Raw genomic sequence first — 522,285 nt, 5'->3', positions numbered from 1 at the left:
CTTTGTGATAGTTTAGAAGGAATATAAGGTTAGAACTAAGAGTGATGATCATCTTGGAGAGAAACTTTGGTGCCTCTAATCAGATCATCAACGAACAAGTGAGCAAGCATTTATGCCAGTTGAGTGGGGCATATTGTATTTTTGGGGTTTCCCTAAATATAAGTGAGGTTGGGTTCACTTTTTAGATAAAACTGTGCTTTTTCTTGAACATGAATAACTTCAAATAAGAATATTTTGTGGAAAGGTTATGATTTAAAAGTTAACTAGATTTCTGGGGTTCCAGTGGAAAAAATAGGAGGAAATTAAAAAATGTCCAAATTTCTTCTTTGTTGTTCATTTGTTTGCTTTGGGGAAAATTGATAACTTACATTATAATCCCCAACCTGATTTATCTACTATGAAAATTTTAAAATTATTCCTGAGATATTTAAAAAGACCCACATAGCTATAATAAGTCTTTCAGTGAAACAAACATTTATTTATGCCTAGAGGTTTTTTTTCTCTGTATCTTACCAAAATATGCTTTTCTTAGGTAATACTAATTTGTTCTTGAAGACTACCTACTCGTCTCCCAATAATCTTTTATAGTTTTAAAATTTCTAGCAGTTGAGTGAATTTTATTTTTATTATGATTTTGTTTTGTCTTTTGATTGAACAAGTGAGAACCTGACAGTCATGTAGTTGATTGCTTATTTTTTTCTAACCTCTCGGCTCCAAAGGAATCCTAAATTATTAGTTGTTAGCTAAGCTTTGTATGCTAATATGTTCAGGTTTATAGTTTATGTATGAGTGTACATATTATATAAATAGAGATGTATATATAAATATTATGTTCAGTCTGGAGTCTGGCACAACTCCATTATGTGGATTAGAGAGTAAAATATTATGAATGATAAAGTACTAAATGAAACATAATATTTATTTATGAAAGCATATAGATTGTTAAGTCTCTGGTAAAGTGCTCTGAGCATGATGTATGAGGAGACCAGCCTTCCACCTGGAAGCACTGCTCAAAAGTCACTTGTGACCATTCTTTTTATTCCCCGAAAGAAAGCTTCTTAGAAAACATGCTGGGATTTTGTTTACAGGGAATTTTTTGGACACATTTCAATTAGTGTGTAGTCAAGTATAGCAAGTACTTAATTAATGGCCGAATTCCATGCTTCTAGGGTCTTGCATTTTCATTAGGAGTTTCATGAGGGGCGTGTCCTGGCTCCTTGGAAGGCAATGCGAGGAGAGTCTTCCACACTTGAACATGTTCAGTCCTTTTGTCTCCTCAGGGAACTGTCCCATAACAGTGGAAATGAAAGGAGTAGCATTAAAAGTGATTTAATTTAGCAGTTATTCCTCTCACTAAACAAAACAAACAAAACAATGCCATGTTTGCGGGAGAAAAGTTGGCAATATGTAGGGGTTTTGTTGTCTGTCTGTTTCAAAAGAAGACTCATTTATGTTCTTTGCGGGAACCAGTGCCTTACGAATTTGTATATACTGTAATTATTCAGGACTAGGGAACAAACAATTGTATTGTATTTGTTACGAATTGTATATGGCTTTGTTTTAACATTCCCTTAAATAAAATGGTTTCATTCTCCCCTTAGAGAAAACATGACTGTTATCTTGTAGTTGTGCCTTTTCTTGTCTTTGAAAATATCACATTGTAATAGGAGGGAAGCAAGGAAGAAGGCAGATGCAGACAGGTGTGAACATTTTGTGGAAGGAGAACAAGAGAAATGGCTTGATGGCTTCCATTTTCTCTGTAATTAGGAAACAGTCATCTGCTGAGAACAAGAGGAAAGTCAGGGCAATCAGTGGTTTGAAAAAAAATTGAAGAAGGTTTAAAATTGCACTGTGGAGAATGACAGCTTCCCCGAGAAACAGCCAGCTAGTAATAGGCAAGGTGAAGGTCCAGTGGAGGTAGGTCATGCTGTGTGACACCATAACCCAGACCCCATCTCTGGGCTGCCAGCTAGTCTGTATGTGAATGCAAGCTAAGTCATTCTCCCAACTGTGTGACACTAGTCATGTTCTGAACTCCTCAAAAAGACTCACCTTCTTCCCCTTGAAGGTGAGAATAATATTAATAGCTTCCATGTGGAGTTGTTCTGAAGATGAAATAATCCTTGTACCAAACATGGGTAAGCACTCAATTATCACTGATTCATAGTGCCCCTTTTCTATGTGGCTTGTGATTTTATTTTCTATCAGCAACCCAAAATATAGGCACAGAGACTGCAATGATTGGCTTAATTTAGCACTGGTGTTTTTCAGTCATGGGCAGCAGTACATCATGAAAAATAAGAATTATTATCATTAGAGAGGGCTATCTACGGTGGACCGCAGAAGGCAGGATTTAGAGAGGAGGCTGCTAATAGACTGGAAGGAACTAGTCATAGGAGGGCTCCCTGGTGGAGTTGGAGCTGTAGTAGTGGTTTCTGAAATAGCTGCTGTGGTCAGAATCAAGATTTCAGAGGGGGAACAGCAAGAGGAAGGAGAGTGCAACAGAGGACGCAGCCTCAGGAGTGGGTGGGATTTAGTTAGTGGACAGGATTGTTGGCAATGAAAAAGGGACCCCAAGACCGGGCTTTTAAATTTGTTCTCTCTGTGGATTTTGAGCTCCGCTGGTGACAGTCTTTAGAGGAGCATTATGAGGCAGAATTGTCCAAAGGATACGAAAAAAGGGTGGGTAGTTTGTGAGGGGCAGAGGCTGAAGGTGGGGTGGTAGGGCCCAGTGGCCTGAAATGCGTGGAGTAGTTTTGTGCAAGGGTAATGATCCAGAAGAAGCAGGATGGTATGAGAAGGGCCCTGCGCTCCTTGTGCTGTAAGGCTCTTGGAATGTGTGAGAAGGAAGCTCTTGCTAGTGGCTCAGAAACTTTTCCAGGGGAGGAGAATCCTCCGCCAAAGGGCAGGGAATATATCAGGGCTAGTTTTTCAAAGGTTTTGAACCTTGGAGAGCAGGGTGGGAAGTTCAATTTTGAGGGGATCCATCAGAAATGGGATCAGGAGAGGGGAAGCACAGAATTGTTTGGGGTGGAGAGTGCATAGACCATAATTAGGGACTGAAAGTTTGCATGGGGCTGTCCATGTTGGCGGCTTCATTCATGCAGACTGAATGCAACCCTCGGTTGGGGTTCAGACTGACCTGGCTCAGATCCCATCATGTTCACTTTCTCAGTCCTGCGAAAGTATACAAACTTCGCACTCCCAACTGTAAAATGGGATAAAAATCCCTACCTCCAACTCGCAGGACCCTTATGAGGAACAAATGAGATGATAAGTGAAGTATGTGACAGCCCCATGCCAGGCGCTTAGTAGGGTGTTCATAAATGCTGCCTGACATTAGTTAGACCTCATATAAAGCTGGCAGCATTTGAAACACTGATTTCCACTGGAACACCCTCCTGCCCTTTCTGCTCCCCACTTCTTCATGCTGATGCTCAGCAGCCATGCTTCTTGAGAGGCACAGGCAGACAGTAAATCCCAGCCAAGGAAAACAGGTTCTTCTCTTGGTGTTGTGTCACTTCAGTGGTAGGCGTGGGAAAATACAGAAAATACAGGTAGCAGCAAAATACAGATGCCCCCACTCTCAGGAGAACAGAGATTGTTACTAAGTGATTCCTAACCACATTTGGATACTAATCCAGCTGTCCTGTCTCTGGGCCTGAGCAAAGTTCTTTGTCCAGCACCCATAGGCAGGCATAGAGGGATGGGTGCGGCGAGTGGTCAGTTCTCAGAACTCTCCAGTGACCTCAACTTGGAGACAGTCTGGATTAGGGGCCCCTGACTTGACCTTGAAAGCCTTTGCATGCTCTCTTAGGAGCAGTCGCTTTCTCCGCAGGAATCCCAGCTGCTGAGGCTACAGAGGAGGGTTCAAATATGGGCTGAGACAGTGCTATCAAGTGTTTCCTTTGTCCAGTTTTTGTTTGCTTTTTAATCGAATTTTTTAATTCTTCTAGCCACAGGCCTCCCATTGATTCTACCCAGATTCCAGTTTGCATAGTTTCATTATTTTCTTGGCCCCGAACATACATGTGAGTTTGTTCTTGATTTAGTATTGAATCCACACTGTCACTGTCCTGCGGCCCATGGGTGAGTTACTCAGCACTGCTGCAGTTGCTCACACTGCTAACCAGGCTGAGGACCCTTCTTGAAGCAGCTGTCTCAGGGAGCAAAGGATGACCGTTGCTCCCACTCCCCAGTTTCATAGCTGCTTTCCACCTCTCACCTGGAGCCTTCTACTTGCTCCCCTTAAGGGAACAACTAGGAGATCGGTTTGCATTTGAACACCTTTGCTGGTATTTTGCTAGAGCTCTAAGCCTTGTCCTGGGGCTCCTGTTAACCTTTCATTTCCTGTTAGTGTAGTTGTTTATAAACTTCATTTATAATCAGATCTCTGAGGGTAGGACCCGACACTATTGACAAGTTCTCCACGAAAATTTGGACACAGATGGTCTAAGACACTGGTTCTCATTCTTAACTGCTCACTAGCATCACCTGGGAATTTTTCTAACTCACTGCTCAGGCTGCGCCAGAGCAACTAAACCAGACTCTCTCCAGGTGAGTTTTTAAGTCTCGGGTGATGCCAGTGTACAGCAATGTTGAAGAAGCATTGTCTTAGAATTTTATCCTGTCACTGAGGGAGGTTGTGACTACCATTCATGCAGGATCCAGAGGTCTTTGGTCTTACTGAAGAAACCCATGATGTGAAGGAGTACTTGGTCATGAAGAAACCAGGGAGGCAGGCACTCTGTTGCTTATAAATATAATTTATTACCTGTTTAAAAATTCTTTCTTACATTTTGTACATGTTGGCTGATGGAATAAATGCAGGCAATTTACAAACCAAGGGGGCTGCAGGAAAAGTCAGGAGAGGCAGTAAGGGAGAGGAAAGGGGCACACCCAGAGCTGGTGTCCCTCACCTCTGCCACACAGCAGGGTGACGGATGGAGTGCCCATGGAGCTCTCCTCCACCACCAGGGAATTTTTTAGAAAAGGAATTGCATAGAAGATACAGCAAGGGGGAACTTCACAACAACAAAAGAGATGTTCCATATCTGAGAAGCCAAGGTTGTGTTGTTTTGCTTAAAAAAGAAAAATGACAAAGCACAAAAACCTCAATCTGACATTTCTGCAGTTGAACTGTTCCAAAGAAGACAACAGGAGGACGAGCCAGCCGCTCCAACCCAGAGCGCTGCCAGTTGTTCTCTGACAAACCCTGATTGTCATCTTTAGAAAGAGCAAAGAGGAAGTCACCATGCTACAGCTCAACATTCAACACAGACGACACTGTGACATCCAACACACACACAGTGATGATATTCCCTGCATCTGGGCTCAATGCCTTCTGTCTGGGCGAGGCTTCACTGCCAACAGCAGGTCTAGGTAAGACTGAAGGAAAGAAGGCAAGTCACCTGTTGAACTTGTCCTGATTCTTGCTCTTTTTCTTTTGCAAGGCCTGGAGGACTATACATCTGAGGTCACACCCCTACACTTACAGGTGTCATTAAGGACTTTAGGAATACAAAAGGGCAAAGGCATTTCCCACTGGCTGTAGATTTTTTTATGCTACTTTAAAGCGGGTTTGTTTTAATATCTAGAACATGCTTGAAACGTGATTTTTTGATGTTGCCTTACCATAGTGCTGAGGATCCAAGGTCAAGAGCTGATCAACCGATACGGTGCAGATCAGTAAAAGCTGCACACGGTTCAGATTCCAAAATGCAGAACAGGGAGTGCTCCACCCTTGACAGTGGCATCTGGCTCCACAGCAGGCCTGACAGTGCCTCCTCCAGGAGGCCTCAAGGATGACACAGGATTTGGGCTGATTTGTAAAGGACCTTGAAGTGTTATGACCTGCACTTAATCTTGCTGAAGCACAAATCTGAAGTGGCATTATAAAATGCTGTTGTGTGGTAACAAAATGGCTGTTGGGCAGCTGATTTTATCTCAAGGCAGCTTCTTGTTTTCTACTCAAGTAGTGGGCCATGGCTGCCATGATGTTCTACCGCAATTTCCAGTTTAGATGTCTGAGGATCTCTGGGAAGATCCGTTGAGTATGCCAGCATCTGAGTATACAGAAGACTGGGGAACAGCCTCTTAGAATTGCTTGGTTTTCTGTGCTCATACATTTATGGAGCCCTGTGGGTTTGTTCTGGTAATGCCTCCCCAACCACACTAAAACAGGCCCGAGGCATACAATACACTTAGTTGAATGAATCCATTTATGTTCCACCACAGATCAATACAGGCAGTGAGTGGCCAAGCCCACTGGAAAACCTAGGAGCCATGAACTCTTCTGACAACAGTAGGATTTCTGAAAACATGAGCAGCCACATGGCCAATAAGATGAAAGAACCAGGAAGGAAGTTCATTGTTAGACCTAGTCTGTAGAGAAAAATCCACCCATGACATACAAGAGTATCTCCCCACTTTTCAAAAATAGGTTTTCAGGCCAGAATTCTGGAGACGATTATGACTTCATTTGGCTTACTTATCCTATATGGACACAAGCTTAAATTAACATTGGTTACAATATACTTATTTCCCATATTCCTTATTTCATTAAAAAAATCTTTAGGGATGCAAAGGAAGTCTTTCAAAGTGATCATTAAAGCCAGAGATTATACAAATAGATCTCTTAGGGTAGAGAAACAGTATTTCATTGCACAGAGGAAAAGTTGCAAGGATTTCAGTCAACATCAGCTCAGTACATTTAAAAAATATAAAAATAATACAAAAACAAAGTATAATAGTTGGTCCTATGAGGCACTCGAAAGGTTAAAAAAATTATTAGCTTGAGATAATAATAAAAATATTCCTTATTGGATCTATAAAATCTAATGGTCATTGGCCACGGTCATTTTACAAATAATTGGTTTTGAGCAATGGCATTCTGATTTACAAAGGCTTCTCTGTTCTCAAAGAAGATGGCTGGAGCCTCATGTCACTTCAGTTGTTTCTGTGACACTCCCTTCATTCACTGGCCTTGAACTTGCACTGAGGTCTCCATGTGAAACTGATGCCCTTGTCCAGAACAACTGCTCAAGAAAAGCTGAAACTCACATTCAGCTCGAAGACTGAGACTCAACAAGTAAAACTTTCCACCTTTATTACCCACACTTGCAGGTTCTTACACAGGTTTATGTTTGGCCCTGGGGCCAGGCCTTACCGAAGCAAAGGCCTGTGGATTCTGGCGAGATGCGAGCACTTCACCAGCTCCCCTCTTGCAGTGTGGGTTACAGAGTATGAATGACCCAAGAGCACAGCTCCTGTGTCCCCAACAGAGACACATGGGAAGAAACCTAGGGCAAGAGCCTTGTTTGCTCTTCTCCAGAATAAGTGAAAAGTCTGGAGTCTACCCTCTGAATGATGGTTTATAAAGATACCTTACTTTTAGGAAAATGCCCTTAGAGACCCATTACTGCTTGCCTGGTTTCTGGAGTGTCCCCATGACTTTTCCCTAAAGAATGGCTCTGTTCTTTCATGGTCAAATATGAAAATGGATAATGATGGTGCATTTTCGTGTTGGACACTTCACCCACAGTGCCCTGCCCTCCAAGAGCTTGGACCTCTCATGTGAGGAGGGGTTCCCGTGTCACAGGGGAGCGTCCACTTTGGAAGATGTCTGTAAAGGGCTGTAGCTGTGTGTTCTTTGGTGTCACACATACTCGCATCACCGTCTGCCCAGTTATCAATTCTGAATCCAACTTTATTCCTTCCAGACCACTTTAAGGAAATCTGAACTAGGGTAGTGAGAAGAAAACGAAAACAGGATGAAACCTCTGCCATTAGATTCCCAAATTCAGATGAAAAACTTCTTGATCAACAGTCACAATTTCTCTTCCTTTAGACATAGTGTTCTCATTTGCATATATAAGACATTTCTTTCTAAGCAGATACTCTTACATTTTCAAAGATAAATATTAGGAAAGGAGATTTAAAATATACAAAGCCCAAATGAAAACCATAAATGTTAAAAATGACAACTTCCAAAGACTTTTATACAGATTTTATGTATTTCTGTTACAAGAAATCAACTTAAGATATGTTGTGTGTGAATGACTTGATGATGTACTAGACTCAGAATGACATGTAATTTTGAGAAGGGTGATTTAAGTGAAACTGTGAGAATAAGAAAATTACACAATTTGAAGTGATAATTTCCCCACATCTATTTGTTGTAAAGTTCCTGTTGAGTTCTACAGGTACTCATCCCCTTGGTCAAACTTGTGTTTTATTAGATTCAGGGCAGATTGCATCACACACCACTAGATGGCACCATGCACAAATGATAGTTCCCCTCCTCCATACAAATGAAGGAAGCCGGCCTTCCTCATGCTGTGTGTAAGCAGGACATGGCACATTGGATGGCTGATGAAGTAGCTCCCTATGAAATGAACTGTTATGTTCAGATCTTCTAAGTTAGAAAGCAATCGAACAGCTATTACTTTACTCCAAAAGAGAAGGAGAGCAGAATTCTTAGTGAAAATTGACATGGTGTGTTGTATGGAAGGAAGTTGTTTTTCCTCTGATAGGAAACTTGAGCTCTGTGATAAATGAGTTACTCCTGTAACTCACCAGGAGTCAATCATTCTTCCTTCTTCTAGTGGTGGGAGGTTGGACCAAAAAACAAGCCTCTGAAGTGAACCCCCAGGGCCCTCAATGGCTTTAATAATACCATTCCTGCTTGCTTAGTGTTTGTTGGTGATTTTTTTAATCAAAACTTTTAGCAAAAGTTTTGGAATTGATTTCATTTGATTAATTACATATTTGCTCCCCTCTACTTTTTATGAGGCACAAAAGTTCCTTTGAGTATCCAGTTCAGATTTCTTGATTCCTATAGATGATTCTGCAACACCAGTACTAAAAAACAATCGATGAGTTTATTTTAAGATGCAGCTATGGACAATGACTCCTCCTGTTTTAAAAAATATCTAAAGTTTTTAATTTAGTAAAATCTCATTGGTATAGACATTATCCACCGAATCTGTGTATTAGTGAAATCTCCTTTTTCATGTTCAATGGAACAAATATTTTTATATATGGAAATGCGAATGTACAGGTTTTGCCAGAGAGAGATTATAGAATATGTATCTAAAACAGAAGATAAATAAATAGCATAAAAGAGGCTCCATAACAAGGTACAAACTGTTCCTCAATGATGGGGTTGGAGAAGTCTGAGAATATCAAGAAATAACCAAAATGGGAGAAGAAATACATGTGGAAAGATGGGATAAAATGTATAAAATGATTTCTAATTCAAATCCAGCCAGTGTCCTGGACACCTCCAGCCTCAAGGTAAACCACAATCATGTTTAGAAGGTTCTTATTTAAGTACACTCAGTGGGTTTGGCTTCTGGCTGTTGACTCTGTTCCCCACCAGCTGAATGAATTGATTCTCTGTGTTAAATAAAAAGCTCGTGATGGTCCCAAGGAAACTTCCTTATTGACACAAAGTAGTTCGTTGACTAACATTTTATGGGGGGGGGGGCGGGGGGAAAGGCTAATTAAATAGCCTTTGTAAATGTTGCTGAATATCATTAAAGCAAATATCGAGAGGGAATAAAACACATCAAGCTCCTACTACAAGATGAATCTGTAGGAATGATTTGCTCTTAAGAGAACAAGACAATAATAAAGCAGAATTTACCACTAGTCAGAAAGGCAAGAAACCTGGGGGGTTCCATGAGAAGACAAGAAAGTGATACTACAGGGATGTCGTCTCTCAGCGAGCAGGAAACAGCATAATGCAACGATAAAAAACAGGACTTTAAAGCTGAACCAATACATTGCAGGTTAGAATAATTCTCTGCCATGTCAAAATTATTTGAAAGGCATGATGTAGCCCAGGGAAAAGGCTAGCTGACTAAATGATCCCAGTCAGAGTCCATTGTCATCTTTAGACGGATGAATGAGACTGGAGGCAGAACAATGGAAGTCCAGCATTGTAGAATCTTGAGATGATCTAATCCCACCCCTTATGTTACAGGTAAGGAAAGTGAAGTCCAATGAGTTTTAATGTCTTCCCCAAGGCCGTACAGCTAAACAGAACTGGTTTCCTGATTTCCAGTTCAGAAGCTGTTTCCCCAACCACACTGCCCCTAAGGTAGACAGAGTGCTCAGAGTGCTAGGGGGCCAGTCAGTGTGGTGCTACACAACCACACTACTAAGTGAAATTCAGGGGGAACACTTCTCACAATAAGACACCAAGGAGAAAGACCCTGTCTGAGCAAGCCGAAAGAACTGATTGATAAGTCAGTGAGCGTTGACTACCTTTCCAGGGTAGGATGGTGAAGGTGGTCAAAGGTCAAGGAAGCAATGCCTGTTGGACTAAACTGGTCACCACACCCACCTCTTATGTGAGGAAGTGAGGCAGGTCTAGTCAATACCAAATACTAACAGTACTACTAACAAAACAGAAGTTAAAAGAAAACTTTTACTAAAATACTTGTAGATACTCATCAATAATAATGTTACCTTTTTTTAAAAAAAATCTCTAAATTTCATATTACAAACATGCGGAGAAGAAATATTTTGAGTGTTTGAACATGAATCACTATCTTCCCCGCAGTGCTACAGCTTTACTCCTAAAGGGCACCAGGAAGGCACCCCCAAGGCATAAGGAATCTTAGTCATTTCTCCTTTACCTTTAGATTCTCCCCTTCCCTGATACAAACAGTAACACTGGTTCTACAAGTTCTAGAAACAGAACACTGATTGGGAGGATTATCCGAGACACTGGATGTACGAGATTTGTAGCAAAAATCTGACTTCTTTGTAAATTACTAATCTGAAATAGACACAACAAACCGTCCACAGCTTCAACTTCAAATGATCTGAACAAAAATAGAATGTGCCATGGACAGTGTCTGCATCCCTGTCCAATTTGATGTAAACAACATTTGTAGAAATTGGATTTGTTAAGAAAGTTTATCCATATATCTGGATAGCAATAAAAAGCGTTTCCTAGGAAACTGTAAGATCCTGTACCATACAGCATACAGCCCAACTAAGAGGAAAGTTAGATTGATTTCTAAATTCAAGGTACAAATTTACACAATTTTTCTTAACTCCTGTGATACTGTCCAAGTAAAGTGGGCATGTACATTGGTAGTTGTATCTGTTCTCCTTCTCTCTCCTGCTGCCATCTTGCCTATGAAGCTCATTGGTCTAGTTTGGATTTCCTCCTCAGCTGTGTTATCCCTGGACGGCCACAGACTCCCTGTGCATTTTCTTCCTTCATTTTCATTTCCAGTGTGGTCAATACTGCCCTTCTGCTGCTAAAGACACTACTGTTTCATGTCTTCCCATTTCTTCCAAAACAGCTGCCAGCGTGCTCAGGTTTCCATCTGGGAAGTTCTGTGCCTCCCAGAGATCCAGGATTACACCAGTGGGGCTTGATTTGGTGGCAAAGTAATTCAAGTACCTGTAATTGGGAATGGGAAAATGTGCTGAAAGGCAAGATTTATAGATCTATTTTCCCTTCTGTTTTCACAGGGCTAAACTTTTCTGTCTCTCCATCTGTCTTGAAGTATCTCGGTCCCACTGCGGTTTCCAGTGAGCCATCCTAAATGACTAGCCCATACTTAATTAGATCAGCCCCAAACAGGAGACATGATGTTTAACTTTGTTAACCTCAACTCTGAGTAAGATAATTTAAGAGACAAAATGTCTAGGGGTCAGATCCTAAACAGGAAATCAAGAGACTTATGTTTTCTTTCCAGCCCAGGATCTTTGACAGGTCATGCCACATCCTTTGCCTGGTGCTGATGGCAACATTCTACAAAGAGGAGGCTCCCGGGGTCTCTTTATAACTTAATATCAGTACTATGTTAGCATGTTAATTATTCACCAAGCATTAGGTCCTGCTCCACTGGAGACGAGGAACAATAATTTAGTGAATGAATATAATATTTAGGAGCATTTAGCTCATCAACTTGGCAAAGTAGGTCACAAAACTTGATGCTTACAAATGTCAAACAAACCAAGCATATCTTTTTGAATTCTGTTTGTAAGTCGGTGCTGCAAGATGTAAAGAAGAAGTTTAATACAGGTTTGTAGAATGAAAATGTAAATTGATGTATAGATGGGGGGAGAAAATTAATGCTGCCCTATGTCTAACAGTCATCAGTCCCTGGAGACCTGTGTCTAACAGAAAGAAACTGGTCTTGGAGCCTGGCCACACCCACCTGTCCAGATTTAGCTTATGGGCCAGCATCCTCCAGTCATGGCCCCTTGTCTGTGGGGCATCCAGGCTGCTGCAGAGCTTCTGTCGGATGGGGAGAGGGATGCTGAAAGCACTCGGTCCTGTGACAGTGGTGATGGTGCTGGCAGGATCCAGCAAGGGCAGATCTATGCCCGTAGGTTCCTGTAGGAACAGCACAGCATTATTTTTGGACAAAAGCCATCACTATTGAACTCACCAGCATAATGCTTTTGTTTGAGTGATAAGAAGAGAATGGGTATTGTCATTCTCCTCAGTAAGAATGACTACTTGTAGGCCTGAAAGTTGGGCCTCACTCTAGGTAACTTGACCCAGAGGTGGACAGAAGTACATTTTGAGCTAGTTTTCATAGCCTGCAGTCTAGATCTATGGTAAGAATTGGGTAGATGGAAAGCTCTGGCGTGATTCAATCATGATTTTTCTTGGGATTCTCTAAGAGGAGAGAAGAGAGGGAATATCAGTACTGCTAAAGGTTGAGACTTCAAGAAGGGAAAATGCTCAAAAGGGAAGTTCTTTGAGAATGAGCATATCTGAGCTTAGAAAGCTTCTGAAAACAGCTGACCCTGCAGGGAACGCCTTAGACGAGTGCCCTAGTTAACCCTCCCTCTAACCCTGCAGAAGGTACCTTGCTTCTTTCTTCTTTTGCTGGGTGAAATGGAACAAGTCTAAATGATACCAAATTAAGACAAACTTTTTTTTTATAGAAAATGATTAACACAATATATTGCCTTAGGGCAAAATGCTAATGGCATCCTCCAATTGCTGAACATCCTTAAAAAAATAAAATCTAATTTTAGCAGAGAAAACTATAAATTGGCTCTTAAAATAGTTTCAGTTCATAAAATAGCACAAATGCAAAAATCTGAATTTCATCTGCAAGTGAAACTCTAATCATTTTCTGATCACTTCTGTTGGTTGGAAAAGCAAAAACAAATGTTGACTGGGAACTATTAAAGCAATAAAATAAAACCTATGTTAAATGTCATCTCTCTCTGTCTCTGTCTCTGTCTCTCTCTCTCTCTCTCTCTATCTCTCTCTTTTGAAGGCAGCTTACTTTTTGGTATGCATGATTAGTTCCTGAAGGATAAACCAACCACGTAGAGTTTTCAACCATCATGAAGTTTCTTATGTCCTGCAGAGTGCTCAGTCATCTTGCCAAAGTTTCCCAGAGCCCCCAAGCCTGCTCTACACTGCTTCAGTGGTCTCTACAGATGTGCGAATGCTGGCACTGTTGCAGGTCGGCGGGGTCTCAGCTGTCTTTGTCCCAGTGTGACTGGCAGTGAGTTCTGTATTCTGGGATCTGACTTCTAGTCAGATTGGCTGCTGACTTCTAGTCTTGTGAATTCCCACCACACAAGGACCATCCAGGAACTTGGAGGGCATTGTTGGAGCAAAAGTAATTTAAAAAAAATTTTTTGCCATAATGTGCACAGTGGTGTTGGCTGCAATCACAGTGTTTGGCCTCAAAATCCAAAGCTTGGCAAACAGATTCCCTTGGCTCCTTTGTGTTAGCTCCAGCACATACCAGGATTTACAAGACTGTGGTCTGAAAACACAGAAGCATCCAATGGGAGTTGGAGTCCCTGAATGAATATCACAACCTGCTTCTCTTCTCCCCTCAGGCACAGAGCTTTTTCCAAAGAACAGGAGGAGAGAGAGCGTTCCTGACCTCTAGGGTATAGAGTTGAAAGAAAGGGAACTAGAAGAGTGATCCCAGTATGCATGGATTTGTTTGTGATGGCTGAACTCATGTCCCAGGGCTTATATTGAACATAGAAGGATGTATGGATGGATGGATTGGGAGTGGAAACAAAGAGAAATCCCATGCTATTCCTACGATATTGTGCTATCACCTGCATAGAGTCCTGCTTCCTTCTTTTCTGGACAATAACAACAGGGCCTAAAGGGAAATCTACCATACTCGCTAATACACCACCACCTGATTGTCCCCTGGGTGGCAGTAGAGATTAGACTGCAAAGAGAGGAGTCAGATTTTTGAAGCTCTGGCTTGTGTCCCTAGAGAGTCTCCTTATTACTGTCAGACACAGAAACTTCCTACTGTTTACTATGAGCCATCATGCACATCTGCCTTCAGTGCCCCATTGACAGGCACCACTATTTCTCTCTCTTTTCTCTTCTTCTCTCATTAAGAAGTGTTAAATACTCCTCCTTCTGCATACATTCCAACTCTTACAATTTTTTATTAGTAAATATTAATTGCACATATTAACAGGGTTCAGTGTGATCTTTCTATACATGAACATGAGAGGTCTTCCCATCTTCTAGTATCTTCTTTAATTTCCTTCTTTAATGTTTCATCATTTCCACCTGGTTAGGTTTATTCCTGGGCATTTTATTTTGAGGTCTTTGTGAACAGGATTGTTTTCCTGATGTCTTTTCCAGTGAGTTCATTATTGGTGTGTAGAAAAGTCACTGGATTTTGTATGTTGATTTTGTATCATACTACTTTGCTAAATTATCAGTTCTAAGAGTTGTGTGGTAGAGTCCTTAGAGCCTTCTAAGTTTCGATTCATATCATCTGCAAATAGGGATAATTGACTTCTTCCTTTTCTATGTATATCACTTCTATTTCTTTTTCTTGTCAATTGCTCTGGTTAACATTTGTAGTACTACATTGAATAAAAGTGATGAAAGTGGACACCCTTGTCTCCTTCCTGATTTTAGAGAAAACACTTTCAGTGTTTTCCCATTTAGTGTGATGTTGGTTATAGGATTGTCATGTATAACTTTTATCATGTTGAGGTACAGTCTTCAATATCTAGTTACTTAAGAAATTTATCACAAAGGGATACTGAATTTTATAAAAGGCTCTTCTTACCTCTATTGAGATGATCTTGTGATTTTTGTTTTTGATTCTATTTATGTGCTGTTTCACATGTATGATTTTTTTTTTTTTGTAGGTTGACCCAGTCTTGCATACATAGAATGAAACCAACTTGATTGTGGTGTATGATATTTTTAATGTGTCATCAAATTTGATTTGCAAGTGTTTTATTGAAGAGTTTTGCATCTTTGTTCATCAAGGATATTGGTCTGAACTTTCTTTGTGTTGTTATTGTTGTGTCCTTATTAGGTTTTTGTGACCAAGTAATACTGGCTTCATAGAATAAGTTTGAAAAAGTTATATCCCTTTCTATTTTATAGAATAGTTTGAGGAACATTGGTGTTGGTTCTTCTTTAAGAGTCTCGTAAAAGTCAGCAGTGAACCTGTCCAATCCTGGACTTTGCTTTTTTACAAAACTCTTTATTAAATGATTTAATCTCATTACTTATTATTGACCTGTTTAGGTTTTAATATTCCCTTGATTTGATTTTGGTAGGTTACATGTGTCTAGAAATTTGTTCATATTTTCCAAATTTTCCATTTTGTTGGAATGTAATCTTTCAAAAGAGTCTCTCATGATCATCTGGATTTCAGTGATAGCTGTTGTAATATTCCCTTTTTGTTTCAAATTTTATTTATTTGGATATTCTTTCTTTCTTTTCATTAGTTTGGCTAAGGATTTGTCAGTCTTAACTTTTCAAAGAGCGAAATCTTTGTTTCATTGATTTTTTTTTTTTTTTTGTAGAGCTCTTTTAGTCTCTATTTCATTCAGTTCAGCTCTGATCTTTATTTTTCTTTCCTCTATTGATTTTGGTTGCTTTGTTCTTGTTTTCTTAGGACATTGAGATAAATCATTATGTTATCTGAGGTCTGTCTTTTTATAATGTAAATACTTATATCTATAAACTTCCCTCTTAGTACTATTCTCAATGTACCCCACATATTCTGATATGTTTTGTTTCCATTTCATTCTTCTAGGAATTTAAAAATTCTCCTCCTGATTTCTTCAATGACCTGTTGGTTCAAAAGTGTATTGAATGTTTTCCATGCATTTGTGTAGTTTCTCTTGCTATTGATGTCTAGTTCAATTCCATTACAGTCTGATGAAGTGCAAGAAATTACTTCGATGTTCATGAGTTGAGATTTGTTTTTATGGCCTAAAATGTGGTATATTTGGAAAAAGTTCCATGAGCTGATGAAAAGAATGTATATTCTATAAATACTGGATAGAATATTATGTAGATGTCTATTAAGTCTACTAAAATCTGTAATATAATTAAACTTTGTGTTTCTCTGCTGTTTTGGGGTTGCTCTGTACTTTTATGTCCAATTGTGTTTGCAACATTTGGGTCATACATACTATATCTTCTTGATGAAGTGTTCCCTTTTTCAGTATGCACAGATCTTCTTTGTCTCCTTTGACTACCTTCAGATTGAAGTCTATTTTGTGCGATATGAGTGTAGCTAACCCTGCTTGCTTTCAGATTCCATTTGCTTGAAACATAGTTTTCTATCCTTTCACTTTTAGTCCATTTATGTCTTTGTCAGTGAGATGAGTTTCTTGCAGGTAATAGATTGTGGGTCTTGATTTTGAATCCAATCAGTCAGACTGTATCTTTCAATTGGAAAAATGAAACCATCTATATGTATTAGTTATTTTCTTGTTTTTCTTCTGGTTGTTTAGAATAATCTATATTCATGTCTTTCTCCTTTATACATCTTAATGGTTGGTAGTTTGTGGAATTAATAATGTTTGATTTGTTCCTAATTATCATTTGTTAATTACTCTTCTAGTGATATTTATTCTTTCCCATACTCTACTCCTGTGATTGTGTTCATCTTGCTTTCTCTTCTTAAGAATCTCTGTAAGGCTTGTTTAGTTGTCATGAGTTCCTTCAGTTTATGCTTATCTTGGAAGGCCTTTATTTATTCTTAGAATATGAAGGATAATGTAGTTTGGCAGTTTGTTTCTTTCAGGACTTGAAATTTATCATTCCATGCCTTCCTGATATTTAGAGTTTCTCCTAAGAAGTCTTATGGTGTTCTTATGGGTTGAGTTTATAAGTGACTTTTTCACTTCCTCTCTTACAGATTCAGTATCCTTTCTTTGTTCTGTACTTTTGGTAGTTTAGCTGTATTATGACATGAAGAGTTCTTTTCTGATTGTGTTGGGATTCTAATGTATCCTATACCTTGATGTCCATATCATTCCCCAGATGTGATGATTTTTCTGCTATTATTTCACCAAATAGGTTTTCTATGCCTTTAGCCTACATCTCTCTCTTTGTCTACACCTATGATTTGCAGGGTTTGTCTTATAATCATGTCCCATAAGTACTGTGTGTTTGTTTATTTTTATATTTTTCTTCATTACCATTTGAATGTGACAATATGTCAACTTTATCTTCAAACTTGGATATTCTTTCTTAAAGCTTGAGCTACTCACGATAAGGGATAAGGCTTTCAACATAATTTTGTATTTGACTTTTCTAAGATTTGTTTGGTCTCTTTTCAGAATCCATATTTCTTTTTGAGCTTTTCATTTCTAAGATTTGTTTGGTCTCTTTTCAGAGTCCATATTTCTTTTTTGGATGTGGGTACCAGGGATTGAACTCAGAGGCAATCCCCAAAATAAAATATTTTGTATTTTATTTAGAGACAGGGTCTCAATGAGTTGCTTAGCACCTTGCTTTTGCTGAGGCTGGATTTGAACTCAAAATCCTCCTGCCTCAACCTCCCGAGCCACTAGGATTACAGGTGTACCACCACACCTGGCTAGAATCCATATTTCTTTATGAAATTGTTCTTTCATATCCTGCATTCTCTTCCTTAATTTTTTGAGCTCTTTATTCTTAGCCCCCTTGAATTCACTGATCATTTTTATGTCAGACTTTTTAATTACTTGGTATTTCATTCACCTCAATATCTTGAAAATATGGAATGCTTCATGAATAATGTGGTGTCATAACTACACAGAGGCCATGCCAATCTTCTCTGTATTGTTCCAGTTTAGTATATATGTTACCAAAGAAAGAATCAGTTTTTCTGTTTTAATTAAGATTTCTTTGACTATTTGGGGGTCTTTGTGTTTCCATATGAATTTTAAGATATTCTTCCAAGTTCTGTGAAGAAGGTAATTGGTATTTCGAAGAGGATTGCATTGAATTGGTAGATCACTTTGGGTGCTATAGGATGTGTTTTGGAAGGGTGCCTTCCTGTTAATTATGTGGAATGATTTGAGAAGAAATGGCATTAGTCCTTCCTTAGAAGTTTAGTCCCAATTCTTTGTTAAGCCATGAGAGATATTTGCATGACCTGTCTCATTGGCTCTTATTAGACCTCAGAGTTTCCACGTGCATGCAAGGTGAAGAGCCTAGGTTCAACACAGAGTAAGAGCTTTCACAATTTCACAGTCTTTCACAATCTTTTCAGGTTGCCTCATCCTTGTTGTGACTTAACATGACTCATACTCTCCTCGGACTGGACCACTCACTCTTCCTAGCACCCATTTCTGTGGGTGCCCTCTGACAGTTCTGCCCTTTTACTTCTCTCTGGCACACACCTCAAGGCATGGTTCAAAAGGCATCCTCCTCTTTGGAGGCTTCCTAGAGCCCTTTCACAGCTCTTCTTCATTCCTCCCATTTTGCCCTGTGCATTTTGGTTGAACTTATGTGTGACTTCTTTGATTTCTCAAATTTTGTGGAGGTGAAAGTATTTTTGTCATCCTTAGGACCCCTTTGATACCTAGCACTGTTGTCCTGAACATGGAAACTACTCAATATTTGTTGAAATGAGAGAAAATATTTTTTCCTCTATAGGACATAGAATTTCACTCATGGAGTAGTGTGTTAAACTTTCTTCCAAATAAATGTGACTAGTGGGTTGATTCTTTTCATTTTTAGATCCTGAAGTTAAAGGCCAGTTAAAAATATGCCTGATCTCAGGAAAGTCTGCTTAAATATTCATGTTGCCCCCCTTTTTTTAGTGAGTAAAAATCTATCACCATTTATGTGGGTGTTAACGTCCTGAGCTCGCTAATCCTGCTACTCTGCCTATTTCTTTCTGTGTAGACAAACAAGCTCTATAGGGCATAATTTCTTATCTCTCTTACCAGATGGCTGACAATAGCCTTGGAGATTAAAAAAAAAATATGTACATTTACATTCAAATTTCATCCAGCAATTTCCTTTACTGTTAGTTTTTCCTTTACTTCCAGGTAAAAGTAGAGATCACTCTCACAGAATGCTTATTACAATAATTGTTTATGTATTGGTACCATCTGTCTTTGATGTTATGATTCTCTTAAACATATGATTTTCCAACATTAACCAAACAGCTGCTGTGGGTGATGGTACATATTTCAGGGCCCCACACATTCCAAGCATATGCTGTACCACTGAACTCCATCCCCAGCCAGACTTTGAATTCCTAGACCCAGGTGACCCTCCTGCTTCAACCTCCTAGGTAGTTAGGACTGTAGTTGCGTGCAGTATGCCTGGCTTCTCTTTCTTAAATAACTTAGAAAAACTAAATTTTCCTGATTTTGAGGAGGTTATAGAAAAGAGATTTAAATAGAATGGCTGTGGCAGAGCAATATTACATTGAACATTTTTAATATTCTTGAATATATGAAAGTGCTCTGGATCAGCTATTCATAAAGGTTGTAAGATCTAACAAATTTATCTGGAAAGCTGTTATTAGATGATTAACATCTCAAAATGATACCTTTTCCATGGTCCAGAGCCATGAGCTAAGTAACCTTGAGATAAACAAACTTGGAAACATATGCCATCTTCTTTTCTCTGAGAGCTAATTTGCATTTGCTTATGTTTACTTTGTACTATGTAGAAACTGGGTCTCATAGAAAAGGGAATCTGAAGCTAAAGTGATGAAGGAGTCCACAGATTTGGGTGGCAGAATTTACCCTGAGAACCCAGTCCCCTAACAACAGTAAGGATGGTGAACATACCTTAAACATGGGCCCTGGGTCAACTTTTGTCCACAGCATTTATTAACACCCACTCACCTAATTTTCACAACACGCCCAACATATATTACTATACCCATTTAAGCATTAGGAAACTGAGGCCAGAAGTGGTAATGCCCATATTCCTATAAAGCTGGTCCACCTGGGAATTCACTACAATGGGTCTTTGTCTATAGCTAAAACTGAGTAAAGGCCCAGAAAAAAAAAAAATAAAGAAACTGTTAAGTTTCTTTCTTCTGTATACCATTTATTGCCTTGATGGTGTTCTGGCTATTATTCATCACACATCTGTCCTAAAATTAAAAAAAACAATTATGACCATTTACATTTTGACATTCATTCATGCCAAATCTTTCAGACTTCCAGACATTTTCATTCTTAACTTCATCTCTATATAATTAGAGTCAGGAATCTCGTACAGGAACCAGAAATGTTCATGCCGGTATGTCACCCACAGGCTGGTAGCTGTAGTGTGCAACAGGTCATTCACCGCCAGTGAGGCTGGGGGCTGGGGGGCTGGGCAACATATTCCTGACAAGTCAACTCATCTTGGAAGACAGGACATTGGAATTGGAACCCCAGTCCACCTGCTACCTTGCCCCGTTACCTTAATGCAATTGGAGCCTTTTCTCTATTTGTTTATGGTTTGTCAGTCACACTGGACCCCTTCTCACAGTTTTTTGATGAGGACCCCTGGTTCTGGACTCCGCAGAGTCCATTGTTCAGCAGCATGGGGGCCTCAGGCTCCAACCTCAGTACCAGATCTCACACCCCGCCTCTGTATGTCCTAACCAGCATTCAAATGCTAACCAATGGTGGAACTCGGTGACCCAGAAGTAAAGTCAGCAGAGTGCCTCTTAATCCCAAAGTCATCTCCACTCTGGTCCCTTCTTTCCTCCTCAGTTACATGTGCTTGTCCGTCTCACATGGGTAAATGCCTCAGACCAGACTGCAGGGCTGGCCTCTGAGCTAACTGACACCAACTTTTTGGTTGCAAAAGAAATAATCTTTCCTCTATGTTGGCACAAGAAAGAAAGTCCTTAATTGTGATCACACTATGCAAAACTGTCCTTTCTCTGAGAGGAGATGGCGGCCCTAGCAGGGGAGAGTGCTGAGCCAGCTCTCTTTCATTTGTGGCTGCATCTGATCCACCTTTTCAGCCCACAGCAAACGTTCATGCTGAACAGAAGCAAGCATCAAAGGACCAGGACCTCCTCGCCCCCCTCCAAAATTCCTCAGTCTTTGTTGTCACTGGAGCTGGGTGGTTATTGAAACTTTGCAGACCTGCTGGGCCTGGAAAGTGAAAACACCCTCTGGAGCCAGCAGGGGTGGTGCAGTGTGCCTGGGAGATAGGGTTGTGCATCCAAAGGCTCAGTCGGTTGCCATGGCACCCTGACACCGAGATCATTCCTTATGAATGTCACTGGGGTCTGTGACTAAGTTGTTTATGAGTCAAAAGTCTTATAGAACTACAGGAGGAAATGATGACCACACCGGGGCGGGCTGGCTGTGGGAAAGAAGGATGGAGTGTGCGGGAGCCCCACGTGCTCCCCCGCCTCTGGTTTGCTAAGGAAGATGGTCTTTAAATAGGACCTGTGGAGCAAGGCGAGCTGAACAGGCTGACATTTCATTCGTCACTATGCATGAGACAGTGAGAGAGAAGTAGTATTTTAAATCACATACTGGCCTGCTGAAGATTTGAAATACAACAGTCCCGTGCTTTGTGGCTCAGCGAGCAGCATGGACTCATCTCTGAGAGGCCCCTGAGAGGCTGCCTCCTGACCGCTTCCCTTATTCTTTTTCCTTTGTTCCTCCAGCATGAAGGGTTACCAGTTTTCAAACTATCGCCTTTGGATCCAAGGGAACAGATAAGGTCACGGGCACCTCCTCTTTCCTTACAGAGAAGTTTTAAATAGCAGTGATCATTGTTATAGCTATAATATGGTTGTATAAAGATGCCCAACTGAAGTGTGTGAAAATCAGAGCAAAGAAAGGCAAAAGTGATGGCCACGGGGGGAGATATGTAGATGGGACTCCTATTTCTGAAACATTCTCCTCCCCTGGGGAAAAGGACATCTCTTTTGATACTTGGAGAATGAGGTTATGAGAGATTTCTCTTTATGACTTTAGGAAACAAGGAAAAAATGGGAGCGAGAGGCCCACTCTCTTCCTTCCACTTAATGGGACATAAAAGCAAAGGTGTGGTGTTTGGTGGGGAGTGGTCCCTGAAAAAGAGGCAGAAAGGGAGGAGGGACAGATGGAGGACACGGGACACTTGAGGAAGAGTTACATGTGCACACTCCTTGCACTTGAAATTCAGATCTGATTTTAAAAGTTAGAACAAGATTCTTAAATCATGTCACAAGAATAGGACTTATTTTTGAAAAAGAATTCCCTGTTATATCCTTTTTATGGATCTAGCTCCCCACATGCATTGAAAATGTTATCTTTTCAACAAGTAGAAAGCTTCTGAGGACTACAAAAGGGAAGGATCACCGCTCCCGGGCAGGCTGTGGAAAGGTGGATGGAGTGTGTTGGGCCGCTCCCCATCCCTGTCCCCTGGTGTGCTGAGGAAGACTGTCTTCAAACAGGACACAGGGAGCAAGGCCAGCTGGACAGGCCGACACTGAGACACATTTCTGCCCACCCCACCCCACGGGTCCTTTTCTCCCCCAATTATGAATTCGACAGGAGCTTCTTACCTCTGATACCGTGCAGTTTAGCTGGAAGATCTGCCCTTCTCCTTCCACCTGTCGTACACAGAGTTTGCAGACCAGCTCCACCGTGTTCAGGCTAAATCTTTCCAGAGTGAAGGTGCAGTGGAGGTTTCTTTGAGACCCACTCCAGATATGGTAAAAAGGAATTTCCTAAAGGATAGGAAAGTGTTAACCACAGATGAGGAACTAGAGTACCTATCAGACACTCTGCAGGCAGGTGCTCTTCTTAGTATTACACAGAGACCCTCACTTAATCCTTGTAATAGCCCTATCTGTGGCTACATCCTGTCCCCCTTTCACATGAAGAAAACCGAGGCCCAGAGAGGTCAAATAACTCACTCATGGTCACACAGAGAGTAAGTGGTAGAGTTGAGATTTGAACTCAGGGATTCAGCCTTCAGAATTCACATACCTAACTAGTCTGCCACAAGTCCTCTCATTTACAAAAATATAAAGCCATTGTAAATGATATTTTTTAACTTTAAAACATTCCCAAAATAAAACCTACACACACCATCATGTTCATTAAAAGGAATCCCTGCCGTGACATTCTGGAGAAATGCAAAGACAGCCCAAAGGAGAACGTGCTGACTCTGTTCTCTTTCATGCCTCTGTCCTCCCTCTGCACAGGACAGGGGGAAGCCAAACTCCCTACAGTTCAAAACTGTAGACTTATTTAACTGTCCCAAAAAAGTAGCTGGCCTAAAAAGCACCAAATGTCTAACAAGTATTAATTTTCAAAAAGTTAGAGTGCCCTAAAGAACCCATCTTAGAATCTGTTTCAACAAAGTAAGAATGATACATTAAAAACTGGAGAACATGGTGGTTAAGGGAAGAGGCTCTGGTGCCAAATCCAGTGTGATTGACAACATCCTGCCCCTTGTCTACTGATAATTTGGGGCCATTACTTAACCTTTGCATGCCCCAGTTTCCTCATCTGTAAAAGAGTGGGCCGTGTAATACTTAAGTTAGAACCTGTTGGGTTCACTGAAATAAACCAAGTGCATAAGAGAGTGTTTGCAGAATGGTAAGCATTTAGACAGCATTAGTTTTAAGATCATATTTATTAAAATAGTTTATTACTTTCAATTATGATTATACAAGGGAAATTGTTTAGGAAAGGGAAGAATTGTGGAACTTTGAGAAAGAAGAAAGAGAGCAAAAGAAGAGATGTTATGGAAAATCAAATCCTTATCTAACAGGGCTGAGCAATGGCAAGGGTGCAGTCTGCAACCCTCACTCCAAGTTCCCAATCGTTAACAAAGGAGTAGATTTTGCTTCTCTTAAACTATGTGTAAGTACTTGACATACAAGAGTAAGAATGGAGATCAAAAGGACACTTCAGTCCTTCTAGTTATGTTCATTGACTTATTTTGAGAAACTAGCTAGCAGATCAGCAGCAATGCTGGGTTTGGTTGGATTTGCAATGTGTACAGATGTGGATTCGCAGCTTTTCTGACTGCATCTACATCCCATGGGCAGAGTTGAGGTCCTGTGGTCCATCAGGACATCCAGTACTCAGAGAGCACAGCCTGACTGACAGAGAAGGAGGTGAGACCCCAGAGTCCTGCCATTTTCCACAGGTACTGCCTTTATGTCTGTGATTTAATAAAATTCAGACTGAGTATTACTTCACAGAGCCTTTTCAATTCCCAAATTGGGTTTCCTTTGAAATTTTCAATGGTAAGGATACTGTCCTAGCAAGGCTGAGGACAAACTTGTGTCTCAGGGGGTACAATGTCCTATTTTCCTATGAGGGCATTTGAAGCCGTTTCGAGTAAATTAATTCACTATGAAAATTAATTGAAATAAAATCAGAGCTCTCTTATTTATTAAAAATATAACAAAGTAATACAATATAAGGATAATTTTTAGAAAGCAGTCCTTCAAATATGCTATATCAGGTATTCGATGATAAATCTTGAATGAGTCCAACTCTTGATGAATCAAGGACTAAAATAAAAGTATTTTCAAGAAGGGGATTGGTTATGTTCTTTCTTGGAGCTGTCTCCAAACCTTAGTACAGCATGGTGTACTTACCTGATATTTAGCCAGTATTGCTCTTCCAGAGGGAATGGGCAACGTCATGAATGGACAGGCGCAAATTATGGGTGCTGCCTTTAAAATGAAGGGCCTTAGGTTCCTCCAGGAGCTGTCCTCCCATCTGTCTCTCAAGTTGTAAAACTTCCTACAAATGACATTCCCAAAAGAAGTCACATTATTGAATTGTCTGACTTTCATCAGCCCTCTTATCAAAAGTGTGTGTTTCTTCTCGGTGCCTCCTGAGCAGCATCCCTGGTTTAAGCAACACCATGAGCAGCTACTTGTGCAGCTGAAACCCTCACATAGACCTCCCTGCCATTTTGTATGGCACTGGGTCCTACAGACAAGCTGTCTCTGCAATTTATGTCACACTGCTGGGAAACAAATGAAGTTCAGTCTGTCCTTAACAACCAGCAAGTGGATTATTTAACTAAATAAATAAAAGGAAAAATACGTAGAAAATATAGATAAGTAGATCCAAGAAGTATATTTTCAAATAACTTTTAGGGAAATGGGAAAATAGTTAAGAGAAAAATCCATATATTGGATTGATAAAATCAATGAGCCAAAAAAAATTTGGAACGTGTTTTACACATTTAGTTTGATCCCTTCTTTTCTTTATTGATGCATATTAATTACACAGAATAGTAGTTTCATTGTGGTGTAGCCATATATGCACAGGACAGTTTGATCAACTTCACTCCCTGGTACCTCCTCTTATACTCCCCTCCCTTCTACCCCCACCCTCCCATCTACCTTCTACTTTGACATCTTTTTCTTCCTTCATTTTTCTTTATGTACAGAAATCAAAACATTTTGCTTAAAATGATTCACTGCATAATTACCAATTATCAAAAGTAAATAGAATATATTTATTTTATGTTCTATTTGGGGAAATTTTTGATACAAATTAGCGAGGTTTTAAAATAACTAAACCATTACTCAGACTAAAGTTTATAAAGAACAACTCATTTCTTAAGAATTGTGCTGATGAAAAAATTTGCTCCATAGTTTACTTTATGGTATAAAGATATAAAAGGAAGACAAATTCTATATATACTTCCATTTCTCAAGCTTGTTAATGGAAGTTAATGAAGCATTTCCAACTACAGCTGCAATTATCCACACAGCACCATGCCATAAGTTATCCTGAACAAAACATCCAGGTTCTCTCTTCCTGACCAAACCATCCCCCTGGACTTTACTGCTCTTATATCTTAAAAGTTTTAGTGACAAAAAAATGAATAATTTGAGTCCTTCTCTTAAAAAATTCAGGATCAAGGAAAATAATGGATTTTATGAAAAATTGAAATATGATTTTTTTCAATGATATTTTAATAAAAAAAGAGTTCAAGCACACATGTGTTCACTGAGAATACCACCTGCATGTACTGGAACCTATCAGGGTACCAAGTATATCAGATGGGTGACAGTAGAAGTTCCAGTAAGGGAACCAGACTATGATAGCAGAAGCACATGTGCTTTGCATTTGCTGAATAAATGGTAACCCACACACTGGACCAGTGAGTGCAGCACTTACCAACATGAGATGCAAACAGCTCATTCAAGCAGCTGCTTTGTGATGTAACCCTCCATAATCTTGGGAGCAGGTCGATATTCTGCACATGCAAGCTGCTGAGGGTCCTATGGAGTACGGAACGCTAGAGTAGTGTGGAATGGGGTCTCCGAAAGGGAGTCCTCTAATTAGTGTTCAACAGAAGCGATGAGGCAACAGCACCCTCATGTTGAGATGTGCATAGTCCAGCTGCCTGACAGTATTGACCTGCTCTTTACTGTGGCCGGTGATAAGATGAGTAGCTATTACTTGTGACAGGAGACTGAGCAGTCAGCCGGCCACCCCGACACGTATGTTGTGTCATTGTGCCCTGACTCTTCTGCGTCTGCACTGGCAAGCCTCAAGGGTCCCCAGTGGGCCACACAGATCCACCCAGCTCAGAGTCACACATGACCAACCAGAATGCCCTTCACGACACTGCACACCCCATTCCTTGACAAGAATCTGGCTATGTGGAAATGGAGAAGAAGAAGAAGAAAAGTGAGAGTTAATTGCAGTTTTCTGCTTCAGCAGGAAGGCATAATGAGCTTATGTTGATCATGTTTGGTGTCTAGTTAGCATAATAGAGAAAGCTGATGTTCCCAGTGAACCTGGCACCTGACAAATTCTAAAGCTAAAGATGTTTGTTTATAAGCCATTAGAAGAAAGAAACATAATTAGAAATCTTTGAGATTACAGTCATGCCAATCAATCAGTTCTAGCTTCTTTCCAGTATGCCCTAATTACCTCATCAAGACGTCTAAAGAGCAATCGATAGTAATTATCTGATTACTATAGATCTTCATTACATCCAAATTATCTCCCTGGGATGTCTAAAAGAAGATGCATTGTATTCTGGGAGGTAATTGTACCCAACAATGTATAATCCACACCCTATCCCTATAATCAAATAGACTGCCAAAGGATATTAGAGAATTATCGGTTTTCTTGTAAGGGAGGACCACTGAAGAAAAACCCTTAACTGCCTATTGGCCATGACCTTGAAGTCAAGCAATCTAATACCACCACATTTTGAGTGCAAAGTATGAGTTGAAGTCAGCTAAGAATAAGGCGCCTTCCCTTTCTTCAGCCATAACTCAGAAGTCATGGTAAAAGTTTCTTTCTAGTGAGGAGACTCTAGTCTGGCTTGGAGAGCCCTTTTTGGAGAAAAGAACTAAATAAAGTGACAAAGAATCAAATTTAGTGACAGTGGAGTCAGAGAACACGCTCTTCATATTCCTAAGCTCGCTCTCTCCCTCAATCAGGAGGGACATAAAGCTACTGCACAGAGCTGGGAAGAGCCTAACTTTTCTCTTTCCTTCATTTGGACATGAACTCTGGTGACAGAAAACTGCCTATCTGGATGCATCTATACTAAGAGCAGAAGTCTCTAAACATATTTGCTTGCATACCTCTATCAGTCATAAAATTGAGTGTGCATTTTGTAATTTTCTTTAAAAAATAGACCTATATTAGTTCATCAGTTCATCAGTATGTTACAGTATAATATACAGAGTTAAAACTATGAGCTAAATAAATAACAGAAGTACTAATATTGCTCTTTTTTGCTCCACTAGTTCATGGGCTAGAGTTTGTGAATTGCATTCTGGAACTGTCCTCTCACTTGTACCTTGGGAGAAAATCAGCCCAGGAGTAAATAATTCAGTAAACAGAATCTTTACCAAACTTAAATTTAACACATTTTCCTGAAAAGTAGTAACAGTTATCATTATATTCAGAATGCTCAACTTGAAGAAAACATCAAATACAGTAGAAGAACCAAAGCATTAAAGATATTTAAAGATAAATTAAAGATACCTCAATCAATAAATAAAACTCCTTGGAAACTAAACTGAAACCACACATGAGTAAAAGATGACTTATCACATACAGCAATCCCATGCATGAGTTTTGTTAGAGGATAGAAGCCAGCCACATGGCAGGCTAAGCAGGCTTTGGTTCCATATTGCTACAGTGTTAAGCATAAAAATTTCAGATATGCTATAACAGTTCCACTTAAAAACCACTGTAACTTGTACTTCAAAAAAACCCTGATTTTCTGATTCTTTCTGCATGAAATCACCTTGGCTAATACATATGAGATACAGATACGCAAGAGGACATAAAGTAACAAACACAAAATCAATAAACTGAGGCTTTACAGTTAAATGTTTTCCTCTCTTTTATCTTCCTGGGAATATTATTTAACATCAATGAGAGGTGCAAGGCCTAGTAGGAGCCATGTTGGGCTCTGGAGCATTCAGGCAAGGGGGTTTCAGTCTAGCTTCCAACTGCTCCTGGTCCACGGGGGGCTGACATGTGAGCATGGCACTATACGCACTGTCATGGGCTCAGCTCTAAAGCAGCTCCTAGACAGACTGATTCTGGGTCACGAAGGCTAGGCTCTTCTCCATACCTTAAAAGAGAACAAAGCCAAATATTTAAGGTCAAAAGATTTAGGAAGACATAAGAAAAATATCGTGACCTTGGAAAGAAATGCCATCTAGGTTCTGCTCTTAGAAAATAAATATCACCTTCCTCTATAGAAGTTGTCCTCTCACTTGGTAGCATCCCCCACCCCAGCTGCTCATTCAGACTCTGGGCAATCCACTGGTGCTCTGCCGAGCGTGCTGCGCTATGTGAGAAGGGGGTCCTTGCATGCTTCTGTCTCTGCCCCTCTTACTTTACCTTGAAAAGACACTCACAGAGTCAGTTATCCATAGAGGAGCCTCTAGCCCACCCTCTATGGCAACATGCATATCTACACATGGAAACCCCAATGGGAGTGTCACCAGGACTCTGGTGTCCCTGGGGAACCAAGCAATTCTGCGGGATGGGCCTTATCCCAGTGTAGTGGCTGCCTCCAGCACAAGCCTGAGCAAGGGCTGAATAGATTCCAGAAGCTGCGAGGGATTGCTCCAAAGGGGGCAACAGGGGATTCCACAGCAGAAACAAGCAGCTTGCACAATAACCAATTAAACCAAGACATTATCCATGCCAAGCCATTAGCCTGGGCCACTTAAGAGCCCTAATAAATCCAAGCTCTTTTAAAGGCCTGTGCACGTAAAAGGGAGTAGTTCTGGCCAGGGCCCAAAATACTCCCAGGCTCCTAGAGGATAGGATGTGTTGCATTGGACCTGACAAAGAGACAAGAAGGGGATAGTCCTGGAAGCCCTACGACCCCTATTCCCCATTTTTCTAATCCCATAACGTGTCACTTCATGACTGTTAGGGTGAAATTGCATCTGTATCCTCTGCTTCTCTTGTCCTTCTTATTCTTCTTCGTTTTTCCAAGCATGGTCAAATTCCCTTCAGTGACAGTCTCACAGGTATTGCTTACTGGAATTCCCCCTTAGCCTTCTGGGGCCACAGAGTGGCATCCTCATAGATGCTGGAGGATCATCTTTAAGAATGTAAGTTTCTGAGACTGGTGCAGTGATGCATACCTATAATCCCAGTGACTCAGGAGGCTGAGGTCGGAGGATCCCAAGTTTGAGGACAGCCTCAGCAACTTAGCAAGACCCTGTCTCAAAAAATAAAAAGTCTGGGGATGTACCTCATTATAGAGTGCCTCTGGGTTCAACCCCCAGAACCAGAACCAAAAAACAAACAAAACCAAAAAACCACAAGCGTCACAGGGTCCAGGTTGAAGCTGGTTTTGGGAAAGGGAATATTGGTGACTTTGGCCAAGAATTTTGAGGGGCAGGGGCTCCTGAGCAGTTCTGGCAGCCCAGTGCTACTGGTGAGGGCCTTTCTCCTCAGGCCCTCTCCTTGCCCTCCTCCTCCCAGTCCTCTGCTCACCACTGCCCTGCACAAGAACTTGCTCCCTCTGTGCTTCACTGCTCCAAACTCATCACGTTCATCCTTGGAGGCATCTCTTTTAGCTTCCAGGTTCTAAAGGGCTGTTTGTTCTTTTGGCAGATTATACAGCCTTTAGTGTGTATTTATCTCCCTATCTTCTTCTCTCAATTTCTCCCCAATTACTTTCCTATCATTCTTTTCCTTTTCTTAATAGAAACCTCATCCATCAGAGAAAGAGTGAAACAGATGATAATTTAAGTCTCATATAACCCTCTGAAGAAAGGTTGGAAGGAGGTTAAATGATGGTTTTACTTTGTCTTGCTTTGTTCTTGGTACCATTTCTGGATGTTATTTTCCCAGCACCCTTTATTCTCAAAAGAAACAGAACCATGGATTGGCTGTGCCTCTTGTTGCAAAGAAGCTGGGGAATGGCACCAGGACCAAGAGCAGTAGAGGGACCCTGTGGGGAAGACTCAGGTCCTACACAGAGACTACAATGTAGCAGCATCCAGTCTTACGCTGGAAACTTCTGGTTGTGTTCCATGGAACCCCTCCCCACCATGCTCTGTCCATGGTGCTGGCCAAGCCCTGGGGGACCAGTAGTGCCGCTCTCGGCAAGCCTCACTTTCACCCAGTTTCTGCAACAGGGAAAACACCGGGAACAGCTCAGCATGTCGCATGCGTTAAACCTCAAAAGACCAACCTTCAATGATTGTGCTGACTGGTGTTGAAAAGAATCACATCTGCCATTAGATTTAGTGGACCTGCTTCTATTGCTTCTATTCATTCTTTAATCCTGTGTTGAAACCTGCCCTGGTCATTGAAGATGAGAAATTTCTCTCTTTGCTACTGTGGCTGTCGCCACTGTCTCTGTCACAGCTGTGTGCCTGCACTCCACCAAAGCAGAGGCCAAAAAGAGTGACCATCCTTCTCTCCTGTTCCCTGCCAGTTTTTCAGCAAGACTGCTCTCTGCCCTGCATGTGCTGTCTCCTCCTCTGGCCTTCGGGCCTCAGGCTGCTGAGCCAGGCAGTGGGAAACATCTGACTGTCAGCTCGGCCTCTTCCACCTGTTCAGGTCATCCTCACTGGCCCCCCGGCCTCGAGTTGCTACTTTCCCTTCCTGTGTTCACGCTGGGATGCTTGCTCCCCCCCTAGCGTTTGTCTGCTTGCTTCATCCCTAATAATAACAAGGCTGGACTCCAGTGACCATGTGCAAACATTTCCACATCAAGTCACTTCATTTCCAGGGCTCTGCCTGCTGTTCCCACAGCTGTTGCTGCCATGGATGCTTGGTCTGAGATGCCACTTCCAGCCTGCCAAGTCAGGGAAGTTTGTGACACTTTTAAAGCAAAGTGCCAAGGGGTAACATTCAGGGAAGTGGCCATGCCACTTGTCTCCCCCAGGGAATACTCCTATGATGATTTTTCACATCTGTGTATTGGGACTAGGTTGTTTAAGGACTTTTGGACTAACATTGCATTTCTTTTGCCCTTTATCATGTTATTTTTGAACTTCTGTATTACTTTCCTATTCTTGAAATGAGAAATACTTACAAACATATGACTTAAAATAACACAAACTTACTTACAGTCTGTAACAATCTTATAGTTGTAGAGGTCAGCAGTCCAGCATACACTTGTCTGTCTAAAGTCAAGGTCTAACTGTCTTCCTTTCTTGAGCTTATGGTAAGAATTTGATTTTTTTTTCTCCTTTTTTTTTTTTTTGTCTTTTCCACTTTCTGGAGGTTTCTCACATCCCTTGGCTCATGGTTTCCTTCCTTCATCTTCAAGCCCAGCAATAGCACATATTTTTACTACTCCTTCGTGATCATGCCTCTCTCTAACTACAGCTGGGAACAGGACTCTACTTTGAAGAAAGCACATATTTAGATTAGACCCACTCAGACCATTCAGGTTAGGGCAAAGCAGATCTCAGATAGTCCATGATAGTGAAATCAAATTTTTGCTGTGTAATACATGTTCACATATTCTGAATACAAATGTGTAGGTATCTTGGGGGACATTATCAATCTACCACAACTTCAGTTCTCCCTCTGTCTCTCAAGTAAATTCAACATGGCAGGTCATTTCCAAGCTATAGCATTGGCCAGGGCCAAGGCGAAGTTTTCTGAGAAGATGATAAAGAAGGGATAATTTTAAGGTACCAAAAAAGATCCTTGTGACTATATAGCTGAATGATCAGACTGCCATCAACCTGAAACTCATCCCCCAATTACATCACAATTAAATGTAACATTTTCATTGAGTCATTATCTTTAAAATGTCGTAATAGTCAAAATCCCTCTGTGGGATGATTAAGAGATCCTGTCTAGGTCTTACTTTATTCCAGGAGATTTAATAACCTTGATCTCCTTGAATCTTCAAGGGATCCCTGAGGCAGACAAAATCATTAGGAAGCTTTAACACATTTTCTTCTTGTTATGTAACACATGTGTCATATGTATGAATTTATTAATTTAATTCCCCAAAGCAAGATCTTGAAAGTATAAAACACAGGTTAGGCTAGTTTTAAGGTCTATGTGAGAGCATGGAAAGGAAAGCTCTGGCTAATGGGACCCGTTCCATTGAAGGCAGCCTTCGAAGGCCTATATGAAACAGACTGGGGAACTCTGGGTTCAGTAAGACCGCAGGTGGGCATGGAAGAAGCAGCAGAAAGACACCAGAGGAGGAGGTGACAGGTGGCAGGATGAAAATAAAACCACCTCCCTACTTAACCAGCTGCCTGTGACTATCTCCAACAGGGCCAAAGAAGGTAGCAAACAATTCTCAACTAGGCTTCATCCAGTGGATTTTTTTTCCTCCACTTTTAAGTGTTTCTATTTTTTTTTTTTAACATATTATCTTACACAGAGTTATTCTACTATTTTAGAGCCTAGCTTAGGGTTTGTGAAAATTGAATTAATCCAACAAAGACTCTTTAACATTCCAGATGATTCCATAAAGTCATATTATGTTAATACACATTATTTGGTTCATATCATAAATATATTTGTCAGAAATTCAACAAAAATCTCATACTATCCACACTTTATGCAAATAACTCCTGTTTTATGTTCTGAATCTCTGGATTTATATAAGCCCCTTTATTATGAAAGGAGTCTCAGATATTTTACCCTTCATTTAGTGGGGCAGAAATTACTGATTTTTATGTAGATGTACATTTCTCCTTGGGTGTTTTTAAACTTATTCCAAATATAACCTTGTTCTCTGTTAATTTCTGGCCTATTTATACTAGGATTTAAGTCTTTACAAATAATGAAAGGAAACATCATTTTTATTACTTTAATCACCTGACAGGGAAGGAAAAAGAAAAGCTCTGATACACCAAACACCATCTTTTCAATAAACTTGACCTCTTTATTTGAGTTGACTCCAAACTATTCTCAAAATTCTTAGCATCTTTATCTCCTTATGAAAACTTAACCTGATCATTGCTCCCATTGGTCCTTCAAACACATGCATAAGAAAAAGCCCTCCTGAAAGGTGTATCAAAGAATTCCACTGTCTCCCTCAAGCCTTGACTTCTACCCTGTCAGTCACTGCTGGCATTCTGATTCTATACCAATGCTTCAAAATGCTAAGTGTGGCTTTTAAGTTTCAGGTGACCATTTTGCCCCAAGGCTTAAACAGAATACAGGAAAATTTGTTACAAGAGCTGCCAAATTCAAAGAAGTGTATGTGAGATGGAAAAATGTACCAGGGTTGCTTGAGAATGACTGATATGGAAACTTTCTTTTTTTCCCCATCCATAAATATGATAATATAACCAGAGATGATAAAAAGTGATAATATTCTTGACACACTCAGCTCTAGACAGTGGGCCACCATCTTTTTCTAATAACTGTCAACGACTGTGCAGTTATGTCCCCTGAGAGTGACTGCTCCATGGGGGCTCCATATGTATCCTATTATGATGTTTCTGTGAGTTTTTCTATAATTCATAAGAATCCCCAGCATACAACCGTAACTTCAAGAAATTATCAAGTCCTGGGAGGACCTTTGGGTATCACTTGCTATGCCAAAGGAGTTGGGTTAACACACAAACAAGGAAGTAGAGCTTTTTTTCATCAGAGTCCAGATAATACAGGAAGAGGTTGAAGTTAAGGATTTGGAGGTAGAAAGGATGCATCCACTGGGAGGTAAGGCCATTCCTGTATATGGAAGGACTTGCAGGACAACAGAAGATTTTAGGGGAGTGGAAGATACTTGGAAGAAATGCTGTGTGAAAGAATCCAAGAATCCAGAAGAGAGAAATAAAAATATGTGGAGGAGCAGGTGAGGCATTGCTTAAACCCAATCAGAAATGTATGATTTTTTTTTTTTTTTTTATCATAGCAGCACAGCAGACTAGAACTGAAAGTTCTAGTGGAGCACATGTCCATTTGAGGTCATCATTGCTATGGCAATTAGTAAAGCCTGCTGCAGTTCAAAATGACAGGTGATTTTAGGAGGGAAGTGAGTTACCTGTAGATATGGGTAAGAACAGAGGAATTTTTATAGTCATTTTATAGACCAGGAGACCAGGCAATATTAAGGGAGTTTCTCCTTAATAACCAGAGGCAGCTTCTTGTGCACCATCAGTGACAGCAAGGGAAGGTCAGATGGTTGTGGTCATTAATTAAGGCAGTCATCATTGGAGGTCTTGGCAATGGAGCAGTTGCTACTGAGAATGGAAGCTATAAAACATTTATACTGGTAGGTACATAATGTGGGATGATCGAATGGTGGAATAGAATACCTCTGGGCCAATGGGTTGTGATTTAAGTGTAACACTGAATTTTGGAGAATTGTTGGAATAAAATGGGTAGAAAAAATGATGAAGGTAGATCTTGCTAGGATAGAGATGTGGTCTGTGCTAAGGGAATTGAGACAGGTAATGACCAATAAAGAAAGATCCAGCCTGTGAATTGGAGAGATGCCAGAGAAGCAATCATGAAGTATAAGAATGATTAGAATTTTCATCCTAGCTGGGTGTCCACCTGTAATCCCAACAACTTGAAAGGTCAAGGCAAGAGCATTGCAAGTTCAAGCAACTCAGTGAGACCCTGTCTAAAAATTAAAAAATAAAATAAAAAGGACTGAGGAATGTAGCTCAGTGGTAAAGTGCCCCTGGGTTCAATCTCCAGTATCACACCCACCCTCCAAAAAAGAATTTTTCTTTTGTCCTTGCAGTGAGCTCAAGGGTGTAGACTTTACTGCAGGTATTGTTGACCTGGAATATCTAGTGGCAGTTAATGTGGCCAGGTAAAGAAATGGGGGAAAGAACGGTTTGAGGGTACAGGAAATCTGTCCTTAATAGAATCAAAGTTCCAAAAAGAGAAAAAAAATATTTAGGATGACTGCACAAGAGAATAGCACAGGCAGCATTAAGAAAAGCCTTCACTACCCAGGCCAGTTAGATCAGAGCCTTTGGGGGGAACCCTGGAGTGAATCTTTCAAAAGCTCCCTCACTGATTCCTGTATGTGCTGAGAAAAAGACTAGTAGTTTAGGAAGAACATGAAACAGGAGTGGGATAGACCTGAAGGAGGAAGGTCTTGGGAGGGGTGATGTACTATGGGTTAGAGCCATGAGAGAGGCAGGGACATGAGAGAGACTAGTAGGGGACATTCGTAAAAAGGGTGCCAAAAAGGCAAAGTTTAAGCATTGAAGGGCCTTTTCCCGCTAATCCACCCTTAGATTCCAATTCAACTATAGGACTAAACTATGTCCTTGTATGTTGGACAGACCCTTTACCTATAACTAGAATTTTGATATTTTTGCACCATTAAAGTCGATGAGGTATAAGATACCTCATCCATTATTCATGTGTGTTTCAGGCTAAGAGCTGGATCCCCAGATGCTGAGAATTTAGAAATGTCTATTTGGAAAGCATTGACCACAATACAAACTACTCTTGGGTTGTTTCATTGAAAATAGCTGTTGATTGGTCTGTCTCAGTGTTGACCATTTGCATGGATTTCTAATCAACATAATCAAATGTGTTTTATATAATATTACATTTTTTAATAGATCTGTGTGTATCTGTTGGGGAGACAGGTCAGGAGTTTCTGAGTGAATATAACTATGTGTACCAAACACTTCAGATAAGATATAGGTCTTCTATGGTATACTTTTTGCAATGATTTTCCTGGAATTCTTCAAAAAGATTTGTCTTAATCAGATCCCAGGATCCCTGTACAAATATAACTTTCCCTAAGAATTTAAGGCTTGCATGATTTCTATCCTGACAGCATCTTGGAAGTATTGCATTTGCAAGGGGTCTAAAAGAAATAACCTGAAGCTTTACACTAGAGCTGTGTTTTCACATAATTTTTTCCACATCATAAAATCCTGCAGAGCTGATCATCAAAAATACATCCAGCAACTGACCAGGTCTCATCCCCTCCCCTGGGGACCAGACTGGTCAGATCCACAATGGGGACAGATGATTGTAATTGGCTCCTTACTTGTCTCTCTGCCTCCATTTGTGTCCCTCACATTCTATTTTCAGTGTTCATAACCCCAGAACTACTCTCTAGATGGAAACTCCATGAGGAAAAAGTTCTTCCCTTGGCTTCCTTGACTTGATTTTCCCCTTCTCTTCCTCCTCTGGGTGCTCATCTTTCTTTAACTTTCTCCTCCTTAATCCCTGTCATCCAGGGTATGACTCTTCAAGCAGTTCCACTTGACACAAAGATGCAACCACAAAGCGTGCTTTCTCCACTTCATAGCTGTGTGATCTAAAGCAACTGTGGATAGCACCTCAGTCAAGTGGAGGTAACGATATGATACAGAGTTGCTGTAGGGATTAAATGAATTAATACAAAATATTTAGAATTTTGCCTGGCACGTAAGGAAGCTCTCAGTAATATATTACTATCATTGTTGTTATTATTATTATTCTTTCCCTCTATTCTCTTTTGATATTTTCCGTGGTCACCTTGGATGACAAACATCAATATGGCTGGTTCCTGAATCTCTATCTCAGACCATCTCTCTGTCCAGAAATCCACACCCATATTCCTTTAAAAAAAATACATATGTATGACTTTTTAAACATTGCCTTAATTGACACATAATAATTATACAAATTTATGGGGTACAGTGTGATGTAAGGCACAGAAAGTCAAACACTGCATAAGTTCACTCATATGTGGAAGCTAAAGAGTTGATGTTATAGGAGTAGAGAGTGGGCAAGTAACTACCAGAGAGGAGCAGGGTGGAGGTTGTAAGAGATTGGTCAATAGGTACAAGGCCACACCTGTATTTCTAATTGTGCTTTGGGTACCTCTGTCTGATGCCCAATTTATACTTCTAACTCAGTATTATAAAAGAATAAACACTGTTAGACTGAATGTTTGTGTCCTCTAAAATTCCTATTTTGTGATCCTAACTCCTTATGTGATGGTATTAAGAGGTAGGGCCTTTGAGGTAGTGGGGTGATTAGTGTGGAGCTCTTATGAATGGGATAAGTGTCCTTATAAAAGACCCTAGAGAAAACTCTAATTATCTCTCTATCATGTGAGAACACAGTGAGAAGCCAGAAGTCTGCAACCAGGAAGAGGCTCTTACCAAGCCCAGCCATGTTGGCACCCTGATGTCAGATCTCCAGCCTCCACAGCCTCCAGAACTGTGAGAAAGGCTGTTGTGTAAGCCCCCCAGTCCTGGGTACTGTGTTAGCAGCCTGAACTAAGGCCATAACCTCAAAGCTACCTGTTCCCAGATTTTGCTACCATTTTCTTAGAGATACAAATTTGATATTCTAACCTACTCGCTGAGGTTAGTGACCAGGCCCTATAAAGACTACTTCAGGGAACTTTTCCCCTGTTCTCTTTATCTCACTCCTCTGTTATCACCCCAGCTCCATCCTGTTCTTCTTATCAACTTGACTCTCTCTTCCCACTGAAGTCAACTAATATTTCTAATGTGTATTTCTGATCATGTCTTTCTTCTTTTTAAAACTTTCTATCTTCATGAACTCAATAGATTGAACCTCAGCTCCTCTCACTGACAGTCAAGGTCCATCTTAATGGTAGGAACCTGTTACTCTAGACTTCCTGGAATAATATGACTGCATAGAGACGTCATTACTCTATTTCTCCATGCTGTTTTCTCCACCTAGAAATCTTAAATTTTTAGTTAAAACCCTACCTTCCACTTTGGTCAATTTCCAATGTTAGCTTCTTTCCATCCTTCCTCAAAATAACATGACGCCTCTGTCTCTTGAATTTGTGTGAACTTTGCATCTTGGCTGGGGCATTCATCACATTCTGACTTATCTCCTTGCCATTCTTCTTTTATTCCTCCTTCTAGATCATAACTTTTTCAAAAGCACTTATTATATCCCTTAAAGCTTCAAATGGGATAAAATGAATGGCAATAATCACACCAGGAATTAAGCTCATTTATTCTGCAAAGCAGCAGCCTGTTGTCAAATGCTAACCCTCTCCCTCACAGCCCTCGTAAAAAGAATGGGAAAGCATATAAATGAAGTAGCACACAAGAGGAACACAGTGTGAGCAATTATGCCAATTTCTTTTATAGGAAGAACACAGCTGAGATAAACATGGAAGCAGATTATTTACCATCCACGGGTATCCTTGCCAAACTCTTCTACATTTTTCATTAAAAGAAATCAAGGAAGGTAAACAAAAGTAGCCCTTGGGAGGAATCAGCATCAAGGAAACAGCTCATACATCAGCATGGCCTCAGAGTTTTGTCTGTTTCTTTAACTGCACCCTTTGGGGCCAAATGCACGTGTTCACACACCTGGGTGCATGTGCACATACACATCTCCAGGTGTGCGAGGCCATGCCAAACCTTGGCTTACAAGTGGAGTGCAGTGAAGAAGAAGGTCAGGCAGGAGCTACTTACCTTCAGGGCATCTTGGGTGTCATCCAAACAGTAGACACGGATGCTGTACTCCAGGGAGGAACAGCAGAGGGGCCCAAAGATCGCTAACTTCAGGCGCTTTGCTGCAGCTTTGGTGGTGGATTGCCCGACCAGGGCGTAGGTACTGAGGTTCTCTGTGAGGATGTGGCAGGCCTCTGCGTCCAGCTGAATGTAGCAGGGGGTGGTAAAGTTTTCCTCTCCAACCACCACTACATCCTGGGGGAGACAAGGGACACGGTAGTGTCTAAGCCACTGAGGATGTTATGTTGGTTGCTATGGGTGGTGGTGCATAGAGTACAGTCTTCTCCTGAGTGCTCATTATTCTTTATCCTGCCCTATTCCTTTCTCAGGTCTTTTGATCCCTCTGCTTTTATTCTTTTTTAAAAAAAACAAACAAACACTTTTTTAGTTGTAGACGGACACAATACCTTTATTTTATTTATTTATTTTTACATAGTGCTGAGGATCAAACCCAGTGCCTTACATGTACTAGGCAAGTGCTTTACCCCTGAGCTACAGCCCAGCCCTCTACTTCCAATCTCAATAGTTATCTCCCCTCCTGCCTTTTCCTATGCTTCCTATATACTGATAATGTTTTTTATGTAGAAGTCTTTGACACGATTTTTTTGTTTTTGTTTTGGTATGGGAGATTGAATCCAGAGGAGCTGAACCACTGAGCCATATCCCTAGCCCTTTTTATATTTTAGTTAAGAGACAGGTTCTCACTGAGTCGCTTAGGGTCTTGCTAAGTTGCTGAGGGTGGCTTTGAACTTACAATCCTCCATCCCTCAGCCTCCTGAGTTCTGTGATTAGAGGTGTGTGCCACCATGCCTAGCTGACATAGTATTTTTTTATTTTCTTAGAATCTGTATTACTGGAATCTGTATGAAAATCCAGAAGACATTCATAAGTTACCCTTTTGATTTCAGTATAACTTAGTTTATATATGTTTCTAAGAACTGATTTAATATGATTTCTTATTTAATCTAAAAGTAAAACTTTTTGCAATGTCATTATAGCATAGAAGTTTTCCCTAAAATCCACACACTTGCAAAAAATTAGAAAAACTAAGGAATTATGCAACACCATTCAACTGTATTCTTTCAAAATTCACCTGCCAACTTTACTTCCCAAAGCAGTACACTCCTTTTCTTAAATAAACTTGCTTGCCACATTGTATTGGAGGCAAGATTTGGCAGGCTTCATGTCTTTAATATATACTTTTCTCTGCTGAGTGCAGTGGTGCACAGGGCAGTAATCTCAGCAACTTGGGAAGCTGAGGCAGGAGGATCTCCAAGTTCAAGGCCAGTCTTAGAAACTTAGCAAGACCTGGTCTCAATAAACAAACAAACCAGACTGGGAATTGGTATGTAGATCACTAGATCACCAGTATCCTTCTCTCTCTTTCTTTCTCTCTCTCAAACACACACACACACACACACACACACACACACACCACACACACACAAATAGCATGATCTCCTCTTGTGGCTGAGAGTAGCAGATATCCATGGAAAGAAAAATCTGGTTAATCCCAGGATACCTCACTACTCTGCTAATTCTGTTTTCCTAAAATGCTAGGAGTTTAAAATTCATATCTTTAAAAATTTCTTTCCTAAATGAAAAATCATATTTAATCACAAAATATAAAATACATACTTTGCATATTATACACGTATATTACTTATATATGTGTTTAGTATAACATACTTTGTATATTACAACTTCATATTTCTAATTTTATAAAATTCATATTATAGTTTCTATAATTGGCATTATTTGATAAGTGCATTCATTAGACACAGGTGTTAAGTGACAGTAGGTTTTGATGTAAGGAGTGGGGCCCACTGAAGGCCCTGGAGGTCCTGAAGTTATGATGGCAATGGCCATAGAGGGACAAGGTGGCCCAGATTCTCTTTGTTCAAGTAGAGCTTTGGAGACATACCCTTTTTGTTTTCCCAGGTTAAGTCCACAAGACTGTATCTTAAATACTTGTCTGCAATTAAGTACCCAACATGTTCTGACCAAGGTGCAATGGTACAATGACTCTCCACCTCCAAATTTAAATAAATTTAAAAAACGTGTGTGTACGTATGTGTGCATGTGTATGCATATGTGCATATACTATATGTATATATATCAATATATACTATCTATATTCCAAAATGGATTTGTCTAAGTTTTGAGTATTCTTCCTCTAGAGTTAGCTAATACTTTACCATACTTTTCTTTTACCTATCAATCAGAAGATAAACTACTCAAGAACGCTCTCCTTTTCAGTATAATCTAAATTTCTCCCCCATACTTTGCTTTAGAAATGAAGACCACCCATAATTACTCCTACTGATGTGCATGGACCCCATCTTTATTCTGAAAGAAGTCCCCTCACCTCCCACTGTCCCTGTGCTGTCTGGTTTTTGAGCTGGATCTTCCAGTCCTCCGTATTGGGATCTGCACAGTGATGCAGAGTCAAGATGACAGGGCGGGTCCAGGGCTCCTGGGGGCCCACAGCTCACCACAGGGGTCAAGAGCGTCTGAGAGTCTTCCATGGGTGGCCTGGTAGGAGAGCAGAGAACTGTGTCAGTGACGTTTCATAGTAATTATGTACTGTGTACTTCTTGAGATCTGAGATGTAAAGGTGTACAAACAGTTCAAATAGTTTTCTCTTGGAGTTTTTTTGGTGGGTAGGGGGTGAGGCAGAAATAAATATGAAGACATATTCTTTATACCAAGGCTTTCAAGTTCCAAGACTGAAGGTCTCTATGAAAACAGGGAATTTGCCATCATCTCTTTGATCCCCTCCCTCAGACACTGGTTGCCTTTGGTAGCTTCCTCTGAATTCATGTCCTGATACTTTTCAGGATGGAATGAGAAAGAACAGAGTCCTTATGAAGTTATATAACCAGTTTTTCTGATAATACTTGCCATTGGTCTCACAGGGTTTTAAATACTTTTGTGTTTTTAGGACCTAACTTGAAAAATACTTCAAAAAAAAAAAAAATCACTTCAGAATGAGGACACCCTGGCTAAACTTAGTCCAAATGACTTTCAGGAATAATTCAGGCTAGTATGGCACATTCATTCTTTCAAATATGACCAGAGAGACTATAGTGCTGTATTTCTATAGAAATTAAAATAAGATTTCTTTATTTATATATTTTATACTCAGATCTGGGCAGAAAGAACCTCAAAGATCTAAATTCTTTATTTTCTTATTTTTTTAAACTGACTTATATCCTTTCCTCAACAAGATTTTAACCAATAATCAAATCGATAAGTTAACCTACCTATCAAGTCGTAGGTGAGAAGCCATACCAAAGATGTTGAGTGGATTGTACTGTCTCGCAGCTCATAAGTACTGGTTAGTGCTGGGACTAAAACTCATGCCTTCCTAACAACAATGCCCAAGCCACCGTCGCAGTAGCCTGGCTTTAGAAAATGTGGACCTGCAGAATTTCACAATCCCTCAGGAAGTCACTGAGCACCCACCTTCTGTGCAAAGCAAGAATCTCTGACAACATGGCTGATGTGTGGCTAATGCTTTAGACACATCCACAATGACAGTCCACTGCTACCAAATGGTCACCTTGTTTATTATACACTCAAATTTTAAAAAATTCTTAGCTGGGATAAACACAATCTGGTTTCCTAAAGTGTCTCTACACGTATCTTTGACCTGTTTTCTAGCCCACTTTGTTTCACATATTTGGAGATTGTTATATCTCCCCAAATCTTCTTTGTTTCAGACCAAACATCCTCATTTTTTTCAATATCACTTGGAAAACCATGGTCTCCAAATTTCTTCCTTTTGACATGGAATTTTTTCAGTGTTTCAGGGTCCACATTAGTTGAGGCATCTTGAAGTGAACTCAATATTCCAATACTATGGGGTACTACATCTTTGATTTGGAATGTATAATTACATTCATTTATCATAAATTGTTGCCTTAGATTATTGGTAAGCAAGTAATTACTTATAAATATTATTGAGCAGGCTCCAGTTAGAGAGGAAGATGCAGATAGCATGGCTAAATATCCCCTTTATAAAATGAGGTAATAAAGGCCCAAGGAGGTTAAGTAATTTGTTAAATCTAACCACTCTAAGTATTCCTAATATGAAAGATGCTTAGGCTTCGTTTATATTGTTATGTGTTGGTAGTAATGGCTTTTGAATCTAGGTACAGCCATTTATATGAAGCTTTTTGATTTTACCTTAATAGTCTCACAGTAATTTCTTAATGTTATGTCCTTCTTCCAAATATTGGTTTTATCTGCCAGTCTTTCATCCTTCATAAATCTCATATACCTTCCAATTGTGCTTTCATCACAATCACTGATAACATTGTAACACAAGAATAAGGCAAGGACAGGAATCTTTTCAAGGACACCACTTGAAAACTCTCTCCCATATAACATCAATACCTTTGAGTTATTGAGTTCAACCAAATATAAACCCATTAAAATGTACATTGTCCTGTTGACATCCCCTTCATCTTATTCACATAGAAATTAAAAAGGGCATATCAAGTTCCTTATAATTGCAATGGCCACTTGAAATTGATTTTTCTCTATTCTTTATCTATACTTTATATATTATTTATTACAGCAACTAAAAGTTAGTTTATCTGGCTTACCCTCATTTAACACTCAATGAATGATAGTAGCTATTATTTATTTTTTAATATTGTTGGAAAACAATTCTCCATGGATTTCTCATGTTACTGTGCATTCTTAAATGTCTTTTCAAGGATGCTTGTGGCCTTGGAATATAAAGGTAGTGTTTGCTTTGGAGCAAATGACAGGCAGGTTTCCTTCTCATAACAGCCTCAGGTACCTTAAGCTCAGAGGTTCTTTACTGGAATACAACTCTTAAGTGTGTAGATGTCATCTGATGCTCTTTGTATCACCCTTTGAGAATTTGGGCTCAGGAAACTAGCACATAAAGATAATATTCTGGATAACATGATTGCTGTGACTAATAAAGCTCTCCTTTGTCTCTGACCCAAGAGTCTTGTATCTTTTATCAGTAGCCACAAAACCAAAGTAGCTGACCTCATAACTCCCAAACAATGTCAAATCTTGGAGTGATCACAGTTGACAATTATTATTGGTTCCAAAAAATGAACTAAAATTTGGCATTTATTATTCTTTTGGTTATCACTGCTTCCTCTCTAACTCTAAAATTGCACTAGGATCCACCAAGCTATGTCTTTTCTCTCTTCCTATTTAGAAACCCCAAACAAGCTTTACCTACTTTTATTCTTTTAATATCATCTCCATTCTGTGAATAACAACAAAGTTTCTCTATTCAATCTAAAGTTTTCTAGGTACTAGGAAATGTACTCATATTTCAAATCATAAGGTTATCAGCAGCAGCTTGAGACCTCATTACTATCCCTTTTCCCACTTTGATTTTCATTTCTCTTAACCCAGTTTGTCCTCTGTCTTTCCAGTCTGAAATTCATTCTCTTACATGACTGAAGTTTTGCTTTCATTTTGTCATAGTTAATATTACACTATCTGCCTTAGGCAGTGACTTTATTATTGCTTAATTCTATTTTCCTTCCAAGGAGAAAAAAAATCTTCAATGATTGCATTTTCCTGAGCACTACTCTTACCTTTTAGTTACAAGTGTACCTAGAGAAATGAGTATTAAACTTTTGAGGAAGGAGCCTAAAGTGGAATCCATTTCAAGTGGCCCTTGCAATATAGCTGGAGATTGGAAACATCTGTCTCTCAGTCTGGTGTCAGCAGCCAGTGCTTGAAGGCAGAAAGGATAGGAGGCAGGGGTTCTTCTTGTCATTGAGTTGGAACAGAAGGGAGCAGAAGATTCCCTGCTGGGTTGGGGAATCTGTCAGACTGGTATTCTCAAGCACACCACTGGCATGCAATATTGATGGGCACTGCTCTTGCAGGAGGGATAGCAAGGGAAGGGGGAGGAAGGAGGGACAATGGGTGTCAAAAGAATTTATTAACCCAGTGAGGTGGGAGAATGTAATGAATAGGGAAGTGGTGAAGTGGAATTCATAACGGGATGAAAAACAAAGATGAAATAATAAGACACTCAAATGCTTTCAAGATGAAAGAAATCAGTTTGAAATTGGAACCATTTCTGAGCATATCTAGGAAGACTGACTAAAATAAGGCTTAACTTTGTGAAACTAAAGGTCACAGTATCTATATTCACTTTTCCTTTATTTATATAAAGGTAGGATATTAAGCATACATAAAACAATAGAAATTAAATATAACTCTCATTCATGTTTTGTAGAGAAGGGCCTCACTCCATCAAGTCTCATGTGTTATCTAAGCTATTTAAGCAAACAATCTGTAATATTAATTGCAGATGATATGGAGATGAACACAGAGAAAAAATTAGCTGCAGAAATAGCAATTAAGTAGAAATTCAGCAATGAACAATGATTAAAATTTTAGAGGTCTTTCAAAGACTAACAAGGACAATATCATGGTAAATGCTGACTGTGTCCTGAGACCTCTATGACAAAGTCCACAAAGAGTTTGTTTCTTCTAAGAAAGATTTTTCAGTTTTTGCTCGCTATTATCAGTGAGGAAACTTCAACACAGAAGTGATAATTTACAAAACTTCCATGTGAGCAATTGCATTTGTTGCTCATAGCTCACCTGTAAGGTAAAGTATTTATTTATTATTATTATTATTATTATTATTTTCCAGTAGAGGAAACTGAAATCCAGTGCTGTTAACATGCTTGCCTAAGGACACAGAGCTAAGCATCAAAAAAGCCAGATTTCAAATACAAGTCATTTTGTTTCTTTCACACAGTGGTGTATTTTGGGTTGTTTACAATGGGTGTAGGACTTTATTGTCGGTTTTGTTAGAGCAAAACTCCTTGGAAAATCAGCCTCCATCGACCTCTGTGTAGACATGAGATGCCTTCTGTGAATGCACATCTTTGTTAGGTCTCTTGGGATGACACTCCCACCCTAGGCTCAGCTGCCTTTTCAAGCACACGCCTTCCCACATAACTGGCAACTTGAAATATTTGCACTCTAGGTACCTGACAGGCAATATCTAACTCACTTGCTATCAGAAACTCAATTGAGCAAAAAAATATTTATGGAAGTCACTATGAAGGGCATGCCACCATTTCCCCAGACAAGCAGAATCTATCCCTGGATGAAGCCAGAACAACCGATCACTGTGCTCTGGATGGAATGGCTGGGTTTTGTGGGATTCTTTTACTGAATGTGTGCTTGGACCTTAGACAATCCATTTCCATTGAGGGACACTAATAGAAGCAACCTTGAAACTCATTGCTATTTTTATTTTCAGAATGCTATTGGTTGTCAAAATGTCTTGTTTTTGAAGAAACAGAAATGATAATTGAGCTTCTGGGTATATTTCACATTTCCCTTTTGAAAGCTTGGAAACAGTCAATTCACAATCTATTACCAGGGAATGTGCAGGGAATTACATCAAATCTATTATATTCCTGCTCACCTGACTTTATCTTATCTTTAACTTTATTTTCCCCATTTTCTTCTTTTTTTTCCATTTACTTCTTTAAGTTCTTCCCTTCCATTGAGACCAATAGGAAAGAATGTGTTTTTATAAACCACCTTGCAGCATTTCTTTGTAAGTGGATTTCAATACATAAACACTATTCAAAATCAGGAGAGAATGACATTTACATATACCTGGCCTCCACTGCCTCTACCCTTTAGTCTTTTTATAGTTATTCCTTCAAATGCAGGAACTTGGGACTCATGAATGAGAAAGGATTCTCTTTATCAAAAAGGAGAAATGATTCTGAGTGTCACTGAGAAATGTTAACTACTATTTTACAAAATTCCAAACTGTGACATGTTCAAAAAAACAAAAGGATCTTCTGCATGATTACTTACCTAAGAGAATTTTGGCCTTCTACTTTATCCTAACACACACTTTACTATTTATATTTGTAGATATATATGATAGGTTTGGTGGCCTTCCCTAATTCACCTTAACCATTCTGAAGTGATTTCTACAGAAATGTTGCAAAAAAAAAAAAAAAAAAAAAAAAAAAAAAAAAAATCTAATGGTTACCAATGTCACTTGTACAGGTGACTGACAAACTATATTTATCTACCTAACCACACGCGCACACACACACACACACACACACACACACACACAAATACATATATAAAATGTGTAATTTTCATTGTTCTTCCTCTTAACATTTTGTTTTAGCGTCTCCACCTCCTCCATTTTGAAGCTCTTTCTCTTTGTTTTTTTGAGACCCCCTTATACTGTAGTTAATTTACATATACCTTATACAAATATTCATTCTTTCATTCAGAAATATTCACTGAGGAGCCCCTTAATGTTACATGCAGTGCTATATGCAAACTCCTTATCTAGTTTCTTATCCTTACAAGTTCAATTTACTTTCTCTCTTCACACCCAAACCTAAATGGGAACATTTCCCAAAGTTCTTTTCCCAGTTCTCTTCTCTCCATCCCTACATTTTCTCTGTCACAGACTCATCCACTGCCACGACTTCCCATGTGTGTCTCTAGTGGATTCCTCGTCCCCACTTACATCCTGAACACCTCTTGCTTGTAGGCCATGCTTGCTGCTTCTGACCACTTTCTTCTGTTGCTCTCCACATTGTCACAGTGCCCAGGACTTGCATCCTCAATGAATTTTGTGCACTAATTCTCAACACTGCTGGTCAGTGGCGAAATTCCTTCCCTTCTGCAACACATTTCAGTTTCTATCCTCTCAGACTTAGGCTGCCTCACTCTCTCCTCTCTCCTCACACCTAGATTGATGCCACAGCAGAACCCAGCACCCAGTCTTCAGGAAGTATCTTTCTGTTTCCTCTATCAATTTGATCACACTGTCTGCAGATCAATCTTTAAAAAGCACCGCTATTCCTGTGTCACTTGGCTGCCCAGAAGCCTTCTGTGGTTCCCTACAGTTTACAAAAAAGAGTTCTGTTTTTCTTACTTTTATATTTGGAAATTCTAAATTGATTTTCTTTTCTTTTTGCTTGCCTTTTGATAAAACCACTGGGAGAATACAAAGGAAAGGGGAAATTAACTTTTATATATTTTTTTGCAGTGCTGGGGATTGAACCCAGGGCCTCAGGTATGCTAAGCAAGCACTCTACCCTCAAATTGTTTTGCCATAAGGGCTGACAAAGGACAAAGTTTCAATCTTAGACTAATTTTTAAAATTGTTACTAGAAACAAGGCAAAAAGGGCCACATGTGTACATTAGTAATGGAAATTGTATCCACAGGGGAAAGAGGCTGTGTAGCCTCTCCAGATCTGTAAAGCAGGAGAGGAAAAATCTCTGTGCAGCCTTGGGACTCTGCACCCTCCTTGGTCAGAGATGGCATGTCCCATCTCTGTCTCTTTCAGTCTATTCATGCACCAGCCTGCGCTGTCTCTTAGAGATATTCAGTAATGATAAGACCCCTCTTGTCACATTCACTATGCCACATGCAATTAAGTTCATGCCTCTGTCAGACAATTCACATCAGCAGATGACCAGCTGGATACCATCCAGCTGGAAACACACCCATTTTTGGATGCAATAAAAAGAAACACACCCATATTTGGATGCAGAAAGAGGGAGAATGGAGGCAAATGTTCAGAATTTTCCTATACATCTTAGAAATGACACCCATGTCTCCTGATCCTCACCATATCTTCCTCCAGAGAAGTTCCATCTCATATCATGTGAGAATGGAAAGGGTCTTTGGTGAGCAACAGTCAGCATGTCCATAATGCAGGATCATAAGAAAGCAGAGGCTTGCTTAGTGCCGGTGCTATACAGGAGGTCAGAAGATCCTGGGTTTGAATTCTCTAACCTCAGTTACTAACTGGAAAATCTTGACTACATGACTTAATTTCCCTGAGCCATGGTTTCTTTATGTTTAAAGTGAAGCTCTTCATCACCTGCAGAGCTGCACTGAGGAATAAATGCAGAGTAAGCTGAAGAAATGGCAGCAATGCTTTGCATTTTTACTATATTCTAAAGCATGTTCTTGCCATTGTGTTTTTTTTTTTTTTTTTTTTTCAAGAAAAATGCATCTATTTCACAATGGAACATTAGTGGAAAGAGGACTTCTTATTTATCTGAGACGGTCATCTTCTCGTGTTTGTTCCTTGTTTCGTGGTCTCTGGTGCACATTTTCTTTTGAGATCTTGAGCTTTGTCAGCATCATCTTTATTAACAGGACTTCTTTGATGCACACCAAATTCAGTGGAGTAAATCCCTATGCATCTAACTTTAGGTGTTAGGCAGAGCAAGGAGTGATTTATTATTTTCTTTTCTTTATAGTTAAAGACAATGGAACCTAAAAGCAATCATTATCAATTTTCTGCTTTCACTTTCCTTCATTTAAATGCAAAACTATCCTGGTTAGAATGCCAACTAAACTTTGGAAAGGAAAACCAGAGGAGTTACACATCGTTCAGCTTCAGCCTGCACCTGCAATAGCCCCTTAAGGTCTGCTCTTCAGCTGAAGATAATGGTAATCAGATGACTGTAGGAGGCCATCCACCTCATGGTTTCTCCGAAAGCACAGGTCAATATTCACTTCTACTTAAACAATTGTCCATGTTGGCAAAGGCATTAATGAATGGACATATTTCATGCTAACTTTAACTCTGCACAGAGGAAAAAAAATGAGTAAAATAAAGATCTTGGAGTTTGCTAATTTTCTTTCTTCTGCTGCAAAAGAAGGGGTTCTGAGGGCCTGTGAATGTTGCTTTGCACTGGGAATGAAAAAATTGAATATTTGATGTAGGTAAATACAAGCATTTAAGTGACCTTCTGTTGCTCAAATTTAAGGCATGAATAATGCTCAAGGAATTTTATTATTCTTTTACTCTGGTTATTGTTTGTGTAGGTGAAAGTACACCACCTGAGGAAAAAAATGTTCTGGGTCATACCGATTATAAATACCTATCTCTCCACCTGAGTGCATAATAAAGGAGCTTTTCAGCTACTGAAGAACAAGACTAAAAATGGATGTTTTTCTGAGGATGAGAGCGGGTTAGAGAAAAGGCTTAATGCGTGATAATGATAACCTACTTCTACATTTGTCACTCACTCTTTGTACTCTGAGCTCAGGGTTGGGGAGCCCACGCCTTTCCCCTTATGATGAACAATGGTCATTACATGATGAGGGTCTTCATTTTAACAGCATCTTTTATTTGAAGATGTCTGTGTTTCTCAGAAGCATCAGTCAGGCTTCCAAAGGACTATTCAACACACACTTTATGTGGGAACAGATTGAGAAAGACCATCTATGATTTGTTAGACACCAAGCTGAAAACTCAATTTAGAACTTTTAAGCACCTTGTATTAGTTTTACTCAAAATAATTTTATCTTAGTGATTATGACCCTTATTCTAAATGCAACGTTTTGACTCCATCTAGTTTTAACCAACCCTTGACCCACTTAGGAAGACCTGGGTTTGGAATTTATAAGTGTTAAACATAAGAAAGGAGTTGATAACCCATTGGAAGAGAGTCACAAACGCTCTGGGTAAAAGTCTGTGCTGGACTGAGTTAGGAGGGGCGGGTCAGGGGTTATGGGTGTCTAATCCTTTGCAAACTTTAACCCTGTATGGGAACAGACTAGATTCCTGAATAGGGCCACATGAAGTCAATGTTTCTGTGTCAACTCACACATGTCTCTGGACAATCCAGGGATCATATTTTGGCCACTTTTTTCCTGTTAATATGGCCACATGTCCACTTAGAAAAAAAGATCTTTGGCATTCCACCTGTCTTCAAAATCTGCAAAAGTGTCAGAAGCTTCAAGGATAAAAAGAAGTATAACTTGACCTTTTGCAGGTCTAGAGAAAAGTGTATGTCACTTAAGACAAAAATATGTTGTGTTTATCCTTTCTTTTGTACAATTCTCCTCCAAGTTAGACTGGTAAAGTCAAGTGCATCAGAGAAAAAAAGCATATTTACCTCATATTTTCTTTCCTGTGTACAGTCACATACATTTCATAGACTCTTCCTTGGGGAATGGCCCCAGCAGGAATCAGCAAGCTTACTCCTGAGTAGCAAAAGAAAAAAGTTGTATAAGACCTGTGAATCAAAAGGAAACTTCTAGAAAGAAATGCCTTTGCAGCAAGCAAAAGGTAATGAGGAAATTCTGTGATCATGCAGCCCTAAGACTGCTTCTTTTCTCCAAAGACATGTGAAGTACTCATAGCTGCCCGGCTTTCCTTCCTTATTGGCCCCAGTTGTTACCACAGTGCCCTCAGAACTGTTATTGAATTACTTAGAGAAATGATGCAATTTTTTTTAAACTCTGGTTTTATTTAAGGAAGACACAGATGGTTCCACTGTTGTTTTCCTTGTAAAACAAGAGGAAAACCAAAAACTGCTATAACTTTTTCAAATAGCAGTAATGATGCATTGTTTCTAATTAAAAAAAAAATTCCCACAAGATTCAAAGTCAGGTAAATGACAACCTTAGCCATATCAAAAAAGATTTATTTCTGAAATATCTGGTGAGCATCAATGTATTCTATAATGGAATAAAAATTGTTGAGGTACTTTTGTTATACATAACTCTAGAAAGTGAACTGTGAGCTTAGTCACAGCCAGTGAAAACATTTCTACTTAGCTGCTAATTGGCGTCCTGTAGGAGGGCTACAGGACTGAACTGTGCTCTAAGCTAATGTGCACGCAGCAATCGTTTGCAATTTGAGTTTGCATCAGGATCACCTGGAGGGTTGTTAGACCACAGATTAGGGGACCTTACTACAGAGTTTCTTGACTGAAAATGTTGGGGTGGGGTGGGAGATTCTAATGAGTTGTCAGGTCTTGCCCATGATGGTGGTCTGGGGTCCAGCCTGTAAGAACTGCTGAACAGCACTACTGACCATCATCATGGAGTGACTCAGGGCGTCAGCATTGTGAGGGTGTTTGGCTCCATCATTTCATTCCCATGAAATGCACTTCAATTCAGCTCAGTGATGATTTATAGAGTATCCTTGTGAGAAAAGTGTTCGGCACCATTGTGAATGCCAAGAAGGAAAAGGTAGTGTTCTTGTTCTGGAGTAACATATAGTGATGTCTGAGGATCTCTGGGAAGATCCGTTGAGTATGCCAGCATCTGAGTATACAGAAGACTGGGGAACAGCCTCTTAGAATTGCTTGGTTTTCTGTGCTCATACATTTATGGAGCCCTGTGGGTTTGTTCTGGTAATGCCTCCCCAACCACACTAAAACAGGCCCGAGGCATACAATACACTTAGTTGAATGAATCCATTTATGTTCCACCACAGATCAATACAGGCAGTGAGTGGCCAAGCCCACTGGAAAACCTAGGAGCCATGAACTCTTCTGACAACAGTAGGATTTCTGAAAACATGAGCAGCCACATGGCCAATAAGATGAAAGAACCAGGAAGGAAGTTCATTGTTAGACCTAGTCTGTAGAGAAAATCCACCCATGACATACAAGAGTATCTCCCCACTTTTCAAAAATAGGTTTTCAGGCCAGAATTCTGGAGACGATTATGACTTCATTTGGCTTACTTATCCTATATGGACACAAGCTTAAATTAACATTGGTTACAATATACTTATTTCCCATATTCCTTATTTCATTAAAAAAATCTTTAGGGATGCAAAGGAAGTCTTTCAAAGTGATCATTAAAGCCAGAGATTATACAAATAGATCTCTTAGGGTAGAGAAACAGTATTTCATTGCACAGAGGAAAAGTTGCAAGGATTTCAGTCAACATCAGCTCAGTACATTTAAAAAATATAAAAATAATACAAAAACAAAGTATAATAGTTGGTCCTATGAGGCACTCGAAAGGTTAAAAAATTATTAGCTTGAGATAATAATAAAAATATTCCTTATTGGATCTATAAAATCTAATGGTCATTGGCCACGGTCATTTTACAAATAATTGGTTTTGAGCAATGGCATTCTGATTTACAAAGGCTTCTCTGTTCTCAAAGAAGATGGCTGGAGCCTCATGTCACTTCAGTTGTTTCTGTGACACTCCCTTCATTCACTGGCCTTGAACTTGCACTGAGGTCTCCATGTGAAACTGATGCCCTTGTCCAGAACAACTGCTCAAGAAAAGCTGAAACTCACATTCAGCTCGAAGACTGAGACTCAACAAGTAAAACTTTCCACCTTTATTACCCACACTTGCAGGTTCTTACACAGGTTTATGTTTGGCCCTGGGGCCAGGCCTTACCGAAGCAAAGGCCTGTGGATTCTGGCGAGATGCGAGCACTTCACCAGCTCCCCTCTTGCAGTGTGGGTTACAGAGTATGAATGACCCAAGAGCACAGCTCCTGTGTCCCCAACAGAGACACATGGGAAGAAACCTAGGGCAAGAGCCTTGTTTGCTCTTCTCCAGAATAAGTGAAAAGTCTGGAGTCTACCCTCTGAATGATGGTTTATAAAGATACCTTACTTTTAGGAAAATGCCCTTAGAGACCCATTACTGCTTGCCTGGTTTCTGGAGTGTCCCCATGACTTTTCCCTAAAGAATGGCTCTGTTCTTTCATGGTCAAATATGAAAATGGATAATGATGGTGCATTTTCGTGTTGGACACTTCACCCACAGTGCCCTGCCCTCCAAGAGCTTGGACCTCTCATGTGAGGAGGGGTTCCCGTGTCACAGGGGAGCGTCCACTTTGGAAGATGTCTGTAAAGGGCTGTAGGTGTGTTCTTTGGTGTCACACATACTCGCATCACCGTCTGCCCAGTTATCAATTCTGAATCCAACTTTATTCCTTCCAGACCACTTTAAGGAAATCTGAACTAGGGTAGTGAGAAGAAAACGAAAACAGGATGAAACCTCTGCCATTAGATTCCCAAATTCAGATGAAAAACTTCTTGATCAACAGTCACAATTTCTCTTCCTTTAGACATAGTGTTCTCATTTGCATATATAAGACATTTCTTTCTAAGCAGATACTCTTACATTTTCAAAGATAAATATTAGGAAAGGAGATTTAAAATATACAAAGCCCAAATGAAAACCATAAATGTTAAAAATGACAACTTCCAAAGACTTTTATACAGATTTTATGTATTTCTGTTACAAGAAATCAACTTAAGATATGTTGTGTGTGAATGACTTGATGATGTACTAGACTCAGAATGACATGTAATTTTGAGAAGGGTGATTTAAGTGAAACTGTGAGAATAAGAAAATTACACAATTTGAAGTGATAATTTCCCCACATCTATTTGTTGTAAAGTTCCTGTTGAGTTCTACAGGTACTCATCCCCTTGGTCAAACTTGTGTTTTATTAGATTCAGGGCAGATTGCATCACACACCACTAGATGGCACCATGCACAAATGATAGTTCCCCTCCTCCATACAAATGAAGGAAGCCGGCCTTCCTCATGCTGTGTGTAAGCAGGACATGGCACATTGGATGGCTGATGAAGTAGCTCCCTATGAAATGAACTGTTATGTTCAGATCTTCTAAGTTAGAAAGCAATCGAACAGCTATTACTTTACTCCAAAGAGAAGGAGAGCAGAATTCTTAGTGAAAATTGACATGGTGTGTTGTATGGAAGGAAGTTGTTTTTCCTCTGATAGGAAACTTGAGCTCTGTGATAAATGAGTTACTCCTGTAACTCACCAGGAGTCAATCATTCTTCCTTCTTCTAGTGGTGGGAGGTTGGACCAAAAAACAAGCCTCTGAAGTGAACCCCCAGGGCCCTCAATGGCTTTAATAATACCATTCCTGCTTGCTTAGTGTTTGTTGGTGATTTTTTTAATCAAAACTTTTAGCAAAAGTTTTGGAATTGATTTCATTTGATTAATTACATATTTGCTCCCCTCTACTTTTTATGAGGCACAAAAGTTCCTTTGAGTATCCAGTTCAGATTTCTTGATTCCTATAGATGATTCTGCAACACCAGTACTAAAAACAATCGATGAGTTTATTTTAAGATGCAGCTATGGACAATGACTCCTCCTGTTTTAAAAAATATCTAAAGTTTTTAATTTAGTAAAATCTCATTGGTATAGACATTATCCACCGAATCTGTGTATTAGTGAAATCTCCTTTTTCATGTTCAATGGAACAAATATTTTATATATGGAAATGCGAATGTACAGGTTTTGCCAGAGAGAGATTATAGAATATGTATCTAAAACAGAAGATAAATAAATAGCATAAAAGAGGCTCCATAACAAGGTACAAACTGTTCCTCAATGATGGGGTTGGAGAAGTCTGAGAATATCAAGAAATAACCAAAATGGGAGAAGAAATACATGTGGAAAGATGGGATAAAATGTAAAAATGATTTCTAATTCAAATCCAGCCAGTGTCCTGGACACCTCCAGCCTCAAGGTAAACCACAATCATGTTTAGAAGGTTCTTATTTAAGTACACTCAGTGGGTTTGGCTTCTGGCTGTTGACTCTGTTCCCCACCAGCTGAATGAATTGATTCTCTGTGTTAAATAAAAAGCTCGTGATGGTCCCAAGGAAACTTCCTTATTGACACAAAGTAGTTCGTTGACTAACATTTTATGGGGGGGGGGGCGGGGGGAAAGGCTAATTAAATAGCCTTTGTAAATGTTGCTGAATATCATTAAAGCAAATATCGAGAGGGAATAAAAACATCAAGCTCCTACTACAAGATGAATCTGTAGGAATGATTTGCTCTTAAGAGAACAAGACAATAATAAAGCAGAATTTACCACTAGTCAGAAAGGCAAGAAACCTGGGGGGTTCCATGAGAAGACAAGAAAGTGATACTACAGGGATGTCGTCTCTCAGCGAGCAGGAAACAGCATAATGCAACGATAAAAAACAGGACTTTAAAGCTGAACCAATACATTGCAGGTTAGAATAATTCTCTGCCATGTCAAAATTATTTGAAAGGCATGATGTAGCCCAGGGAAAAGGCTAGCTGACTAAATGATCCCAGTCAGAGTCCATTGTCATCTTTAGACGGATGAATGAGACTGGAGGCAGAACAATGGAAGTCCAGCATTGTAGAATCTTGAGATGATCTAATCCCACCCCTTATGTTACAGGTAAGGAAAGTGAAGTCCAATGAGTTTTAATGTCTTCCCCAAGGCCGTACAGCTAAACAGAACTGGTTTCCTGATTTCCAGTTCAGAAGCTGTTTCCCCAACCACACTGCCCCTAAGGTAGACAGAGTGCTCAGAGTGCTAGGGGGCCAGTCAGTGTGGTGCTACACAACCACACTACTAAGTGAAATTCAGGGGGAACACTTCTCACAATAAGACACCAAGGAGAAAGACCCTGTCTGAGCAAGCCGAAAGAACTGATTGATAAGTCAGTGAGCGTTGACTACCTTTCCAGGGTAGGATGGTGAAGGTGGTCAAAGGTCAAGGAAGCAATGCCTGTTGGACTAAACTGGTCACCACACCCACCTCTTATGTGAGGAAGTGAGGCAGGTCTAGTCAATACCAAATACTAACAGTACTACTAACAAAAACAGAAGTTAAAAGAAAACTTTTACTAAAATACTTGTAGATACTCATCAATAATAATGTTACCTTTTTTTAAAAAAAATCTCTAAATTTCATATTACAAACATGCGGAGAAGAAATATTTTGAGTGTTTGAACATGAATCACTATCTTCCCCGCAGTGCTACAGCTTTACTCCTAAAGGGCACCAGGAAGGCACCCCCAAGGCATAAGGAATCTTAGTCATTTCTCCTTTACCTTTAGATTCTCCCCTTCCCTGATACAAACAGTAACACTGGACAAGTTCTAGAAACAGAACACTGATTGGGAGGATTATCCGAGACACTGGATGTACGAGATTTGTAGCAAAAATCTGACTTCTTTGTAAATTACTAATCTGAAATAGACACAACAAACCGTCCACAGCTTCAACTTCAAATGATCTGAACAAAAATAGAATGTGCCATGGACAGTGTCTGCATCCCTGTCCAATTTGATGTAAACAACATTTGTAGAAATTGGATTTGTTAAGAAAGTTTATCCATATATCTGGATAGCAATAAAAAGCGTTTCCTAGGAAACTGTAAGATCCTGTACCATACAGCATACAGCCCAACTAAGAGGAAAGTTAGATTGATTTCTAAATTCAAGGTACAAATTTACACAATTTTTCTTAACTCCTGTGATACTGTCCAAGTAAAGTGGGCATGTACATTGGTAGTTGTATCTGTTCTCCTTCTCTCTCCTGCTGCCATCTTGCCTATGAAGCTCATTGGTCTAGTTTGGATTTCCTCCTCAGCTGTGTTATCCCTGGACGGCCACAGACTCCCTGTGCATTTTCTTCCTTCATTTTCATTTCCAGTGTGGTCAATACTGCCCTTCTGCTGCTAAAGACACTACTGTTTCATGTCTTCCCATTTCTTCCAAAACAGCTGCCAGCGTGCTCAGGTTTCCATCTGGGAAGTTCTGTGCCTCCCAGAGATCCAGGATTACACCAGTGGGGCTTGATTTGGTGGCAAAGTAATTCAAGTACCTGTAATTGGGAATGGGAAAATGTGCTGAAAGGCAAGATTTATAGATCTATTTTCCCTTCTGTTTTCACAGGGCTAAACTTTTCTGTCTCTCCATCTGTCTTGAAGTATCTCGGTCCCACTGCGGTTTCCAGTGAGCCATCCTAAATGACTAGCCCATACTTAATTAGATCAGCCCCAAACAGGAGACATGATGTTTAACTTTGTTAACTCAACTCTGAGTAAGATAATTTAAGAGACAAAATGTCTAGGGGGTCAGATCCTAAACAGGAAATCAAGAGACTTATGTTTTCTTTCCAGCCCAGGATCTTTGACAGGTCATGCCACATCCTTTGCCTGGTGCTGATGGCAACATTCTACAAAGAGGGAGGCTCCCGGGGTCTCTTATAACTTAATATCAGTACTATGTTAGCATGTTAATTATTCACCCAAGCATTAGGTCCTGCTCCACTGGAGACGAGGAACAATAATTTATGTGAATGAATATAATATTTAGGAGCATTTAGCTCATCAACTTGGCAAAGTAGGTCACAAAACTTGATGCTTACCAAATGTCAAACAAACCAAGCATATCTTTTTGAATTCTGTTTGTAAAGTCGGTGCTGCAAGATGTAAAGAAGAAGTTTAATACAGGTTTGTAGAATGAAAATGTAAATTGATGTATAGATGGGGGGGAGGAAATTAATGCTGCCCTATGTCTAACAGTCATCAGTCCTGGAGACCTGTGGTCTAACAGAAAGAAACTGGTCTTGGAGCCTGGCCACACCCCACCTGTCCAGATTTAGCTTATGGGCCAGCATCCTCCAGTCATGGCCCCTTGTCTGTGGGGCATCCAGGCTGCTGCAGAGCTTCTGTCGGATGGGGAGAGGGATGCTGAAAGCACTCGGTCCTGTGACAGTGGTGATGGTGCTGGCAGGATCCAGCAAGGGCAGATCTATGCCCGTAGGTTCCTGTAGGGAACAGCACAGCATTATTTTTGGACAAAAGCCATCACTATTGAACTCACCAGCATATGCTTTTGTTTGAGTGATAAGAAGAGAATGGGTATTGTCATTCTCCTCAGTAAGAATGACTACTTGTAGGCCTGAAAGTTGGGCTCACTCTAGGTAACTTGACCCAGAGGTGGACAGAAGTACATTTTGAGCTAGTTTTCATAGCCTGCAGTCTAGATCTATGGTAAGAATTGGGTAGATGGAAAGCTCTGGCGTGATTCAATCATGATTTTTCTTGGGATTCTCTAAGAGGAGAGAAGAGAGGGAATATCAGTACTGCTAAAGGTTGAGACTTCAAGAAGGGAAAATGCTCAAAAGGGAAGTTCTTTTGAGAATGAGCATATCTGAGCTTAGAAAGCTTCTGAAAACAGCTGACCCTGCAGGGAACGCCTTAGACGAGTGCCCTAGTTAACCCTCCCTCTAACCCGCAGAAGGTACCTTGCTTCTTTCTTCTTTTGCTGGGTGAAATGGAACAAGTCTAAATGATACCAAATTAAGACAAACTTTTTTTTTATAGGAAAATGATTAACACAATATATTGCCTTAGGGCAAAATGCTAATGGCATCCTCCAATTGCTGAACATCCTTAAAAAAATAAAATCTAATTTTAGCAGAGAAAACTATAAATTGGCTCTTAAAATAGTTTCAGTTCATAAAATAGCACAAATGCAAAAATCTGAATTTCATCTGCAAGTGAAACTCTAATCATTTTCTGATCACTTCTGTTGGTTGGAAAAGCAAAAACAAATGTTGACTGGGAACTATTAAAGCAATAAAATAAAACCTATGTTAAATGTCATCTCTCTCTGTCTCTGTCTCTGTCTCTCTCTCTCTCTCTCTCTATCTCTCTCCTTTTGAAGGCAGCTTACTTTTTGGTATGCATGATTAGTTCCTGAAGGATAAACCAACCACGTAGAGTTTCAACCATCATGAAGTTTCTTATGTCCTGCAGAGTGCTCAGTCATCTTGCCAAAGTTTCCCAGAGCCCCCAAGCCTGCTCTACACTGCTTCAGTGGTCTCTACAGATGTGCGAATGCTGGCACTGTTGCAGGTCGGCGGGGTCTCAGCTGTCTTTGTCCCAGTGTGACTGGCAGTGAGTTCTGTATTCTGGGATCTGACTTCTAGTCAGATTGGCTGCTGACTTCTAGTCTTGTGAATTCCCACCACACAAGGACCATCCAGGAACTTGGAGGGCATTGTTGGAGCAAAAGTAATTTAAAAAAATTTTTTGCCATAATGTGCACAGTGGTGTTGGCTGCAATCACAGTGTTTGGCCTCAAAATCCAAAGCTTGGCAAACAGATTCCCTTGGCTCCTTTGTGTTAGCTCCAGCACATACCAGGATTTACAAGACTGTGGTCTGAAACACAGAAGCATCCAATGGGAGTTGGAGTCCCTGAATGAATATCACAACCTGCTTCTCTTCTCCCCTCAGGCACAGAGCTTTTTCCAAAGAACAGGAGGAGAGAGAGCGTTCCTGACCTCTAGGGTATAGAGTTGAAAGAAAGGGAACTAGAAGAGTGATCCCAGTATGCATGGATTTGTTTGTGATGGCTGAACTCATGTCCCAGGGCTTATATTGAACATAGAAGGATGTATGGATGGATGGATTGGGGAGTGGAAACAAAGAGAAATCCCATGCTATTCCTACGATATTGTGCTATCACCTGCATAGAGTCCTGCTTCCTTCTTTTCTGGACAATAACAACAGGGCCTAAAGGGAAATCTACCATACTCGCTAATACACCACCACCTGATTGTCCCTGGGTGGCAGTAGAGATTAGACTGCAAAGAGAGGAGTCAGATTTTTGAAGCTCTGGCTTGTGTCCCTAGAGAGTCTCCTTATTACTGTCAGACACAGAAACTTCCTACTGTTTACTATGAGCCATCATGCACATCTGCCTTCAGTGCCCCATTGACAGGCACCACTATTTCTCTCTCTTTTCTCTTCTTCTCTCATTAAGAAGTGTTAAATACTCCTCCTTCTGCATACATTCCAACTCTTACAATTTTTTATTAGTAAATATTAATTGCACATATTAACAGGGTTCAGTGTGATCTTTCTATACATGAACATGAGAGGTCTTCCCATCTTCTAGTATCTTCTTTAATTTCCTTCTTTAATGTTTCATCATTTCCACCTGGTTAGGTTTATTCCTGGGCATTTTATTTTGAGGTCTTTGTGAACAGGATTGTTTTCCTGATGTCTTTTCCAGTGAGTTCATTATTGGTGTGTAGAAAAGTCACTGGATTTTGTATGTTGATTTTGTATCATACTACTTTGCTAAATTATCAGTTCTAAGAGTTGTGTGGTAGAGTCCTTAGAGCCTTCTAAGTTTCGATTCATATCATCTGCAAATAGGGATAATTTGACTTCTTCCTTTTCTATGTATATCACTTCTATTTCTTTTTCTTGGTCAATTGCTCTGGTTAACATTTGTAGTACTACATTGAATAAAAGTGATGAAAGTGGACACCCTTGTCTCCTTCCTGATTTTAGAGAAAACACTTTCAGTGTTTTCCCATTTAGTGTGATGTTGGTTATAGGATTGTCATGTATAACTTTTATCATGTTGAGGTACAGTCTTTCAATATCTAGTTACTTAAGAAATTTTATCACAAAGGGATACTGAATTTTATAAAAGGCTCTTCTTACCTCTATTGAGATGATCTTGTGATTTTTGTTTTTGATTCTATTTATGTGCTGTTTCACATGTATGATTTTTTTTTTTTTGTAGGTTGACCCAGTCTTGCATACATAGAATGAAACCAACTTGATTGTGGTGTATGATATTTTTAATGTGTCATCAAATTTGATTTGCAAGTGTTTTATTGAAGAGTTTTGCAATCTTTGTTCATCAAGGATATTGGTCTGAACTTTCTTTGTGTTGTTATTGTTGTGTCCTTATTAGGTTTTGTGGACCAAGTAATACTGGCTTCATAGAATAAGTTTGAAAAAGTATATCCCTTTCTATTTTATAGAATAGTTTGAGGAACATTGGTGTTGGTTCTTCTTTAAGAGTCTCGTAAAAGTCAGCAGTGAACCTGTCCAATCCTGGACTTTGCTTTTTTACAAAACTCTTTATTAAATGATTTAATCTCATTACTTATTATTGACCTGTTTAGGTTTTAATATTCCCTTGATTTGATTTTGGTAGGTTACATGTGTCTAGAAATTTGTTCATATTTTCCAAATTTTCCATTTTGTTGGAATGTAATCTTTCAAAAGAGTCTCTCATGATCATCTGGATTTCAGTGATAGCTGTTGTAATATTCCCTTTTTGTTTCAAATTTTATTTATTTGGATATTCTTTCTTTCTTTTCATTAGTTTGGCTAAGGATTTGTCAGTCTTAACTTTTCAAAGAGCGAAATCTTTGTTTCATTGATTTTTTTTTTTTTTTTTGTAGAGCTCTTTTAGTCTCTATTTCATTCAGTTCAGCTCTGATCTTTATTTTTCTTTCCTCTATTGATTTTGGTTGCTTTGTTCTTGTTTTCTTAGGACATTGAGATAAATCATTATGTTATCTGAGGTCTGTCTTTTTATAATGTAAATACTTATATCTATAAACTTCCCTCTTAGTACTATTCTCAATGTACCCCACATATTCTGATATGTTTTGTTTCCATTTTCATTTCTTCTAGGAATTTAAAAATTCTCCTCCTGATTTCTTCAATGACCTGTTGGTTCAAAAGTGTATTGAATGTTTTCCATGCATTTGTGTAGTTTCTCTTGCTATTGATGTCTAGTTCAATTCCATTACAGTCTGATGAAGTGCAAGAAATTACTTCGATGTTCATGAGTTGAGATTTGTTTTATGGCCTAAAATGTGGTATATTTGGAAAAAGTTCCATGAGCTGATGAAAAGAATGTATATTCTATAAATACTGGATAGAATATTATGTAGATGTCTATTAAGTCTACTAAATCTGTAATATAATTAAACTTTGTGTTTCTCTGCTGTTTTGGGGTTGCTCTGTACTTTTATGTCCAATTGTGTTTGCAACATTTGGGTCATACATACTATATCTTCTTGATGAAGTGTTCCCTTTTTCAGTATGCACAGATCTTCTTTGTCTCCTTTGACTACCTTCAGATTGAAGTCTATTTTGTGCGATATGAGTGTAGCTAACCCTGCTTGCTTTCAGATTCCATTTGCTTGAAACATAGTTTTCTATCCTTTCACTTTTAGTCCATTTATGTCTTTGTCAGTGAGATGAGTTTCTTGCAGGTAATAGATTGTGGGTCTTGATTTTGAATCCAATCAGTCAGACTGTATCTTTCAATTGGAAAAATGAAACCATCTATATGTATTAGTTATTTTCTTGTTTTTCTTCTGGTTGTTTAGAATAATCTATATTCATGTCTTTCTCCTTTATACATCTTAATGGTTTGGTAGTTTGTGGAATTAATAATGTTTGATTTGTTCCTAATTATCATTTGTTTAATTACTCTTCTAGTGATATTTATTCTTTCCCATACTCTACTCCTGTGATTGTGTTCATCTTGCTTTCTCTTCTTAAGAATCTCTGTAAGGCTTGTTTAGTTGTCATGAGTTCCTTCAGTTTATGCTTATCTTGGAAGGCCTTTATTTATTCTTAGAATATGAAGGATAATGTAGTTTGGCAGTTTGTTTCTTTCAGGACTTGAAATTTATCATTCCATGCCTTCCTGATATTTAGAGTTTCTCCTAAGAAGTCTTATGGTGTTCTTATGGGTTGAGTTTATAAGTGACTTTTCACTTCTCTCTTACAGATTTCAGTATCCTTTCTTTGTTCTGTACTTTTGGTAGTTTAGCTGTATTATGACATGAAGAGTTCTTTTCTGATTGTGTTGGGATTCTAAATGTATCCTATACCTTGATGTCCATATCATTCCCCAGATGTGATGATTTTTCTGCTATTATTTCACCAAATAGGTTTTCTATGCCTTTAGCCTACATCTCTCTCTTTTGTCTACACCTATGATTTGCAGGGTTTGTCTTATAATCATGTCCCATAAGTACTGTGTGTTTTGTTTATTTTTATATTTTTCTTCATTACCATTTGAATGTGACAATATGTCAACTTTATCTTCAAACTTGGATATTCTTTCTTAAAGCTTGAGCTACTCACGATAAGGGATAAGGCTTTCAACATAATTTTGTATTTGACTTTTCTAAGATTTGTTTGGTCTCTTTCAGAATCCATATTTCTTTTTTGAGCTTTTCATTTCTAAGATTTGTTTGGTCTCTTTTCAGAGTCCATATTTCTTTTTTGGATGTGGGTACCAGGGATTGAACTCAGAGGCAATCCCCAAAATAAAATATTTTGTATTTTATTAGAGACAGGGTCTCAATGAGTTGCTTAGCACCTTGCTTTTGCTGAGGCTGGATTTGAACTCAAAATCCTCCTGCCTCAACCTCCCGAGCCACTAGGATTACAGGTGTACCACCACACCTGGCTAGAATCCATATTTCTTTATGAAATTGTTCTTTCATATCCTGCATTCTCTTCCTTAATTTTTTGAGCTCTTTATTCTTAGCCCCCTTGAATTCACTGATCATTTTTATGTCAGACTTTTTAATTACTTGGTATTTCATTCACCTCAATATCTTTGAAAATATGGAATGCTTCATGAATAATGTGTGTCATAACTACACAGAGGCCATGCCAATCTTCTCTGTATTGTTCCAGTTTTAGTATATATGTTACCAAAGAAAGAATCAGTTTTTCTGTTTTTAATTAAGATTTCTTTGACTATTTGGGGGTCTTTGTGTTTCCATATGAATTTTAAGATATTCTTCCAAGTTCTGTGAAGAAGGTAATTGGTATTTCGAAGAGGATTGCATTGAATTGGTAGATCACTTTGGGTGCTATAGGATGTGTTTGGAAGGGTGCCTTCCTGTTAATTATGTGGAATGATTTGAGAAGAAATGGCATTAGTCCTTCCTTAGAAGTTTAGTCCCAATTCTTTGTTAAGCCATGAGAGATATTTGCATGACCTGTCTCATTGGCTCTTATTAGACCTCAGAGTTTCCACGTGCATGCAAGGTGAAGAGCCTAGGTTCAACACAGAGTAAGAGCTTTCACAATTTCACAGTCTTTCACAATCTTTTTCAGGTTGCCTCATCCTTGTTGTGACTTAACATGACTCATACTCTCCTCGGACTGGACCACTCACTCTTCCTAGCACCATTTCTGTGGGTGCCCTCTGACAGTTCTGCCCTTTTACTTCTCTCTGGCACACACCTCAAGGCATGGTTCAAAAGGCATCCTCCTCTTTGGAGGCTTCCTAGAGCCCTTTCACAGCTCTTCTTCATTCCTCCCATTTTGCCCTGTGCATTTTGGTTGAACTTATGTGTGACTTCTTTGATTTCTCAAATTTTGTGGAGGTGAAAGTATTTTTGTCATCCTTAGGACCCCTTTGATACCTAGCACTGTTGTCCTGAACATGGAAACTACTCAATATTTGTTGAAATGAGAGAAAATATTTTTTCCTCTATAGGACATAGAATTTCACTCATGGAGTAGTGTGTTAAACTTTCTTCCAAATAAATGTGACTAGTGGGTTGATTCTTTTTTCATTTTTAGATCCTGAAGTTAAAGGCCAGTTAAAAATAGGCCTGGATCTCAGGAAAGTCTGCTTAAATATTCATGTTGCCCCCCTTTTTTTAGTGAGTAAAAATCTATCACCATTTATGTGGGTGTTAACGTCCTGAGCTCGCTAATCCTGGCTACTCTGCCTATTTCTTTCTGTGTAGACAAAACAAGCTCTATAGGGCATAATTTCTTATCTCTCTTACCAGATGGCTGACAATAGCCTTGGAGATTAAAAAAAAAAATATGTACATTTACATTCAAATTTCATCCAGCAATTTCCTTTACTGTTAGTTTTTCCTTTACTTCCAGGTAAAAGTAGAGATCACTCTCACAGAATGCTTATTACAATAATTGTTTATGGTATTGGTACCATCTGTCTTTGATGTTATGATTCTCTTAAACATATGATTTTCCAACATTAACCAAACAGCTGCTGTGGGTGATGGTACATATTTCAGGGCCCCACACATTCCAAGCATATGCTGTACCACTGAACTCCATCCCCAGCCAGACTTTGAATTTCCTAGACCCAGGTGACCCCTCCTGCTTCAACCTCCTAGGTAGTTAGGACTGTAGTTGCGTGCAGTATGCCTGGCTTCTCTTTCTTAAATAACTTAGAAAAACTAAATTTTCCTGATTTTGAGGAGGTTATAGAAAAGAGATTTAAATAGAATGGCTGTGGCAGAGCAATATTACATTGAACATTTTTTAATATTCTTGAATATATGAAAGTGCTCTGGATCAGCTATTCATAAAGGTTGTAAGATCTAACAAATTTATCTGGAAAGCTGTTATTAGATGATTAACATCTCAAAATGATACCTTTTCCATGGTCCAGAGCCATGAGCTAAGTAACCTTGAGATAAACAAACTTGGAAACATATGCCATCTTCTTTTCTCTGAGAGCTAATTTGCATTTGCTTATGTTTACTTTGTACTATGTAGAAACTGGGTCTCATAGAAAGGGAATCTGAAGCTAAAGTTGATGAAGGAGTCCACAGATTTGGGTGGCAGAATTTACCTGAGAACCCAGTTCCCCTAACAACAGTAAGGATGGTGAACATACCTTAAACATGGGCCCTGGGTCAACTTTTGTCCACAGCATTTATTAACACCCACTCACCTAATTTTCACAACACGCCCAACATATATTACTATACCCATTTAAGCATTAGGAAACTGAGGCCAGAAGTGGTAAATGCCCATATTCCTATAAAGCTGGTCCACCTGGGAATTCACTACAATGGGTCTTTGTCTATAGCTAAAACTGAGTAAAGGCCCAGAAAAAAAAAAAATAAAAGAAACTGTTAAGTTTCTTTCTTCTGTATACCATTTATTGCCTTGATGGTGTTCTGGCTATTATTCATCACACATCTGTCTAAAATTAAAAACACAATTATGACCATTTACATTTTGACATTCATTCATGCCAAATCTTTCAGACTTCCAGACATTTTCATTCTTAAACTTCATCTCTATATAATTAGAGTCAGGAATCTCGTACAGGAACCAGAAATGTTCATGCCGTATGTCACCCACAGGCTGGTAGCTGTAGTGTGCAACAGGTCATTCACCCGCCAGTGAGGCTGGGGGCTGGGGGGCTGGGCAACATATTCCTGACAAGTCAACTCATTCTTGGAAGACAGGACATTGGAATTGGAACCCCAGTCCACCTGCTACCTTGCCCCGTTACCTTAATGCAATTGGAGCCTTTTCTCTATTTGTTTATGGTTTGTCAGTCACACTGGACCCCTTCTCACAGTTTTTGATGAGGACCCCTGGTTCTGGACTCCGCAGAGTCCATTGTTCAGCAGCATGGGGGCCTCAGGCTCCAACCTCAGTACCAGATCTCACACCCTCCTCTGTATGTCCTAACCAGCATTCAAATGCTAACCACATGGTGGAACTCGGTGACCCAGAAGTAAAGTCAGCAGAGTGCCTCTTAATCCCCAAAGTCATCTCCACTCTGGTCCCTTCTTTCCTCCTCAGTTACATGTGCTTGTCCGTCTCACATGGGTAAATGCCTCAGACCAGACTGCAGGGCTGGCCTCTGAGCTAACTGACACCAACTTTTTGGTTGCAAAAGAAATAATCTTTCCTCTATGTTGGCACAAGAAAGAAAGTCCTTAAATTGTGATCACACTATGCAAAACTGTCCTTTCTCTGAGAGGAGATGGCGGCCCTAGCAGGGGAGAGTGCTGAGCAGCTCTCTTTCATTTGTGGCTGCATCTGATCCACCTTTTCAGCCCACAGCAAACGTTCATGCTGAACAGAAAGCAAGCATCAAAGGACCAGACCTCCTCGCCCCCCTCCAAAATTCCTCAGTCTTTGTTGTCACTGGAGCTGGGTGGTTATTGAACTTTGCAGACCTGCTGGGCCTGGAAAGTGAAAACACCCTCTGGAGCCAGCAGGGGTGGTGCAGTGTGCCTGGGAGATAGGGTTGTGCATCCAAAGGCTCAGTCGGTTGCCATGGCACCCTGACACCGAGATCATTCCTTATGAATGTCACTGGGGTCTGTGACTAAAGTTGTTTATGAGTCAAAAGTCTTATAGAACTACAGGAGGAAATGATGACCACACCGGGGCGGGCTGGCTGTGGGAAAGAAGGATGGAGTGTGCGGGAGCCCACGTGCTCCCCCGCCTCTGGTTTGCTAAGGAAGATGGTCTTTAAATAGGACCTGTGGAGCAAGGCGAGCTGAACAGGCTGACATTTCATTCGTCACTATGCATGAGACAGTGAGAGAGAAGTAGTATTTTAAATCACATACTGGCCTGCTGAAGATTTGAAATACAACAGTCCCGTGCTTTGTGGCTCAGCGAGCAGCATGGACTCATCTCTGAGAGGCCCCTGAGAGGCTGCCTCCTGACCGCTTCCCTTATTCTTTTTCCTTTGTTCCTCCAGCATGAAGGGTTACCAGTTTTCAAACTATCGCCTTTGGATCCAAGGGAACAGATAAGGTCACGGGCACCTCCTCTTTCCTTACAGAGAAGTTTTAAATAGCAGTGATCATTGTTATAGCTATAATATGGTTGTATAAAGATGCCCAACTGAAGTGTGTGAAAATCAGAGCAAAGAAAGGCAAAAGTGATGGCCACGGGGGGAGATATGTAGATGGGACTCCTATTTTCTGAAACCTCTCCTCCCCTGGGGAAAAGGACATCTCTTTTGATCTTGGAGAATGAGGATGAGAGATTTCTCTTTATGACTTTAGGAAACAAGGAAAAAATGGGAGCGAGAGGCCCACTCTCTTCCTTCCACTTAATGGGACATAAAAGCAAAGGTTGTGTGTGTTTGGTGGGGAGTGGTCCCTGAAACAAGAGGCAGAAAGGGAGGAGGGACAGATGGAGGACACGGGACACTTGAGGAAGAGTTACATGTGCACACTCCTTGCACTTGAAATTCAGATCTGATTTTAAAAGTTAGAACAAGATTCTTAATTCATGTCACAAGAAATAGGACTTATTTTTGAAAAAGAATTCCCTGTATATCCTTTTATGGATCTAGCTCCCCACATGCATTGAAAATGTTATCTTTTTCAACAAGTAGAAAGCTTTGAGGACTACAAAAGGGAAGGATCACCGCTCCCGGGCAGGCTGTGGAAAGGTGGATGGAGTGTGTTGGGCCGCTCCCCATCCCTGTCCCCTGGTGTGCTGAGGAAGACTGTCTTCAAACAGGACACAGGGAGCAAGGCCAGCTGGACAGGCCGACACTGAGACACATTTCTGCCCACCCCACCCCACGGGTCCTTTTCTCCCCCAATTTATGAATTCGACAGGAGCTTCTTACCTCTGATACCGTGCAGTTTAGCTGGAAGATCTGCCCTTCTCCTTCCACCTGTCGTACACAGAGTTTGCAGACCAGCTCCACCGTGTTCAGGCTAAATCTTTCCAGAGTGAAGGTGCAGTGGAGGTTTCTTTGAGACCCACTCCAGATATGGTAAAAAGGAATTTCCTAAAGGATAGGAAAGTGTTAACCACAGATGAGGAACTAAGAGTACCTATCAGACACTCTGCAGGCAGGTGCTCTTCTTAGTATTACACAGAGACCCTCACTTAATCCTTGTAATAGCCCTATCTGTGGCTACATCCTGTCCCCCTTTCACATGAAGAAACGAGGCCCAGAGAGGTCAAATAACTCACTCATGGTCACACAGAGAGTAAGTGGTAGAGTTGAGATTTGAACTCAGGGAGTCAGCCTTCAGAATTCACATACCTAACTAGTCTGCCACAAGTCTCTCATTTACAAAAATATAAAGCCATTGTAAATGATATTTTTTAACTTTAAACATTCCCAAAATAAAACCTACACACACCATCAATGTTCATTAAAAGGAATCCCTGCCGTGACATTCTGGAGAAATGCAAAGACAGCCCAAAGGAGAACGTGCTGACTCTGTTCTCTTTCATGCCTCTGTCCTCCCTCTGCACAGGACAGGGGGAAGCCAAAACTCCCTACAGTTCAAAACTGTAGACTTATTAACTGTCCCAAAAAAGTAGCTGGCCTAAAAGCACCAAATGTCAACAAGTATTAATTTTCAAAAAGTTAGAGTGCCCCTAAAGAACCCATCTTAGAATCTTGTTTCAACAAAGTAAAGAATGATACATTAAAAACTGGAGAACATGGTGGTTAAGGGAAGAGGCTCTGGTGCCAAATCCAGTGTGATTGACAACATCCTGCCCTTGTCTACTTGATAATTTGGGGCCATTACTTAACCTTTGCATGCCCCAGTTTCCTCATCTGTAAAAGAGTGGGCCGTTGTAATACTTAAGTTAGAACCTGTTGGGTTCACTGAAATAAACCAAGTGCATAAGAGAGTGTTTGCAGAATGGTAAGCATTTAGACAGCATTAGTTTAAGATCATATTTATTAAAATAGTTTATTACTTTCAATTATGATTATACAAGGGAAATTGTTTAGGAAAGGGAAGAATTGTGGAACTTTGAGAAAGAAGAAAGAGAGCAAAAGAAGAGATGTATGGAAAATCAAATCCTTATCTAACAGGGCTGAGCAATGGCAAGGGTGCAGTCTGCAACCCTCACCCAAGTTCCCAATCGTTAACAAAGGAGTAGATTTGCTTCTCTTAAACTATGTGTAAGTACTGACATACAAGAGTAAGAATGGAGATCAAAAGGACACTTCAGTCCTTCTAGTTATGTTCATTGACTTATTTTGAGAACTAGCTAGCAGATCAGCAGCAATGCTGGGGTTGGTTGGATTTGCATGTGTACAGATGTGGATTCGCAGCTTTTCTGACTGCATCTACATCACATGGGCAGAGTTGAGGTCTGTGGTCCATCAGGACATCCAGTCTCAGAGAGCACAGCCTGACTGACAGAGAAGGAGGTGAGACCCCCAGAGTCCTGCCATTTTCCACAGGTAATGCCTTTATGTCTGTGATTTAATAAAATTCAGACTGAGTATTACTTCACATGCCTTTTCAATTCCCAAATTGGGTTTCCTTTGAAATTTTCAATGTAAGGATACTGTCCTAGCAAGGCTGAGGACAAACTTGTGTCTCAGGGGGTACAATGTCCTATTTTTCCTATGAGGGCATTTGAAGCCGTTTCGATTAAATTAATTCACTATGAAAATTAATTGAAATAAAATCAGAGCTCTCTTATTTATTAAAAATATAACAAAAGTAATACAATTATAAGGATAATTTTTAGAAAGCAGTCCTTCAAATATGCTTATCAGGTATTCTATGAAAATCTTGAATGAGTCCAAACTCTTGATGAATCAAGGACTAACATAAAAGTATTTTCAAGAAAGGGGATTGGTTATGTTCTTTCTTGGAGCTGTCTCCAAACCTTTAGTACAGCATGGTGTACTTACCTGATATTTAGCCAGTAATTTGCTCTTCCAGAGGGAATGGGCAACGTCATGAATGGACAGGCGCAAATTATGGGTGCTGCCTTTAAAATGAAGGGCCTTAGGTTCCTCCAGGAGCTGTCCTCCCATCTGTCTCTCAAGTTGTAAAACTTCCTACAATGACATTCCCAAAAGAAGTCACATTATTGAATTGTCTGACTTTCATCAGCCCTCTTATCAAAAGTGTGTGTTTCTTCTCGGTGCCTCCTGAGCAGCATCCCTGGTTTAAGCAACACCATGAGCAGCTACTTGTGCAGCTGAAACCCTCACATAGACCTCCCTGCCATTTTGTATGGCACTGGGTCCTACAGACAAGCTGTCTCTGCAATTTATGTCACACTGCTGGGAAACAAATGAAGTTCAGTCTGTCCTTAACAACCAGCAAGTGGATTATTAACTAAATAAATAAAGGAAAAATACGTAGAAAATATAGATAAGTAGATCCAAGAAGTATATTTTCAAATAACTTTTAGGGAAATGGGAAAATAGTTAAGAGAAAAATCCATATATGGATTGATAAAATCAATGAGCCAAAAAAAATTTGGAACGTGTTTACACATTTAGTTTGATCCCTTCTTTTCTTTATTGATGCATATTAATTACACAGAATAGTAGTTTCATTGTGGTGTAGCCATATATGCACAGGACAGTTTGATCAACTTCACTCCCTGGTACCTCCTCTTATACTCCCCTCCCTTCTACCCCCACCCTCCCATCTACCTTCTACTTTCATGACATCTTTTTCTTCCTTCATTTTTCTTTATGTACAGAAATCAAAACATTTTTGCTTAAAATGATTCACTGCATAATTACCAATTATCAAAAGTAAATAGAATATATTTATTTTATGTTCTATTTGGGGAAATTTTTGATACAAATTAGCGAGGTTTTAAAATAACTAAACCATTACTCAGACTAAAGTTTATAAAGAACAACTCATTTCTTAAGAATTGTGCTGATGAAAAAATTTGCTCCATAGTTTACTTTATGGTATAAAGATATAAAAGGAAGACAAATTCTATATATACTTCCATTTCTCAAGCTTGTTAATGGAAGTTAATGAAGCATTTCCAACTACAGCTGCAATTATCCACACAGCACCATGCCATAAGTTATCCTGAACAAAACATCCAGGTTCTCTCTTCCTGACCAAACCATCCCCCTGGACTTTACTGCTCTTATATCTTAAAAGTTTTAGTGACAAAAAAAATGAATAATTTGAGTCCTTCTCTTAAAAATTCAGGATCAAGGAAAATAATGGATTTTATGAAAAATTGAAATATGATTTTTTTCAATGATATTTTAATAAAAAAAGAGTTCAAGCACACATGTGTTCACTGAGAATACCACCTGCATGTACTGGAACCTATCAGGGTACCAAGTATATCAGATGGGTGACAGTAGAAGTTCCAGTAAGGGAACCAGACTATGATAGCAAGAAGCACATGTGCTTTGCATTTGCTGAATAAATGGTAACCCACACACTGGACCAGTGAGTGCAGCACTTACCAACATGAGATGCAAACAGCTCATTCAAGCAGCTGCTTTGTGATGTAACCCTCCATAATCTTGGGAGCAGGTCGATATTCTGCACAATGCAAGCTGCTGAGGGTCCTATGGAGTACGGAACGCTAGAGTAGTGTGGAATGGGGTCTCCGAAAGGGAGTCCTCTAATTAGTGTTCAACAGAAGCGATGAGGCAACAGCACCCTCATGTTGAGATGTGCATAGTCCAGCTGCCTGACAGTATTGACCTGCTCTTTACTGTGGCCGGTGATAAGATGAGTAGCTATTACTTGTGACAGGAGACTGAGCAGTCAGCCGGCCACCCCGACACGTATGTTGTGTCATTGTGCCCTGACTCTTCTGCGTCTGCACTGGCAAGCCTCAAGGGTCCCCAGTGGGCCACACAGATCCACCCAGCTCAGAGTCACACATGACCAACCAGAATGCCCTTCACGACACTGCACACCCCATTCCTTGACAAGAATCTGGCTATGTGGAAATGGAGAAGAAGAAGAAGAAAAGTGAGAGTTAATTGCAGTTTCTTCTGCTTCAGCAGGAAGGCATAATGAGCTTATGTTGATCATGTTTGGTGTCTAGTTAGCATAATAGAGAAAGCTGATGTTCCCAGTGAACCTGGCACCTGACAAATTCTAAAGCTAAAATGATGTTTGTTTATAAGCCATTAGAAGAAAAGAAACATAATTAGAAATCTTTGAGATTACAGTCATGCCAATCAATCAGTTCTAGCTTCTTTCCAGTATGCCCTAATTACCTCATCAAGACGTCTAAAGAGCAATCGATAGTAATTATCTGATTACTATAGATCTTCATTACATCCAAATTATCTCCCTGGGATGTCTAAAAGAAGATGCATTGTATTCTGGGAGGTAATTGTACCCAACAATGTATAATCCACACCCTATCCCTATAATCAACATAGACTGCCAAAGGATATTAGAGAATTATCGGTTTTCTTGTAAGGGAGGACCACTGAAGAAAACCCTTAACTGCCTATTGGCCATGACCTTGAAGTCAAGCAATCTAATACCACCACATTTTGAGTGCAAAGTATGAGTTGAAGTCAGCTAAGAATAAGGCGCCTTCCCTTTCTTCAGCCATAACTCAGAAGTCATGGTAAAAGTTTCTTTCTAGTGAGGAGACTCTAGTCTGGCTTGGAGAGCCCTTTTTGGAGAAAAGAACTAAATAAAGTGACAAGAATCAAATTTAGTGACAGTGGAGTCAGAGAACACGCTCTTCATATTCCTAAGCTCGCTCTCTCCCTCAATCAGGAGGGACATAAAGCTACTGCACAGAGCTGGGAAGAGCCTAACTTTTCTCTTTCCTTCATTTGGACATGAACTCTGGTGACAGAAAACTGCCTATCTGGATGCATCTATACTAAGAGCAGAAGTCTCTAAACATATTTGCTTGCATACCTCTATCAGTCATAAAATTGAGTGTGCATTTTGTAATTTTCTTTAAAAATTATAGACCTATATTAGTTCATCAGTTCATCAGTATGTTACAGTATAAAATATACAGAGTTAAAACTATGAGCTAAGATAAATAAACACAGAAGTACTAATATTGCTCTTTTTTGCTCCACTAGTTCATGGGCTAGAGTTTGTGAATTGCATTCTGGAACTGTCCTCTCACTTGTACCTTGGGAGAAAATCAGCCCAGGAGTAAATAATTCAGTAAACAGAATCTTTACCAAACTTAAATTTAACACATTTTCCTGAAAAGTAGTAACAGTTATCATTATATTCAGAATGCTCAACTTGAAGAAAACATCAAATACAGTAGAAGAACCAAAGCATTAAAGATATTTAAAGATAAATTAAAGATACCTCAATCAATAAATAAAACTCCTTGGAAACTAAACTGAAACCACACATGAGTAAAAGATGACTTATCACATACAGCAAATCCCATGCATGAGTTTTGTTAGAGGATAGAAGCCAGCCACATGGCAGGCTAAGCAGGCTTTGGTTCCATATTGCTACAGTGTTAAGCATAAAAATTTCAGATATGCTATAACAGTTCCACTTAAAAACACACTGTAACTTGTACTTCAAAAAAACCCTGATTTTCTGGATTCTTTCTGCATGAAATCACCTTGGCTAATACATATGAGATACAGATACGCAAGAGGACATAAAAGTAACAAACACAAAAATCAATAAACTGAGGCTTTACAGTTAAATGTTTTCCTCTCTTTTATCTTCCTGGGAATATTTATTTAACATCAATGAGAGGTGCAAGGCCTAGTAGGAGCCATGTTGGGCTCTGGAGCATTCAGGCAAGGGGGTTTCAGTCTAGCTTCCAACTGCTCCTGGTCCACGGGGGGGAGGCTGACATGTGAGCATGGCACTATACGCACTGTCATGGGCTCAGCTCTAAAGCAGCTCCTAGACAGACTGATTCTGGGTCACGAAGGCTAGGCTCTTCTCCATACCTTAAAAGAGAACAAATGCCAAATATATTTAAGGTCAAAAGATTTAGGAAGACATAAGAAAAATATCGTGACCTTGGAAAGAAATGCCATCTAGGTTCTGCTCTTAGAAATATAAATATCACCTTCCTCTATAGAAGTTGTCCTCTCACTTGGTAGCATCCCCCACCCCAGCTGCTCATTCAGACTCTGGGCAATCCACTGGTGCTCTGCCGAGCGTGCTGCGCTATGTGAGAAGGGGGTCCTTGCATGCTTCTGTCTCTGCCCCTCTTACTTTACCTTGAAAAGACACTCACAGAGTCAGTTATCCATAGAGGAGCCTCTAGCCCACCCTCTATGGCAACATGCATATCTACACATGGAAACCCCAATGGGAGTGTCACCAGGACTCTGGTGTCCCTGGGGAACCAAGCAATTCTGCGGGATGGGCCTTATCCCAGTGTAGTGGCTGCCTCCAGCACAAGCCTGAGCAAGGGCTGAATAGATTCCAGAAGCTGCGAGGGATTGCTCCAAAGGGGGCAACAGGGGATTCCACAGCAGAAACAAGCAGCTTGCACAATAACCAATTAAACCAAGACATTATCCATGCCAAGCCATTAGCCTGGGCCACTTAAGAGCCCTAATAAATCCAAGCTCTTTTAAAGGCCTGTGCACGTAAAAGGGAGTAGTTCTGGCCAGGGCCCAAAATACTCCCAGGCTCCTAGAGGATAGGATGTGTTGCATTGGACCTGACAAAGAGACAAGAAGGGGATAGTCCTGGAAGCCCTACGACCCCTATTCCCCATTTTTCTAATCCCATAACGTGTCACTTCATGACTGTTAGGGTGAAATTGCATCTGTATCCTCTGCTTCTCTTGTCCTTCTTATTCTTCTTCGTTTTTCCAAGCATGGTCAAATTCCCTTCAGTGACAGTCTCACAGGTATTGCTTACTGGAATTCCCCCTTAGCCTTCTGGGGCCACAGAGTGGCATCCTCATAGATGCTGGAGGATCATCTTTAAGAATGTAAGTTTCTGAGACTGGTGCAGTGATGCATACCTATAATCCCAGTGACTCAGGAGGCTGAGGTCGGAGGATCCCAAGTTTGAGGACAGCCTCAGCAACTTAGCAAGACCCTGTCTCAAAAAATAAAAAGTCTGGGGATGTACCTCATTATAGAGTGCCTCTGGGTTCAACCCCCAGAAACCAGAACCAAAAAACAAACAAAACCAAAAAAACCACAAGCGTCACAGGGTCCAGGTTGAAGCTGGTTTTGGGAAAGGGAATATTGGTGACTTTGGCCAAGAATTTTGAGGGGCAGGGGCTCCTGAGCAGTTCTGGCAGCCCAGTGCTACTGGTGAGGGCCTTTCTCCTCAGGCCCTCTCCTTGCCCTCCTCCTCCCAGTCCTCTGCTCACCACTGCCCTGCACAAGAACTTGCTCCCTCTGTGCTTCACTGCTCCAAACTCATCACGTTCATCCTTGGAGGCATCTCTTTTAGCTTCCAGGTTCTAAAGGGCTGTTTGTTCTTTTGGCAGATTATACAGCCTTTAGTGTGTATTTATCTCCCTATCTTCTTCTCTCAATTTCTCCCCAATTACTTTCCTATCATTCTTTCCTTTTCTTAATAGAAACCTCATCCATCAGAGAAAGAGTGAAACAGATGATAATTTAAGTCTCATATAACCCTCTGAAGAGAAGGTTGGAAGGAGGTTAAATGATGGTTTTACTTTGTCTTGCTTTGTTCTTGGTACCATTTCTGGATGTTATTTTCCCAGCACCCTTTATTCTCAAAAGAAACAGAACCATGGATTGGCTGTGCCTCTTGTTGCAAAGAAGCTGGGGAATGGCACCAGGACCAAGAGCAGTAGAGGGACCCTGTGGGGAAGACTCAGGTCCTACACAGAGACTACAATGTAGCAGCATCCAGTCTTACGCTGGAAACTTCTGGTTGTGTTCCATGGAACCCCTCCCCACCATGCTCTGTCCATGGTGCTGGCCAAGCCCTGGGGGACCAGTAGTGCCGCTCTCGGCAAGCCTCACTTTCACCCAGTTTCTGCAACAGGGAAAACACCGGGAACAGCTCAGCATGTCGCATGCGTTAAACCTCAAAAGACCAACCTTCAATGATTGTGCTGACTGGTGTTGAAAAGAATCACATCTGCCATTAGATTTAGTGGAACCTGCTTCTATTGCTTCTATTCATTCTTTAATCCTGTGTTGAAACCTGCCCTGGTCATTGAAGATGAGAAATTTCTCTCTTTGCTACTGTGGCTGTCGCCACTGTCTCTGTCACAGCTGTGTGCCTGCACTCCACCAAAGCAGAGGCCAAAAGAGTGACCATCCTTCTCTCCTGTTCCCTGCCAGTTTTTCAGCAAGACTGCTCTCTGCCCTGCATGTGCTGTCTCCTCCTCTGGCCTTCGGGCCTCAGGCTGCTGAGCCAGGCAGTGGGAAACATCTGACTGTCAGCTCGGCCTCTTCCACCTGTTCAGGTCATCCTCACTGGCCCCCCGGCCTCGAGTTGCTACTTTCCCTTCCTGTGTTCACGCTGGGATGCTTGCTCCCCCCCTAGCGTTTGTCTGCTTGCTTCATCCCTAATAATAACAAGGCTGGACTCCAGTGACCATGTGCAAACATTTCCACATCAAGTCACTTCATTTCCAGGGCTCTGCCTGCTGTTCCCACAGCTGTTGCTGCCATGGATGCTTGGTCTGAGATGCCACTTCCAGCCTGCCAAGTCAGGGAAGTTTGTGACACTTTTAAAGCAAAGTGCCAAGGGGTAACATTCAGGGAAGTGGCCATGCCACTTGTCTCCCCCAGGGAATACTCCTATGATGATTTTTCACATCTGTGTATTGGGACTAGGTTGTTTAAGGACTTTTGGACTAACATTGCATTTCTTTTGCCCTTTATCATGTTATTTTTGAACTTCTGTATTACTTTCCTATTCTTGAAATGAGAAATACTTACAAACATATGACTTAAAATAACACAAACTTACTTACAGTCTGTAACAATCTTATAGTTGTAGAGGTCAGCAGTCCAGCATACACTTGTCTGTCTAAAGTCAAGGTCTAACTGTCTTCCTTTCTTGAGCTTATGGTAAGAATTTGATTTTTTTTTCTCCTTTTTTTTTTTTTTTGTCTTTTCCACTTTCTGGAGGTTTCTCACATCCCTTGGCTCATGGTTTCCTTCCTTCATCTTCAAGCCCAGCAATAGCACATATTTTTACTACTCCTTCGTGATCATGCCTCTCTCTAACTACAGCTGGGAACAGGACTCTACTTGAAGAAAGCACATATTTAGATTAGACCCACTCAGACCATTCAGGTTAGGGCAAAGCAGATCTCAGATAGTCCATGATAGTGAAATCAAATTTTTGCTGTGTAATACATGTTCACATATTCTGAATACAAATGTGTAGGTATCTTGGGGGACATTATTCAATCTACCACAACTTCAGTTCTCCCTCTGTCTCTCAAGTAAATTCAACATGGCAGGTCATTTCCAAGCTATAGCATTGGCCAGGGCCAAGGCGAAGTTTTCTGAGAAGATGATAAAGAAGGGATAATTTTAAGGTACCAAAAAAGATCCTTGTGACTATATAGCTGAATGATCAGACTGCCATCAAACCTGAAACTCATCCCCCAATTACATCACAATTAAATGTAACATTTTCATTGAGTCATTATCTTTAAAATGTCGTAATAGTCAAAATCCCTCTGTGGGATGATTAAGAGATCCTGTCTAGGTCTTACTTTATTCCAGGAGATTTAATAACCTTGATCTCCTTGAATCTTCAAGGGATCCCTGAGGCAGACAAAATCATTAGGAAGCTTTAACACATTTTTCTTCTTGTTATGTAACACATGTGTCATATGTATGAATTTATTAATTTAATTCCCCAAAGCAAGATCTTGAAAGTATAAAACACAGGTTAGGCTAGTTTTAAGGTCTATGTGAGAGCATGGAAAGGAAAGCTCTGGCTAATGGGACCCGTTCCATTGAAGGCAGCCTTCGAAGGCCTATATGAAACAGACTGGGGAACTCTGGGTTCAGTAAGACCGCAGGTGGGCATGGAAGAAGCAGCAGAAAGACACCAGAGGAGGAGGTGACAGGTGGCAGGATGAAAATAAAACCACCTCCCTACTTAACCAGCTGCCTGTGACTATCTCCAACAGGGCCAAAGAAGGTAGCAAACAATTCTCAACTAGGCTTCATCCAGTGGATTTTTTTTCCTCCACTTTTAAGTGTTTCTATTTTTTTTTTTTTAACATATTATCTTACACAGAGTTATTCTACTATTTTAGAGCCTAGCTTAGGGTTTGTGAAAATTGAATTAATCCAACAAAGACTCTTTAACATTCCAGATGATTCCATAAAGTCATATTATGTTAATACACATTATTTGGTTCATATCATAAATATATTTGTCAGAAATTCAACAAAAATCTCATACTATCCACACTTTATGCAAATAACTCCTGTTTTATGTTCTGAATCTCTGGATTTATATAAGCCCCTTTATTATGAAAGGAGTCTCAGATATTTTACCCTTCATTTAGTGGGGCAGAAATTACTGATTTTTATGTAGATGTACATTTCTCCTTGGGTGTTTTTAAACTTATTCCAAATATAACCTTGTTCTCTGTTAATTTCTGGCCTATTTATACTAGGATTTAAGTCTTTACAAATAATGAAAGGAAAACATCATTTTTATTACTTTAATCACCTGACAGGGAAGGAAAAAGAAAAGCTCTGATACACCAAACACCATCTTTTCAATAAACTTGACCTCTTTATTTGAGTTGACTCCAAACTATTCTCAAAATTCTTAGCATCTTTATCTCCTTATGAAAACTTAACCTGATCATTGCTCCCATTGGTCCTTCAAACACATGCATAAGAAAAAGCCCTCCTGAAAGGTGTATCAAAGAATTCCACTGTCTCCCTCAAGCCTTGACTTCTACCCTGTCAGTCACTGCTGGCATTCTGATTCTATACCAATGCTTCAAAATGCTAAGTGTGGCTTTTAAGTTTCAGGTGACCATTTTGCCCCAAGGCTTAAACAGAATACAGGAAAATTTGTTACAAGAGCTGCCAAATTCAAAGAAGTGTATGTGAGATGGAAAAATGTACCAGGGTTGCTTGAGAATGACTGATATGGAAACTTTCTTTTTTTTCCCCATCCATAAATATGATAATATAACCAGAGATGATAAAAAGTGATAATATTCTTGACACACTCAGCTCTAGACAGTGGGCCACCATCTTTTTCTAATAACTGTCAACGACTGTGCAGTTATGTCCCCTGAGAGTGACTGCTCCATGGGGGCTCCATATGTATCCTATTATGATGTTTCTGTGAGTTTTTTCTATAATTCATAAGAATCCCCAGCATACAACCGTAACTTCAAGAAATTATCAAGTCCTGGGAGGACCTTTGGGTATCACTTGCTATGCCAAAGGAGTTGGGTTAACACACAAACAAGGAAGTAGAGCTTTTTTTCATCAGAGTCCAGATAATACAGGAAGAGGTTGAAGTTAAGGATTTGGAGGTAGAAAGGATGCATCCACTGGGAGGTAAGGCCATTCCTGTATATGGAAGGACTTGCAGGACAACAGAAGATTTTAGGGGAGTGGAAGATACTTGGAAGAAATGCTGTGTGAAAGAATCCAAGAATCCAGAAGAGAGAAATAAAAATATGTGGAGGAGCAGGTGAGGCATTGCTTAAACCCAATCAGAAATGTATGATTTTTTTTTTTTTTTTATCATAGCAGCACAGCAGACTAGAACTGAAAGTTCTAGTGGAGCACATGTCCATTTGAGGTCATCATTGCTATGGCAATTAGTAAAGCCTGCTGCAGTTCAAAATGACAGGTGATTTTAGGAGGGAAGTGAGTTACCTGTAGATATGGGTAAGAACAGAGGAATTTTTATAGTCATTTTATAGACCAGGAGACCAGGCAATATTAAGGGAGTTTCTCCTTAATAACCAGAGGCAGCTTCTGTGTGCACCATCAGTGACAGCAAGGGAAGGTCAGATGGTTGTGGTCATTAATTAAGGCAGTCATCATTGGAGGTCTTGGCAATGGAGCAGTTGCTACTGAGAATGGAAGCTATAAAACATTTATACTGGTAGGTACATAATGTGGGATGATCGAATGGTGGAATAGAATACCTCTGGGCCAATGGGTTGTGATTTAAGTGTAACACTGAATTTTGGAGAATTGTTGGAATAAAATGGGTAGAAAAAATGATGAAGGTAGATCTTGCTAGGATAGAGATGTGGTCTGTGCTAAGGGAATTGAGACAGGTAATGACCAATAAAGAAAGATCCAGCCTGTGAATTGGAGAGATGCCAGAGAAGCAATCATGAAGTATAAGAATGATTAGAATTTTCATCCTAGCTGGGTGTCCACCTGTAATCCCAACAACTTGAAAGGTCAAGGCAAGAGCATTGCAAGTTCAAGCAACTCAGTGAGACCCTGTCTAAAATTAAAAATAAATAAAAAGGACTGAGGAATGTAGCTCAGTGGTAAAGTGCCCCTGGGTTCAATCTCCAGTATCACACCCACCCTCCAAAAAAGAATTTTTCTTTTGTCCTTGCAGTGAGCTCAAGGGTGTAGACTTTACTGCAGGTATTGTTGACCTGGAATATCTAGTGGCAGTTAATGTGGCCAGGTAAAGAAATGGGGGAAAGAACGGTTTGAGGGTACAGGAAATCTGTCCTTAATAGAATCAAAGTTCCAAAAAGAGAAAAAAAAATATTTAGGATGACTGCACAAGAGAATAGCACAGGCAGCATTAAGAAAAGCCTTCACTACCCAGGCCAGTTAGATCAGAGCCTTTGGGGTGGAACCCTGGAGTGAATCTTTCAAAAGCTCCCTCACTGATTCCTGTATGTGCTGAGAAAAAGAACTAGTAGTTTAGGAAGAACATGAAACAGGAGTGGGATAGACCTGAAGGAGGAGGAAGGTCTTGGGAGGGGTGATGTACTATGGGTTAGAGCCATGAGAGAGGCAGGGACATGAGAGAGACTAGTAGGGGACATTCGTAAAAAGGGTGCCAAAAAGGCAAAGTTTAAGCATTGAAGGGCCTTTTCCCGCTAATCCACCCTTAGATTCCAATTCAACTATAGGACTAAACTATGTCCTTGGTATGTTGGACAGACCCTTTACCTATAACTAGAATTTTGATATTTTTGCACCATTAAAAGTCGATGAGGTATAAGAATACCTCATCCATTATTCATGTGTGTTTCAGGCTAAGAGCTGGATCCCCAGATGCTGAGAATTTAGAAATGTCTATTTGGAAAGCATTGACCACAATACAAACTACTCTTGGGTTGTTTCATTGAAAATAGCTGTTGATTGGTCTGTCTCAGTGTTGACCATTTGCATGGATTTCTAATCAACATAATCAAATGTGTTTTATATAATATTACATTTTTTAATAGATCTGTGTGTATCTGTTGGGGAGACAGGTCAGGAGTTTCTGAGTGAATATAAACTATGTGTACCAAACACTTCAGATAAGATATAGGTCTTCTATGGTATACTTTTTGCAATGATTTTCCTGGAATTCTTCAAAAAGATTTGTCTTAATCAGATCCCAGGATCCCTGTACAAATATAACTTTCCCTAAGAATTTAAGGCTTGCATGATTTCTATCCTGACAGCATCTTGGAAGTATTGCATTTGCAAGGGGTCTAAAAGAAATAACCTGAAGCTTTACACTAGAGCTGTGTTTTCACATAATTTTTTTCCACATCATAAAATCCTGCAGAGCTGATCATCAAAAATACATCCAGCAACTGACCAGGTCTCATCCCCTCCCCTGGGGACCAGACTGGTCAGATCCACAATGGGGACAGATGATTGTAATTGGCTCCTTACTTGTCTCTCTGCCTCCATTTGTGTCCCTCACATTCTATTTTCAGTGTTCATAACCCCAGAACTACTCTCTAGATGGAAACTCCATGAGGAAAAAGTTCTTCCCTTGGCTTCCTTGACTTGATTTTCCCCTTCTCTTCCTCCTCTGGGTGCTCATCTTTCTTTAACTTTCTCCTCCTTAATCCCTGTCATCCAGGGTATGACTCTTCAAGCAGTTCCACTTGACACAAAGATGCAACCACAAAGCGTGCTTTCTCCACTTCATAGCTGTGTGATCTAAAGCAACTGTGGATAGCACCTCAGTCAAGTGGAGGTAACGATATGATACAGAGTTGCTGTAGGGATTAAATGAATTAATACAAAATATTTAGAATTTTGCCTGGCACGTAAGGAAGCTCTCAGTAATATATTACTATCATTGTTGTTATTATTATTATTCTTTCCCTCTATTCTCTTTTGATATTTTCCGTGGTCACCTTGGATGACAAACATCAATATGGCTGGTTCCTGAATCTCTATCTCAGACCATCTCTCTGTCCAGAAATCCACACCCATATTCCTTTAAAAAAAATACATATGTATGACTTTTTAAACATTGCCTTAATTGACACATAATAATTATACAAATTTATGGGGTACAGTGTGATGTAAGGCACAGAAAGTCAAACACTGCATAAGTTCACTCATATGTGGAAGCTAAAGAAGTTGATGTTATAGGAGTAGAGAGTGGGCAAGTAACTACCAGAGAGGAGCAGGGTGGAGGTTGTAAGAGATTGGTCAATAGGTACAAGGCCACACCTGTATTTCTAATTGTGCTTTGGGTACCTCTGTCTGATGCCCAATTTATACTTCTAACTCAGTATTATAAAAGAATAAACACTGTTATAGACTGAATGTTTGTGTCCTCTAAAATTCCTATTTTGTGATCCTAACTCCTTATGTGATGGTATTAAGAGGTAGGGCCTTTGAGGTAGTGGGGTGATTAGTGTGGAGCTCTTATGAATGGGATAAGTGTCCTTATAAAAGAGACCCTAGAGAAAACTCTAATTATCTCTCTATCATGTGAGAACACAGTGAGAAGCCAGAAGTCTGCAACCAGGAAGAGGCTCTTACCAAGCCCAGCCATGTTGGCACCCTGATGTCAGATCTCCAGCCTCCACAGCCTCCAGAACTGTGAGAAAGGCTGTTGTGTAAGCCCCCCAGTCCTGGGTACTGTGTTATAGCAGCCTGAACTAAGGCCATAACCTCAAAGCTACCTGTTCCCAGATTTTGCTACCATTTTCTTAGAGATACAAATTTGATATTCTAACCTACTCGCTGAGGTTAGTGACCAGGCCCTATAAAGACTACTTCAGGGAACTTTTCCCCTGTTCTCTTTATCTCACTCCTCTGTTATCACCCCAGCTCCATCCTGTTCTTCTTATCAACTTGACTCTCTCTTCCCACTGAAGTCAACTAATATTTCTAATGTGTATTTCTGATCATGTCTTTCTTCTTTTTAAAACTTTCTATCTTCATGAACTCAATAGATTGAACCTCAGCTCCTCTCACTGACAGTCAAGGTCCATCTTAATGGTAGGAACCTGTTACTCTAGACTTCCTGGAATAATATGACTGCATAGAGACGTCATTACTCTATTTCTCCATGCTGTTTTCTCCACCTAGAAATCTTAAATTTTTAGTTAAAACCCTACCTTCCACTTTGGTCAATTTCCAATGTTAGCTTCTTTCCATCCTTCCTCAAAATAACATGACGCCTCTGTCTCTTGAATTTGTGTGAACTTTGCATCTTGGCTGGGGCATTCATCACATTCTGACTTATCTCCTTGCCATTCTTCTTTTATTCCTCCTTCTAGATCATAACTTTTTCAAAAGCACTTATTATATCCCTTAAAGCTTCAAATGGGATAAAATGAATGGCAATAATCACACCAGGAATTAAGCTCATTTATTCTGCAAAGCAGCAGCCTGTTGTCAAATGCTAACCCTCTCCCTCACAGCCCTCGTAAAAAGAATGGGAAAGCATATAAATGAAGTAGCACACAAGAGGAACATACAGTGTGAGCAATTATGCCAATTTCTTTTATAGGAAGAACACAGCTGAGATAAACATGGAAGCAGATTATTTACCATCCACGGGTATCCTTGCCAAACTCTTCTACATTTTTCATTAAAAGAAATCAAGGAAGGTAAACAAAAGTAGCCCTTGGGAGGAATCAGCATCAAGGAAACAGCTCATACATCAGCATGGCCTCAGAGTTTTGTCTGTTTCTTTAACTGCACCCTTTGGGGCCAAATGCACGTGTTCACACACCTGGGTGCATGTGCACATACACATCTCCAGGTGTGCGAGGCCATGCCAAACCTTGGCTTACAAGTGGAGTGCAGTGAAGAAGAAGGTCAGGCAGGAGCTACTTACCTTCAGGGCATCTTGGGTGTCATCCAAACAGTAGACACGGATGCTGTACTCCAGGGAGGAACAGCAGAGGGGCCCAAGATCGCTAACTTCAGGCGCTTTGCTGCAGCTTTGGTGGTGGATTGCCCGACCAGGGCGTAGGTACTGAGGTTCTCTGTGAGGATGTGGCAGGCCTCTGCGTCCAGCTGAATGTAGCAGGGGGTGGTAAAGTTTTCCTCTCCAACCACCACTACATCCTGGGGGAGACAAGGGACACGGTAGTGTCTAAGCCACTGAGGATGTTATGTTGGTTGCTATGGGTGGTGGTGCATAGAGTACAGTCTTCTCCTGAGTGCTCATTATTCTTTATCCTGCCCTATTCCTTTCTCAGGTCTTTTGATCCCTCTGCTTTTATTCTTTTTTAAAAAAAGAACAAACAAACACTTTTTTTAGTTGTAGACGGACACAATACCTTTATTTTATTTATTTATTTTTACATAGTGCTGAGGATCAAACCCAGTGCCTTACATGTACTAGGCAAGTGCTTTACCCCTGAGCTACAGCCCAGCCCTCTACTTCCAATCTCAATAGTTATCTCCCCTCCTGCCTTTTCCTATGCTTCCTATATACTGATAATGTTTTTTATGTAGAAGTCTTTGACACGATTTTTTTTGTTTTTGTTTTGGTATGGGAGATTGAATCCAGAGGAGCTGAACCACTGAGCCATATCCCTAGCCCTTTTTATATTTTAGTTAAGAGACAGGTTCTCACTGAGTCGCTTAGGGTCTTGCTAAGTTGCTGAGGGTGGCTTTGAACTTACAATCCTCCATCCCTCAGCCTCCTGAGTTCTGTGATTAGAGGTGTGTGCCACCATGCCTAGCTGACATAGTATTTTTTTATTTTCTTAGAATCTGTATTACTGGAATCTGTATGAAAATCCAGAAGACATTCATAAGTTACCCTTTTGATTTCAGTATAACTTAGTTTATTATATGTTTCTAAGAACTGATTTAATATGATTTCTTATTTAATCTAAAAGTAAAACTTTTTGCAATGTCATTATAGCATAGAAGTTTTCCCCTAAAATCCACACACTTGCAAAAAATTAGAAAAACTAAGGAATTATGCAACACCATTCAACTGTATTCTTTCAAAATTCACCTGCCAACTTTACTTCCCAAAGCAGTACACTCCTTTTCTTAAATAAACTTGCTTGCCACATTGTATTGGAGGCAAGATTTGGCAGGCTTCATGTCTTTAATATATACTTTTCTCTGCTGAGTGCAGTGGTGCACAGGGCAGTAATCTCAGCAACTTGGGAAGCTGAGGCAGGAGGATCTCCAAGTTCAAGGCCAGTCTTAGAAACTTAGCAAGACCTGGTCTCAATAAACAAACAAACCAGACTGGGAATTGGTATGTAGATCACTAGATCACCAGTATCCTTCTCTCTCTTTCTTTCTCTCTCTCTCAAACACACACACACACACACACACACACACACACACACACACACACACACAAATAGCATGATCTCCTCTTGTGGCTGAGAGTAGCAGATATCCATGGAAAGAAAAATCTGGTTAATCCCAGGATACCTCACTACTCTGCTAATTCTGTTTTCCTAAAATGCTAGGAGTTTAAAATTCATATCTTTAAAAATTTCTTTCCTAAATGAAAAATATCATATTTAATCACAAAATATAAAATACATACTTTGCATATTATACACGTATATTACTTATGTATACATGTGTTTAGTATAACATACTTTGTATATTACAACTTCATATTTTCTAATTTTATAAAATTCATATTATAGTTTCTATAATTGGCATTATTTGATAAGTGCATTCATTAGACACAGGTGTTAAGTGACAGTAGGTTTTGATGTAAGGAGTGGGGCCCACTGAAGGCCCTGGAGGTCCTGAAGTTATGATGGCAATGGCCATAGAGGGACAAGGTGGCCCAGATTCTCTTTGTTCAAGTAGAGCTTTGGAGACATACCCTTTTTGTTTTCCCAGGTTAAGTCCACAAGACTGTATCTTAAATACTTGTCTGCAATTAAGTACCCAACATGTTCTGACCAAGGTGCAATGGTACAATGACTCTCCACCTCCAAATTTAAATAAATTTAAAAAATACGTGTGTGTACGTATGTGTGCATGTGTATGCATATGTGCATATACATATATGTATATATATATCAATATATACTATCTATATTCCAAAATGGATTTGTCTAAGTTTTGAGTATTCTTCCTCTATGAGTTAGCTAATACTTTACCATACTTTTCTTTATACCTATCAATCAGAAGATAAACTACTCAAGAACGCTCTCCTTTTCAGTATAATCTAAATTTCTCCCCCATACTTTGCTTTAGAAATGAAGACCACCCATAATTACTCCTACTGATGTGCATGGACCCCATCTTTATTCTGAAAGAAGTCCCCTCACCTCCCACTGTCCCTGTGCTGTCTGGTTTTTGAGCTGGATCTTCCAGTCCTCCGTATTGGGATCTGCACAGTGATGCAGAGTCAAGATGACAGGGCGGGTCAGCAGGGCTCCTGGGGGCCCACAGCTCACCACAGGGGTCAAGAGCGTCTGAGAGTCTTCCATGGGTGGCCTGGTAGGAGAGCAGAGAACTGTGTCAGTGACGTTTCATAGTAATTATGTACTGTGTACTTCTTGAGATCTGAGATGTAAAGTTGTACAAACAGTTCAAATAGTTTTCTCTTGGAGTTTTTTTGGTGGGTAGGGGGTGAGGCAGAAATAAATATGAAGACATATTCTTTATACCAAGGCTTTCAAGTTCCAAGACTGAAGGTCTCTATGAAAACAGGGAATTTGCCATCATCTCTTTGATCCCCTCCCTCAGACACTGGTTGCCTTTGGTAGCTTCCTCTGAATTCATGTACTGATACTTTTCAGGATGGAATGAGAAAGAACAGAGTCCTTATGAAGTTATATAACCAGTTTTTCTGATAATACTTGCCATTGGTCTCACAGGGTTTTAAATACTTTTGTGTTTTTAGGACCTAACTTGAAAAATACTTCAAAAAAAAAAAAATCACTTCAGAATGAGGACACCCTGGAGCTAAACTTAGTCCAAATGACTTTCAGGAATAATTCAGGCTAGTATGGCACATTCATTCTTTCAAATATGACCAGAGAGACTATAGCGCTGTATTTCTATAGAAATTAAAATAAGATTTCTTTATTTATATATTTTATACTCAGATCTGGGCAGAAAGAACCTCAAAGATCTAAATTCTTTATTTTCTTATTTTTTTAAACTGACTTATATCCTTTCCTCAACAAGATTTTAACCAATAATCAAATCGATAAGTTAACCTACCTATCAAGTCGTAGGTGAGAAGCCATACCAAAGATGTTGAGTGGATTGTACTGTCTCGCAGCTCATAAGTACTGGTTAGTGCTGGGACTAAAACTCATGCCTTCCTAACAACAATGCCCAAGCCACCGTCGCAGTAGCCTGGCTTTAGAAAATGTGGACCTGCAGAATTTCACAATCCCTCAGGAAGTCACTGAGCACCCACCTTCTGTGCAAAGCAAGAATCTCTGACAACATGGCTGATGTGTGGCTAATGCTTTAGACACATCCACAATGACAGTCCACTGCTACCAAATGGTCACCTTGTTTATTATACACTCAAATTTTAAAAAAGATTCTTAGCTGGGATAAACACAATCTGGTTTCCTAAAGTGTCTCTACACGTATCTTTGACCTGTTTTCTAGCCCACTTTGTTTCACATATTTGGAGATTGTTATATCTCCCCAAATCTTCTTTGTTTCAGACCAAACATCCTCATTTTTTTCAATATCACTTGGAAAACCATGGTCTCCAAATTTCTTCCTTTTGACATGGAATTTTTTCAGTGTTTCAGGGTCCACATTAGTTGAGGCATCTTGAAGTGAACTCAATATTCCAATACTATGGGGTACTACATCTTTGATTTGGAATGTATAATTACATTCATTTATCATAAATTGTTGCCTTAGATTATTGGTAAGCAAGTAATTACTTATAAATATTATTGAGCAGGCTCCAGTTAGAGAGGAAGATGCAGATAGCATGGCTAAATATCCCCTTTATAAAATGAGGTAATAAAGGCCCAAGGAGGTTAAGTAATTTGTTAAATCTAACCACTCTAAGTATTCCTAATATGAAAGATGCTTAGGCTTCGTTTATATTGTTATGTGTTGGTAGTAATGGCTTTTTGAATCTAGGTACAGCCATTTATATGAAGCTTTTGATTTTACCTTAATAGTCTCACAGTAATTTCTTAATGTTATGTCCTTCTTCCAAATATTGGTTTTATCTGCCAGTCTTTCATCCTTCATAAATCTCATATACCTTCCAATTGTGCTTTCATCACAATCACTGATAACATTGTAACACAAGAATAAGGCAAGGACAGGAATCTTTTCAAGGACACCACTTGAAAACTCTCTCCCATATAACATCAATACCTTTGAGTTATTGAGTTCAACCAAATATAAACCCATTAAAATGTACATTGTCCTGTTGACATCCCCTTCATCTTATTCACATAGAAATTAAAAAGGGCATATCAAGTTCCTTATAATTGCAATGGCCACTTGAAATTGATTTTTCTCTATTCTTTATCTATACTTTATATATTATTTATTACAGCAACTAAAAGTTAGTTTATCTGGCTTACCCTCATTTAACACTCAATGAATGATAGTAGCTATTATTTATTTTTTTAATATTGTTGGAAAACAATTCTCCATGGATTTCTCATGTTACTGTGCATTCTTAAATGTCTTTTCAAGGATGCTTGTGGCCTTGGAATATAAAGGTAGTGTTTGCTTTGGAGCAAATGACAGGCAGGTTTCCTTCTCATAACAGCCTCAGGTACCTTAAGCTCAGAGGTTCTTTACTGGAATACAACTCTTAAGTGTGTAGATGTCATCTGATGCTCTTTGTATCACCCTTTGAGAATTTGGGCTCAGGAAACTAGCACATAAAGATAATATTCTGGATAACATGATTGCTGTGACTAATAAAGCTCTCCTTTGTCTCTGACCCAAGAGTCTTGTATCTTTTATCAGTAGCCACAAAACCAAAGTAGCTGACCTCATAACTCCCAAACAATGTCAAATCTTGGAGTGATCACAGTTGACAATTATTATCGGTTCCAAAAAATGAACTAAAATTTGGCATTTATTATTCTTTTGGTTATCACTGCTTCCTCTCTAACTCTAAAATTGCACTAGGATCCACCAAGCTATGTCTTTTCTCTCTTCCTATTTAGAAACCCCAAACAAGCTTTACCTACTTTTATTCTTTTAATATCATCTCCATTTTCTGTGAATAACAACAAAGTTTTCTCTATTCAATCTAAAGTTTTCTAGGTACTAGGAAATGTACTCATATTTCAAATCATAAGGTTATCAGCAGCAGCTTGAGACCTCATTACTATCCCTTTTCCCACTTTGATTTTCATTTTCTCTTAACCCAGTTTGTCCTCTGTCTTTCCAGTCTGAAATTCATTCTCTTACATGACTGAAGTTTTGCTTTCATTTTGTCATAGTTAATATTACACTATCTGCCTTAGGCAGTGACTTTATTATTGCTTAATTCTATTTTTCCTTCCAAGGAGAAAAAAAATCTTCAATGATTGCATTTTCCTGAGCACTACTCTTACCTTTTAGTTACAAGTGTACCTAGAGAAATGAGTATTAAACTTTTGAGGAAGGAGCCTAAAGTGGAATCCATTTCAAGTGGCCCTTGCAATATAGCTGGAGATTGGAAACATCTGTCTCTCAGTCTGGTGTCAGCAGCCAGTGCTTGAAGGCAGAAAGGATAGGAGGCAGGGGTTCTTCTTGTCATTGAGTTGGAACAGAAGGGAGCAGAAGATTCCCTGCTGGGTTGGGGAATCTGTCAGACTGGTATTCTCCAAGCACACCACTGGCATGCAATATTGATGGGCACTGCTCTTGCAGGAGGGATAGCAAGGGAAGGGGGAGGAAGGAGGGACAATGGGTGTCAAAAGAATTTATTAACCCAGTGAGGTGGGAGAATGTAATGAATAGGGAAGTGGTGAAGTGGAATTCATAACGGGATGAAAAACAAAGATGAAATAATAAGACACTCAAATGCTTTCAAGATGAAAGAAATCAGTTTGAAATTGGAACCATTTCTGAGCATATATAGGAAGACTGACTAAAATAAGGCTTAACTTTGTGAAACTAAAGGTCACAGTATCTATATTCACTTTTCCTTTATTTATATAAAGGTAGGATATTAAGCATACATAAAACAATAGAAATTAAATATAACTCTCATTCATGTTTTGTAGAGAAGGGCCTCACTCCATCAAGTCTCATGTGTTATCTAAGCTATTTAAGCAAACAATCTGTAATATTAATTGCAGATGATATGGAGATGAACACAGAGAAAAAATTAGCTGCAGAAATAGCAATTAAGTAGAAATTCAGCAATGAACAATGATTAAAATTTTAGAGGTCTTTCAAAGACTAACAAGGACAATATCATGGTAAATGCTGACTGTGTCCTGAGACCTCTATGACAAAGTCCACAAAGAGTTTGTTTCTTCTAAGAAAGATTTTTCAGTTTTTGCTCGCTATTATCAGTGAGGAAACTTCAACACAGAAGTGATAATTTACAAAACTTCCATGTGAGCAATTGCATTTGTTGCTCATAGCTCACCTGTAAGGTAAAGTATTTATATTATTATTATTATTATTTTCCAGTAGAGGAAACTGAAATCCAGTGCTGTTAACATGCTTGCCTAAGGACACAGAGCTAAGCATCAAAAAAGCCAGATTTCAAATACAAGTCATTTTGTTTCTTTCACACAGTGGTGTATTTTGGGTTGTTTACAATGGGTGTAGGACTTTATTGTCGGTTTTGTTAGAGCAAAACTCCTTGGAAAGAATCAGTCTCCATCGACCTCTGTGTAGACATGAGATGCCTTCTGTGAATGCACATCTTTGTTAGGTCTCTTGGGATGACACTCCCACCCTAGGCTCAGCTGCCTTTTCAAGCACACGCCTTCCCACATAACTGGCAACTTGAAATATTTGCACTCTAGGTACCTGACAGGCAATATCTAACTCACTTGCTATCAGAAACTCAATTGAGCAAAAAAAATATTTATGGAAGTCACTATGAAGGGCATGCCACCATTTCCCCAGACAAGCAGAATCTATCCCTGGATGAAGCCAGAACAACCGATCACTGTGCTCTGGATGGAATGGCTGGGTTTTGTGGGATTCTTTTACTGAATGTGTGCTTGGACCTTAGACAATCCATTTCCATTGAGGGACACTAATAGAAGCAGACCTTGAAACTCATTGCTATTTTTATTTTCAGAATGCTATTGGTTGTCAAAATGTCTTGTTTTTGAAGAAACAGAGAATGATAATTGAGCTTCTGGGTATATTTCACATTTCCCTTTTGAAAGCTTGGAAACAGTCAATTCACAATCTATTACCAGGGAATGTGCAGGGAATTACATCAAATCTATTATATTCCAGCTGCTCACCTGACTTTATCTTATCTTTAATAACTTTATTTTCCCCATTTTCTTATCTTTTTTTTCCATTTACTTCTTTAAGTTCTTCCCTTCCATTGAGACCAATAGGAAAGAATGTGTTTTTATAAACCACCTTGCAGCATTTCTTTGTAAGTGGATTTCAATACATAAACACTATTCAAAATCAGGAGAGAATGACATTTACATATACCTGGCCTCCACTGCCTCTACCCTTTAGTCTTTTTATAGTTATTCCTTCAAATGCAGGAACTTGGGACTCATGAATGAGAAAGGATTCTCTTTATCAAAAAGGAGAAATGATTCTGAGTGTCACTGAGAAATGTTAACTACTATTTTACAAAATTCCAAACTGTAACATGTTCAAAAAAACAAAAGGATCTTCTGCATGATTACTTACCTAAGAGAATTTTGGCCTTCTACTTTATCCTAACACACACTTTACTATTTATATTTTGTAGATATATATGATAGGTTTGGTGGCCTTCCCTAATTCACCTTAACCCATTCTGAAGTGATTTCTACAGAAATGTTGCAAAAAAAAAAAAAAAAAAAAAATCTAATGGTTACCAATGTCACTTGTACAGGTGACTGACAAACTATATTTATCTACCTAACCACACGCGCACACACACACACACACACACACACACACACAAATACATATATAAAATGTGTAATTTTCATTGTTCTTCCTCTTAACATTTTGTTTTAGCGTCTCCACCTCCTCCATTTTGAAGCTCTTTCTCTTTGTTTTTTTGAGACCCCCTTATACTGTAGTTAATTTACATATACCTTATACAAATATTCATTCTTTCATTCAGAAATATTCACTGAGGAGCCCCTTAATGTTACATGCAGTGCTATATGCAAACTCCTTATCTAGTTTCTTATCCTTACAAGTTCAATTTACTTTCTCTCTTCACACCCAAACCTGAATGGGAACATTTCCCAAAGTTCTTTTCCCAGTTCTCTTCTCTCCATCCCTACATTTTCTCTGTCACAGACTCATCCACTGCCACGACTTCCCATGTGTGTCTCTAGTGGATTCCTCGTCCCCACTTACATCCTGAACACCTCTTGCTTGTAGGCCATGCTTGCTGCTTCTGACCACTTTCTTCTGTTGCTCTCCACATTGTCACAGTGCCCAGGACTTGCATCCTCAATGAATTTTGTGCACTAATTCTCAACACTGCTGGTCAGTGGCGAAATTCCTTCCCTTCTGCAACACATTTCAGTTTCTATCCTCTCAGACTTAGGCTGCCTCACTCTCTCCTCTCTCCTCACACCTAGATTGATGCCACAGCAGAACCCAGCACCCAGTCTTCAGGAAGTATCTTTCTGTTTCCTCTATCAATTTGATCACACTGTCTGCAGATCAATCTTTAAAAAGCACCGCTATTCCTGTGTCACTTGGCTGCCCAGAAGCCTTCTGTGGTTCCCTACAGTTTACAAAAAAGAGTTCTGTTTTTCTATTTACTTTTATATTTGGAAATTCTAAATTGATTTTCTTTTCTTTTTGCTTGCCTTTTGATAAAACCACTGGGAGAATACAAAGGAAAGGGGAAATTAACTTTTATATATTTTTTTGCAGTGCTGGGGATTGAACCCAGGGCCTCAGGTATGCTAAGCAAGCACTCTACCCTCAAATTGTTTTGCCATAAGGGCTGACAAAGGACAAAGTTTCAATCTTAGACTAATTTTTAAAATTGTTACTAGAAACAAGGCAAAAAGGGCCACATGTGTACATTAGTAATGGAAATTGTATCCACAGGGGAAAGAGGCTGTGTAGCCTCTCCAGATCTGTAAAGCAGGAGAGGAAGAAATCTCTGTGCAGCCTTGGGACTCTGCACCCTCCTTGGTCAGAGATGGCATGTCCCATCTCTGTCTCTTTCAGTCTATTCATGCACCAGCCTGCGCTGTCTCTTAGAGAATATTCAGTAATGATAAGACCCCTCTTGTCACATTCACTATGCCACATGCAATTAAGTTCATGCCTCTTGTCAGACAATTCACATCAGCAGATGACCAGCTGGATACCATCCAGCTGGAAACACACCCATTTTTGGATGCAATAAAAAGAAACACACCCATATTTGGATGCAGAAAGAGGGAGAATGGAGGCAAATGTTCAGAATTTTCCTATACATCTTAGAAATGACACCCATGTCTCCTGATCCTCACCATATCTTCCTCCAGAGAAGTTCCATCTCATATCATGTGAGAATGGAAAGGGTCTTTGGTGAGCAACAGTCAGCATGTCCATAATGCAGGATCATAAGAAAGCAGAGGCTTGCTTAGTGCCGGTGCTATACAGGAGGTCAGAAGATCCTGGGTTTGAATTCTCTAACCTCAGTTACTAACTGGAAAATCTTGACTACATGACTTAATTTCCCTGAGCCATGGTTTCTTTATGTTTAAAGTGAAGCTCTTCATCACCTGCAGAGCTGCACTGAGGAATAAATGCAGAGTATGCTGAAGAAATGGCAGCAATGCTTTGCATTTTTACTATATTCTAAAGCATGTTCTTGCCATTGTGTTTTTTTTTTTTTTTTTTTTTTTTCAAGAAAAATGCATCTATTTCACAATGGAACATTAGTGGAAAGAGGACTTCTTATTTATCTGAGACGGTCATCTTCTCGTGTTTGTTCCTTGTTTCGTGGTCTCTGGTGCACATTTTCTTTTGAGATCTTGAGCTTTGTCAGCATCATCTTTATTAACAGGACTTCTTTGATGCACACCAAATTCAGTGGAGTAAATCCCTATGCATCTAACTTTAGGTGTTAGGCAGAGCAAGGAGTGATTTATTATTTTCTTTTCTTTATAGTTAAAGACAATGGAACCTAAAAGCAATCATTATCAATTTTCTGCTTTCACTTTCCTTCATTTAAATGCAAAACTATCCTGGTTAGAATGCCAACTAAACTTTGGAAAGGAAAACCAGAGGAGTTACACATCGTTCAGCTTCAGCCTGCACCTGCAATAGCCCCTTAAGGTCTGCTCTTCAGCTGAAGATAATGGTAATCAGATGACTGTAGGAGGCCATCAGCACCTCATGGTTTCTCCGAAAGCACAGGTCAATATTCATTTCTACTTAAACAATTGTCCATGTTGGCAAAGGCATTAATGAATGGACATATTTCATGCTAACTTTAACTCTGCACAGAGGAAAAAAAATGAGTAAAATAAAGAGATCTTGGAATTTGCTAATTTTCTTTCTTCTGCTGCAAAAGAAGGGGTTCTGAGGGCCTGTGAATGTTGCTTTGCACTGGGAATGAAAAAATTGAATATTTGATGTAGGTAAATACAAGCATTAAGTGACCTTCTGTTGCTCAAATTTAAGGCATGAATAATGCTCAAGGAATTTTATTATTCTTTTACTCTGGTTATTGTTTGTGTAGGTGAAAGTACACCACCTGAGGAAAAAAATGTTCTGGGTCATACCGATTATAAATACCTATCTCTCCACCTGAGTGCATAATAAAGGAGCTTTTCAGCTACTGAAGAACAAGACTAAAAATGGATGTTTTTCTGAGGATGAGAGCGGGTTAGAGAAAAGGCTTAATGCGTGATAATGATAACCTACTTCTACATTTGTCACTCACTCTTTGTACTCTGAGCTCAGGGTTGGGGAGCCCACGCCTTTCCCCTTATGATGAACAATGGTCATTACATGATAAGGGTCTTCATTTTAACAGCATCTTTTATTTGAAGATGTCTGTGTTTCTCAGAAGCATCAGTCAGGCTTCCAAAGGACTATTCAACACACACTTTATGTGGGAACAGATTGAGAAAGACCATCTATGATTTGTTAGACACCAAGCTGAAAACTCAATTTAGAACTTTTAAGCACCTTGTATTAGTTTTACTCAAAATAATTTTATCTTAGTGATTATGACCCATTCTAAATGCAACGTTTTGACTCCATCTAGTTTTAACCAACCCTTGACCCACTTAGGAAGACCTGGGTTTGGAATTTATAAGTGTTAAACATAAGAAAGGAGTTGATAACCCATTGGAAGAGAGTCACAAACGCTCTGGGTAAAAGTCTGTGCTGGACTGAGTTAGGAGGGGCGGGTCAGGGGTTATGGGTGTCTAATCCTTTGCAAACTTTAACCCTGTATTGGGAACAGACTAGATTCCTGAATAGGGCCACATGAAGTCAATGTTTCTGTGTCAACTCACACATGTCTCTGGACAATCCAGGGATCATATTTTGGCCACTTTTTTCCTGTTAATATGGCCACATGTCCACTTAGAAAAAAAGATCTTTGGCATTCCACCTGTCTTCAAAATCTGCAAAAGTGTCAGAAGCTTCAAGGATAAAAAGAAGTATAACTTGACCTTTTGCAGGTCTAGAGAAAAGTGTATGTCACTTAAGACAAAAATATGTTGTGTTTATCCTTTCTTTTGTACAATTCTCCTCCAAGTTAGACTGGTAAAGTCAAGTGCATCAGAGAAAAAAAGCATATTTACCTCATATTTTCTTTCCTGTGTACAGTCACATACATTTCATAGACTCTTCCTTGGGGAATGGCCCCAGCAGGAATCAGCAAGCTTACTCCTGAGTAGCAAAAGAAAAAAGAAGTTGTATAAGACCTGTGAATCAAAAGGAAACTTCTAGAAAGAAATGCCTTTGCAGCAAGCAAAAGGTAATGAGGAAATTCTGTGATCATGCAGCCCTAAGACTGCTTCTTCTTCTCCAAAGACATGTGAAGTACTCATAGCTGCCCGGCTTTCCTTCCTTATTGGCCCCAGTTGTTACCACAGTGCCCTCAGAACTGTTATTGAATTACTTAGAGAAATGATGCAATTTTTTTTAAACTCTGGTTTTATTTAAGGAAGACACAGATGGTTCCACTGTTGTTTTCCTTGTAAAACAAGAGGAAAACCAAAAACTGCTATAAACTTTTTCAAATAGCAGTAATGATGCATTGTTTCTAATTAAAAAAAAAAATTCCCACAAGATTCAAAGTCAGGTAAATGACAACCTTAGCCATATCAAAAAAGATTTATTTCTGAAATATCTGGTGAGCATCAATGTATTCTATAATGGAATAAAAATTGTTGAGGTACTTTTGTTATACATAACTCTAGAAAGTGAACTGTGAGCTTAGTCACAGCCAGTGAAAACATTTCTACTTAGCTGCTAATTGGCGTCCTGTAGGAGGGCTACAGGACTGAACTGTGCTCTAAGCTAATTGTGCACGCAGCAATCGTTTGCAATTTGAGTTTGCATCAGGATCACCTGGAGGGTTGTTAGACCACAGATTAGGGGACCTTACTACAGAGTTTCTTGACTGAAAATGTTGGGGTGGGGTGGGAGATTCTAATGAGTTGTCAGGTCTTGCCCATGATGGTGGTCTGGGGTCCAGCCTGTAAGAACTGCTGAACAGCACTACTGACCATCATCATGGAGTGACTCAGGGCGGTCAGCATTGTGAGGGTGTTTGGCTCCATCATTTCATTCCCATGAAATGCACTTCAATTCAGCTCAGTGATGATTTATAGAGTATCCTTGTGAGAAAAGTGTTCGGCACCATTGTGAATGCCAAGAAGGAAAAGGTAGTGTTCTTGTTCTGGAGTAACATATAGTTAACAAGGAAATGGCATATGTCAAATGAGCCTGATGCAACAAGAAAACTTGCCTGATTGTGTTGGAACAGCTCAAGACTAAAGAATAGAGAGTCAAAGGGGAATAGGGATAAAAAGGCCTTTGCATACTGGTTGAAGATGCTGAGTCAGGGCCTTCTTGTAATGGGGAGTAATGTGGGAGCTCTGGTAGGGCAGGAAGGTCAATGTCAGGCTGATAGAATGGTTGTGGAGGGCACAGAGAGGGAGCAGGAAGAACACATTAAGCCATGAGGACTCAGCATTCTTTTCCCAATGAAAATCATAAAATGTACCTTTGTCTTTGTTATGGGGATGAAAAAAATTATACATGTAAGTTAAAAACAATAAGGCCCGACACACATGTGACTGTTACTCTATTAAACGAAATAATATGTTTTTGATCCTTGCTTCATACATATTAAGTATTTAAAACATACTGGTTCCCTCCCTTCTACTTAAGAAGCCTTTATATAATTCATATATTAATAAGTGGCAGTTTTAGCAATGGGAAGGAAAAGCAGAATCCAATAATTACCATGGGGAAAATAATAGTCTTAGAAATAATAATATTAAAACAATGAGAGAACAATAGAAGATGTTTTCTTGGAGTTACCTGATAGACTAACATAAATATACTTAAATATCATGATTTTAAAGAGCACATACAAATAGCATGAAATTGAGAAAAAGGCAAAAAAAGCACTTTAAATAAAACCTCTCTGCTATGTAAAATGTATAAAGGCAAAATGATATCCTATTAACTATTTCAATTATATTAAAACATTCCTTTAAAGGTATGGGGTGAAAAGTTACCAAGGCACTGAAATGGGGGAATAAGAACCAAAGACAATTTCGTATGCAGGTCTAGAGATCTACAGGTATGAGTATTAATTCCATTTTTCATGTGACATTAATGCATTAGGTCAATGAAGTTGCTTTTTATTACTATATTTAAAAATATTCACAACTTTTTTCCAAAGGTGGATTCAAAGAGGAAGTCACTAGCCCTTCTCTGATGTATGGTTCCAAACCCATTACTACTACTGACTAATGAACACCAATTTCTAATCCAACACTGTTGGTCACTAACTCAACGTGATCATGGAAGTCCTTCTGAGGCTTTTTCTCTAGGTTGAGATTATAGATAGATATATCAGAGGTCAGTCTTAGCACCTTATAAATACTTTATGGTTGAAGACTATGGATTGAAGAGTTCAGTTAATAAAGGAGGAATTTGATGTCTATTATGATGTCTCTCATCATCCAGAAATTAGTGTTCTGAATCATCTCTTTCTTTAGTAAGTTGGCACTGAATCAACTGACATGTTTTCTAATTAATTTGTCTTTTTATAATACAGTGGCAAGTGTGAGTGGCTTCTGGCTTACTGCTGCTTACTGTCAATGCCAGTTCTAAATTTTATCTCAGCAGAAAGTTGGGAGTCAAATATTTCTAGAGGAAGTTTTTTCAGATTTGTTTGAGTGAAGATAAATTGTCTTGCTGATTTGGTCTGAGGTAATATTTGATTTATGCTAAAAGTAGATTTTTGTTACATTGGCAGTTAACTTCAAGTTAATAAGAAAACAGAGATTTGGGGACAAAAATGTTTGCAATCTAAACCTTTAGGAATTACCTGAATTGGGGACAATCAGGTGACCCCCAAGGGAGTTGAAGGTGCCAAACGCTGTACAAGATGGATCAGTCTGCCTGGCGAGACTCTGATTCTTCAGGTTGAGGGCCTCATTCTCCAGTAAGGACTGGGTCATCTGGGGGGACAGCTTGGATGTAAACTCAGAGAGGTCATCTTGGGGAGTGACAGCACCTGAAGTGTTGTACACTTTGATTTTCAGGTTGGGCAGTGGATCCAGAATTGGAGAATTGGTCATTGGGATTTTGTCTGAGACATCATGCAGGGCGTAGACTGGTCCCCTGTACATGGCTGCAGCTGAAGTGAGGTCTGGGGGCACCGCCAGAAGATCTGAGTCAGAGAAAAGAGATTTCCATTGGCATTCTCCATTCAGGCCAGCCTACATTAGTTAGACTCCCCCTAACACTTTCTGAGCCAAAAGCAAAGCAACTCAGCTAATATTAGAGATGGACAGACTCTCAGGCTCTGCTGAAAGCAGGGCAAGCGGATAACTAGCATCCATCTTGTTACTGGCTCATTCTATATTTTACTTTGAGGTTTACTCATTATACCCAAAGAACCTGGCAGTTGCAACAGACTGGGTTGAACAGTATGCCCCATGAGGTTCCCGTGAGGTAACAGTTTCTCTTTTCTCTATTGGATTTATTTGGGTTCATCTGTAAACCACTGTATTCATAGTAATACAAGATATCTTGTCAAAAAAGGAAAAGAAAGAGCCTAGAAAGTCCACAAATCAGTGTACTTTTTTTTTTCAAACAGAAGTTAAAAGTATGACAGCAGTGTGTCAGGAAAAAAAAAAAAAAAGACTCGTGAACCTTGTCAACTCTTAATTTGTATTGTGGAATGACATCAATCCAGCAATAAATGAAACTGATAAAGTCACTGTCCTCATGGAGCTTACATTCCAGCTGAACTAAAAGACCAAAATGTCACTGATCTTGAAACGCCCTCAGAAAACTGTACATGCATGAGGAACAGGGCATGAGGTGTGACATCCACCGACCTTGTCTGGCTGCCTTGATGTTCACGGGCTGAAAGCCCCCATTGAGTGCTGAAGAGTCAATGATATCAGACTCAAAGTCACGATGGTTCTTCCGATACACGAACAGGGCGACCACAACAGAGATGGCCAGGCAAACAATCACTGCGATCACAATCCCAACATAGAGAGCGACATCATCCGAATCAGGAGCAGCTAGAGGGAAAGATGCAATGCTAGACCAACTGCTTAGACAAATTTCTCACAGCACACATATGTATTGCTATAACTTTTTCAGACATTTATTGCCTTTTTTATAGGTTAATTTCAAAAGCTATATAAAGTGACTGGCCTTTCAGTGGGAAATTATCTCTGATTTCTTTTTCTTTTTCTCTCTGCATCAATCCACCCACTAATCTATCTTATAATTGGGCAGGATAACAGACCATTTATTAGTAGGTATATAAAGAAACTGGAGCTATAACCATTCTAATCCTTGGGGGGGGGTGTTATTATTCTCAGGTGAAAAAGTTTGGAAGTTTTTTTTTTTTTTAAATTCACTAATAATTCTCTAAAAAACACTGTTAGAAATACCTGGTGTGTTTTGAATCTGTATATTTATTGAACCAGAATATTTTTCTAAGAATCATCCCAAGTCATAAAATTACTTTCCATAGCATTCTTCTTACTTTTTCCTAAATCAATGGAGCAGTGGCTAACAAAGAAAAGCAAATATTAGGAAAAAACATATTGAATTAGAAAGATGTGTTTTTAGAAGGCCCAGACTTGGGAACCAGAGGTTAATGCTGGTGACCTTCTCAAAGTCCAGGTTTTTGATACAGATACAGTATTATTTCTGAGAACCCTGATCTTCTCATGGGGCTCTGTCAGAGATTTACGTTTGAGTTTGACATTACAGGAATAAAATATAGCTCTACAGTGCACTAAGTTAGATAAAGCCTGGCTCAGTGATCAGAAAGGCCAGAGTACCTCAGTAGGCAAGTAAGCATCTGAGCAACACAAGGTACAGTCCCTGGGGGCCTATATTTGAGAGAAGCAAGAACAGGACTCCTATAAATTTTGCATGTTCCTTGGTGACATGGGACGTGTTTGATCCAACTGGAAAAGATGATAAAAACTGATAATTAAAACAAAGTTAAATCTTTGTTGAACTACTTTGACATTGTTAAGTCTCTGGTTTTAGTTTTCGTGACTCACAAGAAATGCTCAGCAAAGCTAACTAAAGCTGCTGCTCTGCTCATTACAAAAGGGGTGGTTCAATTGATACTTCAGGTGGACAAAACCCAGCTCAAATTTTATGGTCAGTTTTACATACATGTATTTTTGGGGAGAGAGAATTTTCCAATTTGTAGGTCCTGTGGTCTCCTAAAATTTGAGGAGACACTACTCTTTCCTAAGACTCACAGCCACATGGTTTATATGGAGGACATAACTCATCCTTTCATTGGCCAGTGGCTCATGCAATAACTCACACTCTCCTGTCATGATATTTTTCATATGTTGGAAGTACAAATGAATTTGCTGTTGGAAATTGCTTCATCACTTTTAGCATTTCATATGTAAACGTACTGTGGAAGATTATGCTTTCTTCTAAAAAATATTGTTCATTCTAAAGTTTGCAGAATACTCACTGTCCTGTCAATCAATCAGCATTGACATTTTTTTTTTTTTCCGGAAAACCAGTGACATCCTAAATACTCCTGACTGTGTGAACACTGCTCTCCAAAGTGCTGACACCTCTTTGCTGCTGGGTTTTATCTGAAGCTTTGCAGGAGGATTCTGAACTCCAGTCAGAATATTATGTAGAAATCTTTAATGTTTTATTTTACCAGGCCATAATTACTTACTCAACATTCATGATTTCTAGCACAATAGTTCTGCATTTTCTCAACCTTTTCCCTTTTAGTATTTGAACCCTGCCCTTTATTTATATCAGCATGGTACATGATATGTTTTCTCAGTTACCAGACTCAAGCTTGGATGGTAGACTGACAGATTTTTAAATCAGGCAGAGACTTGAAATGACCCTTTCTTCTCTTCTGCATCAAAAATCTAATTTGTTTTTCATGTTAGAATATATTAGGCTCCTATTTCCTGTGTGCACATCTGTGATCCAAAGAAAGGCAAATTTGAACTGGGGGCAATAATGTTAAATGATTATTCAGCAACATAAAATCCAAACATCAAACTTACAAGAAAATCCATATTCATTCTGGGTTCTCTGTTCAGTTGAAATAGGATAAATGAAACCTTGAAAAGAAAAAAAAAATGAAACAGAAAAATGGGAACAAAATCAAATTAATGAAGGAAACAAAATGGGAAGCATGAAAAATGGTTTAATTAAAAGAAAAGGAAAAGAAACCTGTGGTCCTTTAAAATTCTGGTTCAGTACAGAATTATGATTTTGCATCCCCTGTCTGCTCTGGAGCCTCACTAAGAATTAATAAGTAGGCAGATTGAATTTCAGAGCAAAAACTGGTCTCGAGTCACTAACTTTGGAGTGCTTAAAATCTTTCTTTTATTGAGCATAAACTCTAATGGATCTAATTTATTTCAGACATCAAGGGTCATTAGCATAAGGAAAATCTTTTTTCCTTATCCCTGCCATATGTTTTAATTCCCAGGACATAGTCAGTAAGGCTCAAACAGTTTTTTTTTTCTTCTGTTTTATTTAATCATAACAGCTCACTGTTGGTCTAATAGAACTCAAGGAGACCTGTCGTCATTGGTCAAAGGTTAAGTACCCATTTACTGAGCTGAGCTATGACCACCTCTCCCCACCACCTCAAATTCAATTTCTGGATTTTCCATTGTTTCCTGTCCCTTTCATTTACTAGGAATCCATTAGGGATTGAGCAGTTTGTCAGTACAATGGAAACTGGATGTTTTTTATTTGAAATCATTTGAAAATCGATAGGGCCTAAAGGTTATAAGGTTATTTATTTTAGGGTTTCAAAATAATATTGTAAATTGGGGAAAATAACCTTATATCAATTGAAAATGCAGAAATAGTACTGTAAGGTTTTCTTCGTAATGTATTATAAAGTAGGAAACCAATAATTCTAATAACATAATACTTAAAATAATAATGGGAAGTGGTGGAAAACAGGGAGAAAACAGGAAAAAAAAAAGCACAACACAAAGTTTCTGAAATGAAAACTGTGGAAAACTTTTAAGTATAATTTACAACTGGTACCCACAGTTCTCCAAGATTCAATGTTCTGCAGCACATGAATTAATCAAATAACATAGCACCATTTGGATTAATCAAATGAAGATGAACAGGAAGCATGCAAATTAAATATTCCTAGTAATACTCAAGGGCAAAAAATATAGGAAAACTTCAAGAATCACAATTAATTGGTTCAAAATGAAAGGTCTGTAAAGCTTTAATACTAAAAGCAAGTCTAAATCATGCCTCAGGTAGCCCCTCTACAGTTTGCAGAGCACTCTGTTCCTGCGAGCTATTTACCTATTTGGGAACTAATTCTGGAGAAACATGCAGCGCTACTTTAATGAAAGGAAGGCTTGCTGTAGCACAGATAGGTTTGCTATGAATTAATTTTTAATGCTTTATTTTAGAGCAATGATTGCAACCTCCTACTCAGTTTTATAAATATTATATTCCTTATTCTAGTTGTCTGAGTCCATGTATTAGGTTTGATTTTCATTTTTAAACATCTTTGCCTGGTAATAACCTTTTTCCATTTGTATTCTATGAACTCAATAAAAGGACATCTGGGATAGATAGAGGCTTTATTTTAGAAACCCAAAGACTTATGCCAAAACAAGTTCACTGCAAGAGGGGGAGACCAGATAACCATGCCATAGTCTTGGAAATGATGCTGCTAAACAGAAGGAAATCAAAAGACTTGCTTTTTACAGGTGAGAGGGCAAAGTCATGAGCATGAAATAGGACATTTAAAAATGTTCTAATGCTCACCTGGAGAATTTTGATAAGGACCCATGGGGACATACCTGAGAAAGCAGAAGAGTGACTCTTATAAGAGGAGAAGTCTATGTCCAGAGATAAATCATATGGCCTGAAACTTCTGCCCCCATCAAGCAGTTCTGTGTTTTCCCTGCTTATATTGTTTTTATTCCCCCAACAGAATTACTGTTATTAACAGGCAGATCAAAGAATAATATAAAAAATTTTATAATTTTGATTTTAACTTCCACTTTCTCATATTTATTTAGGTTTGGATCACTGTTTGTGCCTTATGGTATTTTTATGAGACATATTTAATGCCAGGCACAGAAGACTTAGAATTAACTCATTCATTCATTCATTCAACAAATGCTCTTAAACCCTATTATATTCTGGGTTCTATTCTAGGTACCAGAGATACTTTTCTCGCATTCATGGAACTTATGTTCTAGTTTGATAGGAAATACACAAGGAAAATAATGGATATGATCATTTTGCATATTGAAAAAGTCCCTTTAAAAATAAAGTGCAAGATTGTAATTTAATTAGAAATAAAGGGATGGCCAACTTGGAGGACAGGAAAACAAAATTTTCTTATTCAGATGAAATTTGAACTGCAGCTTAAGTGAGGATGAGGAATCAGCCAGGTAAAGATCTGGAGGCAATAAGCTTCCAGGAGAGTGAGGGTCAGTGCAAACGTCCTCACAGAGAAAGAAAGTGGTTAGAGGGTAGGGAGCAAGGTGGGAAAGGGAGGAATATGGTTTAAGATCATGTAGGCCTGGTGGCTTATGAGGAAGTTTCAATTTTATTCCAATGAAATGCAAATCCTGTGATTGAATCTAATTTTGAAAATTATCACTTTGGTGTCTATACAGAAAACAAATTGCAAAAGGAGTAAAGTGACATAATTTTATGAATAATTTCTGTCATGTGTGGCTTGGGAGATGTACATCAATAGGCGTATCAATATATTTGATGAAGTATTTACATTTCAGGTTGTTCTAAAATAAAAATACATTAAAAAAAATCTCACCCACAACTAGTTATTTCTCATAACCAGTTAGGATCAATCTAGCCAAACTGCTCTTTTCCAACATGAGAAAATTAAAAACAGACCAGTATTAAGTGTGCTCACCAACAGCTCAACACCCCAATTTACTCTGTTATGGAAACACTGATAAAGGGTTTGGAAGGCAACCCTATAAAACTTTTTCCATTCCTTTCAAAACATTTCTGCAACTAGAGAAGTAAAACATCACTTAGGAGACAAGAAATCAGAGAAGAAAGGGATTACTGTTCCATCTCCTAAACCAGGGGAACACAGAATCACTTTCCAGAGTTTGTTTTTATGCTTGTCCATCTGATCCGCATGTCTCAGAACAACAGGGAACATTTTCTTCAACTAATGAAGTGAACCTGTTGAGAGTAGTCCTAGCGATAATGAAAAATAACATCTCTGGGAGAAAACAGTGCAAAATAATTGTTAGCGTCTCTCTGACAGGCAGATTCCTAAGTTAGGAATTTCAGTTAACTTTCCCACTACTTGAAAGTAAGGCAGACTGAAAAAGCACTAGTGCCATAGGCCAAGGTAGTGGAACACTCGTGAACTTGAGTTTGTTAGTCTTGTGAACTTCAGTTTGAATCCTAGCCCTGCCAGTTCTTTAGCTGTGAGCACTTAAACTAATTCCCTTCTCTGAGCATCAGTTTTCTGATCCGTGTAAGGGGCTATGAATACTTGCTTCCATTGCTGTGGAATGGATAAATGAGATTTGTAAGGTGTTGGTACATTGCAGGCAATCGACAAATGCCAACCAGTTATATCTATATCATTATGATACACACTACTAAGCTACACCAAGAAGAAGGATTCTTAAGAGATTTTATTTGTAGAGTTAAGGTAGACTATTATTTAATGAGTAACCTTAGGAAGTTTTTGAATTTTAGTTTCCCTAGTTATTACAGAGAAAAGGAGCAATATAATCTCTTAAGTCCTGTGTACTCTTATACCCTTTCTGTTGGAGGAGGTTTGTACCTGGCCTTTGTCACTTCTGGGAAAGGTATAGTGATATGGTTCAAGAGCAAATTTCCAGAGTCAGAGTAAAAATTGATTCTAACAAGGTATCTCAACCAGGAGATACCACTTTTCCAAGAGGTGTTTGAGAAGGGGCAGAGACCCTGTTATTTGGATTGTAATAAAGTCTAGGGGTATTTAGTGAGGAGGGCCAAAGATATGTCCTCCCAGAGATATGGGAGTATTGCCATGGAAAAACTTCTGGGGACAGAATGCACCTCCATGGATGAGAACGTTTGGTCAGCTGTCTTGGACTGATAGGAGAAACACAGGCCCATGGCTAGGGAAAGGGTACTTCGGCCCCATCAGGTGGGAGAAGAGGGAGCCAACCCAGAGCTGTGCTCTACTGGAAAATTTGTTTTTTAAAGAGGAGATTTTCCTTACCTGGAGGCCTAGGGGCTGTAAGTTTGATCGTGGAGAGAAACGTGACGTAAGCGAAGACACAAACAATTGGAAAATAAAAGTGGTCATCTACAACAGTTAGTGTAGCAATCCTTTTGCTTTAAAGCGAGCTTAAAATTGCTCAAAACTTCATTTCAAGAGATGATCTTGTTTCGATCTTTTTCAGATAAGGAGACTGAATCCCAAAGGTGAGAAGTGGTATTTTCAAAGTTGCACAAAGTTAAAATTCAACCAACTCAAATCGGTTTCAATCATCTCATCGGTAGTACTGACCACCTGCAAGTTTTGCAGGGCCCCATACTGGGATGGTGCCCTTCATCCACACATGGTCATTTTCTGGCTGATGGTGTTAAGGTGACTTGAGGAAGGACTTTTTCTAATTTGTACTAGGACATCCATCTATGAGACTAGGGGCAGCACTGCCTATATTTTTCAGCTAGTGTCTAACTATTTTAAAAGATCAAAGCTCATGTCCAATTATGTTTAAAAGGAAAGAAAACTTGCCCTGGTTTTATATCACAGAAAGTAACAATATGCTTCCTTTATGTATGCTAATAGCTAGTAACTGTTAGTAATATGCTTGGAGTAGCCTGTTTAGTGGGTTTATATTTGGGAATAATCAGAAAGAATACCAGAAACTAAGTGTAAATCTTTATTTTTCCATTAAACAGCAAGTACTTTTATTTTTCTAGTCTTTAAAAAGTTTTTTTTTTTTTTAAAAACATGGCATATATAGTAGTTGATAACCAAAAATAATCATGGTTTTATGATTAAAGTTTGAAAAAAGATAATACAAACTTTTTAAGCCATGAGTGATATGTTTGTAGAAAAAGATTATCAAGCAAATATGCCAATGTGAGAAATGTTATAACTTCTAGGCATCACCAGCCAGGCTTAAATCTGAGGTCAAATCTAGGTCTCTATGATCTTGGAGTTATCACAGATCATTGACTAGAACTTCCTGTTTTAACCCTTTTAAACAAAGAGTGGTAAAGGGACTTGTCTAACATCACAAAGCTGGTGAAGCAGCAGAGCAAGGGTCAGATCTCAGCCTTTGGGCTCTAGCCCTGGACTATGTGAGTACTGGATTATGTAAGCATTCATTAGTAGATTTAATCAGGAGAGGTAAGGAAATTATACAAAAGGTTTGACATGTTCCTGCCTTCATTTGGAATTCAGTGTTTAAATGAGGTAATGTTAATGATTTAGAAAAATACCTCTCCAGTTGAAATATTGTCATTGATATTCTTGAAATTTAGGAAGGTAAAACAGAGATTTTCGTCCTCAAATGACACAACATCCTAATAGTATCTTTTGTCTCAAGTGTGGGACAAGCAAACAGGTGCAGCAAACCTTGGCCCAGGATAATTGGGGAAACTTGCTGGAACTATGTCACTGTAGATGCATGATAATCATGTTGTATTTGTCAGAAAACCCTATGGTAAGGAAAAATTTAAAGGAAAAACATCATTTCCAGTAAGGAAATATTTAAAGGAGAATCATTTCTTTCAAGAACGATACAATCGGGAAAAAGGAATAAATATCAATAACTAGAAAGACTACACATCAGAGGAAATCTCATTTTAAAGCAATACAATCTGGCAACCACTTGCGTCTGGCATCCCAAAGCCTGCATGAGAACAGGTTAAACATGATACAGATTTAGGGTCACATGTCGACTGTGGCACCTTCTTGTGGGCGCTGGGTAGGTTGTTTCAGTTCTGTGCCTCAGTTTCTTCCTTAGCAGAATGATTATTAGGGGTTTATCAAAAACTTTGTAAAGTTATTTTTTTTCTTTCTTCTGGATGTTAATTAAATTTAACTCAAAGTCGATTTTGTCTCAGTGGCCATGACCAACAGAAGACTAGGAAAGCCACTTGGCAAAGCCTGACACCAGTGCATTAAGGTACACAGTGAATAGGATTAAAGTTGAATCTGAAATTCCTTTAACTACAAAATGTAAGATACAGTAATTTTCTATGCTATCCAAAATTTGAGAACCACTGACCTAGACTTATGGAATACCTAAAAGGAAAGTTTACACAAAGATGTCTGGGAATTAAAACTTCCTGTTGTTATATATATAGGTATCAAATCCCCAGTCAAAGTGGAGAGAGGTGAAGTTTTATAAGGTGTTCCATCTTGCCTTCAAAGTTTACTTGTTATATTTCAATATAAAGCTGCTTCTATGACCTTAATACATATAATTTTAAGATGCAGTAAGGATTAAAAAATTTTTAAATATGCTCTAATTCATATTGTATACAGGGATGAATATTCAGGTTATGATATAACTCTAGTTTATACATACATTAACTGTTTTCTATAAAAATTCATGTTTTAAAATCACCAAATATTGAGTTAGTTGTAGCCCTATTTAAATACTTCACTAGACAACCTCATAAGACTTTACCTTGCTTTATGAACCTATCATTAGAAAGCTTTTCATTCCCAATGGATTCCACCCTCTCCTTGACCTGTTGGCTTTGTCTTTCGTTTTACTGGTGATTTTACACTAAGCTACAATGTGGTATTTTTCTCACCCCAATTACAATTTCTTCTGATGCAAATGTTCTTACTAAAACCTCAAGGGCCATTCAAAATAAACATGTCCAGGTTCTCTTTTTTCCTTTCAGGTCAGTTCTTATCTTGCAGACCCAACAGGGCTGCACTAATGATGTCAAAGGTCAAGTCTATCAAAGACATCCAGGGTCGTTTATTATAATTTACCACTCTTCTGGGGGCTTAGTATTGATGGGGCTTAAGGAATTCCAAATAAATGAATACATAAATTCTAGGACATTATAGTGCACACTGAAAAGAACATTTGCTTATCACTGTTGTCAGTAGTCTAAGTTTACCGCGGTTAATCTGCTGCCCTGGCCTTTGGAGGAGAGTTGGCTATGCCGTACTAAGAGGCTTCACAGTCCTATTCCTGATAGTAACCAGTCACACTCTTATGAAAATGAATAATATATAATTAACATCCCAGGATGTAAAAGCCTTATCTCATGACTCATAGTATGTACAGCATAAATGTCTGAAACCCATGAGTTCAGAAAAATCACACTCATACATCAGCTCTTCAAGTGTTTTCATGTAGTAGACTCCATCCCCATCAATGCTCTTAAAAAAAGGACAATACATTATTAAATCTGAAAGTGATGATATTCATATCCCTCCATGGCAGGGAAACTATCTGATAGAAAAAGTAAAATAATGGAGAAGCCTAAAGTAAGGTGGATGAATCCCAGAATACATCATCTATCTGTTGGACTTGTAGGCAAAAAGGAAATTGCAGCTCACACCCTTGTCCTGCCCACACGTGCTACCGAAGACACTCCTGCTTTGCTCTGTTGTTTTCATGGTGACCTTTCTTGGTCCCCTCAGAACTCTGAAGACCTTGCTTTTGTCTTCTCACACTGACCTCTCTGGGGTTCCACAGGCGTTCATCAGGTTCCTGTGGGCTAAAGTTTCTAACCACATCCCTGCTTTCAAAAGCAGGAAAATGTTTTAGCAGAAAGGAAAAAAGCAAACCACACTGATTATACCGGAGACTGTCAAGCACTGTGTGGGGCAGGCAGTCCATGTACAGAATATTTATTTGCCAGCTGGGACACTATGTGTATCAAGAACTACACAAACACTGCGATGACATCAGCTTCTTCCAAACTACAGATAAAAGCACTCACTGTCTAACACTCACAATTATGCTTTCCTATCAAACTGCTGTGCTGACAAGAATTTCACTGGAAACTGACTAGCACCTTCTCAAATGCTTACCATGGGCAGTTATAAACACATCATTCTGAAGTTGGGACATGACGGTTTGTAAGGTTAATTATTTCCCCACAGTAAATGCACCTGAGATTCTGGGGGCCCTAGTATGCAGCGTGAAATACACATTAGTAGTTCTGCTACTTCCTTTGGTGAGAATTAATGGAAGATCTGTGTGACATGTAAATGTTTTAATGAGTAGAAAGTGCTAAATTTGCAGAATGCATAACATTTTAATTTCCCAAAGTCAGGGAGTTCACTGATGCAGACACAATTCTAGGCAGTTCTTGTTTGTAAATTGCAATTTTTAATTTGTCTTCTGTGGCATAAGCCCTTTTCAGCAAGAAGGGAGTAATTCTAAATTCAGATTTGAACGCTTACATATGCCTATGCGAATCTTCAAACCTAATATGGGATTAAAAGCTAAATTCCTTATGAATAGTTGTAGGAATGTAATAATCTAATCTAGAACATTCATAAATATAGATAAATCCCTATTTCTGAACCAACCCACATACATGGTCTTTGGGTTGCTATTTTCAAAAGGAAAAGGTAAGCATGGGTTAAACTATTACATCCAACCATGACAAAGTAGGTCTTACAACAAATTCATTATAAAGATTATCAAAGTTAAAAGTTATCAGATCTTCGTAATACAATTTTATGTTATTTGAACATAAACCCTAAATGTATTTGTTGGCTTAGCATTTTTGAAGGTTTCTTAAGGGTTGTCTTATTCTCCTGTATCCCTTTCTATGTCCTATTCATTCATTCATTCATGCATTCCCTCCCTAACCCTCTCTCTCTCTCTCTCTCTCTCTTTCTCACACTCTCTCTCATTAGAACTATTTCATGTAATCCTATTTAAAAAAAAAAAAACTGCAAAATTTTGGGGGGTTATTTCATATCATTTTAGGGATAATAATAAAGAAATCCAAATATTTTAATGGACAGACAGTCCAGTGACTTTCTAATACTGCCTCTGAATGAGATACACTATTCTGTAGTACTATTAAATAAAAACATTGAAATTTGCTGTTAATATTTTCTTTCTCATACCAGAGAGATCAGACATGTTTTTATTATTTTCAATAATATCAAACACTCCAGTCATTGCTCTTTCTTGTTCAATGCAATCCTTGCCATTTGATGTTCCAAAAGACTTTGGTTTTAAAAAAATATTTACTTTCTTTTAAAAATTAACAATGTGCCCGTAAACCAAAAATGCCCAACTTCTTTCTGGAGCATTAATGACTGAAGGTTTCTAATTACCTTTTAATAATATCCTTTAATTAAATACTACCAATTTTTGGAAGTTCATAATTTAAAGGCACTAATATGGAAACTACTCTTTTAGGCCAAAAAGACTATATCCAGTGTGTGTGTGTGTGTGCGTGTGTGTGTGTGTGTGTGTGTGTGTGTGTGTGTGTGTATAAAAACTATACAAAATACAAAGTGATGTGTGTATGAATGAATGGTCAAAAAATTTAGTGGAAACTTCTGAAATTGCTTAAAGATTGTGATCTTGTTTCATAAGTGAAATTACACAGCATCATGCAATGAATCTGATTTATCCAACAGTCTGAAAGTAAGAGGGTTGCAAGGACATAGTGATATGCATATGACAGGCAATAGGGAAATAATGTGAAACTATAATTCAATTCCAAATCCCCATGTCTTTAAAATACTTATTTACTGGCTATAAGTAGCTCTGGCCACCTAGGGTTTTATACAACAAGGGTTTTCTGCAAGTATTTTATGAAATACTGTTCTTGGTAATCTAATTTAAACCATTGTGACCAAATTCTCAGAATAAGTCAGTGATATTGCTCTGCATCAAATTCAGAGACCCCTGCTTCTAAGAGCATACTGTTGCTCTAGCCTATTGTCCACATGTCTTTTTAAAAATATTATTTATAATTGTAAACATAATGGAATACTGAATATAAAGAATGTATAGAATATGAATTTTTATATAGAAAACATTAATTGTACTCTGATAATCCCAGAGATGCATAAATTTCATGGATCTTTTTCCTAAGTTTCCTTCTATGCAGTTATGACAAAAATATTATATACATCCATATTCTGCTTTTCTATGTGAAATACAAACATTTTAGTGGCAATATAATGTGTTATTTTATGGGATTATCATGTATTACTTAACTATTACCTTAATATTGAACTTTGGGTTTAAATTTTTATAGGAATAGGAAACAAATACTATAGAAATATTTGGAATGTATATTTTTAGGTATTCATATTAATTTCTTAAAATGGTCATTCAAGTAGGATTACTGGGTCAAAGGGTACCTACCATTTACCAATTTTAAAACTCTTGATTTACATTGTCAAATTGCCTCCCCAAATAATTATAGAAAGTTATATTAGTGAAGTACAAGAGTTTCCATCTAACTACACATCAACATTTTCCATTATTATGTATTTAAAATGTTAAATAATACTACAAGTGATTTTCAAGAATGTTGATGAAAATTTTCAATTATTTTATTTGAGGAAATGCATGGATTTCAAGATATCTTACGTGAACATCAATAGGCTGGCAAATAATTCTGAAAATTTTTATTCAGTTGAAAATTAAACATTCTAAAAACGATTATTATTCTTAGCATCTAAGAAAAATAATTCTGTGAATTAGAACTATGAGCAAAAACAATATATAATATATGTTACTTAGTGACAATGAGAAAGAGAAATAAAGAATGGTCCAATTAGATAGTTAAGGCCATTAATAAAAATTTAAAGATAAATATTATTAAGTTCTATTTTCTAACTTTTAACCTTTCTTTGTACTTATGATTTAAGTACACTACATATACTTAGTATAAAATTGGATTTTTCTCTATAACTTTTGATTTCCTGTACAGGTGAGTTTAACTCATCTATACTGTGGTCCCAAATATATGTAGATTTATTTTTAGCATCTTATTTACTGTTCTCCTCCTCTTTCTCCTCCTCCTTTTTTTCTCCTTAAAATTTTTATTTTGAACTTATACATTCAACTTTTACATTTGTCTTAACATTTTAACTGAAACACTTGAATCATTAAAATTTAGTGCAAATAACAATACTATTCTTTTCCTGAATAGTATGTGAAAACTGGAAAATTCTTAATTGAGACCTTCCCATGTGTGTGTGTGCACAGTTACATGTACTTTGAAAAGCCAGTTCTTATTTTTATATTTTTGGCAGTTTATTCAATGAGAGTTTATGAGTGGTGAATACTCTCTATACAATTGTCTGAAAATCTTTTAAATTTTGCTCTCTCATATAATAAATCTTCAACTTTTTTATTCTGTCATTCATGTGTCTTAACATTTCTTTTACATAATCGTTCTTTTCATCTTTCTTCCCTGTATTATAGGAAATTTCATGAGGTCTATATTCCAGTTCACTAATTTTCTCTTCAACTATTTCTATAGCTATGCCTGATTTCCAATCTGCCATTACATTTTATATTTGTCATGGACATTTCATTTGATGTCTTAAATGTCTGGACATTTCATTTGATTTTCCTCCAAATACATCTGTTCTTTTAACAATATTCTCTTCTATGACTGTATTTATGTTCCCTTTCAACATGTAGTCTTTCTTTTCATTTTTACTTTGTATATGGTCTTGATCAGATTGCTGGATGAGTATGTCATTAAAATGCCAACTTTATGTTTCAGATTCTGCCTTACAGTGGACTGTTTCCTTGGATGATTTGAAACTTAGTATTGTAAGTTTATTTTCTGGGGTGAGCTATTTTTGTCACAGACCAATGTACTTAGTTTGCGCTAGGGATCCAGATGAGTGGCTTGCTGTGTTCTGCTAGTGCCCCAGAAGTTTTAGTCAATATGTTAATTACACATCTTTTGTTTTTGCTGCCTGCATTATATCCATACCAGAGCATGCCAGAGTTGGGTGTACCACTGTGGTTTTACTATAGGTTTTATTTAAGGGAAGACTTTGTTTTCCTCTTTCCTACCATGAATTTTCCTGTGGCTTTCTTGGGCTGGTTGGTGAAAATATCCTAGTCATTTATGAGTTCAGTTTTATTCGAACTTCTTGTTTTCAAGTCTCAGGACTTTGCTTTCACAAGGCCATGGCTTCTGCTTCTCTGCCTAAACTAAACCCCTAACTCCTGACCCATGAGACACTTCCATGTTCACTGCCTCTGTTGGCTATCCTGCTGGCCCACACTCACCTCTCCCTTTGAGTTGCAATTGCATTTCTGGAACTTGCAGATTTCCCTTTCTCCCTTTATGTACTGTGTGTACATAGAAATCTAATATTTCCACTATTTTGAACCAAAGTTATTTAGATTAAGGTAGGTGGTTAAGGAAGAAATGTGTCTGAATTTTGTTGTTTTGAACAAAATAATAGACAATAACATTTTCTATATATTTCACATTGCAATGTTTTCCAGTCCAATTTAGCTTGTTAAAAAAATACTACACTACCATCCATATCTAGGTAACTTAGTCCTACTCACATCCACTATGAACTCTGAATTTCTTGTATCCAACAGTATATCTACATTTGTTAGAATTATTTCTATATATATTTGAATAGATTCAGACGTTATATTTTATATCTGATTCAATGGCAAGTAAGCTAACTTTATTTTGAGATTTACTGTAGTATCAGAGGAACTATTTGTTAATACATTTAAGACACTAATTCTCCAAAAGTAAAATATTAAATGATAATTGCTAATTTGTAATTGCAATTTTCTGCCTGTCTTTTCTACTTTTGTTCTTTTTCCTATTGTAAACCTTATCCCTCTTGCAAACCATGTAGTTTCATTGTTAAGAAAACCTTTTGTTTTCCAAAGTAAGGGCCAAAGTAACATTATTTCTTTGCAAGACTTTGGCAGCAATACTCTGCCAGAAACACCAAGCTTATTGGTAAACAGAAACTATAGCTTTCACTGTAAAATACTGTAATTACACAGCGCAGCAATATCTCTGTGGTTTTTATCACTGAGGAAATCAATAGTAGAACAGACTACAATTCTCTGTTGGACAACAGTAGATATAAGAGGGTAGATGAAAGGGTTTATTGACTTAGTAGGGAGTGCTACGATAGCAAATCAGAGCTGCCCAAGGAAATAGCTTTTTAACTGAATGATTTTAATCCAAACATCAAAATGTTTCAGTCTAACAAAAGATTTGATAAAAAGTAAGCAAAACAAATGAACAAAACCCAAACCCCTCTGTAGTCTCTTGGCTTTTCCTTATTTATACACAAAGTCCAAGCCATCATTATTGGCACATATCCAGCCACAAGGAAAAAATTCTGTGAGTGTAATCTGGAATGATCTAGACGTTAAGGAGTTCTAGGTCATGAAAGTCTTAGTTTGATTATTTCATCTTTGGGTTTGATTAATGTCATAATTTAGAAAGCATCATTTTGTATAACCAAGAAAAGATTCAATGTTCCAACTTATGGCATGGTACTCCTTATTAAATAGGTTGCTGTGAGGATTTTTAAATATGCATAGAGGAAGCAGTAAATATTAAATTATTCAAGGTTGAAATATTATATTGAGAGAGGGAGAAATGCATAAGAAGAATACAGAAAAACTCTAAATATTGCTATTGCAGTTTGTTCTATAGTAAAGGAAGAATCCCATAGAATAAAAGTGTTAAACAAAATAACTTGTGCATATTATGTTGTTATTTTATTTCTCAGTTTAAATGCCAGCCTAGGGGAGGAAACCTTGTATCTCTGTATAAATGGTTGGTAAAAGCTGTTTTGTTCTCATTCTTGCATTTCTGATACAAACTTAGTGAGAACCACGGAAGCAGGTCCCAATCATAATCAGAGGCTGTACGCTGCGCTCAGCAGCCTGTTCTCAAAGAATGCAATGTGTGGGGAACATAAAAATAGAGGCCAATTGGATTTTTACTGTGTGAGCAACATAATTATTTATTTGCATTTTAAGTGAGAATTCTTTTTAAAGTTCCTTGGGTGTATAGATTCTGAAAGGTAAACAGAATTTCATATGTGTGGTGAAAACAAAATACTTTTTCCTAAATAATAAATACAAATTGCTCTACACAAATATATTTGATTGCTTGAATTCTGCAAGCAATTTGTAATGCATTATGAGAAATGTCAACATTTGCCCACCATTAGTTCAGACCCAAATGCAACACTTTGATCCAATCATCTGAACAGGTGCAATTTCAGTACAATTCTTAGCACCTTCATTCATGATCACAAAAAGAGATGGTAAACTGTGAACATCTAAGAGTTCTCAGTAAAGGGGTAAGAGTTTATAAGTATGGAAATCAAGCTACCATGTCATTAAGAAAATCTTAAGAAAACAAAAATAATCTAAGAAACAAAGATATAAAAACGGAGACTATTTAGTTCATTACATTACCCATTACACAGTTATGCCAATCTTTTTTATGGAGTTGGGTACTGGGGATTGAACTCAGAGGCACTTGACCACTGAGCTACACCCCCAGTCTTATTTTGTATTTTATTTAGAGACAGGGTCTCACTGAGTTGCTTAGCACCTTGCTTTTGCTGAGGCTGGCTTTGAACTCGTGATCCTCCTGCCTCAGCCTCCCAAGCTGCTGAGAGTACAGGTGTGTGCCACTGCACCCAGCTGCAGCTATACCAATCTTATGCATTCATTTTAAAAATTTGTTTTATTAACACTATGTCCTTTAAATATATTAAATCATACCCACATTATAATTTTTTACATAACCTTGGCCCTTTCAAGGGGTTGTGAAGATATTCTTTCTAAATGGGTTATCATGAATTGGTAAATCTACCTGCAGAAATGTTCACCATCCTTATATATTTTATACTTCATAGACATTGATTTGGTGCTAGGCATGAGTTATGAATAAATTGCTCACTTTTTTGAAGTCATGTCTTGATTCTATGAGGAGCGAGTTTAGGGTGCCCTTTTGTGCATGCTAATAAAACTGAGTAACGGTTCCTTGGTGTGCAAGGATGACAGGCCCTCCACAGAAATGACTCACTCACTCCTTGCTCATGGGAAAGCAATGCTGCATGTCATTTGTTCATTAGACACAGTTATTATTCATTCTGGTTCCTGGGAGATTAGCATTTTCCAATTTTAAGAGAGAACTAGAATATTGCTCCATTATTGCATTTTTTTATTGTTGTTCAAAGAGTTCTTAATTTCTAATATTTCCTTTAAAGACATCTAAATGGTTTAATCCTAGGTCCCTTAGCATCTGTACTTTGCTCAAATCCACTTACTCTGCATGCAAAGCCCATCCGTGCAGTTCTTGGATTGCAAGACCAGGCCATCGCAGTCCTTGCCCCCATTCTTGGGGGCTGGTGCTGTGCACTCCCTCCTGCGCCAGTGGGTGCATTCAGTCCCACAAGTAGACCACTTGCTCCATGAGGTCCACCTGCCATCCACTGCCATGAGAAAACCAGTATCAGGTCAATGGGAGAAGCAGTGAGTCCAAGCGCTGAGGGAGCAGATCTCAAGTATAATGTATCAAAACACAAAATGGAGGAAAATGCCCCACCAAGAAGTTTTCACATTAATTTCAAGCACTAGAAAGTGGGTCATACTGTACACAGTCTGAGTTCTGTGAACACTTTTGAAGGCATTTGACTGTTTTCTCAAGGACAAGCCAAGGGACGCTCACTGGAAAACAGAAACCAAAGTTGTCACCAGGAGCTACCTAAATGCATTTTATGGTGCCACCCTTTTTTCTATTAGGGGGAAGTTTCTGGATTTTGTTCTGAGATTAGGAATCTCTTTGGGGATCCAAGTTTCATAGACATAGTATCATGTGGACAGTGAAAGTAAACTTATAAGTGAGTTAAGAGAAAAGGTTGGTACAATGGGGAAGAAATCCATCCATCCATTTATCCATCTCTCATGCTTGCTCTGTCAGTCTGTCGGTCCATCTATCCATCCATCCATCCATCCATCCATCCATCCATCCATCCATCCAGTGGATCAGCTTCCCTCCATCCATATCTTACATACTTTTTAAATTTTCCTTTCTTCATTCAGGCTGCTTGATTCAACTGAAATCTTCTGCTATGCCTTTTTGAAAAGGCTGTTATTTGATGATTCTGTTATTTGATGATGTATCCATTTCTATTTATTTTTAAAATGATATTTAAGCAAGTTCCTAATTTTTGCTGTGATTTCATCATTTAGAATTGGCCCACTTTCTTCCTAATTTTGGTGGCTGACTTGTGAACGATTTCAATGATAATGAACTGAGGTGTCTTTTTTAAAAACACTCTACTTTAGTCCCAATTTGAAAAAAAAAATACATAATAAATTTAACTGGCATATTTTAAAATGAATCCTTTAGTTTCTTCACAGAAGTAGGTTAAAAATACTGAACTATGAGTTTTAAAATGTTTGATTTCTATGAAACATGATTAATTATGATTAGCTAGGTTTTCATGTCAAACATTATTTATTGAACATCTAAACCTCTAAAATCTGCATACTGATAAAGAATTATATAAATGTTAATAGTCTACATAGTTTGGGAAATACATATGATTCCATGGTCTAATTGCGATGTATATATACATACTGTGCATGAAGATATAAACACACTTGCAGGAAAGAAATGAGTATAGCATTAATATTTCCACCACATGGAGTTGGCTACAAAAGCAACTCCCAACTTCTGGAGCAAAGACATTTGCTTTGACCTACAGCATCCTGATCCTGATATACTGAAACACTGACACACATGTGTGCGCGTGTGTACACATGTGTCCCCCCAACGCTTCTATTTTAACTCAAATTGATCTGTGCATTTTTAATTGGGAGAGTCAGCACCTAGATAAAATATAGGAGGGTGCAAGATAAAATCTGAACTACTAAGCCAAGTGTCAAAATTTGTTCCATAAATAAAAGCTCTAAAAAGTTTCAGTGTGGAAAACTATTTTGATACTTGGAAATCAATGCATGGGAATGTAATGTGTGGATTTTTTCACTCCTATTTATTTCTCTATCCAGTTTTTGACAGAGTCTATTAGAGGATGGACAGAACAAAATTAGGGAAAGTAAACAGAAGTAAGGAGGTTATGTATCTAAATAATAAAATTGTCAACAAACTAACTACCCTAATGAGCATACTAAACTTATGGATTATTTCAAAATAATTTTAGCTTAACTTTGGGTTACATTGTATAAAGAGGCACTTTAATATATTTTGGTTTTGGCAAACACTAACTTCAATTTAACTATGGGTAATAGCTGATAGCAATATGAAATAGTATTAAAAGATGCTAAGAGGCAGAGGTCTTCCTACAGTCTTGCTACAGGTATCACTGAAAATAACTCCCAAAATAAATGACCAATATGTACAGATAATAAAGAGATGACTGCATGCATTTTCAAACTCCATCATCTCATATGTCACAAAGCTTTGACTTCCTTTTTTAATTTATTCCAAATATTTTATTTGCCTTCACCCAGAAACTGACACCTTGCACAGACAAAAAATATTTCAATATAAAATATTTTCTCAATTGCAATTTCAACTCATTTTCATGGTTTTCTGAAGATCAAGTGTTGTTATTCTTGTGGTTTTTCAATGTTGTTTAAATTCCTTGAATTTCAGAGCCTACCAGCAGTTTCATTGATATAAAGAGATTATGTTTACATGTTTCATCTCCTGTTTTATACTATTTTGTATGTGAGATAACAAAGTTATTCTTTTTGAGGAAGATACTTGAGTTCTCTGCAATATTAGACAATGAATATAGAATAAATTCAAACAATGTTTATCACACATTTAGTTCAAGAATAAGGTCTTTGTATCCATTCCTAAAACATATTTCTAGAATGGTGGAGACACTTGGAATGAGAGGACTCATTTGCTTACCTGGGCACAATGTAGTACAGGCTATTTTCTGCACACTCTGCCCCTCACAGAAGGCGCCGCCATTGAGCGGTGCTGGGTTGGTGCAGGTTCTTGTACGTTTCTGATACCCTCGTCCACAGCGGCTATTACACACAGACCACTCTGTCCAGGTAGACCAGCCACCATTAACTGAAAGGAGGCAACAATAAAAAATGGATTAAACATGTTATGTACACACAGACTCACAAACCACACACAACACACAAACAGAAAAGTCATCTCCCAAGTGGCCATTGAAAACAATCTAAAATTTCAAAGGTAGATGAGATCCTAGGCATCACTTCAAAGCTTTATCACATAACTGAAGAATCTAAACACATCTAAAATATGAAATTATTTACTTTGATTTCCTCACACAGAAAACTAAATTGTAATGTGCTCTCTTTTCCTTGGTTAATATTCTCTAAAAAATCAAATATATCCCCTTACATAGTCAAGCTCCAAAAAATGACTTTTGACTGCTTTCTCAAATAATAAATGTTTATATCTTTATACAATGCCACAAGCAGATCTATAGCATGGGAACTGAAAAAAAAAAAAAATCACTCAGCCTTTTGAAAACAACAAACATGATGATTGGTTAATTTTCTTTAGCATTTGCAAATTTTATAACCTTTTAAAAAATCTAAGTTTCACAAACTAAAAAGTAAAACCTAGTTAAAAAATAAAATCTTATAGCATTGAAGTTTTAAATTGGCAATTTGATTGAATTGGTAATTAGTTGACGTAATTGAAACAGACACTTATTTTGTGTAGAAAACCCACTTATGGTGTTTGATGGAGCTGTCAGTACATGTGTGATTACAAAACCTATACCCTAACACTCTGTACTCTATTCACCTCCAGAGATCTCCTCCTAGAAAATACTGATAGTTTAAAAGTATTTTGATTATGTGAGTCCATATTTTACCAGAAAAATAATTTTTACAGAAAACTTACTTGCTGGTAGATCAAACATGATGCAACCAGCATATATATTTGTCTTCTAATAGTAAAGAAAGGTGTTAGTCATCAAAGTAACACAAATAGTACATGTGTATCATTTGTTCAACTTCTTATTTGCTGGAAACCTATTCAATGGGGAATAAGCATGAGTATATTGTATTTACAAACAAAGGTATTTTTCATAGTAGAGTTTTGTTTTAATATACAAAGATAAAAATTAGAAACATTTATAATATTCAAAAACAGGAAAGTGATAACATAACTATACTATGCTTATGTGACAAGACTCCTAAGTAGCTATTAAAAATGATGCTGAAGAAGGCTATTCATATATTAAGATATGTGAATATTAGAATGTTATGTTTTAAGCAAAGATAATATATAAATATCCCTTAAGTTAAAATATAATCTATGCATAGAAAATATTTGTGGTTAAAATTACATATTTTTTAACAAAAGATTTTCTTAGGATGATAGAATGACAGGATTATAAACATTTTCCTCTTTGACCTTTTGTTTTTTGAATTTCTTCTACTAGATATATATTTGTCATCTAAAAATAATACTAATAAAAAGTATATATAAAACAGACTCAAAATAAGAAATACTGGTTAGATGTATATTTTTCTATGCACTTCTGGTGATTCCAACCTCTGAGCCTTGGACTACTTATTTTATGAAGCCATGAAAAGGATGTGTTATAAAGAGCAACTACGGAATTGTCTGTATAAATTGCTTACTAGCCTACTGGCAAGCTAATGTTTGGAGCTATAGGATACACGTACTACTCTGCTCAAATCTTAATGAGAAATAAATAATCTGAAACTTTAGAGACAGAAACATCTTCGCAAATCCTAGGCTCAACCCTTCATTTTACAGAAAAGGAGACAAGGGCTCAGAGAATTCTGATTTAAAAAAGGACAGTTAATAGAGCATCTAGTCCTAGAATACATGATTTCTGACCTTAGTCCTGACCTTATCTCAAAATGCTTAAGTTACTAGTGTTTGTTCCTTCCTAAGACAATGTATTCATTGCATTTATGGGTATTGAAAGGATGTGTGCATAGGAAGAGATTTGCATGTGTATTCAATATCTATATAATATGTCTATATATAGTCTGTCTTCATTAGTTATTTATGATTGGTACATGCAGTGATTGGACCCCACTTCTACTTTGCATTTCAAATGCTGTTAATCAAGTCTTTCAGGCAGCTTAGACAAAGATAAAAACTAGGAAACATTTTATTGTGATTTAAGAAACACAACTGCTTATGATTCAACATAGTCATTATCTGGACTAGGAAATTAAACCTCAGAGTAATCAGAGGATTAAAAAAATTGTATGCATCTGTCCTGTAATTAAAGTGACAGTTTTAAAGCATCATTACATTCAGACTTTGGAATATCATAATGTTTCTGTTCTCATAACTCCTTACATCATAACCACATATCCACTAGGATGGCAGGAGAGACAAAATTCTAATCTTTATATTTGTAGGTTTGTTTTTTCATCTGGATCTGATAAGTAAAAAAACATAAGAGGTAAAACAGGAGAAAAGCATACAAATTTACTTAATACAATACACAGGAACCTTATAAAGAAATGGATACCATAAGATGGAAATAGAATTAAACACTTGTATGCTGGATTGGACAAAGAGTGGTAAATTTTGAAAATGTAACTAAATTAATGTGGTGAGGTTAAAAGATTTAGTGTTATTTTAATAAGATCAGTATAGAATTATCTCAGTCTCCAATTCCTATCTTTAATAGTAAGAATGTTATTTTCCTTGTAGGATATGGAAGACTCCTTTTACATGAGAAATTAATTTCCTGATTTTAAGAAAAAGAAGGAAGATTAGAGTGATCTTCCTGTACCTACTATTTTTCAAGTAACTTTAATTTAAAAAAGGTTTTAATAATCCAGAATGGCATAGTTTGGGGTACTATATTCTTAACTACTTGAGCACTATGCAATAAGTACCATGAGCCATATACTTGCCAGAGTCTGTTCCTCCTTCAGTCCCTCGGACACAGGTCCCTGAATGTCATTTATTATGGAGGCAGGGATGCAACTTTGTTATGTTATGCTCTTAGTGGGGTTAGATTTGGACATGTCATGCAAGAGGAAGCAAATCCTCAAAATATTTCCCAGGAATGTTCAGTTCTTTCTGCGAAAATAAAACCTCAATGCTATGAGGACTCACTGTAAGTCTAACATGGTGAGAAGTGTGTAAATATACAGCCCAGTCTTGAAAGAGCTAAAAGCTTAGCCAGGGAGCTTAAACCACTTGAGAAATGACTAGAAGACAATTGAGAACTAAAATGCACAGGGAGATAAAAGCAGATATGCCACATTAAAATGTACTGTGAAATTGGTTGGAGGAGAAATGATAGGTTTAAAGATGAGATGGATTAGACTGGGGAGAAGTTTCCTGAAAATGTCCTCATGTGAGACTTCACCAAGTCATGAGGATGTCATTTAATCTGCCTTTATCTTTGCTCTCTGTGTCTTCGATGGAGGGAGCAAAGCAAGTTCTGTGTAGGTCAAGTTGTTTTGTGTGTTTGGGCAACAGGTCAGCTCCAGCTTTCTTGAGTTTTCTTGAGGGACTGAGCCTAGGACCACAGAAGTACCAGTGGGCTGCTTAAGCATCTCCGCCTCTAGACTCAATCTAGACCTTGGTGGTGCAGGTCATGGAGAGATGAGGGCTTAGGGAAGCAGTATGCACTCATAGATATCCTTTACCTGTCTATGCACTCCCTGATAAAGGACTAGCAATGGCCAAACCCAGTTTTTCTTAAGAGGATCAGGGAAGCAGATTTGGGAGATGGGACTGAGCAACAAAAGGGACTGAGAAGTGGCCTGTAACTCCAGACTCTAAAACAACAATGAGAAACTATGGTTTAGCATGAGCTGGGTTGAGTCCCCCAAAATACGACACTCACCATAGACTATGACAGTGGCGGTTGTGCTTTTCCTCTTGGCAACAATGTTTTTGGCGACACAGGTATAATTTGCAGTATCTGAGAGACGGGCCTGCTTTATGATGAGGTTGTGATCGATAGTAATATAAAAATTCCGATCTTCAATGGGATCAATTATGTCTTCATTTTTCAACCATTCCACCTAAAGATGCAAAAAACAAAAAACCAAAAAAAACAACAACAACAACAACAACAACAAAAAAAAAACACAAAAAACAAAACCAGATAAATCCCCAGTGTGGATCCCTTGATGGCTGCCTATCTTAATCTGTGTTTATAATATGTACAACATTGTTCCATGCTATGAACTTCTGCAAACCAGGGGAAAGTAACTTTCTGAGGTCATGTTAAGTATCACTCACCTGCCAAACATGCTGATTCTGTCTGTACTACATTATTCTCAAATGTCAATGAACCAATTGGGAAATACAGTGTTCAAATTGTTTTCACTTTGCCCTGCAGGCAGGAACCTGGAATGTGCACTGCCAAGTTCAGAACCCAATCAAAAATAATAGGCTAAACATTTCCAACTGAACTCAAACCTTTTGCTATTTGATTTGTTTACTCTTGGCAAACTTACCTGCTGCTTTTCAGAAAAGAATATAAGGACTATAAAAAAGGCATTTTAGACATCATGTAGCTCTAACAAAATAACATTTGGATGATTTACGTGTAGCCTCACAGCAACATATGGATTAAATTTCCCTGAAAATGCTCAGACTTTAAAATGGAGCAAAACACATATTTGGAGATGCATCTAAGCCAAAATATTTGGGAAAAAAAGTTTTTCTACCAACCCTCAATATAATCAAAATGGCTCATAAGTCATACTCAGATTTCTCTTTTTCTCTCTGTAGTATTCAAATCTTTCACTCATGGTTTGCTTTTGGGGAAACTGATCTAAGACATGACTGTACTTCTGTACTATTGAACTATGGTTTTTTTATGCAAATGATATCAATTTAGCAACAGTGATGTTATCCTTGCTGAATAAAAGGAGGGAAATAAACATGTACAGGCTGTCTTTCCTGAGGGTAAGCTATTTCTTATTCTGGCTTTTAAAACAATGTGCAGGTTTTTCCATAAAGCAAAAACAACATTGATATTTACCACACTTAAAGTTTCCTTTAGCATTAGAGTAGATATGGATACAAGTAACCTTTAGTGGTAGGGAGTCAATATTGTTGCCATTTTCAAAATCTTAAAGAGCTTCTCTGGCACTGCAAGAGGTCTAGAAATTAATCTCTAAATCTGTCAGTGGGCTTGACACAGCACAGTTCTAAGTTACATCTAATGCAGGGAGTCTCAAATAATGCTCCTCTAATCCTTACAAGAGGAGCCAACATTTTGAAGGGGAAAACAAAAGCCAACCACAATCCTGAAATATAGAGACGGATGGGGATGTAGATTATAGCAACTATTTGTAATAATGTAAATTTTGGAATAGTTAAACATTCTTGACATTTGCTCTAATGGTAGTGAGAAAAAGAATGGAATCCATCTAAACCAGTATTTTTAAAGTGAGCATTTTGTTTTCAAATACAGAATACACTCAGCCAGGGGCATGCTTGGACATATCTGATATATATATATACTCATACTCCCTGGACCTGGGTGGATTTTCTCAAAGTTTGGCCCTGAGTGTAGCTGAGTATCTTGCTGTAAATACACAGGAGAGATCAGCAAAATGTATCCAGCATGAAATCTACTTGAGGATAGTTGAAAGTAAACATTCATGTTTTGGGAATCTAGCCTTTAACTGGGTTATCTGTGCTACTATCCTAAAGAAAGCTTTCTACTCATAGAAGGCCCTACTGGACCCTACTTCCATTGTTCTTGGATCCCTACTTTTTGTATTCAGCTTGCTTATTTCTCAAGGGTCCACACCTCCTGTTCTTCCAGAGACATCTCTCAGACTCGTGAATTCTCCTTGCCTAGAAGTGCCTGAGGTTCACAAGCATTTCCCCACAGGTTACCTGCTAGCCATTGACCAATGGGTGCAGAAATATGCCTACTGTCCAACTGGGTCAGTACTGAGTCTAAGCTCTCCAGAGTTCCCACAGTTAGAAGGCAGTATCCTTGAGATCTTGGCTAAATTTATCCTATGACTTATCTTCGCCTCTTATCTCCTACTCGCTCTGGCCCATTTCATAAGCTCTACTGGGAGTACTTCCTTAAAAATCTACTTGCAGTTAAATGATTGGCTCTTGGTTTCATTTTAGAGAGTTCAGCTAAGTCACGGTTGTCCAAAACTCTGGTTTCTTTATGTAAATTGAGATCAGTTTAACAATAGTTAAGTTATCCTAATCACAACTGACACACAGAAATCTCAAGGGATATTACAAACTACGTGTTTATTTGAAGAGTTTATTACATGGAAGAAAGAGTTCAGTTTGTTCGGTTGACAAAAGACTTAAAGAAACACACGTACTTGCATATGATCTTTATGCTTTCATACCTAATGCCATATTTTACTTGGTTGTCTCTCACTATGTTGGATTAGTGATTATGTCCTTAGCCTCTGGGACCTCTGAAAAATCCCCCATACCCTGCAATGCTATACCCAGGGTCCCGTACATGGCACTGCCCTCCTCTGTAATGACCACTATAATTCAGAAGCTCTGCTTTTATCTTTTCCACATTTGGTTGGCTTACACAACTTTGTTGGAAGAAACAGGATTCTAAGGCTAGGAAATGGCTGTAAGAACAAAGAGGAGAGACAAGGGCTACCCCAGCTTCTGGCAAGTTCCCCCAGACCCCCACAATCCTGTACAACAACTGTGCCATGGCTCTCTGCTTTGAGACCATCACCTCCAGGGGAGGCTCAGCTCAGGGCTGCAGGTCATCCCTCATCTCCTGCACCATAATCCCTCGTTGTACTACACATCTCCATTGCCCAAAGTCCTTCCACGCTGGCTTGAAATCCATCCCCAAAACCCTCCCGAGTTTCAACCTCATTTTAGATGGTTTACTTCATCTTTTTCCGACCTAAGCCCAGCTCTTTTTTGATGTTTCTTCTGGAGTCCTCTCAATGGTAGATGTTTGATTTCCAAAATCCAACTAACCCTGGGCTGGTAATCAGGTAGGTGTCCTTGTTCCACACTGTCTATTTCAGACCATTCTCTCTGTTTTGCTCTGAGATGAAAAGCAGAACCTTTTAGGATTAAGGGATTAAAATCTCTCAGGGCAGGATGGGACAGGCAAGCTAGCTCTCAGTCTTAAGTTATGAATAGCCATCTAGGAAAATTAGGAGTTAAAAAGTGAGCTTGTCTTCAGGGCTATGAACAAGCCAGGAGACAGGAGGCTGAGAAGTCAGCTTAGCCCTCTGAGATTATGTAGTCAGCAAAAATGCCAAGAAGCTGGAGCCAGACAAAGCAAAATCACTATGTCAAGGCCACTGAGACAGAACAACAATCTGCCTGGTTCTGAAAATAATGTTAGGAACTTTCTCAGATGATAAGGAGCAGCTCCAGGTGGTGAGAGACAAACTCATGTGATGAATAGTTACTAAAGTAACCCAAGGTCACCTTTACCTTATTAGCATAGTAAAATGTACAGCTCTAGGTGGAGACTTAAGATGGTAATGAGATGTGGGGCATATGAATTTTAGCATGATGCAGAAGAGTACATGCACAACCACAATCCCACCTCTACATGTGACAACATCAAGAGACTGGGTTCTTGCCTGTCCCATAGATGCCATAAAAGCCTTTGCTTGAGCCTGCCTGAAACGGGGTCAGTGCCCTCTTCCTTCTTGCTCATGAAGAACCCCTCCCCCAACAGAGCCTTGTTCCTGTTACACTGTGCCTCTGCCTTATTCTTCCAGGAGGGAGCACAGAACCCATGAGCCAGTGACAGTGCCAAAAGATATCACCTAATTTCTACATTTTTTTCCTATAGTCATCTACAGACTTCTGGGCTTATAGTCACTCTATTCAGCAAAATTTCTGATTATTTTAACAGCTTCAAAGATGACACTCTTAATGTCTTGACCCTTGGTTCCATGACCCTCCCTCCCAGAACAATCTTGTTATGAAGATCATATGTTCTAGGCCAAAGGTTTTCAACCCTGGTTTTATGACAGAATGACTTAGAGAGCATTTGTACAGTGTAAGTTCTAAACTCAATCCAGAGAAACTGCCGACTTGCAGAAATTCTGATTCTTTGTTCTGAAGAGGTCTAGAATCAGTATATTTTAATCTCCCCAAGGGGCTGTAATTTACTGCTAGATTGTTGCCTTTCAAAATGAGACCCCTAGACCAACAGTACTGGCATTACCCTGGGAGCTTGACAGAAATGCAGAACTCAGACGCTGCTCTCCTGGACTTATTGATACAAAATGTACCTCCTAACACATACCATTTTACATACCCATTAAAGTTTGAGATGTATTGGTTTGGCTCTTATCCTTACCATTAATTATGACCTCTCTGTAAACTCAATTTCAAACATGCATTTTACCATTTTCTGTCTTTCCTGCTCACTTTCCTTAGGATCCTTATCTCAACAACCTTTCACCAAAACTTAAAAGCTACTTACTTACCAATTTCATTTCTTACTCTTCCCTCTTCCCTAAGCATAATTTGATGTCTAATTTTGTAAATAATCCTTGCATTGTACCCTTAACTCCCTCATCCTTCTCTCACTTCCAGGAACTCACTGGCCACTGTTCCCTTCCATCACCTCTGAATCCTTAAAGGGGAACATGGCTGGAAACAGCCATATTGGATGCGCTCATCCTAAATTCATGAAAACAGAACACAAATGGGCTTTTGATTCTGCCAAAAAGTCATACTGCATTTTCATCATCTGCTCACTCTCCCATTCTCCTAGACAAATGTTTCACACTTTGTCCTCTCTCTTTAAACACTACCTCCCCCTCTCTCCTCACTTTCAGATGATGACCAACAGGAATACGTAACTGAGAAAACTGACGATCAGGCGAGACCTTCCAAAGCCCCCACTGCCTGCCTACCCGCCCCTGTTATACACCCTCTCTCTCGGCCCTGGGGGAGCTCCCTGGGCTCCCGTATGTCACCTCTGTCTTTCATTCTCATGCTGTTATTCATGGACAAGTCCCAGCAATTCCCTTTCTCCTAAATCATTCAATTTTGACTCCATTCGGAATAATTTTCATAAGCATCCAGACATGCTTTTCCCCATGACTTAAAACAAAATCCTCCCTGCCCATTTCTGCTCCTATTTACCTGCACATTTCTGTGCTTGCTTTACTTATAAGACTCTTTAGAAGAGCTGTTTTCACTCACTCTCCTCAAGTCCCATCCTCTTCATCACTCACCGATTCAGATCTGCTTTTCCTCCCAATTGCCTCCATGCCTGCCCTCTCCAGAACTCAGTTACTTTGTTAAATGCCCTGCTGAGAACTTAGTGCTCATGGCACTTGACTCAGTAGCAGCACTTGGCCTGATTCCTCCCTCCCTCCTCCTCACTTGCCTTCTCACTTTCCTGGCTCCTGTCCTACCTCACTTTACCTCCAAACCCAGCTCACCTGGGCTAGTGTGTGTGCCCCTGTTATTTGGTCCTTGGATTTCTTCTATTTCCTCTTTTTTCTCCATATTCATTTTCTTGGTGAGCTCATTCAGTCTCATGAACATGACTTCTAAATTTATCTCTAGTGCAGCTTCCACCCCTGAACTCTAGACTCATATATCCGACAGCCTTCTTGTGACTCGACTTGGTTGTCTAATAGTGACCTTCCAAGCAGACTTTCCAAACCTGCTCCTCCCCTCCCCTTAGCCCGCTTAGTTGAGGCCACCTCCAGTTTCCAGTGACTCAGACAAAAACCTCATATTTAGGGTTCCCTCCTTTCTTCTGCTCTCTTTGCCCATTCAAGAGTCTGACTACTTCTTATACCCTCACTGCGGTCTCCTTCCGAGTTCAAGTCACAACCATTATTCTACTGTACTGCTGCAAGAACTTTCTGCCTTCTCCTCAACACTCTATTCTTAACACACAGTTAGGCTAACCCATAATCCCCAAGTCACAGCATGCTACACCACATCTCAAACCCTCCAACAACTCCTTAGTGTCAAAGCCAAAGTCATTATAACTCCTGACCCCAAAACTGCACCACTCGGACCCCCGACCTCCCTGAGTCCACCTTCTCACTCTCCACTTCTTTATCTTGTGGTGTGCTGGCCCCTTGGCTCATCCTTATCAACATCAGGCGTGGTATCCTGCCTTGAGGATTTGGAATCTGCTGGTGTACCTGCTGGAAACAATCCTTCCCTGGACACCTGTTTGCTCCTTCACTTTCTTCAGATCTTTGTTCAAGTATCACATTCTGTCATTTCCTGGTCCTCCTTTAAAACTGCAACTTATCCCTCTGCCTACATCCCAACATGCTACCTTCCTTTCTTTCATTTTCTCCATGGAGTTTTTTACTATCTCATTTACTCTATACTTTCTTTTGTGAGTTCTGGGGATTGAAACCAGGGCCTCATTGATGCTGTATCACTGAATTATCTCCCACTCCTTTTTAATTTTATTTTGAGTCAGGTCAGGCTGGCCTTCAACTTGCTATCCTCCTGCCTCAGCCTCCTGAGTAGTTGGGATTACAGGTGTGTGCCATTGTCCCAGGCATTAATTACATTAGTTATTAATTTTCTCCAGAATGTAAGCTCTATGACTGTTTGGTCTTTCTCTTTCTTTTACTCATTTTTATATTCTCAGGACTTAGAACTGATCTTTAGTAGATGCTTAGTTAGTATTTGCTCATATGTTTGAGACACGTAGTGGAGTCAAATTCATTGTTTACACAGTTAGGCCTCTATAAGGTTCATGCTTTGTCTGTTAAGAATAACATTCAAAGTATTTAGTGAAGGCCATTTTGAATGTCTCATGTGATTAATTTTATTTATCTATAACTGTTGTTCTGTTGAGGATTAAGAATAGAAATTCCCTTGCCTTTGAGGATAAGATGTTTTGGTGAAATCATGAGACAGAAGAGGCCTTCAGAATTTTGCTGGTAGACTCCCAGTGTTTCACTGCTATTTAAGTATGAGTCTATAGCATCCTGTGGTCCGTATGTCCAGCTGCTCATGTTATTCCTAGATAACTGCTGGAGAATTTAAAAAAAATGTGTTTGGATAATTATCATAAACTTTCATCTAGGAAACAGAGAAGCTAGATGATCATAGTAGACCTCCTCAAGTACAGTTTAAGAATTTTAATTTTTAATATGCAAGGAGGTAGACATCCTGTGATTTCTGTTCAATTCTACAAACCCTGAATACCTACCATGTGCCAGGCACTGGGGGCAGGGCCGTAGGCAAGTCAGTGTGTGCTTGTAGAACTCTATGGATAGGAAGGCAAACCTGTAACCACATAATTGCAGTACAGATCTGTGCTAAGAAGGGGTAAACTGAGGCTGGATTATGTCAGGGATGACATGTGAGAAGGAAATATCTGAATTCCCTTCTGAGGATGGAGTTCAACTTATTAGGAAGACAAAGGAAGGACATGGGGGTGAGGAGGACACTTCAGAAAGAGGACAGCAGGTGCCTGGGTTTCTGCTGCTAAGCCACTTGAGTCTGAGCACTAGACAGCTAAGTATTAAGTGAACAGTCAGGTGGGGTGCAGGAAGGATGGAGAAGCTGGCTTTCGGGAAATCACACAAGGACTCTGATGCAGTGCTCACATGTTTGGCCCCTACCCGTAGTTCCTGCAATCCGGGAAGGGTTAAGAGGCAAAGGGGCATAATGACATTTTGATTTAAGAAAGGTGTTTTAGGGTGAATTAGAAGGGGGCAATTTGGAAGCAGGAGAGCACTTAATAGACACTATAGTCCAGACAAAAGACCATGAAGAGTGAATTGAGACAGTGGGAAAGGAGAATCAATGGCTTCAGAAAATAATTTGAAGGAACAAAGGACAGGGCTTATGAGTTGATTGTATGTGGAAAGGGGTTATAAAAGGGAATTTCCTGAACTTTCTGGCTCAGGACGGTGTGGAGCAGGGATAGAGGAGGCAGAGGGCTGATTTCAAGTTCAGACTGGCCTGATCTTACAAGGAATCCAGGTAACACAGCACGATTTTGGCAATGGCTAAGTTGCTCAAAATTCCCATTATTTCTATTAAGAGAGTGGTGCTTTTCTCTTTAAGTTCTGAAAACAAACCAACCCCAAAGATTTTTTGCTTCTCTAGAGTCAGCTTTGTCTTAGCATTAAGAACTTAAATTGGGTATTGATAAAAAAGGTAGTTGCAGGCAAAAGTGGGTTGAAATGATATTTAATTACTATTTTGGCCCAGACAAAAATAATGAAGCACACTAATGAACATTTAGAAATGTATGGAAAAGAAAGATGTGTGAGAATAATTCTGTTTACCATGTTAAGGACTGAATCATCAGGAGAAATCAGTATGAAAGAGCCATAGCATATAATTAAAAAAAAATCATTTGTCATGCAATATTTCCAGAGCCAACACAACCAAAAAATGTGACACTCTTTCGTCCGAAGTAATTCCACAGTGAGTCTCCTTGCATACTCTGTAGTAAGTAGTTCAATGGTTGCAGCCATTTATTTAGAATTCAGTCTTGTTTAGTCAGGAGTACTCGTTCCGACCTCTAAACTATTCATATTTTGGTCATTTCCACACTTCCCTTTGGTTTCACCTTCAAATCTCCCTATCTCTCCCACATAGCAAACTGATTTATATGAGAGAAAAGCCTTTGTGAGTTAGAAGTTATTTTTAGCTCTGTATAAAACATTCAAGAAAAAAGAAAACTAGGTTGAAGTTCAGAAAACAATAAAAGACTTCAACTATAAAACATGAGTGGTCGCCACGGCTGCAACCAGCGATGCAAGCTGGTGTTCAGCGTCTGTCCTTGTGGCTCAGTAACCGCAGCCTCTTCAGCAATTTGGAGTGTATTTGAAGTAATTTTCTCAAGTGTTTCAAAAGCTATGTGATTTTATTAAGAGGTAATAAAAATAGTTATAAGGCAATATCAGGATGACCTACTTCGTATTCTGTTGTTTTGTTTGATATTGATCAGTCCCATTGTGTCACTGAGTGTCTTATTTCAAGAAGCCTTTCTTCAAAGTCTCAACTAAGAAGGCTGCTCTTGACTGCAGGTGTGCAAAAGTTGAACTGTCATTTTGGGGTTACTTGAGCCTCTCTTGGGTAGGTTTCTTATCTTCTATATGCTTCAGAATTCCTATTTATAAAATGAGAATGACTAGAGTTTATTTCATAAGGTTTGTAGGGACCAAACAAGTTAAATACCTAACAGAGTCTGGTGTGCAATAAATATTCTAGACTTATTAACATTTAATGAAAGATATATTAAAAGAGGTGGAAAAAGCCACACAACTCTAAAGAACAAGAAGAAATAGTGATAATCTAAAACTAAAAAGATTTTAACAATTTTAGCCTTCATTGACACATATCAAAGTCCACACCATTCACCATTATATTATAACTCAAAGACTGTACTAGAAATGGGCAGTATTCAATTGACTAATCTAGTTTGAATGCTAACCTGCATATGTATTTCTCCTTATACTCTGTGAATTTAAATTCTGCAGATAAAATTAGCATTCATTTGTTAAGTAGATATTAAACCATACAATTTAATGAATCTGAATAAATATTATTTTCTAATTCCACTATAAGAAATCATTCCTACATCAATGTTTTAAAAGTCCAAGTAGAATAAATTTTTAATCAAAGATATTTTATATTCCTGTAAAATTTGTGAGTTTTTCAGGTTTTTTTTTCCTGGTACTTTAATCCTTGTCACCCCTTCTTTTAATGGCAAGTGTCTCTACCCCACCTCACACTCATCCCATGGCACACATCTCATTAGCTTTAACACTTTATCCAGATATCAGGAGATGGAAATTTCCTTCTAGTCACCTCTGCTCTCCCCAAAGCTCCTAAATTCTGGTGTGATTGTTCCCAGTTCTCTCCTTTGCTTTTTTCTCCTGGTAACAAGGATTCTAGGGGCAGTTGGGCTGATCTAATGGGAAAGAAGAGGTAGGATTTCTGGGACACACCCTGTGGTTATTGAATAATTATCCCTACAGAGTGGGAGAAAATCTTTTCCACATGCACTTCAGATAGAGCACTAATCTCCAAAATTTGTAAAGAATTTACAAAACTTTATATCAAAAATACAAAGAACCCAATCAATAAATGGGCCAAGGAACTGGATGGACACTTTACAGAAGAAAATATACAGGTGATTAAAACATACATGAAAAAGTGTTCAACATCTCTAGTAATTAGAGAAATGCAAACTAAAACAACTCTAAGATTTCATCTTACTCCAATTAGAATGGCTATTATCAAGAACACAAGCAATAATAGATGTTGGCATGGATGTAGGGAAAAAGGCACATTTTTACATTGCTGGTGGAGTTGCAAATTGGTGTAGCCACACTGGAAAGCAGTGTGGAGAATCCTCAGAAAACTTGGAATGGACCCACCTTTTGACCCAGTTATCTCACTCCTTGGTTTATACCCAAAGGACTTAAAATTAGCATACTACAGTAACACAGCCGCATCAATGTTTATAGCAACTCAATTCACAACGGCTAGATTGTGGAACCAACCTAGATGCCCTTCAACAAATGAATGGATAAAGAAACTATTACACAATGGAATATTATTCAGCCATAAATAAGAATAATACTATGGCATTTGCAGATAAGTGAATGGAGTCGGAGAATATCATGCTAAGTGAAAAAGCCAAGCCCAAAAAACCAAAGGCCAAATGTTTTCCCTGGTAAGTGGATGATGATACATAATGGGGGCGGGGGTTGGAGGTGAGAGAAGAATGGAGGAACTTTGTATTACGTTTAGGGAAATGAGAGGGAAGAGCGGGTGGGGGTATGAAAGATGGTGGAATGAGACAGACATCATTACCCTATGTACGTGTATGATTTCTAAATGGTATGAATCTACATCATGCACAACCATAGAAACAAAATGTTGTATCCCATTTGTGAATCATGAATCAAAATGCAGTCTGTAAAAATAAAAAGTATATAAATAAAAAAAGAAAAAAATAATTATCATTTTGGGGGTAGGGGAAGCAGGGAGTGTGACCTAGAGGAGAAAAGGGATTCTGTATTCCCTAGTGTGAATCATGAGAATAGTGACTTGGATTAAGGGAGAAAGAGTGTTAAAAAGCAGAACATTTTCTCTATGCTGAAATTGAGAGGGCAGAGAGGGAGGTGAGAGGAATGAAGAGTTTGGCCAAAGTGTGAGGAAGAGGAAAGCAGGATATCATCTTGGCAGTTGCAGGCACCCAGTGAGGTCCTTTGTGTACTTAATCTCTAGTCTTCAACACAGCACTCTGAAGAAGGTATCTCTGCACCCATCCTGTTCTCATGAAAAGATGAGGTTCAGAGAGAACTTGTTCAGGTTTATGAAGTCTGTACAGGAGCACAGACTTGAATTCAGGATGCCAGACCTCCAGGTTCTTCTCTGTCTTCTAAGCACAGAACTCAGAGGGGGTGACTGTAGTGATCTGGGCTGGAGCTTTGGCTGAGTGAACTCCAGGTAGTGGCTGAAGAAGCAGGACACTAAGACACATTGTACCTATCCAGGACTTGAGCGGTCCTCTGGCTGGTGCCCCCAGGAAAGCAGGGAGGTCTTGAGGAGAGGTACTGGATGTGCCTTCTGTTACCACCATGACCCTGACCACTCACAAGACCAGTGTCATGTGACAGGCATCAGGACTGGGTGTGCTTTTATTTGAAGGCTGTCAGAAAAGCCTCCTCACTCTCCAAAATTATCTCCCAAATTTTTGGCAGTGACTTGAAATGTCTTTAAGAGAGACAAGCCCAAGTTTTTAATTCCATCATTTCTCTTCACGTGCAAATGACCCGAAGAAATAACATCAACTAAGCCATACAAAATTCTATAAACATGGAATATAAATGCTAATGGAACTCCTGTGATTTAGATTAAGAGGAGTTTGAAGGTAGTAGGATTTCAGAACAGATTCAAGTGAGATTTCAAAGGAGGATTTCAAAACTAGAATTCAAGCACATTCAACATTGTGCAAAAATTCTAAGGAATACACAGACAAAAACATTTTGAAGGGAATCAGTGTATCTTTAACTTCTACATGTAGTCCTTCAAAACTAATCTCTAAGAACTTGCTTCTATTTTTCAAAAGAATGGCATCTCTTACATCGAAATTGTCCCATAATACACTGCCTGACAGGACAGAAACTTCCAGCATGCCAGACAGGAGAAATTGGGAATATGAGTGTGGGTACTTGAGAGCACAATGGGGCTATAATAACAGGGTAACCAATCCTTCTAACGTCAGGTGTTTTTATAATCCTTAACTTTCATCAAACTTGGAAGAGGTACTAGGATGCCAGCTGGTGGAATGCTGGACATAAATTTTGATGAGTTTTGTGATTTATGGCATGTAAGTTAGAAGTTGTACAAAGAATTGAGGGACATGTTAACAATATAATGATGTATTCTCGCTTATATATGAGAAGATTCTTAGAATTTGAATCTATTATAAATGACAGAAAGAAATAAAAATGATTTTATCCTGTCTCATTTTAGTCCTACTAACATAAAAATATGACGGAATAAGCTAACTGGGGGAAGAGGATAACCCCATTTCTCCCATTAAGTGTATTTTCTACAATAACATTTCAGAGCTTATTATAAATAATTATTTACTGAAATCTGTAGTAAATTGGGGTTCTTCAGATAAATCATGTACTAATTATAATGAATATACTCACAATCTAGGAGAAATGTTAACACTTGAATTTTTATGGTCATAGAAAATAAAATTTAAGTGCACATTGTTATTATAGAGGAGTATGGTATGGTGATCAATGATAAAATTTTATACCTAAAATGTTTTCTATTAGGGTAAAAATCTATGGAAGAAGTTGTTTGAGATACAAGTTAAAATAGAAAAGGGAACATGATTAATCTCCCTATTATTCAAGAACAGTTTATTCTTAAATTTTATTAATTGATGATATTGGGCAAGAAGTCATTATGATGTTGGCATTTCATTGAATAAATTTAAATCATCTAACAGTCTTTAAAAAGATATAAAATATTTATAGTACATGTAGACCTAACATCTTTTCCCCGTATTTGATTTTGTGATTAAAATTTTTAGATACCTACTTTAAAATGTGTAAGGGGATATATACTTTCTTTGTTTGTTTGATACTGGGGATTGAACCCCACTGAGCCGCATCCCAAGCCCTTTTTATTTTTATTTTTAAATTTTGAGACAGGGTCTCACTAAGTTGCTTACGGTCTTGCTAAACTGCTGATGCTGGCTTTGAACTTGTGATTCTCCTTCCTTAACCTCCCCAGCTGCTAAGATTACAGATGTGGAAGGTTATATAATTTTTAAGTCTTTGAGGGAGAGTCAAGAAAAAAGTTTGAGACAAATGTTCAAGAGAGGATAGTGACTTTGATACCAAAAAGGGAATTTTACCAGGGGAGAATGAGGAAGGCTAAGAACCAAGAAGACCAAAGAAGAGCTTGGTAAAAGTGGGAATTGGTGACTAGTGAATAGAACCCCCTATGTATGTCTCCTGGATCTTTCTGCAGTTCTTTAAGTCACTTTACTTTTATGGAAGGCCAATGAGATCTTGTCAAAATCTAAGACGCAACTGTTCCATTCCCTGATTCAATGCTCTAAAGCAAGTCAAACACTACCATTAAACTTTATTTGAATATCTCTAAAACAAGCATAGCCTACCTTCCTCATAGAGTTCTCATGAGGTGTAAAAACTATAATACATATGAAAGCACTTTTGATGACTACTATGCAGTTTTAAGCTGAAGTGTTATTATGAATATTTCTCCACAGAGTAAATAACCCATTCTAGGGTCTTAAGCCAGTATCTTTAGTTCTTTAAATGACTTTCATAAATTAAGACTTAAGTTTAATTAATAGGGAAGAGTGATATAGATATCTAGCACAAAGTGAAAGATCTTTAAAATATTTTTGGTGTGTGTATATTTTATCCAAAGACATCTCATTAAAATCTGTTTTAAATATATTAGCTTTTTTTTTTTTTTTTTTTTTTTAATTCTTTTTGGTACTGTTGTTATTGTTTGTTTTTGGTACCAGGGATTAAACCCAGAGGTGTTTCTTCACTGATCCACATCCCCAGCACTTTTGAAATTTTTTAAATTTAGAGATAGGGTCTCACTTAGTTGATTAGGGCCTCACTAAGTTGCTGAGGCTGGCTTTGAACTTGTGGTCCTCCTTCCTCTGCTTCCTGAGCCTCTGGGATTATAGGCAAGTGCCACTGTGTCCAGCTGACATTAACTATTTATATGTATCCAGATGCTATAAATGACCATTTTAATCTAACTGGCCATTCTGTGGTTTGCTATTTTTTAGGTGACATGCTCTATGGCAAGGATGCTGCATAACAAGATATAGTTCTATAAGGAGCAGTCTTCACATTGGGGGTCCTTGTTCAACATTCAGTCAAGGAAAATCAAACAAAAATGAAGTCATGCTATTCTAGCTGAAAGTGTCAGCAGGTTAAAAAGAGTTAATCTAGAAGACAAAAAACTGAAGGTTTACAAACTTCTTCTCTCAACATTCACAACTGCCTTGCTGAATCTTGCTTTCCGAAATGTCACTTGTTACTGACTTCTTATTCTTCCACTTCTTGGACATTGTAAGACCTCCAACAACTTAAGTTTTGTTAATCCAAGCAGATGAAGTATGCCCCTCTTTTTTTCAACAGATCAAATAAGTCAAAAGATAGAAAACTCCTCCCAAAGTTCTTACTTTCTTTTGCATCTCAGAAAACTGCCACACATACGTGTCTCCTCCATCTCAACAGCAAGTCCACAATGAAGTTATCATCTCTCCAGTTAGGCTTCAGTCTTCTCTTTCCCTTAGCAGAATATTTTCCACCTCTATCTGTTCACCTGTATACTCAGCCTTCAACTGACCACTGTCTGAATTCATGGTCATCACTTTACTCAAGCTTCACTTTCAAGGGGGACCAGTGGCCTCCTAATTGCCAAGCCCAAAGCCATCTCTTCTTCACTGACCTCCCTACAAATGTCTCTCTGAAAACCTTCCCTCTGCTTCTCTCTCTCTTTTTTTTTTTTTTTTTCCACCATATTATCTGTGCTTTTGCGAAGTTTTCATTGGTCCCTTTCTTTCATCCACCATTTTCTTATGGTCCTTCTTGAAGATCTTTCACTATTTCTCTTTTGCATTTTATGCCAGTTTTTCTTAACTTTTTACATCAGAATCTTCAGGGAGCTTTCACAACCTTCTTCTGTCCAGCCCCTACCTGTAGAGGTTTTGACTTAATTGGTCTGATCAAAGGCCCAGGCAGCAGGATTTTTAAAACCTCCCTAGACGATGTTCACATGCAACCAGGTTTGAGAATAAGAGTCTTATGAGCATCGCCTGGGTGATCTTGTTCATTCTCATGGCCGATAACTCAAAAATCATTAACTTCATTTCCAATTTTTGTTAAGCTCCATCCATATTTCCAATTACTTTCTAGATAATTTCATCTAGATGCTCAACAAATATGAAAAGCATAACAAGTGCTGAATCGATCTCAATGTATCTTCACATTGATTTCTCCATAAACTTGGCTCTCCTAGTCTTCTTCTTAATGGAGTCAGGAATAAACCCTGAAGTTGAGTTTAATTTCTCTTTTATGTTCTAAAATTCTAAACTCTTCATTATTTCATGAAGTATGTGCCTATGATAACAACACACAACACAAAATCATATGCTTATTCTACTTTCAAAAAATTGATGAGATGATGTATCACTTTTTAAATAAATTAAATGACTTTTCCCAAAAGATACTTTTGTCTGGATATCATCTGATTAGCTTATAAAATCAATCAAATATATCCCCCCAATCTGGGTCATTTTAATGGAACAAAGTTCAAAGATGTATAGTTGATAAAACTCTTTTTGGTTACAAAGGAAAAAATGGCTTTGGAGCCAGGCCTGCTTGGCTCTGTATTCAGCCTGATCCCTAATTGAGTTCACAGCCTAAGTAGACTGCAATCTCCCAGAATCATAATCTTTACCTGTATGATGGGAAAGATCAGACCTCCAGGGGCTGTAGGAAGTTTTAATGAGATATGGAAGGGAGAGAACATGGAATTAGGAGATAGTCAGTAAATTTAATTGCCTCTTCCCTAGTACTTAACCATAACTCAGAGTTTTATCAACATAAATGTGTCTTAAACACATTCATTACCCCTCGGTGTCTCCATTAAGAAGTACATTATCTTTAAATTCATAATACCAATTAGGAAAAAAACAAAGAACAAACACCTGGGAAAAATCTGACTTTCAATTTACTGCTGCAAGGACTATAGGTGGTGGTTTAGAAATCCTCATTCAGACAACTCATGGTGACAAAAGTTTCCCATGGTTACAGTGACCATTCCTTCCGGGGTAGGCACAGGAGGAGAGGGCACATTTCTAGTCTCCCTGTGTGAGCACTGGTTTCCAGCCCTGGCAGTTGGAGGATAAGATGTTTAGAAATCCCTCCAACGGTGAGGTCACCCAGTTCTATCCAGGCCTTCGGTCTGGCACAGTGTTCTCGAAACACTAACATGATTTTATTAATGAAGATCATGGATTCCCAATTCGATTACGAGTTTCAGAATTGAAGTATATTGAACCCATATTGTGTGTTTCCAGAAAAGGTGTGTAAAACTGCCATCTCTACTTGTGTGTGGTGTGATTTAAGGAACAACTTTTTTATGGCACCGAGATGCATGGTTTTATAGTTTTGCTGTTATGGCATTTTATAAAAGTCAGAACTATTGGCTGTGTAAGTTCTGTCAGGGAAAGAGAAGTTTTGTAGCAAAGCATGGGGATCATTTTTCAATGATTCAAGCTTCCATAACTTCTTTTGAGTGGCTACTCCAGCATTCAACAACCTTTATATTTCAAAAAAATCTCTATTTCTCTTCCCTAAATGCTTTTCCTTCAGTTTAAATTCCCTTTTTGATTTATACTATCAGCAAAGAGAAAAATGTATTAACATCCCCAATGGGTTGTTCATTTATAGCTCATAATTAAATATGAGATAAATTATAATTCTCAATTTAATCTTGATTTTCCATAGTCATTCTCTCACCTTCATTCACTCCCCTCCATCTTTCTAATTAAACATCATAAAAGCTAGGCTACCTAAGACAGAGTCTCAAATTTCCAATTGTGTTCTCATATTTAAGAGTTTATAAAGTGGGGGTCCATTTAGATAGTTAGCTTTTTCATTGTCATTTATTTCCAGTCTTTTTTTTTTTTTTTACAATTCACTATTAAAAATTTGACATATAACTATGTTCATGCTTTACTACTAAAAACTGAAAGACAAATATTTAGGACAGAGTGATAAAGTTTTTAAAAAGTCAATAACCAAGGCCTCCTTGATTCTTCATCCTTCCCAATTCTCTAGGCAAAAGGAATATATTCCAGGGTTCATATATCAGGGCCTTCCTAGGAAAAGAGGCACCAGGATTAGCAACCATAACTATGTTTAAATACATCAAATGTATTCTCTGAGTTACTTTAAAAGAAAAGCAAATTAGTGTCATAGTAAGAGCTGGAGAATATTATCATGCTAAGTGAGATAAACCAATCCCCTGAAATCAAAAGCCAAATGTTTTCTCTGATATGTGGATGCTAATTCATAATGAGGGGTGGACTAGGGAGGAACAGAATTAGTTTAGATTAGGTAGAGGTGAGTGAAGTGAGGGGAGGGGTTATGGAGGTAGGAAGGATAGTAGAATGAGTCAGACATTATTACCCTAGATACACATAAAACTATAAAATGGGTGGAATTCTACTTCGTGTAGAACCAGAAGAATGAGAAATTATACTACATTATATAAAAGATGTATCAAAGTGCATTCTATTGTCATGTATAACTAATTAAAACAAATAAAATCAGGGCATGGTGGCACACACCTGTGATCCCAGTGGCTCTGGAGGCTGAGGTAGGAGGATCACGAGTTCAAAACCAGCCTCAGAAAAAGTGAAGTGCTAACAACTCAGTGAGACCCTGTCTCTAAATACAATACAAAATATAACTGGGGATGTGGCTCAGTGATTAAGTACCCTTGAGTTTAATCCCTGGTACCAACAAAACAAAACAAAAAACAATTTACAAAAATTAAAAGAATTTCTATTCTGACATTCTGTCTTAAGTTCTGAACAATAGTTCCTAACAAAACAAAAAGGATGCTATATTTGAAACAATAATAATGATATTATGGCTTCAAATAATTATGGAGATATGAAAATAACAAATGATGATGTAGAAACTTTAGATGATAAAGTATACATTGAATAGCAAATGTTCTAAATGGGAGCCACATTTGGTAACAAGTACATCCTTTAAATTCCAAACAAAACAAAAAGCTTTTTCTGATGACATACTTTGATAACCTAGAGAAGACTCTCAGATTGATTTCATGAGTCTTTCCACTATTCGAATCAACACAGGGAGGAGGCACTACTTGTATCATGAAATAATCTGGCTACAACTCCACCTCTAACACCCTGCCAAATATGTACTGCAAATGCCAATAAAATAACAATAGAAATAAAATCAATTTTTTATTAATCAGAAGACTCTAAAGTTCAGATACATAGAAACAGCAACAGAAACCATAACAAAGTGATTCATATGTGTATAATGTTCACTGTGATCCTACAGGCTGGATTTTGTGATTTCTTTCATTGTAATCTTTTATATCCATAAAGCTGAGTTCTTTTTGAGAGATTTAAATATTTCTACATGAGAATTTGTTTATTTCTGAAGTGCAAAGTAAATACTATACCTGCTTTTTACCAGTAGGGCCATGTCATTTTTTTGTCGTTAACAAAGAAGAAAAGATCACTTAGATTCTTAGCAGAGCTACTTCTGCACTAGTTTGTTTTTGGTCAGGATCACACTGACAATGAGAGGTACACAGCCCCCAAGTAGCTATTGGCACTCCTTGCCCTTTTGATACATGAACTTGTTAACCCTGGGATTGGTTAAGGAATTGTCTAATCATACATGTCAATAATAAAGAGCAAAGCACCTTGCAGTTTTCTTTCCTATTCTACTCCCCTGTGAAAGACAGATGTGTTGTGTCTAATTATTCACTGATTGGTATCGGGAGAAACATTAACATAATTGGCACATTTGTCCTAATTAACCAAGGAAAACTGCCACATGCCACCCAAGATGAAGAGTGAGCCCTGCAATGGTCCGCTAGAAAAATCCACATCTATCAGAAAGGTTACTTTGTTAATCTTAAACTGGGACCCATCAAGTCAGACGCTGGGATGAAAATGACACACAGACTTGAAGTGTGTGCACACCTGTGAGAATGGAGATTCAGCCTGGAATCATTGTATACAGGTACATTAATCAAACAAATGGGAAAAGCAATTATGGGGCAATTATCAGAAGCACACTCAGCCAAGCTAAGCTTCTCCAAGGAGCATTAGCTATACTCTGGGAGTCTGCCAAGTTTACCAACTGGTTTAGAAATGACAAGTTTGAAGTTTTTGTATATTTGTTAGTCATAATCTTGCCTTTTAGACCAGTACTTCTGAACACTTGCTGCATTTTAGAATCATCTGGGCAGCTTTTAAAAAGCTCAGTAATCAGGTTGCACTGCATACCAACCAAATCAGTATCTCTAGGGTGGAACAAAAGGGGCAGTATTTTTTAACCAATCCCAGGGGATTTCAGTAAACCTTCAAATGTAAGAACCAGTACTGCAGGCTGGTTCTGATGATCTTGCTAAAATGTAGATTCTGATTAAGTGGTTGATGGTGATGCCTGAGATTCTGCCTAAGAAGCTTCCAGATCATGGAAATGTGGATAATCTATGTGACACAGCCTGAATAGGAAGGGCTTGAAAATTCTAAAATTATCTATAGCTAATACATCTTCTTTATACTTTCATAGATAGGGTTTGGCTCCAGCTGCTCCTGAAGTTGAAATACCAGTATATTTTTTGCTTCTCATATTGACAACAAGTGCCTCAATGTCCCTTGTTGGGGCTTTAAATCACCAAAAAAAGTATTCTGCTGTGGGGAACTGTGCTAGATGCTCTCTCTTGCCAAGAATGGAAGGCCCTTTGGCTATGCAGCTACTTGCTTCTCAGATTTGGAATAAAATAAATATCCATTCCCTTCTGTGTTGACCTTTATACAATATACTTTGCAACTTTCAGAAGGTTTGTGAAAGTATGCATATTTTTATGCTTTGAAGTAATGTTGGTCTTCGAGCAAGTTGAAATTATGTATTTAGACAATTGTTAAAAATAGAGAAAGGAATGAAAAAAACAAATGGAAGCTGTCGTGACATTTTGCTCAGTTTTAACTTCTGCAAAAAGGAATTTGCAAGAAGGGGAATGTGTTTTCCTGCTGTGGAAATACTCCTTAATTGCACATATGCCTGGCTCATTGCTTTTGAGAGTTCAACATACATAGACTATATCATGGAGAAAAACTTTCTTGAAATCTGAAAACTTCTAAAACCTAAGTTAAAACATGAAGATATAAAAGCATGCAGGCAAATGAACTAATAGCAACAAAATACGATACATAAACCACTAACTAACCCAAACTTAAAACCCTTAAAACCACAGAAGAATGACTATATATAAGAGCATCTTCCAAGGGAACAAGACAGCATTGACATGTCTTTAAAAGGCTAAATTTTTCAGGGTATAATAAATAAAAATTAGCAAGTCCATGGCTAGTTCTTAAGCAACTTTAACTATTTACTTGCTTTTCAGGATAAGCATCTCCCTGACTTTCTTCTTATTTATCCGTGAAACCTGGTTTGGACTACAGCTAAATCTTTAGAAAAACCCAGGTTATGCTCTCCATGACTGCCATTTCCCATCCACAATGAACTTATGATAAATGATGTTTGTAAGTACTTAGAGAACTGTTAAAAGAAATTCCAAAGTAAGAGAACTCATCAAAAAACAAGATAAACTTTTCTGAACAAACAAGGACCTCAAAATAAAAGACCCTCCTGCTCTATGATTATGGGCATTGGCCAGGTCTTTGCCTGCTGTTGAAGTACCATTATAATAGAGACTGTATTTGAAATAGCTTAGGTTTACTGGCCACTGATTTTAGGTCATTTTAGATTTTAGAAAAGATCAGGCTATGGATCTGCTGAACTTTAGCATGGAAGATCTCACTTTCTTCTGAAAGAACAAGTATCTCTATAGTTAGTACGATCAAATTTAAATGCCACATTTAGGGTCTTTAATTTCTATGGAAATTAAAATATGTTCCGTATTTCTCCACTTTTCTCTCTCTTCTATTTTCACTCAAGGACAAGCAACCATCTTCTTTTCCCTGGGTGGTGGCAAGATTCCCTAAATGGTGTCCCTGCTTCTGTTCTTGATTTTCTAAAACCTATTTTCCATGCAGTAGCCAGAATGATCTTTTAAAGACATATATCAGGTCCTGACAATTCCATACTTAAAATCTCCAGTGGCTTTTCATACATTTAGAAATGATTCCAAACCATTTTCCATATCTGTAAATCACCGCCCTTCACCTTCCTCCTCCACTGCCCTGCTCTTTATTGCTCACTGGGTCTCAGACAAGGGACCTCCATTGTGCTCCTACAGCCATGTCAGCTCCTACTGAGGATATTCTTTCTCCTGCTCCCAGTCTTGGGAGTTTTCTGACCCAGATCTTTTCAAGACTGGCTTCTTCCTGTCATTCAGATCTTATCTGAACATTTACCTCTTTGGATAGATGTTCCTTCAACTCTAAAGGACTCCCACCTGAACAACCACCCCTCCTTCTCACATGACCATGTCTTCCATCCTTTAACTTATAGTCATCAGGAAAAAAAAAAAAATATATATATATATATATACATATATACATATATATGTATATATATATTGACCATTCTTGCTTGTTGTTTTTCTCTTCTTGGAACTTTGACTTGTATTTGCAGTAACCACAAAAATATGTGGCACAGAGTCATTCTACTACATAGTTCTTAAATAAATTGATGATAAAAAAATAAAATCCAAATTTTGTACTATAGACTTGAAGCAACCACTATGTATATGTAGAAAACAAGTTCTAAATCTATAATAAGTCAGAAAGGATTTATTGTTTTATCTTTTTTTTATAAATTGATGTTTATGTTGTTAATTTTATTATATATATAATTTTTTGGTTCCAGAAATTGAACCCAGGGGCGTTTAAGTTCTGAGGCCCAGTCCCGGTCCTTTTTTAAAAATATTTTATTTAGAGGCAGGATCTTACTAAGTTGCTGAGACTTTTTGAACTCTCGATTTTCCTGTATCAGCCTCCCCAGCCACTGGGATCACAGATGTCTGCCACTGTACTCAGCTTTCTTACTATAACTTTTAATTCACATGATTATATGGGCTTGGGTGAGCTCTGTATGTATTAGAGGTAGTTCAGAAGAAAAATGTGTGGGAATGATCACACAAAAGAGGTGATGGTAGATGTTGATTAGACTACTGCAAAGCTTAAAAACTACTAGTCAAGAAAACATACTTGTGAAAACCTGTTTTCAAGGCTGATAATCATCTCATAATCCAAACCCCTTCTTGTTCTACACACATGCTAGGAGAAAATTCCAGCTGATATTACTGGGCACTGAAAGCAATGTCTCCCTTCAAATTAGTATTCAAACTCTTCTTTTCTCTCAGAACTTCTTTTGCCTGCAAAGAATATAAAGCACAGCTTGGTAGACAATGCACCTGCATGGAAATTCACTGACATGAAGTTCCAATAATGAGGAAATGACAGTGAAACAGAAACCACTCTCATGAAACACTGTGTTACGTGGCCATATTAATAATCAATTAGATGGAGAGCCACCTGATGCTGCACATGTGGTAGCACCTCCAGCTGCCCGTGGCTTTATGCCTTGACAGCATCAGCTTAAAAAAAAAAGTCTGTTCCCTATTTATCATGACTAAACTCAGCAAAATAATCTATTCTTCTGCACTTCACTCCATATTTTCCCACTTGCTAATTAGAGATGCAAATGTTGATAAATAAGATGACTGTTTTTAAGTACAACTGGGTCAATAAGTTGAACATTGTGCCCTGTTCCTCCAATTACACTCCTATGAGAAACAGCTCAATTATAATTAGGGAAGCAATTATCCCCTTGTTAAAGGTGAAACAAATCACAAGTTTTAGTGAAAAATTCAGTTTTGCTCCTTTTTCCATGCCAACTAATCTTGTATCCATTGATGTTTTGATCCCAGTGGTCTCCAAAAGGGATAATCTGATGAAATAAAGCATCTCTGAGTGTATTTCTGACTCACAATGTGATAGTTACATTTTCTAGGCATAAACTAAAATGAGCAAAAAGGGATTAATTTCATAGAGTGCTGCTATTATGCCACGGGAGCAACCCAGCACCTATCCATGGGCGTATTAATTTTCTTGTTTCTTCAGGGAGATGGGAAGGAGGTTTGTCTGCTGAAATGGAGACAAATGCAGTATTTGAAATGGAAGGAAGGAATTTTATTTTCGGCTCGATCCTAGCCAAAAGTGTTGTAAAAATACTGAGCAATATGCTTTGACAGTATGTCTACAATGGGTTTTTCTTTATTTTACCCAGTCTACCTTGAAATTTGAATATGATTATTAGTAACCTCCCCTATAATCCTTGAACTTAAGTATGTCTCAGTGGCCTTTTATTCCTGGTCCTAGTGAATTGGAACCTTGCTCTCAGGTTCAGGTTGATGGATTCTCCCTCCTCCCCTGTACTGAGTTCTCTCAAAAGGGTTGTGTCTTCAGAGTGAAAAATATCCTTTTCTCTCATTTGGTCAACTATGAGAACCTACTTATAGACCCATAATCTGTTGGTGTTAGAGATAAAACATGAACAAAAGAATCTTTTGCTCCTTATTTGTCATGATCTAGTCAGACAGGCAGAAGAGGAATCAGGTAACATTTCAGTACAAGTGGTGACAGTATAAAACTGTGACTATCGAGGCTGCCAGTTGGTCAGTCACACCGATTCATCTATACCAGGTGTTAAATACTTAAATAGTTCTGAATGTGTTGCTAAATAACAGAGTACCCCATACCCCATACCCTTTCTGGCTCCCTGAGATTCCTGGACTCCCCTATGGTTCAGATGCTGAAGGGATTATATCAGATAAAACACAAAGTTATCAGAACTCCATTCCTATGCTAAGGACACTGTGCAGTTATTAAATATTTTTCATAATATCCCTAAATAAAAAGGAAGGATGTAGGGAGACTAGAGAAGAAAGTAGCCATGTCTAGACCTCTGAAACACTTATTCTCTATCCCTATGGTCCCCATGACTTAGTTTTTCTTAACCAATAAGTTTTGGGAGGAGTTCTGAGTCAAAACTGTCACCACATGGAGAGATGGTGTATAAGGAATCCTGGGTTGACCTCTTCTTCCGGTGAGACTTTCTTTGTTATTTTCTTTCCTTGGGCTCTGAACAGGAGATCCACCAACAGTAATCTCTGCCAAATTTACCCTTTGGGAGAAATCATGAGGGCTGGTCCAATATCTTGGGACCAGGAGAACCAAATGAATGAAAGTAACTTTAATGATAAAAGTAGAGAAGCACTTCATGACTTCTTGTAGCTATTAAGAGGGACAAGTCATTTGATGGCATTGTTGAAAGGGCATTTCTTTGTTTTAAAACTCACAATGTTATCTTCTTCATAGCACTTGTGAACTCCAAACCAAAGCACATGGCTAAAAGTGTACATGATAGCATCCTGATGCTTCATAGAATAGAAGTTTTTCCTCCTCATACACAAGGTGCTGAGCAGGGGCAATGTGCTCAACAGCTATTTTGAATTCAAGAGCCAACTTCAGTTTTCTGTGGTAATATCATCATAGTGCTAATAATGTGTCATATTTCTTGATTACTTTAGATATTTTCTAAGTGATAGTCATATATCATCTCATTTAAATCTCACTACCTAGGGGTGCCTTATTATGTACCTTTTATAATGGAGGAAACTTAGATGCAAAGAATTTAAGTATCTTGTCCTAAGTCAAAGAGCTAGAAATGATAATGCTTGGGTTTAAACCATGAGTTCTATGAGGAAATCAGGGTCAACATTCTACAGAGTAGACTAAAGAAGGTCAAAGTACAGAAATTAAATGTTACCTCAGTAGTGCCTTTGCCATTATTTGCATCAAATGCAGTGCTATCATAATTAAGATTAGAGTTCTTGAAAAACTAATTTGGATAGGAAAAGAAAAAAATACTGCATCCTGATATTTTGCAAAGAAAGCTTCTGACTACTCCCTCAATGAAGCTAGACATATGCTGATAAAACAAGAATCATTTGAATTGATCAGCCACATGTTCTTTGAATATTTAATATCTGACTCTCTTTCAGAATCATTTTGCCTTGAATAACAAAGCTGTACATATCCAGCCAGATCTGATCTTCTAGGAATTGATCTAATTATTGTAAAACCTATGAGTTTTACCTGCTGGTTCCCTTTTAAAATCAAGATTTCCTTTTATACTATTTTTATGCTTTAAATCTCCTTAAACAAACAAATGAAAATTTAAAAATCAATGCACTTATATTTAAACTAAAATGATTGTATAATCCCTTAACTCCCTAAGTTACTTTTCATTCCTTCTTTTTTTTATTTATCTGTCCCTCATGAGCAAATATGGCAGTTGTAAGGTGTCATGTTAAGGTGTTCATTAGCTTTCTGATCTTGGTGATTTTAATAGTGCTGAAAAGAATCTACACTGGAGTTTATTAACCTGCTCTTGAGCGTGTGTGTTTGATCTTTCTTCAGACTTCAAAAAAAAAATGAAAAAGTAATATGCGTTAAATATAGTTCTTTGAATGTCAAATGGGTATATGATTTTTGAGCTTGCCAAGTGTTAATTGGTCTCTTCCCCAGTGATGATACAAATAAAATTCACAGCCAATTAGTTTGCAGTCATGAATCTTTACTCCTTGACAAAGTGAACTACTTTGTTGAGGAGACTGAAAAAAATGAAGAACACCAGAATTTCCTCACTGAAAGTCTTTGCAGGAATCAGCTACCTTTAAGAAATTTTGAGTGCAAATGAGGCTAGGAGAGCCATGTTACTCATGATATGTTTTGGTCTTTAAGGGGGTTTGATGAAAGAAATTTGCATTAGAATTTAAGAACTATAATTAAGCAGACACATACACTACTGTAATCACTGAAATGATATTTCATAGAGAAGAGTTTTCTTCTTTTTGGTCAAAGTAAATCATACTGTGTCTTGGTGCTGGAAGATAAGGATATGATTTTGAATGAAATAGCTACAATCAAGCAGTCTCTAATTCAGTGCTAGAAAATGCCATGGATGTCAACTATAAGGCAAAAAATTGCTCTCTTCTGTCAAAGTGAAAAAGGAAATTTTGTTAAAATTTCCTGTGAGATATTTACATTGCCTCTTAGACATATGAATGACTATAACAGAAAAATGGAGTCATTTAGGCCCTAACTAAATTTTTAATTGATTTATTACTATTAGTTTGAAAAAAGGAATCAGGTTTGATTTTGTTGTCATGGGACCAGCTAACTAAGCAGATTCCCACCTTGGCTGAAATCTCTAAAAGATTGAAAAAATGTGAGAGATCAAATTATTAATCAAATAATTATGAATCATTTACTAATTATTAAACACTTTTTGAACATTGTTTTAAATTTCATTGATAGCAAAAATTTCAAGTTTTCATATTATGAAACATCCACTAAATCTTATACATCGAATGACAATAGGTAATTGCAACACCTGACATCAACCTTTTAACACATCTAAAACTTCTGAATGACTCAAATGTAGCATGGAGGCCAATAAGAACCACAAATAAGCACCTATGTCACTTGTCAAATTAAAATGTGCCTGGGTCTATAGGACTGGGCCACTAAAATAATCATGTTGGATGCATATCAGGATGTCTCCTAATGATCCTGTAAAAGGTATACATTTTTAGAATTTGGGATTACCTGTTAATGAACGAAAGTCACAGTATTAGAATTCCTCAACAGGATGCCCTAAGATGGTGATCATTGTCCTCAGGAGAGCATGCAATCTCCTGAGTCATGCAGGCCTATTCCCTCGAGACAGGCATTTCCAAAGGGCATTGTATAGTTTGGTGCTGATGAAAAGTCATGATATAAATCTGAATCATAATACCTTATTAACAATCAATAGGCTTTCTTTTAGCCGACACAAAAATGAAGAGTTTAATGGAAAGCTTATAGAATGTAACTAATTGACACAATATCACTGAAACATGTTCAAGGCATGTGGATATGGCTTTTAGGGATGTCCATGATTATATCATAGAATAGGAAATGCACATGTAGAGTGTACAGACTCACAGATACAGATTCACACATATCCTTCTCACACAAACATTTTTTGCATATTATCAAGTGTCACATTAAGTCATATCATCTCCCTCTATAAGTGCCAGATAAAACAGTATTTCTGATTCCTTGAAAGAGAATGACAAAATTAAACCAAGCTGCCTGTGGCTTTGTCCAGTGGGGCATTCTAATTGACTCCCAAGTCATTAATCAGTTCCCAATCAATCTATTTTGCCAGCAGCAGGCAGTTAGGACTCCATTACCAGCCATTCATCATGCCATGCCCTAATTCACCGCACCATTAGCTATGGATTAGGCCTCTGATAGAATAACTAAGTGCCAATCGCTAAATGCTAAGAATTTTTGTTACCTCAGCCACTGGGATCCCCTCAGGTGGTCGACACTGGAGTAAGACTTCCTGTTCCAGGGACACTTCCTTTCCCAGGGGTTCCTGCTCAAATGTCTTCCGCAGATCTAGAAGGTACAAGCGATAAAATACATGTCAAAACTAAATTACATATCCACCTTTACAGAAAGTACAAAAAAGTTTTAGCATTTTATATCTTTGTAATTTTTCAGTCACATGTCAATACTGTGCCATAATCTTGGTGCTTATATTCTCTATGGTGGAAATTATGAAATTCAAAGGCTATGAATTATCTCTACTTTAAATTTCAACAGAACCTCTGGGGATCCTCATTTTAACCCTTAGTAAAATTCATTAATTGCACTTCTTTAGTACTTCTTGATACTCAACTATGGTGATCACATTTTTAATCAAAAGAACCCCATTCTCATGGTTCTTATTCATATAAAGTCCCTTGTGTACAGAAATATTTTCCTCTTTTCTCACAATAGGTACTATTAAAGTTGTAGTAACTCTGGAATCTTTTGATCAATAAATCAAAAACAAGCTTCTGTGCAGGATGGAAACTAGAATGCTGGAGTCTTCAAAGAAAGAATACAACTTCTTGAAATGTCTCAAATATGAGGCAGGGGAGAGAGCAAATATTAAGAAGAATCCAGAAATAACTCCATATCTAATCATGAGGCCATTCTTCAATTAGAAGATGAAATAGTCTTTTCTGCTTAAACATACCAAGTACCTAATTATGTGCTTATATAGTTATAGTTACAGCAATTTTCAGCAGAGTTTTAGAAAGTGTTATTATAAGATACAAAAATATTAGAAACCAGCTTATTATTGAAGCATATCAGAGGTACATACTTCAGGCGACAGGTTTAACTAGCCATTACTGAATGTCATATGATTATTTTATTTTAATGCATTGGCTTATGCTCTAAATAAGTTTTATCTAATTTCTAAAGTTAAGAATGTAGTCAGTCAGAAAGTTTTAAAAGCAGCTTTAAAAAAAAAAAAAGCTCACAAATTTTTATTTTATTTTATTTTGGTACCATGGATTGAACCCAGAGTGCTTAACCACTGAGCAACATCCTCAACCCTTTTTTAATTTTTTTTTTTTTTTTTTTTTTTTTTTTGAGACAGGTTCTCTAAGTTCCTCAGGGCCTCACTAAGTTGCTGAGACTGGCTTTGAACTTGTGATCCTCCTGTCTCAGCCTCCCAAATCGTTGGGGTTACAGGCATACACCACCATGCATAGCACAAATTTTTATTTTGTACACCTACACTTCATTTCTTTGCAATAAAGTTACTGGAATTTTATCCAATGGATTTCAATAAAAATTATGCCTCTGTCCTTCCATCCCATGCCCCTGTAAAGATAGAAGAGTCAGAAGCACCATTACATCCTATTGAATTAATAGGTGGAAACTGTAGGCACCATACCTGCTATTATTCTCCCTCCCCCACACCATTTTACAACCCAGATTGTCAGTCTGTGAACATCCCAGCCAGCTATTGGTCTGCTTATCAGCCTGTGAACATCCTAGCCAGTCATTGGTCCACTCATCAGCCTGTGAACATTCTCATCAGTATTGGTCTGTTATTAGCCTGCAAACTACTTAAGAATGGCTCCTCCACCATTTTCTCTCTCTCTCCTTGCTTTCATGCTCTCTCCTCCTGGCTTTCACTCTCTGTCTTGCATGAGGGCTCTCTCTCTCTTTCTTTTTTTCCTCTTATTTTCTCTCTCTCATCCTGCAGGGAGACACTGCCTGTTTGCTTAATAAAATCTTTCGTGTGAGTTCCTGTGTCCGAAGTGGTTGCTGGGTGCTTTCAGAAACCCCAAAACTCTAGAGACATGCCTCTAGAGTCCCTAATGTCCCTTCCAGAAAACACCACTTAGAAAAATGCATTGAAGAAAAATATCCATTGTTACATATTTACCCCTTTCTTGAATTTCTTGGCAGAAGAAAATCTCCAATATTATAGTGGTTCTAAAAATTTCTACCAGCAGGGAACTTCTAATTTAGTTATCAAGAAATTTTAGTTATCAATTATAAGATGGAAATGAATATTTAGAATCCACAGTTACCATAACTTGGATGGTATCTAAACTATGTCCTTGTTTTGCATATGAAGAAAATCTTTACCAAAATGCCCAAAATATCACTGCAAAATACCTGATGCTGTATTTGAACCTGTTGACCTCTGAGTTTACACAAGTTGCCATCCCATGCATCCCTCTAACATCCCTTTGGTTAATCTACACCCTCCCGGCAGAAACATTAAAAATGTTCTCTTCTAATATAGTAGTTTCTGTTTGTTTTTGATCCGCATTGAGATAAAACTTCTGCCAAACACCAGATAATAATAAAAAGACTAGCAATGAATAACTTCTATGGGATAATTGTTATATATATATAAGGTATATCTTGTTGGCAGAAAATGACACCAAAGAGCTCCCATCCTGTGTGAAGTAGAGTGAAAACATAATGACTGGAATTAGTTCTCAAAATAAATAGCATACTGACTCACTCTCAAATTAATCAGGAGCCCACAAAATGAGGTGAAGAACAAGAAAAAGTGAGGCATGTATGTATCTAAAGAGTCATCAATATTTATTTTCTTCTTATGGTAGACATTTTATTAGGTATGTAGGATGAAGCTGTGTAAGATGCAGAATTAAGACTAGAGAGGTAAGCTGAGGTCTGTTTATAAAAGTCCTTCCTGCCATGGTAAGGAATGCCAAGCCCTCAAAGACTACTAAACAAAGGAGGGAGATCAGATGTCACATTGCCCCTAGAGTGACAGATGGATTGAGGTGACAGTGAGGAGACAGAGGTCATTAGGGGCCCATTTGGATGGACCAGGAAGGATGATGGGGTCCTGACCTCAGCTAGTGATGGTGGACAGGAAGAAGAGAAAGCAAATTTTAAAAGTAAGTAGATGAGACTTTCAGGAAGACCTAGGTATTTGGAGAGTGCCAGGAGGCAAGAATATTGCTATACTTTAAGCTATGTGTTAAGTTGGTACTAATGCTAAATAAAATGGCACCCAACTGGGCAGAGAAGTGGGGAGAAAGATAACTTTATGTTGATATGTGTTCAGTTTAGTATATCTGTAGGATAATCAAATGGAAAACCCCAGTAGGTCCAGTTCATGGATTCTGAACCTCCACACTATTAGTTTTGTGAATTAGAGAAGTTTACTTGTTGTGAGGTTGTCCTTTCCACTGTAGGATGCTTAGTAACATCTCTGGTTTCTATTCACCTAGATGTCAGAAGAAGAACCCCTTGTATCCTTGACAAAATTATTGCCATCTGACAACAAATGTCCCCTAAGAGAAAAAACCTCTCCCTCTCTTCCCTGAGAAACAACAGCCTAGAGTTTGAAAAAGGAGTCCTGGTAGGACTTCTTGGGCTTCCTTGTCTAGGCAATGACTGAAGCCACTAGAGATAGATGACATCACCAGGGGAGAGAATGAAGCAAAAGGACAAGTGGGTTCCAACATTTAAGAAGAAAGATTGCCAGCAAAACTGACAGAGTGAACCAACAGGTTGGAGAAAACCCAAAGAGTTGTGTCAGAGGAACCAGGAAGAAAAAACAATGAAGAAATATGAAGATTGACATGACAAATTCAGCATAAACAAAGGGGAGAAGTTATTGGTTTGGGAATTTAGGAGTGAGGGGCAGTGGAAGCCAAGCTGTGTTGAGGAAGGAGTGCATGGGAATTGGGGGAATGACTGCTAGGTGCACCTACTACCCTTTTCCAAAATTTTATGGTGACAGAAGTCAGCGACACCACTAAAGGGCAATGGATTTGAGTGTAGCATGCTATCATGGTTGTTAGGATGTGGTGTAGTTTTTGGCCCCCTTTTCAAATTTCTGCACCATGAAGGTACATCTTAGGTAGTCCTCACTTCCCAATTGAGAATGGTGACAGCCAGAGGCACCTACTTAAAGAGCAGGTTTAGCTCAATCATCATTGCATGCCACATCGTTGTTTTGTTTTAATGGTTTGGTTTTCAACTCTATATAAATTTTATCTAATTTCTAAAATGATCTCACATTTAACCCCACACAAGGCAATACTTCTTCCTGAGAAACGCTTTTAATTCCTGCCATAAAACCTCTCCTCCAGCTTTCGGGATGTGTAATGAGTGCAGAATATATTGTGGCTGAGCAGCGCAGCAGCTGCTCACTGCAGCCTCCACATTACTCTGCAGGGGGAGGGTGGGAACATTTTCAGCATATCCTTTATCATTTGTAGAGATGTGATAGAAGGCAGGCCGGATGCCTCGCAGGCAGAGGGAACGCAAGGGTGACGAATGAATAAGCATGAAAAACGGACACTTGTCAGCTAGGAATTAGATGTAAAACAGAATGGTTCAGAATAATGTGGGCCTTCCTGTCAGAAAAAGAGAGATGAATTTTTGCCCTTGGAAGACCTTTAGGATTCTAGGTTTCTGTTTTCTTTCCATTAATTCTAAGGTTGCCTAAAATATGTAGCATTATAACTTAGATTACTTTTGCAAAGTCAACTTGGCCTGACTCTGATTTTAGCTATTGATTCTACCAATTAAAAGAAAAATCAGCTCTGTCATGTGCATGCATTCAGAGATGTTTACTCAAGAACATGAATATTGGCTTACTAAATCCATACACTGAAATCCAATTAACGGATGTCAAATCAGACTTGAAATGATATGAATTTCTATTGACCATATATATACATAATCATAGAATGCCTTTTGAACATATACTTGTGTGCACATGGTCTCATATTTCATTGTAGAGTCATGAGGCTTTTAATTATTATTTTGCATGATTATAATACTGTGGTTGAAAATTACCCATAATGTAGAATACTTTAATTGATGGCATTCTGCAAGCATTAGCTCTGCTTTTTGACAATGTTGTTAACAGAAAAGAAGGTTAACTGGGGTATGGAAGACTTTCTGATCTTTCGTTTTCTTCATTTTTAAAATGAAAATAAAGAACAGTTGAAGGACATTTTTGCGATAAGGGCCTATGACTGAATATTTTAAATATTCATTTTAGGAAAAATATCCTATCCTTTGTGAGATAATATAGTTCTTGGTTGATTAGCAGTGTTCAAGAGAAATAATACAAAAAATTGTTTTGCAAAGTGTCAGAGTCGCTACATCTTAGAAGAGAACACCCTATAATATTCCCCTTGGGACAACTTTCATGAACCTTTTCAATACTTCAGTGTACAGTTATGGGTAAGAATTAGAAACTGGGGAGAAGGTTGATTTCCAGAAGATCCAGTGTTAGAAATATTAGCAAATTCTGTACAAATTTTAGAGTCATGTAATATACTCTACAAAGTCAACTGAAAATTAAAGCTCTCTTTGTTGTAAATGCACTGAAAATTTCTTTGACAAGACTAATTTTTCAGTCTTCATCAGATAGAGAGGAGAGAAAAAGAAAATACTTACTCAAATAACATGCAAGAAAACCCCTCATGCCCATATGCATATTCACAAAAGAGGCAGAACATGGTGCCTCTTCCCCAGTGATAACCTTGAACAGCTTTGCCTAATAATCTAGAAAGGGTGAATGTGGTCACTTATAGGAAAATTGAGGCAGAACAGGTCACAACTTTGAGAAAAACTGGGCACACCACCATCCATGCATCTGTGAGTCTTGCTGATTTGGGAAGGAGACAAGAAGAAAATATTGGCAAAAATATCCCCCACCTGATATTTAAACAGGCATGTTGCTAATACTATCATTTTTGCAAAAGATAAACATGTTCTTGCTCCAAGATAAAAAAAATGATTTACATTCATTAAAAATGTTCATTCCCTCAGTGATGCTACATCATTATGCAGAAAGATTTACTATAATAAAATGTTTTAGAGAACAAAATCTTGGCAATGTAACAGACTGATACTACAAAAGTCAAAAATTCTCCAATAGTTTATTCTTCAATAGACTATTCTAGTAGAAATGAAAATATTTAAATTCTACAAAATGATAAAGTGTAAATGAAATATTACATTATTAACATTGGTTTTGCTTTTAGATATCTAAGGATATTATGCATATTAAGATACATATCGAATTCAAAAAGCGTGCAGAAGATTGTAAAGCACAAAGCATAAGTAATATAAACTATTGCAACTACATTTATTATTACTCAAACAGTTTTGAAATGAAGGACATGTATACTCCTGTGCAAATTTTCAACATGTCCCTCTCATACAGATTTTGACCATATGATCTATGAACTATAGTATTTAATATTCCTTATTGCTTTTATGGAATTTCAGGTTTATTGCTGTTTTTCAAACTGTCATGACCCTTTAGAGGGCTATTAAATTTAGTGAATTAAAAGCTGGTATTAAAAAACCTGAAACTGAATAAACAGAAATTATTAAGATATACCATACATATTATGTACATGTATAAGTGTGTGCATGTGTATTCACATGCATTTGTGTGTGAGGAGATGGGTATCTTGTCCGATTGATCATTATATAAACAAATTTTGTTTTTGTTCTAAGTCTCTGTAGGAAAAGACCCTGGGAAGAAGGATAACATTGTGGCTAAGAGCAGGGTTTAGTGCAGACAAACCTGGGTTCAGTTTTTGACTCTACCACTTAACATTTGTGTGTCCTTGGGCACATTACTTAACCTCTCCTTGCTTTAGTTTCTTCAGCTAAAAAAATGTGTTTAGTAATAAGTATCTATTCCACAGGGCCACAAAGGAAGGAGCACCTATAAAATTCTTGGCATGGTTGGCACAATGAGCACACAATGATATTAATTCCCACCTCATATTTTCCCATAATACTAGTGAATTTCACTATGGCATACAAACATTTAGCCTTATCTTTACTATTTGTTGGTCAAACACAACTGAGTGAGACAGAGCAACTACAGTATGGGAAGACTGATGATTGAGGGTGAGGTTTTACAAAGAGAAATTCAGGGAAAACATGCTGTGCTGGATAGTAATGCAAACTTCATACTCAGGGTGGGCCCTGAGAATCTGTAGTTTTAACAAGCCCCACAGGTTTCATGCACAGCACTAAAATCTGAGAACCACTGATGGATGGATCGATTACTTGATTGATTGTGGACCACCATGATGTGCAAGGCACTGCTGAACACTGCAGGAAGCACAGGAAGCTGTGGGGAACCAACAAGACCTGCTCACACTGTGGCTCTAACCACTTGGTTTATCCTCAGTCCCTGTATTAATTACACAGCTTTGGCAGAGCTCACTTTCCTACTGATGGAGAGTTGACTTTGTCTAGCACAGGACTTGAACTTCACATGTAGCTTCACATGAAGGTAACATAAATGGTACAAAGCTAGGCATAAGAATTTTTTTTTTCTAGAATGCTCACCTGAGTTGTCTATTGGTTTCTAAATTTACATAGGATGTGGGTAAAAAAAAAATCCAATCCATTTCCACTTTACTCTTTCTACTCACATCTGGTTGCATGCTGCCCAGAAGAATGCAGTCTCTGTGACCACGGACACACTATTTAATAGTTAACAGAAGTTGGTGATGTGAATTTTTATGTAACTTTTCTAACCATATATGTTACCAACTACTCAAGAATTTATCAAAATCTTTGGGCAATATTTTGAGAGCTAAACCAAAATTTGTGGACCATATTGGGCCTGTGGACAGCTATTTTGAGACTGTTGGTCTAGCAAGTTCAATGCTCAAAGTAATGAAGTTTAATATTTCTTATGGCCTTTCTTTCCTCTGAAAAATTCCCCAAGACTTCTCCCCATGACTTCCCTGGTTTTAAATTTTAGACACACACCACAAAAAGATGGCCAAGAGATTTTGGTGGGCAAGGTTGGTCGTTAATAGGATTGTGTACATAATATTTTCTTAATTAGTATTTTATAATTATTAATTTATATTCACTTACTAGCTTTCAGAAAGAATGTCAGGCAATCCAAGTATGAACTTCAGAAGATTAGTGACATTTTAAATAAACATAGGAAAACAAAAAGTTATTTGATGGCTAAAAAGACAAGTCATTATTTCTCTAATTCTTGAAGAATATATAGGATAAAAGGACCCCTACATTCTTTTTTGAACCAACATGATTTCCTTGGTTGCTATGTACAAAAACCTAAAGCTCTTGCAGGTATAGCAGGAAATTGCCAAAAGTGATTTTGATCTGTGCTTAACTCTTGCTCTTCAGAGTAGAAATAGCAAATATGTGACTCCGCTGCATTCACTTCCAACTCACATGTCCATAATTAATCAGTCACACACTCTTTATGGCACAGACTGACCCTAGCCTCAGAATCCTCCTCAACACTGGATTCCAGGAGGCCAAAACTAAACAGGAGTTTGCAGTTAACATGTGATGCTTTTGTATCCCCAACCTATAGTCCACTGCACAAAACTTCTTGGTATGGAGCGTGTGGGCACATTACTGCCATCTTTTTATCAGATATATCACCAACTAATTGAATGCCAAATTTTGTTTTGTTTTCTTTTGTTTTTGTACTGGGGATTGAAACCAGAGGTGCTTTCCCACTGAGCTACATCTCCAGCCCTTTTTTATTTTGAGGCATAGTCCTGCTAAGTTGCAGAAGCTGGTCTCGAACTTACGATCCTCCTGTCCCAAGTCACTGGGATTATAGGTGTGTGCTGCTGTGCCTGGCTTGAATGCTAAATTCTTAAATTTGAGAACAAATTGAAAATATGATAAATTTGAGGACAAATATGTCTTCATGCATTGTTCATATTGAATTCTCTTTTCAAAATAATCTGACACTCTTCTTTAATGAAGTTCTGGGAACAAATTCTCTTATGAAGTAGAACTATAAGAAATCTTCCAACTTGGATAGTCCAGTCCCCTCACTTTACAGATTATACAAGCAGGCCTCAGAGAAGTTAATTCACTTGTTCAAGCTCCCCACCCATTTACAACAGGTGACTCCTTGATGTGGATTGGTTGGGGAATGAGTGTTGCTTTGTGGTTGTATTCATGTCCTGTGGAAATGACCACAAATTTCCTGGCTTAAAACAACAGAAGTATATTCTCTCACTGTTCTAGAGGCAATAACTTTGAAATGTTTCACTGGGTCATAATGAGCAGTGCAGTGCCTGCTCTGAAGATTTTCAGAGAGATACCATTTGTTAGCTACAGACTCTTGGTGGCTGCCTCCCTCCCATCTCGCCTCCATGGTTATATTTCCTTCACTTCTGTGTCAAATTCCCCTCTGCCTTTCTCTTGTAAAACACTCTTGGTGGCATTTAGAGCCCCTCTGGATAATTCAGGATAATCTCTTTATCTTAATCACATCTGCAAACATCCTTTTTCCATACAAGGTAACATTTACTATTCCAGAGGTCAGGGCCCTCCCTGTACACTGTGGCCACAATTCAGCATATTACAGTGAGTACAAGCATGGAGTTTGGGTCCATCCTGCCTTGGGTTTAGTCTGATTCAGTGCTTAGTGAGGTTTCTGGGCTTTCACCTCTGGGTACACAAAATGGTAATGGTAACACTTATCACAGAATGTTATTGTGAAGACTAAATAACAAACTTAAAACACTTAAGAAAGTGCAGTTACATTAAAAAAATCCTCTCTAACTACCCACTCTGTCCTGTCACCAAATTCAGTATAGTTGTCAAGTACTCCCTGAGTTCATGTTGAACTGACATTTATTTATTTATTTATTAAATTTTGACTTAAGAGGGCAAACTCAAGTATCAGAATTAGGTTTCTTGCCTCCAAAATTTGAGCTTGTCTTTTAAAATGGTGCTAGATTTAGGGGAATTGTGTGCTCAGAGGAGATCTATGTTATAGCTATCTGCTGCTGGCCATCTTACCTACTTTCTGACATAGGCCTGACCTTGCGTTAAGCAAATACAGTTGCTTTACTATGATTCACAGTTTCATACTTTGAAATTACTTTTCAATTAAATTTTTACATGTTAAATAAACAGAGGTACAGAGTACTTTTTTAATTTTTAAAAAGTTCTAATGAATTTTGAAAGTGTTCCTCTAGTGAATAAAATAATTCCATGGTCAGATAAAACATGAGTACCTATGTTCTTAAAGTGAAAAAAAAAGTACCTTTTCTCCAATAATGATGGAAAGGACTAATTATGTTGTCATAGTAGAGTAGAATTTATGCTTAAATAACCCAATTTAGCTGTTAATGGGAAAAAACTGCTGTGAACCAACCCGGACTGCACATTTTGAGAGAACTAGATTAGTCTTCAGAGCTTTGGGTACTTATTAAAAGTGAAAAATACCTGGCTTAATGCCATAGAACCTTAAAAAGTTTGTCATGGTTTTCTTTTCCAGGAATAGTATATCTGACTTTTTCTGAAATTTTTTTTAAATCACAAAATATTATGATATTAAGCAATTTTTATTGTATTCTTAAATGCAAGAGATACAATGTCATAAAAATTAGATGGATTTTCTCTTTTTTTTTGTCTTTTACTCTCAAATATTATGAGTAATAAAATAAAAACTAACCAAAAAAACAAAATGAATTACATGCAATTTTTCTGGTTAGATAGAAAAGTTAGGAGTTGTGGAAAATTGAGTAGTTTCTGCCATTCCATACAATGAACTAGACTGCAGAGAGAAAAATTTGCTTAACATTCAGAATTATCACTTCTCAGTGATGACTTAGGCAAGTTACCTAATATTTTCATGATTCTGCTTTGTTATTTAACCAATAAGGGTAATAACAGTGGCCACCTCACAGGACTATTAGGAGAATCACAACAGCTAATGTACAACAGGATCACCAGTCAGGCATGCAGTGAGCAAGCCAAAATGCTGGCTACCAGGACCCAGAGCTTTTTAAGAAGAAAGGAAGAAGATGATAGATTTTTGTTTAACCTATTACTTCATGACCTCATTTCTCTTCTGTAATAGCTGAAGTTTTTGTCCACTCTTAGAAATGTACCACAAAACCTTTCATAATGTCATAAGTTACATCCAGGAACAGAGGCCAGCATGTTGGCAGGAGGATCATGTTGGCAACATCCTCAGCTGAGCCCAGGTCCATCCATCCCTCACTGCACTGAGATCATTTAAACTCAAAAATCTCAAGTGAACACAGTCCCTGCAAGAGGGGAGGACAGTTTCAGCCATTCTTCTTTATCTCTTGACTTTGGGGCATTTACAGGACAAATGCATTTGTATTCAGATAGTCTTGCTAAAGGGTTTCTTAAAAAATAAATATTTTAGAGCTAGAACTCTAAATGACATCCATTACAGAGAAAAGGGAGAAAGAAAAACCCCATATAAGTCACTCTTTTATATTCACCCTGCATCCTTATTTTCAGAAAAAAATGATTATGTGTCATCACAATATTTTTAAGGTATGTCTTAGGGATAAATAATAAGAAACATGCCAACTTTATGGATGAGGAACCTGACATACCAAAAAGTTAAGGCTCTTTTTGCTGAGTACAAAAAAAGAATGAAATGACTGCAGACAAGATTTTTGCAAATAAGCATTTTAGCCATAAACTTCCCTTTTCATATGGCATAAAACATACTTTATGCCACATTTTAGTTCAGTGGGTTATCAGCCCTGCCTATAACATATTGATAGATGATTTCCTCCAAAATATAACTTTATGAGACAGGGTTCTATCAGATGGTCCCCTGCATCCAAAAATAAATATGGGTTATAAATACCCATGGATCTTTGGGCCGTTCATGGAACTCAGGAGCTTTACTCAATATATAAAAGCAAATAAGTTTGGAAAAATATGGACTGACACAATCAGGTTTTTTTTTTTTTTTTGCAGTGCTCGGGATTGAACCCAGGGCCTTGTGCTTGCAAGGCAAGCACTCTACCAACTGAGCTATTTCCCCAGCCCTACAATCAGGTATTTACTACAGTTTTTAATCTTGAAATAGAAATATCATTACAAATTTATTAATATTATACTACTATTGAGATCTATGCAAAACAAGCAGAAACTTATTGTTAAAATTTTCTCCCTTACCTAAAAATATCAATTGTTAATTAATTTCATCTGATTCCAAAATTTGGCCTCTATACCTTATAATGAAATTACTGGGGACTTAATGGTTGCATAAGGGATTAGACTCAACTCAGAAATCACCTTAGTAAACAGGTGACTAATTCTGGTGTCAAGAAATCTGCTGAGTTATAATAAGACACTACATATTCCCAGCAACTAGACACTGTTCATGGCATGAACTTTATCATAAAGAAATAGATTATTTGGCTAAATTGTATAATTAATTTTGTTTTATACCAAGTATTTTAGACAGGCATGAAATGGAAAACTAACATAAGGGTCATGACTATGACTTCTGTATATATAAATTGCAATAATTCACCATACACACTCACACACACACACACTCACACACACACACACGCACACACACTTAATGGCGATATCTGAATATAGAAGTGCTAATTCACCTATTCCTTTGAGATGTGTATTGAGCACCTACACTGTGCCAAGCATCATTCTAAAATTTTTTAATTCATCATGAACAAATCAGACATCTTTGTCCACATGGAACTTAGTGTCTAAGGGGGTGAGGAGAGAGAGAATAGAAACCATGAACATGATAAATATGTAAATGGATAGTAGCTTAGACATTGATAAAGGCCATGGTGTGTATGGATATGTAGAAGAGGGGAAGGGGGCTTGAGGAGGGGAGCACAGAGGCAATTTCGTGAGCTGATGTTCTCGAATTCCTTGGAAAAACCACCATTTTTACCAAACAAATGATTGTGATTGTATAGTATCATTCCTTCGCCCCATCATTTGCTTTCAGTTTTCTTTATTCACTGTCTTTATTAATTTAGCACCAGTCACTTGCAAGGCATTATTTTTAGTCGATGGGGATATAATGATGAAGAAAATAACAGGCCTTGTCCTTGGGAGGCTTGTATTCTAGTAAGGCAGATGGTCAATGAGAAACTAAACAAATAATGTCAAGAAAAGTAAAGCAGTTTGGGGATTAGGGCAGTGACGGGTGGAGGGTCAATCCCTCTGAAGATGTGATAACTCAGCTGATATCTGAATGAAAGGAGGAAGAGAACCCCAGGTGTGGTGTTGGAGAAGAATGCTCCAGATAAGAGAATGGCTCTTACAAATCCCCTATATCTGAAAAGAGTTCATTGCTTTCTGGAACCAAGGACATGGTGTGTTTAGGGCAGATCAAGCAAAAGGAGAGAAGCAGGAAGCCAATACCCCCTTGTCCTTCTATATTGTAAATAGCAGTACTTCATGTTACTTCATGAACTCATTTTCCTTCTTATCCACTCTTAGAAATGTATTATGAATTCTTTTATAATGTCATAAGTCACATCCAGAGACCTAGGCCAATATTCTTGTCACCTCCTCCTGTCTTTGCCCTCCTGTCTTTGGTTAAAAGCATGGACCTGGCTCCTGGACTGGCTCACTTCTCTGTATTCCAGTCCTGTAACCTCAAGCAGGTATTTTCATCTCCACTTGTTTCAACGTCCTCATCTACAGAATGGAATAATGAAAGCATCCATCACACAGCGTTCTTGCAAGCACTGGATGAGCTCACACTTAAGAAGCGACTGGAACAGGACTTCTATTGTCATTCTTATATTCTAGAGCCCTTCTGTTCAACACGAGCCATATGCAAGCACCCAACCTGAGAATCACCTGCATTGAGAAGTCCTGTAAGTGTACACATACCAGATCTCAAAGACTGGTATGAAAAAAACAATGTCAGCTATTTCATTAATGCTTATTTATATTGGTTGGTTATAATGCTAGTTTAGATATTAGACTAAATGAAGTACATTATTAAAATTCATTTCACTTGTTTTCTTTTACTTTTTGAAGCGTGGCTATTACAAGATTTTAGGCTACATGTGGCTGGCATCTTATTTCTACTAGACACTGTTATTGTGAACAGTGTGCTAAACACTATGGATTCACAAATATAATGAAGGCTGATCCCAACCCAGGTGGCACACAAGGTGGTTCTGATCACAGAGAAAAGGCAGCATGAGCTGTGAGAGGAGGGCAGAAAGGGCCACCTCACCACCCTTAATTCTTTCCAGGAGCTTTCTGACTGCCCTCTGTAGTCAGTGGCCTTTGTGATGCTGGCTATGATTTATTGGTTTGCACACATGATAAATAGGAATCCCGAGGACCTCTCCCACCGTTCCCAGGAAGATGGATTCTCAGTGCACATAAATCCAACTTTTACTCATGAATTGTTAGAAGGGTGACCATAGGACCTGTTCTTCCATCCTCAGGCATGGGGAAAAATTATATCCTAATATTGTATGAATCAGAAGAGAATTTTCACCTCTAGGATTGACAGCACAGGTCCAGGACATGAAGGGGTAGAGGAAGAAAAGAGTTTTAGTTTTTCAAGCTTGTTTAGCATAAAAAAGTTTCAAAATATAAGGTCATTTAAATTGTTATGTCTGTTGTCATGAACACCTGTTATCATTCACTGAGCGCTTGCTTTTGTGTCCTGGCACTGCGCCATATGCTATATAAGTTTATCTCATTAAATCTTAAAATAGCCTTATCATTTTCATTTCATGGTTGATGAAACTAAGGCTCAGAGAGGTTAAGTAACTTGATCGCCATCTCACCAGTTAGTGATGGAAGTAGGATCTGAACATAAGTCAACCCAGCCTGAGGCTAATGTGCTTAACTGATTCTACTTAACTGCTTTTATCACTTCCCCTCTCCCTCCCCAGACCACCACCACTGCTTCTTCAGCACCAGTGGCATCCACAGCAGCAGCAATATTGAAACCACAACCTTTCTTAAAGTGTTTGCTCACATGTTGCCTATTCCATTCTCCTGCCTCACACCTTGAGATCCTCTCATTGGCCCTTAGCAAGAAACACTTGAAGAAACAGACCCTCCACACTCACAGCAGTGTTGCCAGAAGAGCTCTACTCAGTGACTGGAGCATCCACTTGAGCTTTCTCAGCAGAAACCTCTCTCTGCCAGGGAAGCCAGAGCAGCCTCCTGGGAAATCTAGGAGAGCGTGTACAGCAAGCAGTCCCACTATATTCTCGGCTGACATCCGGCTGAATTCCAATGTTCAAATTTTCATAATTTTCCACTGTCCTGATTGTCCCATAAACTTATTTTTTGTTCTTATATAGTTTGATGGTATGGAATATTCTTGGCAAACAAGTACTATGAGTCAACATTCATTTCTGCTCAATCAACTTCTGACAATAGAACTTTTTCATGAAAGAACAATGGACCCATTATGGTATACCTCATGAGCATAAATCTAATTAGGTGAGAAGTCATTGTACTTATTTAACCTTAGCATTGTGGCTATCTTCACCTGTGAATTAAATTTAAACTTTAATTGCAGTTTATGTGATGGCCATCTGTCAAGTGTTACTAGGCAAAGCACATGGCTCATTTGAGGCAATGAAGACTAGAAAATTGACATGCATGGATTAGTGAGGCCTGCTTGGTAGGGAGCAGCCTTAACATAGAGAATCTGCAACTTCACTTGTTTTGTTTTTCACATGATGTTGTATCTATATGAACAAATCATTACATCTTGGATGGTGTTCCCTGGCCACACACAGGAGGTCAGTTAATTATGAATTTATAGGTAAACCGCTATTAAGTATTATTACAGGAGGGAAAAAGTGCTGTAAATCAATTAATCTCTTCCTAGAGTTTGGTTTCTTATAACTGGAAAATGTCAGATAACAATTAAAAACCATGAACTAAGTAACCAAGTTTACAGAATATGTTGTAAAGAAAGATTGGGGGGAGGGTTGTAGTTATATATCTAATTTTTATATGGAAAAATAAGGAAATGTATACATATAATATTTACATATATATGTAAAATGGGCACCACAATCTTCTCTAAAAATCAAATAAAATTGAAAGCTATTAAATAGAAATCCATCATTTGGAATTATGCATCCCTCAAATTTCAGCTTTAGGCAAGTCAATAATTTAGTATAGAGAATAGAGTCCAGTTTTGAATATTTATTGTGCTTGATATACATAGAAATGAAAGATAAAGGTAAACTTCTTTTTATCATTGTGCCTCTTTTGATTATAATTCAAAGCTGATTTTGAATGCATTTAAATCTTTACCCAAAACAATGAGTTTTTTGTTTCTTTTTAAAAATGATTAAAGGCATATTTCTTTCTGATAATAATAACACTGATTCTTCAGGGATTTGTGGCAAAAGATTATAGGGGATGTGGTGATATGCCCCCTAGATTCCCTTTCAGGCCTTTCCCCTCCCTGTTGGCAATGGTGGTGTGGCCAGCCCTCTGCCTCTCTCTGGAAAGAAGGCTGCTTGGTCCCATGTCATGCTCGCTGGTGGGGCAGAGAGTACAGGAGGAGCCCATATCCACTGACTAGTGTATCTGAGGCCTGCTCATCCCCTTTGCCTCCAGGTGGGCCAAATCCACGTGGCTATTGGTGCTCCACATCTCCCTATAGGTTAGCCATTGTTGGATTTGCACTGAAGCTCAATTTCTCCTTCTGCCCAATCCTATTGCCTTCATCCCTCCACTTAACATCCTGATATCCTTAGGCTATTGTTCCTAAGAGTGCTCTTCAATATATTTTCGGCAAATGTCTCCACCTCACAGTCTATTTCATGGAGAATCCACTTGAGATAAAGAGTAAATCTCTTTAGACATATTCAAAGAGGGAAGATTAATGTACAGCATTTTAATAAACTTCCTAGGGAATTCCTTATGGTTTATAGTGGTTTTATTTCAAAAATATTTGTTAGGCATCTAGGGCTTTTAAGGCATTGTTCTAAGCCTTGAAGACATAAAGTTAAGTAAAATAGAAGACTTGATCTCAAGGAATTCATTGGAATGAAACACAAATATTACAACAAATGAATATAATTCAAATGTGGAAAGCTCTATATTAAAAGTATGATAAACTGCTCGGAAAATACATGGAGAGGGATGTCTGTCTTCCATGCATGGTAAGGTATGGTTTCACAGGAACATGTGCTAGAAATCCTTCAGAAGGCTCAGGCCTCTTGAACCATCCTTTCCTCTCTTCTCACAACCCATTTCTCCACTCTCAACCAAAACTCTTCCCTCTACATGAAATGTATCTAGAATCTTGTTCCCAGCACCCTGTCCCTGCAGCCCTCTTCCTGCTTCTATCCTTGCCCCTCCAGGTCTCTTCCCATCAGTCCTCAGGTGCAGTTCCTCTGCAGAATATACTCTAAACATCTTATACTAAAAATCAGATGTCACCATACCTACCGAGTCCCACATCTCCTCACACCCCTTTCTGTCCTTATCCTCAGGTTTTACTTCTCTCAGGCCCTCAGGACTCTTTCCTCATGCACTCTGTTCTGGCTTCTCTGGCCTCACCCACTGCCAGAACTCTGAGCATGCGCTTGCCTCAGGGGTTTGTAGTGGCATCCCTTGCTTATCCTCTGGCCCACTCCTTCTGGCAGATTGACTCAGCCATCAACTTCTTCAGGAAACTTTCCCTGACCACCTCTGCCCCCACTACAGTTTTCCTTTCCTACTTTATTTTCCTTTACAGCACATACTGTCTGCTCCATAACTGATTATTATTTATTTTCTCCTCAGTTTACCTTTTCTCACGAACACATACCATGAGGCAACCATGATTATGTTTTGATTCCTCCACCATCCCTCATACCTACAATTGTCCATGAATCCTCCCTGAATGTTTGTCAAATACATTAATTTAAAAGTTTGTAAAGGGAACTAAGACAAGGGTGAAACTTTTAGGCATGAGCAACAATCGAAAGGCACGGAGATCAAACTATTTCTAATCTGGTGTGACTGAAGTTTAGAAATCCTCAGTTGTCACAACTTGAAAGGTAGTATGGAGATGGAAATCATGAAATGTGGTGATTATAAGATGAACTGTGCCCCTACTTCCAATTCTTATGTTGAATCCCTTATCCTCAATATTTCAGAATCTCAGACCAAATTTGGAAATAAGGCCTTTAAAGAGGTGAACTATTTAAAAGGAGATAGTTACACTGGACCTGAATCTAATCTGATTATTATGCTTATTAGAAAAAAGAAATTTGGACACTCAGACACAAGGGATGTGTACACACACATGAGAGAGAGAGAGAGGGAGAGGGAGAGAGAGAGAGAGAGAGAGAGAGAGAGAGAGAGAGAGAGAGAGAGAGAGAGAGGGGCCAGCCTCAGGAGAAAGCAAACCTGCCGACACGTTGATCTCCAGAATTGTGAGTAAGTCAATTTCGGTTTTTAAGACACTAGTCTCTGATATTTTGATAAGAAATTTTGACTTTAAATGCCCCTGAAACATTTGAAGCAAGGGTAGAAGTGAGATGAGGCCTGAGTTCAAGGAAGACTGCGTTGTGGTAACATGGAAGAAGGACTAGAACAGAGAAAAGATTTAGCGCGGAAGCTAAGGAAGAAGTGTTTGCAATGGTCCAGATCCAGATCAAGTTGAAGGGAAGCAAGAGATGAGCATACGCCTGGGAGCATATCTGAGTCAGTACAGATGTGACTTAGTGACACATCAGAGGTATTACTGACATCTGCCACAAAAGAGAATTCAGTCAACTGCAGACATTTAAAAAGGTTCAGAAAATAAAACATGAATTTCAGTGGAGTTTCCCATATATGGAACCTTAAGACAGGATCTAGCCGCGCTCCTGCTGCTCCAGAAGTAGGTACTCAGTGAGAGAGGCTTCAGGGGCTTGGTCTCTATGGGTGATAATATGCATGTTAGCATATCAAAGAATCGGAGAAATTTTACAACGAAGAAACCACTTTAACTTTGTCAAAGAATTTATCTCTTACTTTTATTTGATTATGGAACTCTTTTTTTCTGAGGCACTCTTCCTGACGTGAATATTCTAGAACTTAACACAATTTGGAAAACAATACTGTGTTCCAAGCTCTAGAACAGTTCCTAGATAAACAGAGAAGCTTGATCTGGGTAACTTCTATTTAGTTCCATATTATCTTTAATGGGCAAAATCAATTCATAAAAGGAATGTACTTGGTTTTCCCATAACCTAATTATTCCCAGATTTAAAAAAAAAAAAAAATAAGGATCTTTTGAAAGTAGCAAGAATTCTTTCACATCTCTAAAGGAAAACTACCCAGTCCCCTGAAAGAAAAAAATAAAATAAAATCCAAGGACTTAAGAAGGATGGTAGTTCAAATGAAGAAATCTGGAGCAATTTTTCACCAGGGATTTTGATCAGGGATTTTCAGATCAGTCACAGTCTAAACCATCTGATATATCCAAAGATTTCTGAAACCAAGGTGTGGGTGTGTAGTCACTCACATGCGATGCGCACATAAGCCTTCCGACTCTTCGTGGTGCCCGCTGAGCTCCAGGCCACACACTGGCACCAGTAGTCTTCAGGCCCAAAGAGTTCTTCCACTTGCTGTCGTGAAATCTCAATGCTCACTTCCCGGACGATGAGACCTGAGAAGAGAAAGGGAGGTTCAAGTCAAGAGAAGACCTGTACCAATGAAATAGGAAACACATACATCCCCTGCTTGATCCTTCTTGATGCCATAGGTCAACAGCCAGATATTGTCTCTCATCTCTGATTTTCAGCTGACTCCTGTTGCTTTACTTAACCATTTTTTCATTCTCTTAATTGCTATTTCAAATCTTCTGGATTCATCTGAAGATGAAAGTGGAGTGGATCCTTCACTCCACAAAATAATGGATTTCCCTATATAGCTTGCTAAAATTCATCTCCCACCAAGTTATAGCCATCTGTATACTCAGTAGTGAACTCACATTTCACATCTAAGGACTTTACCTGAATTACAATGGTTGCGGTTAGGACACCCAGGTGCTGTAAACAGCTTTCCAACTCCTCACAAGAAATGAGAGAACAATCTAAATTTATAATCATTGTAATGATAATTTAACAATTCAATTTCTTTAATAGTTGTCTTTCAGTTATAATGGCACATTATTTTGTGAAAGAAATGTTTCAGTTAACATACCTCTGGTATCCTATTCAAAGAACATATGACTTTAAGGTTTTCACGCACAATATTTTGAAAGTCCAACTGATGCACTGTAATTTAAATGTAACCAAAATCCTGTCAAAGGCCCTTCAGCCAAAATACTGAAATAACTGCATTTTATTTCTCACACTTATATAATCCTGAAGAACAAAAATTGAACTAAGAATCTGGGATTATCATTCGAGGGATATTTATCTTGAGGTATCAAGGTTGTTACAGAAAATCATTCTGCAATGCTCCTCTTTTGCAGTGAGTAAAAGGGATTATCTGAACAATGTATGTTGGGGACTGTCAGTTCCCCTGGAGATGGAATACACACATTTTCAGAGTGGAGTGTCCATTGAGATAACTAGCAGAGCACCCAGGGAGTAAGAGAATTTGCTATGAGCCAAGTAAGGGAACAGTAAGAATGAGTAAATGAATTGCTTTGCACTATTTACTTTACATTCATTCATTCATTGACTATATATTTTCAGTTATGTAAAGATACTGTACTAAGCACTTATGAGATTCTAATTACTAAGATAGTCATCCCCCTCAATGAACTTATTGTGAAGAGGGCTCATATTAACAATGGGATCTACTATTAATTATTTAAGAATAATTGTGTTTAAATGTGATAGATTCAAACTAAAAAACTTCTTCTCAGCAAAAGAAACAATCAATAATGTGAAGAAAGAGCCTATAGAATGGGAGAAAATATTTACCACATGCAACGGAACATTAATCTCCAGGGCATATAAAGAACTCAAAAAACTCAGCACAAAAACCTGAATAACCCATGAATAAATGGACTAAGGAACTGAAAAGACACTTCACAGAAGAAGAAATACAATCCATTAACAAATACAGGAAAAAAATATTCAATATCTCTAGCAATTATAGAAATGCAAATCAAAACTACATTAAAATTTCATCTCACTCTAGTCAGAATGGCAATTATCAAGGATACAAGCAACATTTCTCTAATTACTAGAGATGTTGAACACTTTTTCATATATTTATTAATTGCCTATGTGTCTTCTTCTGTAAAGTGTCTGTCCAGTTCCTTGGCTCATTTATTGATTGGGTTCTTACTCCAATTAGAATGGCTATTATCAAGAACACAAACAATAATAGATATTGGCATGGATATGGGGAAAAGGCACACTTTTACATTGCTGGTAGAGTTGCAAATTGGTGCAGCCACTCTGGAAAGCAGTGTGGAGAATCCGCAGAAAACTTGGAATGGACCCACCTTTTGACCCAGTTATCCCACTCCTTGGCCTATACCCAAAGGACTTAAAGTCAGCAAACTACAGTAACATAGCCATATCAATGTTTATAGCACCTCAGTTCACAGTAGATAGATTGTGGAACCAACCTAGATGCCCTTCAATAGATGAATGGATAAAGAAACTCTGGTATATATACACAATGGAATACTATTCAGCCATAAAGAATAATAATATTATGGCATTTGCAAATAAATGGATGGAATTGGAGAATATCATGCTAAGTGAACTAAGCCAAGCCCAAAAAACCAAAGGTCAAATGTTTTCCCTGATAAGTGGAGGATGATATCTAATGGGGGTGGGGGGGTGGGGAGAGAGAGAAGAATGGGGGAACTTTAGATTATATATAAGGAAATGAGAGGGAGGCAAGTAAGAAAAATGGTGGAATGAGACAGACATTGTTACCCTATGTACATGTATGATTACATGAATGCTATGAATCTACATCGTGTACAACCATAGAAATGAAATGATGTACCCCATTTGTGTACAATGAATCAAAATGCAGTCTGTAAAAAATTAAAAGATAAATAAAAGAATACAAGCAACAATAATGTTGGCAAGGATGTGGGGGAAAAGGTATACTCATACATAGTTGGTGTGATTGAAAATTGGTGCAACCATTTTATAAAGCAGTATGGAGATTCCTCAGAAAGCTTAGAATGGAGCCACCATTTGACCCAGCTACCGCACTCCTTGGTTTATACACAAAGGGCTTAAAATCAGCATACTATAGTGACACAGTCACATCGATGTTTATAGAAGCTCAATTCACAATAGTCAAACTATGAAACTAACATAGATGCCCTTCAACAGATAAATGGATAAACACACACACACACACACACACACACACACACACACACACACTGGAATATTACTCAGCCTTAAAGAAGAATGAAATTGTGGCAACTATAGGTAAATGAATGGAGCTGGAGAATATCATGTTAAGAGAAATAAGATAATCCCCCCAAAACCAAAGGCCAAATGTTTTCTCTAATATGTGGATGCTAATTCTCAATAAGGGGTGGGGGCTAGGGAAAAATAGAGGTACTTTGGATTAGGCAGAAGGGAGTGAAAGAAGGGGAGGGGGTATAGCAGTAGGAAGGAGGGTAGAATGGATCAGACATTATTGCCTATGTACATATATGACTACACTACTGGTGTGATCCTATATCATTTATACCCAGAAGAATGAGAAGTTATACTTCATTTATGTATGATGTGTCAAAATGCATTCTGCTGTCATGTATAACTAATTATAACAAATGAAAAACAATTGTTTAATGTTGCAAAGAAGATCGATAGGGATGAGAGGAAGTAAGAAATAATTCAATCTAGCATGAAAGATTGAACCAATATGGTTCTATCTTGGTTTTATTATATGGTGAGAGTCCAGGGTGGAAGCACACACCTGTAATCCCAGAAACTCAGGGGGTAGAGGGAGGAGGATCATAAGTTTGAGGCCAGAGTTAGCAACTTAATCAGACCCTATCTCAATAAATATATAAACAAACAAACAAACAAACAAACAAACAAACAGGGCTGGGGATGTAGTCAGGGGTTAAAGCACCCCTGGGTTCAATTCCCAGGACCAAAATAAAAAAATAAAATAAAATTACATAGTGAGAGAGACAGAACATAAATGACTGAATTTGGAGACTGAGAACCCAATAGGCCTCTGAGCACTGTAAGCACTGCATGTGGAGAATAATAGGTCATGAAACTAGAGAAAAGAAAGGTTCTAGTTCAGATAGTCTTGTGGTCTGATGGTTTTCAAAAAGTGGCTCCTGTGACAGTTTCATCAGCATCACCTGGGGTCCTGTTAGAAATGCAAATTTTCAAGCCTTACTCCAGACTCAATGAATAGGAAACTTTGGGAGTGAGGCCCAGCAATCAGTGAACTTTTATTAGCTTACCAAGTAATTCTGATGCATGCAGTGTTTGGGAATCGTTCTGTGTGTACACAGTGCTTAAAATTTTGGATTTCTTTCTAAGAACCATGGAAATCATTGATGTAGATGTCATGATCAGAGAGGATTATAGATCATATATATGTATGTATATGATGCATATAGGATATAAATATGTGTCTGTATATATGCATGTGTATATGTGCATATGTGTATATGTAGGTAAGTGTATATTTATTTATTCAATTCCTTGGAGTTTAACAAGTTCCAAAATGTTATAATTTTTTGAAATGTTTGATCATAGGTGACAGGAGAGAGTATGCCTTCTGAAACACCCCTAAAAAGGTATTCCAGAAGGTTCCCTGTAACACCTAAGAAATATTCAGTGGGTGAGAGCACTCAGGAAATTAACAACCACCCAATGAAAGCAGGTACTGCCCCCCAGAAGAGTGAATAATATTTTGTATTAAGAGCTGATAGGGCTTGAATCATAGAAACTAGTAAATCCTTACATCCACCAAATATCCTCTCAATTGAATAGAAGCCCAGGAAAGTGGGTTTTATAATGATAAGGAAGGACAAGATCTTGAAGGGTCAACTCCGTTGTCAAAAGTTTACTAAGTATACTTAAAATTATTTTAAAGTTTTTAAAATTAGTAATCTTTTCATGTTTATATGATGACCAATTTAAAAAGAATATTCAAGTAACTGCTGTAATGCAACCCTTTGGCCTATATGGAAAGGAAATTAGTATATTATCCTAGCCAATGTCCAACTGATAGAACACTCTTCACAGCAAAATCCCAAAATATCAGTGAATAGCATTACTTTCCTCCCTCTGTCCTGGTTCTGCCTAGGTTTACTACTTTTCTGACCTTACTGTAATTTTTCTCATTATTCTAATATCTAGAAATCTGTGTCTTTGGAAAGATGGAATGCAGCCTCTCTTCCAATCCCATCTCCTCATTTTCTTCTTCTTCACTCAGCTTTTTAATGCTTTTGCCTGTTTTACTTGTTTATACATTCCCTCCTCCTGCAGAAATTCAGTTACTGGAAACACAACTCTTCCTTTAAGGTTGTTGCAGGAAATTTACAGTTACCAAAGGGCTGATAAACCTGCAGTGTGCATTTCCTTCAAACTATAATGGCTCTTTCTAAAATTCAGAGCCCCAACAAATGGGCTCAGGATATTAAAACCACATACAAATATTTTGTGTCCCAAGACGATACCTCAGGTTTCATTCCCCACTGTTACTTAAAGCATTACAGGAAACATAATTAAATGCTAGTGGAACTTCACTAGGTCCACTGTATCCTTTAGCCCAAATAGGCTCATGGATGTTTCTACTGACCACAAATCTGAAGCCTTTTAAGAAGCCACAGACCGACCCTCCTGCTACAGAAGCTATTCATAGTATGAATGTTCTGAATTGTGTGGCCTGGGCTTCCTGTGGGCACTGGAGTCAAGCACACACCAATTTTTGTCTTCAGCTCCACAGACACCCCATTCAGGAGGAGGTAGACTAATTACAGTTGTGTACAGTTATTCTGTCACATGTTCCAAAGTTTACATTCCAACTTTTGGTCAACAACACGAGAACAAGAAAGAACTGCACCATGAAGTATCTAAACACAGTTCAGAATTCCCTAGAATCAGTTGCATTATTCAGACTCTGAGCTATAAGGTTATATACCATAGTTTCATTATCATAGATAAGTTCATTACCTATGAGATTTTGCTCATCAAACCAGAGCTAGTGGTTTGGGTAAAAGCAGGTAATATCTTTTCTCTTTGAAAGTAAAATTTCAAATCTGCTTGAAGTCCTGAGATGGAAAAAGCTAGCTTCCTTGAAATACGAAATGCCATCAGCATTACTTCCAAGGCAGGCTGCTTTGAAGAGCATTTGGGAACTTGAAATTGGTTTCAGGTTATTTAAGGGTAGGGGAAATGCTTCACTCTACAGGATTTACACAAATACAAATGTGTAGTTTCCATCACATTTGATAACATCAAAGATTCCCCATCATTATGCTTCCTTTAATAGTGGCATCTCAAAGATGCATGCTGTTTGAAGTTTGCAGTGATTTGCTTTCATAATACGATTCATTGTGGTTTGGGAGCTAGAGTGCAGGAAAGTAATTAGCATGTTATAGCAACAAGTCTTATAATGAGTCTGAGCATGCACTTGTTAACAGGGAGTTTCAAATGAATGTAGAAATCCAGATGTAAACGCAACCTTCTGATTGGATCTTGTGAATGAATATGGCAATAAACCTGCTAACTGACATTGATTACGTATCTTTAGTATACTTTAATTTCATAATAGTGATCAGGCACCCACAAATAGCATTTTCCTAGCACACTACTTTAAACTAATCACCAATACATGATGAATTCCCTTGAATAATTATTTAAGACAATATTTGTATTCCCATAGAAATCGAATTTGTAGTGCTCTCAAATAAGTACTTATTAAAAATCATTAATGTCAGATACTATATTAAGTGCAGAAATATAAAAATGGATCCAATGTTATTCAGCCTTCAGCTATTTATTTACTGAATAGAAGTATCTTATTTATTAGGTGATACTTAAAAATTATGTACCATCCTAATACTTCTTTAAAAATGTGGTTGACAATTTGCACCTTCTGATAATCCGTGAGTGTTTAACTAACCCCCACCGTAAGCCAGCATTAGACTCGGGTGTAATGTGTGTATTCCTCATGCCTCCCAACCACTTCATCTTCCCTATGGCAAAGGGAACTTCTGAGACATCACATTGCACAGGCCCAGCAATTTGCCTCCCCGCCAGTCATCTCTGTAATGGAGAAGAGCTGCAGAGCTCTGACAAATCTCATTATAGGACATTCACAGTTAGGACAGGAGTTAGTGAGAAATGCACAAAGTTGCAGGTAGGGATGTTCTGGAATATATTACAACATTTTATTTAATTTGCGTGGTCTCTTTCTTAAGCTTTCATTTGGAGCCTAATCCTTTTAGTCTTCATTTATATGATCTAAAATATGAAACACATCAGTTCTAGATGTCTTAATCTAAATTAAATCACAAAATACCCTGCCATCATTTAAAAGGATGTCATACCATAAAAACTGATAATTATTTTAGCAACCTATAACTCTGACTATAATAATCAAAATATGATAACTCAAAAGGCAGAAGCCTATAATCAGGATGCTAGGTTATGTTATACAAGGTCATTTGACAATCTTTCTAGCAGGAAAGAAAGATACTGTAAACACATAATTTACCAATTCTGCTCTGCAATGTTTTTTCTTGAATTTTTAATGTAATTTTTAATATATGAATAGGCTACCAAAACTAAAATTACACTGTGCAATTTGAAATTGAGACTTAGTGGTGTATTAGCTTTATTGTTAATATAATTTTGTTAAAGTTACATGACTATATTTGTAATCAAGATGAATTTAAGAAACAGTGCCTACAAAGACTGAATCATAAAGAAATAGAAAATCTGTACAAATGATAGGATAAACAAATTTAATCAGTAATAAAAAGTTTTTTATAAAAGAAAGCCCAGGACTTGATGCTTTCACTATTAAATTCTACCAAACACTTAAGTAAGAACCAAGAACAATCCTTCTCAAATTCTTCCAAAAAAATCAAACTAGCATTATCCTCACATTAAAACCATACAAAGACATTATACAAAAAAATAGAGGCCAATAATCCTGATGAATACAGATGAAAAAATTCTCAACAAAATACAAGCAAACTGAATTTGACAGCATATTAAAGTACCACCAGGGTCAAGTGGGACGTAGCCCTGAGATGAAAGGGTAGTTCAGTATATGGAACAACATGATTCATCACATTAACAGAATAAAAGACACAAAACATATGATCATCTCAGTAGATACAGAAGAGGCATTTGATACTATTCAACATCCCTTCATGATAAATACTCTCAAGTTAGGTGTAGAATGACTGTATCTCAATATAATAGAGGATATTTATGAGAAGTCCACAGCTAACCTAATAAAAGTGAAAAGTTCAAAGCTTTTCCTGTAAGGTTTGGAACAAGACAGGATGTCCACTTTCACAACAGAATGGGGGAAAACACTTGCAAAATACACCTAATAAGGATCTCAAGCAATTCAATAGCAAGAAAACAACCTGATTAAAAAATGAGCAAAGGACCTGAATAGACATTTCTAAAGAAAAAAACGAAAGACATACAAATAGCCAAGTATATTTAAAAGTGCTCTACATCACTAATTATGTTAAATGATACACATATTAAAATCGCAAAGAAATATCACCTCATACCTGTTAGAAGGACCAGTATCAAAAAGAAAAAGGATATTTATACATATATGACAACTCATATGACTACTCGACTGGTGTGTTCCTATATCATGTACAACCAGAAGAAAGAAAAGTTAAACTCCATTATGTATGATGTATCAGAATGCATTCTATGGTCATGTACAACTAATGAGAACACATTTTAAGGCCAGGGGCTGGGAATATGGTTCAGTGGTAAAGCATCTCCGAACTTAATCCCCAGTACCAAAAATAAATAATCAAACAAGTAAAAAAAATCCCAAAAGGTAAAGGATTAAAAGTGTTGGCAAGGGTATGCACTCTATTGGTGGAAATGTAAATCATCACAAACATTATGGGAAACAGTGTGGAGGCTCCTCCAAATTAAAAAAAAATAGATCTACCATATGTTCTAGCAATCCCACTAGTAGGTATATCCAAAGGAAATAAAATTAATATGTCAAAGAGACACCTGCATCCCATATTTGTTGCAGCACTATTCTTAACAGCCAAAATATGGAATCAACCTAAGTGACCATCAATGGATGAATGATAAAGAAAATGTCACACACACACACACACACACACACACACACACACACCATGGGATATTATTTATTCATAGAAAGACAAATACCACATGTTCTTTCTTATATGTAGATGGTGAAAAGCTGATGTTAAAGAACTAGAGTAGAATAGTGGTTACCAGACCCTGAAGAGTGTCTGGGAGAGGGAAGGATGGAAAGAGGACAGTTAATAGATGTAGGGGTGCAACCGGATAGGGGAAAGAACTTCTAATGTTCTATAGAACAGCAGAATAATTATAGTTGATAACCATTTATTGACTATTTCAAAATAGCTAGCAGAGAAGATTTTGAGTGTTATGAACACAAAGAAATAGTGTATGCCTGAGATAGTCAATATGCTAATTACCTGTACGCATCAAATACATGTATTGAAATGTCACACTGTACCTCATATCTAAGTTCAACTACTATGTATTAATTAGAAATAAAAATGAATGTTTTTTTAAAAAAAGAATTTTTTTTTTTTTATTTGTGACAACATGGGTTAACCTGAAGGATAGTAATGAAGTGAAATGAGCCAGGCACAGAAACACAAATACTGTACCATCTCACTTACATGTGGAATGGAACTCATAGAAGCAGATAGTAGAGTGGTGGCTACCAAGCACTGAGCTAAGGGCTGACTGGGGAATTACAGGGCAGAGGATAGAAATTTTTAGGAAGACAGAAAGAATAACTGCAAGATAACTGTTGTACAAAGTGGTGACTATAGTTTAATTACAATGTATTATATTCTTGAAAATAGCTAAGAGAAAAGAATTTGAGTGTTGTTGCCACACACATAGAAAAACCTGAGAGGTAATGCATATGCTAATTAGCTTGGTTTTACCACCCTATGACAGGCATATTCGAAAATATCATGTTGCATATCATAAACTTGCCCAATTTTTATTTGACAATTAAGAATTTTAAAGGGATGAATTTACTCAAAGGTTTAACAATAAATATGACTGGGACTGAAAGGTGCAAGCAATTTGCTCAGAAGCATTTAATACCTGTTATTGACTTGATTTCTTTTTTGGTTATAGTTTATAGTTTTATAGTCATTTCTTTCTGTCAAGTTGTACCAAATGTGTCGAACAAAGACCTGTGTTTTGTTATTTTTGTTTTGTCTAAAATTCAAAAGAATATTCATTGGGTTGTGATTCTGGTTTGAAGGATTTCTAGTGCCTCTGGAAAGCTCCATGCCAAGTATGGCCCAACGCACTATTTCCCCTCTTGAAACTTAACATTTTAGTTACAATAGTAAATAGAGTGACAAATGATTCTTGTTCCAGCAATAAAAACACTGTTTCTCCTTTTTTTTTTTTTTTTTTTTTTGTGGGTGCATTAGGCTTTGGATTTCACAGGAGAACCAGTCCTCTTGGTTTGTATTTGAATTTTCAATTACTTCGCACCTTGAGGGGTAGGTCTGAAGGATAATGGGAGTGATGGGTCTGAAAATATTTCTGTCTTGCATTCAGGATTGTCAGGAGTCAATAGAAATCAATACTACCAGCATTGACCATCATTTAATTCTTATTTTTAACTTTGGTGACAAAAAACAATCTATTGAATCTGTGCCAAGAAACTTTTCTGAGCCCAAACTGGAAACTAAAATGCTTTCTCTAACCTCAGTTTTGTGGGTCAATATTCTTTGGAATTCAAAGAAGCAATTTTATAAAAACATGATGGCAATTTCTTTACTTTATAAGGGTACAAGACTTGTTCTCCTGAGTTAGCAAATAGGATATCCTTCTATATATCTTTCCTAAAACATCAAACCTATCACTGTATTTGAATATATACTCCACCACTTCTCTTTGACAGTTTTCTTATTATGACCTAAATCTGACTACATGTATTTCTTGGCTTCCTTGTTTTATGCATTTCATTAATTTTAATAAAATAAAATTAATAGAGTAGGTAATGAGTTCCTGAAAATCTAGTTAACACTACTGGTATGAATTATAGGTCTTCTACTTCTTCTTGCTTCATCTTCAGTAGGCATTTATTGAGACTCTACTATGTGCCAAGGACTCTTCTATGTGCTCAGGACACATTGATGAAGATTGCAGAAAGTCTGGTCCTGTGCATTATTTTCCATCATAGAGATAATTCTTGAGCATGTGTTTTGTGCATGGTGGTTGTGTCCTAGAAAGCCATGAAGATGAATCACTTATGGATACTTCAGTCAAAAGACTAGAGATGAAAATAGGTGTGCATTGAGCATAGGAACTCAGTTATAAGCATTTGGTTTTAATCTGTAGAGTAGTTTGCAAAAATATTTGTCCAGTTAATGTATGTTAAAGGAATGGTTTGTATATAGACAGCTATAATACAAAGGAAAATGTTTAATCCCAGTTATTAATTTAATTGCAGCTCAGAAGAGTAAAGATAATTAGAATCCTGGGGAATAAAAACATAGCAAATTATTCTATATTCATGTATGATACCACTATGAATGCTGCTTTTATATATGATTATAACACACTAATTAAAATATTGATACTAACAATAGAAGGGAGATCAGTAGAGTAAAGCAAGCAGATCAGGGAGAGGGAGGAGAGGAGGGAAAAGCAATGTACCAGGGAATGTGATTGGTCAGTTTAGGTTATGCACATGTACAACTATGGCACAATGAATCCCACTGCTATGAATAATTATCATGTACCGATAAAAAATTTTAAAAGATAACTGATATCTACCATGTGTCTCAGTTAATCTGCATATCAATGATTATGGATTAGTATTATTATACTTGTCATACAGTGAAGGAGCAGAAGTGAGAATTTAAACAATGGTCATGCAGCCAATGTGTACCGAATAAGGAATCAAATAAACATTTATCTGAATTCGATATTCTTATTCTTTCCGCTACTTCAATATTTGTCAAACTGTTCCTCAAAAAAAGGATTCCATTAGTTAAACATCTTCAAGATTTCTATATAATACACCTTTCTTTAAGAAACTCAGAATGCCCATCAGTAAATAGTAGACATTGGTCTGAAGTTCTGTCATCAAAGTCTGTGTAATGTGAATTAGCACCATTTCCCCCAAATTTATTAAACCACAGAACTTCAGACAACACAGACACAGTCCCCCCTTCTCCCCATGACTTTTGATGTAGTTTTGGTTGGCATTCTTTATGATGGTCTGTTCAATCAAAATAATTCAGTTTGGAAAATCCTGGAAACTAACTGAAAGCTATAGTGACACAGTTTAAGACAGAGAGATCAGGGTAAACTTGGGCAAATAGAGTATTTGAGATTGACACAGATCCATAGTTTGGGTTTAAAGAGTGATAGGGGAATCAAAGACACTTCATGAAGAAAGAATAGCATGAAGTCAAAGAGCAGAGATTAAACAACCACCATGTAATACTGCAAGGATCTTTACATAAATCAAATAAAGAAAGAAAACTGTTGAATGTGAAGAGGGATTCATGGAGAACCTGGAATGGCAACTACTAACATTTGTTCCATGGAGCAGGAAGACTATGAAAATTGTAAGTTGGTGAAATGACATTTTTAAAAAAAATGATGCATACAATAGGAAGATTAATCTGTCTCTACTAGTAATCAAGGCTAATTTGACTTAGAATTCTAATAATTTTAATTTTAATTGTTATTACAAAATTATTTCAGAGCTATGTTCTTTTTATCAAGTCATTAATCACAAGTGTTAAGAACAATATTTTTGGTGATCTGAAAACACTGTCTGACAATGGCAGCAAGGTATATGTATTCAGAGTAATAATTACTTACATAGTTTGTCCTCTTTCTGAACTTACTCCAAATAATTTGAAAACAAGCATTAACAGAATCACTTCTGAATGAAGTCCACTTAAATAATTCACACACAGTGTTGTCTATTGGGAACAGCTATTTGTTTCTCTTAAAAATAGTAAGTGCCAAATTCTTAGTGAGATTTTTCAAATCAACATACAAAGGTTTATATTTTAACAAGTTGAACTCATCCAGGAAAGTTATAATTACAACTAGTGGATGGGAAAAGTATTCATCTAACATAGAACAACCTAGTGATTTATTCAGATAGGAAAAAAAATTCCTGCTCTGTATTTTTATTTGACTTTTGGCAAGTCTTAAATTCATCAAACTTTCATTTCCCAACTTTAAAATGAAGTGGTTTTTTTGTTTGTTTGTTATTTTGTTGTTGTTGTTGTTGTTTTGATGGTGGTGGGGCACTTTGCTGTTTGTGAGAAAAGAAATGGAGGAACAGTTATAAAGGTACTTTAAATCTGTAAAATTCCCTTTATGTGTACTGTTACTATTTGAGAGTAAAGTATATATCATTTGAGGAACTGAACAGATTTAGGAGGTGAGAGGAGTCCCATGGGTTAGAAATTATCTTAGGTATATGCTACAATGAGAAAGATGTGAGGGTTGATTTTGGAAATTTTCAGTGGAGTTAGGTGAGCTGGGTCAGGTGGGGACTTCCATTGTTCAGGATCATGCTGATGAAGCGAGGATAGTTAGAAATGGCGTTTGAACACCAGAATGAGTTCGAGAGATTTGCTTTTAGTTTTTGGCCTGTTAGCCAAATCATCTGGGATTTTACTAATTCCCCAGATCTCTACAACATGTTGCAGTGTAACCAGATTGGAGCTACCCTAACATGGTGGATGACAGTGGGTAAATCTAATTATACTAGCAACAGAATCCTTCTGTAGCTCCTTTATTTAGCATTCCTGATGCCCCTATTCAATGGTAACAGGTAAGACTGGGACATTCAGCAACTGGATGGAAATCACCAAGTAGGCTAATTTTGAACATGATAAGCAGATGTCAATACTTAAGTGAAGGTATAACATGGATGTGTATGATCATGCCCTCTTGGGTCTTTTCACTTTCTAACTAGAATATGAACTACGTCAGGATGAAGATGGTTGACTGTGATGTGTTCTTGCCAAGGCCTAGAATCATGCCCACCACATATTTCAGGCATACAACAAATGTTTGTGGAATGAATCAAAGAATATTTTCCTAGAACACTATTATACACTTATTTAAAAGATATGTGATTATGTGTACTCATAATATAGAGGAAAGGAACTTCAGTCATGAGAGCAATTTTATCTTCTACTGTAGTCAGAAAGACATCATAAAAACATCTTTGACTAGAATTTGAGCATGTTGGGCATTCACACTGAAAATAGGGGAAAAATTGAAGTTTCCATGCTTTTTAGATCTTCCAAAATTATCTATAATAGCCGAGTAAATATAGATCACGTACCAATGAAAAGATTTCTTTTTATTTTCCTTTCTTAAAAGCATTATAATATACAAAAATGACTCACTAATGTACAACAAGAAGGAAAATTTTAACTTGTGAAATTCCAAGTGAGATGAAAATGTTACCATTTCATGTTTTCATAACAGGAGCCTGTATTTTGAACTTCTGTTGAAACACCAATTTTCAAATTTAGTTTTGTATAAGTACTGATAAATAACTATGTATTTTCATATTTCCAAAATATTTCTATATATTCCTGAAATTCTTACATCAAATCATTCTTTTATCACTCTAGGAGAAATGATTTAATAAAAACAATATGACCAGGTATAATGCATTTTCTAAATTTTTATTACCTTTTTAATAAAGAAAATCTCTGTTATTCTTCTGATTCTGTTACATATACTTACTTTTTTCCCTATGTACTTAGTTTTTGATAAGCATAAGGTTTTATGCAGAATTCCAGACTGCTACATTTATGCCTGTAAAACCTTATTTTAAATTACTCCTTGGTAGTTGATTTAATTAAGAATATGATCTTTGGAAAAGGATCTGGTTGAAATTCTGGTTCTTCCTTTAACTAAATATATGATCTTGGAAAAACTTCTTTACTTCATTTATTTTGACATTCTTCAACAGAACAAAGGAATTAAGGTTCCTAACTCAAAGGGTTGTTGTAAGGATTCATGTAATGCATGTAAAATTCTTAGCAGGATAAGCCCGTCATATGAATTAGCTAATATGATTTTAGAAGCTGGAGTAGTTTATTCTATCCTGTGTCCTAATTTTTATTCTCTGTCCTCCCCTAATATTTCAACATCACAAAAAGTCTTCCAAAACCAGTCATGTCTTTTTCATCAGGGTATATGCCTAATACATCATATGCCTGTTCATGTCTCCAGGCGAAGTTTCGTTCTACTTCCTTTTTTAAAAGAAACATATTCCCTTCAAAGGATACATAATTCCCCTAAATTTTCAGCATCACAAAAAGTCTCCAGGGAAGCTGGCCTACATGAGATTTCTGGGTGATCTGCCCTCCCACGGATGGTTTTGGAGTCTTCAAGAGAGAATAGAGAAATCACACTTGCTCTTAAGTGTCTTAGCTGGGAAGTAGCAGCATAACTGTTAATTGCAGTCATTGGCAACAAATGATCGCTCCACCTAGGTGAACTTCAGGGAGGGGAGGCTGGAACTTAGAGTATTCCTATGTGCCCAGGCAGCAGAGGTCTTATCACAATGTAATAGGAAAAAAAGCTACTTAGGAAAAAGAAGGAATATAATTTCTAAGAAATCACAATGACATTGAAATACTGATAGTCATAAAATCAAAATGAAATTTGGATTATGGTTTTCTGTGGAATGAAATCTGTAATGACAGAGAAAACTAAATACGGAAAAAATAGGACATTAGAATAAAAGGAAGAAAACCTGATTTTTGATCCTGGGTTGGCTAAGACATAAGTAAATTTGGGCAGGGCACTAAAGCTTTCAGTTCCTTAAACTTTAAATTGATAAAAATAGATGATTTTTTTCTTCAGTGCACTTCACAGTTCTGCAACGAGATCACAAGAAATCTTGAAAAGGGACTACTTTTATAGACAGATCGTGTGGCAAAGACTGCCAACTCCTTACATCTTTCCATGGACACAACTTGACCATATTTTCTAGCTTGCTTAGTTTCAGATGTGGCCACAAAGCAATGCTGGTCAATAGAATGTGAGCAGAAGTCATGTGTACCTTTTATAGGTGAGGCTTTTGAGAAGCTGCTGGGTCTTACTGTATTTCCCATGCTGCTGCCAGCTGGATGCAAAACAAAATAAGACCTCAGAGGATGGTAGAGAGATAGTTGGGAGGAGTCTAAGTCCATGCCAGAATAAGGGAGATAGTGCTGCACCAAACAAGTTCACCTCCCTAGGACTCTTATATAAACAGGTATATCATTGCATCATGCTTGAGCCATTCTGTCTTGGGCAGGAGGGTCTAAAGGTTACTACAGCTTCATACAATACTGACTAAAATGATACAAATAATATGAAAGGCATATAGTAGTTTTCAATTTGTGCCTATTGGATAAATGGATGAAGAGAATACTTATAAATCCCATAATACTCTTGTGGTATTTCTTGACCATGATGCACTGCTGAGCTCCAAATTAATATTTGTTTAAAATTGACACCATCTTGTTTAATACATAGACAAAAAATTGTATTAAATCTAAGTGTTTTCAAATATCTAAATGTTTGATTTTAATATTATGCCTAAGATGTTCTAAAATTTAGAGGAATTTATTTTTCATGTAAAATTACTTTCTAAATGTTATGTGTGCAATACTTTCAAAATATCATTTCCAACATAAATGTTGAACAAATTAATGTGAAATACTAGGTCATAGGTCATAGTGTTTAATTACTATTATCACTTTTTTGCAGCCAAATAAATTTTGATGTTTTTACAAGAGATAAATAAGCTTAAAATTAAAATGATAGAAGAATGATACCTGATGCTGAATATTGTTTGTAACTGGTAATGTCTTCATGTTCATTCTTCTCTAGCATCACAAAGAAAAATGATTGTTTCTCACCATGACTCCAATTCCCCAAGATATTTATGTACCTGTATAATATTGCTAACTGAACAAACAGCTTCCTTCATATGTCTGTTCATATCTCCAGGCAAAGTTTTGTCATTCTTCCTTTTTATATGAAATGTATTCCCTTCCAAAGATAACATATGTTAGTGGATAAACAACTTTCATGGGGAGAGCATGAAAGTCAACTATTTAACATGTGGAGTTGGAATCATGAGGTGTGGAATCATAGTAAACAATATTTTGCAATGATACTAACACTATTAAAGATTGTGACATTTTCATGATTAGCTACGTTTTTAGTAAAGGGAAATTAATGGATAGGACTATTCAGTCTAAATGATACATACAATATGCCGACAGACAAAATTGGGTATCTGCCTAACGTGGATATATTACATAGTATACTCATGCCCCTACCATCTCTGTGTACATTTTTATCATGTTATTCATCTAGTATTTTCCTTGTACCTACAAGTTGGAATGCACTCCACTTCATATCCTATTATAACCCTTTTTAGTTGCATTTCTGTCAGATTCCACTTACGCACTGTTGAATAAATCAGTGGTTAATAAATGTTCTTGGAAATGTGTCTTGAGATAAATAATGAACAGCTATATCTAACCATAAATGTACATCAAATACACATTTTTACTCTCAGAATCCTAAGGAGAAAGACAGTCTCACCTATTATGTACATACATGGAAAAAATAAAGAGAAGTAATTACAGAGCAATCATGTAAAAGGAGACTGGTCTTTACTTTTGAATGGACAGAGTGAACCTGTCCATAATAAGTGCCTTTTATCACAACTCAAGGGCTGTAAAACTGCAGGACTCAGGACTCCAGCCCTTCACTTCCAGGAAGTGCTGGAGCTGACCATGGGCACATTTGTAATTTGCAGACCGTGAATATGGTAGAGGGGAAAATGCAGATCAAATGCTGACAAAAATATATTCACCTTGAAAAATACAAACAAGACTTTTAGGTAACAATGTATATATAGGGATTTATTGAAAGATGAGGGAATATTGAAAGATGAGAAGCATATTATTGCTTCTTTCTTGGTAATTTTCACATTCCCTTTATATTCTATTTCAAATTTTTCCATAATCCAGTATTTGTACAAATTCTACATCTAAAATACTTTATCTTAAATAATGTGATTTATATACCTTGCATATATCTTACAAATGTTAGTACATCACCTCTCAAAACTTCTTGCCATGCTGTAGGTTTTCAAGTTTATTTTAAAAATCTACCATGCAGGTGATCCTTTAGCAATACTTTAAAGTATCATCTATTATAAGTGAAGAGGGACCTGGGGTCTTGAGAAATAATGAGAAAGAATGGCTATTATTTCATAGGTTTCTGATAGAAAGCTTACTGTTTTAAAAATAAATATTAGAACACATGTGCTGAAGTAAAAATGAAAAAAAAAAGCACAAATAAAATTTAAGAGGTAAAAGGGGCCACATAAAGTCTTGCCAAAAGTCCGTGTTTTACATAAAGCTGCAGTTGGGACTTCACAAAGGAAATCTCTGCACTTCTTATTTCTGGTTCAGAGGATTTACATGCTCTTTCTAATGATCTGGGCCTTCAGTACTGGGTAATGTCTCCCAGTCCCCAGCTTAGCACTCATGCAAAATTGAAGCACTTTGGAGGCAGTTTAGTAGCTGCAGATGAATCTCAATGTGCAGGAAAAGGCATAATGGCTGTTTAGCACTTGCTAGGAGAAGCTGAGGAAATCAGGGGGAAAAATCTATTGAACTTAGGCCATCTGGGAAGCCAACTGAGAGCGACTGCATTAACAACGTGTTTACATTCCCATTGTGTTGCTAGGCCAAGCAAAAATAAGTGTGTGTGAGTGTGTGTGTGTGTGTGTGTGTGTACGCTCGCAGAGAAAATCATCATGAAGTGCAGCCCTTTGATTGTGTCAGCTCTTCTGCTTTGACTCTGGCAACTACATGGGGAAAGAATTTGTATGAGAAACATGGCCCTGAGAGTTTTCAGGTCTCCACGAGACAGGATGACGGTTACAGTGCAGGGGTTGGCAAGGACACTGTGGGCATGAGGAAAATGAGCTATACACAGAACCTGGCTGAGCAGTTCTTTTCCTGTCTCTGGCTCAGAGTGTAACACAGCAGATTGGGGGAAGCTTCAGAAAGCTGGTAAAGAACACCAGGGAATGCTTTCATTGCCTGCTACATTTATACTTTAGCTTAGAAATACTGAACAAATGAGGAAAAGCAGCCAGGTAAACGATTTTAATTTTAACCCTCACCACTCCTACTGTCTTTGCCATCTAGTCCCTTTTACCCTGTCACATTAAGGAATCTCTTTTTCTTTTCTCTTCTCTCCTTTTCTTTTCTCTCCTCTCCTCTCCTCTCTTTTCTTTTCCTTTTTGGTACTGGGGATTGAACCCAGGAGTGCTTTACCACTGAGCCGAGTGCCCAGCCCCTTTTAATATTTTATTTTGAGATGAGGTCATGCTAAATTGTTGAGGGCCTTGCTAGGTTGCTGAGGTCAGCCTTGAACATGTGATCCACCTGCCTTAGACTCCCAAGTCACAGGAATTACAGATGGGTGCCACCACCACCATACTTGGCTAAGTAACCTTTTCTTGATAGGTGCTTAGTGACAGAAGTGAGCCAAATGGTGTCCCCTAAAAGATACTTCCACATTTGAATCCTTCGGATCTGCCAATATTACCTTGTTTGGTAAAAAGGTCTTTGCAGTAGTCATCAATTTAAGGATTATAACTTGGGATATGGAGACTATCCTGTAAGATCCAGGTGAGCCCTAAGCCTAACAGTAAATGTTCTTGTAAAAGACCCACAAAGAAGACAAACATGGAGTATGGGATGATGTGAAGATGGAGTCAGAGAGATGGGCAGCCATCAGAATCAGAAAAAGACAAGGAATGGGTTTTTCTCTGAAGTCACTGAACTTTAGACTTCTGGTCCTCAGAACTGTGAGAAAATATATTTCCATTGTTTTAAGCCACTGTGTCTGTGCTAATTTATTGTGGCAGGCCTAGGAACAAATACAGGGACTAAGGGCATTTACTGTCTGTCTCCACATTCAAAGAGCAGCTTCAAGAATCCGACAGAGCAAAAAGGTGAGGAAAAGCTGTCTGCCATGCAGTGTTTTTCTGGTTTCATGAATGCCCCTAGAATGGGTGTGGAGACTAACATCACTTCATACAGAGGGCTTCATTGTCCAGGATCATCCGGGCTGGAGCTATAAAAAGAGGCTTGCCATTCAATCCTTGCCATCCCTGGACTTGCCTTGTACAGAACATTCCCTGGGTTTTTCCAGCTTTATTTTAACTCACTGAAGCCCCAAAGGTACCCCCACTTCCCTCAGAAGGCTGTGATCCCTCAGTCTGAGCAGTTTAATAGGCAGAGTCAAGGGAAAGCATGAGCTCCATACCATATAACTCCACACCACAGAACTTCCAGGGGGGCTCATGAACTTGTTTATTCTCAGAATAAGAGGAAAGTCAAGCAAATGGTAAAGCATGCCTTTCCCCTCTAATTCTCCTTGGCTTCTTTCGCTCCCTCTAGATGGCGATCTCCTGTAGTGCAGTCCTCAGATCTTGGTGATGTCTCTACTCAAAAACGCCAAGCCTCGTGTCAGGGTCATGTTTTTTAAACACAACGTCTACATCCTCTCTGTACCCTGCTTTTACAACACAGCGTCTCTCTCGTGCCCTGTTTGTCAAGCCTGGTTTTACCTTAGCATTAGTAGAGAACTTAAAACAAACAAACAAATCGACAAAGGAAAAGCTATGCTCTGTTCCCAATTAAATCATTACTTTTAGGGTTGGAGCCAGGGCATAGGTGTTTGCAAACCTCTCCCCTGGTGATTGTCAAGTGCAGCCAGGGTTGACAGTTCCTGCCCTAATAGTTTCTTGCTCTTGCCTTCATGTGCTGGGAAATTTCTTCCAGAACAGAATTTTATAATCAGGTTAAACCTCAACAAAATTAGGAACGAGTCCAAAACTTCTCTACTCTGAACTGTTTTTCATTGCTAGGTGTTATACTTCCTATGTGCTGTGCTTATATTTTTTTGCCAAATACCCTGATATTTGGCAAATTGCAGTGCTCACGTAATACATGTTAGTTTTGAGTCTCCAAATGTGCTTCTCAGAGAGTCTGGCAAGAGTGAATATTTCAACAGGCATCCCCAGAGGGCTCTGAGAATCACTGGCTAAGGGATGACTCAGGATTGATGGTATGTTGAAAAGAAGATGAAAGAATACGGACTAGTCAAGTTCTCTCCCCTCAAGTTTTAACATTATATAATTCATGGATTGTAGGGTTTTAAAACTCAAACAATACTTTATTGTGTCTTTAAAGATGTGAAAATATCTTGCAGTGAGGAGAGAGAAAATAGTATCAGGATTTTGAGCAAATTATTGATAGAAAAATGGGTATTAGGATTTAGTGATACAGAAAATTGAACTGAATAGATAAGAATTTGTGTCATCACAGAATAAAAAGAACAACAGTCTATGTTGCGCTTTGGATATGAGGTGTTACCCAAAGCCTCCTGTTAATGCAGGAATATTCAGAGGAAAATGATTATGAGAGCTATAACCTAATCAGTCCATCCTTGTTTGAATGGACTAACTGAGTGGTAACTGTAGGCAGGTGTGACATGACACGGGAGGTGAATTTCTCAGAATGTGCCTGAATAGGTTGTTATTCCTGCATCCCCTTCTCCTCTTTCTCTGTTTCTGACCCCACCATGAGCTGAGCATCTTCGTTCCTCAGGGATCTTCCACTACGATGTGCTGCCTCATCTTGGACCCAGAGCAACGAAGTCCACCATCTATGGACTGAGACCTCTGAAATCATGAACCCTAAATAAATTTTGTTGTTCTTTTTAGGTATTTTGTTCAGAGCCAGAAAACAGTCATTATCTCATCATTATCTACCAAGTTTGTTTATGCATAACACAATAGTTTCAGACACCTAAAAAGAATAAGTTGAGGACAAAAACTATGCTCTTTAGGAAGCTGACCTGCCATTTAAGTGGAAGCTGTTTCACAAAACAACTTCTTTAGACATGACACTCAATCTATTTCACATATAATTCAAAACTCTGTTAAATGTTTTCTTTCCCCTATGAAAATAAAGTAAAACATATCCTTCTTAAATCCTTCTCATATTTTTCCAAAGGTTAGATTTAAAAAATACACCATGGCTTTTAACAATTGTGCTATTCTCACTTTGAAGTGGGCACTTTAAAACTCTAAGCCACAGCATATGCACGGTTGCTGGGCACACAACATAATTGCCATAGCAACACAATCACTAGTGTTGCTCTGAAATGCCCTGTTTGGGCAGCAAGTAATCTAGATGAAGAATGTCCTTGGACACCTGCTTCTTATTGTAGTCTCTGTATTGGCCTGAGGTGGTAGGGCTTGATTTTCTCTTTTTCTGAATTTGGGGACACACACACACACACACACACACACACACACACACTCTTACATATTTACTCATATGCATATTCTTGACTAAATTGTATTAATCAATGCTTTCATCTTAGTTGTGGCAAAAGGAGAAGTAATACATTACAAATAACCTTTCCCTAAGTGTTAATTGAAAGGGGAGTGTTCTTTTGTGTACATTATGCTAAAACTCTAGCTATATGTAATTTTAGACAATTTCTATTGCCCCAAATAAAACATGGTTGCTAAAATAGCACTGAACAGTGTAATATTTTCTTGTCTTTACTTTGCATTCATGTTCTAGGCCATATCTGTTCAATAAGTACATGCTATTAAAATTTTCTATACCACATGCAATTTAAACATAAAAAATATTCCTCATGAAGCTGGCTATGGTGGTTCCTACCTAAAATCCCAGTGGCTCAGGAGGCTGAGGCAGGAGGATCACAAGTTCAAAGCCAGCCTCAGCAACTTAGCAAGGCCCTAAGAGACTTAGATCCTGTCTTAAAATGAAAAGGGGTTGGGGATGTGACTCAGTAGTTAAGCACTCCTGAATTCAATCCCTGGTAACAATAATAACAACAACAAAATTCCCAGGAGATATAATTAAATTAAAATTACAGTGTTCTGCAAATACAATGTAATTTGGTTATTTAGACATACATGCTAGGACTATAATATTGATATTTACAAATATTGGGAATACCAAAAATGACCTTATGGCAAAAACAAATATTCACAACATAGTAGATTGGAAACCAAAGAAACTCAAGTGTGTAGCCTAAAACAGTTCAAGAACTCACTTCTGTTTGTAAGTTAGGAGATAAATGGAAATTTTAAAAATCAGGTTTGTACACAATAAATGAACCCAAATCCTCAACTAGCAGAGACCCATCTTCCTGTTAGGACAGAGGTAAAAGCACTGTAAGTTCAAGTTCTAGAACTCTGCCCCCACTGTGATTCCTAATTGCAGCTGAGGTCATGGCAGCCATGTCAGCCCATGGGTTTCAAGATAGCATCACTGTGAAATGAGGATGAGTCCACTGTGAACACTATGCAATGAAGAATAAGAGTGTGTGGTTCAGGATAACTGACGCTCTGTTGTGATGACCTATCTGGCAGCTGCTCTCTTGTGAAGTTATCAGATTGACTCAGTGGAAAAGCCTTTGTGTACTGCATGGATCCTTACCAATTTTCTATTTTTATTTACTCAGCCCTGAGACCAACCTTATATCGAAGAGAAAAATTGTTAGTTTCTGGTATTGAAATGAGTACCTCTGAGAAGGAAATCAAATAAATAATTGATTTATATTCCAGAACCATTTATCTTCATTGGCAGACAACTATATTACAGATATAAACCTCCATTTTTACAAAGTCGATACGCCTACTGACTTAAATAAAAAAATATGGAATGAAGTTCAAACACAGTTCCTACATTTTATGCATCATTTACTCAAATTTAAACAAAACCCACGTAACTTCCTTTGGAACATGTTCACTCTGCTAAAGAGAGCTGAGTTTAAGATGATTATATTACATGGAGAAAAATGAATGGTATGATATGTATACTGAATGTGGAAAATAACTCTTCTTACAGAAGATTAAGCTATCTTTATGTATTTCTCAAATTACCTATTCATGAAATATTCCAAATAAACACATCATTGGTACATCTCACTAAATTTCAGTTACTCAAATTTAGTAGGATGAGTAGCTGTAATCTCACAAAACAAACGTTCATTGATCATTCCCTGTGCTTAGTGCCTTGTGTTATAAATTTCAAATAAGACAATGCTTTACACAGTATGAGCCATACCATGTCATTTTAATCTTGCTGAAGATACAGAGATTATATATAATGTGTGGAGTATGTACATTTTTATGAATAGATTTGTGTATAGATGGCTGTAACTTTCATAAATGACATGACAAATATAAATTTAGAATAAATTATGGTTGCGCACCTAGAATTATTGAATGTTGAGACTTTCAGATGAATAACATAAAATATACATATGATTAAATATATTTGAATGTAATGAAAATGGGAGTTCAAGTAAGAGAAATAATAATAATTTATAGAAAGATTCCTCTATGACATTGCATTTAAGATACTTCTTTACGAATGAGTAGGGGGGGTTTCAAGATGGCGGCCTAGAGGGTGGCTGCATTTCATGTTGCTCCAGGACTCAGGATTCAAAAGAGGAGATATTGAGACACTTGGGACCAACTCAAAGCAGCCGGGTGACTCTCACCCATTGGGAAGGCGTCCCAGATGGGACGGTGGTCCTGGAACGCAGGGAACTTGTGAAGTAGAGCTGCCGGCGAGATGCCCCTCCCCCAGCTGGAGCAGTGAACTCGGACAACTGGGAGCGCAGTAAAGGAGGCCGCTAGGCACAGCGCTGGGACTCGGAGCCACCACTGGGGCTACGGCGGCTGCCCAGGGGAAGAGTGGCGAGGAGAGCTGTGTGGACTCAGGACACCGGGGCCTGCCCTGAGGAGGAGGAGGAGGAACGTGGCCACTTGGATTTGGAGTGACTGCACCAGAGCTGCAGGTGGTTGCCAGAGGAGAAGCCGTGCGGCGAGCTGTTTGGACTCAGAACGACGCTTCTGAACCCCGGGGCCTGCCCTGAGGACGAGGAGGAGGAAGAGGAGCGCGGCCGCTTGGATTCGGGTGACTACACCAGAGCTGCAGGCGGTTGCCAGAGGAGGGGCTGCGTGGCGAGCTGTTTGGACTCAGACCACTTCTGAACCCCGGGGCCTGCCCACAGGAGTAGGAGGAGGAGGAGGAGAAGGAGCGCGGTGGGTCCTTTGGACTTGCAGTGACTGCATTAGCGCTCCAGGCGGCTGCTCAGAGGAGAAGGCGAGTGGTGAGTTGTTTGGACTTAAAGTGACAGCTCCTGAACACAGGGGGGCTGCCTGGAAGAGAAGCGTGGTGGGTCGCTTGGTCTTGAGTGGCCGCACCAGAGCTCCGGGCGGTTGCCCAGAGGACCCATGCAGCGGGTCACGTGGATTCAGAGCCACTCAGAGCGACAGCTCCTGAACACCCGGGGGGTTATCTGGAGAAGGAGGAGGAACGGGGAGGGTCACTTCCACTCGGAGTGATTGATAGCCCAGGGCTACGGGTGGTTGGTGGGAGGAGGAGGCACGAAGTGAGTTTCTTGGACTCCTAGTGACCGCACCGGAATACTGGGCGGCTGTTTGGAGGAAGAGGCCTGTGGCGGGTCTCTGGGACTCAGAGCGATTGTTCGGGGCCCCAGGTGGCTGCTCAGAGGAGGGGCCGCCCAGCCAGGCGATTAGGTGCAGAGCAGGGTCCCAGGATCTAGGAGGCTTCTGGGTGGAAGAGCCGCACAGAGACAGGCTTAGGGCGGAGCGAAGGTTCCAGGTCTATGGGCAGATTCTCTGAGGAGGGACAGCCTAAGGAGATTCATCTGCGAAGGGTGAGGCTCCCAGGCCCAGGAGGTACGGCCGGGCCCCTGGGAACTTTGCAGAGGAAGGCAGCCCAGCCCAGGCGGTAGCTGTAAATTGAGGGGAACCTCTAGGAGGGAACTGACCAGCGAGACCTCCCCACCGGGTGAGTCTTCCCTGCTGGGTGAGGTTTCCCCACAAGGACGGTAAAACCAGAGACTCAGGCCCAAACAGGCCTTGCCTCAACCCGCAGCCTAGGTCCCCTTTGGATGACCATTGGTTAACAAGTGGAGGCACCTCTGCCCACTAGCAGGGATTATACCCCACCTGAAGGCCACCACTCCTAGAGAGGCAGCTTCCTTGTGGAGCACTGCATTATCAACTTCCTCCAAGACTTCAGGCTACTGAAAGCTAAGGGGGGATATATATAGAAATCTTCAGGGACATCGTAAGTCAATAGAGGAAATCTGCAATATCTCAGCGGTCCACTGATACCTGAACAATATGAGAAAACAAGGAAAGAAAATGCTGCAAACAAATCTAGATGTTACATCAATAAAACCCAATGACAGCATGGCAGAAGAAATGACAGAAAAGGAGTTCAGAATGTACATAATTAAAATGATCAGAGAAGCAAAGATGAGATGAAAGAGCAAATGCAAGCATTGAATGATCGCACCAATCGACAGTTAAAAGAGCAAATACAGGAAGCAAAAGAGCATTTCAATAAAGAGTTAGAGATATTGAAAAAAAACAAACAGAAATCCTTGACATGAAGGAAACAATAAACCAAATTAAGAACTCCATAGAAAGCATATCCAATAGGATAGAACACCTGGAAGACAGAACCTCAGATATTGAAGACAAAATATTTAACCTTGAAAACAAAGTTGAACAAACAGAGAAGATGGTAAGAAATCATGAACAGAATCTACAAGAACTATGGGATATCATGAAAAGGCCAAATTTAAGAATTATTGGGATTGAGGAAGGCCTAGAGAAAGAAGCCAAAGGAATGAACAATTTATTCAATGAAATAATATCAGAAAATTTCCCAAATCTGAAGAATGAAATGGAAAACCAAGTTCAAGAGGCTTATAGGACTCCAAATACACAAAATTACAACAGACCCACACCAAGGCACATTATAATGAAAATACCTAACATACAAAATAAAGACAGAATTTTAAAGGCTGTGAGAGAAAAGAACCAAATTACATTCAGGGGGAAACCAATACGCATATCAGCAGATTTTTTAATCCAGACCCTAAAAGCTAGAAGGGCCTGGAACAACATTTTTCAAGCCCTGAAAGAAAATGGATGCCAACCAAGAATCTTATACCCAGCAAAACTTACCTTCAAATTTGACGATGAAATAAAATCCTTCCATGATAAACAAAAGCTAAAAGAATTTACAAAAAGAAAGCCAGCATTACAGAACATTCTCAACAAAATATTCCATGAGGAAGAGATGAAAAACAAAGAAGCAAATCAGCAAAGGGAGGAATTATCCTAAAGGAATTGTCAAATAAAGGAGGAAACAAGTTGTGTCAAACAAATAAATAAACAAAATTTTAAAAATGAACCAAATGACCGGGAAACCAAATCATTTCTCTATAATAACCCTGAATGTTAATGGCCTGAATTCATCAATCAAAAGACATAGACTGGCAGACTGGATTAAAAAGAAAGATCCAACAATATGTTGCGTGCAAGAGACTCACCTCATAGAAAAAGATACCCATAGACTAAAGGCGAAAGGATGGGGAAAAACATACCATGCACATGGACTCAGCAAAAAAGCTGGAGTATCCATCCTCATTTCCGATAATGTGGACTTCAAGCCAAAGTTAGTCAGAAGGGATAAAGAAGGTCATTTCATACTGCTTAAGGGAAGCATAAATCAGCAAGATATCACAATCATAAACATCTATGCCCCAAACAGTGGCTCATCTATGTATGTCAAACAAATCCTTCTCAATTTCAGAAACCAAATAGACCACAACACAATAATACTAGGTGATTTTAACACGCCTCTCTCACCACTGGACAGATCTTCCAGACAAAAATTGAACAAAGAAACCATAGATCTCAATAACACAATCAATAATTTAGACTTAACGGACATTTATAGAATATACCATCCAACCAAGAGCGAATACACTTTCTTCTCAGCAGCACATGGATCCTTCTCTAAAATAGACCATCTATTACGCCACAAAGCTAATGTTAGCAAATACAAGAAGATAGAGACACTACCATGTATTCTATCAGATCATAATGGATTGAAGTTAGAAATAAATGAAAGAGTAAAACACAGAAACTATTCCAACATCTGGAGATTAAACAATATGCTATTATATGATGAATGGATAACAGAAGATATTAGGAAGGAAATTAAAATATCTTAGAGGTAAATGAGAACAAAGAAACATCATATCAAAATCTCTGGGACACTATGAAAGCAGTACTTAGAGGGAAATTTATTTCATGGAGCGCATTTAATAAAAGAAGTAAAACTCAACAAATAAACAACCTAACACTACAGCTCAAAGCCCTAGAAAAAGAAGAACAGACCAGCACCAAAAGTAGTAGAAGACAGAAAATAGTTATACTCAGAGCTGAAATCAATGAAATTGAAACAAAAGAAACAATACAAAAAATTGACAAAATAAATAGTTGGTTCTTTGAAAAAATAAACAAAATTGATAAACCTTTAGCCACACTAACAAAGAGAAGACGAGAGAAAACCCAAATCACTAAAATTCGGAATGAACAAGGAAATATCACAACAGACAGGATTGAAATACAAAACATAATTAGAAGCTATTTTGAAAATCTATACTCCAACAAAATAGAAAATTTCGAAGACATCAGCAGGTTTCTAGAGACATATGAATTGCCTAAACTGAATGAGGAGGACATAAACAATTTAAATAGACCAATTTCAAGTACTGAAATAGAAGAAGTCATCAAAAGCCTACCAACAAAGAAAAGTCCGGGACCAGATGGGTTCTCAGCCGAGTTCTACAAAACCTTTAAAGAAGAGCTCATTCCAATACTTCTCAAAGTATTCCATAAAATAGAAGAGGAGGGAACCCTCCCAAACTCATTCTATGAAGCCAATATCACACTGATACCTAAACCAGACAGAGACTCATCAAGGAAAGAAAATTTCAGACCAATATCATTAATGAACATCGACGCAAAAATTCTCAACAAAATTTTAGCAGATCGCATACAAAAACATATTAAAAAGATAGTGCACCATGATCAAGTGGGTTTCATCCCAGGGATGCAAGGTTGGTTCAACATCAGGAAATCAATAAACGTAATTCACCATATTAATAGACTTAAAGTCAAGAATCACATGATTATTTCAATAGATGCAGAAAAACCATTTGATAAAATACAGCACCCCTTCATGCTCAAAACACTAGAAAAATAGGGATAGTGGGAACATGCCTTAACATTGTAAAGGCCATTTATGCTAAGCCCATGGCTAATATCATTCTAAATGGTGAAAAACTGAAAGCATTCCCCCTAAAAACTGGAACAAGGCAGGGATGCCCTCTTTCACCACTTCTATTCAACATCGTTCATGAGACTCTGGCCAGAGCAATTAGACAAACCAAAGAAATTAAAGGGATACGAATTGGAAAAGAAGAACTCAAACTATCCCTGTTCGCTGATGACATGATTATATATTTAGAGGAACCTGGAAATTCCACCAGAAAACTCTTAGAACTCATAAGTGAATTCAGTAAAGTAGCAGGTTACAAGATCAATGCCCATAAATCCAACGCATTTTTATACATAAGTGATGAATCTTCAGAAAGAGAAATTAGGAAAACTACCCCATTCACAATAGCATCAAAAAAAAAATAAAATACTTGGGAATCAATCTCACAAAAGAGGTGAAAGACCTCTACAATGAGAACTATACAACACTAAAGAAAGAAATTAAAGAACACCTTAGAAGATGGAAAGATCTTCCATGTTCTTGGATAGGAAGAATTAATATTGTCAAAATGGCCATACTACCTAAAGTGCTATACAAATTCAATGCAATTCCAATTAAAATCCTAATGATGTACCTTACAGAAATAGAGCAAGCAATTATGAAATTCATCTGGAAGAATAAGAAACCCAGAATAGCTAAAGCAATCCTTAGCAGGAAGAGTGAAACAGGGGGTATTGCAATACCAGATCTTCAACTCTACTACAAAGCAATAGTAACAAAAACGGCATGGTATTGGTACCAAAATAGAAAGGTAGATCAATGGTACAGAATAGAGGACACGGACACAAACCCAAATAAATACAATTTTCTCATACTAGACAAAGGTGCCAAAAATATGCAATGGAGAAAAGATAGCCTCTTCAACAAATGGTGCTGGGAGAATTGGAAATCCATATGCAACAGAATGAAACTAAACCCATATCTCTCACCATGCACGAAACTAAACTCAAAATGGATTAAGGACCTCGGAATCAGACCAGAGACCCTGGAGATTATAGAAGAAAAAGTAGGTCCAAATCTTCACCTTGTTGGTCTAGGATCAGACTTCCTTAACAGGACTCCCATAGCACAAGAAATAAAAGCTAGAATCAACCACTGGGACAGATTCAAACTAAAAAGCTTTCTCTCAGCAAAGGAAAGTATCAGCAATGCGAAGAAAGAGCCTACAGAGTGGGAGAATATCTTTGCCAATCATACTTCAGATAGAGCACTAATCTCCAGAATCTATAAAGAACTCAAAAAACTCTACTCCAAGAATTCAAATAATCCAGTCAACAAATGGGCTAAGGAAATGAACAGACACTTCACAGAAGAAGATCTACAAGCAATCAACAAACATATGGAAAAATGCTCAACATCTCTAGTAATAAGAGAAATGCAAATCAAAACCACCCTAAGATTCCATCTCACCCCAATTAGAATGGCGATTATCAAGAATACGAGCAACAACAGGTGTTGGCGAGGATGTGGGGAGAAAGGTACACTCATACATTGCTGGTGGGGCTGCAAATTAGTGCAGCCACTCTGGAAAGCAGTGTGGAGATTCCTTAGAAAACTTGGAATGGATCCTCCATTTGACCCAGCTATCCCACTCCTTGGCCTATACCCAAAGGACTTAAAACCAGCATACTACAGAGATACAGCCACATCAATGTTCATAGCTGCTCAATTCACAATAGCCAGACTGTGGAACCAACCTAGATGCCCTTCAATTGATGAGTGGATAAAGAAACTGTGGTATATATATACAATGGAATATTACTCAGCCATAAAGAATGATAAAATTATGGCATTTGCAGGCAAATGGATGAAATTGGAGAATATCATGCTAAGTGAGAGAAGCCAATCTCAAAAAGCCAAAGGACGAATGATATCACTAATAAGTGGAGGATGACACATAATGGGGAGGAGGGAAGGGTTAGTGTTAGGGTTAGAGTTAGGGTTAGGGAGGAGGGCAAGTATGGAGGAAGGAAGTACTGTATAGAGGGTAAAGAGGGGTGGGAGGGGTGGGGGGAAGGGAAAAAATAACAGAATGAATCCAACAACATTACTGTATGTAAATTTATGATTACACAAATGGTATGCCTTTACGCCATGTACAAACAGAGAAACAACATGTATCCCATTTGTTTACTATAAAAAAAAATGAGTAGGACTTTAACAGAGGCAGGATGGAGGAAAGTATGGCATGAAGAATAATTTATTCAATATGTCTTTATTGAACACCTACTGCATGCAACACCAAGTTAAGCATGGAACTGGAATGGGAAAAAGAGACAGACATTACTGCTGATCTTCTGGTTCTTACTTTTCAATTTACAGTGTTTAAACTGAAGAGGAGAGATAAATTTGGAAAGGAGATATGATAATTGTCTCTTTTAAGTATTAAAGATTAATAAGATGATAGCATGTGACCAGACTTTTTTTGTAAACAACTTTATGACATAATTAGGTTCATAAAGTCAAGATAATGAAAACGTGGTTACACTCAATTTACTGAAAAGCATGCCAGCAATTCATTTAGTTTAACTGAAATGATTGTCATAATTCTCATAAGTTAAAATTTCTATGCTTCTTAGACACAAAAGTGTAAAGATAAGAGTATATGCATTGATTAATAAAACATACAAATCCTCCCGTATTTCCCTTGAAAATGTATGAACATCATTTCTAAATCATCTCCTGGTGTGACAGTGTCATATTTTAGTGGAGGTTCTGTGAAAAAGAGTTCAGTTACTTAATAGTAAAATGACTGTTCTATAGCAGAACTTTCCTAAGACTTCCGCATGCTAGTACACATGTGCTATGGCCTGTATATCTATGACCCCTCAAATTGACATGTTGAAATCCTTACTTTCTAAATTGGAGTGACTGAAATTTAGTGAGAAGTACCAAAGATGTGTTCATTTGGAGTATTTCATGAATAGTTTAATCTTCTATAGGAAGAATTGTTTTCCACATTCAGGATATGTATGATACCAATCCTTACTCTTCTTGTAATATAATCATTGTAAACCCAGTTAAAGCTCTTACTGTCTAGGTGAGGGTATTAGGAGATGGGGCCTTTAAGTAATTAGGTTGTGGCGGTGGCCCTCATGAACGGTATTAGTTCCTTTATAAATGAGGCAAGAGACAACCTCTTTCCCTTTCTATTCTACAAGGACACAGTGAGAAGGCCACTGCCAGAGGAGCAGGCCCTCACCAGACACCTAATGTTGTGGCACCTTGATCTATGAGAAATAGATTTCTGCTGTTATAAGCTATGCAGTCTAATATATTTTGCTAAAGCCAGTCTAAATGGACTAAGTCATCTTCATACTTTACTCCAAAAGGGAAATATAATTATTGGAGTGTTTTATAAATTATTTGACCAGAAAGTTTTTGTTTGCTTGTTTTCCAAAGTAACATCTAATAAGAACTTAAAAGAAATCAATAATTCATTGAACACAGATAAGAGGAAAAATCCATTTGATCTATTATATATAGCACATGGTAGAGAAACTATGAGAACAATCTAGAAAGTTTGATGAGGAACTAATTATACTGAAGACTTTAAAGTCTTGTAGAAAGAAGGTTCTTTATTCCAGGGACAAGGGGTGATCATCTTAGAATTTTAAGAAGTAGAATGACAACCACTTGGACCTGTGCTTAAGGACTATAAATACCCAGAGAATGGAAAACCGAGAGAAAGGCCAAGACCAACAATGCATATGGGGCTCCTTAGTCTAGTAAAGACCTAAACTGAGGGAATAGATGTAAGAATAAAAAACAAAGGGTTGAGAAGGTATTGGCAGCATATGATAATCACTGGTTGGCTGAGTGAAGGATTAAGGTGAAGTGTCTACTTTTTGGTATTGGAATGGAAAGACGAGGTAGGAATACAGAATGAGAATGAATTTAATTGTTCCACACCTGCAAAAATTGAGGATTTGAGGGACAATGTATCTGCGAAGGCTCCAGGGTGAGGTTTTGAGTAGAAGTCATTCACTTAAATTTATGCCCAATTAGTTTCTCTTCATCATCAACTTTTTTTTTTTTTTTTTCCTGCTAAGGCCCATCTTTTGCTAAAAGGGAAAATATTAAAGACTTTCAAGAAGAAAAGGAATCAAATTTTAGGCACTGGTTATATTCAGGAATCAAAAAGGCCTACGTGTAGAAAACTAACACAAGGCAAAGTAGGGATATAAAAGCAGTAAAGATCCAGTTAGCTGGCATTTTGAACCAGACTTTCTATTCCTGAGAAAAAGATGATTATCTTTTTTTAGATTAACTGTTCTGCGTTTAGTAATTGTGGCAGAATTTAGGGAGACACTAGATACAAGGTCAACAGCAAAGGCTTTGGAAAACAGGGAACCTTGGGTTCCTATCCTGGTACTGTCACCTCCTTTGTATGTGATTTGGAGAAAGTTAGTTTCTTTATCCTGTTGAGCCTCAGTTTTTCAATTTTTAATGAGAATCCCAAAAATCATCTCATAAGATTTTTGTGATGCCTAAAGGACATCATACATGTAGGGCGTTCTGTGTATCTCTCGGAACTCTTTTCATCGTTGTTGTGTTGGTCTTACTGACATTTTCTGCTAATTTGAGAATAATTAAAGATGAAAGGAGAAACTCTCAGGGATTATTAAAATTTCAAAACAACTGTGGCTTTCCAAACTCCCTTGCTTCTTCACAGAGGAAAAAAATATTTGCTTTTAGATGGGGGATCTTAGGTGCCATGGAAACAAGAGTTGAAAAGACTTCAAGTAAATAGAAAGCAAGCTGCTGAGCCTGAGTTTTTCTTAAAAATATAACCATAAAATTTTGAGCAGATCAAGATTGGTATGGAATTTTGAAGGCCACAGAGGTATGTATTACTCTATTACAAAATCAAGAGCTTCTGCCTATTGAACATTTCTATACCACCTAATAAATGCTGCTTTCCCCTTACTATTTCTTATATTATGCATATGCAAGAAATGCAAGTGCAGTTTAAATGATGGAAAGGCAAACAGTAACCATAATGAATGCTCTTTAATCAGTGCATTTCGTTATGATCAATGGTAGAACTTTGTTTAGTACAAATAACTATTTGTTTCATACTTCAGAGTCAGAGAGCCTATTTAATGGCTTCAGGATTTGAAAGGAAGAATTTTTTAAAGAAGACATTTTTGGTTTTGCTTTTTCAGTTTTGTGATTTTTTTCAGTGTAAAGGTATGTTTGATAGATATTTTAGTGAATGTAAGTGATTTTTCTTCATCACATGACAATGTCCCTCATTGACACTAAATATGCTTTCAAGTGGTATTCTAAGGGCAGAGGTATCCATAAAAATGAACTTGTATCTTCCATCTGTCCTATCATCTGAGAACATCTTGATTTTTAAATACCAAGAAAAATTTCTCTGTTTTACAATATATTTCAAGACTAAATGTATTCTAATATTTCTTACTATTAAAACCCCCAAGGTCCCAATAATACTACAGACTGTGCTAAGTGGAGAGCTGAGAATCAAAGTTGTGGGTGAATTTGGTTTTATACAAAAACAAAAACAAATGATTCTATTTAGATTCTATTCACAATGTTTCTGATTTCACAGGAAAGCAAAGAACTTTCATACTGGAGACCTACAAATTTCCCTACAATATTTGTCCACATTTGAGATTGATGAGAGCAGGCAAAGAGATGCAATAATATGGTGTGGGCTCTTTTTTTCAGGTTTCATTATTTATTCTGAAAATAATACATTCTCAGGATTGAAAAACAAAATCAAACAATAAGTCTCTCTTTATCACCAAGATTCTAAGCTGTCAACTATTTGCACATTTCTCTAGAAAATTTCAATGCATATATAAATACATGTGCATCTTCTTTCTTTACACAATGGGAGCATGTCACATACAATGCTTCTGTGCTTTGCTTTTCCTGCAAAATTTTATCCGAGAATTTTTCCACAGCTTCACATGTGGGGCAAATTTCAGTGTTTCAACAAGCCTCACAGCATTCCATCCTAGGGAAAAATAGTACCTCATATGCTACTACAACCTGTACAGTGGACAACTTGCAAGGACAAGTCTTTGTACAAATTGAAATTTTATTTTTAGATGGTTCCTAGACTGGAAATTACTCAGTGAAATGGTATCTATGTATTTCAATATTAGAGGTATCTTTAAATTGGCTTTTGAAACGATTTTATCAATTTACTCCCCCATCAACAAAGTATGCCTTTAATCAACTCTGTATGCTAACAAATGTTTTGATCTTGATAGCATCTCTTTATATGCTTAGTTGCATTGGTGTTTCTGTTACCGTATCTTGGTGTTCAAGTTCTGCTGAATCTTCCCTTGGGTTTCTGGTGTTTTTCTTATAGTTTAAAAAATAGTTATATGTTAATTAAATTAGCCCTTTGACTAATATACATCCTCAGACATTAATAACAGTGTTTTCTAAACCTGAACCTTGGTTTTGCTTACAGTATTCTTGCTTTAGATATTCAAGTTAAGTAATGCTTTCCTTAAAGACTTCTAGATTTTGTGTCTCAGTGAAAAAGATTTGGACTCCCACTGTTATGATTTAGATATGAGGTATCATCCAAAAACTCATGTGTGAAATAATGCAAGAATTCCCAGAGGTGAAATGATTAGATTATGAGAGGGGTGATCTAATCAGTGGATTAATCCACCGATATGAGTTAACTGGGTGGTAACTGTAGTCAGGTAGGAAGTGGTCAATGGAGGAGGTGGTCATTGCAGGTGCGTTTGGAGTTTATATTTTGTCTTTGGTAAGTGGAAAAAAATCTCTCTTTTTACTTCCTGGCTCTCATGTGCTGAGCTGTCTTCCTCTGCCTTGCTCTTCTGCTACAATGTTCTTTCTGCCTCACCTTGGGCCCAGAACTATGGATTTGGTCAACCATGGACTGAATCCCTGAAACCATGAACCAAAATAAACTTTTCCACCTTTAAGTTGTTCTTGTCAGATATTTTGGTCACAGTGATGAAAAATTGATTAAAACAATCACTGAAACCAACTGACCAATCAATAAATAGCCAAAATTTCTCCTAGTTATGACAGTGATGGTGATGATGCTGATGCTGATGATGGCAATGATGACTTTAAGTCCTAACATTGAGAATTTATTGTAAAGAATAAGATAGAATGCAAGCTTGCTTGCTTGCTTGATTTATTTATTTATTTTTCTGCTTTGTGACTTCCTACGTTGTCTCACCTAAGCATTGAATAAACTCTTTTGCTGGGTGGTTGCAAACGTATCCTTGTCACATTCTGAAAGGTCTAAGGCATTTGAGAATTTTATATAATTGAGTTTAAGCAATTAATATATGTGTTTTGTCTTTTGCTAAGATCAAACTCATTTAACCTCTTCATATTTATATTTATAAAGAGCTGGGGTACACTGATTACTATTTCAGAATTCTCCAAGCTATTTTTGTAAATTATCTTTCATACAGTGTTGGTGACCTTATAGATTATAAATAGAAGATATTTTTAAAACATTCATGTGTTCTACTCAAGTACAATGCATGTGTACTTATCAGAGTCATGAATTAAAAATTTTTTTTTTTTTGCTTTTTGGTCTTTGAGAAGAAAGTTTACTTTTTAGGCCCAGGGATGTAGATCTGTATTAGAATACTTGCTTAGCTTGTGTGAGTTCCTAGGTTTGGTACCAAACTTTTTCCTTTCCAAAATTCAGCAAATTTCTTACATTTATACCTACATATTTTGTGTTACAGTGATATTCCAAGGGATATTTTTTATTACATTTTAATTTGAATTGGCTTTCTGTATGTAGAAAAATGAATGGTTATGCACATTTTCTATCAGCTGCTTTTCTGTATTCTTGATGTTTTCCCTTGAAACTGGACAACTTTTCTAGATATAGGATCATACCACTTGTCACACAAGATAATTTCCCACTTTTAAAATAATTTTTAGACTCCTTAATTACTCGTGTTGTCTAATAACTGGTTAGTAAGTTAGAAAAATACCAAATAACATAGACATCTGCAGACATCTTTGTCTTTTCCTTAATTTTAGATCTAGGACGTGTCAAGCATATAAACTTTAGGATGGATGCTGACTTTCTTAGAGCATTTCAAATGAAAATGAAACCCAACAGAAAACGATGTTGTATTTGACTTCACCCTTGCCATCTTCAGAAAACTGTGCAAGTATCAAAGCTCCCAAATCTTCCCTTCTCATCTATCCACCCTGAATTTGAATAAAAACATGTCAGTTATTTTATAGTAACTTTAAAAGGTAGTTTCAATCATTGATGTGTGTAGTACCAACTACTTTAGTGTAGAAACATAGGAAACAAAGGTTTTATAGAAAGAAATCCTTTGTATGTTTGTGTGTGTGTGTCCTACAGAGCACAAAGTTGGCAGAAGTGCTGAATATCAGAGTTTTATTTTACTTTTAATCTTCTTATATGGGCATTTTCATTAATTTGGCAAAGACAAGCCTATAAAGTATGTTGTGAGCCTCATTTTAGTTTTTGTGATATCTTATCTTTCTCCTGTCATTAAAAGCTTATGTATCCAAAATCTTTACAAATAAATGAGCTGAAACAAATAAAACTCAATCCACTTGAGAATTTGAAGACATCTGGTGGAGTTATTTTCTGAGTAATTAGACCAAGAGGTGGGACAATTCCCTGAAGTAAGCTACCCTACAATTGGATACTATTGTAGGCTATTCCTGCAGGCAGCAGCTTACATACAGTGAACATATTGATTCACAAAGAGACAAGCAATTATGGAGAGTTGCCACCTGACTTCCTAAGACCACTTATGTTATATGAGTATATGTTCCATATAAGTTGCCTTTTCTTAATTCTCTTATGGTAATTTTTTCTTTATGTCCCATTGCATCAATGTATTATATCAATACACTACTTATGTTGTTAGTGATATTGAATGTAGATCCCCTTCATGCACTGATCAGTATTTGCTTTGGTTACTCCAACTTTCAGGCACAAGATTTTGAAAACATGAATCCATTTTGGTGTAGAGATGCCTATGAAGGATAAGATGATATTTAAATGCTTCCATTTTTTATCATAAAGGTAACTATTTAGCTTAGAAATGTTGGTGAATGAAGTCTTAATACTTGAAGTGTATGTCTTAGTACCACACAATCCTAGAAATCGAAGGGATCTGAAATTCAAAGTTATATTATCCCTGGAGAGCAAAAACACTCTAGACCACAGAGGAAAGATACATATCTTTTCAATTTAAGAATTCTAGGAGATTCTAAAACTATCCTAAGTTACCCGTGGTGGAGTAAAAAAGTCTCCTATTAAGAAAGTTTCCTTTATAGCCAGTGTAAACCCCACAAGTTATTAAAATCAACTTTTTCCTTTCTATACTTTTAATATTTTATCCTTATGGGTAATATCGAAACAGAAAACTCAGAAGTTTTAATCATGCCAGGATCCAGGTTCCTCTGATCAAGACCCACCCAGAAAGTGGCTCCTGCTCTGGGATCTCTCATTGTCCTGTTCTGTCACCCCCAATCAACTTCAGGTAAGAGTTAGGGTGTCAGGATACATTCATGTAAGTTATGGATACAAGATATTTTGATTTTACAACATTTACAGATTCCTTTAAAAATATAAGGGGACATTGCATATGGATTAACACTTTCAATGATAACAGTAACTACAATTTATTCTTAAACACCATCCTAGAACTCAGGCCCTTTAGATTTGACTACCACACAAGTGGAATTGAAAGACATCCTTTACTAGGGCATCCACATTAATTGAGTCTATTTATTCACATTACTTATCTCCTCAAGTGTGACTCATGCTGTAATTTCATGTAGTCCAACAGGATACAAGTCAAGATGTATTTGTCACATTTTACTTTGTAATACTTGGAATAAGATCACCAAATCTTAACCAAAATGACTCAAAACCTCTTCCAAAGAATAATAACTTTTTTTTTTGTTTGTTTCACTAACTGAAATAATGGTATGACAACAGGCCAACGTGGGATCTTGAACTGCTGTCCAAATGCCAGTGAACACTCACCAGAGGTTTCGTCCACTCTCTCATCTACTATGTGATCCTTCTGGTGAACCCACTCACTATTGCACTTGAAGTAGATCTGGGTGGCAGGGCTGGCCTTGCAATACAGGTTCACAGGCTTATTCTTCACAATATAAGCTTCTTCTGGCTCAATGAGGAAATGTGGCAGAGGCTCAGGTGGATCAGATGGAAACGTTTCTGGGAGTTCATGAAAAAAGTCGTCGTCTGATAGAAAGAAAGTGGAAAATAGTCAAAACATTTAGATAACCTGTCTTTTACTTGCTATTCATTTTTAAATAGTGACTTATAAATAATTACATGATTTGATTGTCTACTAAGTGCCAAGCAGTATGTTAGGTCTATTGACTAGATGCTCAATTAAGGAGCTGGATTATTATTCTCATGGCAAAACACAACATCAGTGAGAATAAACATGTTTCCCCACAGACACAGACAGTAACTAGCAGACAGTAACAAGCAGAACTGGAATTGGGATTCAGGGCTGTCTTACACAAACACTATGATCTTCCCAATATATTACTGCACTTTCCAGTACACAGTATTACTCTCAATGAGAACTGAAAAAAGCTAAAGCAACTTCATTAGAAAAATTTGTTTGCAAAGCATAAGGCTCAGATATAAACCTTAAACCCTTTGCAAGGAGCTGAGTAGACATACTAGAAACATGAATTAAGGATCTTAAATTCAGACTTAAGTTTATCACTGTTTTCAAAAAATTCCATAGTGTGAAACTTTATTCAGTCAAAATAGATTTATTTAAGTTAGAACTATGCAAAGCATTAGAAATATCAATGATAACATCACATCAGTAACAGTAGAGCCAAACAGTAACAGCCTAGAGTCTAGAAATGCTTTTTGGTCTTATTTTTAAATTGTACTTCAGAACTTATATGGTGTTATGTAACTGGGAAAATCTAGTCTCATTGGATTACTGAGCATTTTTATGAAGAACAACACTCATTTTTATAGCATTGAAAATTATCAAACAGATTGCTCCTGCCCTGATGTTCCAACAACTTGAATAAACACAACTTAAAAACCACTTGAGATTTATTCACTTTGAGGTTTTTTATTTTAACTTGGATTCTGCATGATTCTAAATAAAAAAATCATGAGACTTTTTATAAAATCTATCACATTTCACTAAAGTCAAGGTAAAAGGAATCTTTTCAATACACTATAATTAATAAAGCTTGATAATTGTTTTTTTTAAAGAAAATAAAAAATTTTATTTTATTTTTAAAAAAATTATTTTATTTTAATTTTATTTTAAGAAATAGAGAAGAATGTGAAACTATTTTTAGTTTCCTAAACATGCTAATCTATAGAGAGACAAAACTCTCAGATCAAAATTTTAAAGTTTACAAGTTCCTTAACACTGCATATATTCAGTAGCAAAGACAGAATATACTTATAGTACTTAAAGACTGGTTGCTTAGATATTACCTTGAGACTCTTTTATTTTTTTTCTCCCCTTTCAGTTGTTGCCCCATTTTGGGATATGGCCATTGGTGAAGTGGACATCTGTCTACTAAGAAACCTGCCTGGGGACATTTTTCATCTAGATCATGGGATGGCTGTCAAAGAGTAATGACATCCATGTCTACCAATCTGTTTCGTAGTAAAAATTGACTTCACTTGCATCATGGGCAAAACTAGTTTTCCAAGCAGCTATATAATTGTTAGTTCCTGATTCTGGCATGTAAATGATGTTTCCTGTAGCGCACTTTCTTTCTTACTTTACCTCCTTAATTGTCTTTCTTCTGGTAGGGCATCATTTCCTGTTTTTCCATTGTTGAACAACAAGGACCCAAACTGTCAGCTTACTAAAGAATAACCTTGTTTCTATCTATTCAAGCTCCTTTAGTCAATATGCAGGAACACTCAAGACTGCTTAAATAAACACAGCTCAGAAAGGCAAAGGGATGAGGTACTGAGTTATTGACGATTCCATCACCACAAACCGTTGTCCTGAAGGCCCTATCCAGGCTTCCAGCCCTATCAGCTAAAGCACTTACTGTTGTGCATGATGACTGACAGGGCTGATAATCAATAAAGTTCCGCAAAATATAAGACTCAAATTCTGCAGGTTGACTATTGTTTTTAATTATTATTCATGAAGGAAAATGGCAAACTAGATTTTATCCATTTTTTTTACTGTTAATATATATTTGTATATACAAAACATGTGAAAGCATTTAAGCATTATATCTTCATGTAAGTATGCAAACTATAAAAAGACTTTCGACCATGGTTTTAAATGAGACTTATTCCTTTAAAAGGAATTATAAGATACAAGATGATCATACATTACATTACTTTATTCAATAATATAGCAAAGTATTTAAATGTTCACATTCTATAGACTTTATAAAGACACTAAAAATTAATAACCCTCCCCTGTTAAAACTTGTATCTTTTTATTTTACTTGAAATTACTGAGAAGATTAATGAAGATAAAAAGTCACACATATATTTTCAAGTAAAAAGAGGCTCTGTTAAAGGTGATGGGAAAAAATAAAGATTCAATAATATCATTATAAAAATACAATCAACTAACTTTGCATTTTCTTAATTTTAGTTTTAAGATAAGATGATTGTAACAAAGAAAAATAAATCCATGACTTGGTTTGAGGCTTCACACAGTACTGATTTTCCAAAACACTTTTTAACACTTAAAAGTTATTAAAAATGATTTTTTTTATCATTAGAAATGATTTGTCTTCAGGAGACAAATCAAATTTTTTATATATATCATTCAAGTTTCGGCAGAACCCATCTCTTAATGTTGCTGTAGAGAGCTGCTTTAGCCAGTAATAGCATGATAGTTTATTAATATTTCCTATAAAATTTATACAATAAACTTCAGCCTTGGATTAAGTCACATTAGGCAATATGGCATGTCACTTGTAGTACTCAATTTCAGTTATAGGAATAACATTAGTAAAGAATATTCAAGACAGTGAGTTAGTAGATATGGATAGTGGGATAAATAGACAAAATACAAATGGACTCACAGGCTATCGTTTTGGAACTTATTTTGTGTTTCCAAGCTTTTTTTTATGGTAATTAGTTATTTTGTAGAAGACATGGTTTTACAGATGGAGAAGCTCAAGCTCCAATCAGTTCTCTGAGCAAGTGTTATTTGCAACAGGCTATACATGAAGGTGTGTGATTTGATCCACTCCTGGCCTTCTCCTGTGGATGTACTCCAGTGCTTAACCATGGTCATGATCCAAACAAGTAATCCCTGCCATGCTGAGGCTGATTCTTCCAGGGCCACTAGAGGACTATTAAATACATGGCACTCAGAACATTTGAGATTCTACCTAGAGCTGATAGACTATTTACTGAGATCAGTTCCTAGCAATTCATTTTACTATACAAGCAAACCAGCTTTCTGAGACTATTAAGGTCATGCTGCAAAATTTGAAGCTATAAAAGAACAATTTTGATTTTCTCCACAGGGAGATCAGTGAGTGAATCTTCTTACCACTTTATTTCTTAATATAAATATCTGAAGAAGGGATATCAGCGTGACAATAGGAACTCAATTTGCAAACAGCAACTTCAGACTGTGAACTTATTTCTAGTGACATCTTACAGTTACCCTAAATTATTTTATTTTATAAAAATGTGTATCTCTGCTGCTGATATTGATTGCATTGCTCTATTTGGGCAAAATGATTTCAATAATAAAATTGCTTAAAAAGTCTTCTACATGTAGTTCATTCAAGCTAACAAAGGAAAATCTCCAAAGTTGCTTTGGTTCTTTCTGTACATTGAATTCAGTATCAACTCAATGCTATAATTTACTTTGATGGAGATGTCACATTATTATGCAGTTTGATATCCTCTACCATTTGACTTATTTTTTCACTTTCCACTATTACTTAATAATGACAGTGCAACAGTAGTGCCATTCTTATCTTGATATCAGTAAATCCCAGTATTTCCTTTTCTGTTATCTCATACGGGCATTTGATTTTTCATTTATATACAAGAAGAGAAAGCTTTGCTCCATGTATTATTTTTATAGACTTTCATTCCACCTAATTCTTGACAGGAAAATATTATGCTACGAACATCAATCTAGGAAGCTTTAGGTTGCTGGTTTTATTGCTATATATCAAGCTTTAATTTTCATCAACTTAATACATAAGTTTCTATATTTCTGAATCATAAGACTTAAACTATTATTGCTTATATCATAAAATATAGGACCATTATCTCTTTGTCTGAGACTTGAAGCGTATTCTTCTGAAATGGAATTTACTTCCAAATGATTCAAGAGCAATTTAAAATGAATGACTGCAAAGCTAATTTTATCTGCATTTGGCTACCCATTCATCAGAGAGATAATTCATGATATATTACCACAAAAGGCAGCTGGAATTAACTATTTGAATGAGACTCAGCTTATTTTTAATATTTTGATTAAAATATCCTTTGGAAGACAAAGACTATGGTCTATATTTCAAGAAACATATTACTAAATTCATCATTTAAAATCAAGTAGTTGAATATATAATGCCTCCTTAAATGTATTGCAAAATTTTGAAGTACTGAATGATTTCTAGCTTCAAAGGAAAAATCTTTATTTTTTGCTTTTAAAGGAATATTTGCCACATCATGCCTGTATATTATCCATTACCACCATCTATAACCTAGTGATATAAAGTTAACATGTTGCTCTGGAATAGACATCTTTTTTTTTTTTTTTTTATTTTCCTGTACTGGGGATGGAACCCAGGGCTTCATGTGTGCTCCGCAGACACTCTACCACTGAACTATATATCCCTAGGCCCCCATGACCTCTGACTTTTACTAATATAGAATCCTCCAGTTCTCCTGACTACCATCTTTACTTCTGCCACATAGTAGTACTGTGTTCTTAGAGAGAAAATTTTCAAAAACACTTCAGTTTTTTTTTTCAAATAAATTAGTAAATGTAACGTAAAACAAGATGATAAGTTTCTTTTCCATAACAGATTAACTTAAAATATTGGATGATAAGAAAATGTGCTTTTGCATATGCTGGCTAGAATATAAATGGGTATACTAGTAGAGAGAAACTGACAATTTAAGTAATAATTAAATCTCTGCATTTTTCCCAACTGGCTGTCTTACTTCTTAGAATCCACATTATAGACAAAATGACATTACATCAAATGTATAGGTACAAAGATGTTCACTACAACTTTACTTATTGAAAAACACATGATACATTACAACAAAAGGCAGGAGAAATTATTTGAATGAGACAGAGGCAATTGATCTTCAACAAGGAATGGTTAAATAATTTTTTTCTTTTGGTACCAGGGATTGAACCCAGGGGCACTTAAACACTGAGCCACATTCCCCACCCTTTTTTTATATTTTATTTAGAGACAGAGTCTTTCTGAGTTGCTCAGGGACTCACTAAGTTGCTAAGGTTGGTTTTGAACTCAGGATCCTCCTGCCTCAGCCTCCTGAGTTGCTGGGATTACAGGTGTACATCACCTAAGGATGCTTAAATAATCTGAAGGAGGCAGATTTGTATGTCTTGATCTCAAAGAACCTCCATTATTTACTAAGTAAATAAAGCAGATTTGGGGCCACTTTTGATATAATTATGTCTTTTTTATTAAGAAAGAATGACACACACAGAGAATGTGTGTGTGCGTAGGTGACTACCAACAAATCACAGGATATGGAGGGTGAGGTGCTGAAGGTGATACATACAAATATTAGTTGTTATCCCTTCTGGGGAGAAGAAGTAGGGGTTATTTTTTTACCTTTTATTTGAAGATTTTTTTTTAAATCCTACATTGTTGATGATTTATGCTTTTAAATGTATTTTTGAGATTTTATTCAAATTAAGAGAGAAATAAAATGATTCCCATGTGCAACCAATGTTTCAGCCTACAACAACCACTATAGGTTTCTTCACTAAATTCAGTCTTCCAAAATCAATAATCCTGACTGCATTAAACATTATTCAATGTCTCCATGTCTCTATGAAAGCTGTGTTTAACAGCCCAAGTTACTTGTAAATATATAGCTTTTATTTAATACTGCCTGGATTTATCTCTTCTTTCTTTCATTTCCCATTGTCCTAATTTCCTCATTTCTGAGACCTCTGACCTTGAGCTAACATAGTTTACTCTCCACACTTTGTTCAAACATCAATATTTGTTGATCACCCTCTGTATGCTAGGACTGTCTCAGCTGCTGTGGCTGAAGTTATACTTTATCTTTTAATGAAATAAGTCTTTTACTTACAAAAAGAAATCATGCAACAGAAGATAATAAATTAATGAAAATCTGAATTTATAATATAAATTTGTGTGTTATATAAATATCAAGCTTATAATTAATTTATAATCCATTAGTACTTGACTTTCATTTTTAAGCACTTAATTTTAAGAAATCAGAAAGGTTTGCTAATACGTTTAAAGACTTACATAGTGAATTATGGAAAAGTTCTGCCATTTTATTATTCCTTATTAATGGCTACAGTTACAAATCCTGTACTATTATTATGAACCTCAGAAAGTAAAAGAATAAATAAAAAGCACAAGGAATAATATTATGAAAATTAAATAATTATTGCAGATAAATAAGACAATATCAACTTATTGATGGCCCTTTCTATTTAGTAAGAATGACAGATAGAAGAGTCTAATAAAATTTTTAACATTCAATATTATAATATATTCACATGATAGGCAATATTATGTGTCAACCTGGCCAGGCTACAGTTCCCAGGTATTCAATAAAACATTAATCCAGGTAGTGCTCTGAAGGGTATTTGTGAATGTGCTTAAATCCATAATTAGTGACCTTAAGTAAGGGAGATTACCCTAGACAACATGTGTGTTCTTCCTTCAATCAGTTGAAAACCCTCAAAATAAGAAATGAAGCTTCCCTGAGAAATTATAACCTGGATTACGATTTGAATGAGCTACTGGAAACTGTAGCCTGACCAGCTGACATCATCAGCCTCTCCCCCACGTTCACCCTGCTCCTCCTTAGTAACTGACGTATTCTTCAGATAAGGTTTTAAACAGCCATCCTGTGAAGACCGTCCTGGACCTAAGCTTCGCTCTCTTTTCCCACTGCTTGCTGCTCTTTCCTTGTTCACATTTATTCTCTATTAGATAGCAAGTTCAAGGGTGAAGGGTAATGCTTAACTTATTCAGTTGAGCACAACCATTATCTAGTCCACTCTCTGGCATTGACTTCAAAGTATTTAATTTTCCTCCTAATTTGTACTGTTTCTAAAGTCGTTTCATAGAATGAAATAGAAGTGCACAGGAATTAATTAAGTGATCTTTCTACAAAATAGAACAGGAATATGTATATTCTGTTGTATATCTTTAGTGCTTCTAAGTATGGATCCAGTTCTAATGTTAAAAAAATTATACCTACTTTCTATGCAAGTTTTAACGCCACCTATCATGAGATGTGCACAGTCTCAGGCTAAATGTATTCCCTCGCTAAATAATCAAAGTTGAATCTAAAGTTAACTGAGTAGCAAATAATACAATACCCATCCATGATTATAGTGTTTCTTCAACCTTTTGGCTTCATCTGACACCTGACTTCATTGCACCACTCTCTTCTTTTGGAAACTTCCTCCTCTCTTGGGGACTATGATTAGCTCTATATTGCTTCCTATCCTACCTCTTCGACCTTTCTCTTTCTTCTTTGCTGCCTGAATACAGTTTGCTATGTTCCAAGGTTTGTCCTTCAGTCTCTCCCTTGGGCATCTCATCACAACGGTGGCTTCAATTATCAGATCATGTCACACACATGGTCTTCCACTCCATTCCCCTGCTTCTGAAAACTCTTGGATGCCTTTGCATTGACTGAGAGTGAAATCAGACCTTTTTCCAAAGCCAATAAGGACTGCCTGATTTGATATTTCTGCCAGCCCCTAGGTCTCTTTTCTGATCCTCCTGTCCTTGTATCATTTTGCTGGAGACAGCCAGCCTGTTATTTGCATCTTTTAACTCAGTCTCAGCCTGGGGGCATTTGCACTTGCCCTTCATTCTCTAGGAAAGTTATTCCTTTTCCTTCTTGCCATCTGGGTTTCAATTCAAGGTGTCTCCTGGAAAAAAGAGATCGTTCACCCTCCAATCTTAGGTCGATACCTCCGTCCAAGAACTCATCACCCTTTTTGATTTCTTCTTATCTTTCATCATCAGCTCAAGTGAGTTTCTTACTAGTTAGTTGTGTATTTTCTTTCAAGTATGATGGTATCCGTCTGTCCATTTTGTTCAGCGCTGTAACCTCAGCCTCAATCAGACACTCATCCTCCTTCTAAAATTCAAGTTTTAACTGGCTCCCCATTCTGACTATAAGATGGTTCTTACAGTCTAAATGAGGTCCTTATCATTTTTATTTCAATTAGAAGTCTTGAGAGTGATTTGAGTTGCCCTAGACTTCCTTCTCTCAATTCCACCTGTACCACATCACTAGTATCAGCATTCCCGAATATACCTGAAAATACAATAATCTATAAGTACAGATTAAAGTTTATGAACACAGGAAAGTTCAAAATTGCAAAATCCTGGACTCTCATAGGATTGTCCCAAACTAAAAATCTAAGAATTATCTCTGGTTCTTTCCTCTCTCTCACTTTCAACATTTAAAAAAAAAAAAAAAAAAAAACCCAGCAAGTACTTTTCATTAAAGAATAGGCATAGCCTTTAGATTTCTCTTTTGCTGTTTCTTTTTCTATTGCCACCAACTTTTTTTTTTTTTTTGCTTGTTTTTGGTTTTTTTTTTTTTTTTTTTTTGTTGTTGTTTTTGTTTTTTCTGCCAGAACATCTTTAAAGTGTTATAACTGGTGTTCTTTGCCTCCAGTCTAAAGGCAAGATCTTAGATTACGCTGTTTAAATTCCTATAGCTCCACCTTCCTAGAAGACAAATCAAGCTTGTCAGCATTATCATGTCAGCATTACAACTCATCTCTAATTGGAAACTTGCATATCATTGTACCCCCAATCCCTGCTTCCAATCTACCTGATAGTTTATTTGCTGCCTTCCTTAATTTTGAACTAACCTATGAACTATTGCTTTCTTTAATACTATTACTTTTTCTTTGTTTAAAATTGTAACACTAAGATATTTCAGTAGCTAAATATCTACAATAAGAAGTTCATTTCCCTCTCCCGGGAGGGGGCAGGGGTATGAAAGATGGTGGAATGAGACAGACATCATTACCCGATGTACGCGTATGATTATATGAATAATATGAATCTATATTGTGTACAACTATAGAAACAAAAAGCTGTACCCCATTTGTGTACAATGACTCAAAATGCAGTCTGTGAAAATAAAAATAAATTTAAAAATCGAGTTCAAGCATGTGTATAAATGTGTATGAATACACACATAGCATTACCAATATATGAGGGATCATACTGAGCATGTTACTTATACTTTGGCTACTGCTTTTATGGCACATTCTCTGCCTTCCTGGAATCATCACCTAATAAGCAAGTTGCTGCTCTCATCAATCTGATAGATACTAAGCACTGTCCTACAAAGTTTGGTATACATTTACATCATCTAATATTTAAAAGAAAGCAACAGTACACATTCATGGTTTTGGTAATTGTTACATGACAGAAATTTCCTCAGATGTTTTATAATAAAATTAAACAGCATTGCAACCTTTATTAATGTCATTGTTTTCTTTACCTCTAATAGTTGAATTGTGGATCTATGTGTGTTTCCTTTTTTAAAATCATGGTTTCCATGTTTCATGTGATATAAATTCATATTTCATGTCTCTGTGAGGAGGATTAATTCTGGGGATTGAGCGAGGATGTCGAGATGAACCAATACCTTCACATCTTATCCTTCTCCATGGAACAAATGACATTTTCCCAAAATGTATTGTTGTGAAGGTTAGCTTACCCAATATACTGAGGAGGATGTTAAGGGTATGGATCCCCTCCAGCAAAGGGCAGGGCTAGTTAATGTTTCACATTTTCGCCTCCCCTGCCACTGGAAATCAGGACGCTTGACACTAGGTCACAAAATTATTAAAGCTTCAAGCAGCAACACTTCCTTCTCCACGTGAGGCCTCACTTCTCCTTGACACTTTATTCCTGAAACCCCTTCAGGCTTCTGGCCTTTTCTCCTTCCCTTTAACCCCCATAACTAATTAAATCTGGACAAGTCTTTGGTGAAAATAGTTTCCTTCAAAGTTATTCATTCAAAGTTCCCCTCCAGGCATTCTTTGTCACTTCAGCCTAGCCTGCCATCTTTACATGAAGTTGAAAGAGGTGAGCTATTTTTATAAGATAAAAAAATCCTTCGAGACTTAAATCTACCTTTGATGCTTCAGATAAGTAATAGGATTTTGATATATAACAAATGCTTTGGCACCCATGAAATTGTTATTTCTAGACGTTTGCAGGTAAACAAAAAGTTCTAAGGACTCTGGTTTTACTTAAAGGCAGTTAAACCTTTAAGATTTAATATTTAAAGATAGTTTTATTTGGGTTCTAATTAAATTCTACATCAAAAAATGAAAAAAGAACTAACTGGTACAGTTAAATTGTTCCCCAGTAACTGTGTTTGAGAAATCTTACTGGACCTCAAAATTAAGCAACATTTTTAACGTTGTTATCTATTTATGAAAAGACAGAAATGTAGATCGAAGGAAATAAGGAATTAATTCTGAGAAGATGGTACTGATGAAGTATATGTCAGTTGAGATAAAATGAAAACTTGCTAAGTTGTCAATTGCTTTATATATACTTCCACATTTTACAAATAAAAGGAAAATAGTGTTTTTATTTGTTTAAAAGTGTAAAGGTATAAAATTTCTTTTGTTGGTCTAGGATCTTCAGCTCTGAGATAAAACATGGAATAAGATTTAGTGATAGTCTCCTGCATGCCTTGCTAAAGCCAGAAATATGCTTGCTCAGTTTAGTCAGTGCTACATACACTGTTTAAATGTGAGAGTAGTTTTCTTTTCTTTTCTTTTTCTTTTCATCTTTCATTTTCTTTCTTTCTTTCTTTTTTTTTTTGGTACCAGGAATTGAACCCAGGGGCGCTTAACCACTGAGCCACATCCCCAGAGTTTTTCTGTATTTTATTTAGAGACAGGGTCTCACTGAGTTGCTTAGGATCTTGCTAAGTTACTGAGGCTGGCTTTGAACTCGTGACCCTTCTGCTTCAGGCTCCCAAGCTGCTGGGATTATAGGTGTGTGCCTCCGCACCTGGCAGTAGTTTTCTTTATGGAGAATTTTTTTCTGTTTATTTAATAATCCCATCTCTTCATTTTTCAGCTACTGTAGGATGTGACTTTCTAAAGTTATTTGTTTTTCATAGATGAAAACTCAGGTTTTGAAAGTGTGCGTGTTTCCCAAGATTATCCATGTGTTTAATCAAAGAGGTAGAAAAAGAATCTATAGCCTCTTGGCTTTGTGAGCATGACTTCTTTAGATATAACAGGGCATTGTCTCCTACAGTCTTAACTTTTATTTAAGAAGCCAATTCTCTTATAGTGCTATGTTTAGCAGCAATATCAAAACAAAAAGAATAACACAAATTGCCAGGTACCCCCCTAAGGACTTCAGACATATTCCTTCATTTAATTCTCATAACAGCACCATAGGTAATATCATTACCTCTATTCTAAAGATGAAAAAAACTGGCACAGAAAAGTCAATTAACTTGCTGAAGTTTACAGAGCTAATAAAACAGAAAATTCCTTTGACTATTGTTCAAAACATAGTCTTGGAGAAACGTGGAGATTCTCACGGAAATATTAACATCTATTTGCTATCTAGGTCAAAATGAGATATACACAAATGCTAGTTTTTCAATATATAAGTTTATTCATAGTATTTTCTTAATTATTTATTTTTTGTTGAGGAAATTGCACGCAGGGCCTTCTGCAGATTAAGCATGCACTTGACCACTGAGTCATACCCTGAGCCTCTACATATTATATTTATTGGTCTCTTCAGAGAGCTCTACGATATGTTCTTATTTCTTGTTTGTTTGCATTATTTTCTGATTCAACCAACATATTTATAAAAATTGCTTTCGATTGCTTATTAAAGCAATTTTGTTAGTTAAAAGCAAAAGACTTAGCGAATCATTGTCTAACTAAAGAGAGGAACAATGAAACAAATAGCACAGAAAAACCAATCTGAAAATTGTTTACTACTCCACAGAGTAGGGTATGAGCATTGTTAAAATTATTGTCAAATAAACAATAGCACACAGAGACAGTTTGCAAAAACGTAGAAGGAAAAAAATTTAAATTAAGCAGGGCAATTCATCTGTAATATTTAATCTTCTTTCACTGTCACTCATAGGCTAGAAGTTTTTACTTGCATTTTTTTTCACCTATAATGTACTTTTTCGAAAGAGCTTTAATATAAAGCAATGGTTCTAAACTAATGTGAACTGAGGCAGAGGCGGGTGATTTGTGCGGCAAGATGGGGCCACTGAGGTTCAACTGTGGTTTCTTGTGTTAGAGGAGGTAGATTTCTTGGAATGCCATCTATTGTCCTTTACCTGTTTTATTCAACCACCAAGAAAGAAATAGGAGTTGGCCATCTTCGCAAATACAAAGAAGCAAATGATTTGTGAAAAAGAAGAGTAACACAACTTCCTCATGTTAAGGAGGCCTTCTATCAGAAATGCGCTTGTGTCTAGATAATACAGGTCTTTGAGCATATGTGGTTATTTTCTGGGAGGCTTATCCTTTCTGTCTTCCACTTCAGTGAACTCAAGGAGTGAAAACACATTCTGTGAGTGCAGCTAGTTCATTGACATTAGCAGCATATCATTTTCCCAAAGTTTGAGAGCAATGGATTGATTTCAAGGTTCACGGTGGGGCAGGATGAGACAGCATGGCTCACATGTCTTTCGGAAACAATATAAATTCATAGAGCTATTTCAAGGTTTCATGAAGATGTGATAAACTACTGGATTTGGTTACATGTTTCCTCCTGCAGGGACTATTTTATCCATTCCTCTTAGATAAGTCAGGCTGATTTGTTGTTTTCATGCTCTGTTTTCCTTCAAATCTACTTCAATAAACAGGTTGATTCCAGGGCAGGTCCCCTAACTCCCTCTTCCTCTGCTTGGGTTCAACTCAAGTTCTCATGAAATCATTATCCTTTCAAACCTTCAGGATGGACTGCCACAAAAAATGAATTACAGAGTAAACAAAACTAAGTAAAACATGGTCATTAAGGCCATGGTGCTCTGTACAGATGTGGATGCAGAATCAGGCAGCATTTATCAAAATGTCTCCTGTGCAGCGTGGGCTGCTGGCAGATTGAATGCTGTGACTCTCTAAAACACACCCAGTCCATCAAGCCGAAGTGCCACTTCACTCTCACCAAAACCAGAACCACAAAGCAAAGAAAATCCTTTCAATAGTTAGGAGAGCAGAGAAACAAAGCAGTTATTGGAATTCGGTTGTTTCTGTTAAAATCACTGCCAAACCTTCCGGAAGACCTACCTGTAAGAACTGTCAAGAAAAATCAGTTCCCATTTTTCATAAATTGAAAATCACGCTGAATCCTACTAAACTAAAGACTCAAAAAAATCTCATGCTTCTCATTTCAATTTTTCTGTGTGCTGCTCTGGTCCTTCAGTGTGCTCAGAGGACTATGTTATTTGGCCTAAAACAAACCAACCAACAAAACTTTATATTGCTAATTACCTACAAACTGATATCACCCAGGAATGAATGAGAGGGAACAGAAAGAAACTCACACTGGATTCAGTGTCAGAGACCCACGTCATCATGACACACATCTTCTCTGAGAAGTCTATCAGGTTTAACACTAGTTAAATGGAGCATAATGGAATAGACAGGGATCGTTTTATTCTTCCCATCATCTATTTCTTGTTTTGCAACAGAAACATCTCCCAGAATCTCAGGCCAAGAGGTTCAGGTCCCCACTCACTTCCCCTCCACACATGGTAGCATTCCCAGTCTATGACCACAATTACTGGTTCAGGATGAGCACATGGTAGTGTAATTAAAATGAACTCTGGCATGTTATTGTCATGGAAAGAAGATGACCACTGGAAGGACTCCTGCTAGTGGGTGTGCCAGGGGCCATCTTGACATGGAATGGAATGAGCAGTTGCAGGAAGCAATGCAAGGAGGCTGTACAGAGCTCTGTGTTGTTGAGGTCATCATTCAGGGCAATGGATCTGACTGTGACTGAAGCCAAATGGGTCTAACACTAAAATTTTCCATTATCTGAACCAATAAATGCATTCTTTTCTTTTGACTTAAATCTATTTGATTTCCGCTTCTTGTATCCAGAAGATTTCTAACTATTACAATACAAAGACTAAGCTGACCTACTGATATGAATAATTTTGGAAGGTTTTTCCTTCTTTAAACATAAAACCTAAAATCTTTGACTTTGAAAATACATTTGCATTTTTATTTAAGTCAATGAGGAAATTTAAAAAATATTCTTCCTATGCCATAGCCCCTTCCAGATCTTGAGAACATCAAAATCAAGAAAATAAATCAAGTGATGACAGAGGTTAATGGCAAGTAGGGTCACGAACATGTATTAAATAGTGATAGGATATGCTGCAAAGAGTAAAAAGTGTGGACTATACAAAATGTGGAGATATCAGCTACCACAACTCTAGGGGGCATCATTCATACTGTAGCTTATGTAAATGTCACATAGGAAAACTTTAGTCCCGCTACAACTCTGCCAGCTGGTAGGAGAGGCAGTGAAACACTTGCCCTAGTAAGTGTTTTCAATCACCATAATGGTTCTTGGCTGTTTTATTTTTTAATGAACTGATTATTGCCTGTTGTATTTGAGTTTTCAGGGGGAGTTTCTGGCAGACAGCTGGCACCACGGGTTTACCATGACACAAAACCGACTCAAATCACACTGGTCTTGCTTGGTTATAGTATCATTTGTTAGTGATCAATGGGTAAAGACACCATTAAATCAAGTATCTGCAAGCACAAAAGGCTGCATCTGAGGATTACAGATATATTTTGGCAGTAGGATATTCACTGAAAATCAGATTAATGATTTGGCAAAACAAGTAGAGTCTTTACAACTCAAAGGTCATTTATAACAACATACTTTGACATTGTTGCCTCAGTGACAATACTTCATTTTAAGTGGCAAACTCAAACTATAAATAAATTAATGTCCAAATTAAGCCAGCATCTGTGTGTTTTGATTGTGATTAATATGTACTATATAAAAGAAGATTTGCTTCTCTTTTGTTCCATCACAAAACAGAGGAAAAAAAAATTTCTTGGACATAATGCCCCTTCTGAAACAGTGCCAAGGTATCTTTAGTTACAAAAAAGTACTAGACTACAGCTCTTCTCTGATGGAGTAAAAGCCACAGCTCCCTGTGATGTGTGAAGGATACTCACCTCTGGCTTCCCTTGAGGAGGCAAATTCAGAACAGGTCACCTGTCTCCTTCAAAAGAAAAGCAGCTTCAGCCCTGGGCTTGGGCCGATTGGCTTAATATACTTCCGTGTGGAATCGCACTTTTTTGGGGAAGCAATTGTAATATATAGTATTTGGACCACTTTGGGCAAGTTCTTTAATGCAGTGCTTTGATGGCAACCTGACACACCTTCACATTCATATTTACCAAATAGTAAAACTTGCCACTTGACTACATGTTCAAGATCACCCATCTCACTAATTCCTAGACCCACTGGCATGGAGCACATTGTGAATATACCAGTCATGATATCATTCATTAATTCTCTTCAGTGCCTTGGTCAGTATCCTGTCCTGCCAGATTCCTCAATGATTTTTCTTATTCAGTGTATGTATATATGTGTGCGTGTTTAATTTTCTAAGCATTCTCAAATTCTTTATCAAACACACTATGGCATAGACAAAACATAAGTGAAACAAAACATTCTAAGTAATACATTATTCTAAATTTTCTAAACAATGATAGTAATCCCCTTTGCTCTGATAAACACATCTTCATTAAAGATTGTATTTCATAATGCTATTTCTATTGGATTATCCCTTTTCAAAAGTGTTGTTTTCAACACTCAAATGTGTGCTAAGATGTCAATTGATTATTATTTCTCTCTTCTAAACCAGATCAATTCTAATATACATAGAGTTAAAACTGGACATGCCCTGTATACCAATACATTTGAAAAATTATTGAGCATAAACAACATAAAAGATAAGTATGTCACAATACCTGCACTATCTGAAAGACTGATCATTTTCAGAGATCTGAGCACAAGTGTTTATCTATGAGGCAGTATTTTGCTTATTATCTATGGGTTAGCTGCCCTGTACCAAGAAACTTGTACCCAAAGATTTTTCTGCTCTAAAGAATTTCCTGAGAAGCAAGTTTTTTTGTTCTTGTTTTGTTTTTGTTTTGTTTTGTTTCACCATTCTAAATGGTGAAAAACTGAAAGCATTCCCCCTAAAAACTGGAACAAGGCAGGAATGCCCTCTTTCACCACTTCTATTCAACATCGTCCTTGAAACTCTAGCCAGAGCAATTAGACAAACCAAAGAAATTAAAGGGATACGAATAGGAAAAGAAGAACTCAAACTATCCCTGTTCGCTGATGACATGATTATATATTTAGAGGAACATGGAAATTCCACCAGGAAACTTTAAGAACTCATAAGTGAATTCAGTAAAGTAGCAGGGTACAAGATCAATGCTCATAAATCCAATGCATTTTTATACATAAGTGATGAACCCTTAGAAAGAGAAGTTAGGAAAACTACCCCATTCACAATAGCCTCGAAAAAAATAAAATACTTGGGAATCAATCTCACAAAAGAGGTGAAAGACCTCTACAATGAGAACTACAGAACACTAATGAAAGAAATTAAAGAAAACCTTAGAAGATGGAAAGATCTCCCATGTTCTCGGATAGGCAGAATTAATATTGTCAAAATGGCCATACTACCAAAAGTGCTATACAGATTCAATGCAATTCCAAATAAAATCCCAATGATGTACCTTACAGAAATAGAGCAAGCAATTATGAAATTCATCTGGAAGAATAAGAAACCCAGAATAGCTAAAGCAATCCTCAGTAGAAAGAGCGAAGCAGGGGGTATCGCAATACCAGATCTTCAACTCTATTACAAAGCAATAGTAACAAAAACGGCATGGTATTGGTACCAAAATGGACAGGTAGATCAATGGTATAGAATAGAGGACATGGACACAAACCCAAATAAATACCATTTTCTCATACTAGACAAAGGGGCCAAAAATATGCAATGGAGAAAAGATAGCCTCTTCAACAAATGATGCTGGGAAAACTGGAAAACCACATGCAACAGAATGAAATTAACGCCTATCTCTCACCCTCACAAAACTCAACTCAAAATGGATCAAGGACCTCGGAATCAGACCAGAGACCCTTCATCTTATAGAAGAAAAAGTAGGTCCAAATCTTCAACATGTTGGCTTAGGATCAGACTTCCTTAACAGGACTCCCATAGCACAAGAAATAAAAGCAAGAATCAACAACTGGGATAGATTCAAACTAAAAAGCTTTCTCTCAGCAAAGGAACTATCAGTAATGTGAAGAGAGAGCCTAAAGAGTGGGAGAAAATCTTTGCCACTCATACTGCAGATAGAGCACTAATTTCCAGAATCTATAAAGAACTCAAAAAACTCTACACCAAGAATACAAACAACCCAATCAACAAGTGGGCTAAGGAAATGAACAGACACTTCACAGAAGAAGATGTACAAGCAATCAACAGATATATGAAAAAATGTTCAGCATTTCTAGTAATAAGAGAAATGCAAATCAAAACTACCCTAAGATTCCATCTCACCCCAATTAGAATGGCAATTATCAAGAACACAAGCAACAATAGGTATTGGCGAGGATGTGGGGAAAAAGCTACACTAATACATTGCTGGTGAGGTTGCAAATTAGTGCAACCACTCTGGAAAGCAGTATGGAGATTCCTCAGAAAGCTTGGAATGGAACCACCATTTGACCCAGCTATCCCACTCCTTGGCCTATACCCAAAGGACTTAAAATCAGCATACTACAGAGATACAGCCACATCAATGTTCATAGCTGCTCAATCCACCATAGCCAGATTGTGGAACCAAACTACATGACCTTCAATTGATGAATGGATAAAGAAACTGTGTCATATATATAAAATGGAATATTACTCCTCCATGACGAATGATAAAATTATGGCATTCACAGGCAAATGGATGAAATTGGAGAATATTATGCTAAGTGAGATAAGCCAATCTCAAAAAACCAAAGGATGAATGATCTCGATGATAAGCAGATGATGACATATAATGCGGGGTGGGAGGGGTTAGCGTTAGGGTTAGGGTTAGGTTTAGGGTTAGGGTTAGGGAGGGGGGGCAAGAATGGAGGAAGGAAGGACTGTATAGAGGGAAAAGAGGGGGGTGGGTGGGGTGGGGGGAAAGGGGGAAAAATGGCAGAATAATCAAACAACATTGCCTTGTGTAAATTTATGATTACACAAATGGTATGCCTTTACTCCATGTACAGAGAATCAAAATGTATCCCATTTGTTTACAATAAAAAAAAGAAAAATATCAAAATTATAAGATCAAATGCATTTTTTCCCATTTAAAGTGAAAATTAAATTTGGTTTGTGGAATATCCGGGAGTGAAGGTACTACCAATTCACTATCGGGATATGTCACAAAGTCCTGGAATTACTTCTCAAGGGAGAAAGGTACAAGTATAGAACATTTTAGGAAATAAAGTCAGGGTAAGCATTATTTTCTATTAATAAAATATCTCTTATTTTGAAACCACTAACTCACAAATTATGTCTTATCCAAAATTTATTCTGAGATGAGTCACTATAACCTTTAGCCTAAACTTCTTTACGAACTCTACCTCGTATATCCAACAATAACAAAGACAACAAAATTAAAGTCCCCATTGCTTTCTTGAACTCTTCTTAAGACTTGAGAAATTGTTTCATATGCCAAAATCTCTTACTAGAATAAAAAATCAAATCTAGTCAAAAAGTTCATGATGTAACAAGATGTTGCCCAGTGTTAGAGTTGGTGCTTAGCATGTGCATACACATCTAGCCCTTAATCCTCTTGCTATAATCCATCTGCTGGCATTTACCAACAGAGAGATTTACAATTGCAAATACATATTTTTTGCGGCTCAGAAGCATCTCTCCAGACACAAGAGCCATCAAAAGAAGAAGACCTTAAGTGTCCAAGACCTGCCTACAACTGATGCCTACATTACTTTTCAGAGACTTCAAGACTGTGTTTTTTAAATTAATTTTTTTTTTTTTTTAAGTTTTGTGGTACTAGGGATTGAACCCAGGGGTGCCATATCACTGGGTTACATTCCCAACCCCTTTTATTTTTTGTTTGGAGAGAAGGTATTGTTAAGTTGCTTAGGGCCTTGCCAAGTTGCTGCACCTGACTTCAGAGTTTTGATCCTCCTGCCTCAGCCTCTGGAGCTGCGGGGATTACAGGGATGTGCCACTGTGCCTAGTTCAAGGCTGTTTTTGATGAGACCATCACTCTAGATTTGGGCCTGTTCAGGCATCCTATAGATAACCTTTGGATATCAGGAGGTTGAGAACTCTACCCTCAGACCACACTATTATCTCCGCATGTCCCATGAACTGCCATGAGGTTCCCTGATGCCTGAAGGGACCACCGGTACTGCAGTTCCAATTATCTTTCCCCACACCTTAGTTACCCTGCTTCTCCTTAAATACCTCCAAACCCCTGTCCACAGGGAGGCAGTCTTGAGACTTGGGACACCTCCCTGTATCCTTTGCTGCCTTGCAAATAAACTCTTTTGCAAAACTTGTTTCAGTGATTGGCATACTGTGGGGCAAGGCAAAACAAGCCTGGTTGGATAATATGCAAGAGACCCTGGGTTGGATCCCCAGCACCAATAAAATTAAATTTTAATAAGCTCACTGATAGAAACTTTAACTTAAAATGTAAGTAGGAAACCTAAGTGCAAAATAACTTTCAAAGGCAGTATTTCAAGGTTACAGCCATTAGAGTTCTTCTGATTAAGTCAAATCAAACCTAACTTTGTATTTTATCTCTTTTTAAATTGTTAATATGCTTTTTGTCCCATTTAAACAAAAAACACAGAGCTAAATATCGGGGCTGTTATTTTAATATAACATCGCTCTCTTCTTTGTGGAGGGAGTTTATATCACAAAAATCTTTCTATTTGTGCCCAAATGTAATTTGCAATATGAAGTCTAGAAGCAGCTAATGAAAGCAGAGGGACATTATAAGCCTTAAAAGGAATTAGAGAGTTAGATTTATAATAACTGAAGTTGACTAGTCATTTGAAGTTCAGAAAAACCCTCACAGCCCTATCTCATTTCATCTTCACTCATAGATCAGGCAGAGCAGGATTGATTAATCCCCAGTTTATGTATAATGAGATCAAGACCCAGAAGACTTAATAACATATCTCCAAATCCTACCACTGTCAATGATGGGTCCAGATCTAGAATCTCAGTCTTACTTTCTTCTCCAGTCCTTTTTTATACTAGGGTTTGTTGCCACTTTTTGTGGATATTCTAAATATTCTGCTTATTAAATATTCTGTACTTAGCCTCCAAAGTGTGATCATTTCTTCTCTCAAACATTATTGGTCTCCCAGAAAACAGGAATGCACTAAGAATAGTGGATCCGGACTTAGGGATATTATTATTTATCATTTTTACATAGATTAATTTGCATGATTCCTGTAAATTTTCATTGTTTCAAGGATGTGGATAACATTGTGTACCCCTTAGCCCATAGTAGGTGCTTAGAAATCTCTTTGTGAATTGATCAGCTTCTAAGGAGTTTATAGATTGTTAGCAATGGAATAATAATAGTATCTTTGGGAAATTATTTTACATTATCTCTTCTAGCAATGGCTGACAAATTCCTTCTGATGAAAGACAGATAAGGTGCAGTGAATAGATGCTTTCACAGAGGCATTTCAGGCTGTGAGCATAACCCAGACAGTCTAAATTAGCCTCTGGTGTGCTGACAGCCTGTTAGCATAGCATATGAATACCCCTTTCAGGATTTAAAAACATTTGGACGTCTAAAATAACATTAAGTCTAGTTATCTGTGATGTATGAAATTATAATATATCATGAATGAGCAGTTCAATTGAACACTGAGGTACTTAGAAGAGCAAATTCAATAAGCTAATATGTCTAAGTTGTTTCCCTCTACCCATAGAATTTAAGTGAAATACCTGATGTTTTAAAAATAACTTTTTAAAACTATTAATTTCAAAATGCTACCAATTATAGGATTACTGCTATGTTTCGGGTCCCCTTGTGGTATTGGGAAAAATGATGAATTCACTTTTAAATGTAAATAAAACAAAAGCCAGAAACAAACAAACAAACAAACAAACAAACAAACAAAAAAGCCTAGCTCTGAGGACTCTTATATATTTATGATGTCCTTCATTAAACTCTTACTATCAAGAGACCTCCTGTAAACTAGTTATAGTTTACAGATTTTAGGAATGTGTTCTACTCTCTGCCATTACTCTCTAAACTGAGTTTGAAACATTCCCAAAACCCAGGTGACAGTAAGAACCTAAGCCAGAACTATATAACATAAATGCAATGCAAACAACATACATGTTTTAAAATTTTCCTTTTTTTTATTTTATTTTATTGTAAACAAATGGGATACATGTTGCTTCTCTGTTTGTACATGGCGCAAAGGCATACCATTTGTGTAATCATAAATCCACATACAGTAATGTTGTTTGATTCATTCTGTTATTTTTTCCCTTCCTCCCACCCCTCCCACCCCTCTTTACCCTCTATACAGTACTTTCTTCCTCCATACTTGCCCCCCTCCCTAACCCTAACTCTAACCCTAACATTAACCCTTCCCTCCCCCCCTTTATGTGTCATGCTCCACTTATTAGCGATATCATTCGTCCCTTGGCTTTTTGAGATTGGCTTATCTCACTTAGCATGATATTCTCCAATTTCATCCATTTGCCTGCAAATGCCATAATTTTGTCATTCTTTATGGCTGAGTAATATTCCATTGTGTATATATACCACAGTTTCTTTATCCACTCATCAATTGAAGGGCATCTAGGTTGGTTCCATAGTCTGGCTATTGTGAATTGAGCAGCTGTGAACATTGATGTGGCTGTATCTCTGTAGTATGTTGATTTTAGATCCTTTGGGTATAGGCCAAGGAGTGGGATAGCTGGGTCAAATGGAGGGTCCATTCCAAGTTTTCTAAGGAATCTCCACACTGCTTTCCAGAGTGGCTGCACTAATTTGCAGCCCCACCAGCAATGTATGAGTGTACCTTTCTCCCCACATCCTCGCCAACACCTGTTGCTTGTATTTTTGATAATCGCCATTCTAATTGGGGTGAGATGGAATCTTAGGGTGGTTTTGATTTGTATTTCTCTTATTACTAGAGATGTTGAACATTTTTTCATATGTTTATTGATTGCTTGTACATCTTCTTCTGTGAAGTGTCCAATCACCACATTAAAAAGAAGAAACACATGAAATTATTTTAATGACATTTTAACTAAATAATCTAAAATTTGTTATCACAACATGCATTCAGCATAAATATTTATGAGATATTTTACATTATTCTTCTTGCATTAAGTGTGCAAAATCCAGTATACAGTATGAAATCACTATATATATGTATGTATACACACACACACATACACACACACACACACACACATACACATGCACACATTTATTTAGCAATCTGAATTCGGGTGCTATAAATGTTTGCTGGAAGGGCCTAATTTGAAATTGGTTTTCAAAAATTTTGTAATTTGAAAAGTAGATCCTCCTATCTTAATGTTCCAAATGTATTTAGAAACATATCAATAATTGAATTCAGTATCAGGTTTAAATTTAATAAAAATTAAATAAAAGTAACAAGTCCTCAGTCATCCTTGCTGTGTTTGAACTCCTCAATGATCCAGTGTGGGTAGCCAGCGAGGTCTACCAAATTAGAGGACACAGATCTAAACAAAATTAAATGACACAAAAAGTTTCAACTATAACATCAGGTGAAATATCAGGAAATGAAAAGAAAGACATTCCACAGGAAGACAAGTAGTTGAAATCATAAGTGTGGAGAAGGCCACTTTTGATAAATATGATTATATTAAAAAATTCCAAGATTATTCTTTCATTTTGTGAGCTTTAGAATAACTTTGCCACCTATTAATTCACCATCTACAAGAGAACACAGGACACAGCTTTAGGACTAGAAAGGAACTTCTCAACAAGAAGTTTGCTCTAGAGCTGGGACTTCAGTACATTAACAACTGGCCACATGTGCCTAATGAGCAAGGGAAAAATGGCTAGTCCAAATTCAGAAGTGTTGTAAATACAAAATATATATGAAATTTCAAAGATTTAGCACACAGTTAATAATATTGTTATTAACAATAATTAATATTTTAATATTGAATGCATGTTTAAATGATAATATTTTCAAAGATTTAGCACACAGTAATATTATTATTAGTAATAATAATATTTTAATACTAGGTGTATATTAAAGTGATAATATTTTTAATATGTTGGATACTACAGTTATATAACTGAAATTAATTCCACTCTTTTTTTTTAATTGCAGCTACAAGAAAACTTAAAATTTCCCACGTGGTTATTTTATATTTCTGTCAGCACTGGAGAGGAAGCTTGCATGTGCTTCTGTCACAGAGTTGATACCTGAGGCTGCACTGCCCTTATGTATGGATTTATTTATTTAGTATTTTTGGGGGGGTACCAAGGATTGACCCAGGGGTGCTTAACCACTGAGCCACATGTTCAGGCCCCTTTATTTATTTATTATTTTTATTTTGAGGTAGGGTCTCCGTAAGTTGCGTAGGACCTTGCTAAATTGCTGAGCCTGGCTTTGAATTTTCCACCCTCCTGCCTTAGCTTCCTGAGTGGCTGGGATTACACATGTGTGCCACCACACCTGGCTGGACTTGTGATTTTTGATATTCACAGGACTCTTCTTCACCAATGTGCTACCAAACAAAGGTTGCACGTTCCTGGCTACAGTGGGGACTTATGACCTGGTTTCCCATTGCTGGCTTTCGCAAGCCAAGTTAGGGTATACTCCAGGGCCTCCAAGGAAAGGAAGGTTTATTTGTACTCATTTTCAGCTAATTGCTGTTTTGTTCTGTTAACCTTCTCTTGCTCACTTATATTTGGCAGCTTGATTTGTTCTTTTCATTCTTCAGGAGTTGCCAAAGTAGCAAACTGCAACCACCCATTGTGGGTGACTCCAGGCAATTATGGCATGCAGTTTTACATTTTATCACAGTAAGACAAAGGCACAGAAAAAAAAAAAAAAAAAAAAAAAAAAAAAAACCAACAAAACACTACATGAATGATCGTAAGAATAAAATAATCACTGGGTTATACAAAAGAGTATGTAATTCAAAAGAATATGCAGGTCTAAGTGGTCATTCATTTTCTTAATAGGCAAGCAGTCTGTCGAAGGAAAGCTATGGTTTTATTTAAGCCTCTGTCTTTACACTGTCTGTCTGGTTATCATAGACATAGTGTGGTCCTGAGGTGGTAGACAAGCTGAAAGGATGTTGAATTACTCATGCTTCCGGCTCTGCTACACCCTTGTTGGGCAGGGAGAAAGGAAAATAATAGCATTCACAGTGATGTACCAACAAATGCTAGATGATTATGAAACTGAATTGCATATATTGTCAGTGCATATATTGATGGGGCATCTAGAAACTTCAGTGTGGAGAACTTACCAAGTGGTATTATTGCATCAGGTCTTTTGGGACCTTCTCTGTAAAAGTGAGTCAATTGTATTTGGTCTCAGCACTCAGTCTTAGTGCACAATGCTGTCACCAATCCCTCAAAATGACACAGAGGGTATATGGTTCATTCTGCTGAGGTGCCAACAACTGTTGAAGGCTAATGGACCTTCCTAAAGTTTCCCAGCACTATCAGGGACACAACAAGTTTGCTTCTGTACTGCAAACTCTGTGTTGGGCTCTTGAAGGAATTTTGCCTATACTTCTGGGACTCTAATGTGACACACTCTTGCATGGCCCAGATAACAAGGAGCAGATTTCTATTCTGCTTTGTAACACTGTGGTAATGTGCCTCTAAGGATCCCACGAAGGCAGCCCTTAGAATATGAAATAGTCAAACCTCATTAAAAATACACCATTTAATAACACCATTTACAAGCACTGCCTTTCAACAGGAAACATAAAAGGACAAAGCTATACAGAATGATTGCTTGCTGGAGGTCCATCAACTCCAATACTTTCTTTGAAAGGGTTGATAAGGTTGCCTGAATGTCTGAAACAGAAAACAGCTGCTATAACTCACCTTTTCAAAGGTTAAACTTGCTGAAGACAAGATGTTGATGGGCAGTTTATGTAAACTCTGACTTTAGCACCCCATGTGGGTATCTCTGTGTGTTTCAAATGCCTATAATAATATATTCTCCAGTTTTAAAAAATAGTTGTTTTAATCAATAGTTGTTTTTATAATTACTAATTTATTTATTCAGGTAAATTTCTGAAAAGAGTCAAGCTGGGATATTAATTGCAGAAGATCTGCCTTTTTCTCTCAGAATTGTTTACCTGAAATATCAATTATAAAGAGAAGAGGCATATCCTTGGGAACAGACTGTTCAAAGGCAATGGGGTTTTGATATAATTTTTTAATCAAAATTTAACAAGTTTCAGTAGAGATTGACAGGAAAAGAAATGGAGTTATCCCTAACATTCTGATGATAGACAAAAGTACCTTTGTCTTAATCATCCTTTCCAGCATCTACAAGATGAAGAATCACAAACATGATTCCAAGACTAATTTAAGTTTTTACTGACCTTACTTCTATATTTAAGTTTAACTACCAGTTTTTTTTTCTTTCTTTTATCTATCTGTCTATCTATCTGTCTATCTATCTATCTATCTATCTATCTATCTATCTATCTATCTATCTATCTATCTTACCTGTTGTTGTCTAGAATGGAAAACCACAATCTATGTCTTTGTTTTTCTAAAATGCAATCTAATTACATTATCATCTTTCTCCAAAATTCTTTAAGGTTTCCCAGTTGTCTCTGGTTTTAAAGTCACTCAACTTTTATTTGTATTCAAAATCCTTTTTATAATATGGCCCAGGTGCACTTTTTGAGCTGACGAACCCACTCTGATCATATAGAACTTCGATTTGGGGCCTTAACCTAATTGTTGACCTTCATTGTTAATTCTTGGCTTTTTATTCTCATCTTTAATCTTCATCCAACTTAAGAAAATTGCAACTCTCTCTCCCTGACCTACCACTCCCATTTCATCTTACTCTGTCTACATTCCCCCCCCAGCATCTGTAAGCTTCTAACCTATTGACAATTCACTTATTTCTCTATTATTCATTGTCAGTTCTAACTTACTAGAATTCAGTCTCTGCCAGAACAGAACTTCAGTCTGTTTTCCTCCTCAAAGGGATTATTATGACAAATGACTTTCTAAAACATAGTATCTGTTCAATAAATATCTGTTGAGGGAACGAGAAAGACCCTTGAGTGATGTCATTCCCTATATCTTGTTTCCAAAGCACCCTCATCTTTTGCCTGCTCCCCATTTTCTAAGTGGAAAGAAATATCACCTATCCTTAAACTCTTACATATAAAATTGCTTCTTTCTGAGGGTTTGCTTCATTTCTTAGGTGACATTGATCAATTCTCATTCCATGCTTCCACACACTTAAACCAGTCTCAGAATATGGTTTGCAGACTTCATTATCAATCTGAGATCAATATGTCCAGCCTTGCACATAGTAGGACGTTAGAGACATGTTCAGTAAACAGATTGCCTAAACAGAGCTTCAAGATGGGAGAGAAATTGAGGGAGATAGGAAGTGAATTTATTAAATGGAATCATAAGGCTACTATTATAGATAAAAACAAGCACAATGAGAGACAATGTATAATTTCTTAAATGTGTATAAACTCTTCATGCAAAAAGGAGTAGGAAAGAGTGAACTGGCTCTGTTAAGTCAATAATAGGAACTTTGGACACTCATTTATTATCATTTGGCTGACACTATTACTTTTGTAGATTCATAAATGGACAAATACAATCTATGAAAATAAAAATGTGAGAACGTTACAATAGTCCTTGATGTTTTTGCAGCTCACTTTGTCTAACACAGCTTAGTTTAAAAGATCTAAGAAAAATCTCAGCAGTGGAATTGCTTCAGGCCACTGGTGAATTGTGTGTGCTCGGAGACACTACACAGTATGTCAAATGTTAATTAGACAATGAAATAAACCAGAGTTGGCATTAGAAAATAGGCAAGCATTGATTTTCTTTTCACTTTTTATTTATTAAAATGCTATAGAGGAAACAGATAAACTTTCTTGGCTCAATATTTATGACCAATTTCCTTCTTTTAAATGGGAAGTGCCCTTAAACATGGATCGAAAGCCTGTCTGTTTTCAGTAACGCTTCAGTTGGGCAGCTTTTCTCTAGCTAAAATAGGCTCCTCACCATAATGCTATTTAGTAACAATTTCCCATAAGTTAAATTTTGACAGAAACAGTGTCATCAAATAACAAAGAAATGTAAAAGTTGAGGGAAGTCCATACTGCTTTTAAAAATATCATGAAACTATTTTGCAGAAAGCTAGACCTGTCATTGCACTTAAGCATCTGTGGAACCTATGATTATAATAAGGAAGAAATTAAAACACTTGATGTTTTTTGTCTTTTGGTGAAATCAAATGGGATTGTGATTAGAATTGGAAAAGACCAAGGCCTTTGGTTACTCTAAACATGAGGAAGATGCAACATCATGTTTTCAGAGCCAAGACTCAACATCTCCAAACATCACATAAATTCGCCATTGAGTAGTTGTGTGAGTTGGTTCTAACTTCTCTGTGTCTCCTTTATTCGTTTAAGAAATAGTGTTGATTGATTATGTACTTCAAAGTATTGTTATGTAGATGACATAGTGGTGTAAAGCACTAGGAATCCAAGAGATAGAAGTGTTTGTTCAATGAATAGCCTTTCCCAAAAGGAAATGGGCTCAAAACCTCACAGCATATAGCATAGAGAACACTTGAGAAGCCATAAATCAGACAAGTATTTAATTCAAATTTTCACCCAGTAAAACATCTGTTCTCTCCCAAATCATAACATTAAAATGTAATAATCCTTACTAGCTTTTGGCAGTTTATTTATAAAGACCATATTCTGCATTTTAGTAAAGGTTTTCAAGTCATGCATCTTTCTGGTTTTCTATATTATAATTGCAACTAGCACAAGAGCCAGGACAATTACACTGTTTTTTATCAATTACCTCTTCAATGCAATGCCTCCTGAAACCATTTGCTAAAACATGTAACAATCCTATCACATAATTGTGTAAAACCCAAGACACCCATGTCTGTTGTTTAATGCTAATTTCTTTGAGTTTCCTAAGAGGAATTGCTATTGACTACTTTCATTAGGAAACTATTGACCCTTCTCCAGTGGAGCATCCTGAGAAGAAATTCTCTAAATATCCCCATATTTCATCTTTTGAATATCAAGGTGCAATAGGCATGCTGAAGGATATGGCTTATTTAATCCAAAATTAAAATTTTATAGGCTACATTACCTAAAGTAAATTGCTTAATACATTTAGAAGAACAGCTGCTTTCTAAGTGTTTGGCATCTATGTATTCGAGACCTAAATTAGGTGAACCCACTGGCACCAGTGCAGACATAATGGTTTCCATGATAATGCAGCTGCTGTTTCTAGTATCTACCCCTTCACCCTGCATACAGGAAAGCAATTTTCAAACAGGAAAGAGTTGCTTTACTGGATATTACTGATTCCAAAGAGATTTCTTAATTTTTCCTCTTGCTTTTTTATCCTACAAAATTAAGAAAGTAAAAAATATTTTATAAGAATTAACATCTTGATTTTTAGTTTCTTTAGCCCGGTTTGGCTAATATCACATTTTTATTAGAAATCTGTATTCCACATTCAAATTAGATCAAAAGCATCTTACAATAGAAATGGATATAAAATATAGTACATAAAATAAAGCCCCAGTTAACATGTGCTTGGTAGTTTGTGAATACAGGAGAGATTTTCTAGCTCTGCTTCTGAACAAAGTATATAGAAGTCTTAAGTGGATGATGATACATAATGTGGGTGGGGGTGAGAGAAGAATGGAGGAACTTTAGATTATGTAGAAGGAAATGAGAGGGAGGGGTATGAAAAATGATGGAATGAGACAAACATCATTACCCTATGTACACGTATGATTACACGAATGGTGTGAATCTACATCCTGCACAACCACAGAATCAAAAAGTTGTACCCCATTTTTGAACAATGAATCAAAAAAAGAAAAGAAAGAAAGAAAAGAAATCATCCTTGAGTGCTTAGTGGATGCAAATATAACAAAAGAACATAATCTAAATTTCTAAAAAGTTGTGTGTAAGAAATGGAATCAGACTCCTGACTTTGATCAAAAAGAATTCCCCAGCAGCTACTCTGTCACATGAGAGGAGACTGAGGAGCAGATTCGACCAGCGCTCCTTGCAGTTAAATTTAGGAATTGACCAGTTCTGCAGGACCAAATTTACCCCCAAATCAATCATATCCTATGGAGTCCTCTGCAACCAACAGAGTCAAACCCACAGTGAGCTTTTGTCTTGGATTATTGTAATAGCCTCCTCCCACGCCTTCCTGCTCAGACATAAAACCCCTACACATGACTATCCCTTAACAACCAAAACCGGGTTTTATTTTATTTTTTTAAAGTATCCATTTGCATTTAGTAATTTTTGAAGAAAATTTTTAGTAGTTCATGAACCTTTGTTTTATTTATTTATATGGGATGCTGAGAATTGAACCCAGTGCCTCACACATGCTAGGCAAGTGCCCTACCACTGAGCCACAACCCCAGCCCCCAGAGCCATGTTTTATATACACATAAATAAGCATTTGCCAAGCTCTCTCTCTCTCTCTCTCTCTCTCTCTCTCTCTCTCTCTCTTTCTCTCTCTCTCTCTCTCTCTCTTTCTCTCTCTCGGCTTCATTTTGCCATGGTCCAGACTGCCTAGATCTACATGAACTGCTGCTACCTTCAAATCCCATCTCCTACCATTCTCTTTCTGGACTACTCTGTTCAGGCCATTTGCATGTTCTTGGTATTCTTATACCTGCCAAATGACCTCCTTGTGAATTGCAACACCCTTCTTCTGGCTATTTGCTGTCTCCACTCATCCAGGAACCCTCCTTACCTTCACTTGTCCAAAGACTGCTCCCTGACCATCCCCTTCCTCCTTTCTTAATGCTTTATGCTTCTTTGTGGACTTTACCTTTGCCTGAAATCATGACACATATTGATTTGTTAATATGATTTTTTCTTTTTTTTTTTTTTTTCTGCGGTGCTGGAGATTGAACCCAGGGCCTTGTGCTTGCAAGGCAAGCACTCTACCAAATGGGGGAACTTTAGAATATGCAGAAGGAAATGAGAGGGAGGGGGGTATGAAAAATGGTGGAATGAGACAGACATTATTACCCTATGTACATGTATGATTACACGAATGGTATGAATCTACATTGTGCACAACCATAGAAATGAAATTATGTACCCCATTTGTGTACAATGAATCAAAATGCAGTCTGTTAAAAATTAAAAGCTAAATTTAAAAAATATGATTTTTTCTGATTCCTCTCAAATGCTCTAAAAGTTTGTTTTGCTGTTATACCTCAGCACTAGCACAATGCCTGGCATAAAGTAGGCACTCATAAATAGTCACTGAATAAGTGAAATAACCTCTAGTTTATGGGATTTGACTAGTTGGCTGTTTGAATATGGGATAGAGAATGAAACACATGGATTCTTTTTATGAATGTGGAAAGGGGTGGCATGCTTACTTGAACATCTCTTCTATTAAATTTTTTGGCTTCAAGATAAGAAGGTAAGAGTAAACATGTTGCTTCACCTTAATTGTTAAGCAATTTTAAATATAAAGCAGTGTTTTGATGACAACCTCTAACTGAATCACTAGACATGAGACCTGATTTCCAGTTGGTTTCCAAATGGCACTCTTACTTTGAATTTGAAGAATGGATCTGAAAGGGCCCTTCAAGTATTTTATAAGCAGGTCTATAACCCAACACCAAACTCAAAATTGTGCATTCTGACATTAAGAAAACAGGAAGGGTATGTCAAAGCTGTATCCCTCAAGGACCACTTCCAAATGTATTAGGAAAATAATTCAAGAAAGCAAAGGAAATTAATATTTCAACCCAGACATCTCCCCAGTAATTTTCAGGGTTCAGAACAAGACTGTATATAGAAGCCTGTAAACTATTCCTAATTGTATCAATGACATAAATCAAGCTAACAAACTACTAAGTAAAATACTTGTTATCCTCCAATTTTGACAAATATACAAGGAGTTTTCTTGGTTACTCCTCAGACCTAGGGATTTATTTACATGCTGCACAGCAAGATTTATCTTTGGGAGGACAGACATAAGGAAATGGCTCATGGAGGACTTGAAAGCAAGTTAGAACCAATTGAGCAGAGAATTCTAGGTTACTCACAGCATAATTAAAAACAGGAAGCAGGTGAGGAGGGGTATGTGGGGTCAGTTTAGGGTAGGAGGCCCAGGACAGCAGGTCCTTCATCCCTTGACTGATGGCAGTTAGTCTCCGTCACAAGAGGAGACAAAGGAAGCAGAAAAATATTGGAAATTTCATATAGTACATATGTAAGTAAATATAGAACTTAGAAAAAACCTTATTATTAATTTTCCATAAGTTTAAAATATCATAGTTGCTCAATGAGTATAATAGAATAGGTTGAATTGAATATTTAAGTAAGCATGTTAAGCATTCAATAGTTGAATTGATGTAGAAAACAACAGGGTAGCACATGCTGAGCATGGGAAGTGGGTGTTTTGTTACATTCATCTTTTCTTCATCCCCCATGCCCAGTGGCTTGTCATGTACCACATGCTCAATAAATAGTTGAGGAAGAGGAACAGATAAAAAACTAAATTAAGATGTGATTAAAGAAAAAGAATAAGTAATAATTTTGAGCCACCATAAAAATGCAGTAAATTGCTTAGGAAGGGCATAATTGAAGAAAGTATTTTAAGACCCAGGTAAAATGAACAAGGAAGAATATCAAAGTACAGTCTCTAAAGATTCTTTAATTTCATAGGAAAATATACTTCCCATACTTTCAAACAAGGTGAAAATACAACAATGGATCATTTTAAAAGAAATCATTTTCAAGAAATATGCCAACATTCCTTCTACACCAAAGAAGAAACAAAAGTAGGAATTGCAAAGATGATTGTGATAAAGAAAATGTTAATAAAAATGTTCATCTGAAAAACCAAACAGCATATAATTAAAGGCAAAAAGGTATTTGATAACATTGAACACTCCTGCTTAATAAAACCACTGACTACAAGATTAGAAGAATTTTCTAAGAGCAAAGTACCTATTGTAAAATGAAAAACAATATTAAAGATTCATGAAAGTCTCTTTAAATGCAGGAATAAAATAAGCATGCTCACTATTTAATATTTTTGTGGAAATTATTTCTCATTTTTTTTCTCAAATTTCTCAAATTATTTCTCAATTTTTTTTTTTTTTTTTTTTTTTTTTTGAGGCTGGGAATCAAACTCTGGTCCTTGTGCATACTACTGAGTCTATCTCCAAGTTCCCCCAAATGTTTTTACTATCATTATTATTTTTTGGCAGTGTGGAATCAAACCCAGGGCTTCATGTGTGGTAGGCAAGCACTCTACCACTGAGCTATATCCTTACTGTCCCCAGAGTATTTTTAAAAGAGGAAATAAACTGTAGGTGAACATCTATACAACAGATGTTTGAATCATTAATACATTTTTAAATTTCATTGTTGAGATTCTATAACTATAGAGAGACATATACATATATCTATATGCTTGTATATAAATGAATGTATATATACATATGTGTATGTATGCATAAATACAAATATCTATTTTTAGTGAAATACATTTATTCTACATTCTATACTTCTCCATTATAAGGTGATCTATAGTTTCTACTCTGAAAAACAAGTCATGTAATATTAGAAATTAAAAGAAAATAGAATCCTTTTAAATATTAAAATTGCTTTCATATTCTATGTGAAGTAGTAGAAATATAAGTGCTGTGCTGGTATATCAATATTTATGTTGGTTCATAACAGGATAAGCTTGAGAACCAGTAATCAACTTAGCTCTTAAGGAGTTTCTTTTCTTTTCTATGAAGTAGGGTTTAAATTGTTTTCTTCTAGTTTATAAGGGAACTTTCTGAAATGTTCAAGTGCTTCTGCAAAATATTTTGTTGTAAGAAGTGATTTATGAGTATATCATTTTGAATAAAAATATAGTCTTTTACATGAGGTTGAACTTACCTTGAAGGATAGACTATATTACAGAGCTCTTTCTTGATTAAATATTTTCAAATTATTTTTTAAATAAAACACCAATATTATTTGTAGTGCAGTCTACATCCATCCTGTACTTTGTCCCTAAAAGTTCAAATATGACCATTTAAAATATAAGCAATTTTCTTCTTATAAATTCTTATAAATTACATGAAGATAGCACATTCCATGAGTTTTTTCCCATGTCCCTTAACAACTGTTCTTGGTCTGCCTCTTCTGTTTTGTTTTTTTTAGACCAATGAAATGCTAATAATCTCTACCTATAGGCCTCAATTCTGCAGAATTACTGAACATTTAACACAACTGGCATAAACAAATCACTATTCAATAATACAAAATGTAATCGGTGGTTTGATTATGTTTTGGGATATAATAGCACTGAAGGAAAAGAAATTCAAATAATGACGAAAAGAGCAGGTAAGCTGTCTTATTTGGTAGCGGAAGCTGTATTTAATATTATTTTAAATTCATACTTTTCAATTTTCCATTTTATAATGAACTACAGCCAATTACTTCCATTCAACACTGATAAAAAGAGCTGTCCAACTGTTCAACATTTGCTTTAGTAATTGAATGATCAATTATTCAAATAAATGATTCTCCCTATCAAGCTTCAGGAAAACCTAGGTGGTTTTTCCAGTCCCAGCTCTAACACAGCATAGAACAACAAACACACCAAATCCAGATAGAATTCTGAAATGTTAACAGAAATCCCTCTAATTGGGTGAAGATTTATGGCAACTGAAACGGCTTTGGCATCTCCATGCATTCTGATCTTTTTCTAAGACTGCTAATCTCACCTTCTCATAGTCTTATTTTACTGATTAATTCATTGGCGAGTATCACTGTGTTCCTTAAGAACATGCACTTTGTTAGGTAATGGGTTTTAATGATTAGTCTAAATGCACTTGCTCCTTGCTAGCAAAGAAAGACCTCTCCCTAAGTTATCTTAGCCCCAAGAGGACTTTGTGGGGAGTGGGGTCGGGTGGTGGCAGGGGAATTCTCAGCTGACAGATGGCAGATGTGTTCTGTATTCACGCCCTACATTTAGATGGATTAATAGTAGCTGAAGGTCATTCCGTGGATTTGTTCTTTAAAGACAAAATAACTTTGAAAAGACTCAGACTGCATGTATAAGCAGATACAATCCATAGTGCTCATATTATTCCTTGCTCTGAATGGATTCACAGGCCTCTGAGCAAGAGGAGCTCCCACCAATAGGAACAGGTTCCCTCCCTGCCTCTCCTTCCAGTGATTATTTTCACACCCAGAATCTGGATAGAAATGCTTTGAAAGACTTCCTTTCATGCCTTACCTTAGAAGCCTGTATTTTTTTTTTTTCTCACTACTTTCTCAAATAACTAAAAGCCCCCTGATTAATAGAAACCCAGGGTTCAGCAGTTTATGTAGAGATTGGTCCAACTTTCAGTGGTAGCTCATGCTCTTTCCCCCAAAGTAGGTTGATGGAATGGGAATTATAGTTTTAACAAACCAGCTGAGTTTGCACTTGAAATCGCCTATCTCAAAAGTATACAGTAAATGTACAAGGCAACCGATGTTCAAAATAAGGACTAAAAATCAGATTCTCAAATAAGTATTAATCTGTTAATGGGAAGTAAATTTACTAAACTGGACAGAATATTATCTCAAATCAGGCTAGATTAAAGTACTTTTGAAAGCCTGTGTAATTGTAGCTATTTTTATGATATACTAAGGCTATTACGACTGAGGGATTTTCAGAAGCAAAAATAAATAAATAAAGCCAAACTTTGGGAATTTGCAAACAAGCATGGCTTATGGAAATTCTAATTAAGACCTTTCCATAAAGCTTATGATGTGCCACACTAGAATAGAAGTATTGTAAGAATTGAGTACTCTCTCCCAGTTCCTGACACATCTTAAGTCCCTAATTGATATTTATTTAATGAATGAATGAAAAACTCTGGGTAGTTATAACTATTTCAAACTTCATTTAAGTGTTCTTTCCTTGTAAATATGAGAACAGAGCAAGCATGTGATTTTCAAATCTTGATAAAATTAGATTAAAACTTAAAAATTAAAAAAATTTACACTAGTTGCTTCCTGATGATACTAAATACAATGATTTAGGGTTATTTTAAGGTTGCTTAGAAGTAGTTGGCTTACTGATTCTGTGTTATGTGACTGGAGAAATCACTAAGTTTTCTTCATAAAGCTTAGAAACTTCAGCTAATATGTTACTAGTATTTTGTTTCAGGACCTCATGGGATTGGCCACATGGTTATTTTTGCTTTGAGAATGATGTAATTATTACTTGTTTTGAAAGTAGGAACTAAATGCCCAAATGGAGACAGTTTATTAGTTCTGATACATATAATTTAAAGACTATTGGTGCAGGAGAGGAAGGATAACTGGGGCAAGTACAGAAACAATAAAGAAAAAGTCTGATCAATAATAAATAGGATACTAAGAAACACCCCAGAGACGCCATGCCTCCAAGTTCACTTAAGTCTTAACGTACTTTACATTTCAAATCATATCTCACAAAACAAGTGATAGGATTACACTGCTAAATCTATAAGCATTGATTTTTGTCTCAGTCACAGATGCATGTTGTGCACTATTGGAAAATTTGCTAAAGTAGGTTTAAACCATACCATACAGCGACTACCGTGCAGCAAACACTATTTCTATAAACTTGCTGAAGTCTTTAACAAGCAATTATCTGAGCTTTAGAAAACAGAAACAACATTAAATTATGCAAAAACCTCTCTGAACACGCTCATGAATCTTTTCCACTTCTACCATTCTTCATTGCTGCAGAGCTTGTCCTATTCCCCAAGCGGAGTATCCTGCTCTCTAAAAATCACAGCACACATGTGTGAGCTTTCAGAGTGTTTTTAGGAAATATCCCCAGGGGACTCTGGAGAGCTTGCCTTCCGGTCAGAGAAAGAAGAAGCGCTCAAATGGGCTATTATTTTCACTGATAGGTTGACCCCATTCCTTGTGGAATTTTGGGTTTAGTTTCACATGATTTGGTTTCACAGGGTGTGACTGGTGCTTGGCAGCCATCAGAGTAACAAGGCCTTGGCACTTCTGAGGCACCCTGAGGAATCTCAGAGAGCACTGGCCCCGGGGTACGGCGTGGCAGTGGCAAGATGGCAGGGCCACGTGTCTCTTGGTTCTGTGACTCCTAGGAATGGATTGTGAGATTTGGCTTGTGGATGGGATAAAAACCATGAAAGGTCACTGAAAGACAAGTGACTGGAGGACCTAAAATGACACTACTATAGCTGTTTCATTTATCACTTTGCTCCCTCTCCACTAGAAGCTTTCTGAAGCATCTTCTTTAAAGTTTCTGCTTTGAAAATTCCCTTTATGCTTCCTTTATTTTCATGTCCTCTATGTTGACTTGACTTCTTTGCTTACTTTGATGGAAATCAATCATATTTTGTCCCATTTTCTCATGCTCTAATTTTTGTTTTAGCTAGGTTCTCATCATGTACTTCAAATGCATTTAAATTTTTTCCAGTTTACTGCTTACAATAATATAGAAAATTTAAATGTACTTAAAAAATGGAGGTTGTCAGTTGATATCTTACCCCGCCCCAAAATTCCTACAAACTCAATCTTGAGTTTTCTGTAACGCTATTTTCTCACCTTTCTGTGTGACAGCTGCATTTTGTGACCATTCTAGAGTAAAATCACACTGTTTATTCAGAATTCATTAAATAATCTCTAATTTCTATGATTTAGCTTCAGATTTTACATGTAGAAAGTAACGGTGAACCTCCTTAAATTAACTCCATTAAAGAAAGCCTCTCTTTTAAGAACCACAGGACAAGTGCAAAAAGGAAAGTTTGTATTTTGTTGGATTTTATCACTCCAACTTAAAAATTCAATTATGATGAATGTTTGTTAAGTATATAATTTAAAGAATTTTACTCAGCATCCAGGAAAAGGAAACAGCAGAGATAGGAATTAAATATTTTAAATTCAAATACCTAATTTCAATATTATTTATAAATATATTCTTAATGAGTTTTGATATTGGAATCATGTGTAAAAATATTTTACTACACTATCATCAAACATTAAGAAACAACTTGAATTTCTTAGGGTGCTGAATGAGCTGTATGCTTTGCTGCTAAGTGTGAACACCCATCATTACTGAACATCCATAGTGCATCTAAGAGAGCCACTTTGAAGAACTACTTCATGGAGCTGGATGTGTTGATTGTAGATTTCTGTGAAATTATTCATGAAGGTGCTAAATGGCTTGAATTTCATGGCAGATCTGCTGTGAAAGGAAAATGTGTATATGTGTTCGTGAGGGTGGGTGTCATGCTGCTAGGGAAAAAAAAACGGAAGTGGGAGGAGCAACTATTACTATTCTTATGTCTTATTTTATTTTTTTCAAATAAACATGACATTTCTAGCTTTTCCTCAAAGAAAACACACCTGATCATCACCTCCACCAATACCACTCCCCATGTACTTCAGCCTATGTGATAGTAATCTTGAGTAGTATTAACTTTAACAACAAATTAAATTTTGAAGACTACATCTAGGCTCAGATGCTAGAATAACCACATTAAATTATACAGCTTAGTTATGTGATAGATTTACTTCTATAGTTGAGTGTTTCACTGCCAGTAATAGATCTGGAAATACAGCAGAAAGAATTTCATATCCATTCACCAACTAACCAAATGGCAACATAAGTGTATGCGTGTACATCCCAAAACAAAAAAAAAGCAGACCTGCTAAAACATTAAATCAGAACCACAGATCCTCCTGGCTAATGAACTATTAAGATAATGGGACTCATGTTGGTATCGTATCTGTTTAAGAGTGACTGACTGTTGACAGTGACCCTGGAATGTGGGCAAAGTGTGTGTGGGGTGGCGGCAGCTGGTTGGTTATAGATCTTAGTAGAAGAAAAGAGGAAACCCCCAAATCTAGGGTTACTAAAGCATCTACCTTCAATCTCAAGAGCCCTAGACAAAGCTGAGTGTGCATCTGCTCTCCCAGCTTCCCAGCCAGACTGCAACTGGTGCTGCTGAGTGTGTTCACATCAAGTGTGGCCTGTTTCCAGTCCAGTACTAACACTTGCAAACATAAAATCCTTTATACCAGGATCATTATCTCTGACTCTGAGAACATATCCAAGTTTTGTGGGATCTGAAGCTCAACACATTTGAGAATCTTCATTGAGAATAATTCAAAATCATGTTTATAAGCAGATCTATATATTTAGATACCTTGAATGCTTTATTTAGAATGAAAAAAGAATAAATTAAAAAAGTGACAAATACCACAAAATTCAGAAAAATAACAATTTTTCCTTAACTGCTTGGCATAGTCCTATAGTGTTTTTTCTTCTTGCATTTGTTTTGTGTCCACTGTGACAACGATTTCAAGTTCAGTAAATCTTAATCTGACTGCTCTCACTTTCTTGATAATAACTCTAATAATAGCTCTAATATCTTGATAATAACTCTTGATAATAGCTCTAATTTCAAGCTTGCAATCCATTGTCATGTTGGTCTTTGAAACATTTTTCAGTGCTGTTTCCTACTGGCTTTTACTCTTAAGCACAGACATTTGTTCCACTTTTGATGGCATGCCAACACTGGTCTGGCTGGTACACTTATTACAGCAAATTTGTTTTCTCTATCATACTGACTAGCAGACATGACAATGCTTTTGGTTTCATGGTGTCACTGGGTTCTCCCTGTTACAGCTGTGCTATGTCTCCTGACTCCACCACCACAGCTTCTCTGGCCTTTCCTCACAGAAAGTTGGAGAGCAGAATGGAGTGGGGTTCTTGAACCTGAAATCTATTTTTTTTTTTTTTTTTGGTATAAAATAGCAGGTAAAGAACCACCAGTGTGGCTACTCGTCTAGGATTAGAAATCTTTTCTTAATGGTCCTTCCATATTGTCCATTGGCATAGCTGTGGGGCAAGTGAAATAACTCTGTGTATTTTGGTTAATGTGAAAAGAACTCTAAAAACTCATATTCAAAGAATTGCTCTTCTAGTTAGAGAGCTGGAAATGTCTTCATTGCCTTTCAATTTTTAAAATACTTTCTAGCCATTCATATGAGTTTTCTATATGGAAACATCTGTACATATTCTCTAAAGTTCTAGTTTTCTTTGATGTCTTGAATGTCATCTTGCATATTTTTATTACCTCTAGTGCCCTGCACAAGAGACAAGTAGAACTATCTTCTGTCACTTTGCATAAATCAATCTGTTGGGACCAGATTACAGCTTAGCTTTTAATCATGATTATTAATAGATGAGCAAACCGGTGCTCAAGAGGAACCAGAAGTTATAAGTGACCTATTCCCTCCTTTGGGTAAATTCATAACGTCCTCAGGTAGAGTAAGCTACAATTTTCCTGTGTCTTCTTTTGGCAGTGGGATAAATAACCTGGCCATTTTTTGATTCTAAATTGATTTCCTATTTAGCCATTGCTTTATCAATGCTTGGCTGAATATAAAGCCAGAAGTGAGAAACTTCCTCAGGGTGTGCTGCTTTTGATGGGTTAGCTGTCAAATGCTCCATTGTCCAAATTACACTGCTACTGTAGATTTCCTGCTAAGAAACAATTTACAGCAGTATTGGGCTATCAGTCTTGTGGGCCGTGTTAGTTTTGGGGTATCTGAATCTGATTAACTTACTGCAGATACACAGCAGTTTCTACTGTTGCTTTTGCCAAATTTCCATTTATGACATTGTTAGCAAGATATGATAACAGAGGTTCTGTACAGGAAGCACCCCTGGAATAAACAGTATTCAGTGAAACCAAAGCCTAATGCAATATCAACGCCAAGGATAAGCATGGACAGAATGAACGAAAAGAGAGGGAAAAGAAACTGAATTGTCGACACTTTTTCTCTTGTTTCTTCTTCTGACAAAGGACATGTAAACATACCACACACATGCACACACAAATACATATATGTTTATATAGGAATATGTTTCATGTGTGTATATACATATATGTAATATACACATATACACAAAGGCACACAATAACACACACACATTTTATTTTTAGTCAGTTATTTTTTTCTAAACTGATGTGAACAGTTAGTTGTAAAGGAATAAACATTCCAAACAATATGAGTGTGTGGGTTTTGTTTATTATTGTTGTTAAATGCATAGAAATGAAAGTTAAAAAACATCTCTTCTATTGATTGAATGTTTTCTTCTTTTTCCAAACTCTTCCCATAATAGCCATTCTTAAGATATCTGTTTTGGTATGTTAAGACTCAATTATATACGATTCAGAATAACAACTTAATGATGAATCTGTTTACCTTATTCTACCTGGTTATTGATATAAATACTCTACAGCAGCATTCCAAGGAGCTTTCCATGATAAGGAAAATAGCAGGCTGTTCACTCTTCATTCAGTATGAGGGAGTAGAATACTAGACTTAATTGAATCATTACACTGAAGATAGGACCAAACATTAGTTCTAATACTGCATTAATAATACTACTGATGCCATGTTTGCTAACTTAATTGAAATTGAAGCATGACAACCTGTTTTAACATAAACTTCCCTATTTCTAACATGTGGAGACAGGGCCTTCCTCACTACACTACATTGAACCTGTTAGAGTAAATATACATGTGACCTCTCTACCTTCATTCCCAATAAGACATGCTGGTTTCTGCTTCACATCAGGTTGCTCAAGACCAGGTTCTCTGGAAATTGTACTTGACTGCAGTATACTAACCACTTGCAAACAGAATTACCTAATGTATTTCATAAAGAGCCTTGCATTAAATTCACAGAAGTTTTCAAAACTGATTTACTCTTAAAAATAATAACTAGAACAATATGTTCCAAATTCACATATTTTTACATTATTTATTTTTATTTATTTCTATTTTGGGGTGCTGGGGATTGAATTTAGGGGTGTTCTTCCATTGAGGTGTATCTTCAGGACTTTTTATTTTGAGGCAGTGTCCCTAAGTTGCCCAAGTTGACCTAAATCTTGCAATCTTCCTCTCTGTCTTCCAAGTAGCTGGGATTCCAGGTGTGTACCATGGTGACTTGCTCCCACATATTTTATTATATATAAACATATATATGTAGATGTATATACATCTCCCATATATATACATAATGTATATTTCAACAGGATATATATAAAAGCTTGCCAGTGGGCATCATAAAGGTGAGAACCAAACATTATATCAGCATTAAGCCCATCTCTCCCTACTTTCTTAACTGAACTTCATGCGAGAAATATTTCATTTTTGGGGGGTGGGGTAAACTGGGATTGAACTAAGGGACACTTGGCCACTGAGCCACATCCTGAGCCCAATTCTGTATTTTATTTAGAGACAAAGTCTCACTGAGTTGCTTAGTACCTCTCTTTTGCTGAGGCTGGCTTTGAACTTGAAATCTCCCTGTCTCAGTCCTCTGAGCCACTGGTATTACAGGTGTGTGTCACCGCACAGGGCAGAAATATTTCTTGAATAACTATTATGTGCTAGGTTCTGTGTTTGGTCTTGCAAATACAAGTGCTTATGAATAGTCTCTTTCCTTAGCACATTAAGTCCCAAGTTTGCAATTCTGTGAATATTTCAACAAAACCGACCTAGGTGCATTAAAATGGGTTGAAAGTCATAATCTAGTGATTATGTGTCCTTTATATAAATCTAAAAATTTTCATATGTGTATGAAAGTATATGTAGTTTTAAAATGTTCTAATCATTCACCTATTACTTTTCTTTCAAGACTAGAACTCTAAAATGATACTCATTGTGACCAGAGTAGTTTATTTGTTGCTCCATTCAAGTTTTTTATAGATGGTCCACATCTGGAATGATGGGACAAAATGGGTTAAAGAGCTCATAATGGAGAGAGAAGAGTGAGAGGTTGAAAAATGATTACAAATTCAGGAATAGGAGACATAAGTATAAAGCAAAGGGAATAGATTGGGCCTGCAGGGGATGAGATTGGAGAAGATAATGTTTTAGCAGAATCTTGAAAGATGACCCAGTTACTTGGGTCTCCATGTAACAGGGTGGGGCCAAGCAGAGCAGGAGTGAAGAAACACAGGGAGTTTGGTGGAGCTAGAATGTGGGCTGTATCTGCATGTATGTGGATAAAGACTGGAGAACAGGCATAAGGGCCTGGTAAGGTGAACTGGGAAATCTAAATGGCATCCTGGAAAGAGGCCATTAAGGAGTTTTTCAAGGGAGAGGGACACATCCAGAGTTCCATTTTAAAATGATGACCCTGGTGGCTATGTGGAAGAGAAATTTGAGGCATTGGGAATGAGTAGGCAGAAGGACATTTCATAGCCAGTGAGGGACTCTGGAGGCCTCTACCAACACAGTAGTTCTAGGGAATGTGATTCAGTGGTAGAGCACTTGCCTTGTATATGGTCCCTGGGTTTGATCTCCAACCCTGCAAAAAGGAAATAATATATAAAATAGTAACTCTGGAGAAAATGGAGAAGAAAATTAAAAAGATACATAAAAGTGGAATTTAAAAGGTCAGATCTTTGTTGGTTATAGTCACTGAAGGGAAAAGACAAGAATGAAGTGTACTATAGTGACATAGCTGCATCAATGTTTATAGAAGCTCCATTCACAATAGTCAAACTATGGAATCAACATAGATTCTCATCAACAGATGAGTGAATAAAGAAATGTGGTATATAGATGTGATGGAATATTACTCAGCCCTAAAGAAGAATGAACTGATGGCATTTGCCAGTAAATGAATGGAGCTGGAGAATATGCTGCTAAGCAAAATAAGCCAATCCCAAAAAACCAAAGGCTGATATGTGATATGTGGATGCTAATTCACAATAAGGGGGTGGGGCTAGGGAAGAATAAATTTACTTGAAGTTAGAGGGGAGTGAAGGGAGGGGAGGGGGTATAAGGGTAGGAAGGATAGTAAAATGATTCAAATGTTATTACCCCTGTGTGCATATATGATTACACAACTGGTGTGATTCTACATCATGTACAACCAGAAGAGTGAGATGCTGTACTCCATTTATGTATGATGTGTCAAAGTGCATTCTACTGTCATGTAGAACAACAACAATGAAAAAGAATGAAACAGCCAGCTTGGCAATCTTGTAATACCAATAAATTAGATGGAGAATGTTAAGAATAGACTTTGAAAGGGTGAGAGGGACCTGAGTTGGGTCACCTTGCATTTGTGCCCAGAGGGAAGCTAATATGGAAGTGGAAGTGGGAAATCTTCCAGAGTTAGACGAGGTGTTCTCAATCACTGGAGCAATTATGGGCTCCTTGTTCATATTAGTCATCCCCAGTGCTTTACAGACTTGGAATTAAAGAGGGAAAAATTCAAACTATTTTTGTTCATAAACTTCCTTTAATTTCAAACATGCTCAGAGAACACAGCTGCTTTATGTATGATTTTCTCCTATTGTATAGATGTATTGGATAGATCATTACCTATAAAAAATGTCAGATTAGTATTTGCAGAAAGATGGAAGAATGTAAAATGTTATACTGTTCAATTACATGTGGTTCTTAAAAAAATTTATGGTTTCATTCAACCTTTTTTTTTTTTTTTGGTATTGGGGATTGAACTCAGGGGCACTTGACCACTGAGCCATATCCCCAGCCCTATTTTGTGTTTTATTTAGAGACAGGGTCTCACTGAATTGCTTAGTGCCTCAGTTTTGCTAAGGCTAGCTTTGAACTTGCAATCCTCCTGCCTTAGCCTCCTGAGCCCCTGGGATTATAGGGTGTGCCATAGCATCTGGCCTGAATTCACTGTTTTCATCACTCAACAAGGAAGAACTAAAGTCAGATGGTTTTCAGTGATGCTTCCTAAAACTATAGAATGTAGAAAGAGGAATTTAGTAACATGGTGTAATATTCTAAGGATCTACAGTTTAAAATGTCAGAAGTCTCCATTGCTATCAAGTAGATGATATTTACCTTAGAAAGAAAAAACAAAAAAATGCTTATAAACTATTATGAGAGGACGCTTAAATTTATAAAGATTTAAGAATCTAAATTCTTAAATAAAAATTATTGTTTTTGCTGATGGTTATCCTCTAATACTTGCCACGGCTGAAGCTCCAGTCCCACGGAGAGGCCTCTAGTCAACAGTCTACCCAGCTATCCTCCTGGAACCTCAAATTACACGAGTAAGAATACACCTCCCCAGCCTTGTTTTTTACTGAATATCCTTTTAGTTCTAATAATTCCAGAATTCTTCTCTTTGGTCATATTTTAGTAATGACCTAAGAAAAACGAGGCTCTGGTTTAGCATGACAATCGTTGCATAAGTCATAAAATAAAAATTACTCAGGAGTTGAATCAGGTTTATCCAAGTTGAAGCATCAGAATTCTCTGTCCTTCCAAACCACTTTCTCCTAATGTTCTCTGTACCCGGTGTCTGTTAAGGCACTGCAATTCCTACGGGTACCCTGACACTTGTGTTGACCCATTTCTGATTAGCCATCATCACCTACAGTGTCTCTCCCTGTAATTTTTTTTAATGTTTTTCCCATCTCCTTCTCCAGTCTCTCCAACTCACCTTTGTATTACTGCCACCAATTCCTAACATCCTTCTGACACTACTTTTATGCCCAGATACACTTTCTGCATTTGCTTTTGGCTCCACATTTTTTCCTATCTTATCTCTCTCTCTCTTTTTTTTTTTTTTTTTTATCCCCGGTAGCACTCATCTTTTGATCCATACAGATGTTTCTTCCTTCTGAGCACTCTTAGCCTAGTTGCAAAGTTTGGACAGGAGTGGTTTTGATCACACTGCTGTCTCTATCAGAAGCTCTCTGTTCTTATCTGTCTAATGCCAGCGTACTCCTTTGAGATGCAGATGGTCTCTCACGCTCTGTGATGTTCTCCCTAGCCAGCATGGACAAACTTGTGAAGGGGCAATGACTTGCTAACTCTCTCTGAGGCAAGAAGGTTGACAGCAGGAGACAATGTGGCCATGTTCGGAAGGGAGGATGCAGAAGCTGTTCTCACATCTCACCCAAGAGGCCCTAGTCTTATGCTTCTCTCATGCTTAATTTAATGTGGCAAAGTTTTTTTTTTTTTAAATCCCTGAGGATCTTCTTGTGGATCTTAATGGATGTTCATATGAGTTACGAGATTGGAAACATATATAAGATATCAACAAAACACAGGGTATATGTAAAGACTTAGATATTTATCGCAGTGTTTAAACTAATGTAGAGGTTGGCCTTGAAGAGACACTTCCCTTTCACTCTTCATATAAATAAAAACTGAGATTGAAATAATAGTGATTTAAATTCTACTCACGAGGAAATAATATTATAAAAACACATTCATGTTTCAAAGGCTCGTACCCTATTCATTTGAATTCAATATATTTTAGAATAAACAGCCATACCTCAAAAAATCCCAACATTTCTAATTTTGTGCCACTTTCTGCCCTAGTTCCACTTTTAAAATATAAAAACAAGTGCTCAGAAACTCCACCCGCGTGCAAAGCTAACTGTTTGATATTAAAGGATTTAAAAATATTGCCCAATACTCTAAACCCTGTGTTTCTGCCATTGCTTCTCGTCTATGAACTGTTGTAGCTAACCCTGTCAAAGAAGAAAGCATTTTTATTTATTTTTGCCTGTGATAATGCATCTGAAGCATCAGTTCAATGTAGTTTTTCATGTTAGCTGGCAGAGATCCCCTTCCTAAAATATTTTTACTTGTAATAACTTGATTATTTCAAGGAGTTTGCTGTTCAGCGGAAACTGCCTAAATGATTGACTGCTCCCCAAAAGCAAGAGGATGATTTCCAAGCTATGTTTTCAAGGCAGTTAGGCAGATAAGTAAAACCCATAAGAATTCAGTTCAAGAGATGGATAGTTCTACATTTGTTCCAGAGGGATATTTTTCATATTCAATGAGTAAGCACATTTGCTTTAACACTGAAAACTACCTACCAGAAATGATCTATTTTTATGCAAACACTATAAACATTAAACATGGCACATTAATAAAAATAATACAGAAAAGGGTCCTGAGAAATAGGAGTCCAAGAACAGGAAGGATGATGTAAATTAAAAAAACAACCAACAACAACAATAATAGGACAGCTGAAAAGTACAGTAATTTACCAATCTGGCACTAAATAAAATGGCAAATGTGTACTACATGATGTTTATCTTTGCTATAATTTTCAGAACATAAAACTGTACCTTGATTAAAAGTCTGATCTATTATTCATAGACTGATTTTAGAGAATTTGTTCATAAATTCTTGTTTTAAAACAGATGCAAACTGGCCGTCTTGGAACAGACAGGAAAAGTAAGTCTCAGTGTGAAACGGCTGATCAATTCCTCTTGGGGGTTCTTGACAAAAAGACCTTGCACACTAATTAAAAACAACAAATATCAAAGAAATTGGAGATGAAGTGTGTTTAACACTTCCTTTCCAGGGTTTATGCACTTTGAATTTACTTTACCATTTTATGGACAACAATTGACTCATCCTGTTTGGAGACGGGTTCAAAGTGTGACCATAATGGCAGCTTTAGCAATCTGTAGAGTAATAATTCATATTCTGAGTACTTATTCTGTGCCAGATATACGAAAAAGGACTTATTCTCAATTAATTCTCTAAAAACCCTATTAAGTAGATCCTAGTTCTATGTGTCATTCTAGAATGAGGGACTGAAACTTGGAAAGGGGAACAAATTCATGACACTTACAAATGGTGGCATTGTGATAAAAACACAGCCCCTCAATTCCAGAGCCAAGCTTTCAATTTCTATACTGTCTTTTTCCATAGCCCCAGAAGACTAATTTTTAAAAAAGTAATCGTTATAGTTTCGATCTGGAATGTTCCCCCAAGGTTCATGTCTTGAAGACTCGGTCTCCAATGCAGCAATGTTCAGAGGTGGGACTTTGGGAAGTGATCGGATCATGAGGGTTTTGACCTTATTGATGAATTAATAATTTGATGGTAGTGTGGGGAGGTGATGGAAACTGTGGGAGTGGGACCTAGATGAAGGAGTTAGTCCTTGTGGGCGCACCCTTGTGGACTAGATCTCTTTCCTAGCACTGACTGCCCCTCCCTTCCTGGCCGACAAAAGCTGAGCAGCTTTCCTCTGCCCAATCCTTCTTACATGATATTCTGTCTCTTCTTAGGCCCAAAGCAATGGAGCCAGCTGACCATGGACTAACACCTTGGACACTGTAAATCAAAAAAAATCTTTCCTCCTTTAAGTCGTTTTTCTCAGGGAATTGTTATAGTAACACAAAACTGACTAACGGTAATGGCAATTATAAGCCCATATATTCTAGATTGAAATGTTTCTTGGAGTCTGCCAGTAAAGAATCCATGATGCTATTGAACTTTTTTTTTTTCCCAAAAATTCTTTGCCAGATACAAGTATTGCAAAAAGCTGCTCTACACATATTTCCTGTAACTCTCCATGGCAATTGGACAGGCCTGTTATTATTTAAAAAGCACTTGTCCTTACCATACTAGAGCAATCAAGTGAAACAAAGCAGGTTACCCTGAAAGCATTTAGAAAGCAGGCACATGGTTATACAAACCCACAAGCCTTTGTTAAGGAAATCTGATTGATTCCAGTACTACCCACCGCAGTTAAGACCACTTCCCAACTTCAGCTTCCCATCAGGACTTAGACTACTTAGTATAAAAAGAAAAAAAAAAATCAAAGTGCTACAGAAAGTATGTGGGAGATATTTACATTATGAAAGAAAGCATTAGTAAATGAAATAAGATAGAATATATGGAAAGATGGATTTTTGACCCTTTTTCTTCTCACATATGTAGGAATATGCTAAAATGGGAACACTGCATTGCATATCTTCTAGAACTGTTTTATTTTTTATGATGGCCAATGGCTACATGCAGCTATTGAGTAAATGAAATGTGGCTAAATGTAACTGGTGAGCTAAAGTTTTAACTTTACATTAATTAAATTTTAAATTAATGACTGATAATTCAATTATGGGAATAATTTTAAGTATGTTCAGAACAACTTGGCTATGCAAATTTACTTTTTCAAATGCAAATTTTACAAAATCAAATACAGATCATGTATTTCTAATGGAAATTTGGCATCTGAATTGGTGAGAATAAAAACACACTTGATTTCAAAGATGTTAGTGTTAAAGGAAATATAAAATATTTTATTAATTGTTTTAAAATATTGATTACACATTAAAATATTTTAGATATGTTGATTTGAAACAATGTTATTGAGATTAATTTTGACTTCTTCTTTTGACTTTTTAGTGTAACTACTTGAAAATTGAAAATTACATACGTAGTGCCTATTAAGGGGACAACACAGATCTAGAAAGTAAGACTGTAAATTCATTACTTGTCTTGAAAATTATTTACTAGTGGGCCCCCAAACTTGCTGAAATGACATTACTTCTCAATCATAGTCTCATTCTAGTCGTTATAGTGAAAAAGCCTGCTTCTGATTCATTATTATGGAGACTCAGAAAGAAATAACTCCAATTTATTTAGGGAAGCTGCAAGGATCCATGTAATATCTAACTTATTCCTTACTGCTGATACCACTGATGTTAAATCCAGGTACTGGTAAAATACTTGCTTAGCTTGAAAGGAGACAGAGGACCTACACAAGCTACATTTCCATCATGTTCAAAATCAAGCACACTCCCCAGCACTTCTAAATCGGGAAGAAATTTCTATAGCATTCTCATTCTTGACTTCCACATTTTTCAAAGGGATTACACATTACTATTTTATGATTCTTAAATATCCCAACCATGCTCTAACTTTTAGGCTATATTCAAAAGTTAAGAATAAATAAATAAATAAATAAATAAATAAAATAAAAATAAAACAAGCTCAGAAATGATAAACAGGTGAACAAAGGACAAGGCTCAGTGTGCTAAGAGGTCTGATCTGAGTTTCAAGTCCTGCAATTGTTATGGTCTTTCTGGGCCTTTTCCCTTATTTTCAAAATGGAATCAGGGCGGCTCTCTACCTCTAAAGGCATATTCTGCTGCATTGGTGCCTCTCAGTGAATTCTAAGTTCATTCTAAAATATCACTTTAAATTATCCATTGCACTTTTACAATCCTAATTCCTAATGACAGGCTTCTTAACCCTCTCTGTCCAGAAGAGAAATCTGAGGCTCCAAGAGCTAAATGTCCTCCCATTGACATATTTTTAGAACCTGAGGAGCCTGGGATTGCAGTGAATCTAAATCATTTTCTAGTATATTATATTGATTGTCATTTTCTGACAATCACAAAAATTATGCTGGGCAATTTTCACATACTAAATCATTGACGGGAGATGGGCTAGACAATCAGTTACCAGTAATTTCTTTCTAATATATCTTGTACTCTTTCCATTTTCTTCCACTGTCAGTTGCACTTGTTTTTACACATAAACTCTTAGAACTCAGTGTTTATTTTTTTATCTATTAAATTTAGATATAAGCAATTTGGCAGATAGTATCTTATCCCTTTTAATGTTGATAAATTCTTAACTTGTTTCAACTATCATGTTATACAAACTATGAAGCAAGTCATGTTCTTTTTCATGGAAAAGAAAGTACCTCTAAAAAGTTACTCATGGTGCATGCCTATAATCCCAGTGGCTGAGGAGTCTAAGGCAGAAAAATTGCAAGTTCAAAGCCAGCCTCAGCAACTTAACCAGGTCCCAAGCAATTTGGTGAGACCCTGTCTCTAAATAAAATACAAAAAAGTGCTGGGGATGTTGGTCAGTGGTTAAGTGCCCCTGGGTTTGATGCCCAGTACCGGAAAAAAAAAAACAAAAAACAAAAAACAAAAAACAAAAAAAAAACAGAAACCAAAAAACAAACTCACGATAGTTTGAAAAATAAATGAAATCTCTTTACAGACATGTATCTTTGAGCACTAAAAAATTACCAAATTTTCAACCAAATATGATACTCTTTTCCTGATCCTGGTTCATTATTTTCTAATTATATAGTTACTTCTAAGATATTCTGTGAGTCAATAGAAAATACTTATGTAACGAGACCATTTTTAGGCTAAGAGAAAACATTAGAGTTAAAACCATTAGTCATTAATTAGTTTAGAAATGGCACACATTTTTGCTATAAACACTTGGCAGAACAATTTTTCAGAGACTGAATTATCTAAACACTTTTGCAATAGTCTATTCTAATATAGAAATATTATCACTACATGGTGCTTAAAAACATCTCAAGAAAAAAAAGAGAATTTTAATTTATCATATATTTTATAAGCTAATTCAGTAAACTAAACATACATTATTAGTTTGGAAGGACTGAGATTGTATTGATTTAACTGTGAGTATCTGAAAGTAAAAATCTCCCATGAGGCTATAAATAAGATATATACATCTCACATTCCCCCAGGGAAATTCCTTCAGATCAGCATGCACAGTATTGGATGTCCACAAATGCACCCTTTAACCTGGAAACAAAAGAGAAAAGATACAGAAGGGATTTCTACCCTGGGGAAAGCAGAGTAAGTCAGTGGCCTAGATTTATTAGAATGCTCTTCTATTATGTGTCACTTCATGATAAAATGCAAGGTGGGAGTTAGGACAGATGGAAGAGTTAGGTGGCTCAGAAAGAGTCTAAATGTCATGCCTGTTGGTTGCAATTTTACCCCCCTCTCCAATAAATTAGAAATTATTGTTTTACAGACATCAAATAATGAAATATAAAATGTTGAGTGAATATAAATAATTTGAATTTTCTAAGAGGGAAGTTCCAGGACACAATCATTCTAGTTGACAGTAAGGCACTATCAGAGAATAGAAGGGAATGTCAAGGAAGGGAGACAGAACTTTTCCTTTAAGATGTTTAAAACACGCATGGTATGTGAGATGGAGTGATAATTCCATGGGACACTTGCTATATTTTAAGGTTCTTCTGGAGTATTTTTTAAGCTACGGTAATTCCAATTAGCACTCTGGACTTGATTAGGAAGTTCCACTGAGAACCATTAACATTTCCAAATACTTAATTTTTGTGGCTTCTAAATATTGAATGAGGATATTATTTCTGAAGGCTAATTATCCACCCCATCCCTGAATTATGGACATGAGTGTAATTTTACTAGCTCTATGTGGAGAATATTTTTAGCATGCTGATATTTTCTTCCTGTGAGCATTTATTCATTTGAAATTAAAAATCTAAATTGATAATTTTTTAGATGTTTTCTTGTAGCCAACTGTTCCAAAAATTAGGGTTGGTTTTTTTTTTTTTTTACAAAAAGAAGAGAATTCAAATATTAATGTCTATACAATCTACTTTTTAAAAATAGATAACTGTAAGTCTCATCTTGAGGCACCAACCCCAGATAACAATTTTGAATTTAAGCAAGACGAAAGTTATGGTACTGACACTTAGTTGGGGAAAAACTACTAATAGTTTCATTAAGATATAGAAAAATAAAAGAAGATGTGTTGCTGGGTGGCTAAGGACTCTAATGTGTCAACCTACACTCTAAATTGTAATGCACTGCTGTTAGAAGTTCTTTAAAAGCTCACATTGATTCTGTGAAATCTTCTCTTTTCTGTGGTATTGCTGCTCCATTCTCCATTAAAGTTAGCTGTTTGAATTCCATAAACAGCTATTTTCTAAACATTTGTTCACTCTAAAACTTTATGAGTAACTTGCAAAAACATGAATCCCACTAAAGTCATTTTTTGAAAGGAGGAGACAGAATCTCATAGACTAGGGCAGCTCCTCATGTAGTTAGACCTTTTCACAATATGAAAAATGTTTTAATTGGAAAACTCATCTCGGGAGAACAAGGATGGATTTCTCTCTATCCTTACTAACAAAGGAAGAAAACTGGAAGAAATAAACAACATTCACTTTAACAGCAACATTATAAACATTTTCACAGTGATTTCTAGGTATAGGGTAGATGTTGGGCTACAAAATTTAATGTTGGGACAAATACCTCCTAACCTCAATTACTGTATAAATCTGAATGATAAAAAATGTAATCACTATTCTGGCATCTGCTTTGAAGGCATTTGCTATATGTATTTTTTTCTCATTTGTGATTATCTGGGATTATTTTTATCCTTTGTCAGTGTTATCCTGCTGTTTGCCAGAAAGTACGCTCTACCGCAAGACGCTGGTTAAAAGCAATTCAGCAGCACAAGCTGTGCTAGAAGGATTGATGAAAAAGAAATCAGAATAAGAACCAAGAAATATAACCTCACTCTCCTCTGCTCCTGACACTGAAAACAACAGACTGCGAAAATGGTTTCATTAAAAAATAACAAGCCCCTGCTCACCAGGGGATAGATTGGGGCAAACTGAATCAAAAATTCTTCAATCATTGCTCAAATAGGTCAACTAGAATTAATTCAAAGGGCAAAGATGCAGAGTGAGCTCCCCATTCTCACCAGTCTGCTTCACAGCCCCCCACTTTGTCCAGGAGGTCTATGTTGGAGGTACCCTCACTAGTGGGTAGATCACTTGACCATGCCTCTCTTTACATCAGTAAAAATGTGGGCCTGTGTCCTGTGTAGTATGAGTTTAACTCTGCCTACTTGTATAGGTCGAAGTGCTAGAACTGCTAATTGAATCCAAAGTTGTCTAGTAATGTACTTCTGTCACTTTAAGTTGCCATCTTGCTTTTCCAACAGAGCCATTAGCTAACTGTATGATCAAGATGCTGCTCATCATTACATTGGAGCTATTTTTCTTTTGTACATGGTCTAACAAAGCTTGATTAACTTTACTCCTTATTTAAAAAAAAAAAAAAAAAAAATTAGGACAAAGTCCCTTCAAGCTGCTTGAGAGGCTTTAGTCCAGAATAAACCTACAGAATTCCCAATCTTAGTGTCCTCCTCTAAGAGCTCAGGGTAAAGCTGTCTCATGTCAGGTCTTTTTCCTTTTACTGTCATATCACGGTTAACAAGCCCCCTTCTTAGATAAAATGCATCATGCTTCTCTAATGAAAATATTGCTTTTATTTATACTATTAATTGGGGCTTTACAGTCCTAAGCTTTGCTATTAAAAGCATAGTAGTTTCTACCATACAAAATCAGATCTGAAGTTCCCTGAGTATCCAGGGATTTATCACAAAGATCCAACACTTCTATGCAGAACTGGTCAAATAATTTGCAGGATCCAAAGAAAAATGATAATGTGAGAATCCTTGTTCAAAATTGTTTAGAATTTTAAATCAGAGTGGCAGGGTACTGAACCATGCATGGGGCCTTTGTGAATTCTAGGACCCTTCAGGTCCCAAGCCATACGCCCCACCTGTCTTCATCATAAAGCAACTTCTGTATTTCGCTGACTCAGCTTTTGTGTTAAGAGTCCACTGAAAGAACTTGCAGGCTATTATAAACAGATAACTGATGATTAGAGACAAGTTTCAGCTTAGGACAAACCCACAGCATACTACATGGGGGACTTGTTGTCTAATAATTTGGGTAGCTACAGGGGAAGGGAAAGATTCTGCTATGTAAAAACCATGCACTAACCCCGTAGGTATCAGAAAAATTAGATTCAGGATCTGTTACTCTTTAACCAGCTGTGAACTGAGGTAAGATATCCCAACCCCCCAGACCTCCTTTTTCTCACTTATAAAGAAAAGATGTTGGATATATGATTCAAGGTCTGTGGAATCTTGATTAAGGGTCATGAGATTGGAAGAAAAAGAAATGACTGCATTTTCTTTTCTCAAAGAGGGAAACATCTTTATGTTTAATAGACATTTAATTTTGTAAAAGAATAATAATAATGAAAATGAAGATGATGCTATGTGCCAAGATTGCTTAAATGCTTTACATTATAACTGAACTAATTTAGTTCACATTTAGCTCATTTAATATTTCATAAATACTTAAAGAGGTAGGTATTATCCTTATACCTACTTTACATGTAAGGGAATCAAGCCTAAAAAGCTTAGGGATACTGACATTTTTTAAGGCAATAGAACATTCTCAGGTCTATGGCAGAGTCTCTATGTTCAGTGCATTCAAGGTCCCACAAACCAGGAGGTCAGTAACAGAGACTAGGCTGGAGGAGGAAGGTTGCATATTCCTGAGCTGATTATCTGGTTTCCTGAAGATCATAAAATAGTCTCAACTCATGGTTTTGAGAAATACAGTACTACAGTTTATACAAAGCAAGAAAATCTAACAAATTCCAAGGTTAATAAATTGATACATCTGTACTAATCTGTTATGTTTTCAAATAAACTATGGATAAGAGAACTCACATTTAATACTCAGCTGATATCATTCTACCCATGAATTTTAAAAACTAACGTTAGAGAAAAGTTAGAAAATTTGTGTCACCAAAAGGATTTATTTAGGTAAATAAACATTTCTTTATATTATAACTTCCTAATTTCCCATTAGATATTACACTAAACATTTTCAAAAATATACTGATCATATTTTTCCAAAATAGAAAAAGTATATGGAACAGAATAAATTGCAATTTACATAACTTGTCTCATGGATTTTATATATTTGTGTCACGTGGGGCCTAGGACAATAATGTACATGATGTAGGCAGTAGCATCCTTAAAGTTCTGTCCTTTGGACAAATGTCCATATACTCAAAAAATAATGTCTTGAGTTTTAGTGCTGTTCAAATGTTTGACACCCATTTCCTGGAATAAAGCACATCTAAATTAACTGCAAAACAGTATAGATCATGTTAGTGTACAATATTGAGACAACTATCAAAAACATTTCTTTAAGACTCTCATCTATATTTTAGATCAGTAGCATTATTAATCATCTGCATTCTGTTCCATCTTCATAATTCAATGTGTCCAGTTATACATCTGTTCCATAAAACTGGCATGTTTATTGTACCCTTGGGATGCAATTTCCCAAGAACCAGCTAAATGCAGTTTTTTCTTGTGTGTGCTACCTATGTAAATGCTACATTCAATAGTATGCATCCTTGCTCCTGAAAGAGAAGGGAGAAAATTATATCACTAACCATAAGCAAATTAAAACAAAGTATCCTAAGCTTAAAATCAAAACCATTTACTGAGTCCTCAAAGCTACTTTGGTCATCAAATAAAACTATCTCTCCAGAATGTTATGGAAGAGTATTCTCTACTGTTTATTAATTGAATATCTTTTTTTCACTTTACCAAAGGTACGACCAAGAAATCATTAACCCTGATTGTGACCTAGTCCTGCCTAATAATTTAGGTGGTGGGATTCTGCAAACTCTCTACCAAACTAGTGAGACACAGCTATAATTCACCAGTCTTACCTCATCTAATAACATGTTATTCATTCATTCAACAACTGAGAATCTACTAAGCACAAACAGTAACCAAAGTTCTACCCATAGAAGACAATTCTACATGTTTTCTAAATTTTTATTTCTTCTTTTTAGTTACACATGACAGTAGAGTTTATTTTGACATATTTATACAAACATGGAGTATATTGTATTCTAATTAGGACCCCCAGTCTTGGGGATGTATGCATCACGTTGAGATTCACTATGGTGCATTCATATATGTACATGGAAAGTTAGTCAGATTCATTCCACTATCTTTCCTATTCCTATTTCCCCTCCCTTCCCTTTATTCCCCTTTGTCTAATTCAGTGCATAATAAGTATTTGAATCATTCTAAACCATTGTGACTTGTTAATACTAACCATTTGAAAATAAAAACCTGCATTTTAATTACTTGCTTTTACAAAGTGATGAAGATACACCTCCTGTTTCTTGTTTTGGTTGCAAATTATATATTTCTAGAAGACAACAGGGCACTGATTTTCAACCACAAGTAAACAAGGCATCTGGACTTTGTCTTAATGAGAAAAAGTTTAGTCTGTGCTTTCTCAGTGGGATGGTTTTTACTATTTAATTGGTAGCAAAAAACTTCAGCGGCGTGTCCTTTTTCTGCCAACAGTGAATTCTATGTGGGAACAAAGTTCCTGCAGAGGACCTTCAGATAGAAATGCTGTCTTAGAACTAATTAGATAAAAATCATAGGAAAAAAATATTGTTTATTACTTGAGAGGCAACTTGGAAACATTATTTTGCTCCATGAATTCCTTGAACAACAGAGGAAATAAGCAGAATTTAGATTCCAGTTTTCTCAACTGAAATCTTTCAGAATAAGGTCAATTTACTTTAAGCATGCTATTTATATCACTGAGGTCTTTGTAAGATCTTGGACAAAATTGGGATAACAAATATGAACAGAACTATGTTGCCTGCGATGTCTGTGTCCCTAAAATAAAAATGCGATCACAATAAAATAAGAAAGAAAGAAAAAAGAGACACAGGAATTATCATGCCAAAAGCAGCTTTCCAAAAAATGTTAACTCAGACATGATTAAGTACCAATTACTTTAATTTAAGCAGGGCCTTCCCTGGAGACTACCTAGGAAATCTTATCAACAATGCCACAAAAACCATCGTGTTACACACAACAGGCAGGAATCCTTTCAAGTTAATGAGGATTTTTAAAAATGCAAAGTATTTTTCTCCTTTAGTATTTTTCAAACTGGGTCATGTCCCTTCCATGCTGAAACGCCTTCAATAGATTCCCTCTGGCTTAAGATCAATGTAAAATCCTCATCATGGTCTGTAGCCCCTTCCTACTTCCTCACCTTTATCTCTCCACAATGTATCTCTTCCAGTGACCTTCGTCTTCTTCCAGTCTCTCAGACAGTTGCATCTCTGGGTCTTTGTGTTCTTGCTACCTAAAGTTCCTTCCTGTTGAATAACTTTGAGCATTCTTTAGGTAGTCAGAAACTTCTTTAGGGAAACATGCCCTGATTGCTAAACTCAAAATATTTTTTCTTATTCATTCTCTCTCACAGCACCCAAGTTAATCTTTTTGTTAGAACCCTGTTCTTTTCCTTCTCAGCACTTATTATGAACTGATTATACATGGGAGTAGGATTTTTGTTTGTTTATGTGAGTCTTGCCCATTAGATTATGCAATCCACAGCTATAAGGACAGTGTCTCCTTTGTTTACCCCTAAATGAGCACAATGTTTGAGTATGTTTACAAATGCATTTCTTAAAATACAGGTCAACTTCACATTCATGGACTTGGTTCTTACCATTTCTGTAGACCATACCAGACAAAACTGTTGTGGTGGACATGTATTGAGTTGATCCCAATGTGTTATATGATCCCCTCTGAGCACAAGATGAACCATGACTTGCCTCTAACAGAAGATGGCAAACATGATGGAGTATCTTTCCCATGATTGGGTTCCATTATATTTGACTCTGTTTTTGCAGACAGGCTTCTCTTATTGGCTTTGAACAAGTAAGCTGCCGTGTTCTGAGAAGGGGCAACAGCAAGGAACTATGGGCAGCCTGTGGAGTTGAGAACAGACCTTCCAATTGCTAGCGAGAAAACATGGCCCCGGTCCAACAGCCACAAGGAGATGGAGTCTGCCAACACATGAGGTGGCCTAGAAGTAGAATGATGTCTCTCCTCCCAGGTCAAGGTTCCAGTGAGAATGAGGCCCTGGCTGACACCTGCATTGCAGCTTGGTGAGACCCTTAGCAGAGAACCCTTGTAAGCCCTGCCTGGACTCCTACCCCATGGGGACTATGAGATAATAAATGAGTGCTGTTTTAAGCTGCTAGTTTTGTGGTAATTGTTAATGAAGCAGTAGGAAACGAGTTCAACTGCCAAACTGAATCACATCCAAAGTGAAATTGCCACTAAATGCCTTCTTTCTTATTTCATATTCTAACTTTATTTTCTGTTATTTTAACAACTGAGTTTTTGGATGATAGGGTGTTTTACTTTCCTTCTTTTTTAGATGATTTTCTCACTAAAAAAATATTTTCTTCTTTGAGATATAATATTAGATGCATTTTTCTTTTCAATACATTTTCCAATTTGAGGGCTTTAAATTGTTCGGAATGGAGTACCTACCAGAATGCAAAAGTTGGGTGCACTTTTAGGGGTTATTGGAGCTGTTGAGCAAAACATGTAGTCCAATGACTCAACACAGATATTCAGCTCCTCTTCATGACACTTTGATTCTAGCCTTCATTGCAGGGAGGTTGAGGTAAAGCCCCTGTTGGGCTTGGGAACAGAACAAGTGGCAGAGGGTCTGAAGGAGTGAGTCTAGGTGGATCCACACACAGAGTTGTCTGACATTCTCCCCTCTCATAGGAGGCCAGGAGCAATATTTCACTCCCCTGTGTATTCCAGAGTTGCACAGTTGATATTAAAAACATTGATTTTTTTTTTAATTGAAAGCTCAAGAGACATCAGAGAGAAATGGTTTGTGTCAAGGGTACCTTCTTGAAAGTGGTGTCTTACCTGAAGAAGTGGACATGGTCATTGGTGGAGAGACTGGAGAATTGTTGTTTCTCCTATCTTCATGCAATTTCACATACAATTTATCTAGCTTTTTCTCTGAAACCTATTTCTAAAGAGCCATCATCTGTAGTTTCATTCATTTTGTGAAATGTAATGCTCCTCAGATATTATCTTCATTTAATTCTACTTCTAACTTCTTGAAGTTTTAAGAATATTACCATCTAATCAACGCTATTTCACAACTTAAATATATCACCTATGTTCCACTCTGCTGACTCGAATCTTTAAATGGCACTGCCAGTGTGTAGCATCCATCAGAGGAGAATTTCCAGGTTTCTCTCTTTGGCCTGGGCCCATGTTCCTGGCATGCTGGAAGCTTTAATGTGGAAAAATGAGCTCTGGATCTAGACAAAAGAAGCCCTCTGTGTAAGTCTGAGCTCTGTGATCAAGCATACTTCTCTCAGGGACTTAGTTTGTATAATAGGTATAATCATTCTCCCATTTGCTTATTTTTTAAGAAAATGTTTGGTGTTGAGAGGAATTAAAGCATAATAATGGTTCCCCCTATTTCTGATCACACAAATAGTGAAGAATAAACAGATAATCCCAGAAGCCTTGCATGATTATAATATCCAAGTGATACAGGGTGGTGTTTGAGGACAAACATAGTGCATTCAAAAATAATTTGCAAGTTATACAAACCCTCTAGGAATACATAAATATTCCATGACAAATATTTGCCATTTCTCCCTTGACTGTACCCTATACTTTCAGGGTGGTTCATGTAACTTCTTAAATTATGTTCACTTAACTAAATCTTTTTAAAACCTTGAAATCCTGGTTCCTTGGAAGCAATGTCTTTAGATTCTCTTTGTCAAAAGAGATTTTTCTTTTTTTCTAAGTTGAGAAACTAAAGTAACATCTCTTTGAAATATTTTTCCTGTGGTCCTAAGGGCAATTTGAAGTTTTGGTGATTTGCTTTTTCATATATTAGATACCAATTCTTAAAAAAAAACATTGTAAGTTATTTAAATTATCTTTAAAATTTGATAAGTGTAAATTACTTGTATATTTCAGAAGGTGTCGAGAACATCATAGTCCTGAAGGGAAAAAAGAGAGAATAAGGTGTGTACCAATAATTACTAAATAGAACACAGGAGTAAGTACAGTAGGCACTGAAAGTTTTAAAAAGGAGCAAGGCTCAATGGTGCATGCCTGGCTCCTTTTTAAAATTTCCAGAGCCTACTGTGAGGTTGACACAGGAGGACTGCTAGTTTGAGGCTAGCCTCAGCAACTTAGTAAGCCCCTGTCTCAAAATAAAAAAAAATAAAAATAAAAAGTTCTGGGGATATAGCTCAGTGGTAAATTGCCCCTAGTACCAAAAAAAAAAAAAAAAAAAAAAAAAAAGAAAGAAAAGAAAAGAAAACTATTTTAAAGAGCAGTTATGGTTGTGTGAATCAGGTAGGGTTTCTCCAAGTAAGGACTTAAAGTAAGATTGTTAGTATTAATGACATTTGAAAAATCAGAGGCTGGAGGAATCTGAAGGAAGAATATTTGAGGAAACAGCTTGAGAAAGCATTTTGGAAGAACAGCATTGAACATGGTCTTGTAGAAGTCAGATTAGCTGGAACCCAGATGTGGTTCAGGGCTAGGATTCACACAAGGGAATCAGCTAAGAGTGGAGGTGAACAGAAGGTACTTAATTTGACAGACAGCAGGAAGCCATGGAAAGTTTCTGGGCAAGGAAGTCAATAGTATTCAATAAATATTTGGTGATATTTTAATTTTATTTCTACTATCAAAAAAAAAAAAAAAAACCCTTGTTTCCTTTTGGGAGCCAATGAAAAAACATTTTAAACATAATGTCTTTATTATGGAAATAAAATAGATACTTTTCATATTCTGTTAGTTGCAGACTGATCAGGATTTCATGAGTACACCTGTTCTGGTCTAAGCTGCCTCTCCTCCCAGTTTACCTCATCCCTATACCACCCATCCGGCTATTCTGATGTGCTCTGTGAATCTTTTTCAAATCCCTGTTTCAAGGACTTGCCTTAGGTCATAATGAAAGAAGAAACACTGGTATGTTATGTTTCTTGAATCATCTTTTAAAGTTCTTCCTAGTAATCAATAGGAAGATATTTCCAAAGAGGCCAGCGTGGCTCACAGATGGATTGCTCGCCAGCAATAGAAAACTACCTTGGGGGAAGGAAACTACTTAGCCTCCTGTGTGGCAAGTACATTAGACATCTATAACACAATAATTAAATTGATGAAAAGTCGATGGACTCTAAAGGACTAGAAGGAAAAAAGCAAAAAGTGCATAAACAATTTCCTCCTTCATTTTTATTTAAGAATTACTTTATTTCACCAAGAGGAAAAATAGAAATTAATAATGCAACTATGTCCAGTTCTGAAGTAATTTACAATGTTTGCAAATCTTCATAATGTTTTCTGGGAGGGGGTTTGGTTATACTCTACATTTTGGTTAGCTCTAATCACCAAATGGAAATAGAAAATGTTTGGACAAAACTATTCAAAGTCTGCACACAAAAAGTAGTAGTCTCAGGTTATTTCTGTTAGCTCTGGTATTGATGAAAGTAGCTATGTGATTATTTAACTGCCCACATGACTGAGCCTTAGTTCATTTCTGAATGTGTTGGATGCAAGACATTTCTGCATCCAGTTGTGACCCTCACTACTTCTTAAAAGCATAGTAAAGTCAGATCTTTATTATGATAGAATTTTCTATCATAAGACCATAATGATATAATATGAAGAGGACCAAAGTGGATTCAGGGATCTAGGCCAAAGACCCAGGCTCTAAGTAATTCTTTGTCTCAATTTGATTGTATGATAATGAGACATATAAGATTTCTGGGACACTTTCATTTTCTCATTTATTAAATGAGTGTTGGCAGGGAGAGTTAGTCTTCATGAACTGTAGGGTTGGTGTCAACTCTAAAACTCCATGAAACAGTGAGTCTATTCTTCCATCACCCCCTGTCCCTCAGTAGGATGTTATGGATGGTCCCCATCAGCCACTCTAATCACCTCTGCAACATCCCCAATTATATCAAATAAAAAAAAAAAAAAAACAAAAAAACAAAAAAATATATCCCTATATATCAAGTGCATGTGTCTATTAAAGATCCTGAAATCACAAATTTTTAGAAATAAAAACAGATCATTGGGGGATTTGGTCCAACTCTATATTAGGTAAGGAGGTAGAGCAAAGAAAAGTCAAATGACAGGTCCATGTCATACATTTGCCACAGAAAGAACCAAAGTCCAGGCCTCTTATTTTCTTGCCTCAAGCCTGAGTTTCTCAAAAGCTGTGTGTGAACCATCTTTATATTTTGATATGTTTGCTTACCACCTTACTACCACTTATGAATATTTTAATTTGTGATTTTACTGAAATATATTTATTATAGGGCAAATATCACAGTAAATGGAAATGAGTATCAACTCCCATCAATAGGTTATCAAAATAAATAAAATGAACATAAAACAATGCTTCATCATTTACTTAGATTCTTTTAATCTTGGGAGGGAGGCCTGAGGACTAAGGCTGACTCTCTTTAAAAATGAAGGTTAGAAAATGTTGGGAAATGTCAATTATGCTAGCAAAAAAAGTGGAAGCCATTGCCTCCTTTGTTTGAAAAACAAAGAAACTCTACTTTCATGCTACATCAAGTTGTGATTCCAATATATTTTGACTTAATATCTTCACCTTTAACTCTACCTTTGCATGGAAAAATAGTTTAATAGTTTCATTTCCCCCTCCCCTGCCTTCCCTGCTTTGCTTCTGGTCTGTGGGAACTTCATCTGTACTAGTGTTAAGATGAGTGAGAAGCTTCCCCTGCCTCAAGTTCACATGCTGTATTATATAACATGGACTACTTGGAGACAGTGCATGATCCACAGATACTGCAGTACGATTTTCAAAGACCTTGAGATTATCAGAAAAGTTATTGTTTGATTCCATTAGGGCCAGCCCTGAACTCATTTCTCCAAAATGAAACCTGACAACTCTAGTTTAGGCATGGCTTATATGTGATGCAACTAGGGCAGACTTGATTCATAGTCCAAATTTATCAGAACGTGGCAAAAAATAGGTTATGTAACAAAAATAGGTCATAACCCCTGATTTTTTTTTACTGTCAGTTTCTTAAAGCCACTCCAGTTCATTAACAACTGCTATTCATTCCCTGTTTCTATGCTTAAATTTCTGAATATAATTTATATGGCAACTGAGAAATAAAGTGCATTATGTGTTTTGGGAGAAATGAAGAAAAATTAAAATCTTAAGGATTTTATAAGTAAATGCAATTTATATTTTCCCCAAAGCTGGTTTGCTTCAAACAATATTTTCAACAATTTCATTATTTAAAAATATACCCATTTAAAAATGCAAACATTGTCTTTTAAATCAGTTCAATGGTTATAGATGGTAAGTTTAACAGACATAATATATTTTAAAGGTTTTATGAAGGAGGTATAACTTACCAACTATACACAAATGACAGTACCTTGTTTCTGAAATCCTTAATTCCAGCCAAGAAATAGAAAACAAAACAAAACATAACCACACTAGAACAAAGAGAATGGGAGAGTAGACAATAGCAGATAAAAGTTGTCAAAAAACTAAATATGCAAAAAAGACAATGAATAATTAAAAGCTAAGGTTTAGATAATAAAGTTCATTCTAGGTTTTATATGAAAGCACAGTATCAGTTGACTATATGAAGAGACTAAAGGTATTTTCTGATAAACAAGGACACTAAAATTTTACCTTCCACAATAATGCATTCTGTGGAAGATATTAGAATGTTCTACCAACACTGGGAGGTAAAACATCCAATGGTATGTAGGTATTTCAAGAGGCAGGGTCTAGCAAAAGTGAAGGGCAACAGATATTTATTTGCAGAAAAGTGGGCAGAAAATGCTTAGGGAGACACCTCGCTGTGCAGGAAACCTGGAGGGGAACCAGTAAAGCTGGAGGGGAATGAAAAGCACAAAGTTCCAAAGAGATTGGACCCAAAGAATAAGAGATAGATTACATGACGTGTTTGGCTTTTTGGGGAGTAGTTTGAGAATCTGTGGAAGCATTTGGAAAGGGTGAGGGAAACAGAGTTGCAGAGAGGCAAATTATGAGCTTAAAACAAAGAGTTGTACACAAAAGTAAATTCATGTGACGATTCACCTTTGAATAATATTTACAGAATCACAAGGCTGTAAACACTAAATACTAATTGACTCAAAATGTGTTATATTACTGTATTGAGGGAATGGGAAGGGAACATGTGGAGTGGAAATGGAAATAATAACAGAGCTAAATTGCAATTTGCAATAGTTAAAAGTCAATCATGGATGACTAAAAATGTTAAGAATAACAGGAAAAAGCAGCTCAATTAGAAGTTAATAGGTAAAAACTAGAAGAAATAATTAGAATCGAAAGTGGTTGACTCAGGGGTTAGAGAGCAGTGAGTAAGGAATTATTTGACTTTTAAACATGTCATGTTTTACTGTTATGGTAAAAATGTATTACACATTTAATTAATCTGTGAATTAAAATAAACGCTTCTACATTGGTGACGTATTGTTAAATACATTTACTTTTAAAATAAATTGTTAAACATTTTCCATAAATACCTCAAAGCAGATTTTTATAACTTGAATACAAAATGTAGCAAGAATATTTCATTGCCATGGAATATGCATATTCTTTTAATCTGTTACGTGTTTTAAATGTTCAAACTATTTTGGAGGCTTCCATAGAATGAAAATACTTCTGGTTGGTTAGATGAAATTCTAAAATCTATCTTGTAAGCACCAAGGATTTCCACTTGCAACCTTTCTTTTCTGTCCTTTATCACATAAATGCCTTCAACCAGTTTTAAATTAGTGCTTTTGCCTTTGGAATGACTCACTCTCAACTAAAAATATTAAAAGATACGATGAACTATAGAATCTGTTCTGAATTGCTGATCTTCTGTAAGTTAGATTTCTAAATGGAAATCTTGCCTCTCAATAGCAAAGCATTTGTTAGCAAATATAAAAAGCTGCAGAGATAATATTATTTGAAATATACTAACTGAACACCAGACTGCTTAACAAGAAGGGGAATCAGATTTGGCTATTTAACACAGTAAAATATTAATGCTTAGGGCACTGAGATATTTCTAATACCAAAAATTGTGCACAGATGTCTGAGATTACATTACACACAAGGGAGCAGAGAATATATACGAGGAGATAAAAAAAAAGATATTTCCAATTCTTCAAATATGAAGATTTCAGAAGTCTTCATAGGGTAACCTCCTTGAAGATTAGAGAGCTGAGGATAAGTGCCCCTTTTTACGGTACAGCCTAAGAGCGGCTCATACTCACATCATTTAGACAATGGAAAAGGCTTAGGTAGCTGATGTCTGTAGATTCTCATGATCCTAATCTAGGAAGAGGCAGGTGAAGTAAACAGCATGACAAATTAGATTTTTTAAACATCTGAATTGTATTCTATATTACTGGGATTCTTTATTTAGAGCCACTGTTAACACTTTCTGTAGTTCTAAATGCTTTGCAAAAACTTTCCTTCTGCCAGATTAGTTCAACCTCAGATAGTCATTAGGAGTCTAACTAAATAACAGACATTACTATCTTCATTCCAATAATGAGAAAACAGACTCATAAAAGTTAAGTGCCATCTTCGTTTTCTGTTTAGTTTTTGAAAAAGAAGAAAATAGGGCTCAGAGCTCCTTTTTACCTTGTCTAATCTTCTTTCCACTCTATCAGTGATTCCCATCCTGTTGGAAGCAAACAGTTATTCTCTATCCCAGGCCCCTTTTCTGTTCATAGCACTTCCCATATGCCCAAGCGTTCTATTTAATTTTTTTACTTCTTTGGGGTCTGCTTTGCCCCATCCCTCAACTGCCACTAGAGGGCAGTGTCTTGTCCACTGTTTGCACCAAAGAATGGCTTGGTAAAAAGTCAGCTAGGCTGACTTAATAGTGAACACATTTCCATACCCAATCTCCTAGCTGGTTCATGTCTCTGCCCTCTCAGGGCAGATGATCACCATGTAATCAGAAAAACAACTACGTCAAAGCTGACAATGGTGCCTCTAATGGTTTAAGGTGCTTAGCTTGAACCACCTATGCATCTCTTATATGTACTGTATTTGCACACTGGCCTGTAAGGTGAGAATGGCAGATGGAAAAACAGATTTTCAAAGAACTGAACCTGAGCTGGTGTACCTCTGAACTACATCTGAATGCTCTTAAACACTGTCTTAATCCACTGAGACATATTGTCCCTGTAACATTCCAAATGCATGATACCTCCTATTAGGTCACGTATTGTTAAGAAAAAAGAGAAGACCAACAGGTACTATCCAACATGCTACTTGTCTTCTCTCACTTCTGTGCATTCGTTAGTCTCTAGTCCTTCTTTAGCATTCAACAGATGTTTCAACATTAACCAACCCCCACCCCATTATTTTTCAACTCCAGGAGGAGGGGAAAGAAGGGAGAAGTAGCAAGATGTTCACAAAGGGAAGTCTGTGATGCTGAATCAGCCTCAGAGCTGAAGCACAGGCTGAACGATGCTGCTGCCACCCAGAGCAGAATGAAAGAGCCACTTTGTTAGTAATGGGAGAGGGTGTTAGGGGATGCAAGGTTTAGCTAGAAGAAAGTCAAGCCTCAGGCAGAAATCAGGGCAATTATTGAACGGATCTGGGGGCATCACATTTACTCCAAACACTAGAGATGATGGCCTTCTGCTCAGAAGCAAATGACAGCATTCAAATATGTGTCCCACCCGAGTCCAGCCCCCACCCCTTCAGCCAGTGCACAGAATCAAAGGGTGTTCTAAGCTCAGCCTGGCTCTGCCTCAGGGTTGACAAATGTGAGATCAGCCCCTCCTCATCACCACCTGGCTCCCTTTGGACCTTCTAATGGTTCAGAGGGCAGAGGAATAATGCAATTTGTCAGGAAAGGGACAAATGCTGCAATAACAATGTCCACCTAAACTGAGCAAATGCTTGGTTTAATTGTCTCTACCAGTCAACCTAGCAGGAGTTCAGTGGGGAAAGCTGATGATCCAAAAGAAATTATTTTCTTATCTTTTATTGAAAATTTCAAGGAAAACACATGCCACAGCCCCAAGGGACAAACCAGAGAATCACTGGGACAGGGAAGATGGATGTCTTCCAATGTCTTGGCACATCTAACTTTAAGATATTGAGTATACTATCATAACTTTCTGCCTTAAATGACTTTATTAGAGAAATAAGATTTATGTTTTTGGTCTAGGGGGCAAAAGACACTTGGACGTCCATAAAGGGTTCCCTGGCAGTCACTCAGTCTGACTGATTAGGGGCACATGTGGTGGAATTTTAAAGAGAAAGTTATCTTCTTTGGGGTGGCCGAGGTTTCCCTTCCTTGCAATTTACTTTTATTCATTCCCTTGTGCTTTCTGGCACATGATATTACTTTTCGGTTTCTGTTAGAAGTTCCTGCAGGAAATAGTAACTCTCTAGTTTCCTGATTTTCAAGAATGAATGTGCACATATGTTTAGCATCAGGCTCTCTTGTATCCAACCATAAATCTGTACACTACAGGAAAAGTGCATATATTTTAAATAATTCACATATTGCAGTATGAACTCATGTTGCACTGGAGGAAATTAGGTACACTAAAAATTCACAATTAAATTGGATTTCAGTCTCTTCTATGTATTTGTAAGCTTCAGATCCTCACAGTTGGCTAGGCAATGTCTGGGAGAATTCAGCTGGTTAGCTGGTTATTAACTTGGAGCTTCTGATGGTTTTCAGCAGGGCAATTAGAGACTAGTCATTACTTTCCCTCCAATTGGTCCCTCCTGCCTGCATCCACTACTGCTACCTTCATTAAGGTCCTTGCCATTTCTTGCCTAACAACTCCAAGAGTTTCCTAACTTGCTTCCCCTGTTCTCTTCACTCCCTCCCAACAGTTCTCCAAAATGATGTGGAGTTTTTGGTTTTCTAAGTACCATTATTATCATGCTATTGCCTCACTTTATTTATTTATTTATTGGTACTGGGGATTGAACTCAGGAGCACTTAATCACTAAACCACATCCCCAGTTCTTTTTTTTTTCTATTTTTTTTTTTGTACTTTATTTAGAGACAGGGTCTCACTGAGTTGCTTAGGGCCTCGCTAAGTTGCTGAGGCTAGCTTTGATCTCTCTATCCTCCTGCTTCAGCCTCCTGCGCTGCTGGGATTATGGGCGAGCACCACGGGACCCAGCTAGAACCTTCATTATGTTCATATATACTTCTCTCTCACAACTGCTCTCCTCAATCCTCTTGGCCACATTATGTTTTCCATCCAGGCTTCCCTGAACACAGTCTGTCATAGTTGTTCCATCATGGGTTCACACTGGACTTGCTTTTCTTCTCTAGCACTTCGCTGTAATCTGATGTGAACTCCTCCTTTCCCTTTTCTAGACTGGAAGCTCCTTGAAGGAATGGACATTTGCCCTGTATTGAGAGTCATGCCAGGCACAAATTAGGGGCCCCTTGAGCAATGTTTTATGGGATGAATGAATAGATGCATTGATTTACAAGTCACCCTATTTGGTATCTGATGAGAAACAGTAAAAAGTTAAATGTCTCCCTGCCCCCCAGATATGCTGATGTCTCAAAATCTGCCATTCATGATTTATTCCATAAATGATTTAATTGCCTTTGTCCTGGGAGACTGTTAAAATATAAATACTCTTTTGAGAATTAGCAAAATGAGTCATCACCACCTGATTTCACTGTCACTGGAGAGAACAGAACACACAGGACTATAAGACAGAGGAGGTAAAAGAAAGTACAGGTAGCAAGAGGGTGGGAGTGAAGTGCACAGGCAAAAGAGGAGAATAAAAGTGTTTATCAGCTTCTGAATTGTTCCTAGCACCAGCTCTTGCTCTCCTTCTACATACACAGGATCTCTCCAATTTCTTTCACTTATGGGAATTGAATGAAGGTTAACAGGGCAGTTTTTTTTTTTTTTTTTTTGTTTGTTTGTTTTTTTTTTAACAGATGCAACCAATCTTAGTCAACAAAGAATGAAGGAATGCCATGTGACTCTGATAAGACCACCTTCCCTATTTCCTACACTCAATTCTCCAAACCCGATTCCAATGCCCTTGCCATATTCTTGGTCTTACAGTTTCCTTGCTTTCTAGAGTTCTTACTTGCTTTAATAATCCTGCTTAATTTTTTTGCAGTGGTGTCTTCTCCTCTGCTTCCAATATCTCTCATAACATCACTATTGCAACCCCAGCAGGCTTTTTTGCTCTCTGGAGAGACTTGCAAAAATGTTCACTGGTATTGGCCTGCTGCCTGCTCAGCCCTGCCTCTCAAGGCCCACCCAGGTGGGGCCTGGCTTTCCACATTTTCCCACAGAAGGCCCCTTTCCAAAATTGTCATTCATCAACCTCATCATTCAGATCTGACCTAACATCTAATTATTCTGATTACACCACATTTATGTGGAGGGTCTTATTACCTTTGCACTTCATTGAAGATAAAACAATTCAGAACAATCAACTGAATCCATTCTCGCAATGGTGGGAATGAAGGTTGAAAAGCCACATAGATTGGGGAAATTGTTTTCCAGCACTGTTACACACCTCATTTTTGTTCCTTTTATAACAATAATAATACTATTCATTAAAAACAGGTTTTTCCCAAAAAGTTGAGAACTTTTCCACATAGCCTATTTATGAGCCCATGCAACAGCCAAAGAAGCTGAAGATCATAAATTTCCTGTAATAGCTACCTGAGTCATCAGGCTACACAGCTCCCCACTGCAAACCCTGCAAATGTACAGGTGTTAAATTAGCTGCAGAATGGCTCCCTGGATGTCCTTTTAAAACAAGAGACACAGTCTGCAAATGGGAAGAATGAGCCCTCATCTGCAAAGAAAAGCTGTTTCCTAATTTGCACTCAGACCCAAAGGCCAGCTCCAAATTTTCCATGCCTTTTTAAATAGTGGAGGCACATCAGACCAATACCAATTTCTTTTATGTATCATCTGAAATCGTACACCAAGTGCATTCACTGAACAACTCAAATGGTTGGTAAAAAGTTCTAGAATTAAAGATTCTTTAATCGGTTCTTCAGAATCTCCTCAAATTCCCTATGCTTCACTTTCCATCCTCTTTCTTCCCTCCAGAATATGGGTCTCATAGAAAAAGCTACCAAGAAAGGGTCAGATAAGCTAAAAGAAGATGGAGACAAAGAAATTATGCAAGTGTGCAAAAGTCCACCCTACCTACAAAGATTGCCCTGGTCTTCTTCCCTGGTTTCTGAAGAGTTCCCTGAGACACAGCTGAGCATGGAACTCAATTGGCTTCACAATGAAGATTGTCAGTGCAGATTTGCATTCTGTTAGGCAATAAGAGGTCTTACCTGAAGCTATTGGCAGATGATAGCTGATACAGAACTTAAAGAAAACACCTAGCAACTAAGGTACCTCATGTTAAATAAAAAAGCATTTGGGGAGAGTTTATCACTGTGTGACCACATGCTTATGAACATTTTTGTGATTTCACTTTCTCTATGCATTACATTCTCTTCTAATAAAATATACATGTACATGCAAAAGACAAAGTAAATTCCCCTTCTCAATGAGGATATTAATGCACATGACTTTATCCACATAATGTAAATGGGCAGGCAGAACCCCATAACCTAGTATTTTGAGGTAATTTATTCAGGTTCAATAAACTGCCTTTGAACTTAAACACAATTTCTTCAAGTACGTTATACAGTGCTGTGAAGGAAAAAAATTGATCTGAATAATTATGCTGAAAAGATATAGAAAAGAATTTTGGAGATTATTGTGACCTTTCTTTTACAAGTGGGAAATAAGATAAAGTCCAAATCTTCAGTACAATAATATTTACTCACCATATTAAATTCATATAACCTTAAGCCTCTCCCTTGATTATAAATCTGTCTGAGGCCAGGCCATCATAGTCAAGAATTTCTTTCTTTTCTTATCTTGTTGATACTTTAGCTAGCCTGAGTTGTCACAACCTTTTAACTCTTAAAGGAAGTGCCAGAGTCATTAATGTAAAAGAACCAAGTAAATTATTTTACAATGTACTAGGCATCCAAAATTTCATTAACCATTAATTTTTGTCCCAACCTAGACTACATTTGATGTTACACTACTTTCTTCTGTTGACAAAAATCCTTTGCTTTTTCAAACTTTAGTTGTGCTCCTGGATTTTCTGCTAGACCCTTCTGTGTACTTCTTCGTAAAATCCAATTTTAGCAGAGGATCCTGCTAACTCATTTCAGCTAGAATATCTGGCCCTCAATATCTGATCACCCTTATCCTCTACCATCCCCAGGGGATAACTGATCACCCTGGCCTGTCTTTAGTGAAAATTGTGCTAGGTTGGTTTGACCAGCATCCTCTTTACCCCTGAGGTTTCCTCTTAGTAATTTTCAATCCATCTACTCCCACCTGCTCCTTGGTTATAAATTCCCACTTGCCCGTCCTGTATTGAAAGTTAAGCCCAATCCCTATTGCAGTGGTCCCTAAACCCATCTCAAAGAAATGAACAAAATCTTCTATCCAGTGCTTTAACACATGTCATTGAACACTTTTCTCTTTAACAGTAGTCACATTTTTTACTTCAAAGTTTCCAAATACATTAGGACAATGATCCTCAAATTACTAGGTGAAAGAAACCATCAACATGTACAGCTTCCTGGCCCTAACTTGACTTTGTGAAACCAGATCTCAGAGGAGGGGCCTGGGAAAACAGATGCTTCATAGCAAACACTCTGAGCTTTTCCCCCAAAACACAAATTTCTTAAAAAACCAACAAAACCAACAAAAGAATCAAGTAGATGAAAAATAGAATTCCTATACTCAAGTAATCATTTGTTGTTTGAGTTGGTGTTTATTGAGTGTTTTTTATGCTCTGGTCACTTTTCTAGACCCTGAGCATGATGGACACAATGTTTGTGAGGTGAATTGTCTGGTTTAATAAGTTTGATGCCTCATTTTCATTAAGGCAACTTTAAAATAAAGTTTATTATATGTATCAGAACTCATTTTCCAAGCAATTCTAATAGGAGTCTATGATGAGGAATTATAAAGTGGGGAATAAATAAATGGGCAGGAAGCACGGGTGTTAAAAAGCAACTCCAAGAGTAAACCAGTCATTTTGAAAATTTGACTTTCTTTACTCCAGCACTGAGAGATAATAGTTTCTGTTTCCTCATCCCCCACTTCAAACCAAATCAGATTACATACAAATACATATGGAAATGAACATGTTAAGAATAAAATCAGAGAAAATAAGCGAGGAAAAGGGATGTTGAGAACAAATGTATTTTTCCATAGGCAGACATAAAGCTAATAAATGGAAGATAGGTTTAGGTAAATAAAAGAAACTTCAGGCACTTATTTCATGGGACAGACTGACTTGTCAACAGAGTGAAGGGATTTAGAAAGATTACTGGCTGAATATTAATTCTTATAATGAGAAAGTCTGAAATGGTGATATACACTGCACCTTCCCCAAAGAACTACAAAGTTCAGTTTAAGGAAGGTTCATTGCTCAGTTCACCTGTGAGCAGCTGTTTGCCTCTAAGAATCGAGTGGAAAACCAGTGATTAGAGTATATCTTGGAGACAGTGATCATCATGATTAAGTTCCCTTCCTCCCACCCTCACCAAAAAAAAAAAAAAAAAAAAAAAAAAAAAAAAAGAAAAGAAGAAGGGACAAGGGTATGGGTATGATAACAATTCTATGACATCACACGTAAGTCCCACTCAAATTCTCTGACTAGGGCATAGAAAGAATATGAATGCTTGAAAGTTAAAAATAGGTATAATTTGATTCAACCTAAATTGACATTTTCTGGCAGTTAAGACAGTCAAGTCCAGTTCACTTAAGTATGCCTTTATCAGTGTTATAAAAATGTTCATTCACTTTCAAAACGTCTGGGTGTCAATAAGAAAATGTTCATCTGCCATATTCAAATCACAAGGCAACAGAATAAACTATCTAACATAATTAACTTATGCTTCTTGGAAATATAAGCATTTAATAATGTGAACAATGTAAAGCTATCTGAGAGGACCCATCAGCTAGCAGGATGTCCATCCTGCTACAGAGGAAAAACTCAATAAAAATGTTTGGAATGCAGAGATTAGAACTAGATGAACACTTTTGATAGCTCATACTTCTGTTCCAGGAACTTTAAGAACATTGTCTATTGTCTCATTTATTCCTTAGAATAGCCTTATGCAGTAGATTCTATGACAATACTCTTACTGATATGAAACAGGGGACAGAACTTGCCCAAGGGAAGTGCCAGAAACAAGATTTAGACAAGTGTTCTGCTTTAATATCAAAAACCATGCACTTCCCCACTATCCCACCTGGACCAAGTGACCTCCATACACTTCTTTTCTGACATGTTTTTCTTCATACATTTCAGAAAGAGCACCATTAGGACCAGTGCAGGAGAAAGAACCTATGGCACACAGAAAAATGAATTGCAGATGGAGATGATTTTGCCTGGTGGAGACTTCATAAATCTTTTTACATAAATTAGCACCGCAAGTCCTGAATGTGCATTAAGTTTAATCATTTGTTTTAAATGTGTCTCCCCACGCGCGAAGCTCTTTGACCTCTGTTCTGTTATTTTCATTATTAATAAACTTCCAGTGTTTGACATCATGCACTTGTTGCATAGTGATTTTCACATTTGGTGAGCAGGAAAAATCATCCTCTTGATGACCATTTTGTAATTCTCCCTCAAAATGTTTCCTTGGGATGTTGTTCAGATTGATTAAAACTAATTAAGAGTAAAAAAGGAGGCAAGTATCTTCAGTTCCTAAGCTAATTAGCCTCATATAAAGTCTCTGTAATTGACATAACATTTCGTAGTTGCATTTCATCATTCGTATGATGATTATTCATGAAGTGCAGCCAAAGCAGGAAGGAAATGTGGGCAAGCACAAAGGGAATGAGTAGGTGAATGTGCACACACAGGACTGAGTGTACGCTTCTGGCCGCAAGCCAAGTCCAAATGAAAATGTGGTCGCTATTTGATGTTTTGTCATAATCACACTGATTCTTTCCTCCCTCCTGATTTGTATTCTAACACGATCTAAACAACTATATATGAACACAGGAAATGCAAAGCAAATGAGAAAGAAGGAGAGAGAAAGAAATTTTGTATGTATACGATTGGCACTTTGAGAAAAGCAGTACTTTTCTTTCTCTCCTAATACCAACTGCAAAAGATTACAGATATGCATCTAAATATTCTTCAAATAAATAATGATGGTTTTCATGGATTTAGCTGAACACTTTATGGGTCTGTTTACATTTTAAACTTTGTCTCAAGACAGTCATAATCTTTTGTTGAATCTAGTATTTCATGTTATTTGACCAAAGAGCATTTCCTCCCTACTCCCCAAAATATTTCCAAATTTTGAGGCCTGGCAAAATGGATTTATTTGCTTGCTCTGGGGTCAGTTCTTGTAGAAGGTTTAGGCAACTGGAATTTGTCTTTTTGCATTTTTTTTTTTTTTTGTATCTTAATTCTTATCCCTATGAGCAGCAGGTAATCTCTTGTTGCTTTTTCTCTCAAAGAAAATGACTTGCTGATAAATTGTTGGCCTTGTAAAGGGATTAGAAACTTCATGATTACTCCTTTTTTAGCAGGAAGTAGAGGTAGCCTAGGGGGGTCTAGAATGGATTACATCTTCAAGGGCTCCTCTTCCACCTCAGTGAGGAGCCAGTGAGGACCCAGCCTGCTGCCCCATGTTTGTAGATGGTGATAGTTGTATAGCTTTATTCATTGTACTGAATAATTTTGCAAAAACAATTGCATCCTCCTTTGAAATATCAGTCTGCAGTTACTGTTCTATTTTCAATATTCAATTCTAAAACTATTCAAGTCTGATTTAAAATACCATGACAAGGGATTTTCACTCAGATTGATGATAGTTTTGGGAACCCAATGAGAGTTTCATGTTACCTTTTAGGCAAATTTTGAGTAAACATGGTTAGGAATTTTAAGAAACAAAACTAAGGAAGAAATGATGAAGGAAAAATGTGTTATCGGCAATCATGCTGCGATCCAAAATACACATTTAAATAGGGGTACCTTGCTGGTGGATGGGAAGTATTCATAGTAACACGAGACCTGTCTTTTACTATAAAAACATGAATATCATTTACTGAACAAGCACCAGCTGCCATGGCTCTCTGACTCCTGACCATTTATAAAAAGGAAAGGTATTTTCAAATACTTCTAGCCATTAGGAGAAAAGCAAAGCTTTCAGAGGCAACAAAGAGAAAATAGAATCTTCTTTAGAAGGATAAAAAGAAACAGTTACAGAACAGATCCCATTCTTCATCATGATCAGAGGCCAACAAGAATTTCTCATAGCACATGTACAGAGGAATTTGTGAAACCAACTCTGTTCCGCCACATCTGCCACCTCCTCCTCATCCCCTGTCTCCCCCTCGCTCTCCCCTGGCCCATGGGCCTGCTCCTGCCCCCCATGGCTTCAGAATGACGTTTTGCTGCTCACTTTCTATATCACTGCCTTTAGTTTGTTTCTGGAAGATCAATCTCATTAAGTGAGACACAATAATCTTAATATTTTGTACATCTCTTGTTTTCCCTGTGGACAGATATTTGAAATTGAGACAATAAAAACAAAAATACAGACTTCCTTGTATTCACTAAAGTCAATATTCCAACAGCTGGAACATTATGATATCAAATTTGTGAAAATGATTGATGGAGATGGAGAAAGATTATATCCAAAGTGGTTCTTTGGTTGATTTCTAAATATACCCTCAGGCTCACTCAGTTTTATATCAGGAAAATTAAGATGCCTAGGTAATTCCTCCATTACATATACATAGAGAAAGTAATTATTAATTTCTTTAAGAAGATGAGAACCATTGAGAACTCCGTAACAGTTGTTAGAAAACAGAGTATTTTACTCCATTTGCTTTTTTGTTCATAGGTTCTTTATGATATAAAATTTGTTTTCTGTTACACCATTTTGCAAGAGATAAGAGATTATAATTGATCTTATAGCTTGACTCTCTTCTTTGAACGAAAGTGGATACTGAAAAGAAGCTGCCTTCTTTCCAGCTCCAGGGAGAATATGCTATGGTTCTCAGCAACCTAATGCAACCGGCTGCCAGCAAAGGATTTCTGGTAAATGCTATTTATGCCCACTCAATTAAAGTAAATGAATATTTATTGAGCGCCACCATACATAGGACAGAAGCATAGCAGTAATGCAGTCACTGCCTCACTAACCTACAGACCCTCAAACTTCTTCAGAGTTCTGCATCAGGGGATTCATTCCCAGAGTGCTTTTCTGGTTCATTTTGAACATTTATAAAATACCAATTAATCTTGATGCTATGTTGATAAACCAAATACTATAAAATACCCCAAAACAAAGCTTGCCTTCTACAGCTTAACTCCTACAATACAAGTTCAAGATAGCTCAAATGATCTTATAGAAACAGGTAACATGGATCTTGCTTATATGAGCTAATATATAAAGAAGACTTGGTTGCAATAATATATCCATTCTTTTGATGGTCTGCCTTTTTATGTAGAGATGATGTTTTCCATATTTCCCTTTAAGAGAAGTCCTAAGTAAAAATGTCAGTAATCACATGAGAGGACCTAAGTATAAATATCAATAATCAGATGCGAAAACAAAGTATTAGTAAGCATTCATTGTTTGGGTTAATTTATTCTGCATTTACTGTGTGTCTAAAAATAAAAACATTAGGTTAAATAATGAATCTTATTAAAAGATATTATGAACTTGCACCCTCCAAAATATGCTGAAAACTCATTTAAAAAGTACCAAGATGGAATCTTTAGGTTCCAGTTTTTGCTGTTCTTCATTGTTATATTCACTGCGATGTCTGATAAATAATCCAGGGAGGTTTAGTCTACTTTGTAAGCAGTTTCATTGAGAATGTCAGATATATTTGTGTCAATGGGGACATATAACAAAAAAAATCAATATTTTCATAAGTCTAAAGATTCAACAAATCTAATTTGTTCTGCCTATTAGCACTTGCACTTTTTTATTTTTTAAAAGGGGATTGATAAATATATTCTGATAAAACTGTATATGACTCTGTTTTATTAATGTGTATGCTAAAATACATAAAACACTTTTAAATTTTTTTATTTATTCTAATTAGTGGTACATGACAGTTGAATGTATTTATACATGTTGATAAATCATACATAAATGGAGTATAGTTTCTTATTTTTCTGATCGTATATATTGTAGGATTACATTGGTCATGCAGTCATTCACTTGCTCATCTTGTCCTTTCTTTACAATGGGATTCCCTTTTAGATTTTACTACAATGAGCTGTAATCATCTAAAATTTCAACAGAACATTGGCTTCAAAACAAGGTAAAAAGCATTCTCTTATCTTTACAAGAGGCATCTGTAGCTGAATACACTGTCACTGTGGGTGACATGGAAAAGATACAAGAGACTCAAAGAGGACCAGAAAAGGGAAATGTAAATAATCCAAGTTACACTTTAAAAAAAGAGCTTCATTTAAGGAAGAAAATTCTCCAGTGAAGAAGACAAAAACTACTTTGATCAAATTCTAAAAAAATCATGTGATTAGCATTTGAGATTAGGAAATCTAACACCAAGACCATACTGGAGTTTAATTCCAGATCTGCCACCTATTATTATATGTTAAGATTTGGGGCCAGTTCTCTGAGAGATCTGTCTTCCATCCCTATAATAGTCCAGCTTAGCCTTTCATTCCATCTGTGCAAAAAATGAGCAACACTTTTATTTATCAGACATATGTCTTCCACCTAAAACCTCTCTCCACTCATTTATATCCAAACAGATTACTTTTCATCCTCAGAACTTTATATCAAAATCACCTGCATGAGATCTTTTCCAAACAGACTTTCCCGACTCCTCTAACCCTAAAAATCTCTTTACTCTTGAGTAGCATTTTATAACTGTAGTTTATTCCTTATAAAGGTCAAGAAAGACCTGCTAAATAATATAGTATATTATCAGAAACAATGGCCATGTGGACAGATAGCATGAGAGAGAATTAGTGGGGGTCCCCATGATCCCACCTTTCCTTGCCCCTTATCTCTGCCCCACCCCCATTTCTGAAATTCATGTGTCTTAACAAGATTAGAAAAGTAAAAATAAATTTGACATTTTATTGCACATCTCTTTGAATGCTTTGTGCTATTTCAAGTGCTGTGGAGATTTTAAAACAAAATGATTTCTTGGTGTTTCTGTTCTGTTCTATTGTTTGATATTTGATCCAAAACAAGAGTCAGATTTAAAACCAAAATTTCTTCACGCTCACTTTCCTTACACACTCTTCTCTATACACATGCACACCCACACATATAATGTGTTAATTGTTAACACAATAGTTTTTATCAGACTATGAAATACAATCATGTTTGGCAAACAAATGTTTATGAATAATTTAATGGAACTATTTCAGGTCCCCAAAGTAACACTCTTTGTACTGTGTTTTCCAAAGCTCTCAGTCCGCTAATTGTGCTGCATGGCAGAGTCCCCATCACATCTTCTATTATGGATTTTATGGTTCATTTTGCTGAAATACTTTGTCTCCTTCTTTATTATATAAGACTTGGCTGCTTTTTTTTCCTCAAGTACTTTACTACTAAGACAGGAAATCAAGTTGATAATGTCCTATGGATCATAACAAGTTCATCTATTTGCACCAGTGAAAGATCTGTGGCAATAGCAAGGGCCAACTGAGCACAACATGTCAGATGTGCTGACTGGTCCCAAGACAGCAGGCAACATGAAACAAAAAAGCCAAGTTCAAGACCTCTCTGACGACAACAAGCTGCAGCAACAGCTTCCCAGCTGAGTGACACCAAGCCCATAATGGAAACATTACTCGTTTAGGTAGGCACACATGAAATATTAATTTCCTGGATTGTCTGCATTTGCATAGTAATAATAAGTTCATCTTCTTGGCTTGTTCTGGCCTCAATTAGCAATTCTATTGTCATACCTGAGATTTGGGAAAGGAAGGAAAAGAGGAGGCTGTAGAAAATTTCCCTCTGGAAACAGCAACACTAATGGAGCTTATCACTACCATCATTAATTTAATCAAAAACCTGGAGGCAGAGGGCTAGAGCAATCTGTTAAGAAAACATTTTCTAAAATGAGAATGCTTCCCATTTCAATTAGGGTCTTGCTCTTTTTTTCTTGTAGAGACATTTTATTCCTCTCTGTCCTCTCCCCCACCTTCCCTGACACACCACTGATTGCATCTGCATCTGGGGGCTGTATTTTTACTAAAGAAAGTCTTCTTGCAAATTGACAATTTTGCAACAACATCCTTGTCCCCTAACCTTCTTAACCGACTTCTTTTTTATGACATCTCAATTAGTTCAGACCCACTGTGCCAAAGATAAAGTCCTTGTATTTCAATGAGAGAATACTCTAGAGGGAATGGAGTTTGCTTTACAGTGTGTGTGTTAATACGCTCTTCTCTTTAATTAGTTTTCCAGATATGGCTGCCAGTGGATAATGCTGCTGTATTTGTATGTGTGTGTGTGTACACATGTGTGGCTATGTGTCTTTCCTCTCTCAGATACAGAAAAAAAAGGAAGGATATTGAGAGTAACATTCTTTTTTTTTGTTTGTTTGTTTTTTTGGTGGTTCTGAGGATTGAACGCAGGGCCTCGTGTTTGCAAGGCAAGCACTCTGCCAACTGAGCTAAATCCCCAGCCCGAGAGTAACATTCTTAAAAATGGAATACCAAAGAGAATGATAAGCGTAATACATAAACATAAGTACCAATCACAATTTCAGAATTTTAAATGTGTTGATTTTTGAAAGCTCTGGAATGACATCATTATTAAATATACATAAAGTGGTGGGGGCTTCTGTTCAACAATGACACTTTTCCTTATCACCACAGGGAGTACTTTTATTAATGCAAACAAATCCCTCGACAAGCCCCAAAGATGACACTTCGTATTTGAAAGAATCATAACTTCTCCAGAGAGAATTTCCTAAGCCAAAAATCATGTGTAGCTTAAAAGGAAATTCTTTCTGAGAGATGGAGGAAACAAAACTGCACTGTGGACCTCTTTGAATTTAAGGACGACAGTGGTCTAGCAACGCTACCTGAAATACATAGGTCCTTCTCCACCTGTGCTCCCTGGCAGCTTTTCCCATTGGGCCCTGTTGTCTGGCAGCAGAGAGCAAGTTGCCTGCTCCACACTCACCTTTCCCCGTGCAGCTATATTGTAGAGATTTAAATAACTGTAACTAACATGGTGGAATTATGAGACCATGAAATTGCATGTAAGGGGTTCTTTGCACAGACCACTAAAAGATGTCAAAAAGTTGTCATAATAAACTATATCCACAGGTCAGAAGTTCTTGCACCTGTAAGCATTTGTATCAATGTGACTAAGAGCCAGACCCCAGTAACATTAAAGTGACTTTCTTTAATACCTCAGTGATCTTGTAAAGTCAAGGATACAAACAACAGTGAATCAAGCATTTTAGTACAGTTATTAGTTCTAGAATTAATATAAATATGCTTAGAATCTGAACTAGAAGGTCTTAACATGGATAACTATATAACTATTTGTCCACAAATGTGAAATACTAAATAAAAAGGCTAATATTAACTCACAAATAAAAGGTGGCATCTTTTAAATGATGGAAAAACTGTGAAGGGCTGTATATTTTTTCTTTCTCTAATGAAATTTTTAGTAAATCATATTGAAAGATGAGAAAATGGGTGAGTGACTTCTGCAGGTGTAAAGGTATCACTAAAAGCAGAGTCACTCTTGGGGCTGGGGTTGTGGCTCAGTGGTAGAGTGCTTGCCTAGCATGTGTGAGGCACTGGGTTCAATACTCAGCATCACATAAATAAATGAATAAACACAAAGGCCTAGCAACATCTAAAAATATATTTTTGAAAAAAAGGAAGAGAAGTCACTCTTGACATTCCCCTCCCTATATGCACCCCTATCTATAGAAGAGTAGGCAGTACTGATGCCACAAATGTGCTAATTGCTGAGAATGCTTTAAAGTGCTCAGTGCTCTCAGCAAACTCCAAGTGAGACAATCCTTTTACTAATGAAATTTTTCTACATAATAGGCCTTCAGATATTTTCTTTTATAGATGAAGAAACTGAGGCACACAGATGTTCAGAAAGGATAAATAACTAGAGTCCAAACTTAGGCATTTTTAAGTGCGGAATTATTCTTTCTCTACAGGAGGGGAGAGAACTGGCCTCATTCAGGAATTGTGAGTCAGCAGCATTCTTGCCTACTATTATGACTCTAGAACTCCATTTTTTCATTTCAAAAATGCCTAACCGGAGCTTGTGGAACTCCATATCTCTTTCAGCTCCAATCTCCATCATGATTCCTGTTGTAAATTGCTTTCTTTTCTTTCCCTGCTGGCATTCAGTGTTGAAAGAGATTTGAGATTCCCAGTTCCAGGCTCCCTCTCTTTAGTAAGGAATCTAATCTATAATAAATCTGCTTTACAGTGATTTTTCTGCCTTAATTCTTCCAGTAAAGGAAATAGCTCAAAGGTTAGAAGACATTGCTAAAAATAAAACTACTAGAAATAATTTTTGTTAACTTTATCTAGCCATACATTCTCAATAATTTATTCACTTTATCCTTTATTTATATAAATTTCTACGAAGAAAGTAAGATTAATTTGTAAAGTTTTGAAAAATATAGAAATGCCAAAAAATTTTAAAAAATCATTAATTCAATCCTCAAAGAGATTAATTAAAAGTGATTTCTTAATATTTATTACATATATTTAACTTTCAAGGTTAAACAGTGGAGCTGAGGTGTAGCTCAGGTGTGGTGGGTGCACTGCCTCTGTTTTCTTTTGTAATTTTTACGATTTCCTCATATTTTTACATATGTATCTCTTCAATCCATCTGCAATTTGTTCTGACATGTGGTTGGAGGAAGTATAACTTGCCTGAAATTTCACAAAGGTTATTCTTCTTTATAATTGTCCTTCAGATATCTGACATGTCATGTCTTTCATTTATCTTCTATTCAAATCACCAGTCTTATCTTCTCTATGTTCAACATGACTAATTCCTTTAAAGTTTTTTTTTCCCCCTTGAGGGGCTTAAAAAGTAGTTTGCTTCATATGTTCTCAAATTTGCCAGTTTCATCCAGAGGTGTGATATTCACAACTGGATACAATTTTTAAAAAGTATAATTGGCATCCATGCATCCTAGGGCAGAAAATCATAATTCTATAAATGCAACTAAGATTAAATTGGGTTGTTGACCACCACATCATAACCTTGGCACATATTCAACTTGTACTTAACTAAAATCTCCCAGATCTTTTTCACATGGACCATTGCTGTCAAGCTCTATTTTCTGAAAATGCTGGCAATTAATCTGCAAGCCTTTCATCTACATAGCAGCATATATGCTTTTGATGCGCATTTTGCCTTCGAATGGTGATTGTGTTTCTTATTTAAATAAGATTATGCAATTACCCAGAAACATAGAAGGGGGCTCAATGAATGCCTTTGATAGGAGTGATAATGTGGAGTGTACAGATGCTAGAGGCCCTGTTCAGTAATCCTTTCTCATAAACACTTAGTTTCACTGCTGCCCAGGACACATGATGGCCATAGAGCGAGCAACACCTTCCTTTAAAACATGTACCTACGGAATGATAATAGATATTTCACCAGGATCCCCTGAAGAATACCAAGAAACAAACATAGAACTCCCCAGAATAAAAAAGGAGTTTCAGGCACCAAAAGAACTGAGCAGACCACTTTTTTTTTTGCAAAGCCCTTTGTGATCTTCTTAAGCCCATCTATTCAGAGTAAAGGTCAAGTGGGCAAACCCAGCAATTCTGTTTTCCCACAAAGCTGCTACAGTTTTCAGTCTCCTGACAGCCATCACTAGGAGTCTATTATCTACCATTCTGTCTCCAGCACCACCCAGATCCTTAACTGGAAACCCACTAAACAGCTCCTTTCTTTCATGGGCTGACTTTCAGCTTCTTGTAATGGCTTCATGTTATACATCTAAAAGCTTTCTCCCCTTGCTCTGTTTGTTTAAGGAGGGCAATTTGAGAAAGCAGAACCCACCCTAAACAAGCTTTGCACTACTCAGGAGACCAAATGCAAGCAAATTTGCTAATCAAGACCTCTTCTAGTTCATTAGGTAGCACTTTAAAAGTAGCTTTCAGTTGTCATACCTAAAACTGTTTTTAAAGACTATCTTCAGGATTTGATTCCAACTTGCTGGAGCATTTTACATCTTCCCTTTAAATAACAGTTAGCGATTCTTTAGGAAAACAACTCAGGGTTTATGAACTAATGTTCCAGACCACAGATTGTGTCTGTGCTACCAAGCCCTCCTGGAGTCAAAGGTTTTTCTTACCCCAATTCCTGTTTAGAGTGGTTTCCACTTTCTTGTTCAGGCCTTAATCCAGATCAAGAAATCAAATGCAAGGAAATAAAATCTAGTTGTTCTAAGTTGACAGCTACTTGGCAGGTCAAAAAATCAAATCCTCCCACTTTCAAAGTTAAATGAAGAAAAAGAAGAGGATAAAAGAAATCTCCTCCTAGCAGGCTGTAAGCTTTCCTCTTAAAGGTGTTTGTACACCCCTGTGAGTCAGAGTAGGCCAAAGAACGGAGCCGGCAGCAGTGCAGTCAACACATCAAAGTTAAACTCAAGTTAACTGCTTTTTGCATTTCTCACATTTCAGCATACATTTTCTTGCCATTTCTTAACTTGCATTTTTTTTTTTTTTTTTTTTTTTCACTGGGATTTGAACCCAAGGTGCTTTGCCACTAAGCTATATCCCCAGTCCTTTGCTATTTTTTATTTTCAAATCGGGTCTTGCTAAATTGCACAAGTTGATCTCAAACTTGTTAATTTCCTGCCTCAGCCTCCTGAGTCACTAGGAGTACAGCCGAGTGCCACTGCCACCCAGCTTAACTTGCAATTCTTGACACTTAACACATTTGAACATACACATATTCTTAACCAGGAAAAGAAAACTAGTAAAGGGAACTTACTGAAAAATTAGTGGCAAATGAACTATCAGACTTTGAAAAGATGTGGAAGAAACTTAGATGTATATTACTAAGTGAAAGAAGCTAATGGGAAAAGGCTACTACCACATGATACTGTGGAAAAGGCCACACCATGAGTGCAATTTAAGGTTCAATGGTTGTCAGGGTTTGGAGGGAGGGGTGAAGCAGAACACAGAGGAATTTGAGGGTAGTGACAATACTCTGTATGATATTATAATAATGCTTATACGTCATTGTACATTTTTGAAAACCCATAGAACATACAATACCAAGAGTGGACACTTTCGATTTTAGGTGACAAATGTACCCTTTCGATGTGGGATGATGATATTGGGGGAGACTCTGCATCTGTGGGGACAGGGGCATATGGGAAGTCTTGGCCTTCCTCTAAATTTTGGTGTGAAACAAAAACTGCTCCACAAGAAATAAAGCCCTTGAAAAATTTTTAATTTCATTTCTTAATATTAGGATAAGCTTTAATGTATATCCTAATATTAATTTGTGGGATGGAGTAGGGATATTTACTTACTTGAATTTTAAATAAAAAGTCTTAAAAATAAATGATTAAAAATGACTGGTGTACCTTCTGCTACCTAGAAGAAAGACACTTAAAAATACAGGCCTTATGACCTACATGGTAGAATGCTAGTCCAGTTGTCCCCTTTTATCTTCACATTGTTTCACCCTGGTGCCATTGTTCTCTTCCCAATGTTTAGACTCAATGAAGAGAGCAGTTTGAGTAGTTAGGTTGCAGTTATCTTCAAATAAAATATTTTTCCCTCACTTGTCTCTCTTCATCTAGACACATCTATTTGTGGACTTTTACTATCTTGTCAGTTTAGGTTTCCATATTATGTAGATTCACAGCACCCTGTACTTGCCCCTATAAAACACTATAGTAATAGTATAAGAAGTGGAGTGTTCAAAATGTCCCCAAGGACCATTCATTGAAATCACCTCAAAGGCTTGTGAAAACAGATTTTTGGGTCCCACGATGGTCTTAATTGAATCTAAATATCCAGGGACAAAGCATCCCATGTAATATGTGTGTTTCATAGCTTCAGAACCATGAGAGATGAAAATTTATTCTTTGGAGGGGTAGAAATACAGATTACATCTACTTTTGTTTCCCTTAAATACCAAGAGAAGTTGGGCACATTGGTGCACACCTGTAATCTAGCTATTTGGGAGGCTGAGGCAGGAGGATTGTAAGTTAGGGGCTAGCTTCAGCAACTAAGAATCTATCTCAAAAAAAAAAAAAAAAAAAAAAATAGAAAAGGCTGAGGATAGGTCCAGTAACAAGGCACATCTATGTTTAATCCCCAGTACCAAAGAAACAAACAAAAAAACCCAAAAATAAACAACAACAAAAAAATCCACTAACTCAAGAGAATAAGGGGTAAAGACCCCAAAATATGAGGGTTTTGACAAGGGAGTAGAACCATGTTTATCAGAAAGCCCCAATTCTCTAGAATTCCTTTTCCAGCCTAAAAAAATGAAAGCATACCATACACATATTCATTTCATTCCTCCCTGCAAGAAAAAGAACGATTCCTCTAAAAAAGATAAAAGGAAAATGTGTGTGTGTGTGTGCACGCACGCGTGCATGCATGCACAAGAGAAGTACTTTTAAAGGAGACATTTTAATTAACCCCAATTTAGTAGACAATGCTGAAACACAGGGGACTTAAGACATTCCTGACCTATAGCTTTTTAGTGATAATGATGATGATAAATGAGGCTACATTCTCCAGTCTAGCAATACTTGCCACAGGCAGGATTTCTGAACAACTTGCTTCCTTCATTTCTCAATGCCCCATATCAAGTAATAATGATGTCAAACACAAGAACAGAAACCAGGGGAACCAAATGAAAGAGATGTAAAAGGAAATGAATATAACTGAGGGTGATACAGCTCTGAAGACATTAAAAAAATAAAATTCCAAATAAGATAGTCAAAATAACCCTCCAGGTTGGTTCAGCAATCAGCAGTCATGTTTCCTGAACAATTCTGGTCTTGATTCTCAGGTTTTAATTAGCAATGATGCCACCCTAACTGGATTCCCAGCAATTTCTCATAGACTCCGGGCCATTCGCTCTCATTATGAAAGTCTGCTTTCATCGTTCCTGTAGTATCATTGATCTTAGCACAGTTGCTAATGCCAACAATCATCTAATTATTTTCTGTGTAACCTGGAGAATAAAAATAAATTCCTCTGTAAAAACCTAAGACATATTTTATTTCTAAAATATCTGATGCCTTTTCAGAAAAAGTGGGAGAGTCATATAGTTTTATAAATGCTGAACTATTTCTCTATGTGAGTCAAAAACATTGATTTTGGCATTTTGCCTACACCAAGAAAATCAGGGCTTTGAAGGCAATAAGGGACTGTCTCCTTACACACAGCCTGTTATAATCTCTCACCCCCTACCTTCTTAGAAAAGCAGAATTCACAGTGGTTGGTCAGAACCCTGTTTGGGGCTGGAATAGGCTAAGACCACTGAGAAGTTTCTAGAGCCAATTAAATATCCCTGATTTACAGATTTAATAAAGAAACCCTGTCTTCTGACCTCAGAGGGTCAACAAGAACAAACATCAATAAAAGGGAAATGTTTTCACTGAAAACATGGGGAGATCAAGCATGAGGTTTCTGACGTGGTGATTCTGTGATGCTCTCATTTATCGGTGAAATGCTCAGGGTGGGTAACAGCTCATCAAGGGAAAGCACGGTCTGTTCTGCAGGCTTCACACGAGGATGCTTACATTTTTACAGAGACAGGTTAGAAGCTAAACTACTGAGTACATGTAGGCTCTTGGGTATATGTAGCTAACTTTCAAAGAAACAATGGTTCTCTCTTTTATGTCATAAAAATCTACCACAAACCTGAAAAAAAAATTTAAAGTAGAATCTTCTGATTCACACTAGATTTCAGGGTGTTCCTGTCTCTTCCTTTCTACTACTCTGACAGGCATTGGGTGGACAGTGCAGGATTGATGAGATCTAGCCTAACAGATTTATCTTTATACTTACTCCAAGAAATAGCTCACCAAAAGATTTGATAGTTTAAATGATGTGAAATGATCCAAATAGTTTGACATAATTTTTGAAGTTATAGGATATCCTTGTAAATACAGGTATCCATGCCATAAGAATAAAAAATCACAGAAAGACAATCTAATGGTATGCTAGAATAATTTTTCTTTTGGTTGTGGTATTTTCTCATGATTATCATATCTTTTCTGATTTTCATTTCCAAGCATTTCTTTTTTCCCAATATTTTGTTATGCATGTCTTCAAACATACAACAAATTCAAAGGAATTTTACTGTGAACATCTGTGAATTCTATTCTGTCTAAATATTACATTAAAAAACGAAATCTAATGCTCAGATTTTTTTTGGTAACTGTACTATATTTGTTTTATCACACTTTTATACATTTGATCCATTATTCTATCAATCTTATTTTTTGATACAATTTGAAGCTAAATACCTACCCCAGGACCTTTTCCCCCTAAATATCTAAACTTGTATAACATTAACCCATTATGTCCTACCCTCCCATTTATGGAACGCTCGAAAAATGTAATTCAAGCAATAAATATACCACTTAGGTTAATCCTAAAATACATTTATTTTTAGAGTTCTATCAAGAAAAATAATGTGAATGATTAGTGATAATATTCATATTAGTAATGATAATAAATTATATAATAAGATCTATGATCTTCAACCTATTTTATTGTACCTGTGTCAGTTTCATTGAAAAATTCACAGAATTGAAAACTTAGAACTGATGGGATTAACCAGAGTTAAATATTTGGTTAGTTTTTTAATGTAATATTTAGACAGAATAGAATTCACAAATGTTAAATTTAAACTCACTAGGTTTTGACGATGACAGTCTTGATTAAGATCCATCCCTTCTATGAAGCTTGATCAGGCTCCAGTTGTTTCTCTACTCACAACTCTAGTCCCTCAAGCCTGGCTGGCTCACCTCCAGTTCTACCAGTTTCGTTCCTTTTCTCCCACAGTCTGAGCTCCTGATCTCTTCATAGCCTGTGCATGGGTCATTTCTGATTTCTGCCCCTCCTCATTTTCAATCATCCACTTTTAAGCATCATCTCCCTAAAAATATCTTCATTGTCTGCCCATGTGGATCATAACTACTCAGTTATGCCCTGTAATTGTTCTTATCAAAACTTGAGTTATACATTGGTTTATGTTTTCTTTACTCAATGTCTGGATACTTGGCTAGACTAGAAGTTCCATGATTGTAGGGACTATATATTTTCTAATTTGCTAGTTCATCTAATAGTGCAACACAGAGGCAGATTGCAGAAGACCATCCATGGAATACAATATGGTCCTCTTGAGTTCTTCTTCCCTGAACTTTACTTGTTCATTCTGCAGTATTTCATTGTATTATTTCTTAACCAATTTGGATATTTTATCCCTTTCTGTGGATGGTAAGTTTTTGAGTTTCAAATCTTATTTACTCTTTCACGCATCTTTTTAAATAAAGTACTCTGCACCAGACAGTTAACTCAACACAGGGGATTTAAGATGGAAACGTTTCTGTCCTCAATACCCCACAGACAGATAAATATGAGACAGCCTGAAAATGCTTTGGAAATGCAAAAAGGGTACCTAGTTGTGATCAGAGGCATAGGACAGACTTGCCATTGAAAGTGGTCTCCAAACTGAGGCTTGGAGTAGATCTTAGCCTTACTCTACTTCCTTTACACACTAATTCAGACCACCTTCCCTCTCATGTGTGAACTCCCTTCCACTTTTATCAGTATGGACTGTGGAGCACTTTTCCCTACATGGAGAAAGAAGCGGTAATAATAAGGTGTCAGAATGACTCTCGCTTGGTTTCTAGCAAGTAAAATCCACAGAAAGTTCAAAGCTATGACTATATTATCTTTCTCCCCATTGGTCTCCTTCTTGAATACCCCACAGTGACTATGAAGTTTCGGCTCAAAGAACTTATTATTTTTCTACTCTGTGCAGTGGAGACTTGCTTCAGAATATGAAAGTATAACAGAGCAAGGACCACAGAAGCACTGAGGCCTGTCAAAGTCCGTTTCCTACCAATATTTGTTAACTTCTCTCAGAGTACAGAAACACATCACAGGAGATTTTTGGTCTTGCAGAAAAAAAAAGTACAAAGAGAAATAGGATAAGATGAATAAATTCTGCATGTCCCACCCTTCACCTTCTCTTTTAAATCCATTCATTCTTGGAAGGTGCAGAGAGTCCCATTGTCACTTATACTTGCTGCATGGTAAGTACATGTTCCAGAGATAGAATACAAGAAAGCAGACAAATGAGTGATTTTTAAATGTTACAGGATTACTCATTTCACATTCTCACATCCCTTGTTATTTCTCACGGCATAACCAAGTCTGAATGAGTGAATCAAGTTGGACAGGGAGATAGAAGTTAGATTTACATAACAGAAGATGGAAAAATCAAAATGTGGCCATTAAAGGGTACTGATGTTGGTGGCAATAGTCATCTTTTTTGATCAGGTGACACTCGTCATCATCAGAAAGTTAGAGTGCCCATCTTTCAAACTTACAATCAATTTGCTATAATTCTTGTTTTGAAAATGCAAATTGCCAATAGGGAATGATTTGAACATGACACAAATTTTTCATTTAATTATGTGTTACCTTTCTTGCGATAAACAATAAATGACCTCAGAAACTACACCCACAGAACCGAACTATGTAGGTGCTCACACACCCTTAAACTTGTATCCACGATCTTTTGCCACATGGGTTAGGAAACACAATCATCTGGCATTACAATTTACTGTCAGGTTTCCAATAATCTTCCTTCCACATCTTCACAATTATTCTGGAACTACAGCTCTTTTGATATCTTCTTCCATAAGCAAATATAAGGTCTCTTTCAACGTAAGTCCATGTTAACTGCAGTATTTCTCTTTTCATAAACTGTTTTGTGGTGCTCACAAAACCTCACTCACACTATGCAAGCATTCTACCTCTAAGCTATATCTCCAGCCTCCAGTATTTATTTCTTAATCATTTACATGTGTAAAACTAGTTTACTGTTCTTATAAAGTTTCTGTGTGTGTCTAATTCAAATTATTTTTTGTTATGCTACAGTTTCATTTTCTCCATAAGCTCTTGCAATTTTTGTTTCATGATTTGCACAGTGAGATGGATTTTTAAAACATATGTGTCATGTTATAGCAGAACTTAGTGTACAATTTTCCTTTTCTATTTACATGATTTTTATTAAATTCTTCTCTACAATTTATAAGTGTCCTATACTGTTGATGCAAAAATGTAAGACAAATTTTATTCCAAAAATTTCTTAAGATTATCCATCTGCAGTGTTATTAATAACTGGGAGATAAAAATTATACATTTTTCTGATGAAAGAAGAAATCAAAAAGGAATATTTATAGGAGCAACAATTAACAGGTAGACTAAAAACAATAATTCACAATTGATAGTCTGTAGCCTCCCCTATTCCTGGGGAAGGAAATGCCCATCAAGTTACAATGACAGTATCTTCTATGACTTATTTTCTTGAAAGTGGATTCTCCATCTTGTTTGGGGCTAGAAAAGACTCCTTGGTGTGAGAAAGAATGAAAGAAACTACAATTATTAAATTAAAGACAAATTGTTACCATGGTGATTGTCCAACTATTACATTGTGAATAGTTCAAAGATATACTGTACAATTAATTACAGAAAAGATCTATGGATGAATAGTCTAATTCTTGCTTTATCATTTTTTGAGGCAGTTGTCTTGCTAAAAATGTGAAGCCTAGTCACTCATGACAAAGGACCCAAGGTTGTTTCCATTAATTAACTCTAGGAATAATTCGAAGTTAAATTAATACTATTAAGCCTCTATTAGCACTGAGCTACTAGCCTAGTGTTATATTAGCTTCTACTGGCCAGTAATAATTGACCAATAGTTAATAGAAATACAGAATAAGTTGACGAAAGGTGTGGGGGAGGTGTTCCCATGACATTGTTTTATTTTTCTAGAACATTGGCAGTGTTATTATTTTAGAAATAATCTTTAACCAAATTTTATGGTTTACACATTTACTTGTGTCTATTTTCTATGACAAATGTATCATGAGATTTCCATAATGCTTTAATGAAGGCAAGAAACATTTTTTGAAGTACTCTTAAACTCTGAATAAACTGCTTTTTGCTGGACTTAGATTTTTGCTTGCCTTTTTCTTTCTTGTAAAAGAAAAGAGAGAACTAATATAAAACAGCAGGTCTGCAACTTTCTCACTAAGGAAATAAAGGGGAAAAAAAAACCCTGACAGAGCAAATCCAAACCAATTAGGCAGAACAGAAACCATTTTAAAGTGAATAAAAGCATAGCTGAACATCAAATATAGGTCTAATATTGATGTGAATAAATTATGCAGCTCTAATTGTGAGATTTACATAAGTGTATCATGTCAATTCTAATATATTCATTATATTTTATTAAAAATATTATTAAAAATTCATATTTAGACAGCCCTGCATACTTGAATTAATGTTGTTATACTACCATAGTTCTTTTTGCATATAATACCTAAAATTTCAAGGATTAAAAAAATGCATATGATTTTAAATTGAGATCAACATTTTCATTGATTGAAGATTCATAAATCATAGTATCATTTGAATAAGAAAATAAAAGCCATTCTTTATTTTTGTGGCATATTGTATAAGAAACTGAGGCCCAGGAAAAACATATAGAATTATATAATATATGGTCAAAAATCTTCAGTAAAAAAAGGAAATAGCCTTTAAGCTACCAAAAACTTTTGGTTATCATAGTTCTCCCATATTTTGCATTAGGTAGAGTAGATACTAAGGTAAGTGCTAGGCAGAACTATAATTTTCCTTCAGCTCTACAATTGTGCAAGGAATTTGAATAAGCCAGAGCTGAGCATGGTGGTGCACACCTGTAAACCCAGCAGCTCAGGAGACTGAGGCAGAAGGACTGCAAGTTCAAGCCTAGCCTCAACCACTTAGTGAGGCCCTAAGAAACTTAGCAAGATCTGTCTCAAACTAAAAAATATAATGGGCTGGGGATGTGGTTCAGTACCTTTGGATTTAATACCTGATACCAATAAAACAAAAACAAAAAAGAAGTTGAGTAAACTGGAACTTATCACTGGAATAAAGTTTCATTGTAATGATAAGGTACTGACCTTATGATTCTGTAATAAGAGCAAGCCCAACTAAGAATACTTTATATTTATGTGGCATCAAGAGAAATAAAATATCGTAGGGGATGCTTATCAGAGCACTGAACTTCAGAATGATGAATTCTACATTAGCTGTTGGTAGAGATAATGGCAGGGCCCCAGAAAAACCTTTTCACATTCATACTTCAAAATTCATTAGTGATCTGTATGGATTTTCTTTTCCATCACTGTAACAAAACCAATAGTAAAAGAAACTGTGCTTCACAGAAACTCCATCTACATATATTGGTAAAACACTACTAGATCAGTGTTTTAGAGAGTTGATGGACATAACTAAGAAATGATTTCTTTCTTCTGCCAGGAATCAGTCTAGCTTTATTTTATTTGAATTTCTTTGCAGTGCTGGAGATTGAAGCAAGAGCCTGTGTATAGTAGGCAAGTGCTCTACCACAGAGCTACATTCCCAGGTCTCACTCTAGTTGGACAAGACATTTCTCAAAAAGACAGTGAGGGTCCTGGACCTGAATCTGCACGTTTCATAAGCACATTAAAGCAGAAGTGAAATAATACCAGAGAAAATTAAACACCTGAAAAAAAAATGAAAAAAAAATTTCTTCTATTCCATTAAAACAAAGCTCTCAAATAACCATATATGAATATTTAGAAGTACAGATTAGAAGAATGAATTCTGGTGCCTTGGGACCCAAAATGAATGCCTGGGAATGGGTACTTTCTTACTTGATAATTTAACCATGTGACAATGTCCTTTTGAAAATATTCTATAAATGAAATAATCCCAAAACACATTAAGAAATACAGCATGAGGCAAACACATATTACTAAAAAAAAAAAAAAGGAATATAATTTGTGAAGATGATTTTAACTTTTCACTGATAAATAATAACCAGAATATAGTTATCACTTAACCATCCTTAAGAGATATGGTATATTCTTTTTATCCACATTCTATTGTGAAGAATCTAAGTACATATTATCTGAAAAGTACTGAAATATAAAATGCTTACCATATGTGTAGTTTTCTACATAGCTGCTTTTATTGATTAATGTATTTGTGAAATTTGTGAGAAGCACTGATCTCTGAAGATATTTAGTTTTCCAGAAATGAGTCATGAGATACTTCTTTTCTTCCTGTTGTTCATAACCAGTGAGGAAACTCAGCAATAAACTGAGATCCACTAGATGATACCAGACCATTCCTAAAGGTTAAGCATCTTTCCTTCCCTCCAAGTGAAGATACACAAGGTCACTTTGTTTTTAATCCCTAAATCTCTAAAAACTCTTATCAGGGATATTCAGTCTCTGTCTGTTCTATCATGTAACAAGAATATTTACACCCCTGGTGCCTATCCAAGTTCATAGGCCAAGTTCAACTGATTTTTCTTTGATAGGCCCTTGCAATAAGCAGTTCATTATAAACAGTCCTCTTCAGCACATTCAACAAATACAGATAAATAATAAAACACTGCAATCTTCTAAAATGTAAAAGATTTATAAACAGGGCTGGCATGAACCAGATGAAGAAGGGTTCAGAAGCCATTTGAGCATACTCTCAGGAGTAAAAATTGGAATCATTTAGCAAAAAAAAGAGTATTATCTGAGTTTTTTTTTTTTTTTTTTTGCCTCTTGTTTTTGTGTTTAAAAACAGTTTATTTAACACAACACGTTAAGTATTCCCTTATTTATAGGATATGGTTAGGCCCATAGATATGCTTCTGATCGATGAAAGAGAAATGCTCCCAGAAACAAAGCAATTTTTAATTGAACTGTTTTTTGAAAGGAACCCAAAACATATCACAGACCTCCTTGTTAATGTGATGTGTTGAATTTGTAATTGAAACTTTTTTGATTATTTAAAACATCATTCCTGAAAGTGCATTCTATGGAACACTAGTTTTAGAAGCAAGATGTTAATGGTGTTTTGGGGAAAAAAAACATTCTGAGGTCAAATGAATTTAGGAGATATTTATGTCAACTTGATTTTGTTTATAACAATGAACACTCCCATTTAGGCTGGCTAATTGGATGGGAAACATAAACCCACAAGTAAGGGGGTGTTGTGACCCCACAAACACTAAGAAATGGAATGTCAAAGCAAAGGAAATAATCAAGAGTATAAAGAGGGAGCCTACAGAATGGGAAAAAATCTTCGCCAACTACACCTCCAATAGAGAATTAATAGAATATACAAAAAGGTCAAAAAACACCAAAAAACCCAAATAACCCAACTAACAAATGGGTGAAAGACCTAAGAGAAACTTCTCAAAAGAAGAGACATAAAGGCCAATGAATGTAGGAAAAAATATTCAACATCTCTAGCAGTCAAAATGCAAATTGAAATTACACTAAGAATTCATCTCACTTTAGTCAGAATGGTAATGAAGAATACAAACAATAGCGAGGAGCAATGGTGCATGCCTGTAATCCCAGCAGTTTGGGAGGCTGAGGCTCCCAAATGGAATATTAATATTTCTCATGAGTTCAAAGCCAGCCTCCAGAAAAGTGAGGTGCTAAGCTAATGAGACCTTGTGTCTAAATACAATAAAAATAAAGGCCTGGGATGTGGCTCAGTGGTGGAATGGCTCTGAGTTCAATTCCCAGTATTTCCCCAAAATACACATATATACAGAAACGATAAATGCTGGTGAGAAAAGAATATGTGTACATTGTTGGTGGGACTGCAGACTAGTACAACCATTCTGGAAAGCAGTGTGGAGATTCCTCAAAACTCTGTATGGAAGCACCATAATGACCCAGCTATCCCACTCCTTGGTATTTGCCTAAAAGATCCAAAATCAGAATACTGAAGTGTTATAGCCAACTCAATGTTCATAGCAGCATAATTCACAATAACTAAACTATGAAACCAATTCTGATGCCAGTCAATAGATTAATGGATTAAGAAATTTGATACACACACACACAATGGAGTTCTACTCAATGAAATGAATGAAATTATGACATATGCCAGTAAATGGATGGAAATGGAGAATATCATGCTAAGTGAAATAAATCAACCTCAGAGGTTGGATGTTTTCTCTCATATGTGGAAGCTAGAGTAAAATAAAGGAAAGGGGAAGGAGAGGATGGAATTACATAAAGATAAAGGAAACATCAGTAGTGTAGGAAAAGGAGATTAAGAGGTAGAGTGGAGGGATGGGTAAGAGGAGGCAATGCAGAACAAATTCTTTAAAGGTCATATTGTGTGTGTGTCTATACAAGGCAGGGAACTTCACCTTTATGCATTGACAGTAAGAACCAATCAAATATAAATTAATCTTCCTCTAATAGAGTAGAGGAAGGACAATGGGAGAGGGGAGGACAGGAGGGAAAAGTGGGAGGGAAACTGAGTTCTATCCATGTGTGAGTTTGTCAGGATGTACCCAACTACTATGTATAACTGTAATGCTCTAGTAAAAAAAAAAAGAAAGAAAGAAAGAAAGAAAAGAAATGGAATATTAATATTTCTCTTGTAATTTTATGGTACTACTCCTTTACCGACTCCCTACCAGGTTGAAATGTTAGAAAGAGACAGAAGTGGGAGAAGGGGCTGGAAGAGAGAAAAGATAAGGCCTTATGCACCTGATAATGCTATTGGGTCCTTTCCCTTTATTTACTAGGAAACATTTCTCTCCTATCTTTTACGTAGACTCAGCCAACTGTTGCTATTTCTGCTTTCCGCCAGCAGTGCTGCCATTTCTGTCTCCTGTCTGACAATGCAGCTATCCTGGCAACCTTCATTGCTGTTCTTCCATGGCGATGGTAATATCATAGGTAGACTCACTGTTGTTCTACATGGATGGAGATGCCAGAAGTATATATAATGGATAAAGGGAGACACCAGGTTATTTTCAGTGTGAAGTGACTTGTGTTTGCTGGCTGTTTTGTTTCTTTCCCCATAAACTAAGGTTAAAGAGGGAGTGAAATAAAAAAAGAGGCAGCCTAGATGAGTTTGGCCACATCTTAAAAAACATTTTGCTCTCTAAATATGAGAAATTCAACTAAAATTGACCATTTTTTCATAACCTTCATTAATAGTAATTTAGTAGTAATAATTCATATAATTTACCATTAAGAGGATGTTAGCTTCTCTCCAATTCAATACGCTCATAATTATTTCAAATTTTGGAATGACTTTTAATTAATAAAGTATGAGGAGAAGACTGCTGATTTCTTTATGGTTAAAGAAAATCCCAATACTGCATACATAACTAATCTTACTTGCATACAATTTTAAGGAGTTATAGGTTTTTAGATGACAATAATGGTGATGATTAAGAGGGGAAAAAATAGAATTCCTAAGATCTGTCACAAGGAAAACAAAACCTCCCCAAAGAAGAGAAGATTCCAGTAGTGCTTGAATAACATTTGGCTATGCCCCAGTGAACTTCTGGAAGGAGCTCAGTGAAATGAAATTTAAGAAGCATTCATCAGCAAATGTGCTCCAACATGATTTTTGTCAATAAATAAAACTTAACACTTAGTGCTTACATCATATTGTTCATCTTCAAGGTACTTTCTAAATGTTAAGTAATTTTTATAATTTATAGTTGCTCATGTGAAGAATCCAGCAGGACTTCACAAATATTAAATTTAAGGCATACTCAATTGATTTTCAAAAGGAAAAGGGAAACGAAATCCCATCAGGCAATGGAAAACAGATTTGATATACCATTAGAACTGAGAATTTCTGATTTCTAGATTTGATTCTATTTGAAAGTGTTCCTACATGGAGGTTACTTAAATTCAAAACTGTTTAAGAAACTGATTTAAAAATTTAATGTAAGGACTAATTTCAGTTTAGAGTCACCAGACTCCCACTTCGCATCTTGGTTTGATTCACTTCCTGATTAGTCAAGCATGGCCATCTCCTCAGGGTCCTGCTTAATGAAAAGGAGCGCTGGCGCTGCTAATGCAAGATGCGGTACAAACATCACCCAGAATGGACTTCAGATGAATTTGTTACTCTCTCTGTGGTAAATTAAAATGTCAAAATTGTATGTTTCTGAAGATAATATTGACCTTACTTTCCAAATAATTAAGAGTGAAGGAGTACACAATGATTAGTGATGAAAAATCTGCCTAGAGTATTTAAATCAAAATTTGATTAAAAAAGAAATTGGTAAATTAATTTGACCAGGTGTATTTGTTTAATATAGATCAGTTCTCAATTTCTGTTCATCCTGAGTAACTCTATGAATCAGTGTTTTAGATTTATTGTTTTAAAATAGGTATAGTTAATCAGTTCTTTGTATTTATGTACAACATACATATATATGGTGATGTATATATGTACATATTTAGTTACATGTAATATAGCTAAGTACATAAATTTCTTAAGCCTCATAGCAAAAGATGGGTATTGCTGTCACTGTTTTACAGATGAATTAGGGGAGGTCTAGTGATATAACTTACATAACCAAGGTGATATAGCTAGTGAATGGTGTAGTCAGGAGAGTCTTTCAAGAGTCTGGGGTCTTAAGTGCTCTTCAGAATAAGTTGTTTACATGAAAATAAACAGCAGAGTGAAACTACCAAGACTAACATAAAGGAAGCATGGTTTCCATTCAGGAGCCTAATTAATTTCTTATTCTACTAGTAGACCTGAATAGTCTGTCTATTCAACACATGACCCTGTGTACTATGACAAATTTTGGGAATCTCTTCTACTTTAACAGTATAACAGGGGTGGAGAGAGTTGAATATCAAAATTTTTAGGGCACTTACTGTTTTAACTAAAACTATTCTCTTCTGTTTCTATAATTCACAGCTGGAATAATTTGCAGAGGTAGAATAATAGTTGTCTTACATAGAATCAATTTAGTCATGTATGTTATTGTAACCATTAGTATGCTAAATAATTAGTAGTGGGCAGATGTTTCATTTTTTCTTAGAAGTTTCAATTTTTCTTAGAAGTTTCATGTGTGCACAAACATATGTACACACACATGCATAAATGCCTACAAATATGTACAAATCATACACTATGATTCTTCCTGTATCACTTATCATGCTAATAACTCAAGCAGGTGTTCTTAAGTTTGGAGGCATCCTCAGGAATCTGTCTTTGCCCTTAAAGAATTTGCATTTCAGTTGAGGGAACATGAAAGTAAAGAGTTTGTAGAAAGCTAGGGATATTTTAGTCCGCTTGACTGGGAAAGGACTAGATAATAGGTGATTTGGTTGGCTTTTCTCAGTCCTGCAGCTAAAGGACCCAACCAGAACAACTGTAGAGGAGGAAAATTTTATTTAAGGGCTCACAGTTTCAGAGGCCTGAATCCATAGACAGCAGACTCCATTCCTCTGGGATCCAGGTGAGGTGGGACATCAAGGTGGAAAAGTGTGGCAGAGGGTAGCAGCTTATATGGTGATCAGAAAGCAGAAAGAGAGAAAAACTCCACTTACCAGTTACAAATATATACCCCATAGCCATGCCCCTAATGAACCACTTCCTACAGCCACACCCCAACTGCCTCCAATCACCACTCAGTTAATCCCATCAGGGATTAGTCAACTGATTAGGTTAAGGCTATAATGCAATCATTTCTCCTCCTAACCTGCTTTCATTGACTCATGTGTGAGCTTTTGGGAGACACCACACATCCAAACCATAACAATAGGAATACAGATGTGATACACAATCTGCTAGGAGAACATCTTAAGGAGAGGGAACTGCTATTGCACAAGGCTTGAACTGGCAAGTTGCTTGAACAGACTAGGAAAGGTGCCTAGGAGATTGATGTGACATAGAGAAGAGAATGTGATCAGATGTATAGGACCAGATCAGAGGGGACATGGCCAGGCAGAGGCTACCTGGAAAGATCAGGGAGGATCTTGAGATCTTTGTTTTTGTTGTTAGTTTTCCAGCAAATTGGAAGTCACTGTAACACAACAAGCTACTTATTTTTACTACTCACAGTATGCATTAGTATTTTAAATACTATTTCTTTAATACTTTAGAATTTTTAAAAGGTTCCTTTGGATGACCTAATGGTATCTGTTACCCTAAACATACTTTGGTTTATATGAACAATTAAAGTAATTTGCCAGTCATCTGTGCCTCCATTAGTAACTCAGAGGAATCTAGAGATAAAAATTCCTCCATTTGGAACTCACCAATGATTTTAAATAATACTTCCCTTTTATTATTTTATCATCTTATTTTTAGTTTGTACTTTTTTAGAGATACCACATGAAAATTGATGTTTCTAGATTAAAATTTTACCCATAGTAACGGGTATAAGCAAAGTTTATTTGACCTACATAATTGTTGTCTCTTTTAATTTTTGTTCTTTATTAAGTTTCTGTGAGGTTACTAAATTTTATGTCTAAGTACTGGTAAGATTTGTCTCTTCCCGTATGATGCAAACTTTGCTCACTAAATATAAAAATCAAGCTAAGTTTACAAAAATTTTAAACTGGATGATGAATATTTTATTTTATATACATAATCACATATTAATACAGGAAGACTCTCTTGCCCTTTTTTAACACCGATAGAATGAATTCCTTAGTCTTCTATCACACAGATAGTTATTAAAATAACCTATTTCCATATGTACTGATAGATGACTGTATATCCTTTGAGAGCATAAAACTTTCTCCATACTGGAAGTGGACAGATAGAGAAGAGGATCATGGTTCCCCTGTTAACATAGGATTCTGAAATAAGAACAACAGTGTAGATGGAAACCTGCTTCTCATTAGCCTTCTCTTCTTTTATGCACTTCTTTTGGAAGTTCACCATGGGCCTCAGTAATCCCACTGATCAAATGGGGATACTGGTCAAACAAATAGACAACAGAACACACTGCCTTTTGAAGTGTTTAGGAACCTGTATGATTAGCCAGGGGTCATTAAATGTACCCTAGCTATAAGGAGAATAATCCTCAAAGCTGGAGCTGTGGATCAATAATTTTTCCCTCCACTGACTGTTGGCATCAAAGTCCCTAGTATGGCTGACATTCATGTGTGAGGGGGGATCCCTACCACTATGCACATCCAAGACTTTGCTTCCATTAAAAAATTAACTGGAATATTATATTGAAATTGTTTTTCAATTATATTTAGAAATGTACAGAGAAGCATATAAATAGCCATTCCTGGTAGATTTGTTCTACTGGTGCCTTTATTGCAGGGTTTAATAATGTTGGAGTTGACTAAATTGACAGCTGTGGAGGCTCAGCCTGAGTGCGTCATTCGGGAAGGGAAGGAGAGGGTGAATCCAATTAAAAAAATGACAAAGCTGTCACCTCACTCATTTTCATTATTAGTTGCATTTTGCTCTTCTATTTTTTGCAAAGGAGAGAGTGTAGAGACAATTCACATATCAAATATGCTTGGTAAATTAAAACACCATGGTTTACTTTCTTCCCTCTTGCAATTGTATTTCATTTTCATTCTTAGTTTTTTCTCCTCAATCTCATCTTTCCTCTTTCTTTCTTAGATACATTAATTCGAGGAATACACTATTTTTTTTCTTTCAGGTGAAGAACTGAAAAAAAAATGAGGCAGGTGAAGCAGAATGCAATTAGGTCTCTGTCCCACTAAAGCTGGATTTCATTGGCATTTTTCTCTATTGCCCTGTGATAGCAACAGCCAAAACATAGGGGGCAGTCTGTCTGCCTCCCTCTTTCTCCCTCTTTCTCCCTTGCTTCCTCCCTCCCTCCTTCCCTCTCTTTCTCTCTCTTTCCTTTCTTTCTCTTCCTTCCTTCCTTCCTTCCTTCCTTCCTTCCTTCCTTCCTTCCTTCCTTCCTTCCTTCCTTCCTTCCTTCCTTCCTTCCTTCCTTCCTTTCTCTCTCTCTCTCTCTCTCTCTTTCTTTCTTTCACCTTGTGATATAATCAGCAACTTGAAGTACACTAAATTTGTAAGATACTGCTGCTGATAGTAATGTTGCTTTGTGCCATCTAATCAAGCAATCAATTCATAAATATTTATCTCTAATATAGTACGAAAGGAAGCAGTTTGGGGAAGGAGGAGTAAATTCTTCACTATTTTGTTGCCAAGGTAAGCCTAACATTACTATAAAATGGCGAGTATGTAATAAAGCAATGAACGAGTTTTCTGAGCAATGTGAGTCCCAGAAATCTTGGTCAACTGAAGTTGTTGAGAAGCAAGTCTTGAGCTAAACAAGGAAGGACAGGTGTTCACTTCTGGAGTGGAGGAGAAGAGAAGCCTGGAATGTTGCTCCTTGTTATTATCAAGATAGTAACCAGAAGTCACTTATCAAGTAACTTCTTGAAGTTACTTATCAAGATTCTGGAAGATAACAAGAACCTGCAAAGTGACAAGAAATCCTTTTGGAATGCAAAGTTCTGAATTGTTTTATCTCCAGAACTTCCTCAAGCTGAAAATGGAAACTAAAAACTACCCTCCATAAGGGGACTGCATCAAGCTGAATTGTGACATGTTCTCTATCTAGTATGGCCTAGCTAAATCTACATATGTACATCTTCCAGCTTTTGTTTCTATGAATTGCAATCTCTTCTGTAGGGCTGATGGAGAAACATATGATTCAATCCACCTGCTTCTCCCCATTTTGATCAAACAGTATTAAATTCATTTTTTCTTTATGCTTTGTTTGCTGATTTCTTATGTGGATGGGCAGCTAAATCTGATCAAAGGGAATCTAGGTAGTGTCCCTAGATGAACTGCCCAATAACAAAAGGAAGCGTTTTTTCCTAAAAGTAGATTTTATAAAATGCCTAGAGTGAAAGAAGGACATTTCTTTTTAAGAGAGTGTCTAAAAGAGACAAGCTGTCATTCAGAACCTTGCTGTTCTTAAGTAAACAACACATCTGCAAGTTATTTAATCTGCTAGCAATAAAGAATAAGGAAAGCATAGCAAGTGACCAGAGGACAAACTGAAAGCAAGTTGGAAAGACAGAAGGAAAAAATGATTCAATAAAACAGAAGAATTCAAAAGCAGTTGTGTGAATCCATTTAGGAAAAATTAGTACTCTGTAGGATAATACCTTCTGAAGTGCCACTCAGTATAATAATACAGATTCTTGCAGTAATTACTCAATTTTCAATAAGCTGTGCTTATAATGATGACTATTTAGGAAAATCTTACATGATACTTAATATATTAAGTCAGGGTAAATCTAGAACTATTCAATTAAAAAATCAGTGTGAGAAAACTTGTTTCTTTTAAATAACATCCCTCCAAGAAATAGTACAAAGCACTTATCATGTTACCCAAAATTCCATTCCCGTTTACCCCAAAGAAATGAGAACTTATGTTCACACACAAGCCTGTGCACACATGCTTATTTTGGATCTATTCACATCACTGAAAACTATAATCAACTCAAATGTCCTTCAACTTGTGGATAGATAAACAAAGCATAGTACAACCATGCAAAGGAATGAAAAGTAATTATCTATGGATACATGCAAAACATGGTTGAATCTCAGTAGCTGTAAATGAAAAGATACCAGAGAAAAAGGATCCATGCTATGTGATTACAGTTATATTACATTCTGAAAAGAGAATCTATAGGAAAAGGAAAGAGAAAATGGGAGCAAGGGTAGAGACTGACAGTGGACATGGAAACATTCCAGGAGTGAAACCAATGGCATGTAGTTACTGAAAGTGGCAGATTGGTGGCACATGGCAGTGCCTACCTGTAATCCCAGTGGCTAGAGAAGCTGAGGTAGGAGGAGTGCTAGTTCAAAGTGCAATTTCAGCAACTTAACAAGGCCCTAAGTGAGTTAGCAAAACACTATTCCAAAATTTTAAATAAAAAATGGGCTGGGGATGTGTCTTACTGACTAAGCACCCCTTGGTTTAATCTTTTGTACCTAAACAAAAACAAAAACAAAAAGGGCCTGATTTTGTTGGTTATACAATTGTGATGGTCATACAACTGAATGTGTTTCAGTACTCAGAACTGTACACTAAAATGGTGAATTTTACTCTACCTAAATTATAACTCCATTTAAAAGACCAGCTCATTTTCTGTGATCATCTGGTGGTAGAGCATGAAATATGTTTCTTGACTGAGAATGCCTAGTATCTGCAATATCTTGGCTATCTATGGATGGTCTCACTGCATTTCTCTACTATTCCCTCTTCACAGCCTAGTATCTTGGCAGGGTTACCATTATGTGTGCTTACATTCTTTCTCTATTTGTCCTAAATAAGATTGACTCTATATAAAAATTATTTCTTATACTTTCATAACATCTTAGATCATGCAATCAAGATAGAGTTCCTTTGTAACATATGAATAATGTTGTATTTTACCTAGATACATTTGCTTAGATCTGAATTTTGTGAAATCATTGTTGAATACTTGGAGATTAGATATAGATTTAGATATGACTACAAAATAAAATTCAATATCCAATTACTATACTAGATTCATAGGAAAGTGAATATTTGGATTAAACTAGTGAGATCCATTAAACCAAAAAAGTAATAACTTCAATTTTTTGAGCACTGAGTCTGTACTATAAATATATGTTTTAGATTTCTAAACCTTACCATTAGGAAGTAAGGTTCTTATTTACAGACAAGAAAAGTTACACTAGAAAAGTTTAACAACTTGCCCAATGATACACATAGCTAATTAAAGTGGCAGTTTGGGAATTAAAATTCAAGCCTGTCTAATTCTAGATTTATTGAGATACAATGAGAGAAACATTGTATTAAGTTAACCACAAGCAGACTGTGAAGGATATAATAGAGGTAAAGGGATCTGTTAAGAAAAGAGATTTTCTTCCAGGAATATGGGGCTGGGGCTGGCATCGTAGAATGGAGAAAACTTTCACAGAATAAGGTGAGAAGGGCTTTGCTTGTGGAGGAAGCAACCATTTCCCTGCCAATATTTTTTTAGTTAATGTCCAGTTGAGAGTATGATTTCTGCTACCTTCTGTTCACTCATAAGAGAGAGAGAGAGAGAGAGAGAGAGAGAGAGAGCGAGAGAGAGAGAGCGAGACCTAAACCCGACTGTAAAAACTGGGTTACAACTTATGTGGGTAGAACAAAGGATGGTCTCTCCCCATATGAACACTTGAACATGAACATCTTACCATGGGGGAGGTAGGGGGGCAAAGTCATACATCCTAGCTGGGCCTCAGGTTCCTCATCTGAGAAAGTTCAATAACAACGTGATCCACCCTGTCTACCCCTTAGAATTATTGCAAGGATCAAATTAAATTATATGATACACATTTCAAATTCCAGTGATAGTACATAATGGAACAATTTAAAGAAAGACAAACAGCAAAGCAAAACAAAACAAAAACCCAAAAAACCAAAAACCAACCAACCAACCAACAAAAATCCAAGAACTCCATATCTGCTTTCTTGACCTGGATTTTCCCTGACATACAGTACGCAGAGCTGCTCTAACTCAGGATGGGGCTGAAAGAAAATGGTGGCAATGAATGAAGACAAGTTACAAGTTCTCATAATGTTCAGTTCTGTGAGAACATATGAAGTGATGACATTTTCTACATTTTCTGACATTTTTCCTTTGATAAATTAAATGATAACTATCAATAATGCCTGCAGATTTTTAACATGAAAGTATGTGCTAATGTTATGGCACCTGGGAAATATATTTTTGTACAGAAAGGAAGCCAGTAACAGATATACTATCTTTTGAGATGCACATTAATATCATTTTATGATTCATTGTATTTGGATACTAAAATGTTTTCATGTGATAGTTGATGAACCTAGCTAGAATCCTACTGTTCTAGATAACCTTTTGGAGGGGTCCTCTATTTACGTTATGGGGACATTTGATTCATGGACAGGCCAGATCAGGCCCGATATCCATTGTTCCCTTTCCCCCTATCCACCTCCCAGTTCTCACTGCTATTTGTGCAATCTTACTCCTACTAAACAAAATCAAATTACATAAAAAAATACACATTAAATATTTACATTATGTTCAAGACTGGCAAGACTCAGAGGGCCCATGGATATCTGGAAACAACAGGAAGATTCACAAGTGGTAAATTAAGCACTCAACTCAATACAGTGTTTCCTCTCTCAAATTCTACTTATTTATGTTTTAGATGCCCAAAAGCAAAGAGAGGACCATCACCTTGTTATCAAGGGCAGACTGCCAGGTCTTTCAGGAAACCAGACCATATAAAAATAATTACTGACACTTGGATTAAACACTTCATTTTTAATTATATGATATTCATAAGTGAGAAAATTTCTACATTTGTCACCATGAATACTTACATTTGTACATGGTATATGGTGGTATGTATCATCCACATCTCAACCCAGTTGATTTCCTCCTGCTCATGAAATAATAGAAATTGTTTTCTTTTCTCATTTAAAACTGTTTCCCAGAAGAATGCCAACTCCTTGGGCCAGCAATAGAAATATGGAAAATGTGAAGACATCTAAGGAAGGGGTTCTTGTTCTTAGAAAGAAGTGTATATGAAGAATTAAATGCAATATTCTGCAATGCTTCAAGTCTGTAACTGAACAGATCCACTCATGAATCCTGTACAGAAACTGTTTTAGTAAAAGTGTGAACTAAAATGTATACTGAGGCCTTTATTAATAATTTTAAGCTGATGTTTATGGAAACAGTAAGTCATTGAAATTTTAGTTATATTTTTCATTCTGGTGAAAATTCTAGGTTCTAGTGGTGTTTAAAGTCACAAGGGTTTGTCAAACTCTGGAGACGTGCCTTTCATTGTATCAAGGCCTTCAGATTGCAATGAAGAATTCGGCCTATACCCAAGTCTCTTGCTTTCATCTGACACAAACAACCCTTAACTATTCACATTTTATTTTTTATATTTGATTTTTTTCCAGAAGCAGGGAGATTTTGATTTTATAAGAATCTGTTTCAATCTATTCATTTAAATTGGACGAAATAGATAATATATCTGCTCTTTTTGCTTTGTGAGCATTGCCCAGATCATTGTGGTTGATTTGGCATTATTTAAGCTGGAAGGTGGCACTCTTCAAATCAATGATCTGATGTTGTTAAATCCCACTGTGAAAAACTATTTGGTGATATCATTCCTTCAGGTTCCTTTCTCAATCTTTGTTTCCCTCAGTTAGAGAAATGTATTTTTTAACTACCTATTTTCTACAGTGCTACTTAAATAACCATGAGTTTATATTGTCATGTGCTTCCATACACTATAGTGCATGCCTTACAGTAATCTAAAAAAGTCAACTACTCAACTATACAGTATATATTTTATTTTCTAAGATGCTTATTTGAAAGAGATAAATTAAAATGTGTACATGGCTATTCTAGTTATCATGTCTTTATTTAAAATAATGCCTCAAATATTTACCAAGTTACTATCAATTTCCAGGAACTGGGTAAGGCCTGGGGCTAACAATGACCAAGATAATTATCTTTTTCATCATAAACTTCGAAGCCCTAAAAGACTAATTAAGTACAGAGAATATATGTAAAAGTGCCTAAAATTTTGCTTGACACATGAGTCAATAAATGTCTGTGATGAAAACTAATGATATTAATGTTGATTCCATACAATATAAGGATGATATTTGTGTCATAAAAATGTGAGAAATATATAATTTAGGGAGCAATTAGTTGATCATCACTGGCAGGGTGTTCGTTGTATTTAGAATTCTCTTGAAGTCTCAGCCTGGAAGTCTTGTTACTCCGACCTTGTCAGTGGCAGCTGAATCAAATGACACATCTAAATAAACTGATCTACAGAGACTTTATTCCAAATGGCAGGCATTGCTGATTTAAATGAGGTTTGAAGTCCACCATAGCAACTGGAAACTTTTCCTACTCACAGCTTAGCAAAATGGTGTTCATTTCCAGAAACGAAACACTGACAGAAACATATAAGAGAAAGGAGACTGTCGTTCCTGAGAAAAACACCACATGGTTTATTCCTTCATCTCCAAATGCCTCCAAATGTAACATGTAGACATGTTAATCATCAGACTACAGTGATATAGTAATGTCACTACAGTTTACTCTTTGGTAAAGTAGATAAATTAGAAATTCCTGTCATAAATATACATTATGGAAATGCAGACAGACCTTAACATTTGCTACACTTCAAATCATATTTAGTCTTGTATTACTAAGAAAGAATATTACCTTACTATTTTGTCTGAGATAAGATTGATGAAAAGTAATAAAATACTTAGGAAAAGGGCACTGTATTATTTCACATCTTAGTCAAACCAGAAAGCAACTATATTTTTCAAGAGAGAATTCTTTTGACAAGGATCTCTTTAGTTCAATTATAGCCATTACAATATATTGAGATAAAAGCTAAATTATTAATATAACTATTTAAGAAGCTGTATTTGTTTTCTCTCTTACCCTATATATTTTAAAAACTTAAAAACCCCAAGAGTGAATTTTTGTTTTCAAAATCATTGTGGCAATTATAGCTCTGGAAACATCATTATAAGTTGTAAGCCAGAAAAAAAATATGATGGTGGTAAAATTAAAACACACACACACACATAACCAAAAAAAAAAAAAAAGGAAGATAATCTTTTTAAAGCAAATATGTGTGATTCCATAGACATAGCACATCAATTAAAAGAAAGTGATAAGACATATGGTACATTATTTTTAAACTGTCTGTTCTAAAACTTTGCTTCAGTGCTGGATTTACCTTGTTTTCACATATCAATTTTTCACGCAGGAGTGTTTTTTTTTTTTTTTTTCCTTTAAACCTCTAGTGAGAAGTATTGGTTAACACAAAATGAATATGCTATAATACTTTCTCTGAAGCCCTGCAGTCAACCCTTTGCATATAACTTTCCAATAGAAAAAAAAATCCCACATACTTCATTTTTCCCTAAAGAGCAGCATGAGATTTCCAATTCTTTGCTCGAACACATAAAATATTAAGAGCCAATTTTCAGCTGCACCTCTGTCACTTCCATTATCATTCTACACGTCCAGAGGTGATAATGGACTCTGTAAATTGCAGTCTTTCTCCATTCCAGACCACTGAGGCTTTCACCGGGGGACAGTTCCACACAAAGGGTGGCCCAGATGTATGTTAATGGCACTGAGCAGCAAGCAGCAGACACTACCACACAGGATAATGTGATGTGTTACCCAGAGGAAAAACAAAATGAGCAGAAAACAATTTTCCTAGAAATTCAGTAAAAACAAAGACCTGTTCATCCCTACAAATCCAATATGTAGCACCATCTTTATAGATACTTGAAAAAGCTTAAAACACACTCCTAATGCCCCACCTGAGATAGAATTGTCTCTCTAAGCTAACACGGAATGAGGCTTCATGGACACTGAAGTTTAAAAAATTATAGATAAGGCTGTTATTTCCCACTTTTTTTTCAGACATATTGCACAGATCTGCCAGCATTAGTAGAAAGATCTTCCAACACCAAGTAAAAAAGAAAAGAAGAGAGAGAGAGAGAGGTGGGGGAAAAGGTAAAGAACAATGTTTTTCTTATTTATTGCTGAAGTGAATGCTCACCACTCTTTGTGGTAGGTACTTTGTGTGTACCAGAAGCAAGGTCTTTTGTAGGATATTGGATAGAGTTGACACTGGGTTTCCATATGATCTTTCCCAATATTCTGTATAAAATAATCAGGCATTAGGGAAATATATAGGAAGGAGGAAGAGATTTAAAACTAGATTGACTTTTCTATAGGCACTCATGGTAGTTGTCCACTATAACACTGGCTGAGTGTTCACTGATCAAAACACCAGAATGAGTACTAATCTCTGGGGTGAGGCTGAGAGTGGGTCAGAAGACAAGGCTGTATATGAGCAAGGAATACCTAGGAAAGGAAGAGAGGCAGAATAAAATCAGATTGTGTTGCCCAAGTAATTAAATGTAGTTCTTTTACATGTTAGATAATAATACTAATAATATGTCATCGTTGCTTAATATGCTAATAAAGTTAAATAAGACAAAAGATCAATTTTAACTCCATAAATATACCTTGGGAACAATTTTGTATTTTTCAAGGTAATTTTAGGAAAGTTAGAAAGGAAAAAAAATGAAGAAAGAAGTAAAGTCATTTCTCTATTAATTTAGGATCAAATATTATCAATGAGTTCTTCTCTCCCATTTCCAATTCCTTCCGCAAACAAAAAGCACCCAAGCTGTGATAAGTAAGCACAAGGGTGAAAGGGGAAATATGTCCACCGGTGATGAGGGTCCTAAAGGAAGGACAAGGAAACACATAATTGTAATACAGCATGATCTTTGCTCTGGGAGCTAACAGAAGGCTGCTTTCCATAACACTTCACCATCTTGTCAGAGTTTCCAGAACTTAGGGTTTTACATCCTTATTCTCCACTTCTATTAACCAACAAAAATGGGGAATTAAATCAATGCATACACAGAATTTGTACTTTATACATATGTTTTCAATGACAACATTTGAAATCCAGAAAAAGGCAAATCCACAGAGATACTCAAGGAAAAAAAGGAGGCAGAAATGGGGCGAGATTATTTAAAGGTTGGGGATGTTTTTCTGGGTGATTATAAAAGTTTGAAAGCAGACAGAGATGGTAGTTGCACAACACTGTCAATATACTGAATAGCCCTGAACCTCACACTTTAAAATTGCTGTTTATGTATTATTTGAAGCTTGACTGAAAATATAATTGAAACAGTTTTGATATTTTGTGGCCATTTGAACTATTAATTCTGAAAAATCACAGAAATTAGGAGAATGAATCAGTCTCTTCTGTTTCTCTTTTTCTTACTCTACATGCAGAAAATTGTGATGCTATTTAAAAAAAAATCAGAAATGTTTGATATAATTGGATAACCAGAGCAAGGTTAATGCCTTTGAGAGAATCTTTAAAGTTCACAAGATTGTACAGTAGCATAATAGGAGGTGCTATATGACAGAATATGCCAGGATTTTCTAAAACTTTATTTTCTATGAATTTTTAATGATGCAAGTAATTTTTCAAGGTCATCGAGCAAGCAATCAGTTATTCAGACATTAAATTTGTTCACAGTTTCTTGGCAGCTTTGCAAGAAAACAAGCAAGTGGGAATTGTGGAGGAGGGGAAATGATACACTGAAGAAGAGGTGAATTAGAAGTACTGTATAATTAGCTGCAGGTAGAGTTGATTCACTCTTCAAGCTGGCAAGTTGAAGAGTGTTCTTCACTAGGTGTTCTGAAGGGTAGAAGGAGGCATTAGAAGTAGTCATTTTCTGGCTGCAAGTCTGGTTAATAGCATACATATGCATATATTTTTAAAATGTCTGTGTCTATAAAACTCATTTTCTAGTGATTGAGTTATATCAGTATCTAACCACCTGAACATTTCTAATTATACAATTAAGTATATGGGAAGAACATTAAGAAATATACACTTACAGCATCTGTGTATTTTTTTTTTTTAACTTGTGGATGAAGACTTAGAGAAAGGTGCAAAAACTAAATCCTCTTTCACATCCCACATCCCATTATTTAGAATGAGTTTTGATTCATATAAAAAGGAATATTGTGGGACAGGGATGTAGCTCAGTTGTGGAGTGCTTGCCTAAAACATATGAGGCCCTAGTTTCAATACCCAGTACCACACCAACAAAACAAAACAAAACAAAACAAAGAAGAATTATTATGATGCAAAGACAGTGTAAAGTGATGCGGTACTGATAATCACAACCTAGGCTGGTTCTAGGATAGAAGATTTGACAATTAAAAAGCAGAGGATATGATGGAGATCTTAGCCATACTGATTTAGTACTACAATTTTCATGTTGACATGACACATCCAACATGGCCTTGTTTTCTTTAAAAGATTTATCTTGGCAACATGACATCTAGAGTTGATGGTATTGGCATAATCCACACATCTCTATATATTTTTGAATGTGATATATTAGGAACAAATATGATCTGAACTCTATGATTAGAGAGAGCATCAGCAATTGAGAGCCTAGCAGATCCATATACTCTACAACTAACCCTAAAGTAAACTTATTGAAGACATGAGATTTCAAATATCCTAGATGGAAAATCTTGAATTGTCATCAGAATGTCCCTAATTTAAATAGAAATAAAAGAAGCTCAAAGAAAAAAATGCAACAAAGCTCTCCTGAGGATACATCATTACTCAAACTTTAGAGGAACAAAAGTAACCTTGATTGCAGTGGAAGGAATCACATGTGGAATTCCTTAAATAAAAATGTATTGACTTTAAATAAATAAAAATATACAATTATTAATACTTGCAGCCCAGAATGAGAGATCCTTTAGAAACTTGAAAATATCAAGAAATTATATTGTTCTTAAGTGTTAAATTGTAGGAAACGCAATGCAGCAAGAGAGGAGTATAAAGATGTAGACATATATTAAAATAGTGTCCTAATCCCAGAAGACTATGGATCATGTGAAATCATATTAAAAAGGGAATCACAGAAATCAACATTGAAAGTACATTTTAAGTATTTCTCAGGAGAGTGTGAACTTTGGGCAGTAAACATCAATAATTCTTTCCCTTGGCAAAGTCATGTTTAAGCCAGAAATAAGTGCAAGGGATTGTATTATTCCCTTCCTGTTAACAAAAACCTTCTGTTCTGCCTTTGGTATCTATCTGAAATGGCCCAAAGTCACTAACCATGATTTATCTGAATCTTAGTGAGCTACATTTATTACCTATGTGTCCAAGTGCATCCACCCACCAAGAGAAAATATTTTGTTCACACAGACCTTAATATTCTTGTCATAGAGCTGCTAGATCTTACTGTAAGTGAATAACTTGACATTTTATATGATTTTACTTTTAGATTTTAGATTATGTCCACCATGTTCACTAGGGTATTACATTTCATATAACAACTATGTTTTTTTTAAATTTTAAATTAGAATTTTGTTTTGATATATCAGTTACCCATGAAGTAGGATTGCATCCACCAGTGACTGAAACTACAAGTCTGAGAACCATCTAGGTGGGACCTAATTTTCTAAGGCAATGACTGCTACCCAGTGAGGTGTATGGGTAAGAGCTGGGGCTTGGCTTGGGTGAGAAACACACAACACTCCATATTGCTGAGTGGCTGCACGTAGTACTCTATTTCCTTAATTTTAACTGCTGTGTATGCAATGGCAATGAGCATAATAAGGCAATGAATACCTATCATAAAGAAACAGACCACTAAATATCTAAAAAAAGATTAAAATTTTAAAAACTGAGAAAACATATTAGTAAAATCAAGCAAAAGAGTAAGTTAATTTCATGTGTAAATCCTCCAAATGTGAGGAGGATATACAAGTTGCAGGACATGGGGTTGTGGATGGAGAGCTCATGGAATGAAGGAATTTAGCCATACTAGGAATAGAAATGGAGTAATATTGTAGTAAATTCAATTGTCGGAATTGTGTACATTTTAATGATTGTGTCATTTGAATTTTCTTCATGTTTGGATGCAAGAGAATAATTTGCTTCCAGTATTCATAAATCCTAAAAAAGAAGAAAATAACCATCTTTAGATTTGACTTTTAGGTACAGATATTTCCTGGTTTTACAAAAGAAAATATCTGGAACCAGACAGATTAAGCAAATTAAAAATATTTAAGGATGCATCTAAACTGTAGATATTTTAAATGTCTTGTAAGTTGAAACCATAAATCTGTGAGCAAATATAAAATTTTAAAAATATATAATTAAATATTATGTCACATGAAATGTTTAGAATAAATTCATGGGACTTAAATACCACTCAAAGATTGTTTCCTATGCAAATACAAGTAGAGATTTGTTAAGAAAATTAAAAGCAAATGGGAGTACTTTCGAAGACTACAACTTCTTCAAGTCAAAGAAATGATTGACTTTTAATATCATGAATAACATGAACAACAAATATTTTGTTCATCTCTATCTTCAGTGTTCCCAGAAAATTCTATGCATTTTCAGTTCTTTAATAGCTATTCTTAAATTAATTATAAATCAATTGACATGATTTTAAATGACCAAATTAAAAGCTAATTAGAAATTTTTCCACCAATGCCTTTATCTAATACTTATACACATATTTAAGAAATATTTCGTATCACACTTTTCAATATTGCTTTTTATAGTTCATTTTAATTTGAATGGAGAAGCATCAGGAATACATCTATTATTCTTCCCCTCTTTGAGACTTTTTATGTATACTGATTGCAAAGAAATGTTCTTTAGAAAGTGGAAAAGGGAATCATTTTTCATATAGAATAGGGATTTGTCTGGAGTTTTAATAAAAAATGTTTCTTGAAGAACAAATATGAACAAGAACACTTTCCCTGTCTTCTCTATCCATCTGCCAAATTTCACTGTCAAAGCATTGTGGTGACAGATTCAAATACTCTTGTCATCCTTGTCACTTTTCATTTGTCTGAGAAAGGCACAAGAAACTCTTCTCCAAGGAACCAAAACAAGAGAGCACAGCTGAGAGTCTTCTGGTCTACCCCCACATTACCTATTTGCCTTCGTTTAATGCTGTTAATATTTTAGCAGGTGTAGGGTCCAACTGAAGTTTTTAACTATTTAATTATAAAACCTCAGTCATAGACTGGAGAAAAAGAGTTACAACTAGAACCAGAGATAATAGAGGTATATGTAAAGGAACAGATTGATTTCACTTTTTAAGAACAGACAAACAACAAGACAGCAAGGAAACAGGGACCTCAATCTTGCAAACAAAATGGACTGAATTCTGTCAGTGACAGAGGACTTGGAGGAGGATCTGCACTCAGATGAAATGGTAGCCCCTGCCCACACCTTGATTTCAGACAGAGGAGACTCAGCAGAGAGCCCAGTTAATCTATGCCTTGGTTCTTCTCCTATGGAACTCTGTAGAATGTGAACAGTTGACTAGGAGACTCAATTGAGTCATTGACTGGGCGAATCAATCTATTCTTAAAAGCAAGTTCAAAGTTTCCAACCTAAGTTAGGTTTGGTTACTTCATAAGGAATGGGAGTAAAAAGCTAAAGAGCATATAATATTTGATGTAGCACCTGATACATGTTACAGAAGTAGCTGTGTTTTTTTATCAACATTTACTTTGTTTCCATTTCTGTTTGGACATATATGGTTTTGTGTGTGTTTATGTGTGTATGTACATCCCGCCTTTCACATTTTGCTTTAATGCAGCTTTAAAGGAAATGAGCTTCTGAGGGACCCACTAATAACCAAGGGCCAGAATTTTCATAGGAGTTCAGAAGTTTCTAGTGAACCAGAGTGGTACCTCCTGTTGGAAAGAGTAGAACTGTACCTTCTAGTATTACATTTGTACTCATGTTTTGACTGGAAAATAGGGGTTATTGAGATAAAAATGTGGTTCAGAGATGTCTACATCACATCTTTCTACAACAGGATTTTGTGCTGAATAAAATTTTTTCATCATGTAAAAATGATTGAAAAATGAAACAATTTTCTATTCTCCCCTATAGATGTTTCTCTTTTCTTAGAAGTCGACAAATTTGTAGTTTCTTCCTTTTGCTTTCTGAAACTACAAATTATTTTTCTTACTTCTTTTCTTTGAACCACAAAATTTGTAGACCCTTACTAGAGCTAACTGAAGAAAGGAAGAACTTCAGTGAGATCTCTTCTAAGGTCTTTCAAGATTAAAATTCATTTTTCCAGGGTGGCTTGATTATTAAAATATATCTCTGTCAGATAATAGGTATTAATGAAAATCAGGTTTAAAGGAATAAATGAACAATAATGATTAAATTATACCAAGTATATTCTGTAGTTTTATATGCTAACTCCTTTAATCCCCATAATAATCCAATGCATGGCTAATATTATTACCAACATTTAATGAAATAAAGAAGTCCTCAATGATCCCCAAATTCAGATGTTATGGCAGGAATTTATATCCATCAGTTTAACTTTTATCACAATATTTTATCCATTAATATATAAATGATAAATGGATTCTGAAATTATAACTTCCTTTGACTGCTTCAAAAAGATTTCTGGTTTCTCTCACAATTTCAGACAGGATTACAACAGGATTTTGTGCTGAATAAAATTTTATTAGGTAGATATTGCTACCACCTTTTCATTTACATCTAGGCACTCCTATGAATTTTCTGGGTTATTTGCTCACTAAAAGTATTTTAAGAAAGAACAAAATTTGAAACAACTTGAGTACTATTTTAAATTTTATTTAATTAGTGGCAAAAGTATAACAATGGTTGAAAGTTGAACCAACTCTTACATTTTTCTTCAGATCCCTATTCCTTTCCTACATTGGCCATAGTAAAATAAACCTGGAATTCAAGTCCCTTTACATTGCATTGTTTCTTTAAGCTCAAAAATCTGACTTTGGTTTGTACGTAGAGAGTAAACTATAAATAAAAATATGTAGATATTATAAAAGATATATATAAAAATATATATTGGGCTGGGGATTTGGCTCAGTGATAGAGAGCTTTTCTAGCATGTGTGAGGCACTGGGTTCAATTCTCAGCATTGCATATAAATAAATAAAGAAAATAAAGGTCCATCAACAACCAAAAATATATATGTATATTTAAAAATATATTTATAATATACAGAAATATATTTAAATATAACATATATGTATATATTCATATTTAATACATATAATTAAATATGTATATACATATCTATACATAAATAAATAAGCTGAGCATGGTGGTGCATAAATAATCCCAGCTACTTGGGAGGTTGGGGTAGGAGGATCATCAAGTTTGAGATCAGCCTGGAAAATGTAGTGAGACCCTATCTCAAAATAAAAAATAAAAAGTTCTGGGAATGTAGTTCAATGATACAGTGTCCCTGGATTCAATTCCCACTACCAGAATATAAGAATTTAAGAAAAAAATATATATAATTTTACAAAATCCTTCAGAATATTGATGTTGTATTGTTCCAGTAATCAGTGTATTAAAAGTCTCCAAATGCCCATTAAGGCATCAGACTATACAGGCTCCAGACCTGACATTGTCTATTTTGGTTCAATAATGATTGTGCACATGTAATTGAGAATGTATCAGACCCATAAGTCACATTTTAAATGGAAAAAATGCAATAAATGTATAGAAATACATTATAATTATAAGTCAGCTCAATAAAACAGATTTGATAAACTTCCTTATAAGTTATAAATATTCTAACAACCTTGTGAATGATTCTGCCCACAGTTTTATCAAGGGAAATATAGTTAGAACCAGAGCAGTTAGTGTGTGTTCTGACTTCTTCAGAAGTGAGACTTGAATGTGGCTGTAACTCCTTCCACGTTGAAACAGTGATTGAACATGTGATTCCAGAAGGACCTAAAAAATTTCTCTAAAGGACCCTAATTTTCAAATAGCAGTCTTTGGGTTGCCATCATTACAGTGTTTGAAACAAGTATCTTTTTTATAATTTTCCAATTATGCAACATATTTATTACCTATTCATGTTTTAGGAATTGCATGAATTGTAATTCTTATAATATTAAACACATTACCCATTATCTTAAATGGTAACCAAGGTTGTTCATATGAATCAATAAATCAAATAATCCTTAGACAGAACCTTAATTCAGATTCCATTTATTTCTTCCAAAAAATTAATTTTTCTTTGGCGCAACCATAAGAAAAGTACATTTTTTAAAAAATGAGTAAGACTAAGAAGTTTTCAGAGGGTTTCCATTAAAACCATCTCTGGGTAGTTTTGCTTTACAAGCCTGTCCATAAATGAACTGCCCACATGGATGGATCAAAATTCAAAATTTATTTTTTTAGTATTTTACATATTTCTGCATAACTTACTTTTTCAAGAGGTCCATCCATTTTTACTCACAGATCTGTGAATATTAAATCTAATAAATCATTATAAGAACTTTTTCCTGTGGAATAATTTAAACAGTTAGTGAAGTGCTTATCTCCCTTTTGTTTAGCACAGTGTCAACTGTTTAGGGACCTCAATTACATCTACCAAGTCTCCTTTGCCAAACAATATAACATATACTCGGGAGAGATGTGCCATCACGTTTGTGGGTCCACCACTTCATGGGAGAGATTTCCTCAGGTGTGTCCATCAGGGAGAAGTAGTCATTGAGTTACTTACCAAACATGTAGACAAGAAGATTATTATTTGCAAAATTATAAATAGCATAGTATTTTCTACATAGGCACAGTGGATGGCTTAAGATATACCAGATATTTTCTGATATTTTGGTGTGTTACATATTCTACAAATCCACCTTTTATTGTTATAGAAAATATTCATAAATCCTAATTTTAAGTTACAGCATTCACAATAACAATTCTGTTAGCTCAGTACTGTGATAAACAGAGCTTCTGTTTATTCTTTCAGAAAGACTGCAAGTTGAAGACTTTTTAATGTGAGATATCTTTTTCCTTCAAGGGATTTATAATTCAATTAATGATAGATTGATTCTTTCCATAAGACCAAGATGTGATGCAGCCTTTTCCAGAATGAAGCAGAAAGCAGAAATGAATTGAATAGATTTCAGAAAAGAGAAACTAGAGAAAGAAGTTGTCACTCTCTATAAATAAAATACTGTATTATGAACACATTCTAATCAAATATAAGTAGACAAATACTGCCCTGGGTAAAACTATAAATTAGTGTTGACCCATTCAAAATATTCATAATCTAAATAAGAGAAGCACTTGGGTTAATCTAAGTACCATTTTAATTTTACTTTGAAAACATTATATCGAGCTGATAAATAGTATTAACTAGAGTGGTTAGAAACTATACATTTTCTCTGTTTTCTGGCTGGTTAAATTGTTTTCTGTCATACATTACCCTCAGTCTTTTTCTATGAAACAACACCAAGGATAACAATCTTAGTCTTTAATTTGGCAAGTCCACTGTCAGCATGTTGGCACACAGCTCAATTCCTGTGCTTTCCAATTCCTTGCCTAACCCTGTACCTGTCATGAGGGAGGGTGTCAATCAGAACTGACACCTGGCAATGATTTTTCAGATCCTTGCAATGCTCTCTGTTGGTAAAGTCAGATTGCTTTCCCAACTAACCCAAGATATCCTTTTAAATGTGGAAGTTGTGCCAAATAAGAGGAAACATGTTTGCTTCTTTTGAATTTCTTATTTTTATCTTGTGGTTGTGTGATGGGGCATTGAAACTATTTATTGACCTTTTATTTGTTTACTGATTCCCACAGTCCTTTCCTCAATCAACTTGATAGAGCCTTGGGGTTTTTAGGTGAGTGAGTAGAAAGAAAATTATATGCTGAAATACCATAAAAATAACCACATTTGGAAGTTAGCAACTGTTGCCTTTTAACTGTTATTGCATGGGCAAAATATTTCCTCAATACTCACTTTCTCTCCCTAGCTCCATATAACCTTCTGTTTGACATATGCAGATCATACTTAAGTGGATGCATAGCAAATACATTGTTGTAAATGTATGGTGACAAAAACTGGAACATTCAAGCCAGTAACAGGGTAATGGCTCAGTGTACAATATGGTTTTATTTATAAATTCAAAAAATATTTATTGAGTGATAAACATGTTCCAAGTGCCATATTAGGCTTTAGGGATAAAATCATAAACAAGACCCATTCCATGCCCATAAAGGCTCTTATCAGCCTAAAAGCATTCTAGTACAGAATATAGTCAAGTTAACCCTACTATAAAAATGAAATCCTCAGGAGTAATTCCTAGTTCAAGGGTAAGTTCTTGTAATAAGGCAACACACAGGAGGTAATTCAGTCTAAGAGTCAGAGAAAGCGTTCTGTGTGGAATAAGTGAGAGTTAACCCCTGTAATGTCTTAGACCTTTCCTAAAAAAATTTAAAAAATAACCACAACCATCATTAGCATGTACCTTGAGTTTATGTGGCAAAATTTAAAACAATTGATGCAGAGGAATTTCTCCTAAGATATTCAAATAATTAACGAATGCCCCTATTCTTGTTGATATTCAAGAAGGCATCTTGAAGTGCTATTTGATTTTCCAGATTCTTTGATTAACGCAGACAGTCAAATCACATAGTGCAAAGTCACCACAAACACCCTGAGCAGTTAGGGGTCACGAAGGGGTGATGGCCTTGTGGCTGCTCTGCTAGTCTTCAAATCTTTGAGGGTGACAGTGTCTTTGATCTGTGTGCCTTTTAAACAAGGAAACCTGGAAATATCTCAGATGATCATTTGATCTGTTTCTGGTGGGGAAGGTGGTCCTCCAGCTGCCACCAGCAAACATGCTGTGCTCTCCCCCACTGGCTAAACCCCAGGCTTTTATGTTGGAGAAAAACCAGGCTTCCAGCCACATAGAGAGCTAAAGAAAGGGCTGATGAATAAGGCCAGTGATTGGAGTGGCAGGCAGGCTGCAGTACCCGGCCGCAACACACACATGGAGACAAGTGGCCCCAGGACCTGCAGAGCAGAGAAATGTGTGGAAGCATTCATAACAAGGGAGAACAAGGCGGCTTCTGCCATGGGAGGAAGGGTGCTCAGGAAGAAGTCTGGCCAGGAAAGGTCTCAGTTTAGAAAAACACCAGGCTCTCTAATTTAAAGAGCAAGAAGCCTAGTCATGCCACAGTGTTGAATGTAGAATGAGGCACAAACAGAGGACTAGGGGACAAACCTTGAGGCAGACGGATTTACAAACCCATTGAAAATAGGAAGTGAAGCCTGGAGCAGAGGCCAGAGCTGGGAGAAATGGAAAAGTCTTCCTGGTAAAATGGAGCGGTAACCTCAGTTATGGCTTGTGACACAACAGGGAGGGAGAGAGGAACATGGAGTCTGAAGACAGTGGGATAGCAGGATTCACAGATTACCATAGATCACAAGACCTTGCAAATCTCAGTATGTGCCTTATGGGAACATTTACATTTATTTAACCATTTACTTAACAGATCCACAGTCAACTTCTTAATTACAAACCATCCTAGTGGGTCCTTCATCTACAAAGGTGAATAAGAAGCAGATCCTGCCATGGGGATGGTCTGGAGAGGACAAGAGATACGTTAACACAACACATTATTAAACTCCATTATAAATTATTAGTATTTAGCTGAAACAAAGCATTGTCATAAAGTGATTGCTAATCCTTACTGTAAACCAGCTTTCTCAGGAAATGCAAGATGAAGTTCAACAGCATAAATGCTTTTCTATAAGCCGAAAGTGTGTGCTTATGTTGAGAACTGCACACTTTATTATTCACAAGGTACCAAGATCATCACATCTCAGAACAATCTTAGACATGTGGATAGAGGGAAACATCTCATTTTATTGATCTAATAAAAATCTATTTGGAAACTATTGATACTGAGACATATCATAAGGTTTATCTAAAAAGCTCTGCGTTGGTTTACTTTTAAAGGAAAAATATTTGGAGAAGACTGAGTTGGCTTGCAGGGAGGAGTCAGAACAACGGGCATCATTGGCAGACTGCATAATAATGAATCGGTTCCTGCAGAAATAAAATTGTTACTGTTCGTTTTTGTCATTTACCATTGATTCATGTGCTGCATCTGGCATTTTAATCTTAGCATTTGAGAGCTATTCCATCTTTCTTTAAGACATGAGAATTAGTCAAAGACAGTTAAAGAGGACAAGTATCGAACACAGCATCATTAAGAAGAATCTGATTAGAGAAGTTTGAAAGCCTTAGGAATTGTTATTTGACAGCATCCTTGTGTGTTATATGAAAGGCTTTCTGAAGCCAGAAAATTAAGAGAATCTAAAACAGTGCTGCTTTAAATTCTTTAACTTATGAACATAATCACATATGCTTATGCATTATGGACAAGAATGTATAATTTGAGGGTTACATTTTACTAATGATATTTCCAAATGTCATGAATGCATTTCTTAATTACAAGTAAACTCATATCATTTTGTAATTGCAATGATTTATGAGAATCATTTGTATGAATTTATTTTACAAATCACTGTCTTTCTTACATGAACATTAAAAAAAAAAAAAATCCTAATAGGCTATTGTTTCAACCCAAGTCTTTTGAGGGTGTCTTGCCAGTTGTCCCTCATGCAAGTTCTGAAAATGGGAAAAAAAATTAAATTGTTTTTCATATTCAAAATTTAGAACATGTACTAATTTTCAGAATGGGGTTAAGTGCTGTGTTTCAATTTTGGACCAAATAGTAACCTGAAGAGCTCAAATACAAAAACAAAAAACAAACAAAAAAAAATCCCCCCAAAATCCCAAAAAACAAAAAACCACAATTGGGTATTAAATAATGAAAAAAGAAATTCTTTTGGAGCTTTACAAAGAGAGATGATCTGGGCTGAATGTTGGTCCCCAGAGATGGTGAAAACTGTGTGATTGCTGCCTGACATCTTCAGGGTGTCATAAAAACCTTACTAAGGCACATAGTTCCAAATGAAAATTGTACGGGTCACTTGCAGGCTATGTTAAGTAAACAATAAAAAATTTAAAACAAGCAGCCCAAAAGACTTAGGAACACTCAGGAAGGGAAGTAGATGAGTTATTTTGAAGACACTCTTTACATTTTCCATCCTTGTCGGGGGATAGACTGTCAAGCCATATTGCAACCAGTAACTTGCATCTTTAAAGTAGGAACAAAGAGATTCAATTGTGAAAACTGTTATATTAACACACTGAGGTGGGAAATTATCTAAATTTTCTAATGTTATAAAAGGAGATTAAAATACATAGTCTCAAAGTCTTACTTCAAATTCTGCAATTATTTGAATCATTGTGTTACACTATACGCTATTGCATGGGATTCCCAAAAAAGTTCTAGCTCCTCCATCTCTATTTTCTTTTCTCCCTTGTAGGAAGAAAGCCAAATAATCTTTCTCTCAAAGCCTTCCTTTCTGAACAGACTTGGTGGTTCTTTAAGGTGGATCTGTACCATCATTTTGGGTAACATGTGGGATGAATAAAGAATATTCAGTGGTTTATTTTAGGATCTATAGCAATATACATTCTAGAAATTAGAAAACGTAATGGTGGCAAAAACATATATAAGTGGATATGAAGTATCCAGGTTTTCAAAAAAGAATTTAGATTTGCACATGTTATTTCATTTCTAATTTCAGAACCAAAATTACAAATAAGCAATTTCCCCCATGATCTTCCTCATTTCTATACCCTAGATCAGGTCCTGGGACATGCTTTCTAGCTTCAGTATTCAGGGCTTTTCTTTGCTATACTTTGACTATGTAACTTCACTGCCCCATTTCTCACCCTACACATTCCAAGGTGCAAACAGACTAAACACTGTTGGTCATTCTGGTGGGGTTGTTTTTTGGCAATATCAGAAAGTATATGCTTCAATAGTGGGTTTTTAAAAATTAAGCTTTTTGTTTTTGTATAGGGTATTGAATCCCAGGCACTTAACCACTGAATTACATCCCCAGCCCTTTTTTATATTTTATTTAGAGATAGGGTCTTGCTGAATTTTTTAGGTCCTCACTAAGTTGCTAGGCTGGCTTTGAACTCATAATCCTCCTGCCTCAGCCTCCTGAGCCACTGGTATTACAGGCATGTGCCACCATGCCAAGTCAAATAAACCCTTTAATAATGATATCTTAGGCTGGGATATAGCTCAGTTGAGTGTTTGCCTCACAAACACAAGGCCCTGGGTTAAATCCCCATCAACGCTAAATAAATAAATAAATAAATAAATACTGAAAACTTGAGCCCAGAAAGATTAGGTATTTTGATGATCACTTAATAGATTAACTATACATAACTGATTAAGTGAAATTCCTGTAGATGACAATTTAAGGTTCTGATTTGTTTAGCTTAGTGAAAAATTAATTCTATTTTTTAAAATACTTTAGAACATTTATTTTTCAAGAAGCAACAAAGAAACCAAAAAGGTATAAAAATCAGCTCACTTAAGAACAATGTTTTATGTACAAAGAAAAAGTGGGAAACACATATGAGGATTCCTGCTCCAGAGATGAGTCTACCCCTGACCTAATTCCCTACAAAGAACACCCTACCTGAGCCTGAGTCAGTCCCTGGGCACCACTTGCCCCTTTCTGTCCTGCATATTCTTTTAATAAACATCTACAGAATGCCTATGCTATGTGAGACAATGTCCTAATCCAGGATGCTACTTTGCACAAGATAGACAAAATGAATGGCCTTATGGAGCCTAAAAATCTAGTGATAACATTAACAGACAATAAACAAGATGTATAGTAGCAGATAATTAGCATATAATAAACTACATATATATGTTGGACAGTAATGAGGTAAATTGGGATTCTTACAACTTTTAAAACTAATCTTTAAAATTCAAAGGAATAAATATGCTTAATTTCATTTCCTCCCATTTCCTAATTACTGGAAGCAGAGCAAGAGAAAAAAAAAAATGGTGGCAATAAAACTTTAACTGGGGTGGGAGGAGGGAAGGGAAAAGAGAGGTACTGGAGACTGAATTAGAATAATATACATTCCATGCTTTTATAATTTTGTCCAAATGGAGTCTACTGTCATGTATAACTAAAAAGAACCAGCAAAAATTTTTTTCAAATGTTTAGAGAACACATCCCAGCATTTGGAGACACTAATTAATTAATTTTATAATTACTCTGTACCAGCTACTTTCTTCCAAGATTCTATCCTTGAGTTGAGCTATGGATACAAGCATGCATAAGAAAAAACAAATAGCTAAGAAAAATAAATACCCCTCAAAACAAACTCATACTGTTATATTTTTAGAGTTATTCATAAATCTCATTATAGTGGTACTATATGGACTGGATATTTTCTTTCTTAGTAAGGATAACATTTTAAAAATAGTCCCACAAATTCTTTGATATTGTTTACTTCAAGAGATGGAGCCACAGTCTATTCCCACTGTGCGTGGTCTCGTTCAATGACTCACTTCAAATGAACAGAATAAAGAGGAAGGGTTGGTGTGCAAGTTTAGGGAGTCGGTCATAAAAGGTACTGTGGTTCCCTACTTATCCCCTTGTTCTCCATTAGATCGTATGCTCTGTTGAAGTCAGCTGTGATTTAGGGAATACTCAGACCTCCTGAGAACTGAGGCTTCCTGCCAGCAGTCATATGAGTGAGCAAAGTTGGCAGTGAGTGCAGTTCTACTCAAGGTTGCAGATGACTCTGGTCACTGATGATAGCTTGACTGCTACCTCAGAAGAATGCAACTCCCAGATTCCTGACCCTCAGGTTTTAATTTGCTATATTTGGGGGTAATTAACATTATGCAGCAATAGGTAATGAATGCAATTTTTGGGGGGCGGGGGTAGATAAGTAACAAGATAACAGGCAATGCAATCACTGTGTGTGTAGATGAAGAGGAAGAAATATGTAAAGATGAACCAATAGCTGTAAACAGAGGTGGAGAAGGGTGGTGGTAGGAGGGGGACAAGAACCCTTGCAGTACTCACATACTTTTTTATTATAGATTGTCTCTAGAATTTAGAATCCTCATTCTGGAACAACATTTCCCATAGTTAAACAAAATTGCTACACGGATTTTAAAGATTAATTTTGAAGAGCCATGAAATTATGTGAAAGTGCTATGAGTCCCTTGGGTTGGTATATTCACTGCATGAAAGTACTGTTTCAAGGTGGGCTTCTTAGGAAGGGTCAATATTTTAAAGAGTATAAATAAGCAAAGCAACATGGATCCATACATCAGTTTAACTTGGATTGCCTAGTCAAGAGGACAGACCCCACCATGAGTATTCTACAGCATCTGGGAAGAATTGAGTGGTATGTTTTTGAATGAGATGCCATGTTGGAAGGGGAAGGCCACCATGGTGGCTCTAGTGTAGGAGGTGAGGGGCAGGTGGTGGATAACATAGGGCAGAGAAGGGTCAGGAAAAAAAAAAGTCCCTGCAATACATCATGTCAATAAATTACAAGACTAAACAAAATGAGTATCCAAAGTAAGGTCATTTCATGATAGGTTTTGAGATGGGTCAGATATTTATCAAATTTTATGCTTAACAAACATAACTAGAGCAGGAAAATAAGCAACATTCTGGTTTGATAAATATTTTAGGAAGGTGATAAAGAACACCCATTTCTGGCAAATCCAAATTACCCTTATAGTCTGTTTGCTTAGCTAAGCAGAAACTGCTAATTATTCTTTGTAAATTGCAATGGCCTGCCTTGTTTAAAAGAAACATATGAAATATTTGATCTTTCAACAAGACAGATTAATGGTGCTGATAAAGTTCTAGGTATGGTGAATGTCAGGAAATACTTTTTTAACCTTTTTTATCCTTATCAAAGAAAAGATCCAATAATGGAGACCATTGGATATACAAGAAAAATGTATCTAAATTAGGAAATTTGGAAATATCCTTTATGCAACTTTTTATATAGGAAGATTGGCTGTAACTTAAAATTTCTATGCCGGAGGGGAGAGGGTGGTAAGCCGGTAGTGAGGAGGCTGGAATTAAAAGTAGAGAAAAGGATTTTCATTGGGAATGTTGGTTTTACTTTAAAATTGAATGAATAAAAATAATATGAGTAAATTACATTATAAATATAATGATATATGTGGATAAGATTTCATGGGCGATGTACCTCTATAACACCTTGCAATCTACAAGGCATGGAAAGATGAAGCACTCAAAAATATTAAAAATTATGAAGTGTTTTAATGAAGAAATTACCTTGATAGGAAAGTAGTGTCACAGCAGAGGAAATTAGCCACTGAACATGGTATTTTAGAGGCAAGAAATTATTCCTGGTAGCTTGCGGCGTATTGACAGGCAGACCCTCACCCAAGATACACTGCCTATAAATATGACCCTCAGATTGGTTACTACCATGCACCTTATTGGAAGAGATGTTTTCCCTCTAATACCATTTTATTTTCTAGATTATGTAAAATCTCCTTTCATGCACAAGTATTTTTGCATGCTTCATCTTAATGCCTATTGTGGGGAAAGTCCTTGTTAATTTTCTTTATAGATCCTAGGAGCACTCTATGTGAAAATGAATACCATGAACTACTAAAAAGTTTTACCTTGTGTGGAGTTTAGTTAAAAACCGAGAAGCAAAAAGTCTAGTTGGATGTGGTGGCACATGCCTGGAATCCCAGGGACTTTCGGGACTGAGACAGGAGGATTACAAGTTCAAGGCCAGCCTCAGCAATTTAGCAGGACACTCAGCAACTCTGTGAGACCCTGTCTCAAGATAAAAATTAATAGGTTGGCAATATGGCTCAGGGGTAAAGTGCTCCTGGGTTCAATCACTAGTACCGAAATAAAAAGAAAAAAGTCTGATTTTTTTTTCCTTTTAAATTGCAAATAGCCTTAAAAACCAGACTAAAATCAGGTAGGTTAAAGATATTTAAGGCCTCAAGTGTCTCTGTTAAGTCTGAAAATAGATCTAGCTCTGCAGAAAGTAGGAATTGCATTCAGAGCACATTTTCTCTTCCTTTGACTAGTATACAACGATTTATTTACAAAATTTTTCAAAATTTCCAAAGTCCTTGATCTTTGAAAGCATAAATATGCATTAAAATTGACCAGATTATGTTATGTGCATTACTAATATGTAATAGTAAATCCCACTATTATTTATAATTATGATGTACCAACAAAAAAATCTGATGAAGGAATAGCAAACACATTTTATGAAAAAGACCAAAATGGAAAATATTTCATAACTTCCACTTGATGGCTTTCCTATAAGAATCTATGTTAAATGTATTATTAAAGAAAAAAGGTAAACTTTCCATTTTAAAGTATTTTAATTAATCTGCACAAGTATAAATTAAATTCTTCTCATGAAATATTGAGAAGCCTTCCATTTCACATTTCCATCATGAGTTCTACATTTCTAATTAAAGTTTCCAAAATATTCTTATATGAAATAGGTTTCAAAGTATTTAATTTATCTTATCTGCTTTTTTCTTTGGTCAAGATTCCCTAGGTATGGATATCAGGAGGGGTAGACGATGGCTCATTTTTTAACTCTCTAACTTTTAAGCCATTAATGAGATGCAGAGTTGTGTTTTTTGGGGTAGTAGTGATGCCTCATTATTTTCCATATATTTAAATACCATACATCTTTAAAGTGAGCACATAAAGACCAAAGTATGGAAATCCAAAATGAATGGTTCATTTTATCCTTTGCAGCATCATTTCACTGCAGCCTGTTCCCTGTGCTAAGCCCCATGGTACAAATATAAATTCACCTTTCAATCATTTGTGTGGGTTAATGACACTGAGTAATAGCACATTAGCAAAGTGCCATTCCAGTCACCAGCCAGGCATGCCAAACAGATAATCTGACAATCGTTTCAGATTCATTTTCCACGAACAGAAACACTGTTCAGGCTTATTAACTAGCAAATCTGCATAAGGCCTAACGTAGAGCACAGAGCCTCCATTAAAAGTAGCAATCTATCTCATTAATGTAATTTACAAGGATATTTGGCCCATTCTATTGTTGTAAAAATTCTAAAAAAAAAAAAAAAGTTCCTGTTCAACAAAGCTGTTGTTTATTTGTAGCAATTTTTTATCATGTCTTTTACACTCCTTTGAAATGAAAGGATCATAAGTTGGTTAATAATGAAACTGTTACTCAAATATCTTGCTGCCAACAGTACAGAACATTTAGAATTTAACTCCTTCATGTGTTCCTCAAAATTTAATCTGATGATAGACTCACCCAATGGTCATTCATGCCAATTGCTCTTCTTTTATGTTTTGATTTTCTACTCACAAATTGTGTCAAAACTTCCTGTTGAAACATGTGATCAGGGATGGCTGTACTGAATACTTGCAATCTGATTTTAATAAAGATACACTGCCTTACCATTTCAATTCATGGTAACATGGAGCCTAGTCTTATTTTTATATCTACAATTGGTAAGCTGAAGCTCTTATTCTATGGTTTGACAATATATTTCAATCCTGTATTTTGAAAGCTTGTTGTTTATTTGTGTTCTAACTCCCTTCAGATTTTGTGATAGGAGCAAATTGCATTTAGAATTCGTTTTTCACAATGGTTTAATATTCCTTCACATTCTCCTGATACTGGTATAACTCATGAAAAATTAAGGTGACCTGTTCCTGAGTGCTCATTTTTCAAGAAATCTAACAAATGATAAAGTCTTATTAGATAGAAATGGTCACATACAGGCAGATTGTCAAAGACAGTGACCTATGCTGAATTACTCAAGAAACATTAAAAATCTCCACTCCTGAGTGCCATTCTCCAAGTTTAACGTCACTCGCAAGTGAAAGCTTCTACATGAGGGAAAACAGTAGCTGTCAATGACTTAATTAGAGCATGAGGTCACCAAAAATCTCAGAATGACAGAATTTTGGAAGCCCAGTGTTTGTTAGGATAATAGTTCCCACCTGACAATTTTTTTTTTTTTTTAATTTCTTCAAGGTCCCACTTCCTGAAATAGAGCACAGGGTTTTTCAACTCTGGTAGTCTGCAATCACAAAATGCATCTTTCTTCACCCTTCAATTTTCCCTGCATTGAAGACAGTGATATTTCATATAGTCAAATTCCTTGCTCATGTCACCTCAACTTTCACTGATAAAGTCTTCCTTCAATGTTCTGTACTTGATATTTTTCTTTCATCCAGAAATCATTAGTGCTGTCATTTATCCCCAATTTCCTATATTGTAAAAAAAAATTGATTTCATTTCTCAGACTGGATTTGCCTTCCATGTTTGTCCACTGCCACGGAGTTGAGGGAGAGTCAAACTGGGCTGGATATTCACAATTGGCCCTCCATACTGAGGATTCTGTTTTTATGGACTCAGCCAATTGTTAATTAAAAATGTTTGAAAAAATATTCTCATCTGTACTAAACAGGTACAGACTTTTTCTTGTCATTACTCCCTATATATTATATAACAACTATTTATATAACTTCTATATTGAATTAGATATTAAGAGCAATTTAGTGGTTAAAGTATATGAGAGGATGCAAGGATGTGAAGTGCAAACATTAGGCTACTTTTTAAAAGAAACTAAGGTGTCTGTAGATTTTGGAATCCTTGAAGGGTTTTGGAGTTAATCCCCCACAGACCCTGAAGGATGACTAATAGCATGAGTGTTTATGTTTTTATACATTGTCATATATGTAGTTAAAAAGATACTGAACAAGAGAGAAACCAATATCTTAAGGACCAGACAATATAGAAACAAAAATATAATTTAAGCAAAAACAAAAGTGTAAGATAAACATTGTATGATTTAGATGTTAGGTGTCCCCCAAAACCTCATGTGTGAGACAATGCAAGGTTCAGAGGTGAAATGATTGGGTTATGAGCGCCTTAACCTAATCGTCCCTGGTAGGGATGAACTGGGTGGTAACCGCAGGCAGGTGAGGTGTGGCTGGAGGAGGTGGGTCTTTAGGGGCGTGCCTTTGGGGTTTGTATTTTGTTCCTGGTGAGTGAAGCTGTTCGGGATTGTCATGTCCTGAGCTGCTTTGCTCCAGCATGCCCTTCTGTCTAGATGTTCTGCCTCATCTCAGGCACAGAGCAATAGAGTCAGCTGTCTATGGATTGAGATCTCTGAAACTGTGAGTGGCAAATAAACTTTTCCTTCTCTAAAATTGTTCTTGTTGCGTCTTTGAGTCTCAGCAGAGAAAAAGTTGACTGAAACATAATGGAGGATAAAAGAAAAATCTGAGATACCAGGGTTGTAATGTGGAGCCCAGTACATTTCACAAATGGCACATACTTATCCATCCCCAACCCTCCTCGTGCTCTCTTGCAGGCACCATTCACCACCCCAGACAAAACCACTCCTCTAACTTCTACCACCATGGTTTACTTGTTCCAGGTTTTTAACATTTTATGTTTGCTCCATAGTGCCTTGGTGTTAAATATCATCAGGCACATTTATGTTAGTCTCCCCTTGCCATGCTCCAGAAAAGAGCCCACTGATGAGGGTCTTTCCAGCTTCTTGTCTTCACCAGAGCTTGCTATCCACTCTGACAATAGCTCCACCTATGGTTCTATGGATCCTAGGGTTCTTTCTCTGCTCTACTCATGTTCGGTTTAGGTCAAATGTCCCACTTTTCCTATGATGAAGGTATAATCTAGTCTTAAATTGAGACATGTCTTTATGTCCTCTCTTAAGGATGACATGAAGTTCCAGGACCCCATGAAGGATCCATGTGACAGAACTTAAGACATGAGAACGTGAAATCTGAATCTAATACCCATTGTGAGCAGGGTGCAGTGGTGTATGCCTGGAATCCCAGCTGCTCGGGAGGCTGAGGTAGGAGGATTTCAAATTTACAAGTTTGAGGTCAGCCTGGGCAACTTAGTGAGACCCTGTCTCAATATAAGAGGATGGGGTAGAGTGTTGGCCCAACATGAATGAAGCCCAAGGTTCTATCCCCAATGTTATACACATGCAAAGAAATCTTGATTAAACCTTTCCCTGCCTCACTTATGCTTCAATCTCCCAATTTATAAAGAGGAGGTAATAGTAATAACTTACCTGAAGTGTTGCTGAGTGAACTAAATGATGGCATATACTAAAAACAACTGGTACTAATGAATATTTAGTTGATAGGTTCTCTGTTATGGGATATTCAGAATATGATATATTAATATGAGAAGAGAACCTGAATAAAATATATTTTGCATGATTGGGGCAATTAAATTTACTACCCCTTTAAACTCACAAAAGGAATTTAAAAGTTCTTCCATACTAAAACAAACAGCTACCCACCTTGGGAGACCATAGCACTGAACTATTAGCTGTCTTACATCTGCTTTCTTATCTTTGCATCATTAATTTTTCTTGCTTTATCCTGAATCAAAACCATTACCAACTCATCATTGCCTAAGATCTTTAGGATAACCAGAATATACTATAAAGTACTGGCCCACATTCCTATTCAAGTAAGTAAATACTCCTGAATGCAGAAAACATAATGCATTATAATAAATTATCAAGGCAACCTATTTTATTCTTTTTTATTGCTATGCAATCACATGTCAATTTATCCAACACTGATCTAAGTTCATTTCTTGGCCCTTCCTTTGAAACCAGTCCTTTCTGAAAAGCAATAAGGCTATAGTTTGGATATGAGGTGTCCCCCCCAAAGCTTCTTTGTTAATGCAGTAATGTTCATAGATGAAATGATTGGATTGTGAGAGCCATAACCTAATCAGTTCATCCTTGTTTGAATGGAATAACTGGAGGGGTGTGGCTGGAGGAGGTAGGTCAATAGGGGCATGCCCTGGAAGGGTGCATCTTCCCTGTGACTTCTTCCCCTTTCTCTCTCTGCTTCCTGGCTGCTGTGAAAGGAACAGCACTCCTCTACCATGTCCTTGTATCATGATGTTCTGTCTTATCTCGAGCCCAGAGCAATGGAGCCAGCCCACCATAGATTAAGCCTCTGAAACCATGAGCCAAAATAAACTTCTCTTACTCTAAGTAGATCTTGTTAGGTATTTCCATCACAGTAACAAAAAGCTAACTAACACAGGGACCTTCCCTCTGGCTCACTGCAGATTGCCCCAGCAATGAGCCCCAGTTTCAGTTGTTGGTCATACTCTCTTCCATCTCTGACCAATGGATTGTCTTTTTAGTAAACATTTCTGTCTTGAAGAAGTTCTGTAAATACTAAAAAGCTTGGTATCACAAGATACTTTGTAGTCCTAAAAGGAACATCACAGTTTGGGGACAACAATGAACTACTTTCTGTTCCCCAGAAGGTGATGGTAGATTGCAGGGGGAAAATTACATAAATTACATAAAATTTCACATAATAAATAAAATATATTTTAGAACAGGGATATCCCTTAGTTTTTCTAGAGACTATTTCTTTTATCTCTTTACCATTCCTAAATTCAAAAACTCAAATTTACATTTGGCTATGTTTTCAAAATATAATAATTTCTTCATATTATACATCTCACACTGACCATTAATCCCCCCCTCCAAATCCTATATAAAGTGAAAATTGCTCAGGCTGAATACTGTGTGGATTAGGACTTCAAGGCTGGGCCAGAGTTGCAAGTCCACAGAATTTGCTGGCTTTGGGCACTTGGGAAAGCTTCTCATGTTCTCAGAGATGGTTTCCCCATTCACAGAACAAAAACAGTAGGAACTGAATTATAATTTGTTATTAAGATTTAGTGATAGTTTAACTAACTGTGCATTACATGTATTAACTTGTGTAACACGACATAGATTAAACGTATAATGAAAGTAAACTATCATTTGTTACCAAATCAGGACCTTACAACTCTCAGAACTCTGTCTATGGAAACAAACTCTGTGTACATAATGGTGTGAGATGACATCTTGTTTAGATCACATCAGAGCCCAGACGATAGTGTGCTTTGTTAGAATTATCCTGATATAGGGCCCAAATCATCTTTGGGGAAAAAAAATGTTGTTTTGAAGGAAGGTGCAAACTAAATCATGGTTGCAGTAAGACTCTTTCTATATTTTCTCATTGAATTATAACCCTCTGGGGTATATACTATTCTTATTCCTAGCTGACACATAAGAAAGCAGAGGCTAGTAGAGAATAAAAACTCTTTGGGATCACCTATGACTTTCAGCCCCATCTGATTGCCTCTTTCCTCTTATACAGGGAAAAGCAATCTCATTCTCAATTCATTTATTTGGATGTATCTGTAGTATGAATTATGACAGTTTGTGACCCATGAACATACAACAGGCATATATGTGAGTGGACAACAAGAGAAATAGAATGCCAATTTAACTTGAATAAAAGTATCTAAAGTCAACTTTTAGAATAAGTAAGACTGATCATGTATTTTGGGAAGGAGCAGATATATGTAGGGACGTGTAAGCATATACGTGTAAGGATGCATGGAACTGAATTCTAAGACGCTGGAGAGCAATTTTGTCTACAAACTGTGACATATATTAGGTTCCTTCTTGCTTCCCTTTAATTAAGTGATTTTCTTGTTCTTTTTGTGTCATATACATAGACCACAAATTTGGAAATAAGCTTGCATTAATGAGAGGTAAACTGAAATCACTACCACTTTCTGCAAAATCACTTAATAACCTTTCCTCTTTTAATATTTATGCTACCTGACATCTGCTTTCCTTAATCTGCTAATGAAATCCTAGATACTGTCATACCTCTTTAAATGGTTTAGGATTGCTTCCAATTCACTATATATCCCTCCTGTTAGCTTTTGGGACAATAGTCCTAGTACTGATGATCCTTCTTATATCTGAGTGGTCATTTTTATATATTAAAGGAAAGACAAATCATGACATTAGCATAAAAATATTCCTGATTCTCAGGTCAAAGACCTAAGTCTTTGATATTGATGATATTAACATATCAAAGAAAAAAAATAAAAGGGAAAGTTCTGAGACAGTGAAGTTGGTGGAATGATTGTAAGCACTGCTCATGGTAATGCTCAAACAGCTTTATTCCCACATGAGACAGAAAAGGCAGGCTGCCAGAGCTGGATACCTCCAAAACCCATATTCCCTAGAAGGCTCTTTCCCTGGGGGTCACTTGGGAGACAATATGCAAGTCATTTTGTCACCAAATACCTGATAGCTTTTTTAACTTTCCTAAATCTAGAATAACACTATCCTTGTAAAAAGAATGATTTTCATCAATACCCATTTAGACACAGATGCCTTTAGTTGACATATTTAGGAGCCCAAACTTGTGCATAAGAGCTTTGGAGCTGGAATGACCTGGGTTGGAATTACAATTTTAGTGTTTAATAGTCATGGGGCTCTGACCATGTTATGTAGTCTCCCTGAGGGACCAATAATAATCCCTACTTTATAGGTAGATATGGAAATTAAATAGGTTCATTGTTTCCTACTACCACTTTCTGCAAGATCACTCAACAACCTTTCCTCTTCTGATATTTTCACTACCTAACATCTGCTTTCCTTAATCAGCTAATGAGATTCTACACACTCACACCTATTTCAATGGTTCAGGATTGCTTCAATTCCACCATATATCCCTCCTGTCAGCTTTAAGAACAATAGTATTGATACTCAAGATTCTTCTAATTTTTATTTTTATTTTTATTTTATTTTTTTCATTTTTATTCTATGCCCTTGTTGCAAATTACACTGATGTATATGTTCCTCCAAAAGCAGTTTAGTTAGCCTAAATTTGTAATCATGGCTCTTTTTCCAATGTGTGTTTCATCATTTATTATCTAATTCTGTCAATCAATAGTAAACACATGGACTCTTATGGCCAAAATCCAAGGAAATATAAAGTTGCTTTGAACTTCTACCTTTAGGAATTGTGGTATCAGTCTTGCTCTTTTAGGGTGATTTATATGCAAACCTATAAGAAATTTTACTTTTCAGGTAATTCTTGATTTTTGATAGTCTCTTCCATTATTACCTTTATATGTACATTTCCTTGTCATGTGTCCATTTTTAACTTAAAAAGAACAAAACTTTAATCACTGCTCCCATGTGGGCTTAGATGATGTCTAATTTAGACAACTGGATAGATCCCTAGATGCAAGATCGAAGATTGTGCCAGAAGCAAGAAATGTGCTTCCCTGGATGATGCTAACATACAGTCATAACTGAGATCTTATAGAATAAATTGCATTGGAGGATAGAAGCTGGATGTTCTCATGTGAGTGGACAATATTTCCACTTGGCTACCTAAATAACATTTGTAACAAGAGGGAGGTTCTGAACCTAATCAATGCCCAATGGAAGACCCAAAATGGCAAGTGAACTGTCTTTAGCAGAGACAAAAGTTCTCAAAGAATAGCTTATCTTCATAAGACACTTGTAAAAGTTACTGTATTTTGCACCCAGAAAACCATCTTCTTCCTAAAAATGTAATTAAGTTTTTATGGGTATGATGGTTAATCTTATGTATCAACAGGGTCACAACAGGAAGGGAGTGGATCTTTCAAACCAGTATGAGAGATACTGTGAGTCCTCAGCAACATTCAGTCCACTTATTCTGAATCATTATGATCATGTGAGCCAATTCCTTATAATAAATCTCTTTAAAATATGCACACATGCCTGCAAATATAAATATGCATGTGTGTGTGCATGTGTGCATGTGTGTGTGTGTCCTATTATCTTTCTTGGGAGATATGAGACTGATACAATAGGATTGTAGTTTATTACTTCTGAAATACTTATTACTTTAGGAATCAGTTGCCTAAAACACTAGTTGCTATGTTCTTAGAAATGAGTAGTAAACGCTATCATTTGCATGTATATATGATGGAAACTGGTTGAGAATTTTCCCAAAGACCACCAACTGTCATTTTTCTGCCATTGTACACAGCCTACTTGTTATGCTTGGGATGGGAAAAGAAGGGGGGGCATGTTAAAATGACAACAATGGAATTCACAGGAACAGCAGCAGGGGTTCTAGCAGTTCCCACAAGCCAGGCTTTTATAAGCACCAGCCCATCACTACCTTGTTTTCAAGACCTCCTGCTAATAGTAAATGCCTGGGTTTTGGTTCTGGTATATTAGACTGTCCACTGGCCAGGAACTCAAGTTCCATTCGGGCATAATAAATCATCAGTCTCACACTAGCAAATAACTCACTCAGACTCCCTTCTGTCTTCCCTTTGACAGTTCATCTCCTGTCAAGTGAACTAAAAAGGATATTAATGTTCTTTATTTTGCAACTGTTACAGTCAAGTCAGCACTTTTCACATTATCTTTAACTTTCTATTTTATAAATATGTACTCTTTAACTCTACCAATACACATGTATATATGTATATGAATATATATGTGAGTTTTTCTCTACTTGTCATACTAAGACAACTGCCCACCAGAAATCATACATGCATTATAATTTTAAGTTGGTAGACTATGACTTGAGTCCCTAAAATGGTAGCTTGGTAAGTTTTACTCATTTCAGATATCAAACACAAATAATTAAACTAAGAAACAGACCCATTTATGATTCTGTTTTCATGAATTTAATTTACAGGAGCCATCCTAAATAATCCCCTCAATCAGGCCTCTGCTGACTTTCAGGGTTCCCACTCCTAGATATAATTTCTCAGTAGACTAGCTATGTCCCAAATTGAGCTGTGATCTCTCATTTTTTTGGTTTTCAATACAGAGCCCATTAAGCATGCAATAAGTCCTTGCTTGACTCATTTTAGAGTACCCTCAAGAAAGGGGTTAAAAAGACACAGTTCTTGCAAAATAGAATATGACAAACAAGCTAACTATATAGAAAAAAAGAGATTTCAACACAGTTCTTAGAGCATTGTAATCATTCATTCATCCACTTTCTAATACGTCAGGCACCATGCTAGGCACTGGGGTTAGAGGGTGGACTAAATGGTGTCCTTGCTCTGTTGTGGCTTACATTCTAGCAAGAAGAGACAGTCAATAAACAGACAAAACCAAAAATATGTGCTCGAGTATTAAGTGCTAAGGAGAAAAACAAAACAGGGTAATGAAGAAGGGCCCCATCTACTGAGACCAAAGGAAGCCAGGAAATAAGCCACATGGGCAGGTATACATTTGCCTTTGTGCTTCATAGTAATACCATTGGTTTTTCCTCAAAATGAAATATGAAGTCATTCAATGATTTCAAACATGGGAGTGATAGAATCTGATACACTGAAATGATTTTTTTTGGCTGCTCTTGTAGCAAGGAATGGAGTGGATCTTGCAAACCAGTATGCAGGACACAGTCCTCAGCAACATTAAGTCCCCTTTGTCCTGGACAAGAGGGTGCATTTCCCAGCACCTTTTCAGTTAGGTGGGAGTCACTGGACTGGTGTTGGGCAATGAAATATGGGCAATAGTAGCATGTGTCACTTTTATGTGGATGATTCAGGATTCCCTAGTCTCTTCCTTCCCCTACTGCTTCAATTGTTAATTTTGTGAACCATGTAGCTTCTGTTAGCCTGGATCCCTGAGATGACCATAAGAAGCCCCTCACCCTTTGCAAGTTAATGCAGATATTCATTAACATTATATATATATGAGATCTCAACACAAATCTTAGAACATTCTATTCATTCATTCCTTCACATTCTAATATAGCAGGCACCATTCTAGGCCCTGGGGTTTAAATGTTGAACTAAACTGTCATTTTATATATAAAAACATATATAAAATGTAGATACTTATACATATATTTACACATATATACATATATATATATATATATATATATATATATATATATATATCGGGGTTTTTTTTGGTGGTAAGTCACTGAGGTTTAGAGGGTTCATAGTTATTGTTGCTGAATTCTAGTCTGTTGACAAAATCATCCAGTCATGAGGCAATTACAGTAGCTCAATTCAGAGATGACAGTCGTTCAGACCAAGGTTAAAGCAACAGAGGTAAGATTCTGTATAAATTTTGAAGGTAAATTCAAACCATTTAACCAATTCCTATTGTTTTAAAAATAAGTTATTTTTAAACATGAAAACACCTTCTAAAGTTTTTTCCTTGGTTAAAAAATATTCAACAATTAAGAATATAATCCATTCAAGTTTCTACAATGTCATGGGGCTGATTTAACATAATTACTATAAGGGGTCTCAGAAACAAATACAATGGTGAATAGCTGACATTTATATTTTGCCTTTCTTTAGTGTGGTAATTCATTTGAAAAACGTAAATTTCCATTTAGTGGAAATTCATATCACATTAATTACATGTTCTGACAATGATTTCCAACAATAAGACTTATAATTTTTAAAAACTCATTGCACTAAACTGCCCTGGAAATTACTGGATATCTTTTTAAAAAATATTTTTTAGTTTTCAATGGATTTTTATTTTATTTATTTATTTGTATGTGGTGCTGAGAATCCAACCCAGCTCTTCACACTTATGAGGCAAGTGCTTCACCACTGAGCCACAACTCCAGCCCTGGGTATCTTATACTAAGGCAGAATGTGACAACCTCCAGTGTTTTAGTTATACTAAATGAATTGAAGTTATGCCTAAGGTTAAATATCGTAAGCTATATTTATTTAGCAAACATGTAGGAAGGAAAAAATATATATGTGAGAACCCATGGTAAGCCCTTGAGACATGATCACACAAAGAAATAATTGATCTTCTAGGGTCAATGCCCTAAGTGAAGCACTTCATAGTGTTTTTAAGAACAAGGTATATAAAGACATTCTGGTGGAACCAAAGGGATTTACCAGTTATAATAGATAAGATACCCCCCTCCTCCCAAATTTGTGGAATACTTCATTTTTGTTTCATCTATCTTACAACATAAGCAATTGAAAATTGAATAATTATTATATTGATGAGATAATGTTACCCTAAATGAATGCAGGACAGATGTGTGATATATTTTGATACTCAGTTGTCATTTTTAAAGGGGAAAGGAAATGAAATATCATTTTGAACAAGACTTGTCATTTTTTCCTATAATTTCCTTTGCCATTAAACCCTGGCTCTGATTTTAAAAGGGTCAAGACTGACAGGTAGGGTTCTGTAAACTACATTTATGCTGTACCAGATGGTCACTTTATTAGTATTACTAGTAACATACCATCTACAGGTCTAACCGTGCATTTAATTATACAACCTTCATCTTTCCATTAAGAATTGAGAAAATTGTGAAATGCAAGAAAATGTTACATAGTATACAGTAACTTTGGAAATTCACATTGGGAAAGAATTATAAAAACTATTTTTTAAAAAAATATTGGATTATCTAAGGGGCAACCTTTTGCTGAAATACTTTTATCTGATTCAATCAGCTTTGATTTTTTTAAAAAAATATTAGCAGGCTTATCTTTTTAGTTTCTGATTTGTTCAAGTTCGAAATGTCAAATATACATACCATAAAATGTATATTTTCAGAATTTATAACCATTACAGAAGTTTTTATTATATTGACCTTAAAGTATAAAATGTTTCTGAAATAACTCTGGACTCACCACTGACAATATGAAAGTCTTTGTAGTCCCTTTGTCTAAATTTTAGATAGTATGTAAGCATCATTGTCTGGGTTTTTGTTTCTCAACCTATAAAACCGGCATTCACTATCAACACTCCTTTCTCTCTCAAATATTCTTTGACTCCAAACTCTTGCTATATTAATACTCTGTTATCCCTCCTTGACATTCTTCCTATCACTGCCTTAATTCAGGCTCTATCTCATACTTGGAGGCACAGTGGTCTTCCAAGTATATGGTGTTTTCATTTCCAGTCTGGATTCATTCCCACCAGCCTCCAAACTGCTACCAGAATTATCATTTCCAAATGCAAATCCAATCACTTGAGTTACCCCTCAGCTTAAAACATCTTTAATGTATTTCTTCATCCAGAAATACATCCTGGATCCATCATCTGATTTAGATGTCCCTCCAAGTCCCTGGCATCCAGAACATTTCTCTTTTATAGAACTGATGGCAATGTACTGTGATGATCTATATATTGCCATCTTTCCCTTTAGGCTCCTTGAGAGTAAGCAAAAACATTTGAGTTGGGATCCTTGTTATTTCACACATTGCTTTGTACCTAGTAGTGAAAAGTACATGCTCATGAATAAGCTGAGGACTGATGAATAGCTCTCTCTCATATCTGAATGCAAGGTTTTATTAAATGACTGACAGCACATTCTCTACAACCCTATAAATATTTATTCCCACTTGAATATATGCCAATAAATCTCTAACATATATTTTTCCACAAAATATATAAAAAGACATTGCTATATAAACACTAAACTCTACATTATACTTTTTAATATTCATACATAAAATTGTCACTCAAGGTAAAACATTGTTTTTTGCCTAATTTATTTAGACAAAGAAACCAGTCTCATTAGATTTATGAGCTGGTTAGAGGTGCCATGTATTGACTTACACTACTATAAATACTTACATGCCACCAAAAAGTTTTTTGTTTCAAGTAAGAAACTACAAATGTTATTAGAGAATTCCCTCCTACCCCATCCTCCTTATTGTAAGTGGAATCTAAATTTGGTTCTAACTAAAGAGAATATATGTACGTTTCACACAGCATAATTTAGAACAGGAAGTTACCCTGGTAACCATATATAAGTTGGCAAGCAGTAAGAGAAACCATAGCCTTAGGTTCTCATAAAGAAACAGGAAGTATATTTTATGACCTTGAATTTGTTATTGGTTAACTCCCTTTTTCTTGGGCTATGTGATTATAATTTTAGGTTTGTCTTTTTCATTTAAATTAACGTTTACATGTAGGTTGAATAGAATGTTAGTAAATCCCATCCCATTTTCTTCAAAATTTTGTTGATATTAGGACTAATAGTGATAACATTTCTGCTTTCCTTTGTTAATAGCTGGTCTAATCAATAAAGGAATCCAGCCTCCTTCAAACTACAGTAAGCTGAAATGACCTTTTAAATCTCTCTTATCTTGGAAATGTTCTGGAAATAACCATTAAGTCAATAGCAGGAATTTTGATGTTAAAATTATTTATTTAAATTTGTGATCATAAATAACTTTGAAAAATAAAGTGCTATTTAGGAAATATATTACCACTTCTTCCTCATAACAATTACACAGAAATACAATGCTTAAAAGAGATTTTTACATTAATTTACTTGATATAAATGCAAGAAAAGAAAAAGACAAATGAGTCACACATTTATATACTCCCTGGCAACAATAATTCAATTCTCCCTAGTTTTGCTTTAGCAGATTAAAAAAAAAAAATTCCTGAAGATCAAACAGAACAATTCTTTACAGCTTCTGAAAATTAGTTCTTTGTTAAGAGGCACACCTAACAAGTTTCATGTCAGTTCTTTTGTATCTGTGATTTTTAGAAACCAGTACTCTAATTATTGTATATGATTTAAGAAGAAAAAGCACACTCAGGCAAATTCTACCATTAACAACAGGAACTCATAACACAAATTAATGGTAGCACATGCCCCTTAGTGGTTAATATAACATTTACAAAAGCTTTTTTGTTAACTGTAGCAATATGCTGAAACTTCAGGGCCATCTGGAAATAATTCTATTCACAGTCTCAGGAGCAGGCAAAGTTGTTAGTACAGAATATTTCAAATATTTAGATAACTTTAGATAAAGATAATGTCAGATAAAGCAGCAGCTCACTCTCACACGGCCGCGCATGCTCCCCAGGTTTGAAGGTATCCCCAGAAAACACCAGTTCAAAAAATTATAATGTAACTAAGCCATGCAATTTGGCAGATATTTTTTCTTTGCTATGTTAAATTGTATTAAACACCATGGGGTGAAGTTATAATGATGTAATAAAATGAAAAAATTTAGAAAAGTAAAAAGAAGCAAAGAAAGGAGGGAAGGAAGGAAAAATAAGAAATGCACGTCTCAAGATGGAAAAGGTTATGGCGGGGTGATACAATGCAAATGTTTGTAAGAAAGCATAAGTTGTTCACCTTCTGAGATGCAGCACTTTGAGCAGAGGAACCAAAGACCAGTGGAAAGGACACTGGTATATTAAGAGATAGCACAAAGGGCAGTGGAACCCGGATGAGTGTGTCAGAAGATGTGACCTGAGTGGTACAGAGAAGCCAGATGTCAAGGGCCTGTGGGCCACAATAAGTGATGATTATTCTATTCTGTGTGTAGGGAGGAAGCATTGGAAAATCGCATGAAAGGAAGTCACTGACTTGGTATGGATTTTAAGAGTCCATCTGGAATCTTTGTGCAGAATGCTTTCTGGAGGGACAAAAGTTGAAGCAGGAGTAAAATACTACCTCCTTTAGGTTAGCGTTTTACACAGGAAGGGAGCAGAGAAGACATGGAGAGGTATGTGTGGTAGACTGCAAGTCGCCAGATTCAAAATACATTAAGGAATCAGTCTCAGGCCGTGCTGATGACTGAAGTACACAGTGAGAAAATGGGGAATGGGGATGGGAAGTGAAAGAGGGGTTTGGGGATGAGGGAACTAAGGGAATAAATCAAGAATTCTTTTAGGAAAAAATTGCATGTAAGAAGCTTATTCCAGGTAAGAGATTGAATATACATTTAATTTGATGAGCCAGGATTTCAGTAGGTAAGTCAAGGCTGGCATTGTGAATTTAGGAGTCAACAGAATACAGATAAAATTTCAATCCATGAAACTAAATGAGATTACCTACAAAGATAATCAGAGCCATGGAACACAGCTGAAACACATGTTTACATGCACAGAGAAGAAAAGGGGACCCAGAACAGAGTTCTAAGACTCTGGCACTTAAAAGTTGTGGAGAAGATAAAATGCCAGAAATGGAAACTGAGAAAGATAGACTGAAAAGCAAAAGGAAACCAGAATGGGCTATCATGGCACTCATGATGGAAGGGATGCGTTGGTCAAATTCCAATTGGGCAAGTTATCACAAGTCCTTAAAGAAATAACTAAAAAGAAAATAGGCATTAAAGCATAACCTCTCTAAAGTGTTTGAATTTTTCAAAATATTTTCACAGATAAAACTAAAGTTCATTGCTATATGAAATAAAAAAATACCACTGTGAACTTTTAATTAATGTACAAAAGAGTTCCCTTATTAATTTATTCTCATTGTTATAAAATAATTAACATCTTGGTTATGACTCAGATTCTACATGCCTATATATCTATGAAATAAATATAGATTCATCTTTGCTTTAATGAATGACTTTATTGCTTCAACAAAACCTTATTGGAACATCAACATAACCACAAATATAAATGCAAAAGAAAAATACCATTGAGTAGTTATCACACCATAGCAAAGGGGAAAATTTTGTTTCTCACTACATTTAGTCATTTAGTCATATTGACTCAGAGAACCTCTCAGTCTGTTAAGTCTCTGAAGTTTTTGATTGGTGCAAAAGGATTTATAGCAAGATGCTTTACACTGGAAAATATGCTGCAAATATAATGCTTTAAATTGAACTACTCTTGAATTGTATATCCAAGCATATTTCATTTCACTGTACTAGATTAAGTATAGAATGTAACTTATTTATTTGATTTTTATATAGTACCTCTTTTTCTGTTAGATGAAAGAATCCATATGGCAGGGTCTAAGTTTACCTAATTACTTAATGCCACATGGAATAGACTAGAAACATAATACAAATTCGCTGAATGAACAAATGAATTGGAAAGATGGTGGTACAAAAAGATAGAGGAAATACACACAATTGCCCCTTTCCAAAATTCAAATTAATTCACTTAAAATATTTTTCAATGACTGGTCATAAAAGCAGATGCATGTTAATAATTTACATGAAATTAGGAAGCAAATTAGCAGTGAATTATTTAACTGGTGAGTGGCAAAAAGAATCATAAGCACAAATGGAAAATCTCTCCAGTCTAGTACTGTATTGCTATTTTAAAGATGAAAAAGGTACAGTACTTTACCATGGTTATTATATTCATACACTTTTGGCAAAAGCAAAAAATTGCAGAATTTAGGATAAGAAACACTTGGTGTTAGGCAAAGAGGCAAAATACATTATTTTAATGAACATTTTAAAGATGTCTATATGGAAAAAAAACAACAACTTCCTATCTGTAAACAGACAAGTCAACAAAACAGTCATTGCATTTTCTGGAATACTTCATTCAGTTTACTGTACAGAGATTATATCAAGAAGAGACCACTGGGCAGTAATCCTACCTACTCAGGAGGCTAAGGCAGGAGGGATAGCAAGTTTGAGTCCAACCTGGGAACCTTAGTGAGACTGTCTCAATATGATATACAAAAGGGGCTGAAGGTGTAGCTTAGAGGTAGTGTTTGACTATAAAGTGCAAGGCCCTGGGTTGGATCCCCAGTGCTGAAAAACAAACAAACAAACAAACCAAGTGAACCAAAATTCTGATTCATTCACTCATGAGCAAACCTGTTTAGGCTTAGATATAATAATTACCATATAAGATCCACAGATCAAATGAGATAATTCAAAATTACTATAAAAATTTTAAATCAATATTGAAATGTGTTCTGTTCCAAATAATGATTTTATTTTTATATTTTGTTTATTATTATTATTATTATTATTTTAACTAAGGCATTACCAAGACATTTGCTGGTCTGTTCTATTCTCAAAGACAAATTGCCATTTGAATACCTAAATGTGTGCAAACACTGTAAGGTCATTGCAACTGACATTGTTTGGCTAACATCAAGGTTAGCCAGAAAATTCTGGTTTATGTCAAAAAGTATGTGAAAAATAAAGGAAATAATCTGAAGGTCTTGAGATGTATATTAGTTATATATGCATTTGTAATACATATTAAATATGTAGTATACAATGTGGTATATTAGTTATAGATATCCATATGTCTATTATTAAATTTTAAAAATTGTCTAATATTATTTCATTACTATCGGTGGTGTAGAAGTTTATAAGAAAGTTTGCTTGTGTCCGTGTATGAGGGAAAGCATGTAGTCATGAGAGAAAAATGAAAGGTGGGTGATAGAAAGAAATTTCTATTGTACAATGGGATATATTTCTTATGTTATTTAAATAGGAATGTAGTTTGGTGGAGGGATTGTACTTTTATACTACCTTTATAGTTTCTTTGTACTATCTGAGTAGCCAAGATTATGATGGCTCATGACTCTGTATTTTTGTGTCTATCATGTTTCTTCTATCATGTAATTGTAATTTAAAAATTGGAATAACCATTTTGCAATACTTTGTTGTGTAATTTTCAAAAATGTTTCTGCTTTCTGTTAAAATTAATATGGAATCGACTTAACAAAAACCATTCTGACTTAGTAGACTGTTCTCTTTCATCATTAGAAACTTAAATTATTATTGGTCCTTTGTTTTTATGATAACCACTTTTAAAATATACACCCAAAAGCTTAAAGGTTTTGTCTTTGTTACCTTATGCATGAACATGAACTTTTTCACTCAAGGCAAAAAATAGTAAAATTTAATTGTTAATCCATGTAATTTCAAAAAAAGAGTCTCAACTTCACCTTTAATGGAGATTAAGTTATTAGTGGAGACTCTTGTTCTGAAGTTACTATTACTCTAAGACAAATTTATTACCTAATGAGTTCATCTGAGTAAATTCTTACAAATGCAGTGTTTAACTCAATAGAACAAACTTTTCAGCTAATTTAGATTTGATTTTTAGGTTTATTTTACCTCAAACTCATCTATGTATTAATTATGGCAGTTGTTCAAGGACTCCTGATTGTTACTATTTGACAGCTAGACATATTTATTAGAAAATAGCCACTCTTGTCAGGTTAAAATATATAATTCTAATTTTGGCTTATTCAGACTACTCTCTTCAATTATAGAATAGCTCAAACTATTAATTAAACAGCCATTGTATGATGGGACACCTGGTGTAGAAAACTTAAAGAACATAAGATGAATTTAAGACAGATAATCAACATTATTAGAAGGTAAAGTAGGTTTTATCCCAAATTAGAATAAAGCTAATAAATAAAATAACAAGTTCAGGACTGAGGGTATTAGGAATGAAATGTTCCAGGAACTGGAATCTGAAACCATATTGGAATGGACATAAGGTATAAGGAATTCCATGCAAAGAGAAGAATATAGTTTTGAAGCAGGAATTAAAAGACGTCTTTGGAAAACTAGGGACACATTAATCTATTTATAAGGCAGAATTCATGGTTGGAAAGACAGTAGAAAGTATAGATTTGGAACAGACTATTAAACACTGAATTTCAAAAACTAAAATAAGGTTTTATTGTGTGCATTCTGTTTTTAAAGAGAGTTTTCTAATATCTTCATCTAACAATTCACTTTTTAGTCAGTGGATAAGAACAATAGATGGTGAGTTTCATTAAACATGGACAATTTTTTTTAACCTGGAAGAAAAAAATCAATAGTACTTCAAAAGGTGAAAAATAAGCACACTATATGTTTCTCAATAAATCATCCTTTTTAATTTTCAAATTGTGCCTAAGTATTCAGTTCCAACTATATACTATGGGGCAAAAGTGGTCTAGGTTTTTAAGGCACCCAATAACCAGGTCAGGAACTTAAAAACTCCTGCCAAAAGTTTGCTGCACACTCCTACTTGTTTCACAAAGCTTTGCAGACAATCATTAATTTGCTAACTCAAAGTTATAGATACTTTGTTGCTCAACAATATTCTGACCTAACAGCCAAGCCTGTTATTAATAAACAATCTGAAGGCAAATGATAGATAGGAAATCTCTACTACTATTTCCAGCTAATATTCTATTTCAATTATAATGCCATCTTTTTAGTTTTAAAAAATTGAATCTGCCAAAGATGCCAAATATATGGTACATGTCATGATTAAATAAAAACTATGATATCAAAATTCAATAAAGAAATATTAAAACTGCAGCAGTCAGTTATCTTAACTCCTGCTAAGGTTCTTAAAAAATGTTCCCCAGATTGAGAAGGGCAAAAAGAAAAATCACTCACACGATCAGTAAGTAAAAAGAAAATATGACTAGCTGAATATAACTTAATCTACAACAGTCTTAAGGACAGTTTTGAGGAGAGCTGCTATTTGGTAGATGAAAGGTGTGAATCAAACGCAATTTAAATCTATTTATATTTGAGAGAAGAACAAGCCTTTTATAATTTAGAAACAGTGTCCAGGTGGGTTAGTTATGTTCTGTCATTCAGCTGGCATGATAATAATAACAACTCATGATTCAAAGATGTCAGAACCTTTTTAAAAAATACTACTGATAAAATCTGCAAAGCTTTTTGCTGTAAGAAAATTAAACCAAGGAGTTCCCAGAACTTGTTTAGGGCACTAGAGATCTTTCTTTAGATTTTGTTGTCCTCCCCACCCACTTAGCAGAGCTAACAGAATTCAAGGCTGTTATTGAAAGAAGGTGCATGGAATGCATCTCAAGGTCATGTCTGTTTAGCAGGCCTTCCCACATTAAACAGAGTTCCAAAATTGGAGAAGTGAAATTGAGGTGAGAAAAAGCAAACTTAATGGAGAAAGGAGAGATGTCTTCTGTTTCTAAGAGGCAATGCTAAAATTAAACTAATTTTTAAAATAAGATTTAAAATGAAGATGTTCACATAATGTATTTGTATGCTTTCAAAGTTAAGAATTGATGCAAAATTCCAAAAGTCAATATTTATTGTGAAAGTCTTCATTAATCTTACTATCCAGAAGTAACCTTATTACTGCCTTTCTTTAAATTTGACTGAAAAAATTAACTGGAGAAAAACTGATGTCATATTTCATGTTAATATTTATGGCCACCATATATAGAGAATATTTGGAAATGAGATATATGTGATGTTTCTGCAAATGTAGCCAAAGCAATGGGCAGTTGTTAATGCTAATCATACAAGCATGTCTAATTATTTTTCTGAACGTCAACTAGTCATTAAGTTGGGAAGAGTCTATCTATTTTCCTCCAGTGTCATTTTCATTTCTCTTATTTCAAAGGGGAAATTATTGTTCTCTATTTTTTCTTTTCTTTTCTTTTTTTTTCATTGCTTGTCATTGAACCCGGGGCCTAGGACACACTAGGCAAACAATCTACCATTAAGCTGCATCCCCAGGCCCTCTTTACCCTCTCTGTTTTTCTTTTCTTACATAATCTTTTTTTTTTTTTTTTTTTTTTTTTTAATTTAAGTCAAAAGGAGACTACACCTTCCCCTCTCATTTCTCTTGGGAAAGTTCTTAGTAATAGGATACTCCTGTCATTATCTGTTGTCAGACAGTTATACCCAGTCCTGAGGTCAGGTTCTGTTGGTCTATAATGGCTGCCCTGAAATTGACAAAACCAGTACCTCCAAAGCCAGAGGGGAAGAATGTATGAATTAAAAGACCAGATTAAGCACTTATCCCTTTTCTGCAGTCATGAAACTCCTGAAGAAAATAGTGACATTTGGAATTGGGAAGCATATATCTTAATAAAAAGATAATAATTGATGTGTACTTAATTAACATCATAGAGATCACATTAGCTCACATAGGCTAGCTCTCTGGACCTTCACAACAATCTCTAAGTAAATTAGGACATGTGTTGAAATCCATATTTTATGGACAGAGAGTTAAGGCTCTGGCAAGTTAAATGGTTACCCAAATTTGATGAGCAGCTATTTGAAGGCAGATCTAGAGTTTAAAATCATTTTTCTGCTTCTGGAGCTCATGTTCTTTTAGGGGTCAACTCAGACAATCTAATTTTTAATTTATGAATTTATGGAAATCTCCATTTCAACCAGAGAGCAACAACAATATAAAGGATGAAAAAGGATAGGTAACTTCAAAGATTTACTAAATTTTAATGAATGACAAAGGATCCAGACTTTAAGTAACATTATTTTCATATGGAGAAATTAGAAATTATTCAGGAACATAAATTGATATTAATAGCAACACTTCATTTATACACAACTTTTCAATATTCAAGGCATTTTACATGCATTATCCCATTTACATTGCACATAGGAGCAATTAAATAAATGCTAGTTAAATTATTTTTAACAGCAGAACTACTACAATTGGAAAACTGAGCATCTAAGGACTGGAGGATTATTTTATTCTGAAGAAAAACAGTATTAGCCTTTCTATATATAAATTTGCATATACTCTTATTCACTAATTTAGCTAGTGGGAAGGGTATCCTCTGCTGACAGTGTATATGCTATTTACTTAAGTTCTCTACAGATTTTCAAAACAGACTTTTTCTCAGCCTCAAAAATTAGGATTTAACCAAAAGTGTCACATAAGTATTTTTCATTTTTAAACTACTGAATGACTCAGATTGGTAAAAAAGAGGTATATTAATATCTGATTCATAAAACCTATGTATTTAAAACTACAACCATACCTAAATCTGTGGTGTTATTTATCTCAAGAATACAGAAAGGGACATAACTGTAGGTTGTTAATCTTTTAATTAAGAAATTGTGAACTGACCATCCTTAATCATTGATAAACTTTAATCTTAAAGTATTTTAAAGTATGCTATTAGCTGGGTATGGTGGCATATGCCATAATCCCAACAGCTCAGGAAGCTGAGGCAGGAGGTCAAAAGTTCAAAACCAACCTTAGCAATTTGGTGAGGCCTTAAGGAAGGTAGTGAGCCCCTGTCTCAAAGTAAAAATTTAAAAAATTAAAAATGGGTTGGGGATGTGACACAGTGGTTAAGCACCCCTGGGTTCAATCCCTGATACCAAGAAAAAAGAAAAAAAGAGAAGGTAAGCTACTAACAAAAGAATCACTCGAATCACCTTAGGGCTGGGGAGTATAACTCAGTGAGACTGAGCAACTCAGTGGGACTATGCATGCTTAGAATGCTTGAGGCCCTGTGTTCAGTCCCTAGCACCCAAAGAAATAAAGAAAGAAAGAATCCTTTTAGTTCATCTTAGGTTCAAAACAATACATTATTTGTATTGAAGAGACCTAAGTTGACCAAATGACATAAATACTGGACACTAAATGACAACAGCAATAAAGACAAGTATAACAAAAAATTGATATGTATATTTATTTTTAAAATACAGATTCTTATTGGTAAATGTAATATAAGCCATTCAAGAGGAATTAATTTATTCTCTGCTTACTTGGTAAATTATTTATTATTAATAAGCTATGGAAGGACCCTTGTTCATTCAACAATTCTTCACCTGGGGTTTACTCAGTGAGAAGATGGGTCAATCACTGTGCTGTACGGAGGTCTACAGATAAAGAGGACATGGGCCACACTCATGTGGAGCTCAGTAGTGGTTTCCTGGGAGTATACAGAAATGATAAGACAATGTCATAAGCAGAATACTCATGATTGAAAGGCACACAGGTCAAACAAATAATTGATATTTTCCACCTATGCATTTACTACTCAATCACTTGATTCATTTGTTATTTAAAAATAGGTATTTATAAGCAATATAATCATATTATTAAAGAAAGTTCAAATGCAGCCAAGAGAACAAAGCAATACTAAAAGCATTTTCATCTTTCCTGTTTTATACAGTCTTTTAATGTATACATTTTATTGTGACTTCAGTTTGCATTTACTTCCAATTCTATAGAATTCTTTGATAAGCTACAAACATCCCATATAGTGAGCAGATATAATGGCATAATGAAAAGGTCACAAGGTTCTAAATCTGAGACCTGCGTTTAGATTTAGACAATTATTTTACTCTTTCATGGCTCTATTTTCTCATCTGCAAACTGGGGATAATAATAATAAATACTTTCAGGATGTTCAAGCATCAGATTATTGATTTATGAAGTACCTATCTATCACAGACTCTGAAACTTAGAATTAAGAATCAACAGCTGTTGGTTATAATTCCCAGAATGTTCTGGAATTCAATTACAATACTTGAAATAGTTATTTATTTGGATTATTTCATTCAACTTCACCCACAACTTTGCCTACAATTCATAATGATCCTTTATTTTACAACTTAAATCAGAAATATATTGTATTGATTATGTTGGCAAAAAGAAAAGGTAAGCCACAGGCAAATGATAGCAAGATAATGTACTTAAAAACATTTCCCCTGACTAGTTGACAATGAAACATAAGACAAAACATCCCTTTTCTCATAAAACATCAGGTACTACTTGTCAAAGTATTTAAAAATTTAAAAGTGAATACAAGTATTAGCTGATGCTAACACATAACTGTGGGATTCTTTCTTTCACTTATTGTGTCCTAAACTTTGAGCCAATCTTTACATATTTGTGAATTTAACAAAGTGAACCCCTTTCCGTTATAACATATTATTTCTTTGAAACTATTTTCAGAATGGAAAGGGTCCTGTGACATTATAACTGAATTCAGATTTTTCCCTTAAACATTTTATTTGGAGATGACTTATATCAATTGACATGTCAAACTCCATGAGGACTGTAAGGTTGGGCATGCCACACAGAATCACCACAACTGCTGACTCTTGGCTCTCTTTTGCTGAAGAAAATCTGTTTACTTAGTCAAATAAAAATGTACCACTTAGAGAGCAACAAGAGAAAACAAGGCATTAATATTCCCTATTGCTAGAGTCGTTTTATAACTAAAACTCTTTGTACATGTGGAAACGGAGGAAATTTTTTCAAGAACCTGGAAAATGCAGACTCAAAGAAATATTTTAAGGCATGGTTTAAAATATACTTCTTATTCCAAGACAGATCTCATTGATTATGTTATTTCCAATTTGAAAGAAAAAAAAAAAAAAAAAAAAAAAACAAATCCTTGGGATTCTCAGAGTCTAAGGCAGGAGAGATAATGGAAGGTAGAGGGTAAAAACTTGGCTTAATACCTTTAGACAATAAGGACCTGGTCACTGCCCCTTTCAGAAATGTTTTGAAGGGCAATAGACTAGTTAACTGCTGTCTTGTCCTTATAAATAATTCTCACAGGCTACAGAGGAGGCCTCCATATGACTTTCTGCCTTATGATGATTATTTGAGTGTGTTCTCAGGTCCTGCTCTGGTATAAGTAACCTCTACCTCTGTGGGAAACTCCAGTGACCAACAGGGAGCAGAGGCCAGGACAGGTGGCAGAACTATTCTTTTCTCTGGAAACCTCATTCTTGTGTACTTTTCATGCAATCAATCATGAAGAAAAAGTCAATGCACAGCTTCAAATAACTGATTCACTAACTACCGATATTGATCTGGCCAGAGAAGTGATGTTGTGGGGAGATGAAGGGAGGAGGAGAAAAGTCAGTCAGGAAACCTAAACCCTATTACCTCTTCTAAGGAAACTAAACAACACCATAATAAGCTTCCTCACCTCAGTCACAGACATCAACCAAAGCTATTAAGGTAAGTGTATGGTGATGTCCAATTAGAAGTGGGTGGGATGTGTGTGCACAAAGGAAGGTGAGGGCATTGGGGAATTCACAACAGGAGTAAATGGACAGTTTTTGCTGAGGAGATTAACATGAAGGAAACGGGGGGGGGTATGAAAAATGGTGGAATGATACGGACATCATTACCCTATGTACATGTATGATTACATGAATGATATGAATCTACATCATGCACAACCACAGAAACAAAATGATGTACCCATTTGTGTACAATGAATCAAAATGCAGTCTATAAAAAATTTAAAAATAAATAATTAGAGAGAGAGAGAGAGAGAGAGAGAGAGAGAGAGAGAGAGAGAGAGAGAGAGAGAGCCCTGTTTCAGAAAGGTTAACTGGCTATGTCCTAGATCATTAAGTGCAGTTCTGAATTTCCGAAAACAGAAGGCATATGAGGATGAATCTCTCCATCCCTTAAACACTTAACATGCCTTTAGTGTCTGGCATAATAGTACATGAATTAAAGGTAGTCTCTAACCTAGTTAACATGAAAACTAAATAGAAATGACATAAACTCAGTTTGGTTTGTTTTGAGAGCACCCAGTCCTTTCACACCTAGTTCACAGAAGTACTGTAGGATTGACTATTTAATAAAAAATTAATTTTCATCTTGGTTTCATTCTTGGCACCTTGTCATGCTAAAAAGAATATTAGTGAGAAGTCCTCCAGTTTCTAAGGAGTTGGGTCCTACAAGACTAACTCTAATCAATCAGTGTTCTCCAGACAACGCACTCCCTGAAAACAAGGACCAGTGTTCTACTCACCAGGATGGACCTCCTGCTTACAGCACAATGACTAAACCAAATTTAGCCCCCAATAAAAGGCTGGTTAATGAATGAATGGGCTCCCAAGCAACTCTGCCTAACAGAGCTACACTAACGAGGTGTTTTCCTAAACTTTCTATGGGTATTTCATTGGTCATTTTTTCCCCCTTGATTTGGCATAGAAATAATAAAATGAGAACCCTTGATCCAAAGTTTCTCAGCTGGATAAACAACAACTTGCTCTTATTTTGATTAAGCAGAGCCATTATATGTTCTTCCTAAAGCTATTAGTCTGCTAGGAACATGCCGTAATTTATAAGCCCTATCAAAACTTTCCCTATAATGAAGTGAATAGGAAATTAATGCAGTCAGGCAGAAAGCTCTTTTAGCTAATAGTTTTTAGTATGTTCTTTTTTGAAATACTAGAGAGCAATTTTCATTTACTGGTTACATAAGGATGAAAAATTCAGTCTTACGATATCACCTTGATTGGGTTTATGTACAATTATGGTATATTCTTTCCCTTGGGTAAAGCATATGCTATAACATGGAAAAAATAAATGTTTCAGTTCCTAACTTCAATAGTTACTTTAAATAGTACTATATAACCATTAGTGGAAAAATTCTGCAAATAAAACTATTTCCTATGTGTTAATAAGTATTTGTAGAATTTAGGTATTTAGGGAGTTCCGATATCATACTCATGAGCACTAGTAAAGTTGCAGTTCTAATTTGCATTGAAACAGAGGTATAACTTAATGTCCTTAGTTTAGTTTTTGGAAGGTGTTTTATGGTTATAATATTGAAACAGATGGTAGAGCAAATCGGATTTTACTTTTTAGCCATATCTATGCAGCTACTCCTCTGGTCTGTGCAGGCTTGTGCTTTAAAAGAAAGACAAGCTGGCTCAGAATTCTGAAAATCAGACTATAATTACGTTGTTTTTTGTACAATGAAACTATTTACTTTTCTTGTTAATAATGATAAAATGGTAACCAACATAGACTGAGTGCTTTTTAGGTGTGGGGTCAATGGCTCAGAACGCTGAAAAACAGACCATGATTTAGGGCTTTTATTGTCAGCAAAAAGGATCATTTTATAAACACTAAATTGACATATAATTTTACTATTTAATTAAGAAAGTTAAAAGGAGTCTGTGTTCTAAGAACACTAACCATTCCTATTTGCAATGTATCTTTTGTAACTAATTAGTTTAAGAAACCCTTTCTAACATTTGGTGCTAGACAGAACAAAGGTCATTTTCCATCTAACAAATATTAGTATTATCACATGCTAATGAGTCCAGAAATTTCAATCACTGTTGTTAAATTAATGAGTTATTTCACTCTTGTTAATACATATGTATGAATCAGATGCCAAAGTATATTAATTTTGAAGTAAAGTAGCTTTAAAAATAACAAACTATAGCTTGTACGAATGTTATAAAGGCAAATCATAGACTCCTAGGTACAAGAATAGGACCAAGGATTGTTTATTAAAGTTCCTTTTTTAGGATTTGGCTTCAAGGCAATTTTGAATTACATATCTGATACCACCTTTGAAAATATTCTCACATTCATGAATGACCTCTTCCACGTGAAACTGTGTATGTGTGTAAATATGTACATTTATAAATTTAGAAATAAACATATTTACAAATATATATATATGTGGAGTGTGTGTGTGTGCGTGCGTGTGTGTGTGTGTGTGTGTGTGTATTTATTAAAGCTTCTTCTTCCTTTTCTGTTTGGTTAGAAATATTTACTTTTGACTGGAAGGTTGTTGTGATGCAGTAACAGTAAAAAAAATATTTTCCTTTAATATTATGTTGACAAATCAGAACACTTAGAAATGGCCACTGTTTGATTTCTTCAAGGTATATGGGTCATTAGTTGAGGAATATTTGTTTTCACTTTCTTGTCATGATAGTGTGTTTATACCTCTTTCTTTCTAGTTTTGACAGAAGCAGCAATGAGCATTTATACTTGATCTTTTAATGAAGGATGTTATTTCTCCTGGTTTGACTGGTTGTTTCACTAAAATTGCTTGGACTCAGCACTGATCACCTTGTTAGTACTGGATTACAGACTTTTATTAGAAGTGTAAAAATAATAATTTTTCATATAAACATCTTTAGACATGCATAATTACTAACATATGGTGCTAGACTTGTGTTCAATCAGAACACTTAAGTGGCAATGTGTGATACTTAACACAGGACTGACACTGTACCTAAAAAGTGTTCCATATATGTTGGCTACCATGTTTATCTTTATTAACAATGAGAATGGACATTTCCATTGTATGGAAAACTTTATAAAATCATCCTCCAAAACTGCCTCTTAGGAAAAAGCATAGATTTTATTTCAGGTTATTCTGAACATTTTAATGACAATAATTATAATAAAAATCTTCAAAATTTCTGTCCTGCAAAGACACCCACACATATCAGAATTTTTGAAAGATGTTATTCTGGATTCTGACAAGCCTTACATTCATTCTTTCATTAAAACCATTGCTACTTTGATTTTATTTATATTCAGTAAGTGTATTCCATATCTTCCTATTCAGCAAAAATGTTTGGCTCATATTTTTCCCATTTTCTTCGAATTTGGGATTATTAGACAATATAGCTAATTCTTTTCCTCTTGTAACATTAATAGGTTGACCCTCATTTTATTTTATTGTAATTTATTGTCCATTAGTCATTTGACATATTTATTCCAATGCAACAAATTCAGTTTCATTCCTCTAAATGAAATTTTTAAATCGAACAACTTTTTAAAGAGGTGCCTAAACAAAGTAACCACAGGATTTATGTCCTTTTTCTTGAAGAATACTCTTTAGAAGAGCATCAAATGGCATGACCTCTTTCCATTCCACCAAATTCTTTATTGTTGTCACTTATTTTTTAACATTGTTTCCACCCTGTACCACCCCATTTAGCTTAGACTCTGGACAGTTTTCACTAGTGTCCTTAATGCAACAAAGCAAATTTATGTCATTAAAAATATGTCATTTTCCCGAAACCTATGTCATTTTCTTCTCTTTCATCAGAGTCCCTAATTATCACTTCACATCAACCTAAGAGGATCTTCAAATTTATGTCATTAATCAATCACCACTATCTAATATCACTAACAATCCTGAAAACCTATTTCCTACAGTTATCTTTACATTATACACTAAAACATGACTTCTGTTCTGGAAGCCTCACTGATGTTTTCTGGGGAAAAAAATGAACATTCAAAGACAGTAATATAAGATGGCACTATCTGGTCCTCTGGTCCTTGGGAAAGGCTTCACATTTCTCTCTTCCTTTGAACACACTGGCCTTCTCCTCTTCTTTACTGCAACTAGCACTCCCCTTTGGACAAGTTTACCTACCACTAGTTCTAACAGCTAGAAAATATTCTGGACACTAAGCATTTCTTTAACTTTCAGTCTTCAAATTCCTAGTTGTCCACTTGGGGCATCTCTCATTTCCTGTTAACCCACGTCTGTGGCAAACATATGAGAACCTATACACTTGTCAAATGAATCATATCTTTGTAAAGCACTCTTAATAGCACTCTATGAAAAAACAACTCTAGTTTGAGTTAGAATCATGATCATACTATTAAATAACTTTGGGAATATTTCACTGCTGATTTTGTCCAGTTTTAAAGACAAATAGAAAATTTTTAAAAATTCGAGAAAAAGCACGTATCACTTCAATTCTATAATATAACAACAAAATTAAACTGTGGTTTCAAAAAAATTTTGCCACATTAGAAGGGGTGGTAAAAAATTACCCCTTAAGCCCAAATCATATTGAGTGCTTTTAGAAAGGGTTTTTTAAAAAAAGATTACATGTGCATGTATATGTATATATCTTCACTAATATGAATGATTGATTAATGTCTTTTCCTTATGATGTCACATAGTTCAGTTTAAATTTATGGGTGGTCAGTTTCATAATTTTTATGATATTTTCTTATGATATTACCTAATTTTCATATTTCATGCAAATACTTTAATAAAGGATTTCTATATATTTTTTAATTTTTCAAATTCAACCAATGTAAATGTCAGAGGCTTAGCTTATTTGTCCAAATATTCCTCTCAAAAATGAAAATGACAATGTTAGATATGACTGAGAATCAGAGAAAAATCAACAGGCATTCACTTCTTAACTTCAGAATTTTGTTTCCTACTTTAACTGGTTTATTGTCAGAATTTGATCTTAATTATTCATTAATGGAGCACAATGTCTTGATTAAAAACAGTAGCAAATGAGCAACTTACGGACCCCAACGTGTAACCACCCTGGTACAGGTCAATACAACTAGGCGAACAAGAGGCCAATTCAAAAGTTCCTGCCCAATTTCCTTCCACAGCCAGGTCTTTATGAGCAAGCAGTCATGGAAAAGATCCTAGAAAAATAAACTGTGGAAACATTTCAGCAACTTAATTGAGATTTTGCAAGGCTCTCAAAGCCTGCATTGTTGTATCCCACTCTCATCAAAGACCACGATTCAGCTGTAGGAATGGTGCTATTCAAACCCATTAACCATATATCTTAGGAATTTACTTCCTAATTATGCAGTATGGCTTATAAACACACTTTTTTTGTTCTGTCACTGGGTGACATAATATTTTAAGCAAGTAAAGCAAATTGGCCTGATCATTATTTTGAAAATTTCTTCCTCAACACTTGTCAGATTTAGATTTGGGGAACACATTGCATTTTTGTTCTAGAAACTAATGATCTCCTAATGAATTTATCACTTGCTACAGACTGAGAAAAAAAAAATGGGTATATTTATAGCCTTATATCTAATAGTGACAGTACTAATCCTCCATTTTAAAAACAGGAGGTGCTGAAATGGCAAATACTATAGTATTGGCCAGAAGTGAGCAACTCTGTATTCTGGAAAGAATACCAATAAGGATACAATTTTGATTTTGTTATTTCTGAAAAAGTCCAAGAACAGATCCAAAGAACACAAGACTGAAATCATTTCAAAAGTGAAGAAAAACTCTAAAGCACAATTTTCTGGGGTGTTAACAAAGTAGACAAGATTCTATGCTATATGACAATGATAGAAAGTAACTTGGAAGTAAAATCACTAGGTAGTTGCAATATATTCAACTCTCCCATAGTAGGTTTAGAACAACAGTGCCATGACAACATTTTTATTTTGGATGTTGTTTTTATTTGGCTCAGGTGAATAGTTATCATAAATTACCACATTTGACTGATGCCCAATAGTCACATTCCAGTCAAAATATGTCACCAAACACCGACTTGCATGATGGTTTTTGGCCCTAGGTGATAATGATGTCAAGCATAATACTCTGTAGTAATTTACCCTGACACTCATACATTTTAAACTTGCTGTTTTGAATAGTATTAACTGTAATAATATATTACATGTCACTTTACATTTTAAGAAATTCAAATATATTAAGTAAGACTAATTACTACAGAGGGAAAAAAGACCTAGCAAAATGATTATATAGTTGGCCAGGAAAGATGGTGTATCTGGAAAAAAATCAATCAGTAACTTCCTCAGCAAACTAGAATTGTAAGTATATAGCTACATTATATTAAGAAAGATAAAATGCTTTTTCAGGTATAAGGCAATAATAATGTCCAGGATATATCTGGATTTTCTTCCACAGTTACTGTGTTCTAAATACCTTCACAATTTGATTTTGAAGGTAAATATATTAATAAATACAATACAAGCAAGGTATGAGTGATAGGAAATAAATAATGTGACTGTGTATATGTATACACAAAAACACACATATATTACATGATTAGAAATTGTCCTTCAAGTCATCTGAAAATTATTGCTATTTTATTTTTGAGGCAGAATAGGAACTCAATAAAAACTTGGAGAAAATAAACGTGGTGCATTTTTTAGTTTTCAAAGTTTTTACTCTCATGAATTTGAGACTATTAGACATACTTCTTTATAAGATTAGAGAATAATCATTTTCATTTCTTCTCTAATATAATATCATGCTGAGTAAAGTAATTGACAGATACAAAAGAAAGTGATTATCTGTTTAAACTTACCAGAAAAAATGAGCTCATGATGCACTATTAGATAACTGAGATAGATAAATGACAGCGAGTATCTCTGGAATGATTTACCCAGTTCTTTCTAACGATGTCTGAGCAGTCCCAAGTCCCATGAAATAGCAGAACTACCACATCCTCTCCCTGGTGTTCTTTACTTTTGTCCTCTTTACCAGTGTTGGGTGTCACCACTTTAAATACGTTTCTCTATATAGGCTTGGCAACATTGCAATTTCTTTTTTCTAAAGCCTCTTAGTTCACGTCTCTGATTTTCCTTCCTTCACCTACCTATTATAACACTGAGTACATCTTACAACCAGTTCTCTAGACTCCGTTTTTCCTATGTCATTGTCAGCCTTAAAAAATCATATTCTCTCCTGATGATGACACTAACTTGGTCAACCACCATTCCTTCCTCCCAATACACAGTCACTTAATTCTAAAATGCTGACATCATTTCCAAATGGCAGTCTTTAAAATTCAGACTCATCATCTTGTTCTGTGACTGAATCTTCTATATGAGTTCCTCAACTTTGTCAATAATATCATAATTTCTCCATCATCTTGTTCAAAATGCCCACCATCAGCTATAACTGACACAGGGCACTCCACCTCCCTGGATCAATGTGGAGTCATCGGTTAAGTCAAAGGTTAGCCATAATGTTTCCTTCTTAGAATCTCTAAGCTTCACCCTTTCCTTCCCATTCCTCTGCCATCACATGATCTAGTTTAGGATCTCAAAGTTGGTTTATTGCAAGAGCCTTCTCACCAACCAATTTTTCGTCCAGTCTATTTCCTCTTGGATTCATTTTTCACATGGTTCCAGATTAATATCCTTATCCAAATTTTTCTTTATAACATAGTAAGGGTTTCAGGGCAAAGATTCTGGAATCGCACCGCTTGCGAATACATGTATGCCAACTCCAACATTCACTGGTCTTAGAAAAGTTATTTCTCACTTTGTTGCCTTAATCCCTGCTTACAACACAGGGTTGTTTAGAAAAATAGATGTGTTGATACATGTAAAAACACTCAGAAAAGATTCTCAGGCAAGTACTCAATAAATGATGGTCATTGTTGTGATCATTATCTTCTTCTTCATTAAACACTTCTAACAGCTTTCTGTACACTATAGGATGAAGCTCAATCCCTTAACCTGGCAATTAGGCTCAATACAGTCTGGTTCCATGTAAATGACCCAGATTCAATGAATGGTATTTGCTAATATATGAGTTCTATGCTCCAGGCAGAGAGAACTAAAACAAATACACTTTGAAATGATGTTTTCATTCTTGCTGTGACTCATCATGTTCCTCTCTTCCTCTATGTGTTTTCTTTTCTCTCTAAATTTATCATACTACTTATTTTTGACTTATTTTAATGAGTTACTCAAGTCTTGTTTGTTCCTGAAGAGGAAATACCAGATCAACATTTCATGTGGTTCAAAGTTTTTAGAAAAAGTGTTCCTCAAACTTGTAAAGAGCTGCCTATTATAACCAATCTTGGAGATTAGTGTTGCACATTAATATTTAATGAACTTCGAAATATCCTACAGTAAAGAATTTAACCTTGTGTTCCAAATTTCCTTGAAGATAAAACACTTTATTTTCCTTTAGAAACTACTAGAAATCTGGGCACAAATATTCCAGAGGTGAGAGTCCAACTGAAAATGTTTCAATTTTGAAACCATGCTATAGTCACAACTTCCTACTGTAATTTGAAATTTTGAAAGTGAGTTCAATATTGGAGAAATGTGTGAAAAAGCGAGATTTCTATCGAGTAATAAGTTCAACATATGATAAAAGTAGAATAACAAAAATATAATCGTTTACTCTTGATTAATGTCACTGTAGACACTAAAAACTCTGAAAGACCATAGAAAGACTTTGTAATAGTTTTTATTTTATTAACTATAAAACTTTTGCAGTTATTCCCCATATTTTTCAATGTACTTATTGATGTTGTATCTAATGGCAATAAGTCAAAGAAGTATAACCCAATGCTGATTAAAGCTTTATTTTAAATTTCCTTGCCTGTGGATTGATTTTTTTTTTACTGACTCAGTCTAATTCTGTGCTTCCCCGCATCATATTTCAGCCTTCCACTCCTAATATATAGGCCTTGACTTACAGCTAGAAAAATTCCATCTTCAGTTCTATAAACTGAAACAAAGAAAGAAGATGACATGCTGAAATATTAGAACAAATAAGAGGAAGAAATTTAATTAAAAATCTGAAGATTGACATGGAGTCTTTTAAATAACTGTACCACTGCTGTTTAAAATAGCATGTAAAATGTCTGCACCACTATTATTTCAATTAAAAAATAATTGCAACTGTGCAGACTGAAGACAATTACATAATTAGTGAGTTGTGGCTCTCCACAACTCCACAAAACATACTCCTTGAAGTATAAGTTTTATGTAAGTTCATTTAAATTTATTCTTAAGTATAACAATCTATATTATACGAGATGATAAAGTTGCAGGTCATTTTAATCCAAATAATTGTTTGCATAATAACCAAACATGAACAAAAGGAACAATATAAAAGAAAACCTAATATTAATCAACCATACTGTTAAAATTGTCAGTAGTTCTCTAAGTAGTTATAATTGGAATAGTCCAGCAGTAGAGTATGCTTTTCTTTGATGTCTACAATCACAATGCTGTTAGACAGATTTTATTTTTTATCTGTGAAACACTTGATGTTTAGAAGACAGGAAAAACAGTTTAAACTTCTTTGTTTTATTCAAAGCACAAAAAATGGAAATATAACTAAAATATAATACTATCAGATTTACAATGGCACACAAAATAGTTTCATTTGGTTGAAGGGAAAAGTCTTTTAAGTTTTTATTTTCCCTAGTTCTCCTTGATATCTTTCACTACAAAAGTTTTAACATGGGCAAAAGAAAACTTTATTAGACACATATTTGTTAAAAATGAAAATTCCTTTATTATCTGTTTGTAAATATTTTACTGTAAATACTATTATCAAGTAAGTACTCATCTTTCAAAAGCCAGGATTAAAGTTCATTAAAACAGACCACTAGAGGGCAAGCGACACTGAGCTCAGTTATAAATAAGTGAATGGATATAGCTCCTTAAATCAGTAGTTCTATTTAATACTCATTCTTTCCTTCCTTCCTTTCTTTATTGCTTCACTCAAAACTATTTTTTCAGTGCCCAGTGTGTGCCAGTCATGGGAATACAGAATTAGAGTCAGTCTTTAGCCTTGGATCTCTCTACATATACACATGCATATATATTAGAAAAATAGTTTTAACACGTTCCTTCAATGGTTTTTAATCTTTCAAAGTTCATCTTTAAAATTTCATTATAAGTAGAGTGTGCTGCAGTAAAATTAGGCACCTAGAATTAACCAGACAAGTTGTAGTTGAATAACGTGTACATCTCTAACACTGAAAATCAAGGCATAAAATATATTAATAAATAAAATCCTATAGAATGGGACTTTAATAAAAGCCTGTGGAATGTTCTACGACATTGTCCCAAGTTTTCCTCAGCGTTTTCCTTATTTGGTTTGTCCTATTTGTTTTACTAGGCAAACAAGCACTGACATACAAAGATAAAAGTGGTTGAGTTGTTGTCAGAGACAATCAAAGTCTTCTTCAGGTCCCCATTAGCCAGTGCCCCAGAAAGGGGTGGAATGATTTCATAATTTCTGTTGAATAGAAAAGGACACTGATACCCTGGGGATATTGATTCGAAAAGACAGAAAGAATGGCTAGGCAGCTCTTTCAGTGATGGAGAAGATAATGATTTTGTGATTCATCCAAGAGAAACGCCCTACAACCTTTGATAATTGCAAGGCAGATAGTGTGGCTGCTGACCTTGTCAAATTAGCAGGAGCTAATAACACCACGGTTGAAGTCAAACCCAAACACCAGGAAGGACAGTTTAGCAACACCCACATATATATATATTTTTTATGGACTCAATAATGGTCACTTTTAATATTGTTATCCTAATGGAATTTGTGAATGTTATTTTTCAAGTATTTTACCTTGGCACATACAACTTTAACATTATCTAGGTTATTTCAAGCCATATTTGTATGTGTGTGCATAGTGGGGCAGTGGGGGTGCATTTCTCTAAAAAAGAGATTGCTTTAAATCCTTGTTAATCTCACACTCAAAGCATTTTCTAACTTCAATACTTTAAGGCATATTAGATACACTGGAACTGCTCAGCCAAATGATTAAGGAATACAGAAGCCGACTCTCCTCCATGTGTCCAAAATAAGACACACAGCCCTAGTGCTGTGTTAAATGTTCCAAATAATTAAATTACATAGAACAAAAAAAGTCTACCAAGATATAGGAACTGATACAGGCAATGACCTAGTCTTTTTAGTCAATGGCTTCTTCCCTTAGTTAAACTGATATATTCACTCAGAAGATGTTTGCAGAGTTCCCATTTGAACTCCATGGACGCAGCAGAACCAGATCTGCACTCTTGTAACTTCCTTCCCAGTGACGGTTCCCTGCTAGATGCATGAAGAGCTGATCAACAGTCCCTTCTTGGAGGGTTTCCCCTTAAATGTGGGGAAAAGACATAGGAATTCAGAACCATGCAATAGGAAAGTCAATAAAAATAGAAATGTACCAATGAGAAGTTGAGAGAAGGGGGTACATGCTGAGCATTATTTGAAAGAATATGCAAGAGAAGAAAGTCGCTGTGTCAATATCATCTTGTTTTGAAAGATAGTTGAAGGAATAGTGAAGAATACTTGTTAGAGGAGGAGGAAATAGCATGTCGAGCACATGGCACCAAGTGGTCTGTAAAGCAGAATATGCAAATAAACATGGGGCTGGAGAAGAAGGCAGAAAAAAATGAAAAAGGATTTTGCATCTGACACACATGTACACACATACATCGACACTGACGAAGGCATGAAAAATGGATTGAAGTTAAGCAAGTATTCTTACACTTACAGATCAGGATATTGACAGAGAAACGGGATGAACTATTTTTGACCAAACAATAGGGAAAGTTTCTCATGTATGACTAACAATTACTTAATCCTCTTCTCCCAGAACAATGTACTATCGGAAACTGGGCGTGGTTCTGAAAAGAGTGTTGCTGTATAAATAAAGCAACGAGAGGACTTCACTTTTCACTCCTGTAATCCTAGGGCATTCAAGTCATCTGAGGGAGAAAAGTTCCATATAAATAACTAAACGATTTAAGTATAAATTGCTCTCTCTATGTAGAATCAAATCTCTTAAAAATGACCATTGTTCACCTTTCAATAGGGCTCAAAGATTCTATGAAATTATGTATTTTGTTAATTACTCTGATAAATTAAATTTTCAAGTATTCTTGCCAGGTTCATGGAAGTTAGCTTACATATTTGCTGCCACTCATTAAAAGTAAATATTTTGTTTAATGTGAGATTAATGGGTAAAATGTTAAAACAAGTCCATTTTCAAGTACAAAAAATAATTTCTCATAAGTGTTGACTCAGTAATATAGTTGACATTTTTAAGGAAATAAAAATCCCTTACGAATTAATACATTTGTCCTACACACACTGTGTTTTTTATGTGTTTTTCCGCTTGGCAAAGATATCTCTCTGAGGGTAAAAAAAAAAAAAAAAAAAAAAAGGAAAGGAAAGGAAAAACACAACAATTACTATTTTTGACAGAGGTTAGCATGGCAACCTCCACAAGTGGTTTGACAAACCTAGTTCTTGTCATGGTGCTAAATATGTAAATTACACTGAATGACCGAGGCTAAAAGCAAAGTGACAGTTGACTGTGACTGCCATTAACCGTGGATCACATCCCGGCATGTAATGCAATTATATGGCAGGAAACAACTAATGTGGGCTGCTCTGGTAGGAGAGGGGAGAAAATATTGAATTTTTCTTTGTAATCTATTTACATCTTGCAATGGGGGCATTAGCTAGATTAAGGTTCAGCTTGCCAGGCACCCTCCCGCCCAGTGTGCTAAGTGGTGCCTCCATTCATAACGTGATAAGAAGGTAATGGTTAGAGAAACAAATACATTAAAATCCCGCTGAGTTGGGAGCAATTTTCTCTCATAAACTTCCCTTTCTCTTACTCTGTCTCATAATATAGACTAAAATCTTTCCGAAATTTTTAAAGATCTGCCAGTATTAGTAGTCTAGACGTGACTTTTCCTTTACCCTCATAGACAAAGCCTGTTGAAATTTGAATTTCCTTATAAAGACCAAGTTTAATAGATACTATGAAGACACAGTACCAGAGCATATTAAAAGGTACATCTCAATTATTTTATTCCTATCATTGAATACAGGTAGATAGATAGATACACAAAATTTGAGAGAGAAACAATTCAACGGGGTAGGCATTTAGGGCAAATGCCTTTTGAATATTCTGGAAGTTTGAAAATTTGAACTTAAGTATATTTTTCTCAAATGTCTGTATAGTGCCAGTCATCATGACAAGTATCTTCAGTGTGTGCCTAACTTCTTTGGACAGTTCATTTGTTTTGCAAATACATGGATTTTGATTTTAGAACTCAAAATTCTTTATCTGAGCTTTGAACTTTAAAACATGTAACTTGAATAATTTGGGGTTATATAAAACATATGTTCTAGGCAGGTGGTATACTTCAGAATATCAAATTTGCTAATGTAGCTACAAATAAACCCGTTTCTCAAAGCAACTTTCTGAGAATATAAGTTTTCCTAGTAATACTTTTATCATTTTCCAAGATGTTTTCCAAATGTGTTTGTTACCAGATAAGAATTTGAAAATTATCAATTGAATATAATAACCCAGGACTAAATCTGTTCTAGAAAAACTTGACTAAAGAATAACTCAGCAGCAAAATTTTTATTTAATCTAAATACTACAGTCAATTTGTGTAAACTAAATTAAGGGAGGGCCAGAAAAACTTCCTGCTCCTTATTAAGTACAAACATGAAATAAACTCAGATATTTTAAAAATATGTGTGATCTTAGCATCTAACAAAAGTTTAGGGTCCTATTAGCTCTCAGCAGTGGATCGGAATTATCTTTATGCTGGGTTAATTCTTACAAATATTCTAGAGGTCAAATCATCTCCTCTGAGAAGCCTTCCTTGGCAATATCTACAAGTTATAATATACTTCTAAAATTTACTGTTCCTTTCCTTGAAGGCACTTATCATAATTTTAACTAAGTAGTTCTTTATATCACTTTTCACTGTTTCTTTCTTAAACTACCCTGCTGTGTGTTCCATGTGGACAGAAACCACACATTTGATTTATTTACACTGAATTTTTTGATACAAGAAAGGTGCCTGGCAAACACCAATAAATATATGAATGATATTTATTCTTTGATATTTCTCCATTTCTGTAACTGTGGGCTAATATGCCTAATCTGCATAGTAACACTAGAAGTTATTTATAATACATAATAAGAGAGAAGACAATTGCTTGTAACATAGAAAACAATGATACAGAAATTGCATCAAGAATATCTTACTTCTTAAACAATTCATGCTTATACTACTATATGTAATTGATTTATGTATTGTAATCCAATTCCTAATTCTAGGGTATTAATAGAACATATTACTTGCGCATATGTCCTCTCAAGAAATTTTCATGAGAGTCTCTGGGAGAGGTGCTGCTGTCTCAATTCTACAGATGGACAAACTGAGGCTCAAAGTATTAAGGGTTCTGCCTAAATTTGGACACCCAGTAGGTACTACTGACAGAATTGAATCTGTAAAGTTATACAGTCTGAATAAAATCATAACAACAGAATTCTTAAAGAATATCCAATAGCTTTCCCTCTAAAATAAGGTATTTGTGCCTAACATATTGGGTTTTCCTCAGTGAGTTGAAGTTTCTGCTGAGTAAAATGGATAATTGAAAGCATTTAAAATTTTCCTTTATGGTAGAGAAAGAAGTAAATGTTAAGCATGAATAATGCAATTAAATAGCTGCAATCATCTACGATGCATAGCCAATAGTCAACAGATGTTCAACACAAATCTAAGGGAACAAACACCTAACACTTCTAACAGATTTTATTTGAAATAATGCATCTTAAAACAAAGATCAACTTTGACACACACACACACACACACACACACACACACACACACACAAATCTTTTTCAGCATTTCTTACTTATAGCGATCACATTTTCCTATTCTAGAGTAATATAGTAGCTTCAGCCAAAGTGAAATACGGCAATCTTTAAGAGTAGATATACATATTGTAAAATTTTTGTAAACATTAGCCAAAACAATCACTAAGTGATATGGTATTGTGTATGTATACATCTATTAATTCTATATGTTTATATATGTAAACACATATTAAATTTCACATTTAAACTTATAAATTGTGCCTACATAGTTTGAGTCAAGTGAAGTTAATTAACTATATGTTTTTGGACAAGATCACACATGCAGGAAAACCTTCAATTTTTCCCCCCTCAATACTATGGTAGCAGCAATATTTACTTATATTTTCAAAGTGAATCCTTAAATTTTAATTCCATTATAACCAATTATCTTATTTGAATAAAAATAATATGCTATTTAGCACATATTTGATATATGAATAAAATATAATATCTTGAAATGACCCAATATATGGATCCTTGCTGAAAATTCTCGAATACGGAGTTAAATGAAATGTTTAACTCTAAATGTTAAACAAATGAAAATAGTATTCACTGTGATGGAATATTCTGTGGTATGGAATATCATTCCTTCACTGAACCAAAACATATAAGCACTGGGTATCAGATGAAAAGTAAACATACACATGACCCTCACAGCAAAACTACTGGAAGCTAGACTGAATTTTTAGATTATGAAAACCAAATGCCTTGTTCTCCCAGACATTTGGCTGGCACATGGTGAAAGCGTGGGGATGAGTATATGTGTGTGTGAATACCCAGTGGTGGTCAGCTGCCCTCTTAGGAGTGGGCACACTAGCCTTTGGAGGGGAGGGAGTAAAATGGATTTGCAAATCTCCCGCTGCTCCCAAAGCTTTCCCAAGCACTGCCCCTAAGTCCACTGCTCTTCTAATCAAAGTAACATGCTCATCAGTCTGGATAATCATTGTCACATCAATGTCTGCATCTGGTGTTTATCATCTTGAAGAGCCAAGCAACAGAAGGCTCCATTTCAACCACGCATTTTAAAATCTCTTCTTGGAATGGCACTTCCTGTGTGCCCTAAAGGACCTATTGTGAGTGCCAAGTGACTGTTTCCTGCAGCACACACACAGGAGAACACTACATAAAGAGAACCGAAGTCCCCAGGATAGAGCTTATGGGCAGCAGCACGTCATAAAAGAGCTCAGGAGCGGAAGGATGTGTTCATGGCTCAGCCACTCACAGATCTGTTTACTCCGCTAGCAACTGGAGGATAATTTCAGTATCTACTTCTTCTTCAAAGACTAATTGCAAGGACTAATGTCATAACATATGCACCTTGCTTTATAAACCTTAAAACTAGATGCAAACAGCCATTACTAATGATGATAATGATAAAACATTAATGTTAAACAAATTCAAGATATTGTTATCTCATTCCTTAAATACAATTCAGAAAACTCATGCTTTCTGCAAATATGGTTCTTACGTCTTTAAAACTTACATCTTCTTCATCTTGTTGTTCTTTTCTGTTTTAACTTATGAATTAGAGAATTTCCAAGTTCTAGTGACTTTATGTTGGAATTACGCTTACTATGCATAAATATCTCACACCCAGAGGCAGGGTGCCTAACTCACAATCAAAAGGAAAAAGAGTATTACAGCTATCTCATAAACATATATACACAAACTAAAATTGAAAAAAAAAAAAGGTGCAGAAACTTGAAAGAAAAAAAGAAAACAAAAAAAAGAATAATCAGATAATCAGATTGAAGCACTCCTAAAAATATCATGATAAAGTAATGATTCTGAGGATTAAACTAGTAAACCCAAACCTACAAAGATAAACCCTTAACAGGTCAAGATTATGCTATTTTCAACCCTTCACTGGAAAAGGAAAACATTTTGTGGTCACGAAAAGTTGGAACTGAGGCACCAAATTAAAAAAAAAAAAAAAAAAAAAAGCATACCATTAAAAAGAGACATCTGGTCATTTTGGCATGATCACATTTCTGTTATGGAGCACAAATACATACTTTATGAGACTGTGCCATTGATTACATACTCTGCATTTTAGCACTGTTTCTAAACATACTGTAAATTATGTTAAGTAACTCATTGAGTCTCTGATTTAGTTTTTTTTTCCCTCAAGCAGAAAGATAATGTTTGCTCCACAAAAGAATAAACCAGTAGACAAATCACATTTGTAAACTCTGCAAGTGACGTGAGTGACGTTAAAACATCTGGGAGATGTTAAGAGACTGCATTAACTCTAATGGTGGATCACATTATGGCAGAACTTTTTTCCTTAATGAGGAGGAGAGACTAAGATAGTGAATGTGTTACTCAACATAACCCTGCAGTTCTTGTCCAAGAACTGATAAAGCACCAGAAAGAAGGCCTTGCCCTGCCAGATTTCCAGAACTAGAGCTACACAATCTCCTTTATGTTTGACCAATGTGTCACTGGTGACAGTGCCTGAGAAAACAAGGCCCACTTTCTCACTCCAAATAAATCACAGGCTACCCAGCACACAATATTTACATTTAACAAGGAACCTGTCCTTGTTCCCTTTCTTCTGGCAACACTCCATTCATCTGTGAATTTAGAAATCTAAACAGGTCTTTAAAGACAAGACTCCAAATACAATGATAAGATTCAAACTCTGTAAAACTATAACATATTTGGTAAAACCTCTTTTGGCAATTATGCTCTAAAATTGAGTCAAAATATTTTAATATTTGATTTTATGTATGCATATCTTTAAGAAAACTATATGATAACCTAATATAAGGCATACAAATATGTAGGGCCCAGGAAATCAACCGTAACTGCAGTAGCTCAACTTGGAAAGATTTATATATCATTATATGCAAGAGAAGTGTTTTCCAGAAATTCAATATTAGTCATTGTATTTTTATTTCATTTATAGAAAAGTCATCAAACAAGCAATCAAACTTTGGAGTTTGAGTTCAAAATATAATTAAATAAAATATTAACAGTCCTTTGATTAAGAGGTTGCTTTCCTAAAATTTAAGTCTTAAATAAGCTTGCACAATATTTTCTTTTGAAAAAGGAGGTTCTAGTTAAAAATCCATCAAATTGGGTGTGTTGGTATAAGAGAATTGGAGGGATTGGTTTCAAGTAATATTTCCAAAAGTGCCCATTTTTCTGAAACTGAGTAAAAGAGAGGCAGAGAAATTTATATTGATAATTTTGTAATATCTTTTGGGACTAAACTTGTGAAACTTCTCTTCAAGATTAAATCACCATTTGAGAAATGCTGCTTCAGGACACAGAGAAAAAGGAGTTAAGAGAATTTATGATGATTCTTGGGTAGGCTACTAAACTTCAAGCAGCTGGTTAAGAAATAACACATTCTATAAGAGTAATTGACACTGAAGCCCTTCAGCTGTGGGCCTGGGTGCCTGTTGGTTAGACAAGGCCAGCATGGGTTGAACCTCCCAGAAGAGAAGGCAACCATTGGAGGAAGAAACCAGAGATCTCTCTTTAGGCTAGCACACCTTGACATTTCCAGTGTGATTAAATGATTTTCTTCCTTTATAGACCATAGATTATTTCATCATCACTATCATCACCATTATTCAAGCTCAATGGTCCAAATATTGATTCACTTACAAACTCAAAAAAATACAACAGAAAAGCAAACATTCTCAGATCTACTTTTTTCTTAAAAAAAAAAAAAAAAAGAATTCTTCAAATACTGATTGGGGAAACATTTTGACTAGAACTCCTGGCACTAAACTAAAATCAACCCCTTGTCTAACTGCTTCCCAGCAAACACTTTTCTATGTCAATAGAAGTGATAGAATGAATTGGAGGAATATTTATTAACTGTTTTAATTGTCCAGAGTACATAAGGGAACAGAGAAAGGAAACTTTTTATGGATTTCCCATTTCTTCCACTGTCTGCCCTACTTACCTTCAAACCTAAATTGCAAACATAGCTGAAGGTATTTTTGTCTTGCATAACTGCAAATGCCTGCATCTTTAACAGAGATGATTTACAAAGAGGTTTTGGAACATGCTGACTTCATAATGAAGAAGCTCTTCTCCCAGAAGAGTCATTAACCCAGACATCACCAGTGCCTGAACCACTGGAAATTACACAGAATCAGTCTATGTAAGATGGATTCTTATTTTTTCAGAGAGATTGTCATACACAGGAATGTCTATCAACCCTCCGAAATCTTTGAGACGAATAAAGAAATTGGGGACTTAAAGAAATAAAATAACTTCAAGTCTCTTGATACCCAACCTTGTCAGAGATTTCTACATTTTTCACAGATCACACTAACCCCACATGCAGAAATACATCTATAGGTGTATGGGTGTTTTTCCAAGAAAATTCAATCAATTTTAAAAGATGAGCATTGTCTCAAGAAAGATTTAAACATTAAGTCAAGAGTAAAATTCAAGACTTACTATTTTATTTTTTTGATTTAATCATTGTGTGTTCAGGTTATTTTATTTACTGAACAAGTTCCAAAATGCATAGTGGTACTAATATGATAAAAGTTTACATCTGAACTCTGATATAAATAACATCATATAAAGAGATACTCATTATTACTTTGAATGAACGACCAAAAATAGAACATTATACCAAGATTCTGTGGGCCACCAGGAAGCTACATTTATAATTTCTCCAGAAAAAAATCTCAAGTATGTGATCTTTATTTATAATCTGGGTATCTCCTATTCCTATGTAGTCTTGCAAAGGGATGTTTCCCCTCCCCTCTCTGTCTTAGCACCCCTCATAGAAACTGTTTCATCAGTTTGGGCTGCTATAACAAATTATTCCACACAAGGTGGCTTAAGTGACAACTACTTCTTTCTCCAGGAGGTTAAATTTATGATCAGGAGGATAGCATGACTGGACCCTTGGTGAAGGCCCTCTGCCTGGTTATGTCCTCAAATGAGCTTTACTTGGTGTTCTCTTCCTTTTCCTCTCTCTATAAGGGTATTCATCTCATCATGAGGATGCCATGATTTGATCCGATCCCAGCTACCTCTCCTACAACCTGCCCGCACATGCCATCACATTGAATATTAGAATTTCAGCATATGAATTTGGGGGAGGGGTACATTCAGCCCATGATGAATATCACAGGAAAACTGTGGGAAAGGTACATAAATCTTTATCAACTTCCCAAACTACTTGCTAAAGAATGTGGACTCCAGAAAGAAATAATCATATATTTTTAAAAGTTTATACCCATTTTTACATATCAAAAAATGCAGGGGAAAATAAAATGGGTAAAACTGAAAAATAAACATAATTTTCTATTTAATTTTGTCATTCGATTTGGTCTTGGCTTGGTGAATGAGAAAACTGGCAGTTACAAATCTTGTAATTCAACTTAATGAATATCAAACTGAAAATAAATGTCAGAAATGTACAGTTTCTTCCTGAGGGGGAAAAAATGACCAAATTTCCTTCAGTAATTTATTTCTATATTAATTTAATTATATATACTATATCATATTCAATTTTCTAAGATCCTCTACAAATTAGTCTCTGATGGAATAGCTGCATGTGAAAAAAGGACATTATTTAAACATTGTATATAGTTTATATATTTGATTTTCAATATAATTAAAACAATGTTTTGAATTAATAAGTATATGTAAAAGGATGTTTTGAAAATACCCTTTCTTTAAGAGAATAAAGAATAAAAAACTCTCAATAGGTCATGTATGAATACCTTAAAAATGGCCAGGAGCTATAATCATTTTAAAGTGTAATGTTAATGTATCTTTCAAAAACAGACTAAATCACCAAAGATGTGATTTAAATTCTAGAAATTATTATAGTCTGTGCCTAAAATAATTATTAGTTTATATGCCTGACTTGTTCACCAAGCCAAATATGACTTATAAATGTCACTCTTCATCTTCACAGTACAAAAGCCATTCTGAAGAATGTATGAGAGAAAAGGTATCTCATGTGAGAGAGATCAGAGGGAGGGAGAGAGGAAGAGAGAGAGGGGAGACAGAATGAGAGGCTTTGTTAAAATTCTAATAATTAAATCTTTATGAAGAAGTTAACTTGAAAAACAATCCGCCAAAACCTATTGTGATTTGTTTTTAATCTTTAGAGAAAAGAAAGTGTTCTGCATTTTCAATTAGTCTTTAAAGGTTCAGAGTTGAAAGTTAAACTCCAAAATCACAGCATATTCTGCTATCACCATTAACCTTCAACACAAAGGGCTATTGTAATCCCCAGCAGAATTAGTGAAATCATTATAGTATTTCAATCTCAACCTCTTTCTTTTTCTCCTGTTAGAGAATTTTTATCTATATTAGCAACAGGGGGCAGGGGAGAATAGCCTGTATTCCAGAGCATATGTTCTTGTAATTGTTCTATTCAAAGACCCCATAGTCTTTCATGGTTTTTGGTTTTACACAATACCAGAGAACAGAGTGAAGAACAGGAAATGAAAGGGCTCCTCACATGTAGGCACATTCTCCAACAAATGACCGTGTGTTTCAGCAACACCAGTGGATAACCTATGTCTATCATTGCCTGAGTTCCCTAAAAGAAGAGTTCAAGAGAGGGATTCTGTGCAGGGGACTCGCTGAGGCACAGCCTCCAGGAAAAGGGAGTGAGGGTTTCAGGGTAGGGTAGAGGAATAGCCAAATATAAAGATGGTGGCAGCCAGAGTTAAGTGGTGACCTCATTAATAGGGAGCTCTGAAACATGAATTGCCCCATAGAATTGTTCTCACCTTGAGGAAACCAATCAGCATGGCTGCTCCAGGTTCAGCCAAAGGCAATTCTTTGGAGAAAGGAGAAGTGGGCAGCTGTGAGTCTTTAGTCCGCCAACATCACAGCAGCTGGGGGATGCGTGCATTGGGCCAGCAAAGGAGATCAAGACAGGGAAGCAACAGTTTCCACTGTGGTATCCATTCCTTAGAGATTTCCCATCACCTTTCTTTTGACGAAACTGATCATCTCCGCATGTAGCAGAAACAGACGTTAGGACAGATGAAACATCATGAAAGCAGATGGAATCAAGCGTGGCTGTGTGTTTAGGGGTATAGTTTATGAAAGAATGCATGTCTGCTCTGTAGAACCAAAGAGACAAAATTAATAAAGTATTAGAAGTTAATTTTCAAAAATTATTCGACTGGTCTCTCTAAACCAACAATAATGTTATATTCAAAATTGTAAATTAAAAGAACAAGATAACAAAATTTTTGTAATTACAGTTAAAACAACATACTATTTAATAACATGTAAACTTAAAGTCATTAGAGTTCCAATTTCTAAGTACATAATAAATCAAATTGAACCAATGTTACCCTTAAGAATAAACGACAGAAGTATCAGTCCCCTAATAAGGTTTTTAAAAGCTTTAATTTCATCTCTATTAAAGGTGTACAAATAATTTATTGATTCTTTTTCCAGAAGAAACATAAGAGGAAATATGTCAGGCCAACGAGAAGCCAACTAAATAAGCAATTAGAATTTTATTACACCAGAGATGTGATTTAAATTCTTGAAAGTATTACAGTCCATGCTTAAAATAATTATTAGTTTATATGCCTGGCTTGTTCACCAAGTCAAATATCATGCTTTATACAATGTCACCCTTTATCTTCAGAGTATAACAATACTTTTACATGGTGGCGATTCAATTTGTTTGAAAACACTTGAAAGGTGAACTGAAATGGACTTTGGAAAGACTCTAGGTTCCCCAGTAGCTCTAATTCAACCAGTGATGACTGAACCATCATAGAAGCTAAAAGGTGTTAGAGTAAGATTAAAAGCTGTGGGTTAGGACAAGATCCTTCAATCCTAGACCTGTGTTTGGTTGTTGGACTTTGGCAAATTACTTCAAACTGCACAGCACTAGTTTCCTCATCTTTAACACTTCCTGGGTTGTAAGGATAAATAGAGATGATGCATAAGTTTTGCTTTGCATGTTTTAATCAACGGGGGCTATTATTATTGCTACTGTTAGAGAGAGGAGACACATGCAGTTAAGTAGCAGTGCTGGCAAATGTCCACCTGTATGCATGTGTTTTTGGCCTACTCTGCGCAAGAAATTTCAAACAAAAACTGAGATCTGGCTTTTCCTAAAAAACTAGATGCTGCCACCATATTGTGTCTATATTCCTGTAAGGAGGGCCTGAAGCATCTGTGTTAAACAGGATGTATGGTCTTCGGTTTACCATGGTTCCCAGCAGCATCTGTCATCCTACACTTGGCCCACTTACTCATGGACCCCAGTGGACACTGGAGCTTGTGACCACAGGATTTGCCAACGAAGAAAAAGGCTTTAAGGCATGGGATATAAGTCTGCATGGGAACAGTTGAGGATGCAGTACAGCACAATGGAAATCAGCTGGAAGCAGGAGCCATAGGACATGAGTTGTTGTCCTAGGTCTATATTAGCACCTGTGTGAACTCTGAGCACTATGGGGGTCTGTTTCCTCAACTGTAAAATATATATTCTGGATAGGTCAAGTTTCTGAACACAAGACAAGTCTGTTCCCCATCTGGGTTTCAGTTTCTCACATGTTCTTTTTAAAAAATGATGCCAAATTAGAGGGTCACTAAAGCCTGGCTGAATTAGAGAACGCTCTCCCTCCACAGGCCCCTGTCAAAAAAAGACACATTGCACACAAAGTTGATGGAATACATTTGGAAGCTTAAATGCCAGAAAGAGGTTTAACATGCACTTGAGTAGTAATTTTGAGGATGCCCTTTCCTGAGTTCCTGGCCTTATGCATTAGTTCTAACTGAGTAAAGAGAACTAATTGTTCCCCCCAGTTTATTCTTTCCAAAATACATGTGAAGTCTCAAATACTAACATAAATTAGATCTGCTTTATAATTCTTGAGCAAAATTCCAATCATCTTATAATTTTGCATAACTACTTTTTGTAACTTACAAGTGTTTAATCATTATTCTTTTCATTCAAGCATTATTTTTTCTTGTGGGTTCCCTTACAGAAAGTTTTAATCAAATGACTTTTGTAAATTCCACAAGATAAAAGGATATGAAGCATGTATAACTCAAAATGCATCACCAAACTTTTCAAAAAGATTATAAAAAAATCACCCATGAAATTCTCATATCCACATGATAAAGCTGTTTCTGAAAACAAAGGCATATACACTCATATGCTTTCGACAAAGGGATGAGTATTCAAAAGTGAGTCATTAGGCTATTTTGTCAATATGCAGAGTGTATCTGATGAATTAAGACTTCTGAAGTCACTAGACAATACAGTCTTGTTGGGACTATCACTATATATGCAGTCTGTCATTGACTCAAATGTCATTATGCAATGCATGATTGCATAGGTAATATATTGCCTATGTCCATGATACCTGTTTGAAAGCATTACTTCTCTTGGTCCAAAAATCCATTTTGGCTCCTTCAGTTGAATTTCAATATATTCTGAAGTAGAAATCAACTAAGACAAGTAAATCAATTTACAGAAGGTTACTGTCAAGATTAGTGTAGATACTTACAGGTAAAGGTCATTTGATAATTCCCAGGTTATGGAATGACAAGATGAGAGAAAAGGGGACAAAATATACCCAAGTTGATTGTGTGTGTGTGTGTGTTGAATGTGTTGCTAAAAAAATCTTGATTTCATAATAAAGAGATTCTTAATTCTTATGTGATTAAACTATTTTTTTTTTTTTTTTTTTAAGAGTGGAGTAGCTCTCAGCCTCTATATCTTTCTTCATGGACTTCAAGTTGGTATCCTATAGAGATGCCAATGAATTTTTTTGTATATATGTGTTTAACATAGAATCTCAGAATTACTTTCAAATGCTATTTCAATTGCTATTTTCATATATTTTAGGAAAAATGAATTGCTTATTTTTAGAATTATAGTGTTCCAAATAAGAATAGAATTTAAGAATTATGCAAGCTTTATTTGAGAGACTGCAGGGTGATTTTGTTTTTAACCTAAATACGAAGCTCTTTTATAGGCATTTTTAATCCAATGAATTGGAAAGCTTTTATTTGAGCCTACCACATGCATAGCTGTGTCACTATACTGCAAAATCACTTTACACTCTTCTCCCACATTCTTCCCACATTTTTATTTTTAACTTCACTTTTCTAAAACTGGAAAATAGCAGCTCTAGAAAAATACCAGTCTTAGAAATATTCATTGGCATTGTATATTGTTTACTCTAGCAATACTAAAAAAAATGAAAGTTAAAAAGCCTTTAATAAAGGAATGACTACAGAGTAAGGAAATTATAACTCTAAAAAATTATTAATTATTACATGATCAAATTTAAAATTAGTATCTATTAATTGTATTTTGAAACTGTTAGGCAAAAATAGTCTTATGTTTTGAATTTAAAACCTAAATTTCAGTCATTCATATATCCCTCTGGCCCTTTCAATTTAAAGTTCCCTGAAGAATTTTACTAATTATAAAAGTGTCTACAACTGACTTTGAAGTAGTTCTACAGGTGGCTTATGCCTAATTCTATCAATTTTCTCACCCTTGGAGATTCATGAGCTAGGTCCCCTCCCTTTAATGAGAAGGAGAAATATCTAAAAAGTCATCCTCTACCTTCAAGCTCTGACATCATTTTATAAATATCAGAGCACCAAGGAGACCATTACTCAAAATCCAAACAAGTATTAAAAGATATAAACTGTATTTAAAAGGAGATGACAAACCTGTACAACTTGACAAACTCAAACTCTGTTGCTGAGAGATGTGGTCATGTCTGGCCTAAGTGACTTAGCTACAACGTGTGTAATAAAACAGCTAAATTTGGATTGGAGACTCATTTTACTCTGCAGAAATGGAATGCAACCCCGGGAGAGTAAAGGCAGAGAGCAGCTCTAGAAATTAGAGACCAGGCCTCTGTGTGACTCCTCTGTTCAACAAAAAGACAAGAGCTATTAATAGAAGCCTGAAGGAAGAATTGCTCTCAAAATTGGAAGGGGAAGAAAATGGAAAGAGGTCAAGAGAGGATATAGTCCTTCACAGTTGTACAAAACATTTCCACTAGCCTCTCTACGGTATGGTAAGTGAGAGGTTACTCATTATTAAAGGCAATGAACAGTTTTGCTTCAATCCTTTCTCAAAATCAGCTGTTTATTCCAGCAGAAAGTTTAGCACCAAACCACATTTATCTGTCTTTTCATCTCCTCTAAAATATTTTGATTATTTTGTCATGCTAATCCACTATCTTGTGGTTTTATAAATTTTACCTGTAATATTTTATCTTTCTAATAAGTTTCTTAAAAGATATGTTTTATTATTCTATCTCATTTATATCTATAGGATATAGTAATTAATACTTCCTGAGTTAAATTAATCTCAGCTATACTGAATTTTTTCCTCCATAAGCAAAATGTTTAATTGCACCATGGACTAAGAATATATAACATATTAAAATACAAGGATATAGTCTAACATCCACATCTTTAGTTCTAGTCATGTCTTTATCCTTGTGTAAATTTAAAATGCAGCTATTAGGAATTAAGGCAATTACTTGGCTGTGTCTTTACACCTATATAAACTATGGTTCTACTGTCTGGCTTAGTTTAATTACTTGACAATCTGAAGAAAAAGAATCCCAAATAAGTATGCGGATAAATTACAAATAATAAAAATATTTCCTTCTGGTTTTTCTCCATCTGTTTTTATAGGTGATTCTTGAATCTTCCTTATTTGGTATTCACTTTGAACAAGACTAAGACCCTCTGAAACTTATATATTTTTAGATGGTGTTATCTTAAGAATAATGCATCAAGTGTGACTTAAGTTTATTTTAATTTAGCTGCAAAGATCTTTTCTTTCACATTTTTGAGGGCTGGTCCATTCTGGTAAATTTCCAGAATAAATTTTATGTCTTCCTTTTAAGTAGGGCTAGATTTTGACATACAACTACTGTGGGAGCTGAAGGCATTTCTGGCAAGTACAGTGAATGATTGACTTCTCCACTGTTTTCATAGTGATAAATACACAGTTAGCATTAGGCAGGAAAACAAATATTCCCCAAAATATGTGCTAAACACATTTGAGAATGAATGGGGTCATACAGACTTGTCATCACTCCTTTCTCTTTTAGAAGGTGTTCAGTTCCATGAGCTTCCTTTACCCCCACAATGTAAAAACAACCACAGTTTATCCTTACTTGGAGAATGGGAGAGAAAGGAAGGAAGGAAGGAAGGAAGGAAGGAAGGAAGGAAGGAAGGAAGGAAGGAAGGAAGGAAGGAAGGAAGGGAGGGAGGGAGGGAGGGAGGGAGGGAGGGAGGGAGGGAGGGAGGAGAAAGAAAGAAAGAGAGAGAGAAGAAGAGAGAGAGAAAGAAAAGAAAGTTCTCCATGTAAAAATGCAGAAAACTACCAAGGCAATTAAGTTTTGTTGGTTTCTTATTTATATATGCCTCATGTAATAGGATTTCCTGTAATATAAACCATAGTAGTATATAGTTTAAGAAAAAATGAAATATTGGAATATATTGCATAAAACAAAATAACTGGCCTAAGTACATTTCTAAAAGTAGTGCTGGTATCATCAACTGATACTGAATATTTCTTTTACACTTAGACTGCAAGTTTTATCAAATAATACCTTATTATATGACTCATTATTCTTCAGGACCTTTTAGAAAGGTTAATTTTATTTTTTTTTGTAGAAAACAAGATGAAATAAAAAATGATACCACTGAAAAGTGTAATTTTGTGCAGCAATTGACAAAAAATTTTGGTTATTTGGGATGAAATTAAGATTTGGTGTCCTTTGAAGCCATGAAAAGTCGGTTAAAAAAATTAATGCTATTTGTCCAATTTATTTATAGGGTACTTATTAAAATAAACAGCAATGCTTTTGTTTACATCATAAGTAATCTTTTAATAACCAAAAAAATGTCAAATGATACATCGTCCCTTTTCTGAATGTGGCATCAGTTTTGTTTTATACTTCATATCTTGATCATTTGTCAGTGTGTAGATGAAGAGATTAATTTACATTAAAGAAATTTATTACATTTTCTTTTGTTTCCAAAGAAGTATTCTTCTAATACAGCTCTCAAGCCAGTTTTTACTTTAAATGCCTTTTGGTCTAAATTGACAGTGTTGAAGTCTTTTCTAAAGTAATATTTGCCTCTTTTAAAGGTCTCTCTGGCATTCCATTATGGGCACCTGCTGCTGATAATTACAGGTCTGTCTCCTAACCACTTCCTCTGCTTTATGTCAAGGCAAGATTCAGGCTGCTTGATTACAAACAACTCCCAGTTAAAGACCACTGCATAGCTCTCTGTGGTAATTATTCAGGGCGAGTTAGGGCTGTGTTTACTGAAGTCTTAAGAAAAAAGAGCAGTTACTTGTTATAATTTCCTCTTTGCTAGCAGTGTAGCATAATCTATAACATATTTTGGTCACCTTAAAAGTGTTTATGAGAATATTTGATTTAATAAAGCTTTATAATGATACATTTCACTATACTATTTCCTAGTCTAAAAATCAAAATATCCTGCCCAAAGATAATAGGCTGTGGTCCTATAAAGATAACAAAAATGAAAACAAAATAACCCTTTCAGACAATAGTCAATTACAGGGAAACAACTGGGTGTAATACCTAGTCCAAAACAGTTTTATTGTTCATGACCTTGGGCCATTCTGCCTCCATCCCTACAGCTACATTTCTACAACCACCTCATACCATACTATCATAACCTGTAAAAGACTTATTTAATTTATTGTGGAAATAAGAAGAAATAGTCTATAGTATTTGGGACAGCGATAATCCCAATATAAAAGAAAATTTCATCATCCATTTGGAAGGTCAATTTATATTATTAATATTCCATATGATAGAATTCTATAACTGAATAACTGGAAAACTTTTGTGGGAATACTGGGTATTCCTTGACTTGAACACCTCCAAAACTCCTAATTCTGTGTTTAGGCAAAATGACCAAATTAGTTAGAGCCCAATTGTGCTCACATTGCTTAACCATCCAATATTTAGGGTTTCTTCATTACTTAATAGCCCCAAATTACAGTACAGAAAATCAGAAGTTAGGAGTGAATTTCTGAATCTAAGGAGATTGCCCTTTTAGTTAGTGTTTGAGCTTTCTACCACTGTGATAAAATACTGGAGCTAATCAAGTCAAAAGAAGGAAAAAATTCATTGTTGCTTATAGTTTCAGAAGTTTCAGTCCATGGTCAACTTGATCATGTTGCTTTTGGGCCTACAGTGAGAGGAGGACACCATGGTGGAGGGTGCCATATTGGAGCAACACTGCTCATCACATGGTGGCCAGGAAGTTAAAGAGAGAGAGGAAGGAGCCAGGGTTCCTATACCCTTCAAAGATACGCCCCCAATGATATAATTTCCTTCTATTCAGTCCCATCTCCTAAAGGTTCCAACACCTCCTGATAGCACATGGGCTGGACACGAAGCTATGATCTTTTGAGGGACATTTCAAATTTAGACTATAGCACATAGTAGAAAAACAGATTGTAAAAAGTCACTCCTGATACAGTCTTGATTTTAACCTACAACTTCACATTCACCACCCTACATCCAGGAGCCCTCAAATCAGGTGATGAGGAGAACCTGGAAGGTTTCTACTAACTCTACCACCATGGGTCATCACAAAAAGCCCCTGTAAGATGTGTCATTTATATATGAACAAAATTTGCACTCATCCAACACCATTCGAAGGATGTCTATTAGATGCCGACTGTGTGCCGACTGTGTACATGCTGGAGACAACAAGTGACAGGGTTCCTGTATTCATCATGTTGACATGTGGGATGGGGACACATAAAGAAGAGTGATTCAGTTAATGAGAAAGGTAACTTTATGAAGGAATGCACACCTAAACTGGTGTAAAGATGCTAGGATTCAGCCAGGAGGAAGGCGTGGAACAGGAGAACATATACATTTTCCTGGAAAGGAAGAAGCACAAGTGAAATCTGGTGATGAATGAGCCTGGTGGCTTACTAGAAAACCCTGAAGTATTTCACCTATTAGAGCTGCTGGAACAATCTGAGCCAGAACTGGGGAGGTGCAAAGTCTTAGAAGACTACAACTAGAGAGGAGTATCCAGGAATGAAGTTATAGGGATAAACACAAATAGCCTTGTTGGTCACGTTAAGAATTTTAGATCTTGTATTAAGGGCATAGCTTTAGAAAAAGAGCTCTACTGATGGACTTTGTTAGATTTTCCTGACTTTAGTGTGGAGGAAGAAGGTGGGGAAGGCAGCAGAAAGAAATTCTTCCATGTATCAATTCAGAGAAATTGACATATTTGTGAAACATGTATATAACATATATCATCTTTTCTAATATAACATCATGAAAGGCTTGAATATCTTTTACTTTTTCCAAATATAGAAATATATAGGAACACAGGAAATATTTTTTTTTTTCAATTTCTTTGTTTGAACAACTGGACTTTTTGAATTGCTCTCCTATCCCCTCATATAATACCAAATAATCATGTATTCTAGAAAAACTAGATATTGTCCAATCCATTTAAACAAAGGCCAGGCTCAGTGGCACGTGTCTATAATCATGGTGACTTAGGAGATTGATGTAGGAGCATCACCAAGTTCAGGGGCAACCTCAGCAACTTAGCAAGGCCCTGTGTCAAAAAAACAAAACAAAAACAAAAAAACAAAGGGTAAGCTGGGCCTGAGAATCAATGGCAGAGTGCCCCAGAATTCAGTCCTTATCCTAGATGCTGCAACAAAACAAAACAAAACATAAAAACAAACCAAAATAAATTCTCCAAAGTCCACACAGTATTTCTTAAGACAGTTTAATTTTTAGAACATCAATATTTTGAGAAGTTTGAGTGTATGTTAGAAACAAAACAAAACAAAACAAAACAAAACAAAACAGATATATCCTGGAAGTGATCAAAACCACCTACCATCTCATCTTCTTAGTCATTGTAGGGATTTTTTGACCTTGGAAATTATCCCAAAACACCCTACTACGAACTAAATGCTATGAGAAGCATAAACCCCAATTAAGCAGTTTACTCAATCATTAAAAGCATTCTAGGTTGTTTTTGTTGGCTCTGTGAAAGGAGTAAGATCCTATAAAGATAAGATTTTTATAATTATGTAGGTAGTAAACTACACGGTTGATTACTTAGTTCCTACTAATTTTCCCTTTAAAAGGTGGAATGTACCTTATAGCACAGCATTTGGAGAATTGGGGGAGGAGGATGTTAGAATTTAAGAAATAAAAGAGTACTGAACTTTGACTTTTGGACAAAGAAAATTACAAATGAATCAGTGTTTCATGAAGCTATTTAAAGCGATTCCTAAATTGGTATTATTTTGATGTGGTAAATGAACTGTCTTTTTTCATTTTGTTAGTTAATGCATCTATTGTTATTGCCTTAAGATCCATATTGCATTAATATGGGTTATAAATATTTTGGGTTAGATATGTTCTTCCCATAAAATTGATGTATTTTGAAAAAAATAATTTGTATGTTTTATCTTATTTAAATTTTATAATGACTCATCTTGAAGAACATAAAACAATAGAAAAAAGGAATATATTAATGTCAGTGAAACAAATATCAAATATATATGTATATATAATATATATGCACATAAACATACACATACATATATATGTATATACATGCATACATATTTAACTCTGAATAGTCTTTGTAGCTAAGGGATTTTTCTTTGTTCAGGTTTTAAAAGATAAAGTTGTTACTTATCTCCCATATTCCTTCTGCTTATCTGTATACATCATAAACTTTTTTTTCCAAACACAATGATGTCTTTGGAAAGTCTTTCCACTCTTGTACATCACAAATATAATACAAATATGCCTATAAAAAACTACAGATTTCAGCAAATCTGTGCATTAAATAATCCCATCCAAAAATATATTTTATTAAGTGAACTAGTTATACTGGGTGTCTAATTAATATCTCCTTTGCTTTTATTATAATATGCCCCCTTGACACATGTAGAACTTTGGCCTTGCTTAGAAATTTTAGTTTAATTAATTTTTGCTTTTATCATATTATTAAATGCTCTGTTGTGTTAAAATTTCTGACATGAGTGAAGAAGGTTAATTGTTTTGATTTCTCTAGAAGTTTAACTACTAGTAAAAAAGTAAAGAATTTGATAATTTTTTTCTTAATCTTTAAATTATATTTTACAAATACAGCAAACGTATAGTGGAAACTGTATAAACTAGATTTCGTGCTGAAGTTTATCAGGTACTGGTTTTACTGTACTGCATTCTAGATTCAGAACCTAGTATGGGGGGGAAAAAACACGTTTTCTTGCCCCTAAAACTGAAGCAACATGTAATTTTCCAAACAATTTTAATGTAAAATTAAAAATCTCATGACTTAAGTGAGTATAGTAAGAGTAACTTTTTCTTTTAAAAATTTGACCTCTGACAATATGTCTTTGCTGGTCCAACTGACATTCTTCCACCTGATAAACCCAAATGAATGTAATTCTCCCATTCTTTTGATACATCTAATTATTTTTATAATAATGCCAAATGAAAATAAAAATTACCATACAGTATAGAATTCTATAACAAGAATAAAATAGTAAGAGGAGCAACAAATTCTAATATGCATTCAGTGCTTATCTGGTGCCAGGAACTGCTCCAGGTCTTCTCTTTTGGTCACCCTATTAATCCTCACAGTTCTATGGCATAAATACTGTGATTACTCTGGTCTTCTACTCTCCAGTGTGAAATGAAACAAAGAGATTTTTAACTTGTATGAAATTAGCAAGCAAAGAGTTAGCAGTCTGTTCACCTTTACCAAGGAACTTACTGACAGGCTGGCATTATCATTTGCCCATGACTAGTTGTCACAGGATTACTCCTGGTCGTACACATTGATATTTTTTCAATGAATTTCAATAAATTTCCTGTAATAGGAAATTATCAGATCCAAATACACACGCGCGCGCACACACACACACACACACACACACACACACACATATATTCAATACATTTTTATTTCCCTAGTAGTCAAAGAATAGACAGGGGGAGGGAAGAAAGAAAATTAAAAAGAAAGAAGACTGATCTAAAACACTTAGTTCATTTGAATAGTTGATACACTATTAAAAAAATGAAACATTACTAAAGAGTAGACATTCTTAAAGACTATTTTAAGAAAAAATTTCCAAGTAGAAATGAACAAATTCAAGTGACCAAAAAAAAAAAAAAAAAAAAAAAATCTGTTGTATTTACTTGAATTTTTTAAAAAGGTAATTCATACAAAAAAGGACACATGGTTAAAGCTATTTAAAAAGTAACAGTATATTAACACTACCAAGTAGTTTTTCTAAAACTATTTTAAAACTCTAATGTAATAATTGTCCTATTTAAATTAATCTTGCATCATCCTGTTATTTTCAACATAATTCAATATCATAATACTAGTTCATAGATGTGTACAAATTCATTATGTGACCAAACACAAGGGCATTCTTTTTTCATATTGTGATAGAATTAATGTTCATGCAACACAAAAGGAAAAACATATGGAAAATAGTCATTTTTAAAAGAAGCTTTGGTCTGAAAAAATGAAGTAGGTTTAGAATTAAAAATCAAAGCTCAATGGTTGAACTGAGACATATTTCCATCTGTTATTAATGTTTGAGTTACATACTAAAGACGAGATTGTTCATCAAGTCCCTCATGTAATATGTTAGTAAATGGGATTTTGGTTAGTAATTTAATTGCAAAAACCCTATCCATGTAAGCTCCCAATTCATTTAAAATGAGCATTTACAGTGGTCTGAGATGAATTAAAACAGTTAACATCACCAAGGAGTATTTCTTTATTTTATTAGGAAGTGCTTGTATGAAAATTTATTAACATAAAATGGAAATCTCTGCTACCCCATAGTGGGTGAAAGGTAAGTTTTTCCCCCACTCCTTTCTCTCTTCCTTTATTTTTTTAAAATATCCTTTTCAAAAAATGCAGGGTTATATGATTATTTTTATTGTGCTAAGAAATCATTTTAAATTATATTTAAATATATAAATAAAAAATGTAATGTCTGTAGTTTGAGAATTGAATAAATTATTCTGAGTGTTATAAAGTGTGATGAAAATTCAAGTGATCATTGTGAAAATATTCACAAAGCTTATGCAGAAGCTACTGGGGTCATATGCTCACGCAGGGCTCCACTGTGGTGGTTACTTGTACTGGGTTTCACTAATGGCCTGATAATAGGGGAGGGGGAGGTGGGCCTGGAGGTTCTCCTAATGCTTCATAGTTGTGAGTGTGAGACAGCCACTGATTAATTATTGCCCTGTTCTCAACTCACACATTAGACTACTGAGCAGCCCCGTTCATCTCTACAATTGTTTTATAGTCATAGAATACTGACTTAGGGAATACTTTAAAGATGTTCTAAAAGATTCTTAGATTCTAATATAATTCTCAGTAACACTTGTCTTTTAGATGATTGAAATGTTGATTGTAAAATTTACAAAGATGGAAAATACAAATTTAGGAAACTCTTCGGGGGGATAATAGGGACATTTCAACCTTCAATTTCATTTGGGACAGCACCAATACATCATATTGCTTTCAAAAATATTATCACAATAATCACCTTAAAATATTAGTACATATTAAGTTATACCTACATTTTAATTTGCTCCTTTTTCTATCTCCTCACCCTGTCTTCCATTTATACACATAATAGTGTCTAAGGAGGAGGCCTCCTGCAGTTTCACAATACATGGGAAAACTACTGCAGCTATTAGCAAAAAAAAAAAAAAAAAAAAAAAAAAAAAAAAACACTTAACTTTATATGAATATCTCAAAGTACCTTATGTGCTTCTATGGAAACAACTCTTTCTGAATGTCAGTTTAAGCTTCTCCAGATGATTTTTCTCAAAGGCTCCCTTTTAAAATCATCATGCCATTTATTATCTTCTTGTTATATAGACTGTTACTTTTGTTTCATCACAAACCTCTGCCTGTTTATTAGCAGCTCTGCTACTACTATCAGATGACATTTGTTTTACTTAATGTACATAGTTTTAGAAAAAAAAATTGCAGAACTGCTATTACTGCATTATATGAAAAAATTCCAATGTACATTTAGCTGACACTGCATCAGCTGCTATTTAAACTGGGCTTAGCTAATGGACTTTTAATGTCAGTGGGGTTATGTGCAGTTACTGGCTATTAGCAGAAATGGCTCCTTTCTATAAAAATCACTTTTCCTCAAGTGTGTTGTTTGAACATTCCTTTCCCTAATTTAGTGACTGTCACTGAATGCAAAACAAACTCAAATACTCTGGAGTCCACTGTTATCTTTAAGACCCTCTTTTTAACCTTGCAATTCAGCATTAAACAGGCAACTTCCCTCAATAACATTTAGACTTGCAATCACAAAACTTTGAGAGGAATTATTATTTACTTTGCTGTTCTTAACTATAGACTATATATTTTGCTATGAAATCCCTATGTTACATGAGTATGATAAGGAATATCTAAAATATATTCTAAATCTGAGGATTTATGTGTATGCTTTAAAACTCCTAATTCAAAAATGCCAAGTGATGTGAAAACATGACAATAGAAACTATGTATCTATAGAAATTGATATATCATGTAAATATTTGTATATTAATATTATAATATTGAATATAAGCAAGGAAGCATATCATCACCATATCCTGAAAGAAATTCTGCATATTCTTTCATTAGTAACAACCTTTCCTCCTCCCTTTTCAATTAACTTTCTTCATCCATTTAAATAGGGCTTTTAAATGTACATAATGGATAATCCTGGAAATAAAACCACCAATACAGCAACTGAGGGAGCTCCCAAAAAATCAAACATAACTCCATTTGATTAAGAGGTTAAAACCAACCATCACTGGATTCTGGTTGGGGAAGAATAACACAGCTGACCTCTCCTTCGATCAGCCCACACAGAAGGTCATTTCACATAGGGTGCTTACCAGGAGAATGCTGTCCCTCCTAGAGAGCATCCAGAAAGGGAAAGAGAGAGAGTCATGAAGTGAAAAAAGGATTTTACTCGCTGCATGCATGAAAGTGGACATTTTCCTTTGGTCAATGAGTTATATAGTCCACCATAGGACTAGCATAAAACAACAGAATTTCTTCACATGTTTGAAACAAGACAGTCGAAGTGAAGATCACTTGGATGACAGGAGAAAACTTGTTTCTGTCATATAAGACACTTCACTTATGAGGCAGAGGCATCCCTATTGTACATCAGAAAAATGACTTAGCAATTTGCCAAGAATTAGGTGAGTTTTTGCAGAAACATAAGATATAATTTTTCATTTGGAAATCAGTTCTTAATTCTGGTTTCCTATTCATAAATTTGTTTTATAAGTTTAAAAATATTTTTTTCATCTGTTTGATAGGTTCATTTTGTATTTTGAGGATATTGCCAAATCTGTTTGAAAATGGACTCTCCTAAAACAAAACAAAACACACACACACACACACACACACACACACACACACAAATTGGCACAATCATATCTGCTCATAGGGAATTACTTTTGAAATTCTATGCTTCACTAAGACATGGCTTAAAAATACCAACCTAGAGCAAAATTTCTACTTATTTAATTCATTTCAAAATGAAATGTAAGTCATATTTAGTAAATCCAGCAAAATGACCCCTTCTTTCCACTGGGAAAACATACACATTGTTAAAACTTTTCCCAATAATCCCTATACTCTTTTTCATATAAGCAAACTATAAAACATTTCACTGTGGTCCTTTTAAATCTATGTAGCTATATCTGCATGTTAAATTATAAGCAAAAATAATTAAATATATATTTTAATTAATACATAAGGATAGACAGTAATACCGTTAAAAAATGTATTGTAATTCTATTAAAGATAAACACTACTTAAGCAAATTCTTTTTGGGGGATGAATGCCCCTAAGAACTTCCATGTAATTTTAAGAAAATGTTATTTAATTTCTTATGAACAGGTGAGATTTAAGAAATAACATTAGCATTGTTATTAAGACAATGTTTGAGAGTAGCTCAGCAAGCAGCAATACACTTTATAAAGACCACTGAAGTATATCAGTATACCATGAATTTCATTCTAGATGTTTCAAACAAGTATGTCCTGTCAAATTGATTCCAAACATAACTTTTTACACATAGATGCCATTTAAAATGCTTTCCAAGTTATTTTGCTATGTTAATTGAAAAAAATGCAAATCAAGACTTTATTTAGAAAAGTCAGAGGGCATGTCAAATAATATTATGATGAAGAACTGATCTTAGATCTTTGTCCTGGAGAACACAAATAATGAATCATTTGAACATGCCTGTTTTTCCTCACATTCTGAGCTGTTTTCCACCACTCTGCATGCTCTGTGGGTGATGTCTGTGAGAGGCTGGGAGAGAAGTCTTAGCTTTCTTCAATTCTTAAATTTGATCCCTAACACATTTTTAAGTTTATTATAGTCTCATCATTTCATGGAGATCCAGAGTGAAAAAGGAAAGTTGCTAAAGAAAATGACAGACAACATAATTACTGTTTTATTTAGAATGATTTCAAGATTGCTGCTTGCTAAACTTAAATACTTCCACTGGGTGGCTACAATGTGTATATTTGGGGAAGCTTTTTATTCAATGAAGATACAATATATCATTTTCATTTTACCCAAAGCTAAATCTCAATGTTAACATATATTACACAAAAGTGAAATTGCCTTCATTTACTTTGTCTTTCCAATCATAAAGTTTTTGTTGTGATAGAGGTAGTAATTTTTTATTTGTTTGGTTTTAATTAGAGATAACAGGTTTCTGGAAATCATGTATAATAAAACAACAATGCTGTTGTCACTGACTATCATTTTTAGTATCTGTAACATTAGAGAATACCATCTGTTAAGGAGTATTTTTTCATCTTGTACTTAAAAGAACTTTTTAGACTCTTAAAATTCCAAAAAGAATTTAAATACAAGTATCAAATTTACATATAAGTAAAAAATAAAAATTCATGTGGAATAGAATGGTCCAAAATTGCTCCCTTTAAATTTAATCCCATATGTGAATTTTCTTTGCTATAATTATAAGTGGATATTATTACACCATACACCCTACTATAGTGCAGTAAACTTATCTAAGAGAATGTTTATTATAATTAATTTAAAAGAATTAGTTTTCTATGCAATTATAGAAGTATAGCAGTTAGTTTGATATACTTCTATGATGAACTTTTATGTCATTACATATTACATATACTAATTTTCTTGAGTTTTTTTGGGGAAAACTACATTTTTATTCATGGACATATTTGACCTTATAATTGGACTGCAGATACATTTTAATAAGTAAGCACTAATCTGTTTTTATTGGAAAGGAATGTTTCTATATAAGGTTTTTCTTCTAAATAGTGAAAAAAGACAATAAATTATACTTGAGTTGAGGTAGTTCACAATTAAATAATCAATTAAGATATTGACTAAAAATGAGCAATGTTAGCATTCATCAATAAACTCGTTAAGCTGTTGCAGAGCTTCTGTTGTTTAACATCCTTAGTTAGAACAGATCATAATATGTGTTCATTTACATGAGGCATTTTATAGCTCTCATAATTGCTGAGAAATGAAACTGGCCACAGAATTCACATGACAAAATGATTAATGAAGGTAAATCCTCCTAATCCACACAACGTTTTTAAATAAATAGGATTGGTAACTCTGGAGTTAAATTTGATTTATCAATATCATCTGTTAACATGATTATTTTGAGCAATGATATTTAAAATGAGAACTCTAACAGGCTTGTCAATATAATGCAGTTTCATTGGGTTCTCCTCACTCTCCCATCTCTCTGCCATGGTGGTAATGGGATGCAGTTGGTTATTTAATTTAAAGAGGGCACTCCCCACACATAGGAGATTTCAGATGTTATGCTTCACTTTTGCAACATAACGCACTTTTGAGTCACTGCTCACTGCTAATAAAAGGCGCACTGATGTAAGCACAAGTAGCTGCATATTTGGCACTTCTTAAGCTTTAGCTCACCTTCTAAATTACGACTTCAGTTTAAGTAATGTCACAGTAACTTTAGTACTATGGACTCTGTGCAGAAGGCTAGATGTCTTTTAAGTACCTATAAAATCTGTTACATTTTTCTGTGTATTTGAAAATGTCATTACATAGTCCTAAAGGAGAAAGTTTATGAGAGATGGCAATGTTCAAAATGAGAATCAATATTACAACTTTGGTCCAAAACTTTTTTCTTTAATTCTCAAATTGTACCTCAATATTTTGTGATATTTTGTTTATAAGTGTCCAAAAACTTGCAGCACAATATATTTTAGATTTTTGGGAAAGGGCAAAACTTATTCTGGTAGCTCCAAAAAGGTAAAGAAGATTTTTTAAAAGTTTATGATTCCTGAACTTATTATAAAAGTATTACTATAAAATGTTATTAATTAAAATCTATAAATTTTGACGTGAATATCTACAACAGTAAAAACAATAAATTACCCAGTTACTGGATTTCTTTTTAAGAAGTGGAAAAAAGTATTTTGATATTGCTCAAGGCAAATTTACTCTACTTCAAAGAAGTACCATAAAAAAATAGCACTGAGTTTCTGTGAATATTTTCTTGAATTTAGTAATACTGGAATAATATTCAAAGTCTTAGATTCATGTAACCCTCCAACACAAATACATAAGCGATAACAAATACAAATAAGTAATGAAATCAAAGAGTCCATACATAGATTTAAGAAGTAAGAGGGAGCGAGAAAGAGAAAGGGAGAGGAAGAGGAAGAGGGAGAGAAAGAGAAAGGGGAGGAGAGTGGAGCAGAGAAGAGAAATGAGGAGAGAAGATTTAGGGCTAAGTGCAGAACCAGCCTACCAATAATTTAAAGCAGAATGATAATTTTGCATAAGAAAAATCTGCCTTAATAATCCTAAGTAACATTGAAAGTGTGCAAATCTCTAGTTTTACTTTAAAAATTTGCCAGAGAAATAGCAATGGCTATTCATTATTTATATTTAATACAATTATGAGTAATTAAATGCAAATTCCAAAATATATGTTGCATATATTAGATGTTATCTCTGCTGTCATAAATTCTACCAAATTTTCTATTGCAAATAGAGTTTGAATAAATGAAAGTTCAGGTGAATTTTCCTTGCTTTCATGTCAATCTATTTTCATGTGTTTATTTGTATCATTTCAACCTGTAGTTGACTATGTTCTCAGACTGTATACTTATATCCATTTTCTTTGAAAGAAAAACTGTTGACATTTGCTTAAAGGTCTCATTTTCTAGGAACCCTTCTCAGAAAGCCTGTGACATTTTTTTTGTTTGCTTGTTTTGTTTTCTGTAGCAGTCTTTCTAAAGATTTTTGAAGACTCATCTTAAATATTTCTTGTAAAGATATAAAGTCAAGGGTAGAGGCTGTTGCCAGGACTTAACTGGCAGTGACTTGACATGTGCTTGTTCAGAACTACTAGTAGATTCATTTTCCCAGAGACAACAGAAAGGAAGAAAAAAAATCTAAGAAATGAAGTGAGACTCCCATAGGTTGTCCAAAGAATTTGATCCTGTCCAGGAGTCTACAGTGATCTATTTGGCATGTCTCCTCAACCAGCCATTTCTTACTTTTGGAAAAGCAGCTCCTACAGCTATTCTCATTCTGAGTTTCAAATTTTTGGTCCTTAGTTCCTTTAACATATTGGGCTTTGCTGGTGTTTTAGAGAATTGGAAGCCAATGAATCACATTTACTTTCTGTGTACTAAACACTGTTTTAGCTGCTTTATATGTATTAATTCATTAAATCCTAGTATGACTTATAGGATACATCATTCTCATTCTACAAGTAAGGAAACTGAAGCACAGAGAAGCTAAATATCTGATCTATAGTCACACAGCTAGGAAGCGATGGAAGCAGGATTATAAGGCATTGGTAACCACAGCGCTGATAAAATGAGTATATACTACATATAACCTTAGCTTGTGCCTCCCTGAAGCAGGACAATATACTGCAACATACTGCTAAGATTCAAACTTAACTTTAAGGAAATTCTACTTCCAACTAAATCACCCTCCTTAAGTTTCTCGGAGTAGAAACTTTGGAATCTCTACCACTACTCAAATCAGAATCCTGGTTGACCTATGTTTACTATCTCAGATGTCTGAATCCAGTGACCACTGTTATATTTCAGAAACTGAATTATTCTTGCAACTGAATTGTACTATATATTTGTAAGCCCGTCTTCTTGAGGTCTCATTCAATTCTACGTCCCTAGGGAATAGCACACTGGGAGAAAACCGTTTGTTATGAGATGTACCTCCAATATTATACTCTAGTCAAATAAGCTAATAAGGTTTTCATTTGTGGGTACATGTGAACGGGTTTGTTTTTAACTCCTACATATACAAAAGTCAAACTAAAAAAAGATGTAGGCCCAAACTGCAAGGCAGGAGGAGCACTGGCTCAGTCTCCACCCCCACCCTTTCCACTCTCCTCCGGAAGTGGTTGCAGTAATGTTAATGCTTCTTCTGAGAGTGACTCCCTCTGCTGCTCCAGCAAAGCCATGACCTGAATCAGAAAAGTGCTAAATGCAGTTAAGGCCTAATAGAGCACACATACTCTTGCTGTTTGCACTAATTGGAGATCTAGCATACATTAGAGAACAGTTATATTTAAGTCTCAACAATAATTCTAAATAAGCTAACAGAGTTTGCTTAGTAGAGCTGATGCCTTCTCCCTATCATTAAGGGTTTGCCAAAATAGATCAGTATGAATTCTGATTATAACCAGTTCCCAAAGTACAGTGGTAGATATACCAAAGAATCTGTCTTGCTTAGCTCGAACCCTCAATATCCCAGAAAACTGCAAATCAGTAATGTCTATTATGATCTAGTTATTCCTCATTTATTGCAAATGCTTTAAAACTGTGTTCCCTGAAGCTTTGTAAGCATTTTCTAGATATAATACACAAATTAATTTTTCTAAACAAAGATAAACTAATATAATTTCTCTCATTGCAAATTTCCAAAGTGAATTCATGAATCTGCCCCTAGAATGGAAAAATACATGGTAGAATTGGAATGAAATTCAGTTGTTTTCAATACCAGTTGTCAATTTGTTCCACACCAATATGCATAAAACATGAAAGTACTCTTTCATTGGAAGAAGTGTGTTATTTGTGGATTTTTAAAAACACCATAAATTAACTTAAGATAATAGAGAATTATTCCAATTTGGTCAGAGTCTTTAGTAATTCAGTTTGGAGATGTTAACACTCAGAACACTAGTTGGTGCTAGATAAACAGCACATCAATACTGTGTAGTCTAGATAAAATGCATTTATCCAACAGGAGAGCACTAATTCAGAATTATAGGGATTAAGCGTGCACACACACACTCATACCCATACTCTCACTCACTGGGCTGCCTTTACTAGTAAAATGTTTCATTCTTGGAAGTCAGAAGCACCACAAATTCCCTGGAGCTAGGAGTTCCCAGCAATCCTGAATGAAACAATTAGAGCATAGCAGGAAAGAAGAAAGTTGTTGCCTAAAGCATAGAGAATTTCCCAAGGACCTGTTTAAAATGACTGCTGTCTGTCTATAAACCACAGTTACAAAACTCAGTACACTCACAAATAATATCCATTCTGTTTGCTCTTATAGATCTGTTTTTTACTTGGCTATCTCCAAAGAGATATGTTTTCCAAAAGCTTCTAATTTCTCTGGCACTTTTCCAATAATAGACCGAAAATTTCATATTGTAAAGTGCTTAAATGAACTTTTCTATTTTAACTGTACGTTTGTGAAAATAGTCCACTCTGGTCTTTAACTCATAAGAACAAGGAAATCACCTTGAGAGTATGGGTTAGTGTTCTAGTGCAAAATGAGTAGACCGGAGAAATATTGAAGGAAATGGATGTCTGACCGCTAGCCCATTGTAAAATATGTGATTCTGAGATGAAAGTGTTAATAGTGGTTCAACAGTAAATTGGTTAGGGGGTAACAGATAGCAGTGATGGTGACAGTAGCTGATGGTAGAGTTTGGTGCTTTCTACTTCCTTTGATACCTAACAGAGCACAGGCAGAGCTGGTGTCCTGGAACATGGAGAATAACAATCATAAAAGTGGTGGTGGAAGCATTTTGCAGACCACATGATTTAAGGAAAAAAACATCACCAGAAACTGAAAGAACTAAGTGGAGTACATGGAGAAGAACTGTGCACCGAAATAGATACACCCAACAGAATACACTTTTTTTCCAGTTAAGATCAGAATCACTCCTGAATTGCCTGGTCTATAAGAAGAAAAGTGCAAGAGGAAAACACTCAAGTCTATCTTGACTGTGTTTTAATCTCTTCTCCCTTCTTCTTTTAATATCAATCCATTTACTATGTCCTGTTTCATTATGTTTATTGATCCCTTTTCTTCCCAGTCTTTTTAATTGGACTGTTGTAAGCTCTCAGCAGGCATCCTATCTCCTTTTGGCATCTTTGGAGACTTTAACTTGTCCTTTTCCCAAAGAGTTCTCTCACCATGTCCAGTTCCCGGCCACCCCCATGGCTCAGTCTTTTGTATGCCCAATAACAGCAGGCGAATTCCACAGGGAGTCACGCGGTTGATTCCACGTCTATTCATCAGGTTGCTCACTTAAGCTTTCAAATACCTTCCTCTAAGTATCCTGGGCTACCGCCCTGCGAACTTCTTACCAATTTCAAGAAATCTATAACAAGAATCATATGAGTCCCAATGGAGATTCCTTTGTAAAATAGATAGATGAGCTCTGGAGGTATGCATAAGAAAACCAGAGCAGAACCTCGGGGATGGGAGGCATCTGGCGAGAAAAGGAAGGAAGGATTTATGAGCGTGGCCACTTAGCAGGGCAGAAGGAAAATTTACACCCGAAGTAGCTATCGCTAATTCACAAAGCCTTGCTAATCACTTACCTCCCCACCCGGACCACACTCGCCTTGCCTCTGCACTCCGCTCCCCCACTGCCTTCCCCCTCCCTTGCTCCCAGAGTCTCTTGCTTCTCGCAGATCAGAGGGAATGCAGTCGGGGAAAGCCAGTGTCTGAGCATCACTCGGGGAGTTGGGGCTACTTCCTTGCCTCCCCAGCGCTCCAAATTTGGAAAGAAGTGTAACCAAGATTTTGTGTGTGTGTGTGTGTGTGTGTGTGTGTGTGTGTGTAGGGGAGATCCCTGAATTGCCTCTGAATGCTGCATAGGCTTCCTTCCACACCACCAACACCCGCTTTCAGAAAACGCTGCTCTGCTTCTCCAAAGCCAATTATCACCACCCAACCGGTCGAAAAGATCTAGGTGGACTAGGTTGGAGAGAAGGTTAGGGGTCCAGATGACCTGAGAGACTTTGGAGAAGGCAACTTGGGCTCTTTCTTTCCCTCCTCTTCTAGTCATCTTCCTTGGGCCCAGAGGGCACCACTCCAAACTCCAGGAACAAGAAGGGAGCAGGTCCCCGGGGTCTCCACTCCACCCTTATCCACCGCCAACTCCCAAACGCTGTCCTTCCAGCCTGGCTTTACCCAAGGCTCCGGACACTTATTTTAAATCTCACACGCGTTAAATTAAAATGTCAGAGTTATGATCTGGGTGGCTACCCCGAGGAGTTGCAGATTTGGATTGAACAACCAACCTATTCCCCCAGAGCTCAGGGGTTTTAAGTTTCTCCGCCGCTTGGTGGGAAGGAGATACGAAAGGCTAAGAGTGCAGAGGCATGCACACTAGTGGCCTGCCTCCGACTGGGAGCACCAAGTCCGGTGGGGCTGTGTTTCTCCACAGCGCCCCAAGCAGCAGCCGAGGGGCACCAGCGCTTTTGGGTCCTCAGCGGTAGTGGACACATTTCCTTAACTGAGAAGCAGTGAAGACTGTGCAACCCCAGTCACCGCACAGCGCGGGGAGCTTCTGCCCACCATTCGCATCGGGGTGCATCTGTGGTATACCACACGGCCACCTGCACCGAGAGTCTCTTCAAACCTCTGTGTGTACACTATGCAACAACGTGCGCGTGCGGAGCTTAAAGTGCAAGACACCCTTGGCTCTCACATGCACAGAGACGGATGCGTTGTCCACACCCCGTGCGTCCCTGGTCCATCCTTGCCCGTTTCGGAAGACAGATTAAAAATCGTAATAATCAAAGCTTCTTGACTAGTTGGGAAAGTGGAATTTAACGTGGTCTCCTCTTAACGAGGTAGACTGAGGAAGCCAGAACTAGGGAGGAGGAGTGGAAGAAGGAGGGAAGGAAGAAGCGAAGGGAGGTGGCTGCGTAGCCTGGCGGACCCCCTTACCTTGAGCGGCGGAGCCGGTGCCGCTGGCGCTGAGCAGGGCCAGGGCAGGTAGCACCAGCATTTGCAGCACGTATCCTAGTCCCAGTCCGCAGCGGGCCGCTGTCGCCCGCAGACCTTTCCTCATCGTCGATAGAGGTGTGCCGGAGGGAACAACACCGAGACGCGCAAACAGCAGAGAGCCCCACTGGGCAGCCGCTGAATCCGTGCACCGCGAAGCAGTCCAAAGAAATAACGACAACCAAACGCCACACTCCACTTTCTCCAAGGGCAGGGGCCAAAAGGGGGTGGAGAGGAGACGCCGAGGAGGAGTTTGAAGGTTTCTCTTCCCTGTGCCTTTCCAACTGACGTCTCCCGCGAGCGACAGCTCTGCCCCCACTTGGGAAGTCCAGGGAGGCGCAAGACCGCCACCTTCGCGGCTCCCCTCGGCAGCAGAAGCAGCCGCAGCTCCGCCGTGCGCCGAGTGTGGACTGCTCTCCCAGTCCCCTAGCCTGTGAGGAACACACACAGGCACCAGAGGGTGGGGGGAGGTGGGGAAAGTGGGAGGAGAAGGGAGCGGACGGAAGAAGCTTGGGCACGGTGAGGCGCTCCCGTCTCCAATCTCAGTGGTCTCCTGCAGGAGACGAGACGACCCGATTGTCGGTGATGGGTGGCCAAGGAGTCACCTCCTAGATTGGGGCGCACGGGTACTCGGAGGCGCTTGCCGAGCCGAGGAGGCGTGGAGGGCACAGCCCAACTCTGCTGGGGGTGAGCGGCGGCGGGAGCGCGCCCGCCCGCCTTATGTAAGCAAGGATGGAAGGAGAGATGCACGCTTAGTTGGAAAGGCGGAGACCGCTGTTGGTTTACTCGGTGGAGCCGGGGCAAGAGACACCTGGGGGCAGAAGCGGCCGCGGCTAGAGGGAGCGCGCCTGCCTCCCGCGGTGCGCCAGACTAGACTCAGAGCGCAGCAGCGCGCCTCGGGTCACTTGGCTGTGTCCAGTGGAGCTCAGTCTGCCGCCTGCCAGCTTCTCCGCCAGGCCGGTAAAGCCTGAGCCAGACTTCCCGGGACTGGACTCGCCCTAGCACTTCGGGTCTTACGGTTGATTAGGCCAGCTGCCGGCTCGAACTTGTCCTTCGCGATGGGGAAGAAGGCAAGAAGCTTTTGCAGTGTCCTAGCCCACCTTTTGGGTTGTCAGCGCCACTCAGACTGTTTTATGCTCTGAAAGCTTACGACCTTTTTACAGTGGAACAGAAACTAAAAGCGCAACAAAAACTCCTTCAATAATGCTTTCTTTACGTGCATCTTGGTGGCTGGCAAGGTGGAGTTTGTAAAAGGTGGTGAAGCAACGTCGGGAGGAACTCTTCCAGAAAAAAAAAATGCAGTACCAAATTTGTGGATACTCACTTAAAGCGATGTTGGAACCTATGACATATTTTCCAAATTCCTAACAGCATGTGTAAGGACTAAAACTGCTATGATTCAGAAAGAATTGAGTAGTTAGGTTGTGAATTCCTGTTTTAAGGGTGAAGGAGGAATGAAAGAATAAGTGGGTAAAATAAGGAAAGGTTGGACAAAAGCAAAGTGAATGGTTTAAAAAATCCATTACATTGGTGTAGGCAATATTCTGGGAAGAAGAAAATGTCTTCCCAAAATTAGTTCATTTTTAAGTTAATAAATACTATACAAGGAAATGTTAAGTTCTGGATGCCAATAGGGACCATGTGTTTACACATGCACACACAGGAAACTTGAGTTCTAATTTTCACTGTGGTCCTAACTGTTATCCTGGGCAGGTCAGGTAATCTTTGCATGCCTTGGTTTCTTCACCCCTGTAATATGTCAGCTCTTTTCAGTTCTAACGCTCTGTGATTCTGCATGCCCAACTCCATCTAAATCTCTAGTCCCTAAGACCTATTTTGGATAAATCTGATAGACATGAAAAGCTCATACTTGCCAAAGCCGTTGACAAAAATATCCACTTCGTATTTCTATAGAGGTTCTGCCTGTCACAGTAAAATCTCTTCTTCATTCTCTGTAGTGTCCCACACCAAGACTGCTAGGAGGGTAGGCTCTGCTGCCAGACTGTGTGTTGGATTCTTAGTGTTTTGCTGCCTGAATGATATTGGGCGATAAGATAAGGTGTCTCTTTTTCCTAATCTGTAAAATGGGTCTGATAGCAGTATTTGTAGAGTTTTGTGGGGATTTAATGAGTCAAACATATGTAAAATGTCTCACACATAAAATTATTTTTAACTACTATTTCATGGATGGAAGAATCCCATCAACCGCATGCTACCTAGACCAATACTGTTCAAGAGAACTTTCTGGAAGAAGGATCATGTGCATATCTATGTTCTCAAAGTAATAGCCATGAAACATATATGGTTATTGAGCCCTTATAATGTGACTAGTGTGGATGGGAATTTTAACTTTTATCCAATTAATTCATTTAAATTTAAACAGCCACATGTAGCTGGAGTTGTAGCTAGTGGTAGAGCATTTGCCTAGCTCTGGCAAATGGATTCTATCCTCAGCGCCACATAAAAAATAAATAGCCACATGTAGACTGTGCCTACCATGTTGGATGGCACAGCTAGGCCATTAATAACCTGTCAATTGTTTTGAAAATTACATTAAGAAAATGTAGTACAATTATATTTCCTTTATTCCTTTACCAATTTTTTTCCAAGAAGGTTAATATTTTAAATAGTATGGAATAAATTCTTATGCATACTTACTACCATATTAACAACATCCAAAAGATTTTAAATTATTCATTTTTATTTACAACTTTCATGTAAAAGAGTTAACCCTTTTAAAGCAGGCACTTCATCTTGTTCATAATTTTATCTCCAGCTCCTAATGCAGAATCTGATGTATAATTGTTATTCAGTGGATAGTTGTTAATTGGTTGTCAAAAAGACTCAATGGGAAAGAATCCTCAAAGTCTAGTTTAAAAAGGTTGAATTATCACATACTCTGGTTTGGGATATTACAGGGATCAATGGCAAATGCTGCATGAAGTTAATTCCTTGAAAGAATGAGTAAGAGAAAAGAAAGGAAAACAGTTCTGAAATTCAGCCTAAAGAGGGCAGGAGAATGGCTTGAGAGATGATATGTTGAGAAGAGGTAGAAAAGCCAGGGCAGACGGAAGCACAAGAATAAGGAGAGGGGAGTCACCAGGCAACAGAGCAAATTCACAAGCAGGCAAGTTTCCTGCTTTTGGTGGTTACAGATGGGACTTGTCTGAGTATCAACAATCTGCCTAGTTTTTGTTGTCTGTCACATTTTTTTTTTTCATGAAAGAGATAAAATACTATTTTATAGGTTCCTGAGCATAGACTTGTTAAAATCACTCAGATCTAGAGTCAGATATCACTGCCTAGGGAGGCCTTCTCTGACCCATTTACCTAAAATAGAAACAACACATCTTCTCAATTGCATTCACCTGCTTTGATTTTCCATATAGCATTTTTATCTCTACATATGTATGTGCCTTTATACATGCATGTGAACTTACAGGTATATGTATGAATATTCTCCAGTAGACTACATGCTTCTTAAGGGTAGGGATTTTTTTTCTAGTATGTTCAGCACTCTGTACCCAGAAATCTAGAACATAGCCTAGCACATAATAGATGGTCAATAAACATTTATTGAATATTGAATACATGAGTAAGAGTCAGTGGATTTTAAAATTGAGCTAAGTCCTTGACTACTACCAACCTCCAATATGTTTTCAAATTATGAGTAGACTCTGTTTTTTTTTTTTTTTTGACTGTTGAATAAAATAAAGTTTGGATAAATTTCCACTAAAATTTTATCTGAATATGAATTTTTAGGGTTGGGATACTGCAGATGTTTAAGGAACTGACATGAAATTCATCTCATTTTGAAAACTAAAAAGCTTTATTTAAATCCATACAAGGGCTTCCTTTTTCTTGGCTGCAGTGAGTGGAGAATTAACTCTGGGATAATAAATCCCAGTGACAGGTGCTAATGGGAATTAAGCATGCAAATCCCCTGCATATCCCTCCAGAAATCTACACCAAGAAAAGTATGCTATTTAGCATGTGGGCTACTTAGTAATAATAGTATTTACTCTAAACTGGTATGGAAAAAGTTTCCAGTTTAAGGCTTAAATAAAAAGGAACTGAACGTTTATTTTAATTACAGAAATATTTTCCTTCGTTTTTATCTCTGTCCTTATGTTTGACTCCTTCCTTACATTTTATATTTTTAAAAAATAATTATTTATAGCAGTGATATTATTAACAGGCACCATAGAATAAGGAGGATTTTAGTAAATAAATAGGCATGGTAGTGAGGGAAACTCTTTTCCTAACTAGGAATTGGGGGGCCAGAGACCTCAAATAACATTGCTGATAGACATCAACTAAGGAGAGCCAGATGGTCCAGATTCAACTGATTCAATCCTTCTTCTCTGCCTCAGCCCAGAGAGAGACTTGATCTGTCATAAACCTATATACACTGGAGCATTATGTTTTCTATTAATTGTATTAAACAAGACTCATTTGGTTGAAAGTGAAAGAAACACAACTCAAATGAATTTGAGCAAAAAGAGACTTTAGTACTGTATAAAAAGTCAAAAGGCATGGATAAACATTGTCTGCATTAATTATGACTAGCATTTATTGATCAGTCACTATGTGAAAGGTACTGTTCTAAGCTCTTTTATATGGCTGTCTCATTTGGTCTTCACATTAAGGATCAAATTAAAGTACCATTATTGCCTTAGTCCATTCATACTGTTATACTAGAATACCAGAGAATGAGTAATTTATGAAAAGAAGAAATTATTTTCTCACAGTTCAAGAGACTAGAAAGTTTAAGATTGAGGGGCTGGCAACTTGTGAATACCTTCTTACTTTGTCTTCCATTGGTGAAAGAGAAGGTGAGAGAAAGCAAGAGACACTGACCTCTTGACCCTTTAATAAGAACCCACTTCTGCAATAATGAATCCACTCCTATGATAATGGTATTAATCCACTTACAAGAGCAGTGCCCCAAGGACCTACACACCTCCCATTGGGCTCCCATTCCCCGATACTACAGCATTAGAAACCAAATTTCCAAACCATGAACTTTGGTGGACACATTCAAACCCAATGATTATTATCCCCTCTCTACATGAGGCAGCCAAGTAGTTAAGTAACTTTGCCAAAGTTCACACCCAGCATTTATTAGTGCCAGTCTAATTTCAGGTATCATGTTCTAGACCCAGGAACTTAAATGCAACTTACAGGACTTGGTCCCTGTCACCCCCATCCTGATTATGCTTTCTTCTGTTGGGACTTCATCCACAGACTAGTGATCTCAATGCTGGAATTTCTAGAGGCTTTGGGTTTACATTGTCTTTACCATTAAGGCTGTCAGCACAAATAGCACTTCTGTTCTCAAATGGTCAATGAAATCCCAGAAGTTCATTCCTGGCACATCATGGGTCACATACCCACAACTGAGGCCATCACCAGATGGTTGGAATATACTGAATGGCATGTGCTAATTTTGGCAACTGAAAACTTGGATTGAGAGTGGGGAGAAGGGGTTCCCTCCAAAGAAAATCAGCATACCGAGAAGGAAGAATAACTGCCAAGAGAATGGAGATAAGGCCAACAAAACAACAGATCCCTATTCTGTGATGTGTGGGGCAAAGTTCTCTAAGGTTTAGCACTGTACATAGCATATCACTGTAGCAAATCAAGAGTACTACTTAAAAAGGGTTGATGAACAGCCAGCCCCTTATATATTGCATTTTCCATTAATTGACTGGCAGAATAGAGTCCAATTCAATTCAATTTAGAACTTTCACTTTCTCCTTACTACAGTGAGGCTTGGTTCTAAGATGCCTGAAAAAGAATACTCATGAGTAATGGTCCTTGTGTACCAAGGGATTAAAATCTAACAGGTAATATAGCAGAATAAACAAAAGGATTCTAAATAAAGACAAAAATGCTGTGAAAATATAAGAATATGAGAAAATTTCCACTAAAGAAGTATGGGAAGAAAAATATCTAAACGTAAGACTTAAACAAATATATTGGTAATGCTATGCTCTGACAATGAGAGCATTTATCTCTAACAGTAAGAAATCTGAGAGTAGGCAGTCCAAGGCCACTGTGAGAATTCAGTTGTGCTTTTTTAATGGCTTGGCTCAGTGTTCCATCCACAATGTGTGACTTTTGTTCTTGCAGTTGTTAATGGCTTTTCCACCTCTAGGCAAAAAGTCTACTTTCTGTGCAGGAAGAAGGAGCAGGTCTATGGGGATGCAGCCAGCTTAGGCACCTTCCAAACTGCTTTTCTGGAAGCATGCAGCTAAAGCGGTTCCCATTTTCCTGATGCTCTTTCAAAGCACCACCTCTGACCAGTCACAAGTGGTAAATAATGAAGAATACTGTGAATGCTGGCTGGATAATCTATGTTGGACACAACTGCAGTGGAAAGGAGGAACAAAGGGAAGGCGCAGAGAGATATCAAAGTCATTATTGTGTATTTAGATGGGAAATCATTCTATAATTGGTTGAGCAAAAAGGATGGGTGTGTTTTCATATGGAATCTAGAAATAAAAAGATGGAAAGGATGCCATTATTATGTCCACTAGAATGTAGTTATTTGAACTTTGGGGAAGTGTATAGCATTGAGGTAGGGCTTCAGGGAGTTTAGAATTGCATCATAGAGATAATATTTATATGAAAGACACAAGGGAAAAAAATAGGAAAGATGACAGGCAAGCATGGGGAGGGAGAAAGGAAAGAAAGAGAGAAGAAGTAAGGATACAAATAAGGAAGGAAGACAAAAGGAAAAGAAGAAAGAATAAAGCCAGGTATGGTGGCTCATGCTTATAGTCCCAGCTGCTTGAGAGGCTAAGGCAGGAGGATTGCAAGTTCAAAGATAGCCTCAGCAACTTAGTGAGGCCCCAAGTAACTTAGTGAGACCTTTTCTCAAAATAAAATATTAAAAGGACTGGATATGGGCTCAGAGGATAAGCAACCCTGGGTTCAATCCCTGGTATCAAAAAAAAAAAAAAAAAAAAAAAAAGAAAAGAAAAGAAAAAAAAGGAAAAAAAGGGGGAAAGGAAAAAGAAAGAATGAATAAAAATAAATGAAGAGATAAGTAAAAGCCAGCGTGATTTTCTGCATTTGTGTAACATTCTTTAATTGGTATAAGAAGGATAAAACAGTAAAAATCTCAACAAAAATAAAAAGAACCATAGAACATAGTTTATCAGAAAATTTCTGGGGATAGATCATTGCCTACTACAGTTTTTCAAATGCTTCTTTTACTTTAAATTTATCTGGCAAATTGGACCATGGTTGCTTTTCTTGTTTTATCGATTGAAGAAATAAGATACTTAATGGAATGGTGGGAAGACCCTGGATCAGGAAACATGGATATAGGATATAGGTTTCCATTTATCTAACTTATTTGCTCAGAAATTCCTCTAACTTCTTTGCACTTTAATATCTTTATTATAAGAAACAGTAACAGTATGAAATATAAAATTGCTATGAAGGTGAAATGTGTGTGAAAGTGCTTTGTGATGTGTCCATACTTAAGAAATTATTGTAGGATGTTCTATGTTGCCTACTGTATTTAATTTACATAATTATCTGAAGAACAGTATTATTGACTTGAATTTTTATACGTGAACGAGACCACACTAGTGTAAACTTTGGAACTATTCTCGGTAGCTCTCTCTCTACTTTGTATCGCTTGATTGATTACTGAATCCATCCAATTTTATTACTTAGCAAGGGCTGTAGAGCCTCTCTCATCATCTCCAGTCCCACAGCCACAATGTATTTGCATGTTCCTGTGGTCTTGTCATTGCTTCCTCAGTACCTGGTCTGCCTTCATGTTTTAATTCATCTATACACAATTTCCAGAATGATCTTCTGAAATACAAAATGTGTCATTTTACAGTCCTCAAATCCTATTCACTGATTCCTCATTGTTACAGACCTTTTTTCTCAAAGTTCATTACAGGGACGTCCTATCCTTACAAAAGGGGTCTAACGTGAACTAATGTGGCAAATAGCACCATTTCTGCTTCTTTACTCCTTCCTTATTAATAGAATTACCCAGCCACACCCTTTACCTTTTGCTTCTGCAATCTCTTCCACTGCACTCTAGGGGGGATGAACTTCCCTGCTTCATGTACGGTGCCTTAGCCAGAAGACATGCTTTCTGTCAAGTTGCTCCCATTGAAAACCTCTGCTGATTTTCACATGCTCCTGCCATTAGTTGTGAGACTTTAACATTTACTTTGGGTAGCCACCAATTCAAGAGTCACATGAAAAGACATGAGACCTGGAACCTGGTACCTGTTATCTGGAGCCCAGAGCCTGAGACTGGGCCAGCTTAATCCAATTGCCTCAGACCCAATGACACACAAACAACAGAAAAACAAATTCTCATGTTCAGCTACTGAATTCTGAGGTGATTTTTTAAGCAGCATTGTTATAGCAAGTTTCTAATATGTTTAGTGTGAGAAACCATGTCCTCAGATTAAGTTCAAGGAAAATCAGATAATAATCTTTCTGGCAATGCTAATAAGCTAGTAGAAAATAAGACTACAGAACTAACTAGCCTGACTCTGAGAAGCCCAGTGAGAGAGGGATGGATACACATTCAGGAAGGTGAGAGGAAAGTGCACATGCTTCAAATTAAGGATCAATAGAGTTTTAAATGAGAGCACGTTGTGTCTGGGCCTTGAAGAACAAATAGAACTTGTATCTGCTGAGTTGGAGAAGAAAGTATTCCAGCCTGAAGAAACAATGGCAGAGAAGGTGGGAAAGAAAAGGAAGACATGCATGGAAATTACTGACTGCATTTGGAACCCAGAAAGCATTACACTTAATACTATAAGAACATTAATATTAATCTTAATATTTTAATATTATAATTTTAAGAATTGTTAAGAGTTAAGATTTTTGAACATTCAAACACCTGTTAAATGTATGTGTATATTCTTTCTCTATGTATATACATGTTCATTTAATACACACAATAATACTACATAAGAGGTGGATTCATTATCATCCTCATTTTAAGCATGAGGAAATTGAGGCAGAGAGGAGTTAAGTAAATTGCCTACATTAAGTTAGTATTGGATTGGGATCTGAACTTGAATGCACCTGGATGTAAGCATGTACAATGAGACATTTCGTGATGCTTCCAGGCTTGCTCTGCAGTTGGTCTTGCATGATGCATACATTGGAAAGTCACCAAAGATATATGGAAGAGGAAGTGGTGCATAACCATGTTGTAGCACATTGAAGGATGGATTAAAGTGGGAAGAAAAATCACATAGTTTGCATTTAGAAGTATATGCTAATAATCCAAATGAGAAGCAGTGAGAATCTGAAGGTGTATATGTAATAGTAAGCAGAAAATGAATAAAGGGAAGGCTGGGGGTGTAGCTGGGTGATAGAGCACTTGCTCAGCATGCTGAAGGGCCTGGGTTCAGTTCCCAGCACAGGATATATGCAAGATATCCAACAGGGATGGACAGAACTCAGGATGAAAATTTTTTATTATTAAATATCCATGATATAATTAAAAATAAGCTAGGTAACACTGAGAAGCTACTTGCAACAGTAAAGTACCCTCATCTTAATTAAAGGCATTAAAGAATTAAAAATAAGAGTCAAAGGGTAAAGAGGAACACAACATTTTCTTAAGACTACTTGTGTTCATTGAGACTTGAAATAGTTTATTCACACAATGCTGTAATGATTCACCAACACATATTACCTATACTATTTGGTTTTTATAGTCCTTAACACTGCCTGGTACAGAAAAATAATATATATTTGAAAAATAAACAAGCATTTAATTTTTGAGAAATTTCTAAAATATATAGGCTAAATCAGCTATATGTGTTAGAAATCTTTTACTTTCAAATTTTCCCCTAAGTTTATTTATGAGTTCACTGTTAGAAATGTGTTCTGTTTTATCTTACAGAAACATGCCATAAATTATGGTCTGGAATTCATCCCACACAATCCTGCTAATCATGTGTCATTATATGGAAAACAATGCTATTACAGTGCATATAATCCAATCAAAACACAACTTATAATTAAATGAAATAAAAGGCACATGTGATTCCTGTGTTTATGGTATAAATAAAGAAAAATGAGGAAGAAAATATAAGATTTTATGGAGATTTTCAAGTTCACTTTATGATATTTCCAACAGCTCTCAACAATGAAACAATTCTTTGATTTTTTAATCCAATCTCAACTGGAAATAGATTTTATTATCTGTAACATAAGTACAGTACTAGTGCTAAGTAGCCTTATGTTGATCTTAGTTGTGTTTTTGTTTGTAGGAGGTAAAAAAATTGCATCAAGAGGAAAGAAGAAAGTTAAAAAAAAAGGAAATAAAATTTTCTTGTAAGATTGAACAAATGAAAATATAAGGAAAGAAAGAAAAAATAAAGCAATTCAAGTGAAAACTTTCTAAAGCTGTTTTAAACTGAATCATGTGACACAACAGACAAAAAGAAAGAGATGAAGTTAAATATTGAGGAAACTGTTGTCCAGATAACCACCCACCTTGTCCACCAGATGGCCCCACTGGCCAAGAACAGCCTGGTGAGCACGATTCAGTGTGCAACCAAACATCAGTGAGAATCTTACAAATATCCATTTTAACGGTGAAGTCAAACCAAACCGTTATTTGGTTGCTCAGAGAATTTTGCTACACTCACTAAATTTGACTCATCATCATTGTCTACACCAGTGACTAACAGAAAATCCTAAGAGTGGTTGCATAATAAATAAATGAGTAAATTTTATAATCAAATTATGTGCATTTTAATTTAATCAATGCTACTTTTTATTGTTCTTTGCAATTTTATTTGTTAGGACCAGGAAAACCTTTTGATCATTATTATTCTCAGAGGTAAATTTTGCCTTGCTCTTCTATTACTGGTGAGGTCAGAGAACTTCAACATTTATTACTTTTCTTTGCTGATGTGCCACTTTGAAAAGTCCAAGGGGACCATTTAAGGTAGCAGTTTACCCTTCACCTAGCTGACTGTTCATTCAATCTATAGGTTACTCTGGTTATAGATTAGAGGAGATCTGTTGAGTGCATTTATGATTATAGGAGTCAAGGTCAAATGATGTGAAGAAAACCTGTTCGAATAACTGAGGAAGCTAAATCTTCCCAAGAATAAATAAAATGAGTTATTTTAGGAGTACGGAGACACATTGAACTGACCTCTGCCTTCAGGTTCTCATCATAGCCAACTAACTTTCATTCTCCTAGGACTCAAATTTTAGTTGGTTGCTTGGGACATTGAAAACTTCAAGTATCTTTGCCTCTGCTCTTGATTCCTACTTTACCAGAAATTTCTTTTCTCATAAGTAGTCCAGCCATTCTTCAAAATCCAGTTTCCAATGCTAGTCCATGTATAAGATTTCCTTGAGTCCCCCAGCTTCTGGTGCTCTGGTCTCCTTTGAGGTTCTCATGCTTTTATAGCACCTTCTATTTATATCTCTTCAAATTCAATAATTTCCTTCTGTTCCTTTATATGGCATGTATGATTTGAGTCTGGGTCTCAGATACCTTGGACTCTTTCTTCAACAATAACTAACACATGTATCTACACATAGTAAATGGATAAAAATGTGCTAATAAGTTCTTTTGCCTTTGCCTGAACAGATCAGTCCTCCCATTCATCTGCCTGGGGAAGAGGGAAAGGCCCAGGAAATGGGGCATATCTTTGATTAGAAGAGAAATGTATAATGGAAATACTTCACGTTTACTTTCTGAATTCCAGGATAGAATTTTTATGCACTCTAACAATGGGTTTACATATTAGTTTCCAGAGTATAGAGAAGATGCTTCTTACATTTAAGACTCAGGCCATTAAACTTGCTGATTTAAAGAATGTAATATGGAAAAGTGAAAACCCTCTATATCCAAATCTCACTCTGACTCCAGCTAGTGGGTTGAAAAGCACTTAAGAAAGCAAGAGTGAACAAGCAGTTTGTAGTGCACTTAAGTGAGAGAAGAGTATGAAAACTTCCAGCCAAGTTAAGGGAAATTTTATAGGTTAAGAAGAGGAGATAGCAAGATTACATGATGATGGACCTCCATAGGAAAAAAAAAAATTAGAAAGAGGGGCTATTCAGCATTCTGAATCTTTGATGGAAACTTTGCATCAGAGAGATACACACAATGTGGTTAATGCAAAAAGAGCAAGGGGTAGCACTGATTTGGACATCACAGTAACTTCCATACCACTGGGCAGAAGTCAAGTGTTTGTGGTGAGAATCGTGTTCTTTTGAGCACACAGGACTCCACATGAGAATGGACCATAGAACACCAATGCACCTGACTCTCACCAAGTGTTTCTGAACTTGGATTCTGAAACAAAAGTGCCTGGGTTCTAATTCCTGCTCTGTCTAGAAACTTTCACAAGCTGTTCATACACTTTTCCTGTATGTAAATTGGAATGGTAATGTTTTTATATGAGGCAAACAAATTCATTTATACAATGTATGGATAATCATGCTTGGGATAAAGTGAACATTAAGAAATATTAACTACTTAAAATGTTAATATTATTAGAGTTCAGAAGTATCTATAAAAACTGTTCAGAAATCTCTTACAGATGTAAATGCTTGTTATACCAAATATTAGTATCATTTTCATATTTTAATCCCACCAATTTAATGTGTCATATCCACTCATACAAATATTTTTATTTTCCAAAAATGAGAGTGATTTATGAAAATTTAATTTAAAAATACTCAATGTATTCAATATTCCAAATAAATTGGCAAAGGCATGCTAGAATAAAATGATACAATTATGTGATTATAACATAAAATGTGAGCAGCATGTGTATTTATGTTTATACCTTATGTTCCCAAATTCAAGATAACACTTATAGTAAAGGAAGCCTAGGAGGTCAGTTCTGTGAAAAATAGAACAATAATTTTGAAAGGGGAAAACTCTAAAGGCAGTGTGACATGGTGGTCCTAGGATCATAAGTGCGGACTCTCAGTGTTCCTTATGATGCTCCCCCCATGCTTTTCTAATAGCAGTATTTGGTTGGAGCTAAGTCTCTTTTGCTTAATTCTACAAAAGCTTCTATTTATGAAAATCTCCCAGAATGAAGTGTGAATATGCAGAAAACCCCCAGAATGAAGCTTTCTGACCTATATGAGTATTTAAAGTAGCAATTTGTACCTCGTTAGTACCAGGGGCTAACCAACTGAATATATCACTCAGAAAATATTATAGACATATCCATTTTTTAACATGTCAGCATTCAGTTGAAAGATGATGTCACTGATGTGTGTTTCAGGGTTTCCCCTCCCCCCACCATACATGTGAGAGGCTCATGTGCAGAAACCTGCCCTTTTGGAGATAAAAATGCCTATTTGTAAGTGAACAGATGGTGTTCCTCAAGTTCAGAGACACATCTTAGGCAGGATCTCAGGGGGAGGAGGGACCACGGGTAGAGGAGGGCTGGTGTAGTTTGAAAAGGCTTCCTGGGTGATTCTGATATCCTCTCGCTTCGCCCCCACTGTGCAGCACTGATTTAGAGCTTAAAGATATATAAATGTCATGTAGACGCTGATTCGAGCTGCAGAGTAAAAAAATGAGCTCTTTGCCTGGTAGAAACTTGTCTGATTACATTTCTTTGCATTTTATAGCATAATTTTCAAAGCCTGAACATCCCAACAATATCTTAAAGTTGACTCATTTAAAAACTTTTGATTAGTTCAAATACTATATTATTTTCATTTGTTGTAGTGGCACTGACTTACAGGTCCCACGTGGTCATTCAAAGATAATTTTTATTTCCATATATATGTACACACACACACACATATATACTACACATATTACATGTGAATGTGGTCGCTAAAATTATAATGCTATGTGAATGTGTGTCAGAACAATTAAAATAATTACAACTGAAATTACCTTTGAAAATCCTTTAAATTAACCATGAAGAACACTCTGTGTTTTGTGCATATAAACTTGTCCAGTGATTCTTATGCATGATAAAATTTAAGATCCTCTTGTTAACCTAAAGAAAGAGAGGAAAAAATTTATTTGCAGATATCTGAACATTCAATCCAGTATGAATTTCAGGTAATATTTAATTCCAAGAAGTGAGGAATTCCAGGCAGAAGTGCCAGGAAGTTACCTTGGTTTCCCTTGGGCAGTAAATAAACTTAACCACGCTAAAATGAAGTTAGTTGTGTTTTCCTGAAAGCACTCAAGATTTCCAGCCTTGGGAGGGTGGGCAAACAATTCTATTTCCTTTATTTAAATAGTGCTAAAATCAGATGGATTTGGGATCTCTAAAAAGAGGAAGTTGTCAGAATTAAATACATTTTCTGTACACAAAAAGATTGTGTTTTATGTTCTGCTTTGATATGATAGTGGATGTCAGAGTCCTTCCAGCCCAATTCTGAACTCAAGCGTCTCCTAGAGTCCTAGAGGGAAATGTGAAGAGAGAAAAGCAGTAAGCAAGTGAGAATCCTGCTGGAATTCAATGACAATCCTGGGGATGGTAAAACCTACTTTATTGCCACAGGTGCACCAAATCACCAGACCAAATGTCACTTAGCTAACAATAGTGTCTGCATTTTGTGTTCTCCTTATAAGACAACCTGCTCTGATTTCTAAGATTAATACGTGTGTGTGGTAGAATATAGGGTGTGTGTTTGTTTAGGGAGAGGGAGGAGGAGGAGAGAGAGTAAGAGAGAGTAAGAGAGAGAGAGTGCCTTGAGAGAGAGAGGGAGGGAGAGAGAATGAGAATAAGAGTTGCTAACAAGCTCCTTTGGAATTCAAACCAATACTTCTCTGTGACTAGTTTTCTAGTATTTTTCAGGCAATTCTGGAGTAGATGGCACATGCATACATGCATGCACACACATTCACACACACACACACACAAAGTTTGTACATAACACACAGTCAGCCCCCTCTGATTCTTCATCCATGAATTCAACTAGCCACAGATAGAAAATATTTGAATGAAAGAAGCATCTGTATTAAAGTCATGTGAAGATATTCTTTCACTATTCTCTAAATAATAAGAGTCTAACAGCCATTTCTGTAGCATTTACATTGTATCAGGTATTATAAGTAATCTAGAGATGTACATAGGCTCCATGTGAGTACTAAGCAGTTTGAGAGAAATGCCTTGAGCATTAGTGGATTTTAGTATTCATGGCGGCTCCTGGAACCAATACCTCACATCATTTACTTACCTTTAGGAAGAGAATAATAAATGTGAATAAATAGAGTTGTTACAAAGCATCACTGTTGATGGACATAAAATGACCTAACAGGGTGCATGGAATATAGTTAAGTGTAAATTAAATGGGATCTTCCTACTAATAGTTCTTTTATGTTGTCAATCACCTTGCAATCTCCCTTTTAGTTTACTCTTTTCTCTTGTGCCAAGTTTTAACTTTAAGTGTCTACACTCAGACTTCAGTGGTTGAAGAAGTGTTTTCAAAATCTGTTAACAGCATCTTGAGTGATAGAGCATTTCCTGTCCACCCTACTTTGTCTGAAGTTTTCCTATTGAAGGGTTCTCTGCTGGGAGGCCTCACATCTGCATGCTAAAGTAGCCCAGAACTGCAGAGGCTCCCCTTCCTGCAAGAAGTAGGAGTGGAACTCCTCACAGGACTTGACCTTTGCCTATACCATCATCACAGCAAACTCAGTGGTCTCTGGCCATTGCCATGTAGCACCAGCTTAGAAGGTGGCCCATGAATATAAAATGAATAAAAAATTAATGATTGGGTAAATATGTAAATCCTTGCTTTCCTGACTGAAGAGGGCCAAGAGCCAGAGCCTCTGGGCTGGAAACAGTGTGTGCACCTGGTCACACACTTGCTGGCCTGCTGTGTAGGATCTTGAAACAGTAGGCTCTTTTTGTGCCATCTTAAATCCAGTTCTCTCTTGATTCTGTTTACCTCATAGAAGAAGGGTCAAGATACCAAGGTTTAATTATTTTCCATAATGATGCTCTCACTAATGAGCAGAGGGCAGGGTGACAATTTGGGACCACTTCTTAATACCTAGTCCTGAACTTTCCACTCTTTACTCCCTTCCCCCACATATAGCCAATCTACTTCCTTTCCAGGTCTTTCCTCATTTTGCTGTCCATACTGTCTCCCAGGTTTAATATACTCATCTAGGTGTGGACCCCAGCCAGTTTTTCTCGAAGCTGCTGAGACAACATGACATTTTCAAAAGTAGCTTTGTAACATCATAAGGAAGTACAAAATATAATATAAACAGCAGCTAAATAGTTATGCTTTGAAGTTACAAGAGTCTACTTCTTCTGAATGGTGCTGCTTTGACTTTGAAGACAACTCACTTGACTGCATGCCCTTCTGGGTCTCGGATGGTTTCATTTGATGTCATCTTTGCTCCTGACACACATAGGAACACCTGGGGCATTTCCTTTACTTGAAGTTTAGGTGCAAAGGACTTTATGCCAAATTTGTATCTTCTTTACAAATCTCCAGTTGCAAAACTGTGTCTTCCACAATCAATGATCCTACTGTGAGGACTGAAGGTAGTTGACCCCATTCTCTCTTCTTTAGGTTATCTGTTCCTCTCAGTCCTAGACAGTTTACTGATTTACTACTTAAGACAGCTTTGTATCTCACATGAACTTCAGAAAATTTGTTAATGTCCACTTGTTAAACATCCTCCTTTTACAAAATCCTGCCAAATTGGCTTAGTTGTTGTCTATGAAGTAATCACTGAGACCTCCAAGAGGGAAAGAGGCTCGCCCCCTGGCCTGTGCATGTGACTGCCTGCATGCACCCACATCTTTAGCATAAAGACTTGGAGAATAGTTTCCATGGCTTTTGAATTTTGTATTCTCAGGTGCTAGGCACAGTTTCAGAGTAGAGTCCTTCCACAAAAGCAACAGCACTTGTTTTGAGTGATAACTTGGAAATACAGGCACTCCTAGACTTATGATAGTGTTATGAACCAAGAAATCCATTGTAAGTTGAAATTGTTTTAAGTAAAAAATGCACTGAATTCACTTAATCTACTGAGCAAGTAGATTAATTCACTCACATTGGCCAAAATCATCTACTGTAAAGACTATTTTATAATAAAGCACTGAATGTCTCATGTAATTTAATAACAACTGCACTGAAAGTGAAAAATAGAATGGCTGTATGGGTATTCTATAGCTTATATTGAATATGTATTGCTTTTATATCATCATAAAGTAAAAATAAATTAGTCAAACCAGGAAGCCATCTGTATATGAATTCTGACATCCATCAAATTGAGACTCACACATAGGAAGAGAAGGTTTATATCCCCCAACTCACCCTATTTGTATAGATCTGCTTTTCAGATCACTTGGACCTAGTGTTAATTTTGGCCCTTTTTATTTCATGCATCTTTATTGTGAAAGGGACAATTCTTTTTTAGGACCTTTCTTTTACTAGGGAGCATTTCCATATCCAGCGACTAGGTAGGCAATGTTAGCTTAATTATTGATACTGACTTTTGTCATTTTTTGTCATATTTATAATCTCCCAAGATAAATATTAATATATAAAGCTACAATTGTGCATATAGAATGCACAATTCTAGGATAAAAGTGAAGATCTGGTTGAAGAAAGGGGGTAGATAAGAAAAAAATGGAGAAGAAGTGGTTTGTATCCTCCTCAAGAAGTGCCAGGGCAGGACAATTTGTAAAAATTAAACTAAGCTATTTGAAAGGATGGAGTTCTGTAGATCAAAGATGTTTCAACTTGACAGTACTTTCTATTTCTTTTTTGGGGTGAGTACTGGGGATTGAACTCAGGGGCACTTGACCAGTGAGTCATATTCCTAGTCTATTTCATATTTTATTTAGAGTCTGGGTCTCACTGAATTGCTTAGCACCTCGCTTTTTACTGAGGCTGACTTTGAACTTGCAATCCTCCGGCCTCAGCCTCCCAGGCCACTGGGATTACAGGTGTGCACCCATCACGCCCAGCTTGGCAGTGCTTTCATTCACCATGACTCCTTGGTCCCAGCGTTCTGAAGAGGTCTTCCATGATCATCTCCCTACAGGAGCTCCCACCCTCGTCTCTACTCTTCACCATATTTTCCTGCTTTTTTTTTTTTTTTTTTTTCCTTTTATGATTCTAGTACTAGAATTCTCTGTCTTCTCACTAAATAAGTAAGTTCCATGAAGGCAGGGGTCTTCCTTATTCTCCACTGATTCCCCAGTGCTTTTTATTGTGCCTACTAACTACTTGAATGACTAAATGAAAATGAAATCATTTAAAAAATATCAGAGTAAATTCTTAATTCATTATTAGGTAGTTTTTCGTGAATTATTAAATATTTGGAATTGTTAAATAGAATGTTGGAAATAATTTGATATTTCTATATAATGGAAATTATTGGAGTGAAATATTCACTTTGTGAGTGCTACTATAAAAAAACTCATTCAGAAAAGAACATTTTAGGATGTTGTTTGAATCTTAACAATACATATAAATATTGAGACTAAGAAAAAAATTCTAATATCGTTATGATAAAGACCATATTAGAGGGTAAAGCCTACCCTAAGGGAAATTACATACTCAGACAATAGCAACCTCAGTGGAATACCTTGAGGAGAACAGACACTAGTGATTTAAATGCTCATATGAATGGAGTGTTGTAGGCCACACATTAATCATCCATGCTTGAGAGTCTGCTTAAGTGGATGATGTTCAATATTTAAAATGCCATATTCATATATAAATATATTTGAAAACAAAAAGTTCTAATATTGTAATTAGTATAGAAATGCAACACATATTGATTAATTTAAGAAAATGAATGTTTTGCTTACTCATTTTTATGTCAAAAATGTTTTTAAAATGCAGACGGTAGAACAGTTACTTATTTTAAAATATTAAAAACAAGTCAGATGATAAGAACATCTTGATGTCTTACATTAGCAATGTCTATGCAAAGACAAATTAAACCCCAAGAAAGAAGAATATATTTATACCCATAAAATATATGAAGTATTTTAATACCTGGTGGATAAAAATATAAATACTAGGTAGAGATGATATAAGACGGGAAAAATGATGATATTTTCCAGAAAGAAAAATGGGTAAATCCTATACATTTCATTTTGCTTACACCAATCTATGGAAAAATTCTAGGTAAGAGGATTTGTGAGATTTAATATAAGTTATAATTCACTAGGAAACAAGCATGAATCTTTAAGAAAACTTTTATCAAAGTAACACCAATTTTTTTTTGGACAATTGTTATGTAGATTATGTCAAGGGAATGTCATAGATATAGGGTCAGTTTTTCCCTAGGTAAGTGAAGACAAAATGTTAAAAAGTGACCCATATAAATAAATAATCACAACTATTATCAATGTTTCAAGTAAAACAAAATAAATCCAACCAATGAATTTAAATCTCCAGTGACTGCAGAAATAGATACTCCTGACATTGAATAATAATAAAGATTTGTGTTTGGGGAGAGTGGTGGGGAAGAGGTGGGTGGAATCCTTACATTCTGCCTTAGAAGTATAGACTACTTCTCTAGAATGAAGGTCTGGCTAAATCATTTGAGGCAGAAAGTATTCGAGACGGTGCCACATATATTCATATTATGTTCAGTATTACACTTTCTAGAACAATGAAAAGTTGGAAATTCAGAATAGCTCTGTGGAAGGTCTGGGTCTTAAGGAGTGATAAAAGAATCTGTTTCTCCACACCTTGCCTCTTCTTCAAGTTGAGAGAATCTCAGATAACAATGAAACTTGGCTTTGACTAATGTGGACATGGAAGACTAGCAATTGCTCTCAGTATCTTTCAAGGTTGTTTTAGAAATGGACTATTTTGCTAATGGAACACTGGACTACATCAGAGGTCTTCTAATTTCCCTAAGTAGTAAAAAACAGTGCCCATAAGCCTGAGGAAGCATACCTGAAAAATTAAGCTTGGTTTCCTTTCCCACTTACCTTTTATAATTGTCCTTCTCTTACTTCACTGAAGAAAGACACACTTTCCTTCTACTGTGATGCAGCCATTGTTGAATTGTCTTGGAGTAGAAGTGCTATTTTCAGCACACACAAAAAAATGACAACTCCAAATGTAAGGGCCTGTTGTGAGGAAGTAAATGAATCTAATAACAATACCAAATCCATTTGCAAGTCAGATGGTTTCTAATTCTTTGCTTTCAACAAAATTGAAGGAGTATCTAATTGATTTACTATTTGATGATAGATCAAATGGAATAAAATTGATGGTGAACCCTATCTTATTCTGGCAATAAATAATATTCATCCCTGGATACACAAACTAATTGGGGGAATAAGACTGCGTCTATCTCATTAAGAGATGCATTTCTAATAAAAATTTGTTCTTTACAGTAATTATTACAAAACATGTAATATATTCCTGTTGTTTTACTCAAGTTTTTACACCTAATCATTGTAATTATATCTCAGTTGAGAGAAATTTTTAGCACTTAAGAGCCTTGTAATCAGAGGAACATTTTTTTTAAAGTTAAATTTCAATCTACTTGCATATTATATTGCAGAAAATATGATGGGGGATCACTAAAAGATGAAGACCTAATAATTTATTATATCTGAATAAAACTGTCTACATGAGTGAAATGGATGTGTAAATTTGAGAAGAAAAGTCATAATGTTAAGTTTCTAACTGTTGAAGAGATTTTCCTGCATGTTTTTACATGGATAAAGACAAGTATAAAATTGCTATTATTCATCCATAAATTCCACTGACTACATTTTTAAGTGATGTAAGCCTTTTATTTTAAAACATCAATAATTATAAGATATTAAAAATTACATAATTTGCAATACAGATTTATGAAAAATTAGATGCCAACTAAAAATTCTGTGAAGGGTTTACAGCCTTCAAAATTTGTTTGAGGGTATCAAAGCACAACTTTGAAGAGCATTGAACTAGTTCTGGTATAGTCATAGAATGCCTCTTATCCACATTAGAAGGAAATTTATTCAACTAATAAAAATTAGAACAGAAATGAATTTTAATGTAAATATAGGAATCTCACGTGACCTTCTGGTCCCATTTTTAGGTGGCTGTCCGGATGACATTTTTTTCTAGAATTTTAGCTGAGACTTATTTACTATATAAACTAATAATTGTTGTTTCAACACATGGAATTGTTATGGGGCAAAAAAGTCTGCAGTGAATAGGAATCTGAATTTAATTACATTGAATGTTTATCTATTGAAAAGTTAATAACTGCTCAGCCTATAGAAAACTGAAAATATAGTTATCTAAATGTGTTCCAGTTCAAAAAGTACTTACACACATGAACAGATATATAGAGTATACATATATTTATATACTATTTTAAATAGTATATGTTGGTTATTAAAAGTTATTATTAACATACATTATATACTATTTTAAAATAAGTGTATATATAATTAAAAATTGTTATTATAAAGATTATATTACAAACAATTTGTTTCCAACTTAAATTCCTTTGTAGGATAATGTATTACTTACCTATATTAGGTACTCAATAAAAATGTTGATTATAAAATAAATGTTAGTTTTATGATATATTATGGCATGTATTTTTCTCATACAAATTCATTTTTCTGTATTTATCCATATCAGTTCTCTTTAATAACTCATGTAAGCAATATTTTATCTATTATTAGAAGATCCAACAACATGGAATGTAAAGTCACACATATCAAAATTTGAGATTTTTAAACATTTTCTCAAATTATTTTATTATGCCGATATAATGTCTATAGCAGTAATTATCATTTAATAATACATCTTATAGCTTATAATGGAGTTGGATTCATTTAGGTTCCACAATTAACAACCTACTCAATTATCCTATAGTAATTAGACTTCAGTACATCAGATATAATAGCTAAAACAAATTGTTTATATCTGGGTTGAAAATTGTAAGCAGATGAAAATAGCAGCTGCCCTTAATAATTGGACATGATTTTGTTTTATGTGTTTTAAATACATTTTTAGATCTTTACTGAAGAGTTTATTAGATAAGAGAAAATAACCATACCAGTGTGGTTTGTGTTATTATCCTAATTAAAATTGACAAGGTTCTTAATTTGAAATTGTTTTTCAGAAAACAGATGTGCATTTCCTGGATGAGTCATATTTTATAAAGAGAACTTGAGTTGCAATGGCAACATTATCTGTGTTTCTCTGTGGAAACCAGACTCATTTGAAAAATAAGTTGTTTGCACTTAAATGCTTCACAATCTTATCTAGAAATTAGGCATATATGGACCCATAATTGATTTTTAGCAATGGAAATATATTATGGCAAGGATCATTTATTTTTCTGATCATCATGTTTTTACTGTGAAAATATTGCATTTCACATAATCGTGCAAGTAGAAAGCATGGATGTGAATCAGGAGGTCCCCAACTTAAGTTTGTGACTTACCCTGGGTCAGTTTCAGATTTATTCTGTTTAAAACTGATACTCAGATCTTGGGAAGCAATATACTCATTGCACACAAAACAGATCAAATCACAATTGTAGCAAGAAAGAACCTTTGTCTCCTAAATTTAATGTATGTATCCTTCACACACACACACACACACACACACACACACACACACACACAAAGTGTGGCATTGTGTAGTGCTTCCCAAATACAGGTACACATTTTGGGAACATTTGAAAACTAGAAAGCAGCTAGAGGAAGGCATACTAGGGAAAAAGTGTCACATAGAAGAACCGAAATAATTTAGCCTCGAAAGAGCAGATCTAGGAGAACCATCTTTAAATATTCAAACAGCTTTAAAATAATAAAGGCATTATATTTCTTCTATATTTTTCCAGAATTTAAATGAATAGTGGAAGTGAAAATAACACAGATTTTGTCTTATTGTCAGAATTGCTTTTAAACCCAGTTTTTTGGCAATGGGATAAATTACATTATAAGATAGTGGACTACTTATAGTAGGGCTACTTAAATCAAGTATCTTTTAGGAATACTGTAAAACTTATTAAACTCTAAGTTTCCTGTAATTTTACTTTATTGCTTTTTATAGAACTTCTGAATTTCTTTTAAAATTCAATATTTGGACATAGATTATTTAGCAAATCCCTCTTTTATTTATAATGACAAGACAGCTAATTTTGAAGGCACTTGCAGTCAAGAGCTTTTGAAGTGTTTAGTATGTCTCAGGTGCAGTATTAAACCCTGATGTAGAATGGGCAGCCAAGTTACCCAAGGTGTCAGTTTCATGGTGCTCATAGATTAGTAGGGACAGACATCATTCAATAGTCATTTAAACAAATGAGCAATTGCAAACTTAAAAATTGACATGGAGAAGGTACAGTACACTTTGTGACTATATATCAAAGTTATAAACTTTGTTAGTTTTATAGTAAACATCATTACTACTTTGTCCAGCCCACACAATCTCTCACCTGGAGAACCACAGAGCCTGTGAACTGGGCTTTTTGTATCCACTAATGCTGTACTTCAAAACTTTCTCAGCTGAACAAGTATAATTTTCCCCAAATCAGATTATTCTTGCATCCTGCATAAAATTCTTCTCATTCTTTTAAGGATAAAGACCACATTCTTAAAGTGGCCTGGAAAAATTTTTTATAATATGTCCATTTATATCTCCAAAGCTATCTCTTTCACCCATTTTCTGTATTTAGCCAGTCAGGATTTTCAGGATCGAGACAACACTCATCTTCTGCAATAGGGCTGTGCACATCCTGTTCTCTCTTCCTGCTATACTCCTTATTCCTTCTCCCTTCACCTAGATTATTCCATCAAACATGAAATATACATTGCCTTTTTTAACATGATTGTAAGTTATTCACTCATTTACTTGACAAATATTTATTGAGGTGTTATTAATATCAAGCATTATTCCAGGTGTTTGGATTACATAGCAAACAAAACAGAAAGACTTGTTTTCCCCTTCCTAAGTGAAAATAAAGACTCCTGCTAGTTTATATTTTACATGGAGAGTTATGCCATTATCTCTAAGGATTAGATTAAATAGTCAATTTCATTGCGTTTTAGTCAGCTTTTTCATTTCTCTGACCAAAAGACATGACAAGAACAATTAGAGGAGGAAATGTTTATCTGGGGACTCGCAGTTTCAGAGGTCTCAATCTTTCCATTTCTTGGAGTCTGCCGTGAGGCAGAATATCATGGTGGAAGTGTGACAGAGGAAAGCAACTGGGAGCATGGCACCAGGAAGGAGAGAGAGAGAGAGAGAGAGAGAGAGAGAGAGAGAGAGAGAGAGAGAGAGAGAGAGAGAGAGAGAGAGAGCTCTGCTCCACAAAGACAAAACATATACCCTCAAAACACAACCCCCAGGGACTCACCTCTTCCAGTCACACCCTACCTGCCTACAGTTACCACATAAACCCTACCAAAGGATTATTTCACTGATTTAGGTTAAGGCTCTCATAATCCAATCATTTCACATCTAAACTTTCTTGCATTGTGTCATAAGCTTTTGAAGGACACTTCACACACATCTGAACCATAACACATTGGATATATAACTATATTCTTAGAGACTTTAATGCTAAGTTTTTAAATACTGCTTAGGAATGTAAGATTAGATAGAAGACTATGTAAAAATGTTCTTTTTATAAAAAACACTGCTTGTGTTAGTCAGCTTTTCATCCATGTAACCAAACTACCTTACAGAAATAAATTGAAGGAGGAAGGCTTCCTTTTGGCTCACAGTTTCAGAGGTGTCAGTCCAGGGTCAGTCAGTGCCATTGCTTTGGTCCTGTGGTGAAGCAGAACATCATGGCAGAAGGGTGTGGAGGAAAGCTGCTCGGCTCATGGCATCCAGGAAGCAGAGAGAGTGAGTGAGGAAGGGACCGAGGACAAGATACAGTCACCAAAGCCATGTACCTGGTGACTTATTTTCTTCAACCATGCTTTACCTGCCTACAGTTTCTACCGTCTCCCAGTAATCCATTCAACTACCCTGATTAATCAACTGATGGGGTCAGAGTCCTCATGATCCAGTCACTTCCCCAAGTCCCCTCCTCTGAATATTTCTGCACTGGGGACCAGAACTTTAACAGAGGAGACTTTGAGGGATATTCTAGTTCTAAGTTATAACACTTTATTGACAATTTACAGAGGATTGAGCTCATTTTAAGCCGCATGATTTCATAACTTGGTTGATAGCATTCCAGTGTAATTGCATATGTGTATTTGATGTATGTTATATACATGTAGTATATGCTTATGCATGATACTATAAATGTAGTATATGTTTTTCTATTGCAGAATAATTCAAACTACTATTTTATATTGAAAAACAGTGTATTTATTTAAAATTTGTCTTGATAGTTTGGAAGTAAATTTATGAATTTATAGGATAGAATTTGTATCTTTCCAAGAGAGTGATCATTAATTAATTAATAAGTTACTTATTTCAGGAAGACTTTGTCACATTCTATTCAGTGTTTGGCATGAGGGAGGCTTTTGTAAATTAGGAAATATCTTCTCTGGTCTAAGGAATTATAATGCACCTAGAGAGACAACATAAAAGAAACAATACGAGGCTGTATATCTACAAAGTATAGCAAAGTATAGTAAAAAGCGAACATAAAAGAAGAAAACAAGAAAACTTTTCCTCATCCCAATTATTTTCAATATAGTTCCTTATTCAGCAAGATATAAACAGCATAGCCATGAATTTATGTTACATCAGATAAAATTCACTAGCTAGACTATGATTTCTAGTATAAAGCAACTGCTAGCTAGTGTTTTGTACTCCTCTGAAAAACAGAAGAGCAGCAACACGGAAGCTCCAGGAAACTTCTGTGGGCCCTAGATTGTGATTGAGCTCTCTTATGATCAGGACACCTAGGTTTGAAGGCTTCACAAGTTATGGATCTTAGGAGAAAAAGAGCAGTTTAGGGAAAATTTCTTCTTTGCTCTCTGCAGCTCCCAGAGATGAGGAAGAGGTCAATGCCAGTGTGAGCCATGATGGCAGCTTGGAAAGTGGCTGTGACAGAAAGGATCACAGGTGATAATTGTAGCTCTGCTTTTCTCCCTCAGCTTGCTTGTGCTGAGCCAAGAATTTAGAGCAATGGATTGAGAAAATACCATGAAATAAAAGGACCATTGTTCTGTGTAAAACTATGGTCAGTAAAAATGGAAAATAAACTTCCATGTGTTTGGTCTTTAACAGCCTCAGAGACTTCAATAACATTTTACTAAATTGCTTTTGAGTCCCTCATAGGTGTAATGCTTTTTCTTTGGGTCACTTGATACTTTAAAATCTGTTAGCAGTTGCAAAGTGGTGTGAAAGGGATATAGAATATATTTTCCTTCTAAAATGCCACTTGATCCAATAAAATTTAGGCCAAGGGCAAATATGAATTTTAAAAGTTATATTGATTTCCATTGCTGATCATATGGATAAAGTTTGTGCTCTTAAAAGTTCTTTATTTGGTTCAGGATTGTCCAAAACAAACTCATTTTGGTTGGCCAACAGATTGTTTTCACAGAGTTCAATCCTATTAGTTGAAGAATTTAATATTACTCCAGGTTTCAGATATTATTTATGCTAGATGGTTTTGTATGTAGGGCACATAGTTTAAAAGGGTGCACTCTGTATTATTAAATGATATGAAAAATGAATGTTGAGAACCAAATTTAAATTTGAAAAAATGAAATGCTGACAATTGACAAATAACCCAATTAACATTACAGATCTTTCACCAAGCTGTAAAATTAGAAGCAAACAAACGAAAGTGTATTTGTATTAGAAACAAAGTTTAGAAGTTTATAAAAATAATTTCCTTTATTTCAGGAAAATGAACCAGGATTATTTTTCTCCATTGCTTATTTATGGTGTTTTTTTTTTTTTTTTAAAGCAGAAATATGTAATTAAATGCTTCTTGATTTAGGTGTTTTATTGAGAAGGCTTTCTATGAAGTGGATATTTATATTTTGGATCACTCTGTGTCACTGAATGATCTCTTAAGTACCCAAGAACAGGGTTTCCTGGCTCATTACTGTGGTTTCTAGGACCTGGACAAGTGGGGACACACCAGAGACCTGGAGACACTCAAGGAGTTCTCAATGAGTATTTGGATGAAGCTCTTTAATAAGAAAATGAAGGTAAAACAATAAGATATGACTCACAATGTGGAAGCATTCTGAATGGAATGTCAGTGAAATCCAATTCAGGATGATGAAACTAGAGTTTTGCCAAACTGACATGAATACATTTGCAGTGTATGTAAATGAAAAATGTTCTACTTCTTCCCAATGATTTTCTACCATTATCTCTATAAGGCAAAAAAGTAGTGGAAAAATGAAAACATGCTCTAACGAGGAATTTAAAATCACCTATGTATCCTAAATCAAAGGAATAAAGAGAAATAAAAAGGCCCTCACCACAGATGTTTGTTAATTTTTATTTGAGAGAATTGCTCCTTGATAGAAAAGTGATCCAGAGATGACAGAAATAAAAAGAGGGTGAATTCAGAGCAAAACTCCGTCATAATAGATTTGGTCTTAGTTCTGTCACCAGAATTACTCATTGAAGACTCCTTTGTTTGTTCATTCACTCATTCTTTTTTTTCCTTCCTTCCTTTCTCTCCTTACCCACTCTTCTTTATATTCTTTCTGTTTATCCATAGGTACCTGGAAGCTATCCAAAAAGATTCAAGAATCTCATTTGAGATGGACAGATCTGAGGGATCTTGAAGGAGCTTCTCCTTTAACCGATATTAAGGTGGGCAAGGAAAGTAGAGGAATTTGGAAATGAAAGTGATCCTGAAAGATACCACTCCCTTATCTCCTGTCAGCTGGCATGCTCTTTACAGCCCATTTGTGCTATCATCATGTTTTTATACTAATCCTGCAGCATCTCCTGGGCACAATAAATACATCCTTGGCTCTTCACATTTTCTTGGTCCTGCAGTATCTTCATTGAACAGAGAATCCCTTCATTGTTTTATTAGATTGTCCAACTCTCTAAGGAATATCATAGCAACATCATATTAATAAATCTAATGAGAAGGCGTGAAATCTGCTTGCTGTTTATCATGTTTTGGAGTTACATGGCCCAGCCATTTTCTAATTCTTGAGGAGTACTTCCAAGTGCTTTTCTGAAAGTATTACCAGACATTTTAGAACTGTCTCCACTTTTTTGCATTGCCTGGCTATTCAGGAAGTGCAGCCCTTAAGAGTTTGATACCTTAAAATGATCTTACAGCATGAGAGGATAAGGATCAATTCTCCTCAGCCACTACAGGTCTACTGGGGATTGCACCTGATTGGGAAAGTGCCACACTCTCCTAAAAACCTCAGAGGTTACCATAGTTAAATGATATTGGGCTGCTGGGTGCCAGAAGTTTCAAAGCAGATTCATCTAAAAAATCAATATGGACACAAGACATTTATTGCATTATTCCATTATACATCCATACCTCAAACATTTAACATGTTGTCAAGAACAATAGTTTGAGCTCTTAAACCTTAACCAAATGTAAATGCAGGGATCCACAGAAAATTAAATCTCCAGTGAACCAATATATCAAATTTATGATTTTTGTTCCTAGTTATTTCAATGACTCTATGAAAAGAAAAAGAGCCCATTCAAATACATGCCCAATAATAGAACCATTTTTAGAAGTCACTCACAATATATCAATTAAATGAAGTATCCTGGTTGATTTAATAACAACAACCAAGGTAATAAAGGAATTATAGAAAGTAACTTTGGGGAATATATTGATTTGAAGTAGTTCATTCTGCTTTTTGTAACAAGTTTGCAAGACAATGGTATGGCTTAGAATATGGCAATGAAGTAGCAGCACTGACAGAGGTTTGGTGGATAAAGGGTAGTGTGAGATTGTGAAATCTGACTACTAATAATGTCCTAGAAGGTATGAAAGTAGATAAGTGTCTAAGAGCATTAATCTGTGAGAAGAAACCTTATCCTAAATAAATGCACATTTTATTTTCATTAACCATTAAATTATGTTTAAATAACACCAAAATGTCTAAGTAAAAAACAAAAAATTCTTACATGTAAATGTTAGGCTTTTAAAAATCATGCTACTCACAACAGACCATTTCCTGGATTATTAATATTTTTCCACATAGGAATTGGCTAGGTTAGAACAATTTAAAAGAAGCAATAATATTAAGATAAAAAAGCATGCATTGTACATTACATAAAATATTCACCAGGTTATGTTTAGTTATTTAGGCTTCACTCTATGGGTTTGTCTGAATATTTGAATTGCATATTTTCCACTTAAAATAATTCTAAAAAATATTTGTGTTCACTAAGGTAGAATTTTTAGGACATTTGTAAAGACCCAATTTATCTTTATAATTAAATGTTTTTATTTAATAAAAGCATTGCTGTTAGCATGTGGATTTTCCCACATTCTAATGATCTAATTTTAATTACTTCAATTATTTAATATTATTGAAACTCTCCTATATGTCAGGTAGTGTATTAGAAGTAAATATATGATGCTTGTCAAATACATACATATATACCTATGTGCATATCTACACATTCATTGACAAATATACTCAGTGGATCTGATCTGATTTTTTATCAGTATTACAATTTTAAAAAGAAAATCACAGGAAAACAAGTAGTTATTAAAAATTGTACATGATGTAGATTCACACCATTTGTGAAATCATACATGTACATGGGGTAATGATGTCTGTCTCATTCCACCATGAATCTACATCGTGTACAACCATAGAAACGAAAAGTTGTACCCCACGAATCAAAATGCAGTCTGTAAAAATTTTTTTAAAAAGTACAGAAAAATTGTTTTCAGGACTTTGTCTTAAGTTGAAGACAACACTTTTTTTATTAGAGCATTGGAGTTTACATAGTAGTTGGGTTCATTTTGACAAAAATCATACATGTGAGGAATCTGATTTACTCCATTTTGTCCCGGTTCTACTCTTTCCCTTTGCTTTTCTTTCCCCCTATTGTCCTTCCTCTACTCTATTGATCTTCCTTTCACATTTTAATTGGCTTAAAAGAAATTTTTTTTAGTTGTATATGGACACGATAGCTTTATTTACTTATTTATTTTATGTGGTGCTGAGGATTGAACCCAGTGCCTCACCTGTGCTAGGTAAGCGCTCTACCACTGAGCCACAACTCCAGCCCCTGTTTATAAATTTTTTTTAAAAATATATTTTTAGTTGTCAATGAACTTTTATTTTATTTATTTATATGCCATGCTGAGAATTGAACCCATGCTAGACAAGTGCTCTACCACTGAGCCACAACTCCAGCCCCTGTTTATTCATTTTTGATTGATACTTTCTACATACACAAAAATACAGAAAGCCTCACAAATTTGCAAGTCATGCCTGTGCAGGGGTCATGTTAATCTTCTTTGTATCATTCCAATTTTAGTATATGTGCTTCAGAAGCAAGCACTGAAGATAACATTTCTAATATAAGATCTGAGCTCAATATATTTTCAGCTTGATTTTCTACAACTTTTACTTGTGCATACTTACTTTAATTAAATTTGACACTTGCATTAAACTTTTAGAATAGAGAAAGCTATCCAAATACCTTTTTCTAAATATTACAACAAAGAGAGAGACTTTATGTTCCTATAAGTCTTAGCCACATGAAAAGATACATTGCAGTACGATGAAAGTAGATAAGAATATTATATTATAAGTTTGAGCTCAGTCCTCAGAATAGCAGGGTTGCTATAGTGCATTGGAAAAAAAAAAAGAAATTTCCCTTTTTGGGTAGTAAGTCCATGTTTGTTCGGTGAAGCAGTATTAACATTCAGATAAGAGCAAGATTTAATATGAAATTTTAGATGACCAACAACTTGTATCAAATATTATGCCTTTTTGAGTGGCATATTGCTCTTGTAGAAGGTAATTTCTTTTCCAATTTAGAGATGTTTTAGGACACTTGCAAAAGTGAAGATGCATAGAACTGTTCACCCAAGTGTGTGAGGCCCAAGCTCTACATAGTGAAAGATATCTAAGTAATAACATTTCTAGCAATTGAAATAAAACATGTTAAAAGTTATCTATACCTGTCAGTTCACTGTGATGGTTGCTCAGATATGAAGTCCTTTTCATGGTATGCATGCAAAAGTCCACTTGCCTCATTGCATAGGAAGCCAGAGAAGACACCAGAGCATTCATTCTTCTGATTATCTAGTCCTGCCATCCTTTCTCCAGTGTATATTGTACAGAGAAATAATTAAGAAATAAAATGTGAGTCTGGCAGGGAAAGATTATGAGATTATGTGACTTTGAAATTTGTTTTCTAGTATTTTACCAAGTTAGTGACTCATAATGTTAGAATGAATTCAGTACAAAAAAATGTCATTAGAGGCTACACAGAAGTAAGTTTATATTTGCTTAGGAGCTTAGAATTTGTTTTCCTGTGACTTTTAATTTGTTGTTTTGGTTTCCTTTCTTCAGAATAACTAGTCATACTGAAACCAAATCTCCATATTCTGTACTTTCAGGAAGTGAGATGAGACCTGTTAGTCTGAACTGTGATATGAAACTGGTTGCCTTTTGGAGACAAGCTGTCTGAGGATACTGAGAGGAGGAATATAAAAAATAAATAAGATAAACAAAATAGTATTTTGCTATGACAACTCCACAGAACCAAAAATGTATAATGAATCATTAGGTTTTGCTAAACTTTATATGCTTAAAAATATTGAAATAAATGCTAAATTTTGTTAAAAAATTTTTAATACAAAAGCAAAACTGGGATTTGATTATGTCAGATTCTCCCACACTCCCTGCCCTCCACACTGTCCCATTCCTGTCCCTTTAGGACTTCTTATTTTTGTTTTATTATTCATCTCAAACAGAAGTCCACCTGTCAATCTCCCATGAATTCTTTTTCATATATTCCTTGAGTTCCTTTAGAGAGTTGAGCACCAGTTTGTATGCTTTATATATGTTCATTCGATTAATCCCTAAAAATTATTCTGAGATTGATAGAATCCTTTTTTATAACGGAGGAAACTGAGCTTTAAACAGATTAGATTACTTGCCCAAGCTCATGCATCAGTAATTGTTGGAGCCACGAACCGACCTCAAGTCAGTTAGAGTTTAAAACTTATACTCTTACAAGCACAAAAACTTTTAAAATTTAATTCTCCGGACTTGTCCAAGAGAAAATCATGTTACTGTATGACAGCATTCAGATTAATCACTCCTTTACTCTAGAAAGTGCTTCCTAAGTACTGTGGTAAATTCTCTGCAGGAGAGGAAATAAGTGAGGGCCTAGAAATCTCAGATTTAAGTCCTGTTTGTGTGAATTATTTGAAGTTTCAGTGTTTCTGTTTGCTCATCAGTACAAAGGTAATGATATTCACCTCATGTGTCATTGTGGAGATTTGTAGGTAGTAAGAAAGGGTGTTTAAAATGGATTATTAGTGTTAGAAATAGAACCCTGCACTAGCTAGTAAAGATGAGTGAATAGAGAGTTTGAAATCTAATTGAGTAGATAAATGATCAGTGTAAGGGCAATTTTAGGACTATTATAATATGTTAGAGGGATTTTATATATATGTACATATTATGTATATTTACATTTATATTTACATATATGTGTAATACATACATATATATATTTTGGAATATGTATTCCTAAATGAGGACTAAGTATTAAGAGAGAGAGATTGGGAATATACAGAGGATTTCTGAGAGCAGGAACATTGCAATATGCTGAAGTGATGGATAATATTTGAGTTTAGGGGTGTTCCATAGAAGCTGGAAGCTAAACAATGTCTCACTGCATTAAAGAGGGACTGAAGGATTGGACTGAAATAAAACCTTGAGGGGTTTCTAATTCATTTCTCTTTCAAATAAATAATAACTAATGTTTGTTTAGTGTATTCTAGATGATAGGCAAAGTTAGCTCAGTTATGTTAGCTGAGTGCTCACCATTATATTTGGAAGGTTCTCTTCTTTTTCCTTTTTAAATATAAGGAAACTGAGGTAGAGAGATGCAGATAATCTTGCCTAGGGTCTCCTATCTAGGGAGCAGCCAATCCACGAATCAAAATCCACGATTTAAATCCCAGACAGTCTGGTTCCAGAACATAAGGAGCCTCCAGAGAGGCACTTAGCTCATGTCAGGATGGGGGTGACATGACTTAGCTCATTGGGAGGGCGGACTGGATTATGACAATATTTTGTTAGTCATATTTTTATTGCTGTGACAAAATACTGAAGGAAAACGAGTTAAAGGAGGAAAAATTTATTTTGGCACATGGTTTCAGAGGTTTTAGTCCTAAGTTGCTTGGCCCCATTTCTTGCAGTGCAGTAAAGCCTTATAGTGGGAAGCTTGTGGTGGAACAGAGTTACTTACCTCAGAGCAGCCATGGAACAAAGAAAAAGGGGAAATGACCAGGGACAAGATATAGTTCCAAGGGCAAGTCCCGAGAGACCCATTCCCTTCAATAGGTACCACCTCTCACAGTTTCCATCACTTCCCAATAGTTCATTCAGTTATAAATCCATACATGGATTAATCTATTGATGAGGTCAAAGCTCTCATTATCCAATCTTCTTCAGAGCCCGACCTCTGAACTTTGTTGCACTGGGGACCAAGCCACCAGCACATTAACCTGTGAGGAAATTCTGCATCCAAACTACAACACATTAAGAAGCAGACACTGGTGCCACTTGTCATGTCAGTTGAAGGTGAAGCCCCAAGGCTTCCCATTTAACTCCTGAGTCAGAGGACCCGAAACCTATCTTCGAGATAAAAAATGTAGAGGAATTAACCAGGAATTTTGCTGCTAAAAAAGGATAAGCTGTTTGGATTAAAGGACTAAGTTCTCCCTCAGTAACAAGCAGGGGGAATAGCGCAGAGACAAGAGGATGAGAGACGATTGTAAATCACTCTGTAGAATTCCACAGAGCTGGGGGCAGGATGAAGTCTGGGAAGGAATGCAGAGTGGAGGCAGGAGATTTTACATACTATTCATTAATAATAGGATACAAATGGAAGTTTGGGGAAAATGGAAAGAAGAGAGGAGAAAGAAGCTAGACCCCACCCTGAAATCCCTGAAGTCTCAGTCTGAGAGACAGGTAGAAGAGGAGTGCTATCATATTATGCAGAATTAACAAGGAGTAAAAATTAAGGTAAAATGGAGGGTATTCAGTTTTTATAACATTTGAGCTAACAGCAGATTCTAACTCATCTATGAAATATATTTCTCCATAAACAATTTCTACTGTCAGAGTATTTCCAAATAGAAATTTTAAAGAGTCACTTGTTGAAAATATTTGAGTAATAAAAATAGTTGAAAGAGTTTGAGAAAAAGATATTGGGTCTATTTGATTTAGGGGAAAAATGACTCAGCAGTGACATTATTTTCATTTTGTAAGTTTTCTGTATGTGTGTGTATGTGAATGTGTAGTGATCAATTTCATCTTTTCTAAAGAAAGTGAAACAAAAAAATTGAAGGTAAGACTAATATTAAATATTAAATCAGGATATTCTGAAAAATACCCTCTCTGTATGTGTATCACTGAAAATAGAATTTGTGGCTGACTGGGATATTTAAATAAAATTCAGTCAGTGTGACCTGTCATATTACTTTGTGGCTCTAATTTCACTAACTTTGCTGTTGTTACCAGCTCATACCCACAGCATAAAACATCTGTCCCACAAAGCTTGACTTTGGAAAGCCTGAGGGCTTCCTAAATTCATGAAAGTGTGTTATTGAAGGCTTTGACCTTTGCAAATTCCTGGATTTCTTGTCTTCACTCCACCTTGGGGTGTCCTTTCACTGCAGGAGCCAAAGAGTGGTAACAAAACTCCAAAGCTCACAGAGTCAATGGTGAAAGTCACTTGAAATGGCATCTACAGATTCACCTGTGGTGAGTACCTAATCCCTACTTGAAATCAAGGGGTTATCATAAAGTCTATGTTTCATTGCCTCCTTTTTTTTAAAAAAATGAGGAAACTCCCAAATGATTATCATGAAGTCCCACTTCTGCTCCCAGTGGTAACCAAGTCAAGGAGGTGGAGAGCTACAGGGTTGACATATATAGATTTAGTGGCAAATGAGAACCTTAGTTCCCCTGTCTATGGCCAACACCCAGAATTGATTTTAGTGGAATTTTGTTTAGTTCTCTAAAGTGAGATCTAGCTTGTATCTTGGTTAAAAAATTGAATTTCCTCCTTTGGTGGTTGTCTTTTCATATACATAAAATTGAGGCCTGATTATAAAGAGTGACAGCTGCCGTGAGGTTAGTAGAAAGCTGCTTGAGAGCATTAGAGGTGAACTTGTACACTGAGTCAAAATCAACTCTGAAAGCACTCTACTTTCTGAAGAGCCTTGCTAGGGGTTATTGTCCCCAAAACTTTAAACTTAAGAGACTTGGGTATTGACAATGATCTGCAGCTGATTAGTGCTCTGAACCAGGCTGAGTTGAGTGCCTTCAATGAGATGATTCTCATATGTCCTGATATTTGTGCATTTGTACTCCCCAATTTAAAATGAAGAGATGATACCACAAAAGTTTTAAACACGCTCTTAATTGTTTTCTCTTCTACTTCTGTTTACCATTCATAATTTAGAGGATAAACATTGATTGAAATTACAGACTAAAACCTACAATAGAATGCTACTTTGATAGGGACAGGGATTTTATGTCTTCCTGTACACTGCTATATTGCCAATAGAACAGTGCCTTGCATTTGGCAGGAAAAAAATAACATTTATTGAACAGTTATATTTTATTCTAACATAAACTTTTGAATAAAAACATTAGAAATTATTTATACATATTACATAAATATCATGTGTATAATATATATGTTCCAGAAAATACATACACACATGCAAGCATATATATCATGTGCACACGCACACGCGCGCACACACACACACACACACACACACACACACACACACAGCTTTGGATAAACTCAATATATTCCAAATAACTACCATAATGATCATATAACAATTTCTGCATGTTATAGAATTAACATTACTGTGCTTTTATTTTCTAATGTTCAATATATCGCTGCTTTGCTAGAAGAGTTACTCTAAAACCTGGATTCTTAGTTTTATATATGTTTTAGTCAGTTTTTTCATTGCTGCAACTGAAAAACCCAACCAGAACAACTGTACAGGAGGAAAGGTTATTTAGGGGCTCACAGTTTCAGAGGTCTCAATTCATAAACAGTAGGCTCCATTCCTCAGGGATCCAGGGGGTAGGGGAGGAGAGGGGGAGGAGGAGGGAGAAGGAGTGGGACTCCATGCTTCAGATACAAAATATATACCCCATAGACACGCCCCAATGAACCACTTCCTCCAGCCTCACCCAGCCTACCTGTTACCACCCAGTTAATCCCATCAGGGATTAATTCACTGATTAGGTTAAAGCTATAACCCAATCTTTTCTCCTCCAAACTTTCTTGCATTTGGGGAGCACCTCACATCCATATCATAACAATATAGTCTCATTTTTCCTATTTCTGTCTGAGATAGGAAAAATGTTCTACCCGTTTCTTGCTCTTTTATGATACTGCAAATCTGGTTTCAAAAGCTCACATAGAAAAAGTGGTATAATTTAAGGGAGGATAGTGCAGGACTGTAAAGTCAAGGTGTAGGTGAAACAAAACCTGGACATGGCTGGTCTCTTCAGATGTGAATTTTGCTGGTGATTGGGTGAGGCCACAGAGACCTGCTGCTCTTAGGCTGTGTTGTCAGACAGTTTAAAAAAAAAAAAAAAAAAAAAAAAAAAAGGAAATTCTGTAAGTGATGAACTTGAACTTGTTTTGATATTTACAAATCATCTGGAGAAAACTCTTTTTAAAAATTATTGCTTCAGTATGGTTGGTCAATTAAGGCATCACACTCATATAAGTTATCCTGCTAAAGCTAACATTTTAGTGCTGGAAGAGGATCCACAGTGTGTGTGTGTGTGTGTGTGTGTGTGTGTGTGTGTGTTTAAATTACGGTGCTGCCCAGAGTTTGAGGCATCCTTTACTTATGCCACAAAGGACCATTTCTTGTGTATTATTCAACCTTTTATTGGCTTTGTGAGGATTAATGTGATTTAGAAATAAAATAGATGAGTAGAACCTTCATGGGAATAGTGTGGTGAAAGTGCTTTTTCCCTTTTTCTTGTTCCTTTTCCCTTCTTCTTGACCTTGGGTTATGAATCTGGAAAGTGGCCCAGAATAGTGCAGGTCCTCATGGTCTTCCCTGTCAGCCCCACTGAAGTCAAGTTCCAGATATATGAAAAGAAAAGGAAGTTCCTAACCTTGTTCCCAACCATAAGGTCACACAGCTCAGATGGCCAATTGAACCAGACTCTTTCCTTGTGAGCTATTCTGTGCATGGCAATAGTTGTCCTTATCTAGAGATGCTTATTTTCCATCTTGAAAACCTGAATATTTTAGCATCACCATGACACTATTCCTTTCCCCTGGTGACATCCTTATGATATTTCTTTTGGTTGTTCCTGTCTTTTTTCCTTAAATAGTGAAAAGGTCTGTAGTTTGGCTATTGAAACACAAGAACAAGAGGTTACCTACTCATGTCTAAGCATCAAATATTACTAGTCAAAGCAGGTCTTAAGAAAACTCTGTTTTATACAAAATTAAGATAATTTTGCCCAGTGAATGTCAGGTCTCTAAGCTATTAAAGTCTTTCCAATTAAACCTGGACCTAACCTCAGTTTCTTAGAGGTACTTAGAGAATAAAACTGAAGTCATACTAAGAATATCTGGGGAAAAAAATGTGTCCAGTGTTACAACATTAAAATTCTTATCCAGAAAATGTTCATGAAACAATTTCCATATAAGCCTTTAAATGTCACCCAGTTCTACAAAAATCAAATTGCCAAAGTCTTAATTACACTGTACATTTGCATTACAAAATTATAATCCTATTAAAAAGGGCTTTGAATAAAGGTTCTTGCATATAAATTTTTCCTTCTTTATCTGGTAGATGTTCAGAGTGAATTGCTTGAGGACAAACATCAATAGTACAAATAAACAACTTTTTCTTTTTCTTGAAGTATAAAAGCCACATTACTTATCTCAAATTCAATGTTCAGTATTGGTTACATGTTACCTTAGAGCTGATTCACATCTTCACCTCAGAAAACCTTACCTGAGGTAAAAAAAAACCTCTGGACTAGGGACTGGTAGTTCTTTATGCCACATATTTTTGCAACCTTTAATAATACAATCCTTTTCAAAACCAACTTTATACTTTGCATTCTCTACAAAAAGGAAAATTGGGGTATCATTTTTCTTTTCTTTTAGAGTAACAAACAATGTCCTCAGGAGAAAAAAAAAAAACAAGATCTCAAATCCTTCACCAATAACTCATTGAGGTGGGCATATAGCCTTTTAAATATATTTGCCTTTTCATCTGTGGTTGACATCCTACCTCACTGGGTCACTACTGTCTGCATTTTATGCTAACTTTCTTCCACAAAATTGAAAAGGAAATAACATCTAAAAAGCAAAAGGAAAAGAAAAAAAACACACAATCCAAATAATGCTGGTTATATTTTTTACTTATAAGTTGAAAGAAATACCTTCTCTCACTCTTCACAAAAGGGAACAAAGGCCTAAATATAAAAAAACAAAAAACAAAAAACAAAACAAACAAACAAACAAAAAAACAAAAAAAAACTTCTCCCAGATAGGAGGAATTGTCCCTAAAATGCAAAAATGAAAACAACTAACAATGAATAACTCTGGTTTATTATTCAAAGATCAGGTATTTTTACAGCAAATGTAAATACCAAGAATCCTTGAGTTGGGGGATTTTTAACTAGCAGATATAATATTTAATTGTTGAAGGCATGTCCTCCGCCCAAGGGAAAGGAGAAAATGGAGGATGCAGTCCACGTGGGTGAGCACTCCTAGGCCTGCCAGACCACATACTGCTCACAACTGCAGGCTCTTAGGAGAGGGGCTTTCATAATTTGAACAAGAGAAGTCCCTGTTTCCAAATGAAAACGACTTTTTATTTTTTTCACTCAAGTTTCTGAATATTGAATGTTCTCCTTAATGCCTTTTAAAGTAAGCTGTGGAGACTACATATGAATGAATTTTGTCCTGATGAAACAGCTTTTACAAGAGATTAAATACACGTAGTTTTCAAAATAAGATTTGGATATAAAATCTTAATTTGGCACTGACGTAAGTACCCAGATACAGCAATGAAACCTGGAAACTGGTAACTGTTTATTCCTCAGTGAATTCTTGTTTCATAAGATACATGTTGTATATTGGTATTTACTAGGGGGTATTAAATAATATTGATGTCTTATTTTTTTTTTCCTTTTAAAAAATTTGTTCTGTATTGTTATACAGGACAGTAGAATGTGTTTTAACATATTATACATGCATGGAGTATAACTTTCTATTCTTGTGTTTGTACATGATGTGGAGTTACATTGGTAGTGTATTCACAAATGAACATTGGAAAGTTATGTCCAATTCATTCTATTGTCTTTCCTATTCCCATTCTCCCTCTCTTCCCTTAATTCCCTTTGTCTAATCCGAAGTACTACCTCCCCTGCCTTTTTGTGATGTCTTGTTCTTTATTTGCTCTCTCCTGCCTGATTCTAGTTAGAGTGTGTGTGTGTATATGTGTGTTTGGTGCAAGTGATATTTCCTGTTTTATATTTTTATTTGCAAATTTATATATTTCTAAACATAATGTCTAAAATTGACTGAAGGTTGGTTGTGAAAAGTGCAATTGTAGAAACAGAATACTTTGCTCTTGAATTTGGAGTATAAAAGCTGATTTCTTCATGTGAAGGGGAGAAAGGCAGTTATTACTTAATGACTACAGAGTTTCAGTTTGGGATGGTAAAAAAGTTCTAAAACTAGATAGATACTTGTGGTGGTTGTATTTACTTAATGCCACTGAGCTATACACTTAAAAGTTGATAAAATGGTAAATTTTAGTTTATGTGTATTTGCCACATTTTTAAAAAGTCCCTTTTGATAATTTAGTGTCTGAAAGAATTTTGGCATAAAATATAAATGATATAAATATAAATATTCTGCCAGGAAAGTATAAAGGAAAATTATAATAATAAATTTGAAACATCAAATTCAAATTATGTTTTTTAGAAATATTCTCTGTTCTCAAAATGATGATTACCATTTTCCAGAATTATCATCCAATAAATATAGCCAATGATCTTTGTTTTCTTCGGTATTTCACTAACTTTATGAGCAAAATTTTCTTCACATTGTAATAGGCAATTCAGACTTGCTTGTGTTGGTCCTGAATTCTGGATTTGATATGTGAAATCTCTCTTTTTTTTAATGCTTTCATCAGTAATTATATCATTCATTTCAACTTTTTCATATGAGAATTAGATGATAATCATATAATGTTTATGTGTATTGTTTTAATTACTAACTAAAGCATCATTAAATATTTATATCTCATTTGTGGATTTTATATATTATCTTTGTCAGAAATCTATTTAATTTTATTTATTGTTGGCATTTTCACAATCAAGAGAACAACTCTGGGAAGATTTTCTTTTTTTTTTCCTTTTCAACATCAATCTTTTTCAAGCTCCATATTTGTGTTTTCTTTTTCTATCATGATCAGGACTTGCAATCAATCATAATGATATAAAGGCTTTAAGAATCAGGTATAATTACATTGAAAGAGTACTAATTAAATACATTTTTCACCAAAAATGAATACTCAAGTAAACATAAAATGTCAAAAAGTATCAGTTGTATAAGATGTTTCCTCAATAATACTTGATTACACCAAATGGGAGACAGTGTTCTGAAACAACACAGTTAAATTCTGTAGAGTACATACAGTTTATACTTAAATCAGTGACCAATCCATTCTGTTCCTTAAGGGATAAGTGTCTTGGGGAATAGGAGTACATAGGAGAACAGTTCTCATTATTATACCTCATAATCTGAGCATGGAAGTTTTTCATTCCTAGTCTCTGCAAGTTTTGTTGGTTAAGAGCTCTTAAATTCCAAAGGAAGGATGCATGATTCTATGGGTCACATTAATGCAATGAGGTACTTCAGTGTTTAGCAGATTTAATTTTAAGATCCTATAATCTTTTAAAAATCTTTTCCCTGGCTTTGATTTGACTTCTTTCTTTTCTTTCACAACCGTCATCTCTCCACCAAACTCTTACCATTTTTGAGTTTTATATCTCTCTCAGAGGGTTAAATTTCTTCACACTTCCATGATGTAACCAAAGGTAGATGTCTTTCGAGATGTCCTTCATTTTGATCTTCCAGCTGCCTTTCATTGATTCCTTTTCCAAAGCAACATATGACACATTTGAGGTTTTCACAGTTCTAAAGTTTACCTTGCAATCCACTCAGTACATATGAACCCAAATTTATATCTTCCTCAAGAAACTCCATTGCAATTGATCAGTTTGTTTCAGGAGTCAAAACCTGTGAAAACCTACTGCAGAGTTATATTCCCTCCAGCACTGGCCTTTGGTAGAACTGAAAAATTTAAGGATTCACTAGGAACTCCAAGTTCCTTCTCACTTTGCAAAAGAGTGAAAAGTCTACTCCTAGATTTACAAAAACTTGAGATCACATTTGCATATCTTCAGGGCCAATGATCTTCTCTGCTTTAGCTTGTACATCATGCAGCCTTTCAGGTCAAATCAAATCAATAAACTCTTCTGTTCTTTTTACTACACATCATGGGGGTAATGGAAGCAAATAGGATTCTCTGGTACTCAAGTATCCAATTCAAGAAAATGTGTGAAAAAAATCTTTTAGTTTTTCTGTACAAATGAGTCTTTTCTCCAGGCCTCTGTCAATAAGTCCTGGCAGGGAGTACGGTCAAATGACAAAAGCTTGTCACGTGATGGTGTCCTTTCTTTCTGTCTCAGACAATCCTACAGGTTTATCCTTAAGTCTTGCCTCATGTCAGCAGCCTAGTCCTTTTCTCTTCTAGTCCAACAATTAGTTTTCATAAAGGTATTTATTTTCTACAAATATAAATGAATGTATTTGAAAGGACAATATAATTTGTTTTCAAATTTGTACATTTTATCTTTCCTAATATAATGAACTCTAAGATTAATACCTATTCATTATTAATCCTTTAATATGTCTACATTTCATATTCTAAGCTACTCAAATATAACTAAAATATATTTAATTATAAAAAGATTAAATATATTTGGAAAAAACAATATGAAACTGAGGATATACACTTTATAATAGCTCAAATACACATAAATGCTTTCTGGGCATTTTACCAAAGTAGTTATTTTTTTGTATAAGATAGATATTAATGGAATAAAATCCCCCCCCCCAAAAAAAAATTTAACATCTTTGTGAATATAATAGACCAGAATATACCAAAATTCCATTTGGATTTTTTTTTGTTTAATTTCTGAAAAAAGTATTTGAATTTTCATATAGTCATATGTTTTCTTTACCATTTGATTATATCAGAATGATTAAATAAGCTCAATGATTCTGAAATCAGCATAAAATCTCAGGATAATTGCAAAATCTGAGACTCAAAGTTTTGTTGAATACAAACCATACATGTAATAGACCATAATACATCACTTTGTTCTCAAGATGGAAAGGAACAGCCAAGTTCCTCGTTGGGGCACAAGGGAACTTAAGAAGGTGGGAGAATGTGTTCTTTGAAAACAATCCACCCACTCTCTATTCATCCATACCTCCACATATTTTTGAAAAGCACAGATATTTTACCTCACCAATTTGAAAAGAACAATTTAGCAAAAAGCTATTGAAATCTTAAACATTCAAATTTGATTTGTCCAGGCTTGAACTTTATATTCAGCAATGTGATAAATATTAATAGTTCTTAGAAAGGTTAGGTAACAAATTCTCTCATTATAGTAGTAAATGCTAGGAAGCAGCCAAATATCAAAAAGTATACCTTTGTGGCTCAAAATAAAACATATTTTTAAAAAGTTGATTTCTAAATTCTGTGACTTAAGTCGAGCCTTGGTTCACTTTGGTGACCTGGACCAAATAGTTCTATCTTATTGTGGAAGTCTATCACCTGTTCCTTTTCTAGCCCCCACATCTCATATTCTAATTAGTGACATTTCTTTGAGGACAGTAATTTGTCCACAACTTAAAATGAATTAATTTAATCCCAAGTGGAGACACATTTGTTCTAGGAATTGGAGATTAAAAGTGAAATTTAGGGGGCTGGGGATATAGCTCAGTTGGTAGACTGTTTGCCTCACATGTATAAGGCCCTGGGTTCAATCCCAGCACTGCCAAAAAAAAAAAAAAAAAAAAAAAAAAAAAACCTATAAAATTAAAAATTTAGAAACTATATTCTTCCCTATCAGGAAATATTGGATATGGGCAGTGTTCTCTTTAGTGCCTAATTTATATTTGCTTGAAGGCAGGAAATAGGAGACAGAATTCTAAAGAAACAGTATTTGGAAAGTTATGTTCAGTTAATTCTACTGTCTTTCCTATACTCATCCTCCTCTCAACCCCTTTGTCTAATCCACTTATCTTCTATTCTCATCCCCCTCCCACATTGTGTGTTAGCATCCACATATCAGACAGAATATTTGGTCTTTGGTTTTTGAGATTGGCTTATTTCACTTGGCATGATAGTCTCCAGTTCCATCCATTTACTAGCAGATGCCATAACTTTCCTATGTTTGTGTATGAATACATGACCAGTGAAACTCCACATCGTGTACAACCACAGAATGGGATCCTAATTAGAATAAGTTATAATCTATGTATATATAATATGTCAAAATACACTCTACTGTCATGTATATCTAAAAAGAACAAATTAAAAAAAAAGACTATTATTGTTAGGTATGGTTGATTACATGCATATAATGTAGTTGTGGAAATTATGTAACTTCTTATATCATCCTAATTGCATTATTTTTGTATATTATTATATCAACGGAAAATATTGATCTTGATGCCATAAAAACCCTGTGTTTTAGAATAAACTCTCCATTAGTTAGTAGGCTTATGACTTCAAATAGGTAAACATTTCCTTTTTAAATCCATTTCCTCACCTGTAAAATCAGGGTATCAGTACTTATGTTACAGAGTTATTTAAGGATTGAATGAGATAATACGAGTAGATATCTTGGTTCCAAGCATGGTTCAGTTAGTGGTTGTTTTTGTTAATTATTTTTAGTATCGCCACAGAGTTTTACTAGAAGGGAAAATTAAAGAAACAAACAAGACAAAGCATGAGTTGTTGGTTGTATTGAAAAATGCACTTGAATGGGTATTAGTTCTGCCTGCAACAGAAATGTATAGGTTCATTCAATGACTGTACAAATAAATATACATTTCTTTTGTTTTACTTCCTCATTTGTAAAAAGAGATAGTATTTGAACCACAACACAGCTGTGAGGATAAAGTGAAATAACATGTGAAGTTGTGTTGAGAAATATTAACATTAACTATATTTAGACTAAAGTTCAATAGGCAAATGATTAGAATTGACCTGAAACCAGTTTATGTTTCCAGTGTTTTAAAATTATGAAATAGGCTATACACATGGGAGAAATGTAACAAATACAAAGTTTTAAAGTATAATAAAAAAGTTATGGAAGAACCCAATCAGAAAAATAGAGCACTACTGTGACATCTTCCATGTGCCCTGTTTTCACAAAACTCTCTTGGTTTATACCCAGGGATGATGGCAGTATGAGTTGGACCTTGCTTTTATTATTATATTGTGCATGTTTTTATTGTCATCAACAGTACATTTTTAAATGTATAGAAATGATATCACAATCTGCACAGTCATGGTAACATTTTTTTCAAAAATGCTTTATTGAGATATAATTCACATATAAAACTCACCCATTCAAAGTCTGCAATTCTGTGGTTTTTCGGGTTATTCACAAATTATGCAATCATCAACAAATCTAATTTTAAAATGTTTTAACTGCCAGGACCCCAACCCCATCTCATTAGCATTCATCCCCTTCCTCTTCAGTGCTATTAATCAGGAGTCTACATTCTGTGTAATGTGCTTTTTACTTCTCATTATGCATCTAAAATTCATTCAAGTTGATGCAAATGACTTTAATTTCATCGTATTTTGTTGTTGGTGTTTGCTTAATCTATCAGTCACTGGGAGAAATGTCCTAAAATCTTCACTTTTAATAGTTAAATTTTTAATTTTGAAGCTGCTACTAAGGATATGCATCTAGAATGGCTTGATTCCTAGTAATGTGAAACTATTATTTTTATGTAGTGATCAATATTTCTTGAAGTTCTTTTTGCCTTAAAGCCTCTTTTATTTGATATCATCTTTATCCTAATACTTGCTGCTAGATCTTTTTCTGTACCTTCACTTATGATTTAGTTGTGTCTCTTGTAACAAAACATATTGGCTAGTATTTATTAGATTTTGAAGAACATATCATTCTTAGAGAATTTAAAAATAGTAACTTAATTTATATAGGTGGATACATATGGATGCGTGGATTTACATACATTCATCTTCAGTATTTGTGATGGTTAATCTTCGTTGTCAACTTGACTGGATTTAGAGAAGTCTAGAAAATTGGTAAAGCACACTTCTAGGTGTGTCTGTGAGGGTGTTTGCAGAGATGATTGGCATGTGAGACAAGGAACTGAGGTGTGATGACCTGTCCTGAATGTGGGCAGCACTGTCCAGTAGGGTGAGGGTCTGGATTGAAGAAAAAGAGGAAGAAGGTCAAAGTTGTACTGAAAGGAAGCTCTATTCTTCAGGAGCTGGTGTGTTTTTGTGGCTGCCATTGTCTACAGATATCAGATTTCAAGTTTTCGGTTACTGAATGTGGCCTCACACTAGTGACTCCCTGAAGCTTCCAGTCCTTCAGTCTCAGGCTGGGGTTGCATCATTGGTCCCTCTGTCCTGAGCTGTCCAGCTTCTTGGAATGAGCAGCTACTGATTTCCCCAGCTCTTCTGCCTATAGATGGCTATTGTGAGACTATTCAACCTCTGATCATGTAAGCTGACCTAATAAATCCCCTCATATAGGTACAGTCTATTGGTTCTGTTTCTCTAGGGAACCCTGACTAATATAGTATTCTTTTTCTCTATTTGACTTTTGGGGGTAATACTCAACATAATAAAAAAGGTTTATTCTTTTGGGTAGTTGATGTTCTTGCTTTGTTGAGAATATTTTTACATCTCAGCAAAGTAGATGTCTAATCAAGAGAGAGAGTCAATGGAATTAGGTTAATTCATTTCCCAATGTAATCTCATAATGGAAGTCCTGAATATAAATGTTTCCCAAACTGAAAACAACACAATTTTTTCCACTTTTATGTGAACCCTGGAACATATCATGAAACAAGTTTAAATGCAAAATGTGTGAGTATAGACAACATTTTAGACACTAAGTGTGTGATAATATTAATAATTCATTAATAATATGAACTTATATTTGATAGATGGTATTTTAAGGTACAATTTCCAGGTTTTTGAGCAAAAGCCACTTTGAGTAAGCAAACAAAAATTTCCTAAAGCAAGTTGGAATATACACTCTTGAATAGATCTTAAATAAGAATCATTTCTAAGGAATTTGAGTTCAAATTGCTTTACTAAAGACCAGTAATTACCAGGTAGTAAGCAATCTACAGTTAGACAGAGCCTGGAGCCATCTTTTTTGACTCTTTGAGTAAGGTGTTTAACATTCCTGGATTTTTCAGGTCTGTGAAATGGGGAGTATAATAACAACATCACTTTCACTTTTTTTTTTTTTTTTTTTTTGGAAAAAAAACCCTTATTCATTTATGCTTATTTTATTACTAAATTTATTGAACAGTAACTTTTTCCAAAGCATATTATTTATCATTATTGGATTTAATCTCACACAAATTTATGGGATATGTACCAATATTATTCCCTTTATTTAGATGAGGAAGCAGAGACAGGATCAGAAGCTGAGTCTATTTGATTTCTTTAATGCTGTGCAATACTTTCTCACAGTCCTGATATCCTTTCTCTTCTTGTGAGCTTTTTAGTTATCTTTTCAAATAGCTTTACCTCTACCCACTAAATATAGGTGTTTCTTAAAGTCCATGCCATCAGACATCTTTCTCATTAACTTATGATCTCATCTAATGTCATATCTTCACCTTTCTTCATTCTTTGTATTTTTCAATTTCAGGGATCTCCTGTATTTCAGATTCATTTTTTAAATTCTACCTACTATATTTGACCACTATGATATTGTCACACTTTGAACTCTGTGAGAACCGAAACTCAGCATCTTTTCTCAAAAGTATTCCTTTCTTTTGTGACAATATTGGTATTCTCCTAGTTACTTCAGTGTGAGATCTAAGAAAAATCTTTTACTGGTTCTTTTTTGAGATTACCATTCAGCCAGTTGTGAGCTTTCCTTTATACCACTGATGTGTTTCTCCCATTTCATCTCCATTTTCTAGTTCTTCGGTAATCATTCTGGCTCATGTCTCACCTGTATAGACCTCAGCACTCCTCTGATCGCCTTTCCATAGCTGCCCTTCTCCTAATCCAACCTGTACACAATCTCCAGAGGAAGCTTTCCACAAACCCATCTCTAATCTTTCAGATGAAAGAAAACGAACAAATGAACAAACAAACAAAGCAACCCTTAGTAATAATTGTGCCTTAGTTAATCCTCATTGGCTTTAGTATTGCCATTGAGCAAAGCTGGTTCAGTATTTTTCAGGCTCTTAAAACTGTAAGACTGTTTGTAACTTATTACAAACCAATGTCCAGACTTTTGTCTTACAATCTCTTAAAGTAGTCTACTCTGCTGGAAAAACACTATTTTCATTTCTTAAATGTATCTTGCTCTCTTTCAAATATGTGACATAATTGTCTAATTCTGCTTTCCTACCTTTTATTCCCATTACCTAGCACTACCCAAACATGGCGTTTGACATAATTACCTCATTTTCCATAGGAATTTATCAACCTTTTATCTAATTTGGTAGAGTCCACCTAATTTGCTCTGTGTATAGGTCTCATCTCTTTTATTAAGTTGTGGTGGAGAAGAGAATCAACACTTAATGAGTTATCCTTTGGAGAAGGCAGAGTATCTTTTCAGGAGCTGTATTGGATAACATTATCTTCATTTCACAGATAAGGAGACCCAGAAAATTCTTATAATCCTTCATGTTTTGAATTGTACTTTCTTTGTTTTGAGACAGTCTCAATGTTGCCTAGGCTGATCTCAAGTGATTCTCTCAGCTCATGCTCCAGAGTAACTGGGATTACACCTTTTTTTTGAAATGCACTGTCACAAAATTCTGATAAACTTTGGTCTGAAGGCCAAGTGTTCATGTAGTAAAGGAAGAAAAATTACTTAGTTCTTGCCATGGCACCCCTGTTTCTTATTTGACTTTTCATAGCAGAGATACCTGCAGTGGTGACGATGAACTGTGACTGAAAATTTACCCATCTGACTTTGTTCTAACTTTCTTTAGTACTTCCACAGAGTGACTTCTTGCCCTTACATATGATAGTTCTAAATTCAATGAGGAAGATATTTACAGTTCTGTAAATATCACTTTGGCATTTTACATTTTGTAGGAAAAAGCTTTTACATTGCAGTTCGTAGCATAGTTTGAGGTTCTTAAATGCCAACTAGAGATGTAGAAAAGAGACCTTTCTGAAAAAAAGACCAACTTTCAAATTTGACATTGAGAAATGTGCAGAAGTTTTAGAAGTTGCTGTGAAGAATGAAGATTTTATTTGATGGAGAACATAGAGTTCTGGCTCCTGTGTTAATAGACTCACAGGAGAAAGCATGGGGTAGTATAAGAAGAGAGAAGGGGTGGATCTGTACTCCTTTTATGCTCTATTTCCATGACCACCTGGAACATCAGGCAATGGGCAGGAATCAAACAGATACACTAGAAAATAGCAATGTTTGTATTATCTTGGTAAATTGTGAACAATGGAGTTATTCTGCTGCAGATGCAAATATTTTAAATGTAGATTGCATATCAATTGACAGATAAAATTAGGATGTTGCCTTTCTAGAGTACATTTTTGGGGGGAGAAAGAGAATGTGATTTTGTCTCATGCTGCTACTACAATGGATTGGTAACTGGCAATAAGTTCTGGAAGATAAGTTTGAGTTCCCTGAGCAGGAAGACCTTTTCTTCCTCCTAATTTTTTATTTCTTGAACTTATAGAGCAAGAAAGAAAGTACGGGAGAAAAAAAATCAATATTTCTACTTATATATTCACATTAAATATGAATATAGTAAATATATTTATTCATTTAATTAAAGGATGTGATTGGCTCTTTTGGTGATTTTATATAAATATGTAATGTCTCTAAAAACAGCACACTCAGAAATAATAAGAATTTAATGAAATGACTTTATAAAAATTGTGGGTACATAGCACCACCATCCAGGGCTGGAAAAGGGAAGACCAGAAATAGGAAGGAGACATCTGAAGAAAGTTGAGGCTCTAGAAAAGGTGCCTTTGATAGAGGAAACCTGTCCGTAACAACCTGTATGCTGATGAGGAAGTAGCTAGAGGAATAGACACCTTGACCTCTGTCTGTTCTAGTTCTCCAGTCTCCTGCCTGTGGTTGGCCAGACCAAAAAACAAGCTGGAAGAAAAGGCAATGTCATTTAAGCAGCACTTGAATCTTGTCCTCCTTGTGCACAGAGCAGAACAGAGTGGCAGAGAGTTGACATGAGGAGGTAAATGGAGGGAAGCAGCACACCCATGTGCATGTTGATTAGGAAGCAAAGGAGGAGCCATTGGAAATTGTGGAAATTATAGGATGTTTGTCTGGGATGATTTGAATCTGACTGTAATTTTGTGCATTGTCTCTCATTTTCACTTCCTGGTGACCCAAGAACATCCCTAAAATCAGAGAGCAAAAGGAGTAGTAATAACATCTTAGCTTTAATAGTTTAAACTTATCAACAAACTCTAGGTTTTATAAGATTATAACATATAATTTATATCTCTATTTCATTCATAGGAATATTATACCCTATTTTTGACCCTATGGGTCATTGCTTTTAAACTTATTGCTTGCTATTTATGACTATCCAATCTAGCTGTCTTTGTAATTCCAATTATTTATCAATTTTCCCAAAATAAAGTCTCTTTTCTAATCTGAAAAAAAAAATAGTCCAGGAAATTTAAAAGTTGCCAAAAACATTTAGACAATCAGCATTACCTAAGATTTTTCTCAAATTATTGTTACAATGTAGTCAGTCATATTGACATAATAATGTAAACAAATTATATGAATAGCATTTATCTTTCCATAGAGGTAGTTCCTATGATATTTTTGGAATTTAAAAGTCAAGAGGTATAGGCAGACATAGGCTGCTGGTGCCAGTGTGGAAATGATGGCAATGTTGATCTCTAAAATCCTATCATAGTGTGAGGTTTACTGTTCCTACATGACTTAAGAAAAAAATCAAATGATTTAATTTTAGCTTCAATTTGTTTCTCCAATTATTCTTTATTGTTTTCCAAAAACAGCATGATACATGATCTGAAAACACAAAATGAAACAAAACAAGCAAAACTCTTTGTTTAACTGTCTGTTGCTGACATTTGGTCTTTTTTCAGAAAGCAGCCTCAGTTACAAACAACTCAGAGGCTTTTGGGGAACACTGTGACCTTGAATAAAGCTGTCTCAATAAGTTAGCAATTTTCCATTTTAGAGTTGGTCTGCAAAGCAACAGCTAGTATATTGTGTTCATTATGCGCATATGAATAAGTACATTTTCAACCCAAGAGAGTCCCTAATTATGTGGAGTTGACATGGCTTTAAAAGATTATCACTGTGTATTCATATAAGGGGCAAATTGATTTCAAAACAAGAGCATCTTAGAAAGATAAGGGTTTTTTGGGTTTTTTTGAAAGCTGTTAGCAGGTAAGTTGATATACTTAACACAAGAGTTCTCTTGTTTGGTCCTTTTCTAATTCTTTGCTTTTTCCTGAGTTATCTTTCTTAACCATGACTTTAACTATCACTTACTCATTGATATGCTTAAAATTCCAAATAAGGTTCCAAACAGGGCTCTATATTAAACTCCAAACTACAGATCCAATTACTTTATTACATTACTAATCTATTGCTGTGTAACAAATTACCCCCAAACTTAATGACTTAAAACAATAAATAAGGCTGTGGTACACACCTGTAATCCCCAGCTATTTTGGAGACCAAGACTGGAGGATGGCAAATTCAAGACCAGCCAGGACAACCTAGTGAGACCTTGTTTCAAAATAAAAAATAAAAAAGGAAATGTAGTTTAGAGGTAAAGCATACTTGGTACTTCTAAATAAATATTCCCAGTACTGCTAAATAAATATACCAAAATCCCCCAAACATGTATTATCTTATAGTTTCTTTAGGCTAGGAATAAGGTCTTGTGGCCCAGGGTCTCTCACAAGGTGGCAATCCAAGTGAAGTTCTTGACCGCAGTCTGTTTAAGGCTCAACTGTTGGAGGACTTGCTTCTGAGAGTGTTTCCATGACTGTTCTTAGGGATCTGCAACTTGCCAGGCATGGACTTAGTTTCTTGCCCCATAGGCCTCTCTGCTGGGGAGCTCACAATAAAGCTGCTGGCTTCTATCTGAGAGGATAAGAAAAGAGCAAATGAAAAGACAGTCATAGTCTTGCTATAACCTAATCTTAGCGGTGTCCAGCCATTGCTTTGACTGTATCCTATTCATTAGAAGTGAGTCATGGATTCTGTGCCCCCCAGATGAGGTGATTATACAGGCATGAACCAGGAGGGGTAACACAAGGGACATCACAGAGGCAGCCCACCACATGCACACTTCCTTCCAGTGTGTCATAGGCACTTGAAACTCCACATGCCCCAAGTCAGTTCTGTGGATGTTATTCCTAGACCTGCTTTTCCATCTAGGTCACTCTTGAATATGAGTCACCGATTGTCACCTGTACCTTTTATGCTTTATTTGTGCTTTATTTTTGGCATGTATGCTTATTAAATTTACTTTTTTTATTTGTTTCCTTAAGTTTTAAAATTCTGGACTGGGGAGAGTCTGGGGAGTTGATTGATGTAAGCTTGTGTTACTAGTTGAGATCTTGGAGTCAGACCACAGTGGGAAGAGAGCACAGTCTGCATGTGTCATTTCAGGAGACTTCGTGTTGAGTGAATTTTTGCTGAAAGATCAAAGACCTCTACTCTTCTTCTTTGCCTGGCCTGGTCTCCCCGCTCCCCTTTCTTTTCTCTTTTACAAATGTGTGGCATGATGGTATCTGGCATCCTTACTGATGTTGGCTTCACTCATAATGTCATGTGGAAGTACTGCTTGCTCTGGACTTAATGGCCTTCCCTTGCTGAGACGGTGTATGCCTTGCCTGTACAGCACACCGCTGCAGAATGTCAATGGGAACTGTGAATGGAGAGGGGTGGATCCAAATTGCACTATGCCCTTCTCTCAATGCAGCTCTTATGTTTTCCAGCCAGAGGGCTCAGGATCTCCATTATTGGCTTCCTTGCATTCCCAAGCAAAGGAATCACAAGATGGTTTAGATCTAATTGCGTTACATATGTTGGTTCTTTCTCTTTAATATTTTTGGATGTAAGTAGTACCTAATAATATTTTCATGTGAGCCTTCCTGTTTTTAAAATGTATTGATAAATTTTTCTGGGATCTGGATGAGTTGGAGGTAGGATGAAACAAATTAGAATCTGGATTCAACTGCCTACTTTATACAGAATTTTTTTTTTTTTTTAAATGCACTTCATTGCTTGCTTTGCTAACAAAATTTGATCCTATTATAGGGACTTAATAACATCTTGAAAATTTCTCCTGTCAAAAATAATTAGCCACTAGTTCTTCCTTGTCTAACCATTTATTTGTCCTTCCCAAAGAACTCTAGTAGATTAGTGAGAGCTAATGTTGTCTTGATCTCAATAGACCGCATTTCTGAAAATAGCATTATGCCTATAACTTCCCTGCCATGGAAGTAAGGCTAATTTAATTGCATGTGCTCTATTGCTTTTTCTGGAAAATTTCTGAGGGTCAGGGCACTTCATGGCAAACCCTCTCTGGTTTTCTGAAAGTAGTTGTTTGTATGAGCATGGACATGTACATTACTTATGGTTTATACAATTTATACTTATGGTTTTCTCAAAAGTTTGGCTGGAAATTCAGTTTTTATGCTTTACTTACATCTAGTTTATCAAATAAAGTAAAACAACCAGTTTCTATTGTCTTTTACTTTTTACTCATCTACTAGGATAACTTGGAATTGGCATCCTCTATAAAATTTTGTAAATAAGCTCCAAAATAAAGTGTACATAGGTTTTGCTATTTTCTCGTCATTCTTGAGCATGAATATACTATTGAAAAGTGGCTCCAGTGATTCCAGGTTTAAGTTTATTTAAAGAAACCTTTTATCACAAACTGTATCCACAAGGCCAGTAGTCTCTGGAAGTGCCCAAATGTTTACTCTTATCTTATGTGCTTTATTTTTCTAAAATTTTCTCTACATGGTTAGAGCCATACTTTTCATTTCCGCCCAACAAACGCTTAACTGTTTTGGTATTCTCTGTTCTGAAACTGAGTAAACATCTCGTGGATATCAATTACATCAGGACCTTCACTTGCTGCCAACCATTTCAAACATCAATTTTCTTCTTATGCCTTGTGTATGTCTAGAGGCATTTGTCTATATTTCCTGGCTTAGCTTTTCTGCCACTTCCTATACTGTCAGTTGTCTGAGCATTTAGTGGATTACTTTACTGTTCCCCACTTCCTCAAGTACATCATCAACTTGCAACAGAGAATCTTTGTAAGACTGTGTCCATTTGGGTGTTTTTGCTGTTCTATACCCATCCTTTATTTCAATATTATTTTAAACTATCACATTTGCAAACATTTTACATTTCAATGCTGACAGCCTGGTTGCATTTTTATTCATATACTTTTTCTTTTCCATTAGTAAGTCCTTCTACCTATTATGGAAATATTTTTGTGAATATGGTCAAACTTTGTTCTCTATTTTCCAGTCAATTCATTCTCACAGTATCAAAGTGGAATAGGCTAATGGCATTGCTTTTTATTTCACTGAAAATAGTCAAGCAATGAGAGGAAAACTTGTTTACTTTTCTGTCACCAGATTTTCCAAATCCACATATATGTATCAAAATACTTTATCTTCCCTCCTGTTACCAGGCACCTAATATTCCTAAACAAGGCATCATATTATGCACTTAGTCTCACTCATTTTCCTCTATTCAAGAACTTTTGCTCCTGAAAATGAATCATCTCTTTTCTGTTTCATCAAATTTTCCCTATTAAGGAATAATTCCATTAGCATGCAAACATAATATAATATTTTCCATTTGATACAAAGTATACACAATGAATGAAGGAGATGATTGTTATAATTTTTCAGTCATTCAAATTTTACTTCTGACAGGCATATTAAAATTAAATACATAATCAAAATAGATGCATTAACAATGTCAGTGTGGTTTCTTGGCATCAACCTTTTCCTATGAATTACATATAAAAATTCTTTTAAAAATTCTTTTTATTTGTTCTAATTAGTTATACATGACAGTAAAATGCATTTATGCATTTTGATAAGCCATACATAAATGGAGTATAATTTCTCATTTTTTCTGATTGTACATATTATAGGATCATATTGGTCATGCAGTCATATATGTACATGAGGTAATAGTATATATTTCACTCAATTATCCTTCCTACCCCCATACCCCTTCCCCTTTCTTCACTCCCCTCTATCTAATATAAAGTAACCATATTCTTCCCTAGTGCCACTTCTCCATTGTGAGTTAGCATCGGCATATCAGAGAGAACATTTAGCCTTTGGTTTTTTTGGGTTTGGCTTATTTTGCTTAGCATGATATTTTCCAACTCCATTTACCAGCAAATTGCGTAATTTCATTCTTCTTTAAAGCAGAGTAATATTCCATCATATCTATATACCACATTTACTTTATCCATTCATCTGTTGAAGGACAGCTAGGTTGGTTCTATAGTTTAGCTATTGTGAGTTGAGGTGTTTAAACATTGATATGGCTGCATCACTGTAGTAAGCTGATTTTAAATCCTTTGAATATAAACCGAGGAGTGGGATAACTGGGTCAAATGGTAGTTCCATTCCAAGTTTTCTGAGGAATCTCCATACTGCTTTCCACATGGTTGCACCAATTTGCATTTCCATAAGAAATGTATACCTTTCCCCCCACATTCTCACCAACATTTATTGTTGCTTGTATTCTTGATAATTGCCATTCTGATTGGAGTGAGATGAAATCTTAGAGTAGTTTTGATTTGCATTTCTCTAATTGCTAAAGATGTTGAACACTTTTTCATATATTTGTTGATCAATTATATTTCTTCTGTTAAATGTCTATTCAGTTTCTTAGCTCATTTACTGATTGGGTTTTTTTTTTTTTTTTGTGTGTGTGTGTGTGTGTGTGTGTGTTAACTTTTTGAGTTCCTTATATATCCTGGAAATTAATGCTTTAGCTAATGTGCATGTGGTAAGGATTTTCTCTCAATCCGTAGGTTCTCTCTTCACATTATTGATTGTTTCTTTTGCTGAGAAGAAGTTTTTTAGTTTGAATCCATCCCATTTATTGATTCTTGATTTAACTTCTTGTGCTTCAGGGGTCTTGTTAAGGAAGTCAGATCTTAGGCTGACATGGTGATGATTTGGGCCTACTTTTTCTTCTAGTAGTCTCAGGGTCTCTATCCTAGTGCCTAAGTCTTCGATCCACTTTGAGTTTTGTGCAGGGTGAGAGGTAAAGGTTTAATTTCATTTTGTTACATTTGTCTTTCCATTTTTCCTTGCACCATTTCTTTTCTCCAGTGAGTGTTTTTGGTGCCTTTGTCTAGAATAAGACAACTGTATTGATGTGGGTTTGACTCTGTGTCTTCTATTCTGTACTGTTGGTCTATGTGTCTGTTTGGGTACCAATACCATGCTATTTTTATTACTATAGCTCTGTAGTATAATTTGAGTTCTGGTAATGTGATGCCTCTTGCTTCACTTTTCTTGATAAGGTTTGCTTTGGCTATTCTGGGTCTCTCATTTTTCCAAATGAATTTCATGATTGCTTTTTCTAGTTCTATGAAGGATGTCATTGGGATTTTAATAGAAATCGCATTAAATTTGTATAACACTTTTGGTAGTATGACCATTTTGACTATGTTAATTCTGCCTATCCAGGAGCTCAGGAGACAACCCAAATTACTAAAATACATGATGAAAAGGAAATATCACAGTGGACACAACTGAAATACAGGAGATAATTAGAAACTATTTTGAAAATTTATGCTCTAATAAAATAGAAAATATTGAAGACATCAACAAATTTCTAGAGACATATGACCTACCTAAACTGAGTCAGGAGGTAATACATGATTTAAGCAGAATAATTTCAAGTAATGAAATAGAAAATTTCATCAAAAGCCTACCAGTTAAGAAAAGCCCAGAACCAGATGGATTCTCAGCCAAGTTCTACAAGACCTTCAAAGAAGAATTAACACAAATTATTCCATGAAACATAAAAGGAGGGAACCTGTCCAAAATCATTCTATGAGGTTAATATCATCCTGATACCAAAACCATACAAAGACACATCAAGGAAAGAAAACTGCAGACCAATATCCCTTATGAATATTGACACAAAAATTCTCAATAATTCTTGCAATTTGCATACAAAAACATATTAAAAAGTTAGTTCACCATGATCTAGTGGGGTTCATCCCAGGGATGCAGAGTTGGTTTAACATATGGAAATACATCATATCAAATGTAATTCATCATATCAATAGACTTAAAACAAGACTCATATGATCATCTCAATAGATGCAGAAAAAGCATTTGACAAAATATGGTACCCCTTCATATTCAAAACACTAGAAAATCTAGAGATAGTAGGAACATATCTCAACATCATAAAAGCCATATATTCTAAACCTAAAGCCTACATAATTCTAAATAGAGAATAACTGAGAGCATTTTCTCTAAAAGCTGGAACAAGACAAGGATGCTCTTTCACCACTTTTATTCAACATACTCCTTGAAACTCTAGCTAGAGCAATTAGAAGAAAGAAGTTAAAAGTATACCAATAGATAAGGAAGAACTCAAACTATCACTATTTGCTAATGACATGATTCTATATTTAGAAGATCCAAAAAAATTTCCCCCCCCAAATTTTAGAACTAGTGATTGAATTCAGCAAGTAGAAGTATATAAAATCAATACCCATCAATCAAATGTGTTCTTATATATCAGTAATGAATCTACTGAAAGACAAATTAAGAAAACTACCCCATTCACAGTAGCCTCAAAAAAAAAAAAAAAAAAAAAAAAAAAACAAAAAAAAACTTGGAAATCAATCTAACAAGAGGTGAAAGACCTCTACCATAAAAACTACAGCACACTAAAGAAAGAAACTGAAGAAGACCTTAGAAGATGGAAAGACCTCCCATGCTCTTGGATAAGCAGAATTTAAAATTCTTTTTTTTAACTCTATTGTATTCTTTATTTTAAAGTATAATGATTAACACATATGATTTGTTTAAATTGATGAGATTCACTGTGATAAATCTATACATGCATACATAGTGCATTTATTGTGTTACCAACCTTTCTTCTACATTTGACCTCCCCCAAAATCTTTCAACTACCTAAAAGTTTCTTTTAATCTCTTTCTGAACTCCTTCCCTCTTGCCATTTCCCATATCTAGTGTCCACTATTCTGTTCGTACTTCTACAAGATTGACTTATTTGACTCCTAAAATGAGTGAAAAACGTGTGGTATTTGTCTTTCAACATCTGACTTGTTTCATTGAACATAATGTTCTTCACTTGCATCCATATTACTGCAAATGACAGGATTTCATTCTTTTTATGGCTGAATAGTATCTCACTGTGTAAATATGCCATGTTTTCTTTATATATTCATCTGCTGAAGGGCATCTGGTTTGGTTCCATATTTTTACTCTTATGAATAATGGTGCAATAAACAAGGAAGTGCAAGCATATTTTTGGTATAAAGATTTTAACTTCTTATAATATAACCTGGTAATGGAACTGCTTGGTTATATGGTAGTTGTATTTTTAGAATCTACATACTGTTTTCCATAATGACCATACTAACTTACATTCCCAGCAATGTCTAAGTTCCTTTCCTCACCAGCATTATTATTTCTTATTTTTTTGATGATGGCCATTCTAATTGGGTGGAGGTGATAATTACATTTTGATTTTTGAATTGCATTTCTCAGATGATAAATGATAGCAAGCCATTTTTCATGTATTTGTTGACCACTTGTATGTGTTCTTTTGATAAGTTTCTATTTAGTTCTTAAGTTCATTTTTTAATTGGGTATTTTTTTGGTGTTCATTTATTTGAGTTCCTTATATGTACAAATTCTAAAGGCAAGTCCTATTTCATTATAAGATTAACCCAGAGCATACCTGTATTAATTCTTAGACTATCATCAAAACAAAAGTATTTTTGAAATTCAAAGAATTCCTAGATTCCTGATGATATAAAAATAGAGTTTGAGAAACATTTTCATTTAAATAGAGAGGGAATTAATTCCAAAATCTCAGTGAGCAATACAATGGCAAATATTTATTTATTTGCCCTCAGTATCTTTTAAGTTCATCTTCCTATGGATATAGAAAAAGAGGGCTCAAAGACCTGAGTATTTTAGTCTAGTCCTTTCTTGCATTTTTCCAACATCAATGTTCAAAATCAAAATGATCCTTTTACACATATTTAAGTAGTGCTTGTTACTAATAAGTGTAATCACTCAAATAGAATCAATTCATAATTATCAACTATGTGAGGCATTGGTGTGGTGTAGTTGAAAGCAGGAGAACCAACTACTAGAGCCAGGAGAAGGAGTGAGGCCTGGCTCTGTATGTCCATTGGAAAACTGTTATTTTCCTCTACAAATTAACAGTGTTGGATTAGATCATCCATGTGGTCTCATTTGCTCTGAAACCCTAAGAATATTATTTTGGCTAATAATAATTAAACTGGTTTGATCTCTTCCAAGTTACATTTCAAAGTGCTATTATAAGTGCTTAATATGGATTACATAATTTAATCCCACAACAATCCTTTGAATTTTGGTACAATTAATATCACATATAAAGACACTGGAGTTTATTGAAGCTAATTAATATTCCCAGAAACTCTCAGCTGGTAAGTGGGAGAGCTGAGACTTAAATGCAGGCTGGCTGACATACAAAAGCTGTGGACCTCTAACCATATCAAAACTATCTAACTATCTCTCTCAAAGTGTGGACACATTAAGAAAGAGTGAATGATAACATAAGTAGAATGATTGTTTTCTTTTTTTTTTTTTTTTAAAGAAGATTTGTGGTGAGATTAAATTTTGAGTATTATAAACCTGGTCATTTCCTCATTCAATTCATTTATTCCCAGGAGATGCTCCTGTTCCCCAAGAGTCAAATACTGCTTCAGGGGAATGATTTCACAGAATACAGGGAATAATGATTCAAATTTTATCCCTTTGAATAACTAAGTTGATTTTTAAACTCATAGGGAAGTCAATTAGTCTATTGAGCCAAGATTTGTGATATTTTTGAATTTTAAATGATTGGGCACCCAGACATATTGAAACAAAAGTGTGTGGTGTTTTAAAGGGCAAACATGGAGAGCATGTCTAACTTCACTCAGAAATTAGAGTAGCCTAGGCCCAGAAAGAAGTGGCACAGTGAAGAAGACACAGAAAGCAAGTAAGGTAGAGTCCTAGAATATGGGTCTATGATGACTCTTCTCGGCTAAAAATAGGAAGAGGTGGCACCAAGCAATAAAACCTCCAATACCCATTCCAGGGATTTGGAGAGTAATGAAGATGTCTGAAAGTGGTTTTTTTTTTTTTTTTTTTTTTTAGTTGTAACCCAGGAGTTGGCAGCCTCTTGGAAGATCCTAATAGAAAGGGGACATCTGGGAAATGAGTGTCAAGAGTACATGTACCTCCAGGAAAGAATCGGAGGACTTGAGGTAATCTCAACAAATTTCTTGGGCTTGTGTTAGCATGAGACAATATCATGTTTTCCTTGGAGATTGTCTGAAAAGTTGCACAAGGAAAACTTCAATTCTGTAGTAGACCTCAAATAGGGATAAGAAGGATACAGAGTGAAAGCACTCAACTGGAGAGATCAGGAAAGGTGAGTAGTGATAACTAGATGTTAGAAGAAACAGAGAAGTATCAGTCGGTGTTGAAGATGTCATAGGAAATACTGTATTCCAAGGTAGACCTGATCGTAGCATCTCCTGACTCTCCCTATTCTACCATCTAACCTCCAGTCATACAGACTCTTTTCCAGTTGCTGCAATGAATTAAACTTTTGTCTGGCTGATGTTATTTTCACATGTTCTTCTCCTCCAACTCTCTTTTGGTAACTTTGTGCATCCTTTGGTTTCAATTAATATCATTTCTAGAATGTTCTGATTTGAACCTCTATCCAAATTAAGACTTTCATCATATCACTTTGTGTTTTACACTAAGATTTCTAATTACACATTTATTTGCTTAATTCTTGTATCCTCTGCTAGACTATACCCTCCATAATCACATCTCTTCTGTTTCTTGATCAATCTCCAGAAGCTAGCTCAGTAACCAGCACATACATAAGATTTCTTTTGAATAAGTGAATAAAAGAGTGGCAATCAGGGATATGAAAACCAGGTTTAAGTTTGAGGCAAGAAAATTTGTTTAAAAACAGCCTAGTAAAAATAGGAGTTGGGATTTTTTTCAGTTGTAAATTATAGAACAGCACAAGATTAAAATTTAGTTCTTTGGTATCTTGGGGTAGGAAGTTCAGACTGGTGCAGAAGCTCCATACTCATCAGAGCCCTAGGTTCCATATATTTTACTGCCCTGATTTCCTTCATTATGTCCCTATCTGAACCAATGAGATGGCCATACAAATTCTCCCCACAGATCCATATCTCAGGCAGAAGAAAAATGGCATAGGAGGCAAGTACACCCTTTCAGTAAGGTGATTTTCTAGAAGTTCCATAAAGACTTCTCTTTATGTCTTATCAGCCAAACATTGAGTGGACATATCTAGTTTCAAAAAGGGCTTCCCAGCTACAACCAGGTTTCCATTATTAAAATGGAGAGAATTAGTGTGTGTTTGGACAATTCAGTGTCTAACACGGTGACCATGAGAATCAAAGGGACTGGAATGAGTATGGGCTTCTCTTCAGAAGTACTGAGAGGGCAGTTCTGATTAGAAGAGCACCACTACATCTCATTTCACGGGTGAAAAAATGAAGGCAGCCAGAACAAGTGTCTGTACCCACACACTTCTTCCCATCATCCTGATAACATAAGGCTCACCGGTCAACAAATGGTTTCACTCATGCTGATATGTTCAACAAATTTCACTTTAACTAAAACTTTATGAGGAATTCGCAAAACATCTCCAAAATGCTTAAGCAGTTTGCACAATGTAAATATTTAAAACAAACATATCCAAATGTATCAACACTGACTGTCCCATCTTTCTTGCAGATAAATCCAAACATATCAATGAGGTGGTAAAAACTCAGCTATCTTTGTTCAGATGTTGTCGAGCCTATTCCCAGAAGCAGTGGAAAGCATTTGGGGGTGTTCTTTCTGCTAATCTTTTTATCATTGTATAGTAGTTTAAAATACAGAGACATAATACTGCTAATGTTAAATATGTCCAATTAAAATCTCATCCTTATAAGTGTGTTTTGCTCACAGAATGAAATTTTAAACTATTAAATAAAGATTCTGAAACATCAGCTACTATTTTGTGTTTAATTATACCTTATTTCAATCAAATAACATTCTGTTCTTGCAAAATATCTTGTATTATATATAGTGGTTCATCTCCTAATCATTTCTTTAGTTTTCCTTTTGGTCAAATTTTGAAGTTTCTGTTGATAATAACTTCTCATCTCAAACAGATTGAGACTGTTGTCAAAATTCTATCACATGATAGAATAGGTATAGTAATCAATTGCCCATTCATAGTAATAGAACCATGGCAACAATAACAATAAGCAAAATAATGATCAGTGAGGAAGTATTTACAGAGGTATGGATGGTGTCCTTAATACTTAACATATGTTGTCTATTTAAAATGAATGGTGATTATTTCTAGATTTCATTGATGAGGAAACTAAGTAAAACACATTAAGCATCAAGTTCAAGGGCATAAAGCTCACTAAATAAAGACAGATCTGTGTGACTCAGGTCTTGTGTCACTCCACTTTTGATTATGTGCACTCTGTCCCCTTTCCATTAATCTTCTGACAGACATTTCATTCATTTGAAAACTCAGAAGATGTATCTAAGGAGACATGACTTATTTGCTTTCTTGTGGGATATGGGTCAACAATTGCATTAACTCTTATCAAAAGTTCATAAATTAGACATCCACAGACCCTCCTGAATTAAAAAAATATGTATCAGAGTGGCTATGAACATACTGAAATTTTATGTGTTTATTTAGGGAGACTGTTCATGGGCACTCCTTCAGATTCTTACATGGATCCATAATTTCTAAAAACCTAAGACTATAGAAAAATCAATAAATATTCATGAATGATGAACACAACAAAGGAGTAAGAAATTTGTTCATACATTTGTTTGAAATATAGCAATGCCTTTGTTTTTTAAGAAACCTGAGTAGATGGTAGATGACACTTGTTGAAATATAACCACTACTTTAAATTACTATAGGAGAAAGTGTAATCAATATTTTCTAGAAGCCTATTGACTTGTTGGAAGGTACTGGAGTGTGTGGTAAGAACATAGGACCAAAGGTTTGAAGACTGAACTCTGTTACTCTGACTTTAAGGTAAGTTTCTTAACTTTTCTCCTGTTTACTCGTCAGTTACAAAAATGAGATGATGATATAAGTCCTGTCAAGGGCAAATGAGATCATGGATATAAAACAAACAAATAAATGAACACCATTATTAGTAACAACTAATTGAATCTCTGGAGTTCTCTACTTCATCCCAGGTTTTATAATGACACAAGTAGGCAAGTCATTTCACTGAGCTGGGACTTTAATTTCTCTTTGGAAAATGAGAATGCCCTCTTTTCTTTCTGACTCCCAGAACAGTGTTTGGAAGAACAATAATAACCAAGTGATATTCAAATGTTATTTCTTCAGTGAGCCTGCCTATCTGAAATAGCATCTAGTTCATTAATTCAACAATGAACTAGGTGCTTGAACTAGAACCAGGACAATGAAGTAGATGCACTAACTTAATAATTCACTCCTGACCATGATCATTTCTTCATCACATAATTTTATATTAGCTCTTTATTCCTTTGCTTATTGTTACTTTGCCTCACTACAATGGAAAAATCTGTGAAGCCCAGGGCTTTATTTTGCAATATATGGTACTTATAATAGTACCTGGAATATAGTCAGTGTCTACAAATACTGGTAATGAGTGTTGGATAATTTACACATGTAAAATGCATTGATAGAATTAAGATAAAAGCATTATCATATAAATATAAATTTATTACAACTCACTAACTCCTCCCTTATTTTTCTGTTTTTTTCTCCTGTGATCCCTTCCTTTTTTCCCAGTTATGGATGAGTTTCTCCCTAGTTGCTTATCACTTCCATCACAAACCTCCTGCTTTATCTATATTAGGCATTTTCAAGTTGCCACTGCAAACACACCACAAGTGACAATGGCTTAAGCTCCAGAGTTTGGCATGAGTGGGCATCCTGGTCTGTCTTAGGAAAACTTGTTAACCTTTTTAAGACTTCATTTTTTTCCCTGACAAAATGAACTTTTAAATTGAGAATAGAGCCAGAGAAAGTAAGAAAAGAATAATTTCACAAAATTTTCCTTGACTAATGGGTGAAGACTAGGAAAGTCTTTAAAATGAGCATTCATAAGATAACCATGATGGCAATTAGCAAAGTGAGTGACTTGCAAAGTAGTAACATGGATTTTGGTCAGATTTCAAGTTTAGCAGCATCCTTCATAATGTTCTGTCCATTGGTAATTATGCTAATAGGCCCTCCTGTGGTTGTTCTTACTATTTGGAATTTAACAAATCTCCTAAAATATGTGTTTTTCAGGAAACATTCAACTACAGTCAGAAGCACATCAGGAGTTCCTATGTGGGCAGAGGCACAGATTGCTGGGGCCATATGGGCCTGTGGACTTCAAGTGTAGTCATGTACTAAGGAACCTTCTCAGATTATTTCTTTCTTCCAAAACCTCCTACTTGGTGCATGTTCCTCTTGCAAACCGTGGCACATAAGTCATTTCATGCTGAGAGTGCTAAACTTTCTCAATAGGAAGATGAAGTATGAAGATATATGAGATAATTCTGGAGGAAAATCAAGTTATTACAGTGATATACTAATAAATGATTTTGATGAGAACTTAAAGTTCTAAAGTCAGTTATATGACGTTAGGTGGAGTTGATTTCTCACTTTTGAATACTAACAAAATCAATTCTACCTAAGTCTGTTGGGGGAATGGGTCCTAAGAATTGGCTGAGAGTATCTGATGTGGTGTGATTAAAAAGAGCTATGAAAGGGTTACCAGTATCATATAGATGAGTCAATGAATGTGATGTTCCTGTAAGAGTTGTGTGAGGTGGCCTGTTTTTGCATTGGTTCCACAGATTTTTACCAGAAGATTTGATAATGAAATCTCTTTTAAATTTTTTGACCTGTTTTGATATTTATACATTGACTTGGTTCAACTGGTTTTAATGGGAAACAAATTAAGAAGCTATGATTTAAGTTTTGCTTACTAAGCCACAAAAGGATACTGTATGTACTTGCAAGTGGGTTTGCATCTATAGGTAATTTGTCCCAAAATAATAGCAATTGGCTTGGTCTGGCACAATTTAGGTCGATGTCATTTTTGTCATAGTAGCATGGAAGCTACAACTTCTGTTGATATGTGAGAGGGTACTGTTACTGTGGATACTTTACCCATATCTCCTTAGCACTTCCCATTCTGTCTGTAAACATCAATGGTTTCTAACTTATGTTTCTATGGTTGTCTTCCTCAGCTCTTTTTTTTGTGTGGCAACTTGGAAATATCTCGGTAACAATTTCAAGAGCAGACTAACCAATCACTGACAGCACTTGGCAGATAAATATCTAGCTTTCTTGCTCCCTTGGTTGGACAAATAAGTGGCTTGCCTTGTGGAGATTTCTATTAGCTCCTAGCAAGACTGAGCCTAGCTGTGCATTGCACCATGGCAATCTATTTAGTGACATACTTCACATAAGCGTTCTTTCCCATCTTACTTCTTCACTCCAGTACTTATGCTTCCTGGGATTATTTCCCAAATAAACTATTACATTCAAATAATTATCTTCACCTTTTTTTCTAGATGAAACCTAACCTAAGATGGGGCCAATAGGATTTAGAAACACTGTGGCTAGGAAGACAGATGCTGTTCATTCATTCATTTATCATCTACTGATATCCTGCAATGTACCCATAACTGTGATAGACAGTTTAATGATGGTTAATAATGCTTGGTTCCTATTTATTGAGAGCTCACAGTTAGTGAAATAGCAGACCTTTTAAAAGCTAAGACTATTTCAAAAATATTTTCTTGCTGTTTTAGGAAGCAGATTCCAAATTGATAGGATGGGAAAGGAGAATTCTTATTTGTAAAAGATAAGGTTTTAGAATTAAGCATAAGGCTATGTTGAGGCAGGGTGGCTCTTGCCTGCATGGGCTGCCATTTTGTTTCATATGCAAAGGGAAATCAATACTATACTAACTGAGCTCTCTATACCCAGCCTCTAGTGAATTTTTTCATTGTGGTTCCCTGGGCTTACAACGGTTCCTAAGTACAAGATGTTATGTTCTCAACTCTTGCAATATTTTTTCTTTAAAAACCACACAGTTTTTGTTTAAAGTGGTGTGTAGGAAGGTTTTAGAAAACACATTTTATTCCCACTCTCTTGTTCTGTTCCCTCAGTGCCATCTGGTACAAGGGAGAGCCTCCCTAATTGACACTAATGACTGGGAGATCCATTGCAAATTACTGAATTTTGCAGATTAGCAAACGTGATTAGAAAAATCAAGGAGTCTGCATTGAACTAATGTATTTTGTTGAGAACCAAGAAAAAAGTTTAAACATATTATTAGAGCTTAATATTTTAATATAAATAGATATTTTATAGGGGTCGACTATGCTATTAGGAAACATTGGAACAGAATGTTCTGTGGAAGAAATTAGTTGTAATTTTAAAGGAAAATGTGCTCATGCTTTATGCATTTTCTGAACTCTACCAATATCCACAGTGTGTAAGAACTAAAACTTAAATAAACTTTTTCTATAAGAATCTTAGAGGTCATCTAATGTCATTTATTCTGATACAGGAAGTACAGAGAGTTTATTTGTGTATGTGTGTCTCTTTATGTTGTGTCTTATTGCTTTATAATAACACTGCTTATGTTAATGGGAATTTTGTGGTTTGTAAACATTTTAAATGTCAGCTGTTGAGGCCTTTAACGTTTATTATTCTCAATTCCTATTTCTCTGTTATCCTTGCTCTTTATCGAGCAACAAAATCTCACTCTTCTTCCCACACACCAGAGTAAACAGTTTAACACACAACCCATATATGCATACAACTTTCTTAGGCCCAGCTGTGTGTGCCTTCTGCATCCTTCAGGAATTCAGTCATCAAATAGCGGGTAAGGGAGGGAGGGAAAGAGAAAATGAATGCAGAGATTTGTAGCAAAGACAATTTAGAGTTTTTCTGACTTTGAAGTGTTGTGATATGCAAGATGATATATGGTATTGTAATGTAAATTATTGTCAGTTTTTCAAATAAAAATCCTCTTTAAGATTAAGTTAAGTTTGAGATTTTTGAGCGTCAGCCATTGTTGCTCTGAATTATCTACTTTTCTCATCAAAAGAAACTGGGATGAAAAAGGTCACTCTGAGGAGATACAGTAATAAGCCAGTAGGAAGAGAGTCCAGGCAGAGGTGGCCAAGAAGTAACCCTTTGTGCATTCTCCAGTTACAAGCTGCATTGCTTAACACCCTAGCTTGTTTGTAACACAGTTAATGTTTCTGTGTCAAGAAACAGGAGGAGCAAAAGATGTTCACCTGCCTATGCACTTGAATTAAGAGAAATAATGTCATCTGTTGCTTTGAAACCATTGCCTATTGGGGGGGGGGCGGTTATTGGGAATTAAACTCTGGGGCACTTGACCACTGAGCCACATCCCCAGTCCTATTTTATATTTTATTTAGAGACAGGGTCTCACTGAGTTGCTTAGTGCCTCAATTTTGCTGAGGCTGCCTTCGAACTTGAGATCCTCCTGCCTCAGCCTAGCAAACTGCTGGGCCAGTCCATTGCCTATTTTTTAAAACCCACTTTTCCTCTAACAAGAGCTCTTCATCTACATTTCTTTAAAATGAATTATCCCTGAAAATTAAACACATATAAGAGCAGTTATAAAACTTACTTCATTTTGTTACGTTCATGTTTCAATGAACACAATATATTAAACTTACTCTAAGAAGGAAATTAAGATGGGACACAAATTCATGACATGGTTTTGTTTTTTCTTACTACTTCTTTTGTAATCAAGTTCTGTGGAACTTTCCCACTTCTCACTGACCAAGTTGGAAAGGATTAGATGAGATCATCCTACTTTAGAGAGTATGTGAACTTAGCTTTCTCCCACTTTGTTGTACTGTCTTTAGAGTATTTCCTCTAATGTTTTCTCTTTTCTGCTGTTTTAAACATTGTCAATATTTTTGTTTGAAGACTCTTCTATAGTGGGAATGTGCTGAAACTTGAGGCTCCTAAAGGATTTTAGATTATGAAATGTACATGATTTAGTTACTGAACATATTATGCTTATAATAACTAAAACCCCATGGATCTTTCTAGCAAATGTGTTTGCTTTGATTTATTAAAACTTATCCAGGAAGAAACTTTGATAGAAATGTATCACTCATCCATACTCCTTTAAAACCAAACAAAATATTAAAAAATCATATTTTGAGCACTTAGTATATGCAAAGTTCTGAAACGGTGACAACAAATCTGCATATGAATGGCTAGATTTGTTTTTCCTGTGGTTTTCTAGCACAAAAAATATGTTCACTTCATAATATCCGGTCTTTTTTTTTTTTTTTTTTTTCCCCCTGGGGTTTATATGGGTTCACCCTGCTAACAGAATTGGGAAGAACATAATACAAAAGAAGGGTTAATTGCCTACACTTGCAAGAGAAATGCTTGACAGCGGTGGCAGCATTGAATTGAGTTGAGGACAGATTGTGTTGGATGGTGCAGCCATAAAAACTGCAGCAGATAAGGATGTGTAAGGACATTTTCAGGAAAGAAAAAGGAATCACGGTTGCACCCATGAATAAAAGAAATATCTATAGTGAATGGAGAGACACTCTAATCTCCTTCGCTAAGGAAAATATTCTCTTGGTGTGCAGAGCTACATTGGTAAAGGATGGGAATGTGCTGAGCTTTGTTTTGGTATTCCTATTTGTCACTGCTGCAGTTGAAAAGCAGTCATTTCTCAGAACTGGAGAGGTATTTCTCAGCAGTCACCATAATGTTTACCCTGAGGGATTTGGGCCCAACAACTTTAGCAACCAAATTGGCTTAAAGACATTTCATCTCAAAAGGTCTCTGTCATGTTCAAAAAGAGCAAATCATCCTTAATCTACTGTTTAAATTGAAAGTGAAAGACAGTAGACATTAACCTGAGGTCTCCACTCCACAATGCACAATTGCATTAAAATTCCCTGCTTGGAATGATAGTCGATAACATCAGTATGGTTCTCCTGCTTTAAAATATTAATCACTCTCTTTGTAGACCTGGAAGATAATATGTAAGTGAGAAAATGTTATAACAAATGTAGGCCATAATAGGGACATTCCATTTGAGCCTTGGGAAATGTTTTGCACAATGAGCAAAATATTCAGACAGGGAAAAAGACCGTAGTTAGACTCCTTTATAGTTATACAAGACACAAGTCTTTCTTCTACCCAGACTTTATAACATGGATGAGTATTAGCCCCATTTCAAAGATAAGAATACTAAGACTCATGTTTCTTTTTGCTGTAACTCAACACATTCATAGTCATAATCAATTAGTACCAAAATTGAAGAGAAGATGAAATAAATCTCTGAGGAAGACATAGCTCTTCCTTAGAGCTCTTAACTCTGGTTTTTGCTCATTCTGTCAAGTTCTATTGCTTTTGCTTTTTAATGAGCTATCAATTTTTCAAAAGGACTGTGTTCTAATTCAAGATATAACTAGAGTGGTGTTTCTGAAACCATGTGGACATAAAGTTGAATTGAGGCAAAGCATAAGGCATATGGCCCCAGTTATAGAGGTCAGGCATCAGGAGCTTAGGCAGTTTCTGGGATGTTGTGAGTTGTGTTGGAAAAATGCTCTGCTTGTTGACCTTCTCGGCAGCTGCCAGCACTGGAACTTCTCTAGTCTTGAGCCCTGGTTCGTGTAACAGTCGTTAGGTTTCCAGTCATTTATGGTATAGAAGGGAAAACATGGGCTATACTTGGTCCCCAATATGTGCAGGGGGGCGGGCTTTTGGGAAATGATTGGATTTTGAGGATCTCAGCAGTGGCTTAATCCATTTGATGTATTAATAATTTGAATGAATTACTGGGGGGAGGTAGAAACTGTAGGCAGGTGGTGGGGCATGTTTGGAGAATGTAGGGGTGTGCTCTTGGTGATTGTATCTTGTCCGTGGTAACTTCCTCACTCTCTCTTCTTCCTGGCTTCCATGAGCTGAGCAGCTTTTCTCCACCATCTGCCTCTGCCATGATGTTTTGCTTCAACTCTGGCCCAAAGCAATGGCACCAGTTGACCATGGAATCAAACCTCTAAAGTTGTGAGCCAAAATAAACTTCTCCTGCTTTAAGTTGTTTATGTTACATCTTTGGTCACAGAGATGAAAAGCTAACTAACACACACACACGATGGGATTTTGTTTCATGCACAAAATTATTAAATAACTATATAAAATTACCTCCAGTTGGTATGTATATGGTGTATGTGAAACAGGAATTAATTTCATGTTTAGACTTGGGTTCCATCCCCAAGATATCTCATTATGTATACACAACTCTTCCAAAATCTGAAAAACTCCCCAATCCAAAATACTTCCAGGCCTAAGAATTTTGGTTAAGGACACTCAACCTGTACTTGACAATTTTCTCACACTGAAATTATCTGAAACTTATTTGCTCTATAGGTAGAAAACATGCATTATAAATCCTAATCCACAAGGTTGCTTTGAGGACTCAATATTATAATGCTTCTGCCACAGTCTCTGATATAGTGGAGCTCAATAAATGTTTGTTCTTTATTGTCTTCTGTTTATAATTGCAATGACTCTACCTGAGTCTGAATGGGTGTGCGGTGCTGGGTGCTGGCAGAGACTATGTTTTATTTCAGGCAATATCTCTTGCTCCCAGCAAAGTGCCTGGAACACAGCAGGGGCTTAGGAGATGAGATGCCTCAGCTCATAACAGCCTGTCCTTGTTTATGATGCTCCAGACACACAGACCTTCCCTCTCTTCCTCTCTCAAGCTCCTTGCTGCTTCCTTTCACAGTTGCCCTTCTTTAGGCTGGAATACTAGTCCTAAAACTGTGTGGTGACCTTCCTCTTGTAATTCGGGTGCCAGCTCAGCAGGCTACCTTTTCCGTGAAACCTTCCCAGTTACATATGCATATAGTCATGCCAAGTGAGAGTCCTGTTCTAGGTCCAAATCCTGTGAGTGATCTTCAGGCACAACTGCAAAGCTATGCCTGACAGGTCTTGTCTGTGGGTTGTGTGGGGGGGTTTGGGGTAGAAGGGTGTGAGGAGTGTTTTCTTATTCCACAGCTAGTACATTGTAGGTCTTTTGGGGGGACATTAGTCAAGGATTCATCACCATCTCCCCACCACCTCCCTGAGTCAACCAAGCCCCTGTACACATATGCATATCCGTATGCCTGAGCCAGGCTCCTTCATTTGGAGGCCTGCTTATCTATCAGGGACCTTGGCTGACCTCATATGCTTTGACTCAGTAAGTTTCTATCCTGGCCTTCCCCTCTCCCTTGCTCCAGCCTGTGTATCCATTAAGAGACAGGAGCCTTATGTTTAGGGCTTGAGAGATGATTCTCTCATGTGCATTCCATCCATCTGTGTGCCAATCAGAGGGGGAAATGGAACACAGATGAACAGGCTTCTTTTAGCCTCTTGCACTATTGGAAGCTAGTGAGTAAAGACTTGATTGTTACTTTCAATTTAGTTATTCATAAAGTTACAACATCTATACATGATTGCTGTTTGAAATTATTGTGTTTACTTTTTTGATCTTGTTTACTATCTCCATTTCCTGATTTGAATTAAAGTTCCATGATTCCAGGAACCTTCTTGACTCTGTCTGTTGCTACACCTACAGTATATAGAAGAGTAGCTGCCATGTACTAGCTCTTTGATTAAAAAATATAAACACCAACTAAACAATAGCTACAAACCTGGTAAACTACTTAATTTGAGTTCTTCTCAGCAAGAAAATCTGTGTGTGCCAAGGATAGCAATAAGATTCAGTCTTGTAAAGCTAGTTCTCACGTCATCTTTATTTTTCTGAATTGTATCATGTCCATATTTCACCCACCAGAAATTCATTCACTACCTCTTTTTTTTTCTTTTGTTGGTGTTGGGGATTGAACCCAGGGCCTTGTGCATGTGAGGCAAGCATTCTACCAACTGAGCTATATCCCCAGCCCCTTATACTACCTCTTATAAGAATACTTGAAATAAAATTCTATGTCACTTACTGTGTTCTATGTGTATGATTTCTATTCATCCTGTCTGATACTGATTGCTAGTTGCCTAAGACATTCTTCACTGGCTTGTTAATTTTTCTTATCTTACTAAATACACCATCTTTATAGGACTTTCCTCTCTTGGGTTCTAGAAATGTTACATTTGACCTATTTCACTTGTTCTAAAAGTTGCTAAACTCTAAAATGGGGGTTGGCAATTATGGTCAATATGGTCAATGGGACAAATCCAGTATGTGGTCTGCTTTTGTACAGTCCTGGAGCTTTTCACATTTTTAAAAGTTTTTTTTTTTTTTTTTTTTTTTTTTTTTTTAGAATATATGGTTGAGATAGTAGGCAGCAATAAGCCTGAAGTATTTACTATCCAGCTCTTTGTAGGAAAAGATTGCTGAATCCTGCTCCTGGATACATCCATCCAATCTCCATGTTGCCAATGCCTACTGATTCATTTGTTAGCAGCCAGAAGAGTGCAGTAAAATGGTGAACTAAATTCTGAAGAGACTACTTACCTAAGTGTAGGTGAAATAAGCTCTATTGTGCTTGGCCTCTGTACCAGGAATTTAAACTTTTCAAGGTGACTTGCATAAGTCAAGGTATGAAGTTTCACTTGTGACTTTTAAATAGTCAGCAGACACGACTTTGTATATCTTCTCTTTTAATCAGAGCAGAGTTGAAGGCCTCCTTTGGACAAAAGGATGAAATGTTTGTTATGATGGTTTTGGCATCTAAGGTCCTGGTGGCAATTATTTGCAACAATTTACTCTGAAACTTATAGAAGATTACTAATGTAATGGACAGTTTCTAAATTCATTTTGGCAAACATGAGACAAGTCAGCCAAAGTGTGAAGGGAAGGGGATTAAAACCAAGTAAGCAATTAGCAAAGGCATGTTTACCAGAAACAAAGAACTGTGTGGTCCTCCACTGAATTTTCTGTTGTTTTGATTAACATGCCTGAAAAAAAGAAAAAGTTAACTGCATTTAACAAGTATAGATCTGTCTTTTTGGCTGTGAAGAGCAATAACCATTCAGCAAACATTCATTGAACATTTACTGTTTACCACGTCTTGAGAATCTAACACTTGACCCAGGCCCTGTTGTGGGTATATCGATGAAACAATACACAAAATAATGTTTCCACCTGGACCCATCTCTCTAGTGTGAGAGATATTGTATGGTAGGTGGTGTAAATGCTGTGGCAGTAAATGTAATGGAGTAAGGGAACTGGGAAGAGTCAAAATGGGCATGTTGCTAAGTTACATGGTATTTAAGGAAAGTCTGGCTGATGAAATAACTAGAGATAGGAAGCTAGCATGAAACTGGATATTGGGACAAGAACATTTTGGGCAGAAAAAATTGCAGAAGCCAGGGTTTAAAGGGTCAAACTTGGTCCATTCAAAGATGGCTAGAACGTCAGTGCAAGTGAGCAGAGAGTGGAGAAGGTGAGGTCAGAGAGGCTGAAGGTCCTAGATCTCTAGGACGTTGAAGACATTGTCTTTTAGTATAGGATTGCAATTAGATAACTCAGATTTTAAAAGATTGTTATGATTTATCTATGTGGAGAGTAGGTTGGAGGTGTAAGGATAAACACCGAGATTTCAGTTAGAAGACCATTTCAACAACCTTAGAAATGGTGATAGTCAGGATGAGGGCAGTAGCAGTAGAGGCAGTTAGACATGGTTATTTTAAGAACACATTTTATTTTGAAGCTATCACTTGAATGTTTTGATGCTGGATTGCATACAAGGTGTGAAAGAAAGGGAGGGTCAGAAATGACTTCAGAGTTTTTTCTGGAACTAATGGAACAATGAAGTTGAAATTTGCTGAAATGGAGAAAATTATAAGAGGTAAGGTTTGGTGAGCATAAGCAGGAGGTTGGCTTCTAGACTTGTTAATTTTGAGATAACTATTAGATATCCTAGTGGAGATGTAGAAGAGAGAGATGAACCTATAAGTCAGAGAGAAGTCTTGGGCTGCAAGTACATGTTTGGGGTTGTTTTATAGATTGTATTTAAAGGCATGCAATGAAATGATCCCCCCCTAGGGAGTTAGTGTGCTTTAAAAAGATGCCTAACATCTGAGCTGTGGGTGCCAGGTGTAGAAAAAGTGGTAGAATAAGCCAGGGATACTGAGAGTGAACATCTAGTAAAGTACTGGGGGAACTAAGGGAGACATAGTGTTAGAAACCAAGTGAAGAGAAGGTGTCAAGGAAGACATGACCAGTTTCAAAAAATGCATATTTCTTTTAGCAATGTGATATCCATCAGTGACCTTTGGTGGGGAAGTTGGGGGTGGAATGGTTCAACAGAGAACAGGAGGAGACAGTATGTAAATAAATACTCTCTTGGGTAAATCACTTTAAAAAGCAATATTATGGTATAGAAGACATAAGAGAAATTGGATAATAACTTAAAAATGCATAACTTCAAGGGAACTATTTTTAAAGGGAGAGATTTTAGCATATTTGTATGCTGATGGGAACGAGTAGTGAAGGAATAATTTTAAAAAGCAGAAGAGAAAGAAGAAAATGACTGGAATGCTGTATTTTGAGAGCCTGGCATCCAGAAGAATAGAAGGAATGGCCTTTGAGAGGCACATGGGGAACTCATCCTTCATCAAAGGAGACATAGAACTAGAGTAAGAACTGTCATGGCACAAGTAGATAAACCCTATATGGCTTCTGTTTTCTCAGTGAAATAAGAGCCAAGACTTGAAGAGGATTGTGGAATAAATGTGAAGATGGCAACAACCAAGTTGGCAGCTGGCAGCCAGATCAGGGATAAGGATAAGTGTAGTTGTTGTGGGGCTGTAGTCATGGGTGCAGTGTAGGTAGAACAGAAGCTCAAAGGTGCATCATACCACCACGAAGCTTCAGGTTCAAGTGAAAGAAGTCACAGAATGAACTAGACTTGGGCTAGAAAACACTGACACTTACATATCAACTTGTGCTCTTATTTAACAGCACAAAATAATAGTTGTGCCTATTTTGAAAGGCCTTGGAATGAAGTGACACCCTGGCTCTGGAATGATTGTTCATTCTCTAATGGTACCAAGACCTGGAAGTTAGTCAATAGGGCTATGGTAAGTATAGGGAAAAATATTTAAGTTACAAGTAATTCATTAAATGCCAAGCCTCATTTTTCCTGTGCTATTTTAATAAAGCAACAGAAGTCTGAGATCCAAAAGAATTTAGGTGAAAAAGTAATATCTTAGCACTTAACTTTATTTTTAGTTGGTTTTATAGTTATTTGTGTTAATAATTGTCCAAGGGTTTTGCAAAATTATGAAAATTGCATATCACCATTTCATTGTTGATAATTGATTTATTTGTTTATTTTCTTAAGACAAGGCTATAGAAATTAAATGTATGCTTAACTTTATCTACAAATATTTTTGGAGACATTTGTTTCATGGCTATTTGCTTATAGCATAACACTGAGAATTGGAATAGTAATGTGTTATAGCCACTCCTTCAAGTCAAATTTTATGAACAAGAGAAAAATCTTAAAAGCTAGTGTTCTACTATGTTATGTTTCAAATTTGTAGTCTTATATGACCTTTTTATTTCATTTACAATCATGCAAAAATGAGCTTTTTCCCCTTGTAACATTCTTAAGTACTAGAAAAACCTTTATACTAAGCTAGCTCTAAAGATCAATCTTTAACATTTAATAGATGTATTATAAGTACCAAAGGCATAAGCTCATCAACCCTTGATATGGAATTTAACTGTATTTTATAGTTTATCATTTTATTTTCTCATTACCCAGCAACAATATTGTTCAAGGTTAAACTTTGCTGTTCTATACTTCTACATACAACATATTGATATTAGATTAGAGAGGAGTTGTTGAATGGCTTGTGTATTATAAAATCTAATCAGGAGGAGCTATTAGTTTGCAATTGATTTGGTGCAAACCAAAATTAACCAAAGTTTTCCATTAAATTTTACCTTTAAAATGTTGCAATGGAAAAAAATTGCAGTGGATACATTATAAATTTATTTACTGCTCTCTACCTCCAAATCAGTTTTCTCCTTGGGAAAAAGTGAGATGAACTTGGAATCTAATTTTTTCTGATTTTAAGTTACTAGGAACACAGTTGAAGTGATATGAGCCTTTGCCCATGTAAAAGAGGCCATCTAATGCTTATCTATTTGGTAAGCAAGGCCTACCTTGATTGTCCTTTATGTATTTCTTAGATTAATTATCTACTCTCTTTTTATACTATCAGCATCTTAGTCATAATACTACACATCTGGATTTGTACAATATCTTCCAAGTAGTTTTTTATGTGATATATATTTTGCATTCCATTAGTAGATTATTTATTAATTAATTCATTCAATAAATTATTACTAAATGTCTATTATGTTCCAGGCACTATTTTGTCTCAGCTGTGATAAAGCAGACAAAATACTTTATTTCATAGGGTTTTAGCATAGGAAGAAAGATAATAGTAAACCAGTAAAATATTCATGAGTCAAATCTTCATAAGTAGCATGAGTAAAGTAAGCAGGATTGAAAATTAGTAAAACTGAGGTGGGGTGTGGTGGAGTTACAATTTTAAATAGAATTGTCTGGAAAGACCTACTGACTTTTTAGCTAAGACTACTCACATATTATTGGGAGTACATACCTAGTGAGTTCCAGATAATGTAACTTTGTAAGTTGTGCAAGGGTGAGAAAAATGTATAAACACAATCCCATAACTCAAGGAGATAAAGAGTCCAGTGGAGGAACTAATAAATTCCTCCAAATAAACCACCTAGTGAATAAAGAGGCATCCATGATAAATGTCAAAAAACATGAGTCCAGATGTATTCTGTCAATTTTCATTTGTATTACCTGGGAAAAATTCTCAACAGTGCTGAACATTAGTATGTTCACCTGTATAATTGTAATAATAGTACATATATCTGTGTCTGAAAATAATTACAAAGTTCAAGTACGATGGTTGTGTTAGTCAGTTTTTTTGACTGCTGTGATTAAAGACCTCGCAAGAACAATTTTAGAGGTGGAAAAATTTATTTGGTACTCACGGTTTCAGAAGTCTCAGTACAAGGACAGCAGGTTCCATTGCTCTGGGCCAGAGGTGACGTAGAACGTGATGGCAGAAAGATGTGGAGGAGGAAAGCACCTCAGGGCATGAGGATCAGGAAACAGAGAGAGCTCTGCTCACATATAAACCCTAGAGGCACACGTCCAGGGATCCACCTCCTCTAGCCACTCCCCACCTGCCTATAATTATGGCCCAGTTAATCAGTATCTGTGGATTAATGCAACGATTAGCTTAAAGCTGTCATAACCCAATCATTTCACCTCTAAATTTTCTTGCATTTTCTCACACATGAGCTTCTGGGGGGGATACCTCATGTCTATACCATAACACTAGTACAGACATACATCATTTTTATTGTGCTTTTCAGATATTGCATTTTTTACAAGTTGAAGTTTTGTACGATCCCTCATCCAGCAAGTCTATTGATGCCACTTTACCAACAGCATGTGCTCATTCCTTGTCTCTATGTCATGTTCTCCCCATATTTCAAAGCTTCTTATTATTATATGTTATGGTGAACTCTAAATCAGTGATATTTGATATTCATATAGAAATTGTTTTTGGGGTGTCACAAAACGTGTAAGCCAGTGAACCGAATTGATTAATGTTGTGTACGTTCTGACAGACTCATGAACTGATTGAGCCTCCATTTCTGTCTGTCTCCTCAGGCCTCCCTACTCCCTGAGACGCAATGATATTAAAATGATGTCATTTAATAACCCTACGACAGCCTGTATGTGTTTAAGTAAAAGGAAGTTACACGTCTCTCACTTTAAATCAAAAGCTAGAGAAATCAAACATAGTGAAGTAAGCATGTTGAAAGCAGATACAGACCCCAGACTAGGCCTCTTGTGCCAAGCAGTGACAAAATTCGGAATGAGAAGAAAAAGTTCTTGCAAGGAATTAAAAGTCCAATCAGTGTGGTGAACACAAGAAAGATAAGAAAGCAAAATAGTCTTCTTGCTGAGATGGAGAAAGTTTTAGTGATCTGGTTAGAACATCAAACCAGCTTCAACAGTCCCTTAAACCACAGCTAATTCAGAGCAAGTGTCTAACTCCCTTCAACTCTTTGAAGACCAAGAGAAATGACAAAGCTTCAGAAGAAAAGTTTGAATCTCACAGAGGTTGGCTTATGAAGTTTAAGAAAAGAAGCCGTCTTCATAATATCAAGGTGCAAGGTGAAGAAGCAAGGGCTGATATAGAGTCTGTAACAAGTTATCCAGATGATTTAGTTAAGATAATTGATGAGGGTGGTCACACTTCATAACAGATTTTCATTGTCGATGAAAAGGGCCTTACCTTAGAAGACTTGTGTAGCTAGAGAGAAGTCAAGGCCTGTTTTCAAAGACTGATTCTCTTGCTAGGGGCTAATGAAGATGGCATGTTGTAAGGCTATTGCTGCCATACTGATTTCTCTGATGGGTCTGGGCAAAGGAAATTGAACACCTTCAGGAAAGGACTCACCATTCTAGATGCCATTAGAAACATTTGTAATTCTTGGCAGGAGGTAAAAATGTCAACATTAACAGAAGTTCAGAAAATGTTGATTCCAAATCTCATGCATGAATTTGACAAATCAGTGGAAGAAATTACTGCAGATATGGTGGAAATAGCAAGAGACCTGCAATTGAACTAGAGCCTGGAGAACTGACTGATTTGTTGCAGTCTCATGATGGAATTTTAATGGATGAGTTCTTTCTATTGGATGAGCAAAGAAAGTGTCTTCTAGAGAAGGAATCCTCCTGGTAAAGATGCTGTGAACAATGTTTAAATGATAACAGCAAATTTAGCATATTACCTAAACTTAGCTGATAAATCAGTGGTGGGGTTTGAAGCAATTAACTCCAAATATGAAGGAATTTGTACTGTGGTAAAGTGCCATCAAGCAGCACTGCATGCTACAGGGGAATCTTTCACAAAAGGAAGAGTTAGTCACAAACTTCATTGTTGTATTATTTTAGCAAATTGACACAGCCACCCCAACCTTCTGCATATATCATCCTGATCAGTCAGAAACCATCAACCTCGAGGTAAGATTCTTCACCAGCAAAAAGTTATGAATCATTAAAATATCATAATTTATAGCATATTTTAGCAGTAAAGTATTTTAAAGCTGAGCTATAGACATTGTTTAGGCAAAAGGATACTACACACTCAATATACTACAATATAGTAAAAGCAATTTTTATACATACTGGGAAACCCCAAAATTTTTGTGACTTTCTCTACTGTGATATTTGCTTTAGGGCAGTGGTCTGGAACCAAACCTGCAATATGTTCAAGATATGCCTTTATATTTTTGTTTCGTTTCTCATAGACTTACTCCTATAGCTAGCACTTAATGAGTTGGCACTTAATGTATATTCAATGATTGATTAAAAGAACAATAAAATATTTTAGGAAGTGATTTTTGTTTTACAGTTTTACCTATTGTGCATAAACTCTATATACACATGTATATGTATACTTATATTTGTTTTATGGTAAAACTCAGCTAAGCTTTTTATATTATGCTTATCTTTTGAATTATCTGAGCTATAAAAAATATCTGAGTACAATAATAACGGTGAATTGAAGAAGAAAGCAATCTAAAAACACCACTGATTAAAATGTTAAATCTTTGCTGCATAAATATAATTTTCAATGAACAAAAACAAATGTTAACATCAAATCCACAGTTATTATTGCTAACCTCCAGGCTTGCTAGGCAAAGTGAAAGAGTCTAATTTTACAAAATCAATGAGTCTATTTCCTCATGCTATATGAAGGTTTTAATTTTGATGACAACGAAAAGCATCTTTTGTACCTAAGTAACAGCTATTTACATATTGGATTTGAGTTGGCCTTTGAAAATTTTTTTCAGATAGAGTAAAATAAGCTATGTCTCATTTTATGCTGAAATGAGGCTAATCAAAGGCATCAATAAAGTTCTTACTATAAAGGAGATAATATGAAAAGAATAAGAGTACTATATAGATATTTGTTTTGCTACTCGGTCATGTGGCACAACCATAGACTATTATATTACTTTTACTTTACTTTTATCTACACTTTCACATCTTTCAGTATGTTTAAATTAAGAGCCATGTTTAGGATTGCATGAAAAGCCACAATCCTTGCAGTAAATTCATATACCTAGTACATTTCCAAAATGGTGAACTTGATACAAATAAAACCAGGGAAATTGTTTTTGAGGCATCTTGGCTTTTGCATAAAAAATTATTGAAATAAGCACTGAAGGCAAATAGTTGTCTTTCAAAGCTATAGAAGTTTTTCCCCCTCATGTAGTCCATCTGCTTTTGAAGAAGAAGGAGTCTTTCATTTGGAAATAGAGGTCATATTAGAAAAAAAAAAAAAAAAAGAAAAACAATACATGCATGACTAACAAAATCCTCTCATTCATGAGCAAAATTTTATTTAAATTTCAAATCAGTAGCAAACCCTATCCAAACACTTTTTAAACAAGAAGAAATGAACTCTGTATTTCTATGGAGATAGTTTGTGAAGCATAACATTGCTAGATCTTTCTTATCTTTCATGTGCCCTTGTTTACCATGAAAGTTTCAATAAGGTCATGAAGAGGTAAAGTTTCACTTATAAATAATGTTTAATTCACATTATCACTTGTATGAAAGCAAATAATTAATCTTTTGACCCAATTATGATAGTTTTATTACCCCCAAACAAAACCTTTATACTCCAAGCAAGGAAATATGTTTCTTTTTTCTGTGCTTTGCTGTGCTGGGGATTGAACCCCAGGACCTCACACATATTAGGCAAGAACTCTATCACTGTGCTACATCCCCAGCCCCCAAACACTTTTCCTATGGTTGAAAATAAATTTAAATATCAGTTGTTAGTAAATAAGAGTAAATAATATTGAATTCTACAAATTATTGGTTATGTTCAAGCATGGGGCATGGCTGATACTGCTTATATTTTCATATTTAGCATCTTTATTTGCAAGATCAGCTAGCCATCTTTGAATTTTTTACATATTATGCAACTGGATTGGGAAAATACTTGTATAAAATACATTATACAAAACTAAAGTTAGTAGATCATTTGGGAAATAAAAAGAATCACATTATTGGAAGTGGAGGTTATTGAAAATTTCGGTTTGAAAGTCACTTTGAATTAAGCTCCACAGACAAAGCTTGTCATTGAAGGAGAAATACAAGAAAAGTAATCCTTTACATAATTCAAGGTTCTGGATGTTAATAATTCTATAGATCAGACAATTGATCTTATTTTTCACTTGTTGTAAAGTGTTTAGCATTGTGTATACATTGCTATCCTGGAAAAACTTTTGATGAAGCCATGGAGTGAGTAGTGTGGGTTACATATTGTCTTTGAATGCATCAAATCCATATGACCATTAACACTATTAACAAGTACAATATGTCACTGGAGAATAATAAAACAGCTTATTGGAGGTGTTTTCGAATCAGGGAGCCAAATTTTTTCCACTGTCCTCATACAACTTCTGAACCAGAATCAAGTCGATAGAAACCAAACTTCTTTTACTGACCCAGTGACTATTGGTGGTTTATATCCAAAGACAAGTGGGTTTCTTATTCAACCCCAAATTAGGTACAATTCTTTCCACAGTGACAGGGACTTCCTAGAGACTCAGTACAGCACAATTTTCTTGGTTTAAGTCTTTTTATCCCATGAGAAAGAGAAACAGAGGGGTAACATTGCACATGCTCAGGTTTTCTTTTCATGCTTACTAATTAAAAATATCATTCTACCTGACATAATGTCAGAATATGGATAGAGAAGCCATTGGGCCCCTTTCACCATCTAGAAAAACATCAAGAGTGGAGAAATAGGTTACCATTTTGCCCAGTACAACTCTTGTATATGAATAATGAGACGAATAAGGAATAGTGTTAGGTAGACAACGATTCTGTAACCATATTTCTTTTTTTATTTTTTATTTATTTTTTTAACTTTTTACAGACGGCATTTTGATTCAAGGTACACAAATGGGGTGCATCATTTTGTTTCTATGGTTGTACACGATGTAGATTCATACCATTTGTATAATCATATATGTACATTGGGTAATGATGTCTGTCTCATTCCACCATTTTCATACCCCCCTCCTTCTCATTTTCTTCTACATAATCTAAAGTTCCTCCATTCTTCTCTCACTCCCCCCCCCCCATTATATATCATCATCCACTTATCAGGGAAAACATTCAGCCTTTGGTTTTTTGGTTTTTTGGAATATCATGCTTATTTCACTTAGCATGATATTCTCCAACTCCACCCATTTACCTGAAAATACCATAATATTATTCTTCTTTATGACTGAATAATATTCCATTGTGTATCTATACCAGTTTCTTTATCTATTCATCTGTTGAAGGGCATCTAGGTTGGTTCCATAATCTAGCTATTGTGAATTGAGCTACTATAAACATTGATGTGACTAAGTTACTGTAGTATGTTGATTTTAAGTCCTTTGGGTATAAACTGAGGAGTGGGATAACAGGATCAAAAGGTGGGTCCATTCCAAGTTTTCTGAGGATTTTCCACACTGCTTTCCAGAATGGCTGCACCACTTTGCAACTCCACCAGCAATGTAAAATGTGCCTTTTCCCCCCACATCTATGCAACATCTATTATTGTTTGTATTCTTGATAATAGCCATTCTAATTGGAGTAAGATGAAATCTTAAAGTTGTTTTAATTTGCATTTCTCTAATTACTAGAGATGTTGTAACCATAATTTCTATGTTACTATTTATCAAGTAGTTCCCATGTGCAAATGAAAATGCTTTCTACAGACGTTTATAACAAGGTGGAGTTCAATAAGTATTTGAATTAGTGAAAGGATGATATAAAAGGTCCAACTGAACTTAAAAATCAAAGCCAAGTGTTGATTCAGCTAACTGGCAGTATCATTCCAATAGGCTTTATAGGAGTTGGAAAAAGAGAGAGAAAAGCAATATTCAGAGCTTCTATTGCCCTGCCATATATTCAAAATAATTTTTTTCTTTTGTGTAGATGGCAAAAATTGGCCTCAATTTTTTCCCACTCTTTGTATGTTGTAATATAATTGAGCAATGTTTTGGGATTGCCCATGTGGCTTGCCTGGGTCAGTAAGATGCAGCAAGCACAACAAATCAGAACCTGGAAGGAGCTTGAACCACGGGGCCAACGCTCTGTCTTCTACTGCTGCCATTACCATGAGGGCATGCTTGATATAGCATGTTTGCCTGTGAGAGACAAGCAGCAGAGCCTGTTTACTCCACTTGTCTCGTTTGAGACCTGCCTCGATAAACCCAATGCCAAGCCAGAAAGTGCAGCAAAGTTTAGCAGATCTACCTAGAAAGCATTGTAGTTGCTTGAGCATCAAAGCCTATATGACACAAAGTTTTGTGGTTCTTTCTACACACATTATTGTAGTTTCATTTCATTTCTCTCCTTCCCTTTCCTTATCTTTCTCCCTCAGTGACTTTCCCTCTTCCTTTCTTTAAAAATAAATTGAAATTTATTCATTACTTGCTGTGTGCCAGGCCCTATGCAGAGAACTGGGATAATAAGCCACTAACCTAATCACTTTATCCCAATGTATGCCAAACCTCCTCACAACAATCCATGCTCTCTTATGACTATCAAAGTCAATAGGCTATAAAATTAAGCGACTATCTGCAGCCAAGTGTAATTTGGTTAATTGTAGAATTCAAAACCTTTGAGCATCTAACTAAAAGTAAATAATAGACAGTGCTTAGTCATTATTTTTATTGTTAGCTCTAGTGTCATGTCTTAGAGTTTGGGCACAAAGCCATGTGCTAATCTATAAGATCACTGGTGTCCAAAGTGCCAGGAACAAAACAGATCAAGTAGAAGGTACTCTTAACATAAGAATTGCCAAGTCTAAAATATATACTAATGTGAGACTATCTACGTCATGATAATATCACCATCAGTGTTAACAGTCACACTTCTAATGGCCTTTAGCAAAAATCTAAAATATGTGTGCTTCGTATTTTAATTAAAATTTTTATTATTAAACACTCCAGATACACATAAAAGTGAAGAAAATAATATAATTCAGTGTCACATACCTGTTAACTCAAACTTAACAATTATCAACTCAGGGCCAATTTTATTTCATTTATGTCCATGCTTTCCTTCCTCAACTTCATTTTGAAGCAAATCCCAGTCCTCAAATTATTTTGTCTGTGACTATTCAATAACTACATCTAAAAGGTGAAATCTTTTTTAAAAACATAGAACTTCATTCTGTGATTCCATTATTACACGAAAGTGTTACTTCTTAACATTGGTAAATCCTACGGTTCATGTTCAAAGAGTGCCAGTTGTCTCATAAAAGTGTTTGAATCAAGAGCAAAAAAATTTTATACATAGGAATTGGCTGATGTTAAGTCAATTAATTTAAGAAATTAATCCTTTTTCTCTTTTCCCCCTGAAATTTATTTTTTGAAGAAAATGAGCCCTTTGTGTTTAGATTGCATGACAATTTTAATTTTCTTATGGAATTTTAGAACATGTTCCTGTGATTCTTTTATTTCCAGAAACATGGAAGTTAGATTAATCAACTTGATCATATTCTAGTTAGATTCAAAAAAATACTTTAGATGCAATTTTGTGTATCACTATCAGGAAGCATGGGTGCCTATTTTTCCAAATGTGTTAACTAAACCTATTAATTCACTAAGAACTGCAAAATAGTGGTGCTATAATTATATCTCTTACACTTGTTAGCTAGAACATGATTAACAGCAGACACTTTTCAAGAAATATTTGATTCCTCTGGGATGCAGCTGGTACAGGAAAAGGTGAATACATGCATAATTCTTTTCCCTATTAACCAATTTGCAAAATAATGAATAATGAATTACACTTTCCAAAGGAGGAAGAGGTTTTTTAATTCTTCTTTCTTTTTCTCCTCCTCTGTTTCTTTCTGTTTTTAAAAAGAATCTTAAGAGTCCAAAGAGTTAATATTTCATGCATTTTATTTCATTGGTTACTGAGTCTTTCTGAATAAACCCCAGTAGTTTTTGCTAGAGTCTTTTACTTTCTGGTTGACAGGATGTTCCAGATTCATTCTGCCCAGAACTGCATTCAGTCACTCTTTGAGGGGCCCCTTGTTTCTTTGTGTGGGAACTGACATTTGGAGACTATTAAATGAACACTAGTACAGTCATGCAACTAGGCTCATTTGTAATTTCTGAGTCTTATCCATGGAAGAGCTCGGGCATGTATTTATAATACTTAAAGAGTTCACGTGGATTCCTTGAATTCAAATGTAGAGTTAATTGAATTAGAATTGTAATATGACCTCATTGATCTTACATCTGTATCTCTTGTCAACAATGCTGAAAATCCCAATGGCATAGTATAATTACTCATTTGCTTCTTTTCTAAATATAATAAACACATAAGCATTTCAGGAAAATGCTACTAGCACTAGCATCACCACCACATTAAAAATATTTTTAATTTGCTTTTTCAGTTCTTTTTGTGTTTAGGGTATATTAAACTAGGTATACACAGTCAAATTTGTATTTAACTTAAATAGTTTCTTTCATTTGTTATATTAGTGATCCAATAACAAATTGGAATATGTAAGTATTAAAACTTATAGTTTCATATTATAAGACATTTTGATGACAAAAATTTTTATCATGGTTATTTAGAGTGTTTTTACTTTTCAAAAATCAAATTCACAAAGAAGATATAGTAATTAATTTCCAAAGTCTTTAAAAAATTTTTATATCCACAAAGATCTTTGCTTCTTGGTGTTCATACCCTGGTACATTTCTTCCTTGCACTAAATTAGGTTAATCAGTATTACCAATAACATACTGTGGAAGGGATGATATGTGACTTCTGAGGATAATCATAAAAGACATGTGGCTTAGCCTTGTTTTTTTGTATTTCTTACTCTGGGGAAACCTCCACCATGGCTAATATATTTCTTAATATGCCATTGAAAGATTTGTCCTCTGGGTCTTTTTAAAGAATTGAGTATTAAATATATAAATTGCATATAATAAATCTACTTCTATACCTGTGCCTTCCTAAACCTTCAGCTCTCTCCCTCTACATTTCACTGAAGAAAATCTAGTATATCAACCATATTAAATAAAGGCCACTTTTGGGAGGAGGGGAGGTACTAGGGATTGAACCCAGGCGTACCTGAACACTTAGCTTCATTGCCAGCCCTTTTCATTGTTTTATTTTGAAAGACAGGATCTCGCTAAGTTGCTTAGGGCCTTACTAAGTTGCTGAGGCTGGCTTAGAACTTGTGTCCTCCTGGCTCAGCCTCTGGAGTCACTGAGATTACAGGTATGTGTCACCACATCCAGCAAATATAGGCCATTTTTAAGTCCATGTTTTGGTTTAAAGTCAACTGTTTGAGTTATTTGTAGTTATAGGAGCCACCACATTAAATCCAGAGTCTAAAAAATACATCTGTGGCCAATCATTTGGCATGATCAAAAATTGTATTCTGTCTTCTGTGGTTCAACATCCTGGAATTCACCCTCACGTATATTTCCCAAAGTTTCTGGCAATATAAATTAACAAAACATTGCAATTATTTTGGACTGTAAATCAACTTCCTTCAAACCTGCTAAGATCTAACATTAATATAGGTCTATCTAGTGGGTGGTTGAGGTTGGTCGTGAGGTATATAACATCTCTTTAAATATATTGTGGCCTCAGATAAGTTTATTATACAGTCTTCAAACAGAGGAGGGCTAATTTATTCAGACATTGTAAGAAGAGAAGCCTTTTCTGGCAAAGAAGATGCCTGAGAAAACCAGGAGGGATTATTTTAAATGGTTTCCAATCCAAATCTCTGGATCCCAATCCTTCCTAATTAATGCTCACACATTTTGTTTGTGAATCTTAAGTTAAACTTACATCATACTTCTTTAAGCTGCACAATTAAATGTTGGGTCTAACTTTAGCAGGACAGACTCTGCAGCTATAAGGAATAAGTGATTCCTTCAGGTCTGCCATAGAACAGAAGCTCTCTAGTTCTTTGGTTGTGACTTAAAATACTATTTTAATACCTTCTACTTTTGACAGAAGCTAACATGATGCCAACTGACAAATAGTTTTCAGAGTCCCAGCCCCACTCATAGAGCAGAGTAAAAAAGAACTGAGGGGTACTAGGTAAATAACTACACACCATAGCGTTTTCTGTCTTGTAGAAGAGTATACATGACTCACAGCATATTTTCTGACCTTCACATCTCCAGGGCTCCTTCCTCTGTTATTAAAACTAGATATCCAATAATATGGGCTTGTGCACTCTTGAGATCTGTGTCATCTGAGCCTCTCTCTACTTCTGCTTGGAATTTCTTTTTACTTTGCTCCATTCCTTCCTTCTGTCTCAATTTAGTTTCTCATTCCAGTGGTTTCTTTTCAGAACGACTAAGTCCTAGAAGCCAGTTGGTTTGTATTTACAGTTTACAATGCACAGACTGCTGTGGACTAACCACACTGTCCAAAGTCTCCTTTGCCTATGAGTTGGAGAGAATATGGCCTCTTTCAGTCTCAGTTGTGTAAATCTTGACATGCAGATTGAAGGCTTCTTTATCTGGGTATGAGTACTTGATAATAATTTATTTCAAGGAGTCTCTGACACTACAGGCCATTGGAAAGTTCTTTGCCTTCTTTTTGTGTTTTCCTACATGGGTGTTGCTACCTCAAGTATCTTTTGACATTTGCAATTAGCACCGCCTTTTTTTTAGCATTCTGTGGATATTCTGTTATATATCATTGATCTTGCTGTAAAAGCTCCTGTGATTTTTTTTTTTTTTTGCCTTTTTACTAGTTTTGTTTCCCATACCACATATACAACTCACTCACTTAAAGTATATGATTTATTGGATTTTAAAGTTGTATAACCAATATCACTATCAATTCTGGAATATTTTCATCACCCCAGAAAGAAGCCAATTAGTAATCAAGGTTCAATAATTTCATTCCTACTGCCAGCTCCTCTCTCAGACCTAGGCAATGGCTAATCTCCTTTCTATAGATTTGTCTTTTCTAGAAATATCATATAAATTGAATAATACAAGATCAGTTATTTTCTGATTGGCTTCTTTCATTTGGTATTAAGTTTTTAAGGCTTATCCATGTAACCTGTCTCAATTATTTATTCTTTTTTTTGTTTAATAATATTCCATTGTATGGATACATCACTTTTTTTGTAGGGGGGTTTTGTACAGGGATTGAACTCAGGGGACACTTGACCACTGAGCCACATGTTCAGCCCTATTTTGTATTTTGTTTAGAGACAGGTCTCACTGAGTTGCTTAGTGCCTCACTTTTGCCAAAACTGACTTTGATCTCACAGGACATATACTTATCAGCTGATGGACATTTAGCTTGTTTCCACTACTGGGATATTATGGATACTGCTGTTATGAACATTACACATTTTTGTTTGGATATACATTTTTAGTCCACTTGGCTGTATAATAAAGTGAAATTGCTGGGTCATAGTGTAACTATTCCTTGTATATGTTTTAAGGACCTTGAAATAGTTTCAAAAGTGACTATGTTACATATATTTAACATATACACTAGTGATGTAGGGTTTTAATCTTTCCATATCTTTGCCAATATTCGTTATCATCTTTTTTCATTATAGTTATCACAAGGACTGTGAAACAAAATTTATGTGGTTTATATTTACATTTTGTAATGGTTAATTATGTTGGACATTATTATGTTTTATTGGTCATTTGTATGACTTACTTAGAGAAAGGTCTTTTAAATCCTTTGCAAATTTACCCAATGAGTTGCTGTTTTAAAAATATTTTTAGTTGTTGATATACCTTTATTTTATTCATTTATTTACATGTGGTGCTGAGAATAGAACCCAGTGCCTCATGTGTGCTAGGCAAGCACTTTACCACTGAGCCACAACCCCAGTCCAATGAGTTGTCTTGTTTTTTAATTCATTTTTATTGTACGAAATGGGATACATCTTGTTCTCTGTTTGTACATGAAGTAGAGTCATACCATTTGTGTAATCATACATTTACCTAGGGTAATACTTTTGATTTATTCTGTTATTTTCTCCTCCCCCCACAACTTCCACCCATCTTATCCCTCTATAGAGTCCCTCCTTCCTCCATTCTTGCCCACTTCCCATCCCCATATGTGTCATCATCTGCTTATCAGTGAGATCACTCATCCTTTTTTTTTTTGAGATTGGCTTATCTTACTTAGCATGATATTCTCCAACTGCATCCATATGCCTGTAAATGCTAAAATTTTATTATTCTTTATGGCTGAGTAATAGTCCATGGTATGTATATACCACAGTTTCTTTATCGATTCATCAATTGAGGGGCATCTAGATTGGTTCCACAATCTGGCTATTGTGAATTGAGCAGCTATGAACATTGATGTGGCTTTATCTCTGTAGTATGCTGATTTTCAGTCCTTTGGGTATAGGCCGAGGAGTGGGATAGCTGGGTCAAATGGTGGTTCCATTCCAAATTTTCTTAGGAATCTCCACACTGCTTTCCAGAGTGGCTGCACTAATTTGCAACCCCACCAGCAATGTATGAGTGTACCTTTTCCCCCACATTCTTGCCAACACCTATCGTTGCTTGTATTCTTGATAATTGCCATTCTAATTGGGGTGAGATAGAATCTTAGGGTAGTTTTGATTTACATTTCTCTTATTACTAAAGATGATGAACATTTTTCCATATGTTTGTTGATTGCTTGTAGATCTTCTTCTGTGAAGAGTCTGTTCATATCTTTAGCCCATTTGTTGATTGGGTTATTTGTATTCTTTGTGTAGAGCTTTTGAGTTCTTTATATATTCTGGAAATTAGTGCTCTATCTGAAGTATGAGTGGCAAAGATATTCTCCCCACTCTGTATGCTTTCTCTTCGCATTGCTGATAGTTTCCTTTGCTGAGAGAAAGCTATTTAGTTTGAATCTATCCCAGTATTGATTCTTGCTTTTATTTCTTGGGCTATGGGAGTCCTGTTAAGGAAGTCTGATCCTAAGCCAACAAGTTAAAGATTTGGACCTACATTTTCTTCTATAAGATGAAGGGTCTCTGGCCTGATTCTGAGGTCCTTGATCCATTGTGAGTTGAGTTTGTGCAGGGTGAGAGACAGGGGTTTAGTTTCATTCTGTTGCATATGGATTTCCAGTTTTCCCAGCACCATTTGTTGAAGAGGCTATCGTTTCTCCATTGCATATTTTTGGCCCCTTTGTCCAGTATGAGAAAATTGTATTTATTTGGGTTTGTGTCCGTGTTGTCTATTCTGTACCATTGATCTACCTGTCTATTTTGGTACCAATACCATGCTGTTTTTGTTACTATTGCTTTGTAGTAAAGTTGAAGTTCTGGTATTGGGATACCTGCTGCTTCACACTTTCTGCTAAAGATTGCTTTAGCTATTCTGGGTTTCTTATTTTTCCAGATGAATTTCATAATTGCTTGCTCTATTTCTGTAAGGTACGTCATTGGGATTTTAATTGGGATTGCATTGAATCTATATAGCATTTTTGGTAGTATGGTCATTTTGACAATATTAACTCTGCCTGTCTAAGAACATGGTAGATCTTTCCATCTTCTAAGGTTTTCTTTAATCTCTTTCTTTAGTGTTCTGTAGTTCTCACTGCAGAGTTCTTTACCTCTTTTGTTAGATTGATTCCCAAGTATTTTCTTTTGTTTGAAGCTATTGTGAATGGGATAGTTTTCCTAACTTCTCTTGCTGAAGATTTATCACTTATGTATAGAAATGCATTGGATTTAATCTTATATCCTGCTACTTTACTGAATTCAACTTATGAGTTCTAAAAGTTTTCTGGTGGAATTTCTGGTTCCTCTAAATATTTAATTATGTCATCAGCAAATAGGGATAATTTGAGTTCTTCTTATTCGTGTCCCTTTAATTTCCTTGGTCTGTCTAATTGCTCTGGTTAGAGTTTCAAGGACAATTTTGAATATAAGTGGTAAAAGAGGGCATCCCTGCCTTGTTCCAGTTTTTAGGGAGAATGCTTTCAGTTTTCACCATTTAGAATGATATTGGCCATGGGCTTAGCATAGATGGCGTTTACAACGTTGAGGAATGTTCCCACTATCCCTATTTTTTCTAGTGTTTTGAGCATGAAGGGATGCTGTATTTTATCAAATGCTTTTTCTGCATCTATCAGAATAATCATGTGATTCTTGACTTTAAGTCTATTGATATGGTGATTACATTTATTGATTTCCAGATTTTGAACCAACCTTGCATTCCTGGGAAGAAACCCAGTTGATTGTGGTGCACTATCTTTTTAATATATTTTTGTATGCAATTTGGAAAATTTTGTTGAGAATTTTTGCATCAATATTCATTAAGGATATGGGTCTGAAATTTTCTTTCCTCAATGTGTCTCTGTCTGGTTTAGGTATCAGGGTGATATTTTCTTCATTGAATGAGTTTGGGAGGGTTCCCTTCTCTTCTATTTCATGGAATAGGTTGAGAAGTATTGGAATGAGCTCTTCTTTAAAGGTTTTGTAGAACTTGGCTGAGAACCCATCTGGTCCCGGACTTTTCTTTGTTGGTAGGCTTTTGATGACTTCTTCTATTTCATTACTTGAAATTGATTTATTTAAGTTGTATATGTCCTCCTCGTTCAGTTTAGGTAATTCATACATGTCTAGAAACCTGTTGATGTCTTTGAGATTTTCTATTTTTTGGAGTATAGATTTTCAAATAGCTTCTAATTATGTTTTGTATTTCACTCGTGTCTGTTGTGATATATCCTTGTTCAATCCAAATTGTAGTTATTTGCATTTTCCTCTCTTCTTCTCTTTGTTAGTGTGGCTAAGGGTTTATCAATTTTGTTTATTTTTTCAAAGAACCAACTATTTATTTTGTCAATTTTTTTGATTGTTTCTTTTGTTTCAATTTCATTGATTTCAGCTCTGATTTTAACTATTTCCTGTCTTCTACTATTTTTGGTGCTGCTCTGTTCTTCTTTTTCTAGGGCTTTGAGCCATAGTGTTAAGTTGTTTATTTGTTGATATTTTTCTTCTTTTATTGAATGTGCTCCATGAAATAAATTTTCCTCTAAGAACTGCTTTCATAATGTCCAAGAGATTTTGATATGATGTTACTTTGTTCTCATTTACCTCCTAGAATTTTTAAATTTCCTTCCTGATATCTTCTTGTATCCATTCATCTTACAATAGCATATTATTTAATCTCCAGGTGTTGGAGTATTTTCTGTTTTTACTCTGTCATTTATTTCTAATTTTGATCCATTATGATCTGATAAAATACAAGGTAGTATCTCTATCTTCTTTGTACTTGCTAACAGTAGCTTTGTGGCATAATAGATGATCTATTTTAGAGAAGGATCCATGTGCTGCTGAGAAGAGAGTGCTCTTGTTGTACGGTATGTTCTATAAATGTCTGTTAAGTCTAAATTATTGATTATGTTTTTGAGATCTATGGTTTCTTTGTTCAATTTTTGTTTGGAGGATCTGTTCAGTGGTGAGAGAGGTGTGTTAAAATCGCCTTGTATTAGTTTGTTGTGGTCTATTTGATTTCTGGAATTGAGGAGAATTTGTTTGACGTACATGGATGAGCCACTGTTTGGGGCATAGATATTTATGATTGTTATGTCTTGCTGATTTATGCTTCCCTTAAGCAGTATGAAATGTTCTTCTTATCCCTTCTGAGTAACTTTGGCTTGAATTCCACATTTTCTGATAGGAGGAAGGGTACTCTGGCTTTTTTGCTGTGTCCTATGTGCATGGTATGTTTTTCCCCATCCTTTCACCTTTAGTCTGTGGGTATCTCTTTTTATGAGATGAGTCTCTTGCAGGTAGCAAATTGTTGGATCTTTCTTTTTAATCCAATCTGCCAGTCTATGTCTTTTGATTGATGAGTTCAGGCCATTAACATTCAGGGTTATTATTGAGATATGATTTGTATTCCCGGTCATTTGGCTCGCTTTTTTTTTTTTTTTTTTTTTTTTTTGACAGGACTTGATTTCTCCTTTATTTGGTTGTTCCTTTAGAGTAGTTCCTCCCTTTTCTGATTTACATCATTATTTTTCATCTCTTCCTCATGGAATATTTTGCTGAGAATGTTCTGTAGTGCTGGCTGTCTTGTTGTAAATTCTTTTAGCTTTTGTTTATCATGGAAGGATTTTATTTCATTGTCAAATCTGAAGGTAAGTTTTGCTGGGTATAAGATTTTTGGTTGGCATCGTTTTCTTTCAGAGCTTGAAAAACGTTGTTCCAGGCCCTTCTAGTTTTAGGGTCTGGGTTGAAAAATCTGCTAATATCTGTATTGGTTTCCCCCTGAATGTAATTTGATTCTTTTCTCTCGCAGCCTTTAAAATTCTGTCTTTATTTTGTATGTTAGGTATTTTCATAATAATGTGCCTTGGTGTGGGTCTGTTGTAATTTGTGTTTGGAGTCTATAAGCCTCTTGTACTTGGTTTTCCATTTCATTCTTCAGATTTTGGGAAATTTTCTGATATTATTTCATTTACTAGATTGCTCATTGCTTTGGTTGTTTCTCTAAGCCTTCCTCAGTCCCAATAATTCGTAAATTTGGCCTTTTCATGATATCCCATAATCTTGTAGATTCTGTTTATGATTTCTTACTGTCTTCTCTTTTGGTCTACTTTGTTTTCAAGATTAAATATTTTGTCTTAGATATCTAAGGTTCTGTCTTGCAGGTGTTCTATCCTATTGGTTATGCTTTCTATGGAGTTTTGAATTTGGTTTATTGTTTCCTTCATTTCAAGGATTTCTGTTTCATTTTTTCTTCAATATCTCTAACTCTTTATTGAAATGATCTTTTGCTTCCTGTATTTGCTCTTTTAACTGTCAATTGCTGTGATCATTCAATGCCTGCATTTGCTCTTTCATCTCCTCATTTGCTTCTCTGATTGTTTTGATTATGTACATTCTGAACTCCTTTTCTGACATTTCTTCTGCCATGCTGCCATTGAATTTTATTGTTATACCATCTAGGTTTGTTTGGGACATTTTCTTCCTTTGTTTTCTCATATCGTACAGGTATCTACCCCTCTAGTAGTGAAACTCTGGGATATTGCAGATTTCCTCTATTGACTAATATTGTCTCTGTAGATTTCCAATAACTCACCTCTTAGCTTTCAGTAGCCTGAAGTCTTGGAGGAATTTGATTATGCGGTGCTCCACTAGGAAACTGGTCTTTTAAGGGTGGTGGCCTTCAGGTGGGGTATATTCCTGGTGGCTCTGAGTTGGTCCCGAGTCTCTCAATACCTCCTCTTCTTGGCTCCTGAGTCTTGTCAAAGGTCCTCTAGCCTCCTGTAGGTGTCTCAGGAAGGGAGCTGCCCTTCCAATGATGACGGCCACGCCCTCAGGAATAATCCAAAAGGCCTGCACCAGCCTGTAAAGAAGCCTCTGGCTAACTCTGTGACAAACCTTCTTGTGTTGGTCGGCTGGGGTTGTTCAGTGATGGCGTCTGTCTTTGGCCTGGTGGTTGGGCGGGTTGGCTACCCTCTGCCCTGTTCTGCAAGGCAGGCAGGTTGGGTTCCCGCCTGCTACCTCCGTGATGCAAGCGGCCTGACTCGCCTGTCAGCTCGCTCGGAGCGACTGCGACCAACCAGTGATGGCACCAATCTAGTTGCAGGGGTCAGGCGAGGTCGTTCAGTTATGACGTCTGTCCTTGACCTGCTGACTGGGTGGGGTAGCTGCCCACTGCCTACCTCCTCGATGTATTTGGCCTAGCTCACCTGTGAGCTGGCTCCGCGACTGCAACCCATGAGTTGTCTTTTTATTGTTGAGTTGCAAGATGTTTTAATATGTATTCTGAAAACAAGTCTATTATCAAAAAAATTATTTGCAAATGTCTCCTCTATTTTGTAGTCGTTATTTTCACTCCCTTGATAGTGATCTTTGAAGCCCAAACATTTTTAATTTTTAATTTTTAGAATTTTTTTTTTTTTTTTAATTTGTTTGTATCAGGGATTGAATCCAGGGTTGTTTCACCACTGAGCCACATTCCAGCCCTTTTAAAAGAAATTTTAATTTTGGAACAAGGTCTCATTAAGTTGGTTAGGGCCTAACTAGGTTGCGGAGGCTATCTTTGAACTTGCAATCCTCCTGCCTCAGCCTCCTGAGACATTACTATTATAGGTTTGTGCCACTGTGCCTGGCTAATTTTCATGAAGTCCAATTTATTTATTTATTTTTCTATCACCTACACTTTCATTGTCAGATAAAAGGGTTTCCTTAATCCAGGGTCACCAATATTCACTCCTATTCCTTCTTCTAAGAGTGATACAGTTTTAGTGCTCACATTTAGGTAGATGATGCATTTTCTACTTCATTTTTGTGTGTGTGTGTGTGTAAAAGAGGATTCCAACTTAATTCTTTTACACTGGGATATGTAATGGTTCTTAACACTATTTATTAAATAGTTTATCTTTCCCCCAATGAATTATGTTATCACCCTTCTCAAAAGTCAATTTATCATAATTGTAAGGGTTTATTTCTAGACTCTATTTTGTTATCTTGGTATATATTTATATATATGATCTATGTATCCCTCTGTCTTAATTACTGTAGTTTTGCCATAAGACTTGAAATTAAAACGTGTGAATCCTCTATATTGGTTATACTAATTCAATATTAATTTGGCTATTATACATTTCCATATACATTTTAGCATGAACTTGTCAATTTTTCCAAAAAGTTCACTAAAAATTCAATACATATTTTGTTATATTTTTGTATCAATTTGGGAAGTATTACCATCTTAACAACATTAAATATTCTGATCCATCAATATGAAATTTCTTTTATATTTAAATATTCTTCCTTTTTCTAATTTTAACCATGTTTGTGGATTTAAGTATACAAGTCTTATACTTTAAGGAAAAACTTATTCTTTTTTTCCTATTTCTTTTTCTCAAGTTTTGTGTTATACATACATGGAGTACAGCCCATTCCAATTAGGATTCCATTCTTGTGATTGTACATAATTTGGAGGAAAAAAACTTATTCTCAAGTATTTTATTCTATTTTGATACTTTTATAATGAAATTGTTTCTTAATTTATTTTCATAATCCTTATTACTTTTTGTATGTTAATTTTGGGTCCTCCTGCAACTTTGTTAAACTCATTTATTATAATGAATTTCTTAAGTAAATTCCTTTAGGAATTTTTCAATTTTCTATATACAAGACCATGTCATCTGTAAATAGAGATAGTCTTACTTCATCCTTTCCAATCTGTATTTTTTTAATAACTTTTATATACCCAATTGTCATGGCTAGAAATTTTAGGACAATATAGAATGGAAGTGGTAATATTAGGTTTATTTTCCTGATCTTACTAGAAAAGTATTTAATCATTTCCTATATTGATAATAGCTTGGAGTTTTCATACATCTTATTACATTTATACAGTTCTTTGTAGTTTGTTGAATATTTTAATCATGAAAAAGTATGATTACTTTTTATAATTTTTAATAACACATATTCTCTGTCTACTGAGATTATCATACAGTTGCTCTTTTTGTCTATTAATATAACATTTATGTTGATTGATTCTTTGTGTTAAACCAACCATGCATTTTTGGAATTTCAAATTCCACTTGATCATTGACCATAATTCATTTTTGTGATTCAGGATTTGTTTTCCAATCTTTTGTTTGAATATTATTCTGTCTGTTTTTTATAGGGGATATTGCTTTTAAGTAATTTTTGTTTGTTTGTTTTCATTTGTTACCTGGGTTCCTATCATGGAACACTTCACTGAATGAGTAGGGAAAGTGTTCATTCTCATCTTACTGCTCTGATTATGTCTATGCAGATAAATATAGGCATCTGTGTCAGAAAAAAAGAGAGTGAATGAAAAATAGAAGACTGATCTTATATCAGGATGGATCTCTGCTGAGTGTGGTGGTACACACCTGTAATCCGAAGAGTTTGGGAGGCTAAGACAGGAAGATCACAAGTTTGGGGCCAGCCTCAGCAACTTATATAGGACCTAACAACTTAATGAAACCCTGTATCAAAATGAAATGAATGAAATAAAATAATTAAAGGACTGGGCATGTATCTAAGTGGTAAATTATTCCTGGATGAAATCCACAGTATCTACCCTCTACCCAAAAAGATGAATCTCTGTAGGCTTAATTACTAAGATGTAATTCTTTGGGCAAACTTTGCCAGATTTTACCATCTCAAAATGGTTATTGGGTCTTGTAAAGAGCAGATCATTGATGCTGACCTGTAAAACTTTAGAATAGGCATGAAGCTTCCATGAACAATCATGAGTAGAAACAAAGTGCTTAGTGACAAGTTGCCCTCCATTATTGGTATGATTGATGGTGGAGAGTCATAAGTGGTGGAGAGTGATCACTAGATGGAATAGCCTCAAGGGGAGAAATCCTTTGTCCATGAAGATGAGCTGGAGAAGAGGTTATAAGACTGAAAACATGAATTATGGTTTGGATTAGGATGTGATAAATGAGATCCTTCTGTTGATGTTCAGTGGAACCCAGAGGCTATTTGAAATAGTTAGGAAACTAAACTGCATCAGGAGACAGACAGTTGCATGGTAAAAGGGTCTTTAAAATACTTAATTGACATAACCTTTATCTCCTTAAAAGGAGTACATTCACTGCCATTCCTTAAAGTTCTGAGGTCATCTGTGTATCTCAATTTAATTTTTTCACAGTAGACTTCTCAGGATTACATATTGACCATCTCTGAAAAAGAAAAGAAAAATACTAATATTTCAAAAAATAGCTATGTGAAATTTTTAAAGGATTAATTCACACATTTCTTTTTTAGTATTGTCAATCATGTAGAATTTTATCCATGCTGTAAATAGAGAAAAAGAAGAATTAAGAATAAAACATCTTTGAACTCCACTTACTGCAAACTTATCCACTAAAGGGGTGGCAACAAGTTTTTGATGTCTGCTATTCTGTTCCTCCCTTTTCTACACTCCCTGCCAACAAGGTACTGTGCATGACCCCCAAACCCTGGGGTCTGAGGCTTTGTTCCTGGTCTGTTGTGTTTGCCTCCTTTTGATGCAGGGGATTTGCCTGGCTGTCACATTAGTAGACACTGAAGAACTTCAGCCCAATTCTGGACACTAGGCAGCTCTCTTTGCTCCCCCTTGAGGTCAGACTAAGATTGCTGAAATCATCAGTTTCTACTATCAACCCCTCTACATCTTGCCCTTCACTTTTCTTTCTGCAGTCCAATTTCTTTAATCGCGCACATCACCTTCCTGAAATTTCATGGTAAATTTTCCACATTAATTTAACTGAAACATCACAGCCAGAAAAATGTAAACAAACAAACACATTTTCCTATCTTATTTTTGTCCCAATATAATGCTGGGTAGGGTAGCTTTAGCTTTTTATCCGTGATAATCCAAGGGAAAACAACAACGAACTGTTACTTGCTTAGAATTGCATGTAGATTTAAAGAAGGAAGAACTAATTGCATGCCAGTTCCTGAGTACAGTTCAGTTCCCAGGTACTTTCATACATTCTTAAAAAGACTTTTAATTTTGTATTAGCTATCTCTTCTATGAGTATAAGCAAGAAGACAGGAAACCTACCTGTCTAACCTTGTTGAACTCTATATTGAATTGTTTTCTTCATGGATGGATTGGAAAGAGAAATTATAGGCCACAACAATGAGTAAACTCAATAGCAATTTATGACAACAAGAGTTTCAAATTAACTGGGAAATAAACATATTCTGAAGTCTCATTGTATTAAGTTTCTCCAGAGAAACAGTGCTAGCAGGATCTATCTATCATCTATCTTTCTTTCTATCTAGCATCTAACTATCTACTTATCTATCTATCTACTTATCTATCTATCTATCAAGCATCTATCTGGCATCTGTCTATATCTATATCTATCTGTCACTATCATCTATCATTATCATCTACGCAGAGACAGAGATGGGGGAGAACTATTATTGAAATTGTGTCTTGTGATTATGGAGGCTAAGTCCCATGATATACCATCTGAAATGTGGAGAACCAGGAAAACTGGTGGTGTAATTTCCTTTAAGTACAAAGGCCTGTGGACCAGGGAGTCAAGGGTAGAAGAGATGGCTGTTCCACCTCAGGAAAAGAGAAAATTTACCTTTTGTTCTATTGAGGTCCTCAACAGATACGACGATGTCTTTCTAATTTGGGGAAAGTGACCATCCTTAATCTAAGCATTAAAATTCTAATGTTTTCCATTAATGCCCTCACAGATGTTCCCAGTGTAATGCTTTTACTAGATATTTTAGTTAAGCATCATCTAGTCTGGTCAGATTGACTGTCACACTAATAGTATTCAGCAATTAACAATCTAGCAGAATGAAATTCAGGTTTTTCAGAGCAGACAGTTTTCATTCCAACCATCATTTATACTTGTACTAGTGGAGGATCATGCTGATGAAGCGCTTCATTTATTATTTGTTCTTTTCCTCATGAGCTCAGATTTAAAAGAAGTAGACATGATTTTTCTGACTTTATGTGTGTGTCTCTGTGTGTGTATGTGTGTGTGATAGATAGTTAGAGAAAGACTTAGAATTAATGTTTAATTTTCCAGTTCTATAGTTACACCAATGTTAAAAAAATGAGGAAGGTAATATCACACCAAGATAAGTGAGAAAATGAATTAGATAATGCCTGTCAAGTTCCTGTAGCTCCTTAGACAAAGGTATCATCATCTGATTCAAGCTCACATATAAATGACCAGAGATGTAAAGATCAAGAATTTATTTCATTTCCTGTAATTATATATAAAATGTTGAATGTATTGGTAACTCATGTTGCTACTGTTCATTGGATTCTGAACTCTGCTTAGGTTCAAATCTAAGACAAGTGTTAATTATACAACATAGGCAAGAGCTTCATGATGAATAAGAATGTGAGTATAAAATAAAATTATTCACATTTTTAATATGCTTCATGATTAAAGAATAAAGTCATTTGATAAAAAAATTAAGATGACATACCCATATTAATCTTTCATTATAATTTGCTGTTATGTCTCTACAGGCCCTTTTCCTAAATGTTTCCCATTCAAAAATTTAAAACCTAATATAATTGGAAGAAAATTGCAACCACGATTTTCTCAAAAGGGCTGTTCTTTACATTGTACCTCTTCCCATTTTTTCAATTAATGACCTTGTTTAGCATCACTGGAACTGCTGGATCCTCTACCTGTAAAAAGGCACAATGTCAGTCAAAAATCTTTATTAAAGACAGTAGAAATCAAGTCTAGGTGGCTCAAGAATAATCGTGACATCATAAAATATTTTAAGTAGCTCACAGAATCTGTGGGTGGATCAGAGAAATAGGCTTTGAGGGTAAGTACTTCAGATCACATGAAGAATAATATCATTTTTGCTCATCTAGAGCTTATATCACCAACATCGGATGCTTCGGCAGTAACCTTGACCTCTTCTGCTTCTGGAAATTAAATCAGGTCCATGGTTAATACAACCTTCATCATAAAATATTCCATTTGACATTTATCTCCTGTGCTAGTCATATTTTAATCACTATGACAAAATACCTGAGAAAAAATTAAAAGACGAAAGATTTCAGTCCATTGTTGGCTTACTCCATTGCTGTGGGTCTATGGTGAGGCATCATGGATGAGAGAGTATAGTGGAATAGAGCTGCTCATCTCATAGTGATGGAAAAGTAGAGGCAAAGAATGAAAGAAAGATAGGCAGAGAGAGAGAGGGTGGGGGGGACAGGGACAAGATGTAGTCCCTAAGGGCATGTGCCACTCCATTCAATTAAATCCTATCTCAAACAGTTTCCTTCACCTGTCCATAGTGGATTCATCTATGAACTCATCAGCGGATTGATCTATTGATGAGGTTAACATCCTCATTATACAATCACTTTCCCATCCCTGAACATTGCTGGAAGGGTCCAAGTTTTTAACACATGAGCATTTGTGGGAACATTCCAGATATAAATCATAATATTCCATATTCCACCCCTGGCCCCAAAGGCACATGTCCATCTCACAATGCAAAATGGATTCAGTTCATCTCAAGAGTCCCCAAAGTCTCTGTAGTTCCAACACTGCCTAAAAGTCCAAGCCCAAAGTCTCCTCCTCAGACCAAGAAAACATTTAGCTGTGAGCCCTGGAAAAATAATAAAAGCATGTTTCCAACATACAAAGGCACAGTATATATAGGAGTATATAGAGAAGGGATAGGACCAATGCAAGATGGAAATCCAGCAGGGGCAACATTATGTCCTATAGTTTCTACATCCAGCAATCAAGGGCATGTGGTGGCAAGATGTTACGTCCAACGGGCTTAGGAAGCCCATTCATGTGATCTTGCTGTAGCAGCCCGGTGGCCTCTCTCTGAGTTGACTGTGCTCCATGCCTGCAACTTTCCTTGGTGGATGTTCCATATTCCTAACCTCTCTAACTTCCTGGGATCCTCCATTGTGGGTTTTTGGCGTCACTCATAGTTTCAGACATTGTCTTTTCAGGCTTCAAGGATTTTGACCTGCCAAACATTACCTGTCCCCTTTGAAATCTTCGTGAAGCCTCTGTAACCCTGTAACTCCTGCATTCTACGTACTTACAAAAACAGCATTTTGTAGATGATCCTAATGTCTACCACCAGCTCAAGCAGTAGCCAGAGATCCCCTTAATGCATATCTTCAGAGTCCCATGAGCACCCAGATAGGTGAACATAGGAAAAATGATTCCTGGGGAAACAAACTCATAGGTGGCCCTGTGCCACCTTCTCTTTTCAAAGTCTTTTAAACAAAGTTATGCCTCTTTATCCTTGAACCTGTGATGGTAGGGTCTAGCCAATTTCTGAGATGCCATTAAGGCTTGTTTTCTGTGGTTGAGGCATAAAGGACTTGGTTCCTTTTAGTGGTACTAATCCATTCTTCCTTGGCCTTAATTTTACATGTTTTTTCTGGTCAAACTGTGGGTGTTCCACATCTTTCCATTTTGCTTTTTGCTTCTTGTTTTCATGGTAAGTCTGGCTAAAAGCTGCCAGTAATATAGAGGTCACTACCTAAATGCTGTGCTGCCCTAAAATTCTTTCTCCAGATAAATTAGTCCATCCCTTTAATTTCAGCCTCACAGAAAGTCTCAAAACATGGATAATATGTAGATGAGATCTTTTCCAGAATGTAACCTGTGTAGCCTCTAGCCCAATTCCTGATAGAGTCCTCATTCCCACCTGACACTTGATCAGCACAGGCTTTCCTCTTCATATTCCTGTCAGCATTCTAGTCTTCTTTGCTCACGTAATTGTTCATTAAGTTTACAAATATCCTAGTGCTTCTCCAGTCTGTATCTCTGACCTTTCCAAATCCTTTACACAACCCGTTCCTAAGGCATCTGAACCACAGTCAGGGATAGTCATAGAAATGACGCCATACTTGGTACCAATTTTCTTAGTCGTTTTTTTTTTTTTTTTTCATTGTCACTGTGACAGAATATTCGAGAAAATGACAATATTTATTTGGCTCCTGGTTTCAGAGGTTTTAGTCTATGGTCCCTTGGTACATGTGGTTCTGGGCCTGTGGTAAGACAAACCATCATGTCAGGAAGGGTGTGGTGAAGGAAAGCTGCTCACATCATGGCAGACAGAAGGCAAATAGAGATTGGGGCCTGGGATAAGATACAGTTCCCAAAGGCACAACCCAAGGGACCCACTCCCTTCAACTACGTCCCACCTCCTATAGTTTATATCACCTCACAATCTATTTAGCAATGAATTCACCAATGGACAAATCCTTTGATAAGGTCAGCACCCTCATAACCAATCCTTCCCCAATCCCCCACCTCTGAACTTTGCTGGAAGGTGACCAAGCTTTCAATATGCGCAGGGGGTGGTGAGTACTAGGGATTAAACCCAGGGGTGCTTTAATACAGAGCTGCATCCTCAGTTCTTTCAGTTTTTAAAATTTGGGATAGGTTCTCACTAAATTGCTGAAATTGGCCTTGAACTTGGAATCCTCTTGTCCCAACCTCCCAGATTGCTGAGATTACAGTGCTTGCTACCATGCCTAGCACCACCCTCTAAATCAAGTGTGCTCTGATTGTATGTAACTTTAATAGAACTTCATTTAGCAAAGAGGTGGCTTCCAATTATGCCTCCTTAATATGACCCTGTATTAGCCCCTGAACTTAGATTTATTGAGAACATGTAGATCTTCTCACACTTTGTACTACTTAATCTCAGAATCTTCTACAGCTCACAACCAAGCTACATACAAGTATTTAACTCTTTTAAAACACAAAGAGTACTACAGAGAAAGTAAATCTTTATTTGTTTCATTTTAAGTAAATTTAAATTTAACAGGATTTGACTCATGGCTACAGTATTGAACAGCTCAGTTCTATAATAGTCAATGGCATCTAAGAATTAAACAAGAAATATTTGTTGTTTTGGTCAATAAATGATGTTTTCTACCCTACCCAGTGCTTCTCTGTCCACGCTCATTTTGCTGCAGATATATATATATGGTTGAGATTGAGTTGTCTCTCTGTATTGCACAAATTGCAGCCAATCTTTATAAACACCAATATGATTATAGACCTAGGAAGTAACCTAATTAATTTTGCCCCATTCTTCTTGTTTTTTTTGCTCCCTAGAAGAAATCTATATTCTCATGTATGAAACTGTGTTTTGATCCTGATATATGAGGATGTATAATGTTAATTCCTGATTTTCCTCTACTGATGTGGATATTAGCAGGAAGTCATTAGGACAATAACATTTGCGTTACTCTCCTGTTCGTTTATATGCAGATGAACTTCTTTCTATATCAATGAAAAACTGCAGGATTACCATTACCCAAGTACAACTAACCTGAAAGTTGAACACATACAATATTTCATATTCATTTCTATTGATTCTATTACTGGTAAAACAAGGACTTGAAACAGTGAAACAAATAAAACCATATCATTAATAAAGATAAATGAAGGTGAATTTTTCCTTTACATACTTATTTAAACTCTTAGAATATATTTATTACCAATCTCTCATTTAATAGTTAAGCTCTTCACATACACACACATACTTTGAATACTAATCTTATTAGAACACTAATTTCACCATAATTACCTCCATATAGCCCTATATCCAAACACAGTACATTTGTTGTTAAATCTCCAACATACAAATGTGGGAGGGAGAGACATAATTCAGTCCATAGCAAACATTAAGCATATTTTATGCACTATACATACATGAAAATTTCTCTTGGAAAACTCCACATTGTTTTCCACAGTGCTACATTTAAACGGGTTTCTCTATTCTGCATCACTACCAACTATCTTCTTTGAAGAAATGTTCATTCTGGGTTTTTTTTGTGTGTGTGTGTATTTTTTAATTGAGTTTTTTTTTTTCTGTTAAGCTATGTGAGTTCCTTATATTTTTGGATATTAACATCTTGTCAGATATATGGTTCAAAAATATTTTTTCCCATCCATAGGCTGTCTTTCCATCTTTCTGTATATTTCCTTTGCTGTACAGAAGTTTTAAATTTTATTTATTTGTACTTGCTAGTTTAGCTTTGTTGACTCTATTTTTGGTATTCTACCCAACAAATCATTGCCAATAGCAATGTTAAGGAGTTTTCCCCTATATTTCCTCCCAAGAGTTTTTATAATTTCCAGTCTTTGTCCATTCCATTTTGAGTTAGTTTTTGTGCAATCATTACAAAGGATCAATTTCAGTTAGAGATGTAGCTAAGTTGGGGAGAGTGCTTACCTTGCATGCACAAGGCCCTAGGTTCAATCCCTAGTACACACACCACACACAAAAGTTCAATTTCTTCCTTTTACATGGGGTTATTCATTATTCCCAACACAATTTTGTTGAAGAAACTTTCTCTCTCTATGATATGTTATTAGTGTTCTTATCAAATTTAGTGTTCTGTATGTGTTTGAATTTTTGGGGGGATCTCTATTCAGTTCTATTGGTCCATGTCCTTTGTTAAGGCTATTATTATACTCTTGATAACTATAACTTTGAGGTAGATCTTGAGATCAAGTAATGGGATGTTTCAAGCTTTGTTCTTTTTGCTCAGTTATTTGAGGTCTTTTATGGTTCCATATGAAATTATAGAACTAATTTTGTGAAAAATATCATTGGAACTTTGATAGGGATTGCATTGAATATATAAGATTGCTATGGGGGGGTGTGAACCTGTTAGCAATATAATCCAAGTACATGGTTTTTTTTTCCATGTATTTGTACCTTCTTCAATTTTGTTTTCTATTTTTGTGACTTATCTGTTTGCAGATCCTTCACTTCTATGGTTAAACTTACTCCCAAACAGTATTTTTAAAAATATACTATTGCAAATTGGATTGCTTTCTTGATTTCTTTTTCAGATAGTTCATTATCAGCATATAGAAATGATACTAATATTTGTATTTGATTGTATCAGGAGAATATTGAAAGAATATTTGTCCCTTACTGCACTGATAAATTCATCCACACTGATGGCGGAATATCTGTAGCAATCTTGCTTACCGACTTTGCTATCCTCAATATGCTATTCAAAACCTGGTAATTGTTGAACAAAACAGAGGCTATGACTATAATTTCTCTGAGAACTATAACTCCATAACATTATTTAGTCTGGCCATACTATAGATTGAAGGCCCTTTAATGTATGTAGTCTGTTAGGTATTTTTGAATTCCAAATATGCATTATTGTAACAAAAGACATATTATATTAAAAATAAACATAAAAAGAGATTAAATATGCAAACTAACTAAAAATGTCACATTTTTCAGAGATGGCAAAATAGAACATTGAGTATAATGATGACATCAGTCTTAGAGTATATATTTGTCTTCCCCTAAGATAGTATGTATATTTTAAATTATAATGAATGAATCTCATATAAGTTTTTCTTCCCCTCTTCACACAAGTTTGGGAGAATACAATCCTTAAGTCAATTTCATTTGTCTAAAATATTTAGATATTATGCATTAAATATCCACCAAAGACTTGTGCATCTTGTTTGCCTGTGCCTGAGAACACAAGAATTAGGTGAACTGATAGTATGTATTTTTTTTTTTCCTTGAGATATATTCATTTTTCCTTGTTTAAAGCTAAAAGTTCCCAAACAAGTTATTTTCATAAAGGAATTTCTCTGCTTAATTCATGAACATGTTTATTATGAACATTCTCTGAGGTAGAGAATATATACTGTGAACATAAACTGGTAAACAGACAGATGAACAAAACAATTTTTCCAGGAGACAATGAAAATGTATTCAATAATATTAAATAAAGCAGAATTTCCTCCAAATTCTGCAAACAATGGATTATAAGTGTGGTAAGTGGTAAATATGAATATCATTAGTGTTAATTTTACGTAGGAGTTACCTGCATTTCTTTCTAATTGGAAGGGGTGCTTGGAAAAATTAAGCAAGATAATACACTTTATTCCTTCTCTTTACTCTAAATATTTATCTCAAAGGATCCACATTAATATTATATTTGACTTTTCATTCAGTCAGCTAAGTGATAATCTTGTTATATCATTATACACTGATCAATTTTCAATGAAAAGAAAGTAAGGCTTTATAAAATATGAACCTGTCCAATATACCTGATTATCTTGAGTAATAAGGAGAGGCTTTCGGTTCTATTCATAAGGTATACAACATTAAAGGATGTTATGAATTACTCTTGAAATTTTGAATAATATTTGATGCTTTTTAAAAGTATAGAAATATTTTTAAATTATAATATTGAATTACTTATTTTGAAAAAATTATACAACATGGCAGAAATGACAGAGAAAAGAATGAAGAAAGTATAGTTTTATAATGTTTCAATGCTTAGAAAATTTTCTAAATATTCATCCTGGCAGTTTAATTATGTTTTTAGAATAGGTTGGGTGTGATGCTACTACATGCTAGTAATCCCAGCAACTCATGGGGCTGGGGCAGGAGGATTGCAAATTTGTGAGGCCCTATGCAAATAAGCGAGACCTTGTCTCAAATAAAAAACTAAAATGAACTGGGATATGGCTCAGTGTGAAAAATGCCCCTGGGTTGAATCCCCATAAAAAAATAAATAAATAAAAAAGAAAAAAAAAAAAAAAGAAAAAAATAGAATAAACCTCTAAAATGTCTGTGTTACCCATTTTTTTGTTATCCTTTTATCTATTTTTGTTTGCTAGCCAGAATAATGGGCTCCCCAAGGACACCAAATCCTAATCTCTGGAATTTATGAATATGTGATATTATATAACAAAGAGAAATTAAGTAGCAGGTGGAAACTAAAGTTGCTAATCATCAGACCTCAAAATAGTGAGTTTCCTTGGATTATTGGATTGGCTCCAGTGCAGATATAGAGGAGGTTGTCAGATGAGGTGAGTGATTTAATGGCAGAAGGACTTGATCCACACTTGTTAGCTTTGAAGATAGAGAAAAGGACTGTTAGCCAAAGAATGTGAGTGGCCTCTAGAAACAGGGAAAACAACAATGACAACAACAAGGAAACGCACTTCCCTAGAACTTGCAGGAATGAAGCTCTGGGACCACTCTGATCCTGGAGGCTGTCCTCCCATCCTAGCTGCTTGGCCTTCTCATAACATGACACTCACTTCTTTAGAGTCAGTGAAGACTCTGTCTTTTAGTCTGTCATGGCAGTGGTTTAGGTAATGTAACCAAATTTAAGAAGGGACATTCCATCATACTCAGAGGTCTTGCCCTTGTTCAAGAGGGATATATATATAACTTGAATACAGGGATGAGAGTCTTAGAATCATCTGGGAATTCTTCTCACTACATTCTAGGTCCTCCCTGCCCCATGTATGTACATATGCACACAAATGCACACACATGAATCTGCTCATAATACATATCAACTGTAATATATATCTTATATACTTATGTCTTATATATCTGATATGACACATATCAGCTTATATATATGTTCAAGATTTTTGCTAGTTTGTTTATAATATTTCTCTGTTTTAACTACCAGATTACATCTGATTCATGAAAATGGCATAAAGAAGATAATTTCTCTGCACCTTTTCTCTTATGACATTTGATTGCATATCTGCATCACCAAAATCACATAATTTTTGTCACCAACATTTCATATTATCTCTCTTAATATTATTTACATTTAAAAGGTTTTTCTTTATCTGTGAGGGCAAAGTAAAGTTAATTCCCTGTTCTGTATTTCTGGTGACAGGAGAAACTGTAACAGAAAAATCTTCACACTGATCTAGCATTTAATCCTCAAAGAGTCAAGTGATTAATTAAATCTCACACTACTTTGAAGGAGATTGGACATTTTTACAAATGAGAAAAATTACAGTTAAAGTCTTGAATTAAGTCATTCTTATTATCAACCACATGCACTCAAATACATGTAAGGACAACAAAAGGTTTTAAGGATTTCCTATAGGAAAATGTACTGAAAAATTTTCTCTGAAAGACAGTAGATGATATTATAAATGATACATATTTCTATAGTACTATAGTATTATAGTACTATAGAAATATATACTATATATAGTACTATATATATACTATATATAGTATATACTATATCTATAGTATATATATAGTATATAGTATAGTATGTGATAATTTTATAAGTCAAAAAAAGCAAGGATATGTAAAACATTGTAATGTAGAAATAATCTTTAAGTTAGAAAATATGAATGAGAACATTCGTGAAGTATTAGCTCTGTACATGTGCTGGTAACTCTCTTCTCCAGTGCCCAGCTCTAAAATTCTCAAATCAATTATATACCCTATTAATCATTGTAAATTATCAATTTGTGGTTAAATGGAACTTAAAATTTTCAAAAATATAGCAATTAAAAATAGTCTTCAATGTATCATATTGTAGTGTTAAGAAACAATTACTTGCAAATGCTTCTCATTACTTTTCTAGTAATGCAATAGTTTTTAAATAAGAACTGTTTAATCTTTGATAGAGAGGTTTGCATATTTAACTAAAATGAGGCATTTCATATGATGGAAGACCCTAAGAAATTTTAGTTAAGTGACTAAAAAATGAAATCTCACTGCTTTTATAAAAATCAAAAAGAGAGAAAAGAAAAATAAAATTCACTAGTAATCCTTAAGGATAGATTGACTTCAATTCTCTCCTCTTTGTTCCCAATATAGTCATCATGTGATGGAGCATGTCTTGTGGGATATAATCACAAAGTCTATTTATTCTTGTTTCCCTTCCTGTCTCTTCCATTTATTCTGTTGACTAATTCTTTCTCTAGTCCTAGTTCTTCTTCCCTGGAAGAAATTTAGGGCAAGTCCCCAGGCTTATCTAGTCACTTTCACATAAAATCTTCTCCAAAGCAGTCATTAATATTTTCATTCCTCTGTAATATTCAACATTTTAAACCTCATTCAAAGCACAGATACCCCCGCATTTCCCAACTGTGTCTGTTGTAGGATAGCCAGCTGCAGTGGGAAAGAGGGGTGCTTTCTGCTTTTTCTCTGACCTGTATCTTTGTTCTTTTTCATCTTGTCAATCATAGAGTCTAACCCCTAAGGAGAGAGGAAGAGGGGAGGGGGAAAGGAGTTAGATATTTGCCTGACACAGTTTAGAGCTGGAATGTGTTATTTGAGAAGCTGGGTATTTAAAGCTAACTTTTCCCTCGTGGAGTACTCTTATAGGTTCTTTGGAGTCTGATCTGCCTGACCCTATTCCCGATGGGAGTCTTCACCTGCTATTCCCTTGGCCAGGTAATGGCCTCACCTTCTTGCAATCTTTCTTTCCTTGATTCTCAGTGCTCTGTTTGTACAGAACCTTTCACTACTGGCATTCCTTGCATCTCTGAGCAGAACTCCCGGACAAGAGATAATGCAAAATTCATCAGGCTGTCTTTCACATGAGATTCATGTCTTCTCACCTATAAAACTCCCATATCCTTTGTCTGGATGATCTTGAGACAGTCTGATTCCAGAAGCAGACTCATCAAGCTCATTGTGACACTGGCTCACTTTGCACCAACTGCAGATGACACAAATGGAGCTCCCTGAATAGCTTCCTTATATTGTCCTCTCTTTAGTTGAGGAGTAGGGAGAAGTTCATTCATTCTTCCTTATGGAGAATGGTGGAATTTTTGCTCACCAGCCCACCAAAGACTCATCAAAAATCTCTTCTGATCCTCTACTTCCCCTCTTGATGCTGATAAGAGGCGTAAAACCAAGGATTATTCATAACCTCCTTTTGTGAATTCTACATGATGGTGTTATGGCAAGATTGCAATAAATCACTGAGTTTAACGTAAAGCAGGAGATAGAACCATCTTTGCTCACCAGCTGGTGGTCTGGATTTACCAGCAGACACAGGGGCAGGCTGCAAGTCTACACACCCTTCACCCCCTCTAAGGTTAGAGTACGCCTTTTACAAAACCATTAGTAAAGCACGTCGGTACCTTAATTACAAGTGGCTATTATTATAATTTAAAACCACAAACAAACATCATGAGATCTAAAATCATAAGCAGAAGCGGAAGTGGGTCAAAAATGATCCTACTTGAGTACAAGTTAAATAATGGTTACTAATGTCTACACAATCATTCTCTGACAGAATACAGTGTCCAAGACAAATGGAAACCAAAAAGAGAACATTTTACATTGTATAAGAAGAACAGAAACATTTGCATTTCTAATCAAGGTGTACTAAGCAGATCAGGATGGCAGAGGAGAGGTTTTCTCAGAGGAGAAGCATTTCTTGCATAATATGGAATCTCAGGGTGAAAGGGAGTCTGTTTGGTCATTGCCCATACAGCCTGGCCCATAACAATGGTGTTATCCTTCATTTTGGAATGTAGCATCTATTTTTCTACCTTCAGCAGAAACTATAATAAAATATTTCTGCTGTAGCATTTTATTACATTAGCTTTAAAAACAACACTACTTACCTAAATTGATATAATATGTAGTTTTCTTAGCAATTTTATGATTCAATTATGTATCATAATTTATTCAATTATTAAATTCTCAGCACTTTCCTTCTTACTATATATTTTCTGAAAACATGATTTTAATTTCTATATAACATTCAATAATATAGATGTACTATCAATTACTTAATCATTTCTATTGTTGGGCATCCATATAGATTATAATTTTAAGTACTATTCACCACATTGGTTAGGAACATATTTGTTATCAAATTTCCTTTCTAAAGGTGTGCAACAATTCATATTCTCAAGAGTATTAGTAAATAAAATTTACAGGAGACTTTTGATTTGCATTGGGTTCCCATACTGGGCCCAGAAGGCCAAAACAATATGGAGTTATTCATCCTAAATACAACTAACTTATGAATATATTCATGTAATAAATAGCTGAGTTTTAGGCAGTTATAGCAACTGAACTTTAGTGAATAATATTTTTCTTTCTTCCTCCCTCCCTCCCTCTCTCTCTCTCTCTCTTCCTTCCTTCCTTCCTTCCTTCCTTCCTTCCTTCCTTCCTTCCTTCCTTTCCTTCCTTCCTTCCTTCCTTCCTATCCTTCCTTCCTTCCTTCCTTCCTTCCTTCTTCCCTTCCTTCCTTCCTTCTTTCTTCTCCTGTCCAAAAGTACTGCTTGACCAAAGCAGGCAGAGAACTTTTTGATTGTGTTTTGGTTCTGTATGCTGCCTGATTTGTGAAAAAAATTTTATTTCTTTTTACTCAAATAAACTCAGTTAAATTTAAGGTTGTCTAAGTTTTTCCATTTAACAGTACTGTTTAAATCCACTTTTGATAGCCTCGAACATGCATTTTTCAATTTAATAGATAAAAATAATGCATCATTAATTTGTCTATTTGTATTTATTTAAGTGACAGAAATGTTTTTTCACGATTATTGTTCATTTGTCCTATTTGATATGCTCTTTTAAAAGATGGGTTTTCCCCATTATTTGTATAATTTATATTTAACATATCATTTTTAATTTGTTGTGTTGCCCTTTTTCTATTTGTCTATATCTTTTTCCTTTCTCTTGGTTTGAAACAACTTTCTGATTTTCACACCTTTTTTCCTTTAATGACTAAAAGCTATAGATTGAAGTCCCATTCTTTTAAACATTTCCTAACATTTTAAATACTGAATGTTTACCAAAAGGTGAAACAAACAAACAATGTATGGTCTCTATTTAGTTGGTAACTTCTTCTGAATAAAACATGTAATTAGGATGACTCTCCTGCCTTGTGAATTGTCTCCTAGCATACCCTCCTAAAACTAAAACTCCTAAAATTTAGTATCAAGTTATTTAATACAAAAATATTTTAACAAAAGTTAATATTAAACTTGATCCAAAGTTTTATGTTTTTTTCTTAATGCAAATCATCTTCTAATAAATTGTCATAAAAGAATGTGAATGTGGAATCCTCTATGTCAGCACTGCCCAATAGACCTATAATGCAAGCCACAAAAGGAAGCCACATGGAAAGTATTTCATGTGCACACTAAAAAATGGAAAAAGAAATAGATGAAGGGAATTTTCATTTCCAGTGCATATTTTATTTAAGATGATATGTTCAACTATTATCATCTCAACATATAATCCACAAAGCTGTTAATGAGGTGCTTACATTTTTGTACTAAATCGTTGTGAAGGAGTGTATATTTTAAACTTAAAGTACAACTCCATTCAAAGTAGTCACATTTAAAATGTTCAGCAGTCACATTTCAATATTGGGTATCTCCTGGGAAGTTCAGGTATAGTTTTTAATTTTAAAAACTAAACAGGAAACTATTAATTAATTAATTAATTTTTACTGGAGTGCTTTAACACACTTTTTATTTTGAAACATGTCTTTCGAATTTGCTGAGAGTCTCACTAAGTTGTGGCTGAGGCTGGCTTCAAACTTGTGATCCTCCTGTCTCACCCTCCAGATACACTGGGATACAGATGTGCAGCATTTCACCCAACTGAAACTTGTCTCTTATACTTATTCTTATTTTAACTCATGTTTTGTTCTTGCTGCCTGTTTCTCTTCTGTTTTCATTTTCTTTTTTATTAGAGACCTTCCATTAGTCATTCTTCAACAATTGGTCTTCTGACCATAAATTATTTAGTTTTCCTTCCTCTGAAAATGTCTTACTTACCCTTCTTTCCTAAGGTATGCAAAAATTCATTGGTTCTGTGTGGAAGTTCTTTCCAATCAGTGTTTTGCCAATTTCTTCTAACTTCCATGGTTTTAGACAAAATGTCCACTCTCATATGAACCACTGTTCCTTCCTAGGTAATTTGTCATATTGCTGTAATTGTTTTCAAGATTGTTCCTTGTCTTTAGTTCTCAAAGTTTGATTATGATTTTTCCTGGTGAGTGTTATGAATTGAGATGATGGGTCCCCCTAAATCTCCAGTGTCAATACAGGATTAGATTATGATAGTCACAATTTAATCAGTGTATTAATACATTTGATATATGAATAATTTGAAAAAACTCCCATACTTCCATACTATCTCATAGTGATAGGAGATATCTCATACAAACTATCTCATATTGATGTATCTCCCCAGTGATCCTGTGTTGATGCAGAAATAGGTATGCAGGGAAGGTATCATCTTCTCCGAAGCATTTCCCCCTCTCTGTTTCTTGGTTACTGTGAGTGGATCAGTGCTCCTCCATCATGCCCTTTAGGTATAGTGTAATGGAATTAGCCAAACGTAGAATTTATCTCTGAAACTATGAGCCAAAATAACTTTTCCTTATATAAATTGTTCTAATCAGGTATTTTGGTCACAGCAACAAAAAATTGATGAACACAGAAATTAGATCTGCGAGTAGGGTCATTGCTATGATTAACCTGATCGTGTGATTCTGAAGCCTTTGGAAATGGTTTATGGGAGGACTTTGGCAAAGTTTGGAGATACAGGCTTGAAAAGACTTTTAATGTTTTAAGTAAAGTTTAATGGGTGATTTTGGTGAGAGTTCAGAAGACCAGAAATGCTGATAGAATTGTGGACAGTGATGACTGTGCTTATAAGATTTCATGGGGGAACAGGGACTCTATTAGAAGCTGAACTAGAAGGAATTCATGTTACATTCTGAAATAAACTTGTCTACATTTTCCCCACATACTGAGAATTTCCATGA

The 522,285-nt window shown here is 36.3% G+C and overlaps 2 protein-coding genes and 1 long non-coding RNA gene across 3 annotated transcripts; all 3 read right to left on the bottom strand.

Moving 5' to 3' along the window:
• Positions 1 to 4,752: 4,752 nt before the first annotated feature.
• Positions 4,753 to 23,292, bottom strand: LOC306669802 (netrin receptor UNC5C-like; the record flags this gene model as incomplete). The annotated part of the gene is made up of 4 exons (XM_079153959.1): positions 4,753 to 11,425; positions 12,189 to 12,367; positions 22,758 to 22,922; positions 23,287 to 23,292. 4 exons carry the CDS (start codon positions 23,290 to 23,292, stop codon positions 11,260 to 11,262), a joined length of 516 nt encoding a protein of 171 aa, XP_079010085.1. The 3' UTR covers positions 4,753 to 11,259.
• A 1,542-nt stretch (positions 23,293 to 24,834) lies between these two features.
• LOC306670236 lies at positions 24,835 to 51,116 on the bottom strand. The gene is made up of 4 exons (XR_013766353.1): positions 51,025 to 51,116; positions 41,452 to 41,618; positions 39,045 to 39,278; positions 24,835 to 24,960 (listed from the first exon to the last, which is right to left on the bottom strand). It is a non-coding gene; the product is annotated as an uncharacterized lncRNA (long non-coding RNA).
• Positions 51,117 to 55,676: 4,560 nt separating this feature from the next.
• LOC306670170 (netrin receptor UNC5C-like) lies at positions 55,677 to 411,973 on the bottom strand. The gene is given in 18 exon segments (XM_079154743.1): positions 55,677 to 57,528; positions 58,298 to 58,476; positions 68,885 to 69,049; positions 70,934 to 71,083; positions 85,221 to 85,297; positions 85,300 to 85,453; positions 87,652 to 87,820; positions 97,240 to 97,327; positions 100,008 to 100,352; positions 101,026 to 101,217; positions 103,216 to 103,272; positions 118,461 to 118,625; positions 121,079 to 121,246; positions 125,010 to 125,190; positions 152,809 to 152,912; positions 172,108 to 172,251; positions 211,145 to 211,366; positions 408,220 to 411,973. Coding segments are annotated over 18 exon segments (2,850 nt in total). The 5' UTR covers positions 408,344 to 411,973; the 3' UTR covers positions 55,677 to 57,362.
• Between the last annotated feature and the right edge of the window lie 110,312 nt (positions 411,974 to 522,285).

The sequence above is a fragment of the Sciurus vulgaris genome, assembly GCF_902686455.1.
Source record: "Sciurus vulgaris genome assembly, chromosome: 9".
Lineage (NCBI taxonomy): Eukaryota > Metazoa > Chordata > Mammalia > Rodentia > Sciuridae > Sciurus > Sciurus vulgaris.
The sequence above is the reverse complement of the archived record's forward strand: the minus strand, read 5'-3'. Positions and strand labels throughout refer to the sequence as shown.